The sequence below is a fragment of the Oryctolagus cuniculus genome, chromosome 8 (genome assembly GCF_051225735.1).
Source record: "Oryctolagus cuniculus isolate XC-2025 breed Fujian yellow rabbit chromosome 8, ASM5122573v1, whole genome shotgun sequence".
Taxonomy (NCBI): domain Eukaryota; kingdom Metazoa; phylum Chordata; class Mammalia; order Lagomorpha; family Leporidae; genus Oryctolagus; species Oryctolagus cuniculus.
Window position 1 is genome coordinate 99,781,641 of NC_142874.1, and position 449,495 is coordinate 100,231,135.

The following is a 449,495-nucleotide window of genomic DNA, read 5'->3' on the forward strand; positions in this document are numbered from 1 at the left end:
TCCATTTTCAGAAATCCTCCTTCAACAGTCTGTCTTCAGAAGAGTTCATGCTCCCAGCTTTTCCAGTGTGCTTGTCACCTCCCTAGACTGATTTATGCTGAGATATTAATAGGTTCATTCAACCAAATGTAATGGCTGTCTTAGATCTATTGTAGCATGGTCACAAGGCAGCACCAGGACAAACCAACAGGTACTCCACAAATGTGCTAGCACACAAATCCAAGCAGTTATAGAGACTAGTCCCCAGCCCAGTGTATACTCAGATTCCTGCATACTAGAGGCATCTGTCTAGAGATCTTTTAGAATCCCAAGTTGGGAATCTCTGCAGAATATCATGAGAGTCATGGCTTAGTACTTGTCAAGCAAAAAATAATGATTCTCTGAGATACAGTCAGTTGCCCACCAGCTATATTATTTGCTACTGTACACCACCAGTCTTTCAAAATACCACATTAAATTTGTGCTTCAGCAAAATAATAAATTCTAAGTCCTAACACTTCAGGGTTCCTGATAAGTCAAAATCCTGTGTCATCCTTAAGTTCCAAAGGTCTACTGGATAAGGCACTCTTAGCCCTGCTGTTAAACCTGATGGCACTGATCCAACTGCCAGCACTGGTGTTTGGAATGGGAATTGTGAGCAGATTCTGCTGCATGGCAGCCTAAAGGTTGATGAGCTCTTGGCCTCTGATCCTCCGCACCACAGGGAAGCAGCAGCAGATGACCAGAGCTGTGCTCTTGATGTTAAGCCAAGACCCTTTTATAGCAGCATTTAAAAAGCAAAACCAAACCAAACCAAGAAATCTATAGCCAGGGGGAAATGTCGTTGCCCTTTTATGTTCTTAAAGTCATTAGTGGCACCTGTACATGTAGAGCTACAAATTCAGATGCAGCCTCTTCCAGACCCTGGGAAAGAAAAAAGACAGAGATCAGAACAAGTTGAGCACGTGATCTGAGCGATCTCTTCACCCTTTCACACACCCAGTCTTGACAGTGAAGCCCTCCCCCTCCAGACAGATGTGTTTGGCCCAAGTGCAGGGTATCTCATCGCTCTGTGTGTGCTTTAGATGCCGCAGTGTTGTAAGCGCTCAGTTTCATGTCGAGCTCGACCAAGCCGGTAACTTCCCTCTTTGCTTTTTCTAAGGATGACCACTGACTCCCTATCGGAGGCTGTCTCATCCACCTGCTGCCCCGCCGTGGAACTGCTCAACTGCAGAAATGTCAGATTGAAATTGTGTGCTTTGCCATCTTTTTTTTTTTTTTTTTTTTTTTTTTTTTTTTTTTTAAACAAAATACCACCGACCCCGGCTTTTCAGATATGGAACACTTCTGTCATTGTGGTAGAGTTCCCTTTTGCTGTATCTTCTATGCAATTCCTTTTCTAAAAAAAATAAAAATAAAAAAACCCTGGTGGCAGCAGAGTGCTCTCTAGGCATCCGCCACTGCCTTGCCGTGTGGTGGAGGTGAGGGATACAGCTCTGGGTGTGCCTCTTTTTTCTTTCCCTGGCTGCCTCTCCCAAGTTTTCCTGCAGTCCCCTTGGTTCGTATTGCCTGCATTTATTCTGTCAGCCAACATGTACAAAATGTAAGAAAGAATTTTTAAACAGGTAATAAATTATATTTATAAGCAAGAGTGAGTGCTGCCTGCCTTGTTTCTTCACAAAAAAAGTCCCCCTCCATGGTAAGTCACCCTACACTTCTTCCACAGAACAAAAACCCTGGTGTCTTGGATGGATGGGGTTCTGGGAAGGTACACCTCAAGCATCTCTGCACCCTGGAATCACCCGGGTCCTACCTCCAGGGATTTGGCTTTAACTGGTCTGGGAACAGCTTGAGCATGGAGTTTTAAAAGCTCCCAGGTGATACTAAGGGTGAGAACCAATGACTCAGAATATCCATGGCAGAATTCCCTAGCAAGCTTGTAAATAGAGTGCTAGGCCCTATACTCAGGCATTCAAGTTTTTTTTGTTTTTTTTTTTTTTTGAAAGATTTCTTTATTTGAAAGGCAGAGAGAGACAAAGAGAGAGATTGATTTTTCCATCTGCTGGTTTACTCCCTATATGGCTGCAATGGCCAGGACTGGTCTGGGCAGGACCCAGGAGCTCCATCCAGGTTACAAGGCAGGGACCCAACCACTTGGGCGATCCTCTGCTGCTTTTCCAGGCACATTAGCAGGGAGCTGGATCGGAAGTAGAGCAGCAGGGACTTGAACAGGTGCTCATAAGAGATGTGGTGTTGCACATGGTGGCTTAACCCACTGCACCACAGCACTGGCCCCCTCAGAGATCCAATTTTAAATGAAGTTTGCAACCAGCTACAGGAATAGGACCTGAAAGGTAAGGCCAGTAACACAGCACAGAGCACACTGCACCCAAGGTGAGCATCCTCCCAGGGTGAAGCAGAAAGTAGCTTGGAAGGTAGGGAGGGAAGCAAAGTTGGCAGTCCTTCCCTCCATGAGAGAACTACCTGGAGAAGTGTTCCTAGACAGGATGTACACCTGAGCCTGTGCTGGGATCACAACAGATCATGTTCAGAGCTAAGGAAGTTACAGAAACACATAAAGTGGACCCAGGGTAAAATCAAAGGGAGAACAAAGGTCAGTGGCTGAAAGAAACTTCAAGTTAAGGGGCCAGCGCTGCAGCGCAGCAGGTTAAAGCCCAGACTGAAATGCCAGCATCCCATATGGGCGCCAGTTCAAGTCCAAGCTCCTCTACTCTAGATGCAGCTCTCCGCTAGGGTCTGGGAAAGCAGTAGAGGATGGCCTAAGTCTTTGGGCCCCTGTACCCACGTCAGAGAACCGGAAGAAGCTCCTGGCTCCCAATTTCGAATCTGCTCAGCTCCGGCCATTGCAGCCATTTGGGGAGTGAACCAGCAGATGGAGGACCTCTCTGTCTCTACCACTGTAACTCTTTAAAATAAACAAAAAATATATATCTTAAAAAAAAAGAAATTTCAAGTTAAAAAACAAACCAAGGGGTCAGTACTGCGGCATATGAGGTAAAAGCCACACCCTTCAGTGCCAGTATCCCATATGGGTGCCAGTTTGAGTCCCGGCTGCTCCACTTCCCATCCAGCTCTCTGCTGTGGCCTAGGAAAGCAGTAGAGGGTGACCCAAGTCCTTGGGCCCCTGCACCGACATGAGAGATCCAGAGGAGGCTCCTGGCTTTGGATTGGTCCAGCTCCAGCTGTGGTGGCTATTCTGGGAGTGAGCCACTGGATGGAAGACCTGTCCCTCTGCCTCTGTGTAACTCTCTGCTTTTCAAATCAATAAATCTTCAAAAAACACAAAGCAAAACAAAAGGGTACTTTACAAAGGGAACACAGAAAGCACACGGTGGGGCAGACTCAGACTGTTACCCACCCGTCGGCCACTCATATGGAGCTTCCTTCATAGCCGGGAATCCTACTGAGAAGGCTGCACTTGGGAAAGCACATGAATATTTTCAAGGTCATATTGGCAAGGGGCCTGGACTCACAGGGAGCCTGTCTCTCAGCTGAGGCCACTGGAGGGTTCTGAGAATCGGGCTCTCTCTGCATCCCTCAGTGCCAACCTAACAGGTGCCAAGCAAACAACCCTGACCCACCCCTGAGACCTGACAGCTGGATTAGTATCAGAAGCCAGGGTGACAATTACCTGGCAGAAGCAAAAGTTCATCTTATTTCGGAATGGTGACCATCGGCAACAACCAAGCTTGAACTTCTCAAATGACTAGCATCCAGGGAAGGCCCCGTTTCCCAGCTGGGGTTGACTGGTAACCTGAGTGCCTGAGTCCAGAGAAAGGACTGAATGGAACCAGCTACATACAGAAGACAGTGTAGACAAGGTGACAGGTGCCCCAGTGGCAAATCTCAGCTTGTCTCAAATGCAGAGAGCTTCGGGTCCTGTAACCTTTATGGCTGAGGGACAAGCAGTGAGCCTGTGCACCTGCTACCCACCTGGCATGGGCCGTGACAGACTCATCTCATTTGCCCCTCCTAAGAGCACCATGATGTGAGGTGTTTAGCCCGATTTTCACTCCAGGTGAGAAAAGCGATGGTTGGACACTGTGTCCTTCTGCAGGACTGAGAAAGTGGAAACAACAGAATGTGAGCCGGGTGGTTCTGAATCCCAGCACTAGGAAGCAGTTGTTCTCTTGGCACTGTCTCACACAAACCTTCTGTCCCTGCATGGACCGTGACTCAATGCAAGCCCATGCTGCGGACAGTACTCCCCAGCAAGAGTGGGTCCTGGCTCCAGACCCCGTGTCTGACAGATCCCCTCAAACCCCAGCTTCCCACTCTGCCCTCCAGGGCTGCACAATGCTTTGTCCTTTTGCTGAGGGTGGTCTACCCCCCTGGGGCTGTTTCCAGGGCAACAGCAGCAGCAGCCACATCCTTCCCCACCCTGAGTGCCCTGCATGAGGGAGCAAGGGTGAGCTCCTTCTCACACCACTCTGGAGCATGCATTACCTGTGCACCCACTCAGTCAGCCCCTAAGCCCCCAGGCCCACCAGGCCCACCAGCCTTCCCCTGGACTCTTTGGCCCTGCCTGCTGCCCTGTCCTTCTCCTGTAGCCCTGGAGAACTGTCTGACAAGCTCCACTCCTCAGCACTCCTCCCATCCCTGGGGACTTGAAGCCCAAGGCCTGGCTCTCTCTCACTGACTAGGACCTCCCACTCCTGTGATCAGCCACTCAGCCAGGCCCGGGCCTGCGACCCTCCTTTGGAACCCAGATTCTGACCACAGCCTCCCCTCAGTCACAGCTTTTGCACAATTTCACATAAGCAGGGTCCCCTGTCATTTCACCGCCTTTCTTCTGCCTTCTTAGTTACGCCTCTCTTGAATTCTTTCCCTACTTCAGCCCCATGACACCCAACCTCCTGGTAGTTCTTATTTCCTCTGACCAACAGCTGCCTAGGACTGGTAAACCCCAAGTCAATGGCAGCTGTCTACATGCCTACGTTTGGGTTGCTGCTAGCAAGACAAACATCACCAACTACACGGAAAAGTGGCGTATGAATGTGGAATCGTAGCTAACGGTACTAATTGAGTACTTACTGCATGCCTGGTGGGTGGATTATTCCATTTCATCTTCAGGACAACTCTGTGTGGTAGACAGTAATATCACATCCTCGAGAAGTCAACACGTGCCTAGTGTCACACCCTGAGGCATAAGAGGGGCCGGAGAGCAGGAGGCCAGGCTCTGGGCCACTGTGCCACACACTTAGTGTCATCACCCCTCGGCACTGCCCAAAACCACCCGACTGTGGTTCCCCAGGAAGCTGGGATTTTCCACAGCCCAACATTGACACCTCCCTCATTTCTCTGCAAACACTTCTTCCCTGCACGTCCCATTGCTCTCAGCAGATGACTGAGTTTCCAAATGACAGAGAAAATGGAAGCCATCCCAACACTTCTCTTCCCTCTGGCACAGGAAGTAGACTTCCTGCATCAGCCCTCCCACCTGATACAATGTGAGATTTTCAAAGACAAAGTAAATAAATAATAAGACAACAACAACAACAGGCACAACTGTAAGATAACAGTCTTGCTCTTTCCAAGGGGAGAATGAAACTATTTTATTTAGGGGAATGTTAAAACAAAGCCATATACAATCTGTAACAAATACAATACAATCGTTTGTTCCCTAGTCCTGAATAATTACAGTATATACAGATTCCATAAGGCACTGGTTCCCCAAGGAATACAAATGAGTCTTCTTTTGAAACAGACAACAAAACCCCTATAAATTGCCAACTTTTCTCCAAAAAAATATGGCATTTTTTTTTTGTTTCTGTTTTACAAGAGCAGTCATAATTGCTAAATTAAATCACCTCTGATGCTAACTTCTTTCATTTCCACTGCTAGGGGACTGCATTTTCTAAGGAGATACAACGACGCAACACGTTCAAGTTAAAAAAAAAAAAAGTCCTTTTCTCAGTGCCTTTGCACCCACAAAGAAGAGGCAAAAGAGACCAACAACATAAAACTTCTAATGAATATGCATGACCCGAGCAACATGAAATTCAGTCATTATTGAGTACTTGCTATACTTGACTTCACATCAATTGAAATGTGTCAAAGGATTCCCTGTAAATAAAATCTCAGCATGTTTTCTGAGAAGCTCTCTGCTTGAGGAATAAAAAAGAATGGTCACTGGGAACTTAGCGCGGTGCTTTCCAGGAGGTCAGAGGCCTGTCTCCTCACACTCAATGTTCATCCCACTTCACTTGTGATTGAACGACCTACACACTTTCATAAATAAATATTAGGTTTCATTTAGTACTTTATCATCCATAATAGTTTACTCTCTAATCCACATAATGGAGTTGCACCAGACTCCACACTGAACGTAATATTTACATATACATATATTTATATAATATATACACGCATAAACTATAAACCTGAAATCTTAGCATACAAAACTTCTCTAACATCTAATAATTTAAGATTACTCTGACAGGGAGGAGTTAGGAGAAAAAAAGCTTAGTCTTTGAAATAATCTTGAAACTATGCAATCAACTATATACTACTAGTCTCCAGGTTCTCACTTATCTGAATCAAAGACCAAACAATAAAACAAAACTCAATTCTGAACCCCTAGGAATTCAAAAAACATTCAGGATTATTGGGAGGTGAGTAGGTAGCCTTCAAGAACAATTTAGTATTACCTAAGTGGATTTTGGTATGATAAAGAGAAAAATATTTTCATAAATAAATCCCTTTCTCATTAAAAATAATTAAGTGGGTCTTTTTAAGTATCTCAGAAATAAACTTCAAAATGTTCATAGTGAGTAAATCAGGCTGGGGAATAGAGAGTAAGCTAGAGATTTTTCCCAAAGCAACCAAATGGATAATCTAGAAGCAATCTGGACACTATTTTAATTTCTCCCATTCTTCACTGGAATAAACACTTCCCTAGAAATCATCACCCTTCCCATAAAATATTCTAGGCTATCCCATGTTCAAGAACTTACCAGAAAGAAAGCATGATTTCTGACTAAGAGGCTAATTCCAATCTCAAATTTAGGGTGATCCCAAGAAACACGAATGCATACCGGTTAACTGCATCCATGTTTACTCCTTTGATTAAAGATGATCTGATTACACACAGGCAGATTGTCTGCAGGGCTCAGATGATTATCACACCCACCTTAACCACACATTCCTTCTAAGTTATCACAAAGAATATAATCAGACACGAGAAAGGAATCTTTACATTGTGCATCGAGGTTATTTTAATATCCATGAAAGCAGCACTCTGATTAACACAGTATTTGGAAGCAACTGTTTTTACTCCTAAAGAAAAAAGAAAAAGCAGGAAATTTCTTGTCAAATTAAAGGAGTAATAAATTCTTGGTTACAAAGAAACTGTGGGTGAGATGCCTTGGGAAGTGAGTGCAGAATGTAGGATGTGTGCTTCTCCTAGGATTCTCCCAAACTGGAAGCACTCAGCGCCCTAGGATGTTTTCTGGATGATCAAGTCACCAGCTGCAAGCCACTTCACAAGTGAGGAAAATGTTTCCTCATTTCTCATGCACCTGTCAAATGTTTTAAAAGTCTCCATCTTTCAGTCACCCAGCGGGGAAAATGTGTTATAAAACACTGCCCCCTGGAGTATTCTGGAAGGAACATCTGTTTTTATAGGCCAAAAGGGAGGTACTTAACACATTCTTTACTAACCACTAAAGAATGTCTAACAAGTAAAAGCAAACCTCAATAAAGAAATGTAAATGAATGGAGCTGAGAGAGACATATACAATATTTAACATTATTATATTCCTCTTGCTAGAGACTATCGGCCCTGTCGACAATTTCTAATATGATGCTTAAAAGTGAAAACGCCTTAGAACTGAATAGCAGAAGAGATGTTTTGACAAGTGCCACAGAGAAGGAAAAATAATAAATTAAATAGTGAACTTAACATCATGAAAATAAAATAAAATGAGTCAGCATTCGTAAGGTGTGAAATGATCACGTAACATGTACGGAGACGATCCCTATCTACATAAGAAAAAAAAACACAGCAGCGATATCTTGTGGCCTCCACTCCCCTCTGCTGTCCCATCTGGAGGTTATATTTATCTATTTTTTAAGTTAAAATTTAGTTAAATTAACCTGACCGATGCTTCCTCTTTATTCTTTTAACTCAGATACACACACACACACACACGCACACGCACACACACAGAGAGATAATAACCAACAGAAACCACTAATGTAAAATACTGTGTGCATACTTTTTGCCTTGTGCTTCTGAGACTGCCTCCTTGGCATCTGTAGGACACAGCCGTCAGTCCGCTCCTCCATCCTCCCCACCTCACTCACGTGTCCTGCTTCACACAACAGACAATGATCTCTATCGTAAAGCACCTTGTCTTTAGCACGACTCATGGCATTGCTTACTTAGTATTGATCTTTGGACTTGAAAGATCAAAAGCATGCACAGGTCAATTTTCTACACTTAAAAATAATAATAAAAAAGCTTGTTTGTGTTTTTTCTGAAAAGGAAAGGATTTTACACCACGAAAGGAATGCCTGACAGCCTCAGAAACACACGGTGGTTCTGAAGAACACCATCAACACGTACTGCTGTTAGAGTCCCACGAAACCTTCGTTTGTTCTGAATCGCCTGAAGCTGCAAAAGGCCACCTGCAGCAAGTCCAGTGCGCTCCCTGACGGTGGCGGCTGTCTGCAGGTGCGTTCACATTACCACCGCAGCCCCAACGGCAGGGCGGGCCGCAGTGGTCTGGGAGGCCGAAGCGGCCAGGTTCTGGGGTCAGGATGAGCTCTGTTCTCTGTTCTCCAGCGTCGCAGATGGTCTTCTGGCTTGCAGAGTGCCATGATATTTTACCAACGTGAAAAACACATATCTCAATGTACCTTCCAGCACAGAGTTTCTGGGAAGAACTTTTGTTGACATATCTAAACTGTAATAGTATAAATCTTAAAACATCTAGGTTATTTTGGCAAAATTAAAGCATCTTAAAAAAAATGAAAACAATAACAAGAAGGCCATCCCAAAATACAGGGCTTTCTTAGAAAGCAACATGCATCACATCTCAAACACGTTACCCACGTGGCTTTCTCCCTCTGACAGGCAGGGGACTGAAGCTGTGCAGCGGGCACTTCTCTGTCTTTGTCCAGGTTGCTCCCCGAGAGGTGAGGGCCGCACTCGCTGGGTCAAGGCTTCCATTAGGGGTGCTGCTCTCACGTCTGCTCTGCCCACGAACACAAGAGCACCTGGTGGCTTCCTGCAGAGACACCTCCTCTCCCACGTGTCAGAGTTTAATGTCCTGGGACTCCGACATCTTGGCAAGGGTTTTCTTAACGCGCAGAGCCGTCAGCCTGGATGCAGGATTGTGAGCCCAGCATTCCGTCATGAGCTTCCCCATCTGCCTTAGACACTGTGGAACGGAGAGGAGGCATTGGAGCAGAGTTAGAGCACTGCATTCTCGCAGGGCTGGGTGGCTACGGACAGCTGCTCGGCAGGTCTGTAGCTCGTGAAGCTGCAATGTGTATTTTTACTATTTTTTTTAAAAAAAGATTTATTTACTTATTTGAAAGGCAGTTACACAAAGAGACAGAGTGCATGCAAGATAGAGACCCTCCATATAACCATTCACTTCCCAAATGGCTGCAATGGCCAGGGCTGGCCCAGGTGGAAGCCAGGAGCCTAAGACTCCATCGGGTCTCCCAACCAGGTGGGTGGCCGGGACCCAAGTATTTGGAACATCTGCTGCTGCTTTCTAGGCACTTTAGCAGGGAGATGGGTTAGAAGCCGGCCTCTGGAATGTACATTTTTAATGGTACCCGTAAAACCGTGTAGAAATAAAACCCCACAGACATTCCTTTTCTTGAAAAATTACCTAAGAACAAAACAGACTGTCATGCCTTCCTTGTGACAGGAGCAAGTAAGTGGTTTACTGATTGTAAAACAGCATCTTCAAAATCAGTATGAAACATATAAAAATACCCTGGGAGACTATGGTCCACACCACTCTCTCAGATTATTTACAAAGCTTGATAAGTTTACACTTTTTATTGAATCCCCTACAATTCAAACAAACGTGGTTATTTCTAAATCACAGCTGTCAGTCTGCTATGATAACAGCGTTACACTGTACTGCTTAGTATTAGCAACCTATGCACAGCAATGCTAAATTTTTTTGTGTTCTCCTGAGATACACCAATTATCAGTCTTCCTGTTGAAAAACACACTTTTCCTTAAGCAGACATCCTCAGCGAAGGGGACTAAGGTGACACCAGTGCCCATCGCTACCTTCAAAATCACCCAAGTCCACTGGCTCACCATACTTTCTGCACAGCTTGTTAGGAAACATGCGCATTATGTTGCATTTAGGTAACTAGACACAAAACCAATGAACCAGAGTTTATTTTTAAATGAATTTTACACTGAAGAATTCATTTATATAAAGGGTGCTGGGTTCATTTGCTTGTGATGGTTTTGGTACAGGTGTGCTAAGAGTGGGTTTGGTTCCTGGGAGTGCTTCAAACTCACCCTGGAAGTTTGAGCTGTCAGAGCAGTTGAGGACCGAGGTGAGTTCGGAGGTGGAGTGAGTGGAAGGAGAGGAACAGGGAACAGGAGGTGGAGCCGGGCGAGGCAAGGCCTGCCAGACTCTTCCTCTTGCCAAGCAGCTCCTTTACAGACCCACGCTGTTTTCAACACCACATTCTCACAGCCAAGCGCAGTGTGGATGTTTTCCAACCACAACCATCAGATGCCTACCTCTCGCCCTCATCCCATGGGAGTCAGCTGACTGTGAAGGTGTTACAGAGCAAAATGATGACACTCTACAAAGGCACATACAAACTAATGATTGCCAGTGGTAAGAAGTGAACAATAATACTGTTACCTGTTAACACAGACTAAACACTGGTTTAATCAATGTATCAAGTAGCACAGGGAACTTAGAGAAATGCACAAATAAGCTATGTTTATTATAATAAATTACACATAAATTATTGCACCAAGCCAAGCCAAGTCCCTAGGATGACTCTCTGGCATCTGCCTCCCAAGTCCATCATGGCCACAGGGTGACACAAACCTTACCTCATCACTACTCCACCGGTTGGGGAATGAGGGACGTAACTTCTTGATGCATACAATCTCTCTCATGTCCTCATAGGAGGGGTCACTGGGCACTAGGTCATGATAGGGAAGCTGGTACTCTTCCACAATACCTGAAAATGTATTTTTATTATTCATTAGTGTTTGCCAGGAAGTGGAAATCAGAATCTAACACACAAACTCTTCCCAAAATAAGTGTGATTAATATCACAGGTCTTCAAACCTTCTAATTTCCAAAAAGGTAAGCCAAACAAGCACCTCAAAATTATTTTCAATTTCATAAAGACATTTATTTTTGGCAGATATCTCCTGAACTCACCCTGCATAACATGTGACTGCTTCTATTACTCTACTATGACACTGGGACGATCAGAATAGATTTGGAACTGTATCCCACTTGAACAAAATGTCAGATCTACATTTTTTTCTGTTTAATCATAAGGATATGGATTTGTACATTAAACATGCAGAAAATTACATATACATAAAAATATTAATTATAATTTTTAAGTTCAAGGATTTTTGTCTGATTTTTATTTTCTTCTTTAAATTTTCTGTATTTATCCAAATTTTCTAAAAGAATATGTAACTATTAGGGGAGAAAACTGATCATACGGTGTGTACCATCTTCATGGAAATTACACTTAACATTCTAAGTTCTATTTTACCTCTTCTTTCCTTGTCCTTAATTTCAACATTCTCCCCTCTCTTGTCCTTTAAAAAGCCAGCTACTAGTGCCTTCTTTTTAACCTTATCTGATCAATGCCTTACAATCATTATAAGCAGCCCTAGAAGATGATGCTCTGAACAGTCTTCCTGGAGCACACTTGCTCCAAACCCCAAATCATCTGATACAGAAATGTCACTGCCTGCTTACCTGTAAAAGAGGATACCATGAGATTGGCGGATCACACAACATGTTAAGCTGACGGCAGGTGGGGGCATGTGCTAGCAAAATTTGGGGTTTGTGTTATGCCTTTTCTTTAAATTAAAACCTAAATAAAGTCATAAAGGAAAAGGATGCTTTAGAGTGTTCTCAGACTGTTTGCACTCACCATTTGGTTGCTATTTGTGACTAAAGCTACAGAGTGTAAACTCAGGTATTATGTAGGTTACTATTTCCTTCTGTGTTTCAATATCTTCTCCACATGAGTAAGAGAGGCACGGGCCTAGAATAGGCTCCTTTCATCTCAGTCCTTTCTCCCTTGCTAATTCTCAACACACTGGGCTCAAAAACATCTTGAGGGCCAGCACTGTATCTATTTAATTCATCTCACACTGCCCTCAGCGCCCACTGTGGGCACCATTACCTGCATGGATGGATGGATGGTGTGGTACGTGTACACACTACAGCAGGCTTAGGCAGAGTCAACCTCGCAGAATTATGATTTCAGCAAATTCTGGCTTTGAACTATAGGCCTCACTCTTTCCCTTTAGTAGGCAATCAAGTAATCAGAATTTTCCATGTTAACTACCATTTCATTCTGTATTTGAAGACTCAAAACGTTTTTTCTTTTAAAGTCTGAAAGGCCTATGTCTGGATACATATCCTTCACTCAAAAGTCCCTGAGCCAGAAAGAGAAATCAGTAAACCTTCATTATTTTCATAAAGGAAGGTGGCGGGAGAATAAAATTTTCTATGTGCTGCTTTCTGGAAAAAGAAAAGAAAGTCCTTTGATGAGAACCTACTGCTACCAAGCACACAAGGAGGGATGCTATGTAACTGATCTTACTTAATTCTCACAAACTCACGTATGCGATAGCACTATTGTGTGCAGCATTCAGATAAGGAAGTTTGGTTCCAGTGGGCTAAATAACTTGCCCTGAGTCACAGAGCTGGTCTGGGGCACAGCTGTGACTCTAACATCCCTGGGAAGCATTTGTCAAACTCAGCCAGAGATAAGGGAACACTATGCAAAGACAGCCTGGCAGCACCATTAATACCCTGCTGTTCACACAAAGCTTATGTATAAGCTACGAATAATTTCTCATATATGTGGCCCATGGACTTTCAAATACAAGCTCCTTATTTGTTTCAGATACTCAAGAAAATAATTAGAAAAGTGATCTTGTACTCTGCTATGTGTTCGCCATCTACATACCTATCTTAGCTAAGTGTAGGGATATAATTCAAAATTTGGCTCATCTGCTCTCTACAATGCATGAAATCAAGCATAAACAATTAGTTTATATTTTGGTTACTTCTTTTCTTCACCCTTATGATGGAAGACCTATTCAATATTTGCTTAGGGGAATCTTCCTGCGTCAGCTATCCTTTTGGACAAGACAGTCTGTCACTTCAGAGGGAACCCAGTCTACTTCAAGTCGCTCATGAGAGGGCACCGTGTCACAGAAGAGACTTTCTACAAAGTGTGAATGTTCATTTTCTTCCTTATTTAAAACATAAACCTAAATATGTTACAGCTCCGCTAACCAAAATAAAAATTAATAATGATAATCACATATCATTTTTGAGTACGATTTATGGACCAGGCAACTGTAATTCTCTTTGATGGAACAAGGACATAAGCCTCAGCTAGTTTAGGTTCTTGTTACCTCTGCCTTCTTTCAAGAGACCAGTTCCGTCACATCCTGTGTTGTTCCCCATCCCACCCCCTGCATTCTTCCCCAGGTTTGGAAGCCACTGCGCCAACTTGAAGAACCAGGATGGAGAAGCTCATCTCCACCTACTGTCCCCCATCCCACCCCTAGCCCACCTACGATATAAAAAGGCCTGCTGGGGTCAGGGCCTCTGCCACGTGACCTTTCAGTCTGTGAACATGCCAGCAGTTGGTCAACCTCTGTGAGTCTATGTTCTCTGAATAAATCTGTTCTAGCTGCGAGTTCGTATTCTGTCTCCTCTCTGTTCTGTGTCCCTTTTCCTTACATTTGGTGCCCCGTGTGAGGCAGAAGCCAGCTGCATTCTTTTCCTTACACCCTTGATATTCACTGCAACCTCACAACTCAGGTATGCAGGGGAATAATAATCCGCCTTGTGGTTAGGAGGACAACACTGGAACCAAGCAATGTTTAGGCTCCCGCTCAGCATGTCACAAATAAGAAACAGCAGGTGTAAGAACAGCTGTCTGCAAGCAGGCATCTGCCTGCTTCATGGTCAGGATCTCAGAAGCTCCTGTTTTTGCAAATATGAGATCAAACTGTACATAGTGCAGCAGCACAATCTGTACAGAGTATTCGGGGTACCTGATACAAAGGAGGGAGCCGACAACTCAGTTCTGTAGCTACCTACTTAAAGACAGATGATGGAGCAGCATCCAAAACAGCACATGTAGTAATATTTCTGAATATATACAGATGTCTTGTTTGTTGTGATTAGTATTACTAGATAAACCTTATGCTTGTAGATAAATGATCATGAATATTAACAATATTCTGAAAGCTTTAATTTCCTTTTTATAAAAACTGATGTTTTCAGGTTGGTATTTGAGGATGTTTCATAGAAAGTAAAGACATAGGGGAGTTAAGGAATGAGTTTCCATCCACGTTTAGGTCTCTACTGTCCCCTCTATAGGGGAAATGATAATCAAGCACTGGAGGGGGGATGGTGACCAGTGCACAGGTGCTAAGCTCCAAAGCGTAGGGAAGGGGGTTGACTTGATGGAGAAACTGCTGCTGAAGAGAAAGGATACGACACAGAGAAGAGGGTGATCTGAGAAAGGGCAGGGAAAGTGCACAGTGTGTCTAGAAGCTATTCATAAGTAACAGTATTGGAGGGAAGGAGGCAGCTCAAGATTATTCTAAGATGAAAATATCATACAGAGGACAGCACCAACAAAAATACAGAGAAGAGGCCAGTGCCGCGGCTCACTAGGCTAATCCTCCACCTTGTGGCGCCGGCACACCGGGTTCTAGTCCCGGTCGGGGCGCCAGATTCTGTCCCGGTTGCCCCTCTTCCAGGCCAGCTCTCTGCTGTGGCCAGGGAGTACAATGGAGGATGGTCCAAGTGCTTGGGCCCTGCACCCCATGGGAGACCAGGAGAAGTACCTGGCTCCTGCCATCGGCAGCGCGGTGCGCTGGCAGCAGCGCGCCGGCCGCGGTGGCCATTGGAGGGTGAACCAATGGCAAAAGGAAGACCTTTCTCTCTGTCTCTCTCACTGTCCACTCTGCCTGTCAAAAAATAAAAAATAAAAAAAAATACAGAGAAGAATAAAAGAAAATCTGATTCGATATACAATGTGATAGCTTTGATTTTTTTCTCAGAAGTAGCTTTTCAAAGACATCAGTGTTTCTTACCTCCCGATACACATCTCCTAGCAATCTCCCAAAGGATGAGTCCAAAACTGTACATGTCAGCCATGATGTAAGACTGAAAGTGATTTCTGTTCAAGCTTTCATCCAACACTTCGGGAGGCATATAGCGCTTTGTGCCAACTCGAGTGTTGGGTGGTATGTCAACTTCATTGGTATCACTAGGGAAAAAGTAAAGGAAAGCATTAGCGGCACTGAAGAGGAGCAAGTGACAAACCCAGGTGATTCTTGAACAAAGGACTTCAGCCAAAGTTGGCAAAGGAAAACCTTCTGGGGAATAAAAACATTTCCTTGAAAAAATCTATTTTGCTCAAAGTAACACTATATATTCACAGGTAAAAGCCCAGTGGGAAGACTCAATCAGAGTGAAGCCATAACATATGAATTGTATCACCACTAGATCTAATTTAAAACCATTGCTCGATACCCATTAAATGTTTAGAAAATACCTCGTTTCTCTTCATTTTCTAATTTCTTGCTCTTAAAACTGACATGTGTACCTGCAAAATTTTTTGAGAATGTATTTTTTTAAACCAAGTGCTGTGAAGATTTTATACCTACAAACATGTAAGAAAGGGGGTAAGTAGAGGAATGAGGTAAAAGCTTGCAAACATTTTACTTTGACCAGGACAGACATATAAAAAAAGCTTCTTTTACTATCTATTGTTTCACAGCTAAATGGCATTCAGTTTTTTTAAAAGAATAAAATGTTATGGAATGTAATCTATTTAGTTGTATGATAGCTGTACAATATGGTTGCTTTATCAGTATTTTCTGTCAGATGGGGGAAATGAACAGAAAGAAATGCAAGGTGAAAGGTGGAGAACTGCTTCCTCAAAGCAGTACAAGGGGCCACAGGTATTTTTTATTATTAATATAAACAGAACAATTTTTATGTATTTCATTAGGTATAGTTTTAAGAAGGTATCATATTTTCCTACTTCTTTCCTTTCCTCAGTCCTCCTCCTTTTTGTTTTAATTTTTGCAAAGACATTTTTTCAATCTACTTATCTACTCTATAATCATAGGCTTAGTTCATCACTCACCATAATATTCAACAAGTATAAAGCAGGAAGACCACAGTTTCACAGGAGTGTAAACAAGGGTTAAAAACAACAATCATATCACAAGATGTTTGTTTCATTCCTATACATTTTTTTGTGTGTTCTATATTAACTGCCTACTTATCAGGGCAAATACGCAATATCTGTCCTTTGAGATTGGCTTATTTCACTAAGTATAACAGTTTTCCAATACATCTGTTTTGTTGCAAATGACAGAATTTCATTCTTTATCCAGTCATTAGTTGATGGACATCTGGGTTGATTTCATATCACAGCTATTTCAAGTTGAACTACTATAACCATAAGGTTACAGATAATTCTTTCATATGTTGAATTCATTTTGTTAAGGGGTAAATTCCCAGCAGTGGGATGGCTGGGTCATATGGTAGATCTATTTTCAGAGCTCTGAGGAATCTCCAAACTCTCTTCCATAATGGTTGTATCAGTTTATATCCCCACCAACAATGGATTAGGGTACCTTTTCCCGCACATCCTTGCCAGACTTTTTTTGTGATTTTTGGATGATACCCATTCTAACTGGGGTGAGGTGAAGCCTCATTGTGTTTTTCACTTGCATTTCCCTGATGGTTATTGATAATGACTCAGACTATAACTTTCAGAAATATACTGAATAGCATTTGTAAAGTGGGCATCCTTGTCTTATTCTGGATCACGATGGAAATACTGGATCATGATGGAAATCATGATGCTGGCTGGCTGGCTGTTTTTCATATACTGCCTTGATTTTGTTGAGAAATGTTCCTTCCATACCCAGTTTGCTAAATATTTTTTTTATCATGAAAGGATGAAATATTTTATCCAATGCTTTCTCTTGAGATAATCATGTGGTTTTTATTATTTAGTTAATGTGATATATCACATTTTTGATTTGTATATGTTGAACTATTCTTGCATACCAGGGATAAATATCACTTGGTCTAGGTACATGATGTTTCTTATGTGATGCTAGATTCAATTAGCTAAAATTTGTTGAAGATATTTTTGCATCTATGTTCATCAGGGATATTGGTCTAGAATTCTCTTTCTTTGTTGTGTCTTTTTCTGATTTTGAAATTAAGATGATGCTAGCCTCACAGAAAGAGTTTGGGAGGATTCCCTCCTTTTCAATTGCTTTGAGTAGTTTGAGAATTGGAATTCTTTAAAAGTTTGGTAGAATTCAGCAATGATGCCATCTGGTCCTGGGCTTTTCTTTGTTGGGAGGGTCTTTATTAATGATTCAATCCTCATCTTGGTTATTGGTCTATTTAGGTTTTCCACATCTTCATGACTCAATTTTGGTAAATTGTACATGTACAACAATCTACCCATTTCTTATAGATTTTCCAATTTGTTGGAATATAGCTGTTTGTAGTTAATTCCTGATGGTTCTTTTTATTTCTTCAGTTTCCACTTTAACAACTCCTTTTTCATTTCTGATTATATTAATTTATAAATTCTCCCACCCCCTTTTTTTGGTTAGTTGGGACACTGGTGTATCAATTTTATTTTTTCAAAAAACTAGTCCTTAATTTCACTGATCTTTGTATCTTTTTTTGCTTTTATTTTTCTTTATTTCTATTCTATTTTTAATTATTTCTCTCTTTCTCCTAATATTGGGTTTGATTTTTTCTTGTTTTCTTAGGTCCTTGAGATACATTATTAGATCAATTTATTTGATACTTTTGATGTAGGCACTAATTGCTATAAACTTTCCTCTTCACACTGCTTTTGCTGTATCCCACATGTTTTAATACGTTGTGTTGTTATCTTCATTCATTTCCAAGAATTTATTTCACTTCTGATTTTTTTCTATGACCCACAGTTCATTCAAGACCATATTATTCAGTCTCCAGGTATTTGAATATTTTTTAGTTTCCTAAGTTGTTAATTTTCAGCTTCATTCCATTGTGATCAGAAAACATACATGGCATTTTTTTTTTAATTTGTTGAGACCTGCTTTATGGCCTATACAGTTCTTGATATTTAGTACATTTATATAGTTGTACAAAAGTGATTCATTTTAGAATGCATTTGCATTGAATCATCTGAAATTGACAACAGTGAAGGGCAGGAGTTTGGCACAGTGGCTGAAGCCCACTTGAGAGACACATGCCATATAGAGTGCCTGGTATGAGTCCTGGCAACTCTAGTTTCCTGCTATTGCACTATGGAAAGCAATGGGTGATGGGCTCTAGTATTTGGGTCTCTGCCACCATTGCAGGAGACCTAGCTGGAATTCTGGACTCCCGGATTCAACCTGGCCAGCCCCAGCTGTTGTAGGAATTTGAGGAACCAGTAGATGGAAGATTTCTCTCTGTGCCTTAAAAGTAAAATTAAAATAAAGGGGCCAGTGCTGAGGTGAACTGGGTAAAGCTGCAGACGGCAGTACCAGCATCCCATATGGGCATCGGTTCGAGTCCCAGCTGCTCCGCTTCCTATCCAGCTCTCTGCTGTGGACTGGGAAAGCAGTAGAGGATGGTCCAAGTCCTTGGGCTCCTGCTCCCATGTGGAAGACTTGGAAGAAACTCCTGGTTCCTGGCTTCAGATCAGCACAGCTCTGACCATTGCAGCCATTCAGGGAGTGAACCAGCAAATGGAAGACCTCTCTGTCTGTCTGTCTGTCTGTCTGTATCTCTCTCTCTGCCTCTCTGTAACTCTGCCTTTCAAATAAATAAATAATTCTTAAAAAAAAAAAAAAAAAAAAAAAAGATGGGCTCCATGGGAGCACATTCAGAAAGGCCAAAGATGTACTCTGACCACATCAGATAAAGATCTGGGGCAATTTCATGCTCTCCTTAGTCTTAGCCTCATAATGCTACTTGGATTTGGCAAGTCAGGAAAGGATAACAAAATCTGATATTGAGACATCTACTGGAGAAATGAAAAGTGACTGTTACCTAATGACATAATGAAGACTTGTGATAGCTGGACTCTACAGGAAGGTACTTCAAAAACCTTGTGAAAAACAGAATTGTAAAAGAAGCTCATTTCAGTGCCAAAAAATTTTGAAACCCATGCATAGTTTCTCATCATACACCTTCCCAGGAACTTTTTGAAACCCCTCATATATAGGTCATCTTTAAACTCTCTTTCCCTCAAAGCCTGCAAAAGTATAATCAAAGACTCTGAAGACGTATCAAACATGCAAGCCTCATTCCTCACACCACCCAGGCATGCTCAGTGAGGCCAGTGGCGAGTGTCTGGATGAAGACTCTCCCCACTAGACTGAGTCAATACTGTCAGGAACTTCTTTGAGCCCAAAATATCTGTCACAAGCATTTAGGGTATTTCCTAAGAAGGACATTCACGGTGTGTCATGCCAATCATACACTGAGTGAAAGAGGGAAAAGGCCAGCCTTGAGTGTGCTTTGCTATGGAAAGAAGAAAAATTTTAAATCTGTTCTACATACACTATAAAATGAGAGATTGCTGATATAGAGAAGGATAGAGAGAATTTTGTTGAGCAAATTCATGCTGTAAAATGTTACTATTAACCCAGTGGGAAAAATCCTTTCACGCTACATTGAAGCATCAAACATACTAAGTTCACAGTAACTAAAAGATAGTATCAGACATAGAGCTCTTGGACATACTGCTCTGCCCGTTCTTCCCTCCAGCATGTTTCTATGCTTGAAAGTAACTAAAGTGCATTTCCTCCTTGGGTTTTCAGTACCATCACTCTACCTATTCCCAAATAATGCAGCAGAGAGAGAAACTGGGCTTGTCTTAATCTGGAAGATCAAAAACAGAAATTACAGTGATGTTAATATTGGGTCACCAAGAATAAAGAACAAGAGAGAAAAGCAGAGTATGATAGTATCATGCATGTAAGAACAGGATACAGTGTGAGAGAAGGGCCAAGGAGAAAGAAAGATGCAGAAGCGGCTGGGGGCCATCAGCTTGCTCTGGCTTCCCTATCCACAGAGGGGTGACAACCAGGGCAGGCAAGAAAAGGTGGCCCTTGCACTGAGGGTGTAGTCAGTTGAAACAACTCCAAACCCAGCAGGTAATCCTATGCACACCTGTAGTCAAACCACGCAATCATACACAGGAAGTGTAGAGAGGACACCAGGTAGTTCTAGGAGGGATAAAAGCGGATAAATGTAGGAGGGAATGTAATGGGGCTATCTAGAACATTTCATTCTTCTAATACAGAAAACCAAAGGAAAACAAGGCAGATAATCAACACGTGCTAATAATAAATTTTTACCTAGGTGATTTTCTATTCTGTACGTTTCTAAGAAACAGATGTATTATTATATAAGTAAGAAGAACTCAGCAGGATCAGGAACTAGAAATGTTTTGGGAATTAAAAGGCAGGTTCTAGACATGAAGATCGAAAGTGACCTGAACAACTGAACAACATTACAGGGCAGATGAGTTTCTACCAAGGAGACCTGAAGAACAGGCTGGGGTGGATCTGATTTAGTCATAAAAAGGATGAAACCATCCGGCGCCACGGCTCAATAGGCTAATCCTCTGCCTTGCAGCGCCGGCACACCAGGTTCTAGTCCCAGTTAGGGCGCCAGATTCTGTCCCGGTTGCCCCTCTTCCAGGCTAGCCCTCTGCTGTGGCCAGGGAGTGCAGTGGAGGATGGCCCAAGTGCTTGGACCCTGCACCGCATGGGAGACCAGAAGTACCTGGCTCCTGCCTTCGGATCAGCGTGGTGCACCGGCCACAGCATGCTGGCCACAGAGGCCATTGTGGGGTGAACCAATGGCAAAGGAAGACCTTTCTCTCTGTCTCTCTCTCTCACTGTCCACTCTGTCAAAAAATAAAAAAATAAAAAAAAAATAATAATAATAAAAAAAAAGGATGAAACCTTGTCATGCGCAACAACACGGATGGAACTAGAGTCATAAGGGTCAGTGAAACAAGCCAGGCGCAGAAGGGAAAGTAGCACATGACTGCACTAACTCATGGAGTCAATGAAGTCGACCTGATAGGAGAGTCTCTCGGTGGTTACCCAACGCTGGGGTAGGAGGAAGTGACAGGTGGGAGCAGGTCATTTAATGGGTCCTAAGTGACACAGGAGTAAGGAGCTCTGGGGTCCCACTGCACAGGAGGGTGACTACAGATAATGACAACACTACTTTTCTAGAAAAATAAAAACTAAAAGAAAGGGGCTTGAGTGTTTTCACCATGAAGAATAAGAACTGTCTGCAGAATTAGGTGTGCGTATCTTGATTTGACATTACATGACGTATGCACATACAAATCAGGACCCCATAAATATGTAAAGGTTTTATATATCAGTTAAAGTTTTTAGAAAACAAACAAAATAACTGAGTGCAGCAGTCACCCTGGGGAAATACACTCTCTTCTCCCTTCCCATGAAGAAGGGCTGTGCGTGTTTGCACTGAAGGGTTGACACCTGAACAGTACAGTTCAGAGCTCACCAGGGAAGGCAACTGACCCACACGCACAGTATAATTAATACCCCCGCTGGGTTTAACATGGCTGTTGTCCCTATTAATGTGAGTGCCCATGAGATTAAGTAGAATTGGAAGGAAATAACAAATCAGATTTGATGAGAATCGATTAAGAGATGGAAGGTAAATTCCTTTCCAGGCAAAGCCTTTTTATAATCGCATTTTCAGGCCTATTTTTCCTTATAAACATCAGGGACAGTAGGGCTGACATAAGAAACAAATAAAATATTCATACTTTTCTGAAAAAGTGAACATGAAGGGCTGGGGCATGAAGATGACTCATTTGGGGAGATGATGGGTTCTGCCCTTCCAGCCTATGGTGGGTTGTTGGGAAAAACACACCAGGAGCAAGGTCCTATTGCCATGCATTTCAGTACTACGCTGTACGCAACACGTCCCAACACAATCCCAGCAGAGATGTCTCAGACTATGAGCTGGTGGCGGTTTGGGATACAGGGAGCCAGGAGCAACATATTACAGAAAAGGCGCCACCTATGGACCAGGCATCGGGTGGAGGTGGCAGAGAGGGGTCAAGCTCCTCCAAGTTTCTAGGTACTGGGATTCTGGGGCTGTGTAGGAAGGTGGATGGGAAGGGCTAATCGTATTCCATCTTAAAAGGCAGGGCTGTCCTCTGTTAGGATTCCATAAAAAGGCATGCCAACCGAGGTCCCATTGTTGACGTCACAGGGACTATGGTGTGACAGAGAAAAAGCCCAGTGTGATGGAGAAAGAGCGCCACTCGGATGACTGAAAGCTCCCTTTGGGGACACCCTAACATTCCACCAACCCAGGGAGGTTGCAGAGCAAGTGTGAAGTCTCAAGGCTTCGGGACAAAGGAGAGAAGCAAAGAGACGATGTTAACACTGTCTGTATCACAGATCGCGGAGAGGAGCAGGGGAGAGAAAAGCAGATATAGGAGTAAAATCTTGCTCTTTTCTTCCTCTCCTGCCCTGGTGGAGAGGAACAGAACCCAAGAGGGGGTGATGAGAGCAAAGCACCCTGCTGGCCAATGACTCTCCCCACTGACACTGTTCAGAAACCTGGCACGCGGTGATGATGGAAAGCAGAGCTGTAGCAGGTTGTGCAATCTACATACAGTGACTTGTTCACTGGCAGAAGCCGGCTGCACTGCCTCAGGTACACTTCTGATACAGCACCAATGCCTGGTGTGGCCAGCGTGCACCCCACACATCAGTGTGTGAGTGTGGGAGGGAAGTCAGGCGCTGCCTGTAGGCACGGAGAGGCTGAAAGTGGAACCTCCCACCAGGACCCCGAGCAGGCTGGAGAATGAAACACGAGCATCCCCCAGGGCTTTGTGAACAGTGCCTGCCTCATAAGCTCTCCATCAAGCCCGAGACGAAGGTGAGTGTGAGACTTTTGGTGGCAGGGAGGGGATAAAGGAGATTTTTTTTTTTTAAATATGAGTTTAGGGTCTCTACTTACTTTATGTGAAATGTTTTTCATGTTAACAGAACTTCCTCACTACAAATCCATTCCAGGAATTCTGGCAAGAAATATACTCCTCCCTACCCGCCCCCCGCCCTTCTTCTCGCACCTGCTGGAAACAGCCCAGTGCACACTCCCCTTGCTACCATCAACTGCAGTCAGAGTTTCAGGAAAACAAGAGCAGAGCCCCTGGTGGCAGTGGGACGCAAGAATAGGAGCCGAACACTCAGCTCCAGCACAGTGGCTCAGCCTCCCTGAGCCTGTATGCACCTGTGGGTGGTCCTTCTGCTGCAGTCGCTGATGCCCTAAGCAGAGGGAGGTGAGAGGAACAGAGGCAGAAGGGAGAAAAGAAAGATAATAAAGACAGGAGACACCAACACTATACACCTTTTGTCCATTTAAAAAGCTTTTCAAAATATAAGACCTGCACGTTAAAGAATGTGTGAAAGGAGAGAGAGACCACCACTGTTTTGCCTGCAGCTGGTAACTGATGTCTAAAACTACAAACACTGGAGGATGCTAAATCACCTCTTAGCCTACAGACACCACCCCACCCCCAGCATGACAGGTTCTCCAAAAAGGGGCCATGTCTGGGCGGTTGCCACAGATCTTGCAGACAGCTGTGGAAATCACTTGCTGCACTGAACTTGTGCCAGTCGGTTGATCACCCAATGAGTAGCTGCCAGCAACACTTTTCCCAGGCTTCATGGCTGCTAGGAGTAAATCCTGAGATACCTGGGGTTCCTTAGAAAGGCAACTGGAGAACTAGAAGTCCTCGAACAGAAGGTAGGTATGGTTGCAGAAGGCATGATGGTGATGGGGGGTGCTGACTCTCACTAATGAGGCTTGGTCTGAGGCTCTGGTAAGTCATTGAGCCATGCCATTTAAAAGGAAAAAAACCAACAAGTACACCAAGCAGAAGCAGTGTTCCAAATAATGACAATCTGACCAGGGCATCTGTGTCACAAGGCTAGTCCTCAGTGTCGCTTTGCTATCTAACATTTAATGGAACAGACGCCCTAAGCCAGGATTTATTTTGCCACTAAGAAAGTATTTTATCCTGACAGTGAAGCACCAGAGGGGTTACTTGCATCTCCGGAGTGAAAAGTGAAAATTTCTGTGAGCGCCTCTGAGCCATTTCGTGAGTCACAGTTTCATCCCCCCAAGAGAGATTCAAGGTAGCAGTGACGCTGGCCAGGGCTCACCTGCATTCAATCTCTGCAGCACAGGAAACGCATCCGCACTTACGTCATTTCCAAGGGAGTGCAGGATTAAAAAAATATTACATGGGCAGGAAATCTCTAAGGCACTGGCTGTTCTCTTCGTGGTTCTCAACTTCCCTGGGAACCTCCCAGAGATGATTTAGAAGCTGAAGAGAACGTTTACCACTGTGTAGAGAGCTGGGTAAAGATTAAGTTCTCACAGAAAGCTCACCTACGAAGTCTGAGAATTCAGCACTGGGCCAGCTATGACTCCACTTGTAATAAAACACTGAATATCTGCATGTGTGCACATGTGCACGCGCACACACACACACACTCACACACACCGATACAAAACAGGAGGAAAAGAGTAACCAGGGCAGCACGTAAAGCAAGGTTTCCATGTTATGCTCAGAAATTGCGACAAGCAAATTTTGAAACATGGGAAATAAAAAAACAGCAATTTACTAAGCCCCCATTTATTAAGCCTCCATATAAGGAATGAGGAGACTGAGGTGCAGAAGCTGGTCTCCGAGATGTCAGCCTATGCAGGTGACATCTGAACCAGCAGCACATCTCCCCTCCTCTTGATGAACCAGTCAATGTATGCCAGGCACATCTCCAAACTGTCCCCTGCAGAGTTCTCTTTCCTTCCTAGAATCAGGCTTTGCATGAAATGTGAGAGGCCATCAGTTTGCTTCCCTTACACTAAGCAGAAGTCAGTTTCAGAAATATAACAGATAGTCAATCTCTTTGTTTTAAGGTTTATAAAGGAGATGAGTTTGCAATTATTTTGTTATTGCCTACCTTTATTGATTCAAAATGATGTTAGGATGCCTGTAGTGGGTAATTCACTATGTCCTATCAAATGGGAAACACGCTAATTACCATGGATGCTGCTCTCGGGATGCCCAGTGACTAGCAGGAAAGATGAGGCAGGCACCAAAATATTTACAATGGCAGGCAAACCAGGGCCAGGAGGTTACTACAGGAGTGCAGAGGGCGTGCCATTCTTCCGAGATTGGGGATGAGTAAGGTGACTGAGAGGCAACTCCTAAGATTAGATTAAAGTACCCAGAGAAGCAGAGACTTCCCAAGCTAAAGACTGTGCAAAGAATCAAGAGCAAGACAGCAGCAAGCATGAGATACATGAGGAGAAAACACAGGAGTTTTATCAACGAGAGCACACAGACTGGAGAGTTTGCACAATATAAAACTAGGGATGTGGACTCAGTCCACAGCGTGGAGGGTCTCTGGAGCCAAGGAAAGGTGCTATTGGGCTTCATCTTGGAGTCCATATGGAACCATTCACTTATCCATTACATGAGATTTTTAGCCAGCACCTAAAAATCAGCACCAGGGAAAGGTACCAGGAATGCAAATGCAAAAAAATCACATGTTCTACCTTCACTGTCCATTGAGAGTGACAGGGAAGAAGCCAACACTCTTCTACAGATTGAGAAATGTCATGATAATACATACAGGGCCACACTGGAACTACAAAGATTGACTTAAAATGAGACTTGTGAGGGAATCGCAATAAATGGCATCTCACAGAAGCTTAGCAGTAAGTATCTGGATAGAGAAGGCTGTGTGAGAGAATGACAGATCCAGGCTAAAATGCTTGCAGCTGTGAGAAGTACAGTGTTCAGTCAGGGTCACTACAGAAAATGGTCAACACTGAGCTGGGGACAGGGCTCAAGAAGAGGCCAGGGTCAGACAAGGAAGGATCTACTGCACCCAAGGACTTTAACTATAGTTAAACCACAGTGAGAGGAAACTGTGAAATTCTGATGTCGCACAGTCATGCTTCAAGAAAATAAATCCAGAGCAGTGTGCACAAAAGCCTGCAACAAGAAATAGGAAGTAACAAATGCTGCACAGCAGAAACTAGGAAAATGCTGGAGGCAGCCCAAAGTGCACCAGTACAGGAGGAATTCCAGGAAGACAGAATTTATCCCACTCTGCATACCAAAAATCAGGGGGAAAACGAAGGTGCCAAGCACTCACCTTCTATAATGGATCAACCCAAATGGGAATAGGAGAGCATCAAAAAAAAAAATACTCAAGAGGTAAAGAGAGCAGAAGCAGTGGTTAGAGACAGGGAAGTGGTGGACAAAGGCACATGAGGAAAATGGGAGGAGGTAAGGTTTGGGCCTGAGGACAGCCACAGGGTGAACGGGACAAGGGCTGGCGACAAAGACAGATGGCGTCTCTCGGTGAAGCGGAAGCATGAGGGTGAGGAGCAGAAGACAAAAGACAAGGTATAAACTGCTGGGCTGCCCTGCTGGACTTCCCTCTGGACCTATTTGGAAAATTTTAACAGGGCCGTACAAGGAGGAAAGAGAAGCAGGGAAATCTGAGAAGCATCACGAAGCTGGGTGGTTTTAGGTTGTTTTTTTTTTTTTGTTTTTTTTTGTTTTTTTTTTTTTTTTTGTAGGAGAGACTTGAAAAGAGTTGCAGGCCAGAAAAAAAGAATTCAGAAAAATGGATTTAACAATCTTTACTGGCAGGAGGTTCATGTTTCTAACTTAAACTTATAGCCCCAATCATTTCCCTTTGCTCTGTTTTGAAAGATCAAGAACTTGAATTTGCCATGCACTAAATGGTGCATTATTAAATCGAACCTCAGCCTTTACATCCAGGTAAAAATACAATCCATTAGTCCTTTCTTGGGGGTTTTCTTTTCCAAACCTTCAACCGTCTCATGGCTTTTCCTCTGTACCCTTCACTAACTTCTACGGTGTCTGGAAACATCTACAAGGGAGTCCAAGAACTTGTTAAACACTAAGCCTGAATTGGGCTTTGAAAAAGGTGACGGCATGATGATCCCACTACAGCACTGATTTGCAAAACTCAATTTGCTTGTCTTGCTGTCAAAAAAGAGGAACCACCTCTTCCAATTGAATCATCTAAAAGGAGTATCTCTACTTCAAGTGAGAGTAAGTAAAACAGTCTCCAACCCACACACACATCCCCTCCCCAGTGTGCAAAAGCTTCCGGTAAGAACATAGTTCCAAGGAGCCCCCAAGCACTTGAAAGCCACTGTTATACATGTCCAGGCATTATATTCAGCATGTGAGCTGCTGTGTATGGTGCTGACTACCAAATCTATTTTGTTAAGAGTTTCCAACATCTTTCATAATGTACTTCTGCAAGTTATCTTCACTATATATTACATAAAAAGATTGCTTTTATCACTATACAAACTTTAGATTTTCCCTGACATGTTGCCCTACTTACAATGCCAGGAGAGCTCGGACCACGTATCCCCAGGCATCAGCTCCCTAAGCTTTTCCATGCAGCTACATTCATGGCAGCCACAGACCTAAGGTACAGCAGCTTAGAGTCAGGCCCCTGAAAAGCCCAGACACAGCAGCCCTGCCCAGACAGGCTGTGCTACAAATCCAAAGTCTGGTGGTTATTTTTCGTCTACAGAAAAAGTTGAAGGTAATGGAACCTGTCAATTACTAAATATCCCAGAAGTTCTTCAGTTACCAAACCCTTTGGGAGCACTGGGCTTTAAAATTCATACTCTGCTAAACAATGATAGGAAAGAATCCTGAATAGCATATTTGTCCAATTTGATACTAACCTAATAAATTTAACAGCCAGGCCCAGGTCAGCTATACAGCAAGTTCCATTTTTCTTCACCAGGATGTTCTTACTTTTCAGATCTCGGTGGGCAATTGCTGGTTTGCCTTGCGTACTGAAGATTTCGGTGTGTAAGTGGCATAAGCCACTGACAGAAGAGTAGGCTAGCTTCAGCATCGACTTTGTGTCTAGAGTGGTGGACTTCAAGTAATCATAAAGGGAACCATTTTCATGGTAGTCTGTGATTAGGTACAACTGGGTCCAGGACCCTGTTCCCTTGATGTCTGCAGCAATAAACCCTAAAAAGAAAAAAGGACAAATAGATTTTTAAATATTTAATTTACTTATTTGAATGGGAGAATTACAGAGACAGAAGGAGAGACAGAATTACAGAGACAGAGAAAGGGAGACATAGAGGAGGGAGACTGGGCCAGGCTGAAACCAACAGCTTCATGGAGGTCTCCCACATGGATAGCAGGGGCCCAAGCACTTGAACCATCCTCCCATGCTTTCCTAGGTACATTAGTAGGAAAGTGAATTGGAAGTGGAGCAGCCAGGACTGGATCTGGCACTCACGCGGGATGCTGGAATCACAGGCGACAGCTTAATCACTGTTCCAGAATGCCAGCCCCAGGCAGTGTTTTCTGAATAGTATCAAGAAGAACTTGTATTCTCAAATACCATTCTTTGTCCATTGGTGTCTTTTGTTTATCATTTCACTCAATTTTCTGATTATGTGAATGACTGTATTAAATTATTAATACTAGTCAGAAGCAATCAAAATTGGAGTGGTAGAGAAATATTCAGAGCTCATATACAAAAACATTTTTTTAATTAATTTGAAAGATGGAGAAGGAAAAGAGCCCCCATCTGCTGATTTATTGTCCAGATACCCACGATGGCTAGCGGTGGGCCAGCCAAAGCCAGGAGAGAACTCAATCCAGGTCTCCCGCACGGGTGGCAGAAACCCAATTCTTTGAGCGATCATGTTGCCTTCCAAGGTCTATGTTAGCAGGAAGCTGGGGTCGGCAGCTGGAGGGGTATATTGAACCTAGGCACTGTGATATGGCATATAGGTCTTAACCACTAGGCTGAGTGCCCTCCCCAGGACGTCTTCCTGCTCAGCAGTTGTAATATGGCATTAGATATAAGACACTGTTTACAAAAGAGGGTCTTGAGTTAAGGGACACACCTCACTGATTAGTCTACTTGAATGATTCAGACAGATCATGTCTAACCTGAGAAAATAGATAAAAAAATAAATGCTCAGCATAGACTCTTGATAAAAAAAAGCACTGCGGATACAGTTACTATAACTTTTCACATTTAAACTATGCCCCTTCAAGTCCCTAAAACTTCCCAAGAAAGTCTGAAGTCTGGTTTTCACATCTGCATTTTCTGTTGCTGCAGAAAAAATGGTAGTGAGTATTTCACTTGCAGCTCACCATTCATTCGGCAGTGCCTTAGTCACTCCTCCTGTGGGGTCTCCCACTTAGACGCTTACAAGGTTCTTGGGTCTGGGCCAAGAAGGAAAATTCTGTATGTTTCATAACGGGTCTAAGCAGACGAGTTAGCAGGCGTCAGCAGAAAGACAGGAGGAAGCTAGGAAAATCCGAACATTGCGCCTCAGACTTTGCTCACCCAAAATGTTTTCGTGCCTCATCAACACTGTCTGGTAGATTTCGGTCTCTCTGAACCAGCTGGCTTCCTCCGTGGTGAAGAACACTTTCACGGCCACCTTTTCGCCACGCCACTTGCCCATCCAAACTTCCCCATAGCGACCTTTTCCAATCTGCTTCACCATCTGAATCTGCTTAGCTATCGTCCTTTGGACCTGTTAAATCCCGAAACACACTGTTATTGTATTCACAGCACTACAGATGGTTTTTTTTTTTTTTTCTCCAGAGAAGAAACAATTCAAGATACAAAATAGCCAGTATTTTTTTTCTTTTTATAGACAAGTCATTTGTATTTAGTTATTAATTTATGCAATACAACTTATGCAATACCTTTCAAATCTCTTTGAAGTAGACTGAGGATTCTGAATGTTCAAAATCTTGCTTCTAAATTGCTATCTCATTCTACCTACTATCATTTTCACTGAGACAAACAGCTGAATGGCTTCACAGTAACTGGTGGAATAGACAATTTCCATTCCTCCCACCAGAATGGGATGTTTCATACTCTGAAGGGACTCTTGCTGCCATACTCTCAATCATGGATAAAGTATAGGAAAACAAAATTGCAAGGCATTGTTGGGCACATCAGAAATAAAGGAAATCTTTAGGGAGGGAGCAGGAAGAGAGAGAGGGAGGGAGGAGAGCAGAGGGAGTTGAGAGCAGAGCAGGGAAACATTAGCAGATACAAAAGCCAGGCTGCTGTTTGGACATTGACCAAGAGCAGCACTGACACCCAGCATCTAGGAGCTGATCCCGTAACACTGGAGCAAGGACCACCCAATGGTGCCAAACTTGTCCTGGGGTGGGAGCATGCCATAGCTCCCACAAAAGCCAAATACAAAGCCTCTCTGGGGCAATCACTTGCATGGTCAATTCTCATCCCACAACCATGGTGAGATAACCGAACTTTGAAGGAGCTCTTGCTGCCAAACAACTTGATCATGGATAAAATACAAGAAAGAAACTGTAATGGCGTTGGGCTCACCAAGAAATAAAGGAACCCTCCAAGGGAGGATGGAAGGAAGGAAGGGAAGAAAAAAGTAGGGCAAAAGAAGAAAAGGGAGAGAAAGAGGGAAGAAAAGAATAAATTCCTTAAAAGGGAAGAGCCACAATCAATGAGTCATCAACTAAAACAGCCCAACTGGACTCAACTCCTTCAGATTACACAGTGGAATTTTCAGATGTAAAATCCTAAGGAACTGGAAATGCAATTCATAAAGAGGGAGATGGAATGAAAAATAGGCCTGCAGGAAGAGAGTACTGGAAATGATACTTCTGGGGCCAGCGCTGTGGCGTAGTGCAGAAAGCCTCCACCTGCAGCACTGGTATCCCACATGGGTGCTGGTTAGTGTCCTGGCTGCTAAACTCCCAATCCAGCTCCCTGAGGATGCACGTGGGAAAGCAGAGGATATGGCCCATGTGCTTGGGCCCCTGAATCCACATGGGAGGCCTGGAGGAAGCTGATATGCCAAGAAACCATGAAACCTGACAGCAGTAAGCACATGGAGAGAGAGATCTCCTCCCCTAGGAGTCAACCACATGATGAGGGGACCCTGGGAGTGCTTCTGTTCCCAAACCAGGGGACAGAGGCATCAAGATGCCTAAGCAGCTTAGGAGTCAAATACACAAATACACAAGTAGAAAACTCTCTCGTGAGGAAAATTCCCAAACTTATTAAAGAAGAATTATACTTAATTTACAAGTGTTGCACACTCCTGTGTCTATGGAAATCTTTTTCTTTTTTTAACTTTTATTTAATAAATATAAATTTCCAAAGTACAGCTTATGGATCACAGTGGCTTTTTCCCCCTTCAACCTCCCTCCCACCCACAACCATCCCATCTCCTGCTCCCTCTCCCATCCCATTCACATCAAGATTCATTTTCAATTCTCTTTATATACAGAAGATCAATTTAGTATATATTAAGATTTCAACAGTTTGCACCCACAAAGAAACACAAAGTGTAAAGTACTATTTGAGTACTAGTTATACTGTTAATTCACATAGTACAACACATTAAGGACAGAGATCCTACATGGGGAGTAAGTGCACAGTGACTCCTGTTGTTGATTTATCAATTGACACTCTCGTTTATGTCATCAGTAATCACCAGAGGCTCTTGTCATGAGTTGCCAAGGCTGTGGAAGCCTTTTGAGTTCGCCAACTCCGATCTTATTTAGACAAGGTCATAGTCAAAATGGAAGTTCTGTCCTCCCTTCAGAGAAAGGTACCTCCTTCTTTGATGCCCCATTCTTTCCACTGGGATCTCACTCACAGAGATCTTTCATTTAGGTTTTGTTTTGTTTTGTTTTTGCCACAGTGTCTTGCCTTTCCATGCCTGACATACTCTCATGGGCTTTTTATCTGGATCTGAATGCCTTAAGGGCTGATTCTGAGGCCAGAGTGCTGCTTAAGACATCTGCCATTCTATATGTCTGCTGTGTATCCCACTTTCCATGTTGGATCGTTCTCTCCTATGTAAATCTTATTCTAAGCAGCTTTGCATTTGCCTTTGTTCAGAAGATAGTATCATCTTCTTACAAGTGAATGTGAGTCCTGACAGATGTGGCAAAAATTAAAAATACAATGTTTTTGAGAGTTAGTGTAACATCGAAGGACTCAAAAATATAACTTGAAAAATTTTAAATCTGTGATTTATTTGACTTAGCAAATGTTTCTAGTTTCTTTGTGCCTAAATTTTTATTCCTAATTATATTAGATATCTATTTTAAAGGGTGACTATATAAATAAGATGTCCAGAAGATTTAATCATTGTAACTACTTCCAAAAAGGGAAGCAAAAAGGAGTTATAACAGGGTCTGTTTGTGGTGTAGCAGGTTAAGCTGCCTCTTGCAATGCCAGCATCCCATATGGGTGCCATCTGGAGTCCTGTCTGCACCACATCCTATCTAGCTCCCTGCCGATGTGCCTGGGGGAAAGCAGCAGATGATGGCCCAAGTGCTTGGGCCTCTACACCTATGAGGGAAACTCAGAAGAAGCTTCTGGTTCCTGGCTTCAGCCCAGCTTTGCCCAGCCCTAGCCATTGCAGCCATTCAGCTATGCAGCCTTTGCAATGGACAGAAGATTTCTCTCTCCTTTTCTGTCTCTCCAACTTTCTGTAACTCTTTCAATTAAATAAATAAATCTTTAAAAATAAATAAATGAAAGAAGTTATCACTATTCCAGTATTGTCACCTTATCTACAGATTAAGTATAGGTATCAGATACTGATAGTCTCTAATATTTAAGTCCATGTACATATGACAACACTTCAAAAAAGTTAATGGGACAATGGGTTAAAAAAGATAACTACTCTAATACATCGCTGGTGGAAATGTAAACTAGCACAACCATTATTGAAGATAGTATAGATTCCTCAAAAATTTTAAAATAGATCTACCATATGACCCAGCCACCCCACTCTTGGAAACTTACCCATAGGAAATGAAATCAGCATATAAAAAAAAATACCTGCAACTGAAAGTGAAAGGTTGGAAAAAGATATTCCATGCCAACAGAAACCAAAAAAAGCAGGTGTAGCCATATTAATATCAGACAAAATAAACTTTAATACAAAAACTGTTAAGAGAGACAAAGAGGGACACTATATAATGATTAAGGGTTCAATTCAACAGGAAGATGTAACTATTATAAATGTATATGCACCTAATTACAGGGCACCGGTCTATTTAAAAGATATGTTAAGGGACTTAAAGGGAGATTTAGATTCCAATACAATAGTACTGGGGGACTTCAATACTCCACTCTCAGAAATAGACAGATCAATAGGACAGAAGATCAACAAGGAAACAGCAGATTTAATTGACACTACTGCCCAAATGGATCTAACAGATATCTACAGAACTTTCAACCCTACATCTACAGACTTCACATTCTTCTCAGCAGCGCATGGAACCTTCTCTAGGATTGATCACATACTAGGCCATAAAGCAAGTCTCAGCAAATTTAAAAGAATTAGAATCATACCATGCAGCTTCTCAGACCACAGCGGGATGAAGCTGGAAATTAGCAACTCAGGAAACCCCAGAAAGTATGCAAACACATGGAGACTGAACAACATGCTCCTGAATGAACACTGGGTCATTCAAGAAATCAAAAGAGAAATCAAAAACTTTCTGGAAGTAAATGAAGACAACAACATAACATATCAAAACTTATGGGATACAGCAAAAGCAGTATTGAGAGGCAAATTTATAGCAATAGGTGCCTATATCAAGAAATTGGAAAGGTACCAAATAAATGAGCTTTCAGCGCACCTCAAGGACCTAGAAAAACTGCAGCAAACCAAACCCAAATCTAGTAGGAGAAGAGAAATAATTAAAACCAGAGAAGAAATTAACAGGATTGAATCCAAAAAAACATTACAAAAAATCAGCCAAGCGAGAAGCTGGTTTTTTGAAAAAATAAACAAAATTGACACCCCATTGGCCCAACTAACTAAAAAAAGAAGAGAAAAGACCCAAATCAATAAAATCAGAGATGAAAAAGGAAACGTAACAACAGACACCACAGAAATAAAAAGAATCATCAGAAATTACTACAAGGACCTGTATGCCAGCAAACAGGAAAACCTATCAGAAATGGATAGATTCCTGGACACATGCAATCTACCAAAATTGAACCATGAAGACATCGAAAACCTAAATAGACCCATAACTGAAACAGAAATTGAAACAGTAATAAAGGCCCTCCCAACAAAGAAAAGCCCAGGACCAGATGGATTCACTGCTGAATTCTACCAGACATTTAAAGAAGAACTAATCCCATTTCTTCTCAAACTATTCAGAACAATCGAAAAAGAGGGAATCCTCCCAAATTCTTTCTATGAAGCCAGCATCACCTTAATCCCTAAGCCAGAGAAAGATGCAGCACTGAAAGAAAATTACAGACCAATATCCCTGATGAACATAGACGCAAAAATCCTCAATAAAATTCTGGCCAATAGAATACAACAACACATCAGGAAAATCATCCACCCAGACCAAGTGGGATTCATCCCTGGTATGCAGGGATGGTTCAACATTCGCAAATCAATCAATGTGATTCACCACATTAACAGACTGCAGAAGAAAAACCACATGATTATCTCAATTGATGCAGAGAAAGCATTTGATAAAATTCAACACCCTTTCATGATGAAAACTCTAAGCAAATTGGGTATAGAAGGAACATTCCTCAATATAATCAAAGCAATTTATAAAAAACCCACAGCCAGCATCCTATTGAATGGGGAAAAGTTGGAAGCATTTCCACTGAAATCTGGCACCAGGCAGGGATGCCCACTCTCACCACCGCTATTTAACATAGTTCTGGAAGTTTTAGCCAGAGCCATCAGACAAGAAAAAGAAATCAAAGGAATACAAATCAAGAAGGAAGAAGTCAAACTATCCCTCTTTGCAGATGATATGATTCTGTACTTAGAGGATCCAAAGAACTCTACTAAGAGACTATTGGAACTCATAGAGGAGTTTGGCAAAGTGGCAGGATATAAAATCAATGCACAAAAATCAACAGCCTTTGTATACACAAGCAATGCCATGACTGAGAAAGAACTGCTAAGATCAATCCCATTCACAATAGCTATGAAAACAATCAAATACCTTGGAATAAACTTAACCAAGGACGTTAAAGATCTCTACGATGAAAATTACAAAACCTTAAAGAAAGAAATAGAAGAGGATACCAAAAAATGGAAAAATCTTCCATGCTCATGGATTGGAAGAATCAACATCATCAAAATGTCCATTCTCCCAAAAGCAATTTATAGATTCAATGCAATCCCAATCAAGATACCAAAGACATTCTTCGCAGATCTAGAAAAAATGATGCTGAAATTCATATGGAGGCACAAGAGACCTCGAATAGCTAAAGCAATCTTGTACAACAAAAACAAAGCCGGAGGCATCACAATACCAGACTTCAGGACATACTACAGGGCAGTTGTAATCAAAACAGCATGGTACTGGTACAGAAACAGATGGATAGACCAATGGAACAGAATTGAAACACCAGAAATCAATCCAAACATCTACAGCCAACTTATATTTGATCAAGGATCTAAAACTAATTCCTGGAGCAAGGAAAGTCTATTCAATAAATGGTGCTGGGAAAATTGGATTTCCACGTGCAGAAGCATGAAGCAAGACCCCTACCTTACACCTTACACAAAAATCCACTCAACGTGGATTAAAGACCTAAATCTACGTCCTGACACCATTAAGTTATTAGAGAACATTGGAGAAACCCTTCAAGATATTGGCACAGGCAAAGAGTTTCTGGAAAAGACCCAGGAGGCACAGACAGTCAAAGCCAAAATCAACTATTGGGATTGCATCAAATTGAGAAGTTTCTGTACTGCAAAAGAAACAGTCAGGAGAGTGAAGAGACAACCGACAGAATGGGAAAAAATATTTGCAAACTATGCAACAGATAAAGGGTTAATAACCAGAATCTACAAAGAGATCAAGAAACTCCACAAAAACAAAACCAATAACCCACTTAAGAGATGGGCCAAGGACTTCAATAGACATTTTTCAAAAGAGGAAATCCAAATGGCCAACAGGCACATGAAAAAATGTTCAAGGTCACTAGCAATCAGGGAAATGCAAATCAAAAGCACAATGAGGTTTCACCTCACCCTGGTTAGAATGGCTCTCATACAGAAATCTACCAACAACAGATGCTGGCGAGGATGTGGGGAAAAAGGGACACTAACCCACTGTTGGTGGGAATGCAAACTGGTCAAGCCACTATGGAAATCAGTCTGGAGATTCCTCAGAAACCTGAAGATAACCCTACCGTTCGACCCAGCCATCCCACTCCTTGGAATTTACCCAAAGGAGTTTAAATTGATAAACAAAAAAGCGGTCTGCACCCTAATGTTTATTGCAGCACAATTCACAATAGCCAAGACCTGGAACCAACCTAAATGCCCATCAATGGTAGACTGGATAAAGAAATTATGGGATATGTATTCTTTAGAATACTATACCGCAGTAAGAAACAACGAAATCCAGTCATTTGCAACAAAATGGAGGAATCTGGAACACATCATGCTGAGTGAAGTAAGCCAGTCCCAGAGGGACAAATACCATATGTTCTCCCTGATCGGTGACAACTGACTGAACACCAAAAAGGAAACCTCCTGAAGTGAAATGGACACTATGAGAAATGGTGACTTGATCAGCATAGCCCTGACTGCTAATGGACAACTTAATACATTATCCCTCATAGTATTTTTTTTTTTGTCTGTTCTACTTAATATGACTGGTTTAATTCTGTAATTATCACACAGTTATTCTTTTTTTTTTTTTTTTTTTTGACAGGCAGAGTGCACAGTGAGAGAGAGAGACAGAGAGAAAGGTCTTCCTTTTGCCGTTGGTTCACCCTCCAATGGCCGCCGCGGCTGGCGCGCTGCGGCCGGCGCACCGCGCTGATCCGATGGCAGGAGCCAGGAGCCAGGTGCTTTTCCTGGTCTCCCATGGGGTGCAGGGCCCAAGCACCTGGGCCATCCTCCACTGCACTCCCTGGCCACAGCAGAGGGCTGGCCTGGAAGAGGGGCAACCGGGACAGAATCCGGCGCCCCGACCGGGACTAGAACCCGGTGTGCCGGCGCCGCTAGGGGGAGGATTAGCCTAGTGAGCCGCGGCGCCGGCCCACACAGTTATTCTTAAGTGTTGAAAATTAACTGAAATGTGATCCCTGTTAAACATAAGAGTGGGAATAAGAGAGGGAAGAGATGTATAATTTGGGGCATGCTCGGGCTGACTTGCCCCAATTGGTAGAGTTGGAAACATACCAGGGGATTCCAATTCAATCCCATCAAGGTGGCATGTGCCAATGCCATCTCACTATTCCAAGTGATCAATTTCAGTTCACAATTGATCATAATGAAAGGACTAAGAGTCAAAGGGAGCACATAAACAAGTCTAGTATCTGCTAACACTAACCGATAGAATAAATAAAGGGGAGAGTGATCCAACATGGGAAGTGAGATACTCAGCAGACTCATAGAATGGCGGATGTCCTAAATAGCACTCTGGCCTCAGAATCAGCCCTAAAGGCACTCGGATCTGGCTGAAAAGCCCATGAGAGTATTTCAGGCATGGAAAGCCAAGACACTCTGGCAAAAAGATCTCTGTGAGTGAGATCCCAGTGGAAAGAACAGGTCTTCAAAGAGGGAGGTGCCTTTCTCTGAAGGGAGGAGAGAACCTCCACTTTGACTATGACCGTGTCTAAACAAGATAAGAGTCGGAGAACTCAAGGGGCTTCCATAGCCTTGGAAACTCATGACTGGTGCATAGGGAGATTACTGATGCCATAAACAGGAGTGTCAATTGGTAAAGTCAACAACAGGAGTCACTGTGCACTTACTCCTCATGTAGGATCTCTGTCCTTAATGTGCTGTACACTGAGGCTTAATGCTATAACGAGTACTCAAACAGTATATTTCACTTTGTGTTTCTATGGGGGTGCAAACGATTGAAATCTTTACTTAATGTACACTAAACTGATCTTCTGTAAAAAAAAAAAAAAAAGAAATTATCAATTCCCAACTTGACTCTCACTGGGATTAAACATGACAATAGGTCTGATCTGATTTCATCATCATTTAAAAAAAATCATCTATTATTTTTCACTTTATGTTTCTGTGTGGGAGCAAACTGCTGAAATCCTTACTTAATGTATACTAAGCTGATCTTCTGTATATTAAGATAATCGAAAATGAATCTTGATGTGAATGGAAGGGGAGAGGGAGTGGGAAAGGGGAGGGTTGTGGGTGGGAGGGACGGTATGGGGGGGGAAGCCATTGTAACCCATGAGTCGTACTTTGGAAATTTATATTCATTAAATAAAAGATAAAAAAAACAAAAACAAAAACAAAAAACAAACAAACAAAAAAAAATACCTGCAGCCCAAGATTTATAGAAGCCCAAATCACAATAGCCAAGATACAGAATCAACCCATATATCCATCAACTGTTGACTGGAATACTATTCAGCCATAAAAAGGAATGAAATCCTGTCTTTCACAATAAAATGGATGCAACTGGAGACGGACCATTGTGCTTAGTGAAATAAGCCAGCCCTAAATAGACAAATTTTCTGATTTATGGTAATATATAGAGTACAAAAAAGTAACATATATGAGAGAAATTGACATTTTGAGATATGATTATTATTTACAGTTTTTCTACTTACTACTTATTAAATTCTTTATTTAGCGTAGGGTTAAGTTTTTTATTATATATTGAAAGTATGTCACTTCAAAAATTTGAAGAAAAATAAGAAAGGAACAAGAAGGGAGGATGAGAGTAAGGGAAGGAGGGAGGATAGAATGAGAAGTATCAGTATGTTCTTAAAACTGCATTTATAAAATACATAAAATTTGTTCCTTTTATAGAAATAATTTTTTTAAAATTTGAAACCAAACATATGTAGGATCTTCAGAAAATATATATTATGAAAATTTATGCATGGGTTTTAAAAATTTTGTGCACCAAATTAAACTTTTTAAAAATTAATAATAAAGAGAGCTAGCTTACTCGCCAAATGCCTAAAATGGCCGGCGCTAGGAAGCCAGAAGCTAGAAGCCAGAAGCTGGGAACTAAAGCCAACTCTCTGGAGGGTGCCAGAAACCCAACTCCTTGAGCCATCACTTGCCGCCTCCTAGGGTCTGCATTGGTAAGAAGCCGGAATGAAGAGCCAGAGCTTGGGATAGAACCCAGAGACTCAGAATGGGAAGTGGGTATCTTAACTGGCATCTTAACTGCTACACCGAATATCTGCCCTAACTTACCTTTTAATTCTGTTTCCCATAAGCTTTTTGCAGTACCTTCTATAAGTAATGCTCTGAACTTTCTACCATGACCCTGAATTATTCCCACCCAACACACTCTTCTACACAGCTTACAAGTCTTTATTTAATAAGGCTGAGTTAAAAGTGAAGAAAATATTTCAGAAGATTGCTCAATGTTCAGTGTGAAAAGAATTTATCTTGAAGAGTTGAAATTGTATATGTGCGGGTGTAAAAAGTTAAGCTTAAGCTTACAGGTTTAAACCTTCCTGGTACAGCTGTAGAAATAAGACAGAGTAAAGTAGCACCTTGACAGTAGGGACTCCATTTTGGAGCACTTGAGACTCCATTCTGAGAAAGAACCCCCCCCACCATGAGACTCTGGTCTGAAACTATGATCTCAAATAGTCAGACAATAGCAGTGCACTACATCACCCTTGGCAGAGCACAAAAACCCCCTAGCATGCACCTGGGTTACCTGGGCTAATAATAAAGATGTCATTTGTCTACCACTTGTTCTCCTTGATAGGTGACAACTAACTGAGCACCAAAAAGGAAACCTTAAAGTGAAATGAACACTATGAGAAACAGTGACTTGATCAGCCCTCACCCTGACTGTTGATGAACACCTTAATATGTTATCCCTCTTAGTATTTTTGTTTGTTTGTTCTACTTAATACTTTTGGTTGAATACTGTAATCAATACACAATTCTTCTTAAGTGCTGAAACTTAACTGAAAAGTGATTGCTGTTAAATATAAGAGTGGGAATAAGAGAGGGAAGAGATGTGCAATTCAGGACATGCTCAAGCTGACTTACCTCAAACAGTAGAGTTAGAAACATACCAGGGGATTCCAATTCAATCCCATCGAGGTGGCATGTACTAATGCCATCTCACTAGTCCCAGTGATCAATTTCTGTTCACAATTGATCGTAATAATAGGACTAAGAACCAAAGGGATCACATAAACAAGAATAGTGTCTGCAAATACTAGCTGATAGAATAAAAAAGGGAGAGAATGATCCAACATGGGGAGTGAGATACACAGCAGACCCATAGAATGGCAAATGTCCTAACAGCACTCTGGCCTCATAATCAGCCCTTAAGGCAAGCGGATCCGGCTGAAATGCCCATGAGAGTATTTCAGGCATGGAAAGCCAAGACACTCTGGGGGGAAAAAAAACCTAAATGAAAGATCTCCACGAGTGAGATCCCAGTGGAAAGAACGGGTCATCAAAGAAGGAGGGGGTACCTTTCTCTGAAGGGAGGAGAGAACTTCCACTTTGACCATGGGCCTTGTCTAAATACGATCAGAGTCAGTGAACTCAGGGGGCTTCCATAGCCTTGGCAGCTCATGACAAGAGCCTAGGGTGATTACTGATGCCATAAACAAGAGTGTCAATTTGTTAAGTCAACAACAGGAGTCACTGTGCACTTACTCCTCATGTAGGATCTCTGTCCTTAATGTGCTGTACATTGAGATTTAATGCTATAACTAGTACTCAAACAGTATTTTTCACTTTATGTTTCTGTGTGGGAGCAAACTGTTGAAATCTTTACTTAATGTATGCTAAACTGATCTTCTGTATATAAAGAGAATCGAAAATGAATCTTGATGTGAATGGAAGGGGAGAGGGAGTGGATAAGGGGAGGGTTGCGGGTTGGAGGGACGTTATGGGGGGAAGCCATTGTAATCAATATTCTGTACTTTGGAAATTTATATTCATTAAATATAAGTTAAAAAAAAGATGTCATTTGTCTGTGTCTTACATTAATGTCAAGTCCTAATTGCTAATTGTAATATTGTAACTAGTATTGTCAAGATTATGATAAATATTAATTTCACTTAGGTTTTAGGTTATGTTGACCCCAGTAACCATATACTCTCTTTTGATTTTATGTACTCTCTTTTGATTTTAGCAACTGTGTATAACAACCGTGCATAGCACCATGTATTCCCCCCTTCCCGGTTTTGTGGTTTTTGCCTTTATAAACCCTAACCTTTGGTTATTCGGGCTGCTCTGCTCATGTATGATCAGACAGCCCCAGCATGCTGGATAATCAATAAATCTTTAACCCTTTGCTGGTTGCATGAGAGAAAAGTCTCTTGGAGTCGTTCCTCGGGCGGTGGGCTTTTTCAGACTCTAACAATCTCATTTTTAATTCCTTTAAAAGTTCAGATAAATTGAATATAAAAAAAGCAATAGAACTTTACTATTTATTATCCACTATGTATGTATTACATATTATGCTGGGCATTTGCATATATAGTAGCTAAAAAAAAAACAGAGAGAAAATAAAAACAAACACTACCTTACGTCTTACCACCCTATCTTCTGCCTTCCTTTTGAGGAAGAAAAAAAAATAAATGGATATTTTACGAAATAAGAGAAGACTCAAAATGAAAGGGCACATGTAAAGCCTTGTGGAGAACACCAAGTCCAAGTTGTGTTTTTATGTAAGGCAGGAATTTTTCCATGATGTTAATGAACTAAATAACAAATAAGTATGAAGGTGAGGTATTCATTCACATAATTCATGGAGGGACTACTATACACTTACTGTCTTAAAACCAGATATTAAATCTGTAATACTGAGACTTTTTTATTGAACAAGGGTCTCTAAATTGCTCCTTCCCATCTGACCCCATCGAATATATTTATTGCACTGAACTAACGTGTGAGTCTTTGCTCACAAACACTAAAAGCACAGTTTCTGCAGGCAAATCTCCTGGGTTCGAATCCCAGCTCTTCCACACGCAAGCCAGTTGGACTATCTGGGCCTACATCACCTGAAGTGTAACACAGGGAGGTATTTCTAGTGCATTCACGGGTCACAGAATGACATTTCAGTCAATTTCAGGTCAAATATATAATGATGGTTTCAGTTCCCTAAGAGTATATCACCTAGTGATGTCATAGCCATCTCAGTTTGTGTGTACACGGAGTGTTGCCTGTGACAGTTCTTGGAGGGGCGGGGTATATATTATTTCATTAGCTACACTATCTCACAGGGTTGCAATGAGGATTAAATGAGAATATATTTGTAAAAGCTACTACCTGGCCAGGGTTGGAACCTGGGCAATCTGGTTTGAGAATATATGCTCTTAAGTCCTTGGGCCGTTCCACCCACGTGGGAGACCTGGAAGAAGCTCCTGGCTCCTGGCTTCGGATCGGCACAGCTCCAGCCACTGTAGCCATCTGGGGAGTGAACCAGCGGATGGAAGACCTCTTTCTCTATGTCTCTACCTCTTTTTGTTAACTCTGTCTTTCAAATAAATAAAATAAATATTTAAAAAGAAAAAAAAGTAAGAGCTGGCAGCATTTGCTTTAACTTATTTGAGAAGTAAAGAGACAGAGAAAAAACAGAAAAAAAGAACTCCCATCCACAATTTTGCACTTCAACTACCCACAACAGCCTGGGCTGATCTGGGGCCAGAGACAGGATCAGGGATTGCAATCTGTATCTCCCTCCTGAGTAGCAGGAACTCAGTTACCCAAGCCATCACTGTTACCTGCCAGGTCTGCATTAGCAGGAAGCTGGAGTCAGGACTTGATGAGGGACTCAGTCATCTTAACCTCTAGGCTAAATGCCTACTCCTTGCAACCTTCAGAAAAAATGACTCTGCAGGCCCTTTCATAAGTCAAGCACTCTAACTGATAGGAAGTGAACAAAATGGAATTTCCACACTCAAGGAGTGTGTTGGAATGAGAAAGCCATGCCAAGATGGCCACTGGCAAGCAAGCGTCAGTTACTCAGGAGTGGCTTCAAAACCCCCTGGGAAACCACCTGGCAATGGAGCCTGCCTGGCAACAAGCTGTGACTGGATGGCTTCGGATACTGCCTGGCTACAGGCTGTGATTGGTTAGAGCATAAACAGCCCCTTCACCGGATTGGCTGCCTTGGCTATTTAAGCGGCTGTACCTACTGAAATAAACGAGTCTGCGGATTGCTTGCCTCTGGCCTGCTTTCACCAGACTCCCGGGGTCTGTGTGGTGGTGACTCCGGGCCTCTTGCCTCCACCACGCTGCTCCTCTCAGAACGAATCCACAGCAACAAAGGAGGACAAACTCCATCAAAAGACACGACACATTAACATCAATAACATTATTTTAAGCTGTGGTATTGGTACTAAAATGAAAAACATTACAACAGAAGCTAAATAAATACGCCAGCTTAGAAGAAGTTGTCACAGAGGCAGAACATGAGGTAGGCCTCGAGCCCTAACTGGGGAGAATGCTCCTAAAGAAATGACATCTGCAAAGACATGGATGGGGTTGTATTTAAGAATTTAATGAACAGTCACTCAACAGTGGTGTAGAGTTTGGAACGCAGGTGGCAGGGAGGTGGGAGCAGGGCATGGGTAGGCAGGCTGAGTGTATACACCATAGGATCAGGCTAAGATGACCCAGCAACAGCACTGGGTATTAGAATGCTATATCCATGGAAATGACATAATAAGATCAAAGATTTTAGAGCACTAACTGCATAGTAATGGGTTAGAAAGAAGAAAAGTTCTAGAAGAACAATCAGTTTGAATTTGAAAAGCAGGAACACTTAATTCATGAATACTGAAAGGGAGTTTTACCACTTGTACTTTAAAAAAAAGTACAACAGATGTTCAAATATAAGATTTGTATTTGCTACGTATTAATTAAATCTGGGAATAAATAAGTCAAGCAACTTGATTCCAAAACTTCTACAACAATTTGGATCATTTGGACCATACTGCTAAAAATAACCACACAGGTCATTTTGTGCCAGGCCTTAAAATACATATCTTGTTGTAGTAACTAAAAGGTCACAATGAACCAAGGAAGCAACAGTCAAAAGCCAGCATCAGGCCAAAAGGATCTTCAAAGTTTACTAAGGAAACGATTTCTAATGAAAATTGCTCTTTCCATCCCAAATCCCGACCATCTTTCCACACGGCGCATAAAAGTGACACACACCTGTGTCGTGGAAGCAAGCGCCTTGGACCGGGCAGACTGTCTCTTCAAGGCTCACAGTGTGGACAGCACTGACATCAGAAAACTAAAGCCCTCCTGAATGGAAAGCCAGGACCTCGCCCTGAAACGTAAGCCCTGTAGCGGACACGGCCTTTTTTCCTTTGTCAAAGTGCTCAGCTCCCAGATGGCAGTCATACCTTAGCCTTCAAAAGCCAGGCCAAAGTGCAGTAATGCTATCCTCACCAAAAACAGAGGCAAGATGGTCCGATGTTTCGTGTTTTCTAATCAGCTCTTTATCAGAATGTCTGAGGGTCTGGACTGTAACCCTACCTGTGCATTAAAAAACAATCACCTACCCTCAATATGTCAAAATGTTATCAGGAAGCCCTGCACCTGAGATCTGACGGCCAGCTGACTACAGAGAGCCTTCTCCTTGTCCGGGGCCCTATCTGTTTCAGTAAAATGAAACCCAGTGTTTACTGACTTCTCCTTTCAGACGACATTTCCTTTAAATTCAAGATATGCTCTTCTCATACCAGCAGAGGGAGGCCTGATCCACTTCCCGAGCTTTGAGACTGCTCGATTAGGTCTCTCAGGGACTCTCCTGGAGGAATGTAAGTTTCATCCTGTTCCAACCCGATGCTGTACCGAGGTCTGGTTTCTTGCCTCTTATACCTGAAGAGGGAAAAATGCAGATAATTTGAGAGAATAGGATGCAATGAAAGGGGTGAAGCCTTCCAGTAATCACAGAATTCATCTTAGCCGATAAATATAAAATTAAGTGCTAAGTATGTCTTATGTTTCTGATATCCAAATGATAATTATTTTGCCAGTGTATTTTTAAAAATAAACTATATGATTTTACTTGGTCTCAACCATCTATATCTATTCTTTTTCTTACAATATATTTAAGCACACTACATTCTGCTAGTATTTCTAAACAGCTCCTATATGAATTTCCTAAAATCTTTTAGGATCCTTAATTTAAGATAAATTTTTGGGTCATAACATACATTACAACTAACTCTTATGTAAGGTAATATAAAATGCAATATCAAACGCAGTAAAATTAAATTTCAAAAACATTTTGTTAGTAATTTTAATGTTTTCACTTCAAAATAATTTATTTTAATCAACTCATTCACTCATTTACAGAATATCACAAATTCATATTAAACTGCTCAAAAGGCAAATTATATGAATATAAAAATTGTTCATATTTCACAACCTAGAGAATCAGTTCTGAGGTAACAAAATGATTTATAATGAGCACACTTCACTTCAATATTATGACATTTTATTTTAGTAATTAATCTATAAATTATAGCTAAACTTTTTTAATATTAGAAGGAAAGTTTGGCTCAATAGCAAATTCCTTGTACCATCCTAGTTAAATACGTGTCATTTTTCTGCTTAGAGTGGAAACTAAGTAGCAACCAGCCCCCAAATTTCTTAACAAAACTAGATTCCCTAGGGATGAAATATATATGTGGACACTTCTGATGTCTGAAGCAGAAAAGAGATGGACATCTATTTACAGCTTCATTAGGACACGTATCCATTAATGGTAACTGATATTTTCAGTTGAACGCAATATCTAATCAGGTCCAAGTAAGCCATGGTGGAAAACACTGACAGGCAAAAGTAGTAGAATATTAGTGTAAGGAAGACACTGTGTACTCTGGGCACTCCACCTCCAAGCTGGAAACTTACCTGAAGTAACAGAAGAGAATGATAAGGACCAAGAGCAAACTACAGACCGTCACCGATATGAGTAGGGCCTTGTGGTGGATGGGTCCATCAACAAAATCTGAAATTAAAGACAGACAGCCATCATGCACAGAACAGTCCCACGTACAAACTCAGGAAGCAGCTCTTTGCCTAGAAGTACTTGCTAAGTATCACAGGCGAAAATGAAATGGCATTTCTATGCACTAATTTTTTTTAAAGAAGGATGAGTGTGCAGCGGGTGGGGGAGGGCCAGTGGAGAGGGCAAGACAAAGAGTTTTTTTCATCTACTGGTTCACTCCCCAGGTGGCCACAAAGGCTGGGGATGGGCCACAACAAAGTCAGGAGCAGAGAGCCCCAGCAGGGCCTCCAACATGGGTACAGGGGCCCGAGGTGTCTTAGCAGGGAGCTGGACCAGAAAGCAGAGCAGCAACTGGTGCTCAGGTGGGATGCCAGTGTCACAAACAGCAGTCCCAAAACACTGTCCCAAAACACTGGTTTCTAACATGCTAACTGGAAGCAAAAATACGCACATATCCCCAGTGAAATGTCTGGCTACCATGACTGACCACTCCTCCAGGCACACATGTCTACTCTGGAGGGACAGGCTAGACAAGGGATAAAGAATATAAACATAGGTGAAGGCACCAGTACACTGCAAATAGAAGCAGGAAGCTCATCTTTACTCAAGATCCGCTGATGAGGTCACAGCTCCTTTCATAGGGTTTCTGGAACACACTATACCAGGCCGTTGGATAAAAGTGGACCTACAGTCATTGTAGATAAAACAGGAAGTCGACTTCTGATGGGCACAAAGGAAGAGGCTGCCTCAAAGGTTGCCAAACACAGACGACAAGGATGTGCATCACTTTCAACAAAAATGTTCTTCAAAAATACATAGCTTTATTCTTCTTCAATGGAACCCTAATTTTAAAATGACTATTTTCTAGCCAAAGATATGACAGTTTTACCAAACTATGACGTATTATTTGTTAGAAGTCCAGTTCCTGACAAATCGGATTTACTTCAAGCATGCCTTTTCAAACTTTATATAAGTAAGAATGACTCAGAGAGCTTTAACACAAAAGCATATTTACTGACTTCAATCCCAGAGATTTTTAGGCAAAGGATTTCATTGTTAATAATCATCTCAGTTGATGTTTATACAGGTGATCTCTGGAGAAAAAGAACCAAAAACATGTACAATTACATGGTAATCAAATTAGCAGTATCTTATTAAGACAACCATACGCCCTTGACAAAAGAGTATTATTGTTTATTTTTAAATGTTTATGTACGTATGTATGTATTTGAGGGGGAGCACAGGCAGAGGCAAAGGCAAAGAACTCTCCAAATGTGCAAAGTAGCTCAAGCTGGTTTGAACTCAGACTCTGGGAAGTCAATCTAGGTCTCCCTAATGAGCGACAGGAGCCCAATTACTTGAGCCATCACTGCTGCTTCCCATGGTCTCCAACAGCAGGGATCTGCAGCCAGGATCCAGAGTCACGCTAATATTGGACATGAGCCCCTTAACTGCTGGGCTAAAGGCACAACCAACATTCAAAAGCACCATACGTTCACGAAGGGAAACTGAAAAGCAACAACCAACTAAAATAAATAAACTTGCCACTTCCTCTGCACTCAGTTAACATGGAGACAGGAGATTGTGAAGATTTTGTTATGACACTGAATTTCTGTAGTGACTACTCTGACACATGCATCCTTGCACAAGTCACTGATTCTATCCCTTAACTGAGATTCCTAGAAGTAGAATTAATAACTCAAAGAGCATGTATTTTAAGTTCTTCTCAAATGTATTGTCAAATATTCTTTTAACAGATTGTAACAATTTATATCTTTTACAACAGTTCTTGTTAAGATTTTACCAGATTAGTTTTTTAATTTTCTTGCTCTCTCAGTGCCTATCTATTCTGTGTAAAATCATAGACATGTAAATGTGTGTATTATAACTATTTGCATGCTTGTGTATTTTTTTTACTCATTTGTATGTCTGTATCATTTTTGGATCATTTAAAGTTATAGAATAATGCCTCTATCAATCTATAAATGTTTCCTAAAAACACGGCCACTGTCTTACAAATATTAATACAATTACATAGATCATGAAATCAATCTGAATATATACATTGAAAAGAGATATTTTGAAATGTTGCAGAAAAAAGCTTGTATTATTGTTTATACACTACATCCACAGATCTTGATGCTAATTTCTTGTCCAATTTCATTGTCCATCAAAAGTCTAAAATACATGTTTAATAATTTTTTATGACTCATACTACATGTAAAGCACTAACGAAAGTAGTGTTCATGCAACAAGAATGAATTAAAGATTAAAACAAGTAGTTTTATTGCTAATAAATTTACAAATATTGCCAACAATCCAGGTAAACAGAGGTCGGAACTCGAATCATTATGGTGAATATCCAAAGGGCCATTTAAGGCTTTACCGCAAATGAGTCATACGTTCACAGAGCCTGCACTGTTTGAAACACATTACTTAGTAAATCCTGAAGACAATCCGTAGGCTCTCAAAGTAGCCTAGAGCTTTATACAATTAAGTGTCCTGGTAATTTTTTCCCTCCATTTCCTACATATGCATGCAGACTGCCAACGGAAACCTAGTTTAAAGTATATTTTCAATTTCTAAAAGATAACAGAATCTGATTTTGTAGAAACCCACACAAGTTGCCAGACACTCAATTAGAACTAGAATGAACCACACAATCACAGCTCATTGTCAATCTATGAACAACAGAATACTTTCTCACTCCAGTGACATAACTTAAATAAAAGTCTCCGCTTCATGGCTTTTTACAGTCCATGTAAATGCAGAATACAGAATCCCCCCTGAACTGCAAACACTGTCCCACTCCTCTTACTCTGTTGCTGACTTATGAGAGCAGTGAGACCACAGGAGGTCAAGGATTCTTTCCTTATGGCCCCACACTTACAATGGCTCCCCTCAACTTCCTATTTCCCTTCTCTGGCCCCAAGAACCCTGTCCCCTGCAGCCTCATCTCCTGCCTCCTTGTTTTCCCTCATGAATAGGCGATCCTTATCAATCAGCTTTTTGTCTCTGCTGGTCACACTGGTCATGTTTTATCTGCCATTACCTGTGCGCAGAGCATCAACAATGTAAACATTCAAGTCACTGCCAGGGTCTGGGAAAGCGAACACTTGCAGATGCCTATCAGGAAAGGAGCCGGGGCTGCAGTCCTGTGGGGGCGGCAGACTGCGACCCGCGCTGTCACTCCTGCTGCTCAGGCAAGTGGAGCCCAGAGCTCCCCAGGGAGGAGGCGAGGAGGACTCAGCCCAAGCACACTCGGTCTGATAAGCAGAGCCGGGTTTGTAACTGCGTGCAATGAATGCCAGGACTGTTATTAGGAGCTAGAAGATGGGTTGTAAGTGCAAAAACGAAACTGGGGAGAAGAATCACATAGCTAGGAAGAATGTGGGAAATAAGCAGTTGCCGGAGCCATCTCTCCATGCAGTCTAGGCAGGACAGTCACGGATAGAGAGAGAGGAGAGAGAGGAGAGAGAGGAGAGAGAGAGAGAGAGAGGTCCTTCTATTAACAGAGCTCAAAGCAACTGAAAAACATATTCCTCTCAGGATATTTTCATTAACAGATAATTCCTCATTCTGCACAGCTCTATATTTATTGTCAATTGGGATTCCCTCTGAAACTGTGGGAATAAATTCTCTTTAAGAACAAAAACGTTAACATTATAATCTTCCCTGCAAAAAGCCAATGTTTAATATTATATTTCCTGATAACAAATGAGATTGAGACAGATATTTTATATTCAGATTATTGTATTCAATGAGGAAGACAAAACTAATTACATCTAAATTCCTTTGACGTGTCCCACGTGCAAATTTAAACTGAAATTCTGAAACAGTGAACAGCAAGATGTTTCAAGACTTGTTAGCACTACTCTGGCAGGGAGCTGAGCTCAGACTTGTGTCTTGGGTGTATGAGCGTAATGTAGTCAAACGCAACAGGAGAGAGCTCCTGGCTCTCAGTCTGCAGGCTGGACACTGTCACACATTCAATCTATTTGTATGGAAGAGAACATGGGAGGTATTTCCCTGGCTAAGTGTCTACTACTGGTAGTTAATTTGCAACTGGCAGTACTTAATGGATAGCATATAATCATTTATTTCTTTTATTTGAGAAGAAACGTGAGAGACAGACATCTCCCACTTACTGGTTTACTCCCCAAATGGCCAGGGCTGACCCAATGCTGCATCTGGGAGCTGGAAACTCCTTCTAGGTCTTCCTTGTGAGTTTCCAAGGAGTCCAACTACTTGAGCCATCACCTGCTGCCTCCCAGGAGTTGCATCAGCAGGAATCAGAAGTGGAGCTGGGACTTGAACCCAGGCACTTCAACATGGGATGTGGCTGTCCCAAGTGGCATCTTACATGCTAGGTCTGAAACACCTACTCCTAAGGGATAGCATTTTAAAAACAAATCTATAAGCTGCCTAAAACCTACTTTGAAATAAGAGTTCAAAATAATATATGAAATAAGATAACTTTTAACTTCAGAAATTCTACGTTGTAATTTTCCTTAAACCACATTGGAATGATCATACTTCATGCAGGTGTCATTTCTGATAAATTCTTAGGAAGACTATTTGTATTCCATGAGTAATTCCCTTATTTAAACATTTAAACATGTTTATTTCAAAAAACCTACAGAAATTTTATTTTGCAAATGTCAAATCAGAGGATGCCACTAAATAAAGCAAACCTTCTGTTCATTTCAACACCAACCCTTTGCTTCCTTAGGTGCTCATTACAGAAAACAACACTAAGAAATGGTAACAAGTAATTCATGGCAGGAGGGGAGGTGGCATCACGTTCTCTGGCCTACCTGGCACTCACTTCAACAGGCCAGGTGCACATGGCCTCAGTCAAGCACCCGATGCTCAGCCTCTAGGCACCCACTAGTCCCAGCACCCCCATTACCCAATGTCACTAATCCTGCAGGTAGGGTGCCAGACACACAGCACCAATTCCCCACTAAGGCCTCAACATAAAAACAGACCTCTCTTCCTACTCTCACCACCAGTTGTGGTGCCACTGGACTTCCCAGACTGCATTTTATCATTTATGATAAAGACCCTGCACTTCATCTAATGACTGTCATGTTCCTTGTGCTGCAACCTCCCCCTATTTAAAGTGGAGGAAAGTATATGGGCACTGTAGTTGGGGGTAAAACCATGGTCTGAGACACCCACATCCCATTTTGGCGTGCCTAGGATGGAGTCCCAGCACTGCCTCTGATCCAACTTCTCACTAATGCAGACCTTAGGAGGTAGCAGATAATGGCTCCAATACTTGGGTCTCTGCCACCCATGGGGGAGAGCAAGAAGGCATAGTTTCCAGTTCCTGGTCTCAGTTTGGCTCAGCCCCAACTACTGCCCGCATTTGGGGGAGTGAACAACCTATGGGAGACTTCTTACGCCTCTGTTTATCTGCTTTTTCAAATAAATAATGAACTGAAAAAATGAAGTGGGAGAAACAATCCTAAGTACCATATTGGGGCTGCTGTGAGGCTCAAGTGAGTTAATTACAGTAATACTGTAGCTCATTTTTTCATGAGTAACCCTAATGTGTATGTTTTGAAATTAAATATTGTAGATATCTCCTCCATCTTATCCATATACAAATACTTGAGTTGACTAAAAAGTTGTTACTCTATTATGGGGAAAATGAAATATCATATAGCAACTCATCTTTTATTTCGTTCTCTGTAAGGTCTCTGTTTCCAAATTGACTGATTTTTTAAAATTTGAAAGGCAGAAAGAGAAAGAGAGAGATTGAGACCTGGCATCTGCTGGTTCATTCCCCACATGCTCAGATGAACACAGTCAGGACTGGGCCAGGCTGAAGCCAGGAGCTGGGAATTCAGGTCTCCCATGTGGGTGGCAGAGATGCAGCTACTTGAACCTGATGCTTCATGTGGTATGCATTAGCCAGAAGCTGGAGTGGAAAGAGGAGCCAGGACTCAAAACCAGGCACCTGGCCTGGGATGTGGGCATCACAAGAAGCACACTGACTAATGAACCAAGCACCTGCTTTAAGTTCTCCTACTTTTAAGGTGAAAGTAACCAAATAGTATTAATTTAATGAAATACAACTGCTGAGTAACATCTAGTGTTAAGCAGAAAGCAGTAGCTTCATTTCCTATCCTGCTGCAACACACTACAATCTTTAGGAATCGGAGTTTTCAGAAGTAAAGTGGGAAAAGGTGAAAATCGAAGGAATCTTAGGAGTAAAGTCACCTACAACTATTTTCCCAGAGTTGCTTGCAATGACTTTGAATGTCAGTGTCAAGGTGTCATCTTGCCTTAGTCCTGGTCTAGCAGTGTAAATGGTACAGGCAGGTCGATTTGGAAAAGAGAATGATTCCAAATTTTTATTTCCATCATACCCAAAGCTTTTCCCATCCGGCAGTCTTCCCCGCCTTACCTCTGTTTTTCAATGGAGGCAGTGTGGGGTGTAGATCCTTATTACATTCATTCCTTTCTGTGCAGCATTCAATGGATCTTCTTTGATGAGGAATGGGGGTATCCTAAAATTGAATGCAAACAGCTATTAATGATTTTTCTCTAAAGTTCAAAATCACTTAATCTAAAATGTACAAATTATCACTATTTAGAAAACTCATCTATAATTCTAATTGTTTTATTCAAACATCTTGAAAATGTTATTTTCTTTTCTTATTAAGCTATTTTTCTTTTCTAAGTTTTTTAAAATTTTTCCCCAGAAACTTTTCAAGTATAAAAACTTCATGCATTTCATAAATACAAATTTAGTATCATGGTGATTCTTCCCACCCATACTACCACCTTTCTTCCTTCTCTTTTTCCCATTCTTATTTTTTTATTAACATCTATTTTCAATTAACTTTATGCACAAGATTAACCCTATACTAAGTACAGAGTTCAACAGTATGAACAATGACAACAATAACAAAAAAATAAAACTGTTCCTCAACAATCAAGACAAGGGCCATTCAAAGTCACTGCCTTTCAAAGTGCCAATTTCACTTAGGTACTCTAACTAGTTACCACAGATCAGAGAGAATATATGGTATTTGTCTTTTAAGGACTGGCTCATTTCACCAAGTATGATGTTTTCTTGTGTGTGTGTGTGTGTGTGTGTGTAACAAATTTTTTTTAACTTTTATTTAGTAAATATAAATTTCCAAAGTACAGTTTATGGATTACAATGGATTCCCCCCCCATAATTTCCCTCCAACTCGCACCCCTCCCATTTCCCGCTCCCTCTCCCATTCCATTCACATCAAGATTCATTTTCTTTCTTTCTTCCTTCCTTCCTTCCTTTCTTTTTTTTTTTTTTTTTGACAGGCAGAGTGGACAGTGAGAGAGAGAGAGACAGAGAGAAAGGTCTTCCTTTTGCCATTGGTTCACCCTCCAATGGCCGCCGCGGCCGGCACACTGCGCTGATCCGATGGCAGGCGCACTGCGCTGATCCGATAGCAGGAGCCAGGTACTTCTCCTGGTCTCCCATGTGGTGCAGGGCCCAAGCACTTGGGCCATCCTCCACTGCACTCCCTGGCCACAGCAGAGAGCTGGCCTGGAAGAGGGGCAACTGGGACAGAATCCGGCGCCCCAACCAGGACTAGAACCTGGTGTGCTGGCGCCACAAGGCGGAGGATTAGCCTAGTGAGCCGCGGCGCCGGCCCGCAAGATTCATTTTCAATTATCTTTATATACAGAAGATCAATTTAATATATATTAAGTAAAGATTTCATCAGTTTGCACCCACACAGAAACACAAAGTGTAAAATACTGTTTCAGTACTAGTTATAGGATTACTTCACATTGGACAACACATTAAGGACAGATCCCACATGAGAAGTAAGTACACAGTGACTCCTGTTGTCAACTTAACAATTTGACACTCTTGTTTATGGCGTCAGTAATCTCTCTAGGCTCTAGTCATGAGTTGCCAAGGCTATGGAAGCCTGTTGAGTTCGCCAACTTCGATCTTATTCTGACAGGGTCATAGTCAAAGTGGAAGTTCTGTCCTCCCTTCAGAGAAAGGTACCTCCTTCTTTGATGGCCCCGTTCTTTCCACTGGGGTCTCACTCGCAGAGATCTTTCATTTAGGTCTTCTTTTTTTTCCAGAGTGTCTTGGCTTTCCATGCTAAAATACTCTGATGGACTCTTCAGCCATATCCGAATGCCTTAAGGGCTGATTCTGAGGCCAGAGTGCTTTATAGGACATCTGCCATTCTATGCGTCTGCTGTGTATCCTGCTTCCCATGTTGGATCATTCTCTCCCTTTTTGATTCTATCGGTTAGTATTAGCAGACACTAGTCTTGTTTGTGTGATCCCTTTGACTCTTAGACCTATTAGTGTGATCAATTGTGAACTGAAATTGACCAGTATGATGTTTTCTAGTTGCATCCATTTTGTTGCAAATAGGATGTCATTTTTTACAGCTATGTAATATTCCATGATTTCTTTATCCAGTCTTCAGTTGATTATGAATTGAGCCGCAATAACATGGGGGTAAACAGGTAACTCATATGCTGATTTCATTTCCTTTGGTAAATTTCCAAGAGAAGGATGGCGGGCCATATGGTAGGTCTATATTCAGATATCCGAGGTATCTCCATACTGTATTCCACAGTGGCTGTACCAGTTTACATTCCCACCAACAGTAGATCAGTGTGATCAGTGTGCCTTTTCCCTCACATCCTTACCAACATTTGTTGTTTGTTTGTTGAACTCCATATGAAAGCCATTCTGAAGGAGGTGCAGGGAAACTTCATTGTGGTTTTGATTTTCATTTCCCTCATGGATAGTGACCCTGAGCATTTTTTTAGATTTATTTATTTATTTGATAGAGTTATAGAGAGGCAGAAGAAGAGAGAGAGAAAGAGAAAGGTTTTCCATCTACTGGTTCACTCACAGATGGCTGCAAAGCCAGAGCTGTGCTGATCCAAATTCAGGAGTCAGAAGCTTCTTCTGGGTCTCTAACATGGGTGCAGGAACCCAAGAACTTGGGCCATCTTCCACTGCTTTCCCAGGCCATGGCAGAGAGCTGGATCAGAAGTGGGGCAGCTGGGTCTTGAACCAGCATCCATATGGGATGCCAGCACTTCAGAAGGCAGCTTTACCCATTAAGCTACAGTGCCGACCCCCCCTGAGCATTTTCTCATGTGTCTATTGGTCATTTGGATTTCCTCTGTTGAAAAATGCCTGTTCAAGTACTTTACCCAATTCCTAAGTGGATTGTTTGCTTTGTTGTTATTGAGTTTCTTGATCTTTTAATATATTCTGGTTATTAATCCTTTATCAGTAGCTTAGTTTGCAAATACTTTCTCCCATTCTGTTGGTTGCCTCTTCACTTCCCTGACAGTTTTTTTTGCTGTGCAGAACCTTCCCAATTTGAAGTAATCCCATTTGTCAATTTTGGCTTTGACTGCCTATGTCTATGGGGTCTTTTCCAAGAATTCTTTGCTTATGCCAATGTCTTATAAGGTTTCTCCAATGTTCTCTAGTAATTTGATGGTATCAGGTTGTAGATTTAGGTCTCTGATCCATTTTGAGTGGATTTTTGTGTAAGGTGTAAGGTAGGGGTCTTGCTTTATATTTCTGCATGTGGAAATCCAGCTTCCCCAGCACCATTTGTCCTTGCTTCAGGGCTTGAATTCAGCTCCTTTGTCAAAAATAAGTTGGTTGTATATGTGTGGACTGATTTCTGGAGTTTCTTTTTTGTTCCACTGGTCTATCTATTTTTGTGCCAGTACCAGACTGTTTTGATTGTAACTGCCCAGTAGTATGTCCTGTAATCTGGTATTGTGAGGCCTCCAGTTTCGTTTGTTGTGTAAGATTGCTTTAGCTTATTTGGGGTCCCTTGTGTTTCCACAAATGTTTTCTATCATGTAATTTCACTCAAATTATCATGTGTTATTTTACTACAACTTTTTTTTTTTTTTTAAAGACAGAGATACAGAGAAAGAAGGAGAGAGGAGAGAGATCAGTGTTGCATCCACTGGTTCAATTCCCAAATGGCTGCAATGGCCAGGGCTGGGTCAGGCCAAAGCCACGAGCTTCATCTGAGTCCCCCACAAATGAGTGCAAGGGCCCAAGGACTTGGGCCATCCTCCACTGCCCTCGCAGGCACATCAGCATGGAGTTGGATAGGGAGTAGAACTGCTGGGACTCAAACTGGCGCCAATACAGAATACTGGCACTGTAGGCGGCACCTTAGCCTTCTACACCACAGAACTGGCCCCTCTTATTTAAACTTCTGTAATCCAACAAAATTACTACTACATTTGTAATAACCAGTGAACCTACTGCAAGCTGAGCAGGAAATTTTGGCTTAATACAATTATCTAAATGGGGTTTTGAGGAAAATAAACCAACAGAACACTAAGCAACAAGTTAACAGCAAAGATAAAAGGAGTATTTCATTTCAAAATGAAGTGAGAATTGGCCCAATGAGAATTTTCAACAGTTTTCCAAACAACTAAAAGTGGGTTAGCCAAGAAAAACCATTTTTTTGGTTATGTTGCTTGAAAGCTGCTGGAATTGTAGCCAATGAGGGTTTACAAAGCAAAATCAGGTTATCTTCCTTACCCGACACTGAAAATCTGAGCCTTCTAGGCCAAGACATCCGGAAGTGACGACCGGCATCCCAGAGTCATCTTCTTCAATCATTGTGAAACAATATCCGTCTGTGCTGAAGACGAGAGCGAGCGAGTGAGAGCGAGAGAGAGAAATAGTATGAGTACGTGTTTGCCCTTGTGTCCAGTGGAGAAAGGAATGAATGATGAGTGTCATCTGTTTCATCACAAACAAGGTCAGTGATCATTTACAGGTTATAACCTGCTATAACTTTCTATAAAAGTGGATTTAAGTACTATTAAAAACATCTGGTAACCTTTCCTCTTTCTGGAAACTTCTGAGAATGAGTGTAACGTGCAGTGCACATTACCATCAGGAACCATCTCTACCAGTGACCTGACACTTACTTTGACTCCTACACAGACACCACTCTTCCAGACCAATCCAGGTAAGTCTGCGAGGCAGGTAGTACCTTATGAGGAAAGCGAGCCTCAGAGAGCTTACGTAATTTCCCAAAGAATATGCAGTGATTGAGAAGGAGGGAAAGGCCCGGAACCCATGCAGGTGGAGGTTTCTGCTGGTCCTGCTTGACCCGAGGGAGTGAAACACGCCTACTCGTTACTAAGGCACAAACACTAAGACAGGTGGGCGTCGGGACAGCAGAGGTAAGGGGAAGAGGATCCTGCACTGGGCACCTCTGACGCTGGGCCAGCCTGTCATACAGACACATTCAGCTCCGCTGGAAACAGGCTGGGCCTGGGTTGGGCTGGGATAAGCACGGGCCATAGACAGAAGGGGCTTTCATAAGCCAGCAGAAGCAAAGAAACAATTTTTTATCATTTCTGTGTGATCTTCTCAATCAAAAATAACATTCACTTATTTTGTGTCATGAGACACGGAAGAAAGGAATGTTTCCATTTTACAGATGGAGGTGTTGAGGTTAGGTAAAAGGAATAGACCTATCTAAGGTCACAAAACAAGCGGTTACAGAATCAGGCCTTGTATCAAAGTCCTTTCACTTTGCTTCCACATATTTCCTGCTATCACCTCCTGGGACTAAACTGAGAAGCCTGAATATAGAACTATTTGTAAACAGACATTACTGTCTTCATAAGTTTGTATGAACGCCATCAGACTCCCAATTTAAGCCATAAAGTGCTACTACTTTATGTGTTAAGAAATAAAGTTTTCATACACATGCACGCCCAAGGTCCTGACAGGTCTGACAGTGTGGCCTGAACGACCATGGGAAGAAAGCTCTGAGGATGGCAATGGCCGTGATTTGTGACAGTCTATTCCGCGTTAGTGGCAGCAGTATTCTGCCATCTGTTAGCCCTTCAGTTATCATCGACACCCCTGGAATTGCTCACTTGGTTTATAAACCTCAACTGAACCAAAATACCTCCATTTATAAGAACTAGCGCAGCAAAACTCAAACATCCTATTGAGTGGCCAGGAAGGGCCAATGATGACTCTTTGTTAGACAAAGGTCAAACCATGGACGTTGTGGAAGAAAAAGTGTCCCCGAAAGGCCCACACTCTGAGTTCTTTGGGGACTTTTAGCCAATTTACTAAAACCTTTATGAAAATCATAAAGCATATAAATACTGAATGAGGCAAATATAATAGCTGCTACTTGGAAATTTACTTAATATGAGTGAGCAATACTCATGCAATAATTTTATTCTTTTTCTACACATTTAGACTAGGAGTTATCAGGAATAAGATCCTAATTTTCTGATGTGAGGGATTCACAGGTATGAGAGAAGTTAATTTGACATTCAGTATCTTTCAGCTAATTTCTTCTTAATCATGAGTTCCCTTTACTCATGATTATAAGTATACAGAAATGTGCTTCTAGAAATTTATAAGAATCTATAAAGGGAAGAGAAAAATAAGTAAATCAGAATAAATGAAATCATTTGTTTCAATGTCCTGGAAAACAGGAAATGCGTATTTAAGCTTTGAAATTGCATCCCCTTGTTTTCAAGGAGGGAGGAACAAGACATATAAAGATGGGATGCGAAGAAACATAGTGGCCCTGTAGGAATGAACCAATGTCTCATATCTCAGAAATTCAGAAAGTAAACAAATATCTAGTTGGAGGAGAAGAAAGGAGATGAGAGGCATTTCAACATTATCTGCAACATAGCAAAAATAATTTATAAGCTTTTCACTAAAATTGGTATCTAGCAAGAAACTTTTAACTGGAAAGTAGCAATGTCATTGTAGAAGCTTGAGAATGCCTTGAGAACTTCCAATTCTCAATCAAGGACAAACACAAACAAAACTATGCTCCAGAGTTAAAGCTGACCAACCCTGTCCACCATGGAGAGATGGCTTCTGGCTCTCACAAGGGTGGTGAACTTTTAGCTGAACAATCTACTGCGTGGCTTCCATGTGGAACCTTTGCTTTATACACACAGAGTGTTAGCAATCACTCCTAGAGTTTTGAATGTTACGAGAAGAGAGGAGGAATCCTGAAGTCAAAGTTGAAATAATTTTAGACAAAATTGAGAGTAGTGAGATGGACACATGAATGTAGGGTTAATCTTTTGAATTTTTGACTAGAATAATGATTATGAATAAAAAAAAGACAACTGATATAATATTGCAAAATGCCACCGCTCATGGTTAAAGATGCCCACATGCCATATCACAACACCTGGTGTGAGTCCTAGCTCAGCCCCTGACTCTAGCTTCCTGCCCCAGCACATCTAAGAAGGCAGTGGTGAGAGACCTGGACTGCGTTCTCAGCCCGTGGCTTTGGTTCCAGCCCAGTCCAGGCTGTTGTGGGCATTTGAGGAGTGAACAAGAGGTTGAGAGATCTCTCTCTCCCTTTCTGTCTCTCTTTCTCTGTCTCTGATTTGGTCTCTCATTAGAAAATAAATTTAATGCAGACTTTGTTTTATAGGAAAAGCTGAATTCATACCAAGATAATAGATATCAATACTAAATACCTCTTGACATAACACTGGTTTGTGAAAAAGCATAAGCATTTGAGAACCCAAAGAGTATATCAAATTCAAGGTAATGACAATATAACTTTTGTTAAAATCCTTGAAGGGATCTATAGGTTCAAGGCTTCTTCAACTTTCCCAACATCTGAAAAGCTGGGCCAATCTGAAGCCAGGAGCTTCTTCTAGGTCTCTCATGCGGGTGCAGAGGCCCAAGGACTTGGGCCATCTTCTACTGCTTTCCCAGGCCATAGTAGAGAGCTGGATTGGAAGTGCAGCAGCCAGGACTCATACTGATGCCCATAGGGGATGCTGGCACCGCAGGAGGCAGCTTTACCTGCTACACCACAGTGCTGGCCCCTTTAATTTCTTTTAATGGTCTGTCAATTTGTTTTAAAAGGACGGTTGGTTTTTAAGCATTTATAAGGGAATCCTTGAGAATATTATGACTTCTAAAATATCAACTTTGGGGAAGGCATTAGGCACAGTGATGAAGACACCACTTGGGACACTGGCTTCCCACTCCAGAGGGCCTGGGTTTGAGATCTTGCTCTGCTCTCAAGTCCAGCATCCTGCTAACGCACATCCTGCAGGGCAACAGGTGGTGGTTCAAATAGTTGGATCTCTGTCTTCTCACACTGGAGGACTTGGTTTTAGTCCTGGCTCCACTCTCAATTCCAGCTTCCTATTAATACACATTCTAGGAGGCAATGGGTGGTGGCTCAAATGGCTGGATCCCTGCCACTTACATGGCAAACTTAGGTTGAGTTCCCAGTTCCTGTCTTCAGCCCAGTCGAGCCCTGGCTGCTTGTGGGCATTTGGGGAGTGAACCACCATATGGAAGATTTGTCTTTCTGTCTCTCCGGCTACCTCCCTATCTCCCTCTTTTCCTCTCTCCCTTCTTCCTTTCCTTTCGAATAAATCAAAAATTAAAAGCAATAAAAATAAATAAGACATCTATTTCACATTCAAGAGAATTAAGTTTTCAAAGTCTCTGGCACAAGAAAGCTCAAAAATGCACACACTTTTTTGCACTGCTATTTGATTCATGTAGATTTTAATCAGTTAACTGAAAGAGCTGAGGCAGCTTATAGCTTTGTGAACAGTGTTCAACTTCACATTCCTGGACTGCCCTGCGTGTGGCTCAGGCACAGTCAGGAGCTGAGACTACAAGGGAAAGGGAGAGGCAACCTTTGCTTTAAGGGGGTCACAGTCAACTGTGGCCACCAATCCAGGAGGAGGGAAGAGCACTCAGCTTCCAGCAGTAGGGACAGAAATCATAACCTCATAAGTGTTTGCCACTGATCAGAAAGCAAGCCAAGAAGAATTACCAAAGCAACAGATTTACCAAAGTAATAGAATCCCATGATTCGTTTTATCTTAACATCTTTGAAGGAGAAATTGCTATAATGCTAGAGGGAAATATGGTAAAACATGTGTGGCCCTACTGTCCTCTGAGAGGTCACTTCATTGGACAAAGGTGAACATACAACATTAATGACTTCTCCTAATGTGAGAAATGTGTTTATGTTGTATCCTCAAGAATATATAACTGGAGCCGGCGCTGTGGCGTAGCAGGTAAAGCCGCCACCTGCAATGCCAGCATCCCATATGGGTGCCGGTTCGAGTCCCGGCAGCTCCACTTCCTACCCAGCTCTCTGCTATGGCCTGGAAAAGCAGTAGAGAATGGCCCAAGTCCTTGGGCCCCTGTACCCACATGGGAGACCTGGATGAAGGTCCTGGCTCCTGGCTTCGGATCAGTACAGCTCTGGCCATTGTGGCCAATTGGGGAGTGAACCAGCAGACAGAAGATTCTGTCTCTCTCTCTGCCTCTCCTTCTCTCTCTGGGTAACTCTGACTTTCAAATAAACAAATAAATCTTTAAGAACACACACACATACACATAGCTAGCACTCCTCCTTCTCCAGCATCCGTACCAAATGAGTTAGCATTTTGTTGACTTTTTTCAAGGCAGTCCAGATTGTCTGAACTTGTCCCAGGTTTCACATCCATCAAGCATTGGTATTTCTTCACCCCCAGCCTGTTGTGCAGGCTCTCACTATCTCTCCCGTAGACTGATCTGAAAGCGTCTCCATTCTGAATAGCTCTGCCTGAAAAATTAAACAGTGACTTCCCGTGATCAGCTGTCTTCCTGAGTTCCCTATGTGTAACTGCACAGATCCCTACATTTTTAGATCTCTACTATTCACAACAAAAAATTGGGCTCATTCACCAATCTCATTTATGAGGCACAAAAGAATTTTTTTCTTATGAAACACTCTATAAATAACTTTGAAACCATAGCCTCTTACAAATAAATTCACGTGCAAGCGGAGGACCCACCACTCTCACAAGTACAATGGTTTGGAATCAGCATCTTGTACACAACAAAAAGATTCGTGAAGATCAATGTTTAGACAGACTGGACAATAGTAGAAAACACTTGGTGGCTCACAATGACATTCATCATGCAAGGGAAGATGCAGAAACACACTAGGACAATGCACACTTTAAATATTCTGAGATTGTTGGGTCGGGAGCACCTATGCACTCAGTACGAAGTTTAAAAAGGGTGACCACCAACTGTGAAAAGGCTCACAGCACTCAAGCCTTTCCTTCTGGCCCCTGAGGCTCCTCTAGATACACAGTTATGTAGCCTGGTGTCAACTGCACATTCTTTGTGCATACACACAATGTGATTTATTACACCTATAAACTCTGAAAACTCCCCCAGGTAGGAGAATTCTTGGCCAGAACCCAACAAATCAATGAGGCGGCATTAAATATTATCTCTCAAAAAAGAGTCAAAATCATTCTTGGATTTGGGTAGTTTTACATGAGCAAGTAGAGGAACTTGAGAAAGGTGACGAGCAAGGATAAAAATGACTCTTACTGATCACATCAAGTAAAAAGAAGAGGGATCTGTAAAGCCAGACTGAATGATTCAGAGAAAAACAAACAAGGTTGAGATAACATTTGTTAGCGTAGGAGAATAAGGGGGAATATTGGTGTGATAAAGGTCAAGTGACTCAAGGAGACTGCAAGATTGAAGGAATGCTATAATGAGTGTAATTCTAGATATGGAATCTGAAAATGGAACTGGAAGAATTACAATGCAAAGTGACAACTGATAGTCTATATAGAATATGGGCATTATCTTGAGAGAGAAAGGACATTGGCTTTAACCCCTTACTTTGAAATACAGATAAAGAGAATGACTCTACTCCTGTATTAAGCCATGATATATTTGCATGACACATTGGAAATGGCATGGATTTTTGGAAGCAGATAAAATCTACATTTGATAGTGATCAAGCCAAGAGTGACACTGGCCTTAGTGTTGACTGCTGGCATAATTGATGATATGCTGAAGAGTTTATATGCCCCAAAACGTGGTGCCTAAGTTAACATGTGTGGTTTCAGAATCTTGTTTAAGTAGGATGTACTCTTGATTCTTAGCCTCCTTTAGGTTCTTCTCTCCAGGGAGATAGAAGTATTAATGAACATGAAACCCACCCACCTGGGACAGTTTGGTTGCGATCTTCCGGGTATAAGGCCACAGGCAAGACAGATCATGGCATCCTTTTTCTAAGGCCTACGAAAACACTTTCTTGTCTTTAAAGTTTTTTTTTTTTTTTTCAACAAGAGTGCAGATTCAGCACAGAATTATTCAAGGTATGTTTCACTGTAGGTCAACAAACTACTCATTACTGGTCTGTGAAGAGGTTAATACAGAAATGGAATCTCATATAGATAGCAATTTGAGAGAATAAGTTTTATGTCTGTTGAAGCTAAATAATAGGAACCAGAAAAAATGGGCATGTAATTGATAACTATTTTCATTTTAAAAAAATGTAAATTATTTTGTTTATTTGAGGCACACAGAGAGAAATTTTCTATTCTCTATTCTCTGGTATACTCCCCAAATGCCTGCGACAGCCAGGGCTGGGCCAATCTGAAGCTGAGATCTGCAATCTTTGGGTCCCCTAGGTGAGTGGCAGGGACCCATCCACTTCATTCATCACCTGCAGTCTCCCAGACCCTTTGTTAGTAGAAAACTGAAATTGGAAGCTAAGCCAGTATGCAAACATATCCACTTCTATACAAGCTGTGGGCAACCCAATCATTGCACCAAATACTCACCCCTGTAATTTTCTAATGCCTCATTTTCAATATACTTCATTAAAGTTATTAGTATACTTCTGACTGCGAAGGAAAAACTCTTTCACTAGAGATTGTTTGAGAAATACTGACTTTGAAAGCCAAGAGCAAAATGTGGGCCTACAGGAATGGAGTTGGAAAGTCATGGATTTATTCTTAGTAAAAATAAGCCCCCATGATTTCCATGTAGTTGGTCTCAGCTCACAAGAAGGCTTCACTGGAGAAAGTATCTCCTTAGCAAAATACATGCTTAGAGAACCAAGCTGAAAATATAAGACTTCAGAATCTTGACCGCAATTTTTGCATCATCTATCAAATCTACTGAAAATTATTTAACCTTTCAGAGTCTCAGATTCCTCATCTGAAAAATACAATGTCACATTCTTTATAGAAATGTGATGATTAGCCATAGGTGAAGCTAAGCATACCCATGTTCTTTTAAAGGGTTCCATTGGTACTGCTACTGTTTTTTGTTTCTGTTGCATTTTCCTTTTATTTACTGTTATAAATTGAAGATCGGTACCAGAATAATTAATGGCCTATTTCAAGCTGGTTTCCATCACTACTACACTAAACATCTCTAAACTGCAATTATCTATATCAATAATCTGACTTGTCAGATTTCAGTTCTTACCCTATTTGACATTGAAGAGCATCCAGCATTGCTGAACTCACTTCCTCCTCTGTGTACCTAGATTCAGTAACACTGTGCTCACTGCTTGAACAGGAATTCTCAATCTCTGGGGACATCCTCTATTATCCAAGCATTCAGCATTCCAAGGCTCAGACCTACTCTGGGACATGGGACTGTCCTATTGCTGACCCCAATTTTTCACAACTTGCGTTAGCCTTGGCTTGTCCTTGACACTGAGCTTGACCATGTCAATTGGTTTGGCAAACAGGACAGCACAAGCCATTACACAAACTGATGATTTGTGAGGTTGTTCCCTCATTCTCACTGGAGAAAGAACATATGCAGGGTAACTGCTGGCCCAAAATGAATAAAGAAAAAGACCAGCGGGCCTTAACTCAGGCAGCCACAGAACTCAAGCCCACCCAACTGCAGCAGAGCCCAGCTCACTCACAAACCCTTGAATGAAAACATAAATGTCTTCAGAGGCAAGCCACTGTGATTTGGGGGTGTTTGTTTCCCAACAAACTCTCACTAGTTCTATACCCTGGCCCCTCTCCCCAGATTCTTATCTAAGGACAGATCCATGGCCTACTGCCTGTTCTTTGACATCTCCTCTTCAAAGTGTCAAAGAAGCTCAACGTAACATGTCCCAGTTGAAACTCAGTTCTCTTCCTCCATCTTCTTTCATATAAAAACCAAGCTATGTAACTAAAGCCATATCCAGAAACCTCAAAGCCCCCCTTGACCTCCTTCTCATATCTAATCCATCAACACAGAACTTTCTCTTCTAAATATTTCTGGAATACAAATGACTTTCTCCCATACCAGTACCACCCCAGTTCAAGATCTTTCCTGTTTTCCTTTCTCTCAACTTATTGGTTGGTTGGTTTGAAAGGCAGAGTTTTACAAAGAGGGAGAGTCAGAGAAAGAAAGATTTCATATCCACTGGTTCACTCCCCTGATGAAATATCTAGAAGAGAATATTTAGAAGAGAAACTTCTGTGCTGATAGATTGGATGTGAGAAGGAGGTCAAGAGGGGTTTTAAGGTTTCTGGACATGGCTTTAGTTACATAGCAGCCAGGGCTGGGCCAGGCCAAAGCCAGGAGCCTGGAACTCCATCCAGGTCTCCCACACAGGTGGTAGGGACCCAAGAACGTGGGCCACCTTCCGCTGCTTTCCCAGGCACAACAGCAAGGAGCTGAATGGGAAGGAGGGCAGCTGAAATGCTAACAGTGCTCCTGTGGAATGCTGGCATTGTAGTCAGCAGCTTAAACCACTGAGCAGCCATGCTCGCCCCAACAACACTTTCTTTCACATCCTTCATGAAGTCACTTTCATTTGCTCTAAGTGTTCATGATTTTACTTTTTCTCTTTCTAATACATACAATATTCTGCAGCAAAAAAAGTTTTTCAACAAAATAAATCAGATCATGTCAACCTCCACCTACACTTCTGCTTACACACACACACTTCAGTGGCTTCAAATGCTCTTAGAAACAAGCTCAGCATTCTTCCAACAGCCTCCCAGGCCATGGGAATCTGAACCTGGGTGGAGACTCAGCCCTACCACATCCTCCCTGCTCCCTGTAGTCTAAGAAAACCAGTGTGCTCCTGACAGGCCACACCTCTTCCCACCACAGAGACTTCCACTGCACTTACTCCTGCCTGAACACTTTCTCACAAACCAGCTTAGGACACGTCAATGGTTTATAAAGAAAATAGGCCAGAATATTAAAATTGTGACAGCAGTAAAATAATCCTGAAGATGTGATTACCGAGACAACAGCTCCAATGACAGAAACAGATGCATTCTCAATACCACAAACTTGAATAAAACTGTCACACTCCCCTAACATGCTGCCTCCTGCTAATTTTCCTTTGTACAGAATTTTTTTTAACATTGCTTATATGCATTCTTGTGTACTGCAGAGGCAGTGTGTCGCCCAGGAAAAACTATGGAGCTCTAGAACCATTTTACCTTTATATAAAATCCAGTGATCTCAGCAGTTGCTAAACCTCTCTGGATCCCAAATTCCATGTCTAAAAGTGAGAATAATATTGCCTACAAGGCCAAGTGGTCTTGTTGATTAAATCATAAACATATTTATGAGCATACCCAACTTTCCTCCCTGTGCCATTCAGTTAATATACTTTTCTTATGCTAAATATATGAGGTTCGGAGGTGTGGTACAGTAATCAGCTCACACAGGTTGAGTAGCCCTTACCCAAAATTCTTGTGATCGAATTTTGGAATAGCTGCTTATGCACAATGAGGTATCTTTGGGATGAGATCCAAATATCAACAGAAAATTCATTGGATGTTTCATATATACCTTATAACACATAACCTGAAGTTAATCTTGTGCAGTAGTTTTAACTGCACTTGCGTTTTAGCTATGACAACCACATGAAGTCATGTGAGGAATCTTCGTCTCAGGCAACATGTCAGTGCTCCACAAGTTTCATTTTGGAGCATTTCTGATTTTGAATTTTTGGATTAAAGACGCCCAACTTCAATTAGATCCTGCTTAGTGGAAACCATAAAAAAAGCACTCAGAAAGAAAGAAAAAAAAAAGCATTCGAGTCACATCCATGCACCTTCCAGGCTAATGAAGCCCCAGATACCTGCCCAGACAGTCTTCCTGGTCGCCACACCTGGAAATCCACTTTCCACCTCCTTATGTGTCCCTGACCTCTCTGGAGACCTCCCTCCTTCTCAGACATTGTTATCCTGAGCCCCACGTTGCCCTGGTAAACGTATCCATGTCTCCTGACACACTCTGACCTCATGAGGCTATGGCTTTTAACTCACCACTGCCCACACCCAGAGAGCAAATGCAGCCACAGGGATCAACAAAATGGATGTGGCTGCAGAAAGACGTGTGAGGGGAACAGGACAAGAGTCTGCTCTCAAATGTTGTAAAGCAGCTCTAAGAACACGATTACCAGGTCTTGTACTTTGTGACAATGTCTTTCCTAACATCTGGTAGATTCACATAAGCTCTGTCACTCTCCTGCGTCTCCAAATCAACATAAAACTATTCCCAGCAGCTTTTTCTCCCAAAATGCTAACCCCATCAGCATGACGAATGGGTGAAGCAAAAAACATCACACAAGCTTGACAGCCCCTGCTGTTGAACCGACTGTGGGGACCAGGTCTTTTGAAAGAAAACTAGTGGACCCGGCTCCAGGGAACTGGGTCCTGTGTTTACATACATGTATGCTGTCTGCAGAGAGGAAGGATCTGAGAATACCATTTCCATCTAAGCCAGAGCTCCATGATTCTCCAGACACAAGCACAGCTCTGAAAGGTACTAAGCTTAGGCAGTGTTCTCCAAAATGTGTTCTTGGAAGCACTAGCCTACAGTTCTGTGGTTGAAAAAGCATGAATATCTTGTTAAAGCTAGGTTTCAATCAATTATATCACCAACCTGCAAATATTGTTGACCGAGTCCTCCGGACAATGGTGATGGCATTTACAACGCAGGATCTTCGGACGAGGGGTGGGGGCTGTACTTTCGCCATCCTCTTTCTTGGTGCCCACATTTAATTTTCCTGAACTTCGCAAAAGCATGTTATCAAGGAAGTTTGCTGAAAAGAAGAGAATGAGAATTAAGAATCTAGGAGAGCCTACTGCAGTCTTCTTCCATGAAGAAGATGATATTAAATGAAAAATGAGATATTCATGAAATGGATATTTTGATGTTTTAGATGAAAATTATAGTTTCCATATAGTAGATGTCTTACATAGGGAAAAGACATTTCTGTAATCCTCTCAGGGTAGTATTTTATATATTAAACTAATAGCTGAAATTAATTCAATGCAATATGCTCAATGAGATGCTCTCATGCCAATTATTTCTACTCTAAATACTAATACTATTGGTATATAGTATCATTCTCTTGTTGTCAGATAAGAAATTTGAGACTCAAAATTTTTTTTGACAGGCAGAGTTAGACAGAGAGACAGAGACAGAGAGAAAGGTCTTCCTTCCGTTGGTTCACTCCCCTAATGGCCGCTACAGCCAGCACTGCTCTGATCCAAAGCCAGGAGCCAGGTGCTTCTCCTGGTCTCCCATGTGGGTGCAAGGCCCAAGCACCTGGGCCATCCTCCACTGCACTCCCGGGTCACAGCAGAGAGCTGGACTGGAAGAGGAGCAGCTGGGACAGAATCCGGCGCCCCAACCGGGACTAGAACCCAGGGGTGCCTGCGCTGCAGGGGAAAGATTAGCCTAATGAGGTGTGGTGCCAGCTGAGACTCAAATTTAAGTGTGCTATACACAATCAACAAATCAGGGATCCAGCATTTAAATCCTGTCTGAGTCCTAAAACTGTCTTTCTACCACACTTTCACCTGTTTGTATGCTTCCAGGCTTAACTTGTTGGTAAACTCACATACCTCATTCCACAGTCAGTTTTTTTTTTTTAAGTTTTTTTTTTTTTATTTAGTAAATATAAATTTCCAAAGTACAGTTTATGGATTACAATGGCTCCCCCCCCATAATTTCCCTCCCACTCGCACCCCTCCCATCTCTCGCTCCCTCTCCCATTTCATTCACATCAAGATTCATTTTCAATTATCTTTATATACAATACAGAAGATCAATTCAGTATATATTAAGTAAAGATTTCATCAGTTTGCACCCACACAGAAACACAAAGTATAAAATACTGTTTCAGTACTAATTATAGCATTACTTCACATTGGACAACACATTAAGGACAGATCCCACATGAAAAGTAAGTACACAGTGACTCCTGTTGTCGACTTAACAATTTGACACTCTTGTTTATGGCGTCAGTAATCTCTCTAGGCTCTAGTCATGAGTTGCCAAGGCTATGGAAGCCTGTTGAGTTCGCCGACTTTGATCTTATTCAGACAGGGTCATAGTCAAAGTGGAAGTTCTCTCCTCCCTTCAGAGAAAGGTGCCTCCTTCTTTGATGGCCCCGTTCTTTCCACTGGGATCTCACTTACACAGTCAGTTTTTAACAGTCTATTTTGAGCAGAATAAACATTCCAAACTCAAAATCCAAAATATGAAATTTTCTGAATATTAACATGACACTACAAGTCTAATGGTTCAATGTACACAAATTTTTGTTTCACGCACAAAATTATTTAAATCATCATATAAAATTACCCTCAAGGCGTGTGTATAAGGCATACATGAAACATAAATGAGTTTTCTTTTTTTTTTTGAACTTACAACTTATTTTATTTCTTTTTTTTTATCTTTCTTTTTTTTAACTTTTATTTCATGAATATAAATTTCCAAAGTACGACCTATGGATTACAATGGCTTCCCCCCCATACCGTCCCTCCCACCCACAACCCTCCCCCTTCCCACTCCCTCTCCCCTTCCATTCACATCAAGATTCATTTTCGATTATCTTAATATACAAACATCAGCTTAGTATACATTAAGTAAGGATTTCAACAGTTTGCTCCCACACAGAAACATAAAGTGAAAAATAATAGATGATTTTTTTTAAATGATGATGAAATCAGATCAGACCTATTGTCATGTTTAATCCCAGTGAAAGTCTAGTTGGGAATTGATAATTTCTTTTTTTTTTTTTTACAGAAGATCAGTTTACTATGCATTAAGTAAAGATTTCAACAGTTTGCACCCCCATAGAAACACAAAGTGAAATATTTTTTTTGAGTACTCGTTATAGCATTAAATCTCAATGTACAGCACATTAAGGACAGAGATCCTACATGAGGAGTAAGTGCACAGTGACTCCTGTTGTTGAATTTACCAATTGACACTCCTGTCTATGGCATCAGTAATCTCCCTATGCTCCAGTCATGAGTTTCCAAGGCTATGGAAGCCCTCTGAGTTCTCCGACTCTTATCTTGTTTAGACAAGGTCATAGTCAAAGTGGAGGTTCTCTCCTCCCTTCAGAGAAAGGTACCTCCTTCTTTGAAGACCTGTTCTTTCCACTGGGATCTCACTCACAGAGATCTTTCATTTAGGTTTTTTTTTTTTTTTTTTTTTTTTTTTTGCCAGAGTGTCTTGGCTTTCCATGCCTGAAATACTCTCATGGGCTTTTCAGCCAGATCGGAATGCCTTTAGGGCTGATTCTGAGGCCAGAGTGCTGTTTAGGACATCCACCATTCTATGAGTCTGCTGAGTATCTCGCTTCCCATGTTGGATCACTCTCCCCTTTATTTATTCTATCAGAAATGAGTTTTCTTTATAGATATAAGTTCCATCTCAAATATCTCATTAGGCATATGTATATATTTCAAAGTTCAAAAAAAAATGAACTCTGAAACACTTCTGGTCCCCAGTATTTTGGAAACTCAATCTGCAGTGTTTTATAGGATACTCTAGGGTCATTACTTTAGTTATTAACAAAAACATTTGAGTCGGATAATGTCAAGTTACCCTTATGATACATGCTTGCCTTCAAACACTAGAAAAATCAGTTAAGAACTACACTTCACACAAGGAATACGAAGAGCAAATATTGTTATTAGCCTCTCTAAAGATACTTAGTATTTTCATATGCAGTTAGATTGTATGCATTTACCAGAGGCATACTCAGAAAAACAAAAATATAGGAGGACCACCAGCTAATAATAGAAACACTATTTTTATATACTAAACTGTATCCCGAAAGAGCAAGTAAGGTTGCTTCATACAATGTAGACTAAGTAAATGCTACGGGAAGAAAAAAATGACTGTTTCTAATTAAGCAGTACTAAATAAATGATTCAATGAAAATCTGAGAGGTGGAGTTCTTACTTGCTTTTGCCAAAATAATTAAATCAAGGAAGTAATTCATGTAAAAGCATTCAATTGTTATCATTAATCTATATGTAACTAATTCCTTATGAGTGAAAATCATTATCATATAATTCACAATACTTCCAATCACCAGAGGAAATTAAGAGAACTGATCATTTGGCAGTTAATAGATCGAAGGTATGAGAGAAGAGAGGTAGAAACAAGGAATTAACCTGGTTAGACTCACATTAAAAGCTAAGAACAACGTAAATAGAAAAGATTATAAGATATTATTTAATCCTTAGTTCACGGTTGATTAAAAGTTCCAAATAAAATCTGTACTGTTGTATCTAATGCTACGAGTATGAAAAGGGGTTTTTAAGAGGATCACTTTCATATCGAGTCAAACTGAACTTGCACAAAATCATCCTCAGAGAGATAAGCGAGGCATTTTAGATCATATAAAAGATAGACCATAGAACTTAAAACATAACAAATCAATTACATGCACAGATAAAGAATAATCAGTTTATATAAAACATGAAGTTAGTCTGATACTAAAGATGCTGAAATCAGAAATGAAAAGAAAGTCAATGACTTATTTATAATAAATGTGAATGTTCAGATGAACAGTGGATTAGCAAAAATGAAAAGATATATCAAATATTAGATGGTTGATTAAAATAACATATCAGATCATATTTTCATATTTTATGAAATTTGTCTGAAACAGGAGGAAGGCAGATATGAAAAGAAATAATGAAGAATTTAATTTAGGAATCAACAGACCCCAATACAGTAACAGTAGAGGACTTTAACACCACATTCTCAGAAATGGACACATCATGCAGAAAGACAATCAGCAATGAAACAGCAGAGTTCAACTACACCCTAGATCAACTATATCTATGACATACACACAACATTTTATCCAACATTACAGACAACATATTTTCTCCCCAACAGTTCATGGAACATTCTCCAGCATAGATTGCCATCCTTGTGCAGGAGCTATGCTAACCTTCTCTAGATCCTTCCAATTTTAGTATAAGTGCTGCTGAAGAAGGCGTAACTGTCTTTTTTTAATGTTCCCATATCTTCAACCTCTAGACACCATCTCTCTGAATACAGCCAAATGTGAATATTTGTGATGTATCAAAAGCTGTGTATATGCATAAAATCAGGAGAATGGGAGGTTATGCTAAAGTAACTCACAAATTGAAGTGGTTAACAAGGTAGTTACTCAGTTTAAATCTAATCAGTGTACCTCTGCTTCAAATAGTAAGACCCAAAACTGAAACTACTAGAAGAAAACATAGGGGAGATGGATGAGAACATTAGAATGGGTAGGATTTTTGGACTGGATCCAAAGAGCTCAAGAACAAAAACAAAACCAGACAAATAGGTTTCATCAAACTAAAGAGCTTTTGCTTAGTAAAGGGAACCACTAACAAAGTGAAGAAACAACACAGAAAATGGAAGAAAATATTTGCAAGTTATACATGTGACAATGGGTTACTAACCAGAATTCATAACATATTCAAACAAGTCAACAGCAAAGACAAAATAATCCAATTTAAAAATAGGCAGTCAGATCTAGACATTTCTTGACAGAAGATATACAAACTGCAAAATGGTATGTGAAGCAGTACTCACCATCACTAATCATCAGATAAATGCAAATGAAGACCACAATGAAATATCAACCCACTCCAGTTAGAATGGCTATTACCAAAAAGATTTTTAAAATATAACTGCTGACAATGATATAGAGAAACAAGAACCCTAGCACATTGCTGGTTGGAATGTAAATTAGTTCATCAATTCTGGAAAACAGAATGGCAGTTCCTCAAAAATCTAAACACAGAACTACCATATGATCCAGTTGTACCACCAACAGGACCTATATCCAAGGGATATGAAATCACTCTTTCGAGGAGATATGCACACTCCTATGTTTAGGATAGCACTGTTCACAATAAGCAAGAAATGGAAACAACCTAGGTATTCACTTGTTCATAAATGGATAAAGAAAACGAGACACATATACCTAATGGACCACTATCCAACCATTAAAAAGGAAGAAATCATGTCATTTGCAGCAACATGGAAGAAAGTAGAGGTCATTATGTTGAGGCAAAACAAGCCAAGCACAGAAAGTACCACATGGTCTCACTCATATATGGGATCTTTAAAAAGTGAATCTCATAAAAGTTGAGACTATCATGTGGTTACCAGAGGCGGAGGAGGAAGAGAATAATGGAATGGTGGCTAGGGAAAGGTTAATTAACTGCTACTAAGTGATTGATAGGAATAAGAAATTCTGGTAATCTGTAGCATAGGATGGTAATGATGATAAAGCACTGTGTATTTGTGTTAAAAAGAAAAAAAGCTAGCAAGGCTTTTTAATGCTTTCACCATGGAGAAATATTTGAAGAAATAGTTATGGTTACCCTGATTGGAAATGACTCGGTGTATACATGTACAGAAATATCACATGGTACCCCATAAACATGTATAATTTTTAAATGCCAGTTAGAAATGCAAAGAAGATTGATTTAGTTGACTCATATAAGTAACGTAAGAACCTTATTAGCTAAATTCTCATTTTACTTGATTTCGTTTTATAGTTCTACATAAAAGAAAATAATCATTTTTAAACAAATACCAAAACTTTCATTTAAGCAAAAACACATTCAAGCACAGGACACTCAAAAACATTCTCAGATATTTTTCTTACTATAGTTGTTTTCAAAATGAATACAGAAATGATCCTGTTAGCCTGCTGAATGTTTTATCAGCTTTTTGATTAATCATTTATGACTGAAATATATCCAACCCTTAAGGAAACATTATGTGTGATTTAGTATATTGTTTTTATTAATTAATACAGTAAAATCTTCCTTTTTTTCACCAAAGAAAGCCAAATATGGTAATTTCTATTTAGTTGTTGAGCAAACTTCAACAAAATTTATTATTTCTTTGCAACAGACTTACAGATAATTGTGTTTAAAATATATTTAGCAACAGAATCACAAGTAAACTGTACAGAAAATAGGAGGGCAATCAGAAAAATCAGACTGTCTATAAATTTCTTAGGAATAAATACTATACTGAAGAAGTCACACTTTTAGAAGTCCATCCCACTATTCTGTTCTCCTCTCCTCTCCCTCCCACAGTCCTTCCCTTACCCTTTTCCCAACTTTCTTTCCTTTCTTGACCTATTCTAGAGCTTGATAGAGTGAATTTAGATAAATCTGATGCAATTAACTTAGCTGGCTACATTACACATTATAGTTAACACAAGTAGTTAACTACCAAAATTACCATGATTACAAAGAGTAAGGCTTCTGAAAGGCAATCTAAAATTGGTTCTCAATTTTTAGAGGACCACTAAATTCTGTGGGTACAAATGAACCCTAGGATTACTTTCACTGAGATATATTTGTCTATGTTAATGAATTACAACTAAATTATACAGGCTATCTGTTCCAAAATAAAGATCCAAAATCTAAAATACTTCTGGTTCCAGGCATTTTAGACAAAGTTTATCAACCTGTATTCCTTAGGATTCTCATATGTAAAATAGAGATTGATAAATTTTCAGGCAAATTAATCAAATTTCATTAAATACCATTATGATGAATAAGCAATAGTAATTCAATCCCAATTCAACTGTAAAAGTTAAACAGAATGTTAAATACATTTTATTGACTACATGTTACATATATATATATATATATATATATATACATGTTTTCAGTTATATACAAGTTTTCTATGGACTCTCCTTTTACAGGAAATAGGCAGAATCACAAAGTTTCTTTAAAGTACTTGGAAACAGTGGACAGTGATAGCTGGAAGCCTCATCTAACCACTATATAATAACATATTCGTTGATGTATATGGTTAATAAAGCAGCTCTTTGGTTTCAAAGTTTTTCCACATCATTTTGTATTATTGTGTACTCTTCCATGATTCTTACAGAAAACAAAGAACAAAAAGAAAACCCAGAAAAAGCATTCACAATATCATAAACTAAGGCTACAACTGTGCAACAACTATATTTTATCTTTAATATATACCTATTACTTCCTAAAATATTCTATCCATGCTTCAATTATTTTTTTCCAGTAGAATGCTTACCACTTCAAAAACACCAAAAGTGAAACATCATGAATTTGTGATATTAAATATTTTAGTTGCCACAGCAAAGAAAATATCAGAACCTACCATCACATTAAAATGATCTCCACCGACAATAGAGATAAAGGAAGTCAAATTAGTCTCAACATACAATGAGCTTTCAAATGGCAGTCTTTAAAATTCATTTAAAAACAACATGATGATTTTGTTACAAAATCTACTAATCGTCTATCTTCCTTTTTTCTTTCCTTTTCTAAATTCTGCCCTTCTTCACTGTTCTATCCCAACCATACACACTAGAGGGCAGACAAGAGCAAGAACAGAGACTGAAATTCATGTCACACAGAGCTGTTTTAAGTATCCTGGGTAAGAAGGTAGGTTGGTTCAAAAATTCAAGTACTGAATTGGCTAGCAACAACTTCAGGAGAATCCACCCCCTCTCTGCCACCATGTGAACGAGAGTCTATTTTATTTCTCAACGAAAACTGGTCTAAATCGTCATATTCGTTTGTTTAAAAATAGTCTACTTTACACAGGACCAAAACTTGAATCAGAGCTTAAGAATAATATTAAGTTCTAAAATAAACTTTAATAACATTGAGTAGTGAGTTTAAATAAATAACTAATTCTTATTTTTACCACTTAAGCCTTGAGTCATTTAACTCGGTTTTGAATTATATAATTTACTAAGTTTTTTTTTTTTTTTTTTTTTCAATTCAACCACGGAACTTCATTTGCACTGCTTGACTCTCATTATATGATGGCATTTTCAAATACATCATCTCCTATATGGTATTCACCAAAATCTTGGGGGAGATGGGAGGAGAAAGAGGAAACATGAAAAAATTCAGGGGTGGGCAGTGTGGTGCAGTGGGTTTGGCCATTCCTTGGGAAGCCTGCATTGCTTGGGGATTCCTGGCCATTCCACTTCCAATCCAGCTTTCAGTTAACTCATTCTGGGAGGCAACAGATGATGGCCCAAGTATTTACATCTCTGCTACCTGTGTGGGACATCCAAATTGAGTTCCAGGCTCCTAGCCTTTGGTCTGACCGAATCCCCACCGTTACGGGCATTTGGAAATTCAATCAGCAAATGGAGGATCTTTCTTTCTTCCTTCTTTCCTTTCTCTCTCGCTCGCTCTCTCTCTCTCTCTCTGCATTTCAAATTCAATAAAAATAAATAAAGATTTTTTAAAAAGTTAGGATATGTACCTGAACTCTTCTAGAAAGTAACAAAATATAATCAAAGATACCAGAGTAAAATCACATATAGGGAAAAAGTAGATTTTTCTGTTATTAACAATGATGTTACCTCCTCAGGACTCTTTTTTCTTGAAGAGTCAAGTCAGAGGAGAGATGGACGGGGGGAGAAGTTGGTTGCTGTGAAGCAACAGCAGGGATAAGCAATGATCAGGAGAGCCAGGATGCCAACCAAAAGACAAATGAGTTCCAAGCTCAGCTCAGCCACTTCTTTGCTAAGTGGCCTCAGTGAGTGCTTGGAACTCCCTTCTAGAAAGCAAGGAGAAGCAGCAGAGATCATTGGCTGGAGTGAGCAGCAGACGAGAACATCCCAGTCAAGCACCTAGCAGAGTTCTCTGCACACAGCAAGCTTCAGACCTTGGTTGTTTTCTGTGCTGCTGAAGCTTAGGATTCCACCTTGTTTCTATTCGTGGTGCTTTTTTCTCTTTTTCAATCTCGATTTTTCTTTTAACCTTCCTTTCTGCTGTCCCATCTTACTGCTCTTCCTCCCCTTGTCCCCTCTTTCCCTTTCTGATTCTTCTCCTCTCTTTCAATTTTTCCTTCTTTCGCTTCATTTTACTTTCTTTGGCTTTCCCTTCCTTTTGCCATTCATTCGTGTGAGCAAAGAGGTCTATAAAAATATAGAGCTTTTTGGTCTAACTAACAAAAGTTGTTCAAAGATGACTAATGTATTATTATGATGAACTTTCTTTCCTTCTGTAATACTTGAACTTAGCCAGCAAATTGCCATTAAGCCACTCGACACAACACGATGGCCCAGAGTACTTGATAAAATAACAACCTGGCTGTAAAGACAAATCAACCCCACGTGGAACACAGTGAGACAAATCAACTACATATGGAAAACCAAAACACCGTAGATGAAAATGATAAAACAGATGTCACCATGCCACATACAATTGTCAAATGTAAGCCCTAGATAGGATCATAAAAGGGAGATTACTTCGTGTGGCAGTAATCAACCAATACCTTTTATCGAAACCCAAAGTACCAAAAGCCAAGGGCACTGCCAGGTTTTCAGTTCACCCACCCCAATTCTTGTTGACACTAGTGAATAGGTGAAAAGAAACAAATTAATTTCAAAAGGTAAGAGATGTGTTAGCTTCCTCCAGAAAGCAGGGCTTTTATCAGAAGATTTACATCCATGTTTCTATTCCTAAGCAATCGCTCCTCGTTTCACCAGACTCACATTACCATATTGTTCAGACTGCACTGGAGAACACGTTTTCAACATTTTACAGCCTTAAAAACCCCACAGAGAGACCCAAAAAATATCTGGAGAAAAAATAAAAGCTTCAATCATGTAAATGTTTTATATGACACAAAACATGAAAAATATATCACATAAATGCCAACAGACAACATATGCATCTAAATTATTTTTGCAGATAGCTGATACAGAACTATGAGCATAAGTAAGCATAACAATTGATTATAATGGAAATTAAAGTTCTCTGCACAAAATTATACTCTTCAAGTTTAACTGTTTAACTATTAAGCAACATTTTAATAACAGCCTTTCCTTTAGATTTCATTATACTTTTGAATTTACAGAAATATAACATATACACATGAATTAAAAATCTTTGAAACTACTCTAAAACACAACTTAGTTAAACACGCTTTAATAAAAGATTATAGGATAAGAGAGAAAATGACCTGACAAGCAAATAAGCATGATGCTTGAAGATATTTAACATTAACCATAAAACAGCATAATCAGAGCTGATAGGATAATTAAAAATTTTAAATGTCTCTGTATTTTAAATTATTTAACGTGTCAGTTCAGCTCTACATTGCTGGAAAAGAAACTAAACCATGGTCTCTTTGACAATAATGTCAAAGAATCAACAAGAACTTGGCAGATTTCCAAGCCAGGAGCTATGGTTTTATTCTGCAGAGTTTCCACGAGGACTCTTGCTTCACAGAGTTCTGAAACTAATTGAAGTAGATGTTCAACTTGCCACCACAGCAAAACCAACTCTGAAGCTTTGCAAAGCACTCCCAAGACAGCTTGATGTGAGGAGCTCCTTTGAACAGATTCGTATGTGCAAAGAAGAGAAGTGACAATGAAGCGAGACAGATCAGAAACCAAAGCACCACGTTCATGCTGTTCTTTTTCCCCAAAGAACAAAACCTGGAAAGAATTTAGGGTCTCTCTGTTTCTAATCCTTACTGTATCCTCTAATTGGAGAACTATAAAAGGATACCTAGCTAAGGTCCATACTGACCCCTAGACACACAAGATGTTGAAATAAGGGATGTATAAACACACACAGTACATATTTTGATTATAAAACTACACTTAGAATACACTATTTTTTTTTATTTATTTATTTTATTTTTTGACAGGCGGAGTGGACAGTGAAAGAGAGAAACAGAGAGAAAGGTCTTCCTTTTGCCGTTGGTTCACCCTCCAATGGCCGCCACGGCCGGCGCGCTGCGGCCGGCGCAACACGCTGATCCGATGGCAGGAGCCAGGAGCCAGGTGCTTTTCCTGGTCTCCCATGGGGTGCAGGGCCCAAGCTCCTGGGCCATCCTCCACTGCACTCCCTGGCCACAGCAGAGAGCTGGCCTGGAAGAGGGGCAACCAGGACAGAATCTGGCGCCCCAACCGGGACTAGAACCCGGTGTGCCGGCGCCGCAAGGCGGAGGATTAGCCTAGTGAGCTGCGGCGCCGGCAGAATACACTATTTTAAACTAGCAGTACCAACGCATTCTGGTGAAACTCTATACAATAATGATAACTAGCAACAAAACAAACCACAACTAATCTGAGTATTAGAAAGCCATTATAGACTTTTGAGAGAAAACTTTAGTAAAATGTTAAAGCATATACTATCCATGCAATTTGGTTGTGCAGTTATTATGTTGCACGAAAGCTTTCAAAGACCAAAAAATGCTACAAATGACTACATTGCCTTTTCTCCAAATGTGTACTTCATCTCGATAGAACAATTTATCAAATTCCCTGCAGAAAAGGAGTGACTCCAAAACTATATTTACAGACATTCATGCAATCTATGTCATTAAACTTACATCTCAAAGCTATTTTCACATTTTTTAAAACTCTTATTTTCAAGCAAGCAATCTCTGAATTTAGAGTTGGATACCCTGTACAGAAAAACAAATCATAATGTCAAATACTATAAACAACTGAATTACACCACAAGGACTTGACATGGCCACTACTCTTGATTTTAACCATGACAGGGTTGGAAAATGTGTAGGGGCAAACACACAATCCAACATGTATGACACAGAAGTTAAAATAATATACCCGCTTCACGAGTTTAAAAGTAACCTCAATTATACAATGCCAGAACAGTTCAACAACACCACTTTCTTCTGGCCTGCAACTTCTCTATATAGAATTTCTGAGCCCCGCTGAACTGTTTTATACCCCCTTCTGCGGCAACAAAGACTAAAATTTTACATATTTTTCTTGTGCCAGAACTGGCTTTGCTGATCTTGCCTACATACTTTGCAGAAGGAAAAGAGTCTGCAGGAGATAGCAAGCTGCTCCCACACTCACTGCTGATCTTCCGTGCACACTTGATAGGTCATCGCCAGGTTCCCTGGGATGGGACAGGAGGAGGAGGCACAGAATTGATAGGGGTTTCCACTGGAAAGCCCAGCAACGTGGGCAGCACTAATCCTGCACCTGTGATGTGTTATTCAGCAGTTGAGAAATGCAGTCCAGGCTGTGGCTGTCTAATACAGCTCAGCTGTTTCTCTCCCTTTGATTATAAGCGGGCCAGGGAGATTATTCCAGTCAGGCACTGAGCTGTGTTCAGGATCCACAGCACGTGACAACAGAAAGGTAAAAGAGAAAAGGAACCTTGGAATAAAAAAGAAAGTAAGTCACTAACCACAGTGTATTGTGTAACATTTCCAGATGCCTAGGAGCTGCCTCTGATTATATGCAAGGCCAAAAATTCCTAGAATTTATCATTTAAATATCCAGAAATCCAGTTTTTGTTAATATCCTTTTGACATTCAGAATGGTATTTCAACATGCAATGTCCTAAGTTTGTCTTAAAATAAGCACAATTTCACAAATTGATCAGCAGTGCAATCTTTCTTTAAACAGTTTTACCTTTACTGAATGTCAAATTCATTTTATAATTTGGAATCTTTCAAAATGCTGGGAAAATGGAAGACCAACAATTGCCATCAATTCTACCTTTTATTAAATCCACTGTATTATTTGGATCGACTCATTAATTTTGATATAAAGTTTATATTTGACATGTAAATATCCTATTAATCAGGTACAGTTAAACCAGAATGAAATATTTATTAGAATCGGCATAAAACTGCTAGCAATTCCAAGCAGATTTAAGGAATTTTATCATACACAAGCTGTCTGCAAGGCAATGTGACTAAGCTCACAGATCTTAAAATCCCATCAGTAAGAATGGCACGGAGCCGGCGCCGCGGCTCACTAGGCTAATCCTCCACCTTGCGGCGCCTGCACACTGGGTTCTAGTCCCGGTCAGGGCGCCGGATTCTGTCCTGGTTGCTCCTCTTCCAGGCCAGCTCTCTGCTGTGGCCAGGGAGTGCAGTGGAGGATGGCCCAACTGCTTGGACCCGGCACCCCATGGGAGACCAGGAGAAGTACCTGGCTCCTGCCATCGGATCAGCGTGGTGCGCCGGCCGCAGCGCGCTGGCCGTGGCGGCCATTGGAGGGTGAACCAACGGCAACGGAAGACCTTTCTCTCTGTCTCTTTCTCTCACTGTCCACTCTGCCTGTCAAAAAAAGAATGGCACGGAAGCTCTCAGTTTTGTAGTTGTTCTTGTTTTGTAAGGGCTGCTGACTGTCCACTCACACCAGAACTTCCACTTCACCTTCTTCTATACTCTATATGAATGCAAAACCATCTGTCCCCCAGGCTAGTACCTGTGCTACTTTCAACAAATTATCTAAAACTTACCCAAGAAAACAGATATATTTTCCTAACACCAGATAGATAATAAAACATTTTTTTTTATGGGAGTAGATGTCTGACCTAACAGTCCAGATGCTTACAGAGATGCAGGTATCCCATATTTGAATACCTGGATTCAATTTCCAGTTCTGGTTCCTGACTCTGACTTTCTGCTGATGTAGACCCTGGGAATCAGCAGTGATGGCTCAAGTAACTGGGTCCCCGCCAGCCATGTGGGAGATTTGCATTGAGTTCCTGATTCCTGGCTTCAGCCTGGCCAGTCTCAAGCTGTTGGGGACATTTGGGGTAGAGAACTAGCAGATCTGAACTAATATTCTCTTTCTTTCAATATCTGTCTCTATCTCAAATCCATTTGTAAAGTTTATTTTTTTACACAAAAAGCTGAAATGAAAATGTATCAATTTCCAAGTATTTTTAGATGTTTATACTAAAGAATATATTTTGGAAAAAAAGAATATATTTTGCTGTTTTTTTAATTCAGACATTAATTACAATGTTTGCTAAGCAGTGTATAAAAATATTATTAGTGGGGCCAGTGCTGTGGCATTGTAGGTCAAGCCTACACCTGTGGTATTGGCATTCCATATGGCACAGGTTCATGGCCCAGCTGCTCTTTCCAAATCCAACTCTCTGCTTGTGGCCTGGGAAAGCAGTAAAAGATGGCCCAGGTGCTTGGGCTCCTGCACCTACATGGGAGACCCAAAAGAAGCTCCTGGCTCCTGGCTTTGGATGAGCCCAGCTTGGGCCATTGCAGCCATTTCGGGAGTGAACCAGCAGATGGAAGATATCATTGTCTCTTTCTCTCTCTCATTCTCTCTCTGTAACTCCACCTCTCAAACAAATAAATAAAAATCCTAAAAAAAATTATTAAGAAAAAATCCTGATACATGCATTCAGAATATATATTAATAGCAATAGGGTCAAAACAAGTTCCCATGTATATAAGAACTTTCATCAGAATTTCACAAGTCTGAATAGTTTTTCCCTTTACATTCAGACACCAACAGTAGAGTTCAATACTGGACCTTAAGATCAAACTAACATCCTGAGGCCACGGGAAGGGAGCCCAGTGTTTAGAAGGTATGCCACAAGCTAAATCCTGTCTGCTCACACAAGCTAAACCAAGGCAGTTGAACTGGGTCCTGGGTACGCATAAAGATAGCATACATACAGTTTTGATCATTTCAGACAAAAGAAAAACAGCTGTTTTCTGAAATTAACTGGCCATTAACTGAGCCCATATCTACTCTGCTTTGATTGGTGAGAAGAGGAAGGCCAAGGGACAACTGTGCTAACTTCTGGGATAAAATGCTAAGGAAAGATCTGAATTGAAGCTCGCTTGCGCTAATAACTGTGTGATCTTCCTTCTGGGTAGAGCACACACAGGAACACTCTGGCCTGATACTGCACAAGCTATCCCTCTGTAAATAAACAAACGGCTTCGGTCTGCAGCAACATTCTGCAAAAGCACTTTTACTTTCTCATTTTTTAATTGTAAAAAGCCCCAATAGCTTCAGTGGTCTGGTCGTCAAGAGTCTTACTGATCTGACCTTTCCATTTTGTTTCTTTATATTCTTTAGCCCAGGCTGTACCTTCTCATTTATGCCAACTGTATTCTCATCCATGCATTTTATTCCGAGTTCAAAACGTTTCCTTCCTTATCTGTGAAATAATTAGCAGTAGATGTTCTCCAAGTAAGCAAACCACCACCCAAAAGGAACAGCAGAGAATCAGAATGTAAGGTGGTACATGATAGTTATAACCTCTTCCCAAGCCTTTCTTGAGAAGTTTCTGTATGTTGAGCCAAATAGACATAAGGCAGATGTATCTACATGTATTGTATATGTTTACCCTGAGTTATTAAAATACTCTGGTATTTTAAATTTCACCATCAGGATAAGAAAATAAAAATATGAGTACATTTACTCATGGTCTTTTTAAATGACCAAAATGTCCCCAAACAATCTTACTAAGATAGGGCAAGAGTCAGTGGTTATCTTCAACAGCCACTTCAGCCAGCAAGTTTTCCACATTCATACAGAACGCAGGAGATCAAACAAAGTATCTTACCAAAAATGTATTGCTTGTTACTCTAGCTGTATGGAAACTACTGTCCCACACTGTCACGTTTGTACACCAAGTCCTGTCCTCTATCTTAAAACCCAGCAAATAATCAGAGGAGGGAAAATAGAGTCAGCATTGGCCATATGATCATCAAGCCTGCTGATTCACACTTCAAGTTTCACAGTTGTTTCCCCCTGAAAGCCACAGCAAGATGAGCTTTCTGAATGAGTATGCTCTAGTGATAAGTGATTGACATTCCTTATTCCTGTCTTCCTTGGGAGACAAAAAAAAAAAAAAATGCTTCCTTCCATTATCAGAACCTGAGTAGCTATGTGGTAGGAATATGAACATTTCCCAGTGGTTCCCTCTTCCTACCATTAAGTCAAATAGCCTGGAAAATATTAGAATTGTGCTTTCGATTAAGCAAGCAAGAATAAAACAAATCCCTCTTAACAGTCCCTAATAATTCTTCACCTCAGCTCTTAGAAACCAGTACTTTGTGATAGCTTTTGTGCATGACAAAATCATATTCAAGGACGTATTTCTTTTCCATTTCACACCAGTACAGGGGGAAAAACCTTGACCAATAGCCCCTGTGGCCAACAATCCACCCACCCCCAACTGTGCCAGGCTCTTGCCTCTGCAAAGTTCAGTGTCTTCCAGCAGCAGGAAAGCATAAGCAGAGAGATCATTAGTTATGACATGAAGACTGTAGCTGATAATGTTGACTCACTTCAGGAGCTATTAAACTATAAACAGTGTGCTGAAAGCCATTTATCTGCATTTTAGGATAAACAGCAGAAACTACTCAATTAAATAGATTGCAAGAAATAAGCTGCTGATGCCAAGCCAAGTGAAGCCTAATTCTGACAAGAAAAATCTGTGACTCTAACAAAAATCCATGGGGGACACTGGGAATGCTAGCGTACAGAAACATCCCACATTTTGCCTTATAAGCATGAAATATATATTGTGACATATATTTTTAAAAGTCCAACTGACTCAATTGTCAAAGTCACTGCAGAGCAGTTGGAAGTTCAAAGTAAATTTAATGACACTTGACAGTTTCTCTTCAGTGACAATATGTATGTTAATACTATGGAAGAGTAGATGTGTGATATCAGGCAAAGCTTTATCATCATGTAAAAGTCAATGGGTCAGTGTTATTTATCACCACTGTTCTATACACTAATAACAATGAAGAGACATAGTTTCCAAATGTCTCCCTCCAACACAAAACCTTGCTGTTTTAGACCCAACTGTAAATAAATACACATGTATCTACCTCTGGCATGTTAAAATGCTTCAAGAAAAACACTATCTAATAAATATAATCCGCCATGAAGTCTTAGGAGGTTTTATTCCCCAGGTTATCATCAGAAGGTGATGAGATGAATCAAGACCTTTACTGCAAATGCCATATATGGGTAAAACACTACAGTTAGAACTGATTTTTCCTACTTGCCAGAGAACAATTCAAAATCTGCTCGCTTTCACACTTCCAGATGTCAGAAGCTTTTCAAAACAATTTTGAGGGCATAGAAGAGAATGCACAGGTGTGTGTTATGTCAACTCCTAAAAAGAACGGAGAGTTAGCCCGGAATCGGATCCCTCGGTGCACACATTCTTGTGGGCATTACCAGCGCTCCCTGAAGGAGCATTATACTTAATGCTGACTACTTTTGAAAAACATCCCAAATCTCATTAGCTCTACTGCTTAGTAGTATTGTTCACAAGCATTGCTGCTGGTAACCTCAATCTCACTGCCACCTCTTAGTAAACCTTTCATGTCTTCTCCCGTGTCACTCCTGCTGTTGGATTTCACTCACAATGCAACAGGGTGAACAGCAAAATGTTCAATATCAACACACATAAGTTTTGCCTTCTTGTAAAAACTATGACAATCCACACACACAAAAAGTAAATGTTAGGCTATTGGTAGCAAATGTTCAGAATCACTGGCTCACATTAATGGCCAATGGTCTTGGGGAAATGATATTTTTCACTGCTATGGAAACCAGCTTGGCCCAGCAGCACTTTCAAATCAGAAGTTATCAGTGTTCATGCTAAAAACACCATGCATCTGTCCTTCAAAACCTCTGTTAAATAGCAACAAGAATGCAAGTGTGACATGTTGCTCATTCAAAAAAAAAAAAAAAAAAAAACAGTGATAGGAAGGGAATTCTTGCTATTAAATAAATGACTGACTTCCAAACCAAGATTAGAAAAATTCTGACAACCAGCAAAATGACTGCAGAGACACAGATTTCTCATATTTACTGGTGATCCAGAATCAACATGTCAGTTTACATTTAAAAATTCATTAGCAATCATATTAACCTTCATTCAAAACATTGTGTATTTACATAACCCTTTCTGCACACACACACAGCACCCCCAGTGTTAGTCCACAGTAAGGAGCTACAGGTGACAAGTTATTCTTCAAAGCTGTCTCTCCCTGCCAATGTTCCTAGAATTTCCCACCCCACAAAAATGTTTTACTACTGAATAAACCTCTCCAGCTAAGGATCAAAAATCTAAAACTTAAAAAAAAAAAAAGAAACACTTTTCCCTTTGACTTTTAGTTTTACCCAGTGTGTGCAAGTTCACCCCCTGGCTGCATCACGTCCCTCCAAAACTCAGCTGCAGGGCTGTTGTGGAGCAGTGGGTTAAGACACTGCTTGAAATGCCGACATCCCATATCAGAGTGTAAGCTCAAGTCCTGGCTGCTCCACTTCTAATCCAGCTTCCTGCTGAGGTGCGTGGGAGGTGCCTGATGGCCCAAGTAGATGAGTCTCTGTCACCCATGTGGGGGACCTGGGTGGAGTTTTAGGCTGCTGGGTTTTAGCCCTGGACCAGCACTATCTGCTGTAGCTAGCTGGGGAGTGAAGCAGCTGATGGAAGCTATCTCTGTGTCTCACCCTCTGTCATTCTGCCTTTCAAATAAATCTTGACAAAAATAAACTTCTGCTGCAGTATAAACCACGTCTGGTCAATCTGTTTGCATATTTCATATCCACATGTATCAAGCTTCTCAGCTTTACTTTGCACTCAGCAGCAGTAAATCCAGAGAACTTCTTAACTAATCAACCACACGACATGGAGAAATCAAGGAAAGGGCAGTGTCTCTACCTGTTTATGTGTAGAATATGCCCCCACCCCTTTGTGAGAGAGAGAGAGAGAGAGACACAGAGAGAGATCCTATCCACTGATTTGTTCATCAAATGCTTGCAATGGTCAAGGCTGTTCTGAGGTCAAGGCCAGTAATGTCGACCTGGTCTCCCATGTGGGTGGTAAGGAACCAATTACTTGAGCCATCAGAGGTGGCTTTTTAGCTGGAGTTAGAAGCCAGATCTGAGGAGCCTGCATTGTTGCATAGCAGGTTAAGCCACCATCTGCAGCACCATCATCCCATACAGGTGCCAGTTCAAGTCCTGGCTGATCCTCTTTCAATCTAGCTCCAGACTAATGTGCTTGGGAAAGCAGCAGAAAATGACCCACCCATGTGGGGAACCCAGATGAAGCTAGTGGCTCCTGGCTTTGGCCTGGCCCAGCCCTGGCCATTGCAGCCATTTGGAACCAGCAGATACAAGATCTCTTTTTCTGTCTCTCCCTCTCTCTATCATTATTTCAAATAAATAAACAAATACTTTTTTAAAAAAAAGAGGAAGAGAAAGAAAAAGTCAGAGCTGTGAATTGAACCCAGCCACTCCAAGGTGGGATGCAGGTGTCTTAACCACTAGGTAAAATGCATGCTCCCAGAATATGCCTGTGGACCTGAGATCCTTTTCTGCCTCCTTCATTTCTTATCTCCTAACCACCCATGGGTTCTCAAAAACTTCAACATTCTTTGAGTCCCAGCTGTCATCTTTCTCTCCAACCCCCATACCCACGAAGAAGCTTTCTCTCCAGTGCCCAGCCCTGCTAGGTATGAGACGTCCCCTTCCAACCCACTCCATTCAAGATGCAACTCTAACCAGTGTGCATCATTCTTGCTCGTTGTCCCAGGGCTGCCTGGCCCTGCATCTGAAGGGACTCCGTTTCTCCTCACACACCCAGCTACGCAGCCAGGGCCGTGGCCTCTCTCACAGAGGATGGGGCCTGTCTTCACACATCCTTTCCTGCATGATATGCAGGGCAGTCTTCCCAGCCTGGTTCAGTGCAGCTGCAGAAGGGCTTTGGGACAAAGAGAAAACAAGTGTATGGACAAGGAAGGGCAAGGAATCCTGAAAGGAAAACCCAAGATATTGATGTTTGTGCCTTCATATCAACACGTAGTAACTTATACACGAAACCTGTTACCAAGTACCAACTCTTACAATGGCCAAGGCACATGCGTCACAGGATAACCACTCCAGACAGGTGTAGGAATCATGATTCCTAGCCAGGTCTTTGCTGCTGCTGCTGTGGAAATCTCCAGAATTTCTTGTTTGCAAAACCAGAAGGGAGAGGATTTACCCAGGACTGCTTGGGCAGTAAACACAGATTCTTAGGATATATTTGTTGAGAGGATATTCAGTGAGTGAACTGGCCCACTAGGAAAGACTCAGCTCCACATACCTGTCTGGATTAGACATTTAGTGCCAGGGAAATGATCCCGAGTCAACACCATAGTGCCGTAGTGCCTCACTGTCACTGCTTTTCCCATGACCACATTCCCTGGATGGGTAACAAAGAGAGTGATAATGGATGTTTCTAAAGAAAGGAGTCAGGTGCTGGACGAAGTTATGGCTGCTCTGGTAACTTCAAAATATTCCAAAACACTATAACATGTTATACCTCTACCTCCTTCTGTCTCTACCCTTACCTCATAAAGAATCTGGGCAAAGGAAATTTAACTCCCCCTTGCCTAAGATCCTAACTAGCAACAGACATGAGGAATAACAACAAGCCAAAGCCTCCTGCATACCCATGATCTCCTACATAATGAAATCTAGAGTTTTCTTTTTTCATAATATGCCTTTTTCTATGAACTTTGTGAATACCTATTATACTCAATTCAAAATTTTTTGCACCAAAATGAACATTTTAAATTCAATTACTCCACAAACTAAGGTACCTTTGTATATTTATTAAAATATAAAGTACTTATTAAAAAACATACACAGAAGTCTCTGATTTCACCCAACCACATGCAGGCTGGTTTTAAGGCTGACATTTACATTAACAGAGAGACTACATATGAAATTGTTTATGCTTATGAGATTCTATTAATGAGTTTACTGTGAAAGAGTATTTAAATGAACTGAAAGGAGACTATACTGTACCACAGAAGAGCAAAAATGACAAGACACACAGCTAAAAGGTAAGAGAAGTTGTGAACTTCCGAAGTTAACATATAACCCGAAAATATTTCCATTTTGTTTGAATCCATTATTTACAGAAAATATATTTAATATATTTAAATACAGGTTGTATTTTACTTTGATATAGCATATGAACTCAGTTAAATATGTTTTTAATTCAATTAAGTAGCAAGATGGGAACAAATTATGAAGAAACATGATAAGAATAAATAAACACCACAGCGTAGGGAACCAAGAGCTTGATTCTCCTCCTCCACAAAGTATCTTTGGGTTGTAGGGGAAGAGAGGAGGCCTAGTAGACACAGTATGCTGTTGTGTCCTCATTTCTCGAAACCACCAAAACATACAGTGTTATCCCAAAATTGTATTAGGCTGCTCTGAGGAGAAAGGACTATCTGATTCTACTACATACAGTTTCCTCTTCCAAACATTTCCACTTCTTTTTGTCTTTTTATTACAGCACTAACTATAATAAAATAAATAACAATTAAAATAATAAATCCATTACATTTCAATGTATTTTGCCAAAATATAGTGGCACTGTCTTACATTTTTGCAAACCTCTTTAATGTCTAATTTAATATAAGAAACTAGAAATCTGCTTTTGCACTTAATTTACTGTAATATATTCTTAGGGATTATATATGAGGAATATATATTTGCACATAGGTAATAGTCTGAAAAGGAGGATATTTTTGAAGCTTCACATATCTGTAATAGTACTCATTCTTTAATATGTTCAAAATTCAACAAGTCAGAACTTCTTAAAAGTTCATTATATAAAGGGGGATCTGAAACCCTATCAATGAAATTTTTGTACTCCGATCAATTAAAACTTCACATTAGCAGGAAGCTAGATCAGAAGTGGAGCATCTGAGACTCAAACCAGAGCCCATACAGGCCATATACCGTGAGCAGATTTCTCACCCATGAATAAATATGAAACAACAGACTTCATCAACTGGGAAGAAATTCTGGCTCACTGAGTTAGGCAGATCAGTTAGTGACACAAGCTTCCCCAAATCTTAATTTTTGCCAGAAAGTTTGAGATTTATCATCAGTAATAAACAGTGTCAGCTGTTTTCCTTGAAGTGACAGGCTCACTTTATCCATTGTTGAGAAAGCATGTGAAAATACCATATACCACAGTATGCCTGTCAGTCATTCTTTATAGCAAAAATTGTGTTTCTCCAGACAATCATTAATCTTCAGGACACCAAAGAAGTGCAGTATATATATTTCATATTGTATTACACAAAATATTAAAAAGAGAGAGATTAAAGCTTGAGAAAATTAATCCTTTTTACTGCTTCATTAAGGATCCTCTGAAAAGAAGCTTGCCCTGAGTGGCTGGTTAGTTGGTTTGTCAGTTTGGCTGGGTTTGGTTTTGGAAGGAGGGAGGGAGGAGTGAGGGGGGTGGGGAGGGTTTTTTTAATTTACTTATTTGGCAGAGTTACACAGACAGAGGAAGAGACAGATAAAGAAATCTTCCTCCTACTGGTTCACTCCCCTAAATGGCTGCAATGGTCAGGGCTAGAGCTTCATCTGGGTCTTCCACATGGGTGCAAGGGCCCCAGCCCTAGGGCCATCTTCTACTGTTTTCCGAGACACATTAGCAGAAAGCTAGCTCAGAAGTGGAGCACCTGACACTCAAACCAGAGCCCATACAGCATGCAGCCACAATGCCAGCTCCTCGGCTGTTTATTTTTACTGTGAGAAAAAGTGAAGAATGTGAGTACAGTTTGGTACCTGGCCTTGTGTTAAGTAAGAGTCTATCATTACTTCTTTTGTACCATCAATGGAAATGTTAAACGACATATCTTAACATTATTATGTCTGCAAATCATACTTTGAGAACCAAATCACTAGATGACTGACTACTGGTCATTAGAACTGGATATAAAATTTTCACATATATTAAGGTAAATTAAGAAATATCAACTATGGTAAAAAAGAGCAATTTTTTTAAAGAATATAATTTTTATCTCTGAGATCTAAAGACAGTTTTCTACTTAAAACACTAGATTATTCAGAAAATTATTAAGGATATGCAAAATACATATGAAATCAAATACTAACATAAATTTATGATTCTATGAATTTAACTGGTCTTTAAATGCCACAATTAAGGTACAGACCTTAACTAACCTAGCACCACTTACATCCAGTTATGAAATGTTGACAATTGTTGGAAAAAAGAAGTCATCCATTAATAACAGAGTGAAGCAAAAACACAGATTCACAGATTCACATTCTGTGAAGGATAGGAGTTTTTAAAATGTGGTACATCAGGCTTATGAATTCTGGCTTCTGTTCACTTGGTTAGTTTCAGTTTTAGGCTATCACAGGCAGTACTGTCCGTTTCTTCTGAATGTCTTTCTTTTTTCATAACTGAACACTGAAGAACTGGTGATACTGAGACAAGCTTTTCTCTGACACTATGTTTGTTTATGTCTTGATCTGAACTTAGCTTAAGTCTTGGTTTCCAGACAGGTCAGTTTGGTTTCCATGCTGCAAAGAAACAGCCAAGTCTGAGTTAAGAAAAAACATATTATTTCAGATAAAGTTCTTAAAGAAGGGATACGCCAAGCAGATTTTTTTTAGCTTACCTAAAAACATTATTTTGAGAAGTTCTACAGTATGGGAAAATATTTTTTCTCATATGATGTCTTAAATGTGCTGTTACTTCACACTCTGCATGAAATGTTGACAATATCCAAATTGGAGTAGAAACATCCTGAGAAAGACTTACATCTCTTTGGTTAACCAATGAACCCTCAGCATCTATAATTCAGCCAGGCACCCGACAGGCATGTGATAAATTTTTGGTGACTGGCGGTGTGTACACTAACTTCCTCTTATGAGGGCATCAAGATCATGCAACTTCACAGAATGGCCCATCACAGCTCCCTCACACATAATTACGGCCCCGTCTCTCAGTAGCTGTGTATGTGTGCATTTTCTACTGTGATTACTATTTGGTAAATCCTTTACTTTTTAAAATCGGAAGTGAAAGGAGAAAATGCAAGCGAATTCTTCCCTCCAGCACATCATTTTCAAACTCAGGAATTACAGACTTAACAACCAATCCAATTTCATTAAATTCTATTGTAGGCTAATATGGAGTACAATTTCAGAGCACAGATGTGAGAGGATTCTGAACACTATCACCAGCGCCAATATAGCCTGGATGCACCTCACAGAACAAAACACATGAGCTGGAGACCATGCCCAGCTTGACTAAGTAGCCTTGGGCAAATTCATTAGTTTTATTCAGAATTCAATTTCTTCACCTTGAAACTATGGGTGATGTCTACTTCTCACGCGGTTGCTGCCAAGATTAAATGAAGTATGATATAAAGCACTTAGCACGGGGCCCACTGCCTGGGCTGGAATAAAGGTCCAGTAAACATTATTTCCCCTCACTCGGCAGAAATCCATTACCTAAAACTAGTCAGCCAAGATGTGAGGTTTCTAACACTGACAAGACACAACTTCCACTGAAACTCTGTAGGGCATAAAGCCACTACCAGAATCCAGAACCAAGTTAAAATATACATGATGTGCTAAAGAATGTACACACACGAGACTATTTCTTAGCCTGTGCTACATTACTATTTGGTATTTATCATTGGTAATACTCACTGGTACTAATACATATTTCCAATTTTTAGTCAGTTCTAATTGCTTTCTAATGTGTTTTGTGATTTAACAAACTCGAAGGAAATTCATGTGGAAATTCCATAGCGATGGCCCCTGTTAGCACTAACAAACATGCATTGCACTATTCAAAGAAACGATACTATAGATCATTATGCATCATGGGAAATATGCTATTTCCTCCTATCTATGGTTGATTAACACATCATATAACTTTACCTTCCAACACTTTACAGAAATAGACCACAAACACAGCATGACTAGGAGCAGGTGTTTAGCCACGTGATTAGGACGCCTGCATCCTACATCAGAGGACTGGACTTAGCTTCAGGTAGCCCAGGTCACTGCAGCCATCTGGGGAACGAATCAACAGCTGATCATCTCCTTCCCTGTCTCTCAAATAAGTATTCTAATTTTAGTTATAAAAATATAAATATTCTTAAAAATTTTAAAGTAGTATGCCTTATAGACCATATTTGGTTTTTCATACAAGCTATTACTGCTAGAAGACATAAGCTGATATTTTTATGATTATACAGCATCTTATACTTTGCAACATACTGACATGAATATATATGTGCATATTATAGATTCAGAAATTCTACACAAATTCTATAATACCTAAGTAGGTTTTTAATGAACCAATATTTAATACTTTAATTCAGCTCTTTCATTGATATATAATCAGGTAAAGTCAGTTAAATACTTTCTTTGTACTCTGCTTGTTTCAAAAGGAAATCAATGGGCCGGCGCTGTGGCTCAATAGGCTAATCCTCCGCCTGCAGAGGGGCGCCGGCACCCCGGGGTTCTAGTCCTGGTCGGGTGCCAGATTCGGTCCTGGTTGCTCCTCTTCCAGGCCAGCTCTCTGCTGTGGCCCGGGAGTGCAGTGGAGGATGACCAAAGTGCTTGGGCCCTGCACCCCATGGGAGACCAGGAGAAGCACCTGGCTCCTGGCTATGGAACAGCGCTGTGTGCCAGCCGCAGCAGCTATTGGAGGGTGAACCAACAGCAAAAGGAAGACCTTTCTCTCTCTCTCTCTCTCTCTCTCTGTCCACTCTGCCTGTCAAAAAATTTAAAAAAAAAAAAAAAAGGAAATCAATGAAGAGACCATCTAGCTAACATGGACACTCACTTTAAATGTGAGGGGAGGGGCAGCGTTGCAGCACTGCAGGTGGAAGTTACACCTGTCTCTCTTTCCCTTTCTCTCTGTAACTCTGCCTTTCAAATAAATAAAAATAAATATTTAAATAAAGGGAAATGGATAAAGGCACCAGCATTGTGGCACAGCAGGTAAAGCCACTGCCTGCAATACCAGCATCCCAAACGGGCATCAGTTTGTGTCCTGGCTACTCCACAATTGATCCAGCTCCCTGCTCAAGACACCTGGAAAAGCAGAAGGTGGCACATGTGCTTGGGCCCCTGTACCCACGTGGGAAACCTGGAATAAGCTCCAGGCTTCTGGCCTTGACCTAGCACAGCCCCAGCCACAGTGACCATTTGAGGAATAAACCAGCAGTTGGAAGACATTTATGTATCTCTCTGTCTCTCTGTAACTCTTCCTTTCAAATATATATATATATATATATATATATTACAGAAAGTATGAAGACAATCTAAAAACTGTATGTAGACAGTGGCTTGTCAATGACCTGTGGCTGTAAACAAGGATGATCACAACGTGCTGCCATATTTCAGTAACTACATGACAATTCCTGACACAGCCATAAGTGAAAGAAGGAAAATACCATTTACTGAGTACCTAGCACAGGCGAAATCCTGTTCTAAGTTTCATATGCTTCCATATAATTCTTTTTTTTTTTTTTTTTTTTTTTGACAGGCAGAGTGGACAGTGAGAGAGAGAGACAGAGAGAAAGGTCTTCCTTTGCCGTTGGTTCACCCTCCAATGGCCGCCGCGGCCGGCGCGCTGCGGCCGGCGCACCGCGCTGATCCGATGGCAGGAGCCAGGAGCCAGGTGCTTTTCCTGGTCTCCCATAGGGTGCAGGGCCCAAGCACCTGGGCCATCCTCCACTGCACTCCCTGGCCACAGCAGAGGGCTGGCCTGGAAGAGGGGCAACCGGGACAGAATCCGGCGCCCCGACCGGGACTAGAACCCGGTGTGCCGGCGCCGCTAGGCGGAGGATTAGCCTAGTGAGCCGCGGCGCCAGCCCTCCATATAATTCTTAAAAAAGCCTGGCAGAATATGCACATGTACCCTATGTTTATAAGTGACTGAGGCTCATATATAAGCCATTAAGGTTCAGCTAATATTCATATTATTCCACATGTCTGCTTTGCCCAATTCAATATAATAATAATAATAAATATAATTTCCCCAACACCAGGCACGTGTAGATATGAGTTCTCTTCTCTCTAGTAGCAAGGACAGGTTTTCCTGAGTCTTCCATGTTCCCTTACGGCAAAATACAAGCTGTGGGCTGGGGCCCTCCTTTCTCTCCCCTTGATCTCTGCCCCTAATTAGTGACATCCTAGTACCCTCTGACGTCCCTCCCATTCCTATAATCCATTATTTTCACTGCTATCTTCTCAAAGTAACATGCAAGCAAGCATGCACTCACAAATCTAAAAGTCCAAAGCAAACATCTCTAATGGTTCCAAGGTTTTCTTGGGAAGGCACTCAAGGTTCCTCACGAGTTGACTGGGTAACTTTTCCAGGTTCACCTTCTACCCTGGTCTCCTGCCTGCCCGTAGCTTATTCTTCCTAAGAGTACCACGGCCCTCACATCCCCGTGCCTTTGCTGGCGATATGCTTCTAGCCACCAACTGGCCTGTTGCCCTTCACCAGCTGGGGCATGTTTCCCAAGCAGAAGTACACGCCTCATTTCTGAGGTTTCCATGGAACATCGGCATACTTTCACCCACTTTAAGCAGTCGTCGTGTGTTTGTGTGTGTACACACACATGTATTCCGGCCTCTCAGTGTCTTCCCTTCCTTCAAGCAGTTGGCTTATTTACATGAGTCACCCAATTGATTATAACTTGGGATTAGTTTTGTGACCTCAGAGAAGCTACTTAACTGTTAGGAAATTCTGTTTCCTCCCCTGTAAAATGAGAATAATAACAGTACTTATTCATATATGTAGAAGTCCTGAGACTACCACCTAGAACAGTTTGTCATATATATATATACACACACTATATATATATGACTTATTTATATATTATTATTAACTGCTACCTATGACAAAAGAATTCCACTGTTGATGTGAATTGGTTCACACAGGCATCCAACTCTGGATTTAGCCTTTGTAAATTTTTGAAGAAAAACATTTATGTGTAAAAATATTTTTAAACTAGATTACCTTACAATTTTCACTGTAATTTTCCATCAGCAAATGTAGTCATTTTCACAATGGCTTAAAAGATAAGCCAACTATAGGACCATTCTGGAGTATAACACAGATAAAACCTGAATGGATTCTTGCAGAACACAAGAGACGACTGTCCCTCCAGGCAAAGCATCAGTTTACCCTAAGGTTTCCTAGAGGTTGTAGGTCAAGGTATGGTGCCTGGGCAGAGATGAGCATATTCACTGACTTTTTTTCTATTTCTGAAAACTATCTAAAAACTTTCCAATGCTCTTTGACTATTTTACTACACACACACACACACACACACACACACACACAATAGGCCTTGTTTTCTGGTTACAGGATCTTCACAGTTCAACATCTGGGTCTCATTCTTTTCTTACTCGCTGTGCATTAGAGAAGGTAACGACTCTGCGCCTTCAGTCCTTGGCATCTACAACTGGCAAAGCAAAGGGCATCAGGCTGCCAGAAGAGGAAAGCAATGGACCGGGAGATACACAGCACAAGTAGCCCGTGTATCCGAGTACCTACTCAGAAAATAAGGAAGTGAGTGGCTGTGTTCTCTAAGTCTTTCTACTCCAAAACAAAGATTGAATGGACAAGAATTATACAGGCAAATTTAGCAAGAATCAAAGCAGGGAGTCTACATCCAAATACCCAGTCATCATTAAATGATAAAAGGATTAAATTCTCATCTTTCACCAGGGTCACATTACTGGCACTACGAGTGCACATGTAGCACATGAAAACAGTCTCCCTGTGCTGTATCTACAATACCACAGATTTTATAAATCACAGCAGATTCATAACGTTTGCTCTCCTTCAAAATCGTAACTGCAACAACCATTTTCCAATAGAAAAGAATTAATACAGGCAACAGTTTACTTAGTTCCTGTGAAGTAGATCCAACACTTTGCACACAGACTCAGAGAGAAGCAAAAATTCCAGGCAAAACTATGACTAATTATTATTAAATTTATGAGGCTTGTCTGCAAGATAAGATTTCAGTTAAATAATTGCTACTCAGCACTTTACGAAGATAAATCTAATCATATGACCCGCAGTGTGCAAAGTGGGAGGGTAAATTACTTAAGTGGGGTTCTCTTTAAAGGAACACATTTATCAACACAACTACAAATTTTGGGTGTACAGGTCAGTGCTTACTCTTAGAAATGTTAAGTCTCATGGAAGCAGAAGTATGTGGATCGGATGCTTCATTCCTTCTCTGCTCATGTTGACATACACTTCTATTTCATACATAAAACTGCAGTCAACAAGCATGTATTTTTCCTCAGCCATTATCAGATTTCATGTCCCATTATTTCTTCACCTCCAATACCAAATAACACTGATTTACATGGAGTAGCAACAAAAACAGTTTAACTGCTCTAACTTCAAACTCTCTCACTTACTCTAGAATTCTAGCATTCACATGGCTGGTGTTGTGGCACAGTGAGTCAAGCTATCACCTGCAATGCTGGCATCCCTTATGAGTGCCATTTCTAGTCCAAGAGGCTTCACTTTTTTTTTTTTTTTTTTTTTTTGACAGGCAGAGTTAGACAGTGAGAGAGAGAGAGAGAGAGAGAGAGAAAGGTCTTCCTTTTTCCGTTGGTTCACCACCACCACCACCACCCCCACCAAATGGCCGCTACGGCCAGCGCACTATGGCCAGTGCACTGTGCCAATCCAAAGCCAGGAGCTGGGTACTTCCTCCTGGTCTCCCACGTGGGAGCAGGGCCCAAGGATCTGGGCCATCCTCCATTGACTTCCTGGGCCACAGCAGAGAGCTGGCCTGGAAGAGGGGCAACCAGGACAGAATCCGGTGCCCCAACCCGACTAGAACCCGGGGTGCCAGCGCCACAGGCGGAGGATTAGCCTAGTGAGCCGCAGTGCCGGTCGAGGCTTCACTTCTAATCTAGCTCCCCGCTAATGCACCTGGGAAAGCAGTGGAATATGGCCCAAATGACTGGGCTCTTGCCACCCATGTGGAAGCCTGGATGATGAAGCTCCTGGCTTTGGCCTGGCTCAGCCCTGGCTGTAGTGGCCATCTGGGAAATGTACTAGTGGATGGAAGATGTCTCCCAATCTCTCTTTGTTTCTTTCTGTACCTATGCCTTTCTTTCTTTCTTTCTTTTTTTTTTTCTTACGGGCAGAGTGGACAGTGAGAGAGACAGAGATAAAGGTCTTCCTTTTGCCGTTGGTTCACCCTCCAATTGTCGCTGCAGCCAGCGCACCGCGCTGATCCGAAGGCAGGAGCCAGGTGCTTCTCCTGGTCTCCCATGGGGTGCAGGGCCCAAGCACCTGGGCCATCCTCCACTGCACTCCCTGGCCACAGCAGAGAGCTGGCCTGGAAGAGGGGCAATCGGGACAGAATCCGGTGCCCCGACCGGGACTAGAACCCGGTGTGCCAGCGCCGCAAGGCAGAGGATTTGCCTAGTGAGCTGCAGCACCGGCCACCTATGCCTTTCAAATGGATACATAAATCTTACAAAAGAGAGAATTTTCTCATTCACAAAAGACTGATTTGTTTTTACTAGTGATTGAATATATATTTAGAAATTCCTACATTCAAATAAGCATCATATTTGAAGCATGAGAACAGCTGAAGTCAAGGGAGCCTGAAGTAGCAGAATGGAGAACCTTGTGGTCTAGGGAAGAAGTCAGGGAGACAAAGTCAAGTCTAGAAGGAAACTAAAAGAACATCCACTCCAAGTGGGTGCTCCATTACTATTCCCTCACAAAGCAAAAGCTAAGACCTTTCCAATAGCCCTAGCAAGAGCCAAAGAATGCAAACTGAAAGCAATGGTTTCTCAAGGCAGAGACTATTGTACTTTTCATGCATTCACTCAGTTGCTTCTTCCAATAAGGCTGTGGGTCATGGGGTATTATTTTCTTCATATTATAATACAGAAATTGAGGCATAGCAAACTTGTGCAAGGTCATAGAGCCAGAAGCAATTGAAATTGAGAAAATGAAATAGAAACAGTCTGATTCTGAAGTCTTGCTCTCCTAGCTATTGTGATCTGCCACACAAAAGTAGGACTGCCAAGTATCTTCAGAAGAAAAAAAAAATTCACCAAACCAAAAGTAAATGCAAAATTCACGTCCCCATTTAATAATCAAATATGTCTACCACATTCAAACTGCTACCCAGAATCATTTTCAAAAGACACTTAGTTCATTTGAACAGTGTTTCTGCCTTGACAATTCACATCAAGGATAGATATGGGTTTCCAATTGCTACCACATTCGGCCTTGCTTTTAAATGTGTTTTCATCTCTCTTCTGCTGAAGTGAATTTTAATGAGCCTTTAATTGTCAAAGAACTTCATAAATATTCATTAGACATTAAGAGAAGTTGTGTTTTCCTTCCCTAAAAGCTGAGAGAGAACAGTAAGACTCCAAAGTGAAGTAGGCATGAAGAAAGACTAAGTAGAATTTTAAACATTCGATTTTCTATTAGACACATCTCCAGGGCTCATAATCATTAGAACACTTTAAAAATTCTCAGTGTAGAAACAGTCTAATTTTCGTCTTTATAAGAAGTAATCCAGATAGCATATTTTTTTTTAACTTCTCATCCAATTTTGATTATCAAAAACATTTCACTAGCCCTATAATGTCTTCTGCACCAGTGAACAGCAAAATGGTTATGATGTTGGGAGGAAATGATTTTGATCTAAATCAACAGGCAGGCCCTGCTATTATGGAAATGCCACAAACCTTTTTTATTATAAAAAAAAAAAAAAGCTTTGCCCCACTGGATTTGTCTTCAATGAAAGCATTCCCCAAAGTGCTGCATCTTACCTCAATGCTACACAGCACTGCAAGGATATCACACGCATAAATCCCTCCTGAGGAGTCAGACTTGAACACTTCCCAGTCACCCAAAGGTAAGAGATGCCCACCAGACACCAGGGCGATGCCGGCCTTCCCAAGGTCAGTGGACCTCAGACGGGCGAACAGCCTGGCCAAACATTAACTTACTAAGACAAATCCCTCCCAAACCATATTTGATTCACTGCTGAAGAAGTGTCTGGAAAAAAAGAGTAAAATATGTTTGCTATTTCCAGACGTGCAGCAATGGTCTCCTCCCTCTTATCTCTGAGATCTTTCCTATCCCTGACTAAGAAACAGATCAGGATTCTGTAAAGGTACCTCCCAAAAAGACTGAACTGCCAAAGTCACGAACTTGTCATTGCCATGTCACTAGGAACAAAGGACCTGTCAAATTTGCAGAAAAGCAGAGATAATTAAAAATTCATAAAATGAATACTATCCTTATCATTTTCAATATGAGATAAGGTTCGAATATTTGAGAGAATATTTAAATCATTTCAGTTTTCCAATTTTTTTTTTTTTTTTTTTTTTTAATTTTTGACAGGCAGAGTGGACAGTGAGAGAGAGAGAGACAGAGAGAAAGGTCTTCCTTTGCCGTTGGTTCACCCTCCAATGGCCACCGCTGCAGCCGGCGCACCGCGCTGATCCGATGGCAGGAGCCAGGATCCAGGTGCTTTTCCTGGTCTCCCATGGGGTGCAGGGCCCAAGCACCTGGGCCATCCTCCACTGCACTCCCTGGCCATAGCAGAGAGCTGGCCTGGAAGAGGGGCAACCGGGACAGAATCCGGCGCCCCGACCGGGACTAGAACCCGGTGTGCCGGCGCCGCAAGGTGGAGGATTAGCCTATTGAGCCACGGCGCCGGCTCCAGTTTTCCAATTTTTAAATGAAAATAAAATGTTTTGTTTTCATCTGAAAAATGTCATGAGGTCTGCAACCTATGAATGGATTAAGGCCATTATCACATGGTCAGGTATCATGGTGCGTTTACCTTCTGGGCTCTTGCAGAGGAACATGTATGATGATGCAATCAAATAAAAAAGTGGTAGAGGCAGGATATGGACCAGCAGTTCAGATGCTTCTTGACAAGACTGCATGCCATACCAGAGTACATAGGTTACAGTTCTTAGCTTCACATTTTTTAAGATTTATTTATACATTTGAAGAGCAGAGTTACAGAGAGGCAGAGGCAGAGGCAGAGAGAAAGAGGGGGGAATGAGGGGGAGAGGGAGATGTCTTCGGCTGGTTCACTCTGTGAATGACCTCAACAGCTGGAACTGGGCCAATCCAAAGTCAGGAGCTAAGAGCTTCCACCTCATCTCCCACACAGGTGCAGGAGTCCAAGGACTTGGGCCAACATTCACTGCTTTCCCAGGCAATAGCAAAGAGCCAGATTGGAAGTGGAGCAGCCGGGACACTAACCGGCACCCATATGGGATGCAGGCACTGCAGGTGACAGCTTTACCCACTACAGCACAGCGCTGGGCCCCTTAGCTCAATTCTTGATTCAGTTTACTGCTGCTAATGCAGACCCTGGGAGGTAGTACATGATGGTCCAAGTACTCGGGTCCCTGACAGCCCACATCGGAGGCCTCAATGGGGTTCTCAGCTCCTGGTTTCAGCCTGGCCCAGCCCCAGCTGGGTATTTGGGGAGTGGACCAGCAGATGGAAAAGCACTTTCTCTATCTTTCAAATAAATAAAAATAAATTTTAAAGGAAAAAAGCAAGTGTATAGGTTTCTAACAACTACTTCATAATTTTACAGCAAGAAATTGAATTTGAGTCCACCATACTTCGCTTCGATATATATAAAAACATCTTGGTGAAACTTGTATTTAAAGTATGTACTTAAAATCTGTATTTTTTTCTTCATTTTATAAAATGTCATTTTGATCTCAATTAAGGGTTACGCGACTACATTTTAGGATACTCCAAATGTCCATAGAACTAAATCTATAATGCTAACTGACTGAATTATTTTAAACAGGCTTAAAATAGGTTATCATGATGGTTCATTCTGCCTGTCAAGGGGGCTGGGACACAGTGAGGGGGCAGGGCGGGGTGGGGTGGGGAGGGTTAAGTATTTGCTCAGACATAATTCTGAGTATGTCTGAGAGGGTTTTCAGATTGGTGGACCGGGTAAGGCAGATTCTCCTCTCTAATGTGAAAGACTGTGGAGAACAAAAGGGCTGACTCTCCTTTGAGTCAGGAGGACTGCCTCCTGCCTACCTTTGATCAAGATGGTGCATGGCTGCTTTGTTTGTTTTGCTGGCTTCAAAGTCAAACCCAAATCTCAGCTCTCCTGGACTTAGCAGCCAGCCCATTAGAACAGCAGCATCAAATTTCCTGGTCTCTAGCCTGTGGGCTGCAGTTCTTGGGACTTGATCTCTGTTATAATCACACAACACAACACCTCATAAGAAATTTATACACACACACACACACACACACACACACACATCAGCTCTGTTTCCTAGAGAACCCTAACACAATTATTCTACGTTTACAAACTCATTGAATAACCAAGCTTCATACAACTGATGAATTGAGTTAGATCTGAACTACATTGGGCCCTTGAGTGATGATTCTCACAATTTTTCCTTCCGAGAGAGGAATTATAATTTTTACTGCCAGCAGTATAGTGCAGAGCTCATACACATGTTCAGAGTCTAAGCTCTACTGACAGCAGTTCAGACAGTGTATGCCCTACTACATCTGTGCTTCATAGAGCATGCAACATAAGGCAAAACTCAGATCACTCCCATTTTTAGAGCGCACCACCAGGTGTCATCTTGAAATTACACAGCAAGGATTAAACTCAAATTACAAGTTAAATATTTCACTCACAGCTAACATCCACTCACCAGTAAGGGTTGACCACAGGCCAGAGTGATTTTGTCTTTATTTCCACAAGTTTCTTTGGGGCAGCATCTTTCCCATGTCTGTCCTCTATTGGCCCAGAGATCTGTATATAGAAATCTTTTCCAACAGTGTTGCCGCATGGGAAATCAAGTTGTTTAATAAATTTCAAGGTGGAAGACTGGTTCAAAATGCTTGACTCTCCTCTTCTAAATAAGGTCATAAAAATCACCAGAAGTTTGAACGCTATTGGCAGAGACCTAAGCTTCAAAAGTACATGAAAAATGTGTTGTGTTGGTGAAGAACACAGCCACTAAAATCCTTACATTCCTAAACAGATATATATTCATCAAAACCTTAACTTGAAATATATAGAAATTTTTCATTACCTGCTTTCTGAATGTTTCACTACAAGAACTTACTCATTTCTGGGGACTAAGGAGGGAAAAAATTACGTCCCATGTTTTCCAGTAACTGTGAAAGCAAAAAATAGAGTTTGAGGCTAGCCAGGACAAGCTAAGGTAAATTCCTCGTACTCTAGAGGCACTTAAAGTCTCATCGTAAGATAAATGCCTCTCTGACTCTTTCAGAAGTACCAACAAAAAAGTGAATCAATGTGATCTTTTTTCTTTTCTCTCTTCCAGGTTTCCTCTTTCCAACTTAAAAACCAAATATTCTAGGAAAGAAATAATGATAAGAGATAAGAAGATCCATGGCTAAACAGGAAGAGAGAGAGTAACCCGTGGTTTTTCTTGTTTGGTTTCTGGAAGGCACAAACCCGCCACAAGTGTCGCTCCCCCTCTTCGTGGAGGAGCAACACAGGACCCTGCGCTGTTCTTTCGTCTGCTCGGCCCTCCCCGGGTTTGCTGCTGGTTCTTCCCGGGTTGGCTACTATCCCTTCCACCTCCGTGGAAGGGCAGTTCCCCCTGGCCGCATTCCCCACTTCCGCAGGGGAGCGGCACACCGCCGGCCGGCTCTTTCGGGGGCTGCACGGGTTCCCTTAGATGTTCCCCATAGATGTTCCCGGTGCATGCCGTCTCTCTCCTCCTTTATAGTCCTTCTCTGCCAATCCCAACTCGGCTGCCCACACGCCGAGTACGCTGCTCTCCAATCAGGAGCAAGTCCTACAGTTAATTGGTTGAACTGGAGGCAGCTGTGCGGAAGCTGTTTACTTCTCTCCCAGCGCCATATTGTGGGAGAGCAGATGCATAGAATAAGTCCTAATTTGAGTAACTTAGTCTGGTCCGGATTGCTCCCCACAGATCCCCCTTTCTTTTTATTTTTTAGCGTTGATACGCGCCTGTCCTCGGTGTCCCGCGGCACACACTCTGCTCTACTTGCTAGAGCCGCCACAGGCTCTTACAAGTCCTATCAATCAGGAAAACCGAATCCGGGTCCTCTCTTCGCCATGTTGTGAGGAGGTTTTTAGGCGCTGATACGTGCCTGTGTTCGGTGCCCCGCAGCGCATGCTCTGCTCTGCTAGAACTGCCTGCAGGTGTTTACAAAACCTATCAGGCAAACCGAATCCAAGCCTTCTCATTGCCGTATTGTGGGGGAGACTTATTAGTGTTGGTTTGTGCCTATCTTCGGTGACCTGCAGCTCATACTCTGGTCGAGCTTTGCTGGCGCTTACCGCCTTAAATCAGGCAGACCGAATCCAAGCCTCCTAATTGTTGCATGTTGAGGGGAGGCCTTATTTTTCTCTATTTCTCTATCTCCGGGCATTTCTATTTCTCCCATTTTACTTCTGTCTGCCAGCATTCCTATTTCTCTCACTTTACTTCTAAAACTTCTGTTTCTCTTATCCCTGCGGCTTCCCGCTCTCATTCCATTTCTAAACTTCTGTTTTCTCTTATCCCCGCGGCTTCCCGGCGCCTCGCCCTGCCGGCAGCTTCACGGCTCCGCGCAGCTTCCCGGCGCCTCGCCCCGCCAGCGGGCTCCGCCCCGAGGCTGCTTCTCCGCGCCTCGCCGGCTCTGAGCCGCTTCAGCCCGCGCCTCATCTGCGCGGCTTCCCGGCTTTGCGCGGTCCGCGGTCTCCACGCTTAACCCTTTCGCGTCTGAACCACGGCCTACGCCAGCCCCGTTCCCTATCTACTCACGCCCCGTGCTCTCTCTGCACGCGGCGGCTTCCGCGAGTAACACAGCGTAGCTTGCGTCTCCACCACTAGGATTCAATCTAAGTTCCCCGGGCTAGCCTGGCGAATTCAACCCAGCGTACGTCTCCGCCCCACGGTTTGGCTTCCCGTCCTTTGCTCCCCGGGCTAATCAGACGGATCCCAATCTGGCTTGCGTCTCAGCTTCTGGTTTTAACTTTTCGCCCCCTATTCCCGGGCTAACTTGAGAATCCCAAAGTGGCTTTCGTTTCCGCCTTGGCCTGCCCCCCGCGGCTTCAATTTCCCTAACAGTTTTCTCTACCCGGTATGTTTCCCCAAACTTTCCTCCAACGATATTCCTCCCTCATTTCTCCTGGCCTCTCCCCACAGTCCGCGTCCGAGTCTGTTTGTTCTAGCTTTCACTTTCGCTTTCGACCTTAGAGATTTCTCCCAGCTTCCCCCCGTAGTCCGTATCTGAGTCTATGCCTAGGCTTTCAATAGCTTCTTCCGGCACCCTTTTCGTCCGGCTTTTCCCTAGGCTGTTTGCTAGTCTCTCTCTCCGGTATCTTCCCACTTCTTCCCGTTTCTTCCCTCCTAAGTTTCATATCCGTCCTAGGTTTCCTATCCGAGTCACGGCACCATTATGTCGCTCCCCCTCTTCGTGGAGGAGCAACACAGGACCCTGCGCTGTTCTTTCGTCTGCTCGGCCCTCCCCGGGTTTGCTGCTGGTTCTTCCCGGGTTGGCTACTATCCCTTCCACCTCCGTGGAAGGGCAGTTCCCCCTGGCCGCATTCCCCACTTCCGCAGGGGAGCGGCACACCGCCGGCCGGCTCTTTCGGGGGCTGCACGGGTTCCCTTAGATGTTCCCCATAGATGTTCCCGGTGCATGCCGTCTCTCTCCTCCTTTATAGTCCTTCTCTGCCAATCCCAACTCGGCTGCCCACACGCCGAGTACGCTGCTCTCCAATCAGGAGCAAGTCCTACAGTTAATTGGTTGAACTGGAGGCAGCTGTGCGGAAGCTGTTTACTTCTCTCCCAGCGCCATATTGTGGGAGAGCAGATGCATAGAATAAGTCCTAATTTGAGTAACTTAGTCTGGTCCGGATTGCTCCCCACAACAAGCACACCTTCCTGGGCATCAGTTAACACCACAGTACCCTCTGCTGCTCTAGACTTACACACGCAACTGTCTACCAGACCTCTGCCATTCGATACTAAGAAGTCTTGCTGACATATCCAAGTCAATACATTTAAACCTGAACTTATCCCTCAACCTCCCTGAAATCCCTCTCCTCTGTCCTTTCCCTTTCCAAAACTGCTCACACCCACCTGGTGGGGCCAGAAACCTCAGGGTCTTCCTATCATAAAGCTCTCTCCTCCTCTTCCCAACTAATCCATCAATGGCACACGGTATTTTGGTACGTGATGAATTTCTGTAATCCTTCCCCATCTCTCCACTGAAGCTGCTCAAAGATGCAGATGAGCTCTTCATCATTTCTTACCTGACAGCAAGTCTCCTAATTGCTATTCTCAAGCCCTGCCTTTTATCGTCTTTACACTGCAGCCAAAAAGACATTTTCTAAAATATACCTTCATTCATTCACTTCGCTCAACAATTACTCAGTAGTACCTATCTAGCAGGTATCAGGCTGCCATCTAGGCCCAGAACAAAGCCATGGAAACAAATTTAGAAACAATTTCATGTCCTCACAAGACTCATAGACACTGGAGGAAAACAGCCAGTACAAATATAACTGGAAAATATATAAACCACATCAGGGGTACGGCACAAAGTTCAAGATGCCACTGGGATGCTTGCCTCCCTTACTGGACTGCCGGATTTAACTTCTGGTTCCTCTATTTCTGATTCCAACTCTCTAGCCCCCTGCCACCCATGTGTGAGACCTGTACTGAATTCCAGGCTCCTGCCTTTGACCTGGCCTAGCCTTGGCTGTTGTGGGCATGTGAAAAGTGAGCCAGCAGATAGAAGATCTCTATTAGTGTTGGGGGGGTGGGGTAGGGGTGGGTGTGGGTGTGGGTGTATGTGTGTCTCCCCTCTGACATTCTGTCTTTCAAATAAAAAGGTGAAAATCAACAAATACAATATATACATATAAACTACACTAGGTGTTATGGAAGAAAATAAAGCAGGCAGGGGAGATGGAATTTACCGGGAGTAGTTGTGATATTAAAGAGGCAGTGGAGAATTTCCTCAGTGCTAAAGCCATTCTGGGAGAAAAAGAGCAAGCTATGAAGAAAAGCAGAAGAATGTTCTCCACAGAAGGAATAGCAAGCAAGCGCCTCGAGGGGAAACACACCTGGTATTCTCAAGGAGCAACACAGGCAAGGCTGTCCAGCAAGATGAATAGTGGTCGGCGGCGAAGTCAGAGAAGAAGCTGGGAACAGACCCTAGCAGGCCCAGCTGGAGAGGTGCACTCTGGCTGTCGTGCTATGAATAGACTATAGAGAGCAAAGAATAAAGAATAAAAGAGCCAATCCGGACATTATTGCAATAACTAAGGGAAGTGCTTAGTTATCTGGATATGGATGATAGTGGTAGGAGTAACATGAAGTGGTCAGATTCAAGATTATTGTATTACTCGTAGTAATAGTAGTATTAGTGCTGCTGCTACTGTTACTACTACTGTTGGCAGAAAGGCAGAGACAGAGAGCTCCATTAACTAGTTGACTCCTCAAATGCTCACAACAGCCAGGACTGGGCCAGACTGAAGCCAGGAGCCAGGTCTCCCAGGTGGTGGCAGGACCCCAATTACAGGTGCAATCACTGTTGTCTCCCAGGCTGAGTATTAACAGAAGTCTGGAATCAGGATTGAGAGCCAGGTTTCCAACCCAGATAGCCTGACATGGGATACAGGTATCTTAACCACTAGGCTACATACCCACCTCCACAATATATCTGAAATATTCTGTCAGAACCCTGAGTTTCTTGCACAGAATACTTCAAGAATGTCATCCCAGAAAGCCAGGAATGCATGCGTAGGGATGTGAAATGGGGAATAAAAAAAAATGACAATTCAAGGATGAATTGTGTAAGTTCACTCCCACTAGGGCTGTCAGGAAATGAGTCTCAGCATGATCTGCAGGAAAAAAGATGTGATTACCCTCAGCTGCTCTGCTCATCGGTCAGGCCTGGCCCACTGGGCAGTTACCTGTCGCTCTCTGCACGCTGTACAGGGTTCCTGCCAGGCTTTGATGCACATGAACCAAGGGTGCACAGCAGGAGGCCAGGGGGTGAGACAATAGCCAATTCCACCTGCCCAAGGTGGTCCATGCCTTCGTGAGACTGCTTGCTGCAGCCATCAGCTGATGGGGGGGTCAGGGGGGGATCCCAGAGGATTCTGAAGGGGTGCACGTGGCTGCACAACAAAGATCACGCTGAAATCATTTTCTAATGGATCACGTGTACAATGCGAGAGATGAAGCAAACCAAAGGACGATGCCGCAGGTTTTGACTTCAACTCCAAGGATGAAACTGCCATTAACTGAAAGGCAGGATATATGATTACGTTACCTTCCTCATTAAGAGTCCCCCATAGGACATAGCAATCCATAGGACATAGCCTGAGTCCACACAGGCTCTGACCATCTGTGACCTGCTTACAACCTCAAACCCACCTCTCACCGTCCCTCATCTTCAATGCTGCCTGTACACCCCCATGCAGCTCTCTCTCTGGCCACACCAGAGCGCCCTCTGGAATTCTGCTCGCCTGTCTGCAATGTGTTTACTTTCTTTTCGTGCCCACATAACTCCTTGTAGGTCTTGAGTTCTCAATCGGATTGATAGCTCTTTTTAAACAAGATACGCATCTTTCCTATTCCCAGGTATATCGTGTTGGGCCACCTGTCCTGCAGAATGGGACCTCCACCTGGGAAAATCTGCCTTGGACTCAGACATGCCACAAATGGAAGACCCTAAGAAAGTTTAGTAAAAGATGGGAAAAATGATGTCTCTGAGTCGTCATATGTGTATTCTGAAGGTGGAGTAACAGTGCCCACGCTGACTTCCCTTTCAAAGATACTAAGGGTGAGGTCCAAGATCACAAATGTGCTTAGTTGCAGGGGAACAAGTAACACTGAAGTCTGATTCCCATCAGAAAAAGCTCCTGCCTTTCCCCACACCACTAATTAACTCTTGGACAAGATCTAAGTGTGATATGCTCTAGGGTACTCTGAGGACTAGGTAGATGAAGAGTGAAAATGCCTACTGCGTCTGAACACTAACTTCTCATGTCAATGTACAGTCAACGTCATCTGGAAGTAAAATGACATCAAGCTGCCTGTGACTCAGAAGACACTCAGAGAGAGGAGGCACAGGATCACATTCGGTGAGGCAGCCCCATCCCAGCTTTACAGGTGGACAATCCATTTCACCACTTCTATCATCCACAGGACCACACAACATGTTTGGCTATGCTGTCCCGGCAGGGCAAAGACCAGCAAACTCCTCGACTTCTCCTAGTGCCTGCTTGGCTTCATTCCATCTTCATCCTGATGGAAAATGTGAGCCCATTAGTTTCAGATTCAATATAGGTTTCTGTCGGGTAAACTCTTGGCTGGCTGGCTTTTCTGAAGCGAGCCCCTTTCACTTGGAACAAATGTGTTATTGCAGAAGATGCCAACACATCATGTGTTACTGATATATAACAAGATTAGGCTGGAAAAATGAAAATATTGAAAATGCAAAACATACTTGGGGAAAAATTCCAAAGTAAAATGACCTGGGGAATGCCCTTAGCCATTTTTAAAAATTAATCTGGATAACATCTTCAGGGTTTAAAAGTACACCTAGGTCCTATTAAATATGTAAAATATGTTAAGCACACAAGAACCTATACTTTATAGCAAATAAAAATCAGTTACATGTGAATTTCTGAAGCTCTATTAAATTATAAAACAACGCTCATTTCATCAAAAGAAACTACAGGCCAATGGTATCTTTCAGAAGTATACAGATTAAACAGACTGCTAGCTTTTATGGCATTTTTATATCTACCTAAACTAAAATTCTTTCACCAGAAACACAAGGCAGAAGATTGTGCTAAGTGAAACACGACTTCAAGCATCCTGTAACTGTGCTCAACTTCCTACGAATTCTCACTGCCTGTGGGAAAAAGTTCAAAACATTCCCCTGCCATTGAAACACCAACATAATTTAGTCCAGTAGTTCTCAAACTTCAGTGCACATCAGAATCACTTATAGGGCTTGTTAAAATACAGATCAGTGGATGCGAACTTGCTTTTCTAACAGGTTCACTGGCAATGCCGGCTACAGGGACCACAATCTGAAAAGCACCGCGTAGTCACAATTCAGCTTTTGTGTCCCAGTTTCCACCCTCCCCCACACACTTCTGGTCCCGCACAGTTTCTCACTTCTTTGATCTCCTCTGAATTATTCCAATCGCCGTTAGGTTTATAGGCTACCGATTTAGAAGAAGTTAAGTTTGACTTAACCCGTACACTCCAGGGAAACTGTATTTCCAACTCTCCTGGAATGCTGCCACGACTCTCTTCCAACCTGCTCTGAACCAGCATTGGCACCACTTGGCATTCATCCTCTGATGTATAAACCTCAAGGTGCCAAGGCCATTTCTCCCTCCTCAGTGACGGCCATGACCCTGAGTGGGAAAAGTGTGGTACTATGTTCTAGGAAAAATATGTTTTTGTTATGACTAGGAGCTCCGCCTATCTGAGAAGGGCTTGTCAGTGCCGGCAATTTCCCACCCCGTCTCTCCTCCAAGCTAGGGCAGGGCAGGGCAGGCATTTCTGGGACATCCACAAGCAAAAGAGTAACAGGCACCTCCAGTCAGCAACAAGCTGCTTGGCCTGCAGGCACACCCTCTGTCCCCAAGAGTGTCTTTGCATCTGTGTGGGGAGAGGGCATGAGAAAGGTTCAGAGGCAAACTAACAGCTTCCCACAAGGCCGGCCTCAGGCTTAAGAAAAGCAAGACAGCCACTTCCCCTCAGTTGAGCGTGCAGGTTGCAGGTGGGCTACTCTGCTGAGTTTTGGCAAAGGAAAAATCACCTGATCTGAGTGAGAAGTAACAGTAACTCTTACAAAGGATTCTTCTCATGAACCAAATAATAAACGACAAAACTGCCTTACTAAAAGTACGATTTTAGATGTAAACTATGATTATAGTACATACCATAAAAAGCATACAACAGACAACATAGTAGCCTGATTCAACATTTTATTTCTACAGAATAATTTCTAGAACCAGGTCTTCAGTATTAGAAAAAAGGAAACCCACAATGCTTTCTAGTCACAAAGAGAGCAGGATAAGTATGTACTCAAGTTTCATTTCCAGATCTCTCTTCTGCTAGGTAAAATTCTACAGATAAATAAGGAAGACCAGGCTCCCACAATTTATTTCTATGAACAGTTTATTTTTAAAGAATAAAATACTAAAGAATGAAGCCGCACGAATACCAGCTCCTTCTATTATTTCCCACTATGCTAAACTTGCTATTTATCATGCCTACAAATATTTTAAGAACTTTATTGAGATATAAATCACATACTATAAAATTCACTTATTTGACATGTACAATTCAATCCACTTTAATATATGCTTAGAGTTGTGCAACTATCACACAAACTGATTTAGGACATCTTCAACCACATCAAAACAAACCCCATACTCATTAGCAATCACTTCTTATTCCTTCCTCCAGGCCCAGGCCTCAGGTAACCTGGGACTAACAATCTATCATCTGTCTCTGTAAATTTACCTATTCCAGACTTCTCATATAAACGGAATCACATAATCTGTGGTCTTGGCATTTTGCTTCATCCCTTAGAATGATGTTTTCAAGGTCAGTCCATGGGTAGCATGCATCAGTATGTCATTCCTTTTACTGGCAAATAATATTCTGTTGTATAAATAAAACATTTCTTTTATCCATTCATCTGTTGGTAAACACTGGGTTGCTTTCACGTTTTGGCTATTATGAAGCACGCTGCTATGAACATCTGTGTGCAAGATTTTGCATGGACATATGATCTCATTTCTCTTGGGTATGAGCATAGGAATCAAATTGCAGGGGTCATATGGTAACCATATATTTAATATTTTGAGGAATTGCCACACTGTTTACCAAAAGTTATTGTTCTATTTTATGCTGCCAGAAGTGGTGTATAAGGGTTTCCATTTCTTCAAATCAACACCAACCCTTCTCATTATTTGTCCTTTTGACTATAGCCACCCTAGAGTGTGGGAAGTGGCTTTTCATTGTGGTTTTGATTTTCTATGATATCTAACAATTTTGAATATCTTTTCGAGTGATCATTGGCCTTTCGTATATACACTTTGGAGAAATGCTTTGTTTAGATTCTTGCTCATTTGTAGGCTGGGATATTTTTTTCTTTGCATTATTGATTTGTAAATTTTCTTTACATGGTTCAGATTCAAGCCTGTTGTCAGATGTGATTCAAAGATACATTCTCCCATACTATGGGCTGTTTTTTCCCTGTCTTGAGGATGCACTCTGAAACATGAAAGCATGCTTATTAACTGATAAAGTCCATTTCCTTCTTATTTTTCTATTGTTGCTTCTGCTTTTGGTGTCATATCTAAGAAATCACTGCTTATGTTTCCATACAGTTTGATGCATTACCCTTCAAAATGGCTGAAACAAATTATATTCCAACTAACAATGGTTAAGAATTTCCATTTCTTCATGTTCTGGCCAAACCCTGGTTATCTCGGTCTATAAATTTATTTGACCAATCTGCTGACTGTAACTTGTATCTCATATTATTTCAACTTTTAATTCTCTATTTAGCTTCTTTTCCTGTACCTCCATCTTCTTTCTCTGTGAATGGCCTGTTCATGTCTTTTGCCATTTTATTGTTTCTTAAATTTTTGCTCATTTTGAAGCCATACTTCATATGCAATTCTTAATAAATACTTCTCAGGTATGTGACCATCCTTTAAAGCTGGTGAGTTGTTTCTGGTTTGCTTTATTGAATCACTGTTAATTTACTGTTATCAGATTTAAAGGCTTTTTTTAAAAAGATTTATTTATTTATTCAAAAGGGAAAGACAGAGAGAGAGAGAGAGAGAGAGAGAGAGAGAGAGAGAAAGAGAGAGGGGTAGGGAGGGAGGGAGGGAGGTCTTTCATCCACTGGCTCACTCCACAAATGGCTGCAACAGCTGGAACTGGGCCAATCCAAAGCCAGGAGCCTGGAGCTTCCTCCAGGTCTCCTACACAAGTGCAGAGGCCCAAGGACTTGGGCCATCTTCTACTGCTTTCCCAGGTCATAGCAGAGAGCTGGATTGGAAGTGGGGCAGCCAGGACACAAACTGGCACACATGTGGGATGCTGGCACTGCAGGCAGCAGCTTTTATCCACTATGCCATAGAGCTGGCCCTGGGTTTCATGTTTTGTGTGCCTGTTTTTGAACTTTAAGTCAAAAAAGGATTATCCTCTAAGAGATTTTGTGTAGTGCAGCTATAGCTGCTAATAGGTTAGGCACAGCCAACAAGCTATCCTTATTTGAATCTAGACTCACCCCATATATTAGCTTTATGACCTTGAAAAAGTTATTTAACTCCTCTGAACATGTTTTCTTTTTATATAACAAGGAATAATTTCGAAAACACCTTTGATCTATCATAGGCCATATCTGCATTATTTTAGTTACCATAGCTAGAAAATTATAAAGTCAAAATGAGTTTTTACACTGGGATGGAAAGGGATCCTTACCTCATGCTGGGCTTAACATCTATTAATGCAGGCATTCACATGCTAAAAGATAAAGGAGTGCTGTTCTTTGTGTCCTTGGATTTATAAATTAGAATATCACAAATGAAATGTCAATTATTGCCTCTTAGATTGTTAATATTTAAGGTAATTATAAGAATGTCACTTGCTTTTTTACCTTTAGAATCTTTTGTACATTATTTTTACTGCTAGATTATTTTGTAGATACAGGTAATGATTTATTAAAAGCTACAGGGATAATAAAAAACTACATTGAGAAGAAAAACTTCTGGGAGTTAATTTAGCTTGAGTGTCTTATAAAATTCAAAGGATGACTTGACATTCTTAGCCTATCTTTAAGACTTCTTAAGTAGCAAATACAAAGATCAAAACAAAGCCACCAAACCAAAAAAGGCCAGGCATTCCTATTCAGCCTGCAAAACCAAAGTCTGGATTCACAGTTAATCAAAGAAAAAAAAAATCAATGGAGAAGTAGAAAAATGAGGGCAAACACCACAGCAATTTTACTTGCTAAGACAGCTCATCAGTTATGCTAAAGCATTCTACAGCAACAGCTCAAAGCCATAAAACCCAATGTGTAAATCTAGAGGATCCCAATTCAAGTGCTCCCTTACAATGGAAGGGAACAATGACCCTGCAATTTGAGCGTTAGGAAATAAATCCGTAGAGGTGTTAGCACTTTCTCTGAAGGTGTCAAGCTGCAGATCACATTTCCTATTTGTAGTCAGAGCTGCTCACAATATCTCGCATGGGATTGCTTTAGATGGACATTTTGGGAAGAGGAAACAAAGGAAAGGACCATCTGTTCATCAACGTGGGATGCAAACTTTTGCCCTAGAACTCAACTGTATGCCTCAGCTCTGTCCACTGCTCACCTCAGATACTCAGGAGTTGGGCTCAGAACAAACGCTGTGACAGTGGCCTCCCACCAGAATGGATTCTGACAGCACCGACCTGGCTGACCAGAGGGCGGGACTTGTAAACTAGAATGTGGCTCAATAAAACAGGACATTCAAAGTCAAAACTACCAGTTCTGAGCTTTATTTATACTTGGAAAATTTGTCTTTGTGGTGACACTGAAGTGGGGATGACGGAGTGTGTGTGTATCTGTAAAAACTGTGTTTCTAAATAGTCAGCCTAAATGATCCTAATCAAAATTAAATGTAATTCCTAAAGAACCAGAACTAAAGCTCTGGGGTCCCAAGTTGTGTGCTGCCTTCAGAAGGAAGAGTGAGACTTGAGATAAGTCACTCGGTAACTTGCACATCTTCTTTGCTTGTACAAATCAAGAAGCAGAACTCAATTCTGCAAAGTAACTAGGTTTTTCCAAACATGTGTGTGTGTATCTTTAATATATATTTCTAAGTTTGTTTTAAACTGTGTGAATGCTTGTTTATACATAATGGCACTTTATCCTCTGTTAAAGAATCCTTCACCTCCATCATCCCACACACAAACTACTTCCCTTCTTACTTGAAAGGAAATTCCTTTTCAAGGTTCACAGTACATTAGAGACAGCTGCAATGCTGAGCGTCCTCCAGAAACTTTAAAAAGCTGCAGATGGAGCTTGGGCATGACATGGATCATGAAAGGAGACAATCCCAAGCATTAAGATTGCCCCTTCTTTTAATTTCACATATTCTGGGGTGTTGGGTGCTGCCTATATACATCAAAAGAGGTGTGCGTGTGTGTGTGTGTGTGCATGTGTTTATTTTAAATCAAATCATTGAAAGAATGCAGGAGTTTGCTATAAATGACCATCTTGATCACTCATTTTCAAAGCGAGATGAAGTAAAAAGTACATTTCCAGTTAAGAATGTTTTAACGACAGACATTGACTATTAACTTCCAAAGACACAAACCTCCCATCAACCACACCTTGCCTGGGTAGGTTTCCATAAGGCCCTGGAACTCAAAAGTGTTTGTCTGGAAACCTCAATTCTGGACTCAGAACCAGCACAACAATACAAACTGAAGGTAGTTTTAGAAGTCTAGCAGAGAACTTTTCCAGCAGAAACTGAAAGGAGAGTTATGACTTGATTTCTTTCCAGAATCGTCCCCACAACTGCTGGACAACCACCACGACATAAACTATTTCCATGGGGAAAAATGAGGTTCAGGAGCCCCAGACAACAAAGCGGCACACTCTTAGTGTGATTCAGAGGCAAACCCTGAGCAGATGTCCAGGGGTTTAACAGCTGTCTAATGGCTGTTTGGACACAGAAACTAATTGCATAGATCTGAGGAAGAGAAGGGAAATTCGGGATTCCCATTTCATTTCGGTTTCCCAACAATCCTTCAATTCACTGTTCCAAGTAAATTAAGACAAACTAGCCCTTCCTCATCATTACAGATAATATTTTAATAGTGCTAGGACAACTGTTTTATTAAACAATGTGTAATGAAAACGTAATATTTTATGAAAGATTGTCCAAACTGGCTATGTAGGGAAAATAAAGACTGTTCTTTTTAATGCACATGAATAGACAGTTTCTTCCTAGTCAATTTCAAGGGGAGGGGTCACAGTCTCCGTGCATAGGTAAAAAGTGAACTGAAATCTATTAACTCACATCCAGTGTACATGGAATCCCTTGGGATGGCTATTAAGTTGAGCTTTCTGGGGTCAGCTCCCAAATAATTGGCTTCAATTTGGGATGGGGATACTGGGACTCACCTCTTGGAAATGATCCTGATTCTGATGTAGGAAATACTAGTTCATAGAACAAAGCCATGAGAATAGCAGACACAAACTGACGAGTGAGGATCACACGTTGCTCACCAGCTGATCCCTACCCAATGGCCTTTGCAGCAGGCCCTCAGCTGATGCTCACCTAACATCTGCATAAAACCCTCAATTCTACCAATCAGGCCAGAGAAAGGGGAAAATCACCTGATCCTGAACTCAGGTCTCTTCTGCCACGCTGCACAAAGCTGCCACAAAGCAAACACATTGGCCAACTGTTATATTATTGTTGGCAAGCACTGAAATTTGCTTAAAACCTTTACAAATGAAACCCAGCTGCTTAAGCTCAATACCAGATGTCTTCTACAATGTGTGGCTTTGATAGATTAAATTGAGCATAAGAAAGAGATGAAATATATGAAAATCTAATTTGCAAGATGTTTGTCATTAAGTCTATTTAACAAAAAAAGACAGAAAATTATATTTTTCACTTGAGGAGGTTAAGTAGGGTAGATTAATAATATTCATAATAGCTACTAAAATGCTTATGTTATAAATAAACTGTCCTGCATTTATTCGTAAAACCCAGGCCAAAAACAATCTTTAGAAATGCCCCATTCAAAGAATGTCATGTGTCGGTGAAATCACATGATTTAGCGCAAGGTTCCTTTTCCTTTAGGCCCATCCCCCAACTTGAACATGTTTTCACTCAAGGCATAGGAAATTAAGGAGGAAATATTTAGTGATATTGTCTGATTTCAATAAACTCTAGAAATCCTATGAAAACATATATATAAGAAACACATGTGTGTGGATTTGTATATGTATAAGAAAGTGTGTGAAGCACAAAGGGAATTTGTTCAGCAACCACAACGAAGTGGTGTCCACCTCGCTCTGTTCCCAGGCCATGATGGAACTCTTTCTGTGGTTTTCCAGCTCATGCACAGGTCTCCACAGCCTCACTGCAGAAGCTGGGTTAATTTCAGACAGCTACCGAAGTACTCCTCCAAAGAGCTGCTGCACTTTGCCTATTTCCAACGGGCTAACATTTCAGGTGTAATACAGAGTATTAGTCTTAAAATATACACCATTAAAAAGAAGAATAGGAACAAAAAAACACTTTTGTGAAAGACAAGTTCCGCCTGATCTCACTCACAGGAATGCTAAAAACACTGATCTCATAGAGGTGAAGAGATGTTAGAGAGAATAGGAGGAAGGGAGAGAGGCAGAAAGGTTCAAAGAATACTAAGTTGAAGCTGGAGAGCAATAAGAAGTTCTGGGGTTCTAGAGCCTCGTGGATGCACTATAATGATAAACTTCTCTTAAAAGCTAGAAGAATCATGAATTTCAACAAACATGATAAATGTTTGGGGAGACGCATTTATCCTGATTTGGGCATTACACGATGTCTAAATGTAAACATAAAGGGTACTCTGTAATTATACACAAATTTCATTTTTTTCATTTACTTGAGAGACAGACAGACAGACAAGACAAACTGACAAAGAGAATGCCCACAGGCCTGCAAATACCAAGGCAAGGCCACACCAAAGCTGGGAGCTGGAACTCAATTCAGGTGGCAGGGACCCAAGTACTTGAACCATCACCTGCTGCCTCCCTGTGTTTGCATCGACAGGAGCTAGAATCAAGGAGTGGAGACCGGACTTAAAACCAGCTACTCTGAGATGGGACACAGGCATCTTAATCAGCAGCCCAACTGCTCAAACATCTGTCACGATATATACAATTTTAATATCTCAGTTTAAAATACATAAAGATTGATGCTTGGTAATGAAATCTGAAAATACTAATTTGAGCATATTACCTCTATCCAACACAAGCATTCTTTTTATCCTTTACCTCCATGAAAAAATGCATAGTCATTAAAGTTCCACAACAATTATAACTGGCAAGCTTTGGTGCCTTTTTAAGATTTGAAAAAAAAATATATTTTTCAGATTTGGAAAAAAATAATTTCTGTTAGAGGGAAGCCAAAATAAAGAACATTTTGGCAAAGGAATAGTTTGATAATGACTATTTCTATAAACACAGTAACAGAAAGATAATTTCATGCAGATTGCGCAAAACAAACCCAGGCTTGGACTTTCTAAAGCTGGTATATAGAGATATATAGAGAATATATAGAGATATACAGAGAAAAATGTTAAGACATCTTGTTATATTGTCCCGGGGTGAGCATTCAGCCTAGCAGTTAATATATCCATACATACCCCGTACAAAGCACCTGGGTTTGACTCGTGACTCTAGCTCCTGATTCCAACCTGGATTAAGTTCCCAGTTCCTGACTTTGGCCGTGGTCCATTCCTGGCCATAACAGGCATCTGGAGAATGAACCAGCAGATGAGAATTCTTTGTCTCAAATAAAAAAAAAAAAATGTAAAACTGTCTCACATTTGTCTGATATCCCAAGAATGTGGTTTTCTTATCACAGAAGTTCCCCAACTGATGAAGAAGTTGTGTAAAGTCACTATCTCCTTATACATGAAATTCCCATTAAAACTGTGAAGACACCAAGATGAATAGGAGGTACATTACATATTGCATATTGTAAAATACTATGAATCCGAGCCAGTTTTCAGCAGAAAGTCTTGAGGATTTTTTTAAAGGGGAATCAAAAATACATATTAATTTTCCTCTAGACTCCAAAAGAGATTAAAAGCCTACTTTTAGACACTAAGTTCCCAGAATCCGATCAAATGTATGATGTACACTACTGGCCTCAAACCCATGGCCTGCTCAGAGGTTATAAATGCAAAACTTATGAGATGCTCTTTGTGATGCATAAGCTTGAAATTACTATTTTAATAAAGGAGTGAGAATTAAATATAAAAACCTGTCAGAACCAAAGCCTGTGGAGTCACAAGTACTTTGAGTTCTGTCATGACTGTGCTATGTTGTCTCTATGCCACCTTATTTTAAAAAGCAAAATATAATCATGTATCTCATCATTTACTGTTACAGTAATTTTGTGGAATCTACAAAGATACATTACCATCATTTTTGGTAGTAACATTAGCCATTCATTGTCCACTAAGAAGTGTCAGCAGTATTCATACTGCTATTCTGAGTGACAAGAGAAGCTATATTAAATGCTTGTGATTGCCAACCTAATCTGAAACCTCTTCCAGAAAACCTGGACCTGCCCTAGAGGTAGAATTCTGTTCTTGTCTAGGAGCCATCTTAACACTGGGTGACTTTATATTCCAGCTGGGTTACATCTGATTATTCAACAGGCCAGCAGCCAATCAAAGTCGCCCTCTGAAAAGACATGACAAAGACAAAGGAAAGGAAAGGGAAAAGAAAAAAAGGATGGCAAGACAAGCCAGTGAAGCATGATCAGCTAACTTTGGAGACCTAAGCAAAAAGGGTCTGAGACTGTCAGGGACTGCAGCCACTATTTCCAGTGAGGAGAGGAAGTATGAGCACCTTCAGGGAGACGACTCTACAGGCCAAGCACTCAGACAGTGACTTCCTCTGAGAGTGACACAGATCATGAGATACCACTCAGACCACAGATGAAAAACAAAACTCACAGGGAGGGATTCTATCAAGGGGATCTCATTTCATTTAGACTATTGGAGCCGCTGCGGTGGTGCAGCGGGTTAAGCTGTGGCCTGTGGTACTGGCATCTCATAGGAGCGTGAATTCAAGTCCCAGTTGCTTCACTTCAGATCCATCTCTGGGCTAATGCACCTGGGAAATCAGAAGAAGCCCAAGTGGTTGGGTCCCTGCAGTCACATGGGAGACTTGGAAGAAGCTCCTGGCTTTGGTCTGGCACAGCCATAGCTGTTACAGTTATCTAGGGAGTGAACCATCAGATAGAACATTCTCATTCTCTCTCTTCCTCTCTTTCTCTCTCTCCCTCCCTCCCTCCCTCTCTGTGTGTGCATGTGTGTGTGTGTCTTTTTCTCTCCGTGACTGTGCCTTTCAAATAAATAAATATTTTTAATATTTTTAATAAAAAGACAAGTAAAACTTAATAGCATTTAAGCAAAGGCATGGACAAACAGAGCAGAAAGGCAAAGAACTTTACAAGCTGTGGAAATGGAATATGTGAATTCCCTGAGTGAGAAAATGAGTGGACCTTTTCATTTATTGACTTAATTCTGGACAATAGAGGGTCATATGGCTGATACTCAGTAGGTATGGCCCAGAGCTCAGATCAAACCTTGCAGGCCACATAACAACCTGAACCTATCCTAAATGCAAGGAGAATTCATTGAAGAACTTTAGATGAAAGGGAAAGAAGAACAGACCAAACACACAGCGTGCAAGAGGCGGCGGTGGCCCAGGAGGCCCTTCAGGACAAATGGAAGCTCAGTTCCTTATGGCCTGCTGTGTCCCCTAAGGCCTGTAACCAATCATTTTTCGTCATGCCCCCATTCAACTGTTTTCTTGAGTTTCTGGGTTTTGTAACCAAAATATCAATACTAATACTAGTGATTCATATAGCCAACTAATCGAAGAGATATGAGAAAGATGAGACCAAGCAGCGAAATCAGTTAACCCCAAAGCCACAGCTTCTCCAGAGCTGAAAGTAACAATGGAAAGGCAAGCGTCTGGCCCAACAGCTTAAGTCACCGTGTGGGATGCCAACATCACATACCGCAGTGCCTGGTTCCAGCCCTGACTACCCTACTTCTGATTTGGTCTCCTGGCAATGTGCGTTCTGGATGTAGCAGGTTGAGTTCCAGTCTGCAGACTTCAGCCTGGCCCAGCCCTGGCTGCTGCAGGCATTTGGGGAATGAACCAGGTATAGGCCTGACTTTCAACTATGATAAAAATAAGAAAAATGAAGAGGCCTAAAATAACAATTACATTATTCTGAGTTCATGGTCAGAAAATCATTGTCACATATTTTGATGTTAACATTTCCAAACCATCAAATGCATATTAAGATATACCAAGTAAGCGACAGTTTTAACTATAATCATCAAGAACAAAAGAAAGTTCATCTAGACCTAAATTTAACATAAGAAAACCTGATAGAAAATTTAGCTAAGATTAATTTTCCTATAATTAGTTGTCAATATTTTTCAGTTATTTCATAAGCTCAATTTCTTAAATGAATCTTAAATACAGATACACATTTTTAAAGTTAGGGAAACTTTGCATAGATTTGCCCCTGATAATTCTAAATCAATAAAAGATTTATAAAGTGTTACTTCAGATTCAATTGGCCTAACAGAGGAGAAAAATGGATTTGTTGTTACTCTGATGGTTCTAACACTACTGTTCTTCCAGAAGCCCCACATATAAAAGTATTTCAAAAACTCTGCAGGAGGGTGGGCATTCAGCCGAGTGGTAAAGCTACCTGGGTTCAATTCCCATCCGTAGCTCTTAACTACAGGCTCTGACTAATGCAAACAGTGGAAGGCAGCAGGTAATGGCTCAAGTTCCTGCCACCCATGTTACAAAACTGGATTAAGTTCCTGGCTCCTGGCTCTTGCTCACCCCCCAAGCCCTTGTGTGTACAAGGTGAATGAACCAGCAGGTGGGAACACTCTCTGTTTTTCATTGCTCTCAGCTAAATAAATAAAACTTTAATAAAGTTCTAGAAAAATGGATTTAAAAATAATTTTAGAGCAAAAAGTTTAAAACTGTCCATAAAAAGGTCTTTATAATGTTCACGGGAAATGCCAATTTTGAAAAACTATGCGTGGATTTCAAAAATGTTTACATCAAAACAACTTATCCTTTACATCAATTTCCACAAACTTTCTGAAGTACCCTCATATTTATAAATAAAAATATATAGGTATTTATATTTAATAAGACATCTATATGTTGCCACCACTTTTATAAAAACATTACCTTCTCATAAAAAAACATGACATCCAACAATTGGAGTCAGTTATGTGAAATGTGTACTAGCCACTCAACTCTGCAGCATCTGAGCTGAGAACTACAGCTCATTCATCTCCTCCCAGGTAAACTACCACAGAGCTCGAATTTCTTACATCTGTGATGCTCACCACAACTTGCAGTTACTGCCAATTAATAGCTGGGGATTAATTGTTGGAAATGCCACATAATAGCTGTAGTAGAAAACATTCTAAACACAGAACCACATTTATGCATTTAACAGCTGTGTTGGTCTAACAGTTCAGATTTTCACTCTACTTTGCCATATGGTTTCAAGGATCATTTTTCACTTGAAAATATCACCAAACATTGATGCCCTAGAGTCATACTACCATTCTACTCTCAAAACTACACATTCACAGTTATGGCTGTTATCCTCCTGCTATTGGATTCCCTACTTGCCTTAATTTTACTTAAAATAGTTTATAACTGATTTTTTAAATTTTAAATTAGTGTCAACCAGGTCAAACATAAATCTTACATGAGGAACCCTATGGAATATGACCTGGCAGTGGGGAGGTAGGATGTAAACTCTGGGTTATAAAACTGTAGGGACCATGCAGGCTGTGACCTGCTCTTGTTCACTGCATTTAGGAATTTTCCTGTATTCTAAAAGAATTGACTTGTACTTCCTATCTCACCTCTTTTTTTTTTTTCTGTCCTCCCAGATGTAGAATTACTTTTAAACTTAAAGGTAAAAATGTAGCTGCCAACTTGCATTTTAGTCTCGTTGCTAAAGTAACCTATTACTATGATCTCAAGAGAAAAAAATGTAAAACTGCAGGACCACTCACATGTATATTTAACAAGGCACTAAATGAAAATTGCACCTCTTTAAATGCCAGAACAGGAGACCCATCCACTGCAGGAAGGGGACACTGCTTCCACAATGTGTTGGAACAACAAACAGAAAATCCAGTAGTTTTTAGGTCTGGCAGGCAGTCTATCACCTTTATAGCATCACTAAACTCCTTTAGTAGACAAAAGAGAACAGTAGTAACCAAAATGACACTTTCAGACTATTTACACTTTGTCCTCCATTCGTTTGATTGCCTGGGATTCTCTATTATGTTTTGAAAAGAAAGGGGCTGGGTAGTGTAAGTAGCTTAATCTAAAACCAATCCATTTTAAGTAGAAGTGAACAGTAAAGGTTGTCATCCTCACAGGTCACATTTTCTCTTTTAGGAAGGAAATTCCACATTCCAAGACTCCTAGCTTTAAAAAATACATTGCTGAAGCAAACACGATGTGCCAGTTTTAAAGACATGAAGTTCAAAACTTCTAGCAAGATGTACTATTGCCTTTTTTTTTTCCTAAACCAGTGCCTTATCAAGTAAAACATCTATGATGGAAGCAATGATAAGACTTGGGCTGTCGGATCACCCTATACCCAAGCCACCCTCACTACTACCTCAAATGCAGGCTTCCTTTGCACTAAATTATGACTTCGAAGAGATTCGCACCATTTGTGGTAGAACTGCAAGGTCCTTATGCACTCATGCCAGCTAAGATGGGAAGTACCATTATATTAGAATTGTGGCCGGCGCCGCGGCTCACTAGGCTAATCCTTCGCCTTGCGGCGCCAGCACACTGGGTTCTAGTCCCAGTAGGGGCGCTGGATTCTGTCCTGGTTGCCCCTCTTCCAGGCCAGCTCTCTGCTATGGCCAGGGAGTGCAGTGGAGGATGGCCCAAGTGCTTGGGCCCTGCACCCCATGAGAGACCAGGATAAGTACCTGCCTCCTGCCATCGGATCAGTGCAGTGCACCGGCTGCAGCGCGCCGGCCGCGGTGGCCATTGGAGGGTGAACCAACAGCAAAGGAAGACCTTTCTCTCTGTCTCTCTCTCTCATTGTCCACTCTGCCTGTCAAGAAAATAAAAAAAAAAAAAAAAGAATTGTATCTAGGAGCTACACTGAATCCATTCTGTATATTAATGAGAATTAATGGAATTCGATTGTAGTAATTATCATGCATTGGCTGTGAGAACCAATAAACTCCTTTAAATACAAATAGAAATAAAATTATGAGGTTTCCATGTGCAAAAGCACATCCAAAAGCTCATGGCAAAATCGAACTATAAGATAATTTGATTTTGATGTCAAAAAATTCTGAAAGCTACACATAGCTTTTTCATCATATGTATTTCTTAAATATTATGAATATTCCTTATAAGCATAGATTCCAAATTTTTTTCACCAACTACACATGTTTAAATTCTATGTCCACAAACTTTTTGAAGTAACATCATATTTAATTGGCAAAATATTTGTCTTGGCCCAAAGCACACATTCTCCTAGTGTGTCAAGTTGTCATTTTGCAATGCATTTACTTCAATAAGGACTTAGGGTTTCAGCACATTAATCTTGGCCTTGTCACTCACTTAAGAGTCATGACCACTTCATTGATCTGTGTTTCCTATTTACCTTTTAGTGTGTGATCCTCATTCTCACTGAAGCAAATGCAGAATTAATGATTGAAAAGGTTTTATGCATTATCAATGCATATTTAACTTTGGTACTCCAAGGTGTTTAATCTTGGTGACACCTGTAAGTGGCTGTGTATAGCACACTCTGTCCTCATTAGGGAAAAAATTACAAAGAACATTAAGTTCATTTAGTTTATTCTGTAAAAACTTAGAGAAATTTCTTAAAAAATAAAAAAGCTTGACTGATGACAAAGCTGGGAACATCAACGGGGACTCAGCGTGTGAATCACACTCAGAGGAGCTACCAGTCTGCAGAACCTTGGCTCAGTGTACAATTCCAGCTTCCTTGTTTGCTAGCCTTGCAAATGCTGATTATTAAAAATCACACTAATAATAGTAAACTCCCAGGTCTGTTATGTGCCAGATTCTATTCCATATGCTAAATGTTTCCTCATTTAGTTATCAAGCAACGTTATGGTAAATACAGTTATTATCCGCATTTTACAGTTGAAAAAACTGATATATAAACACGATAAGCTCATGTGAGAGTACACCTCTGCTAAGTGGCAGAGCTAGGATTCAAATCCAGGCATTCTGGGCCCAGAATTCACATTCCTAACCCATTGTGCTATAAGATAAATAGAAACACACATACACGAGTGCATGCATCAAAGAGGCTTAGACAGGGAGTTTAAGAATGAAAAGCTATATGGCCCAGAAAAGCAAGGCAGGTCTCTGGCTTCAACCTCCTCCTTGAAAAACAACTAGACATTATTTTATACAGCATTTATTTCAAGGTACCTTCTATGTCTAAGATTTCATGATTCAGTCCAGAGCATATGGCCTGTTTGTTATTGGCATAACTCACAGTAAAATCAGATATTCATGTGTTTCAAGGAAAATGTTAAAAGAGGATACAAAATTATCTTCAGGCAATGAAGCAATAGTAGCAGCTGAAACAGAGGAATGAGAATTTTATCTCACATCTATCATGCTGATTTTCACTTCCTGCAACACCGTTCAGAAGCAGTTTCATCGAGGTTTTCTATTCTTTTCTAGAAGGTACCAGATTCTAACTTTTGGAGAAAAGGAGAAAAACTAGCAACCCAGGTAGATGAACTACCTGTCATTCCTTCATATTAATGCACAAAACTCCCTTCAGTTCCACTATCTATACCAGAAATTAAAAGCATTTTTCTACAGAGCCATGCCATAAAATGTTGTATTTTAGTTACATCATGGAATACTTAGAGATTCTGAAAACCTTAATCCTGTAAGTGCCGACCCCAAGTACAGAACAACTGATAACACACACTTATCTGTTAAGTAGCACAGCCAAATTAGTTCTGCAGAACTCATCCACAAACACAGAGAGTTGAACTGTAAATGCATTTCAATCTTGTGCATGCTCCTTTTATCATCAGGCTTTGGTGTATAAAGCCATTATTTCCTTATTGTCAACTTTTTAACTCCCTCATTGCAATTACTACCACCACTAATTATTTCATATTCATTGTTACCTTTCTTTTAATTTGAAAATAGTACACTTACTCTTAGAAACTACTCATTTATTTAAAAATTTCAGATAATATATTAAACTGTTACATTTTAGCTTGATACCATAATCTGCACAGAACTATCAAAAAAGCCAGACTCTTAAATGTGGACAAGCATCTGACACATTCACAAGCTACAATCACTGCCACTATAAAATGACAGACTAACTCAATGCATGCTTATAAAAATTATAGTTCACTTCAAAGTTAATTAACTAACCTACACACATCTAACAGTACTCAAATTCATCAAGGTATTGCCTGTTAGAATTATTTCAGTACTTCACATAGCAAGTATCACAGCATGTTGACAGTTCCACTCTGCAACTTCCAAAGTGGACTGGGTGTAATTCCAAGTGGCTAGAGAAAAGAGAAACTTTTTAAATCCGTTTAAAAGGATACAGACAGAGCACCCCAAAAGCCTTGCCCTGACAGAGCACGCAGTACAAGTGACAGAGCAGTTGGAGAATGGGGATCGGGACACTCTGAGCCACTGAACCTATGTGTGACCGAGCTAGGAAAGCAGACCTGAAGCCAGCCCCTGCAGCACTGCTGTGTGGGGCGCCTTGATCTCCTTACCCCTCGCGTGCACAGACAGAAGAATGACGGAGGAAATGGGAAGCTGCCCGCGGAGTTCCTCCAGCCAACCCATTGCAGTAGGAGAGCAGTCAGTGGGACCCGCCCGGGAGCCTCCCGCCTCCGGCTTCTGGGCCTCGGAGCTCTCTGCGCGCCTCGCGCGGCTGCCACTCTTGTCAGAGCCGCCAGCAAGCCCGAGAGACAGGAGCCTGAAAGACAAGCCTGTTACAAACTGGTTCTGTCACCGCCGAGACCTCAGCGGATCACCTCGCGGGGCGGACAACAAAGGGCGCTGAGGCCCCAGAGCAGGACTGTTTTCTTAAGAAGGGAGCCTGACCCAGCTGCCCACACCAGGGCCAGCCCTCGCGGGGGGCTTCGTGGGGCCCCACCCACGCGCGGGTGGCAAGAAAACAGTTTCTTTCCTTCCTCCAAGGTGTTTCCCTGAGAAATGTGCAAAGATCAGGGGAAATCGTTTCTTTTCTGTGACGAAATGACTAGCCTGGTGTCGCGCATCGGGGCAGTCTCCTCACACGTTTAAATAATGATGCAAAGCCCCTGGAGTCAAGTGCACAGGCCCAGGAGAGCATCCCAGGGACGCACAAAGCCATCTCCAGCGAATGCTGCGCGCTGCCACTCACTCATCAATTAATTTTCAATGACTCTAGTTTTAACTTACTTGTAGAAAAGCGCTGGGAACCCAGGCAACCTTACTATACAAATAAAACCTTTCTAAGTGATTCCGTATTTTAGATTTTAACTGTAACTGTGTCTCAATGTAAACTATGGTAAAGTTTCATTTCCCGTGATCTTCAATGATCAACAGGAAAGTATTTCTTTTAATGTTTTTTCTTTTATTCTGAGATCTGTCGAGAGTAAATGAAGAGCGAGAACTATAGACAGGCAGCATGCGTAGAAATTAAAATACCACCTCAGACACCAACAGAAGCAGTGATTAACCCGCATCAGTTTGCCTGACAAAGGATTAATGAGAGCAGTTATATTTCAGTTGCTATATCCATAGGTTCACTTCATATTTTGAGAATTATTTTCTTAGAACAAAATCTCTGCCATCTGCTTGCTTTAAAGACCACCCCCAGCCCCCTCCCACCACATCCTACACCCACCCACCGTTGTCTCTTGGGGGCCATTCAAGTCTACTCTCCAGACCAGAGAAGCGCATCAGGTGTTTTAGGATATTACAATCAACCCCACACCCCCAGTTCATAGAGGAAGCTGAATAGAAACTCAGCACTTTCACCGTTCAGGCAATCTTGAATACTCAGAGCATGATACACCACACATTTCACAGAAGCCACACTTCCGGCTTGTCAGGAACATGGCAGTTGGGGACGGTGAAAAGGAATTCCCTTTCCGTGTTAGTTATCCATATCTGCTTTAGTAAGGAACGGAGACTGGGGCACAGTACAACGAATTAAGGTCATCGGGAGAGGAGTAGCTATGTGTGGGCAAAGATGACAAAAATCAGGCAAACGTCGTTCAAATGTGAGCCAACTTCACAACACGGTTCCTCTGCCAGTTTGGAGCCCAGCCTTGAGCTTTGGGGCAAGGAGTGAATAGCTAGAACGTGACACAGCTCCCACTTCCCCAGTGTGGCCATCCACAAAAGGGTTCACAGCACAGAGAAGATCTTTGCCCTCTCTCCAGAATCATAAATCAGTGCAAGCCAATTTATATCAGCAACCATTTGCGCTTTTAAACTATGTGCTAGCTGAAGATAAGGCACTCCAAGAACTTACAATAGCACAGAGAAAAAAAAAAAGATAGGCAATATAAAGGATTACGAAAAAGGCATTATACATTTTAAGATGAAGTCCCTCCAAAGAAATGCACACGGTCACCCAGAGTAGAGATGGATTACACTGAGCCAAAGATTGAAAGGGGAGCCGAACGCTGAAAGATGACTTGAATGTGTGCAGCAGTAAAGGAGCTGAAGACAGAAGCAAGTCCATGAGCAAGACTTGGTGGTAGGAATAAATATTTCATTTATGCAGTAGCATGGGAAGAAAACATCTTCCTGGAAGAGACGGCTCTGTTAGTAAGTGGTTGGAGGGGAAGAAAGCTGGACAGCATGGAACCAGATCATTCAGGGCTGCGAATACAGGTTACTGAGCCTGGACGACAGATTACACAAATGGCCATAGGCTTCTGAGCAACTGACTGGCTTAATGAATTTAGAAAAAAAAAAAAAAAAAGCGCCTTAGGACTTTAGGATGTAGTGTGAATCTGTGAATCTTATTTTCCAACAATGTGAGGAAAAGGGAAACAGATGAAAAGTGTAAGGACAGGTTTCCAAATTTCTGGCCAATACAGATTTTTTTCATTTAGAAAAATTAAGAGATTCCAGATGCATCCCTATTAATTCCCTCCACTTTGCTTTATGACTTAGCATGTGCTGGGTGCCAGCAATAAAGGTGATGTTCCACAAAATACAGTATAGGTCCTAGAATATTAGTCTCAAAAAAGAAAAAAAGAAAATGAAACTCTTATTATATATACGGGAAAACTGGCTTGGCAAACAATCCAGATTTTCATGATTAACTCACTGACCTCGATGTACATCAGGTAATCCACCATTCACATCTTAATTTCCAAAATCCAATCTAATTAAGGCTCTATCTGCAACAGGTCAATTAACAAATAAACCTCTGCAGGTAAATAAACTTTCAGGGATGGACACTGTGTTGCAAGGGGTTAGATCTCCACTCAGGATGCCTGCCTACCGTATCATGGTGTATGGTTGAATCCTGCCTCTGCCTCCTACCCTGGGAGACAGAAGGTGATGGCTCAAGTACCTGGGTTGCTACCACCCATGTGGGAGATCTGGATGGAGTTCCTGGCTCTTGGCTTTGGTCTGCTCCAGCCCCAGATGTTGCTGGCATTTGGAAAGCAAGCCAGCAGATAGAAGAGATATCTCTCTCTCTCTCTCTCTGTGTGTGTGTGTGTGTGTGAACACTCTACCAAATTAAAAAAACAAAAAAAAAAAAAAAAAACCAATTCCAGCAACAACACCTTCAGTCCTGACTTCCTAACTGGAGAGCTGCCTGCCGGAGGAATTACTGCCACCAACCGGCTTGCACACTTGCTTATGAAGCTACCACAACCTACTCATTCCATCGCTCCCCTAGATTCTATTTTAATTTCATCACATCTGTACCTACAGGGAGAAACTCCAGAAAGCAGAAAGGCAATGGTTGTTATCTGAGGTGCTCTTCAGCTTCTTCTGCACACAGCCCCCTTAGTTTGCAAGTTGATTTACACACCAAACGAGGCTTCATGGGCAGCTTGGAGAGGAAGGGAGAGGTCTCAGTGTGAGAATGGGCACTTCTTGCAGACTTCTTACCCAGACAGCCTCCTTCTTGATTGAGAGAAGCTTTGCTGGTAGTCAGGAGAGCCTGCTGGCGCTCTGGGTGTAACCTGGGGCACACTGCTTGAACCCTCAGTACTACAGCGTGCTCACTGCCTAACTGTGAATGTTGCTGTACCCATTAAACAAGTGAATGAATATTAACTACTAAATCTCACACCCAGAACCTAGGAAGGCATCAGAAAGTGTCATCGATTTCCCAGCAGCTCTCATAAATCACTCTTGAGCTTTCAATATGAAAGCCTTGACTAACAACGCTCTTTAATCTGACAGGTTAGGGGGCTGGCACTGTGGCATAAGCCATCACTGGTGACACCAGCATCCCAAATCAGGGTGCAGGTTCAAGTCCCTGCTACTCTGCTTCTGATCCATCTCCCTGCTAATGTGCCTGGAAAAAAAAGCAGAAGGCAGCAGAGGTACTTGGCCCCCTGCCACCCATATGGGAGACCGGGATGGAGTTCCAGGCTCCTGGCTTTTTTTGCAAAGTAAACCAGTAGATGCAAGCTCTCTCTCTCTCTCATCACTCTGCCTTTAAAATAAGTAAGTAAACTGAATAAGGATAGTAATATAACAGGCTGCAAAATAACATTTGTCAAATTATTCCTGTTACAAACAAATGTGACTATTAAAACAATGATATAAAGTATATCACATATTGCATCAAGGCTTAAGAAATTCTAACTTACACCTGTAAAAATATTGAATCAATTTATTTTTAGTGAATTCATGTATTTGAAGCAGAGGTACACTGATTAGATTTAAACTGAGTAACTACCTTGTTAACCACTTCAATTTGTGAGTTACTTTAGCATAACCTCCCATTCTCCTGATTTTATGCATATACACAGCTTTTGATACATCACAAATATTCACATTTGGCTGTATTCAGAGAGATGGTGTCTAGAGGTTGAAGATATGGGAACATTAAAAAAAGACAGTTACGCCTTCTTCAGCAGCACTTATACTAAAATTGGAAGGATACAGAGAAGGTTAGCATAGCTCCTGCACAAGGATGGCAAACAAATCTGGGAAGTGCTCCATTTTTTTAGGGGCCAATGCTGTGGCATAGCGAGCAAAGCTGCTGCCTGAAGCGCTGGCATCCCATATGGACATTGGTTCGAGTCCCAGCTGCTCTACTTCTGAACCAGATCCCTGTTAATGTGCCTGAGAAAGCAGAAGAAAATGGGCCAAGTCCTTGGGCCCCTGTATGCCTGTGGGGGATCCAGATGAAGCTCCTGGAACCTGGATTGGGATTGGCCCACCTCTGGCTATTGTGGCCATTTGGGGAGTGAACCAGCAGAATGAAGACCTTGCTCTCTATCTCTTTGTCTCCTTCTCTCTGTAACTCCACCTTTCAAATAAACAGATAAATCTTTAAAAACAAAGAGAGATAGAGTGGGCGTTGTGGTGGACAGGTTAAGCTACTGTTTGCAATGCTGGCACTTGATGCTGGGTGCAGTCCTGGCTGCTCCACTTCTGATCCAGCTCCCTGTTAAAGTGCCTAGGAAGACAGCAGATGATGGCCCAAGTGTTTGGGCCCCTGCCACCAGGTGGGAGCCCCAGACGGAGTTCAATGCTTCTGGCTTTGGTTTGGCCCAGCCCTGGTTGTTGTCGCCTTTTGGAGCGTAAACCAGCGAATGCAAGATCTCTCTCTTGCTCTTCCGATCTAAAATAATAATAAAAGGAGACAGCACCTGCCTTCATGTCTGAGCATCCTATGTAACACACCATCAAGTCAGGAGGCTGCAGCCCAGTCACTGGCTGCTAATGAAGAAACAGGCAAAGAATGGTGGAGAAACCGAGATGAATTCTGCTTGAAGCTGGGGGCTGGGCTCCGGCGGGGCAGGCATCTGAACTGGGTTTTCAGAAAGAAGTAGGAATCCACTGGGTGAAGAGGAGGAAGAGGAAGGCCCAGCAGAGACAACAGAAGGTACAGACCCTGTTGAGTCAAGAGAAGAGCTGTGCTTGCCAGGAACCTGAGAAACTGGATATGCCTAGAGAGTGGCAGCAGTGCAAAAGCAGGGTGGGCAAAGCCGGGAAGGGCCTGGCCCCCTCTAAGAGAAGTTCTGACTTCATCCTCCATGTACCGGAAGCAGTGTGGCTTGAGACACCGGCGCAGGTTTTTTTTTTTTTTTTTTTTTTTCACTGTGCAATCTAACTGCAGCCACTGCTTCTCACAGCTGATCATATTTCAAAGGAAAACTAGTAAAGTCTTGGAGATAGGATGAAAAATACTCTCCTTTGTAGGTAAGAAAATGGGACAACAGCCTTATGATTAGTATCAGTAACAATAAGGTGAGTGTTATTTTATTAATTGATCATCCCTGCTGATATTGTGTGGCATGAAATTTAGTTTTTAATTAAATTTCTGCCCAAAGTACATTAACAACAAGTTATTTCCTTCCTCCTGTTCGAATCCATAGCATCTCATATCTCTACTCTTCCATAGAGTTCTGTATTAAAATATTTTTCAAACTCTCATATGTGTTGTGCCAAAAACAGATCCGTGCAATTAGAACTGTAGGGGTAATTCAATGCATTATTCTGGTTTATCACTAAACTAAACACGTAGTGATGTAAAAAGTTTCTCCCTCTGCTAGGAAGAAAGAAAAATGAACAATAGAACCCAAACACAAACACTATTTCCTGACTTTGGAGTTTCTAAAAGAGCACAACTCCAGCCCCTTCTCGGGCGCCTCCGCCTCCCGCCTGCCCAACCCCGCTCTCATTTGCAGCATTCCACATCACTAGTCACTAACAAGCGGCTCCCCTCAGCCAAACAGCCCAAGATCATCACATCCTTGCAAATAAACAATCCCTTCCTCCCTCCAAAGGGTGACACAGTATTCTGAGCACGTCTTCGCTCTCACTGCTCTGCCGAGGTCCCGATGAACGGGAAGCGGTAAAGAGAAAGAAAGAAAAAATAAAATCCCCCAACTTGGGGAAAGCACGCAGAGGATGGCTTGTGTCCTTACTTGGGGGACAGGACTGTCACTGCTGGTCTGCTTCCAGGCCTAGATTCCATGTGATAGGCCTGACCTTCTTTAAGTATTCACACATTATGCACTCACAGAGAGCAGGCAGGACACAAAAGTCCTTTAGATGTTCTGGACATCAATCAAGTGCACAGCATGGCGCCTGCCAAACTTTTCTTCCCTTTCGCCAGGGAGAGGAAGGGGGAGTCCAAGGCAGACTTAATCAAGTTTAAAGCAATGCCACAGTATATTTGGGGGGACCGCTGTTATTAAAAGGGTGCTGTTTACAAAAGTTCTCTATAGTTACCATGGGCAACAACACAAAAAATTCACGCACCAATACAAAGACGGGACCAGAGTTCTTTCCAGCTTTGAAATTTTAAAACTTTTATTATTAACCGTGTCTCAATGGCTTTAGCAGATTGCCATTTTTTCCCCTGAAGTCATTTTGTAAAAGGACATTACTTCAAACACTAAAATATAAATTTTCTTTTATCAGAACTATCCTTAAGAGGCATCATTTTTGAGGGATTTATAAAAGTACCAGAAGAAAAACATTTGTATTAAGTGTATCCGAATATAAATGGCATACTAACTGGTCAATAGCACAGACCATTTTTCATCTGATACAAATATGATTGTTAACAGGCAAGAGTATCAACATTAGCAACAATATACAGGGATACGAGTATCTTCTGGTAGGGGCATCCAATGCGGGGTTTCATTATAGCCTCTCCCCAGAAGTCATTAAGGGGATTAGAGGGAGTTTCTGAGAAAGAATAAATCTCAAGTTGTATTCCCCTAAAACAGTACAACACCGTGTATACACATGCAGTGTATAATTTGATCACCGGAACAATCAAACTCATCTGAGCAAGCCATTTCACGGAATTTCACAATAAAATGATATCTTCAATCTGTAACAACATATTTATCTAGAGATTAATGAATTCTGTTTTAAAAGCTGAAGTCATGCCATAAATTTAAAAATTATATGCACAGCCTTTGTATACAAAGACTAAACTCAAAACCAACAATTCATGAGGCAACATATCAATGAACATTAAAAGTAGGAAGAAGGGCTGGCTCTGTGGTGTAGCAGGTACAGTGGCCACCTGCAGTGCTGGCATCCCATATGGGCACCAGTTCTAGTCCTGGCTGCTCCTACTCCACTTCAGATGTAGCTCTCTGCTATGGCCTGGGAAAGCAGTGGAGGATGGCCCAGTACTTGGGGCCCTGCACCCACGAGGCAGACCTGGGGAGGCTCCTGGCTTTGGATCAGTGCAGCTCCAGCCATTGCAGCTATCTCGGGAATGGACCAGTGATGGAAGATACCACTCCCTCCCTCCCTCCCTCCCTCACTCTCTCTCTTTCTCCCCCCTCCCTTGCTTCTGCCTCTCCGTAACTCTGCCTTTTAAATAAATAATGAATCTCTTTTTTTAAAAAAAAAAAAAGAGTAGGAAGAAAAGTCCAGGCAACTTACATGAGCAAACTATCAACAAAAAATTTCAGTGAATTTACTGAGATATACTCTATATTTTAAATAGCAATAATATGAGCCACTGTTGTGGTGCCTGCAGTGTCAGCATGCCACGTGGTTGTCATTTCAAGCCTCGGCTGCTCTATTTTTGGTCCAGCTCTCTGCTAAGGCACTTGGGAAAGCAGCAGCAGCAGATGGCAGAAGTACATGGGCCTCTGCACCCATGTGGGAGACCTCGATGGAATTCCAGGTTCCTGGCTTTGGCCAGGCCCAGCTCCAGCTATTGTGGCCATTTGAGGAGTAAACCAGCAGACTGAAGAACTTTCTCTCTCTGTAACTCTGTCTTTCAATTAAGTAAATAAATCCTAAAATAAATAAATAAAGCAGTAACAGAAACCTCCAGGTGCCTCTTAGATGTATAATTTACAAGAATGTTTACCTTCTTTAAAAGAGTTATTTATTTTGAAAGGCAGAGTTATAGAGAGCAATGGAGACACAGGGAGAGACTTACCGCCCCCACCTCCCACCCCAGTATGGTTGCAATAGGCAGCCCTAAACCTGGCCAAAGCCAGGAGCTTCATCCAGTCTCCCACATGGGTGACAAAGGCCCAAATACTGGAGACATCTTCCGCTGCCTTTCCAGGCCATTAGCAAGAGAGCTGGATCAGAAGTGGAACAGCCAGGATGTGCACCAGGGTCACAGGCGGTGGCTCCACCTGCTACTCCATAATGCTGGCTGTAGTGCAGGTTTAATTGTTGTATTCAGTGTTACTCTGCTGAAGGATTACATAGCCAAACTTGTACCCCAGTAACAGGAAAATAGGAGCTAGATGAAATGTGGGGGCCATTCGTTATGTTAATCACTGTAGGGTGCACGATCCCCTGGTAAATGTTAGGCCATGAAGTGACACTGAATGGAAAGAAGATGTCTTGGCTGAAGTTGGCAAGCAAGGATGCTACAGAAGGCAAGTGCAGTTGTTTCCAGACAGAACAGAGCGCAACAAAGATGGCAGCTACAACGATATGAAGATTATGACATATGCCACCCCGCCACCTCCTATTATCTGCTGGCCCTGTGCTATAGAGCTAGCATTTTACTTCCTCAAACCCTGCCTGTCTCCTGTGTGGTGCTGTCATTCCTCCTTAGACACAACACTGAATGGGGCAGAGTCAAAGAGGCCTGGGAACTGGCAAAGGGCTGACCGGATCAGGCATCAGGGCTTCCCTATAGCTAGGGACCCATGCATTTCCGCTCTGCAACAAATACCTGGGGCAGAAGTAGTTCCCTCAGTAGATGGAAGACTCGGAGATTCTGGGAGGCTGATGAGATTCAGGCAGGCATCATGACTCCTGCAATTCTGAGGGTTGGCACAAAGAGGGGTCAGATACCCTGAATCCAGAGGTCAGCATTCACAGAAGTCTTAAAGGCAGGAGCCTCTTCCAAAGTATGTCAGCTGCTGCTTATACAAGCCAAGTGTGGTCACCAGGACACATACACCGGCACTAACTTCAAGCAGGGCTTCATATGACTTTTTCACGTTCCCAACAGTCCTTCCAGGCAGGTTTTCCAGACCACGTTTTACAAGGGGAGCCTCTAAGGTGAGGGGACACCTGGGACCTGAGCAGAGAATTCTTCCCCTCCAATGGGCTGTGCTTCGGGGGCCCACGGGGGCCACACTGCAGATTCCGAGGACGGTGCCGCTCATGAAGGAAGTTTCCTGACCAGGTCATGGGTCCTTCCCACACCAGGAGAATCCGAGCTTCCCAAAAGAGGTCGTTTCCTTCATGCCAAGAGGAGGGCTTTTTAGACCTACTTTGCCCCACTTTAAGAAAAATACATGTAACAGACTATTTGTCTGTTTGTCTGTTTAAGTAACACCAGAGGCATGCTGCTGGCTTAAGGGTCAACACTTTGGCTCCTGGACTCCACAGAACTCAAGTTACCATTTATGCAAACCCTGACTTGCCAGAAGCTCTACTTTAAAGAGATTCTATGGACAATCTCTTATTCAGAGAAATAGTACTGAAGGATCCCTGAGAATATCAAACTCGCTCCCATTAGCCACATATAAAAGGCTGAACAAAGTTCCACACCAAAATCAGTTTCTTGAAGAGGATGACCCCAACCTCCATTTCATCCTGAAGTCAATTGTACCTAAAATTCATGCAAACTTGAACTTGTGTAAGAAAAAAAAAAAAAAGACCATAAAAATTTAATTAGGAATATCGACAAAAATGACAGTAGACTTCTGTGTCTCCCGTAACTCCCTTTGAACCGCGCTGAGAGATAGGGGAGGTGCTCTTTAGCAAATGTTTGAAGGGGGAGCAGTAGGAGCTGAAGTACAGCTCTTCACACTCTGGAAGCTTGTATGTTTCCGTTGTTTCTGCACCTGCCATGTGAAGACAGCGCCCAGAAAATCAGATTTCTGCTACCGGGAAATACCCACATAGAAGACTCACATGGGGAGAAGTTTTTCCAGTAGAACAGAGGATATCAGTAACAGAAAACTTCTGTTCTCCTTAAGCATATACCAGCTTTGCCACAGAAAGCCTCAACGACGATGCTATTAAAAGTCAGTATAGGATTAATACCTTTATTAGGAAACTTTGCTCTTAGTAGGCTTCAGAATTTCTGCTGGAAGAAACACAACAGTTTCAAGAAGCTAATTTTTTTAAAGTGATATTTAAAATCTATATGCACATAAAAGCATTTTCAAATCAAAGAAGCAATGCCTTGATTTTTGACCTTCTAAACTATTTCATCTCTCCCAAAGTCAACTGTGTAATTCTGAAATATTTTCCCAATGATACCAAAAGGAAGCCTGAACACATACAATGCATCTTTAAATAAGGGTATGTGTGGGTCTTCTCTTATCCTCTGTCACCTGTCCCAGACACAGAGCTCAGCTGCTTAGTGGCTTGAGTTATTTTCCTTATGAGAAATAACATTTCTTGATAATCTCACTAAAGCCTTCCTATCAGATTCCAAGCATGGAAAACATTCAGAAGCCCGAGGGTTGGTCTGCTGTTTAAACAACTAGTTTGCGTATGGGGAGGGTGGGGGAGCGGGGTATGAAATGAAATCCCATGTACAGCCCCTACAGAGAGAATGTCACTGTACAGGGAACGCATGCTTTAGTCTCGGTAAAACCCAACCACCAAGTTACAGATGCTTCCACGTCCCATCTAGAGCAGTGCAGCCAGAGATATTTTAGTGTACACGAAAGGAGATGCTGCTATTAAGAAGTCAAACAGGACAGTCTGTAGTGATCACAATGCCAGATAAAACCAAAGAAGTCTTTTCACAAAAACCAAACAATTCTCTACCAGGCCAGTGGGAAGTTAGAAAATCATAGTACTACTCTTGTGAATGTTAAGAGCCTTAGCTGCCTAAGCATTCCTTTATCTGATCACCTTCATCTGCATTCCTTATGACAATTTTTCAATATTCTGTCTGTGGTTATGTCTGCAACAGCCGAACACCCACTGCTGAAAAGTGAAAAATCTAGTCAGTTAGTTATTGTAAGAACTCTGCCTGTGCTGGCGCTGTGGTGCAGGTTAAGCCTCCGCTTGTGCCACCAGAATCCCATGTGGGCACCAGTTCAAGCCCTGGCTGCTTCTCAACTCTGATCCAGCTCTCCGTTATGGCTTACAAAAGCAGCAGAGGATGGCCCAAGTGCTTGGGCCCCTGCACCCATGGGGGATACCCAGAAGAGTCTCCTGGTTTAAGATGGGCTCAGCTCTGGCCTTTGCAGCCATCTGGAGAGTGAACCAGCAGATGGAAGACCTTTCTGGCTCTCCCTCTGTCTGTAACTCTACCTCTCAAATAAATAAATAAAATCTTAAAAATAGAAAAGAACTATGACAAATGAAATTTTCAAATTCAACCTTAACCAAAGTGAATAAAATTTGTATTTATCCAGAAGATTTAAGGGCCATTATTACAGCCAACATGATTTAAACTGTCACTGTGATTTCCATTCTGAGGTCTCCTGAAAGTTTATAATGGAAGCGCTTCAAAGTCCTTAACATATCTCATTCACACCTTCACCAAGGAATGCTTTAAAAAGGGGTGGGGGGCTAGCACTGTGGCAGAGCAGGTAACGCCACTGCCTGTAGTGCCAGCATCCCATATGGGTGTCAGTTCTAGTCCCAGCTGTTCCACTTCTGATCCACCTCCCTGCTATGGCCTGGGAAATCAGTAGAAGATGGCCCAAGTTCTTGGGCCCCTGTACCCACGTGGGAGACCCAGAAGAAGCTCCTGGCTCCTGGCTTTGGATGGGCCCAGCTCCAGCAGTCACGGCTAACTGGAGAGTGAACCAGCAGATGGAAGACTTCTCTCTCTCTCTCTCTCTGCCTTTCCTTCTCTCTGTGTATAACTCTGATTTTCAAATAAATAAATAAATCTTAAAAAAAAAGAAAAAGGAAGACATTCAAAAGGATATGCCCTTGTAGAAACACCTGCTTTTGAAAAGCCTTCTCAATTGTTCATTAAAATGATATGGGTATAATCAGAAATTAACAATTGAACAAAAAATTTTACTGCATTCCACAAATTTGGGCAATGGAATCACACATCTTACATCAGAGGTACCCTCTGCCTCTTCAGGAAAAAGACTGGTCTCACTTTGCTTTGGTTATATAACATTATGTCTTCGTGTTGGTTTTTACATTATCATTTTCTGCCAATGGTTAGAAACAGAAAAAGGTTAAGGAAATTAACCTTGTGATCTTTCCGAATTGTATAAGAAGCTCTAGCTTAAACTCAAGTGGGCCACAGAAAATCTCAGAGCAGCTGTTTCCTATAACCTTGCAAAGTCCTTAGAACAGTAAGACTTCGCTTCCAATGAGCTCTGTGAGGCTCTTCTATTCCTCCACTTTCAGCAACCTGTTCCGCAAAGGCACATGCAAGTTCTAGCTCAAAACTTCCTCTATGTGGATTCCTCTGTTTAGATGGCTACCAGCTTGCTCCATAATCTCCTTCAAATATTGGCTCAAATCTTACTCTCAATGAAGTATATTTTTGCTCTCTTTACCACGATGGCCAAATCTCAATTGTCCGTTAAACTGGTTTTTTTTAAATAGCATTTACTACTTAACCACTATTATAATTTACTTTTTTTGTGATAACAAACTCCACCTTCTCTCACTTCCCTGGAATGTAAGGGCCCCATGGGCACTGATCTTTGCCAATTTTGTTCACTTACTTACCCCAAGTACCTGAAGCAGTGAGTGTGTAGTAGGTGGGTCAAAGTATCTCCTTCAACAAGTTTGATTTCTCCCTTCCAAAAGCACTTGCTCCTTGATGCCACCAACTCCTTGCAAATCCTTACTTGTTCTTCACTTTTTCTACCCAGTATTCTAATGAATTGCATCTTTCAAAGGTCAACAGATGAATTTTTCTTATTCTGCATCCTTTTCATCCCTAAGTAACACTGGGGACCATGGTGACTTGCCTCATTCATTTAAAAGTACACTGAACAAATACAAAGCACTGGTGCTCAAGCTCTTCCTTGGGTGTTCATGAAGAAGATCTATCTATGAAAGTCTCTTCCCCTTCCACTCACGTAAACGCAGATGACCATGCTTCTGTCCCAACAATCTCCTCTCTCAAACGTGATCCGTCATAACAGGTGTCAGTTAACATCACTTTGGCCACAAGGCTAAATCTTTTCCTGAACAGCCACCTCCTATGTCCAACTGCAAACAGCATGTCTAAATCCATGCATACAAGCATTACTTCTTCTGCTATAGCAGTTCAAATTCTCTTCCCCAGTTCTGCAGATACTGCCATTCCAGGCATTTGCTACTTATCTGAGGCAGAATTCCACTGAAAAAGAAGCTGAAAAAGTCATGGGCTCACTTAATTCTTCTCCTACAGTTAGGACATAAATTCATGACTGGAATCCTCCAAATGAGAGGACCTGTTCCAGGCTTCACATAAAGGTAATGACAAAGGATTTTACCACATTCATTCTAACTGGTGGTTGCAGAAATAAGAGCAGATACATTCGTTTCAAAGGGAGCATCACCACCGGCACCCAGCCACAGCAGTGACTGTGAGCAGTGTGAAGATGGGGCATCCAGGCCGGCGCCGCGGCTCACTAGGCTAATCCTCCGCCTAGCGGCGCCGGCACACCGGGTTCTAGTCCCGGTCGGGGCGCCGGATTCTGTCCCGGTTGCCCCTCTTCCAGGCCAGCCCTCTGCTGTGGCCAGGGAGTGCAGTGGAGGATGGCCCAGGTGCTTGGGCCCTGCACCCCATGGGAGACCAGGAAAAGCACCTGGCTCCTGGCTCCTGGCTCCTGCCATCGGATCAGCGCGGTGCGCCGGCCGCAGCGCGCCGGCCGCAGCGCGCCGGCCGCGGCGGCCATTGGAGGGTGAACCAACGGCAAAGGAAGACCTTTCTCTCTGTCTCTCTCTCTCAGTGTCCACTCTGCCTGTCAAAAAAAAAAAATAAAATAAATAAATAAATAAATAAAAAGATGGGGCATCCAGAGTAGGCTCCGGTGATAATGGTGTTTCAAGGGATAAGTAAATTCTGGGCTGGAAATCTAAGTATTGATCTTGGCCATTTCTCTTCGAAACCTGTTAGAGATTCTATGAACTAGTACCCATCACCTTAGTAATTTTGTTTCCTATGTAAATTAATCCTGGTTGGTTTCTATTGTATTCACCTGAAAAATCTGATGCATATATCTAGGGAGATCTTATCAGTCCTCTCAGCCTAAAGAACTGTTCCCTCTTCTAAATGATCATCGTACTTACTTAGTATAACTCCCAATGTTTCTCTTGTTTGACCTTGTATTACAACTATGTACACCATCTTTCCCGCTATGCTTTACATTTCAGGGGCTACGGGTCAGGGACAGTCTTTATCCATGCTTTTAACATTTTCTTGTCTGTCGTGGACATCCTTCAGAGACAAACAAAATACTGTAGGTATCATCCTTCCAGCTCAGAAAGTTGCTCTCTAAGTTCTGGTTTCAGTACTTTTGACCTACAAAGTTTCACCATTCCATGCTTGGAGCTACCTCCATGATTAACGTATTTAAAAAGTCACTAGTGTCTCCCCTAGGTTCTGCTCTTCAGTCATACCCTCATTTCTATGCACTAGAAGCCACTGGTTGCAGCAGCATATGCAGACATCAACACGACACTTATACCCAAACCATTCAAAGGGGAAAAGGCAGTCTTGTCTACAAATTGTACTGGGAAAACTGGATATCCACATGCAAAAGAACAAAAGTGGACCCTTATTTCATGTCATAAAAAAAAAAACAACCTCAAAATGGATCAACACCTAAATGTAAAAGCTAAAATATAAAGTCTTAGAAGAAAACACAGGGGAAGATCTTCACGTCATTGAGTTTAGCAATGATTTCTCAAATATGACACCAAAACCATAAACAGAAATAAAAAGAGACACATGGGTCTACATCAGACTTTAAAACAGTTGTATATCAAAGGACATAATCCACAAAGTGGCAAGGTATGGAATAGAGTATTTTAAATTGATGCTGGATAACTATAATATCCTAAATACAAAAAAATCTGCACAACTAAAAAAATCATTTAAAAATGGTCAAAGAACTTGGATAGATATTTCTCCAAAGATGATATACTAATGGCCAATAATCATATGAATGCTAAATGCATATCAAAACCATTATCTTGTCCATTATGATGACTACTATTAAAAAAATCAGGACCCTAGTCACTGCTGGTAGAACACAAAATGGTGCAGACATTATGGAAAAGAATATGGTGGTTCTAAAACTAACTCAAAACTGATCATGACTTAAATACATGAGCCAAAACTGTAAAACTCTTAGAAGAAAACAGAGAGGCAAAGTTCACATCTCACTGAAATTAGGCATGATTTCTGGAATATGACATCAAAAGTACCACCAACAAAAGGAGACAGATAAACTGTAGCATGCCAAAATTAAGAATGCCTATGGGGCCGGCGCCGCGGCTCACTAGGCTAATCCTCCACCTAGTGGCGCCGGCACACCGGGTTCTAGTCCCGGTCGGGGCGCCGGATTCTGTCCCGGTTGCCCCTCTTCCAGGCCAGCTCTCTGCTGTGGCCAGGGAGTGCAGTGGAGGATGGCCCAGGTGCTTGGGCCCTGCACCCCATGGGAGACCAGGAAAAGCACCTGGCTCCTGGCTCCTGCCATCGGATCAGCGCGGTGCGCCGGCCGCAGCGCGCCAGCCGCGGCGGCCATTGGAGGGTGAACCAACGGCAAAGGAAGACCTTTCTCTCTGTCTCTCTCTCTCTCACTGTCCACTCTGCCTGTCAAAAAAATAAAAATAAATAAAAAAATAAAAAAAAAATAAAAAGAATGCCTATGTATCAAAGAATACATCAACACAGTGAAAACACAACCCACAGAATGGGGGAAAAGCACACACATATGACACATCTGATAGAGGAGGGTTAATGTCCAGAAAATGTAAAAAACTCCTCTAACTCAACAAAAACAAAAAAAAAAATTAAAAACAGGGATTTGGGTTACTTTCAATTTTTAAAAGTTTTAGCTAGCAAATTAAAACTGAAAATATTTATGTGATACCATGTGACATTTCTATACATGTTTGCATAATATCCATACAGGGTAACCACATATACTGCTTCAAGGAGTTATGCTTTCTTTATAATAAAGTTCCAAATTATTTCTTCAAGGTTTTATTTTTTAAAGAAAACTAAACAGTACATTGTTTATAGTCACCTTCTATGCAATGAAACACTAGAATTTCTGCTATCTACTTTTTCTTAGTGCTGCCTCACTCATCTCTTCTCCTGTTCTCCCCAGCCTCTGATACCATCAGTCCACTCTCACTTCTGTGAGAACAACTATGACAGATGACACATAGAGGTCATTCAGTAATCAGCCTTCTGTGCCTGACTTATTTCACTTCCTCCAGTTACCTCTCAGGGTGGGCACTGTGCTGCAGCACTGAAGCCAACAGTGTGAACACCTGCACTGAATCCTGTGTGCTCCACTTCTGATCCGGAGTCTGGCTAGTGCACATCCTGGGAGGCATCAGTGATGGCTCAAGGACTGGCATCTTTTCCTTCCACAAGGGAGACCCGGATTAAATTACTGGTTCCTACCTTCAGCCTGGCCCAGCCCTAGGCTTACGGACTTTTGGGGAGTGAACCAGCAAACAGAAGATCTTGATCTCTGTCATTCTGCCTTTCAAATAAATTAATTAATTAAAACAATAACAAAAAACCATGATGACTTCTGGTTCCATCAAGATTTCATCCTTTGTGAGGCTGTGTAGTATTCCATCATGTGTCTGTTGGCTGTATGCTCTTTGTAAGTCACCAGGTGATGCACATTTAGGTTGTTTGTTTCTTGGATAAAATCAACACAGGAGCACAATGTCTCTGAAAAACTGATCTCACTTCCCTTGGATACATACCCAGTAGTGAGATTACTGTACCTGTTTTGTTTATTTTTTTAAAGATTTATTTATTTATTTGAAAGGCAAAAATAGAGAGAGGAAGGGGAGAGGGAGAGGGAGGGAGGGACAGAGGAAGAGAGAGAGAGATACCTCTTCCAATTGTTGTTCATTTCCCAGAGGGCCACAAGAATCAGGGTTGTGCCGGGCCAAAGCCAGGAGCTTCTTCTGGGTCTCCCAAATGGGTGACAGGGGCCCAAGCACTTGGGCCAGCTTCTACTCCCAGGCCATCATCAGGGAGCTGGATTCAAAGTAGAGCAGCCAGGACATGAACCGGTGCCCATAAGGGATGCCGTGTCCCACCCAGGCAGCAGCTTAAACCACTGTGACCCAATGCTGGCCCCACCATTTGTATCTTTAACGTTTTGAGGAGCCTGGCTGTAACAACTGACATTTCTATCAACAGTGTGCAAGGGTTCCCTTTTGTTCACATCTTTGCCAGCACTTGTTCCCTGTTTTCTTTTTGATAACAGCCAATCTAATTGGATGAGGTGCTATCTCAGTGTAGTTCTGATTTGCATTTCTCTGGTAAGTGATTTCAGCATTTTTTCACATAACCATAGGCCATTTTTATGTCTTCCTTTGAAAAGTATCTTTTTAGATCACTGCCCATTTTCAACAGGATTTTTTTTTTTTTTTTTTTTTTTTTTGCGATAGCACTGAGTTCCTTATGTATTCTGGTTAATATTCTGTTATCCGATACGTGACTTGCAAATATTTTCTCTCATTCTGTAGGCTATCATTTCCCCCTGTCGATCATTTCTTTTGTTGTACAGCAGCCCTGGACAACATCTGTGTATTTTTGCTTTTGCTTCCTGTGCTTTTGGGGTATGATCCAGAAAATTCCTTGCCAATTCCAATTCCCTGAAGCATCCCCCCTCTTTTTCTCTAGTAATTTCATAGGGTCAGGTCTTACATTTAGTGTGTAATCCATTTTATGTATCTATGATTTTTATTTATTTGAAAGCCAGAGGGATGGGGGGTGGGGAAGGAAGAGAGGAAGAAACATAGAAAGAGGGAGGGACTGATCTTTCATGCACTGGTTCACTCCTCACATTCACTATAGCTGGAGCTGGGCCAGGCTGAAGCCAACAAATGAAGCTCCTGGATTATGGCTTTGGCCTGGCCCAGCCCTGGCCATTGCAACTATCTGGGGAGTGAACCAACAGAGGGAAGACTTCTTCCTTTGTCTCTCCTCCTCTTTCTTTAACTCTGCCTCACAAATGAACAAATAAATAAATAATCATTTAAAATAAACTAATAAAAATAAAGACACTGATCCATTTAGTGTATGAAAATGCAATGTCTTTCCACTGGGCAAAGGATTTTCACAGAAATCTCTCCAAAGAAGATATAAAACTGGCCAACAAGTAATATGAACAGATGTTCTTCAACACTAATCACTAGGAAAATGCAAATCAAAACCACAGTGAGATACAACCTCATATCCAACAGGAACAACACTAACAAAAGCACAAAAGAACAAGTGTTAGTGAGGATGTAGAAAAACAAACTCGGCTGTATAGCTGCTGGTAATGCAAAATGGTGCAGCGACTATGGAAAACAGTATGGCAGTTCCTGAGAAAATGAAGAATTGCAATCAAAATCTCAAAGATCTATACATCCATGATCATAGTTGCATTAGTTACAATAGTCTCAAGGTTTAAGCAACCCAAGTGTCTCTCCATGGGTGAATGGATAAACTGTGGTATATACATTCAGTGGAGAATTATTCAGTACCCCAAATGAGGAAAATTGGGGAATGAATATAGTACAACATAGATGAATCTTAAGGATATTAAATGAAACAAGCCAGTCAAAAAAAATACATATTGTACAAGAGAAAGTACTTTCAAAAATAAGAGCATGAGTTTATCTTGGTGAAATCAATGCATAGCTTTTCATGGTATACATTTCTCATGTTATAAGTAACTGTTTGCATACTAAAAGAGACTTGTAATCTTAACTCCATTTTCCATGTACTTTTTGAAGTACCCTTACATGATTCCACTTACATTAGATACCTAATGGAGTCAAATTCTCAGGCAGTAGAATGGGGGTTGTCAGGAGCTAGGAGAGGGCAAACAGGGAATTGTTGTTTGACAAGGTTTAGTGTTCACTGTAGACTAACTGCTTGTGTCCCATGTTGAAACCCCAGCTCCCAGTGTTATGGAGTCTGGAGGTAAAGCCTTTGGGAACTAATCAGGTTTAGATGATGGCATGAGGGTGAGGTTTCTGTGATGGGATCAATGCCCTTATAAGAAGAGAAGGAGAGATGAGAGCAATTATGTGCAGCCTCGTAAGGATACATGAGAAGGCAGCCACCTGAAAATAGGAAGAAGGCCCTCACCAAATCTGCCAACACCTTGATTTGGGATTTCTCAGCCTTGGAAGGTGTAAGAAACATCTGTCCAAGCTCCCTAGTCCATGCTATTGTGTTCCAGTGGCCAGAACAGACCAACTCAGAGTTTCAGCTTTGCAAGATGAAAAGAACTCTGGAGGCTGGCTGTGAAGGAGCCCAGGGATTGTCACCCCAAAATATCGCAACCTACAATGCTGACGATTTCCAATGAAAGGACGTGGGAGAGTGCAAGGTGCTGGAAGAGGCTTTCTTCTGGCATCTTCTCGTCTGCCTGGAGTCTGAACCCCCAGTAAGAAAACAATGACCTCCGGCCCTGTACTGACCAGCCTTTTACTACTGCCACCAAAGACCTGACACAATAACCTTGATCAAGAAAAATATTTTAATTTAGCTTACAGTTTTAGAAGTTCAAGCCCAAGATGGGACAGCCCACTGGCTCAGCCCTTGGTGACAACATTCTTGCTAACAGACTTCTGAGCCGGCACAAAGCAACACATGGTTAGAGGGAATGGAGGGGCTATGTTTATTAGGTCTCCTAAAGGCCACAAGGACTTAATCATGGGAGCCCCACCCAAGCAACCCTTTTTAATCCACTCACACACACACAGACCCCACCTTCAAACCCTGGGCCTGGAGTAAGTTTTCACCCTCTTAGTCCCATTACTTTAAAACTCTGGGGACAAAGCCTTTACATACAGATCTTTAGAGGACATTCAACATACATACAAACTAACATCCAAACCATTGCAGGGCCTTTCTCCAAATTTCCATGAACTGAACTCATATCATAGGGAGAAAGAGAAGTCTGTCAACACACCTGGACAGATGTTAGTTACATACCACTGCCTTCTCTTTCAGTCTCCTAGAGAGTAATTTATCAACTAGTTAGCAATCTGTGGGCAAAAAAAGACTTTGTCCCAGGCCAAGATAAGTTCTCCAAAACCACTGCATTAACCTAAAAAATCATGTCCCCTGCCCTACAGAAAAAGGAATATACACGTTCCTGAATCATTCTGAGCCAATGAGTAATCAGAGGCCTGTGGTTTCCACTGTTCTGTGCTTCTCTCCCTTTCACATGTTAATAAATTTGTATGCTTTTTCTTCTATTTAGTCTTTGTCTCTTATTCCACTGAACCTTCAGAGGGAGAGGGGAAATTTTTCTTTGCCAGTACAGCTACACAACCAGTATCAATGTACTTAACACAACTGAGCTATCCCAAAAATGACTAAATGGTAAATTTCATGATGTGTTTGTTTCACAACTACAATAGAAAGAATATTGAAAAACAAAGTCTTCTGCTTTACTCAGACTGGTGAAGCAGGTGCCAAAGCCCACCCTCGGCACTGCTGGCAGAGTGACCAACTGCATAAACCCTGCAGTGGCACCATCACATCCCCTGTATGTGATCCCCTCTCCTGGGAACGGAAGCACCTGTGCCACTCGGTTCTCAAATTCCATCTTCTCAGCACCCCAGGCTTCGGTCACAACTTTCTGTTTCCAAATGCAGTCTTCTCTGATATGCCACCTTCTCCCCCAGCTGTCTTCAATCCAGTTGACATCATTTTTATTGAACACTATACATAGAGGACTGGAAAAGGATGGTGTACTGAGAGTGAAAAAACATTTCTATTCCTAAGAACTTAAAAGTCAGTGGGGAGACATACTCATCAAGAGCTAAAGACAATTACTGAGACATGTATTTTAGCTCAGGCACTATTGGTATGTTAATATATATGTAAATATAGACCTCGGGAATTTCAGCTTTAAGCAATGTTTTCAAATGCTTTCTGATTGATGTGCAATGTCTGGATCACATTTTAACTTCATATTAACATGTTTATTGATATGTAATCAATATACAAAACTCCTACAATAGAAATAGTACATTTCTAGCATTTTTTTTTTTACTGGAAAACATAATTTTGCCAAGCACACAATCACCACCAAACAATGCATATTTTAAAGTTTTCAAAGCTTAGAATCATGATGGGCTTGAGATTAAAGCCCATCAACTTTATAGGAGAAGAGAGTTCAGGTATATTTCTTAATAGTCCATTTACTATTATAAACTTCAGATAATTTTGCCTCTCTCCCAGTTTCATAATTAAAGTTTCTCCTGTCATTTAGAGTAAACACAATTCCAGCCACGGGAGACAAGAATGACCAGTTCAAGTTCAAGGGTTCACTGCACATGAATAACCATAAAGACCCCTTGACAGTCTTAGTAGTATAATGAACCTTGCAATTACTCAGCAGGCCATCACCACAATACATGAACATAATGCTTCCAACGTCAAACAACAAAACATTAGACAAATAATGCCAACCAACTGTTCCAGTTCACACAGGGCTTCTGGAAACTAATTAAACTGCAACAGTTCCTCTTAAACTTTCCTAAGTTTGCAGGGATTTTTACCTTATTGAGCTACGCTTCTGGGAAATAATTAACAGCAAAAGGTGTTGGCATTATATACAATCCGGAGATGCCAATTAGCAAAATCCTCCTTCAAAATGACACCAGTTAATTCCCACATGAGCTCTCTGAGTGAAATAGCTTCTCTCTTAAGCCAATGCTAGTGCCTCATTGTCTTTAGGAATGTCTCCAATCAGCCTATATATAATCTCCTGGGGTAAATGCTCTGGGCCCTGCCTTTCTGTTGCCTCTGCATGGAAGAGACTGTCTTCATTAAGTCAAGTCATACGAGAGACAATGCGTTTTCCTTACTCCGGGGGCTCTCCCATTGTGCAAGGTTAACTTGTAAGACGATGTTTAACCAAGTTGGCAATTGCCAACTAAAAACCCACACACAGATAAAACATGATTATCAGCACTGCCAAGAAAAAGTATGGAACACACTCAATGATATATGCTTAGTTGTGCATAAAAGCAGGCATCTTATCAACCAACGTAATTCTCTGAGTGGTCTGAAGATTAAAGTACAGAACTGGAAGTGAAAACATTTGTGTTCTACTAAGATACTTTATTCTAACTCACATATTCCTATCCATAAGCTGAAGACTGCCTCTTTGCAAAGTACACTGAAACACAGATATCAAGTCCACAATTATTAAGTTGGTAAACAGGTGCCCTGAACTATTTTCTTCACAAAGGGCTTGTTGTTCCTCTCCACATCTTCAGAATAGGCTTGACCTGAGGGCTCATCATTTTTCATGCAGTTCAAAAGCGAAGATGAATAAAAAAGCAAGCTGAGTCTCCCTCTCAGACTCACAGACTCGGGAAAAAGCATGTAGGACTTGGTGGTGAGAAATGGAAAAACAGCTAACTCTCTCTTAGAGGTTTTTAATCAGACAACTGCCTCAGCATCTCAGATCCCAAGAAATTACTCCAGGAAGCAAACACATTTCTACTTGAAATTTTTCTTTTTGCAAAAAAAATCAAAATACAAGAGAAAAAATAAGTTAATTAGGAAACAAGTTCTTCTAGGTTTGGAAACAAGTACTTCTTTTCATCATGTAAGGCTGTGGTTTTTTAATAGGAATGAGGGAAAGAACAATGACCCAGACTAAGAAAAACTTTAACTATCTAAACAGGGTAAATCTACCGTCATCATTTTATTAAAGAATAGAATTAATAAAATTAAGTGTAGCAAACTGAACAAAAGTGACATTTTGAGACACCTCATAATTATCACTTTTATATAGATTAATATAAAGATGGGGAAAATGTTAATTTGTAAATGACTATTAAAGATAATTTTCCCAGAAAAAAATGGGAAGTACTAGTAATAATACTATGAACCAAAGATAAACTCAGAATAGGAAATGATGAGAAGTTATACTTAATGTGGACAGTCAGCACAGTTATTTTGTAGGAGGTACAACTTCACAAGTATGTTCTGATGGCTTTACCTTTCAGCAATTTTGGGACTGATCCTCATATTTGAATGTGAGGTTGAATTTCTGTCTAAAGTTTCAAAATTAAATAAATCATGTCCGATTAAAATGTTATAAATTAAATGATTCAAGCTAAGCCTCCAAACTATCCACTGAGGTTAAAGTTCCAAACTCTATAGAAGGAACAAAGTACTGTACACAGTGCTCATACCAGGGGTTCTGATGTACCGTCCAGTGTACTCGTGACATATAAAAACACAATCATAAATATTTGAGAGCAATGATAAAAACTAAACAAATGTTTAATTAGCTGGTATATTTGCTGTCTTAAAAGAACATTAAGACTCTACCAAGTCTTTCAAATTCATAGCACAAACGTGAGCCATGTTCTTTCTCTTCATAAACTATCCTATGGTACACATATTAAAAAACCATTCCAGGGAACCGGGACTTTGATCAAAATTCTACAACAGATACTCAAGAAAGCACTCGTGTTTCTAAGAAGATAATGTTTCTAAAATCCACTTTCAAATTAAGAGTGACTTTAAAATTTGTCCCACTTTCCTTGTCAAGATCCATAGTTGACAAACAGAAGCTGCAATTCTGCGAACTCAACCAGATGATAATGATTAGAAAACAATTCACATGCACAATGTGGGTCTATCAAGGACTTTCAAGCTTCCACAAAAAAAAAAAAAAAAAAAAAAAAAAAAAACAGAAATAAGAAAGAAAGCCAAGTCATTATCTTTTTGACCCCTTACAAGAAATATTTTCAGTTCACAAACCCATGAGGTCCTTCTGGACTGCATTCTTTCTTTTGAGTCTCACACCCAGAACATTCTAACAAGGTCTGCTAATGCTAGCACCCAAGTAAATCTCAAACTGAACTGCTTTGAGCCACTTGCACTGCAAAAACCGAAGATCAAGTCCCCTTCATGCATCTTGCAGCAATCACTCTAACGGCCTCCTGTTTTGTCTCCGGATTCCACTTGTGTGTCATCACAGACCACTCTCTTCTCAGCAACCAGAAAACGTCCACAAAGTGTAAATCCCATCTGAGGCTGGCGCCGCGGCTCACTAGGCTAATCCTCTGCTTTGTGGCGCCAGCACACCGGGTTCTAGTCCCGGTCAGGGTGCCAGATTCTGTCCCGGTTGCCCCTCTTCCAGGCCAGCTCTCTGCTGTGGCCCAGGAGTGCAGTGGAGGATGGCCCAAGTGCTTGGGCCCTGCACCCCATGGGAGACCAGGAGAAGCACCTGGCTCCTGGCTTCGGATCAGCACGGTGCGCCGGCCGCAGCGGCCATTGGAGGGTGAACCAACGGCAAAGGAAGACCTTTCTCTCTGTCTCTCTCTCTCTCTCACTGTCCACTCTGCCTGTCAAAACAAAAATCCCATTTGAGTGTCCCACTTAACATGTCAGAAGTACAAACAAATGCCCATTCGCTGCTGTGGCCTACAAGAGTAGGTTTCTGCCTGCTCCTTGGATGTCACCTCTTGTCATTTTCCTCTGGGCCCAAGCACTTCAGGAATGTGGGCTTTGTTCCTGTCTCTCCCCCACAACACTAATTTCTTTGCGTAGTCCTTTCATTCCTCTGTCTTCATAATCTCCGCTTCAGTTCCACGACCGTCCTAAGCAACAGTAACCTCGTCTTATTTTCTTCAAAGCACTCATCTCAATCTACCTCGAAAGTCTCGTTTCTGTAGTTGTGACATCTCTTCCCGAACATCAGCACTCTGGGAAAGGTACTCTGTCACGTTCACCACAGAATCCTACATACCCATGACCAAGCCTGGCACAACTGGCATTTGTGGAGCAAATGAGGGAGGCTGGAGTATTCATGTTCACGGAGACTTTAGGTCAAATAAGCCCTTGTCCATTCTGTTGTGGAGTAGCCTAGATCTCACACTGAGTATGCAGTCAGACAACCACCACAACAGCAGGTGCAATGGGTTAAAGCAGAGGTTCCAGGACCTCACACCCCTCCCACAATCCCCTAAGGCTTATAGAATGTTCCCTAACACTGACCTGGGAAGGAGGACACAGGAGAATCCTCCAAAGTCAAGAAAACCCTCATAGGCCAAGATGCTAACCTGGCAGATACAATTCTATCCTGAAATGTATGAAATACCTTCAATTATCAAGGTCAATCATCATTCATCATCTGAGACAGAGAATTTGGTAAAAGCAAATGGGATGGACCAAAAAGTTACTTCTTTAATACATGATGGAATGACAGTGTACAAATGTTGATTGCAATATATAAGCTACTACAAACATCACTGTTCAATGAGCTGAGCGTTTTGGCCTTATGGGCTAAACCAAAAATTCAGCAATTTGGAATTCAACATCCTGTTGATGTGAAGGTTCTTCTTGCTGGGTTTGGAACTGCATCTTTGTTGTGGTGTAGTGGAAAGCAACTTTGACTAAGCACCCCAGGATCCCTGTTCTACCACAGTTCTGAGTAGGTCACTTAATCAATCCCAGCAAGCAACAGTTCTTACTATAAAACAGAATTTCTCTATAGCTCACACACGAATCACACAGAAGAAATGATATATCATAATGTGAAAGCTTATAACTTGTAAGATACTGCATAAAATTATACTCCTTTCACTAGAACTTGCTGTAACATAATTATATTTCATTCACATTTATAAACTTGCATACATTAAAATGCATTTGGTGTGGGAGGCCTGTTTCATTGGTGGGCATATGCTTCAAAGCCACCAACCTGAAAATGTATTACACACACGCATATAAACACTTTTTAAAAGCAGTGAGAGTTGAGGGTTTGCCATCACTGCTGCTAGATCTGTGTAAGTTCAAGGGTCTCTGACATAAGAGTTGGAAAATACATATAAATTTGAGACATTTCACCATACCAGAAGTTTTGTTGGCAGGCATGTACTGAACAGGGGAAGATGGGGGCCTCTGAGGAAAGGGGGGAGAAGAAAAGTGTGGAAGAAAGCTTTGGGATGTATGTTGAAGCTAGAAACATGCTGGCTTTCATTTACTTCAGTCTAAGGACTTTCCATCACAAATGGGAAATACTCTCAGATTAAGGAGAATAAGGTTAGCAGAAATTTCACTACTAGAAAGATAAGCTGTGTTTATGGAATAAAAAACTCACAAGCAATTTTCCTTCATTTGTAACTCTGCAATATCGACTTTCCAACAGGTAGTTCTCAACTGCATTATCTAAGCTGAGCACAAGGCATCACTGGCTATCCACAACACAGTTTTTCCAGCAATATAATAGATGGTTCTCAACCCCTTGGCCAGAGGAAAGTTGACACATTCCCTCATGTGCTCAAACAAGTAGTAGCAATTGCAGAACATCTACCCTCCTAACTCCATTTCAATAAAGCTTCATTTAAATATGCAGTTCCTATAGTCTTTATCCAAACTCAAATTTTACAAATTGCACTGATGCTACAGAAATGGACTCTACTGGTACATACACTTGTGAACATCACAGAAATAAAAAAATATTTCAGGACAAAGAATAGAACATTTAAACTCTGGACTGCACATATCATGTGAATAGCAAAGATCATACAGAACTTCAGTCTAACTTCCTCTAACTTCGTATTTTATGTCAGCTATGGAACATCTGCCAAAATTCACAGAAAAAAAAATCTCACTGTGTCAAAGGATTATAAATGACTTGTACTATTTTTCAGAAACAAGCATACCCCAACAGAATTTGAAAAATGTTGAATGTTCAAGGTAGTTACTAATTAATGTGTTCAGAAAACACATCTGTTTTGGAACATGTACCTAGTCACATTGCACAAAAAGGTATTTTCTAACACCTACTACTAAAACTTGCTTCCAATTGGGGAGTTTTCATATTTTCTTTTCAATAAAACAAAATGGCCCTTTAAAAACCATATGGTCCTGTGCTCAAAAGAAGGTTCATTCAGCATCTATTTTTAGACACAAGTTTCCTTATAAAATATCCTGCAGTCACTAAGCTGAATGAGCCTCCATGTTGCTGGTGACAAAGGCTCTTCTCTACATCTCTGCTAACCAGGGTACCTCTCCCATTTCTTCTCTCCTAGGGAATTAAAATATTTTTAAAGGAATTGTTTTTCAAGCAAGTTATTTTTCATTTATTTGGCAAGTTATTTCCAATTTCTCACATACTAAGTTCCCACTACTTCTCCACTAAGCTCTTTACATATAATACGCTTCACTCAAAACACCAAGATGGACCAGTTCAGCCGAACAAACAAGTATCTCAATTTATTTCAGTCAATATTCAAACAGCATTAATGTGCTCATTTAAAATTTCTCAGGTACAATGGTGGTTTCAGAAATAATGATGTGCTCCATAACTTAACATATAACATACCTATATTTTGTATGTATAAAATAGTATGCTGCCCTAATATATAGGAAAGTCAGCAACAATTAATTTACTGACTTTTGGTAAATAATCAATACCTCAATATTAAACAGGGTACTATCTCAATCAACATTTATTTAGTTATGGATCTGTTTAGGTTTTCTATGTCTTCCTGGTTCAATTTAGGTAGGTTGTATGTGTCCAGGAATCTATCCATTTCTGATAGGTTTCCCTGTTTGCTGGCATACAAGTCCTTGTAGTAATTTCTGATGATTCTTTTTATTTCTGTAGTATCTATTGTTACGTTTCCTTTTTCATCTCTGATTTTATTGATTTGGGTCTTTTCTCTTCTTCTTTTAGTTAGCTGGGCCAATGGGGTGTCAATTTTGTTTATTTTTTCAAAAAACCAGCTCCTCGTTTGGCTGATTTTTTGTAAATTTTTTGGATTCAATCCTGTTGATTTCTTCTCTGATTTTAATTATTTCTCTTCTCCTACTAGATTTGGGTCCAGTGTGCTGCAGATTTTCTAGATCCTTGAGATGTACTGAAAGCTCATCTATTTGGTGCCTTTCCAATTTCTTGATGTAGGCACCTATTGCTATAAACTTTCCTCTTAACACTGCTTTTGCTGTGTCCCATAAGTTTTGGTATGTTGTGCTGTTATCCTCATTTACTTCCAGAAAATTTTTGATTTCTCTTTTAATTTCTTCTATGACCCATTGTTCATTCAGGAGCATGTTGTTCAATCTCCATGTGTTTGCATATGCTCTAGGGATTCCTGAGTTGCTAATTTCCAACTTCATTCCTTTATGGTCTGAGAAGCTGCATGGTATGATTCTAATTCTTTTGAATTTGCTGAGACTTGCTTTATGGCCTACTATGTGGTCAATCCTAGAGAAAGTCCCATGTACTGCTGAGAAGAATGTAAATGCTTTATGTGTAGGATGAAAAGTTCTGTAGATATCTGTTAGATCCATTTGGGCTTTAGTGTCATTTAAATCTACTGTATCCTTGTTGATCTTCTGTCCTGTTGATCTGTCTATTTCTGAGAGTGGAGTATTGAAGTCCCCCAGTACTATTGTATTGGGGTCTAAGTCTCCCTTTAACTCCCTTAACAAATCTTTTAAATAAACTGGTGCCCTATAATTAGGTGCATATACATTGATAATCGTTATATCTTCCTGTTGAATTGATCCCTTGATCATTATATAGTGCCCCTCTTTGTCTCAACAGTTTTTGTGGTAAAGTTTATGTAGTCTGATATTAAGATGGCTACGCCCGCTCTTTTTTCATTTCTGTTGGCATGGTATATCTTTTTCCAGCCTTTCACTTTCAGTCTGTATGCATCTTTGTTGGAAAAATGTGTTTCTTGTAAGCAGCAAATAGATGGGTTTTGTTCCTTAACCCAATCAGCCAATCAGTGTCTTTTAACTGGGAAGTTAAGGCCATTAACGTTCAATGTGACTATTGATAGTAGTAACTTTGCCCTGCCATTTCCCAAAGATATTTTCTAATATATAATTTGAATTCCCTGTGATCTTTTGCTGTGAGGTTTCCTTCCTTTACCTTCTTTCATATTGATGACCCTGTTTCTGTGTTTTTGTGTGTAACACATCTTTAAGCATCTTTTGCAGGGCTGGACGAGTGGCAACAAATTCTTTCAATTTCTGTTGGCTATGAAAGGTCTTTATTTCACCTTCATTCACAAATGAGAGCTTTGCAGGATATAATATTCTGGGCTGGCAGTTTTTCTCTCTTAGTACCTGGGCTATGTCTTGCCATTCCCTTCTAGCTTGTAGGGTTTCTGATGAGAAGTCTGCTGTGAGTCTAATTGGAGATCCTCTGAGAGTAATCTGACGTTTCTCTCTTGCACATTTTAGAATCTTTTCTTTATGTTTCACTGTGGTGAGTTTGATTACAACGTGTCGTGGTGAGGATCTCTTTTGGTCATGTTTACTAGGGGTTCTATAAGCTTCCTGTACTAGGATGTCTCTGTCCTTCTCCAAACCCAGAAAGTTCTCTGCAAGTATCTCACTAAAAAGGCCTTCTAATCCTTTCTCTCTCTCCATGCAGCCATACCACTCCTTGGAATTTACCCAAAGGAAAATAAATTGGCAAACAAAAAAGCTGTCTGCACATTAATGTTTATTGTAGCTCAATTCACAATAGCTAAGACCTGGAACCAACCCAAATGCCCATCAACAGTAGACTGGATAAAGAAATTATGGGACATGTACTCTATAGAATACTATATAGCAGTCATAAACAATTAAATCCAGTCATTTGCAACAAGATGGAGGAATCTTGAAAACATTATGCTGAGTGAATTAAGCCAGTCCCAAAGGGACAAATATATATTCTCCCTGATCGGTGACAACTAACTGAGCACCAAAGGGGAAACCTGTTGAAGTGAAATGGACACTATGAGAAACAGTGACTTGATCAGCCCTTGTCCTGACTGTTGATGTACAATGTAATACTTTATCCATTTTAGTAGTTTTGTTTTGTTCTAGTACTATTGGTTGAACTCTGTAATTAACACACAATTATTCTTAGGTGTTTAAATTTTAACTGAAAAGTGATCCCTGTTAAATATAAGAGTGGGAATAAGAGAGGGAGGACATGTACAATTTGGGACATGCTCAATCGGACTTGCCCCAAATGGTGGAGTTAGAAACATGCCAGGGGATTACAATATAATCCCATCAAGGTGGCATGTACCAATGCTATCTCACTAGTCTAAGTGATCAATTTCAGTTCACAAATGATCACACTGATAGGTCTAAGAGTCAAAGGGATCACACAAACAAGACTAGTGTCTGCTAATACTAACGGATAGAATCAAAAAGGGAGAGAACAATCCATCATGGGAAGCGGGATACACAGCAGACTCATAGAATGGCAGATGTCCTAAATAGCACTCTGGCCTCAGAATCAGCCCTAAAGGCATTCGGATCTGGCTGAAGCACCCGTGAGAGTATTTTAGGCATGGAAAGCCAAGACACTCTGGCAAAAAAAAAAAAAAAAAAAAAAAAAAAAAAAAAAAAAAACCTAAATGAAAGATCTCTGGGAGTGAGATCCCAGGGGAAAGAATGGGGTCATCAAAGGAGGTGGTACCTTTCTCTGAAGGGAGGACAGAACTTCCACTTTGACTATAACCCTGTCAGAATAAGACCGAAGTCGGCGAACTCAAAAGGCTTCCATAGCCTTGGCAACTCATGACTAGAGCCTAGGGAGATTACTGATGCCATAGACAAGAGTGTCAAATTGTTAAGTCAACAACAGGAGTCACTGCGCACTTACTTCTCATGTGGGATCTGTCTTTAACGTGTTGTCCAATGTGAAGTAATGCTATAACTAGTACTGAAACAGTATTTTACACTTTGTGTTTCTGTGTGGGTGCAAACTGATGAAATCTTTACTTAATATATACTAAATCGATCTTCTGTATATAAAGATAACTGAAAATGAATCTTGATGTGAATGGAATGGGAGAGGGAGAGGGAGATGTGAGGGGGGCGAGTGGGAGGGAAATTATTGCTGGGGGAGCCATTGTAATTCATAAACTGTACTTTGGAAATTTATATTTACTAAATAAAAAAAAACATTTACTTATTTGTATTAACATCATGAAAGAAAAATAGAGGTAGTTGAAATTTAAAGTGTTTCATCTGGATCTAAGCTATGATTTTCATACTATGTAAATGTTGGGTTTGCATTTACGGTCACAGATGAACATAAAATCACATATGAAGCAAAGATGGGGACAGATTTTTCAAACAGATGAATCAAAGCCTGATTTTGGCGACCAGGTTAAAAATCATCTTGTGATCTCTAACATACACAGCGGCTCCACTCCAACCAAATGGTGCAGGGCTTTGTAAACACAAAAGTATGCAACAGATCACACCACCATATCTCCACTGCCCTTCTTTCATTCTGAATAAAAATACAGTGGGACAGGAAAGAAAACACAACAAAGAAATTGTAACTGCTATTTCCTCTGGCATTTCAAATTCTCTTTCCCATGAGCTGCTTTTCATTCCTGCTTTAGAATTCATAATTTGCATGGGAAAGAAAAAAATAAACATCAGGAATATGGCATTATCAGTTAATCTCACACAACCCAATCCATACACACCCACCTATGACTCTCCTGCCCCCCCCATATACAGCATTTCTTCTCCAAGTTTCCAGCAGCTTCACAACACAGTCTTTATAAACAAGATAGTGATTCATCCGAAAAGGCTACCACTGAGGTAGGGCTGGCTTCTCAGTTCCAGCAATAAGAATGTTTGGGCTGGAGAATTCTTCAGGGTGAAGTGTTCTTGCATGGCCGGATGCAGCATCTCTGACCTCTGCCCTATCACTGCCAGCAGCCACCTTTCCCACAGGTGAGAATAGAGTGTCTCCAGGCATCACCAAACATTCCTTGGTGGGCAAAACTGTTTCTGGTTTGGTCCAGAGAACCAAACATTTAAAAATCATAGGTATTTCAGTTTGATTTTAAATATAAATTAAGATAAATCAAGAATCTCTCGTTAGGTACAAATATAATCAAACTTTCATTACTATGTAATAAAGTATATAACATTAAGTTCATAGACAGACAGACATTTTTATCTTCAATAACACTTTTAACCCTTATCAAGGTACCAACACTGGAAGTAGCTGTTTCTGATTTTCCAAAAATATCATCCAATTAAAATGTTTCCTTTCACCATTTGAGGAGGATTTATTTTGGTTTTGGTCTGGCCCAAAGGTTAGGTATAAGAACAGGAAGTTTTATCTGAAAAATGAACATAGACCAAGTCATATAAATTGGCTCTGGTGCTATTTCCTATCATAGCTCCTGTTTGTTTACATTGGAATTCTTATAAATTGGGTGTTATTTCCTTTCCACTAAGTTTCAAGGTATTAACAGCTGAAGAGGTGTTTCTTGACTTCTTCTGCCTCCTTTTCTCCCATTTATCCCAAGTAAATAATGCATTTATGAATCACAATTTTTAGACCAGTTCTCAAACTTCAAAACCACCGGTGAGATGAGTTTATTTTACTTAAACCCACGTTTATACTTGAAAGCACAACAGTCTCTTTAAAATGGAAATGAACAAAATATGCATTTTCTAGTAGGAGTTGCCTTCCAACAGAATCAAACAGAATCATTTATCTGGTCACTTCACAACTAAACCTTGCAAATTCTTAAGTAAATTGGTTCCATTTATTTTGACTTCCTGCCTAGGATCTGCCTTCCAGAGAAAACATTACTCTAATATTTTCATCCATTAAGTACTCTTAAAATTAAATGTCCCTATTTAAACAATTTTTTTTTTACCCTGTGAGGGGGGAAAAAAAGCACAATTAAAGGAAACAAATTTCTTTCAATTCTGTGTCTAGTTTTTAAAACGTGCTTGTTAGCCCCATGAGTGACTTCCATTTGTCTAAAGTACTAACTATAATGGTAAAACAACTGGCTTTCTATGTAGCAATGTGTGACAGTTGCAAAAGTGTCCTTGACCAGTGAACTTCCAGGGAAAAAACTGTTGAAAGTTCATGCACCCCAATTGCACATTCATTATAATTAAACAAGAAGATTACACAGACACTGCTGACAAGGATTATCAAAATAGAATGGCGCCACCTGCCCCTTGCTATCCCATTAATTAGTAAGGAGGCGGAGGTGCCAATTAACAAGAAGAAGCAGAAAAGGATCAGTAAACATTGCACAAGCTGAACTTGAAGATTAACTCTTCCAGTTCTGGTTTCATGTCTTAACCATACTACGTTGGTTTGTGTATGCAACCCAAAATTGAATCCTGTGTTGGTTTTCTTGGGAGTTTTGAAAATCAGTAGTTATATATCCCTAGGAAGGCATTTCAGTTGTATGAAATAATAATTCCAAAAATAGCCTGCACAAAAACTTCATACAATTCCATGAACAAGTGGCCATTCAGGGATGCAAAATACTAAATAATCCAAGTAATCCAGTGACTAAAATACTTTCACATTATAAATTATAAATTTGGGGTAGTTAATATTAACTCTCCAGGAAACAACTAGAGTACTGTGTGGTTAGTGGTAACTAGCACCCCTCCGGCTACTAAATAGCACTTTATGGGCCTAAGAACACATTTAAGTGAGTAGAATAAATGGCTTCATTATTTGTTTTATGGAACTATTATTAGTCACTTATAAATTTGGACATTCATTCTTTTAACAAATACTTTCTATAAACAATACAGGTATGTAGCTATATCCATGCAGTTCCCAACCTGATCTGTAACTTCTCTGTTGACAGTAATATTAGGCTAAAAATCAAAATTTTATTTATCACTTTTAAAAAAAGACGCCAATGCAAATTATCAGCACAAAGTGAGCAGTACTACATTATGCATAAATGACTAGCATGCATGTTTCAATAATGCTTTTATACCTGTCATTAAATATTTGAATTTAATTTATAAATAAAAGTTGCTGAACATGAACCAATCTTATTCAAAAGAGGTTATTTTCCTCAAAATTCAGAGAGGAACCCTCCAAAGTCTTCTGTATTTGATCACTCATTTCACAACTGTACTTCCTCTTTGATGCTGATTCACGTGCATCGACGCTCACTAGAGTTGCCACAGCTTTAGAGCAGATGTCCCTTAAAAACACTCTTTGCAAATTCCAATTGAAAAAAATGTAAAACCAAGACAGCAGAGACTGCAACACACTAAGGCCATTTCAAGATCCAAATTCCCCAACAGCATCACAGAAATGGAGTAACCACCTCACTGAGTTGCTGAGCGGATTCAAAGAGATTACACATTTAAAGAGGTGTGTAAGGGCACACTGAAATGCTGATGCTAAACGGAAAGATTCATCCGCCCAGGCCCAGGGAAAACCTTACACTTAACCTGTGACTGGCAACACTGTTAACACCTTCTTCCTTTGGGTCACACTGCACTCTGGTCAATAAATGTGAAGGGGCCTGCGCTGTGGCATAGTGGGTAAATCTGCCGCTGCAGTGCCGGCATCCCATATGGTCACTGGTTGGAGTCCCGGCTGCTCTACTTCCAGTCCAGCTCTCTGCCATGGCCTGAGAAAGCAGCAGAAGATGGCCCAGGTCCCTGGGCCCCTGCACCCCCGTGGGAGACCCAGAAGAAGCTCCTGGCTCCTGGCTTCAGAACGGCTCAGCTCTGGCCATTGCAGCCATGGAAGACTTCTCTCTCCACTTCTTCCTCTCTGTAACTCTGCCTCTGAAATAAATAAATCTTTAAAAATGAGTAAATGTAGGTGAAGCCTAAGAATCTGAATTTTTGAAACATTTTTATCAGAAAGATCTCCCATCCACTGACTCACTTCACCAGTGTCTGCAACAGCCAGGGTTGGGCCAGGTCCAAGCCAAAGAACTACATCCAGGTCTTTCCACATGCATGGCAGGGATCCAAGTACTTGGGCCATCTTTTGCTGCCTCCAAGCGTGCACATCAGCAGGAAGCTGGTTGGGAAGAGGAGGAGCCAGGATTCGAACCAGGCACTCTCACATGGCCTAGGGGTATCTCAAGCAGCGTGTGAAGTGCCACACCAAATGCCCACACAAAAGAATCTGAATTATTAAGAAGCACATCTGGTGAGTCTAACCTAGGTCATATATGAGCCACACCAATACCATCCTAAGATACCAGGAAACATGGTCCTCATTTTGGGGTGTGCACTCTGGGGGTTTTGGCTCCAACCTTCTCTATGGTTCATCCTCCAACAGCTATAAGGAATCCGTGAAGACAAGCAGAGGGAGAGGGATTCTCTGGACCTTATGGCTCTTCCTCTCAGATTACAATCTGTACACCTGCAGCCCCGGAATTCTTGTCCTAGGCCATAAAGTGGCCAGAGGCTAGCTATTGGCCCTGGGAGACACAGCCTGGAGAAGTGGGCTGCAGTGTCCACATGCACACAAAAGGTGGCCCTGGTGGGTGCAGAAAGAGAAATGGAGAAAGAAGCAGGTGGGAGGCCAGGGGCCAGGCTCAGACCACCTCTCCCAAGGCAGCAGTGGCCCAGCACATGAATGGGACACATCTGAGCATTCTACATGGCAGCCTGGCCTTCCCACTTGCCTTTCCTCTGAGGAACTTAAAAGGGCAGTATCCACAGGAGAGGAACTGCCTGCACAGTTTGCCAAAGGAAACCTTGCAGCTCCCTTCCCCGGGCATCTTCAGAGAAGTTTGGTCAGGGGGTTAGAGGAAGGGCGCAAGATCCGTGAGCAGCTTCATCCTCGTGGGCACGAAAGGGTCGCTTTCATACAAAGGAAGAGCAAGAATGGTTTCCCTCTGGATCTGAAAAATGACTGGAAGGACAGACTGAAGGAGCAAAAACTCAGCGTCGAGTCCTTTCCCCGGCTCTTCTCTCTTCTGACCAATGCTGCTGGGTTCCCTGGCACGAATCACAGGCCTTGTGGAAAATGACCATCATGTTGGATTGGTCTTATCCACCGTTACATGGTATAAACCACTGCTTTCCATGTACTTTTTCTACTGAGGCTAAGATAGTATTTTTGTTGGGGGAAAGGGGCTAAGTGTATTTTATTTAGCAGTCCATTAACTTACTGCTTTGAAACGTGTTTGACATATGGTCTGCAGTTCTCCATCTGTACTCCCGCCTCACAGCCCAAAAAGTCAGAGGCAGTTCTGGAAGACACTGTAAATACTGTGCTGAAGACTTCCTTCTCGCTCTCTTTCCTTTGATCTCTTATATCTGCTGTCCATGTTTAATTGCATACATCCAAAATACTCCAAATATATGTATTTATTCCATTCTTTCAACATACCAGAAAGAGAAAGGAGTGAAACACTTATGCACTGGTTCAATACTAGCCAATCACTGTTGTCGTAACAAATGGCAATAATGTGAAAATAAATACCACATTACATCTCCATATCTAGAAGCTGTAAGAAAACAGGAATTTATAAACCAAGTATTCAACACAATTATAAGGAGTGAAACAGAAAGAATTAGGGGAGCTTAAAAATACACAGGAAACAATCTTAACCAGAAAAAAATCCCAATACCTGACAGGGTATCTGGAAGGCAGAAGATGTAAAACAATCATTGTTCAGTGTATCAGTGGATGAAACCAATGGGTGGTAATGTGGCATTGTGACAATACTAATTTAAGTTTTATTTATTTGAAAGGTAGAGAGGAAGGCAGAGAGAGAGAGAAAGAAAACAAGCAAAGAGACATCTTGCGTTCACTGGTTCACTTGCCCAAATATCTGCAACAGCCAAGGTTGGATCAGGACAAAGTCAGGAGCCTGGTACTCAACCCAGGTCTCCCACATGAGTACTAGCAGGGACCCAACTACTTAACAGGGAAGATGAGTAGGAAGCTGGATTGGAAAGGGAGCAAGAATCTGAACCCAGGTACTTCAGAATGGGATGGGATGTGGGTGGCCCATGTAGTGCCCTAACCACTGTACTGCAACACTGACCTCAATATCCATGAATCAAGGAAGATCACTGTAGACCCAGGCACAGAAGTGGTCCCTGCTCTACCCAAAGGTCTAGAGCCTGGCATCAAATTCTTTGGTCTCAGGACTTTTTTACAGGTTTTTTTTTTTTTTTTTTGACAGGCAGAGTTAGAGAGAGAGAGAGAGAGAGTTATAGACAGTCAGAGACAGAGAGAAAGGTCTTCCTTCCGTTGGTTCACTTTCCTAATGGCTGCTACGGCCAACGTGACACCGATCTGAAGCCAGGAGCCGGATGCTTCCTCCCAGTCTCCCATGCAGGTGCAGGGACCCAAGCACTTGGGCCATCCTCCACAGCAGAGAGCTAGACTGGAAGAAGAGCAACTGGGACTAGAACCCGGTATGCCGGCGCCACAGGCGGAGGATTAGCCAAGTGAACCATGGCACCGGCCATACAGTCTTTTAAAAAGTATTGAGGGGCCGGCATTGTGGTGTAGTAGGTAAAGTCGCCACCTGCAGTGCCAGCATCCCAAATGGGCATCAGTTTCAGTACCAGTGGCTCCACTTCTGGCCCAGCCCTGTAACAGCGTGAGAAAGCAGTAGAGGATGGTCCAAGTCCTTGGGCTCCTGCACCCATGTGGAAGACCTGGAGGAAGCTCCTGGCTTCAGATCAGCTCAGCTCCCACCATATGCGGCCATGTGGGGAGTAAACCAGTGGAAGGAAGACTTCTCTCACTCTCTGCCCCTCCTCCTCTCTCTGTGCAACTCTTTCAAATAAATAAATAAAAATTAAAAATTAAAAGTATTTAGGACCTCAAGACCCTTCTGTTTATGACTATTTTGTCTATGTTTGGTTTAGACTTATTTGGTTGATGTTTATGTCTTATCTTTATTTACCTTATTAGAAATTAAAGACTTTTTTTGTAAACTATGTAACAATAAATCTATCACATGTCACCATATGCTTTCATGAAAAATAACTTCACCATTCAAATAATTTGTTATGAAGAATGTTGCCTAGGGGCTGGTGTTGTAGTGCAGGTTAAGCCACCACCTGCGACACTGCATCCCATATGAGCTCTCATTCGAGACCCAGCTGCTCTGCTTTTGATTCAGCTCTCTGTTAATGCACCTAGGAAGGCAGCAAAAGATGGCACAAACACTCGTACCCTGCCTCCCACATGGGAGACACAGATGGAGTGCCAGGCTCCTGGTTTAGGTCTGTCCCCATTCCAGACATTGTGGCCTTTTGGGGAGTGAAGCAGCAGAGGGAAGATCTCCTCTCCCTTCATCCACCCAGTCTCTCCCTCTTTCAAAGTAACTCTGCCTTTCAAATAAATAAAATCAAATCTTAGATAAAATATTTTAAAAAGAAGGATCTAGTCTAACAGAAGATGGTTCTCAACTGGGCTTCTGCATTAATATGCCGTGATAGGCTGTTTTGGTGGAAGCATAAGTGTGACTTCAAAAAGTGTGTTGAAACCTAGACTGTAAAGACAAGGTTTTTTTTATTTTCACAAAATAGTTTCAATATCTCTGCAGTGTTTTCATAATATGTATTTTCCATGAACTTTTTGAAGATCCCTCATAAAGGAATAGATACAGGTCAGAAAAGCAAGTAATGGTTAATCCTTTCAAGACACTGTAGATATTCTTCCTTACTACGACTGCAAAGTTTGACAAGTAGCAGTTTCTTAACATTTGGTTAAAATACAGAATCTGAACCATATTCTGAAACCATATTCTGTTACATTATAATCCATTTAACTATCTTGAACTCTGAATGAATCTTTTGTCCTTGCATAATTTTGTAACATTATGCATTGATCATTTGGAAAATATCAGTTCACTGGGTAAGTCATGCAGAAGTTACAAATGATTACATACTTCTGTATGCAATAAAAAAATCACATCTGATCAGAATCGTTATTCCCAAAAAGATTTTGAATACATGGATGCTTCTTCAAAGCCCTTTAGCACAGGGACAATTACAAGTTTTCCTAAATTGGAGTTCTTACCTGAAGCTTCAAATTTTATCATGGGCAGAAAATACTGTCAACAGTTTTCCTAGAAGTAAAAGCTTTACTCCACTCAGTTTTCAAAAAAAATCTGCCCCGTATCCAAGTCTGAACTGTCATGGTCTGTCAGTCACGATTTCAATTAAAAATGATGTCCTATTGAAAAGGAACGAGTTCTACAACAGCTCCTTGAGTAAAACCATTGTTCTCCGATAGGCAGCAGCAGGACAAAGCACATTTCCATTTCACCACACAGAATATTAAAAAGGAATGTGATGTAACAGAATCGATCATTTGTTTCTGTTTTATCAAGGACATTTTTAAGTTAAATGTTCTTTCCCTTTTTTTCTTCAAGTATGTGCAACAAAGAACATGATGGCAAATAATACAGCCTGTTACCACTGCTCTGGTGCCAACTGGCCAGTGATTTTAACTTCCATTGCTTTTGAACCCCAGAATTCAAATAACACACACACAGAGGTAAATCACAACTTATTTTTTTTTCAATTTTCTGTAATCCTTTAATTAAAAAATTGTAACAGGCATATAAAATTATACATATTTACGGGGTATAATATGACAGCTTGTGTACACAACTTGTATACACAAATGTCCAATCAGGGTAAAATATATGTGTATATATTTATGCATTCATATGCATATATTTGCATATATACATATACATGCAAGTGTGTATGTGTGCATGTATATGTATTTGTATATGTACACACATAATCTAACACCTAACATTTTTATATGGCCAAAGCATTCCAAATCCTACATTCTGGTGTTTCTTTTTTTATTGAGAAATGTATAATACATTATCTATAATCACCCTATGCACAGTAGAACCTCAAGGCTTTTTACTTCTATGTGGCTATGACTTAGTATCTGTTAGTATGTCACCTTCCCAAGCCTCTGGTAACCGCTATGACACTTCCAATCTTAGAATCATCATGAAAATACTTCTGAATTCAGAAATGCCAAAGAAGATTCTCAGCAACCCCAGAATTCTGTGGGGCACCGGCTGCCCCTTCTCCAAATCACAAAGGAGCCCAAAGTGGGCAGGTGGATGGCATTCGGTGGAGAACAGAGCCCTTTATTCTTAGCAGAGTGTCTCCTTTAGTATTTAGAGGAAGATCACCGGGAAATAATGACATTTCGAAAAAGCACCAGTATTTAAAATCAGGACCCTGGTGTTAAATTAATCCTGGCAGTAAAAACCTACAATACAATAATTTAAATGCTAAGGATTCATCTTACCTATAAAATACTGAGATTAAAGATGGATTAAATTCTTTGCACAATTTTGATATTATAATAAAATCAGATAAAAGGTCCCAGTACGATCTGACCCTACAAGAACAGAGAATTCAATCATCCACTAACCTATTTCACAGTCAGGTTAATGGACTTGCACTCCATGTAAATGGACTATAAACTGAAGAGAAATTCCCCTCAATTAATCAATTTAATATTAGTTGGAGTTTAACATAATATAGTAAAAGTGAAATAGATTCATCAAGTTAAATATATGAGTTTTTTTCATTGTTTCTTAAATCACAGTTAACTGAACCCCAGAAATGACCATCTTTGTTAATAACTTATTTAGTTCTCACAGCCTTGACTCTACATGTCTTGGTTGGAGTCTATCAATTAGAAGGTAAAGCAGTCCAGCTGCTAAATTTGGATGCTGATATAACATCTGCTGCATCAACAAATATTTATACCAATTACAGAACTTATAATTAGAAAAGACTTTAAAGTTGATTTTGCAACAAGATGGCACATGTGCCTAGTACTTGCTTGCCCTTTCAACTATTGCAGGACCATTTATTCTTGTGACAACTAATTATTTAGTACTTAGGACCTGCCAGTCATCACCTTAAGCTCCAGACACACACCTATAAACCAAAGAGTCCTTGGCCTAATTTACCACAATATGTTATTTTTTTAATGTCATAGATTTATCCTCAGAATCCTCAAAATACTGTACCAAGAAATCACTACTCATCAGATTTGCACTGGATCTAGTTAAACATAATTATTTTTCACTTATAACATGTCTGACATGATGCTATATGTTACAAGGAAATCTGAAGAAATGAGACAAATAACTCCCCCTCAAAAAAGACTACAATCTAATTAGGGAAAAGAAAAAATATATATGTATATATATCATATATACTTATATATAAATATAAATAAGAATATATACATATATATAGAGAGTATAATAAAATGCTAATTTTATACCAAGTGCTACAGAAACCTAGACTTCAGTGTAGGTTGGCAACTTCTAACGGCATCATTTTTTCTAATGCATCACCTCCTCATCTATGCTATTTTCTTCTATCAATCAGTAGTGCTATCCCAAGTTCACAGTAGTGCTATTCCAAGTTTACATTTAAGAAAAAGTATTGTCTTTGAGAATACTGGCTGCTACCATGCTATGGGAAAGAAAGTGTGCAGATCTTGAGAACAGGGCAGTCTTGCTTGGCACCTGTTTTCCCGGAACACAAACAGCGAGCCGGGAGAGGCATCTCTGCATGGGGCGGCTGCCTCATCCAAGAAGCCTCTTCATGTGGGTCCTTCAGTCCTCAGCCGTACCTGTAAGTCAGCCAAGGAAGCAAATGTCCGTGCTTTCTCAAAGGAAAATCAGATAAAAACAATTTTATCTAAACCAAAATCGGCTGGAGGAAACACATGAGGAACTCGCCTTCCAGGGCTCAACCTAAAAAATTAACTATGAAAATAAAATTCTACAACTTTTACATAATCAAGCTGGACAGATAAATGTCATTGTTCAGTGGGAAAAGTGACTTGCAAAAGTTGTATTTACTAAGTCTGTTTCTCTACTTTGTACACTCTCCTAACTCTAATAACTATACTTTTTTTTTATTTGAAAAGTTAATTCTTTAATGAAAAAGTAGCACCGTTTATAAACTTTGCTTTCGACATTTTGAGAATGATATAGTCTCTCAGAAGCTCTCTTAGCAATGTTCTTCCTTACTTCTGCTAGGCACCTATTTGTTTCTGTGGGAGACAAGGTCACTAATTCAAACTGTGCTACATATTGAGAACTCAGAAGTTCTGTGTCTTCTTCCAACTTCTACTGTGCCACAGCATCTTCGGGTAAATACCTGTAATTCTGCCTTTATGATAAAAATCTGTATTTAAGATATAGCAAATCAAAAACAGATGTCTAAAATGAAGTCCACAATGGGTGCACAATGAAGTTCTAAATACTGCAAGCACAGTAAATTATGTGATTAAATTTAGCCTGTTTATGCAATAGTGTATCTACAGAGCTGGAAAAGCACCAAAAATAAGTTTCCTGCGGCAATATTAATTCAAAGTCAGTATTAATTAAAAGCAGCAAAGGTACAATAATATCAAAGTACATAAAGGGGAGGTTAAGTACTGATGCTGAAGAGTAGAAGTAAATCATTGAAATACATCAGGAAGAAACTCTCTTGAATTGGTAACTAAGTTATTGGAATAATAATTTACAACCTATTCATCTGTAACCATGGACACATTATGCCTCATTTTCTTATTCTGCCAAACCACACCTTCTCTCTTGATGGTTTAACACTCAGATACAGAATTCTTTAGTTGACCCCTATGTTCCTTGATTATCTCAGACATTCAGGGTAACATTCCTTGAAAACTTTCCCTAAAACAATACATGTTAACACAAGGAGTTAGAAAAACCAAACAGTAGCAGTTTTTGAAAAATCACTTTTAAATGGCTAACAAACTTTCAAGGTGCCATCAGACACATCTTAGGATGAGGAAACAGCACCATGAAAGGATGACTAAAGAATAACATCCATTTTTCCTACTTGGGAAAGATTCCCATCAGTATCTTATGCAGAATAAATTAAGCAAAGTTTGTTACCTCCTATTCTCCATTTGCTCTTCCTCTTTAGCAATGAAATCCTTTACTTTAGGAGACCCACCCAGCAGGATGTGGCCATTTGATTAAAAGTTGGCCAAGGAAATATAACCACAGGACCAGCTGAATTCCTGTTTATAAGAAGATACTGGATTAGGCAGTGTGTCTATATTTTTGTCCCTCACATCCATCTCTTTCCTGCTGCCTACAGATTGACAGGCAAGACAGAATGATAAGCAGCCACCAGGGACCAGACTGTGCAATTGAAGATGGAAGTCACATGATACCCCAAAGGAGTAAAAATAGAGACCAGAGCCCTGATATCCACGGCACAGCCACACAGCCCCTGGATTGTCCACTTCTTTATACAGAAGAGATATCAACATCTATTTTACTCTACCATTATTCCCAGTTTCTATTATTTCCATTCAAATACAATTCCTAAAAGGAATCCCTACATCCAGAAAATGAAAAATTAATCACATGTACTATGCCTCATGAAGGTGATCCTTATATTTTCCAATGGAGGGAAAAAATCCTTTAACCCATTATGATCTATATGGACTCCAAAACTCATCCTGAAACAAGTCCTCCTTAGCTAATATTAATTACTTGGGTGGTTTTCATATCATCAGATGTACAGTAAACATATACTACTGCTCTGGATAAAAGGGTAATGGAACTCCTGAAATTTCCTGCAAAAGGTTCCTACAATTTCTTTGAGATCCAAGAGCTGGTTAAGGAAGGAACTAAACAAATCTTCATATAGACCAAGCAATTTCCAAGGAACACAGACTCTTTAACTCTCTATTCTTTGAGTCTCAATAGGATTGGAATTTTTTTTTTAAAGAAACTGGAAAGATTCCAAGAACAAAAGATACCAAACTCTGAAGGGAAGGGAAAGGGCACCAAACTCAGGTTCCAGCTGATGGAGCTATAAGAACAGGATCCAGGGGCTGGCACTGTGGTACAATGGATGAAGCTGCCACCTGCAGCGCTGGCATCCATCCCATATGAGTGCTGGTTTGAGTCTCAGCTGCTCCGCTTCTGATCCAGCCCCTAGCTATTGTGCCTGTGTTGGGGGTGGGAGTAGTCGATGATGGCCCAAGCACTTGTGCCCCTGTACCCACATAGGAAATATGGAAAAAAGTCCTGGCTCCTGGCTTCATACCAGCCCAGCTCCAGCTGGGACAAAAGATTCATTCATTCATTCATTCATTCATTCTCTCTCCCTCCCTCCCTCCCTCCCTCCTGCCATTGCTCTAACTCTTTCAAATAAATGGATAAATCTTAATAACAAACAACAAAAAAAGAACAGCGTCCAATATAGTAGATAACTGAGGGTAGAAGTTTCTCTAAACCAGAAGGTCCCACTTTAGGGAGATCAAGGATCTATTCCAATAGGGAAGAAAACAACCTATGGACATCCATCCACTGGAATGTGTAGAAATGGTTTTTAGTTGACACAAAGTGGGGAGGTTCAGAAGGACAGCCATAAGGAAGATGACGAGTTTAACTGCAACTGATAAAACTACTTACAAATGTCAATGGGAAGTTCCCACCTTTACCATAAAACGTCCCCCACTGTATATTTTCTATAGTAGTAAAAAAAAAAAAAAAAACCACAGCATTCAGCCAATTGGCTATTTGAGCAAACATGAAAACTCTGTCAGTACTCCTTCTGCGTGTCCCCAGGCTGCTTGGTTTATGCACCTTTTACGTCTTTAAACTTTCCCTTGTCTTTCCATCCTCTGCCTCATTCTGTTGTGTTACGACTGCCTTCCGAAGAAACGCCAAAGTCCAGTTCAAAATCCTCCACCCTGGAAGTGAGACCCTGCATCCCTCAAAGGTCCTTCTTCACGGACAAGAAAACTGCGGCGCTCGGAGGACCTGGAGGTGGAGGCAGGCTCACAGCTCAGGTTGTGATAGGCTTCAAAGCCTATCCTGTTAGCCTCTTATCAAACTCAGGCCTCCTGCAGACGAATCCTCAGAGGAGAGAACAACAGTATATTGAAAACCGATGTCTAAACTCACTATCTACCCCCACACATGGGTCTGCAAAACCTTTTTCTTCTTAACCAGCCTCAACTTATACTATGAGCTTGAGAAGTAGCAGCTCTGCCTCATGAAATAACCAGATATGCGCTACAGGAAATAACAACACGTGAAAGAACGTTCACTTTAGAATAAAGGAGAGCGGAGCTGTCCACAACAGTTTCTATACACAACAACAGACCCTCCTATCAATTCTGGACTGTTTGGGGGCAGTACGTAACGAGCTGCAGGAGAAAACTCTTACACATCACTAAATAGGTATTTTGGTAAAATAGCAGTGTAGAGAACTTTCAGTCAAATAGTTATGTGCCAAATGACAGTGTATCAGTCAAAGACTCATCATAGGTGATGGCGGTCCCCAAGATTCAATCACCTAGTGACAAGTAGCCATCTCCACGTGTTCTATAGACGTTCTCTGGTGCTCACACAACAACAAAGTCACCTCACGATCTATTCCTCAGAACACATTTCCATTGTTAAGCAACAAATCACTATAGCACACCAGTTGACAACCAGAAATAAATACTTAAATCTATTCCATCTTAATAAATTCTGGCAACACGAGCCTGGTTCCACAGTAGTAACATGGTTTATCACAAACTCAAGTTTTATTAGGTAGGCAGCAACTATTTCAACAAATGTTTGGGAGCATAGCCTCATATATATTTTTAATTAATGCACCTATATTAAAGTACACTCTATAGGTTAGAAACTTACAAGGCATTTATGTATATATAATACAGTAGAATTTCATTTTTCCCAAGCAAGCTATTAGTATACTGAAGCTCGCCTCTTAGAATTGAGAAAACATTCTATTTAAAGAACCATTTGTGGAGTACGAAGCACTGTAATGGAACATAATGGAAAGAGAAAATGAAATGTGCAGGCCATTTTTTTCCTTTCTCCTGCTTTTGGCTTCTTATTACATTTTTTGGCAAAATAAAGTTTTTTTTACTTGTCCTATCAGTATACTGTTTTTTTTTTGTTTTTTTTTTTTGTTTTTTTTTTGGAGGGGAGTGTACTGATTTTTCCATACCACTCTAAAGTTGAAAAGTTCTTTGCACAGGTTTTCTATTATGAAGTAGTTCAGTAATGTTTAAAAGACAAAGCAAATACAATGAACACCCAGGAAGATATGTTAAGATTAAGAAAGTAAATGTCACAGAAATAACTAATTCCAAAATTTTAAATGTCCTTTCCCTCCTTTTAGAGATAATCGCCATCCTGACTGTACTATTGATCATTAGCAGGAATATTTGTGTGTATGTGTGCATGCATGAGTGTCTATAGTCCATATATGCTATTCTGTGGACTGTTTAAACATTTTCAATAGATGCTATTATAAATACATGTGTCCCTCAGTTTCATGTGGGTGGCAGGAACCCAAATACTTGGGCCATCAGCTGCTGTCTCCCAGGTGCATTAGCAGGAAACTCGGTGGGAAGCAGAGGTGGGACTTGATCCCAGGCATCTTACACGGGACACAGACATACACAGCAGCAGCTTAATGAGTTGTACCACATCCAAATATTATGTTTGAATGACTTATTCATGTCTGTAGGCACGGCTTGTTCGCTTAACTGCTAGATGTTATTTATTTCTCTTAACTATATAATTCTTTATGAATACAGTTATGTGTTCCACCATGGATGAATGTTCAACTGATGTCATTATTTTTTTTTTTTTACAGTGACAATGAAGATTCATGCACCTGCTGTTTCTCACAGAATTCTAATCAGCCTCATTATTTCCAGAATCATTCCTCAGGACAACCTAAGCTCACAAAGGAAGCTACTTACTATTCAGGACTATATACCACTTGTAGTTCAAGGGAAGAGGTTGTTGAAATATTACACTTAGTCATAATATTTCATGAAAACTTAATAATCCTTAATGACAAAGCAGTAAAATGCTGCGTAAAGGGCCGTCAGCCCACCCAGTTTAGCAGACGGGAGATCCAGCTCTTGCAGGTTACATCCTCAACTACACAATAGCACTAAATTCCACAGAGGAGAGGCACTCTCAAACATGTCCCATAAAACAGACTGCACCACTGATTCACTATTTCAAGCAATGATTATATTCACATAGAAGAATTCATAATTAGACATTCAGAATAAGAAATTAGAGTATCTGAAATCGCCTTTTATAAAATGTCTTCAAATTAAGTTGTATTAAGACCGAGTACTTGTCATCTGGTGGTGAAGAGCACAGGTTTCAGCTTCAGAATCAGGTATCAGGCACAGTTCCACGCTGACCCCTTTTCTAAATTTTAGTTCATCTTTTATATAACCTAAGCCTCTGTTTCATCACCTATATAAAATGGAGATGATAAAACCTACTTCATGGATTACCTTTTATTTTTAAAGATTTATTTATTTACTTGAAAGGCAGAGTTACACAGAGAGAGGACGAGACGCAGAGAGAGATCTTTCATCCACTGGTTCATTCTCCAAATGCAATGGCCCAGGGCTCAGCCAGGCCAAAGCCAGGAGTCAGGAGCCTCTTACGGATGTCACATATGGCTTCAGGGGCCCAAGCATCTGGTCCATCCTCCACTGCCCTCCCAGGCACATCAGCAGGGAGCTGGGTCAGAAATGGAGCCGCCAGGTCTCAAACCAGCACCCATATGGGATGCCGGCCTTGCAGGCAGTGGCTTCGCCCGCTATGCCACAGTGCCGGCCCCTGGATTTTATTTTGATGAGATTTAAGTGACAGAATACATAAAGTGTTCTTACTATTGCTGTTGCTTCTCTATTATTATTGCTGTTTAGTAGGATACGGGCTGGGACTACACTTTAGATGCTGATAGCTGTGGATGCACAATTGTTAGAGCTACCAGTTTCTTCCAATCATCTAAGAAATAATTCAAACATAACCCAAAACAAGGATCCTGACATATGTAGGCCATTTCTGAATGTGTGAGTTGCATGGGACGTGTGTATAGGAAACAGAGGGAAGAAAGAGAAAAAGAGAGAAAGCCAGAGATTCATTGACTGGTTGACTGATTTTTGTCGCATGACAAAGCTGTAACAGAACTGCAAAATTTCTAAAAGCAAATTTTCAAGGAGGGACTAGAACCTCTATTTATCCATATGGAGGGGGCCAGAGGTGGCAAGAGTTGGGAACAGGCCCAGAGATTCAGAGGAGAATCTTGCTTCCACTTTAACTCGATCAATGTGGCTGCAACCCTTACTGATCCACCTTCCTGAGTGACACATGTGCCAACAGAAGACAGAGATAAAGCCAGAAAACATGATTCCAAAACACGTGCACCACAGCAGAGGCTAGGCAATCACACTGGAGTCACCAAGCGAGAGCAGACAGCAGCAGGAAGGCCAGTGCTCCTCTCACTTTGCACCAACAGGCGCACTGTCGGGACCTGAGAACAGAGAAGACTGGTGGGCTTGAGCACGACTCTACACCCTAGGGTCTAGCAGAAGCACAGCATCAGTGTGGAGGGCACGACCACCAGGAATGAAGAACAGACCACCATCATCAATAGTGCAATGCAAGCAAAGGAGAACGGTGAATAGCAATGACACGGAGTAGCCACACCCCCAGCTGCTTTTGAATCTGCCTTTTCATTTTTTTTTCCCCCTACAATCTTTCTGGGAGTCCTCAGGGGATTTGCATACATGTTCACACACAGGCCAGGCTGCCTCTGGGAGCCCAGGCCGGGGCCTTTCCTAACGTGGCTCCAGACTCTACTCTCCAACATGGCTGCCACTGTCACTGCTCTTCCTGCTTCCGGCTATGCCAGCCCTCTCAGTGAGAAAGTCCGACCAGTCTCTCCCAGAATCTAACTCCTTCCCTCCCACAACAGGCATGTTCTTTCATTATTTTGTTGTTTTTCTTTCTATTTATCTGGAAAGCAGAGAGATTGAGAGATCTGCCATCTGCTGATTTGCTGATTCCCTCCCCAAATGCTCCCAACAGCCAAGGCTGGGTCAGGCCAACCCCAAGAGCCAGGGACTCCATCTGTGTCTCCCACATGGAAGGCCACCACCTCCTGCCTCCCAGGATCCACACTGGCAGGATGCTGTTATCAGAACTGGAGCTGGAACTCGAACACAGATGCTCTGATGTGGGATGCCAGCAGTGCGTGCAGCATGTTACCCTCTGGGTCAAATGCCTGCCCATGGGTTCTCACATTTTTAAAAATATTTCATTGATTTTCTTTATAATTTGCATTCATGTGATTTCATTAAAATTTTTTTTCAGGTTTTCTTTAGAGCAAAGTTTTATTAACTGAAAACAAGTATGTGTTTCTTTACCTCAATTTTTTCATTCAACAGTATGTTTTGGGGATTCACACAGGTTCATGAATGCAATTGCAGCCCATTCAAATTCATTAACCTGATGCAAATTGCCAAATATTCTTCAACTTATGTATTTTGTTATTTCCAGATTTGTTATTTTTTATTTGTTTGTGTTTTACTATTAGGCACAGGATATCATATTGGGGAAAAAAAACTTAGCTATTTCCTGAGGCATACAAGCAAAAGCTTCTAAAGCAAGGATCTGGAATGGCTTTAAAAAAGGGGGGGACATTTACGCTAAATTACAATTTCTCAATCCAGTAGTACCAGTTACTATTTCCAAAGTAGTACATGTCAGAGTTCCTGTTCCTATATTCACAATGTTTGGAATTTTGAAACTTTTATATTTTTACCAACATGATAGATATGAAATTGCAAGTCACCTTTGTTTTAATTTATATTTCTTTAGTATTAAACAGGCTCAGCAAGTTTTGGCATCTTTATTGATCTCATGGATTCGCTCTTTTTGAAATTCTATTTCTATGTTCATTGATTGTACTTTTCTTATTACTTTAATGGAAGTTTAAAGTATCTACATCCTAAACCAATCTGGAGCTTTTCTCTTCTTCAGTGCCCTAGGATGAGCACAACTTCCATTCTCTTGCATGTTGCTGAATTTTCTAATTTTTTTTATAGTTTGCTTATGTCTTACTAAATAAAACCTTATCTTAACCACAGAATAATAAAAGTATCCATTAACTAGTTATCACTTTTCATAGCTAAGTCCTTCTTGCACATAGAATTTGTCCGTTTAAGGAATGAGCTGAGTAGGGAGCAATTTCCATTTTCCATATGGATAACCAATCACTGACTGTGGGCACAGCTTGGATTCAAGGCTCACAGGACTCAATGGAAATACATGTTGGACTGGTTGGTCATGTTCACTATGGATGGAGACATTAAGTTGATGTCGACAGCATATAATTTTTGAAGACAGAGATGGAAAGTGGAGAGGGATAGAAAAAAGCAAATCAACTTGATAAATCCACTCCAAATTTTTATCATTTTATATAACTTATATAATCATATATCGCCACACTATCTTCAGTCTGTCCCATTTAACAAGAAACAGATATTCAATAGTTTATTTAAACTGGCCTGTATTGCCTATAAGCTTTTTACTGATATACCAACACAGTTTGGGAAAATATTACTGCTACCCAATATACTGATTAAGAATTTTTATGTGATAATTCAGTGGCTCTCAAACTAGACTCCCACATAATTCCACAAGCTCTATACAGGTGTTCTGACATTATAATCATATTAAATTCCTTTCTCAGTTTTCAGAAACTAAATTAAACTTATAGAATTTTCTCAATATTAAATAACACTCAAAATTTTCTTCTGAAATGACTTACACCTGCTATTCATTATTTCTGCTAGAGTCTGGTATAGGTTAACATGTAATCACATATTTGTTTACATTCTCATATATTTAAGCTAACCAAGTTTTAGAATTATTCTGTCAACGTCAAAAATTGGATTTTTCACTCTGAGATCTTCACCCCAACCTCACTTCATGCTAATTTTTCTACCCAGAAAATACATATACTTCCTTCAAGGCATTTGGGGAAGCAAGGTGAAAATAAACACTAGATACAAAATTGCTTCTAAAAGCTAAGACATTTTCAAACAAGAATTATAATTCATAATAACCTTAAACTCTATATTGCAAATGGGAGACTTAAATAGTCATGAATAAAAGATAATTTCTAAAGATCTTTTTACCTAAAATTATTTCTTTTATATCACAGGCTTTTTCTAAATATGCTTAAGAGTAGACTACAATTAAAATTTATTTTGAATTTCTTTTCCTGCTCTCCATAATTTCTAAGAAATAATTATGTGATTAAGAATTCATCATGTCCTATCATGATATAACTAAAAGCCTATTAGAGTTAAATTAAAACAAAAAAAATCTAGATAACAGATAAAGAATTGACCAGTATCATAAACATTCTAGAGTATACCAAGGATTTATTTACTCCCCAGTTGGTCACAACGGCTGGAGCTGTGCTGATCTGAAGCCAGGAGCTTCTTCTGGGTCTCCCACGTGGGTGCAAGGGCCCAAGGACCTGGGCCATCTTCTACTGCTATCCCAGGTCGTAGCAGAGAGCTGGATCGGAAGTGGAGCAGCTGGGTCTCGAACTGGTGCCCATATGGGATGCCAGCACTTCAGGCCAGGGCATTAACCCTCTGTGCCATAGTGCCAGCCCCTAAAAATGCTTGTTTTAAAAGAAAAGTCAGGAGGTCTGGTCTGTGGCTCCCTGCTATTGTGTCTGGGAAAGCAGCAGAAGATGGCCCAAGTCTATAGGCCCCGCATCCATGCAGGTGACCCAGAAGAAGCTTCTGGATCCTGGCTTTGGACCAGCCCAGTCTCAGTCATTGTGGCCTTCCAGAGAGTGAACCAGTGAATGGAAGATTGTGTGTGTGTGTGTGTGTGTGTGTGTGTCTGTGTGCACGTGTGCACATGTATCTTGCTCTCTTTCAAATAAATCTTTAAAAACAAAAAAGTCATATAGTACATTTTAAAATTTTAAGAGTCCAAAGGAACTGAATTCCAATCCTACTTCCTCTCCTTCCCAAGTTGTAGGATCTGAAGTATTATTGCTTAATCTTTCTGAATTCTATTTTCTCAGCTTTAAAACAGGAATAGTAATATGCACCCCACAGAATTATTACTATTATCATATGTACAAATATCTAGGATATAATGCCAACCAAGATACTATTGAATAGAAAACAAAGAGAGTGGATGATCTAATGGAAAATTAGATACTATCTTTATCACACTTACAGGCATTTAATGTTTCTGATAAAATTTGAAAAGATTCTCTTCAAATTATACAAAACAAGAATGTTCTAATAGAACTGGGTAGACAGATGCAGGACAGAGGTGCAGGGAAAGGTTGAAGATAAAAACCAATCAGTGACAACTTGATATATTCAGATAACTGGCAGATGTGTAACATATTTAGAACTGTTTGTTCTGTTTTGTTTTGACAAAACAATGGAGGGCAATGAACTGACACGGTGGTTAAGACAATGCTTGGGACACCCATGTCCTGTAAGGGAGGCAGCAAGTAATGTCTCAAGTACTTGAGTTGCTGTGCGTTTATGAGAGACCTGGGTTAAGTTCCCAGCTCCTGGCTTTCACCTGGCCCAGCCCCAGCTATTGCAGTCATTTAGGAAGTGAACCTGCAGATGGGAGTTGGGTCTGTCTTCTCTCTGCCTCTCAGCCTTTCGAATAAGTAAATAAATTAACATTAAAAATCCCAAAATGAATAATCAGGGGGAAAAAGGAGGGAGGGGAAAGAAGAGGGAATAGGAGAAAGAGAAGGAAACCAGAAAGGGTGGAGGAAGGAAGAAGGGAAACAGAGTGGCAACTCCTGGCATTCATGGATCCTGGCCAGGTGGGTGCCTCTGGGCTGGCCACCCAGCCTATTTGTGCACATTTGGAGAACTGCTCAACCTACAGAAATGAGCAGCCTATAGTCAATACGGGACTGGAAGGCCATGTGCAACTGGCCAGCTGTGTGTCCTACATGCCTTATGGTAATCGTAATCCAGCCATTTGATCTCAGGTATTTTTTATGTCTGTAACAGAATCAATTAATACCACCAGCAACACACATTAGTAAATAGAAACATGTGTGTGTCACGGAAGATATTTTACTAAAATCTAACCAAAATTTAAAAATTGATTCTCTACCTCTACAAATCATGTATTCTGGACTATTAAGAAATTGAAATCATGTCAGCATGAGTATCAGGTTTCCTTTCTACTAGCAGGAGCACGCTGCCTGAGACCAGCTTCAAACTGACCACAAAGCCAGCTCCCCAAGTTAAGAACACATGGTTTCAGCAGACATTTAAACTTAAACTAGACTTTGGAAGCTATACTCATCTACTTCAGCAGCACAAGGAAAACAAATCACCCCAAATCATTGTCCATTAATACCAAAAACCACTTAAAAGAATTACACATGCAACATTAATGAATAACTCAAAAGATTATATATCCATTGTGTGTTGGCTCACATTTATTTAAAACAAATAAACCAAAAAAAAAATAAATTACACATTCAAAGAACTGTGAATTCCTCTGGTGGAACGGTGTGTCCTAGGTCACCACGCTTTCTTTCTCTGTTATTGTCAGGTTCAATTTGCCAACAAGCCTCTGACAACAAACAGAAATATAAATTTTGGGGTTAGTAAGTTAAGCCACTCCTGGGAATAATATGTTAATCTGATGAGATTAAAATTGGTATGAAAAGAAGTAGAAAAGACAGACTTGAAAGTGAAGGGAATTTTACATATAGAAAAAAGCAAATACTTAGCTGGGGAATCAACAAATAGAGTCATAGATTGAATTATGTTGCAATTATACATTATGCAGTATTAACCTTTTTATCAAAGTGACAACCTTAATATGATTGAAAAGAGGAGAGATAATATGAATAGCCATTTATAAAATTTAAGACTACTAATTAGTACAGATACTGAAGTATAATTTTCTAAGTAATAGTACAAGAATAACCTACTCATTAGCTAAAAGATATAGCTTACTGTTCAGAAGTTCCAGGAGAAGGCTACAAAACAAAACCCCAACAAAGTGTAGTATCATTGTTACTAAAGACCCGCCAATGTGCCAACCAGAGCAGAGTGCCCCAAGGAGGGGCAAGTCCTATATTAAGTGACATGATTTGCCTTAAGTTAAAAAGGAAAACAAACAAAAAAATTATTTCATAGTAGCCAAATGCATAGCAAAAAATTAATTGCAAATGATGTCACTTCATAAACTTTCACATGTCTGCTCCCCCTACACACACACAAACACCTACTGTATTTATGAAGTTTTCTCATTCACTGCTGACTGAGCTAGCCTCTTTTACACCATTTGAGACAACGGACTAGTGCGTAAGTACTGAGTTCCAATGAAACCAAAATATCTTAGAATTTCCTTCCCTGCTTCAAATACCAGAGCTGGACACCAGGGTAACAAGCCTGAGTCTCTAAACTGCGAAGCTTTAAATAGAGATGATAGCAATGGCTACTGGTTAGTCAGACTCATTCTTCCCTGAATGAAACTCATACTACAGAAACAGCAACCTAAACAGAATAGTCATTCCCTGCCAATTTTCCTGGGAAGGTCATGTGCAGCTACGTGGGGAATGAATGGTGCTATGTTAAGCATATGAGGAAGAACTGAAGTAGTAACTGGCTTAAAACAGAAGAAAGGGGATGGTGTTTGGCCCAGCAGCTAAGCCACAAGCTAAGACACCTGTGTCCTACATTGGAGTGCCTGGGTTTGAAACCCAGCTTCTTTCAAATGCAGACCCGACCCGGGGACCCAGTGGTGACAGCTCAGCCACTAGATCCCTGCCACCCATGTAGGAGATCTGGACTGAGCTCTAAGCGCCTGGTTTCCACCTGGCTCAGTCCCAGCTATGATGGACACTGGGGAGTGATTCAGAGAGAGTAACCCCCTTTCTGATTTCTTTGTTTCTCTTCCCCTCTCCCTTGCCTAATCCCCCTCCCCCCTCCCTCCCTCTCACTCTCTTCCCTCTCTCCAATAAACAAAATCAAGAGTGGTACTAAAATCTAAAGACATTAAAATAAATTTTTAGCTGCTTTCCAACTGATTTAAAGAATAAGATGATCTTTTCCATTTTGCAATTCTGGTGTCTTAGGTTCTAATTCTAATTAAGGAAAGAATTGACCAGCGCCATGGCTCATTAGGCTAATCCGGTTCTAGTCCAATTCTAGTCCTGGGCGGGGCACTGGATTCTGTCCTGGTTGCTCCTCTTCCAGTCCAGCTCTCTGCTGTGGCCCGGGAAGGCAGTGGAGGATGGTCCAAGGGCTTGGGCCCTGCACCTGCTTGAGAGACCAGGAGGAAGCACCTGGCTCCTGGCTTCAGATCTGCATGGCGTGCCAGCCCTAGCGGCCATTAGGGGGGTGAACCAATGGAAAGAAGACCTCTCTCTGTCTCTCTCTCACTGTCTAACTCTGCTTGTCAAAAATATATATATATATATCATTAATGTCATTTATTTGCCTCTAACTCTGAAAGTCACTGTTGCCATTGTTCTCAAACTCACTTGTTCATGAATGGACCCATGCTGGGAATCTGTTTTTGGCTTTTTGTTTTGCTGTATTTTCAAAATTTTTTAGATTAGTTTTAATTTACATTACAATCAAAGGTTTAATGTTCCACTAAATAAAGACTTTAGGAAATAAAAGGTAAAAACACCATGTGCATTGTTCAACAGGAATATAGGAAAGGGCTATAAACAACAATCAAATCAAGACATTAATTTCAATTATATACAGTAAATTTTAAAATAGTCATAGCTTATTAAAACTATAGTAGTATATCATTCTTCTTATTTTTTTTTTAAACAGGCAGAGTGGACAGTGAGAGAGAGAGACAGAGAGAAAGGTCTTCCTTTGCCATTGGTTCACCCTCCAATGGCCACTGCGGCTGGCATGCTGCGGCCGGCGGACCGCACTGCCGATGGCAGGAGCCAGGTACTTCTCCTGGTCTCCCATGGGGTACAGGGCCCAAGCACTTGGGCCATCCTTCACTGCACTCCCAGGCCACAGCAGAGAGCTGGCCTGGAAGAGGGGCAACCCGGACAGAATCCGGCTCCCCAACCGGGACTAGAATCCGGTGCGCCAGAGCCGCAAGGCGGAGGATTAGCCTAGTGAGCCGCGGCGCCAACAGTATATCATTCTTAACCAACTGGTTTGACAAAGAATTAAAAAAGTTGGACAAAACACTATGTTTGCAGGAAAATTGATAAACACAGGCATTTCTTTTGTTTTTGATTGTTTTAAAATGTTAGCTCCATATATAAGGAAGAACGTGCGGTATTTGTCTGTGTGCAGCTTACTTCCCTCAAGTAAGTCTCCAGTTGTGACCATTTTGTCAAAAAGAATCAAATTTCATTCTTTTTATAAAAGCTGGATACTATTTCACTAGGTGTATACGCCACATTTTCTTTATCCATTCACCTGATGGACTCATTGGTTGATTCCAAATTTGGCTACAGTGAACAGTGCAGCTGTAAACATGGTGATGGAGGTATGTCTATGATACAATGTGCTTGTGTCTTTTGGGTATATTCTCAGTAATGGGATTTTTGGATCATATGGCAGAATTATTTCTAGTTGTTTAAAAATATATATTTTAATATATTAAGATACATACTTTAAATATTTATTTATTTGAAAGGCAGAGTTATGACGCGGGGTGGGGAGCAGGGAGAGGGAGGAGCAGACACAGAGAAATCTTCCCTCCGTTGGTTCATTCCTCAAATGGCAGCAATGGCTGGAGCTGGGCTGATCTGAAGCCAGGAGCTTCTTCTGGGCCTCCAACATGGGTGCAGAGGCCCAAGTACTTGGAAAATCCTCCCCTGCTTTCCCAGGTGCATTAGCAGGGATCTGGGGCGAAGTAGAACAGCCAAGACATGAACCAGTGCCCATAAGTGATACGGTGCCACAGGCAGTGGCTTTACCTGCTGTACCATAGCGCTGGGCTGCTATTTCTAGTTTTTCAAGAACTCTCCATAGTGTTTTTCCACAGTGGCTGAACTAATTTATATATTTTCATTTTATTTGAAAGAGAGACAGAGAAATGGGGGGGGGGCCTCCCATTTGCTGATTCGTTCCCCAACTGCCCAGAGTGGCCAGGGCTGGGCCAGACCCAAGCCAGAGGCTGCGAACTTAATCTAGTTCTCCCACATGGGTGACAGGGACCCAAATACTGTAGCCATCACCTCCTGCCTCGTAGTAGGTCCATCATCCAGAAGCTAGAATCAGGAGCAGAGCCAGAACTTGAACCCAAGCACTCAGATATGGGATGCAGGCATCTTGACCACTAGGCCAAATGTCCACTCCCAGGTCTGAGTTTAAATCACGACCTTACCACTTATTAGCTACATAAGTCTGACCAAATTAATTTATCCTTTAGGGTCTCAGGTTCTTTAGCCTCAAAAAGGAAATAAATCACCCAAAGGCCTATTACAAATAAGGATTTAAAAAGAATATCCATAAATACACATATAGCCCCTTTGATATACTGCAGCTACTATCAATGCATAATCTCTCACTCACCCAGATCATAGTTTATCAGGTCTGCTGTAACCTAAGGAAATATACAGCCTTAAGTCCACCATAAGTTCAAAATGTATGCCAAGTTAAATCTAACACCCCACCCTAGCATGTCCCAATGCTTAAGTCCCATTTAACAAAAAAAAAAAAAAAAAAAAAAAAAAATGAACGTTTTTTTTCAAAGAGATCAAATTTTAAAGGTAATACAATATTAAGCCAGCGCCACGGCTCAATAGGCTAATCCTCCGCCTAGCGGTGCCGGCACATAGGGTTCTAGTCCTGGTCAGGGCACCAGATTCTGTCCCAGTTGCCCCTCTTCCAGGCCAGCTCTCTACTGTGGCCAGGGAGTGCAGTGGAGGATGGCCCAAGTGCTTGGGCCCTGCACCCCATGGGAAACCAGGAGAAGCACCTGGCTCCTGCCTTTGGACAGGCGCGGTGCGCTGGCCGCAGCGCACCGGCCGTGGTGGCCATTGGAGGGTGAACCAACGGTAAAGGAAGACCTTTCTCTCTCTCTCACTGTCTACTCTGCCTGTAAAAAAAAAAAAAAAAAAAAAAGTAATACAAAATTAGAAGTAGCACAATTTAAATGTGCACCACAGGAATACAAAATAAAGGTGACTTCACAGAAAAGTGGGAAAGACGAACAATGGTTCAATAAAAGTTCTGAATGATTTGGTTAGTAAATTCCTTGTGGATCATAGCATTAACAGTTAAATAAACAATAAGTAAGTAAAAACAGTTTTCCTATTTCTGTGTAGAAAAGAGATTTCTTATTTCAAAGGAGGTCACGGGGGGCTGGCGCTGTGGCCTAGTGGGCTAAGGCACTAACCTGTGGCACAGGCATCCCATGTGAACGCTGGCTCTAGTCCTATATGCTCCTCTTCTGATCCAGCTCTCTGCTATGGCCTGGGAAAGCAGTGGAAGATGGCCCAAGTCCTTGGGCCCCTGCACCTGCATGGGGGACCTAAAAGAAGGTCCTGCCTCTTGGATTCAGCCCAGTCCAGTTCCAGCCATTGTGGCCATTTGGGGAGTGAACCAGCTGATGGAAGACCTTTCTGTCTGTCGTCTGTCGTGTCCCTCTCTAACTCTACTTCTTAAATAAAATAATAAAAAGAGATAAAGAAAAATGCATATTAGCTTTAACAATAAAGATGTTACAAAAGTACTTTTATTTCAAAACGTTAGTGAAAAAATCAATCACCTGTGAAAGCACTTTTAACTAGTAAGTCTTTGAAGAAACAAGATCCTTTAATAATAACAACAACAACAACAACAACAACTTTAAGCCAAAAACAGCCTCTGGTAAAATATCAGTATACAAATAGATAAATGACCAAAACTAAAATTCTTATACTCAATTATCCCCTCAGAATAAAGGTCACTAGTAATTAAAAACATAAATACAAGTAAAAGATCACCTTCCTCTCTCATCTTGCATATTATAAATCTCTTTGCAGGCTCAATCGGACTTGCTCCAAATGGTGGAGTTAGAATCGTGCCAGGGGATTCCAACACAATACCATCAAGGTGGCGTGTACCAATGCCATCTCACTAGCCCAAGTGATCAATTTCAGTTCACAATTGATCACACTGATAGGTCTAAGAGTCAAAGGGATCACACAAACAAGACAAGTGTCTGCTAATACTAACTGATAGAATCAAAAAGGGAGAGAACGATCCATCATGGGAAGCGGGATACACAGCAGACTCATAGAATGACAGATGTCCTAAACAGCACAATGGCCTCAGAATCAGCCCTTAAGGCATTCGTATATGGCTGAAGAGCCCATCAGAGTATTTTAGGCATGGAAAGCTAACACACTCTGACAAAAAAAAAAAAAAAAAGAAAAAGAAAAGAAGGAAGAAGGAAGAAGGAAGGAGGAGGAAGGAGGAAGGAGGAAGGAGGAAGGAGGAAGGAAGGAAGAGAAGACCTAAATGAAAAATCTCTGCAAGTGAGATCCCAGTGGAAAGAACGGGGCCATCAAAGGAGGTACCTTTCTCTAAAGGGAGGAGAGAACTTCCACTTTGACTATGACCCTGTCGGAATAAGATCGAAGTTGGCGAACTCAAAAGGCTTCCATAGCCTTGGCAACTCATGACTAGAGCCTAGGGAGATTACTGACCCCATAAACAAGAGTGTCAAATTGTTAAGTCAACAACAAGAGTCACTGTGCACTTACTTCTCATGTGGGATCTGTCTTTAATGTGTTGTCCAATGTGAAGTAATGCTGTAACTAGTACTGAAACAGTATTTTACACTTTGTGTTTCTGTGTGGGTGCAAACTGATGAAATCTTTACTTAATACATACTAAATCGATCTTCTATATATAAAGAGAATTGAAAATGAATCTTGATGTGAATGGAATGGGAGAGGGAGCGGGGGATGGGAGGGGTGCGAGTGGGAGGGAAATTATTGCTGGGGGAGCCATTGTAATCAATAAACTACTTTGGAAATTTATATTTACTAAATAAAAAAAGAAAGATGGAAAAGAAACATTACAAATGAAAAGTTTCAATCCAATGGGAAACATCCACTGAGAAGCAAGCAGGCTTTCTCTGCTGGCGAGGGAGGTATGGAGAAGAGAGCACTTCAATGTCCCCACAAGAGAGGAATGGACAGAATTCACAGGCTAAGGTTCTCAAGAACTCTGGGATATTTGGTCAGAAACCTTTCCATCATTCAGAGAGCAAGCAGCTGCTAACCAGCTCCTCAATATTAAAAGAATGAAGGGGCCAAATAGCTCCCAATGTCTTTGGGTTGAATACAGAATCAGAGAAACAAAGACCTACTAAGAATGTGAAAACCAGATTGATTTTGCCCCTCTACCTCTTTAATTATTCACAATTTGTTTTTAAAAATTGCTAGATGAAAGTCTGCATAACTTGGAAAAGCAGATTTGGTTCTCTGGTTTTTTTTTTTTAAATCAAAGTTGTTTTCCTGCTGTATAATTATCTTAAAAATCCAGTTACGAAGCAAAACATCACAGTTATTCCCTATTACAATCTCTTGGATAGAATCAAAGCATAAGGACTGTTTCATAGTTTGTACCTTTTGTTTCAGGAGTATTTACTGTGTTCTACTGAAATGAGAATGCTTGTGAAAAGATGTGATCCTAACACCAGAACAGGGAAAAAAAAAAGACAGGAAAAATATTTCTATAAATTTATATTATACATGGTTTAGGTGTGGTTATGAGTAGAAAAGTACTCCACCTCACTTGACAGTAACTGTTATTAGCTTTAAATTTGAAAAATCAAGAAACAATGAAAAGTAGCCTACAACAACAAAACACAGATACACAACAAGTAGAGCTGTAAATGCAGTACATAGAAAAATAAAGCAATTATAATCAGACAAGAAAAGTCACATTATTAAAATACTAGCCTTATAATTGCACACTTCTATTTTATTTCCATACAAATCTTAAACATTGAGAGCAAGCTTTTGGCAACCTTTGTTACCTGTCTGTGCCACAACTGCCCACCTAGAAAATGAAAGGGTAGAAGAAGAAAGGCTTCAAGGGTCCACTTCCATAATTAATTTATTCTCCTCTCAGGTTCTATGAATTTTATGCCATACATAGCGATAGAGAAATTCTGATTGGCAAGGCAAGCTGCTAATAGTAATAAAAGAAGAATTTACCCTCTGATAAAATCTTTCATGCTTCGTTTCAAGCAGAGTTCTTTGATCTCTGGTTGGCAGAGGTGGTGTTGCTAACATCTTTGAATGTCAAAGGCAAGCCTGGATTTTTCTCTTCACTGACTGGGAGGAGGTGCTATGGCTGTGTGCAGCCCACAGTCTTACACTCTGTGTATTATTGATACGCCAATGAGAACTATAAAATGTGTGCTTGTAGCTCTTGAGTAAGGCACCTTCTCCATATCTATGGGACCACAGGATAGTTAGATGGAAAAAATATGTCTGAAAAATCATTCCAAATTGAATGGTGGTCCATTCCAAGCAATTAAAAGGTTACCAAATTTTCCTATGAAAATAGCAGTTTTGTTTTCATTCCTAAGACAGATACAACTGCAAGTTAAATAAACAAGAGAGTCATATTCACTGTGTGGAAGAGGTTTATAGGGCCGAGAGAGTCATGGAAACTGCTGATAGAGTACTCCACGAAGTAAAAATAATCAAAACAAGAGAAAACGAAATCACTCTAAATTGTGCGTGAAACTTTACGTTTATTTCTGGTACACAAAATATTTTATATACAAAGTAAGTGCTTTCATGTATGATGGGCAAATAAAACACAATTAAAAACAAAATCAATGTTATTTTTATTGAGTACCAGACCTGAAAGAAACAGCTGCTATTTCTCAAATATTTCTTTAAACACTGACTTCCTTTTCTCTCAGCATTTCTATTTCTAGCAGCAATTCCTGTTCCGACAAAAATGCAGAATCACCTTTTGGGCTGGAGAAAGCTCAAGTCAAGATTTTCTATTATTTCATTAAATCGTTAACTGTAAATAAAATTCCATGGCCTTTCTCTAGGATACCCGAGGAGGGACCTATTCCTCCCCCAAGGTTCTGGGTCGTTTTGGAAAGTGTGACACTGTCCTCAATTTGCTAGGGCATCATTCATTTATCACAGTAGTTCATGTGGTAGCAGGAGCAATTAGCAGATTGTGTTGACAAATTTTTTATCAAATGAATTAACTAAATAACACTTTGGGGTTATATGTCCCGAACTTACTTGTGCTAATTTACATAATTTTTGATGTTTTGTTACTCAAAATAAGTTTATCAGTTCAACAAATACCTATATATACAGACATACCTATACAAACACACATACACACACAAACACCATGGTTTCTGCTAAAAAGAGAAAATTTTTTGAAAAGCACTGGTCTTACTCTCAACACATTTACCATCTGTTTAAGGGACTTTCCTCAAATTACTGAAATTTGGAAATATATTAAAACAAAAATTCCATCAAGTAAAGTGTGTCCTTAAAATGAACAGGATAATGATTTTGTTTACTTCACATTCTGGACCACTTGCTATACACTAGATCTGGGGAAGCAAAGAATACATTTAACAATCTGGCAACGAGTTTCAAACGAAGCACAACACGTTCGATGGAGAAGTTTTACCAAGTTCTGGGACAGAGGTCTCTATGAGAGGCCACGCCAAAGACACTAAAGAGACCAGCAGGTCTCCCAGGAGGGCTGCCTCCACCCAGGCTGGTCAGAATGCAAAGGGGTCTTTCGAGATGCAGCAGCTCCACTTCTAATCCAGCTCCTTGCTAACAGAGGGTTCCAGAGAGGGGCAATGCAAAATGGATCAGTTTGAGAAGTGCAAGATGCGGAGCAGTGGCAGAGCGTCAGAGGGAAATGGGGATACGGTCAGTGCCTGGTAAGAGATGGAGGCAACAGCCCAGACAGGATGGTGGAAGAGAGAGAACTGCAGCAAGATCAAAGCCAGCCTCATAGCGTGGAGAAGCTTGACCTTGATTCTGGGGGGATGCAGGTGCCTGCAGGAAAGAGGTGTGTTTCTCAGGGTGGGAGACTGCTCACCGCAGGAGGAGCACAGCGGATGCACTGGGGCTGTAGCAAATGAGACTCAGGGCCGTGAGATCCATTAGGGAGCTCTGACAGTAATATTTTAAAGTAAACTCACTCATCAGGCTTTGGTAGACACTTAACATACAACACAAAGAGTTCCACGTCTTTTTCAAAATAACATACCTGCATATAAAATGTTATTTACAAACATTCTAATTAACCAAAATCAAGATTGACAATAAAGTGAAAAATAATATAGAAAAGGTATTTCAAGTTTTAAAATACTTAACTAGCCCTTCATCCAAATCCCATTTTAGACTCTATCACACAATATCAAAATTCTCTATTTCCTCTTTTCACTGAAAGGAAAACCTTTAGTTTCATTTTATTGCTTCCCCTGCTTTCTGCCCATTTTCAACCAGTACTACAGAAACAAGAATCCTGGAGGAATAAACTTATATTTAATTTAAAAAAGGATAAAGAAGTAACATCATGTAAGTTTACACACACAAATAAAAAAGATACGAATGAAACACCAAAATTACAATCCTGCACATGAGATATTAAACAAAGGCAATAGCAAAGAAAAATATACAGATGAACTTGGCAGTCAGGTTCCTCAGTGGGACATGTTCTTTCTAGATCAACCATGAATGCACTTTCAAAATTACTTTTAAAATTATCACTTTCAAAAATCTAAATAATTGGGTTGCCATGGTGACAAAACAGGTTAAGCCACCACCTGCAACGCTGGCATCCCATATGCCTGGCTGCTCCACTTCCAATCCAGTTCCTTGCTAATGAACCTGGGAAAGCAGCGGAAGATGTCCCAAGTGCTTGGGGCCCTGCACCCATGTAGGAGACCTGGGTATGACTCCTGGCTCCTGAATCAGCCTGGCCCAGCCCTGGCCATTGTGGCCATCTGGGGAATGAACCAGTGACGAAAGATCTCTCCACCTCTCCCTTTCATTCTCTGCCTTTCAAATAAATAAATCTTAAAAGAATCTAAATAGTCTGGCGCCATGGCTCAATAGGCCAATCCTCCGCCTGTGGCGCTGGCACACCGGGTTCTAATCCCCGTCCAGGTGCCGGATTCTGTCCCGGTTGCCCCTCTTCCAGGCCAGCTCTCTGCTGTGGCCCAGGAGTGCAGTGGAGGATGGCCCAAGTCCTTGGGCCCTGCACCCACATGGGAGACCAGGAGAAGCACCTGGCTCCTGGCTTCAGATCAGCGTGGTGTGCCGGCCTCAGCGGCCAATGTGGGGTGAACCAATGGAAAATTAAGACCTTTCTCTCTGTCTCTCTAACTCTGCCTGTCAAAAAAAAAATCTAAATAAAACCCACTAATAAATTGGTAGGCAAAATCTGGAAAAATACAAAGAATATTGAGTCAGAGGCTAAAGCAAGCATTAAATAAATGCTATAATTTAGTTTAGAATTCTTTATCAATTAGGTTAGCCTTAAAGCATTTCTGAATAAAACTGGTTTGGAAAAAACCTGTATCATTTCAGAAATCAGATATGCATTCAACAGAAGTGATACTGCACAACCATAGATCCTGGCTAATTTGAAGATGCTTACATTTAGACCTATTCTGCCTGTTGTTTTGCATCTTGTTTGTCCCATGTTAGAGGGAGCTGGTTTCAGCATGGTAGACCCACCACAGAATCTGTGCCAGCATGTTAGCTTTTCCTTACATCTACATTGGCTATAGTATAAACTCTACAGCATCAGTACTAGTATTTTGTTTTTGACTTCAATAGGTGCTAGAGAGAGCCCTTTGGAACTACTGCCCATCCACAACTGAACTTAAAAGTCGTAAACATCACGCTAAAGCTTCTGGTTCCACAATCTTCAAAAAAAAAAAAAAAAAAAAAAAGAGAGAGAGAGAGGGGAAACTTTCTCTATGCCATTAAATACATTTTGTCTAGTTAAAGGCAAAGTTGTAGTGAAGCAACACGTTTCTTTCCTAATCCACATATAGCAGACACAAACATAAGAGTTCATGCATTTCATGAGTCTTGTCAATCAGAAAGTAGAAAACTATTTCTTTCTGTGTGCTTCAGCACCATAGCTTTAGGTGATGACTTGGGGGTATGCAGAACAATAACGATACATGAACACATCACAGCACTATGAACATACAGGGCAACGTGTTCCCAGTGCTGCATGTGATGATGGGAGAAAACTTAACTATTGATCTGTAACAGGACATGCTACCGTTGAGTTGAAGGCTTAGTAGAGGGCACAGTTCATAAGGAACCAACCACAAGTCACTTGGTCAAGCACAGAACTTCTAAGTGCTAAGGTTTTTTACACCTTGGATTAAGCAGAGTTCGTACTTCTCATCACTCCCAGTTCTCTCTGTTCCCCAAGGTGGTGACTATCTCCCTTCAGTTCACTGTCAAATGAACACTGTTCTCTACAAAAAAAAAAAAAAAAAAAAAAAAAAAAAAAAAAAAAAAACCACACACACACAAAACATAAAAAAAAACCCAATTGACCCCAGGTTGTCCCGTTCCCAACTTCTACATTTTGGTTGTGTCTACTATGTCTTCACACATTCATCAAAATCTTCCCTTACATTCCATCTCTAGAGCCCTCAAACCTGAAGTTTTAGTACTGATAGCAAAGCACATGGAAATTCACCGAACGGGAGACCCCACGGTTGTCGGAATGATGAGACAGAGATCTGTTGCCAGGATGCAACAGGAACTTAGTGTGCGAGAAATGCTCCTACCACGCGCAGTGAGACAACTGCGCACACACACAGCAGTGCCCAGAGCCACACTGCCACCAAGGACAGTGTGCGAAGGCAGGCAGCCCCTCCTTACCGGCTTCGGCACGCCACCCAGAACCTCTGCCAACTGATGCAGAGCAAGCAGCCAACAGGGAGGTGGAGTTTACGAGAAAAAGCGAGACCAAGCTCGCTAATTACTTACCTTCTCGCTAGGGCAAGGCTTGCTGGTTTAACTTTTTGTTTCCTCTCTTGTCATCGCTCAGCACCAAATGATCCAGCAGAAGGCTGAACCTGACAGTGAAAAAGAAGTTTTGGGTTTTTGTTTTTGTTTTTTCAGAAAAACAAGTAGCAATCACAGTTTTCTCCTCTGCGGTCCTGCTCAGCGGGCCCTCTGTGTTCTTGTTTCTCTGTCGTTTTCTCTCCCTGCGAGGCAGCTACGTAGTGGTCTATAAATATTGACCCTGACACTTGCTCGGGGCTTTACTTGCTCATGGCACAGGTCTGTGTTACTGAACACCGTGGTAATGCGCCGGCGAAGTTCTCAGCTGCTCGCACAGAGCTGTGGATTGGCTCACTACCCGGCAACCCTGTGCCTGCCTGGAAACACCATTTTGCTGCCAGCTTTACAGATGCTATGGGCCTTCCCTGAGCCCAAGGCAGGCACAGGAGGGCAATTATGAGGTCTGCCTGAAGAAATACTGCTTTTCGCAAGCAGGTGGAGTGAAGGGGGCGGGCAGGGGAAGACAGGAAGCGAACTACTGCTTTGTTTTCGCCAAGCGCCACCATCTCAAACCCTTAACACGAGGCATGCCTAAACGTCATTCACTGAAGCTTCAGAAAGCCTGAAGTGCCACGTGGTAGGACTCACCAAAAGGCACGGGGGAGCATCTCTCGAATAGTTTTTAATAATGTTTCTCATCAAATGAGGCTGAGGGGACTAACTGGCTACAAAAAGTGTTCTAACATAGAAGTAATTCACTTCCAGAATGACAAATATGTACTGGAAAGTACATCATTAATCATACAAATTATGTATTTGGTGAAAGAAGTTGAAATGTCATCTGAAAATTATTTGAACCCACAAAATACATTGACTGGTAGACTTACAGTCATGAGAATTTGTACTATTTTGCTTTTTTGGAGATTCAGGATAAAAGCAGAGAAATGACACTATATAGTTTCCAGCTAGCAATGAACAAAATTTGCATTATCTACAAGTACCACTAATAATGTCCACAATATGAACCATTAGAAAATAAACCAAAGGCTATATGTTTTCCTTTTACTTATCTTGACGAGGATAATCATTTACTTCTTTCATTGAATTTTTTTTAACTTTTCTAAAATATGTATTTGAAAGAAAGAGTGGCAGAGACAGACAGAGAGGGGAAGAAGAGAGAGGGAATATGAGAGCAAGAGAGGGCGAGAGAGCATGAGAGCTCTTCATCTGTTGGTTCACTTGCCAAATGCCCACCACACGGGCCCAGGCTGAGCCAGGAACTCCATCCTGCTCTCTCTCGTGGGAGACAGGGGCCCAAGGACTTATGCCATCTTCCGCTGCCCTCCCAGGCACACGAGGAGGTGGCTGGATTGGAAGCACAGCGGCAGAAAACTCAAACCGACACCTCAACATGGGATGCCAGCAGTGTAACCTGCTGCACCACATTATCAGCTCCGGTTTCTTACCTGATTAAATCAAAGGTGAAGGAATATGGTCCCCTACACATTTTACAGATGTAAAACCTAGGCCCCTCGTGGGTTACTGTGTCCTGGTCTCACAGCAACTTGGAGGCAGACCCAAATGAGAGTTCTTGCACTACTGCTCACAGTGCCACGCTCGGTATAATAGGGCAGAGATTCTCATACTCATTTCCAGGTCCATCTTCATGCAAAAGCTAACAGCAAATCTTATCAATAAATGTAAATATCACAGGCAGAAAGATAACCTGCATCAAACAAAGGTAGCCTTTTATACTTCAATGGACAGAAGAGGTACACATAAGAATTAACTCTCAAGCATCCTGGGCTTAATTAATTAGTGTTTGTCCAACAAATTAATTTATGGACAGGAGAGGTATACAGTTGGCTCTGGGGAGATAAGGATAAAATATAGCTCCTACTCTCCAAGCCCTTCCAGTCTGATTCCAGGTGGAAAGGAGCTCATCACAGGTCAGCGTGTTGAGTAAAGAGGCAAGGACTACAGGCAGGTCCTGAAGGGGCAGCTGAGCCAATGGGGAGGGGCTGCAGCAGGTCCCTCCTTTCTCCAGGCTTCCAGGTCTTAGAGAATGAGCAGAAGGTAGAGAGACAAAAGAAAGAAAGAAAAACAGATGCCCAAAAGCAGGAAAGGGCATGATCCACACATGGAACATCAAATTGTTTCTTTTTGCTGGAGCATAGGGTGTAAGACAGAAAATGGCTAAAAAGAAAAAAAAAACTGAAAGGAGAAAGGTATGCAGTCATTTTATCAAGCAGGATCATAAACTTGGGTTTTACAGGGTAGGGTAGCCTATCAGTCTCCAACTACTTTTGTTCACAAATTCAAGAGTATTTAAGAAATTCTGTAATGCTCAGGCATTCACAAGTTAACACACACAATTTTTCACCTATGGCAAAGTATATACAAGTGTACTTTGAAAAGGTTTTGAAAAATGAAATTAAGGATAAGCGAATTTATTCTGGTCCAAACCAAGTTTGTGCTCAGATATATGAAGGGTCTTCAAATAGTTCATGGTAAATACATAGAATGACAAAAGGCACACAGAACATTTTGTACTAAAATACACTATTGGAAATATTGGCATTTTAAAACAAACTGTTTAAAGTATGCTCAATAGATTCTAAATCCATGGTAACTTAATATAAGCATTCCCCTTATAAACAATAAATAGACATTTCTTTTAACAGCTGAAACTTTTACGTTGCTTTTCTTGACTTCATTTCCATCTCACTTTCCATAAAATTTTATGTAATATATTTTATAATTAGAAGTCTCTAACTGTTCACCCTGCCACACTTTGCAATGAAAATGTAATGCATTAGTTGGAATTGTTAAATCTTCCATGATTCCAAGGCAATGTACCATAGTAAGATCTGGGATGGAGGACGGTGTGCCCTTTTGGGAGCCTTGATATTATATAGACCAATTTTAGTAAAGTTATAGGCAGAAGTTGAGAGTCTTATCATGGACTCCATTAAAGGTAGCCCTTCAATTGCTAAGTGAACAAGACCAGTCTGAAAGGCTGTATATTGTATGAAGCCAACTGTAGGACATTATGCAAAAGGCAACACAAAGGGGACAGTCAGGAGATGGGGGCTGCCAGGAGAGGCTGATTGAAGCAAAGGGGACTTCCAGGGCACTGAAACAGATGTGTGATGCTGTGTATCTGACAAAACCTACAGCACTGCACAGCACAAGGAGGAATCCCTAACCTAATGCAAACAAAAACTCTGGCGAGGTCTCGTCCCTTGTCTTTCTGAAGCCTATGGCCCAGAGGGAGTTGTTTTCATGTATTGAATGATTTGTGTCTAACAAGGGCTTTAGAAATACTCTAACACTAAGAACAGCCCTGACAGATTACTATGCTTCTGCCTTTTTTTAAGATAAAGAAAACGAGGCTTAGAGTTATTAAGTGGCTTGTCTGAAGTCATAGAACTAATAAATTGTAGAACTGGGATTCAACCCAACTCTGTCTGACTGGACTATAGGACCTCAGACTGCCTCTATTATCAGCCACTTAAGTAAGAGGCAAAGGCAGAGGCTGCCCTGGCCAGGAAAGGAAGCAGACTAAGCAATGCCTTCACCGAATCAGGGAGGAATGAATGAGCCTCAGCCTGCATGGCTCCCCAGGGACTGCTAGAATTTTCATACTAAGTATTGCAAAGTAGCAGAGAGATGCGACTAACATATTCATTATTGGACGAAATTAAAATAACTGATAAACTCTACTGGGAAAATCTTTATCTTCAATTTCATCAAAGGGTTAAGGAACAAAGAGTCAAAGAAAGGTGGCTTGGGTACCTGGATCTTGGCTAAGACAGAAAGAAGAGGGAGAAGTTTAGAAGAGGGGGATGGAAGGGAAGAGGGACTCCATTTTGGACATGATGCAATGTCTGTGTTGTATCCCAGTGGTGATGTCTGTAATACAGGAGAAAGACCACAACAAAACAGTAGTCTCCTATTGCTCTGCTTCAAGTTGTGTCAACATACTGTGTACCCTCATCACAAAAGCCAACAAGTCACTTAAAAATACCAGTCACATCACATTCATCTTCCAATCAAAACTCTGCCCTGCTCCCCCATTTTTTTTTTTTATTTGACAGGTAGAGCTACAGACAGCCAGAGAGAGAGAGACAGAGACAAAGATCTTCCTTCCATTGGTTCACTCCCCAAATGGCTGCTATGGCTGGCACTGCGCCAATCCAAAGCCAGGAGCCAGGTGTCTCTTCCTGATCTCCCTTGCAGGTGTAGGGGCCCAAATTCTTGGGCCATCATCCACTGCCCTCCCGGGCCACAGCAGAGAGCTGGACTGGAAGAGGAGCAACCAGGACAGAATCCAGCACCCCGACCGGGACTAGAACCCCGGGGTGCCGGTGCCGCAGACGGAGGATTAGCCTACTGAGCCGCAGCGCTGGCCTCAAACTAAATTTTAACCCCTATGAAGTTTCAATAGAATTTTTAGTAGATAAGGGAACTATGGAGAAAAATGCAATTATAGAAAAAATGTGCAAATCTCTGTTCTATATTGTAAGTTCCTACACTGATGTTTTTAGTTGGTTAATAATACCCTATCAGTCAGTGTGAGGAATTGGAATTGCAGTCTAGTTAGTTAATGCTTTAATCTAAAGTTTCCTTGAACTTACAAGTTAAAAAAGTAAAAAGCTAAGCACTGAATGATTTTAAAAGACATTGTTGACAGGCCTAATCAGATATGAATGCTACAAATTCATTTAACACTATAAACAAGGAGGCACTCCTCTCTGGAACCATTGGGTAACAGTAAAATACTAGCAGCCCACCTGTGTCCACCTGAGAGGACACGTGACTTTCAGCGTGATGGCTGAGGACAAACACATTGGCTCCACCACGTCCTCAACAGAAGTAACTACGGCTGCTTTTCTGACCCCTCCGGGGGCCTATTATTAGTCCTATCACATCCAGAGTCAATTATCTTTAACTCTGAGGTTCTTTGTTCTCAAGTAATAAATACTTTGGGCTCCGGAGACCCCACAGGAATATCATATATAAGTCTACCAACCTTTGCTGCTGCCTTTATCTCAAGCACTTATCTGCTATTAGTTTAAGCAGTATTGACTGTATTTATTAATTAATAAATAGCCCATTTGTTCTTTTCAACTGAAACAATATGGTATGTACATCTAGAAGGAATATACTAAATAAGCAAACCACTGCCTAGAATGTGTGTCTATTTTAACTTTGATTGACATCACTGAAAACTAATGCCAAACTAAACTAAAACACCTTATAATTTATGAATAGAAATCTTTCTGAAATTCACAAGGCATAGAATACACATAACCAGAATCAATAATAAAGTTCAACTATGTTTAATGTAATAAGGTAGTAATAAAGAGTCAAACATATCAGATCAAGTTATTTTTATTTTATAATGTCTTGCTAACTGGACATTTAAAAACTTCACTGGGGCAGAGGTTGTGGTGTAGTGGATTAAGCCTCTGCCTGCGACACCAGCAATCCCATATGGGCACCAGTTCAAGTCCCTTTTGATCTAGCTGCCTGCTAACGCACCTGGCAAAGTTGCAGAGGATGGTCCAGGTGCTTGGACCCCCCACCACCCACATAGGGAGCCCAGGTGAAGATCCTGGCTTCTGGCTTCAGCCTGACTGTTGAAAGCCATTTGGGAGTGAACCAGCAGATGGAAGATCTCTTTGTCTGTCTCACCATCTCTCTTTACCAATCTTTCAAATATAAATAAATCTTTTAAACAACAACAACAAAAAAAAAAACCACCTATCGCTCTTCATGCTTACTGATAAGAGAGTTTCTAGCCATGTATTAGTATTTCCATTTGTTTAAAGGACAGTCAAAAAAAGTTCTTTAACATTATAAATATTTGCAATGCCATTTTGAGAATTTTGTACTTTTTAAAAAGTTTCCAGTTATTAATATCAGCATATATCTTTAAATAGAGATTTCTTAAAGTTAAAGAAACAATCCTTACTAATTTCAGGCTTTTTACTACCACTCCAAAGGGGAAATTAGATTAGGTTTATGTGAGAATAAATATTTGGATAAGAATTTTTAATTCCCCTAAATCTCTGGATAGTTCTAATATCCAGATGAGATTATTCTTGGACTTTCAAACAACTAATTTTTTCCTCATTAAGACACAGGCCGAAAATCTTTGCCTCTTTTTAGAACTAATTTGAGGATCTTTTAATTCATAAAAATAATTAACAATCTACCATTAGTTTAAAGGGATGTTCATTTTTAAGAAAAACTGCAGTACCTTTTACTCCAGACAGTGGAACTGGAATCTCCGGAATACTAAGTGTGCCCTCCCAGGTGTGTGTTGGTGGTGGGGGCTGGGAGAGGCTCCTGGAGAGGGGTCATAAAGGTGATTCTAAAAACAGCCATATCCCCTAAACAGCACTCTGGCCTCAGAATCAGCCCTTAAGGCATTCAGATCCCTCTAAAAAGCCCATGAGAGTTTCACAGGCATGGAAAGCCAAGACACTGTGCCAAGAAAAATTACCTAAATGAAAGATCTCTGTGAGTGAGATCCCAGCGGAAAGAACGGGTCCTCAAAGGAGGAGGTACCTTTCTCTGAAGGGAGGAGAGAACTTCCACTTTGACTATGGCCTTGTCTAAACAAGGTTGGAGTTTGTGAACTCAAGAGGCTTCCGTAGCCTCTTGACAAGAACCTTGGGTGATTACTGACACCATAAATAAGAGTGCCAATTGTTAAATTAACAATGGGAGTCACTGCACACTTCCTCCCCATGTAGGATCTCTGTCCTTAACGTGTTGTACTATGCAAATTAACGGTAAAACTACTATTCAAACAGTACTCTATACTTTGTGTGTCTGTGTGGGTACAAACTGTTGAAATCTTTACTTAGTATATACTAAGTTGATCTTCTGTATATAAAGATAATTGAAAATGAATCTTGATGTGAATGGAATGGGAGAGGGAGCAGGAGATGAGATGGTTGCAGGTAGGAGGGAGGTTATGGGGGCAAAAGCCACTATAATTCAAAAGTTGTACTTTAGAAATTTACATTTATTAAATAAGTTAAAAAAAAAAAGAAAACAGCCATATCAGGAGAGGTTCTATCAGCTGACAGGAGAGAAGCAAAGACTGGAGGATTCCTTAGAAAGCTAAGGCCTTAACTTCATTATGATGAAAAAGCAGACATCTCAGCCTTTAAAGATTCAGCAAAAACCAACTCAAGGTCTCCATGGGGGAGGAGAATACTTATCTCCAAAATTTAAGGTTTTTTTTAACCATTTATTAATCATATGGTGGTAGTTCATAAAATACTATTCAATGACTGAATTTAACAAGGCAGTGAAGTAGGAATGTACCATGATTCATAAAATACAAACAACATTTATTCACTTTACACTACTCTGTGATAAACATGCTTTCACATGGCGTTTTTAAACTGGGAAGCTGCAGAATATCACCATTCAATAGCATATTTTTCTAACTACAATATATTTCAAATAAAAGAAGAAGAAATAGGAATAAAACAATAGTGCAAACTAATTTTATTAAGAAATGAATGAGGCCTCCATTACTTGGCCTACCTATAAAACGTGGTTGATGCTACTGGCAGGCCTCATTGACAAGACCTGAAATTGTCTTGAAGTGTGGCATCAAAAGTAACTGAAGACTAAGGGAGGAAAAAAGACTAAAAATGAAATATCTGTTTTATTTCTGTACTGAAGGATCTAATATTGTCATGTACAATACGTACTGTGCATTTTCATGAACATTTCCAACAGCCAAATACATTACATAGTAAGATGGATTGAAGCACTTCTTTTAGTTTTGCAAAGCTTTAATTTCATGGGACTACTTTGGAATAGGTGAAAACTTACAAGAATATTTTTCCCTCCTCTAATTTGCTGCTTTCTGGGATTAGGCCTACCTTGAGCAAGAACAGAGCTAAAAGTGGGCCAAGGATACAGGAGATGCGAAAGCAGATGAAAGAGCAAGAATTAAGATCACCACAATGCTGCTTTATTTTATGACCCTTAAAGAGATGAGATAATGCTAACAAATGCAATATCAATTTGGTAGTCAACCTGTTTGTTTTGTCTTAAAGGAAATTTGCATCAAATCAAACTAAACATTCTGTATAAATATTTGTGTTTGGAAAACCATTATAAACAGCTATTTATGCTTGATACTTCATGTTAGTACACAACATGAAAGAATTTTTAGAAGTATAGGAACTTTGTAAAACATTACTTTTTATAACTAAAAAAGTTAAAAGACGACATGATGAAGTCTCCCAATTCGGGGCAATATACCCACAAATGGACAGCTCTCACCTCAGTCTCCTGGGTGTTGGCTAACCACAGAATCCTTACTTTGCCATGCAAGCTAACCATTCAATGTTCCACTTGTTTACCTCTACTTCCAATTACTTATTATAGATGCAAGTTTCTATCACTCAAGTATCTCTGGAGTGGGCCTCATCCTTTCCCTTCCTACCAAAATTCAGGCTTAGCCTTTACATAACCTTAACCAAATTATCACAACCTAGTCTCCCTGTCAGCACTTTCCCTTCTCCTCCACCAATCTTCTGCATTATCGCTCCGTTTTTAAGATGTTTTTATCGACACCTCTTCTTGCTGACAACACAGAGCTCAGACTCCTTAGCAGAGAACACAGCCTTCTGCGCCCTCCTGACCTGGGCCCACGCTTTCAGTTTCATTTCCCCTTCGCCCAGAATGCAAATCCCACATAGCACTCTCCTGACACACCAAACCACATGTTCACTGGAAAAGCCGTGTGCAGCGTTTCCACACTTCTGTGTCTCTTCACAGAATGACCTCCTGCTAACCTTCATTCCTACGGAGTAACACTTAAGTCTGTACAGAACCAGATCCAAGTAGGTGGGAATGCAGAGACAAATCAGGGTAAGGAAGATTTCTTTGGATGCTAGGACACTCGTATCAAGACTCCTTGCTTTTTGTCTCCTTCTTAGAAATGTGACACATGGCTTAACTTGTCCGGGTAGTGTTTCCTCCTAAACACAGAGGGGAAAAAGCATGTGGAGTTCCCAGGCTCCCACTGACGAGATAACACTGCATTTCAGTCCAATTTTCTGGGACCCGAAAAGCATTTCTGTCTGAACAACCAACTCCTCTTTCTACTGTGATAGAAAATGAGGCAATGAAAATATGTCCCTTTCATCTGTGCAGGTTTCCTTGTGAAAGACCTACTCACCACCAGGTAAAATTCCATGTAATACTACTGTAGAGCTTCTGCATCAGGATACATTCTGATACAGGAACTTTAAATAGGATTCGAGCGCTACAATTACGACAAGAGTACCCGTGCGACCAATAGGGCCTCAACATAGAGAATTTTAAATATTTATGGGCCCAAAGATTTCAGTAAGTTCTTTGGGGTAGAACAACAAAGTTCAAAGCACACTGATGAAAAGTTATCATTGGGTTTACTGGCAATCAACATCAATTAAAAGCTACATTTTAAAATGCATATCAGGTGTTACTGGAAAATGCATCTATCTGAATAGCAACTATTGAAAAGATAGCAAAAGAGTAAATAATGTATAAAAGTCCCAAGTGAGTGATGAAAACCCCGTTCAATGACAAGCCACTCATCAGCTGGACGCCAGTACTCAGACTCATTGGCGCCAACAACGTTTTCTTAATTTCCTAAGCGTGCAAAATATCACACTCCACCAGTTGGCTTAGGATATTCTCATGTTGTTGCTTAATTCTATTAAAAACTATTTCAGCTTAAATTACTGAGAAATGCAGTTCATAACCTTAATTATCAGTTCTAATGCTTGTGAAATATTTTGCATGTACTCTATGTTGTCAATCGATAAACACATCCTAAGTACCTGTTGTGGGCCTCGCACATTGCACCACAGTCTCTGTTTTCAGTTGGTGAGGGAAGACAAACTGGTACATGGATCTCCAAGGCAATATGGCAACAGCAGGACACAGACACACCGCACAGAGACAAACCTGACCATATTCAGTCAGGGCTGCCGCATTTCCTGTATACTTCTCTGTTGACATTTCTACTCATGCCTTTAATTCTTATTTTTATTTTTAAAATAATTTTATTTATTTATTTGAAAGGCAGAGACAGGCCTTCCATCTGCTGCTTCATTACCCCAAATGCCCACAATCACTGGGGTTAGATTAAGACAAACCCAGGAGCTGGGATCTGAACAAGGGTCTCTCACATGGGTGGCAGGAACCCATGTTCTTGAGTGATCACCAGCTGTCTTGCAAGGTGTGAATTATCTGGAAGCTGGATTGGCAGCAAAGGAGCCAGGACTCAAACCAGGAACTCTGACATGAGGTGTTCATGTCCCACGCATCAACTTAACTATTCTGCCAAACACCTGCTCTGCTACAAGCCTGCTTAATCTGCATATTGTTCATGGATTCACAAGATACTTATTGAGCCATTGCCATGTGACGTGCTTGATTTTAAGTGTTGGGAATATGATGGCGAACCAGATAGGCCAGGTGTCTATCATCTGAGACTTCATTCCAGTAGGAAAAAGAAAAACAAACGAACCTGACAACATCATATAGGTAAAAAGTAGGCTGGAGGAAAGAAAGCTTCAGACAGAGAACTTAAGGAAAGTTCTACTGAGGCAGAGGTTGGAATGGTGAAAAGCAGCCAGCCATGCTCTCCTAAGGGAGAGCGTTTCAAACAGAAGGAACAGTGAATGGAAAGTTCCCCTGATTAAGACATATTCAGGCCGGCGCCGCGGCTCAGTAGGCTAATCTTCCGCCTTGTGGCGCCAGCACACCGGGTTCTAGTCCTGGTAGGGTCACCGGATTCTGTCCCGGTTGCCCCTCTTCCAGCCCAGCTCTCTGCTGTGGCCCGGGAGTGCAGTGGAGGATGGCCCAACTGCTTGGGCCCTGCACCCCATGGGAGACCAGGAGAAGCACCTGGCTCCTGCCTTCAGATCAGCGGGGTGCACCGGCCGCAGCGCACCGGCTGTGGCAGCCATTGGAGGGTGAACCAACAGCAAAGGAAGACCTTTCTCTCTGTCTCTCTCTCTCACTGTCCATTCTGCCTGTCAAAAAAAAAAAAAAAAAAAAAAAAGACATATTCGGTGTTTAAGCAACAAGCGGGTGGGCATGAGGGTTGCAGACACTGAAGTCAAACAAGTACATGGTGGCTGAAATATGCATTGTCTTGGGTTAGTGGTTCTTAGACCATGCTGCACATTAACATCGACTGTTTTTTATTTTATTTTTTTTTTATTTTTGACAGGCAGAGTGGACAGTGAGAGAGAGAGACAGAGCGAAAGGTCTTCCTTTTGCCGTTGGTTCACCCTCCAGGGGCCGCCACGGCCGGCGCTCTATGGCCGGCGCATCATGCTGATCCAAAGCCAGGAGCCACGTCCTTCCATGGAACAAACTGCTGGAATAGTCCAATAACGTAAACAGAAATTGCAAGATAAAAAGTTGACTGGAAATTTCTGCCACGCATCTAACTGTTGAATTTCTACCTGGAACTCTGATAAAAAGGAGCCATATCCCTTCCTTTCTAAAGTTAGCAACCTCTCTTTAAGGACAACAAAAATGAACGAAATCATTGAAGTGCTTTTCTCTACAAAGTCAGTTCTCAAATGAGTTCTTTTGGAAATGCCCAAGGCAGTTACATCCATTTTTCAGTTCATTGCATTACTGTATTCTCCTCGTGCTTTTTAGACCCCACTTGCTGATAATCTGTGAATAATTTTGTTTGTGTTGAGAAGAAAAGAGGCACAGAACACTGGAAATAGGATGTGAATTTCGCTTACCCTTTTTATTATTCCTAACACTGCCCGCCGGGATTCTGCTAGTGTGGGTCATGTGTGCTGGATCCCCTCTGCCAGAAGCTACATCATCTGGTGGCACGTTGTTCTGATAAGCGCTCAGCCCCGAGAGCTCATGACTCAAGGAGGAGTGATCTTTGAAAGTAAGTGCTGCTGCTCTCCTAAGACTGTTGGAACCTGAGACTCATCATGAGTTTGCCTGACGGCTTAAACATTTGAATGCATTTATCCAGGACAGCTGCCATTTCTATTGTTCAAATAAACACACTGGAATACTTTTACTTGGAGTAAACTTAGCAGAAAATATTGTCCAAATTGTAATAAAAAGTCACATTTTCCAGCTCTTAGTGTCACTGTAGGTTGTTTTTTTAACAGTTGATAATCAAACATAAACTATGCAGACTAAATTAAGTTTTAAGTAAAGCAGGGGCTGGAGCTGTGGCACAGCAGGTTAAGCCACAGCTGGTGACTGTGGCACCCATACAAGTGCTGTTTTGAACAGCACAGCTCCACTTCCAATCCAGCTCCTTGCTAACACACCTGGGAAGCAGTGGAAGATGGCTCAAGTGCTGCCCATATGAGAGATCTGGATGAAGTTCCAGGCTCCTGGTTTTGGCCTGGCCAAGCCCTGATCTTTGGGGCCATTTAGGGAGTGAACCAGCAGATGGAAGACCTCTCTCTCTGTAACTCTGCCTTTCAAATACATAAATGAACCTATTTTTAAAACCTGTAAGAAAAGCAAAAGCACCAAGTACTGGTCCCACTGCAGGAAAGCAACCCGGCTGGTTTAAACCTGAATCGATTGTGTTGCAGCCTGGTAGTCCCAGGCGTTCCCAGTCAGCTCCCATTAGCACAGGGCAACACACCACTACTCAAAGGACTTCATTACAAGTGCAACCACTTGAAAGAAAATAAGCTTGATACTCCTCTACCTCACCTACACAATATTTTATCAAGATTGCATATATAAATATTACACTACTACAGACTATTCTTTACAGGAATTTAAGGCAGCAAATTTTTCTGCACAGCCCATTGGTCAAGGAATTCAAAACATGTGAGCTGAAATGAATCACAACTTCGACTCAAACCATTCTTCTTAAAGATCTACCTGATAAGCCAGCCAGGGTAATCTCCCTATCTCAAAACGGCCTTCACGTTCTTTCTGCACTTCACTGAAACACACAGTATTCTCGAGTCACAACAGACACCTGTCTGTCTTCCCTTTTCTAGTAGACAACGCCTTACTTGAAATCAGGAGCTATGACTTACACGCTGTTGGCACACTGAGAGTCTTCCTTAAACAAACACCTCGACAGTGAAGACGGATCAGCCTCACACTCTGGAAGGGAAGAACCATGAAGGCAGCACAGAGTGCTGCAGGCTGCACACAGACACTAGCGCGTGCAAGCCCTCTCTCCATCTCGCTAGCCTGCAAATCCCTGCAGTGAGTGGCACTCTTCTGTCCTGGCAAGAAGGAGGGATCAACAAGAAAAAGGACAGCTGATTAAAGATTGCACACTCAACTGAAACTCAAATAGGGCCATGATTTCACTCAGTCGCTCATGCCTTAGGAAATAATGTTATCTAATTTATGCCAGGCGTCTATTACATACAAAAATAAATAAGACACAACCACTACCTCCAAATAGCACACAAAAATCTATAATGCATAGTAATAAAAGCATAGCAAGAGCAAAGCATAAGTGACAATAAAACAAGCACCTAATCCCCTAGGGAACGCAAATAGGGTCTAGGAGAGGGACAGAGGGGATTCATTCCAGAAAGAGGTCCAGCTATGATAGGCTTTTTCTTCTGTACAAGGAGTGTCAGCCAACTCCCTAGAGCTTGCACAGGGACAGCAGTGCATGGAGTGTCAGTAGACAAGGAGAGGACCTGTGCCACCAGCAACGAAGAGCCCACTGAGCAGTTGTAGGAAGCACAGGGCTAAGCTCTGAGTTGTGGAACAGAGGCTGGGAGGGAGCAATGCTTATGAGGCAAGCAAAATAATATAAAGGCCTAAAAGTTTTACTTGTAAATCATTACTAAATTCTGGCTTACAGGAACCTGTACAATGAACTTATGTACTTAACACCATTACCACCATGATCATCAATGAGTCAGTCACCAGCCCCCTTTGAAATAAGCTCTAGAATCTGGTAAGAAAACTAGTAAATACGACATTTAAATCCCTCTTAAAGGAAATGAAGGACACGTTTAATTTGCAAGAATAAGTAAGGACAAACTAAATAACAAAAACACATTGGTACATATCTTTCATTGTACACTCAGATGCAAAAAGAATCAACTGAAATGATTTTACTTTTTTTAAAATGTCTTTGACAGAGAAATAGGGAGAAAAAGATATCTTCCATCTGCCATTTCAGGCCCCAAATGGCCAGAAATGGGCCACACTGAAGCCAGAAGCCAGGAACTCCAGCTGGGTCTCCCACATGGGTGGCAGGGACCCAAGAAGTTGGCCATATCCACTGCTTTCTCATATGCATTAGGAGGAAACTGGATCAGAAACGAAGCAATCAAGAATGAACGGTGCTGATACGGGATGCTGGCGTTGCAGACAGTGACCTACCCCTCTGTGCCACAAAGCCAGCTCCAGTCTTAAAATATTTTTAGCAAAACCTGACATCCCAATAATCTACCCACATCTACTATTTTTATAATTCAGTTTTCAATGTTTTTTCTTGTTTTGGAGGGAGAAAGAGGTAAAGAGACCAAAATAGACAAACAGAGCTTCCATCTGCCAATTCACTCTCCAAATGCCCACAATGCTTGGGGCTGGGTCAGGGCCAAAGCCAGGAGCTGGGAATGAAATCTAGGTCTTCTAAGTGGGTGGTAGGAATCTAATTACATGAACTGCCGGCACCACGGCCTCCCAGGTTCATTGGCAGGAAACTGGAGTTGGGAGCCAGAGCCAAGAATTGAACCCAGACACTCCAAAATTGGATATGGGCTAAACACCTGTCCCGTCAATGTTTTTCATGTTATCTTTGCTGTATGCTGCTTTTACAGGTTTACTACCTCCTTAATGATTTAATTTCTCTTGTATGAAAGATAGTTCAACAGTCTTAAAAATCAGGTGTTAATTAAAAGAGCAAACCTATTACCAATTGTATCAAGCTTCTAGGTTGAATTCATGTTATAGCACCCAGGATTTGCCCTGAGGGTGAGTCACTGAGGTACAATTATGGTAATTACATGGAACAAACAAGCCCGTGTTGAAACTTATTCTAGTGTAACTGATTCCACTCTATCCACGCTTTGGCTGTATTCTAGAACATCGTTCTTATTAGTTAATGATTCACTAAGAAACACTGCCTTCAATTTTGCAATAACTGAATTTTCATTGTCAAAGGCTAAGTTGGCGGCCACAAAGTGGTGTGCTTTGTTAGGTACAGTAATTCTCATGAACTGGGAGGACTGATTCTGGCACTCTCCCTTCATTTTTTACCACCTTTGATCCTTTCAAGCAGGCTCCATGGAACCTGGTCCCTTGGTAACCCTGTGAAGGTGCACTTGGGCTTCACACAGGTACCAGCTTTCTGGTCCTTGGTTTTCCCAAGACGCTGCATACCTGGCTCTCACAAGACCAAGCTGCACAATGTTGCTGCTGAAAGCTAAGGGGAAACGAAAATAATAAGAGGCAGTGAACAGAGCCCAGCCTATGCAGACTAAACATCCGAAGCAGTCAAATATTTTCCAAAGCTACACGTGGCCCACATATGTAGTGACGGAAGATAAACTACGCTGATGTGGCCAAGAAGAAAGGAGACGTTGGCAGCTGCACTTTCGTCGCCATAAAAGAAGTTTTCACTGCTCATATTCATGAAGCTCAACCATATGGTTCTTGATACCTTAAAAGATTGATTTTAAGAATCACTGGCACAATCTGCCAATACTTATGCAGAGCTAGATTTCAGGAAGAAATGTCATTTCTCCTCATTTTTAAGGGACAGTTTTCCTCTTTTCTTACAAAAACACAAGGTTTCAATAGCTGGCTAGTGAAAACTATTACCATTCATAAATTCTGCATGCCTGAGAATTTGATACCACTTAAAACATGTACCACCCACAATCACAATTTTGGCTTTGCTAAGAGAAAAACAACCAACTTAGATTGCCATTAAATGCTATAACTCAAAATTCACTGGATATTTAACTAGCAAAATGTGAGAATGAAAATAAAGATGTTAAGTTTTTAGCATCAAAGGTTCTACATCTCTATCAACATCTGGATCTATTGTCTGCCAACTTTAGAGTTAACCAGGATACAAAGTATAGGCAGACTGTGTTTTGCAAACATGCCCATAACATCTCTTCCATCCCTAATGTTCTTATACACTTTTTTTTTCTTTGATGGTGTTGGTGCCAGGGGGTAAAAGGGGGATGTCCACTTACCTATTTTCATCTACTTGAAAGGCAGAGCAAGAGAGACAGAGACAGAGAGAGGTAGATCTTCCACTTCTCAAATGCACACAACAGCCAGGCTTAGGCCAGCCTCAAGTCAGGAGCCCAGAAACATAACTCAGTTTCCCATCTGGGAAGAAGGAGCCTAAGCTCTTGAACTATCACCAGCTGTTTCCCAGGATGCATGAGAAGAAAGTCAGATCAGAAATACGGTAGCAGGAACTGAAACCAGCACTTCTGTATGGAATGCAGGTACTCTAGGTGGAGATTTAAAATGCTGTTCCACGGGGCCGGCTCTGCGGCGTAGCAGGTAGAGCCACCGCCTGCAGTGCTGGCATCCCATATGGGCGCCAGCTTGAGTCCTGGCTGCTCCACTTCTGATCCAGCTCTCTGCTATGGCCTGGGAAAGCAGTGGAAGATGGCCCAGGTTCTTGGGCCCCTGCACCCACGTGGGAGACCTGGAAGAAGCTCCTGTCTCCTGGCTTTGGATCAGCGCAACAACTACGGCCCTTGCGGCCAATTGAGGAGTGAACCAGAGAATGGAAGACCTCTCTCTCTCTCTGCCTCTCCTTCTCTCTCTGTGTAACTCTGACTGTCAAATAAATAAATAAACCTTTCCAAATTTAGTATATATGAAGCAAGCACTATAAATAAATCTTTAAAATAAAATAAAATGCTGTTCCACAACACCTGACATTACAATGTGTCATTAAGCACACTCCTACTGACAGGTTCCTTGTCCTTGAATCTGGGTGAGCTTATGACTGCAGCAAAGTGACATCATATAAATCCCAAGACAATGTCACAACATCTGATTAAGGTCCCACCCTAGTTACTAAAATACACGTTCTGTAATTTTTTTTTTTTTTTTTTTTTTTTTTTTGACAGGCAGAGTGGACAGTGAGAGAGAGAGACAGAGAGAAAGGTCTTCCTTTGCCGTTGGTTCACCCTCCAATGGCCGCCGCGGCCGGCGTGCTGCGGCTGGCGCACCGCGCTGATCCGATGGCAGGAGCCAGGAGCCAGGTGCTTTTCCTGGTCTCCCATGGGGTGCAGGGCCCAAGCACCTGGGCCATCCTCCACTGTACTCCCTGGCCACAGCAGAGAGCTGGCCTGGAAGAGGGGCAACCGGGACAGAATCCGGCGCCCCGACCGGGACTAGAATGTGCCGGCGCCGCTTGGCGGAGGATTAGCCTAGTGAGCCGCGGCGCCGGCCACTGTAATCTTTTCACTTCAGCAATCTGACTATCCAGGGGAACTACATTGCTAGAAGGACCAAACTACCCAATGAGAAAAAACAAGAAAGCCTCGAGACTCCGTGAGTGAAGATATGCCAGGCAGGTCCTGGCTGCTTTAGCTTCTCACCGCTCCAACTCCTGACACCGGATTGTAAATGCACAAGAGACCCTGGACCAGCAGAAACCACGAGTCTATGAAACTGTTTCAGCTATGTTATGCCAGTAAGAATTAGTTACTTGTTAAAAAGCAAGATAACTGGAATAAAAAACTGAGACAATATAATTAAAAAGCGTAATTCCTGGATTTGATTATTACACACATAAATGCATGTATTGAAATGTCACTTCATACCCTATAAATATATATAATTACTGTGTGCCAATTACAAATAAAAACATATATTAAAGATTTATTTATTTATTTGAAAGTCAGACTTATAGAGAGAGAAGGAGAAAGAAAGTGGTTCACTGCCAAATGGTCACAACAGCCATTGCTGGCCCAGGTCAAAGCCAAGAGCTTCTTCTGGGTCTCCCACAATGGTAGCAGGCACCCAAGCACTTGGGCCATCTTCTGCTGCTTTTCTCAGGCCATTAGCAGGGAGCTGGATCAGAAGTGGAGCAGCCAGGACTCAAAATGGTGCCTATACAGGCTGCTGGCATCACAGACTGGTGGCTTCACCTACTACAGCATGATGCTGGCCCCCAAAATAAAAATATATTTTAAAAACAAATACAGAGACTGACATTGTGGTATAGCGGTTTAAGCCATAGCTGCAACACTGGCATCCCATGTGTTTGCTGGTTCAAGACCTAGCTGCTCCACTTCCGATCCAGCACCCTGCTAATGCACCCAGGAAACTAGTGCAAGATGGCCCAAGAACTTGGGCCCCTGTACCTATGTAGTAAACCTGGAAGAAGTTCCTGGCTTCTGCCTGGCCCAGCCTCAGCCATTGTGGCCATCTGGGGAGTGAACCAGCAGATGGAAGTTCATTTGTGCTCTCTTTTTCTGTCTCCCCTCTCTCTCTACAACTCCAGCTTTCACATAAATAAAAATTAAATCTTAAAAAAAGACAGCAGGAATGGAGAAAAGAAAAATACTCCAAACATGTGGCACTGGCCTCGTGATCAGAGAGCAGATGGCAGCCAGAAGTGCCCAAGACACATGTCAGTAGAAGCAGATGAGCCTCCGGGAGTTTAAATGTGTGAACTTCACAGAAATTGGGATTATGTTATTGGAAGGCAGAGACTCTGGGTACACAAGGGCAGCAAATGTAGCACAACTGCTGCCCACACATAAAATGCACCCAGTGAACTCTAAGGATCTAGCTAAGGATACTGACAAGCAGAAAAGAGATGGGAACACCTGGCTTCCTTTTGCTACTTCTAAGATGTGCACAGACAAATGAGTTAAGAAACAAACCAGTTTTCAGCAAAATTTAGAGCAACTATAAAGAAAAAACAACACAAACTTTCTGACTTTGAATGTAAAACATCTTGCATTCCCTGTCCTTCCAGAAAGCAAAACAGTCTCAAAATAAGAAACAGCATCAGGGTGCGGCTGTGGGACAGGCACTGCTGCTGTGGTGCAGTGGGATAAGCCACTGCTTGGGATTCTGCCATCAAGTTCAAGTTCCAGCTAATGTGCCTGGAAAAGCAAAGGAAGCCAGTCCAAGTACTTGGACACCTGTACCCACATGGAAGACCCACAAGTAATTCCTGGCTCCTAACTTTAGCTCGGCCCAGTCCTGGCTGTTGCAGCCATTTAGGGAATGAACTAGAAGGCAGAACATTGCCCTTCCTGGCTCAGAGAGGGAGGGTGAAGGGGGGTGAAGGGGAGGAAGGGGGAGAGAGAGAGGGGGAGAGGGGGAGGGGGGGAGGAGGGGGAGAGGGAGAAAGAGAGAAAGCTATGTCACTCTCAAAACTGTCTACTACAACATCTAGAATGGGGTGGGGCTGGACTGAGCCAGGCTAAAGCTATGAGTCAGGAACTCAATCTAGGCATCCAAAGTAGGGGACAGGAATCTAATCACTTAAGTCAGCAGCACAGCTCCTCAATGCCTTCACCAGCAAGAAGCTGAAGTCAGGAGTCAAAGCTTGGCGCTGACCCAACAAAATCCAAGTTAGGACACAAGCATCTTCACCAGCATCTGCAGAACAAAATGCCCACCTTGAAGGATCTTCAGGGCACAGCAGCGCACCTCCCCTCAGCACAAAGGCCTGCTAAGAACCTTCAGGGTGCTGTCCCACCACTGCCTTACAGGGACTCGGAATCGCTGGTCCATACGTGATTATCTTGAACATTTGGGGATGTGGCTTTTGCTAATGGGCTGGATTGTAAATTGAGACATAAAAAGCCCTCAAATAGTTTTTTTCAAATGTCCCAGTTGCAGATGAAAGAAAATAAAGACAATTTAAAATATAAAATAGCTTGGACCCCTAAACTTCCACGCATGGGAAGAAGACTGAGGTGTGAAAAAAAGTCAGCTATAACATAGGGCATGTTGAGGCCAGTGCATGGCTCATTGGTTAATCCTCCGCCTGCGGCGTCAGCATCCCATATGGATGCCGGGTTCTGTTCCAGTTGCTCCTCTTCCAGTCCAACTCTCTGCTGTGGCCCGGGAAGGCAGTGGAGGATGGCCCAAGTGCTTGGGCCCTGCACCCGCATGGGAGACCAGGAGGAAGCACCTGGCTCCTGGCTTCAGATCGGTGAAGCTTTGGCCATAGTGGCCATTTAGGGGGTGAACCAATGGAAGGAAGAACTTTCTTTCTCTCTCTCTCACTGTCTAACTCTGCCTGTCAAAAAAGGGGGGGGGGGACATGATTTTGGGGGAAAGACTGATGATTCATGGGACAGAAACCAGAGCATGGGATGCAGGTATGGGGTGGCATGGGGGAGCAGAGAGTGACAAATAACAAATTCCCAGGAAGCAGATTGAGTGCTAACTACAGATATGGCAATGGGCAGTCTGGGTTTCAGACTGGCTTTTGCTATGGAACATAACAGTCTCTCATTTCTGAACAGGAAGAGCTACAGAATTTTCTCATTGAATGCTGGATGTGTGAAAGGCAGAGAACTCAGTTCTTCAATTCAAAGGTTTTTGGAAGAAGCTTCAGTTCAAAGCTTTTCGACATTCAAGGCTCCCTATCTGTACCTGCACTTGATTTAGAAGAGAAGATCCCGGACTTCTTGCAGCTGTAGTCATGGAGTGAGATTTGGGGCTTTGAGGGCAGCAGTGAGTGTGCATGCGCATGTTGGGGCACTCTAAGTGGCTGGGGTCACAGGCGGGATGGTGGCAGGTTACACTCTGCGAAGACGACCGTGGTACCAGCTTCTGACAGCGGAACTCTGACACTCTTGCCACCACAGGTTAGAATTTATACTGCCTCACCTGCGTGTCTGGTCACAGCATTAAGTAAAGCTATTTCAGAGATGAGATCAAAAAATGCAATGCAGCTCTCACTTGGTTCACTTCTTTTTTTTTCTAAGATTTTATTTATTTATTTGAGAAGTAAAGTTACAGACAGTGAGAGAAGTCTTCCTTCCATTGGTTCACTCCCCAAATGGCCGCAACAGCTGGAGCTGCACCAGTCTGGAGCCAGGAGCTTTTTCCAAGTTTCTCACGCAGGTGCAGGGGTCCAAGGACTTGGGCCATCTTCTACTGCTTTCCCAGGCCACAGCAGAGAGCTGTATCAGAAGAGGAGTAGTCGGGACTAGAACTAGTGCCCATATGGGAAGCTGGAGGATTAGCCTACTGTGCTACAGCACCAGCCCCACCTGGTTCACTTCTAATGATCTCTTAAAGCACCCAGCTCTGTACTAACCATCTGACTGCCTTGAGTCTGCCATGCCACGAGGAAGGAGGTAGGAGGACCACATGGGCAGGTCCTTCAGTTATATGAAAAACCAGCAAGGCCAGACCAGCTACAACCTGCTTCCCTCATTTACCTGCTGCCCCAACACCTGTCACTGTCTACTAATGCATGGAGGACTCTACACAAATTTCTAACTCAAGAAAACTGACAGAAATATCATAAAACGGTTGTACTTTTTCTATAAATATTTATTTATTTATCTGAAAGGCAGAATAGCAGAGAGAAGGAGAGACAGAGACATCTTCCATCCTCTGGATCACTCTGCAAATGGCTACATTGGCAAGGGCTGAGCCAGGCTGAAGCCAGGAACCAGGAGCTTCATCCAGGTCATCCACATGGTGAAGCCCCACCCCCAAAACCTGCTGCCTTCCCAGGCACATTAGCAGGGAGCTGGATGGAAAGTTGGGCAGCCAGGATTCGAATTGGTGATGCCGGCATCACAGGTGGCAGCTTAACCTGCTGTGCCGCAACACCAGCCCCCAAATAACTGGCTCCAAAATAATTGTTTTTAAATCATTATAGATTAAAATCATTTCTTATATGGCTAGAACCAATAAAAACCCCAAATTCCAATAGAGAAGAGGGAGGGAAAGAGGAGGGAAAAGGGAGGAGAAAGGAGGAGAGAGAAGAGAGAAACTGATTTCGATCTTCCATCGACTGGTTCACTCCTCAAAAGGCTGCTACAGCCAGGGCCTCGCCAGGCCAAAGCCAGGAGTTTCATCAGGTCTCCCATGCTCCCATATGGATGCAGGGGCCCAAGGACCTGGGCCATCTCCCTCTGCTTTCCCAGACGTATCAGCAGGGAGCTGGATTGGAAGTGGAACGCTGGGATTCAAACCGATGCCCAAAGAGATATCGGCACCGCATGCAGAGGCTTAACTCTCAATACCACATTACTGGCCCCTGTCTAGAAGTCTTTAGGTGAAATCATCAAATAAAGCCAAAAAATAGGTCAGAAATAAAAATTTATTCATATTAAGGGAAAGCAAAATAAAGTAAGAGAGTTTGGATTTTCTCATTAAGGCAGTCAAGTTTCCAAATAGAGAAGATTTTGGCTGGGCAGAGTTGGCATCACTTTGTCACACACAATCAATAAGCTGGGTCCCCTCTGCAATGCTGGCTGCAAACACAGGCCCCACCCACCCACCTACCTCACTGTCAAAGCCCACACCCTTGGGGACACCTTGGAGACTGCATAGCCCAATTCCTTTTAGGGCACTTTAAATAATAATCTGAAGTTCCCCCCACCCATGTAGTCAGCTGGCTCTCCAGAGTGAGTGGTCTCCTGGTGCTCTACAGGATGTGTACGAATCGAATCAGAGAACTGAGAACACAGAATGCAATGAACTCCAGAATGATTGCTCCAAATCCTTTATCGTTCACCTCTCTTAGCTGCAAAAACAAATGTGTGTGTAAGTGCAATTTAGGGAAAGTAAGGAAAAGCAAACAATTACATGCAGTTACATAAATAAAGAAGTGTCCACTGAGTACTTCCAATGTTCATTGTCTGCTCTGGGAAAATGGGAACATACGAAAGCAGAAACCAAGAACCCTGCTCTAGGGCATGTACTGTGAATAAAGCCGCTGCCTGAGATGCCGGCATCCTCTGTGGGTGCTCCACTTCCAATTCAGCTTCCTGCTAATGGACTGGGAAATCAGAGGAAGATGTACCAGGTGCTTGGACCCATGCCAACCAAATGGGAGACCCAGAAGAAGCTCCTGGCTTCTGCCTGGCCCGGCCCCAGTGATGGTGGCATTTTGAGGGAAAGAAGATTTCTCTGTAACTCTTTCAAATAAATAAAATCTTAAAAAAAATAAAAAAAAAAAAAACAAACCTGCTCTGAAGTAAGTTGTGATCAACTTACTTACATTTGATCAACTGACCAAATGATCAAAAGCAGGAATTATAAAATAAAATATTCAAGTGCTAAACGAGAGAATAATCAGGAATAATCAGATATTGGAGCCTTGCCCAAGCTTCACAGAAGATGTGTAAAGGCAATGTGGAAGGCCGGCGCCGCGATTCAATAGGCTAATCCTCCACCTAGCGGTGCGGGCACACCGGGTTCTAGTCCTGGTCGGGGCGCCGGATTCTGTCCCGGTTGCCCCTCTTCCAGGCCAGCTCTCTGCTGTGGCCCGGGAAGGCAGTGGAGGATGGCCCAGGTGCTTGGGCCCTGCACCTCATGGGAGACCAGGAGAAGCACCTAGCTCCTGCCTTTGGATCAACGCGGTGCGCCGGCCGCAGTGTGCTGGCTGTGGCGGCCATTGGAGGGTGAACCAACGGCAAAGGAAGACCTTTCTCTCTGTCTCTCTCACTGTCCACTCTGCCTGTAAAAAAAAAAAAAAAAAGGCAATGTGGAGACATGACGGGGACACACTTGGGACCTACCACCAGCAGACTGGGCGAATGTGTGCCTCACAGTGATATGGGGCAGAGAGATGGCAAAGACATAAGGGATGCAGGAAGAAACCAAGGCATGGGGAACCCCAAAAGCTAATCTAGGAAAAGCCAGAAAAGTAGCTGAAATATGAATTGACATGAAAATGTGGTATTTGCGATAGCTCTCTTTGAAAAGTGAATGTTAAAAAACTTTGAGAAATAAAATTAAGGATAAATACTAGGCTACAAATAGTATGTGTTTAGAAATTCTACTGAGTAGCGATAGCTTTACTGTGTAATGAACACATACAAACTGGTAAGAAAACATTAAATAATGAGCAAAATCATAAAATGCACAGGAGACGACCATAACTTCGAAAGTAATTTTAATTTCACTAGTGATTAAATAAGTGAAAATTAAAAGAGCAAGGAAAGTTTCAGTTGCGCAAATCAGGACACACTCAATGATATTCAGTGCTGGCAAGGTTGCGGAGAAAAAGGGCGTTCCCACACTGCCGCTGCAGGCAGGAGCTGAAACACTCGGGGTGCAGTTTGCATACATGACTGGAGTCTATACAATGTCAGTACCTTAAATGATTGTAGAAATTGATCAAAAACAAGATGTAGAAACTGATCAAAAACAAGAGTCATAAACATGAAGACTGAATTCGGAGTTCAGTAAATGAATTCTGTGGGATAGGAGAAATAATTTCTGGTGTTATTCTTGGCCAAAAATTAATGGAATACTTCAAAATTGCCAGTAGAAAGAATTTTGAATGTCCTCAGCAGGAAGAAATGGTGAATGATTAAGGTGATAGCTATGCCAATCACCCTAATCTACTACGTATTATATACATGTGTTGAAATGTCACACTGCACCCCATGAATATCCACAAATTAGCATATTAATTAAAAATAAAGACATACTTTAAAAATACAAGTCTGAGTTTGGACTCATGGTTAAGATGTCACTTGGGGACCCCATAGCCCACACTGGAGTGCTGTGTTTGCTTCCCAACTCGGACTCCTGATTGCAGTCTTTTGCTAATGCAAACCCTGGGAGACAGCAACGACAGTTTAAGTGAATGAGCTCCTGCCACTCACACGGGAGACCTGGAGTGAGTTCCCTACTCCTCAGGCCATTAAAAGCTTTGGAGGAGTGGGTCTGCAAATGCATATCCTTTCTGCTGACTCTCGTTGTCTATCTCTAACTTGCCGCCTCTTAAATAAATGAAAATTTACAAAATGGAGTAATGCTCAGCAATTATTATTATAAAACTGATATTTATCTAAGTACCCACTATAAACTGGGTGGGTTTAGTTAAAAAAAGCTGTTACATAGTACTTGTACTATTTAAATGACTCAAGGTCACCATTAACTCTAGTTCATAAATAAACCAGAAGGAATGAAGTAACAAATTCAGAACAAGTTATACTCAGACTTAAAACATGCACATGCTCCGACTCCAGAGTTTATGCTCTTTCCATGTTTTTATGCTCAGTGATGATTCTGAGACCACAGAACAGGGGCCAGTGCTGTGGCGTAGCTGGTAAAGCTGCTGCCTGCAGTGCCAGCATCCCATATGGGCACCAATTTGAGTCCCAGCTGCTCCACTTCCAATCCAACTCTCTGCTATGGCCTGGGAAAGCAACAGAAGATGGCCCAACTCCTGGGCCACTGCACCTGTGTGGGAGACCCAGAAGATACTCCTGGCTTCAGATATGCACAGCTCTGGTCATTATGGCCAATTGGGGAGTGAACGAGCAGGTGGAAGACCTCTTTCTCTGTCTCTCCTTCTCTCTCTGTGTAACTCTGACTTTTAAGTAAATAAATAAATCTTTAAAAAAATACACACACAAAAGAAGTCCGAGTGACCAGTGACTGAATACTATACAAATATTAAAAATACACCTTAAAGTAAAATATAAAAATTAAGACATGTTTAAGATATATTAAGATATTATAAAACATAAAATTACAAAACATATATGCCATAAAGTGTTTTTTATTATGAATATGGATGCACACATTTGCCTAGGGGAAAGTAATGCAAAGAAATGAACCAAATGTTATATATGATTATCTCAGGAAATGAAACTATTGAACATCTTGAATATTATGGACATTTTTTAAATGTTTAAATTGAATATATATTACTTTAGAGTTTTTTATGGAAAGAGCAAACAAGCAACTGAGCTGAAGTTACAGTTGCCAAGAGAAGAAACTGAATACAAATTGTATGTTTTCAGTGGACCTAACTCTTCCCAAGATAGTTTGTAAAGAAAAAATTTCATGTTATCTGTAACTTGATTGTTTTCCTTTATCTTATCATTTATTGCAGGAAAAATTAGCAGAATACTACATTTTGCCATGGTACTATTAAGTTTGATAAATTAATTCCTCTAATTTCTTCACTGATTGTGAGGATAAATTTGTATTATATGATCACACAAACTAGGAAAATAAAATACCATATATTGTCAAGGAAAATTAAGAGATTTAAAAAACCATTTAGGAGCTGTATCATTTTAAAATAAGATCAGGCTGTACTTCTATGAATTTTCTGTTTAGCACCTTTGTCTAGGATATGAAATATTTTAAGAAAAACTATTAGATTAAAATTGTAGAGTTAGAGGAGAAATTATTTGTATACTAATTTCTAATTTTGTGGTAGCAAATGCATCCGAGATTATATTTTACTGTTAATAAAATTTATAATATTCATGTTTTAAATTTAAGTATTGCGACTTAGATACTTCAAACACTTGAATTTTGTTACTAAACAACATGAAGTATCCTAATAATAGCAAATGCTGAAAGCAGGAAGTCTACCAGTAAGTGAGTAAAAAGAGGGAAAATGATAATGAGATACCGTGTGGTGCTCAGCTCAGTAAGACCAGGAAGGGAAATAAGACAGCAAGCTGTTGCCTTAATGGAGACACTGAGAATTAAACTAGAATTCTGCAAGGATACTTCAAAAAGTTCACAGTAAGATGGAATCAAATGACAAATTTATTTTGGTGCCAAAATGTTTTGGAAGCCACGGAGAGTTATTTCATAACACACCTTTCCACGAAATTTTTGAAGATTCCTCATCTATGTTGAACCACGATGCTTTAAGTCATGTGAAACTAAACACTACAGTTAACTGACATGAGTTACAGAGGCCAGTACTGAATTGTTTTTCCGTAGAGTAACAAACTAAAAAATAATATATCTTAGTAGGATTCTATCATTATTAGTGATTAATGTTAATACATGTCTAGATCTAACACCCAGGGCATCACTCTTTTCCAAGTGAGACACACTCATACTTTCTTTTTTTACTTAAATAAAACTGAACTCTTCTGAACTATATTCATCCTTAGAGGGAAAAAACAGTTGTTTATTATAGTGCATGGGCCAGTTCTCTAATTTCACAAGTGCCGAAACTAAGACCCAGAGAGGCTGGGCGACTTTACCTGGGAGATACCATCTTGATTCTTGCAAGCATTTTGCTAGACATCTGATTCTAATATTCTATAAAAACTGCAGAGGCCCCTGGGGTGGCTGATTATGGATGAAATGTGCACCTTACAGAGCCTGTCACACACCGGAAACATCTGCAGTGGTGTTCGAATCAGTGCACACTTCAGCTTCAGGGCTCCTTCATGCAGAAGCCCAGAGAGGACAAATGGACTCTGCCACTGGCCTTGTCTAGTTCTAACGCTCCGAGCCTCAGCAAGAGAGCTGCTTCATTCACGCAGCCTCCAATGGGTATGTTTCATTACATTCCACGTCAGAAGCTGAGCCTTACAATCATTGCTGGGTGACAAATCCTTCGCCTTCAGTATTTGGTAATAAAAACCCCTCTCCACAATACCACTTTATTAGCGCAATTGAAGAATTAAAGTAATATGAAGGAAGACAATTAAGGTTTTTTTTTAAGGTTTTCCAGTAGCTTTGTGGTTCGCATGGGAATAAATTATCCAATAAATGAACATTTCATGATTCTCAAAAACTATCCAAACCTTGGAAACATAACTACAGCAATTAATCAAATATAAATCATTATTTATATTGCTACACCACTATTCTGTGTAGCACTGAAGGGGGAAAAAAAAACTTCTGCAGTTGCCAAATGACATTAAGACATATCTCAAATTCACCAGTTATAAAACGTGTTAAGACTGTGTATCTTAGGCTCAATTAAGAATGGTATAGTTGATTTTCACAGATTTAATGGGTTCACTAGAAATGTAAATTAAAGAGTCATAAAAAGGAAACAAGCAAGTGGACATTTGGCACAGCGGTTCAGATCCCGCTTAGGAGGCCGGCACACCACACTGGAGTGCCTGGTCTGAGTTCCAGCTCTGCTCTTCACGCCAGCCTCCTGCTAAGGTGCACCCAGGGAGGCCAGAGGTGATAGCTCATGTCACCCACATGGGAGACACAGATGGGAGTTCCTGGTTCCAGGCTTCCACCCAACCCAGCCCTGGCTATTGCAAGCATTTGGGGGAGTGAACAGTGAATGGAAGATTACTTCCTTCCTCCCTTCTGAGCTCCCTCCCTCCTACCTTCCTTTCTCTCCTTATCTACCTAGCTACCTACCTCTTTCTCTCCCCCTCTCCTTCTCTCCCTCTCTCTCCCCACCCTCTCTCCCTCTCTCCCCCTCTCAAATAAATAAAATAAACAAGATATATAACAAAAAACAATCCAGGCTTACAGGTTACCAGGAAGCCACCATGTAATCATAACTGAAGCACAGTAACCACTAAACCATTTAAAAGTAAACCTTTAATAACTCATGAAATTATCGCACCATTCTTTATATAATGTAGGGACCCACAAGGCAATTAGAGACTGCAATCACAGTCTCTGGTAGCTTTCTTTCTTTTTTTTTTTTTTTTTATTTGTTGACAGGCAGAGTGGACAGTGAGAGAGAGAGACAGAAAGGTCTTCCTCCAATGGCCGCTGCGGCCAGCGCGCTGCGGCCGGCGCACCGCGCTGATCCAAAGCCAGGAGCCAGGTATTTACCCTGGTCTCCTATGGGGGGCAACCGGGACAGAATCCGGTGCCCCAACCAGGACTAGAACCCAGTGTGCCGGCACCACAAGAAAGAGGATTAGCCTAGTGAGCCGCGGCGCCAGCTCCGGTAGCTTTCTAAACTTAAAGACCTTAGTATGTGACAAGGTTGCAATATTCTAGTCTACAAATATGTATTGAGCATATATGAAGGTACTTCAAACAGTTCATGGAAAACAGAATTAAAAGGTTGTTTATTCTGGTGCAAAACAATTTTGAAATCTATGCATATGAGGGGCCTTCAGAACATTCATAGAAATGTATTTTATATATAAACCACATGGATTTCAAAGTGTTTTACATCAAAATAAATGGATCTTTTAATTTTAGTTCCTACCAACTTTTTTTTTTTAACTTATTTATTTGAAAGGCAGAGTTACAGAGAGAAAGAGAGAGAGAGAGAACAAGTGAGCGAATGCTAACTCCATATGCTGGTTCACTTCCCAAATAGCCAATCCAAAGCCAGGAGCCAGGAGCTTCTTCTGGGTCTCCCAAATAGAAACAGGGGCCCAATCACTTGGACCATCCTCTGCTGCTTTCTGAGACCATTAGCAAGAAGCTGAATAGAAAGTGGAGCAACCTGGACTCAAACCGACACTTAATTGGATGCCAGCGCTGCAGGCAGTGGCTTTACCTGCTACACCACAGTGCTGTCCAAATCCCCGCCACCACCAATTTTTTGAAGGGTTCTCGCCCTAGAGGATATAAAAACTGTTATGAGGACTGAAGCTACAGAAGGAAACAAAGCAGGCAACACTCTCTGTAGCCAACTAGAGCTTACATTCTACAGAGGGAGGCAAATAATAAATAAGATTCGAACATGAAAGAGATACAGAGTATGTTAGGGAGAAGTGCAAAGCAGAAAAAATAGAAAAATAAGAATTCTGCTTTATTGACCTCTCTGCCAGCAAGAGCATGAACTCTTAATCCAAAAGTGCAAAAGGGTTATTTTTACATAATCAGGATTTTGTCAGGATGATAAAATGTGTAGGAGAGGCATTCTAACGGGCTATGAGCTTTCTGAAAATATTATTCAATGTTCAAGTAAAGGGCTTCAGGCTTTTAATAGCCTGAAGAACCTAACCTACCAGGCAAGCAACTGCAGGCTCCTGAACAAGCAAGTGTCCCAATGTCAGGACGTAGCTACAATTGCTTCTCGGCCTTCTGGCTAAGATCAAGTGCAGATGTAGCTATGGTGACCAGTGGAATGCAGCAGACCAAGCAGACCCAAGAAGCAGAGACAAATGATGCCCAGCCTGAAGAAAAGCATTGGACAAGCCACAAAGAAAGTAAGAGTGTGGAGCTGGAAACGCAGGTAGAACAGCAGGGAAATCCGGCAGCACAGACAGGGTGGAGTAAGAGCCCAAGGAATATGACAAACACCTGATGACTCGGGATCACAGAACCAAGGCCCAAGAACATATTGGCATCAGTGGTGCAACTCACTCATCAAGACCTTAAATTCTCACTGACTTAGCAAAGAATGGATCACAGAGCTCTCTCTAACACTGCAGGCCCCTGGGGTGATGCGCCTACCAGCTGCCCCCACTCCATGAGCTACCCTCAAGTTTTAGCACAAGAACCAAAGTCAAAACTAAATTCCAGTGAATAGAGTTATTCTGGGTTCGCTGCTCTTCCAGTATCCACCACCACCACCCTCCATGTTAATATTTCAGCACCTGAAAGAACACTGCATAATTCCCTGCCAGCATTCTTATGCCCAATACAACAGGGTATCTAAGTTTTAAATAAACCTATTTTGCCCAGAGCTCAGTATATCATTTTCATTTGGAACATTTTAAAGTACAGTGCACACATACACACTTTTCTTAAACATTCCCCTTATTTAAAAAAAAAAAAAAATCTCCCCAAGTCTCAGAGCTAAGCATGACAAGTGCTCCTCCAGGTGGAAGCCGAGTGAGACTCTGTCACGAGGCAGGGTGGGACCACCATAACTAGCAAGTTCTGATCACTTTCGTCTTCAGTTTGTGTTCTTTCTGAGCAAACAAAGTATAATCAATCCCCCAAATATTAAGTCATGATGTTTGGAGAGATTCCAGGGAAGTCCAAAGATAACAAAAAGAAAAAGCAAGACTACTCCCTGAATGTGAAATTACAAGTATACTTTATGCTTGTTGAACTAATGGGAACCGTAATCCAACTTCCACATTGTTATTATCCCTACCGTTATGGAGATACTCTCCAAGGGAGAGAAAAAAAATCATCATTTATCCGGAACATATGATGTTTCACATTCTCAAATAAATTTCTGGGTCTGATTTATTTTAAGTTCTCACACAACTATGATCAGAATAAAGTGTGCTGTTTTATTAGATAGTTAAAGGGAAAAAAATTCATATGAACTAAAGTACTTGCAAATGAAGGTTACCTATTCTATTCTAGAACTTAGTAGGACAATGGAATGCAATTACAGAAAGGTACTTTACAGAGTGTCTGATGGATACAACCTGTATCAACAGGACTGTATTTCTAACAGTCCCTACTCCCAGTGGCTTCCTTTCATTAAGGCAAGAAAAAACATTAAAGGTGTGTCTGTTTCTACTTAGCAGAGGTGAAGAGTTCACTAAAGGCCTAAAAAGGTTTTGTCTTGGTCAAGAAATATAAGAGAGGGGCCCGGGGCTGTGGCATAGGAGCTTCAAGTCCCAGCTTCTGCACTTTTTTTTTTTTTTTTTGACAGGCAGAGTGGACAGTGAGAGAGACAGAGAGAAAGGTCTTCCTTTTCCGGTTCACCCCCCACCCCCAGTGGCCGCTGCGGCCGGCGTACTGCACTGATCCGAAGCCAGGATCCAGGTGCTTCTTCCTGATCTCCCATGCAAGTGCAGGGCCCAAGCACTTGGGCCATCCTCTACTGCACTCCCAGGCCACAGCAGAGCTGGACTGGAAGAGGAGCAACCAGCACAGAATCCGGTGCCCCGACCGGGACTAGAACCCGGGGTGCCGGTGCAGCAGGCGGAGGATTAGCCTATTGAGCTGCGACACCAGCGCTTCTGCACTTCTGATCCAGCTCACTGCTAATGCCCTGTGAACGTGCACCCACATGGGAGACATGGAAGAAGCTCCTGGCTCCTGATCCACCCAGTCTGGCCATTGTGGCCATTTGGAGAGTGAACCAGCAGATGGAAGACCTCTGCCTCTCAAATAAAGAAATCTATACATATATATATATATATATATATATATAAAAAATTATATAAAACCAGTAAAACTAGTCCTTAATTCTACAGTTGCATTCTTCTTAAAGTTTACAGAATTTTAATAGAATACAACTTGTGAGACACTATCATGGATTCCTATCTCCTTCCTATGTATCGGCACTATACTATGTAAAAATAGCTCAGCCTCTTGGCTTACCTGCCTCTTCCTGTCATCTCCCAAGACCAAATAATCCCTTCATTCTACAGGCTGACTAACATTTCTCCAAGGGCCCTCACTCCCTCTACGGAATTTTCAGAATCTGTTCCATACCTCCCCCATATCATATCTTAGGGAACAGCTGCTGTGTTCATGAAAGTTTTCCAGTATAAACCCACTATATCAAATACCTGTCAACAATTGCAAATAATCTGTAGTCAGTCATCAAACTTGAGGTTTTCAGCACTCAAATGCACGTTCAATTGAAACTAATAAAATGCAAATGTGTGTATGTGTGTGTGTGTGTGTGTGCACATCTATCTCCAAATGAAGGTTCTGGAATTACCCAGTTACTAGGAGATTTTCTGCGTAGTGCAGTATAAGGAGTTTATTACTTAAAGAATGTGTACCGTAATGAATTACTCAAGGAAAAGGTTTTAATTGTGGCCAATTAAACTTTCATTATTTCTTTATGGTATATTCTTTACAAGTTGAATAAGTAGACATGTCTGTTTTTCTTGTAGCAAAAATTCTACACTATTTTTTCCTAGGCACTTAACTAGTTCAATTTCTTCTAATACTGAACTTATCATTCATTGAAATTATTCCTGATTCTATTTTTATTTCTAGGATTTATTTTTTTTTATTCTGGTAACTTTTCTGAGAAACATCATTAGATTTATTTATTTACTCAGCATTTTAAAAGCTAAATATTTATAAGTCAGTTATATGAGAAGAATTCTCACTTTTATTTGGGTAGGTTTGAAGCTAAAATTAACCTCAACATGTGTTCTCATGCAATGTATTCCCAGAACAAGAAAAATTACCAGGGCTATAAATCAGAAACAACACAGTACTAGTTATCCAACAACGTCGTGTTATTGCCACTTAACATGTGGTGAGAAAGATATTGCAACATGGCATATATCAACTTTCATCCCATTTCAAAAGTCAATATTTAAAGTAAGGGAGTCCAAAGCCAAGACTTTGGGTTGAGGGATTCAAACTCTCTTCTACAACTGTGGGGTCACATGTCCATTCTAAGTGCTTCGCTGGCTAATGATTTCCCTATGTGCCAATGAACTCTTTTTCTAGTGTTTCTTTGTCTTTGCCAATCCCACAAATGTTCCATTGTTGGGTCACGGTTGCTTCAAATACTGATCAGAGCTGTGGAGTGCTTTAAGATGTGTTTGTCATATCAATACTCCTGTGCACATATGTAAACATGAGAACACACACACAATTTACTCTCAGCCTAAGTCAAATTATATTTTGAGACACATTAATCAGGAAGTACACAACCAGATAAATTCAGAAGAAAAAAAACACACAAAATTTTAACAGCTTTAGCCAAAGTCACTCTTCTTGTTTTCTCCAATTTCTTTTGGTGTTTTTGAAGAAGAAAATTCACTTACAGGGAAAAAAAAGAAGCTCGTAACTTTATAACTTCAACTTGAAATATCTCCTATAATCCAGGACAAAAAATAAATGGATTTGCACACACTCTCTGTAATACCCTCAACTTTTTTCTACTGGCCATAGGGATCTCACTTCAGATTTCTTCAGTTCTAAGAAATACAATAAAAAGAAATAACCTGAGTTGAGCACCTACTATGTGCCAAACTTTTGATATGTTAGTTCAACTAACCGTCACAATGACCTTGAGAAAGCAGGGGTTCCCTTCATTTAAAAATAATCTGAAGCCAGCATTGCAGTGCTACAGGTTAAGCTGCTGCCTATAACACTGGGCTCCTACTTCAGAACAACAGATTCAAGATCTGGTTATTCCAGTCCTCATCCAGCTCCCTGCTAATGCACCTGGGAAGCAGCAGATGATGGCCCAAGTACTTGGTCCCCTGACATCTTATATGGAAGACCTGCGTGGAGTTCCAGGATCCTTGCTTTAGCCTTGACCAGCCCCGGTCATTGTAGGCATTTGGGGAATGAACCAGCAAACAGAATATCACTTTCTCCCTCTCCTCTCTCTTTCTGTTACTCAGCCTTTCAAGTAAATAAAATGCATCTTTTTTAAAAAATTAATATTAATATTTGAATTAAAATTAATAATAATTAATATTTGATTAAAGCATGCAGAGCTGATTCAAATCCAAATGATTCCAAAAGCATCTCTCTTCTGCTCTCACTTTTCATCTAATACGAAATGGACTGAGAAGTGTTAGACTGTTACCCCTCTAAGTACAATCTCATTTCAATTGCAGTTGTAACCAACAATATCCAAAGCACAATTTGCTTTCTCCTAACTTCACTTTCAACTGACCAGCAAGACAAGAGTAAACAACAGGAGATACACAGAAATATGAGGTCTCCGTAGTGTAGCAGTAATACTGAGGTAGATCAATAAAAGACACTATCCAGGGCATTCCAAGAAAATGCACAGAACTTTCAGAAAGTAAATTATACACATGGGAAGAGTGGGTCTCAATATTCTGAAATATTAAGATGTTTCAGGTAAGAAAAACTGATTGTGGTTTAACACCTGCCTAATATATTTGCTAAAATATATGCTACCGGCTGTACTAGGAAGCTCTGTGTATCAGATTCTAGTTTTCATGCCTTGGATAATGAGTGGGACAGCACAGGCATAGCTGGAAAAGGCTCATGGCTGGAAAAAGTTGGAAGTTGGCATGGTCTTGAGAAAAATTTAGCATTATGACAGGCAGATGTAAGTGTTCTCCTGTATATAGCTTCAGCAAAGATTAAGGACTGGAATAAACCGGAAACTTTTAGATAAATTTCTATAACTGGAAAGAAACATTGAGAACATTAAGGATGAACCTCTCATTTCAAAGATAAGAAAAACAAGTCTCAGGGATAATTAAATGGATCACCCAAAGTCACAAAGCTCCAGGCAGGCATTGATGAAAAACACTGCTCACTGCGCTGAGACCAGTGTCACCTCCACTCTCACAGGAGCTCCCACGCATCCTTAGCCACGAGGCCCTAGGGCTCTAAGAAGCTATCTCAGGAGCCTAGCAGGATGGAAGGGGCAGGGAGTTCCAGAGACGGCATCTAGGCTGTAGTCCCTTATATGTATTCGACGACTTCTGGTAAGATTCAATTGAAGAAGAAATTCCTCTGTGCTAAAAAAGCACTCATCAAGACTCCCGTAGCGACTGATCCACACTGTTGAGCTCTGTGCTTTACTAATACACACAAACATTAAAGAAAAAGTCTCTCCGCTGAACTTTCTTTACTCACTTAGCAATCAAATACTAGTGTATGTTATACTCCAGGTACTCTGCTATACACTGGTTTTGATGCAGATCTGGTCTGTGGTTAGGTGGTGATGAATGAGAAAGATGTTAACAAAAGAGTAAGCATATAATACAGAGAAACAAAAACCAACACCGTAACTGGCACAGTGGCAAGCTGCAAGATACAAAGAGCACATATGACTAGGAGGAATTTATTTAAAGAGTTATTTATTTGAAAGGCACGGTGAGAGAGAGGGAGGAAGGAAGGGAGGGAGACAGAGAGAGAGAGACAGAGACAGAGACAGACAAATCTTCTAGCCACTGATTAATTCCCCAAATGGCTATAATGGCCAGAACTGATCAAGGAGGAAGCCAGGATCCAGAAACTCCATTCCACATGGGTGGCAGGGGCCCAGGTACTTGGGCCATCTTCCACTCTCTTCCCAGGCACATTAGCAGGAGCTGGATCAGTAGAGTAGTGGGTACTCCAACTGGTGATCTGATATGGGGTGCTGGCTTCACAAGTAGTGGCTTAGCCCGCTGCACCACAATCCTGGCCCCAACCAGGAGAATTTAGCCCAAGAAGCCACTCCCTAGCAGACGAGATGTCTGTGAACCAACAACCGACAAATGCATTCTCAATGACTGCTGTGCGCAAGTCTCTGTGGTGACACTGAGGACTCTATGAAGAACTGGGCAAGGGCCCTTCCCAAGGAAGGCAGCAACTGTGTTTCATCTAAGAAGGGCTAAAAAGCACATTTTTTTTTTTTTTTTGACAGGCAGAGTGGACAGTGAGAGAGAGAGACAGAGAGAAAGGTCTTCCTTCTGCCGTTGGTTCACCCTCCAATGGCCGCCAAGGCCGGCGCACTGCAGCCGGCGCACCGCGCTGATCCAAAGGCAGGAGCCAGGTACTTCTCCTGGTCTCCCATGGGGTGAAGGGCCCAAGCACTTGGGCCCTCCTCCACTGCACTCCCTGGCCACAGCAGAGAGCTGGCCTGGAAGAGGGGCAACCAGGACAGAATCCGGCACCCCGACCAGGACTAGAACCCGGTGTGCCGGCGCCGCTAGGCGGAGGATTAGCCTAGTGAGCCGCGGCGCCGGCCTAAAAAGCACATATTAAGGCATGAAAGAGCTGGCAGGGAAGGGAAGGGGTAACTCAGAGACATTATCTGCGCAGAAGGAAGAGAAAGTCAGCAGACATTTCAGAAATGGCAATCTGACCACAGAGAGAGAGCGGCTGTCTCAACAAAGTGGACTTCACCAGGCATGCAGACTGCACACGCCCCAAGGCCAGGTATTTCTAAGAGGAAGCCTGTCATGGAGGGGACACGGAGTTGGAGAAGGCTGCAATCCGTGCAATCAGACATGATCAGAACTGTGTTGCCTAAACTCCACTCGGAAGGCTGTGTAGACTACAGACCAGAACAGGGAAGACTGGCAGTAACGTGACCTAATAGAAGCTGCTGCTATTTCACAAACCAAGGGTAACATAACACAGATTGCGGTCCTGTCTTAGGTTTCCCAGCACCCACTGGTACTTAAAAAGTTTGTTAAGTAAACTAATTCGTAAGTGAATAGGAAATAACGTTGGCAGGCAAGAGGAGGGCCAGAACACAGAAAATAAGGAAAGGTGGGCAAAAATGCTATGATCTGAAGCTGTAGCCAACAGGAAGCCACTGAAAGTTTCTGGTCCCAAAGCGCATCATGGGAACTCTTTAAGAGGCAGGTGTTTGGTGCAATGGTTAAGATGCCACTTGGGAAGCCCCCATTCCATAGCAGCCTACCTGGGTTCAAGTCCCAGCTCCATCCCTGTCCACATTCCTGCTTACCTGCATCCTGGGGGGAGATACCAGGTGATGGCTCAATTACTTGGATCTCTGCCATCCATGTAGGAGATGTAGACTGACTTCCTGCCTGCCTTCAGCCTGGCCCAACCCCACCACTGCAGTCATTTGGGGAGTGAACCAGGGGATGGGAGATCTTTGGTTTGTGTCTCTGTCTCTTTCTGCCTTTCACATGAGTAAAATAAATAATTAAAAGAAAGTTTATCATGTTATAGTATCTGACAGAATAAATGATGGAACTGCAAATGATTCAAGAAAGCTTTTAACAAGGCAACTAAAGTAGATATGAAGGGCAAATATTCAGCCTGGTAAGAGGCCAGAATGAATAATGACAGTAATTAAAAAGGAGACATTTTCAAAGAAAGACAAATGAAGTAAATAAAGCCGGTCAACAGACTAGGGAGAGATCAGCCCATTTTTACCTAAGGGACTGGATCCTAAATAGCTCTGGCCACGTGGTCTCTGACAAAGCCACTCAACTCTGCAAATGTAGCCACTGCCAACCACAGACAAGACATTAACAAATGAATTAGCTCATTCCAACAAAAAGGGAGGGAGGGAGGGAGGAATGGAGGGAGGTAGAGCGCAGGCAGTAGGCTAGACCTACTTACAGACCATAGTTTACTGACTGTTGGATTGATACTGCTGGGAAGAGAAAATGCATCAGCCATTAGCATGCTCAACTGTGAGCAAATGAAAACTGAGTAACAGGACAAGACACAGTCCTCTCTCAATCTAAACACACAAACACACTGTAACAGAAGGGTCTGACACGCATCTCCTCAATTCTGAAAGGCCTGGGCTGCTCCTACACTGCTTAACATGTGTTTTCAGCACTGGTACAAGGCACCCGCCAGTATTCCAGCCATCAGATCAGCACGCCAGCAAGCAGGGAAGAAGAGTAAGAAAGCACGTGCTTGGGGCTAGCACTGGGGCACAGCAGGTAGAGCCACCGCCTCCAGTGCTGGCATCCCATATGGGAACAGGTTCCAGTCCCGGCTACTCCACTTCCAATCCAGCTCCCTGCTAATGTGCCTAGGAAAGAAGCAGAAGATGGCCCAAGTTCTTGGGCCCCGGCACCCATGTGGGAGACCCAGAAGAAACTCCTGCTTTCGTATCAGTTCATCTCTGGCCACTGCAGCCATTTGGGGAGTGAACCAGCATATGGAAGACCTCTCTCTCTTTCTTTTTCTCTGTCTTTCAAATAAATAAATAAATCTTTATAAAAGAAAGCACATGTTCCTTCACTTTAGGGACAACTGGGTAACTCAAAGCTTTCTCCTTGGCCAGCTGTCTAATGCCGTACAGAAGCCAAAAAGGGTCAAACTTGTGTCTAAATGAATGGCTCAACATCTTGAGCTGTTAGCATTCATTCTCACTAAACCACAAAATGTTCAACTCTTGATTGTTGCCCTGTATAAAGTTTCTTATTGGCTAGAAGATACTGCATAAACTGTTTTCCTTCTGTCTGTAGTAATAAAACTATACAACACTATAAACATTTTCCATGTTTAACTCCAAGATATTTGGTTTTCTGGCTAGAAACAGTAGAGCTTTTGTTTTTAAAATTAAAGCAGACCCTTAGACCTAATTTGCCTCTGAATACCAAGTATTTTTTTCTGCCGTTATGTTCTAACATTACTACAACCTATTCCAAAAACATGGGGCTATATCGGAAAATGACACCACCAGCTCTAGATTGTCATTCAAAATGCTTCTCTAAGATAAAGAGCTGGGAAAACAATAGTCAAGGACATCTCTTCAAGAGTCTAAGATCACAGGAGATTCATGCTGTGAAGTAATGCTTAACCAAACCAGCCACAGGGGGAGATGTTTTACTTACAACTGGCAATATAGATAGGGTATTCCCTTTTATTGAGATACAGTCTGACTTTCATTAAAAGGGGAATTTGTGACTACAACTGCCATCTTAGAGCGCAAATATGGGGCAGGTGTTTGGCTTGACAGTTAAGACCCACCCACTCCCACTCCATGGGCTGCCACATGCCACACTGGAGTACCGGCGTTCAGTACCTGCTGTGGCTCCTGACTCCAGCTAACGCAGGCCTGGGCAGGCAGCAGTGGTGGCTCCAGTAACTGGGTTCCATCCACCCGTGTGGGAGACCTGGACTGGGGTCCCAGTTCCCAGCTTCATCCCCAGCCCAGCCCTAATCTTCCCAAGAATTTGGAGAATGGGCCACAAGACAGGACTTCTCTCTGTGTATGTATGTATGTCTCTCCACCTATCAAACAAATCAATGTTAAAAATAATTATAGAGGCTGGTGCCGTGGCTCACTAGGCTAATCCTTCGCCTTGCAGCGCCGGCATACCGGGTTCTAGTCCCGGTCGGGGCGCCGGATTCTGTCCCAGTTCCCCTCTTCCAGGCCAGCTGTCTGCTGTGGCCCGGGAGTGCAGTGGAGGATGGTCCAAGTGCTTGGGCCCTGCACCCCATGGGAGACCAGGAGAAGCACCTGGATCCTGGCTTCGTATCAGCGCAGTGCGCCGGCCGCAGCGGCCATTGGAGGGTGAACCAACGGTAAAGGAGGACCTTTCTCTCTGTCTCTCTCTCTCTCACTGTCCACTCTGCCTGTAAAAAAAAATAATTATGGAAAATTATGAAGATTCATATTTTCAAGAAAAAAATGGAAATTAACACTCCAAACAATTCCAATAAGTTAAAAGGTGTTGGTCCATAGACTTTCACAATAATTCAATCTGTGCTGACATCAGCTCCCAATTTAAACACTAAATCAAAGACTACTAAACTTTTACTTTGACACTAAAAACATACAATTAACATTTAAATCTTTGAAAATTTTTAAATGATCTCTCGCATTGACCTTTAATTTTTTTACTTTTAAGGGGATTTAAAAAAATAATGTGCTAAACTTTCCAAGTTGCAACTAAGTCATTCTCTCTATCCTAGATTTTGATTCAGATATATCTCAATCCACATAATATTTTTATTACTTGACATTTTAATCAAAGATCAAAAACTTTACTGGCCAACGCATTTCCAAAACTCTGTGAAGTAAATTAACTTTATGAAATGGAACCCAACTACATATTTTGTAATGAAATTTTATATTACATTTCAAGAAAGAATGTTGTCCTTATAAAGATAGCCAATGTGGCTCAGACAATAATAATGGTAAAAATATTTAGAAGAAATGTGAGAAGTAAGAAGCATTTTAACCATCAAAGCAGCATTCAACCTCTGGGAGTCTCCATCTCCAGGATATTCCAGAGTCCAACCCGACTGGTTTGGGCAGGGTCCCTACATCTCACGGTGTCTTCATGGAGAGGGTGAGGCGGCGAGGAAACCGTGCAAGTGCAGCCTTGCAGCCTCCTACACGCTGATGAGACGGCTAATATGGCAGCTACCATGACAACCAGTGTCACAGGGCACCAACAAGGTCATTCCAGATGTCCTAAAGGTATTTATTTCAGGCATGAATGGATGCTTCCTTTTGTAGATTAAGAATATTTTTTGTAGGGTAAAAAAATAAAATAAAAGTGTGTGTGGCTCTCCTAAAATCCCTCTGCTGTCACTCTGCAGTCGTCTTTAACACCAGCTCCCCATCACTAGGAACGTGACAGTTAAAGCACCTCAGCTTGGCTTGCAGACAGCTCTAAACCCTGGTCTCACCATAGGCACTTAACCTCTCAAGCCTTCTGGATGCAAAGTGCCTTCCATACAAATCAGTGATCTCGCATGTTTTCAACCAGGAGGTGCTCACTGCAAGCTCAACTTTTTAAACATTGCTGGTATCTCCTGATCTCTAACTGCTCTGCTTAAACTCGCATCCAGTTAAAACCCTAATGTTTTCACATGAACTGCTAACCACTCCAGCCTGTGCAAAGCCCTCTTATTTCAGAACAGGGCAGCATATCCTACTGACACTACGCTCATTTTTACTCAGTTAACATCTAAGAGCATCCTTACAATAAGCAGCGAGTCTGCTGAAGCACTGACTGGCGCTGCTGACCTGTCCTTACGGGCTCAACTGTGCTCTCCCCATGCTAGCTTCCGATTCTGAAGCCCCAGGTACTCAGAATGGGACAGGATTTGGAGACAGAGCCTTTACAAAGGTAAACAAGCAGCAGCAAGGGTGAGCCCCAAGGGAACAGGACTGGTGTCCTGACAATAGAGGAAGATCAGGGCACAGAGAGAAACACTAAGGGGATGGACGGCCATGGGAAGAGGCAGCAATAGGGAAGCTACCATCTGCAGACACAGGAGACAGGAGGCCCCTGAAGAAACCAACTGTGCACACTCCTTGGTCTCAGAGTCCCAGCCTCCAGAATTGAGAGAAGCAGACTTCACTGCTTCAGCCACCAAGGCTGTGGCCTTTTGTTAAGGCAGCCCCGGCAAACTAGCACCCTAGCCCGTGCCCAGATGCTGCAGGAAGTGTCCTCCATGCATTAACCAGCGAGTCTTCCACAGAGCACCATGGAAGGTCCACTTATTATCTGAGAACATTGGGGACAATGACACTGTTTGCTCAAGGTCTCCCAGACACATACCAGAGCCTTAATCTACTTTAATCTAAAGAACATCCTATTGGTGCCAGTGTTGTGGCATAAGCAGCACTGGCTTCCCACACGGATGCCAGTTCCAGCCCTGGCTACTCCATTTCTGATCCAGCTCCCTGCTACTGTGCCTAGGAAGGCAGCAGCAGATGGCGCAAGCCCGTGGACCCCTGCACCAACATGGGAGACCTGGATGAAGCTCCTTGCTTTGGTCTGGCCCTTGTCCCAGCCATTGCAGCCATTTGGGGAGTGAACCAGTTGATGGAAGCTCTCTGTCTCTCCCCTTCTCTCCATAACTCTGACTCCCAAAATAAACAATTAAATCTTAAAAAAAAAATCATGCTTTAATCACCAAGCTATACTGAGTATACATGAATGTTTCAGACATAATATTACGATGCCTAGTACTGCTTTTAGAGTGGAGTGCCGATGGCTGTAGAGTGATAGAAGGAGAATTAGAAAGTGTCTCTTTTCTTTTTCCTTTTGTTCCATGTATCTTCTTAATAACATGTAGAGTAGCCAGGTTCCAAAACCAGTAATGGCCTATTTAAAGGAGTTGTTTTCAGAAATGCTAATGGGGGGGGGGGGGAGGTGGGAGGGGCAGGCACACCTAAGTTTATCTTGGTTCCGTCCATGTTATAGTTCTTTCTTCATATCAAACATGATTGTCAACTCCCAGTAATAAGTGTTACCATCATTCACTGAAGAACAAATATGTTTTTGTTTTTTACATTTTATCATCTTTGGAAAAGATCCATCTTGCAATCAGTCACATTATCATCACCATAAGTGAATCAGAAGGCTTCTTAGATCTCAGGGTTGATGAAACTTTACTTCCCTAATGGAAGTTCTATGTTGCCTCTGAGAATTAAGTACAAAGTGAATGATCACAACATCATCTGTGATGCGTTTTCGTGAGGCAGTAAAGGAACAGAGGATAGGTGGGACAGGCATAGCCAATCCGAACGGGAGGGGCCTACTGAGAAGCTGGTGGACTGGCAAGCTCAGTGGGCCAAGCACCAGAGCTCACCTCAAATCAGCCTGAAGGCTGCTAAGAAAAAAAGACAAAAAGGAAGAGACACATAGACTCCCTCAAGGGGGAAAGACCACCACACAGGAGGCAGACTCTGTGTACACAGCGTGTCCATAAAGGGGAAGCCAGTCTCACACTTTATAGTCACACCTCATATTCGGCCAGGGAAGGCAGGCCTCCTAGGCGAGGCATCGAGTTTCACAGCCTCGCTCAAACGCAGGATTGTTAACGCTAATCCATAGCAAGACCCATGAATGAGAAGAAAGAAAGATAGGTAAATACTCACATGAAATACGGCTCCAATCCGAGGACTCTTGAGGCTTGGCCTAAGACTGTCTACTATTTTGGCAAATGAATAAACCAATAATCACCCATAAATGCAGTACCATGTACACAGTCATTTAAAGGATTATTTATCAACTGAGAGCATAATACAGTCTGGTTCATCTTTAGTTACTGCTGTTAGAAACTGAGTAGTTTTCTTTGATGCTGCAAGGATACACCCTACGTGTCAACAGAAAGAGATGTAGTTACAAACACATCAAAATGAAACTGAGACAGCCTCTTTGAAGAGAGAGAAAAAGATAGATTTATTTTTTCCTTTAAACAACATGATAAAAATCAAACTCTAGTTCCACCAAAGGGCTGCCAAAAAGACTGCTGATGTTACTTGCCAACCAACCTCAATCCACATCATAAAGTTTGACAAGAGCACACTCAGTCTATCAAAGTTGTTAGAAAGCAAATTCTGGTCTTTGTAGGCACTCACGGAAACAGAAATGACATCCAGAATTCGACCACAGTAAATAATTTGCAAGCCCACTACTCTCTTTTCTCTCCAGACATGAGCTTTAGCAGTTGTTTTTACTCATACAAATAAGAAACCATTAAAGTCTGATGTGCTGACATAAAATACCAAAAACAGGTTAAAATAATTTATTCCGCATTCCAAAACATGAAAGTCTTTCATCTTTTTGTGTTATTGTTAATAATCATATTATGTCTTTATGAGGAAGGAATTATCATAAAAAACTATGATTTACAAAGAAAGAAGAGAATCTAAAACCGTTGAACAACTTAAGTCTTTTAAATCTGAAAAGGGAAAATTACAAGGCAAGAGAGAGAAATCTGATGAACAGGATGGGCATTTGGCATAGCAGTTAAGACACTGCTTGCAACGCCTGCATCCAGTACCAGAGAGCCTGGGTTTGAATCCTGGCTCTGAGCTCAATTCTGGCTTCCTGCTAATACACACCTTGGGAGGCAACAGGTGATGGCCCAAGGAGTTGGGACCCTATCACTTGCATGGGAGAGCTGCATTGAGTTCCTGGCTCCCGGCTTAGGGCTCCCTCAGTCCTAGCTGTTGTATGTGTTTGGGGATTGAACCAGTAGATGAGAGGATATTTTTCTGTCTCTTTCTCTCTCTCTCTGCCTTGCAAATAAGTAAAATATATTGGAACATAATTTCAAATCATTCAATCTCAAGGGATTGTAAAGGCTTTCATCTGTGAAGTAAAGGAAAACCTTCAATCTTGAACTTAAGTACATCTCGGCAGTATCAGATTCCTCAATTATAAAATTGGAACAACACTCACTGCCTCATAGACTTATTCTAAGATGTAAATGTGTTGGGGCCAGTGTTGGAGCACAGCCAATTATACCACCACCTGCAACACCAGCGTCCCACATGGGCGCCAATTCAATACCCAGATGCTCCACTTCAAATCCAGCTCTCTGTTATGACCTGGGAAAGCAGTAAAAGATGGCCCAAGCCCCTGGGTCCCTGCACCCATGTGGGAGACCCGGAGGAAGCTCCTGGCTCCTGGCTTTGGATCGGTGCAGCTCTGGCCATTTTGGCAAACTGGGGAGTGAACCAGCAAATTGAAGATCTCTTTCTCTCTCTCTCTCTGCCCCTCTCCCTCTCTCTCTCTCTGCCCCTCTCCCTCTCCCACTCCCTCTTCCCTCCTCTTCTCTCTCTCTGCCTCTCCTCTCTCTGTGTAACTCTGGCTTTCAAATAAATAAATCTTTAAAAAAAAAGAAGAAGAAAAGAAAAGCAACTTCCTCCCAAGCAGAGGGCAAGATATGGGTCCTCTCTAGGTAACCCTATCAATGAAGCAGAGGGTAGGAAAAGCTGAGACAACCACAAAGGTGCAGATCAGGCCCTGGCCGTCAGGTACCTCCCAGGGAGAGACAGAGACAGGTACACTGTAACAAAGCCTAGACCACAAGCTCAATCACCTTCCTACGATCCCTGCTGCTGCATGACATCCCCGAAGATAATATAGTCACTCAAGTGTAGGGGGGTTAGGAAAGATCTAATGGAAAAGGATCCAAGGCCGGCGCCATGGCTCACTAGGCTAATCCTCCGCCTGCGGCGCTGGCACCCCGGGTTCTAGTTCCGGTCGGGGTGTCAGATTCTGTCCCGGTTGCTCCTCTTCCAGGCCAGCTCTCTGCTGTGGCCCGGGAGTGCAGTGGAGGATGGCCCAAGTCCTTGGGCCCTGCACCTGCATGGAAAACCAGGAGAAGCACCTGGCTCCTGGCTTCAGATCAGCATGGTACACCCGCCGGCCACAGCGCACCGGCCGCAGCGGCCATTGTGGGGTGAACCAGTGGAAAAGGAAGACCTTTCTCTCTGTCTCTCACTCTCACTGTCCACTCTGCCTGTCAAAAAAAAAAAAAAAAAAAAAAAAGAAAAGAAAAGAAAGAAAAGTATCCAGAATGTGAAAGGTAAGTCATATAGAATAACTCAAAAAGTTCAAGGAAACAAATTAAAAGCTAAAGATTATTTTGCCGCCATGTTTTTTTGAAATCCACACATAATTTTCTGATTTGTATTTTCTTTTTTTTAACTTTTATTTAATGAATATAAATTTCCAAAGTACAGCTTATGGATTACAATGGCTTCCCCCCCATGACGTCCCTCCCACCCGCAACCCTCCCCTTTCCCACTCCCTCTCCCCTTCCATTCACGTCATGATTCATTTTCGATTCTCTTTATATACAGAAGATAAGTTTAGCATACATTAAGTAGATTTCAACAGTTTGCTCCCACACAGAAACATAAAGTGAAAAATACTGTTTGAGTACTAGTTATAGCATTAAATCTGATTTGTATTTTCAAAGAACTTTTTGAAGATTGCTTCCTTCAATGGTAACAAGAAGAACTAGAAGTTAAAACACATTTAGGATCCTATGCCATTCACACAAGCAGAAAAATGCTAATATATATACTGTGTTCAGTATGTGCCAGCAACAACTTTAGGTGTTTCATAAATATCATATTGGGTGACACAGATATGCAACAGAATACTACTCAGCCATAGAAAAGAAGAAATCCTGTCACTTGCTACAACAGGGATAGTGTTATAAGTAGTATTGGCCATTAGCATCCCATCGACACAGACATTCTCTGAGAAGCTGTAGGCCCAGTCCACCTCCACGTTGTCACATGCAACTCTGTTTGTGTTGTATCCACAGGAGGGTCATTACATTAAGTGAAATAAGCCAGGCGCACACACAGATCCTGCATGACTGCACTCCTATGTGGAATCTAAAAACGTCTGTCTCCTACAAGTTCAGAGCAGACGAGGGGCTGCCAGTAGTGGCTGAAGACAGAAGTTGGGAAGTTCGACTGATGAGCACGAAGTTATAGTCAGAACGCAGTAAGGTGCTCCAGCATTCCTCCTGTGCAGCAGCTGACTATACCTAATAGTAACCTACTGCACACAGCTTGAGAGATGCCACAAAGATGACAGATGTTAGAAGACATAGTTACGTTTACACCGAACATCATCACACAATCTATACACGTGTCAGGACACATCTCACAGCACCCTGTTAAGTATGTGCAATTTTGATATATCAGTAAAACTGACAACTTAGTACATCTGATCTTCAAAATGTCCCTTTGAGGGGTCGGTGTTGTGGCACAGTGGGTAAAACCACCACCTGCAAAGCCATCATCCCATATGGGTACCGGGTCGAGTCCCAGCTGCTCCACTTCTGATCCAGCTTCCTCCCAATGTGCCTGGGAAAAGCAGTGGAAGACGGCTCAAGTGGTTGGGCCCCCTGCACCCACATGGGACACTCAGATGAAGCTCCTGTCTGTTGCAGCGACCTGGAGTGAACCAGCAGATGGAAGATCCATATCAATCTCTATCTCTTCCTCCTCCTCTCTTCCTCTACCTTTCAAATACATTTTTTTTTTTTTTTTTTTTTTGAGAAATTTTTTTTTTTTTATTTGTAAGTTTTATAATTTTTTTTTAAACTTTTATTTAATGCATATAATTTTCCAAAGTACGACTTATGGATTACAATGGCTTCCCCCCCATACCGTCCCTCCCACCCACAACCCTCCCCTTTCCCACTCCCTCTCCCCTTCCATTCACATCAAGATTCATTTTCGATTATCTTAATATACAGAAGATCAGCTTAGTATACATTAAGTATGGATTTCAACAGTTTGCTCCCACACAGAAACATAAAGTGAAAAATAATAGATGATTTTTTTAAATGATGATGAAATCAGAGCAGACCTATTGTCATGTTTAATCCCAGTGAGAGTCAAGTTGGGAATTGATAATTTCTTTTTTTTTTTTTTTTTTACAGAGGATCAGTTTAGTATGCATTAAGTAAGGATTTCAACAGTTTGCACCCCCATAGAAACACAAAGTGAAATATATTGTTTGAGTACTCGTTATAGCATTAAATCTCAATGTACAGCACATTAAGGATAGAGATCCTACATGAGGAGTAAGTGCACAGTGACTCCTGTTGTTGACTTTACCAATTGACACTCCTGTCTATGGCATCAGTAATCTCCCTATGCTCCAGTCATGAGTTTCCAAGGCTATGGAAGCCCTCTGAGTTCTCTGACTCTTATCTTGTTTAGACAAGGTCATAGTCAAAGTGGAGGTTCTCTCCTCCCTTCAGAGAAAGGTACCTCCTTCTTTGAAGACCTGTTCTTTCCACTGGGATCTCACTCGCAGAGATCTTTTGCCAGAGTGTCTTGGCTTTCCATGCCTGAAATACTCTCATGAGCTTTTCAGCCAGCTCCAAATGCCTTTAGGGCTGATTCTGAGGCCAGAGTGCTATTTAGGACATCTGCCATTCTATGAGTCTGCTGAGTATCTCACTTCCCATGTTGGATCACTCTCCCCTTTATTTACTCCATCGGTTAGCGTTAGCAGGTACTAGACTTGTCTATGTGCTCCCTTTGACTCCCAGTCCTTCCACCATGACCAACTGTGAACTGAAATTGATCACCTGGAACAGTGAGATGGCATTGGTACATGCCACCTTGATGGGATTGAATTGGAATCCCCTGGTATGCTTCCAACTCCACCACTTGGGGCAAGTCAGCCTGAGCATGTCCCAAATTATACATCTCTTCCCTCTCCCATTCCCACTCCCATGTTCAACAGGGATCACATTTCAGTTAATTTTCAACACTTAAGAATAACTGTGCATCAATTACAGAACTAAATCAGTCATATGCAACAGATAAAGGGTTAATAACCAGAATCTACAAAGAGATCAAGAAACTCCACAAAAACAAAACCAACAACCCACTTAAGAGATGGGCCAAGGACCTCAATAGACATTTTTCAAATACATTTTTTAAAGTTTTTAAAAAAAATCCTTTTGGGCTAGGCACAGTTGTCTCCATTTTTTAAAGATAAGGAGAAAGAGACACAGAACGGTTAAGCACCTTGCCTAAGATCATACAACTAGTAAGTGGAAGGCCTCAGTTATAATCTCGAGGACTTGGGCTATCTAAGCGCGCTCTCTCTGGAATCATGCAAGCCTGCAGAGGTGGTTGGGCTTCCCACACATTGTAATCTACGTGAACAGAGTCCCTGGCATTGTGCAGTGCACAACCTGGCAGCCTTCCTGTAAAGGCAGGAAGTTTAGTGACCTAGCAAGAGGTGCAGAGTTTGTACAGTCAAGACCTGGAAGACAGTCAGCCTCACTCTCTTCACTCAGCCATGGAGTTACTTATAGTTGTGCAGAAAATGAAGGCTGACAGTGAAGGGACAGCAAAGTCAAGACATGGTAATGAGTGGGATTTGTTCTGGCCTGCAGCTTCCAGCCTATCAAACCACAGACTCGCATCGAACAAAGAGTCTCCGGGTTGATGAGAGAGAGACCAATGAGAAGGAATGACGGTGGTTAGTTCTTGTGCCATCTGACCTCACTGCTCCCAGTGAGAGCAACAGCACAGCATCTCCAACAGCCGCCAAGCGCTGAGTCAGGCAACAATGTGAGGATGAAACCTGAGAAGGTTTCTTCTCAAGGGCAGAGAACCCAAGATGAACAAACAGAAGGCTGCAGAACGCTGGGCATCAGAGAGAGGACAGGAAAGGCCGAGGCCCAACCACGTGCACAAGTGCCTGAAACGGCTGGCAGAGGTCAACTCGTCAGTAGAGGCAAAAGTATCCTGCAGACAGTGAAATCTTCCCGAGGACAAAACATTAAATATAGGGGCCGGCGCTGTGGCATAGCAGGTAGAGCCACCACCAGCAGTGCCGCACCCCATATGGGTGCAGGTTGGAGTCTCAGCTGTTCCACCTCTGATCCAGCTCTCTGCTGTGGCCTGGGAAAGCACTAGAGGATGGCCCAAGTCCTTGGGCCCCTGCACCCGCATGGGAGACCTGGAAGAAGCTCCTGGCTCCTGGCTTTGGATCAGCGCAGCTCCGGCCATTGTGGTCAACTGGGGAGTGAACCAAAGGATGGAAGACCACTTCCTTCCTTCCTCCCTCCCTCCCTGCCTCCCCCTCCCCCGCCTCTGCCTCTCTGTGATTCTGCCTTTCAAACAAATAAATAAATCTTTAAAAAAATGTTAAATGTATAACAATGGCCAAGAAATGTATCACAATGGCAAGGAAAACTGAGCAAAGTATGGGATGACAATATGGCACTGCACCTATTTTAGACAACATAGTTTCCTTTTCTTATTTGAACAATCATAAATTATCAGAATAACATTCAGGAAGAAAGCAAGGAAAAATTATAAAATAAAATACAATGCATTTATTACACTTATATTTGGACTAAATTTCCTCAAACCAGTCAGAAAGAAAGAATCAAATATGAGTAAGCAGCACTGAATCTGGGCCGTGTGGGCTTCAGGACGGGTACTGTGACACGCTCACTCAGGCACCTGCACACAAGCTGGCTGCATTTCTGGAGGAAAGAAACATTTATTACAACTCAGTGTGAGGTCAGACACTCATTTCTGAGGTCATTTTATGCTCAGTGTTTCCATAAGATAGGAATTAATGCCTTCATTTTACAGATAAGAAAACCGTGTCTTAGTTAAGAAATTTACAAAGTGCACTTGAAGAAAGTTCAGCAATTTGCACACTCACCGGAGACATAGTGACTTTCCAAAACTGCTTTTTGCTCTACTAACCCACCCTCCTCTCCGTTGCCATGTATCGATCAACACTGTCACAATTACACAAACCTCCTGACTACACTGATGGCCTCCAGTTCTTCCGAAAGAAAATTAACCAAAAGCCCACAGCAGACGTTCTGATTCCATCACCTGCTAGCAAAAGTTGATCTAGCTGTAGATGCTTCTGTCCTACTGAAAAACATATCCCACAAAGGAAATCCCAACCAATGTGTTAGCACCAGTAAAGAGGGCAATGTAATTGTAGATATTAAAACCAAAGTGAGACATGTTTGTTCCTCTTTATATGACTCCTGGATAAAAGGCAAACATATTCCATTCCAAACACAGCAAGAATTCAAGCGTAGGGGGCAAAACAACCTATAAAAGTGATAGGAAGAACTCTGGGCATATTCTACTCTTGATCAAGAAACCAAATATTTTTCTTTTAAAAATTTGGGATTTTTTAATTTAAATTCTCTTTAAAAGTTAATTATTGAGAAGGATGTATAAATGAGAAGAACATGATTAACATACTTATTTGGTATCCATTTAACAGTCCTGAGATAGCTATCTTTCTTCACCCCATTCAAAAGAACCTATTTCATTATTCAACCTACAGACAGCAAGCTCAATAAGATCACATTGTTTTCTCCAAGGAAGTAATGTATCTGGCACTTGGGAGACATACAATTAGTGAATTAAAAGAGTGAATGAACATTAATTTGCAGAAACATTAGAAATATACATACATCCTTAAAATGAAAGGCTGGGGCAAGGATTGAGTGCAGCACTTAAAGACACCACTGAGGATGTTCATATCCCCTGTTGGAGTGTTGGGGTGAAGTTCCAGCTCCCCAACTTGATTCCAGCTTCCTGCTACGCGTACCCTACCCTAGGAAACAAGTGTTTGTCCTCTCTCTCTCTCCCTTCAAGTAAAATGAGAATAAATTTTAAAAACCTTAAATAATGTCTTCTAAAATCAGGCCTTTTCCCTTAAACTTCTCCTTTTAAAAAGTATCATGGCATAGGGGAGGGCATTTGGCACAATAGTTGTGTCACAGCCTGGGAAGCCCATGTCCCACCCTGCAGTGCTTAGGTTCAAGTCTCAGCTCCACTTTAAATCCAGCTTCCTGCTAATGCACACCCTGTGAGGTAGTAGGTGACTGCTCAAGCCCTTTAGTCCTCGACATCCATATAAAAGACCCAGACTGAGTTCCAAACTCTCAGCTTTGGCTTGGGCTAGCCCTGGTTATTACAGGAATTTAGGGAAGTGAACTATGAGTTGAAAGACTTCTCACCACCTCAGTCCCTCCTTATTTTTCAAATACATAAAATAAATACCATGGCATAAACTATGAGTTCTAATTTTAAAATGTATCATTTGAGACAGAACAGCATTATTTACCCACTGTTGACTTTTTTGCTTGAATATGTAAACTAGTGACTGAGGCTGAAAACAGATTCATAATTTTAGCCCACTCTTAGCAATGTGTATCCTAAGTTCAATTCTTATCCCTGAAAAAGCAATTATAGGTGGCTTATTTCAAACTTGGTCCTGTGCCATGTAGAAGAAGTTGTACTACAAGACCTTTCTCCAGAGAAATGTTTTCCTGTGTCAGATCTCCTATCCATAAAACGTTTTCAGATGAAGTGATATATGAAAACAATGATAAAAGCATTCAAAGTTTAGAACTACCATTCTTTAACAAGTTCAAGATTCTTTAAAACTACATTTTTCCCTTCATTTCAATGAAAATCTGAAAAAGAACATTTTATATCCTGAACATTGTCAAGCAAGAAGCAACTAATCCCATTCCAAGAAAGTGACAACAGTCATCTCAAAAATTAGTGATCATTGCCAAAAGATTCGTAAGAGATAATGAATATACTAACATTCCACAGCAGTACTCACTATTTTCAGCAAGGGCTGTGCAGGTACATTTGTGAGATCACTGTCATTCCAAGAGTCCAGATTTATAGTTATATCAGGAATTCATCAAACATATTCTTCTAAACAGAACTTCCCATCTCAGAAATCTGTGTCGAAGATACACTGCAGAATTTTCAACGTCCCAGAAAAAAATCACATTTCAAGGTTATTATTTAGCTCCCTCATACTAGAGAAAACAGACACAGGAAGGCGTAGAGTTTGTATTGCAAGTCACTGGACCGATTAATATCCAAGAAAAAAGAAATCTGGCAAGGCAAACACAATATGTGAAGAACGTCACAGGTAGGTCTACAAAAGCTACATAAATGTCTGGCACAATGCTTCATTTTTGCTTTACTAGTATGTAGATTAGAAGTAAAGCAATCTCTTTCCCTATATCTAAGTAACCCAGGGATGTTGAACCATGAGAATTTGTAGCCTATCATATTAGGCTAGATTATTACCTTTATAGTAAAAATATATAATTGTATTGTCCATCTTCATAGTTCAGTGACTTTTTAAAAATTTTTTTTTATTTGACAGGTAGAGTTATAGACAGTGAGAGGGAGAGACTGAGAGAAAGGTCTTCCTTCTGTTGGTTTACTCCCCAAATGGCCACTACAGCTGGTGCACTGCGCCGATCCAGAGCCAGGAGCCAGGAGCCAGGAACCAGGTACTTCTCCTGGTCTCCCATGCGGGTGCAGGGCCCAAGCACTTGGGCCATCCTCCACTGCCCTCCCGGGCCACAGCAGAGAGCTGGACTGGAAGAGGAGCAACCGGGACTATAACCCAGTGCTAATTTGGGATGCCGGTGCTGCAGGCGGATGATTAACCAAGTGAGTCATGGAGCTGGCCTCGACTTGTTTTTCCATTTACAAGATGAAAAATTGAATACACATATGCTGGAAAATAAGGTCAACATTTCAAAACTCAACTTCAGATATGCCCGATCTATTGACACAAACTATGATTCTGTATCATTTCTACGAAGTTACACTGAACAAGAGGATTTGAGTTTGGTTTATAGCCCTTGTCTATGCTCCTGTAAGGTAGTGGTCTTTCTACTTTTTATTTGTTGAACATTATGGTGTGTGTTGCATTCAGCCTGTGATGACAGAGCAAATTAGAAGTATGTTACTGCAAAAATTAAAGGGAAAAAAGAGAAAGAAATAAAGGAGTAGGGAATAGCAGAAGGAGGGAAGTATGGTTATCTTCTTAGCATTTCATCTCTGAAATACATGAAATCTGTTCTCTTGATATTAATAATTATTTTAAAACTAAAAAAAAAAACTTTTAGCCAATGTGTTGTCCCCCTCCCCGCTCCCCTATTGTGCTACAAAATGTTCCATACGTGGGGCCCAAGTCATTACTAGATCTGTTAACAGGTTCACAGCTCAGTTTGGCTTCATTTGTTAAGCATCAAGCTACCCTATCACTTGGTTAGAGCTGAAAGGGTTGTTATGGTTCATAATGTGAAACTCACAACAGGGCACAGCTGCCATGCATACTCTCAAAGAAGTCTGCTACAATAATGATGTCACGGAAAAAGACTGGAATCTATTACATGTCCCAGACAGCCCAGCCATTCAATCTCTCAGTCCATGAAGGTATACAGGTTGCACCCATAAACATTATGGCAGCATTACAAAAAGGCAATAAGTTCATTTTAAAAAAATCACTGAGTAGGTCATTAGTTCCTCTGTAGTTCTGCCTTTCGTGAGCCTTACTTCCCACTGGAACCACTCAAGAAGTACAAACATCACCCACTCCCTGACTGTGAGCTTACTTTGAACCACAGAGCTTTGTGAAAGTTACAGATCAATCATTAGGTCTGGGAGAAAGATTGTATGAAGTCATCTAAAAAAATACAAGCTTTCTACTTTAGTTATCATATGTATCTATTCAGCATTCAATCATGGCTCCAGAAAAATGTAAGGCAATAATATATGCATAATCTTAAGAGTTTATATATACGTATTAAGAAACGCCCACCCGTCTTATGGCACAATACTAAGTAGTCCCTTCATGGGTCAGAAGCACGTGTGGCAGAAGAGTCTGGTTTCCTTATTTTAGTATTGTTTTATAACTAAACATACAAAATTACTCTTCAAGTAAGAACTTTTTAAAGGACTTCTATAATAAAACAAATGGATATTAAATATTTTCTATGATGGACATTTGCAGAATGGTAATTACTTTAAATTCTGAATTAGAGAAAATTTAACAATCTAATATGTAAATTATAACTATTAAAATTGTTGGAAACCCACCGAGATAAAACCGGAACAGATTCAATGCACTGAGAAAGGCCTAAATTCTAGTGTCAAGTCTGCCACTAACTAGTTGTTGTAGTTCAAGCAAATTATTTATAGCGTTCTGCTTCCATTTCCTTACCTTCAAAATGAAGAGCACAAGAAACATGCTGTGTAAAATCCTACTTTCCTGCAATAGTATTTCTCACGTTAACAGCATCAGGTATCGGAAGACCAGACACCAGAAATCCGATCGCTAAGTCCTTCTTGTTCAGTGCAGGGCAATGTTTTCAGCATAGCACATATATTAATTCATTTGATCTTCAAACAAACCCTCGGAGTAGGTACTATTATTATCCACTTTCAGAGCTAAGGAACAGATATAGGCAGCTTACCCAATGTCACACGGGCATTGTGGGTAGAACAGTGAGACCTTACACCCAGACCGGCCGGTGCAGAGCCAGCTCTTTCCATCACCATACTGGACTGTATGTACAAGACGAGTATACAAAGTACTGGGACCAGAACAGAGGGAATTTCAGATTTTGGAATATTTGCATAGATGTGACTAGTCGAGCATCCCTAATACAAAATTTTAAATGGTCCCAAATGTGAAACTTTTTCCACATATGTGAGCAGTCAAAAGACTTTGGGTTTTGGATTCTCAGATTATGAAGCTCAACTTGTACTGGGATATATTCAGAATGAATGGGTCTAGCTTAAATTTTTCAGTGAAAAGGACAGGTCAAAATTTAATAGTGGAAGGTTGTGACTAAGGAGAATGCAATGCCTTGGGATCACGACCGTGAATAGCAGTTCTACAATACAGGCTCATAAACATGCAGAACAAGTGTTCAATAGTTCTTTCACTCCCACTTTTAATCTACCCACTAAATACAAACATAATTGTATACTTGCAAATAAGACCACATTTATCAGCCTGGACATATTCTATCCTAGGGCTGCAACTCTGGGACAACATTTCTTAACTACTGCTTGTATTTGGAGGCGTACTATGAGGCTAAAATGCAGTCCGATACTGACATGCCTAAAGTGACAGTGACAGAAATCTGATATCAGCTCTAAGATGATATTTAAATGTGGTGTCTGTTACACATAAGGACAGTTTGAAAATGAGATGTTTCGATCTTGATTATTTATAGCCGAAGGCCAGCCCTTCTTATCAGCATGGGAAACTGCTTTGTTTAATTTACTGCCTATTGAGACTTGCTTATTTGGTTGACAAATAACAAGCAAATAAAGCATAGCTTAATCTCAGTAGCATGAAATATGCAAACATCCAGAAGCTCCAAAGTTTTGTTTACTATCTCAACCAAAGTATGACAACTTCATAAAATTTCCTATATGTTCCCAATCTGTGATTTACAAGTACAATCACTAAGCAGATAATTTTACAGATGGAGTGGCCGTCACATGTTGTTTACTACATCAAAGTATGAGAGACCTTTTCCTCCACTTTAGCAGACCACATAGATCTAAAATTTCTGAGAATTTAAACCATCTTTCATTGTATCTTCACGCAGCTGTGAAAATAAAATTATTCTGACTCCATTTAAATTCTTCCTTGCCACAACATAAATACACATGCCAAAATATACAAGATTAATAGGGAAAAAAAACCATGTATCAGCACCAGGGCTAAACACAAAACAATCTCAGTCCTCCCACGTCATCTTTCTTGCAAAGTAACAGCAACATACAGGTAAACCTCAAATTAGACTCACTCTCTGTCTTCTGGACTAGTGCCTGATCCAGGGGACCGTGTAATCAGAGAACTCCTTTTACAGTAAACAGCTACAAATACAAGGTAAGTGTGGAAGGAGTTTCTAAACCACTGGCCATTTGGGCACAGCTGGCACAACACCTGTTGGAAATGGACGAGTGATGCTTGAAACAAAACAATAGAAAGGAATGTTCACACTAATTTCACTGCACGCTTTTCAGCATCTGCTGCTTTAAGTTTATACAAAGATTTTCTTGAAAAAGCAACAAAACAGAAGTATGTTAGTATTTTATTTTTCTTCTTGAAAACACAGAGCAATCTACTCAGGGAAGTGGGGGTCGGTGTTGTGACACAGTAGGCTAAGTCTCTGCCCGTGGTGCCAGCAACCCATAGGGGACCAGTTTGTGTCCCAGCTGTTCCTTTTTTTTTTTTTTTTTTTTTTTTTAATTTGACAGGTAGAGTTTGACAGTGAGAGAGACAGAGAGAAAGGTCTTCCTTTTCCATTGGTTCACCCCCCAAATGGCCGCCATGGCCGGTGCTGTGCCGATCCGAAGCCAGGAGCCAGGTGCTTCTCCTGGTCTCCCATGCGGGTGCAGGGCCCAAACACTTGGGCCATCCTCCACTGCACTCCCAGGCCACAGCAGAGAGCTGGCCTGGAAGAGGAGCCACCGGGACAGAATCCAGCACCCCAACCGGGACTAGAACCTAGGGTGCCGGCGCTGCAGGCAGAGCATTAGCCAAGTGAGCCATGGCACTGGCCACAGCTGTTCCTCTTCTGATTGAGCTCCCTGCTAATGTGCCTGGGAAAGCAGTGGAAGATGGCTCAAGTGCTTGGACCCCTGCACCCATGTGAGAGACCCAGAAGAAGCCCTGGTTCCTGGTTTCGGATTAGCTCAGCTCTGGTCTTTGTGGTCATTTGGGAAGTGAACCAACAGATGGAAGATCTCCCTGTCTCTTCCTCTCTGTCTGTAACTTTGCCTCTCAAATAAATAAATAAATCTTAAAAAACAAAAAGATCAGGAAAGTGAGTCACCACCAATTTCACTAACCCTAACTGATGTGTGAAAAAGTCCTATAAAAATATGAGTTTTCTTTCATTATATTTATGTTGCCCACAAAATCTAATCTTCCACAATTTTTATTTTTTAAATGTTTAAATATATTTTACAAATAAAAATGGGAAATCTCTATAAAGAAAATAGTTTTACTATTTTGACCGATTAAATATTTATTCACATTCAGTAAGTAACTATTGCCTTTTTCTCCCTTACATCAGCTATAGGAGAGCCAATGTGCAGGTTTTACAATTAAAATTTAAAAGTGTACAGAAACCACTGTGGAAGATATATGAAGATACTTCAGAAATCTGAATGTAGATCTACCATATGACCCAGCCATCCCACTCCTGGGAATTTATCCAAAGGAAATGAAATCAGCATATGAAAGAGTTATCTGTACCCCATGTTCATTTCAGTTCAACTTACAATAGCTAAGATATGGAACCAACCCAGGTGTTCATCAACAGAAGACTGGATAAAGAAATTATGAATATATACATTATGGAATACTGTACAGTGGTTAAAAAAAAAAAACAACCATGAAATCCTGTTGTTTGCAACAAAATGGATGCAACTGGAAACCGCTATACTTAGTGAAATAAGCCAGTCACAAAAGGAGAAATACCATACGGTCTCTCTGATTTGTGGTAACTAATATAGTACTTAAAATGTAATCTGTAGGAGCGAAACTGACACTTTGAGATGTGACAATTCTGAACAGCCCTTGCCTCGACTGTTGGGGAGCAATGTTTTTCTTGTTTGCTTTAGTTCCTGACTTCTTTTTCTTCTTTATACTAATCTGTGAACTCTCCACTTGGTGTAGGATTAATCTTATGAGAATAAAAATTAATTGAAAATTGATCTCTGTAAAAAATAAGAATGGAAAAGGAAGAGGGAGGAGGAAAAGAGGAAGGAGTAGGGGTGGAAGGAAGATGGGGGAGAAGCATCATGTTCCCAAATCTGTATGTATTAAATACATGAGGTTATATTCCTTAACAATTTTTTTAAAGTGTACAGAGAAGGAACATAGCTGAATATCACAGGATTTTTCACCAAATGGGAAAAATAAAATATGGCTTCATCATTAAAATTCCTGGTACCCGAACAAAGTGTCTGACTTTTTACCTCTGTGAACTCAGTCTCAACCAATCAAGAAGCATTTCTTGCATGCTGACAAGTCACCTACCACCACACACACCTCAACACGCAGAAACAACTTTTCTGCAGAGAGTAGGGGGAAAAAAGAAGCGGAAAAATTAATTAAATCTCTGCCTAAAACCCAGTGATCCAAGGAAGAAAGTCTTAAAAACAACTTCAATTTCATGTCTGCAAATAACTGGAATGACTGGTCAGCATGTGAGCCTTCGGCACACTCCCACAGGCTCCTCTTTTTCAGTTCACCAGAAAGATGGTTCTGCTGGCATCAATCTTTCTCACCCTTCTCCCCATACCTAGTGAATCTGGATTTTTGTTTGCGTGTTTTCCACTTCTGGCCTGCTCTTCATGTTCTCCACAAAGATCAACAATGGTGTAGCCACAGCATCTTGGATCTCAAAAAGTATGGTTCACAACTCTTTTCAGACCATATCTAATGAGAAGTCTTACCTTACTGTCACATAAGATTCTTCCAATTGTCAATCATTCCACTGCCTATTTTGTATTTCCATTTAGGACTTAATATGGATTAATTTCTCTCCAGCACATCCAGGATCTATTCATCATCCCACTTTCCCTACCTGATTTTTGGACCTTCACAAAGTTTTGGATTGACATTTGCTTTTACACTAAACTATACAGAGCATCTGAAATTTACTAAATATAAGATAGGCAAAACATGCTCATGAGAACTTATCAATTCATGAGACACAGTTGTGCTCAGACCTCAGACAAGAATGCCACTGCTACTCTCTACTTCCTCCGTATCCCCTCCCATCTAAACTCTTGCCTACTCCATAAAACTTGTCCAATAACCTAGATACTTGCCTTTCTCCCACCCAAAGTGTGTATGCTTTTGTGTGTCTGAGTATGTATGCATACACATCTACAGTATCCTATCATATGGCCCCCAATTATTTCCTGTATTTAAGTCTCATACACTAAACAAAACCACAAGCTCATCAAGAACAGGCTCTAAATCATATTCTTACAATTTTCCTTCCATTCTACATAGTAGGGTGTTAAACACACAGAGCAGGTATCAGTTCATTTATTCAGTGCATGGTAATTAAATCCCTACAGTTATTGTGGTGAGTGCTGGGGGTTAAGAAGGAACAGCAGTCACTGTGTGTCTGCAAAGGCTTTGCTGGGAGACACTGAAAATCCAAATGGACATGCGCTAGAGACAATACAAGAGGACAGAAAGAAGTACCCAACTCTGCCATAGAAGACTTCACAGAGAAGGATGTATTTCCTTCAATAGAATAATGAAAGATAAATAAAATTCACCAAGTAACAAGACAAGCAGTAGCAGTGGCACTCCAGAAAGAGGAGACGTGTGGCCAACATTTGGCCTAGCAATTAAAGCAATTAAGACACCCATTTTCAATACCCACCTCTGGCTCCTGACTACAGCTTTCTGGATCAGAAGCTTTCTAATGCAGACCCTGGGAGGGGGCATCAATGGCTTTAGTAGTTGCATTTCTGCCACTCATGTGGGAGACCTGGATAGAGTTTCCAGCTCCAAGCTTCAACCCAATCCAGTCCCAGCCAACATAAGCATTTGAGGAGTGAAACAAAGGATGGGAGCTTTTTCTCTCTGGGTCTGTCTCTCTGCCTCTCCAAAAAATAAGTAAATAGATTTTGTTTTATGAAGATCACATAGAAAGTTTATTAAAAAGAAAGGAGGAACATGAAATGCAAAGAGGGAACACCATAATGACTAAGCAAGCAGATACTTTTAGGAGCTGTAAAAGTATACAGGCTATTAAGTGTAGGTACAGGAAGGCTGGTGACAAGTGACAAGGCTAGAACAGCGGGCAAGGACTTGATGAAGTGTCCATATGCTGCAGGACAGGTTCCACCTACCCGAGAGGCACTGCGGACATTGTAGGGGTAGTGACAGGAACACCCCATTCAGTTGATGAAATGGTAAACGGTTTGGAAAGAAGGAAAAACTATTTTAGGGGTCAGCACAGTGGCGTAGCAGGTAAAGCCACCACCTGCATCGCCAGCATCTCATTTGGGTGCCAGTTCGAGTTGCAGCTGCCCCACTTCCTATTCAGCTCTCTGCTATGGCCTGGGAAAGCAGTAGAAGATGGCCCAAGCACTTGAGCCCCTGCACCTGCGTGGGAGACCCAGAAGAAGCTCCTGGCTTCAGATTGGTGCAGCTCCAGCCGTTGTGGCGGATTGGGGAGTGAACCAGCCGACTCGCACTCTCTCTCGCTCTCTCTCGCTCTCTCTCTCCCCCCCACCTCCCTTTCCTTCTGTCTCTGTGTAACTCCGCCTTTCAAATAAATAAATCTTTAAAAAAAATTTAGAATTGAACTGAGAAATGAGGATTTGAGCTATGGGATGCGAGAAGCGGGACCAACGTAAGTCAAAGCACAGGTATCAGTGAAAATAGCAAGAACAGAGAGCCAAGAAAAGTCCCTGAGCAACATCAAGGTTTAACAAATTCTCCTGAAAGTCAGATTCACCCTTGATTTGGGAACAAATTAAATAGTTTGTCTGCCTTTAGAACTACAGTGCTCAACGTATAAACAAGAAGAAACAAGTCGAGATGAATATTTTAAAGCCTCCACTGGAAGCTGCTTATCTACCTACTGATCTCGGAATGTCTTTCAAACACTAAGTGTTCAGAGATAACAGAATTCCAACTCCCCTGCCTCCTCCCACCACCACAAAAACCTGTCAAAGTCAAGAGGCTGCAAACACATCTGCTCCTCAGGCCCCCTCGAGGAACGGGGGCCACGCAGTCACTTCCAGGCAGTAAGAAAGGCATCCAGTCACTCACGGTTGGCCTCCATGCCATTTCACTCCTCGTCTTCCCTAGCAGCCCCGGCCTGCCATTAGTCCCTCGACTGCTTTGACACCTTCGCTCACTTTTATGGGATCTGGTCTGACACATGGCAAATTGCCACAGTTCACCCTGGCACACAGAATCATTTTATGATTTTTTTTCCCTTAACATCAATGACTCCATTTCTTATGAGGCGTACTATCATGGCAAATCTGACGTGATTTATACTACCAACCAGATATATATGACGCTGATATTTGCACCAAAAACAAAACTAAACTAAGAGAGCCACCAATAAAAGCACTCTTTTCTTACTTGGTTTATACAAGGCACATCCACTGCAGGTACAGCCACTCTCTTGACCACTTGAAACCTACAAAATGAAAGAAATGATAAATAACTGCAAGGGAAAAAATCCAACATGAGATGCACATAGCATGTTTACAGTAACAACCACAACAATAACAAACCACATTCAAATCGTACACTTTCTGCTCTAGTACTGGAGCAAGCTGACTTTAGAAAGATAAAGCATTTTCCCCTTGGGTCATTGCTCATAATTATTTTACTCACAAAATTTCACAATTCCCCAAGCATTTCCATATCCAAGGCATTGTGCCCATCTTGAGAAGTCTATGAAATCTTGTATCACCCTGCAAGGAACAGGACTGCCAGCAACTTAATGAGAATATCACCTACCCAAAGGCCAACCTCTGGTCACCTCAGTCTCAGCTCTAGGATGACCTCTAAGAAAGCAGCCCACTGAACACCAGGGGTGCGCGCGCGTGCACACACACACACACACACTCACACACCGCTCCCTTTCCTCGGTTTCTCTTTTTGCTCAACACTCAGCCTGGTCTTGAGCTCCACTATCATGCTGCGTGTTCACTCCGTGTGTGGTTTCCCCTTGGGGAACACAAGCCACAGAAGAGTTGCAAAATACCAGTCTTGTTCACCACTATATCCACAATGCCTAGGTGAGTGCCTGGAAAGGATTCAAAACACATTTGGTGGTCAAAAGAATGTTTCCAAACACAGAAACAACCACCAAATTCCAACTCCGTTCTACAGAAAACCCCAGCAAGGAAGCCTTGATTTGTTAACTGTGTGAATTGACAAGGTACAGAGAGAGACATCCCATAAACGGACAGGCTACCCTAGGTAGACGCTTTCATTTCAGCTTCCATCCAGAACCACGACTCCAGCGGCAATAAAATATCAACCACCCTTGAAGCGTGCTTAAGCAGTCTCTCAAATGGAGAAGCAAAGAGAGGAATACAAAAAAGGAAACAAAACTTCTCTTCTTGATGAAAGAGAACATGAATACCATACTTAGGAATTCATCAAGAAAACGTTTTTCACAATGTCATTCAGGTTATGCGTTACCGTGGTTGTTATGAGCAAACACTTTACCAGAAGAGATAACACAGAAACTGTAATATTCTTCACAACTGGGTTTTGGAAGTCAGGAGCGTATTCATATTTGGATCAAATAATGTGGCTTTCTTTAATACCACTGTAAAATGTAAAAGAAGACAAACCATAAGACACACAGAATCTTACAGGACTATCTTTAAAAACGTGATGGAGTGAAGTCCCACTTTCAAAGCTTGTTTTCTAAAAGAACCCAGAATGAACTGCACGTTGATGGCTAAAGCACACAAAAGTTGCATTCTCTCTACTCTGGATCCCAGACTCTCAGTTCCCTAAGTACAGCCCATTGTATGTAATTCCCAGGTCAGAGGTGCAGCAGACAAATTAATTAGTCTATTAAGTCTCAGTCGTATCCTGGCACTGATGTTTAGGTTAGCACCTTCAGCAACAAGTTTCTAATGCGTAACTATGCTGCCATTTGTTCCTGAGAGAAACTGGGAACGAAGGGAATAAAGAAAACATGACCGGGAAAAGTTCCCACTGACCTAAAGGCAAAAACATGCACGTTGAGTCAGAGTTAGATTGGTGTATTCATAAAATAGGAGAAAAACTCCAGTTGATTAGTTCATGATATTTTAAGTGATTAGGAGAAAAAGAAATGGCTTCGTATCTAAGGAAATTTAAATAGCATTTAACACTCAGCAAAGTCAACCTAAAAAAGATGATAATTTGCTATGACTTAGCACTGAAGAGAGACCAATGATTTCATGACGAGCCTCTGAAGTATTTAACAGAAAGATTAGGTATTTGACTAAATATTTGTAAATGATACTAATGACTGAAATAAACCAGGTGACATTCATGTGTTAAAAAAAAAAACATGTACCTACACACAGAAGCAGAGAGACAGAGAGAGAGAGAGAGAGACATGGAGAGAGACTGTGCAGATAGAGTGCTAGAGAGAGAAGAGATGGAAACAGTTATGTTTCACCTTATTGCAATGTGTATCTAAAGGAATCAAAAACCAAAAATAGTTTCAAATTCAATAAAAGCAAAGTTTGTTGATCACCATATAACACAACAGAATACCCATGTACAATGTAGAAATTTTCTTTTCTCTTAAATTCTTCCTTTGTTCAGTGAGGTCATGGTACACTGAAATGTTCTCACAACATCACTGACTGAGAGGTGTGCAAGGGATTCAGCTATAAAAACTGTCTTATATGGAAGAATTAGGTGTTGAGGTTGTCTTAGATATTTCTGAGAGCAGCAAGGAGAAATAAATAACAAGATAAAGAATAACTCAGTTTACCATGATGATATCACGCATTAGAAATGTTTGGGCCGGCGCCGTGGCTCAATAGGCTAATCCTCTACCTTGCGGCGCCAGCACACCGGGTTCTGGTCCCGGTCGGGGCGCCAGATTCTCTCCCAGTTGCCCCTCTTCCAGGCCAGCTCTCTTCTGTGGCCAGGGAGTGCAGTGGAGGATGGCCCAAGTGCTTGGGCCCTGCACCCCATGGGAGACCAGGATAAGTACCTGGCTCCTGCCTTCGGATCCGCGCAGTGTGCCGGGCGCAGGGCGCCGGCCGCGGCGGCCATTGGAGGGTGAACCAACGGCAAGGAAGACCTTTCTCTCTGTCTCTCACTGTGCACTCTGCCTGTCAAAAAAAAAAAAAAAAAAAAAAAAAAAAAGAAAGAAAGAAATGTTTGTTATCCATTGGGCAGTCATACTCTGTTAGAATCTCTAAGCCCTGGGGCTGGGGCTGTGGCATGGTAGGCTAAGCCTACACCTGTGGCATTGGCATACCATATGTCCAGGCTCTCCACTTCCAATACAGCTCCCTACTAATGGCCTGGGAAAGCAGCAGAAGATAAATTGGGCCCCTGCACCCACCTGGGAGACCTGGAAGAAGCTCTGGCTCCTGGCTTTGCATTGGCCCAGCTCCAGCCATTGTGGCCATTCAGGGAGTGAATCAGAGGACAGAAAACCTTTCTCTCTGTCTAACTGCCTCTCAAATAAAATAAAATCTTTAAAAAAAAAAAAAAAAAGAATCTTGAAGCCTTTATACTACACTCTAGGTCATTTCAAATTCACCCAGATTACTGAGAAGGCAACAGCAGTAACTATGGTTTACACTGCCTCCTGAATATTCCATTGCCTGGGTTCTAAAAATGCTTAAGTTCATCTCATTCTCCCCAAACTCAGTGCCATTAAACTGAGGACTATTAAAATACAGTTATATTTCTTGGAATTTTGCTTGGGATAAGTCAGAAATACTGAAGCAGAAAAGAATTTGAGTTAAAAAGATAATAGTTTACATTATCCCTAATAGTAAAAAAAAAAAAAAAAAAAACTCGAAAACAATGAAAAAGTCCAACAAAAAAGGAACTAGCTAATCAAATTACGAAAAATGAGATGTTACGAAGTCATGAAGTGCCCAAGGAACATTAATGGGATATGAAATTCCTAAATAATGGCTGGCACACAATGGAGAATTGTGAAGTGAATGAAATAAAAATGCAGTTTACAAAACTATCTACACAGCTTGACTCCAATCTTTATAAGCACAGTATATAAAATGTATTTTAAATATAGATCAATATATACACACACATAATATGCAGATTAGACAGAAAAAAAACTGAAAAGACACACAAACTTGTTCACAAGACCCTATCTTTAGGTAGTGGAACTAAACACAGTTCTTACTATAAACACAGGAAACTGACATAATTGGACATGAAGCTACCGTAGCTCCTGTAACACAAGGGCGTTTCAACAAATTCAAGGGTTGAATGAGCATTTGGTGTGGCAGTTGAGATGCTGCTATGCCTGCATCCCATACTGGAGTGTCCAGGTGGGGTCCTGGCTCCACTCACGATTCCAATGCACAGCCTGAGAGGCAGCAGGTGATGGTTCAAGGATTTGCATCTCTGCCACCCACACAAATGACCTGGGTTTAATTTGGCTTTAATTTGGCCCTGTCCTCACTGGGGTGCACATTTGGGCAATGAACCCAGCAGACAGGAGATCTCTTTCAAATAAACAAAAATAAAGAATTTTTTAAAGGTTCAAGGAGAATGCACATAATCTCTTCATTCCAGTTTCTATGAACTTTTCAAAGCCCCCTCATAGTCTGAGCCAAATGAATCCATCACTACTGTAGATGATGCCAACTTTATAGCCATTGATAGAATAAAGGGGTCCACCTTTCTGAGTGATGTTCTTAACAACCTACTGCTATAAGACCGTAGCACCAACCAAGGCCAGCAAATCATGGTATCCTGTAACACTCTTTCTCCCCCGTACCATTAGTCCCTGTTCTTCTACTACTGTTTCTGATGAACATGTATGTTAATAAAATACCTGTGGCTGGCGCAGCAGCTCACTAGGCTAATCCTCCACCTGCGGCACCGGCACTCCGGGTTCTAGTCCCATTTGGGGCGTCAGTTTTGTTCCGGTTGCTCCTTTCCAGTCCAGCTCTCTGCTATGGCCTGGGAGTACAGTGGAGGATGGCCCAAGTGCTTGGGCCCTGCACCTGCATGGGAGACCAGGAGGAAGTACCTGGCTCCTGGCTTCGGATTGGTGCAGTGTGCCAGCCGTAACGGCCATTTGGGGGGTGAACCAACAGAAGGAAGACCTTTCTCTGTCTCTCTCACTGTTTAACTCTGTCAAAAAATAAATTAAATAAAAAATAAAATATCTGTGTGAGATGCACTGTAAAACTGCCGATACTTATCCATGCCTGTGGAATTTTTCCTGAGGCAAAAAAAGGACACGTGTGTATGTGTGTATATGTATTTGACAAACTCATTTATTTATGACAAACGCCCTAAACCTGTTTCACATATGGCAATGGATATTTTTACAAGCTCCGCTGAAGAGAATCCCATCCTTCAAATTGACAGTTATAGTTTCTCTAAAAAATGACATCTTGAAAGTTTTTTAAAATAGCATTCTGAAGCAACACTGCCAACTTTTTAAAGTGTTTCAAAGGATGCAATTACTTCCTAGATTAAGAAGAATTCTATCTGCTCCTTAGCATCAGAGTGATGTTATGGACAATGTCCATCGCAGCCCAGCTCTTGGAGGCACTTTGTAGCACCACCATCCATGTGTCCTTTGAGTGCACCCCATAGTTTTCCTACCATCTTCATTAAAATAGAGCCAATAGCACTCTTTTGTGCTCTATTTGTGTGGTTACCATGGTAGTGACTTGGATTCTGCAAGTAGGATACACCTGTTGGGGACGGGGACAAGTAAGTAAAGGACCAGAAGAATGACTGAAAAAGTGAGGGCGATGGTCAACACCTTTAAACGTTTACTTTCCCACTGAAACAGCCTTTCGCCAAATCCTATAAAACTCTACCCTGACTCTTCAGCTTCCTGGCACACAGGACGGTGATGTGAACACCATGACACTGGCACTAAACTTCTGCTTCTTACCATCCCCCAAATTTCCAGCTCACACTCCCCAGAATCCCAGCCTTTTCTGGTTCACAGATTCCACTCCCAGTCAATGGAAATGTCACTTGGTGTCCCAGAACATGTGATGGAAAACAGAGGAGACAATGGCACAGGGCGCAGACAGCTCGGCCCCCTTGCCTTCGAGGAGGGCACCACAGGTTACATGTGAAGAGAGAAGTTGGTCAAGAAAATCCTGGACCTTTTCTACTTTCATGGGTGTTCTCAACTGTTAGCAAAGACACCTTGCATGGGTGCTTCAAGTAAACAAGTGGTTTTCAAAGGAGCTTCCCCCTACAATGATATCCAAGAAAATAAAGAAGGAAAATGCAAACAGATCTCAGATAAAAGGTTCATCAGCCTTCATCAGCCACCTGCCACTTCCTTCTCCACTTCCCCACAAATCTGCTTCGACACCACCAGAATGCTGGTGGCCCTGACAAACAGGATTTGAAAACCAATTAAACAGATCTTGTCTTTATCATCACAGAGTTCATATTTACAGAGATGACTACTGGAAATAAATTCCACATCATATAGTCCTTTGTAAATTTAGGAGTCAGAAGAAGTCATTAATGTTTTCCAACATTTTACTCCATAACAATGAGGAAAATTACACCATGTTGGCATTTTAAAATCTTGGGGTTCATAAAAGTAATGGGCTCAAGCTCTTAAAAAGGCAATAGGTCCTCCTAAATTGTTTAATGAGGCAGGAGAAAGCTATATTTTAATAATTATATATTTATGAATTTGTTATAAAGCATAAATTAGTTATGAATCATAAAGGCAGAGGCTAGCATCACTGGAAACGCTGTTAGATAACAGACACTGCTACAGTATTCCAGAAAGGAAGAGAAAAATACGCATTGCTCCTCATGCATCTCAGCCAGCCAAAGAGTTGTCCACAAACTTAACGCATCCTGTCTCACTCTGAGTCCTCATAAAACTGACAAAACAAAGTATGGCTGAGGTTTTAAAGAGTCAATAAAAATGTTTTTTAAAGCCATTTGAATACCGTATGTGTCACAAGGAGGTCTCATTTCAAAGAAACGTGGGTGAATACCATGAGCATTTCTGTGTACTTCTATCATATATCTTCAAGGGTTAGTTCCTTGGGATATTAGCAGTTAATCACTTCCCACTTGAAAACATGAGTTTTAATACTTCATAACTTTTGTCTGTTGGTGGCCTTTCAAAATTATTTGTACTTATAAAACTTCTCATCAGCCGGCGCCGTGGCTCACTAGGCTAATCCTCCGCCTGCAGCACCGGCACCCGGGGTTCTAGTCCCGGTCAGGGGGCACCGAATTCTGTCCCGGTTGCTCCTCTTCCAGGCCAGCTCTCTGCTGTGGCCAGGGAGTGCAGTGGAGGATGGCCCAAGTGCTTGGGCCCTGCACCCACATGGGAGAACAGGAGGAGACACCTGGCTCCTGGCTTCGGATCGTCGCAGCACGCTGGCCGTAGCAGTCCTTTGGGGGGTGAACCAACAGAAAAAAGAAGACCTTTCTGTCTGTCTGTCTCTCTCACTGTCTAACTCTGCCTGTCAAAAAAAAAAAAAAAAAAAAACTTCTCATCTATGAGCTCCTTGAGAGTAGGATGCGGGTTTTATCAGTCTTCATTTGATTACTCATCAACTTACTCAACATTCCTACTGTACACCTGTTAGCCCTATGCTACTGCTTGTAAGTAATAAGTGTATGTGGAAAGAAACCACAGTCCCAGCCCATCACAATACTGAAAGTCTAACAACAAATAAGCAAACGAATGATTACAGTGGAGCGTCTCAGCCTTCAGGCACAAGGAGGGGACAGAGAGTTCATTGGAGTAGCCAGGAACACAGCGGATCCAAGCTACACCAGAAGCTCCAAATTGTTTTGAAAACCTCTGGGGAGTACCACAGTTGAAACAAGTCATCAGAACATTCAAGCACTATCGAACACTCAAGAGTCGCACAGCTTATGCTGAAGATTCTGCACTTTATTCTGAGGATAAACCTCAGAATAAATTTATTTAAGAAGGAATCTCGGAAAATTCACTGACGATAAAATGGAGACCAGAGGGTCCGGCGCTGTGGCATAGCAGGTAAAGCTGCTGCCTGCAATGCCGGTATCCCTTATGGATTCTGGTTCTAGTCCCAGCCGCTCCACTTCTGATCCAGCTCTGCTATGGCCTGGGAAAGCAGAAGACAGCCCAAGTCCTTGGGCCCCTGCACCCGCATGGGAGACCTGGAAGAAGCTCCTGGCTCCTGATCAGACCGCCACAGTTGCAGCCATTGTGGCCAACTGCAGAGTGAACCAGGAGATGGAAGACTCTCTCTGTGTAACTCTTTCAAGTAAATAAATAAATCTTAAAAAAAAATTAAAAAATGGAGACCAGAAAGAGGAAGCTTCAGTGAGGAGATGGTTGAAGTGATAGTGGTAAGAAATTATGACATTCCCTGCACCGGCGTGGGAGACCAGGAGGAAGCACCTGACGCCTGGCTTCAGATCAGCACAGCTCCATCTGTAGCGGCCATTTGGGGGGTGAACCAACAGAAGGAAGACTGTTCTCTCTCTCTCTCTCACTAACTCTGCCTAATTAAAAAAATATATATGGCATTCCAACCAGCCTTGGTTTACCATAAGCAATGACAGATATGCTTGAGAAGTGCATAGGAGACAATGGGCAGGACATAAAAACTGAGTTGAGGAGAGAAACTGAACTTATGGACAATTCCTAGCTTCTAATTTTGGCAAGAGACAGAGTAAGGATGAGGTTTACTGATTAGGGAACACAGAAAGACAGGCAAATCGGGTGGGGAAGGGAAGACGAGGTTCCTGGGACATCGGATAAGTCAAGTTTGAAGCTCCTGTTCACATTCAAAGTAGACACATACAGAAGGCATGGACACAATTATTTGCACATGAGATAGGGACTTGTTCTAGGACACAGGATGTGGGAGCCATCGCTACCTGCTACTTCCTAGCCAGCTCATGCAGGCAGATGGAATAAGCCAAAAGAAAAAAAAGGCTTGGACTAAACTCATTCGAGTGCCAATAACGGGGGCAGAGGGAGAGCAGAAACCGGCAACAGCCTTGAGCGAGGCAGCAGCAACTGAGGTGTCTGTAGTGGGGCAGGAGAGCACAGAGTTTGTAGAAATGAACTCCTGCCTATCAAATGATCCTGTGAGCCACACGAATACAAGGAGACCTTTACATTTTACACCTAAAGAAGGAATTCTGGACCTATGCAAAAAGTTTCATCAGCGAGACAGCAAGAAAAACACAAAAGTTACGGAGCAAACGTGATACATGATGTGAAAACATAGAAAGCGGTTCTAGCATAGCCGCTGGCACATACTAAATGTTCCAACTGATTTAACCTTACTTTCTCCGCTGTGTGTCACCTAGTGCATGCTTTTAGGAAATCCCACAATCCCCTAAAACAATCTCCCCTGAGAAACAACAAAAACACGTTTCCTGACGGCTTGGATGACAATCAAAACTCAGTGAGAAATCAAAGAACTGCTCTGGGACAGCCACTGGATTCAAGTTTGTAGGAAGCCTTTCAGCCATCATCTTAGACAAAGATAAGATCAAAAGCAGATTATGCCATGGATTTTGTGTGGTATAATTAACTTAGTAAGGTAACTCCCATTCGTGGTTCAATTGTTATTAGTCAGTATGAACTGCAATACAGGTTTCATTTATTATGAGTTTACCTATCATATTGCTCATTAAATATTTCAGTTGGGTTCACCTAGGAGTTTATAAAAAGTTTAAGAATTGCATGTTATCATTTGTATAGAACAACGGTACATAAAACTGATTAAAAGGGTATAAATGGATAAGATATCTGATAGGAGCCAAAGCGCAAATATAAGTGCTCCATTTTATGCATCTTCCTAAACATGCTTTAACATCTCAGGGAAAAGGTAGCAGCAGTCCCAGTCATCTGTTTTCACAAATAAGCATTTAGCTAATCAGTAACATTTTTCTCCAGGCCTACTGTAGGACTTTTAGGAAAAATGTTTCACTTCATTGGCATGACAACCTGACAAGCGGTGGATCCACCCAGTGCAGTTTAAGATATAATCAGAAATTAAAATGAGATCTCACTTCTCTGAACTATTTTTAGTTTATTAAAATGTCTACAGGCTTCTGCATATAACTTTATCTCTAAGAAATTTATAAAAGAATATAACATACCCACCAAGAAGACTTCCATATACTGATATTAACCATGCATACATTTAATTATGAGATTTTTGCCCACAAGAGCTATAGGGGGAATGGATGTGGGGTGGAGTATGAGGAAGCACATTTAAAGTCCATTTTACCAAATTCCTGTATTTTCTCTCCAAAACAGTCCCTTCTTCTGACTTCTCAATTTCTGTTAACAAAATAACATTCCAGAGACAGCCTTAAAACTCTGGCATTGCTCTTAACACCAGTCTCCCTCATGCTCTTCATACTATTAGTTGCCAAATATGGATTCCACATACCCAACGTGCCAGGCATTTGTCCCTTTCATTCCGTTACCTCTGCTGCAGGGCAGTCAAGTCCTTTACTATCTCTATTTGGCCTATGCCTGAACGCCTTCAGTTCTTCCCAAGCAGAATTCCCAACTGCTCTCCATAAAGCCCACTTACAAGTTAGTGCTTTTCAGCCTTGAGTGGCTCTTGGCAAAATAAAGGAATACTCCTGGCCTGGCATTTAAAACCCATCACCTGGCAGTTTTCATGCACAACTATTCCAGGCTTGCTATTCTGGAACCTTATTTCTCCATCATTTCCCAGCTTCTGACCTCCCAAAATCGCCTCCCATGCCATTTCTGCCAATGGAGTGCCCTTTTGCCCCATCTCCTCTTGTTCAAACACTACTTGATGTCTCAAGAATAATCTCAAAACGTAAATTCCTTCGCAACCTCAGACACTGATTCTACCGGATGCCACCTTATTTTTCCAAAGCCATACCTCACCCTGCTCACTCTGAGCACTCCCAAGACGCTGTGTCTTACACAGTTCCTATGGCATGTCTTGAATACTGGTCACTTTTGCCTTTGCCTCATGCCATTTAGAGTCTACCAGCTCCATGAAGACAAGAAATGCATCCCAGCTATTTCTCATCTAGGGCAGCCTAGCAATGTGGTCATGGCAGTATTTGCTGGATTTGACTGGAAATGGTAAAGTGATAAGGTAGGCTTGGAGCTAAATCAATTCATCCGTGAGCCACAAGGAATAAACAGGCTGGCCTGTCCACTAGAGCTCTCACCGACCCTTCCTTGTGCACCAAGCCTGTAACTTACACTGTGGGTCCAGATCTTCTGAGTCCACTGGTTATTGTGAGTGAAACGTAAACATTTCAGATGAGTGAATTCTCTATGAATAACTGTCAAACAGTAAACGCTAGTTCAATTTTGAGATGGAAATATCATTTGAAAAGTACCTCATTACTCTAGCAATGGAAAAATACACTTTTATTAAGGTTCAACTAAGATGAAATCATTTTAATTAGACATTGTTTTAGCTGCTCAACACATAAATTAGTTTGAGGTCATTTGTTTTCTAAATGTTATCTCCTAGATTTTCACCTGTGAGAACCATTCAAAGATACTATTTTAAAATATTTTCTTTAAACTGTAAAAAGCAAAGGTAGCCATTTATACACATTCACTAATTCTCTCTCATATCTATGTATATGTATATACATACACACATATATATTTAAGACTACAAGATTCAATGAAAATAGTGACAGCTTTTAAAAAAAAATGCAACCTAACATATAGCTGAGTAACTCATGAAACTCAGCATGCATTGCTGACTTTGGACATGACCACCAAATTTAACAAGGTGTTTTTGAAAGAAACAAAATAAGACAGGTCTCTGGAGCATCCACTCACACTGGCGATGCATCTGAAGGGCAACTTTGCTAGGCGAATATTATGCTTGGCTTTAAATAAAAATTGTAGAATTTAAACATCTTTAAGTAATACTTCAGAACACAGAGAAATATTCCGCAAAAATCTGGCTATCATATGTAACAAAATAATTAAAGGAAGCTGAAACCTAAAAGCAATCATGTAATATTTCTTTATGCATAAGACCAAGGAAAGCATGATACCAGATTAGCAAACTTATAAAAAATCTATTTAAAAGAAAAATCACTAAGGAACACACTGTTTCATAAAAAAAAATCCCTGTCATTCATTATCAAGTCACATATATCAAAGGTGTCATTTTAAAAAGAAGGAGAGAAGAAATCTGTGACTTGCAGATAATCTTGGCTGGAAATTACCTGATACTAGATTGACTGAACCTTCTTTATATATGAAGTCTTTAAAAATATCCCAACTCCCAAATTAAAATCTCAGCCCCTTGTCAAGTTTCAGAGAGCTTGTATTCATTTCCTTACAAGTCAATGTGATATGGATGTTGAAATTTAAAGGCATCTGTTCTGAGCTGTTTATCTAAAACTGGGGAAAGATTTGGGCTGATCTGTGAAACTATTCTCAAAGAAGTATTTTAACTACTGGTCACACTTAGGATATGACCGGCTAAGGCTAAGGAAGCCAGTATGTGGTTAAGAAAAGCAACTGCAAAATTCACTGAGTCATAGCAGAACACACTGTTGACCTTTGGCATCATTAATTCCTAGTTTTCCTGTGGTCTATGCTGTTTCAGAATTATAAATGATGGGGAAAACGACCATTCTTCATCACTCCTACATTCACCTCTTCCTCAAAATTTTCATCATTAAAATAATTGTACTTCTAGAGTCAAAAGGGACAGAAATAGTTACAGACTCTGAGACTGGCCAGAAGTATATGACATTCAAGTTGTTAGAATGGAAAGAATCCACATTCCTAATACCAAACCAGAGGAGAAGACAGTAGAGTAGATCCCTTAAAAAAAAAAAAAAAAAAAAAAGTTTGTGTTTTTTCAGGGTTTGGGGGAGAGGAAAGGAGAAGGAGAGAGAGAGAAAGAGGAGTAAACTGCTATCCACTGGTTCACTTCTCAAATCCACAACAGCTGGGGCTGGGGCCGGGAATGCCTTCTGGGTATCCCACGTGGGTAGCCTGGACTCAGTACTTGGTCCTCCATGTGCTGCTTCTCATGGTGCGCATTAGCAGGAAGCTGGAATCAGGAGCAGAGCCAGGTCGGAAACCCAGGCACTCTGATGTGGAATGCAAGTGTCCCAAGCAGCAGCTTAACCCACTGTGCTACAAACACATCCCACCCCACAGGTAAGTCAACAAATCTCCGGATCTAACAGATAGGGGCTCCAGTTCTTGAAGCAGAAAAGAGAACAGTGATTCAACAAATACTCTGTATAGGCAAATACAAATTACTCTGTATAGGCAAATACAAATTCTTCCACTTACGATGAAATGAAGGTCTAGGCAGACAGAAAATTTGACTTCCAGAAAATTCAACTAAATCAGCAAAGTCCAGGTAAAAATATCAAAGGCTTTGATGTAGCAGGGAATTATTCACTGGCAATACATTTTAAAACTAATTTCAACATAAAGAAGACTTATTGGCCCACATAACTGAAAAGCTGAGAATTGGTATGAGGCTCAGGTAAAGCCCGAGTTCATGAGTCAATGAATTAACCAAGAACCAAGTCCCTTTTCAGTGTTTCTACTGCATCATTTCAGTTCATTACTTCAACACAGTGGCCATCAACTAACTCCTGAGGCTACATACTTCGTTTGTTCACATCCTGCAAGGATGAAAGACCATTGTTGTTTTCAAATGCTCCACCAAAGTTCTGAGGTTCACTTTGTGCGCTGGCTTCGGTCCCATACATCACTGTAGCCAGAAGCATGAAATACACTGAGTGTCTCGATCTAAACAGCACACAGGAGGTAAATTCAGCTTCCCTGAAAATCCACGGACACCATGGACAACTCTGTAGGAGAGCAGCAGCAAATGAATACAATAATTTACCTCACCAAGTTGGGGACACATTCTGATTCCGATATCTGAAGCTTTGTCCCTCTCCTTTTTCATAGTGCCTGCCTGTTTTGACAAGTTGTATGTGTGTGTGTGTGTGTGTGTGTGTGTGTGGTGTACTGTTACTATCAAAAGAAGCAAAAGTGTCCCTATCCCTAATTGAAGGCTGTAGTAGATGAGGCCTTCCAATAGGTTCTTTTATCTTCCCCCAGCCCATTTGAGATTAGTGTTGAGAAAGCAAAATGTAACACAAAGGTTATTAATATGATTTCTTTCCAATTTAGGAGCACTGTAAATTTTGCCCAGGTACACAAAAGCAAGAAGTCACTTCATGAGAAAAAGTTCAGATGAGGGGCTGGTTCCAGTAACTCTGAAGCTCCAACTTTACCTTGTGTGTCCTAGAAAAAGTGGAGGAAAGTACTAACTACAGTTGCCAAGCAGAAGTAATACAGATGTGCCTAGTAAATAGTTTAAATGCCTAAGGCAGGGAGGAAAGCAAAAATCATTCTCAGGAGGGCCAGGGATTTCTTCTATAAAATACCACAGTCCTCAAAACAACACATGCTCAGACACAGCATCCGAAAATTGGATCCCACAATGACTGGAAGCAATCCAGTGTCACAGGTAACCCTTCAAAAGTCATTTAGTCCCCACAAGATTTAGCTCCACACCATAAATTTTCCCGGGACCCAGCCAGACCTTTCAGAAGATCACAAAGAAATCCAGAAAACAAATTACCATTAACAGAAAGATCATCTAATCTAGGTTTCACCCTGTGCTTGGATTAGCGACAAACAGGGTAGGGAAGGTTCACAAGCCCCTCCCCTTCCTATTCTATCTCCAACAAGAAATGTGTCTGATTTTTATCTATTCTACAAAAGTAGGTTCTGGAAATGACTTGTGAACAAAGAGCTTTGTGGCTAGAAGAATAGTTAAATCATTAGTATTCTATCTGAGGAACTGAAGACCAACAAGGGTTCATCATTTATTTCCAGAACCTGAACCCAGGGCTGTAGAATTCATTCAACAATTGTTGTGCATCTACTGTCAGCAGTCACCTACAGCAGTCTCTGCTATCCAGCTACCAACCACCAGCAAGAGCACCAGAGTTATCTAGGCAGTCCCCTCAATTTCAATGCACACAGTTTTATAGTATACAAGCCTGCTTTCCTGCTACCTAACTCATACAGGTCTTACAGTGTCTTGTCACTCAGTTTTCTTATCTGCCAAGAGGAATCACGTTATGCTACTTCAATGGACTAAAAGATTAAAAATATATGAAATACATCAGGAACTGAGACAATATTAAATACGTGCTGATAATAATAACTGGAAATAAACCAGAGTGGCATTATGGTGCAATTAGTTGGGTTTTCATTTTAACACTTCACCATCACCTACATAAAAAAAGAAAAGAAGGATGTTCGATAGGACAATTACAAAGCAACAATGCCTGATGAAGGAAAACAAGCCATATAAAGATGAATGTATTATCCAGCAGAGTAGAATGCACGACTACACCATCAGCTATGGGCTCCATCGGGATCTATGAACTGAATGGCACTCAAGAGGCAGGGGGAGCATTCCATCCAATCTGGCCTTACAACTTGGATGAGGGGAAATTTTAGTACAGACTAGAGAAGAAACGCTGACCATGTTTCAGAGATGGCAAAGTTTGGGTTCTGAATAACAAAATAGCATCTTAAGCTCATTAAAGTTGTGATGGTAGCTTAACATTTATCCTTAACAGACAGTATTATAAAGTTGGCTTTATGGATCCTACTGTTCACTTGATTCTGGCTAAAGACATATCAAAAAGCTATCAAGAGACATATTTTGCATTTAATGAATAATTTTCCACATAGTAAGTAATGGCACACCGACTAAAGTTATTTTTATAAATGATAATTGTAATATAGTTGAAATGAAAACTTCTTGAAGTCACAGTAATACAAATTTCCTCTCTGCTTTCGATTTTACAAACTTGTAACAAACTTTGAAAGAAAAAAACCATTCTAGTAATAAAACATTATTGAGACTACTGAAACTACATTTTGTAGTTTGTAAAACCAAACTAATTTCGCACTTAACACATGTTTTATTCAGTTTCCTTTACAAATGACACATTGCTACTGATTTAAAAGTGTATCAATATAACATATAGATACCACACACACACACCCTCACAGAATGTCTACATGTCACACACACATAAGGAACACATTCACTAAACGAGAACTGTAAATATTTTTCACAAAGAATTGCTAATCCAAGATCATTTGTTTAAAATATCAGAATCTTTTTTTAGATCAGCTATTTAGGTTACTAAAACAAAGTACTTTATTTTTCTCTTTCATTCACTTCCTAAAACATATTTCACAATTCCCAAAACTGTCAGTGCCATCTAGTTAAACACTATCATCCCGCCTGGAGGTGCTCATCTTCCTGTGGAATACGGTATTACTACTGCAAGTCTCCAATTCCAGCTCTCATATTTCTGTTCACCTTTCAATAGTAACAAAGCTAACGGCACCATCTGAGGCCAAGCTGCATCCCAAAGTATCCTGCTTCAGTCTCTAGAAGAAAGGTCCAAAATGAAAAGCAGATTCCTTGAGGCTGAGAAAAACGAATGTCAAGGCCTGGGGCAGCAATTTCAATCCTACCCGTGGCTCTTTTTGGGAGCTCGGGAAAGTCACTTTTCGTACCATATACACGTGCAACTTAATGGTTAATGGATAGAAACACGCTTCCGTAACCTCAGAGCTAAACAGATAAGGAAGGACGCGACCTGGACTGCGTCACTCCAGGACTGAATGTTCATAGATAACCCGGATGAGGTCCCATCCTGGAAAGAGCCCATGCAAATATTTAGTCAGTTGTATTTTTTTTAAAACCACTTGGAAAACAATGATTTTCCAGTGCCAAACCTTGAAATGAGCACTCCAATTAATTATGGAGCTGTTTGTGATTTGAATTTCTCCCAAAAATGTAATGAAGTGAGTATTCTCTGAAATAGGGCTCACTGTTTAAAATCAGTCAGCATCTGGCATGCTTTGCAGTCCTGCTTATGCTCCTTGGCAACAAGGGTACAGTTCACTCGGATGATTTCAGGGCTTGCTTGGGGTGTGCTGGACAAGTCCTCACTCCCACAGGCCTGTAACATGGGGCTTCCCCCCCCAGCAAGGATGCAGATCCCACACTGAGCCCATAAAACAATTAGTGGGAGGCCTTGGCACTGCATTCAAAGGCCTTTATGAAAAGCCAATGGAGCTGCTTGTGTGAAATTTGACGTGTGGGGAGCCCCCATAAAACTCTTTAATGGAAACTGGGGGCTCCTTCTGGAAAAGGTTGAGAAGCTGGGCACTGGCTGTATAATTAATGCAGTTAGTTAACAAGAGACAATAAGCGTTTCCATAAAAAGAACCAGACAGCCATCAACAACCGAAAAACTCTGGGCAATATTTTATGTTTGCAAAAGAAGTGGAAAGAACTGCTCTTTATAAAGAGTAGTTTCTTTGGGCACTGGCAAGGTGGAATTGTTTGTTATTTTTCCTTTAGAAGAATCTGTCAGAATGCTACACAGCCGACACAGAAAACAACATCCCTTTTTCTAGTTTTTACAATACCCACCATATCTGTTTTTAAATCTCATATAAAATCTCACATGAAAAATCTCCTGGAAATTAGGAACCACACAGTGAAATCCTGCAAAACCACCCATTGTCACTAGAGGCGCCACTGCCCAAACCTGTAGTCCACAGCTTAAAGGGAGAATGGTTGATACTCACAAATCGCTGAACCATTACTTTCAAAAAATAAAGATTATGACAGAGGAACGCGAGCAGCGTCCCCACTTTTATTCACCAGCTATACTCAGAGTAGATCAAAATGACTCAAACTCTCCTGATGTAACAACTTGCTCCTTATCACTGCCTTGGGAAAGGACACTGTAGACACGTAAGGTGTCAGTCTTTGCCAGGCACCCACGCCCTCATCACGGGCTGTATCCTAGAGTTTACCCATAACACAGAAAGGGCTCAGCCTCTGATAAAAAAAAAAAAAAGGAAACCCTGATTTTGAGAAGGAAGATGCCTGCCCCTTCTGGCCACAAAAGAGCACGCAAAGGGAACACAGGTGGAGAGCAAGGAGATCAAATTCAAGCAAGCTCACAGAACCCTGGCATCTGGCCCTGGTCTTTTTTTCTGGGAGGAAGGGAAGGTACAGAGGTACCCCTGTCCAAACATCCTGTTCTGATTAGAATAGCAAAGAAAATAACCAGGTGCATCTCAAGCAGCAAGGCTAAGAGTCGGTGTGCTTCTGTTGAGTGTGTATACAAGAACACCCATAATGATTATATTTTAAAGTGCATTTCCTATTACACTGCATAGCCAAAATGGTGTGAAAGCCACCAGCCTAGTGGAAGGACAAAGATCAGTTCAACTCCATATCCTACATTACAAGGGGATATTAATGTAGCCTGGAAGAGGACAAATCCAGATGTACTCAAGACAGTGTGATTCTAGGTCTCCATGACTTTGGGATCCTTGCCTGGGATTCAAAACACCCCACAGTTCCTACTAAGAAGTATACCCAGCTGGCACTGTGGCTCACTAGGCTAATCCTCCGCCTGCAGCACCGGCACCCCAGGTTCTAGTCCCGGTTGGGGCGCCAGATTCTGTCCCAGTTGCTCCTCTTCCAGTCCAGCTCTCTGCTGTGGCCCGGGAAGGCAGTGGAAGATGGCCCAAGTGCTTGGGCCCTGCACCTGCATAGGAGACCAGAAGGAAGCACCTGGCTCCTGGCTTCAGATCGGCGCAGCGCAGGCCGTGGCAGCCATTTGGGGGGGTGAACCAATGAAAGGAAGACCTTTCTCTCTGTCTCTCTCTCACTGTCTAACTCTGCCTGTCAAAAAAAAAAAATATATACACCCATGCAGAGAAGGTCACTGGGGTAGCAGAGGTCCAGCAGCACCAGGAAGAGCTACATTACTGCAGGACTATAAAATGAAAGGTAACCATTTGGGATCATGGACTTCCAGGTTACGAACCTACATGAAGACTCAAAGGGCCAGAAAGACCAGTCCACTCTCAGCAGCCACATATCTTGGCTCAGATCAAGCTAGACTCCCAGCAGCAAAGAGGTCAGTCACCATGATGGAGAGGACACTGAGCGACCCTTCACCAACACAAGTTTACTGGGACAGGTCCAAGTACCATGTCCTACAGGAATAGGAAAGGGTTAAGAGAAAATAAGACAGTAAGAATTTTCTAACAAAGTGAATCAGCTAACCAAACAAGGTTTAATCCAGCAGAGGCCAAGCCATTATTAACTGGGAAGGACTTGTTTTCAACAGCTCAAGAGGAAGTTTGCATCCATTAAAGACACAAGTGGCATTTCCTTGTGAATAATATTGAATGCAACCACCCTCTTGCTACATTTTCCATTTAAAGTGAGACTATACTTGAGAATAAAGAACTTACTTCTGCACTATGAAAATAAGGGTTCTTCAAAAGCTCACGGCAAATGAAATTTAAATGAGTTTATTTTGGTATAAAAATCTTGGAATCCATGTACCTTTCCATAATACACATTTTTCATGAGTTTTCTGAGAATCCCTTGTTTGTATCAATTTCAAATTTTTCTTTCATATTTGCTCAATTTTTTAAGACTTGCCTCAAGATTTAAGTCTGAGGAAATATAGAGAACAAGAATCTTTCTTCCAGAGTAGCTTGCTGAAAATAAACCCTTTTGTTATTTTGATTTGTGTAGCTACTGGAAACATGATCAAATGTAGCTGTGTTTATACATCAACAAATGGAAACTATGAAATACTAGAAAGAATCAAGTGAACCATACCTGAAAACCAGCTTTTTCATTTATGCATTCCTTTACACTAACATTTTCATTACACTAAAACTTGTTTTGATTTCAAAACTATTTTTGAAATACAAACAAGGGAATAAGTAACAGTTACCACACTTAGACAACTGCATTCAAATTATTTTTAAAATAACTATAGAATTATAGTTTACAACCTGGCCTGAACTAGAAAGTTCATCTTCTTATGTGTGCTTTTATGTCAGGATGGGAAGAAGGGTAAGAATTGTTGAGAGAGAATAATTCAAAATGGTTTTGATAACTATCTATTTCCCTGAAGATATTACAACTTCAACGGCTTTTTCAGAACAAGAATCAAGTACCTCATGTTCTTTCTAGGTTGCATTTTCAGTTAATTATAAAAGGTAAAAAAAATCTAAGTGTAGCTACAAACAGTTGATGATAATGAAGATTTGTGATCAAATCTTCAACTTTAAAGATTTCAATGCATGGACAGAATGCCTAATGTAATAATACCTTCAAAGACACAAATGCACAGTTCAAGGATTTTTATTACTGGTACCTGCCAAGACTCAGGAGGTCATATAACTTTTTAAAATAATGGGATCAAGTCATCTTTCATCGTTTTCAAATAAACTTCTACAGCAACCTTCCTATTTTGAATGATCAAACCTTCCTAACACATATAACGTAATCATTAACTTAATTATGCATAACAAATGAGTTCTATATAATGTATTACTACTTAAATACATACTTATTATGAAACACATTTTAAACATCTTACAATTCTAATAGGAGATAAGAGTTTCTGACTGCCCTGTTAGACAAAATGCAATTAACTATGTTTTTGCTTTAATCTATATAGCCTCATAAGTACCTTAATCCCTTAGGACTATATTCTCTATTTATTTTAGTCATCCATGAAGATAACCAGATCCCCAAATTACCATTAGTCCCAAGGTCAATCTTTTAGATGGCACAGATTTCACGTATTCAAATACCTCAAAGAAACCACCATTTTCTCTTCTCCCAGCCTACTCACTCAACTGTGGACATGAAGGCCATTCTTCGACTTCACTAGAACCATTGAGCTATGGTTTGGATGTAGTTTGGTCCCAAATGTTCCTGCATTAAAAGCTTATTCCTCAATGTGGTAGTAATCTTTTTTTTTTTTTTTTTTTGATAGGCAGAGTGGACAGTGAGAGAGAGAGAGAGAGAGAGAAAGGTCTTCCTTTGCCGTTGGTTCACCCTCCAATGGCCGCCGCTGCAGCCGGCGCACCGCGCTGATCCGATGGCAGGAGCCAGGAGCCAGGTGCTTTTCCTGGTCTCCCATGGGGTGCAGGGCCCAAGCACCTGGGCCATCCTCCACTGCACTCCCTGGCCACAGCAGAGAGCTGGCCTGGAAGAGGGGCAACCGGGACAGAATCCAGCGCCCCGACCGGGACTAGAACCCGGTGTGCCGGCGCCACAAGGTGGAGGATTAGCCTATTGAGCCACGGCGCCGGCTCAATGTGGTAGTAATCTATAGCTGGAACGACCTTCAACAGGTGAGGTCTTGTAGAGGGCATTTAGTGCCCCCGAAAAGGGATTAACACAGTTCTCCTGGCACCCCAAGTGGTCCTCAAGAGAGTGGTTGTTGTAACAGAGCACGCCTGACCCTGACTCTCTCTGGCTTTCTGTTCCACCACGAGCTGCCTCCCTCTCACAATACTCTTGTCATGATGGGCCTTCACAAGAGGCTGAACAGATGGCCCCATCCAGTCTTAGACTTTGGTCTTCCTAAACTGTGAGCCCAACAAACCAGCATCAGGTGCTTTATAATAGCAACAGAAAACAGACTAAGATTACATTTAGAATCCTTACCCACCATTAAGCATCAACTTCCTTAGTGTTGTTTACTGGGCCCACAGACCAACACAAATAACATGCTCTATTTTTTTATTTTTTTTTTATTTATTTGAAAGGCAGAGTGACAGACGGAGAGAAAGAAAGAGAACTATTACCAGCTGGTTTACTCCCCAAATGGCTGCAACCCAAGCCAGGAGCCAGGAACTCCATCTGAGTCTCCCATGCCAGTGGCCAGGGCCCAAGCACTTGGTCCACCATCCACTCATTTCCCAGGTGCATTAGCAAAGAGCTGCATCAGAAGCAGAACAGGCCAGCACTCAAATCACCACTGTGCTATGGGATGCAGACATTGCAGGTGGTGGCTTAATGCACTGCACACAACTCTGACCCCCAACACTTTTTCTAAGTGAGCACTTCTTTGCTCCTACTGTCAATGACCAAGTGTCCAAGTCTGGCTCAAAACTCGCTTCTGTGCTTCCTGCCTGTATGAGTGTATTCCATCCCAGTGTTTCAACCCAAATGCATTCCCTTCACCTGCAAGCCTGGCCCTTATTCAGTGCTCTCTCCTGCTCTTCCCTCTCTGGCCTTTATTTAGTGCTCTCTGTCCCCTAGTGAGTGAGCCTCATCTTTCTTCAGTTTGACAAGAAGGAAATGCAGAAGCCATTTTTTGCAACCACCTGTATTTAGCCCATTTTCAAAACCGCCAGATCCTGTTCATTTTGTATTTGTCTTTTAAACGTGTCCATGTCTCTCTAGCCCTCGCATGCAAACTTCAGCCTTCAGTGACCTTCCTGGGTGAGTCGAATGCACCTTAGCAGGTGCAGAAAACATTACAAAATTCTTTATATCACTTGTCAAACTTGCAATTTTGCATTCTGAGTACTACTTATGTTTCCACTAAATCTGCACTATCCAATAACATAACTACTACCTACATTTAACTATTCAAACTGAACTTAACTAAAAAAAAAAAATGTGCTTTGCTAGCCGCATTTCAAGAGCTCAGCACTGCAAGTAAATAGTTGTTCACTAGCATAGTGAACTATACATAAATTTCATTACTGAAGAAAGTTCTAGAGACCAATGCCCCACTAAAACATAAACTTTATGAGAGCAGGGAATGTGTCACTTTGTACCTACCATCCACCACCTGGCACTTATCACAGAGCCTGAAACATAGTAGGCTACACAAACACACATATTAGTGAGAATGAATATAAAAACAGAACAATGGCCATAAATCATCCTCACCTTTAACAGAGACTCCTAAGAAACCAAACTATTGGAAATTTGTGATCCAAACTGTCACACTGGGGACTGGTGCTGTGGTACAATGGGTTAAGCTGCCTTCTGCAGCGTCAGCATCCTATACGGGCACCAGTTCAAGTCCCAGCTGCTCCATTTCAGATCTAGCTGCCTGCTAATGTGCCTGGGAAAGCAGCAGAGGACGGCCCAAGTGCCTGGGCCCCTGCACCCATGAAGGAGACCCAGATGAAGCTTCTGGCTTTGGCCTGGCACAGCCCTGGTCATTAAACCGTATGGGGAGTAAACCAACAGATGGAAGATTTTTCTCTGTCTCTCCCTCTCTCTGTAACCCTACCTTTCAAAAAAATAAATACATAAAAAGAGAAACTGTCACACTGAAGGTTACATTTATTGCAAAAGCTCCAAGCTGTATAAGGTTTAATGAAAACGCTTTCAAAACAAAAAAGTATTAACAGTGGTAGAAATTCTTAGTCTCATTCTAACGTTTCTGTTGTTGTTAATGCTGTAACTCACAATCATCACTTAGGTGAATATGTTTATAAGCTAAAAATACAAATCTTACAGCATCTGTTGCTGAAATGGAGGTGGAAAGTACAAGGTAGACTAAATCTCCACCTACACACGCATATTCATAAATATATATATATATATTCCCTACTTGAAAATTATTTCCTGATTCTTGACCAACTACAGCTAACATTAAATCAAATTTTAAAAATACAACAAGCCTTCAATACAAAGTATGTGTTACCTTTCTCAAAAAGTAACATAATATTCAAAATGTATCTAAAAGTGATTTCCTCCCAGGAGTTTTAAGGAAAACGAGCTTTCAAAAATGGCTGGAAGAGAAAAAAAAAAAAGCACACCATGATTGACAGAAAAATGAGACAAAAATCAAAATGATGTACGTGAAACACTGAATTCAAATTTAACATTTAACCCTGCTCAAGACTTACCCTGCTTAAATTTTCAGTCCCATATCTGTATGGGAAAGGATTAATCTCATTTTACTAACTCTTGAGCAAGCTGAGGAAAGAAAAGTACCTTCTTTTGGGGGATGTGCCAGGACCAACCCGTGAGGCTTTCTGAAGCCACCATTGTCCCGCCTTGTGCCCTCACTCCGCCTGGAGATTCTAAGGCACCCCGGTTGTCCACCCCAGATGTGTGACCACCAGCCAGAGAACCAAGGGAAGCAGGTGTCCAGTAGAGGCACATCTCCCCATGTCCTTGACATGTAGGTGGGGTCTTGTGGCTGAAGCTCACCAAAGAAACATGAACAGAGGTTATGTCTGTCACTTCAGCCTTTGGTATGTGAAAGCCAGGTGGGCCTCTCCATTCTCTTCCCCCATAAGCTATTTGGCTGAGCCCACCCAAAGAAACATCAGAGCCATATGCTAAAGACAGTGGAGCATCTATCAGCCTGGATCCCTGAGCAACCACATGGAACTATACCTCCTCCCTTTCCCTATCCTCCACCTGTCCTGAATTCTGTTAGCAGTCAAAAATTTCTACTTTGTATTTTACTTAAGAAATCAATAGTTAGCATGCTAAACTACTCACATGTGGGGATACAAGGGTTCTACAAAGTGTAAGTGCTATTAAAAGATGAACATATTTTATTGCAAAATAATTTTGAAATCCATGCATACATGATGTGTCTTCAAAAAGCTTGTGCAAAATATGTTTATAAAAAAACTATGCATGGATTTCAAAACTGTTTATACCAAAATAAACTTATCTTTTAATTTCACTTTCCATGAACTTTCTGAAGTACCTTCATTTAACTGTTACAGGAAATGATTTTAGCAAGTATACCTCAAGTTAGACATTCCTTCAAACCACTAACCAAGATCTAGTGTTACTCCCAGGGCAGGTTGCCATTACTAAATGCACTGTGTTGTATGCCTGCAATGTACCAGGGCAAAAAGAAATTTGAAAATGCTAGCACTGCAAAATTACTTACTACTTCTCAAATCTATAACACAAAAATACAATCTTTAAAAGGCAGAGAGACACATATTTCATCTGCTAATTCACTCCCCAAATGCCTGCACCAGTCAATGCTGGGCCAGGCAGAAGTGAGGCCCCTGGAACTTAACCCAGGTCTTCCATGTGGGTGGCATGGACCTAACCACTTGAGCCATCACTCACTGCCTCCTAGGGTATGTGCAAGCAGGGAGCTGGATTGGGAACAGGGCCATGAATAAAACAGGCACATGTTAAAGAATGCGGGCATCCCAAGCAGTGCCTTAACTACTGCACTGAACACCCCCCACCTTGCACCCCAATCTCTAATTTCTAGATATCAGTTATCAGGACTGAACCAGCATTCACTTGTACAAATGCTCATTAATTTGATATTATATTATCTCTTTAAGTGATTTGGCTGTTTGGTAGGTAAAATTTCGACAAACTACACCCAAGACCACAGCTATACGGGGAGACCTGGGAACAGAACAGCCGTACGCACTGTGGCCTGCAGCAGAACCAAGTTACTGATAGTTCTGTAGCACACCTTATTTAATCACTCCGCGGACCTGAGAAGGTCCTGCTGCCTTTTCCTCCTGTTCCTATCAGCCAACAGCCTTCTTTGTGCTCCCAAACACAGCTCGGATGTTAACCTCTCTTGGCAAACATCTGCCCACCCGCACACCCAGGTAAAGTTAATCATTGCCACCCCCTGCCCTTTTCACACCACACTTGGATTTGAGGGTTAACACATCCATTCCCTCTTGCAGACTAACTGAGCACAGAGATGAGCTTCCTTCATTTCTGTATCCTAACCTGGCAGTAAGCCAATAAAAATAAACTTGTATAAATGAACAAATAACTTTCCCACTATACAAGGAAACTAGTCTGTTGTGAATACATGTGGACGCATCAAATCTTCAAAAAATGGGTCATGAGATAAGAAGCAGGGAACAGCACATGTGGCTGACACAAGTACTGGATGGATCAATTTAATAAGTCCTCTTTTTTATTAATAAGAATTTTAAAGCAAAGTATATGAAACTTTCATACTCTAATTTCAAAATGTATAGTAGAAATAAGCAATTATACCTAAAATACACATATGTACAAATCATACTGCACACCAAAAGTTATATAAATTACTTAGCTTCACCGAATCTTGTTTTTCGTCATTGGTCACCATCACAGGAAAGAATGGAAAAGACTTCAGTTTACATCTGGAGGTCATGACCTAGCATTGAACCCTCTATCACCTGCAACTCGGTGTGATTTTCCTTTAACTTTGAAAAAAGACACACAGCAGGTACTCATGAGGCAGTACTGATGAAGGGAAATACTTTCTCACGAGGCCAGAAAGAGGAGAACGTGTTCCCTTACCTCAGGGTCCCTCTGTGGTCACACAACTCAGCAGGCACAGAGCCTGGAGTGTGAAGATGTCACCAACAGCTCTGGCGCTGCAGCTGGGAGAAGATTTTTAAACCGGCTTTGCCAACCTAGTTTTTGCAAACCTTTGAAAGTTCCTGCAAGTTACAGGAACATTTCATAGACAGTTTCCTGTAAGAGTGTCAGTGAATGAGGAGGCCACTTTGGGACTTAGTTAAGAAACTCTTTGCCCAAGACATATAAGGTAACTTAAAGGAAAATAGGAAAACGAGTTAACATTCCACGGATCCCAGATAACCGCAGGCACCTGGAGGCACAGTAGACCCCCGCAATCTCCAGCCACTCAGCCGTGCACAGGTTTCTGAGCGGGTCAGCCCAGAACTGACCTTGACACTGTACAACCACTGCCTTCTCTACCAGTTTACACATTTTATGCAGCTCCTCACTGATGATTCCAGGAGAGGCGGAACAACTCAGTGAACTGTCCAATCAGGAGGAAGGATAAGGAGGATGCAGTGGGAAAAGCTTTCAGCAAAGCATCATTTCCTTTCCTCTTTTAAGGATACTTACTTACCTTCACTTTTTAATTGAAAGACAGATAGTGACAACGATCTTCCGTTTGCTGGTTTACCTCCTAAATGCCTACAGCAGCAGGGGCTGAGCCAGGAGCCTAGAACTCAATGTGGGTTTCCCACCTGAGTGGCAGGGGCCCAAGTACTTGAGCTGCCTCCCTCATTATCAGGACGCTGAAATGCAAAGCAGAGCTGGAACTCAGTCACTCTGATATGGGAGCACATGTCCCAAATGGTGTCTCAACCACTGCACCAACTACCTACCCCAGCATGGGCTTATTAAGCAAGAAGACTATGGCAACGATTATCACCAGCAAGTGCTACTTGGAGGCAGGTACTGTTTTAGGTGACTTACAAACATGAAATCTTTTCATCTGTACATCAGTTCCATGACGTAGGCATCATTACTATCCCCACTAAATACCTGAAAAGGCTGAAGCACAAACAATAAACTCTCCCAAAGCTACTGGGCCCTAAGCCGCAGTCTGGCAATGATTTCTCCCGTATTTTCTATCCTCACTCCACACCACAGCTGCTTAAGCTCAATATGTGGCACAGATTGGTATCCCCAAAAAGTTCCAGTTTACCAAAAACGCTGGAGATAGGATCATTTGTAGACATGATGCATTAAGAGAAAGTCACACCAGATTAAGCTAAGTGCTACATCCAATGAATGGTATACTCCTAAGAAAAGCAAAGGACACACAGAGCTGGCTGAAGATCAGTGAAGACAGAAGTAGAGCCACAAACCACCCCCCAGGGTGCCAAGAGCTTCCAGACACCAAGAAAGGGCAGGGAGAGATTCTCTCCCGCAGCCTTCCAAGGAAGTATGGCCCCACTGACACCCTGATTGTAGATTTCTGATGTCCATAAGATTAAAAAAAATCATTTCTGTTAAGTCCACAAGTTTATGGTGATTTTTTTACAGCAGGCCATGGACAGTGACACAGAGAAGATCATGAAGACAAGGTAAGAACTATGAACAAGGAAGAATCAATAAGGCAAAAAATGCAGTTTTCCTAATTAAAGAGAGCAGTTATCTGACATGAATGCATTCATGAGGCACCACTGGGCCTGATGAAAAGCTCTGTCTTGAAAAGCTTTGATAATCCATCATTCCACCTTCTCCCTCTACTGAACTTTGAAATGAATTACTACCCCTAAAGACTGAAATAAAATTTGGGGGATCACTGATACACAGATAGAAGAGTCCCTTAAGAAAGAATGACATTGCAGTTAATGGTGAAAAAAAAAAAGTCCGTATGAATAGGGTCCAGCAAAACGGCACAGTGTTGGTTTTTTTTTTTTCTTTTTATTTGGCAGGTAGAGTTACAGACAGACAGAGAGAGAGAGAGAAAGGTCTTCCTTCCATTGGCTCACTCCCCAGATGGCCGCTACAGCTGGCGTTGCGCTGACCCGAAGCCAGGAGCCAAGTGCTTCTCCTGGTCTCCCATGGGGTGCAGGGCCCAAGCACTTGGGCCATCCTCCGCTGCCCTCCCAAGCCACAGCAGAGAGCTGGACTGGAAGAGGAGCAACTGGGACTAGAACCCGGCACCCATATGGGATGCCGGCACTGCAGGTGGAGGATTAACCAATGAGCCATGGCACCAGCCCCTGGCACAGTGTTTTAAGCACCACTTGCAACATCCAGCATCCCATGTCAGAGGACCACTCCAGATTCCCACTAAAGGCACTTGGAAAAGGAGAGAAGATGGGCACCTGCAACCCACATGGAGACCAGGTTGAAACTTCTGGTTCCTGGCTTCACCCTTGTCTGGCCCTGGCTGTTGGGACAACTTCTGGGAATGAATCAGTGCATGGAAGATCTCTCTGTGTCTCTCCCTTTGTGTGACAATGCCTTTCAAATAAATAAATCTTAGCAAAAAAAAAAAAGTGACTGAATAAAAGCTCTATCCATTTCAAGGTTTGGGACAAAGAACAAGCAAGAAGGATTGAGAAACTTTGAGTAGAAAGACAAGCAGGAGAGGACAGCATCTCAGAAGCCATGAGAAAATCGGGCTTTAAAGAAGAGACTCAAACACGTGTTGAATGAACGAAGAGAACCAAAGAGCTGACTTCAAAAGTGGTGTACACAATTTCAGACACACAAACCACTACGCTAAATTTAATCTTTAAAAATTCTGAAACTCTGATTCATGATCAAACCTGGAAATTCAATCAGGAAAAGTATAATTCAAAATATGTTCTCATCTCCTGTTAAAGGGTAAAATTCGGGGCCTGCACTGTGGGGTAGTGGGTAAAGCCACCACCTCCAGTGCTGACATCCCATATGGGTGTCAGTTCCAGTCCCAGCTGCCCCACTTCCAATCCAGCTCTTGGTTATGGCCTGGGAAAGCAGTAGAAGATGGCCCAGGTCCTTGGGCCCCTGCATCCTTGTGGGAGACTGGAAGAAGCTCCTGGCTTCGGATTGGTGCAGCTCCAGCCAATGTGGCCAATTGGGGAGTAAACCAGCGTATGGAAGACCCCTCTTTCTCTGTGTAACTCTTTTGAAATAAATCTTTTAAAAAAGGGGGGGGGGAGTAGGGGGATAAAATTCCCCTATGTATTTGGAATGGATGCTTTCTCCCTTCCAGGCCTCCAAGCAGTTGGGTCACCTTCTGCTGCTTTCCCATTGCAGAGAGTGGATCAGAAGAGGAGCAGCCACATCACGAACCAGTGCCCATTTGGGATGCTGGTGGCACAGACAGAGGCCTAGCCTACTATGCCACAGTGCCAGCCCCCCAGGCCCTTTCTCAAAGACCTCAGACTTGTGTGCACCCACGACTTCTACAACAGGCATTGAGCATACAGAGTTTTCTCAGGGAAGGGTACAAGTCATGACTCTGAATGAATTCATAAGTTAATGAGAGACAAACACAAGTAAGCCAAAACGAGTAATGAGAACATGTTTATACACTGTGGCCCACAGATGACAACAATATGCTAAGGACTCTATGGTGCCACTGCGCTGGGCTCCAATTACACATAGAAGTTTCAGATACAGGGCCACTGGGACAGGTGGCATTGCCTGGTTTATATCATAAAGGTGAATTAGTTAGGAAAAGGAGAAATGCAGTTTTGGAGGGAGAGAGCAAGTGTGCACACGTGCACACGCACATACACACACAATTACCTGTATGGCCTGAACACTGAATTTTGAAAGGTCCTAGCATACAATCAGCACTCTGATAACTATTTTTTGAATGAATTAATGGTAAGTGAATAAATGTGTTTCCTACTTATAAAGCATGATTCCCTTTCACCTGCTGCAGGCAATGCCATTATGGGTCAGAAACCACAAAAGAGGAGTTCTTCTCATTTAACAGAGCATTGCCATGACATGCTTCCAGAGTTCATGGTCGCTTACTACAGTCAGTGGTCATCAAGGGAATGTGTCAGAAGACACCAAGAATCTTTTCCAAAATAAAGGACTTGTCCAGCTATCACCTCCCAAATTCTACAGCGGTGCAACTTGGATAAATCTCAGCCTTGTGCATTCTGAAAACCCTCCCTGAGCGATGGATTCCATCACACGTCCCAGGCCTGCTGAGCTGAAGGTGTAGGGTGCAGTGTGGATGTTAGGCTGATAGCAGTGAACCTCTCTGAGACATCAGCCTGGAGACAGGTGCAAGAATTCTGACAGTGACTATAAAGCAGGAGTGGCTCTGCAAGACCCAAACAGGGGCTAAGTCATAGCAGACCCAACACAAAGGATCTTGCTTGTACTAAAAAGTCAAAAATGCAAGCTAGCCCCTAAAAACTGAAAACAGAGGACAGATTATTGTCCTCAAGTTATTCAGTATTAAAAGACCAATCATCCCAGAGAGACATAAAATGAAAGGTTGCAACTTTCTGGGTTGAACGATCAGAAGAGACACAATGAATCATAAAATGTTTCTGCTTTGGGGCTCTTGTCCCTTGGGCATGAATATTCTAAATCATTTTTGCCCATATAAGACATAAATAAGTGTCTAGTCTGAAAGCATCTGTATTTGGACTAGGTTCTTTGACATACCAAAACTAACTTCGAGCAAAACAAAGGTGTAATTTTAATTTGGTCACCAAAGGCATTCTCAACGTACTTTCCATGTGGATTCTCAAATCTGATTGGTTTATCAAAATGTCAGTGGGGGGAAAATCAATCTGAGGAGTAATATTTAGTTATTGCTGCCAGGGAAAAGTCGGGTCACTGGAGATAATGTGAATTACATCCAAGCACTATTCAGAGGAGAAAAATGTTGGCTGAGCAGAAACTCAGTTTCCTTGACCGGAATAAACTTTAGCTCTGAAATACTTATTAAAAATCACCAACAAAGCTTTGTTCATCTTACTGTCTATTAAGCATTTCTTTGCAGCTCAATACTTTCTCAAATGGATGTATATCCCGTTACTAGTGAAAAATAAAGAATGAACGTTGTAAATGAAAATTAATTTCTGACTGCCATTTATATTGCAAAATATATTTTTCTCTTAGTAAGTGTAAAAATTCAAAATTTTCCATCAATATAAAAAGTAAATACCAACACAATCAGAGAGAGCGAGAGCCATGCCTTCCATAATCCCATCATGATAAAGTCATAGCAGAGAGATCTGACAACATAGTCACAGCTCCCTTTTGGGTAACATATGCAGTTGAATAAATTACAGGGAGAAGAGTTATAGGAAGGATACATAAATGTAAGATCTGATTACTCAAAAGATGTCTGATTTTCATAAACCCAAAGTGGCAGAAAATATGGACTGACTAAATTTCACTGATAAAGTTATAGAAACAATATTAGTGATTATTAAAAGTTGTTTTTAAACTACATGCTGTTGATAAGAGCTTACTCTTTGCATTAGTATTCAGTATTGCTACAGAAGCAATACCAAGTGGTAATAAAGACTACATATTCTATATACAATGAACGTTGGGAAATGTGCTACATCTCTCTAAAGCAGTAGAGTGAAAAGTGAAGCAGTTTTCTATGTAATGAGTAAACAATCAAGAAAATCACTTAAACTAATTCATAATGTTAGAGCAAGTGAGAAATTCCAGATTCTATGATGATTGTTTTAAACTAAAGAAAAAAAATCTCACAACCTTTGGACAATGTTTACCATGGAATTCGCACAGAAAACATGACTAAAGTGAAGACATCTATTTAAAAGAATTCACCCAAAGCAATTCTCATAATGTCTGCCAAAAATAGGAATTATTTAAAGATTCTGGGACATTTAAAGCTCAGAGTTACTGAAAACAGAGATCTTAAAATTCAGGACAGACTGCCTTTGTCTTCTTGTAGCACTTACATACAGCATGTTGAAGGGTTCTAAAGAAAAACAAACTGAAGGATGCAATAATCCAAGCATGCTTGTCTTCATACTCACTACACCGAAGAACAGAGCATGGCAGTGCTGAAGAGTGAACTGCTTTAAAACCAACCTTTTCATATTTCAGTTTTTCACAATGTAATATATTTTGAAAGTCACAGAGAACTTACCTCCACACTCAGTATCGGAGGAAATGATGTTTTGCATTATTAATTATCACATCTTTCATTCTGGAGTAAGCAAAAGAACGCTTCACAACTGGCCAAAGTTTTATAGTCTATGATTTCTCTACTAATAATTCACAAATCTCTTGAGGTAGCTGAGCTGAAACCAGAACAGCTAGTCTGCAAAGGCAATGCAATAAATAATATTTGCCAATAACTTAAGGAAAGAATGAAGAGTTTGAGCTTATTCAATATCTCAAACACATATATGCTATCATATCTACCTATCTGCATCTATATATTGAGAGAGGGTCTGTGTTTACCACTTCTTAGAACATTAGACAAAAATTGCTATTAAATCTACCGAAGGGGCAAAGTATCTGGAAGGTATTAGAACTTCCAAGTCACTACTATAAGCACAATTATTATTACAGAACCATACATCTGTAATTGTCACATGGCTACATATAAACTAACAAGCTGCCATGAACTGGAATTTAAAGCAAAGCATTGATAAGATGGCATATGACTGTTACTTAAAGTATAAAAGACTACATTGATGTAAAGCACTATCATGTAGAATATACATCTGAATTTTTAACATTTCCTTAATACCAGCATTCCACCTTTCCATAAGATATAAAAGGCAGATCGCTGTCTTAAAATTCAGGGCAACAAAATAAAAGCTATACATAGTGATCACTTTCCTCAGTAGATTAGCTTGCCAGGGCTGCCGAGACGGCACAGACTGGGTGTTGAAGGATCAGGAACCTATCTCCTTACAGTCTGGGGGCCGCAGGGCCGCAGGAAGGTGTGAGTGCCAAGGCTCCTTCCCCTGCTAACACACAGCCTTTCTCCCCCCACCCCCGGCTCTCCACAGATCTTCCCTGTGCTCTCTGTGTCCTGACCTCCTCCACCGAGAAGGGCGCCCTTCACCCCGTGCCCTCGCCTTGACCTAATTCCCTCATGAAAGATCCTATCTCAACAGTCTCATTCTGAGGGCTCAGGAATCAGGAGTTCAATGTATGAACTGTGAGGTCACATAACACTAAGTAAGCATTTGCTTTACGAAACTCCTGTCTGAATTTCATTAAAATTCAGGAATACCTTAAATGTTAGGTTTTTCAAAAAAAAAAAAAATAGTCAGCAACATACATCCTTACAGGAATATAACTCTGTGTAGTGATAATTTGTCTTCTGAATTTTTTGAAGAGAATTTTGTGGCAATTTACAATGGTTAAGGCTACATGAAGCCTAACAGTAAAAGAGAACAAAGGCAAATACAAAAATCAGAAACCACCAGGCCCCAGAGATACAGGTATACACAGTCATTCTACTGTGCTCAATTTAACTACATTAACTGGAAACTGAGGCACAAAAAAGAGCGACAGGAAGGGGAACAAAATGACAGCTGATAACACTAGGCAAGAGAAAGAAACCTGGGGCCAGTGCTGTGATGTAGCAGGTAAAGCCACCATCTCTGATGCCAGCATCCCATACGGGCATCTGCTGCTCCATTTCCAATCTAGCTCCCTATTAACGCACCTGGGAAAGCAGTGGAGGATGGTCCAAGTGCTCGGTCCTCTGCCTCTCACAGGAGAGACCAGGAAGAGGCCCCTGGCTTTATATTGGCCCAGCTCCAGCTGTTACGGCCATCTGGAAAAGAAACCAGCCGAGGGAAGCCTGCCCGCCCTCTCCCTCCCTTCCTCCCTCCCTCTATGTATGTGTGTAACTCTGCTTCTGAAATAAGTAAAACAAATCTTAAAAAAAAAAAAAAAGAGAGAGAGAGAAAGAAACTGTCCCAATACTAAGTTCCAGGAGGCAAACAGGCATCTCACAGTCTTCTGCTATAATTTGATCACATATAATCTCTATTAGTCATGGTGCATGCACAAGCTAACAGAATATGGAAAACCATTCATAGCTGGAGATGCATTTGCAATCATCCATTTACCCACTCAACAACTATTACCAAACCCCACTATATGCCAGGCATGGACTACGCCACACAGGTGGACCAGAGATCGATATTGAAGCCATCACAGAGCTTCTAGTCTGGTGGCTGTGTAGGCAGAGAACAGTGACTACATCCAGCAGTTTGCACAGACTAAATTAAGAATAAGCAAAAAGAAAGAACCGAAGTTTATCCGCTAACTGCTTCCTTGGAATGAACTTGACACAATGGAGACCAGTAAGTATCACTTGAGATTTAAACAGTTCATACTTTCTTCAGAATATTAAGTTACAACTTTATCCTTTCCTTCAAAATAGCGCAAAATTTTATCAAAGAGCTATTGAAATTACAACCAATTCATTAATCTAAGATTAAAGATAATATTTTTTCAAAGATAGACTATAAGTTGTTCAGTATTTCAGATAAATAGAAAACTTCGTAAGTATATTCTAAATACGAGCATTTCTCCTTTTGCTTCAAAATCTTTTCTAATCACACAGAATGCTACAGATAGTAACTAAAATACCGCCACAAAGAACACCATCTTGCTTTCCTGCTCTCTTCCTCTTCAGAGATTGCTTCTAAAATATTATTTCTATTCAGGTTTTTTGTTTTAACACATGCAAATGCCTAGACATAATAGATATTGTGTTTTACAGGTCAAGGTTTTCCAAAAATAGCATTACATTACATGACTCCTTTTGCAGATTTTTTTTTAATCTTTAGTGTATATATTATAAGTGAATTCCCACTGGTACAGATAGAGATAAAATTTTTTCACTATAATCACTGTTATTTACGGCATAAACAAATCTTGGTGATTCATTCAATAAAGGCATAGTCAGGGCTTCCTTTAAACACACACACACACACACACACACACACACACATACACCCCTAGCAGAGCTCTCTTAGCTATTCTCTCTCTGAAATGGGACAGTAGGGATCAGACATCCAGTCACTTGAATTGGATCACATACATGGATACACATCAGTCTCAGCTGTACTCAACTGCAGAGGTGCACACACACACACACATGGTGCAATGAGTACTTGGGCGCAGGGGTCCCTGTACAGGTGCTGGGGTTCCTGCAGGGACAGCCTGTGGCCACAGAAGTGCTGGGTCAGAAGACACACACATTTCAACTTCACCAGGAATTGTCCAATTGCTTTCCAAAGGGAAAAAAAGTAATTACCCTTTTGCCACATGCAGGCCAACGTTGGAGACAGCAGATAATGTTTTACGATTTGTGATGGGGATAAAGTGGTATTTCACTGCCATCTTTGTTTCTACTTCCTGGATGACTGATAACCTTTTGAGATGACTGAGCTCGTGGGGAAGTGAACAGTTAGTAAATATCAAATCCCAGTCACACTAAAGGTGCTGGGAAGCACTAGGCCACTCACTCTCTTCTTGTTCTGCTCCCAACACATTCAGCTGCCTGTGTAGTAACTGCCTTCAGGAACCCCAGCTCCACCTAAGCCCTGAACACACAGATCTAACAGTATATGAGAATTCTTCCACACCAATGAGTAACCTAAGAATAGTCTATTAGAAGGCTCTATATAATGCTGCAACACAGAAACAAAATGTTCACAAGGCAAAGCTTTATCCTTATATATAAGGGATGCATGTATTTTCTATTTTATTTTAATTCATGTAATTTCTGAGACCCATTAAATTGAAATCATAATCCCATTATTGGACCACAACACTCAGACTGGAAAACACTAGGAAAAGCGCCTAGGAAAAAGAGAAGATTCTTTTGGGTTTCAACTCATGAGCTAAGGGCCCCATCCCAACATTGTACAGGTATTTTTCAGCAAAATATATCTAACAGGCTCTCTATTCACAGGCTGAGTCCATTAGTGTTATGGAATTTTCGTCTAACAGGAATATGGGAGGTCTGACCTTCTTGGGGTATAGGTATACAGGCTATTTTAACAATTTTTGGAGGTTTGGTTAGTCTTTTTCAGGTAGGGTGACATTAGCTTGGTAAAGCGTCTTCCGGATACTAGAGATGAAGGCCAAGAGCTCAATTTGAATACACCAAGAAGTATATCTAATTTGTATTTGAGTTCCCAAGATTCACCATCACAAAACAAAACTGCTTCTATACATTTCAAAGGTTATTAAATCACCTATTGATATTCTTACTACACAAATAACAGACAGCTTCTTTGATTTTCAACCATTGCCAAGAATAAAGACATCTGTACTATTTAGTAAAATAATTAGACATAAAACACTGGGCTTACTTTAAGTTGCTTTTGTGACCTTCTTCTGAGTACTCTGCCCTCGTTTGTAACACTTCCATTGTATGTAGTTGAGCCTAAGCACTGAAGATACCTGGTCATCACCATATTTGATTATACCTATGATACTTAAATTGTACCCTTAGAATTTTGCATCTATAAATACAAAATGTTCTTAAAGCTTAAGAATGCTATGCCAACTATTTTGTGATGGCTATTTTAGCCTTTCTTTCCATTTTACTAGATGCAATAGAAAAACACACCATCAACCAGCTGACATCTTCAGTTTAAGTGGTACACAAAGCCAGTACTGAAGGAGATTTGGGGACCTAGAGCATTGCACTGTGGTGTCTTTCTAAAAGTGCGCATGCACTCGGCATGGAATGTTATGATTGGATAAGTTACAGGTTTCCAAATTTAAAAAAAAAAAACAAAACACTGTTTTCATTCCAATCTTGTTTATGCAAAGGTTCTGAAGATTAGAACTGGCAGCTTATTGCTAACCCTGGCCTGTGCTCCCACCTTCCCTGAGCTCCTCTCTCATGCTAGGAATCTAGAAGTGACAACCTGCTATTTTCTGGAACTTTACAGTAGCAATTTGAATAGCAGGCTCTGAGCCTGGTAGAGATTGTCAGAAAAATACACCTGAAACTATAACTGTACCATGTGTGGGTGAACAGGGAAACTTGGTTGACATCCAGAGTATTTATAGGGCAAAAACATGCCCAATTTAATTCCAGTGCAGTCATTCTTGTTTCAGAAGGAAAAGTTTTAATATCCTGCTTAACTTTAACAGTAACTATAAATTTTCTCAATTTTCTTGTATTGGAAACTTTTGCATTTCTAATGAAAATCTTCTCAAACATCAGTTATAAAATATCAAATCCTATTATAGCTTAATAAATACACATTTAATAGGAGATAAAAATACTTGTAAGAGATTACACTATTGGATATCTTCACATCTTTTTCATTTTCATTTATTAGTTTCATCTTATTGAAAAGGTAGAAAGACACAGTCAGACAGGTATCTTACATCCACTGAATTACTCCCCAAATGCCCACAACAACCAGGGTTGGGCCAGGTCAAAGCCAGGAGCCTAGAACTCAATCCAGGTCTCTGATGTTGGTGGCAGTCACATCCTGTGGTATCCTAGGGTATGCATTAGCAGCTATGCTGGGACACAAACCCAGACACTCCAATATGGATTACAGGCATCCCTAGTGGTCAAAGCTTCTGTGACAAAGGTCCACCTCACATCTTTAAATTCATGTTCACACTTTATTTTCAACCAAATCATTTCCCAGCAGTATTAGATATTTGGCTGTATACAATATATAAAATTTAAACAAAAATCCAAAGCATTATTCAAAGTACTATACTTAGTAACAAATGATTATAACAGCATGAACAGGGGCCCCCGAGGGCACAGGTCCTCATTCTTGGAACCTATAAATGTTACCTTATTTGGAAAAAGGGTATTAGCAGAGGTGATTAAGAATGTCGTGATGGGGTTGGCGCCGCAGCTCAATAGGCTAATCCTCTGCCTGTGGCGCTGGCACACCGGGTTCTAGTCCCAGTGGGGGTGCCGGATTCTGTCCCGGTTGCCCCTCTTCCAGGCCAGCCCTCTGCTGTGGCCAGGGAGTGCAGTGGAGGATGGCCCAGGTGCTTGGGCCCTGCACCCCATGGGAGACCAGGAGAAGCACTTGGCTCCTGCCTTCGGATCAGCACGGTGCGCCGGCTGCAGCACGGCAGCCATTGGAGAATGAACCAATTGCAAAAGGAAGACCTTTCTCTCTGTCTCTCTCACTGTCCACTCTGCCATCACAGGCGTTCTTCTGAAAGGCAGGCAGACAGGGACTGCACACAAGAAGAGAAGGAGAAGACAGTGTGCCCGGCAGGCAGAGACTGGAGTGATGGGACCACAGGGCAAGGAATGCTGGCAGCCACCAGAAGCTGGATGAGACAAGGAATGAATTCTCTCCTTGAACACTCAAAGGCAGAACATCCCTGCCCAGCCTTGACTTCCACTCAAGGATACCGATTTCAGCTCTCTATTACTCCAGAAATCTGAGAGAATCAATTTCTGTTGTTTTAAGGCACTAAGTTTCTGGCATTCTGTGGCAGCAGTCTCAGGAAATGAATATAATGTTAAGTGCTATTGTCCTAGGATAATCTACAGAGCTTTCAAATTGCATTAATAAATCGGAGAAAAGGGAAATGATCCTATTTAAGTGTCCTGGGCAACCTGAGACGCACTCCCAGAAAACAAGAATGTTTAACATGTGAAAGCCAAGAGACTGCCCAATCCAAGAGGCCAATTTAAACTACATTTAAAATCTTTCAAATTGGGCCGGCGCCGCGGCTCACTAGGCTAATCCTCCGCCTAGCGGTGCCGGCACACCGGGTTCTAGTCCCGGTCGGGGCGCCGGATTCTGTCCCGGTTGCCCCTCTTCCAGGCCAGCCCTCTGCTGTGGCCAGGGAGTGCAGTGGAGGATGGCCCAGGTGCTTGGGCCCTGCACTCCATGGGAGACCAGGAAAAGCTCCTGGCTCCTGCCATCGGATCAGCGCGGTGCGCTGGCCGCAGCGCGCCGGCCGCGGCGGCCATTGGAGGGTGAACCAACGGCAAAGGAAGACCTTTCTCTCTGTCTCTCTCTCTCACTGTCCACTCTGCCTGTACAAAAAAAAAAAAAAAATCTTTCAAATTAATTTGTTAATAATTATCAGGAGCATCAAGGCACTTTTACCCCTTGATTCAAGAAATCCGCTGCAAAACTCAATAGCAAGAACATATACCAAAATCAGATTCAATTTTATAAATTAAGGTTTTGTCACAGCACTTACATAGAATTTCAAAAATGACAAGCAATCTAAATACTCAAGTATAGAAGAAGAGGTAAGTAAACAGCAATAGGCCTCCTTGAATATACATCTATCAAAAAGACTGTTTATAATGAATGTAGACCCCAAAATAGCAACATACAAAGGAGTACACATATTAACTTTCTTATTTAAAATGCATCAAAAAAAAGACCAGAAGAAATATGCAAGATTATAGTAGACTTTTTTCTTTCTTTCAATTCTGTTAACAGTTTTACTAAAGTACACTAGAGACTTTGGGAAGGGAATACCATAAAAGGGGTGGTTGGCAGGTATGAGTGCTCCAGTTTTCTGGGTGACTGGAAGACCTAAGAATAATACCATAGTAGCCAAAACTCCCAAATCCCTTCAAAGGTCTAGCATTATCTACAATGACTTTGAATATCCATGAGTCTTGAAAGAATAGATATCACTATCACTTATTGACACTGAGTGCGCCCGAGGCACAAGAAGTTTTAGAGTTCACTCAAGGTCAGCCTATCTGTAGGAGGAGCAGGGACAGAAGCCCAATCTTGTCCTTCCTGACTGGGACTGCTTTCCCTCCCTGTGGTGACTGGGAGGCAGCAAAGCCAGGCTAGCTACCGGCAGTGGGCAACACTTCTTATTAGAAAGCTTTAGCAACATTAAATGAAGTGTTCTTTTTTCTTTCTTTCTTTCTTAGCCCAAAAATGTGCTGCTGTAGTTCCCTAATCGCTTCGAAGAGCGAGAACATTAAACACAGGGGGCCGTCTGAAAGCAGCAGCAGCAAATTTCAGTGCAGGTTTTCTCTTGTCTGTCCTGGGAAGAGTCTAGTCATATATTTGTGCAAAATTCATACACGCGGTGTTGCCAGGGGTTCAGAGGAACGCAGTGGGAAGAACAGGGGGACACAGGGGGTTTAGACAACTATTCTGTAAGACACTGCAATGCTGCCTACATGTCATTGTGCATTGTACAACACAAGGAGCGGACCTGAACATAAACTATGGACTTTTGATATAATACCATTTCTTTTTTTCTTTTTTTTTTCTTTTTTTTTTTTTGACAGGCAGAGTGGACAGTGAGAGAGAGAGACAGAGAGAAAGGTCTTTCTTTTTTGTCATTGGTTCACTCTCCAGTGGCCGCCGCGTCCAGCGCGCTGTGGCCGGGCCACCGCACTGATCCGATGGCAGGAGCCAGGTACTTATACTGGTCTCCCATGGGGTGCAGGGCCCAAGCACTTGGGCCATCCTCCACTGCCCTCCCTGGCTACAGCAGAGAGCTGGCCTGGAAGAGGGGCAACTGGGACAGAATCGGGCACCACGACCGGGACTAAGACCCGATGTGCCGGTGCCGCAAGGCGGAGGATTAGCCTGGTGAGCTGCGGCGCTGGCCGATATAATACCATTTCAATATTGGTTCATCAAGTACAACAAATATATCACACAAGTACAAACTGATATAGGGCCACCTGGGGAGAGGACAAGGGAGAGCACAGGAATCCTCTCTACTTACTGTTCAATTTTCCTGTAGACCTAAAGCTGCTCTAAGAAGTCAATTAAATTTTATGTTTAAATCTACAAAAAGTGGCTACAGAAAAACAAGATCAAGACCTCAAACTCATCCTGAAGGGCTGATATTTAAGCATGCAAAGTCCAGCAGGTAAGATGTCTACAGCTTCCCTATAATCCTGCTAGATTCATGTATAAACCAAGGTATAAATAAATCAAACTGTTATAAACATTGTCCATGACATATAATCATAACACTCAAATATTCAATTTTTCAAATCAGTACCCTCTATTCATTTAATTTATTTTTAATTCAGATGACAATTTTTATTCATTTACTGGTTTAAACCTGTCCTTACAACATTTGATCATTTTGTAAAATCATTTTTGGCACTTAACCATTTTATAAAATATTTTCTAAATCATTTCCAGTATTTTATAAGCCAACAATTTTCTGCTTATAACAACAGCTTTGAACTTGAGAAGTTCTTTGCATTAGAATAGATTTTTAGGGGTCAGCATTGTGGCACAGTAGGTCTGTGACTTGCATCCCATGTGAGCACAGGTTCAAGTTCCAGCTGCTCCACTTCAGATTCACCTCCATCACCCCTGCTACCATGCCTGGAAAAGCAGAAAATGGCCCAAGTACTTGGTCCCCTGTCACCCATATGGGAGATGCCAACAGAGCTCCAGACTCCTGGCTTCAGCCTGGCACAGTCCTGGCCATTGTGGCCATGTGGGGGAGTGAACCAGCAGATAAAGATATATCTCTCTCCATCTAATCCTGTCTTTCAAATAGGTAAATAAATCTTTTTTTAAAATAATATATTTTAAGTGGTATAATTATATCATGAAAAATAGGATCATGGTCAAATTTGAACCTACTGCACATTTTCAGGTGGAAACAGCAAACTCAGGGCATCAAAAAATTAATCTTATAAAATTACCTCTGAAATGATAAAGAATTCTATTTATCAACCTTTCATCTTCATGTAGTAGAACAGATGTTTTCAGCATCAAGCATAGATTTAATCATAAAAATAATGTACTCATACTAACTGATAGAATTAAAAAGGAGAGAACGATCCAACATGGGAAGTGGGATACACAGCAGACTCATAGAATGGCAGATGTCCTCAACAGCACTCTTGCCTCAGAATCAGTCCTTAAGGCATTCAGATCCGGCTAAAAAGCCCATTAGAGTATTTCAGGCATGGAAAGCCACAACATTCTGGCAAAAAAAAAATAATAATAATAATGACCTAAATGAAAGATCTCTGTAAGTCAGATCCCAGTGGAAAGAATGGGCCATCAAAGAAGGAGGTACCTTTCTCTGAAGGGAGGAGAGAACTTCCCCTTTGATTATGGCCTTGTCTAAATAAGGTCGGAGTTTGTGTTCTCAAGAGGCTTCCGTAGCCTAGCAGCTCATGACAAGAGCCTTGGGTGATTACTGACACCATAAATAAGAGTGCTAATTGTTAAATTAACAACGGGAGTCACTGTACACTTCCTCCCCATGTAGGATCTCTGTCCTTAACATGTTGTACTATGCGAATTAATGGTAAAATTACTACTCAAACAGTACTCTATATTTTGTGTGTCTGTGTGAGTGCAAACTGTTGGAATCTTTACTTAGTAAATATTAAGTAGATCTTCTGTATATAAAGATAATTGAAAATGAATCTTGATGAATTATGGGATGGGAGAGGGGGTGTGGGAGATGGGATGGTTGCGGGTTGGAGGGAGATTATGGGGGGAAAAAGCCACTATAATCCAAAAGTTGTACTTTGGAAATTTATATTAAATAAAAGTTAAAAATAATTTAATCATGGGCTATGTATACTTGCATATGCACAGACATACATCATACATTTCACTAATTTGAAAAGTTACATCGACTTGATCAACAAGAGGATAAACGTATTTTAAGCCCCTAAAGAAAGGTATCATTCACTTCTATCCTTTGATTTAGTATTAGCAAAGTTTTTATATATATATAAATCCCCACAGAGCTTTTAACCAGGACTACATCATTAAATGAAAAACAAGTCTTTAGAAGCAGAAAGTTTGAATTGGTATCCTTGCTAAAACATTGCGAGTTATGTCTAGAAAGTTAATCCTGGCCAAAAAAAAAAAAAAAATGGTCACAAAAAGTCTACTAAAAATATACTCACCAAAAAATACATGTCACCAAAAGATTTAAACTCAAATGCCCACCAGAAGCTGTCCAGACATACCCTACAGATAATTTAATTTCTTTGCCTTTTATTATCTGGATTGCTGCATCACATTTGAGCATTAAATATAAAAGTTTACTTCAAAAAGTTCATGAAAATGCATATTATGAAAAAATATATATGTATCTCAAAACAACTTTAAAACAAAATAAAGTTATCTTGCAATTTCATTCTCCATGAACTTTCTAAATTTCCCTCATATAGTGCAATGACTTTCGGCTACTTGAGAAGGCTGACAGGATATTTCTATTAGGTAACCATAAAAGAAACACCGGTGTTAAAGGAAAATTCTAATCATTTAATAATCATGCCATAGAAGACATATTTTTGATACCCTCTAAAATAGACAAACGAACGTCACACACCTCATAAACACCAGAGTATGTCTTAACGATTACCTTGAAATGCTGTATGTTCAAATTTAACTAACAGATTGCCTCTAAGACACCAACACTGAAATAATTCTGCGTGGTCTAAACAGCTGAGAAAGCAACTTAGGAATGAACCTGATTATATAACTGAACAACAGCGCTGAAGTACAGCAGGCTACTTCTCCAGGAGCTAACATTTGGAATTAATGGACACGGGTGTCTAAAATCTCCATATTTAAAACAGAGATAAAACATTTCAATTTTCTCATGGATTATAAATCAAAGAAAAATTGAAAGCAGCTACATAAACAGTTCACCAACTGCATCTGTTGTATACAACACAATTATCTCTAATGTAGAGCATTTAGCCTATTCACCTCTTTGCTGCCACCTTTGAATAAACATGTCTTAGAGCACCATTAATCTAAGCAATGCAGGACATTTTTCTTTCAAGAACAAATAAATTTTCAACTTTGGACTTGCTAGAACTGTAAAACCAACGGGGAAAGAAGAATTTTGTGGTATTTGTTTACATTAAAAGTTGAACACAATACTGCCCCGTCTGCAACGGGAAGGTGTCTCAGCACATCAGTAGTACCTACTTTCTTTTCTACTGTTACTCCTCTGTTCCGTGGCAGCTGCAGAATAACTTTTCTGTGAAACACTCAGAGAACCCAGAGGAAATCAGTGGTTTCATTAGGAATTTAAAACAACTTTTAAAAACCAATAATGACCAAAGGAACTTTATATAACCATAGTTAAGAAGTATGCTAAAATGTGAAGAAGAAAGGAGAAAAATCACTAACATACCGAGCAGCCTCACTCAGTGAGAACTCAGTGCCCACTGGAAGAATATGAAAAGATTACTTTCCTCACTTAATTCCAAAATAACCAAAAGTCAAATCAACAACTCCATATTGGAAAAATTATCAAAGATAGAGCAAGGAAAATACATGTCTAGTTTTACAAATTAACTTTTAAACTATTCTTTTGGGGGTAATATGAAAAACACAGTATTCTCAAAAGGAAATCCTTTAAAAGTTAATCCTTGAAAATAAAGTAACAGACAAATGAGGCCAAGATCAGGTAGCACAACACTGCCCTGAGACTATATAGAAACTTGTGCAGAAATGGTAATTAGGCCTTTCTCTTTCCCTCCCACCCTCCCTCCCTGTCTCTTAATAAAAGCCATAATGCCTATGTTTGTTGAGGGAAAATAGGTGAGGGGAAAGGTATAAATGCATACTGTTCAAGAAAACTGGTCTGTGCCAATACATTGGAGAAACTGTTCAAAAAGTGTTGATCTATGTGAAAATGTCACCCCTGAAAAGCTGCCAAGGTCATGGAGACCCGGGCGATCTTGGCTGTACAAAGAGCACCATTGGTGTATTTGTAGAGAGAACTTGGGCAGGGGGGGTATTTTTACATTATGCCTCCCATTGCAAACAAGTTGAGAAAAGAAAAATGCAGATTGGCTGTGCTTTTACAGTATTTCATTTCATTATTCTTCTTACGGGCTTACTAAAATGCTAGCAGGGCCCTGCCCATGAGATCCCTGTGATGCCTTTCAAGGTGGGAGTTAGCAACACTGTTGTGCAGTGAAATATGAGAGCAACATTACAATTTCCAAATTCAATTTCGGTAACATTAACATGACAAGGTTCTCAAGAACTGCCAAAGGCAACACCAGTGAACTGCTTACCTGGAGTAGCACATTTCACCAGGAGACTGAGATGCTGTACCTCAGCCCACTTTGTTATCCCCCTCAGACTCGGCCACACAGCAGTGGGCTCTCTCTACAATCCTTGCCTTTCTTCAGATCAGTGCCTTCCACCTGCACTTTGCCTGCAATGGATGGGGCTTCAACACCATGTTACAGAAAGAGAAAGGCACCAAGCAATTTTCCCCGCACTCAAATGGAACCCCAGCTACAAAATCCCAAGAGAACCCAGCTCCCAAGCACTGAACAAGGAACGTGTCTTTCTCACTGACTGCAGAAACCAATATCAGCTTCTGTCCACACGAAAGTGACTCCACTTCTCCTTGTGATCCAGACACGGACGTGTGCTTCCCAAACTCGGGAAGTGAAAGATGGGTGAAGAGTCATATACTTTCTCCAAGAACATATGCGCACACTTTTTTTTTTTTCCGTAGAAGCCCACACACAACATGATGAAGAGTCCACTTCACACACATTTCCTATTCAAATATTTAAAAGGCTTCGGGGTGAAGCCTCATTAAGAAGAACTGAAATGGGCCATTACTACAGACAGAGAGGGCCTGTCCTGAGATTGGCCATAAACACTAAGTGCAAAGTCTACAGCCAAAGGAGAAAGTTAAAGTCTGCAAGTCTTCCTCTTGGAGAAGGTGAAAATATTTTTTGCAGTCTGTGGATATTATGACTCATTAATTTTCATTTTTAAGTCTTTTCACGTTTTAGACACATTTATATTTTAGAGGAAGACTTATTTTAACCATGTGCCACATGGTTGTACTCTCCTTTTGCTAACATAAATTAGTAACATTATATCAGGAAAAAATTAAAATTATTCTTAGAATTACAAGTAATGCTTAAAATGTGTTATACTCCACCATGCTAGATTCTTTGCTCCTGTACGCTTTAAAATTCTGCAGACCTGATGTTCCTACTGCATGTGAACAAACTGAGGTTCAGAATGCCATGACTCACCCAGACCTCCGAAGTTCATGATCCTGTATTTCCTTAAGAAAGAAAATGCTTGTACCATATTGACAAAACGTGCCCAAGTTCATGGAACTTGATCTAGGAGCTTACTGAGTGATTTTAAAACACTCTGAACATACTATCTCCAATAATTCGCCTGCTCAAAATTTAACTGATAAAGGGAACCTGCCAGAAGAACCTGAGCTACGACTCCCTCTCCAGGAACAAATCCTTACAGGTATGCCAAAGTCCAGTTTCACACACCATGACTTCTCTCAAGTTCCTTATTCCATTCTTTATTATTCCTCTGTGTCTTCAGCTCCCAGCAGAGTAGCAAGTATGTGTTCAATGAAAGCTTGTTGAAAGAATACATGTGAGGCCGGTGCTGCGGCTCGCTTGGCTAATCCTCTGCCTGCGGCGCCGGTACCGGGGGTTCTAGTCCCAGTTGGGGCGCCTGTTCTGTTCCGGTTGCTCCTCTTCCAGTCCATCTCTCTGCTGTGGCCAGGGAGTGCAGTGGAGGATGGCCCAAGTGCTTGGGCTCCTGCACCCCATGGGAGACCAGGAGAAGCACCTGGCTCCTGGCTTCGGATCGGCGCTGCACTGGCTATAGCAGCCATTTGTGGGGGGTGAACCAACGGAAGGAAGACCTTTCTCTCTGTCTCTCTCTCTCTCACTGTCTAATTCTGCCTGTCAAACAAACAAACAAAAAAAAGAATACATGTGAAGGGGCCGGCACTGTGGCAATATGGGTAAAGCCACCGCCTGCAGTGCCAGCATCCCATATGGGCGCTGCTTCAAGTCCCAACTGCTTCACTTCCAATCCAGCTCTCTGCTGTGGCCTGGGAAAGCAGTAGAAGATGGCCCAAGTCCTTAGGCCCCTGCATGGGAGACCCAGAAGCAGCTCTTGGCTCTAGACTATCACAGCTCTGGCCATTACAGCCATCTAGCGAGTGAACGAGTAGGTGGAAGACCTCTCTCTGCCTCTGCCTCTCTGTAACTCTGCCTTTCAAATAAACAAATCTTTTAAAAAAATACATGTGTAAATAACACATGTCCACTACGAGATTAGATAAAAATCTTATATGAGAAATACAAATTAAGTTTTGCATTAAAGCTTACTTTACTAGAACAGTAACACATAAGCGTATGGAAGTTTAATTGAAATGGAGGCTCATGCAGCTGGCGGTATGGAACACTGAGTTAAGCTGCCACCTGCAACCAGTATCCTGCATCTCCCATGTGGGAGACCCGGATGAAGATCCTGGCTTCAGCCTGGCCAAGTCCCTGCCATTGAGGCTATTTGGGAAGTGAACCAGTGAGGGTAAGATATTTCTCTCTTTCACTATGCCTTTCAAATAAATTTAAAAAATAAAATGGAGGCTCAGGTCTGGTGGGTCTGGTACAGGTCCTCCAACTCTGCACCTCTAAGAACCTCTCAACTGCTGACACAGCTGCTGGTGCCCAGAGGAGCAAACACCTGACTACTGAGAAAATGGGAGCAGACTTGGTGACCTGTTCAGACCCTCAGCAAATCAACACTGCTCAAATACACACTAAAACATTCTTTCCCTAGAAATCATCAGATCTGTATTATTCTAAACAATGCTAATTTCTGGCACTTGATGGAAATTCTAACTGATCTGGGAAGCCAAAGAGATATTAGTAAATCTGCAATGCTGTAGGAGTCACTTAATCTCTTTGCTCTTCTGTTTCTGAATTTTATCATTTTTCTCCCTCAAATGCCATGTATACTTTCATGCCAATGTTTCCTTTTCACTGTGCCAAGGCTGAAATTCGTGGCCACTTACTGTTTCGTTTTAAGCTCTAAATTACTGCCACCTCAAAAAGCACTGGAAGAAGCAGACATTAGCCTAGTGGTGAAGACGCTACACCTTGCATCAATGTACCTGGGTTCAACTCCCAGTTCTGGCTCCCGAGTCCCACTTTCCACCTAGACAGACCCTGGAAGGCAGAGGTGGTTATCTACCTTTCTGTTAACCATGTGGGAGACCTGGATTAAATTACAGGCTCCATGCCCCAGTCCCCAGCCCAGCCACAGCCATTGCAGGCATTTGGAGAGCAAACAGGAACTCTGTATATACTTCTCAAATAAGTAAAATTAACCATAGGATAGAAGCCACTATAGTAACTTTCTCTCCATTTACTCTCTAAGTATCAGAGTGTTAGCTCCATGTGCACAGAAACATAGCTGAACAGGGAAGACATGTGTGAACTCCCTAATTATTTCCTAAATGTAGCTGTTAGCAGACTTTGGTTAACAGAATCCAGGAGTATTGCTTTTCTTATCAAAATTTACATCCATAACTGTTTCACTGAACCAAGTTTTACTGCTTTATCTGTGCACATTTCAGCAAGAAGAATCAAATGGTATGCACAGTAGGAAGGTGCTAAACATGTTTAAGTTACCTAACATGTTAAGAGATAAATGTAATAAACAAGTATTGAGCACATGCTACACAGAACGCACACATGAAGGGGATGTGAAGAGCAGACCAGTAATACCCCAATAAAGCTTCGAGAAAATTCAGATAACTACATGAAAACATTAGATAATGATTTTAAAGGTCTATTGATCATTACTTTTTAAACTAAATTTCAAAATAGTTATAGAGGGGGCTGGCATGGTGGTGCATGGGTTAAGCTGCCACAAGCAACACTGGCATCCCATACATGCACTGGTTTATGTCCCACCAGCTCCACTTCTGACCCACTTCCCTGCTAATGCTCCTGGGAAAGCAACAGAAGATGGAAGATATCAGGGAAGTTTCTGGCCCCCAGCTTCAACCTGACACAGCCCTAGCCATTGCAGCCATATGGGGAGTGAACTAGTGGATGCAAGATCCACCTGTGTGTGTGTGTGTGTGTGTGTGTGTGTGTGTCCCTCTCTCTGTAACTCTGGCTTTCAAATAAAGAAGTAAGTCTTTGGGAGAAAAACAGTTTCAGAGGCACACGCTGAACTTAACAAGATACCAGTATTTATCTTTCCCTTTACATACTTCTGCAGCAGACTGAATGCTGACCATCTCCAACACAGCTGTGATGGCACCTGGACATGGAGTCTTTAGGACATAATCAGGTTTAGATGAGGTCATGCCCCTTGATGGGATGAGTGCCCCTGGGAGAGGGAAACCAGGGAAAAGGTGCCAGTCCACAAGCCCAAAGAGAGTCCCCACCAGATTCCGACCACACTGACACTTGCATCTCTGATCTGCAGCTCCCAGAGCTGTGAGAAAGCAAACGTCTGCTGCTCAAAGCCACCCAGCTGTGGGATTTTGTTATGGCGGTGAAGAGGAGCAGCAACTCAACTTCTTCAACTGTGTGAAAATCATTCTGGACCATATTTAAGCTCAGGTCATTTAACTTGCCATAAATGTGGGTTTGTTTTTTTTTTATGAAATAGAAAGGGGTTTGGTTAGAAGTGGGGTTAGTAAATAAATACCCATTGTTCAACTGCCAGTTATTCATAAAAATGCAAGAGAGGGGAAGGGGGGAAATAACCCGACATTTATTTTAACAAGTAACTCAGAAACACGCGTTGGGTGTGTGTGTGTGTGTGTGTGTGTGTGTTGGGGGCCAGCTCATTAGCAGTGAGTGCAGACATGCAGCCATTCCCCTACACAAAACCTCTTTCAGCAGCATCAGAGAGAGAATGCTTTCTGCATGTGTCACTTCTCAGGTCCAAGCCTCCAGCACGCTTCTTGTTATATGCAATTAGCTCCATGCCAAGATTTAGTACGTTTCATAGTAAATCCCTTGACCGCATTAACTGCAGGCTTGGCAAAGTTGGAAAGGCTCTATTCACCACGGCAAACAAGCCACAGGGCTCACCCCGCAGCAAAAGGCCCTTGCTTGATGCCAACACACTACAACTTTCAACAGCCTGCCGTGCCCTCCTTCATCCCCCTCCTCCACTTGGGGTGCAGGAGGGAGAAAAACACCATAAGTTGCCATGTGACTGTTGATTACAGAATAGATAGGGGTTTAAAAAACACAAGAAAGAAAGCTACAACAAACTTGGATTGTTTACTTCTTCCTCCTCCCAAATCTTGTTACCAGCTTGTTCCCTGACCTAACCCTCCATAGGCACCTAAAGCCACATCACGGAGGAGATGCGGAGTCTGCTCTGGTTTCAACAGTAACCATCTGCTGCTCACAGAAAGACTGTGGCTCCTTCTCAGCGTTCCCACTTGGAACCCGAGGGCTACAGGATGTGACGGGGTACCAGGTATGGGAAGACTTCCTGCAGGAGCACAAGCAAACACACAAGCCAGAAGGGAACTGCAGAACCTGGGCACGCGTCCTCTGTTCCTATCACAACGCAGAATAAAAACCTTTCGTTGGTTTCAGCAACCATCTTTTTGTGAAAGAATCAGAACCCTAGACCTACAGAGTGGAAGCTGCATGAATCTGGCAATCAGTCCTGTTTTCATTTGGTACCAACATCCTCAATTTCTTCAACTGGGAAATGAGATAATGGAGTTGTCTTAGGGTTTAGAAATGTAGGGGACAGCACTGTGGCATTGTGGGTTAGGCCACTGCCTGCACTATCCGCATCATATATGGCCCTGGTTCACAAGTCCTGGCTGCTCCACTTCTGATCTAGCTCACTGCTAATGTGCCTGCTACAAGGCAACCAAGCAACTGGGCCCCTGTACCCATGTGAGACACCCAGAAGCAGCTACTAGCTCCCAGATTTGGCCTGGCCCAGCCCTGGCTGTTGCGGCCATTTGGGGAGTGAACCAATGGATGGAGGATCTTTCAAATAAACAAAATACCTTTCAAATAAACCTTTCAAATAAACAAAATAAATCTTAAAAAAAGTGTTTGGCCTATCCTAACCACGACACTCGATTCTAAATCTACCATATTATGCCATAGTGTTAGCGAGTGAATTGTGAATCACAGGCAAAGTATTATGAAAATGCAGGCAGGCAAGGAAGAAAAGGCCTTCATGAGAACTCCATTAGGTTTCCTTTGGGTAGTACATTTGGACAATCACCACTGGCCTTGGACCCTTCTGGTACTGACACACTGAAAGCATTTCTTTATAAATTTCTTCCTGGTTCTTTCAACCTCGAGTGTACATATAAACTAAGAAAAGCAGGGGTAGTGTTGCAACACCGCAGGTTAAGGACGCACCGCCTGCAATGCTGGCCTCCCACATGAGTGCCACTTTGAGTCCCGGCTGCTTTCCCAGGCACGTTAGCAGAGAGCTGGATAATGACGGCCCAAGCAGGGCCCTGCCACCGACGTACAAGACATGGTTGGAGTTCCAGGCTCCTAGCAAACACATGGCCCAGACCTGGCCATTGAGACCATTTGGAGAGTGAATCAACAGATGTGAGATTCCCTTTTGTCTCTAACTCTACCTTTCAAATAAATAAATCTTTAAAAAAAGAGTTCATAAACCTCTTATTTCATTTTTCAAAATATTATTTAAATATAGTCTTATGCATTACAAAATGCATTTAATACTGGTAAAAATATCTTGAGTTTTCAGTGAAAAAAAGTAATGGTTTCCTTAGAGATATGGTTTCCTAAGAGACATTTCATAGCTTTCCTAACACTAAAATTCAAACACGTAATTTACAACCATGTAAATAACCTTATAGGAAAATGTCTGAAACTGGGACTAACCTGGAGTAACTGGTTCATTGAGTCACTTAACATGTGAGCTAAAACTTCACCAAACCTCCTCTGTGTCAGTCCCAGCTTCACCACGAACCAGCTCTGGACCAAGTTATCACTTAACTGCCCCATGCTTTAGTTTCCTAATATGGTTCATGATTAGTAAGTGCACCATCCTCACATAACTGTAGTGAGGAAACTAAATAGTACTCACAAGGTGCTTAAAACAGTGCCTGGCACATTCACTTAGTATCACTGATGCAATTATCATTCATCCTATTATATACAATCATATAATACTTCAACCCTACTTACTGTACTACTGCCTACACAGCAGAGAGCTCTATTTCCCTTTCTTTTCTCCGTTTCTCTTCCAGATGGGATATCTATCTCATCCCCTCTTTGTTTTAGTTCTCTATGAATACTTCTTTATGTTTTACACTCACCATCAGTCCTTCCACTAACATTTTCCCATTCATCACTTGGTTGGATACAGCCTGTGTTCTACTATCAACCCCAGGAAAAGCAGATGAACACAAAATTCCCAAAGCTCTTTTATGCTGAAAACTGCTTTTCTAAGGCCTGATATTGGAAGGATAGTTTGCATATAGAATTCCTGATTCAAACATTTTCATTGAAAATAAAAGCAACAACAACAATAAAAAAAACCTTACTACTGCCTTGCTTTGGGTGTTTTGAAAATTGGATGCCAGTATCATTACGTTGCCTTTGCAGAGGACTTGTTCTTTTTGCCTATTGACCTAGGGATTTTTTTTTAATTTTATCTATTATTTATTTATTTATTTATTTGACAGGCAGATTTACAGCCAGTGAGAGGGAGAGGGAAGAGAAAGAAGGGTCTTCCATCCACTGGCTCACTCCCTAAATGGCCAAAATGGCTGGAGCTGGGCCAACTCAAAGCCAGGAGCTTCTTTTGGGTCTCCCACACGGGTGCAAGAGCCCAAGGATTTGGGCCATCCTAGGCCATAGCAGAGAGCTGGATTGGAAGAGGAGCAGCCAGGACTAAAACTGGTGCATTGCAGGTGGTGGATTTACCCACTACACCACAGTGCGGGTCCAGTGACCTTAGGATTTTACCATCATCTTTTAAATAGGCTGAATCTCCCATAGAATGGCAGATGTCCTAACAGCACTCTGGCCTCAGAATCAGCCCTTAAGGCATGCGGATCCAGCTGAAAAGCCCATGAGAATATTTCAGGCATGGAAAGCCAAGACACTCTGGGGGAAAAAAAAAAAAAAAAAAACCTAAATGAAAGATCTCCACAAGTGAGATCCCAGTGGAAAGAACGGGTCATCAAAGAAGGAGGTACCTTTCTCTGAAGGGAGGAGAGAACTTCCACTTTGACCATGGCCTTGTCTAAAAATTATCAGAGTCAGTGAACTCAGGGGGCTTCCATAGCCTTGGCAGCTCATGACAAGAGCCTAGGGTGATTACTGATGCCATAAACAAGAGTGTCAATTTGTTAAGTCAACAACAGGAGTCACTGTGCACTTACTCCTCATGTAGGATCTTTGTCCTTAGTGTGCTGTACATTGAGATTTAATGCTATAACGAGTACTCAAACAGTATTTTTCACTTTATGTTTCTGTGTGGGAGCAAACTGTTGAAATCTTTACTTAATGTATGCTAAACTGATCTTCTGTATATAAAGAGAAACGAAAACGAGTCTTGATGTGAATGGAAGGGGAGAGGGAGTGGGAAAGGGGAGGGTTGCGGGTGGGAGGGACGTTATGGGGGGGAAGCCATTGTAATCCATAAGCTGTACTTTGGAAATTTATATTCATTAAATAAAAGTTTAAAAAAAATAGGCTGAATCTCCAAGAGGACTGTTTGAGGGTAATTTCTTCTGGAAGCACTTTCTATGTATAGAAATGCAGATTTTATTCCCCTTCTATTTCTGAAAAAATTCTTTGGTTTTGGTTTCAAATACTAGTTCTATGAATTACTATTTTTCTCTTCAGGCAGTCAAGCAGTACAAATGTTATCCCATCACTGCCCATCTTTCATTTCGCCTACTTTCTCTATGACTTGCTTTGCTTATTTGTTTTATTTGTATTTTATGGGTAATTTTCCTGTTTTTTTTTTAATTTCCCTTGATAACTTTTATTTTATGATGTTCCTTATGAATTTTTACTTGAGTCTATTCCTGCTTGGATGTCTTAACATATACATTTGTAAGATAATTTTGTTTTTGTCTTCCATTTATTTACCAAGTTCAATATACCACTTTTTTCATGTCTCCCTGTTTTTCCTCATTTTTACTTTTAGTCTTCAAATTTCATATTGGAGGACTGGCACAATGGCTCACTTGGCTAATCCTCCGCCTGCGGCGTTGGCATCCCATATGGGTGCCAGGTTCTGTCCCGGTTGCTCCTCTTCCAGTCCAGCTCTCTGCTGTGGCCCAGGAGTGCAATGAAGGATGGCCCAAGTGCTTGGGCCCTGCACCCTCATGGGAGACCAGGAGAAAGCACCTGGCTCCTGCCTTCGGATCAGCGTAGCTCCTGCTGTGGCAGCCACTTGGGGAGTGAAACAATGGAAGGAAGATCTTTCTCTCTGTCTCTCTCTCTCATTGTCTAACTCTATCTGTCAAATAAATTTAAAAAAATTCAGATTGGAAGTATTATTTGTTGTTTGTATGTTCATTTTTGTTTAGAGTGTAAACACACTCTTCTGCTTGAAGGTTCTTTCTCACAGTGGAGATGGTATTTTCTGCAGCGTACTGGTGTGAAAGTTCATTTTCTCATTCATCTCAGTAAATCTGTATGCACTGTATTTTTCTTTTGTTCATTTTACGGAATTCTGACTTTACAAGTGCCTCTCTCTCTCTGTCTGTCAAAGTCCAGGTTCTTCAGCATTTCTGCTGCAGTTTTCTTGGATGGCAAGGTGAGTTCTCCAAGTGTGGGGCTCAATCCTGCTTTATAGAACCCTCAACTTACACCCATTCCTTCTTCCTCCTTTATCACCTAATTGCCCAAGAATCCCTCTTCATCTACCCAGAGGTCCTTCCGGTGTTTTCACATTCTGAATACAACTGACCTCCATGGTGGCCTCTCAGTGTCCCTCGTCTTCTTGCCAGTCTGTGTCTGTACCCTGCAGAGCTTTGCAGCATGACTGGGCAGGGCAGGGCTGTGCAGGACTGCAAGACTCAATGGTGTTCTGAGGTTCAGGCATGCTCTGTCTTGAACAGATGTACAGAGTATATTACTGCACAGAAATTTATTAGTTGTACATGTCTTTCACCATCATTTGGAGAGGAGTTTGGGGGAATTCACTTACTACACAGTGTCCACTGTCTTCAGCTATATGGAATGTGTGTGGTCATTTTCAAAAGACCGAGAGAATGTTTTTAAAAAAGAGTATATTCAACAGTTTTGTAATACAGCATGCAGTCACTGTATCAAGCTCAGTATTTCCGTGGCTCAACTCTCCAACACGCTTACTGATTTGGGATCTGCTTGGTCGATCAACAACAGAGAGCACTATGTTCAAATCTCCCACTGAAAAGTCCATTTGTAATTTCCTTCATTTTTGCTCCCTAAAAAAAGTTAGGAGATGGCTTTGTGGTACAATGGTTAAGCTACCACTTGCAGTGCAGCAGCAGCTCAAGTCCAGGGTACTCCACTTCTGATCCAGCTCCCCACTAATGTGCCTGGGAAAGCAGCAGAAAATGGTCCAAGTACTTGGGCCCCTGCCATTCACATGAGAGACCCAAATGGAATTCAGGGTTCCCACCTGGCCTAGCCCTGGTTGTTGCAGTCATTTGGGGAATGAACCAGTGGAAGAAAGATCTTTCTCTCCCGGTCTCTCTACCTTTCAAATGAAGAAATAATTTTTAAAAGATATTAGCAGGCTTTTAGATACGCACATCTTAGGAACTGTTGTTTTTTAGGATGTTTTAATCTTTTATCAAAATGTAGCGACTTTTTATTTGTAGTAATGTTTTTTCACCTTAAAATGTTATTTCCTTTTCTATCTAATCAAGTTACCTTCAATGCTTTGGCTTATATGTATTTTTTCACATTTTATTTTCAACTTAATTTCTATTTTAGGCATGGTACTTAATGCTAGTATATAGCTGGATTTTTTTCAATGAAATGTAATAATCTTTGTCTCTGAACTACAAAGTATGATACATTTATATTTATTGTGACTACATATGTGGATATGGATTTATTTCCATTATATTTATTTTGTGCTCTTTGCTTTTTCTTCTTTTACTGTGCTTCCATCCATAGGGGAAATTTTGTTCCAAGTACATCCTTTCACTGTGAATACTACACTTCCAGGGCAGTGTCATGAGGGCTTTGCCATAAGCAGAATTCTCTTATTTTCTGGGTTCATGGTTTTTTATTTTGGGCCTCTCAAGATTTCCTGGAACAAGCATTGTGGTGCAGTGGGTTAAGTTGCAGCCTGCAACATGGGCATCCCATATCAGAGCACAGGTTTAAGTCCCGGCCGCTCTGTTGCAGACCCAGTTACCTGCTAATCTGAGCAGGCAACAGAACATGGCCCAAGTATTTGAGCCCCTGTCACCAACACAGGAGACCTAGATGGAGTTCCAGGCTTCTAGCTTTGGCCCGGCTCAGCCCTGGCCATTGCAGCCAGTAGAGGAGTGAACCAGCAAACAGAAGATCTTTCTTGCACTCTCTCTCTCTCTCTCCTCGTCACTCTGCCTTTCAAGGAAAACCAATCTTTAAAATAAAAAATATGGGACCAGAGTAAAAACAATACTTTTAAAAACTGTATCTTATATTTGGTTGAGCTTTTTATTTTAAATATATTTTAAATTCTGGATTTTTTCCAACTTTTTGTTCTGCCTTAATGCCATAAATGAAATTCATATTTTTCTTTTTCTATATAAATATTTAACATATCCTTCAAAAACTGCAATATTGTCAAGCATTTTGGCAAAATATCTTTTGGACAAATTTAGCCATTTATAAACTTGTTAGCTCCAATGGCTTCAGTTTAAAAGATACACTGTATTCCTATTTCTTGTAATTTTTTAAACAAAACAGAATAGGAAAATGTTCAAATCCCATCATTCTATGCAAAGTCTTAGGAACAGGCAGATGGAGTTTTCAAATTATCCTAAACACTAATAATTATGATTTTCTAAATAAAGAAGAAGCATTTTCAATTCGCTCCTTTTTACTGAGTCTTCAGTGATTGGCTGGAAACAGCACTAATATTTGCGTAACTGTTAGTTACGGCTACAATAATCAGCAACCCTAAAACTCAGCAGCTCCAAACATTGTTCTTGCAGTCAGTTGGGAGGTGCTTCAGGTCTCAGCTGAGCTCACTCACACTTGTACAGTCAGGTGCTCGCTGAGTAAGTGGCTCTGCTGATCTTGGCCGAGTTCTTCTACATGGTTTTGGATCAGCTAGCTGGAAGCTAATCTGGTAAGGCTGACCTCAAATAGAGGGACCTGGCTCTATTCCACCTGGCTACTCACCTTCCACTAAGCTAGTCTGTCCCTGTTTTCATGTCAGTGGCAGAGTTCCAAATGAGAAGAGAAACAAGTATGGGCTCTTGAAGTCCAGACTGGCAATTGGCACACCCTTACTCCTGCCACATTGTATTGGCTAAAGAAAATCCGAAGGCAAGCCCCAGATCCAAGGGCTAGGGAGACATGTCTTAATAGGAAGAGCTAACAAAGTCACACTGCAAGGAAGGGAGACACAAGAAGGGAAACTTGAAGCCATTTTGACCATCAGCCACATTCTGTAAATATGAAACTCAGGCTTACAGTTTATAATTCATAAGATGCCATCTTATTGTTTCTGAAAATTGTATATCATCTTAATAAGGTTATATGAAATTTCTGAAACCTTCCTGTGGTTATTATAACTCTTAACCAGTTTGAGATGATCCTCCATTAATCTGATTTGAGGTCAGCTGTTTTTTTTTTGTTGTTGTTGTTGTTGTTTTTTTAATATGAGACTAACTTAGTAGGCAACAGTTAAAACTTTACACAAGTGTACTGGGAATGTATTTATGGCTTTCAATTAAGGAAGTTATATTATTATATTTTGATTTCTTGGAGAACTACTCTGGTTTCAAGAAATGGATCAGAACAGAGTCAGGAAAAGCCTTTTAGTTTTAGGAGGTTATAAGCTAGAGAAGCAGTTCAGATTAATGATAATAATAACCTAGATCAGTGTATAGACCGTAGAAATGCTTGAGAATAGACAAACGTGAGGGAAATTTTAGAGCTGGAACTGACTATACTGCTAAATCTGTGTTCAACAACTAATAAACACTCTGATAAGATTCTGGGGATTCAACAGCCCATCTACTCTCAGAACATTTAGCTTAATGAAGAACAGAAATACAAATTGGATAATCACAGATTCCTCAAAGGATGACTGAAAAATCATTTCCTTTATGCACCAACAGTTTAACTGCAAACGTATCCAAAATATGAATGTCTTTAATTCTACAGAGGGAGTAGAACAGGGGTTGAATACATCTGCCTTTGCCCAGGTTTGCTTACATTACAGGGTTTCTCCTACAATGCAAATGTCAATGCCATAGGCAGTGCAATTATTCCCTATGTTGTCATAGTCCCTACTCATTCCTATCACCCTACCCACACCCACCGAATTCATTACAATCCTCCAGATTAGAAAAAATTTTCATTTAATTTCTAGATTAGATAGATAGTCACAAAATAGATCTTGGCATAAGATAGAAAAATAATTTCAAAAAATAAATTAAGCTAAGTAGGTATTCCACATTGTGTAACTCAATTTGTTATTTGTATAAATTCTGTTTCTAGCAATATATACATATGCATACAGCAGGTCTCCAAAGGGTTTATGAAAATCGCACATTATGAACAACTGAATGGATTTCAACTTTTTGCAAAATAGCTATCTTGGCCGGCGCTGTAGTGCAGCAGGTAAAGCCTTCACCTGCAGTGCCGATATCCCATATGGGCACCAGTTCGAGACCTGGATGCTCCACCCTGATCCAGCTCTCTGCAATGGCCTGGGAAAGCATACAAAATGGCCCAAGTCCTTGGGACTTTGTACCCGTGTGGGAGACCCAGAAGAAGTTACTAGTTTCGGATTGGGGCAGCTCTGGCTGTTGCAGCCAACTGCAGAATAAACCAGCAGATGGAAGACCTCTCTCTCTGCCTCTCCTTCTGTGTAACTCTGACTTTCAAATAAATAAATAAATCATTAAAAAAAAAAAAAAGTTATCTATACCCCAATGTTCACTGCAGCAGAATTCACAATAGTTAAGATATGGGTTCAACTTATATGTCCATCAACTGTTGACTGGATTAAGAAATTATGGTGTATCTACACTATGGAGTACTACTCAGCTGTATTAAAAAAAAAAAAAAGGAAAGAAATCCTGTCTTTTGCAACAAAATGATCACAACTAAGAACATTATACTTAGTGACCTAAGCTAGTCCCAAAAAGACAGATATCATATGTTCTCTCTGATTCAAAGTAACTAATAGAGTAACTGAGATGTAACATATTAGAGTGAAACAGACACTTTGAGACTGGATGATTGCTTAAAGCCCTTCTCTCTTCCACTGAGGAACAGTGTTTTGTTTTCTTTCTCTTTGTACTATTTGTTGAACTCTGACTTAGAATAAACTAGACAATCATTAAGTATACTGAAAACAGGTCATTGTAAAAATAAAGAATGGGAATCCAGATGGAGGGGAAGCCAAGGTTGGAACACAGGTCAGAGAGAGGATTTGGCACAAGGGGATGGGGGAATGCTACATGTTACTAAATACGCATACATGAAACTTGTATAACTTAAATAAATTTAAAAATTTTAAAAAGACCAAAAAAAAAAAAACAAGTAGGCAGGACTCAGGCCCATTGCCCAAGACCCACCCTCTTTGAATATCTAATTAAACCTTGCCCCAGAAACTACACCATATGCCTCCAGATGGTACAAGAGAGAGGCCTAAGGCTAGCTGATAGCACGTCATTCTCTCTGGAGCTTTCCCACACTTTATTAAGTGTGTACTTCTGCTGCAATTTCATTTTGCTTTCCTACTTCCTTTTGTCTATGTTTCATCTCTTCCCTGATATTTTTTCTCACTGGTGATAAAAACATACACCAAGTCCAGACAGGGACCACCCCACCATGCCAATCCCTGGTAAAACGCCTTTTACCTTAGAGGTTGAACTCTGACCCCAACAATACTGCAAAAGAACATGTACCATGTTCGTAGTGATTTCCTGTCACAGAATTTACCACTCATCTTGTAGCATGGGACAAATATTCCAGGAAATAAGAAATAATGAAGCAAATAACTTCCTGAGCAATTTTAAAGAAGCAAAAAAAAAAAAAATAGGATCAGTGACAATGAAAGGATGAAAACTGTATTTAATAACATCTTCACCTTCATCACACCAATGTAGATATTTAAAAACATGGACAAAACTTTGGAGATTCAATTGTAAGAAAGTCATTGGCACTACCATTCTCACAAAAATTATTTTTATAGTTTTGTTTTGACTGAAAACAAGGCAGGTCATCAAAAATTAAGAGACAGCTGTGGCCAGCACCATGGCTCACTTGCTAATACTCTGCCTGCAGTACCGGCACACAAGGTTCTAGTCCCGGTTGGGGCACTGGTTCTGTCCCAGTTGCTCCTCTTCCAGGCCAGCTCTCTGCTGTGGCCCGGGAGTGCAGTGGAGGATGGCCCAAGTGCTTGGGCCCTGCACCCCATGGGAGACCAGGAGGAAGCACCTGGCTCCTGGCTTTGGATCAGCGCAGCATGTTGGCCGTAGCGGCCATTTGGGGGGGTGAACCAACAGAAGGAAGACCTTTCTCTCTGTCTCTTTCTCTCTCACTGTCTAACTCTGCCTGTCAAAAATAAATAAATAAATAAATAAATAAGACAGCTATGAAATATGGAATTTTACATAAAGGTAGGATTTGGCCCAGAATGTGAGTTTCTAGCTGAAGCTGTGACAATCAAGAGTCCGTTATTGGGTAATTATTCAAGTAACATTATAAGTTTTCAATACAGCACAGCAATAAAGACCAAGAGGTCTAAATATAATTCCAGCTATGTCACTTGCTATCCCTGGAATTTTCAGCAGGTGTCTTATTAATGTGCCCACATTTCAGTTTTCACATCTATAAATTGGGACTATTAACAGATGAACCCTCCTACCCTTGTTAAGAATTAACTGAATGCAGAAAAGAATTTTAACAGGACCTGACCATAGCCACACATTATGAAAAGGAGCTACACACAGGGGAAAAAAAGATTGGAAAAATGTCTGAGCGAAGACAGCAATGTACATGGTAACCTACCCAGTTCACACCACCTGTTTCACATTTGCCCTCTAAAATCAGCAAAGGAACTCAATCTATCAGCATGAGAAGTATAATGGATTGGATTTGCTTCAAAACAGTGTAACTCCGTAACCTGGTTTGTACTAACCTGAACATGCTGTCATGATGATACCAGCAGCGTCTGGGAAAAGGTGATTACAATGTGTGTAATATTTGCGGACCAGCCTAAGTGTGTAAGCCAACATTTCCAATGAAAGGCACAAGTTCCTTTCTCATTATATATAACAAATTCACACACACTTTGTCATGTTGATTTCAACCAACTTCCTTATCTTCTGTGTTTTTTTACTGATAATTAAAAGAACAATTGTACATTCCATTCATTGTGTCAAATATATTATCTTTCTGTTGACTTCAGCATTCCACAAAGTCAGAATGCCAAAAAGTCATCATGATGCCTACCACACATCACAAACTCTTTAATAATTGCTATGAACCTACCTTTATCACTCTGGCATGAAATGACCTTCCTTTCCTTTCAAAAGAGAGTAGGTTGAACTCCACCCTGTCAACAAAATGAAAGAAAAAAAACACTGAGTTGTTATTTGTTTTAATCAATTGGTTTAAGAAAGGTTTGAGTTATCATTTACTAGCTTAAATCTAACACTGGTGGGAATACATAATTGAATTGGCAAAAAAAAAAAAAAAAAAAAAAAAAACATAAAATTATACTATAGCACCTCAAAGTTCTAACTTTTGAGCCCCAAGCTTTTTTTAATTTTTTTTTTTTTGCCCCAAGCTTATAAATAAGAGAATATATACTATCCCATATAATAGGATAACAGGGGGGAAAAAAAAAAAAAACAGCTTTCCGGGAAAAAAAAAATACCAAGACTTGCAGTTTTGGAATATTATTTAAAGCCAGGATTTTACTTAAGAATAGCTGCAAATTTTTAAGAGCAGAAAAACTAGATTTTTATTCTTTTTTTTTTTTTTTTCTGAAATGCATGGAGACATTCCTCAAAGGCCCTCAACAACAATGGCCAGAGCAGTTCAAAGCAGGAGCCAGGAATTCAATCCAGGTCTCCAATGTGGGTGGCAGGGACTCAACTACTTGAGCTATCACCTGCTGCTTCCCAAGGTACACACGGCAGGAACGCTGGAATGGAAAAGGGAGATAGGACTTGAATCCAGGCTTCAAATATGGGATGTAGATATCAAAACATCTTCTTAACCCCTGTGCCAAATGGTGGCTTCTACCACCAACATTTTTATATGTTTATTTACTAAAAAGTTGAAAGCTGAAAAAACACTTAGAATTTCATACCCTGTATTATTATTCACATCACCAACACTGTTCTACCATAAAAAGTATAAACCACAATTAGATCTTAATTTGGTATGGAATATATTTTCCGAGGTTTATATATTCTCCCTGCTTTTCATATTTTCCAAAATATAAGTAATAAAGGAGATGATTAAAAGCCATGTAAGTCTAGTCAAAAATAAGACTAACAACACCTTTTACTATAATGGCATCAAAATAGTCAAATAAATCAATATCTGGATTAAACATGATCCAGTGAGATGAATGCCAGGTTTGATGTAATTAAACTGTCATTGGCCAAAATGAAATAAAATCCATTTTAGGGGTAGCCATTTGGCATAGCAGTTAAGAAGTTGCTTAGGATGTCTGCATCCCATACTGGAGTGCCCGGGTTCAAGTCCTGGGTCTACTTCTGATTGCAGTCTCTAATGGGCACCCCAGCAGGTATGAAAGGTGGCAAGTGAAGACACAAGTGGTTGGACCCCTTGATAAATACTGAACACATCCTCCACGCATAAGGCTTGTAAAACACACTGCTTTCACTTTATAGAATCTTGATCATGGGCCCTGTTTCAAACCCAAGTGGAAATCATGTCTCAAACAGAGTAGCCCATCTTAATTTCCATGCTGCCAACAGCACCAGCATGGCCTCTTGTGGTACTCGACTATACCCAGGGTTGTCTTGGCTCCAGCCCTTGCTCCCTGCAGCACCAAGGCCACAGGTCACCCCTGGTAGGTACCCCTCTGCACTCGATGGCCATGAAACTGATGGCTCAGCAGGCACAGGAGAGAGAGGCCAGCGCAGCCTGTTGTGGGGGTATGAACCACAGTGTCAGGGGCCAGGCACCAAGGGGACCCATGCAGACAGCCCCGTGACTAGGGCCCTAGGGGCTGTGACTGCCCATCAGCTGTGGAGAGTTGGAGTCAAGCATTAGCAGGTGTGAGGGCGGTGAAGCACTCGGTCCTTACAGCACACCCCCACTGATGTCTTTTCAAAGTATTTGAAGGCTGCATCATTGTGCCTCTGGTACCAGCAGCTTCTCTGTTCTGTAACCATTGTAATTCACAAGCATGTCTACAGAAACAAAGTCAGGAGCGTGGAAAACAGCACTTTTATATTGGTCTGGGATTGGCTAGGAGTTCCAATATTTTCAGTGGTGGGAGTTTCATTTTGAGAAAAAATAAAATGGGGACTAGCATTTGTGGCATAGCAGATTAAGTCACTCCATACACCAGCATCCCATACGAGTGACAGTTCAAGTCTTGGCTGCTCTACTTCTGATGCAACTCCCTGCTAATGTACCTGGGAAAGCAGCTTGGGTCCCTGCACCCACGTGGAAGAAGCAGATGCAGTTCCAAGCTCCTGGCTTTCACCTGGCGCAGCCCAAATGTTGCAACCATTTAGGGGGTTAAACCAGTGGATTCAAGTGTTCTCTCTCTCTCTATTGCTGCTTTCAAATAAATAAATCTTTTAAACAGTAGTGGTGGCAGGTTGGGACTGAAGAGATTTGCTCCATGAGAGCAGGTCACAATGGCCATGCATCTCTTGAAGAAGGATTGTGGTGGGCGGAGCTGCTGGCAGCGGGAACTGGGAAGGGGGCCCATTGTGCTGCTCCTGCATTTGCACAAGCCACACTAGTGACTGCTGGGAGCTCTTAGCATGCTCATTAAATACCATTCGTTCATCATTATCTCTAAATGAAAGACTTCATCGTCATGGGAAAACAGGATGCTTATTAAAGTATTCTACAATCTACAGTTACAGCCATTCATGTCCCAAAAGAGAAGCAGACTGGGACCTTACACGAAATGTCTCACCAACTAGGTGATCCAGGTTTTGCAGGCTGGGCAACACTTGTGGTCTCTGCATCCCTATTCATCTCCGTGGGAGGATGGCACCACGGACAAACACTCCTGTGTATCTAAAAATCGGCTCTGCCACCGGAGCGTTTTCATTGTCCTGCGTGAAGGGCCTGGGCACTGCTATCAAAGAGCTATTTGCAGGAAAGCCTGTGCTGCAGCATCCCCTGGCCTGCGTCCTGCTACTGAGCCTGGTTGTCTGTGTGAGTGCCCAGATTACCTGAACAGGGCCTGCACATATTCACCACCTCCATCAGGACTCCAATACAGTGCATATTCTGTACAACCTCTGTCTTCACGTTTGAAGGGGTGGTAAGATAACGCCTGTTGCCAGTGTCCCTGGTACTCTGAGTAGCTTCTTTGTGTGCATCTTCCTGGTCATGCCATTAGAGGCAGCAGCATTAACCCAGCAAGTTTGCCCATATCTTTCCAGAAAGATGAAAAGGCAGTAAATGGCCATCTCTCTAATGTGTATAAAGTTCTTAATAATAATGAGCAAAGCTTAACCTGTGGTGAAATGTCTCCTGAAGAAACAGAAACCTGATGGCTTTTTCAGAAAGATGTAAGTAAAAGGCTATGGTATCATTCTGTTACAAAGTGAATTTGAATATCAAAATGTGTCTGAAAATACACTGTTCTCAAGTAATGTTCTCTAGAGACAATCTGTTTTTGAGGTTTCACCAATGTGAATTGAGAAATCAATTTTTTTAAAAAGATGTTTATTTGTAAGGCAGTGTGTGTGTGTGAGAGAGAGAGAGAGAGAGAGAATGAATGAATGAATGAATGAATCAGAATCTTCCATCCGCTGGTTCACTCCTCAAATGGCTCCCAAAGCCGGGAGCCAGGAACTTTGTCCAGGTCTCCCAGATGGGTGGCAAGGCCCCAAGCACTTGGGCCATCTTCCACTGTTTTTCTAGGCACACAAGCAGAGAGTTGGATTGGAAGTGGTGCAGCAAGGACTCAAACCGGTGCCCTTATGAGATGTCAGAGGTGAAGGCTTTGGCTTAACCCACTGCACTGCAAGGCCAGCCCCAAAATTCCTTTTCTTAATTGACAGTAGCTCACTATAATGACCTCAGAACATACCAGTTTCTATTAACACTGTATTTTTTGTAGCGGTATTTTACCTTTCAACTCATTCTCCAATGTCTAACACCAATGACAGTTTTAACTGCATAAAATGCTTATTCTTTTCAATAGCGATGGAAATCTTAAAAGTGCATTTGTCATCCAAACCACCCCAATACATTATCCTGTGACTAAAAATGACTAGCTTGATGAAATATTTTAATTATGAAATGTTTATTAGTTTCAGGAATCCTAATGTTCTACATGGAAGAAGCTCATTTATAAAAACAAAGGCAGGAAATTGTAAGGAAACAATTCTTAGGCTGAGCCATTTCATCAAGCACCCAGTTTCCTGTGTGCACGTGATGGCCTCAGTACCTGGTCAATACAGACCACCTGTCGCTCCCCCATTCGCGGAGGAACGACACTAGACCCTGCGCTGTTCTCTTGCCTGGCCCTTCCCGGATTTGCTGCCGGTCCTTCCCGGGTTTGCTGCCGGTCCCCCACTCGCGGAGAAACGACGCCGTCCGGGGTTAGCTGCCAACCCCCCCCCCCCCCACCGCCTCCGTGGAGGAGCGGCACACCGCCGGCCGGCTCTCTCAGGGGCTGCTCAGATGTTCCTCAGATGTTCCTGGTGCATGTTGTCTCTCTCCTCCTTTATAGTCCTCTTCCACCAATCTATGCTCTGCCGCCCACACGCCGAGCACGCTGCTCTCCTCCAATCAGGAGCAGGATCAGCTCCTGCAGCTTATCAGTCAAACTGGTGAGGCAGCTGCGTAGAGGTTGTTTGCTCTCTCTCAGCGCCATATTGTGGGAGAGCAGATGCATAGAATTAGTCCTCATTCCAGTAACTTAGTCTAGTCTCAGTTGCTCCCCACAGGCACCCCCATCGGTGGGGCTGGGTAATCTCTGCTCTGAGGTCAGGCTGGATTTATTCTTGTTTTTCTAATCCCATGGTGCCTGTAACCCTGACTATCATTTTACAGCAGCTCCTCTATTTACCAAGGTATTTTCAAGTTGGGTTACACTGTCATTGAGACCTTTCAACAACTCTGGGGCAAAGACCACTAGGGTTATTTCTGAAATTTAGCTCATTATAATAAAAAGGCAAGTTGAAATAAAGTTCTTTTTCTAAGTCTAAATGCTAAGAAAAAAAACTAAGTATTTGTAAAATATGGTCTCTGTACCAAATATTTTACTTTCTTAGGAGTTCATCTGACCCTCTGTGTATTTTCAGAAAACCTTTATGAAAAATTTCAAACATGCAAAAAAACAAGAGCATACAGTGAACCCCATCCAGCTTCAAAACCTAACCACTCAGCCACTGGTTGTCCTTTTAAGACGAACTGACAGTCCCTCCTTGCATGGTGGGAAGAGCACTGACTTGGGCCTGTCCCCATGTATCGCTCCCCTCTGAAGCTGGCCACAGGTCATGGTCAGCACACTGGGCACCACCAGAGCCTCACAGAGCAGCAGTGCTGATGTGTTGTGTAGCTGTCCACGGTGCTCATCAGGCAAGGGCAAGGGCGGTCTCCATGTCTCATGAAGTGGACAAAATAAACAGCCTTTTTAACAACTTTTATTATTGGCCCGCTAAGGAGCTCTCTGACAGATTTTTGCCTGTCTCCCCCATATAATTTTAATACCACAGATATACAAACAATACATAAACAGACATATAGTACATCTGTGGTTTGTTCATTAAAGAACATCCTTTCACCCTCTTGGGAATAAGGGTTCCTTCACTGAGAATTCATAGATCAATAATGCTAATATATTCTCATTTAATATTTTATAGCAAAAAAACTTCCATGCTACCAGAATACTTATCTTACTTCAAAGAATTTTTACTCATATTCTCAGAGAAATGAAAATTCTTTGTTTTAATCATGACAAATTTACTGAAGTAATAGTTTCCTCATCTTGCTTATTTTTCAGTAAAAATTCACTTTCATCATTCAGCAATGTTCCATTAATGCCATCAAATGCCACTCCTTGGAAGACCAGACAGGACCCAGCACCCTGATACAGGATACTTGCTTGGTCCTTCACCCAGGAATCCAACTCACAAGACCAAAAAATGGCTAAACACATTAATTCACCCAGTATTTTCTAAATACCTGTTGCATGCCTGATGCTGCAAATAGTCCAGGAGACACAAACACAGAGAAGTTATACAAGGTGCTTGTTTTTAAAAGGTAATATTCCAAGTAAGTAGCCAAAACAATCCTGAAAACAATGCTAGAGGAGTCACACTTCCTGATTTCAAACAACGCGACTGGCATAAAGATGCACGTGCAAGTGTAACAAAACAGGGATCTCAGAAACAAACTTCAATGTATACGGTCAAATCATCTTCCACACGCGAAACAACATGAAGTTAGATTCTTACACCATACCCAAAAAAGTCACTCAAAATGAACTGAAGACATTAACATTAAGACTAAAACTCTATTGGGGCCGGCGCTGTTGCACAGTAGGTTAATTCTCTGCCTGCATCGCCAGCAAACCATATGTGTGCCAGTTCTAGTCCCGGCTGTCCCTCTTCCAATCCAGCTCTCTGCTGTAGCCTGGGAAAGCAGCAAAAGATGGTCTAAGTCCTTGGGCCCCTGCACCTGATGGGAGACTGAAGAAGCACCTGGCTCCAGGCTTCGGATCAGCGTAGTTCCGGCCATTGTGGCCATTTGGAGAGTGAACCAATGGAAAGAAGACCTTTCTCTCTGTCCCTCTCACTATCTGTAACTCTACCTCTCAAATAAATATAAAATCTTAAGGAAAAAAAAAGACTAAAACAATAAAACTCCTAGAAGAATACACAGGACAAAGTCTCATGATTTTAGACTTAGCAATGACGTTTTCAATGTGACACCAAAAGCACAGAAAGAATAAAGCAAAAGTGGACGCATGGGACTGCATCCAACTTTAAAATGTGCAAAGGCCATAATCAACAAAGTGAATACACATTGTGGCTTTTACCTCCATTTTTTTTTTTTTTTTTGAAAAGGCCATAAGCTACAGGTAATCTATGAGGCTACCAAGTGAGAAGTGACAGCCTTGGAGTATGGATAAGATACAGAGAAGCAGAAAGAGGGTTAAAATCCAGGTAGAAGACCCAGTCCACCGAACTGTCATCTGGAGAGAACCAGTAAAAACCCAGGCCAATGGGCAAGTGATAGAAGAAGAGTCCAGAGAAGTTCCAGTGGCTGAGCGCAGACCCTTGGTTAGGTGGCCAGCACTCCAGGTGGAGTCTGAAATGACCGAAGAGTGAGGCTCCGGCCACAAGGATCAGAGAACTGAGAGCGAACACTCAACACACCTGCTGCAAGATGCTCCCTCCTCACTCAAACATCTGCAGTAAGGCAAAACAACTCACAGGCAAGACCTCAGTGTTGTCCAGGGACACGTGAGCTTGGCCAGGGGAAGCCCACAGGCAACCCAACCTGAATTTTCCTAACTGAACACACACCCTAGACACATTCTAGGCCATCTCTCGAAGCCAGTGTGGACCTATAGTACCACTGAAGTCTGTCCAACTGCAGGTTCTTCAAACTAAACGCCCCAAGCAGAGACTGCACCTTATTCTTCCCATCACAGGGTCTGTTTCGTGCGCACAGTAACTGGGGAACCACTGGTCATCTTTTATTGCTAAATGCTTACAGGGGATGTGCACTTAAATATTTTAATACAGCATAAATCTTAAATAGCATTCAAAAAATATCATGGATTCATCAATTCAATCCATACTATTTATGAAAAATTAAAGAAAAAATTTCAAATTTTCTATGAAAAGTAGGTTACAAAATTCACATATTTATACTTCAATCAAAATACAGAATTTCAACATTTCTATTTCAAACAAATAGCTGTCACCACCACTATATTTGCTGATGCGGATGGGGACTTTTTATACATCCTTTTGAAAAGCAGGTTTTATATTTTTAGAGTATTGAAAACTCCTACTTAGACTTGAGAGTTTAGTCTAGAAATATTGACTTTTACATAAAGTATCATTTTTTCTGAATCCCCGGGCCATACTCTACCACTCTGCCTTCAAGGCTAATGACTAGAAGCTAAAAAGATGTAGAAAGTGCCCTGTGAGGTCATGGAGGCTGCCAGGGCTGAGTAAGACAAAGCAGACCTCACTGCCTGGATGTCAATCACCCAGCCCTGGGCACTGGCTCACAGAGCCTCACAGCTTCAAATCATTATAAAGATAGCATTAAGACAATTAAACAAATTACTTGGAATCAAGAGTACTTAAAATCCATTCCTAACCTGAATAAAAGGTACCAGAGGACAACTTCAGAAATTGAGGTAAATTACAGAAAAGTGTTACAACATGAGTAAGCATTCATTTGTTTTTCAAGCATCCAGAATCAGACCTTGGGGTATTTCCGCAATGCATACGCACGCAGGAAAGTCTTAAAATAGTTTAGTGATGCACCAACACTCAAAATAGCTTGTGTATAGGTAGAAAACTAAGTCATTTAAAACTTTGATTATTCAGGATCCTGACAGATGTAATCAATCCTTTTTAACGTTTACCATAATTTAGTTTTTAATAATGGGATATTAAAAATTCTTCCTATTTTCATGAAATTCTAAGGGAGTAGTACAATTAATTATTAAATTCTGGAGTCCAGAAAATACTCAAAAAGATCCCGAAGTGAAATTAGCCTGTTCAAAACAAAAATCCATAGGATAGATCAAGGAGGGGATATAGACTTCCTTTCTCTTAGTAAAGATGGAGAAAACGTAACAACCCAGGAGTACTTCATAAATCAAGAAACATAACATTGACAAAACTGGAACAATCTAGTAGGTGTAAAATATTTATATACAAAATTCTGAAGGATATAGAAAGCCTTAACATAGCAGAAGGGATTAGCAACAGTCCCAAGCTCCAAACAGGTCCATACTTTTACAGCACCAAAACCAACAGCTTACTTTGCAAAGGACTCCCCGTTAGCCTATTTAATCCTCACAAGCAGCACACAGCAGTTCACATGTAGCGACACGCAGCGGCCCGGAGCCAGGTCAGTGAGTCACGCAGCCCCTGGGTTGACTGGCTGCTCGGCCCTGGGCAAGCTGCTGACCCTCATCTGTGACATGGGAGTGATGCCTGCCAGATTCCCCACCAGAAGGAAGATGAGGAACACGGAGGACGTAGAGTTATAAGCATCACGATTCACAGGTGCATGTCGGCACTCACAGTAAGCCACAGAGCACCCTCCAGACATCCGTTTCCCAGCTCCTCATCGCGCTGTGGCCCCTGCTTGGTACTGCCTCTCCAGGAGCCTACCGGGAGACATCCCCAGGCCACTGCTTGCAGAGCTTAAAGCTGCCAGCTTCGTCAGAGCAGTGACACCATTACTGTCACAGGGTGACAGCAGACCCAAGAAAAGGAGCTCCCTCCTCCAGGAGGTCAAGCTGCAGGAACCTTTCAAGCAATCTGGACTGGTAATAGAAAGGGAAGTCGAGTCCCCGAAAGCCCCATCAGCAAGCCGCGACTTCGTAGGCACAGGGATGGAGAACCAGCCTGGGACTTTGACTGCCCTTTCATTCAGCTTGGTGTCCCAACTACAGTGGAAGAAAATCCCCAAAACAAGCCCTGGTGTGGCACGAGGCTCATGTTGCAAGAACCCACGTGAACGGATTTTTAACCCAAAGTTTAAAAGCAAAGCCAAGATTGATCAGAATTTATAAAACTGGAATTTTAAAAGGCTGTTTAGGACACCAAGATAAATGTCTTTTCCTTACAACCTAAATTGTTTTGCTGCTTTCTCTCTAATGGAATTTTTTAAACCTACAAAACTCCATAGATTTTTCAGCTCTGTCACTCATAAAGCTTGCTAGATACTGCTAGAAAATACTACTAATCATTTATTCAATCTGAAAGATGTTTGTTATCCTGTATACAAATATTGACTGGATCTCAAAGGGAACATGCTGTCTCTTATCCTTATAATGATTCAGCTTTGCCTTTACAGAAAATAAAGGCCATGCATACATAAAACATGTACCATTGTATGAAAACCAATTTAAGGAAACGCCAACATGATCAAGGAAAATAATAAGTTATAAAATGTGTACATACTTAGAAATTCAGTCACATTTTATTTTACAGTGTTTCAAACGCAGGCCAGTCTTCTGAATCTATGTTACGTAGAAGGAATACACTTCTAATTCAGTCAAAGCCACAAGAAAAAAAATGCTACCTGGTTCAAGCAGGGACCATATGCAAAACTGAAGAGCGAAGATACAGCTATCTGAATCGCATACATTTAGACAAAGAAGTCCAGATTAAAGAGCTGGCCGAATATACTTAAAAGTCTACATTTGATCAGTTAAGAAGGGCCTCAAAACGAAAGGAAAGGGTCCTTCAGCAGGTGATCTGGAAGAAATTTTAGCATCACAGGAGAAAACTGACTTTCTTCTGGTGCTCAGCAACATACAGGAAAAGGTTTGAAGGAAAAAGTGTAAAATTGTTTTCATACAATCTATGAATAAAGAACAGTTCATGGAGATTTTAACTTTTCCACTATGAAAAGGATGGACTGAAATTTACAAGTTACTTAGCAAGCAGAAAAACAAACTATCATTCCTCTTTTAAAAATGTGTGTGCATGTGTGTACAAGGAATTGAGGAATTAAATTGGGCAAATCAAATTTTTTTTTTGACAGGCAGAGTTAGACAGTGAGAGAGAGAGACAGAGAGAAAGTTATAGACAGTGAGAGAGAGACAGAGAGAAAGGTCTTCCTTCCATTGGTTCACTCCCCTAATGGCTGCCACGGCTGGTGCACTGCACTGATCCGAAGCCAGGAGCCAGGTGCTTCCTCCCATCTCCCATGTGGGTGCAGGAACCCAAGCCCTTGAGCCATCCTCCACTGTCTTCCTGGGCCACAGCAGAGAGCTGGACTGGAAGAGGAGCAACCGGGACAGAATCTAGCACCCCAATTGGGACTAGAACCCAGGGTGCCAGCGCCACAGGTGGAGGATTAGCTAAGTGAGCAACTGTGCCAGTCAAATCAAATTGTTTTAATTTTAAAAAAGGGGTGGGCATTGTCCTGGTGGTTAAGACACTGGTTGGAATATCCACACTCCACAACAGAGTGGCTGGCTTCAAGTGCCAGCTCTGTTCCCCTTTCCAGCTTCCCGCTAACGCAGACCCTGGGAGGCAGCAGTGACGGCTCAAGTGCTCGAGTCCCTGTCACCCATGTGGGACACCTGCATTGGGCTGTCAGCTTCTGGCTTCAGCGAGCCTTTGCCCCTGCCATCGCAGGCATTTGGAGAATAAACCAATGGATGGGAGTTCTATCACTGTCTCTCTCTGCCTCTCAAACAAATCAAAACTAATTTTTGAAAAATTTAAATAGAATTTTGAGAAATTTAGGATATAATCTTTGAGTTTTAACTCCTCTTAAAGAATTCTAATAGTTAATTTTTGGAAACAACTTTATGGAGAAACATACTACCATGAAAATAAGCAATGATACATGAGAAATTACAAGTCACAGAAGAAATTAAAGCGTAGCTTCAGTTCTTCATGTCTACCAAACTGAGAATCCTGGAGATGAAAAATATGGTAAGTTTTATAAAAACTCAATGGAAAAAATATGGTAAACTTTATAGAAACTCGATGGAAATACTCAGCGTCCTATGAAATGCTTTATTAATAAGAAAATGCATGCTCATAAATTCAAATGCTCACTTTGATGTTCCAAGAATATTGTCACCTGCTTCTTTCCATGGCACCACGCTCTGGCTTCTGCCTTCCCTCTGCCTTAGTTGACCTTTCCTCCAGATCTGACTGTCCAAGGCCAGCTGATTTTTCAACAATGAAAATTAAAGACTTTTTTTGGCCCCTTCCAGGAAAAATGTTTTAAAGATTTACTTATTTGAGAGATACAGATCGTCTACCCACTGGTTCACTCCCCAAAAGGCCACAGTGGCTAGAGCTGGGCCGGCCCAAAGTCAGGAATCGAGCGCTTCTTCTGGGTCTCCCACATGAATGCAGGGGCCCAAGGACTTGGGTGATCTGCCACTGCTTTCCTAGACACATTAGCAGGAAGCTGGATAGGAAGTGGAGCAGCCAGGACTCGAAATGGTGCCTACATGGGATGCCAGCACTGCTTAACCCACTGCACCACAGCACCAGACCATCCAAGAAAACTGAATACCATTTAGTCTCCCACACCCAAAAAGGATGACAGTGGTGATCCTCTGTTTTTACTGAATAAAGTACATTATGATCTTAATACGCAACAGGAACTCATTTCCAACAATAAATTACAGTTAAACTATAACATGCATTGAGCAATGAGTTATCACACTGTGAAGGTTCTGAAAAATTATCTTCTGCCACAAATTCACTGCTTAGTATTTTCAATTTACTGTATAAACAGAATCTCATACATCCCAGAGCAACTTAGAAAGGTTTTCTTTGTATTAAAATGAAAAGAAAAAAGCCCACATTGGGGAGGCAGGCAAGGAGATCAAGCTAAGGCCCTTCCAGGTGAAAACTGAGATGGAATTGAACCAAAGCCCTCAGACAGGGAAAAAGAAGAGAGGAAGAATTTAGAATGAAGACACAGGAACAGACAGCAAGAACTAGCACTCTGTCCCTAGATTTCTAGCTCAAGTAGCTGTGTATCAGGTGACATCGGTCACAGGGATGTCACTTGTAAGTAATATTGTAAAAGGACCAGGCTTTAGGAGACTAAAAATGAGTTTAAAATTGGACATGCTGAGTATGAGGTGTCTGTGGAATACACACACATAAACTTAAGCCTTAGAACAAGGGTCAAGACTTAAGATGAGTGACTTGCTCTATATGCATCTTTGGGAAGCATGCACGTGAACTTGGTGTCTATCCAAAGCAGATTAAATTTTGATGAATTGGTTGTCGGAGCCTTAGACAGACCAAATATTTACAACGCAGGTAAAGGAGCCAGTGGAAAAGCCTGGAGAAGGACAAAGCATGCAGATAAGAATTGGAAAAGGTAATTCAAGTGAGAAAATGTCACTCATTTAACTAATATTTACTTTGTGTTCCATATGGGGTCCCACAGGGTACCAGGGTTATACCATGGCCTGAATCATGGGCCTAAGGGTTCTGGAGAACCAGTGGTCATTAGTGACTTGGTAAAAGCATTTCCAGCTACAGACTACAATGAAATAAACAATGACTGGGTGGTAAGGAACACAGGCAGCTTTTTTCCAGAGGGATAGTTTGGGCAGCAGTTAGAGGTTGACAGTGGGCCAAGGGAGGGTTTTGCTAAAAGGAAAGAGATTGTAAAGGAGTTAGCAAAACACTGGGGGCTGAGAAAGAAGAGAAAGGAAAGAGGATTGAAAAAGGTACTGCTGCAGCGGGGGCGGGACCCTTACACCCTGAGAGGAGGGCAGGCAGCATGCACGCATGGCAACCCAGGCAGGAGCCAGACAGCTGGTGGGCATCCCTGCCGACCTGCATTTTCTCAATCAAAGAAGAGAAAGTTCCATCTTCTGAAAAAGGACAGATACATTAATGTTGGGAGCTTGAGAATACGCACGGAAGGGAGAGGGAGCAGCCTGGGGACATGCAGAGGCTTAGCTCTTGCAGCAATGTGTGCAGGGAGGCTAGGGGCCGTGAACCCACAGCGTCACCAGTACACAGAGCTGCCAGACTGAGGCATCCACCTACTCCCCGAGGCTTGGACGTAATCACACACTTCACAACATGAACGAACTTGCACTCAGCAAGTACAATCATTAACTACACACTTGAAAAAGCTGCATGCAAAATCAGAAAAAAAAAAAATGAACAAGTGTTCGACAAGACCACTACCCTACCTCCACAAGTTGCTCCCCCTACAAAAAAAAAAAAAAAATCCCACTTTTGTTATCAAGCTATCATTTAATCCATGCTGTTGTTCCTCCCTCTTAGCAAATGAGTAACTGAAAAAGCTGAGGCTCCTGGGCTATAGATTTTGGGCTTCACCTTTAAGGCAATAAAAATTGTTAAAGGTTTTTTTTAAAAGATGTATTTTATTTATTTGAGAGAGAGAATGAGAATCTTTGATCACTGGTTCACTCCCTAAATAGTCTCAACGGCCAGGGCTTGGTCAGGATGAATCCAGAAGCATCTTCCGGGACCCCCATATGGATGCAAGGACCCAAGTGTTTGGGCCATCTTCTGCTGCTTTTCCCAAGCCATTAGCAGGGAGTTTAATCAGATGCGGAACAGCAAGGACTCAGACAGGCACCGGTATAGGATGCCAGTGTTGCAACCAGAAGCTTAACCCATTACACCAAAACACCAGCCCCTCATTGAAGGATTTTAAGTAGAAAATGGCACGAACAGATTCACATTTGAAACTATGTTCTACATTCTTGTACTCAGATAAAACTAATATGCAATATTTTTTCTGAATTACTCTAAACATATCCATAAAACTTGAAATTGAGCATCTAAAACTTATTGAAATCAATGCATTTGTAAATTATAGAACAAGTGTCCATTTCCTTCTAACCAATTATAAATATTTTTCATGTACTATACAAAAAATCTATTTATAAAGGAAAAAATAGTAAGTTGAAGATATCTGTATATTGGCCTTATTTACCATTTTAAATATTCAAGTAAAACTGATTAGTTATTTGAGAAGCAAGCAGAGAGAGCTCCAATCTTCTGGTTTACTCTCCAAATGCCCCCCTCTGCCAGGGCTGAGCTGAGCCAAAGCTGGTAGCTGGGAACTCAGTCTAGACCTCCACAAGGTAACAGGGACAGCACCACTTCAGCCATCACCTCCTGCCTCCCAGGGTCCGCACAGGAGAAAGCTGGAGTCGGGGGCTTAAGGCAAGCGAGGAACCCAGGCACGCTGAAACAGGATGCAGGCATCCTAATTGCTAAGCCAGGTGCTGACCCCAGTTCCACTTTCTGTTGACTTTCAGCCTCTAAAGCCCCTCAAGCTTGTACCCCTTCTGTCCAAACAATAACCTAATACAACTAAGCCAACTTCCAAAGTCAAGAAATTCTAAGAAATGATCAGCTTAAATAAAATCTGTCTTAATATATCTTTCTTCCCTATTCAAACGATCCATCTGTGTACAAAGCAAAACTTTATGGATCAGAAATCACAGCTGATATTTCCTTCCCACCAGACTGAGGGCACCCTAGTAACAAACTCTTCTTCCCAATCCTCCCTTTACACCATTCACCACCACTCCCCAAATCTTCTAAACACAGTCTTAACACCTGCTGTTTAATAATTGGAGATTGACTTTTTTTAAATTTTCATCTTTATCCTGACACTCCCACCTCCTCAACCTACCACCACTAATCCCCACTTACCATGAAAGAGATGTGAAACCTGAGACAGTAAGATCCCTTGTGAGGCTATGGCTCAGAGGGTCTGCAAAAGCCTGGACCCCAGCAGTTACACTGGTCAGTGCCCAAGCCACAGACCATATCCCTTGAATTTTGCTGTTCAGAATGCTGATAACCTGGGAATATACCTGACCGTCTTTTTGGGTTATTTTTTCTTTTATTTTATAAACACCATTAATGTATCAACTAATATCTACCACAATTAACAAAGAATTTTAACTATTCAATCCACCATGTATATTGGAATCTATCTTCATTTCCTTTCATCTAATTATCAGATACTAGCCACTGGCATACTGATACTATTCTGACAATCACACATTATCGTGTAGTCATTTAATTAAATATAACTTCCAGTGAGCAAGTATAAAATATCTAACAACATCAGAAGAAGATGTGTAATTATTTAGATAGGGTTCCAGGAATGCACCAACGGGAGCAACTCTGAAACACACAGATGAATCAAGAAGATATCTGCCTCTTCCACTTGTATAATTAACACTATTTCTGAAATAAGTCTGAGTCTGGTTCCCATCACAAGGGATTCAAGTAAATAAAACACAGCCACATTGTCGCCTAGAACTGAAGAAAAAGCATATCATAAAATTTTATCCACAAGAAAAGTTCATTTTAAAACATACTACGTCAAAATGAAACAATAAAGGAAAATACACAACCTAAATCAGAAGCCAAACAGCAACTACAAACTAAATTATACAGAATGGCACTATTCATCTCTCACTCCAAACAGCCTAAAGATCTCTACTTTGAGTAGACCAGAAAATCCTGCAACTGGTACCACCCCATGTTGCCAAGGACAGCAACCCCCCCACACCTCCTGATATCTTTGGGAGCCAAAGACAGCTTGGCTAACTATCTCAAAGCACTATTTGCATCAAAAAAACAAACTTTCTAAACTATTTCACTGATAAAGATGTTTCCAAAGTTTATATTTCAGTTTGGAATCTCCCAAGTCATGATGACTTTTTTTACACTTTTCAGCAAGATTAGATAACAGTAGGCAGGTAGTATGTGGTCCACAGCAGGCACCACGTAATGGTGGCTACTATGTCACCACCACTGTATTAGTTTCTTCACAACGAAGTCTAATTAGCAGTAAACATAAACTATTCACCACATGGAAAAATCAGCCTGAGGCTGACCCTATTTTATTCAAGCAACTTTCAGAGCGTGCAGAATGTTAAGTAATCTCTGATTATTTCTAACCTACTCATTAAAGGCACAAATGAAATCGTAAATGGCATAAATCTATTCTCATCTACATCACTTCTAAATTTCTCTTTTGTAAAACTGGTTAGCAACAAGCATACGTTTACAGTTTTTGTATATCGAATAAGTTCAGCTTCCTCGGTTTATTGACCCCCATGAAGTACAGTTCATGTGTCTGCACCCAAAAAATCTGCACTCTAGTGGCATGTGTTGTGTTATATTCAGGGACCATGTTTTTACACTGATAGTAAGAAAATGGTAGACCAGAAAGCTTCACTTGGACCCTCCCCATAGTTAGAATTTAGGTTGCTGGAGCACAATACTTGGTGTTCTAGGAACTTGCAGAGTAGGGAGGCTGGGATATCCCAAGGGACGAGTTCATACTTGGCCAAAGAAATACACAAACATCACACTGGATCATAAAACACTGTAGGAAGAAATTTAATATCAAGTGCTAATCATCCTTCAAAGACAAAAGTATTCAGAGATAGCATTACACATTGTTATAAGCATTTTACATCTGTTATTACACATACTGCTCACAACAGCTCTGAGAGGTAATATCATTATGCAATTTTACATATTAAGAGATTGAGACAAAGAAGGATCAAATAATCCGCCCTGGATCATGCAGCTAATTTGACTTCGAATCTACTCTAGCCACAGTGTCCCTTATCTTAATCACCACAACAGAGTACCTGTAACTCTCAAGAAACAGAAAAAAATATATACACACATAATGAAGGACTAAAGAATGGGATGGAAAAGGATGGATAGGAGTGAGATCCTGTGAAACAGATCAACATGGAAGCCGATTTTTAGCTGGCCTTAGTCCAAGAACCTGTTGTAGAATGCACTGGCAGCTGAAAGGCAGAGAATCAAGAATATTCAGTGGCAAGTTTTGGTGCAAGTGATTAACCACCGCTTGGGATGGCCACATCCCATATCAGAACGCCTGAGTTTGAATCCCAGATCTGCTTCCAACTGAAGCTTCCTGATGATAGTTCAAGCATAGTTGGGCCCCTGCTACCCACATGGGAGACCTGAATTTGGCTCCCAGCTTTGTCTTGCTCCAGGCAGTTGGGAATTAAAACAGTGGACAAGAAATCTCTTTCCCACTGCCTCTCCCTCTTTCCCTGCCTTTCAGAAAAAGAAAATAGATCCTCCATGCTTCAAAGCTGATTTTAATATTATAACACAGTTTTTACTATACTATATAATCTCAATGCTCATCCGTAAGGGGAAAAGTAAACTGCAAAAAAATCTTTAATTGAATATTTATAAGCACTGCACATTTTTTTAAAGCATTATGCCTGGTAAGAGAGACAGATACATGCAAACAAGTTTAATAAAAGGATATAATTTGAATACTTCTGCCTCTATTTTTTTCTTGATGGATATATTTAGGCAAATCTACTACATGAAAATTACTTTTTGAGAGGTAGGAATTAAAAATTACATAAGAAATAGCTTTTATCATCAAGAGTTGTCTTTGGACAATTAGACACTTCTGATTCTGCAGCATCCAATGACTATTTTGGAAGTGGCATTCATTCAGCACCTCAGTGTTGCTTCTCGATTGCTGAATGCTTCTAAAAACAATTTCTACTCTTCAACTTTGTCACCCACATCATGTAACTATTACACTTTAATTTCCTCTTCACCCACAGAAGCAAAGATTTTCCCATCAGTGAAAATAATCTGGATATAAAATAATGTAACAGCCTTGTGAATGTTAAATTCATTCACCTTCCATTTCTCCACTTGTCTGCAGGACTCCCACCCAATGGAGTGAAATGAAAAAATTATCTGTGAGGGGAGAGAAGAATGCTTCTGTTTTCCCCACGAGGGAGTTTCAGCAAGGAGGCAGAAATCAAATCAAACCGCGTGTTAAGTAGTTACAGATGAAAATCCTTGAAAGGAGGCTGATCACAATGCAAGTCATTAACTGAGCTCCTGGGGACCCAGGAAGAAAACATCTATCATTGGATGAAATGAAAATATTTTACTTTTGAAATCTTAACTATGCCACTCATTAGTCATTTATATGCAATTAAGTAATTTGCTCACAGTCTGGGCCAAATAACTCAAATTTTATATTTTTTTATTTTCAGATTTCTCAAACATTAAGTACTTAATACTGCCAATTAACTCTTTTTTAAAGCCTTGTCACTGAGCGCTCTTGTTTTAGGGTTCATCATCTTTATGCCACCTGGTTTGAGATCTGCTGCAAAACTCCCGCCAGACACTGATCAAAGTGTTCCCAAATCAAGGGTGCAGGAGTTGACCACATGAGGAGTCCAGGCCTTTGTATCTCCGTTCTAAAAATGGCTATGCACAACTGGACCTTCTGAAAGTCTAACCTGGTAAATCTGTGTGTAGGGGAACGCTTTTTTAGCGCTGTACACACCACAGTACAAAATAAGACTGGCTTGTTGACTTCAGCGACGAAGTACCCCTTAAGGGAGGGATATTAATGGTGTGAGTTAGTATCTTTGGTTTAAATAATAAAAAAAATTACTTGTGTATAACTGAAAAGATGGAAAGTTCAGGGGTTTTTGTTTTCAAAGAATTATTAAGCGAAACATGTATTTTTTTCACCGTTACCTCTTAGAGTGAATAGCACCTATTCAAACATAAAGGGTAGCCTCTTAAAGCTGAATTCTCTCACCTCCCAACTGAACTTGCTCTAGACCATCTGAAGGGACCATAGTTCAAATTCTTCAAAAAGGCAAGGACCTAAATCAATTCCAGATCTGCCTCTGGTGAGCTGAAATTCTTGCATTAATGAAATAACATAATTATGGCAATAGTAAACTACGCTGACATGCTTATCTATAACATAGAGATGACTACCTTTCTGTTTGCAGCCAAAGAAAAAGAGCAAACAGAACAATAACATGAGCAAAAATGCCTTGGACTTAATCTCATCTGTGAATAATTAGAAGAATTTAAGTTGATTTGGAAGGGTGGAGAAAGACAGAGGAGATAGGATTACAGTGTTTTCCACTTTGATGTACTGAAAACGAAGAAGTTACAAAGTTTAGTGAAACACAAATACCCATGCACACAAGCAAGCAACAACAGCACTAACCTCCTTGCCTCCGCTCTGCATATGGCTGGGGTTGATACAAATAATAGGGAGGATTGTATTCAATTCTCTGATGAAAGCAAAACAAACAAAAAACAACTATTTTCACTCTACTTTGACTCAGGATAACCACCTCAATTTTGGGGGGCTATTTGATCTCATCATTACAATTCCAGAAGCATTAACTCTATGAAGGGAATTCAAAAAGTTCATGGAAAGTAGAATTAAAGATAAGCTTATTAGTTTGATGTCCCCCCTCCTCAAAAAAATGAATTTCATACATACAAGGGGTCCTCAACAAGTTCATAAAAAGTATGTTATTAAAAAGTGATGCATGAACTTTAGAAATCTTTACTTGGTATAGAGTTGATCTTCTGTATATAAGAATGAATCTAAATGAAGAATGGGGTGCGAGAGAGAGGAGATGGGATGGTTTGCAGGTGGGAGGGTGGGTATGGGGGGGAAGAACCACTATAATCGGAAAGTTGTACTTAAAAAATTTATCTTAAATAAAAGCTTTCTATTTAAGTGATGCATGAATTCCGAAGTTTTTCTCCCAAAATAAACTTAAAACATTTTAATTCCATGTGTTCACAAACTTTTTGAATCATGCTCACATGTGCATCACTAAAGATCTGGTCAAAATACTTTTTCTTTTTTTTAATTTGACAGAGTTAGTCAGAGAGAGAGAGACAAAGAGAAAGGTTTTGCTTCCGTTGGTTCACCCCGCAAATGGCCGCTACAGCCGGAGCTATGCCAATCCGAAGCCAGGAGCCAGGTGCTTCCTCCTGGTCTCCCATGCGGGTGGAGGCGCCCAAGCACTTGGGCCATCTTCCACTGCCCTCCCGGGCCACAGCAGAGAGCTGGACTGGAAGAGGAGCAGCCGGGACTAGAACCCGTTGCCCATATGGGTTGCTGGCGCCACAGAAGGAGGATTAACCAAGTGAGCCAAGGCGCCGGCCCCCAAAATACTCCTTGACATATTGTAAAGTAATATTTTGCCTAACCAAAAATTCTGTGATAGTTAATATGGCATGATTTCCATGGGAAGGATGATTCCATTTTACACCCTCTAAAACTTATTGCTTTATAGTTCTCCAAATTTCTTTTTTTTTTTTTTTTTTTTTTTTTTTTGACAGGCAGAGTGGACAGTGAGAGAGAGAGACAGAGAGAAAGGTCTTCCTTTGCAGTTAGTTCACCCTCCAGTGGCCGGCGCACCGCGCTGATCCGATGGCAGGAGCCAGGAGCCAGGTGCTTTTCCTGGTCTCCCATGGGGTGCAGGGCCCAAGCACTTGGGCCATCCTCCACTGCACTCCCGGGCCACAGCAGAGAGCTGGCCATGGAAGAGGGGCAACCGGGACAGAATCCGGCGCCCCGACCGGGACTAGAACCCGGTGTGCCGGCGCCACTAGGCGGAGGATTAGCCTAGTGAGCCGCGGCGCCGGCTCAAATTTCTTTCTACAAAGTTTCTATTTTTTAATAATAAAAGTATTGGCCGGCGCCATGGCTCACTAGGCTAATCCTCCACCTGCGGCGCCGGCACACTGGGTTCTAGTCCCAGTCGGGGCACCGGATTCTGTCCTGGTTGCCCCTCTTCCAGGCCAGCTCTCTGCTGTGGCCAGGGAGTGCAGTGGAAGATGGCCCAAGTGCTTGGGCCCTGTACCCGCATGGGAGACCAGGAGAAGCACCTGGCTACTGGCTTTGGATCAGCGCTGGCCGCGGCGGCCACTGGAGGGTGAACTAACTGCAAAGGAAGACCTTTCTCTCTGTCTCTCTTTCTCACTGTCCACTCTGCCTGTCAAAAAAAAAAAGAGAGAGAGAGTGAGACTAGATTTTTTCCTATTTCATGGGCCATTTTTATTTCTCATTCTCAGGCTGGACTTCAGTGCTTTCTTCCATATTCAATACCTTTTATCTCATTCTTTTCATTTCTAGATCCTTCTCTGAAATCTGAAAAGAATTTTGAAATTTCTTGAAAGAACAGAACCCCATTCTGTTCTTCAGTACTGATTTAGTTTTTCAAAACATGGATTCTTTCTGGTCTCCTCTGCAAATATGAGCCCCTCCATGTCAGCACTACATTCAGTCTTTCCGACCTTTATAAAAGTCCAAGTTTGTTCTCACAGTTTCCTAATACCCCATCTTCTACCTTCTGTACCCTATACTTTTCTAAATCATCTTTAGCTACTGGGACTCTTTCTTTTTAAAAATATTTTATTTATTGAAGAGATAAAATTGCATTCAGAGATAGAGAGAGACAGAGATAGAAGAGACATATCTTCCATCCTCTGGTTCACTCCTCAAATGGCCACAATGGCTGGAGTGAGATGATGCAAAGCCAGGAGCTTCCTCCGGATCTCCCATGCAGGTACACGGGCCCAAGCGCTGGGTCCATTTTTCCACTGCTTTCCCAGGCCACAAGCAGAGCACTGGATTGAAACTGGAGTGGCTGAGACTTGAACCAGCGCTCATATGGCATTCCAGCACTGCAGGCAGATGCTTAGTCTACCGTGCCACAGCACTAACCACTCTTGGAAATATATTTCTCAAAATGTGCCTTTCTCTTGCCTTCTCAGGACAACAGCTATTTTGTAATAGGTCCCAAATTGTTTGTGATCCTTCTGTTGCCCCTGCCTGCAATGATGATGGGATCACCATCCGCCACAGGTTGGCCTGGCTCCTTATGCTCTTGTGTGCTTACAGAAAGCCCTTTTCGGTGTTGCAACAAAAATACAGATACAGGAACTTATAAGCCGGATTCTCAGGGACTGTGGCGCATCAGTTAAAAATCAGTCTTCCATACAGCAAAGGGGTCTTTGGCTTATATAAACTGCCAATCTGACAAAAAGACCACCTGTAGACTAAGTGCCTACCACTCTGCCCTCTGTCCTCACCTTGAGCCCTTTGCCTGGGGAGACCTCCTCCTGCCAGGATTCAAGAGTCAGCTGCTCTGGGGCCAGCTCCGTGGCTCACTTGGTTAATCCTCCACCTGCGGCGCCGGCATCCCATGTGGGCACCAGGTTCTAGTCCCGGTTGCTCCTCTTCCAGTCCAGCTCTCTGCTGTGGCCCGGGAGGGCAGTGAGGATGGCCCAAGTGCTTTGGCTCCTGCACCCACATGGGAGACCAGGAGAAGCACCTGGCTCCTGGCTTCAGATCGGTGCAGCGCAGGCCGTGGCGGCCATTTGGGGAGTAAACCAACGGAAGGAAGACCTTTCTCTCTAACTCTGTCAAATAAAAAAAAGTCTGAAAAAAAAAAAAAAAGAGTCAGCTGCTCTACTTCTGCCAACCCTTCACATTTTCATGACTTGAACCTGCTGGGTGGGTGTACAAAGACACAACAAGAGGTAAGAGGCACTCAGAACAGGGCATCAGGAGGAGCCCCAAGTGACGGCTAACATTGTAGCTTCCTCAGAAAAATGGCACCTTCCCAGCAGACAGAAGGTGGCCCCGTTTTCCAGCTGTTTGAAGACCATGGTAAGCAGTGGACATGACACAAGGAACTGACTACATTTCCTGTTTTGCACCAGTTGGGGTATCTGTTTCATGACAGTTTCTTTTTCCAATTCCAGTTCCCTAAAGCAGAAGAAATAGATGGAAATTTCTAGCAATTAAGTGAGCAGTCTTTACTTTCCTCATTACTATGAGTTTGAGGGTGGTTTTCTGGGTTGATTACCTTCCTCTGCCCCCAGTCTTCATTGGTCTTTTAGTAGAAAACTGGAAGTGTGTCAGCAGCTACAATCAAATGCTATTTTTTCCAGTTTTTTTAATGGGCAAATAGTAATTGTGCGTATTTATGGAGTACAATTTGACATTTTAATACACCCAAGAGTACTCCAAAAGACTGATGGACAACAGAATCAAAAGACAAGTCTACTCTGGTGCAAAAGAATTTTGAAATCTGTGTGAACGAGGGATCCACAAAAAAGTCAGGAAAAAGTATATTATGAAAACAAACAGGGGCCTGGCGCCAGGGCTTATTGCCTGTGGCGCCGGCACCCCAGGTTCTAGTCCTGGTTGGGGCGCCGGATTCTGTCCCAGTTGCTCCTCTTCCAGTCCAGCTCTCTGCTGTGGCCTGGGAGGGCAGTGGGGGATGGCCCAGGTCCTTGGGCCCTGCACCCACATGGGAGACCAGGAGGAAGCACCTGGCTCCTGGCTTCAGATTGGCGCAGCATGCCAGCAACACACCGGCCATAGCGGCCACTTGCGGGGTGAACCAATGGAAAAAGGAAGACCTTTCTCTCTCTCTCTCACTGTCTAACTCTGCCTGTCAAAAGAAAACAAAACAAAACAAAAAAAAGAGGACTAGATTTCAAAAGTTGTTACCCCAAAAGAAACATACTTTTATCCTAGTTTTCCACAAAATTTCTGAAATCTCATACATTACATTGTGGGAGGATCCTCTCAGCACTCCCTACATTTCAAGTGTAAGTCTATTTATTAAAATATTACTGTTGGGGCCACCACCTGCAGTGCTGGCCTCCCATATGGGCACCAGTCCATGTCCTGGCTGCTCTACTTCTGATCCAGCTCTCTGCTATGGCCTTGGAAAGCAGTAGAAGATGGCCCAGGTCTTTGGGCCCCTGCATTCACATGAGGGACCCAGAGGAAGCTCCTGGCTCCTAGTTTTGGATCCTCATAGCTCTGACTGTTGCAGCCAACTGGGGAAGGAACCAGCAGATGGAAGACCTTTCTCTCTCTGCCTCTCTTCTGTGTAACTCTGACTTTCAAATAAATAAATCTTAAAAAAAATATCATTGTCAAGCACAAGACTCATTTGATCCACAGAATTTTAAATAAAAGTATTAATGCTGAAAAGAATGACACACAGGAGACCAGAAGACACGATTTATCCAGATGTCCCAAACATCACCAGTGGCAGCATTGCAAGCTCCTTCAGTCTGGAGTTGCTGGCGCCAGGAAAAGGGACCTTCCTGTGAGTTGAGGTTGAAGATGATTAACAAAAAGTATGCACTACCCTCTGCCTTCGGGGTTTTATTATGCATGTAGCTTTTGTTAAGTCCGTGGCAATGTTTTCATATTTTCTACTATTCCAGACCACACAGGCAGAATGACTCGCTAGCTTATCACTGATGAGTATCATGATGTTGGCAAAACCAAAGTACTTGGACCGCCCCTCCCCTCACCATGTGCATAATTTACTCTCATGTCTATATACATCTTAAACGAGGGAAGACTGGGAAAGAAAATAAGCAGAGTTGCAGTTAGATGTGATATTAGGGCAAGAGATAAGAAGGTCTGAGCTAGACCCATGTTACCAGTGATGATCCACCTGTGCAAAGACATATCAGAATAGCACTGCTGAACTGTTGAAATCTTTACTTAGTATATACTAAATCGATCTTCTGTATATAAAGATAATTGAAAATAAATCTTGGGGCCGGTGCCGTGCCTCACTTGGTTAATCCTCCGCCTGCGGCACCAGCATCCCATATGGGTGCCGGGTTCTGTCCCAGTTGCTCCTCTTCCAGTCCAGCTCTCTGCTGTGGCCCGGGAAGGCAGTGGAGGATGGCCCGAGTGCTTGGGCCCCTGCACCCGCATGGGAGACCGGAAGGAAGTACCTGGCTCCTGGCTTTGGATTGGCGTAGCTCTGACCGTAGCGGCCATTTGTGGGGTGACCACCGGAAGGAGACTTTCTCTCTGTCTCTCTCTCTCACTGTCTAACTCTATCTGTCAAATAAAAAAAAAAATGAATCTTGATGTGAATGGGATGGGATGGGAGAGGGAGTAGGAGATGGGATGGTTGCGGGTGAGAGGGAGGTTAAGGAGGAAAAAGCCACTATAATCCAAAAGTTGTACTTTGCAAATTTATATTTATTAAATAAGTTTTAAAAACTTGTAAAAAAATAAAAAAAAAAAGAACAGCATTGCTGTGGAGTCAGAGAAACATGCAGGTGCAGGGACCCAAGCACATGGGCCATCTTCCACTGCTTTCCCAGACCACAGCAGAGAGCTGGATAGGAAGTGGAGCAGCCAGAACTCAAACTAGCACAAAGATGCAAAGCAAAGCTTAAACCCTGGCTCTACAACTTCAGAGTTGTGTGGCCTTGGGCAAGATAACTAATCTCTCGAGTTCTCTTTGGTTCAAGTAAGATAATAACATCGCTTCATCAAATGGTTATCAGATTTAGCAATGAAGAGACAAAACAAGGAAAATACTAGCTGTTAAATAAGTGCTCTAAACATGTTCAGTGTTACCATCTTCCACATACCATTTAAAATAGAAGGCTCAGTCTCGACATGAACCAACTTCTACTTACAGACACCAAAGGTACCTTAGGTAATCACTTGAGAATGTTTGTTAGCAAATGCTAATTTGTCTACAAATTCATTTTTCTGCCTGGATTAATGTAGTTCACACCATCCAGTGTGTTAGACATAGTATAAGACTAAACAATGTGCATCCTTTGTCCTTATCGATTATATTTATGGGTAAGATGGGAAAACTGCATGTACTTAAGTGGGGTGGGAAACGGATCCTTTAGAAAGAAGCAGCTAAGGGGCCGGCGCCGCGGCTCACTAGGCTAATCCTCCGCCAAGCGGCGCCAAGCGGTGTCCCGGTTGGGGCACCGGATTCTGTCCCGGTTGCCCCTCTTCCAGGCCAGCTCTCTGCTGTGGCCAGGGAGTGCAGTGGAGGATGGCCCAGGTGCTTGGGCCCTGCACCCCATGGGAGACCAGGAAAAGCACCTGGCTCCTGGCTCCTGCCATCGGATCAGCACAGTGCGCCGGTCGCAGCGCGCCGGCCGCGGCGGCCATTGGAGGGTGAACCAACGGCAAAGGAAGACCTTTCTCTCTGTCTCTCTCTCTCACTGTCCACTCTGTCTGTTAAAAAATAAAAAATAATAATAATAATAAAATAAAAATAAAAAATCAATAAATAATAAAAAAAAAAAAAAGAAAGAAGCAGCTAAGTTTAAAAGCTGAACCTAGAGCAAAGTTCCCCAATGGCATTGCTGCCGGCTGGCCTTTCTGAAGCTACAGTTACTACATTTTTTACATGTACAATAATAACAGCGCATTACCTGATTTTTATGGGCTGAGAAATACACAGAAGAGTCTCAAAGACCCTGGGTACTTGATGACTTTTTAAATGACCTACTGACCCTTGAGAATGCAAACTATGTTTCTAATTATCTCCATTTTACATATAAACACTGAGTATTTATCAATGACTTTTAATATACAGGGAGTTTTCCCAAGAAAGCAACAACTACATAAATCAAGGTCATCTAATACTGTCAAAAATTGGCATCCACATTCTCAGTGCTGTGTGTTGTTGCTGAGTCACTTTTTTAAATTAAGATTTATTTATTTATTTGAAAGTCATAATTACACAGAGCAAGAAGCTGGGGGGGGCGGTCTTCCATCCACTGGTTCACTCCCCAATTGGCCGCAATGGCCAGCACTGCACTGATCCCAAGCCAGGAGCCAGGAGCTTTTTCTGGGTCCCCCATGCGGGTACAGGGGCTCAGGAACTTGGGCCATCTTCTACTGCTTTCCCAGGCCATAGCAGAGAGCTGGATAGGAAGTGGAGCAGCTGCAATTCGAACCAGCGCCCATATGGGATGCCAGCACTGCAGGCAGCGGCTTTACTTGCTATACCGTCGCGCTGGCCCCGGTTGAGTCAATGATATGACAAAACTTCTGCACTTGCTACTGGGGCATACTCAATGATGTCACACATAATTGTAGCAGTGTTACTCCGTCATTTTCCCTAGTATAGTCACACCCACATATTCCCATATTGAAATTCGTATTAAAATTCTGAAAAAGTATTTGTTAAGCATTTTGATTGAAAGGCAATCATCTTCATATAATTTCTCCTTTATATTCACAGGGTTATCACACCAATGTTTTCTCAGTGCAGGATATTGGAGAACTGCTGGAAAATAGATTATATACAGCTTGGAGTTTGATAAACAGGCAGCAGGAATAGAGAGAGGGAGCTTCAGTTATGCAAATATTCATGTCCATGATTTCAATTTTGGGGGGAACCAAAACAACCTTATCTTTTAATTTCATTTTCTACAGACTTTTCAAAGTCTCCTCATGCAGGAAGGCAGCCCAGAGGAAAGGAAATAACACAAACACTGCTTCAACTGCAGACTGTACAGGGAAGTGCACCTTTCAGTACGAAGCTCCCTTGTGAGACAGGAGGAGGAAGGGTTGGAGCATGGGCAGGAAGGAGGGCAGGAGGGAAGTTAACTACGTTCCTAAATCTGTATATATGAAATACATGAAACTTGTATAACTTACATAAAATTTAAAAAAGAAGAAATTCGGTTACACATTTTGAACACTGCCCTGAGAAAAATAACATAAATCACTAGAATGAGGAGAAGCTACTGATTTACATGTCTGAGCCATTTAAAAAGGAAATAAAAGCAAAATCTTCTTAAAAATTAAATTGAGAGGCCGGCACCGCGGCTCACTAGGCTAATCCTCCGCCTTGCGGCGCCGGCACACTGGGTTCTAGTCCCGGTCGGGGCGCCAGATTCTGTCCCGGTTGCCCCTCTTCCATGGCCAGCTCTCTGCTGTGGCCAGGGAGGGCAGTGGAGGATGGCCCAGGTACTTGGGCCCTGCACCCCATGGGAGACCAGGAGAAGCACCTGGCTCCTGGCTTCGGATCAGTGTGGTGCGCCAGCTGCAGCGCGCCAGCCACGGTGGCCATTGGAGGGTGAACCAACAGCAAAAGGAAGACCTTTCTCTCTGTCTCTCTCTCTCACTGTCCACTCTGCCTGTCAAAAAAAAAAAAAAAAAAAAAAAATTAAATTGAGAGGCTGGTGCTATGGCATAGCGGGTAAATCTGCAGCCTGAAGTGCCGGCATCCCATATGGGCACCAGTTCGATTCCTGGTTGCTCCTCTTCTGAACCAGCTCTCCACTATGGCCTGGGAAAGCAGAAGGCGGCCCAAATCCTTGGGCCCCTGCACCCACTTGGAAGACCCAGAAGAAGCTCCTGGCTTCGGATCAGCTCAGCTCCTGCCACTGCAGCCATTTGGGGAGTGAACCAGCAGATGGAAGACCCCTCTGTCTCTGCCTCTTTGTAACTCTACCTTTCAAATAAATATATAAATAAATCTTAAAAAATTAAATTGAACTCATTTGGGACAATTGCATAGTTATCCATTTCATGTTTATTTTAAAATTTCAAAATGTTGAATTCATACAGAATTCAGTCTTCAGTAACAGCATTAGTGCCTTTATATGATTTGGAGAAACTGAGGATAGAGTGTGCAAAGTACTTGAGGCTTGATGGTAGCAGCATGTGTTGCTAGCTTAATCATGATCTCCTTCCCCCACCCCAGCCCCCCCCAAAATAGAAAAATCGCTGGGCCTGAAAACGGGAAAGTTTACTCTGGTATCTGTTAACTCAAGTACAGCAAAATGTTCTCTATGTAAGCAGAATGAATTCTGACTCTCACTCCTGGCATTAAGGGTAACATATACAATTTACCATTACAGATAATTTCTGTGCATATTCTCATCACAGAAACTTCACAACCACTTGGATCTTTCACCAAAAACTTGGATATGAGATAAAATATATTCCAAGTTTTGACGAATGCTATAAAGTAAAATTCAGTCGATTGTTTCTATTCTTTGCTTTACACGTGAATACAGTAGGTTATTAATTGATTGATTGTGGGAGTAAAAGTCTCACATATCTGACAGTTCTGTAGGTTAAGCTTCAAGCTGACATGAGTGTTTCCACAGAGAAGTTTTTATTTTTACTCCATGAACTCTATATCACAAAAATTTAGCAAACTAAACAAATTGTCCTTTTTACACAAGAAACAAATTTGCTGATTTTTAATACACCAAAGAGCCATCACTCCAAATCAATGTTTTTGACCAAGATAGTCAATGGTACAAATCTGGGTTTGCAGGTCCCTAAGAGTCTGGAAACTCCAAACTGTGAACCATGAATCCACAATATATTAGGTTCTAAAAACAAAACATGACTATTAAGATCAAACCAGTTGTTCATAAATGGACACTCAATTTTAAACCACCTAATATTTCTTTGTCTAAACCCCAGAATTTTTCCTGCAGCTGAAATTCCACACATGGTCTCCATATTCCCCAAAGAAATGCCCTTTCCGGATGAGTCCCTAAGAACAGAGCCATGTTTCTTCGAAGTCAGCAAGCTGTTTATAAAAACTACAGTAGCCCCCAAGGGAAGATCAATTGGCAAGTATGAAATTACTTTATATAGAGTCTAGTAGTTGTTCCGCCTTTTTTTAAGGAGGAGAAATAAGACAATAATGATCAAACAAAAAAGGAACATGAAATTCAGTAATTTTAATAAGGGTGCTTGCCATTCATGAAGAAAACACTACTGATAGATTAATTTTCATGACCCTGTAAAATATCTGAATCCCCTGTTGCAGAAACAAGTACATAAATATGAGAAAACCAATCATACACTTTCATTACCACAACTGCCATTTGGAACTAGAAAAAGTAAGGTCTTAAATGTAAAAAAAAAATCTTTTAAAGTACTGTAAAATGCAACTTACCAATTTATACTGGTTCTTTATTTGTCTATATTAATCAGAACTGTATTTTTAAAACTGTGACTTAAAGAAATTGAGTTTAACCACATTTCTGAATTCTAAATCCCAGCAAAATATAAATCATTCAAAATGATCTTCATCAGACTTCCGTGGGAACCAATGTACCTGTCTGACAAAGAGTCTCCCTCAGCTTCTCTTATCAAAACGACTTACATTTGGAACTCTGGGATTGTGAGGACGTCAATCTTCCTGGACCCACTGATGAAATTTACATATTCAACTAAGCTTACCAATGATGTTCACATGGTGCTCCTTAACCTTAAAGGTTCTTCCCTTTATCAGCCATTTATAATAGTCTCCAATTTAGGCAAAATTCATTAACTTTCTACTGAAAACATGAGAAGAAACGCCTACTGATTCACCTGATAAACTTTTTTTTTTTTAATTTGACAGAGTTATAGACTGAGAGAGAGAGACAGTGAGAAAGGTCTTCCCTCTGTTGGTTCACCCCCAAAATGGCCACTACAGCCGGAGCCACACTGATTCAAAGCCAGGAGACAGGTGCTTCCTCCTGGTCTCCCATGCGGGTGCAGGGCCCAAGAACTTGGGCCATCCTCCACTGCCCTCCCAGGCCACAGCAGAGAGCTGGACTGGATGAGGAATAACAGGGACTAGAACCCAGTGCCCATGTGGGATGCCAGTGCCACAGGGAGAGGAGTAACCTAGTGAGCCACAGCGCCGGCCCACTGACAAACATTTAATGAGCACAAGCCAATCACTGATTGGCCACACCCAGACAAGAAAGGCTGATCATTGCCCTGGTGGGAAATGGAAGACAGAACAAATGCAAGCCTATCTCGAGAAGGGAGAAAAAGAACCAAAAGCAGGGATGGATGGATGGATGGAGAGAGAGATTCCAAATACAAGAACCAGGGTGGGCCATTGGCAGGCTCTACTCCTGATTCCAGCACTGGCAGCCCTCAGAGGCAGCACATAATGGCTCCACTAGTTAAGAACCCAGTAGCCACCTGGGAGATCTAGCTCATTTCTCAGCTTCCGGCTTAAGCCTGGGCCACTCCCAGCCACTTACAGGCATTTGGGGAATGAGCCAGCAGACGAGAACTTCTTCTCCCATCCCTTTACTGCCCCAATCCCTTTCCTCTCCCCTTCCCATCTCTCAAACAAGTACATTTTTTTTTTTGACAGGCAGAGTGGACAGAGAGAGAGACAGAGAGAAAGGTCTTCCTTTGCCGTTGGTTCACCCTCCAACGGCCGCTGTGGCCGGCGCACCGCACTGATCCGATGGCAGGAGCCAGGTGCTTCTCCTGGTCTCCCATGGGGTGCAGGGCCCAAGCACTTGGGCCATCCTCCACTGCACTCCTGGGCCATAGCAGAGAGCTGGCCTGGAAGAGGGGCAACCGGGACAGAATCCAGTGCCCCAACTGGGACTAGAACCCGGTGTGCCAGTGCCACAAGGCGGAGGATTAGCCTAGTGAGCCACGGCGCCGGCTACAAGTACATAATTTTTAAAAACAGAAAGATCTAAGTGCAACCAGGTTTATCTGTTAGGAGTAGGAGTCAGAGAAAAGGGGATAGGGGAGGAAGGTTCAAGGCTAGACCACAGAGAGGAGGATCAGCCTTAGACAAGAGAAGCACACTCAAATATCTCTAAAGTGGGGATTATTAACCTAGGGACTACAGATATCCAGCAGACCCATGCAGAGAATGAAGGACTGGATTTGGATGGGGAAAAGACTCTCACTATTTCTAGGAACCTCTGGTCATCCTCTACAGAACAAAAAACTATCCCCAACACCTGTGACTCTGACACCAATGGCCATCATGAACATTGTCACACCAACTCTCAGCTGTAAACTGAGGTCTTTCTACTTGCTCAACTCTCTATTTAGCGATGCATTAAGCCTTTTGACTATGATGTAAATTAAAAATGTTATCTCAAAAAAAGAAAAATCTCAGCTGCCACAGACATCTTAGAACACAGTTTATGTGACTAACTTCTTGCAAATTAAGGTAGTCATACCTTAATCACTAGAGTGTATTGTTTAACACGTAATGAAGACACATAATATCACAAGTGATCTTTAATACTTCAGAAACCATTTCATCTATTGGTTTCAATTACTGGTGCTGAATTTTTTTCACTAAACATCATCTTGAGGAGCTGGCCTCTAGGCTTTCCTGGCCCACGAAAGGGATCCATGGCACAAAGGAAATTAGAGCCCCCTGTTCTGAAGCAAGAGAAAGGCTTTAACACACACAGACAGGCAGGATTATGTTGTAATCTCTCACCATTGTCTGTGCTCTTAGGCAAAGCCTGCTGCTCCCAGGGGCTGTGTTCAGAGTGCTGTGGGAGACTGGAGGGACAGCTCCTCCAAGAATGCAGAGAAAGGGCAAGCAGCCAGGGCCAAGGCCATGTTCCCTGTGCTGCGGGCTTTGACTGAGGGTTGGGACAACGGGAGGCAGAACACAATATATCCCAGGACCGGCAACTGCTAGCCTTTCACTCTGTGGTTTCTCAGAGTGCCTTCTCGCCCCATCCCGCCTGTCTTCTTGTTCCCATGTCCTGCAGTCCTCTGTCTAGGATAGCTGGCAGAGACCACAAGTGTGCACACATTCTGTTTTATTATGCCCACCACACCTCAATACCAACCGCATTCACATCTGCACGCTTGCTCTCTTCCCCTCATGGGATAAACAGACTCTGCACCTACCTAAGGCCACTGGCTTCTTTGCTCTACAGCCCTTCCCCTCCGACCAGCACTAACACACAGCACTAAAGCTGCCCCCCCCCATGATCCTGCTACTGGATTATTCCCATGTGGTGTGCATTTTAGCAGTGTATTTTTTCATTTGCAACAAACACATAAAAACTGCACACAATGATGGAGTACCATAGGAGGCTTCAGCATATGCATACATCGTGTGATGCCTGATCAGGGTAAATGCATCGATCCTCTGAAACATTTAACGTGTCTTTATGGTGAAAACATTAACAATCCTATCTCTTGTTTCGTTTTTTAAAAATAAAATCAAACACACCAATTTATAATGATGTCATATCCTACTCCACCTACCACCTGCTTCTCAGTTCCATTTTACCTACAGTCCCTCGCCTCTTTCTTGTCTGCTCTTGAAACCGAGCCAATGTGACCTTCCCTCACACTCCAGCAGCTTTGGTCAAGGTCATGTGTTGACCCTCCATGCTGCTGAACAGCATTTAACTCAGGTCATCAATTCACTCCATCACAAGGCTGTCAGGACACACATCAACTCCCAAATTCCTTTACACTTGACTCCTTCTCAGTTTCCTTTGCTGGTCCCTTCTTATGTCCCCAGCTTGCAAACCTTATAGCGCAGTCTTCATACTGCTTCTCTATCTACACTCACTTCCTACATGATCTGTCCGATCTAGTAATCCGAGGTAAAACCCACCTGCTAACAAACCTCAAATTAGTTTCTCGAACCAGGTTCCTCTGGGAACTCCAACCTCCCATATCCATTCTAATTGGCATCTCAGTGTGTCCCAAATGAACCCTTGGTGTCACCCATACCTTCACCTCAGTTTCATTTGGTGCCCTCACTGGGAATTCCATCCTTTGATCTGGAAAAACCCTTGAAACTGTTTTTGCAGCCTACCTCTCATTCAACCCCCAAGTCCAATCCAAATCCTTTCTGTTCCTCCTTTAAAATACACGGAAAGTTTACCTCTCCTCATTGGCTGCACACCTGCCACCCCAGCCCACCTGCAAGGGCTTCAGTAGCCACCAGCAGGTCTCCCTCGTCCCAACTTTTGTCCTCAAACTCCACTCCAGGCAGCAGCCAGGATGATCTTTTTAAAGCCAGTAACAACTCAGGCTGCTCACTGGATAAGCATCCCAGTGACGCGGCACAGCACTGAAAATAAAAGACTGGCAACAACACCATGCCTGAGCCAGCCGCTGGCTCCCTGTTAACTCGCTCTTGCCATTTTTCTCTTGGATCCTTCCACTCCAGGCACCTGGCCTCCATGCTGACCTCGGAGCACATCTGCCACACGGCTGCACTGACTCACCCGCACACACTGCTCTCTGCCACGTGGCCTGCCCTCAATGCAAAATCAATCCAACCTCAGCCCTGATACCCGAAAATCACTGTAGCAATTAATTCTTCAAAATAACCCATTTCCCTGTCTGTACTTCTGTGAATGAGAAGTGGTCCAGGGAGGCACTTCGGGGCATTAATTATAAAGAATGATTCCATATAGCAGCTCAATGAATTTTAATTCCTCTCCCAAAAGTGGATTTCATCAGTTAAATCAAAAAGCTTAACTAAAATTTCACCTCATCTTTCTTCTAATTCCTAATAGAATCCTAAAATTATGGCAGGCTAGAAATTCATTTATGTACCAGAACAACTCTATCAAATTGTCATTTTTCATGCTTACTTCCACTGTAATTTGCAACAGTTTTAATATAAAAAAGATTAATATAGGTTCCATGGGGGAAATTAATTCTTCAAAATTCCTTCTCTGTCTTGATCCTTTATTAGGTCAAAATAATAACACCTACTGACAGTAGTTCTCCTTCAAGATTACATGTAAATAGACTAGTCACTAAAATTTTTATTTATACCTTGACAGAATTTTAATTAAAAAGTGGTTTTTCCAAGTTTAAATGGAATAAATAAAAAGCAGAAACTTCAGGATGTAATTGAAACTAATAAGAGTCTCAGGTAACTTTTCAAAGTAATCTTTCCTAAAATAAGAATTCCCTGTTGTATTGTCAGCTGCTCCTGTCCTAACAATTTATTTTAACTGTCCTAAAAGTCAGTAACTGCTAATATGGAACCAAAATTATTTTTAAAAATATATATTTAGCCTAGAAGAAATATTCCTTCCTGTTACTTTCTACTCATTTGCTTTTTAGGTTGCATAGCTAAATCCTCTACTAAGTACGTCAGCCATGATAAATTATTTCACAGAAGTCTAATTCGTAACATCTGTGATGGTTCTGTCTCATCCTTTAGTGCTAACACTCGATCCTGCTCAGACTGTCGGAAACCTGCACCTAAGCCATAAGAACCGGCACAATTACTAATCTCATTGTTCCTCCTCTGTCCTCTCTGGACTGTCCTTGAAGAGGCACCCAAGAGAGCTGTTAGGCTCTGGCCCACTGCTACCCTCTCAGTCACATTCATTAACCTTATAAAATGTGCACTCCTGATTAGTGAAAAACATGGCACACTGAGAATGACCCAGCAATCAATATGAAATTGATTTGAGGCCGGCGCTGCGGCTCACTAGGCTAATCCTCCGCCTAGCGGCGCCAGCACCCCAGGTTCTAGTCCCGGTCAGGGCGCCGGATTCTGTCCCGGTTGCCCCTCTTCCAGGCCAGCTCTCTGCTGTGGCCAGGGAGTGCAGTGGAGGATGGCCCAAGTGCTTGGGTCCTGCACCCCATGGGAGACCAGGAGAAGCACCTGGCTCCTGCCTTCGGATCAGCGCAGTGCGCCGGCCACGGCGGCCATTGGAGGGTGAACCAACAGCAAAGGAAGACCTTTCTCTCTGTCTCTCTCTCTCACTGTCCACTCTGCCTGTCAAAAAAGAAAAAAGAAAAAAAAAAAAGAAATTGATTTGGAATCCAGAACCACTACTTCTTTCCTTTTCCAGCAAAAGTTTCCTCCCAGAGGAACACTGTGCCTCCAATGACTGTGTAAGTCCCAGACTGCTTGTGTGTGAAGCAAGCTCCCTCGTGCAGGAAGCATCCCAGCCTCCCGCACAGAGACAGGGGCGGGCGGGCACTGACCGCCTCCTCTCACACTTCCTACCAGACAACTCAGCCCTGAGTGGAGATGGGGGCCACAGGAAGTCACCCACCAGCAGGATCCCTGGACACCCAGGTGAATGGGCAGCTGGCTCCCGTGCTAACACCTCACTGCTCCACCACTCCTTGGAGCCCCACTGAAACCTCCCAGTTGATTCGTTCGCCTTGAGTTTAGTTTCTGTGTCTTGTGTCTAGAAGAGAAGGACGTCTAGAAGAGAAGAGATTCAGGCAGGCAGGGAGGAAAGAAAAAAGCCAGCCATGACAGAAGACGATTCGAGGCAGATGACCCACACCAAAGACACCTGAGGGGGAAGAAATGTCTTTCTTCTTTGTAATAACGACATTTACTCTCTCTCCCAACAAAGCTCAAGTACAGCATACGTGAGTAACGGCAGTCACCATGCTGTGCATTAAATGTCTACACTGGCTTCACCTCAGAACTCAAGCCTGTGCCCTGTGACCAGTGCCATCTCCCCATTCTCCCACTTCCTAACTTGCCCCCCACTCAAGGTCACCACATTTCTATTCTTTGTTTCCTACGATTTCAAACTAGAAAACATTAGGAGGACATTTAACCAAGTGTGTAGCTTCTGGCTGCAGACAAAGCTCCCCCTCCTCCACCACATCTATAAACTTGGCAGTGCATTTGGCATTGACAGGAGTGGGAGGTCAGAACCTAAGCTAAAGGCGGTGGGGTGAGCTGCACCCCAATGTGGGGGTGCAGGAGGCAATGACGTTTCAGCCTATGCACCTGTTGCTTTACCAAAACAAAACACTCACTCACTACACCTCTTTAAAACAGTGCAGGTAGCATTTCCAAACCTGTTAAAGTTTCTCATTTCATATGTCACTGAAGAAGTTAAACACATAAAATAACGACCAAAAGATAAAGCTTAAAACTCAGCATTCTGATTAAACTAAGCTTCTCCAAAAACGCAGCCGACTCTGACCAACGTGGCAAGGATTAAAGAACCCGCGTTCTATTATGTTATCACGAAGAATGGAACCATTGCTGCGCATTTGAAGTTAGACACCTGAAAGGAACCTGGGCAGAAGAAACACATCAAAGACGCAGCAGAGCGTGACTTCAAAAGGTGTGGTGCAGATGGGAGCTCCTGGGAACTGTGCGCTGAGGCCAGAGCCAAACAGAGCGCTGGCTCCAGCCAGGTGAGTGCCCCCGCAGCCCCCCCAGAAGGGGCCTGCATAATAAACTGACCTGCCAAAGGCTGCCTTCTTACTAACAGAGTAACTAGGGGTTAGCACAGTGCCTGGGTTCTGCAGACTGATGACTGGCCAGCTATGTGACTTTTGCCAAGTTATTTAATCACACTGGATCTTGATCTGCTCCCCCCACCCACCCCGGGTTAATGTATTAAATGTGATTATACTTTAAATGTTAAGGTAGAGCCATAGAGATAGTGAGTCCCAGTCTTCCTTAAAAGTAACTAGGAGTTCTTCTTTACATTCAATGCTTCATAGGCGATCTGGGTATCAGTAAATGCATAAATCTATATAAAGCACTTATAATATCTATAATAAATCCTAAAAACATATACATACATATACATATAGTGTATCAGACAGACAAGGGGGCAGGGAGGAAAGTGGGAGGGTGGGAGGAAGAAATTAAAAAGTCATTACGTTTAAAGGGTATTGAATAGTGCCGGCATTGTGGCATAGCAGGTAAAGTCGCCACCTGCAGTGCCAGCATCCCATATAGTGCCAGTTCAAGACCCAGCTGCTCCACTTCCAATCCAGCTCTCTGCTATGGCCTGGGAAAGCAGTAGAAGATGGCCCAAGGCCTTGGGCCCCTGCACCTGCGTGGGAGACGCGGGAGAATTTTCTGGCTCTTGGCTTCGGATCGGCACAGCTCCGGCCATTGCAGCCAGTTAGGGAGTGAACCAGTAGATGGAAGACCTTTCTCTCTGCCTCTCCTTCTCTCTGTGTAACTCTTTCAAATAAATACATCTTTTAAAGGGGGGGAGGCATTTTTACTGCTGAAGATAAAAGCAGCTAGTTTTCCTCTTGGCTTGGCTATCTTTCATCCCACAATTATTTCAAAGCAAATCTGGGGTTAGGCTTTTAATTCTGGTCTTCAAATCATCCTGCAGGGCAGTTACAGCTACTGAACACATTCACAGGCTGCGTTATGAAACCTCCATCAAGACACATCTTCATCTGGATCTGCGTCTCCCCTCCTAGTTTCGGAGGAAAAGTTCCCCTTTCAGCCAATCTTAACCAATCTCCCTGCTCTCACTCCTCTAGCTGGGCTTCGAACTTCTGAATTCATTCTTCTGAATCTCTCTTTAGAATTTAAAGGATTTTCAAGTTTCTGATTTCATACATTTAAAAAATATCCCACATCAATTCAGCTCCCCAACTCCCATCCAGTGTTTCTCCTTGGGCAAAATAAATTATTCCAATGACCAAGTTTTGTTTTTTCATTTTTGTAATGTGGCTACTAAAAATGCTTCCACAGGCGGCTTGCATGTCATGCCTACTGCAGGGCAGGGTCCTGGGGACAGCAAATCTCAACTCCACACTCTGTCTTCTGTTCCCAGATCCCCTGCAGCTCCTCAGACAGCTAATGCATCTCCCCCATGCCTCTGCTGTCAGAACTCCCACTGCCTGCACTGCGGTCAAGATCAGCTCAGGTGCAGCTCATCCACAAAGCCATTTCCCACCTGCCTTCCTGTCCCCCTGCAAGGCACAGTTTTCTTCTCCTTCCCCAGTGAGCCACTGTGCAGTTTACCGATGTCTACCACAGCACTTCCAAAACTTGACTGCAGAGAAGTTTTTAAATCATACTTCTTGTAGGGCAGCAAACTTCTAAAAATTGCAAGCACGTGAAAAAGCGTTGTCTATTTTAGAATGAGGTTTTTACGTTGAAAAGAGAAAACAATCAACTATTCACCAGAGGTCTTGCTCAATTTAAGACCTTATGCAGGAACGAGTAATAGAGATCTAAGATATTTGGACAGGTGTTGGCCGTATGCCCGCCTTTCCAAAGTCGGGAATCCCGTAAAAACAGGCCTCCACATCACTCAAGTACTGCACCCGCCTTAGGCTTCTCTGATGCCAAGAACATGTTAAGTTGTCCAACATTTACACCTCACCTAAAATCCAATCATAATAAGCCTGATTTTTTTTATATACAGACAGAAAAAGATAACCCAAAAAGCACTACTATTTATAAACACGATCTTTCAGGCGTCAGTTTCTTGTACATATTATATGCTCTGCCTTAAATATAAAAACTGAGCATAAAGATTCTTTCAAAACAGCACAGATGATTGTCACTTTATTCTGAGGTAAGGAGTACATCGATTTCTGGTTTTCCATTTGAAAAATAAAAGTATGCCAGATCATTATGTTACTCAGAAAAAAAATTTCAGAAACCAGAATTTTTTTTATCATCAGAAATATTATACTCTTAAAGAAAAGTGGGTTCAGGAATTTAATATATTTAGAATATTTAAGAGGGTAGGCCACAGGATCAAACTACCTGAAACCAACTCAGTTATAAGACATTGGGTAAGTTACTTAAACTTATCTTGGTTTTGTTTTTTGAGGATAAATGTATATATAAAACCTAGGCTTGTTGGGGGGGGAGGTGATAAACCAAGTCAAGATACAAACTGAATATTTCCAAATTATCAAAAATGGCTATTTTCCCTGATATATACCTAGATCCTAAATAAAAGTAAGTCCAAAGACTAAGAATATATAAGAAACAGTCAGTGGGGCCAGCACTGTGGTTTAGCAGAAAAACCACCATCTGCAATGCCAGCATCCCATATGGATGCCAGTTTGACTGCCTGATGGTCCACTTCCGATCCACCTCCCTGTTAATGTACCTGGGAAAGCAGTGAAGGATGGCCTAAGTGGTTGGCCCCTGCACCCACATGGGAGACCAGGAAGAAGTTCTTGGCTCCTGGCTTCAACACACCCAGCCTCAGCCTTCGCGGCCATTTGGGGAGTGAATCAGTACATGGAAGATCTCTCCCCAACCCACTCCCCATAACTGCCTCTCAGATAAATTTAAATAAATTTTTTAAGGAACAATACAAATATTTTACCATAAACATTAAAATAAATGATTTTACCTCTCCCATAATAAGAAAAACATAAAAGGAAATATTAACAAGATAGTATTTTTTTCTTTACCAACTTTGTAAAAGATTCAGTTTGATAACATTCACCTGTCAGCAGATAGGATATAGAGAAGCAGGCATTTTCACTCATCACCCATGGGCAGGGCAACTGGTACAAGCTGTGGTGTACAACGCAGCACTCTCCCCTCTCTGGAGATGTTCCTATAGATCTATGCAAACACATATTCAAACAGCCAATGACTGGAAAAGGGCAATACACTGTGTATATCCATACAATGCAACTTGTATGAAGCCTGTAAAAAGATTCACTTCTGTATATGCCAAAATGGAACAACCAACAAGATACAGGAAAGTTAGCGAAAACCAGACAAAAGAATTGCATATAGCTACTCTAATTTGCATTTAAAACCAAGAATTCTATGCAGAGACTACTTCTGGATCCCTAACAAGAAGCTGGACCACAGCGACTGTCTCTGGAAAGGACATCTGACTGGAGGGGAGACGGAGTAAGGAAGCTCATTTTTGTACCTATTCAGTTTTCTACCATGTGCCTATAAACCTTATTTACTCAGTAATTTAAATAATTTATTTAAAAGTGAGTTTTGCATCATGCTGAGTGAATTAAGCCAGTCCCAAAGGGACAGATATAGTATGTTCTCCCTGATCAGTGACAACTAACCGAGCACCAAAAAGGAAACCTGTTGAACTGAAATGGACACTATGAGAAACAGTGATTGGATCAGCCCTTGTCCTGACTGTAAATGAACAGCTTAATACTTTATCCCTTACAGTGGGTTTTTGTTGTTGTTGTTGTTGTTCTACTTAATACTATTGGTTGAACTCTGTAATTAACACACAATTATTCTTGGGTGTTTAAATTTAACTGAAAAGTGATCCCTGCTTGTGGGGAGCAACTCAGACTAGACTAAGTTACTCGAATCAAGACTTATTCTATGCATCTGCTCTCCCACAACATGGCGCTGGGAGAGGAGTAAACAACTTCTACACAGCTGCCTCCAGTTCAACCAATAAACTGTAGGACCTGCTCCTGATTGGAGGAGAGCAGCGTACTCGGCGTGTGGGTAGCAGAGTTGGGATTGGTGGAAGAGGACTATAAAGGAGGAGAGAGACAACATGCACCAGGAACATCTATCTGAAGGAACACCTGAGCAGCCCCCAAGAGAGCCGGCCGGCGGTGTGCCGCTCCCCCGCGGAAGTGGGGAAAGTGGCAGGGGGAACCGCCCTTCCACGGAGGTGGAAGGGTCGGTAGCCAACCCGGGAAGAACCAGCAGCAAACCAGGGGAGGGCCGAGCAGACAAAAGAACAGCACAGGGTCCTGTGTCGTTCCTCCGCGAAGAGGGGGAGCGACACCTGCTAAATATAAGAGTGAGAATAAGAGAGGGAAGAGATGTACAGTTCAGCACATGCTTAATCAGACTTGCCCCAAATGGTAGTTAGAAATGTGCCAGGAGATTCCAATTCAACCCCATCAAGGTGGCATGTACCAATGCCATCTCACTAGTCCAAGTGATCAATTTCAGTTCACAATTGATCACACTGATAGGTCTAAGAGTCAAAGGGATCACATAAACAAGACTAGTGTCTGCTAATACTAACTGATAGATTTAAAAAGGAGAGAACAATCCAACATGGGAAGCAGGATACACAGCAGACTCATAGAATGGCAGATGTCCTAAACAGCACTCTGGCCTCAGAATCAGCCCTTAAGGCATTCGGATCTGGCTAAAAAGCCCATAAGAGTTTCTCAGGCATGGAAAGCCAAGACACTTTGGCAAAAAAAAAACTAAATGAAAGATTTCTGAGTGAGATCCCAGTGGTCATCATCTAGGAAGGAGGTACATTTCTCTGAAGGGAGGAGAGAACTTCCACTTTAACTATGGCCTTGTCTAAATAAGATAGGAGTTGGCAAACTCAATAGGCTTCCATAGCTTTGGCAACTCATTCCTAGAGCCTCGGGTGATTACTGATGCCATAAACAAGAGTATCGATTGGTAAATCAACAACAGGAGTCACTGTGCACTTACTCCCCATGTAGGATCTCTGTCCTTAATGTGTTGTACCATGTGAATTAACAGTATAACTAGTACTCAAACAGTACTTTATACTTTGTGTTTCTGTGTGGGTGCAAACAGTTGAAATCTTTACTTAGTATATACTAAATTGATCTTCTGTATATAAAGATAACTGAAAATCAATCTTGATGTGAATGGAATGGGAGACGGAGCGGGAAATGGGAGGGGTGTGAGCTGGGGAAAGGTTATAGGGGTAAAAGCCACTGTAATCCAAAAGCTGTACTTTGGAAAATTATATTTATTAAATAAAAGTTAAAAAAATTTTAAAAAGTGAGTTTTTAAGTGTGGGCTTTTGACATAGCAGTTAAGATGCCACTTGGGACACACACTGCCCCTTTCAGAGTTTCTGGATTTGACCGTAGCTTTGTTCTAGATTCCAGCTTCCTGCTGATGTGCACACTACAAGACAGCAGGTGATGGAGTTGGCTTTGGCCTGGCCCAGCCCCAGCTATCATGGATATTCGGGGAATGAACAGATAGGAGATACATTCTCCCTCTCCATCCTACTCCTCTCCCTCTCCCTCCTCTCCCTCCTCTCCCTCTCTCAAAAAAATAAGCAGGCTGGCGTGCGACTCAATAGGCTAATCCTCCGCCTGTGGCGCCGGCACCTGGGGTTCTAGTCCCAGTTGGGGCGCTGGTTCTGTCCCGGTTGCTCCTCTTCCAGTCCAGCTCTCTCCTGTGGCCCAGGAGTGCAGTGGAGGATGGCCCAAGTGCTTGGGCCCTGCGCCTGCATGGGAGACCAGGAGGAAGCACCTGGCTCCTGGCTCCGGATTGGTGCATCTCCAGCTGTGGCGGCCATTTGGGGGATAAACCAATGGAAGGAAAACCTTTTTCTCTGTCTCTCTCTTTCTGTCTATAACTCTACCTGTCAACATTTAAAAAAAGAGAAAATCAGTCTTTAAACACTGATCACACTATTACAAAGCCCTTAACAGAGAGTGTTTCCAAGAAAAGGGACCCCATGTTAGTTATTACCAAAATCATATCACTCAACTTGTCCAGCAATCATCTCCCCTAGGTTGCTCCCTAGGAAAGTCACCCCATAAAGATTTGAAAATATCCCCAGAAATGCTACTGAAAAATACATCATTTATACATATTTTAATCATGACCACATTAACTACCATCAACAGGAAAATGATGACTCCTTAAATGGCCAGTAATCTTTTTCAAACTTTTATTAAATAAATATAAATTTCAAAAGTACAGCTTTTGGATTATAGTGGTATTTCCCCCCATAACCACCCTCCCACCTGCAAACCATCCCATCTCCCACTCCCTCTCCCATCCCATTCACATCAAGATTCATTTTCAATTATCTTTATATACAGAAGATCAACTTAGTATATACTAAGTAATGATTTCAACAGTTTGCACCCACACAAACACACAAAGTATAAAGTACTGTTTGAATACTAGTTTTATCATTAATTCACATAGCACAACACATTAAGGACAGATACCCTACATGGGAAGTAAGTGCACAGTGACTCCTGTTGTTGATTTAACAGTTGACACTCTTATTTATGAAATCAGTAATAACCTGAGGCTCTTGTCATGAGCTGCCAAGGCTATTGAAGCCTCTTGAGTTCAGGAACTCAAACGGCCAGTAATCTTAACTTCTGATTAAAAACTAGTATTGATGGGGCCGGTGCTGCAGCATAGAGGGTAAAGCCACAGCCTGTAGTGCCAGCATCCCACAAGGGCACTAGTTGGAGTCCCGGCTGCTCCACTTCTGATCTACCTCTCTGCTATGGCCTAGGAAAACAGGAGAAGATGGCCCAAGTCCTTGGGCCCCTGCATCTGTGTGGGAGACCTGGAAGAAGCTCCTGGCTCCTAGCTTCGGATCAGCACAGATCCGGCCGTTGCAGCCAACTGGGGAGTGAACTAGCAGATGGAAGACCTCTCTCTCTCTCTCTTCCCCTCCTTTTCTGTGTAACTCTGACTTTCAAATACATCTTTTAAAAAAATTTAAAAACTAGTCTTAAGAGATGACAATCTTTCAATAGTTGAGTTTTACAAAACTCGTATACTTAATAGCTTCACTAGAAATGTTTTCAATATAAGTTATTATTGTATCTTTCCAACCACATTTGCTTATCACCAAAAATATTATCACTATGACAGTATACAATATTTTACCTATGGATAGGGCGTAACTTTATAGTTGAAGACCTGTGTGCGTACTGCTGCCAAAAACAACAAATCATGTCTTACATTCTAAAAAGTGCTGTAGAGGTAAGCCATGCTTTTCCATAGAGAAGTAAAACACCTTATAAAAAGATTTTTATGATTATCTATACAACCAAAGAGACTCAACCAATAAAATATGTATATCTATCTTCCTTAAAGGACCCTGAAACTACAAAACTCAGTAACTCTGAAATGACTCTTCCCTATCTAGCACTGACTACACAGTATTTAGATTCCTCTGCAATTTTAGTGACAGTCTCATGCTTAAGAACTCCTGGATTCAATCAGTGGGGAAGCAATGAATCCTCTTTATTATTAAAACAGCTAAGCTGACACAGTCTGCTTAGATGCGGAAGAGCTGCCACCGTCGTGTGGCGGTGATGCTGAATTCTGTGTCCCGGAGAAGCAGTGATCCAGGAAGTGCAGAACACTGCCACTCTGCTGAAGCATTTTATTGGTTCTGGTTCGTAACACTCTAAACTATAGAATTTCATTTTCTATGCCAAACTTTAATCTTCCAGTGAAACGGGAATTTAATGTCTTTGGATGGGTTTAATTTTGATCGGTTTTTCACTGCCTGTGTCAAAGATGTACAAGGCTTCATACAAAAAGGTTAGAATTTAGAGAGGAAAGAAAGTCTCCCTCCGTGTTTGAGACCCAAAAAGAGGTCAAGAGCAAATAAAGAGATGTTTTCGGCCGGCGCCGCGGCTCACTAGGCTAATCCTCCGCCTAGCGGCGCCGGCACACCGGGTTCTAGTCCCGGTCGGGGCGCCGGATTCTGTCCCGGTTGCCCTTCTTCCAGGCCAGCCCTCTGCTGTGGCCAGGGAGTGCAGTGGAGGATGGCCCAGGTGCTTGGGCCCTGCACCCCATGGGAGACCAGGAAAAGCACCTGGCTCCTGGCTCCTGCCATCGGATCAGCGCGGTGCGCCGGCCGCAGCGCGCCGGCCGCGGCGGCCATTGGAGGGTGAACCAACGGCAAAGGAAGACCTTTCTCTCTGTCTCTCTCTCTCACTGTCCACTCTGCCTGTCAAAAATAAAAAAAAATAAAAAAAAATAAAGAGATGTTTTCAAGTGTGCAAAGTTGGAGGAGGAGGCCCAAAGAAAGGAAAAACAGATCAAAGCTACGTAGAGAGGAAAGTGGAAGGAGATAGACAGGGGTGGGAGAGAGTAAGGAAGAGACACAGATCATCAAAGTGCAACCTAGTGGAGCGGACCTGTCCTCCAGAGGAATCTGTTCCCATTAAGCTCCTGCAAGGAGCATTAGTGTCACCAGCCCCGACTCTCCATGGCTTCAGGCAGATAACCACCTCGGGCCAATCACCTGCACATGTCCAAGCAGGCAGGAGGCCCACAGCAGCTAGAGAAAGCTGCTCAACCTGGTGATACGTAAATCCCCGGGTGTAATGGGGGTGTGATTGGCAGTGTTCATACTGTAATTAGCATATTTCCAACACAATAATACTTCAAATCTGTTTAACACAATTTGCAAACACCACAAGAATCCATTTCACCCTCATAAGCAAACACTATAATCTGTATGGGTAGTTCTCAAGTTAGTTTGCACACAGCAAAGCACTTACCTCCTCAAGTTTCAAGAACAACAGTGTCTGATCTCAAGCATCAGGCTTATCTGGAACCTGTACCTAGAATAACTCCAATCTGCACAATACCCAAGTCTGCATGGGGAAATGTACTCATTCAGATTTCAGCCCTCCCCTCACTCACTCAGCAAATATTTATTATCTGCCTACTATGTAATAAGGACCAGAAGATGCACTGGAGTGGAAAGACAACAAACAGCCCAAATGTATGATTACACCATTAGTTAACAGTACGTAAGGAACACTGGCAATACAACTGGGAGAGCACCTGGCTTGGGCTCTACAGTACGAGCTGAAAGGGGATCAGGAAAGGCTAAGCTAAGGAGCTAACAACTTCTGAGCTAAACTCTGAAGGGTGAGAAAAACAACTAGTTGGCCAAGGGAGAACAAGAAGAGTAACTCAGGAGAGATGATAACAAGGTAGCACAAAATCCCTCAAAGATGCAAAGGAGCTTGAATGGCTTAGGGAAAGGAGAGAAATGTGAATACTGCCCACATAATGGTTACTACATTGTTGCAATGTTAGACATTGATCTTTCCCTTAAGAGCAATGAAAGGCTATTGAAAGTCAAGTGAGGGGACTGGTGCTATGGCATAATGGGCTAAGCCTCCACATGGGGCACCGGTATATCCCGTAGGAATCCAGGTTCAAATCCCAGTTGCTCCACTTCCAATTCAGCTCCCTATTATGGCCTGGGAAAGCAGCAGAAGAGTGCACTTACATGGACGACCAGGAAGAAGCTTCCGGCTCTGGACTGGCAGCCACGTGGGCAGTGAACCAGTGAATAGAAGACCTTTGTCTCTCCCTCTCTCTCTCTCTCTCTGTAACTGTACCTCTCAAATAAGTCTTCCAAAAAAAAAAAAAAAGTCAAATGAAACATATAAGTACCAATATTTCTTGGTCATCTACTGTGTGCCAGGAATGATTCTAGGTGGTCTGCGTTAGTTCACATTTTCAGTCCTCACAGTGACCCTTAGAAGCAGGTATTATTCATAGATGGACACACACACACACCTGCATTGTACAGATGAAGAACAAGTGCAAAGAAAAGGTCACCGACTCACTCAATTCAAGTGCAGGGCTGAGATCTGACCCATGCAGCGTGACCGTAGCCCTCTCTACCCCTAACCACTACACACACTGCCTTTCACATGAGGCAAATCTGACCAGACAGGCAAACCAGCTGTTCTATGCTACAAACCAGCCTTCCTCTGTCACCCTTGCAGGACTGCTGTTAATGTCAGTGATAACAGCATCCTACACAGATGACATACGTACTGCAAATGGTAAATCCAAGTAAACATCATATACACATATTTCATCAATAGCCATTTCTATGATTTCAGACATTATGGCAGGACCTGGAAGTAAATTCTTCCAGACCTAACTCCAGTAGTAACAATGCCATGACAGAGTTTAAAATGAGGAATAGCAAGGAGCCGGCACTGTGGCACAGAAGTTTAAGCCATTTTCTACAGTGCCGCCTTTCTCTATGGGCTCCAGTTCGAGTCCTGGCTGCTCCGATTCCGATCCAGTTCCCTGCTGATGTGTCTGGCAAAACAATGGAAGATGGCCCAAGTGCTTAGGTCCCTGCACCCATGTGGGAGACCCAGAAGAAGCTCCTTGCTCCGGCCTGGCCCAATCCTAGCTGTTGTAGCCATTTGGGGGCTGAACCAGCAGATAGAAGACCTCTCTGTCTCTCCCTGTCTTTCAAATAAATAAAACAAACCTTAAAAAAATGAGGAATGGCAGAAAGCATCTAAGATTTTATACTACACAGAATCAAATTTTATAATAACTCAGAGGTAATTAACAGTCATCCCAAAGTACCTGAAATAATAACACTTTAAAATTAAGAGCAGTTTTATCAATAAAATATGAATACATTATTTATCTAATAATATTATATGTACAAATCTAAGAAGCATGAAGTGTAAACACAAATATAAACAATTCTATAATCACACCTTGTGGCAACATATTCTTTTCTAAAAATACCTCCCCAAGGTCTAAATGACATGTCTTCCTTCCCTCACACGCTGGGCTTTCTTAGTGGAACATTTCAGTCTTCAGCAAATGCCTGTTCCCTGGCTTCACCTCCCCGTGCACTGTAGGCCCCATGACAATCACACTGCACTCCTGGTTTACCAATGCGTGCCCAGCACCTACCACAGTCCTAGCAGGCACCAACAATAACTCTGGGAAGAACTTCCTAAGAGCAGCATCATAAGGAAATCGTGACCTATCAGAACAAATTGAGAGACCCGGGAAGCAGAGAGAGAGAAGGGTAAAAGCACTCCTATGAAAACGAAAATCCTGACCAATTCGTTGTAAGCCATCAGTTGTAAGTAAGCACTTCTTTAACTTACAGAAGTATTAACGCGAAGTATAGTCAGGGTGTGGTGGCTAAGGTCAGACACATCATCTGATGCTAATCCAACCTCGCTTTTACTAAATATTGAATCATAACCTTTCAGCACCTTTTCCATTCTACTCCACCTATTCTATTTGGCAAGAATTCGTTTTTCTTTTCCCCTGGATGATTTCACACACACATACACACCAGCATAAAAACTTGAGACCTAAATATCACCACTCGCAATAGACTGCCTTCCTTTGAAAAGCATACATACATAAGCATTGAAACGTCATTAGATCTTTATTTTCCAAACTGTGTTCCAGGAAACCCTAGTACAGTGGCTCTCACATGTACCAGGATCACCTGGAAGACTTGTTGAACACAGCCTGCTGGCCCCACCTTCCAGGAGGTTTCAGGGGATCCAGGTGAGGGTGATGCTGGCAAGTTCTGGGACCACACTTGAAGGACTAGTGCCCTAGTGTGCTATGAATAGACTTTCTGTAAGACAAATCCCTTCGCAAATACTGTTGGAAAATGCAACATATTCCATACGCCCTCTTAAAATGTCAGTGTACACATTAGCATATTAAAAGCCATCAAAAACTCTACAGTACATTTATATATTTTGTACTGTATGTCAAAAAAATTGTATGACCCTGGAATCTCTTCAAAGAGTAATAACCGACATCTTATCATGCTCGATAAAACAGGTTTTCAAAAAAATTAACACTACACTCGTGAAAACTCTTTTCCTTAGAAATGTATTTCAATAGAAAATAATTCTGTCCTTGGAAGCAATCCAACTTCTTACCATATAAGATTCCTGTCCAGATAAAATAATAGCATCTCAACATCAGACAGGTGCTTTCCACCCAGTTATGTGTACTGTCTCTTGCAAAGTTAATTTTTGTGGTTTTGGGTGTGATGGAAATATCAAGATCACTTAACATTTTAATCATTAGTCCAATTAGTAAGAAATAAAACACAATTTAACAGGATGCTGAATTTGAATGAAAGAAAGCCACAAATTCACCTTTGTCAATAACTTACTAATAAAATGCTGCAGTCAGTGACATGAAATACCTGAAGTGTGTTCAGGTCAAAACAATCTCTCACACACCATCTTTTCCGATGTTCTCAAACAACCTGTGGGAAGCTGATGTGGTAGGCATTTCTCGTCCTGTTACCATGAGCTGGTGAACCGAGAACAGCAGCAGCCAAGTGAGTCACCAGTTCATGGGACAGGTGATGACATGTGTTTGACTCACATTCCAGTCCCCTATTCCACTGCACTGCCTCAGTGTCAACTTGCGGGCTCATCTTTTCTCTTTCTCCTCTCTTTCCACCCCAAAATTTGCATGTGGAGATAAAGCACATTTAATGTCTTTCACACAATACTGAGAGATTCTTTCACACACTGCTGCCTTAGAACCTAAGTCATGTTGGCTGCCACCAGGATAGCAAGAATGAATTGCAAGAGGAATAAAAAGAACGAACTTAATTCTGAACAAAGGCATCAGTGACTACTCAACAGGATTTAGAGGAGTCAGCTCTCGGAGTGCCTAACCCCACGCCTGGCACATTATAGGTATTCTACATGGATTGGGTGAGGAATGACTAACAGGCAATAAAGCCAACAGCACAGAAGCATAAATAAAATGCTTGAGCAACAGACTTTAGTCCTCCGCATACACTTTCTAAAAAGATTATTTAGATTTCCAAAGGGCAATATGGACTCTATCCAACATAATCCTGCTGTCTAATGATGGCAAAGCTGGAGGAACTGCCATTTAAAACTCCAGCCCTGCCAAAGGAGGCACTGCTGTTGCGCAGGCCTCAACTAACTCAACCAACGGGGATCAGGAAGGAGGGAAAGAGAACCATCTATTATACAGGAGGCCGTTTTAGGAACAATATGCCTTCAATGAGCTAAATTAGATTACATTTCATATTAGTAAAACTACTTCCTTAAAAAACTATTGGTTTTTAAGAATTTAGTGGTTTTTGGCTTATTTTTATAATTATATCATATAGAAAGTAGTAACATGCTGCATTTTTATACATATAAATTATTTTAATTAAAGATTTACATCTGTTTGGCAAAGTTTCTATATTTTAATTCCTACATTTTATTGGCGAAATTGTTACTCTTGGAAATGTAAGATGTTTCCCTGAAATCTACATTGCTAATGTAAAACTACTGATTTCAGCTTCAACAATATAAAATTGAGAATATATATTTACCTTTCCTTGTGGGTAGGCAGAATAAATTTCTTCCTAAATTACTAATAACAGAGATTTCTGACAGGAGGCAGGGTAGCAATTATGCATCTGTTTCCATTTTTATTATTGTTCAGAACTTTCCAGATGTTCCCCTTCATTGATATTCCCTAAAGAATACATTTACTAAGTTCTGTTTATAATCACCTTAGGAATGGTAACATAATTGAATAGAAAAAAAATTAATAGGAATCTCAGTGATCCCATACTTTTTATATTAGAAGAAAATCTAAGATCTGCAAGAACAAATCCCCACCTGCAAATGGCTTTAACCACTGAGAGCAAAGACGCAGCTGAGCAGCACAGTGGAACAGAGAACAAAGCGAGCAGGAAGTCAATCTGGAAGCAGTCTAGCCCCAAGTGAGCTTTCACGCAGGCTGAAAAGAAGCCCCCGGTGCTGCAGGTGTGCAGAGGGCTGCTTTCGGCAGAGGAATAACATCTGCACTAGCCTCTCAACCCCTGCAGAACCTCAACATTCTTCCCAAGCTATCAGCCCTGCTACCAAGAGACTGGAGCCCAAAGTCCCACGCGAGACCTCAGCTGGCCCAGATTTCAGGAACTAACCTTTCGTTCACGGTCCGCAGTGTATCTTTGAAAACCTAAGTTCTACATCCAGTGCCGGCCCGCCAACCCACTCTCTCTCGTGACTGATCACTACCCAATAAAAATAAACAAACAGGACTTCATGTTCCTTTCATGAAATTATTTTTAATGTCCTTTTTTGCCACCAAATAAAAATAAAATTTCAGACTTTTTTGAAGTCATCCATGGTACTGGGGGAAAACGTAGCATTGTTATTGGAAATGGTCTCCCACATGGTGGCAGGGACCCAATTACCTCAGCCATCACCTGCCTTTTCCCAAGGTCCACATTAGCAGGAAGCTGGTATCAGAGGGACACCCCGGCACTTCCGTGTGGGAAGCAGGCATCCTAACCACCAGGCTAAACAGCCACCCTTGTTGTGGTCTTTTTCAATTTTCCATCAATGTAATGTATAACTACGGATTTGTTAGTATCTTCTCAAAAAACTATTCTCAGCCATGTGCAGTGAATTCTCTTTTTCCCCAATATCCTGCAAAGCAGTTTGCTCTTTACACACAAGCAATGCAGAGTTACCTGTTAGCAGTAGTGATTTGCTCCCCATCATCTACTGTGACACATGCAAGTCTAAGCTAGTCACTGTCATCTATTTCTCATGATGATGGTTTAGGAACCAACACTCAATTCCTGCCAAGGAGAAGGCAGGGCACGTCTGCTGGGAGACTTCTGACAAACAGTTCTTCCATCTTAAGAAAGAGACCTAGGAACAGAAGACACTGTTCTTCCTCTGGAAGAGTTTTCAGATCTGGACATGTCTGGCACTGCCAGCCAGAGGACAGAGCCGCTACAAAACCTCAGAGAGTCCAGATAAATGCCCGCCCTGCCCAAACACCGGCTCTGCAGGGATGTCCTTGAGCCTCCAGCCCATATCAATACCTCTGCTCTACAGCCAAACTACCTGCATACCCACAGAGCAGAGATCATGAACTTCCTCCTGAGTCAGGTCAGTTGGGAAATCACCTTGCATCGGAATTGTTTTTTTTTTTTTTTTCTATCTAACATCAATGAAACAAAATGCTCATTGAAATTGACAACAAACTCACTCGAGGATTTCATTCCTATCTATGGCTGTCAATAACTAAAATTTTCTGTAAAGCAGAAACAGGACAGTAATTGAGCACTACACTTAACACCGTCTATAGAGTCCAACATTAAAATCTGCCCAGTATACAAATTTTTATCAAAAATAGCACAAAGTTTCCCCTACTGACTTCCTCATTGAACAGAATGCTTTCTAAATTCAATATTTTAAAATTGGTGTCTTCTTTTATAATACTCTCTATGCTCTCAATGAAACAGTCTCCAAATGCAATGCCTTTGGTAGAAAAAAAAAGTTCTGATTTTATAATTTGTTCTAACATAATTTAAAAAAAAAAGACTTTAAAACAGGTCAGTTCAGTGGCTGATATTGTGGTGCAGCAGGTTAAGCCTCTACCTGCAGATACTGACAACCCACAGAAGCGCCAGTTCAAGCCCCAGCTACTCTGCTCTGATCCAGCTCCTTGCCAATGCACACTGAAAGCAGCAGCAGAGGGTCCAAGTATTTGGGCCCATGCCACTGACACAGGAGAACCAGAAGGAGTTCTTGGGTCCAGACGTGGGCCTGGCCCTGGCCCTGGCCCAGCCCCAGGTTATTTGGGGAGTGAACCAGCTGATGGAAGACTTCTTTCTCTCTCTCTCTCCCTCTCTTTCTCTATCACTCTGCCTTTCAAGTAAATTACATATATCTTTTTAAAAAAAATGAAAACAGATCAGTTCAAATACCATATGAATGCTTAACCACGTTGTCTACATCCTGGGCTGAACCATGAAGTTTAGGTGAAGAAGCTGGGGGCCTCGTAGCTGGTGCAGATGCTTACTCTGTTCACACACTCGTGGTCCAGGAAAGAAACCAGACAAGGAACAGACAATCGCCATTTCAAAAAATTCTACCAGAGAGCTGTGGCCTGGTATGAAGAAGGGAGCGCCCTAGTACCTGGGCAATTTGTGGTGAGGAGGGTTTCCTTAAGCTTGCTCCTCGACAGATGCATGGGAAAGCTGTGGCTACGATCAGGCCAAACAGAATTATGTGGTAAGTTAATGCATCTGTATTCAAACCAAAAATGGTCTAAACAACAAATTAGGAGCTCAAACATTTAATTTCACTGCACTACTGTTTTGGAAGAAATTTAATACCAAATGAGGTTTTAAACCCTAAGGAGTAAAGGAATGCTAAGATAAACTGTACGCCAATCTTAGCCTGCTCAGAAGGGCACAGGGAACCTGCTGTCTACCACATCCCAGTCAGAACGCAGCCTTGGGGAGTAAACACAGGGTCAGTCCTTCGTGCCACAAAGAGGTGGGGCTGAGCGTGCAGTGAAGAACGTGCAATCCCAGCTCTATTTGCTCTTCATGTTGCCTCTCAGAATCCCTGTCCACCTACTGGTTTCCCATGCTGGGCACAGAGTTCTCCAAAGCACAGAGCCAAAGACCAGCTTTGCACCCAACTTATTCCCGTAGCTCACACATGGGCACCCATGGGATCTGGCAGCCCAGTACCAGTGAAGGGAGCCAGAGCTGGCTTTTGATTGAGTCAGTTCACCCACCAACCCCTGCAAAGCCAAGGAGCCCTTCCTTCTGCCCATTCCAATCTAGCTGTGACTAGACACTCTAGGTTGGAAAGTAGCTAGTCTCTGAATTCCTAAAGGCCTTATGTTGCTCTTCGGTGAGGCTAATTTATGACAAAAGTTGAGAGAGGGCACCATAACCTCACTAACAAATGATTTCAAAATATTTCAGTGAAGTGTTTAAAACAGTTTCTGGTTAACAGGAAAGCTTACATTGTGACATAAACCTTGGCTGTCTGTGGAAATGTTTGCCAAACACTGACACCAAAAATTAACTTGAAAACACTTCTTTTTTGCATCAATACTTTTTAGTATTCTATCTAAAGCACACATTCTAGGAATATCACTTCCTGTTCAAATGCAATCATCACTCAAAACATAGCTGACAACAAAGTCACCAGAGCACCGAGCAAAGAACGCTAAGGATTGCACTCAAAAAGCCTCAGCAGGCCGGCGCCGCAGCTCACTAGGCTAATCCTCTGCCTGTGGCGCTGGCACACCGGGTTCTAGTCCCATTGCGGGCGCCGGATTCTGTCCCGGTTGCTCCTCTTCCAGTCCAGCTCTCTGCTGTGGCCCAGGAGTGCAGTGGAGGATGGCCCAGGTCCTTGGGCCCTGCACCCCATGGGAGACCAGGAGGAAGCACCTGGCTCTTGGCCTCGGATCAGCGCACCGGCCACAGCGGCTTTGGAGGGTGAACCAACGGCAAAGGAAGACCTTTCTCTCTGTCTCTCTCTCTCTCACTGTCCACTCTGTCTGTCTAAATAAATAAATAAATAAATGAATAAATAAATAAATAAAACTAAAAGACTCAGCACCCTTTACACTGGCTCAATAGAAGTGGGGTAACGCTGTCGTACAATGGGAGTACAGGGTGCAACCCTGACTCCCACCCACCATTTCTAGGTGAAGGCCATTCCTGGGATGCACCCAAACTTGTCATCTAGATACTAATTCTATGGCAGTGACCTCTGAAGAAGGTCTAGAGACTCAGCTCAAGCCAAACCCATTAAAACCACTGGTGGCACTGATGAGTGGAAGGGACTGCCGTTCCTGGAGGGACGTGTGGTCACCACTGGTCTCAGGAAGAGGGCGGAGAAGGTTTCTTATGCTTCCTCCCCTCTTTGTCTTCTGTCCTGTCCACTTTCCTCTTCATTCTTCTGTTTTCCAGCCCACTACTTCTCCTTCAATTTATTAATTTACCCAGTGATCTAACCATAGTTCAATATGTCCAATGTGCTGGGAAACCCCACACTGTAAACATAAAAGTTGTTTCTGCATTCTAGGAGTTCAAGTTTCAATTAAAAAACCAGAGAGGCTAAGCGCAATGCTTTGAATGTCTCTGCCCTCCCACTCATGTTGAAATGTAGTTGCTACTATGGCAGTATTAGGAAGGGGAGCCACTGGTGTTGACTGGGCCATACAGGGCCTACACGAGTGGGTGGGGTTAACTTAGCCCTATAACAGGGCAAGCTCAGTCCCTATCGCCTGTCTTGCCCTTCTGCCTTCTGTCATGTGATGACACAGCAGGAAGGAATTCACCAGACACTAGAGCTTTGATCTTGGATTTGCCAGTGCCCAGAACCAGGAGAAACAAATTTCTGTTCATTATAAGCTACCCAGCCTCAGGTCTTCTGTCAAAACAGCACAAATCAGACCAAGAAAATAAGCAATCACCACACAACAACAACAGCAAAAAAAACTGCTACCACAGTGCTGTGTTCTAGCGCTCAGAAAGCAGTAGCTCACTCACCAGGGGAGAGGCAGAGAGAGGAGTTGTAAGATTCCCTTAGCTACAACCCAAACAGATACACAGACATGAATTTACCAAAAGCAACCCAAGTATTAAAAAACAAAACTAGTTACTGACACATGATACCATCCAATAAGAAACTATGAACCTTGCCTTATTCCTCATATAATTAAGTCCACGTAATTTAGCACTTAAATCTCATTCATTCCCATGTCCGCACTGCCTAGAACAATGCCTGAAAAACAGTAGGTATCCAACATACATTACCTTCAGTTGAACTGAATTCAATGGTTTGCGTGTACTGCTGTTTTACCAAACCATTATTAATTTTGACTGTTTTCAATGCTCAGAGCAGGAACAACTCCCAACATCTTCAACCAAACAGCAACCCTTTTGTCTGAATTCTGTTTGGGATTAGAGATTAGGTTTACATTTTTTTAAAAAACATTTTAAAATTTTAACACTCTAGCTAAATTCTAGCTAGAAATTACTTTCTAAAAAGATTCACTAATAATACTAATGTTTTATCACTATTAGACTTCAGAAAAGCTAAATAAAACTTACCTCTTAAGGGCTTACTAATGCGTACTCATTACAGAATACATGTTTTCAATTAGTAAGTTGCAACACCTTTTGGCTTTATTTTCCCAACAATTTTCTGTGGCAATAAATTCAATTTCAAAAGAAAGTAAGTATAGATTATGGAACTGAGCCTAGTTGTGTAGCACATAAATAAGTCTCAGCTAGCTTTAAGGCATATTAAACAGAGTTGTGAAATATATGTGTAAACATGAAATTCTGAAGTGTTAATCCAGTGACACTTAAGTACTGGTTCTAGTTTATAAACAGATGCTTTTAAAGCTTCCAGGCAAAATATGAGGAGTAGTAAGGGTGCGCTCTGTCCCAGCTGGCAGGAGTCACAGCACATGGGGCACCCTCATGAGCTGGCTCAGAATCCATTCTTCTCATTACTCTGAGTACCTCAGTTCTTGAAAATTCTAGTTTTAGCAACCTATGTGACGTGGCTGATGTCAGTGCTAAAGTAGAATGAATCAGGCTTTTTTTTTTTTTAGCCCATTTGGATTTACATGTCTTTTAGTTTATAAAGTTTCTCAGTATAAATTAGATTGGGTATCTATGTCATGTTGTCAACATCTGTAAGAACTGAAAATAAAAAATCTAAGGTTCTGACTTGGTTCTTTTTACTTCACCAACGTGAGTCAAGAATCCTGGATCCAACCACTCTGGGAGCAAATGTGAGTAACCTTCTTAAACACTGACCCCTTTAAAGTCACCAGCAGGAAGCAAGGCTCCTGCTATCACAGTGAATCACTAATGTACAGAAAAAGGACATCGTAATCTCACATGTTAAGTGGCTTAAAATCCATTTTCATGGGACACTCTGCACGGTCCTGGGAATACACAATGAATGGAGCACATTCCTGCCCTGCCAGGAGTGTGCAGGCCTGCTGGAATGGCTGAGGGGCAATCAGGTGACCAACAGGTGGACTGCATAGGAGTCTGAAGTTTCGGGTGGCTGATGCCTTTCCCCCCAAATGCATTTTACATTCAGTTAGTAACAACTGACCTCGTGCTAAAAATAAACCATGAGCTTTGGGATCAGACCACCTGATTTAAAATTCCTGCTCCACACAGCCAACATCTGCCACCCTAGGACATGCCACCCTAGGACAATTCCTTCTCTGGTCCCTTCCACAGGTCTCGGAGGATGAGGAGGGTCGAGGGTGCTCATGGGCCTCACTGACCTAGGTGTGGAAAGAACGCTCTGAAAAGGCTCCATGTTGGGCAGCAAGGAACCGACGGGTTGGCAATGAAGACCAGGGATAAATCCTAGCAAACTCGATTCATTCAGCTACTCACTGATCACAAGGCAAACGGACCGGGATTAGGAGTGAGCAGGAGAGAATAAAAGCTCAGGAGAACACACTGTGCTAGGAACTGGTCATTTTGGAAGGAAAGCTCCCTCTTCCTAGCAAACTGTTTATCTGACTTTGTTAGGTGAATTTTGCCACCTGCTAGGATGGTACCAACTGTATCCCAATACACAGCAGTGGGCGAGCTCCTGGCTTCCAGGTTTTCTTCTCACCACGAGGCTGATACTGTCTCACAAAATCCCTGCCAGCATGCACTTGCCAATCTCGAGAGCGGCAGGTGAGAGGAAAGGGTCACCACGAACGCTGTATTTGTGAAGGGCTGCATGAGGGGCTCCAGTCTAGGGCCTTGTAGGGCACAGGGGCTGGGGGAAGGTAGGGAGAAGAGCTTGTTTACACACACACAGAGCAAGCAGCTGTCTGAGCGGTGTGATGAGAGGCTAAAAATATGCCCACGGGCTGTGCCCAAGAGCCTGGAATTCCCACACGGTTCCCTCTTTGCTGCCCGCGTGCAAAGTCCTGCTCAAACGCAGCGGGCATCGGAGTGGGCGGCTCCTTAAGCTCTTATCCACCGCTGATGTTTCATTCACTGGTTGAGCACAGCCCTGAGAGAACGGGAAGCCACGAGGGGGAGATGTGAAGTGAAGGAGGGGTGATACAGGCGTGGATACTGGAGGATGAGAAAGATCTAACTATAGACCTGTCCAACATCAAACAGGTTCCAGGCAATCTACACAGGGGGCAGGGATTCTGTTCCACAGACATCCACCTGCCCCTGCACCACCAAATCAGTCTAACCTAATAATGCATTTCTTCAAGTAAGGATGATGTTGACAATGATGATGATGATAGAGGCAGAGACACACACACACAGAGGCAGTGTTTCCATCTGTTCGTTCTCTTCTGCAAATGCTCGCTACACTTGATTCTGGGCCAGGGCTGGAGGCAGGAACCTGACACACAAGTCCCAATGTCCCACAAGTGCAGGAGAGACCCAAGTACCTGAGCCATCGCTGCAGCCTTCCAGGGTCTGCACTGACCAACAGTAAACTAAAGGTAGGGGCTAGAGCCAGGAATCCAATCCAGGTACTCCAAAACAAGAGGTGGGCACCCTAGCCAGTAAGCTCAGCTTTTTACCCATGCCTCAGGAACATTTTAAAATAAAACCCTGAGGACTTCCACTAGGCTGTACATCCACAAGAACAGGATTCCGTCTGCTCTGCTCAGTGCTTTAGTCTCAGCATCTAGGACGGTGCAATAGAGCATGGGAGCTGGCAGCTGAGACCACACAACCCCACACAGCTCATCCTCACATTCTCCGTCTAATCCTGAGCTAGCTCTCTGCCCTCCTCATACCTCAGTTCTCTCAGCTATAACAAGGGCGATAGCACCTGTCCTACAGAATGCTCATGCAACTTCAACGATGGGCCAGTGTTGTGGTGCTGAGAGTTAAGCCACCACCCGCGACACCAGCACTCCGTTTTTGAACCAGCTCCCTGCTAATGCACCTGGGAAAGCAGCAGAAGATGGCCCTAGTGCTTGTGTCCTTGCACCTATGTGGGACACCCAGATGGGAGTTCCAGGTTCCTGGTACCAGACAGGCCAACAAAAGTTCTCTTGGAACGATCCTCAGGGATCCTGATCATTAGGGACACTCAGCTCTGATCACCACATCCCTGACCCAGGAGCAGGTAACAGACACCATCATCCTCACAGCACTCTGCAATCATAGACCTAGCAACCAATCTGACACATGCGCTGATTGATCAGAATGACACCAGCTAAATGCAACAGAAATATGCAGCTAATGAATAGTCCTGCTTACATGGGGAGATACTAGGCAAATTCCCCTTTTGCAGATCAGGAAGAAAAGCTGAGGCCCTGAGCCTAATATGCCAAAGGTCACACGACATACTTTGGCCTAATCAGAAAATGAAATATGGAAATTTTTGAAGCCACAAAATTCAGCGCATGAAAAATTCCAGGGACTTTGTCACACATTATTCTCTGAACTAAACTGTCATCTTCTAAACTGGCCAAGAGTACTCAAAAGATTTCACAGGTTTCTCTGTGTGTGTGTGTTCGTGTATGTGTGTGTGCGTGTGTGTGTATACTATTAGAACAAAATACCCCAGACATCATAAATTATCACTAAGAGCAGAAGCTTGTTTCTCGCAGTCTGGGGGCTGGAAAGTTCAAGATCAAGGTGCCAACAGGGTCAGTGCCTGGGGGGAAGGGCTATTCCCTGCTTCCAGACAGATCACTTGCTGTGATCTCTGGAGAGCAGCAGAGCTGAGCCGTCACATGGTAGAGACCAACAGAGCATGAACCCACTTGCTCGAGTCCTGGCCTAAGGACTCTAATCCAATCCATGAGGGCTCTGCCCTCTTAATTTAATCACTCCCTGTAGGCTCCACCTGTCAATGCTATCACATTGTCCATTAGGTTTCAACACATGAATTTTAAGGAACACATTCAGACCACTGCACTTTACGTAGACACACACACATATGGGAAAAGAAAATTACTTGCACCTTTTTTTGTTTTCAAATAAAGACTTTAAGAACTAGATCAACAGGGATTAACTTTGCTTTCTGAGATAATGGTACCTTCTGAACTACATCACTGTAACTTCTATAAAACTGAATTTTCAGAAATTAAAATGAGTAGCAACGATACCAACATCTAGATTTTTTTAAGGAAGTTGTTCTGTATCTTTCTTCTGTATTGTCTTCTGTAGAAAAAGAGCCTTAGCTATTGAAGAACTTCAGAATGAAGAATAATGGTCAACAATTCAGAAACATTAATTTAGAAGCGCACTTCACATTTAAAACCACATTCCAAACAGAATGAAAAGTTACAAAAAAAGCAACTCAAACCACAAAAATACTAGTACAAAGCAGAACTATTTAACGGATACGTGGGAAGTCTTGCAATGAGCCACACACTTTTTATAAACAAAACACAAGTTGAATATCCCTTATCTAAAATGCTTGGGACCAGAAATATTTCTCATTTCAGAGGTTTTCAGACTTTATAATATTTTCATAGACTTTACTCAAAACTCTGAGTGTGATGTTGGTGTCCAGTGTTTCAGATTTAGGAGCATTTTGGATTTCAGATTTTCAGGTTAGAGACGCTCAATCTGTAAAAGTAACAGAATAACAGAGAATAACAGCAAACTAGGCAAACTATGCTCAAAGCCAAAAGAACAGAAAATGTCAACATTTGGATTCTGTTCTACGAAAATGGTATTCAGTGTTGAGGATAAAACACTCCAAGAACTCCGAAATGACAATTCATACAAAAGAACTAAATATGCAAGCAAGCATCAAAATGCTCAACATAACTGATCATGGTAACAGCCAGAAGTAAAGAAAGAAAAAAACTGGGTATAATGATAACTTTCCAGACTGTCAGAAACCAAGCTATCTTATGCATTACTTCACGTCTTCCTTATAATAACCACATCAGGCAGCAAGTGTTGACCGGGAGACCAATGCTGAGAGGAGGTGAGTAACTTTCCCACGCTCACAGACCTAGCCACGTGTGACTCTGGGATCTGAACCCAGTCAGCTTCATCCCAACACACGTCCTTCATGGTGACATCCCCTCAAATTAACAAAATAAAGAAGTAACAATCTAACAATCCTAACTTCAAATTAGCAAAATAAAAATACTGACTACACCTCATCGCTAGAGCACATTCACCAGTTTTGAAAGAAACACTGGAAAATGTTTCCACAGCAAGAAGCACACATTCCTCTTCCTAGTGATTCCACTCTTAGGAGTTTCATCTTGGAAAATAAATGACAATAACGGAGAGCTATTTGTTGGGGAAATGTCAAAACTCCCATTCGTACATAGCAGCACTTACTCGGTAGAGAGTTGATCTTCTGTATATAAAGATAATTAAAAATGAATCTTAATGAAGAATGGGATAGAGGGAGTAGGAGGTGGGATGGTGTGTGGGTGGGAGGGTGGGTATGGGGAGGAAAAACTGCTATAATCCCAAAGTTGTAGTTCTGAATTTTTTATTTATTAAATAAAAGCTTTCTATAAAAAGATGTAGCTTCCCATTAACACTGTTGTTTTGTGTGGTAAATAGTCTGTGGAGAAAAGTATGCCTTCAAGTTATATAGTACAGTAAAATACAGATAGCCCAGTAAACATTTTCACCCACAGTAAACAATTAATGGCAGATAATGATAGCTAACACTTGTGCACTGACCCTGTCTGTACCCAGCACCAAGCCAAGCAGTGCGTACATCTCACCTTCTTTAATTCTCACAGCAATGCCATCCTTGTGTCACCACTGGATTACTACTAAGGAAAGGGTGACACAAGGAGAGTACGTAGTTTGCCCAACCTCAGCCAGCTAAGAAACCAGAGTCAGGAGGCTCTCAAACCCAGAGCCCGCACTCTCTACAGCTAAGCAGCTCTGCTCCTTGGCACAACCTGGGCACCCTATCAAGACCTTCCGTGGAGACACAGAGGGGAGACAGCAAGCCTACGGGCTACTGATGACTGTAACTAGCCGGCGATTCAGGAACGTTTACCTTCTAGGCCTCAAATCAAAGACTGCTCGAAGTTCCTGTTACCAAGCTCCAAATTTATAAAAATGAGGGTCAGTTAAAAACAAGATAAAGCAGAGCAGGCGGCACAGTGGCTCAGTGAGTTAAAGCCCTATCCTGCAGCACTGGCATCTCATAGGGGCACTGGTTTGAGTCCCGGCTACACCATTTCCAATACATCTTCCTGCTAATGTGCCTGGGAAAGCAGTGGAAAACAGTCCAAGTGCTTGGGCCCCTGCACCCATGTGGGAGACCTAGAAGAAACTCCTGGTTTCAGTCTGGCCCCCCTGGGCCATTGTGGCCATTTGAGGACTGAACCAGTTGATGGAGGATCTCTCTCTCTAACTCTGCCTTTCAAATAAATAAATTAAAAAAAAATGATCAAGGAAAATTCTTTGAGAAACATACTTTAAAAATTTTTTAAGATTTATTTATTTAAAGGCAGAGTTATAGATAGGCAGAGGCTGAGAGAGCGAGTGAACCATCCCCTGGTTCACTCCCCAAATGGCTGCAACAGCCAGAGCTGTGCCTAGCATGCAGGGGCCCAAGGACTTGAGCCATCTTCTACTGCTTTCCCAGGCCATAGCAGAGAGCTGGATTGGAAGTGGAGAACCGGGACTCGAACCGACATCCATATGTGATGCAGGCAGCAGCTTTTACCTGCTATGGCATGGTGCCGACTCCACTATTATTATTTTTTTTTTGAAAACTATTTTTCTTATCATTATGACATACCCTTATTCATGTTAAAAGGAATATTATAATCTCTGTATTTATGACCCGACACTTGAGTTACCTGCAGCCAGTTTTATATTAACCCCATTTTCTCCACAATATCACAGAACACACTGCAACTCCGGCCCCTGACCGTCACCTTCACACTGGTGGACACAGCGGCCTGCCTGGCACTTCCACGCATGCATCTCAGACACAGCAACTGGGGACGCCCAAACCTAAGCTCCGCAGACTCCCACCCCTCCCTCTGGCTTTCCCAGAGTCAGTGCCGCTAACCCCCTTCCTGGGGCAGACACACCACACACCTCGGCCTCGATCCCACCAGTCAGCACACCTAGTCTGAACAGGAGCCCTTTCATCACTTCCACCGTGGCCACCAGGGCCCAACCTGCCTTTCCTTCTCCTACCTGGGCTGCCGAGGGAGCCTCCCCACTGCCTCCCACCTTGCAGAACCCACCGTAGTCTACTCTCAACACCACGGCTCCAGCTGTCCTTCCAAACCCTCATCTTGGCTCAAAAGAGAAAACTCCAAGACCCTCGTAGCGGCCTATGAGACTCCAGTGACCAGTCCACCCTCTCCCTCCCAGTGCCTTCTCCTTCCATGCATGCCCCCCACAGCTTCCCGCAGGCCGGCACACAGCTCTTGCTGTCTGTCCTGTGGGTCACGCAGCCTGGGTGATGCTCACTCCCCAGCCTCGGCACCTGCTGTTCCTCCACCTGCAAGTGCGCTCCCTGGCAGTCCTCACTGCCTTCAGGTCCCTCCCACCTGGTCCTGTCTCTTCTGCATGAAGCTCCCTGACCGCTCTCTATAAAACAGCAGACCCTCGACTGGCCCAGGCGCCTCCCCCTGCTTTGTTTTATCCATGACCCTGAGCACCAGCCGCCACTGTATATAACTCCTTATGTACGTGATATATTGCCCGTGGCCCACAGAAGAATGTAAACTTTCACGGCCTGGTTCATGTGGAGCTGCTCTATAAATACCTGTTTAATTCATGAAGCCAATTAGTAAACTTGTCTTCATGGCAAGAAAGGATAAGGGTTGTCTTAATGTTCTTGTTTACTTTTGAGTGTTTTCCTGGATTTGGTACATGATACAGTTTATTAACTGTATGTAAGTTAAGTGCGTTAAAATTTGGGTCAAATTTGCTCCTCAGTTGAACAAATTCTTATCTTTTTCAGTTTCTCGTGCCAGAGGAAAAAGCCACATTTGCAATCTAACTCACCACAACATTGAGCAGCCGCACCTCTGAATGATCTCGCCTATCCTGTGGGCTCCACTCCCAGTGACTGCCCTCACCCTCGCTTTCCTGCCTCTGGTCTTTGACATTGACATTAACATTTGCTCAGCAAACAAAGTGATGTTTCTAAATTACAGCTCTTGGGGCAGGTGTCTCACCTATTGGGGTTACTCCTATGGCCCAGATTGGACTACTTGGGTTAGATTCCTGCCCCTAGCTCCTAACTCCCAATTTCTTGCTAATCCACACCCTGGGAGGAGGCAGTGATGGCCAAAGTACTTGGGTTCCTGTTATCCACATGGGAGACCCTGGATTGCATTCCTGGCTCCCAGCTTCAGCCAGGCCAAGTCGTGGGCATTGTGGGTATTTAGGAAGTGAACCAACAAAAGGGAGATCAACCTGCCTCCCTCCTTCTTTCTCTTCTCCCCACCATGTCGGTGAGTATGCCTCACATAAATGAATTTTTAAAAAGATACATAGGGGCAGGCATTGTGTCTCAGTAGGCTATGCTGTTACTAGAGATGCCCAAATCCCGTATCAGAATGCCTGGAATCGCACTCCACCATCACTTCCAATCAAGGCAGCATGCACCTTTCCAGGCAGTAGATGATGGCTCGGATACCTGGGTCTCTGCCACCCAAGTGGGAGACCTGGATGCTGGCTTCAGTCTGGCCCCAGCAGATGGAAGATATCTCTTCCCCTTCCTGCCCCATTGCTTTTTCTTTCAAATACTTAAAAAACAAAAAGCTCGGAAATGAATCATGAACCACAGATCTGAGCATCTCATTGCCCACACTGAAACCTTCTATAGCTTCCCAAGGCCAACAGAAAAAAACAGAAAGGCCTCAGCACTGTCCCCAGGTCCAGTCCCACCATGGGACAGCGGCACCTCCCACCCCGTCTCCCTGAATCACCAGAACTCCAGCTTTCAACCTTTTAAAATTCCAGGGTCCCACTCATGTCATGTACTTTCCAAGCGGCCACCACTTTTCTCAAGTGTTCTCCGCCCAGAGTACACGGACCCCTCTCCACGTCAGGCACGTATCCACGGATTTTCCAAGGCCAAGAGGATATGTTATCTCGTCTACAAAACCTTCACTGTCTCCTCAGAGACACCAGCCCCTTCCTCTTCCATCCTCTGGAATCCTACAGACCACATGTTGGCGTCCACAGATTGGGAGCTGTTCTCCCTACGTGGCTGTCAATGCAGGAGGGCCAGGGCCCAAGCAGGACACACAGCACACGGCCGATGCTCACTAAACGCCCATTTAATGAATGAGAATACAAAACAGTGTCCACCAGAACAAGCAGACCACGTAACCTTGGAGAAAAAAAGTTTGAAATGCCCTCTAGATATTGTTTCTTTCACTTCTACAACATAAATTTATGAACTATAAAAGTTAAATATTTTCAAGTTTTCAAACTGTACAAGGACTTTATGAGGATCCTTTACATCTCAAAACCCATAAAGTCTATGAAAAAATAAATTTCCACATCTCTGAATATGGTAAAATTGTGTTTATATGGAAACACTGGCACCGTATTTCAGGAGAAAGCTTTCTGGCACTCATTCACAGGGAGCAATAAATCATTTCCTTCTGCAAATGAATGTTATTGTGGGTGGGCCTTTTACACAGAGAAAATATTTGGATTCAAAAAGTTCCCTCCCTGGCATCTGAGAAAGTTGTCATGACCAAGGTATCAAAGCTTAGCAGTTCTTAAACATAGGGATTTTGTACTCAAGCATTCGGTGTGAGCCTGATTTTTTTTTTAAAGGCCATGAATTCTGTTAATAAGTTCCCAGATCAGAGTATACTAATCATATTGAAGTTATTTTATTTACAAATGGAAAGACACAATGGTTGAAGATGACTACATTGCAGCTGAATATCTATAGTCTAGCACACAGCAAGACAAGATTCATAGGAGTAGGTGTTATGGGGCAGAGTGAAGCTCAGTGACGGCTACTGACCCAGCCTCCTTCTAATTCAACCTAGAGGACAGTGGATAATGACCCAAGTACTGGGGTTCCTACAACCCACTTGGGAGATGCTGATGGAATTCCAGGTTCTTGGCTTCAGCCTGACACAGCCCCAGTTGTTGTAGGTAGTTAGGGAGTGAACCAGTGGATGGATGACCTCTGTCTCTCCCTCTCTTCTGTCACTCTGCCTTTCAAATAATTTTTAAAAATTCAAATAATTAAAAATTTTTTAAAAGACTATATACTTAACTCTTTGCAATTAGGTAAGGACCTCTGCATGAGTTCTAGCAAGAAAGTATGTATAACATCTCCAGGCCAGGCCCATGAAACCTCCAGTGTGCAATTTCCTCGGCTTTTCTTTCCCCTATGTAAGTTTAATACACTTAAGCATCATGGAAGCCATACACGGAAAATGGTAGAATCATTAAAATCAAATTACCTTGGGCCGGCGCCGTGGCTCAATAGGCTAATCCTCCACCTTGCGGCGCCGGCACACCGGGTTCTAGTCCCGGTCGGGGCGCCGGATTCTGTCCCGGTTGCCCCTCTTCCAGGCCAGCTCTCTGCTATGGCCAGGGAGTGCAGTGGAGGATGGCCCAGGTGCTTGGGCCCTGCACCCCATGGGAGACCAGGAAAAGCACCTGGCTCCTGGCTCCTGCCATCGGATCAGCGCGGTGCGCCGGCTGCAGCGGCGGCCATTGGAGGGTGAACCAACGGCAAAGGAAGACCTTTCTCTCTCTGTCTCTCTCTCACTGTCCACTCTGCCTGTCAAAAAAATAAAATAAAAAAAAAATAAAAAATAAAAAAATAAAAAAATAAAAAAAAAAATCAAATTACCTTGGGTCCATGATTCAGTAATCACAGAACCAGCCATTGGCTAGAACACTTACATTGGACTTTATGTGAATAAGAAACAAAATCCTGGTTCTTCTGATGGTTGACCATTGAACATCTTGAGATATCTTTGTATGCAACAGATGGCATAATCATGACTACATATACCCAGAGTCTGAGAAGTAATAATTGGAGAATGCTGATTCTTTTATTCCTTAGCATTATTTGATTCTTTTTTAGTTTTATGTAGCTACCTTTTTCTCAGTTCTACTTCAAAGGAAATCACACAAACATGACAATTTTCCTTATAATCAGCAGTTCTACCCAATATTCCTGACACTCTGCTAGCCTCTCTCTCTCTATATATATATACATACACACACATACACATGTATGTATATATACACACACATATAAAGATCTACCTATACCTATATATATATGTACGGATATGTAGATAAAGATATGACTAAAGATGACACATGATGCCTTCTTTAAAGAATCAAGCCAAACTAATCCACTAAGCATCATTTAGATACCTACCATGGGCATGTCACTCACACACATAATGGTGACAAGAATACACTGCCACCTATAGAATTACTACATACTGCCCAACTTCCTTCTCTGGTTTGCTCATCATGAAAAGCTTGAGAAGCACAGTGCAGGCTATGTTCTGACAGCAGAGGGACTGCAGTATGAAGCATATTTGAGATATTTTGACAACAGACTTTTCAACTTAATTTGGCTTTACACGCCATGTAAAATATAAACCCAACTCCATTTGCTTTGTCTGTAGGGTGAACCATGTAAAGTTAAAACCCAAACTTGCTATATTACTGAATCTCTGAACAATCACACAACACAATTAAATTCAAGTTCCCATTCACACACCAAATTTAGACCTCCTCTACTTGCACTGATTTTTAATTCCAGATATTGATTAAACACTACTTTAACACACAGAAACAAAAATGATGGCTTCAAGGGACCCAAGAAAGCTGAACAGAGAAAAGACATGAAGGAGAAAAGACATGAAGATACCAGAAGAAAAGAGGAGGGACCGCATTCCCAGGGAACAACTGGAAAGAAGTTTCCAGTAGAAAGCTTACAGAACAAAAGAGAACTCTGTGGAGCAGCAAGAACATTGTGCAAACACCCAGAAGCTGGCAATGTGCTATCAGCAACTCTCGTACCCAGCAGTAAGTGGGGAGAAGCCTTCTTCCCAGAGCGAGGTGAGAGGAGGCTGCACCACTGGTGATCTTCTCTGAGGGAGAATCCCACAGTCCCCGCTGACCTTGAGTCTGGCATAAGAGCTGGTGAGGGGCAGGGCATCCACTTAGCTCCACAATGGGAAGCCACATTGCTTCCTTCCTTCCGTCCCACCAAGAAACCCCGCAGCCAGCAGGGGAAGCACCAGACGGTGAAGTAGGCCTCTAACAGCCCATGCACCATGGATAGATTTTGTCAGATCAAGAATGCTGTGGTCCCCACTGACTTTGAGTCCAGCCTGGAGAGCTGGTAGGAGGCACACCGCCCACTCAGCTCCACGTGGGGAGTCCACACTGATTCCCTCCTCTCTCCTAACTAAACCACTAGACTCAAGTTGCAAAGGTCAAGTTCCAACAGACCTGTCGGGCAGGTGGCTTCCTCTAAGGACGGGAAGGCTCACAGGGCAGAGAAGAGGTTGCCAGCATCCTGAGATTACAGGAGACTACCTTGTGACTGTGAGATCTCTGTGACTGTGCACCTTCTGCACAGGCAGGGAAGCTGATAAGGACATGCAGTGTGCCTGGGTCTGTGGATAACTGTAGACTCCCACAGCAGGAAGCCGAGAAATCCCCGAGAGCTGGGGAGTAACCCTGCACAGGTATCATACTAAAGAGCACACAGATCCTCTGTGCATCTGTGCACCTGAATGGGTGGGGCATACAGGCTTGGCGAGCTCACCCCAAGCATTGGGTTCAACATGGCACAGAGAAGGGCTGAGGCTGTGAACACAACAGCCAGCATGATCTTCCCCCACGCCCTGCTGACAACAGAGATCTACCACACCCAACTTGGGTGTCACTCAGGACATTTGCCCCACCCACAAATGCTGGCCAGAACTCCCTGACCCCAGGCAGCACACACTTCTGGATATCTGCTGAAGGCGCAGGTATTCCATCAAGCCACAGAGGTACATTTCCAAGAACAAAGCCTTCAGAGAAGATACTAACAAGTGTTTCCCCAAAGATGCATAAAAATAAAGCAGAAATACAAGAAACGCGAAGAAAACAAGATGGCAACCCCAAAAGAAACAACACTTCAGGACTAGACTGTGAAGACGAGCAGACTGATGAAGTGCTTGAAAAGGAATTCAAAAGAATGATTGCAAGATTATTCAAAAACACAAAGAAGCAATTACATGAATGAAGGAAATCTGTACATGGCATAGATTAGAAATTCTTCAGGGAGACAGAAATATTAAAGAAAAATGAAGCCTGAAATATTAAAAAAAAAGGAATTCCAGGTCAAAAAATACAGTGGAAAGCATTAACAACAGACTTAGTCAGATATAAGAAAGAATTTCAGAATGAATCTTTATGTGAATGGAATGGGAGAGGGAGCGGGAGATGGGAGGGTTGCAGGTGGGAGGGAAGTTATGGGGGGGGGGAGCCACTGTTATCCATAAGCTGTACTTTGGAAATTCATATTTATTAAATAAAAGTTTTAAAAAAGAATTTCAGAGCCAGAAAACAAAACTTTTGAAATATCTGTCAGAAAAAAATGATGAAAAATTAGAAAAACTGAAAACTGTTCAGTATCTAAGGGGGATACCATCTGAAAATGAATATACATCTCTTAGGAGTTCCTGAAGGAATGGGAAAACAGAACAGCTCATAAGACTTATTTAATGAATAGCAGAAAATTTCCTTAATTTGGAGAAAGATACAATCATCTAAGTACAAGAAGTACACAGAAACCCAAACAGACATGACCAGAAATGATCTTCACCAAAACACATGGTAGTGTAACTTTCAAAAATAAAACATAAAGAAAAGATCTTAAAGTGTACAAGAGAGAAACACCAGATTAAAGTTTCTCTAGACTGACAGATTTATTATCAGAAACACTACAGGCTAGAAGAAAATGGAGAGATATAGTCCATGTCCTAAAGGAAAAAAAACCTTCAGCCAAGTATACTATACCAATCAAAGCTATCATTTATAAATAAAGGTGAAATAAAGACCTTCCAAGACAAAAAAAAAAATAAAGAATTTGTCACCACTTGGCCAGTCTCACGAATGACACTTAAGGATGTACTACACACAGAAACAGAGAAAGATAATCAGTATCATGAAGGAATGTGAAAGCAGAAATCTCCCAGGAAAAGTACAAAACAGAACCAAAATAAACAGAAACATTTATGGGAAAATGGCAGGACCACGTGGTTACTTATCAAAAATACCCAATAACCTTGAATGTAAGTAAACTAAAATCTCCAATTAAAAGACACAGATTAGCTGACTGGATCCATATAGATCCATCTATATGCTGCCTACAAGAAACACACTTCACCAACAAAGACACACAAAGTTAAAGCAAAAGTATACAAAAATATACTCCATGCAAACTGAAATAAAAAATGAGGAGGAGCTATCCTAAAATCAGACAAAATAGGCTTTAAGACAAAAACTATTGAAAAAGACAAAGAAGGTCATTATGTAATGACTACCGGATCAATTCAACAGGAAAATGTGACTTTAATTAATGTATATGCCATCCAATGTTGGGGCATCCAGTTGTTTAAAACAAATGTTAAAGAATCTAAAGGGAGATATATGCTCTTACACAATAATAAGGGGGGAGGACTTCAACACCCTCATCAATAGAAATATCAACTTTACAAAAAATCAGCAGAGAAACTACAGGGCTAAGGTACACTGTCGACCAAATGGATCTAACTGATGTCTTTAGAACGTTTCATCCCACAGCTATAGAATACACGTTCATCAGTACACAGAACATTCTCTAAGACAGACCATATGCTAGGCCATAAGATAAATCTCAACAAATTCAAAAAAATTGAAATTGTAACATGGATGTTTTCTGACAATAATTGAATGAAGTTACAAATAACATAAGAAACTCTAGAAAACATACAAACTCATGGAGACTGAACAACATGCTCTTGAGTGGACAAGTGGGTCATAGAATAAATCAAAAGGGGAAAAAAAGATTCCTTAGAATGAGTAAAGATGACAGAAGAACACATAAAAACTTAGGGGACACAGCAAAAGAAGAGTTAAAAGGAAAATTTATAGAAATTAATGCTTAAATCAAGAAATAAAAAGGTATCAAATAAATGATCTAACAGTGCATTTCAAGGGTCTGAACCCAAAACTAATAGAAGGAAAAAAGTACTAAGAATTAGAGAAGAAATAAAGATAATTGAATGTAAAAAAAGATAAAATATAAGTAAAATGAAGATCTGTTTTTTTGAAAAAATAAAATTGATAAACCACTGACCCAACTAAAAACAGAGAATATCTAAATTAATAAAATAAGAGATGAAAAGGGAGATATTACAACTGATAACTGTAGAAATAAAACAAGTGGTCAAGAGTTATAACAAACATCTATATGATGCCAATCATTTAGAAAATCTAGAAGAAAATGGATAGATTTACAGAAACCCTAAATAGACCAATAACCAAGATGAAGAATGAATCAGTAACAAAGACCCTCCCAATAAAGAAAGTCCAGGACTGGATGGCTTCATTGCTGATTTCTACCAAACTTATAAAGAACTAATCCTTATTCTTCTGTAACTTCTCAAAACAACTGAAAGGGAAGGCCTCCTCCTGAAATTCTGGAAGGCCAGCATCACTTTAATTCCGAAACCAGAGAAAGATACAACGAAGAAAGAGACCCATAGACCAATATCCCTGAGAAAAATAGATGCAAAAATTCTCAATGAAAAACTAGTTAACTGAATTTAATAACATGTCAAAAAGATCATCCACCCACAGCAACTGGAATTTATCCCAGGGATGCAGGGATGGCTCAACATTCACAAATCAATAAATGTGGCACATCACATTAACTGAAAAAGAACAACCATATGATTATCTCAATAGATGCACAGAAAGCATTTGATAAAATACAGTATCAATTCATACATAAAAAAAAAAACCTTGCCTTAAACAAATTGCTTATAGAAGAAACATAACTAGACACAATTGAGGCAATGTGTGACCAACCCAAAGTCAGAACGATACTGAATGGAGAAAAGCTGAACTATTTCTTTTATTAAAAAAATGTATTTATTTGAAAGAGTTACAAAGGCAGAGAGACAGGACTTTCATCCACTGGTTCACTCCCCAAACGGCTGCAACACTTGCAGTTGAATCGATCCAAAGCCAAGAGCTTCTTCTGGGACTCCCACATGGCTATAGAGTCTCAAGGTCTTGGGTTATTTTCTACTGTTTTTCCAGGCCATAGCAGAAAGCTGGATCAGAAGAGGAGCATCCCAGACCCAAATTGGCATCAATACAGAATGTTGGCACTGCAGATGGCAGCTTTACCAACTACGCCACAGCACTGGCCCCTGGAATATTTCCAATAAGATCCAGAATCTCACAAGGATGTCCTCTCTCTCATCACTATTCAATATAGTTCTGAAAGTTTTAGTGAAAGCCATTAGGCAAGACGGGTGCTGTGGTGTAGTGGGTAAAGTCTCTGCCTGCAGGGCCAGCAACCCATATGGGCACTGGTTTGAGTCTTGGCTGCTCCGCTTCTAATCCAGCTCTCTGCTATGGCCTGGGAAAGCAGCAGAAGATGGCCCAAGTCCTTGGGCCCCTGCACCCATGGGGCAGACCTGGAAGAAGCTCCTGGCTTCAGACTAGCCCAGTTCCGGCCATTTGGGGAGTGAACCAGTGGATGGAAGCTCTCTTTCTCTCTCACTCTCTGACTCTGCTTCTCTGTAACTCTTTCAAACAAATAAATCTTTTTTTTTAAAGATTTCTATTTTTTAAAAAATTAGACAACAGAAAGAAATCAAACAGGTAACAATGGGAAAGGAGGAATTCACATCACTCCTGTTTGCAAATGACATGATCCTATTATAGGGAAACCAAAAGGCTCCACACTAAGAGACTACCAGCACTCATAAGAGGGTTTGGCAAAGTTGTAGAATATAGAATAAAAACACAAAAACCAATAGCATTTGTATACACAATTCCATGGCTCGGACAGAACTTGTAAGTGCAGTCCCATTTACAACTTACAAAAATAATTAAATACTTTGGTATAAATTTAACTGAGGATATGAAAGATACCTACAATGAAAATTTCAAAGCACTAAAGAAATAAGACACAAAAAAATGGAAAATCTTCCATGTCATGGACATCAAGATGCCCAGACTACCCAAAGCAATTTTCAGATTGAGTGAGTCCCCAGTCAAAATATCAGGGAGATTCTTCTCATACCTAGAAAAAAAGAAGATCCTAAAATTCATATGGAAACACAAGAAACTCTAAATAGCTAAAGCAATCTGAATAAAAATAAAGCCATAAGCATATAACACCAGATTTCAAGATATACTACAGGACTGTTACAATTAAAAAAAAAACTGGTACTGGCACAAAAATGGACATGTAGACCAATGGAACATATTAGAAACCGTAGAAATTAACCCATGCATCTATAACCAATTAATCATTGTCACATGAGCTAAAACCACTGCCTGGAGAAAAGAAAGTCTCTTTAACAAATGGTGTTATGCAAGTTGGATCTCCATATGCTGAAGGATAAAATAAGACCCCTCCCTTACAGCCCATACAAAAATAAACTCACAATGGATACGTACCTAAACCTAAGACCTGACCATAAAATCACTAGAGGAGAACATTGTGGAAACCCTGAAAAACACTGACATAGGGAAAGACTTCTGGGTAAGCAGAAGCACAGGCAATTAAAGCAGAAATAGACAAATGGGATTACTTCAAGCTAAGAAGCCTCTGCACAGCAAAGGAAGCACTCATCAAAATAAACAGAATGAAAAATTATTTGCAAACAATACATCTGATAAAGATTATCTAAAATACATAAGGATTCAAGAAACAACAACAACAAAACAAATAATCCAGTTAAGAAATGGGCAAAGGACATAAACAGGCATTTTTCAAAACATGAAATACAAATGGACAATAGACATGAAAAAATGCTCAGGATCACCAGCCATCATGGAAATGCAAGTAAGAAACACAATGACTTCACCCAGTTAGAATGGCTATCATCCAAAAACCTGAAAACAATAAATACTGGTGAGGAAAAAGAGAAAATGGTAGCCTAATCCACTGTTGGGAATGTAAAGCGGTACACCATTGTGGAAGAGTATGGAGATTCCTCAGAAATGTGAGGATCTACCATGTGACCCAGCCATCCCTCTCATGGAAACATAACTAACAGAAATGAAATTAACATATGAAATAGTCATTTTACCTCACGTTCATAGCAACTTAATTCACAGTAGCTAAGATAAGGAATCATATCTTTGTCTATCAACTGATAACTGGACAAAGAAAATATGGATATATCCATGATAGACTACTACTAAGCCATATAGAAGAGTGAGATCTTGTCTTCTGCAACCAAATGGATACAACTAGAGTCTATTTTACCTACTGAAAAATGTCAGACCCAAAAATATTAATATGGTCCCTCTCATTTATGTTTGCTTAAATATAGAGTATAAGAAAAACCTTAATGCACATTATTGAAACTGATATACTGTGATTTAATTATTGTTTATATCCTTTGCTTATACTCCTATAGTGGAGGAAGTATTCATTTAAAACCACTTAAAAGTTTTTTTAAATGCTCACACAGAAGTGAGTGAACAGTTATCACTGCAGACTGAGAAGGGTAGGGGTTGGGGGAGTGAAGAAAAGTTTGGCAAGGGGCATCAAAATAATGTGAGACTTGAGCAATTAGCTGGTGTTCTATAGCACAGTAGGGTGAGTCTACAAACATCTCTGATATATTTCAAAAATAAATAGAAGAGTCCAAAGTATCCCAACACATAAAAATGATTAATGCTTTAAGACACCAAAATGCTAATTACCCAGATTTGATCACTGCACAATGTACATAGGTTTCTAATTAGTTTACTGTATTCCATTAATATGTGCTAGTATAATTTCAATAAAAATTTTAAAAGACCTTGTAAGGCAAATTAAATGACTGATTCACCTATTCAGACTGACAGTATTTGATTATATATCTATTTATAGTATTAAAAGTTGCATGTTTTTCAAATTTCTGCATGTTGCTTAGTATCCTGAATATATGAAGTTATTATGGTACTCAAAGACAGTGTATAGCCAAAAAAAAAAAAAAAACTATAGAAAATCTCTAACACAAAACAGTAAACTACTTTGAAAGGTTTGGAAACAAATGATGTCAAAATGCAGAATAACATATGAACATGAAGCAAAAGGTTGTATTTCTACAAAGTGGGTAGATGGCCAGAGTGCCATGTAATTCTCTCCCTTTCTCTTAGAGAATTTCATTTCAAACCACTTAAGACAGGAAAAGAATTAAACTTTTTTGGCTTTTAGTCTATTGATAACAAGTTTGGGACAAAAAAGCTATAAATTCACCTATTACACTGTGATTTTATCAAGAAACTAAGAGGCAACACTGACTTACATAATTTCTTTGAAGGATTCAGTTATCTATAACCTTTAAAACAAGTCTACAAACTAAAAAAACCAACAAATTATATTACCATTTCTTATCACAATGCCACAGAACCAAAAATCAGTAATTGTGGAAACTATAAAAATACATGGAAATTAAACACAGTCCTACATAACCAATGAATAAAGGAAGAAATTAAGAAGGAAATGTGAAAATTGATTTTAACAAATGAAAATAAGAAACATAACAAACCAACACACACAGGATACAGCAAAAGCAGTACAAAGAGCAAAGTTTACTGCAACCAATGCATACATCTACAAATCAGAAGCTCTCAAACAACCTATCATTGCATCTCAAGAACTAGCAAAAACCAATCAAACCCAAAAATAGAAGGAAAAATAAAAATATCAGAGCAGAAATAAATGAAACAGACTAAAAAAAGAAAAAAAAAACAATGAAACAAAGATTTGGGTTTTTGATATGATAAATAACAACCCCTAACCTAGACTAAGAACAAAGGAGAGATGATTCAAATAAAACCAGAGACAACAAAACAAAAACATTATAACTGACACCACAGAAATACAAAGGAACACTAGAGACTACTTTGAATAACTACATGCCAACAAATAACCTAGAAGAAATGAAAAAATTCTCAAGACACATATACCTTACCAAGACTGAATCACAAAGAAATATAAAACCTGAATAGAACAGTAAGAAACAAGGTTGAATCAGTACTAAAATGTCTTCCAACAAAGAAAAGTCCAGGACCACAGGATTTCACTACTGACCTCTACAAAATACAAGAACTAATACCATTCTTCTTAAAATGTTTCCAAAAACCTGTAAGAGGAGGAACAAATTCTTCTAAATTCATTCTACAATGCTGGAAATTACTCTGATATCAAAACCAGCAAAAATACAACACAAAAAGAAAGTAACAGGCCAATATCCCTGATGAAATGGATGGATGGGAAAATCCTTCACAAAATACTGGCAAACATAATCCAACAGCACATCTAAAAGATTATTCACCTAATCAGATGAGATTCATTCCAGGGTTGCAAGAATGGTTCAACTTACACAAGTCAATCAGTCTGATGCACCACCTCAACAGAATGAAGGGGAAACAATCATATGATCATCTCAGCAGACACAAAAAAGGGTTCGAAAAAAAAATCAACACCCCTCTATGATAAAAACTCTGGGCAAATCATGTCTATTATGCTCATGTATCTCCACAAAATAAAGGTCATACATAACGAACTCAACAACCAAACTCAAATGAGGAAAAGCTGAAACAAGGATACCAGCTATCACTACTCTCAATCAATACAATACTATAAGACCTAGCCTGAGAAATCGGGTTAGAATAAAAGGCATCCAAAGTTGGAACAACCAAGTCAAACTGTCATTGCTTTTAAATGACATGATTTTATACGTAGCAAACACCAAAGACTGCACCAAAAGAACTAGTGGAATCAATCAATTCAGCAAAGTTGCAGGATATGAAATTTTTAAAAATCAGTAGTTTCTCTATTATAGCAATAGCAAATTATGTGAAAAAGAAAGTAACCTCATTTACAAATAGATACAAAAAAACATCTACAAATAAATATAACCACAGATCTCTACAATGCAAACCATAAAAAAAGATGAAGGGTACACCAAGGACATCCTGTGCTCAGGGATTTGAAGAACTGATATTATTAAAATATTGGCATTACTCAAAACAATCTACAGATTCCATGTAATCCCTATCAAAATACCAATGACATTCTTCACAGAACTAGAAAAACAATCCTACAAGTCATATGGAACCACTAAAACCCCTTAACAGCCGAAGCAAGCTTGAACAAAACAGGAGGGCATCACACTATGCAACTTCAAAATATATCACAAAGCTATAGTAATTACAAAATGTGATATTTGCATAAAAACAGACACCTGGACTAATGGAACAGAATCTAAAGCCAATAAGTAAACCCATGCATCTACTGTTGACCAACGTTTGACAGAGATACTAAGAACACACAGTGGAGAAAGGACAGTCTCTTCAATGAACCATACAAGCAAAACTGAATATCCACATTCAAAGGAATGAATTAGATCCTACGCCTCACCAATTTCAAAAGTTAATTCAAAGATTAAAGACTTAAACTTAAGAAGCATAACTAGCCGGCGCCGCGGCTCACTAGGCTAATCCTCCGCCTTGCGGCGCCAGCACACCGGGTTCTAGTCCCGGTCGGGGCGCCAGATTCTGTCCTGGTTGCCCCTCTTCCAGGCCAGCTCTCTGCTGTGGCCCAGGAGTGCAGTGGAGGTGGCCCAGGTGCTTGGGCCCTGCACCCCATGGGAGACCAGGAGAAGCACCTGGCTCCTGCCTTCGGATCAGCGCTGGCTGCGGCGGCCATTGGAGGGTGAACCAACGGCAAAGGAAGACCTTTCTCTCTGTCTCTCTCACTGTCCACTCTGCCTGTGGGGGGGGAGGGGAAGCATAACTATGCAACTACTAGAAGAAAGACAGGGAAATGCTTCAGGTTATTGGAACAACCAGACTTTTCTGGATAAGACCTCAAAAGCACTGAAAAAAAAAAAAGCAAAAATAAACAAATGGGATTACAAGAAACTTGAAAATTTCTGTACAAAAAAGGAAACAATCAGAGTGAAGAGACAACCTACAAAAAGACAAAATATTTACAAACTATATATAGGACAAGAGGTTAATATCTAGAATAAAAAAGGGAATCAACAGCCAAAAACCTGCTGTTATTAAAAAATGGGCAACAGACCTCAATATTCATTTTCTCAAAAGAAGACCTTTAAGGCCAGTATGAAAGAATGTCGAGGGGCCAGCAATGCAGTACAGCTGGTAAAGTCGGTGCCTGCAGTGCAGGCATCCCATATGGGCGCCAGTTCAAGCTCCAGCTGCCCCACTTCCAATCCATCTCTCTGCTATGGCCTGGGAAAGCAGCAGAAGATGGCCCAAGTCCTTAGTCCCCCTGCACCTGTGTGGGAGGCCTAGAAGAAGCCCTTGGCTTTGGATCAGCTCAGCTCCAACCATTGTGGCCATTTAGGGAGTGAACAAGTGGATAGATTCCCCCACCTCCCCCCCCAACCCCGCCGCTTCTCCATAACTCTGCCTTTCAAATAAATAAATAAATCTCACACACAAAAAAAGCCTAAACTAATCATTGGGGAAATGTCAGTAAAAACCACAATAACTGGCCGGCGCCGCGGCTCACTAAGCTAATCCTCCGCCTAGCGGCGCCGGCACACCGGGTTCTAGTCCCCCGTGGGGGCACCGGATTCTGTCCCGGTTGCCCCTCTTCCAGGCCAGCTCTCTGCTGTGGCCAGGGAGTGCAGTGGAGGATGGCCCAGGTGCTTGGGCCCTGCACCCCATGGGAGACCAGGAGAAGCACCTGGCTCCTGCCTTCGGATCAGCGCGGTGTGCTGGCCGCGGCGGCCATTGGAGGGTGAACCAACGGCAAAGGAAGACCTTTCTCTCTCTCTCTCTCTCTCTCTCTCACTGTCCACTCTGTCAAAAAAAAAAAAAAAACAATAACTTAACTTCTCATTTCAGTCAGAATGTATTATCCAAAAGACAGAAAATGATAAGTGCTGGTAAGGATGTGGAGAAAAAGGAACCCTTGCATACTGTTGGTGGGAATGTAACTTAGCACAGCCTTTGTGGGAAACAGTATGAATATTTCTCAAAAAACTTGAAACTGAACCACAATATGATCAAGCACTCCCACTACTGGGTACATATTCAAAGGCAAGGAAACCAGTGTGTCCAACAGACTTGCGTACTCCTGTGTTTACGGCAGGACTATTCACAACAGCCAAGAAATGGAATGAAGCTAAGTGACAAACTGAACAAGAATGTGGTAGACAGACACAATGTAATACTATTCAGTCATTCAAAATACTAAAACCCTTTCATGTGAGTTGACACAGATATAACTGAAGGCCATTATGTTAAAGAAGACAAATGCTGCATGATCTCACTCAAATACGGAATCTAAAAGGGCTGATCTGAGAGAATTTGAAAGCAAGAGAGTGGTTAGCCCAAGCCCGGCAGAACAAGAAGGAAGAAGGTGCATAGGGCAGATTTATCAACGAGTACCAAGTCCTCACTAAGACCAAAGAAATCCTGAGGGCTGGCACTGTGACACAGCAGATAGAGCTGCCTTTGGTGTTGGCATCCCATATCGGTGCTGGTTCATGTCCTGGCTGCTCCACTCCTGACCCAGCTCCCTGATGACAACCTTGGAAAAGCAGCAGTGGATGGCCCAGGTGCTTGGGCCCCTGTTACCCACATGGGAGACCAGGAGAAAGCTCCTGTAATCAGCCTGGACCAGCACTGGCCACTGAGGCCATCTCGGGGGTAAAGCAGTGAACACAAGTTCTTCCTTCCTTCCTTCCTTTCTCTCTCTAAATCTTTCTAAATAAAAATAAAAGAAAAAAATTCAGGTGCTGTATCCCATAGTAAACTACAGATAACGATTATGTACTATCTCTAAAAAGTCAGGAGAAATCTGAATTTTTCATCACAGAGAAATGATACATGTTTGAATAGACAGAAATGCTTACCCTGATTTATATATGACATAATGTATACATACATCAAAACACCACAGAGGACCCCACAAATATGCACAAAATTCAGAAGAAAAGAATCCAGATTCTAGAGGGAAATGCCAAGAGCTGCCTGGGTCCCTCCACAGTAGACAGCAATTCACTTTGTACAACAACCCTGTCTCCACAGTAGAAAAATGGACCTTATCCCTTTGTCCTTCAGATTCTTGGCCACTGACTCTGAAGACTAAAACAAATGCTCGACAGAGAGAAAAATAACAATTATTCAGGCAAAATACAGCTCCTCTTTTCTACATGCTGGCAGGGAAGGGCTGTGCAGGGAACAAAAGGGAGAGGCGGTACGCTCACAGGAGAATATTCAGTACTAGAAAGCTAACAGCCGGACCAGGTGTCTACCGCTCGCACTCCGAGTTACAGTGTCCAGGCTCCTCAGACTGGGAATCGATCCTATCTAAAGCTTTTCCATTATGAAAGGACGGATGGGCGGACATCTCACAGAGCAACGGTAACCTCATTTCCAAGTGAACCTGCGTTTTTTTCATGTTGGCTGTGTAATCTGGTTTAAATAGAAGAATCGCCAAGTACTCTGAGCGCAGCAGCTTGATCAATCCAAGCATTGTAAAATCACAAAGGTACAAAGAAGGTGAAACCAGAAATCGCTCAATGGTGACAATTCTATAGGATGCCCTATTAACATACTAATACTAATACTTCAAACTAATATTGAAGCAACAGGTATCTATGAAACTCTGCTCATGTGCCTACAGCACAATGCCTCTCTAAAATGTGATCAAAATACCAGAAAAAGGAAAATGACCAACTATACATCAGTGATTAACCACCTTTGTAAAGGCTCAACCATAATAAAAGAAATGTAAGAACTTTCAGCTCTTTCTAATGAAAAAGTAGCGAAAGTTTTGGAAATGTAAGAAAACTCAATGGTGAAATGGGACAGTTCTTAAAGACCACCTGTGTTGACCACAAAAGCACAACCTAGATCTAGAACCTTATTGTGTATGTACATGGATATATATATAACATATTATATATATAATTATATATTTTATATATTATATTATTATATATATTATATATATTTCCTGAACCATTAACATTTTACTTTTGGTAATTATCCTATGGTTAAGAAACATCACAGGCCGGCGCCGTGGCTCACTAGGCTAATCCTCCACCTTGCGGCGCCGGCACATGGGGTTCTAGTCCCGGTCAGGGCGCCGGATTCTGTCCCGGTTGCCCCTCTTCCAGGCCAGCTCTCTGCTGTGGCCCGGGAGTGCAGTGGAGGATGGCCCAAGTGCTTGGGCCCTGCACCCCATGGGAGACCAGGATAAGTACCTGGCTCCTGCCATCGGATCAGCGTGGTGCACTGGCTGCAGCACGCCAGCCGTGGCAGCCATTGGAGGGTGAACCAACGGCAAAGGAAGACATTTCTCTCTCTGTCTGTCTCTCTCACTGTCCACTCTGCCTGTAAAAAAAAAAAAAAAAAAAAAAAAAAAAAAGAAACATCACAATCATATGAATAGATGTTTGCCCAAATTGCTCATTTAACGTGACTTCTAATAACAAACTGCAACCCAATCCAATGCATCGCAGTGTGGGAGTGGCTGAGTAACTCATTGTATACATAACAACATACAGGACATAACAGCAAGTAGCCTGTAAAATTAAAATTATGTAATGCTGCTGAATTATAAAACAATACAGTCATCATGTCCACTCAAAACTATGTTCACAGAAATATGTGAAGATAATAAGGTAAAAAGATACTGGTGGTTTCCTTAGGGTAATGAATCCATGGGTAAGATTTCATCTGCTAATTTTCCATAAACTCCAAATTTTATCTATTGGGTATATAATTACTATTAAGTACATAAAAGCCTCAGAATCAGCCCTTAAGGCATGCGGATCTGGCTGAAAAGCCCATGAGAGTATTTCAGGCAGGAAAGCCAAGACACTCTGGGGAGAAAAAAAAAAAAAAAAAAAAACAACCTAAGTGAAAGATCTCCGCGAGTGAGATCCCAGTGGAAAGAACGGGTCATCAAAGAAGGAGGTACCTTTCTCTGAAGGGAGGAGAGAACTTCCACTTTGACCATGGCCTTGTCTAAATATGATCAGAGTCAGTGAACTCAGGGGGCTTCCATAGCCTTGGCAGCTCATGACAAGAGCCTAGGGTGATTACTGAGGCCATAAACAAGAGTGTCAATTTGTTAAGTCAACAACAGGAGTCACTGTGCACTTACTCCTCATGTAGGATCTTTGTCCTTAGTGTGCTGTACATTGAGATTTAATGCAATAACTAGTACTCAAACAGTATTTTTCACTTTATGTTTCTGTGTGGGAGCAAACTGTTGAAATCTCTGCTTAATGTATGCTAAACTGATCTTCTGTATATAAAGAGAATCGAAAATGAATCTTGATGTGAATGGAAGGGGAGAGGGAGTGGGAAAGGGGAGGGTTGCAGGTGGGAGGGACATTATGGGGGGGAAGCCACTACAATCCATAAGCTGTACTTTGGAAATTTATATTCATTAAATAAAAGTTAAAAATTTTTAAAAAGTACATAAGAGAAAACAGAACATATTTAAAATGGCATTAACAGTAAATCTGATGTTCATTTACTTTTAAAGGGCTATTTAGCAATTTAAAATACTAAAACTATAAAATTATACAGGAAAAAAATTAATACTCTTAAACAGTAATCTAAAACCAAGTTCAATTAAATCCAATGCTAAGGGGCTGGCATCATGGCATAGCAAGTCAAGCTGCTACCTGTGACACTGGCTTCCCATATTAGATACATTCATGTCCTGGCTGCTCTACTTCCCATCTAGCTCTCTGCTAATGCCCCTGGGAAAAGCAGAAGATGACCCAAGTGCTTGGGCCTCTGCACCCACATGGGAGACAAGGATGAAGCTCCTGGCCTAGGGTAGCCCAGCCCTGGCTTTTTGAAGCCATCTAGAGAGTGAATCAGCAGGTGGAAGACCTTTTGTTCTGTGTTTTTCCCTCTCTCTCTGTAACTCTTTCAAAATAAATAAATCTTAAAACACACACGCGCGCGCACACACATACCCCTAACGTTGGGTGCAGACTGTATTTACATTCATTCTCCAGTTTACAAAGCATTACATCATGTTCTTGTCAGTCAGAGTATCTCAAGTATAGCTAACGCATTCATGGAACGTGCCATCACCACACCTCTCTACTTACAATTAATTAATTACCTAAGCGGTCTTCATATCACTACATGATTTACTATAAAAAGTGTATCCACAATCTTTTTCACACACCTTTTTCTCTCTCACTTGCTCTTTGCCCCTTCTTTTTCACTCTTTTCATTCCAAATTGACAAAACTATTTACAATAAAAACCACAATTTATATTACATCTAACCTAATTAACTACATTATACCTATTTTAATGCACAACTAGCAATTGTCTAATATTTGTCATTACTAACTTAAAAGTAATATCTTTATTATAAGAAAAAGTATCAATTGCTAATAATGTAAAATTCAGCATGTAGTAAGAGTTAATAAAATAAAAACGGAAGACAGTTAAATGTCAATTCAGACAAATGGACAGTAATTTTTCGGTGTGAGTATAACCCATCTCCCATCTGGAACAAATGAACGAAACCATCACTTGCTGTTTATGTGAGATTCAAGTGTAACTGGGGGTTGTATTTAACCTGGAAGCCTTGCACATCATGACGGCCTGTTAAGTCACTGAACACAACTAACTGCTTTATCTCCGGTTCGAGCTGTAACAGAGGAGGGCCAGTGGGGAAAGGATTACTAGTCGCTGGTCTAAGTCTGCTCAGGAACTATGCGGAGCAGCTGACACATCAAAGAAGCATCTCATCCACATCAAGCCCCGTGAGAGACATGCCTGTCGGTGCACCATCCGCACACAGTCTGCGCGAGCCTGAGCAACCAGCACAAAGTTCACCAGCCAGCAGGCTGCGCAACAATGGGCACTGCAGTCCAAGAGCCTCACAGCGCCAGCCAAGTCCCTGGGTCCAGACTCCCCGGCAGCACAGAGGCGCGTTTCAATTCTGGGCCTGACAGAACGCTGTCAACACTGACTGAACTCACTGAACACTGCTAAGTGTCTTGACTCAGCCTGGATTTCAGTTCCACAAACACCCTCTCATGCTCCTCGGGACACCGTAAAGACAAAGGCCCATTTAGACAACACGAGGCTGGTTTTCCTGAACAAAACTAAATTGAACTGCACTTACAAATCATCTCACAAAACATATTTACTGGAAAAAGTATTTGTTGGCTTATACTCGATTTCAACTTGTATGGCTTCCCACTAACATTCAGATAATGAATATATCAGACAAATTATAAGGGAATGGGGAGCTTTTAAATGGTATGGAAAATATTCTTCTGTGACACTGTTACTACTACAGTTTTCTAGATCTATATTTATGCATCCATTCATTTTCTTCATTCTATATATAACTTGTCAGCTGCTACTAAGTGTTAGCACATGGAAATTTCAACGTAAAAAATAAAAAGTCTAGGACAAAATATAACAGCTTTATTCATTCCCAGGGCATGTCAGATTAAAACCCAGGATTTTGCCAAAAATCCCCATCTACATCCACACTGCTTTTCTACTTTTCACACTACTTTCCCTTTTTTCCATGTTCTTCAGAACAATCACATTTCTTTTCTATCTAATCACTTTTATTTTGCATTTTTAGGAACACAGTGATGTACAAGGACATTCCAGAAGGTTGCTGCAAAGTGAAATTAAAAGATAAGTTTATGTTGGAGCAAGCCATGCATCAACAAGGTCTTCAAAAACTTTTTGAAGATGTAAGACATAAACACGTAATACACATTTGCACAATATGATTGATAACTGCAGTATTCATTCATTTTATAGTGGCTCATACATAAAAACTCTGGATCGGAGAACAGAAATCTTCTGCTACAAAGCCCTATTCTTGTTTTCCTTCTCAAGTTCACAACAAATGATGAGTCTCTGTTCACATTTATACATTTCTCAAATATACGTCAATATGAATCAAATATGTTTCATAGAGACAACAGGGGAACTTACCAACCATAATTAACATTTAGCTTAAGAGCTTAAAAAACAATCAGATACATTGAGTTTCAGTGTAACATTTTATCCAAAACGATACTATCTAAATCTATGGCTCAGTTTACAAGTAAAGGTAAGATTCTATTTTAGTGCTCACCACGAGATCCTAAAATTGTTATGTCACTTCTCTGGCCTCATTTCTCTGCTTCTATATATGGAAAATATAAGTTTCTGCTCGCTCCAATATTCTGTACTCCTTCAATGCCGTATTCTAAGTCATACCACATCTCTTTTGCATGCATAGCATTTATTTCTTCATTTTGCAGAACATGGAAGAAGTCTTAACTAGGTACTATTACTTAGTACATTAGTTCAGACAAGTGTGCATCCTGGCTATTTCTGTCCATAATGAATTCCAGAATTATGTAAACATAAATATTGTGAATGTTATACTCTGTCTGCAGAAAGCTGACACAGGAAAGGTCTCCAGTGAATTCGTTTGCCTGCAGCCAAGCGAAACATTTCAGACTCTCACATTTGCTCAGCAGAGAAAACTAATTGGATCTAACAAAAGCCTCACTGCTTAGGCATATGTGTTACCAAATAGTTTCCACATCACATAAACTACTTTACCAAAAACTAATTCCCAGAGAAAATGATTTCTACCTGGAGTTTGAGTCAAAATAAATACTGGGGCAACAGGTTTGAACCAAATACTCAGTTTGAAAAAATACCTTCATAACAGCCTGGTAATGGTTCTTGGCCAAAAAAAAAAAAAAAAGTATTACAAAGCAAATGTAAGGACAGCCATTCAAATCTCTGGTTTTAAGGCTCTAACTAGCATGGTAGTAACCATGATCTGTAAGTTAGCTACCGCCATAGGTAAAAACTATTTTCCACAAGGAATCAATAGATTCTTATTTTAAAAGGCTTCATGGTCAACCCGGCGCCGCGGCTCAATAAGCTAATCCTCCGCCTTGCGGCACAGGCACACCGGGTTCTAGTCCCGGTCGGGGCCAGTCGGGGCACCGGATTCTGTCCTGGTTGCCCCTCTTCCAGGCCAGCTCCCTGCTGTGGCCCGGGAGTGCAGTGGAGGATGGCCCAAGTGCTTGGGCTCTGCACCCCATGGGAGACCAGGAGAAGTACCTGGCTCCTGGCTTCGGATCAGTGCGGTGCGCCGGCCGCAGCAGCCATTGGAGGGTGAACCAATGGCAAAGGAAGACCTTTGTCTCTGTCTCTCTTTCTCTCTCACTGTCCACTCTGCCTGTCAAAAAAATTTAAAAAATAAATAAAAAATAAAAAAGGCTTCATGGTCAATACTTAACATACTTTAAAAAAATGCAGGACTTCTCAGAATCTTTAATGAGCTGCTATTTGTTGGAACACTCTAAGAAGCAGATATCCTATTTAGCCATAAACCCTTGTTGGTAGGAGTCATTTTAAACTTCTTATTAACTAGTCCTACCAGACACAGGTTGGAAAATTCACTGCAAAGAAATTGGGTCAGCTTTCTGAGTCACTTCTTTACCACTTGTAATGCATTATGAAATGCTAGTATGGTTTTTCACTTTTTGACTTTTTGAGCACATGACCTTTTCCCAAATCTGGCTCAAGCTTCCATCCTGAGAAGATTAAGATTTATCACAGAAGAAATGCTACGCAAAGACAAAGACAGAAAACATACTGGACTTCTGACATTCGGGAAATAGATTTTGCATTAAAACAAGAGCTTTGCAAATCAAGTTATCTCAAGAAAAGATGGCACAAAGCCCCTTTATCCTTTCTTGCCTATCTCTCAGCTGTGCTAAAGTTTAAATCCTACACATGGAAGTTTTGACAATAAAGAGGGAATTTTGCCTCTTTCCGATATTGGAAGAATCAGGGGAGAAGATGGGAGAGGGGAAGGAAAGAAAGGAGCAGACACCTGCCTGTAGATTCTCTACTTGTCAAAGCCCCTCTACTCACCAGCTGTATGTCCCACCTGACAGTGAAGCTACTCCAAACACTAGGGGTAGTGGCACAAAGAAATCCCAGGTGTGGCCAGGCAGAGACGATACTGAGGTAGAGCTTTCTTAAACGGTGCCAGTCCACTGTGTAGGGCAGACCAACCCCAGACACAGTGAAGAATTGGTCAGAGGGAGACCTCTGCCATAACTTGACCTCGTGGTAGCTCTAAGACCTCTGCAGGGTGCAGTACTCCAGCCAAGAACAAGTGGGAGTTGCAGCCAAATGTCCAAGGGCTCCGTGGTCCAGCAAGAGCCAAGCAGCAGCTCAGAATCAGCCAGGAAACACTCAATTAGAGCAATGAAAAGGTTGGACCATGAGTTCATCAGCTGCAAGCACCGAGCACTGGAGGCCACCAGAGCATTCAGGCACTACAGAAATGAGAGCTGATGTCCCAGAGACCAGGGCAAGGGACAACAAGCACAAGGTCAATCAACGTGGACCCCCACACTATCCTACCTGCTATCCCACCAGCTCCCCATTCTGCAGGCGTGCAAGGAAGGACACCGAGGCAACTGAGAGACTGGCCATGTTCCCAGGAGAAGCATTATTACCCAAAGAGATCTTTTAAATCAACTAAATCTACTTGAAATCAAGACTGACTTACCCATTACTCCTTCCCCTGCCGAGAATGAAAAAAACGAGCCTTATTAGAAAGTCCAGTTCAATTACATACAAAATAAATCCCCACTTATCTGTGAATTCTGTGACCTCACAAAGTATTTTCCTTTAATCCCATTAAAACTTCCACTAAGACCCTCCCTCCGTATCTGTTCTAGGTCGCTGTTCACATTCTCGAAGTAAACTTTACCATCCCTCAAAGATCACCTGGAATTCCACATTCACAATGCCTTCTCTATTTTCTCCTCACTCATCTCTCTGTTCACTGACCTCCTTAAGGTTTAATTAAGAGAACTTAAAAGTTTGGCCGCACTGCACTGCTGGGTTGACAAAGATCCCTCAAAAACAACGCCCCTGAGCTGCTTCCCAGAGTCACAGCAACTGGCGGGCTCCCCGAAGCCCCTGGAGCCAGTCCATGCTGCCAAGGGGACCAGTCCCAAAGCCACAATCCTAGACCAGGCTGCTCTCAGCGCTTGGAGTCCAGCCAGAAGCAGTGACCTGCACCACACAGGAAGTCAACACTCAGCAAATGCAAGGTCTACAGCACCTGTCTTTCACTAGAATTTCAGGAGACAACTACTACACTATAGCCAAATACAAAACATGCCCTCCCCCAGGGAAAGTATTTCTCTCACCTAAAAAAAAAATTATAAACACTTAACCAACTTACTTCAGTATATATTCAACTTCGCTTATAAAATATGAAAAAGTAGAACAGGTCTTATTCTACTTTTGATAGGTCAATACAGAATTCTATGACTTATCCAGAGTGAGGTCTTCAAAAAGGTCACATAAAATGTACGTTATCGAAAAACTCTGTATGTATTAAAAAATAAAAAAAAAATTGCACCAAAATAACCTCATTGTTTAATTCCATTTCTCCACAAAGTTTCTTTCAAATTTTTATTTATTTGAGAGGAAGTCAGATAGGAATAGGAGTGGGACCACACATGCTGCCATTTGTTGGTTCACTCCCCCAAGTGCCCAATATGGCCAACCCTGGGCCAGGCCAAAGCTGGGAACAGGGAACTCAGTCAGGGTCTCCCACGCACACAGCTAGGACCCAACTACATGAACCATCATCTGCTGCCTCCCAGAGGGTGCATTAGCAGGAAAGTGGAATTGGAACTGAGCAGGCACTTGGACCTGAGCCTGTGCCCTCTGATAGAGGATGTGGGCATCTCATCTGGTGTCTTAACCACTATGCCATATGCCCCAACCCCACACTTGTTGAAGTTCCCCCATATAAAATCTCATAATGAAAACATGAGCCAGTCGTAATTCACTTGTAACTCATTTTATTTTTATTTAATCATAAATTTCATTTTACCCACTGCTGAGAAAAATCAATAGAGAAATAAGTTTTCACATATCTGTATGCAAAAACTTCTTAAAACAGTTTTAAAAAATGATTTTTCAGTTCTCTGTCACTGGAAAGAATACATACACAAACTTAGTTCAAGTTCCAGTACTTAAAATTAGTTGGAAGTCCTTGAACAAGTCTCTAAGTTGTAAGAACTTTATTATTATTTACCAACAGGAATGATAATAGTAATACTCAATTCATGAAGCTATTATGATGACAAAATGAAATGATACATTCAAACCACTTGGCATCAAATCTAACAGGAGGTCACACTAAGTATAATAACAGAGTCTTCCAGAAGATACTGAAGAAGATAGAGGAGAGCAGGCGTAACTGTGCAGCAAAGGCACCGCGATGGTGGTCAGTCATGAGATAATGACACTGGACTGGGGAAAGAAGGGGGAAGACAATTCCAGGAAGCAGAACTAGTCCATGCAAGGGGCAATAAGATAGAAAAGAATAAGCTGTGGGCACAATGGGGCATATGAAAGCAGAGGATTTGCACATTTTTAAGTTTATTTACTTGGAGTTTAGAAGCTGCAAGGGGAGAGAAATATGAATGAATTACCCTCCTCTACTGGCTCACTCTCCAAATGCCTACAATGGCCAGGGGTAGGCTGAGACCACAGTCAAGAGCTGTGAACTCAACCCAGGTCCCCCACAAGGAAGGCAAGAACCCAAAGAGTGGAGCCATTTCCGCTGCCTCCCAAGGTCTGCATGGGCAGGAAGCTGGAGTCAGGAGTTAGAGTCTGAAATCCAACACAGGAACTCTGATACGGGCCGTGAATATCTTAGCCATTAGGCCAAAGGCCCACTCTGAGAATCTGCAATTCTACAGTAGCAAGGTGAAGCCAAGTTGCTCAGCTTACTTGCCAGCTTCGTTCCTACCACCATGACCACCCTCGGCTACAGGTCCAGGTGTCTGGTCATACCCTTGACCCTGACCACACTTAAAAAAGCAGCTCAAATCCCACGTCCTCCTGCAAGCCTCCTTCTAACCATCTACCCACACCCATCTCTCCTTTCCCCGATTTCCTGTACAACATAAAACTATGGAAAGAGAACTGTCTGTGTGTGTATCCTGTTTTACACAGTTCTTTAAATATGAAAGGACACAGAGCAGGCACTCAGCCTAGAAGCCCACCGCTGGGGCCAGCACAGTGGCCCAGCAAGTTAAAGCCCTGGCATCCCATATGGGCACCAGTTCGAGTCCAAGCTGCTCCACTTCCGATCCACCTAGGGGCCAATGTGCCTGGGAAACCAGAGGAGGATGGACTAAGTGCTTGGGCCCCTGCACCTGTGTGGGAGAACCAGAAGAAGCTCCTGGATCCTGGTTTTGTTGAGGCCATTTAGGGAGTGAACCAGCCGATGGAAGATACCTCTCTTTCTCTCCCTCCCCCTCCCCATCTGTCTTGACCTAACTCTGTATTTCAAATAAAATATAATAAATTTTTTTTTTTTTAAAAAGCAGCAGCAGCAGCCCAATTCCCACATTGGAGTATCCGGGCTTGATTTCCAGCTCCAACTCCTGCCTCCAGCTTCCTACTAATGCAAACCCTGGGAGGCAGCAGTAATGGTTCACTTAATTGGGTTCCTGCCTCCCACCTGAGAGACCAGATTCATTCCTGGCTTCAGGTTCCAGCCCTGGCACAGTTCCAGCCATTTCAGGCATCTGAGGAGTGAAACAGTGGATGGGAGCTCTGTCTCTCTAGCTCTCCCTGCCTCTCAAATATATTTAAAATCTAAAACAAAATAACATTATCCCTCTTAGTAGTTTTTTTGTCTGTTCTACTTAATATGACTGGTTTAATTCTGTAATTAATACACAGTTATTCTTAAGTGTTAAAAATTAACTGAAATGTGATCCCTGTTAAACATAAGAGTGGGAATAAGAGAGGGAAGAGATGTATAATTTGGGACATGCTCAAGCTGACTTGCCCCAAATGGTAGAGTTAGAAACATACCAGGAGATTCCAATTCAATCCCATCAAGGTGGTATGTACCAATGCCATCTCACTATTCCAAGTGATCAATTTCAGTTCACAATTGATCATAATGAAAGGACTAAGAGTCAAAGGGAGCACATAAACAAGTCTAGTACCTGCTAACACTAACCGATAGAATAAATAAAGGGGAGAGTGATCCAACATGGGAAGTGAGATACTCAGCAGACTCATAGAATGGCAGATGTCCTAAATAGCACTCTGGCCTCAGAATAAGCCCTAAAGGCATTCGGATCTGGCTGAAAAGCCCATGAGAGTATTTCAGGCATGGAAAGCCAAGACACTCTGGCAAAAGATCTCTGCGAGTGAGATCCCAGTGGAAAGAACAGGTCTTCAAAGAAGGAGGTACCTTTCTCTGAAGGGAGGAGAGAACCTCCACTTTGATTATGACCTTGTCTAAACAAGATAAGAATCGGAGAACTCAGAGGGCTTCCATAGCCTTGGAAACTCATGACTGGAGCATAGGGAGACTACTGATGCCATAGACAGGAGTGTCAATTGGTAAAGTCAACAACAGGAGTCACTGTGCACTTACTCCTCATGTAGGATCTCTGTCCTTAATGTGATGTGTATTGAGATTTAATGCTATAACGAGTACTCAAACAATATATTTCACTTTGTGTTTCTATGGGGGTGCAAACTGTTGAAATCTTTACTTAATGTATACTAAACTGATCCTCTGTAAAAAAAAAAAAAAAGAAATTATCAACTCCCAACTTGACTCTCACTGGGATTAAACATGACAATAGGTCTGATCTGATTTCATCATCATTTAAAAAAAATCATCTATTATTTTTCACTTTATGTTTCTGTGTGGGAGCAAACTGTTGAAATCCTTACTTAATGTATACTAAGCTGATCTTCTGTATATTAAGATAATCGAAAATGAATCTTGATGTGAATGGAAGGGGAGAGGGAGTGGGAAAGGGGAGGGTAGTGGGTGGGAGGGACGGTATGTAGGGGAAGCCATTGTAATCCATAAATCGTACTTTGGAAATTTATATTCATTAAATAAAAGTTAAAAAAAATTAGGAAGAGACCTCGAAAAGCTAGTGGAAGTATGAAATTAAAAGATATATTTAGGAGGCTGGTGTTGTGGTGCAGTGGGTAAAGCCACCGCCTGTGACGCTGGCATCCCCTATGCGTGCTAGTTCAAGTCCCAGCTACTCTGCTAATGGCCTGGGAAAAGCAGCAGAAGACAGCCCACAGGCTTAGGCCCTGCTTCCCACATGGGAGACCTGGAAGCAGCCCCTGGCTCCTGGCTTCAGCCTGGCTCAGCACCAGCCATTGTGGGGAGTGAACCAGTGGATAGCAGCTCTCTGTCTCCCCCCCCCCCCCCGTAACTAGACTTTCAAATAAATAAATCTTTAATAAGTGACCACACCAAAAATCTACAACAACAACAACATCTACTAATGTTTCAATAATCATTTTAAAACACGGGGAGGGGGGGGCCAGGCAATTTAGCGCAGCAGTTAAGACAGAGTGCGGCCAGCGCCGCGGCTCACTAGGCTAATCCTCTGCCTGCGGTGCCGGCACCCCAGGTTCCAGTCCCAGTCAGGGTGCCGGATTCTGTCCCAGTTGTACCTCTTCCAGTCCAGCTCTTTGCTGTGGCCTGGGAGGGCAGTGGAGGATGGCCCAGGTCCTTGGGCCCTGCACCCGCATGGGAGACCAGGAGGAAGCACCTGGCACCTGGCTCCTGATCGGCGCAGTGCTGGCTGTAGCGACCACTTCGGGGGGTGAACTAATGGAAGGAAGACCTTTCTCTCTGTCTCTCTCTCTCTCACTGTTTAACTCTGCCTGTCAAAAAAAAAAGAAAGAAAGAAAAAAGAAAAAGAAAAAGACACAGATTGCAATGCCCACATTCTATAGCAGTGCCTGCTTACAAGTTGGAGCTCCACTCCTGACCCCATCCACCTGCTAATGGAGACCCTGAGAGGCTACAGTGATGACTCAAGTAACTGAGTTTCTGCCACCCACGTGGGAGATGACTTAGACTGAGTTACCGCTCCTGGACTAGCCTCACTCCTGACTTAGCCCTGGCTGTTGCTGCATTTTGGAAGTAAATCAGTGAATGGATGCTCTCTCTCTCAGCCTTTTAAAATAATTACATAATCTTTTTGTTTGTTTGTTTGTTTAATTTTATTTTATTTTTTTTGACAGGCAGAGTGGACAGTGAGAGAGAGACAGAGAGAAAGGTCTTCCTTTTGCCGTTGGTTCACCCTCCAATGGCCGCCACGGCCGGCGCACCACGCTGATCCGATGGCAGGAGCCAGGTACTTTTCCTGGTCTCCCATGGGGTGCAGGGCCCAAGCACTTGGGCCATCCTCCACTGCACTCCCTGGCCACAGCAGAGAGCTGGCCTGGAAGAGGGGCAACCGGGACAGAATCCGGCGCCCTGACCGGGACTAGAACCCGGTGTGCCGGCGCCACAAGGTGGAGGATTAGCCTAGTGAGCTGCAGCGCCGGCCAATAATTACATAATCTTTTAAAGACATAGCTTATCTTGATCCTCAAACCAGGCCCATTAGAACAGCAAAGTGTTGGTAACATGATAGTTTCCATCTCAGGGTAGGGGACAGAACAGCGCAAGGGCAGGAAAGGAGGGAACGGCTGAAGTCACAGGGAGAATGAACAGCAGAACAGGTGCCCGGCTGTTCTGGAATCCTGTGCCACTCACTAAGGTGCTTAATACTTCAACTCCAGGACAGGCCTTGTGGCACAGCGGGTAAAACCGCCACCTGCTCCAGTCCTGGCTACTCCACTTCTGATCCAGCTCCCTGCTGATGGCCTGGGAAAGCAACAAAAGATGGCCCAAATGCTTGGGCCCCTGGATAAAATTCCTGGCTTCAGCCACCTGGAGAGTGACCCAACAGCTGAAAGATCTCTCTCTCCCTTCCTCCCTCCCTCTCTTTCCTCCTCTCCCTCTCTTTCTCTCTTTCTCTCACTGTCTTTCCCTCTCTTTTCCTAACTCTGCCTTTAAAATAAATAAAATCTAAATATATATATCCATATATGTAGTCCTCATCTCACTCATTAAACAGTGATTGAGAAAAAAGATATTAAAATAACTGACAGACCTTAAAGTAACTGTGTTCCCCACCACAAATAAATATCTAAATAAGCCTTAAAGTCAGTTTCTATAATAGGGTTATTTACCATTTCCTGTTTTACTAATCCCTGCATTTAGTGCATCATCTCAAAGATACGATGGCTGCAGAAACCATGAGCATGAGAGCCAAGTCTGCATCCAGGAGGAACCAAAGAGTCATCCATGAAAACTTACATTGCACAGGCTCTCACATGTGATGAGGGCCAGCCACTGTTTTTCATGTGCTCCAAACTAGAGTGGAGGGAAAAGGCTTCGCAGGATGCTAGGAGCAGCACCCCATGAATCACAGCCAGCTGCTCACTGGGGAGTCCAGACACACACAGCAGGAGGACCCACGGGAGCCTGCTAGCACGCTGAGGACACTGCCTGTGTCCCGTTTGGCTGTCTGCACACCGCTGTCTAGAGGCGCAACAGGTGTGAGCAGGTTCTAAAGACAGACATTAACTAACCTGCTCTATGCCATGGCGACCCTTCGGGGTGTGGAGGCTGAACCCCTTGCGTCCATTAAGCTGCCAACCCAGCAGGGAGCCACACAGCGGCTCTCAACCTCTCCCCATTCACCGCTCACCCTGCCAAACGGCTGTCACTGAGTAAAATCACCTGTGAATGTCACCACCACTCGAGTCTGAAGTTTGGGAACATCTCTAGATGTGGGGGAGGACTCGACCTGATTGAGTTTTGGGGGTGGTGGTGAGGTGGCGATGTTACATACAGCTGAAAGCAGTTGACAACCTGGGACCACAGCAGGCTACCTGAGGTCTCCACGCCAATGCATTCCTTCAGAACTGTGGGACAAGTTTCCTTGGGAGCGGTAGCAATTCCTTCATAAAATGCACTATAACCAACACCAATTGTTTCCACAACTGCTTTTGAATAGGAAATAAAGGAAATAACAGTTACAGGGATGCTGGGTGTTGAAACTTGGGACTGTTAAATTTTCTCAGAATAAGGAGAACCACAACGCACAACACTGGGGCTGGCACTGTGGCATATTGGGTAAAAGCTGCCACCTACAGTGCTGGCATCCCATTTGGGTGCTGGTTCGAGTCCTAGTTGATCTACCTTTTTTTTTTTTTTTTTTGGACAGGCAGAGTGGACAGTGAGAGAGAGACAGAGACAGAGAGAAAGGCCTTCCTTTGCCGTTGGTTCACTCTCCAATGGCCGCTGTGGCCGGCACACCGCACTGAACCAAAGCCAGGAGCCAGGTGCTTCTCCTGGTCTCCCATGGGGTGCAGGGCCCAAGCACTTGGGCCATCCTCCACTGCACTCCCGGCCATAGCAGAGAGCTGGCCTGCCTGGAAGAGGGGCAACCGGGACAGAATCCAGTGCCCCGACCGGGACAAGAACCTGGTGTGCCGGCGCCGCAAGGCGGAGGATTAGCCTATTGAGCCACGGCACCTGCCTGATCTACTTCTAACCCAGCTCTATTGCCTGGGAAAGCAGCAGCAGATGGGCCAAGTCCTTGGGCCACTGCACGCTCCTGGCTCCTGGCTTTGGATCGGCTCAGCTCTGGCTATTGCAGCAATTTGGGGAGTGAACCAGTGGATGGAAGACCAACCTCTTTGCCTCTGCCTCTCGGTAACTCTGTCTTTCAAATAAATAAATCTTTAAAACACACATACACGGGGCTGGTGCCATGGCTCACTTGCTTAATCCTCTGTCTGTGGCACCGGCATCCCATATGGGCACAGTTTCTAGTCCCGGTTGCTCCTCTTCCAGTCTAGCTCTCTGCTGTGGCCCGGGAGTACAGTGGAGCATGGCCCAGGTGCTTGGGCCCTGCACCCGCATGGGAGATCAGGAGGAAGTACCTAGCTCCTGGCTTCAGACCGGCACAGTTCCAGGTGCAGCGGCCATTTGGGGGGTGAACCAACAGAAGGAAGACCTTTCTTTCTGTCTCTCCCTCTCACTGTATGTAACTCTACTTGTCAAATTAAAAACACACACACACACACACACACACACCCCACACCCATGCTTTTCTGAGAGGTTTACTGGTAACCAACTGCCTACTTTCACTTCCTTCCTCCACCACTCCCTACATTTCATCCTAGTTATGTCACAACTGGGTTTTCTCATCTCTAAATAAAATTATAACTAGAGGAAATACATAAAATACACACACACGCTGGATGGAGAAACATGACGCCTGGCACGCCTTAAGCACTACATAGCTACTAGCCATCCCGAAGAAGCAGCAGTGCAGTTCCTCCCCAAGTCGGGACTACGAACTCATCCCTCACTGCCGTGGCACCCAGTCCCCATCAAACACCACAGAGGTTGCTTTGTTTGGCAGCCACAGTTGAGAGATTTGGCATTTGAAGCTATTTCCAAGCTAGCTCTTGAACCCATGAGAGTGTTTGCCAAACATCCTTCATGAATACAAATCATCAAGAGTATGTGCTTATTAAAAATACACATTCATGGGGTGGGCACTTGGTGCAGCCGTCAGGACCCTGCTTGGGCCACCCACATCCCATACCAACTGGGTGGAGTCCCAGCTCCTCTGCTGCTGATCCAGCTTTCTGCTAATGCACACCCTGGCAGGCAGCAGGTGAAGGCTCAAGTACTCAGGTTCCTGACACCCAAATGGGAGGCAGAGAATCAATTCTGGGCTCTTGGCTTCGGCCTGGCCCAGTCTTCGCTGCTGGGGGTATTTGGGGAATGAACCAGCAAATGGAAAACCTCTTCCTGTTATCTATCTCTCTGCCTTTCAAATAAAATGAAAATAATTGCTAAAAAAAAAAAAAAAAAGAATGAATGGGTCGGCGCTGTGGCTCAATAGGCTGATCCTCCGCCTGCAGCGCCGGCACATGGGGTTCTAGTCCTGGTCAGCGCACCAGATTCTGTCCCGGTTGCCCCTCTTCCAGGCCAGCTCTCTGCTGTGGCCAGGTAGTGCAGTGGAGGATGGCCCAAGTGCTTGGGCCCTGTACCCCATGGGAGACCAGGAGAAGCACCTGGCTCCTGGCTTTGGATCAGCGCGATGCGCAGGCCATGGCAGCCACTGGAGGTTGAACCAACGGCAAAAAGGAAGACCTTTCTGTCTGTCTCTCTCTCTCTCACTGTCCACTCTGCCTGTCAAAAAAAAAAAAAAAAAAAAAAGAATGAATGGCTTTACCCCAACGCTGCTTAATCAGAAGCTCTTCAGAAAAGATCCCAGAAGTTCTTTCTCTCCCTCCCTCCCTCCCTCCATCTCTCTCTCCCTCTCCCTCCCTCCCCCCACCTCGTGTACTCACACACACACACACACACACACACATTTCACCCCCAAGTAGAGCCTTGTCATCAGGCACATCTGAGGAAGCTATTGTCTAGAACAATGTGAGTTAATGAAATTCTTAAACATCAAGCCCAAAATTCTTCAGTTTGCTTCAATAATTTCCACTATCTTTTCAATTTTCAGTATTAGTTAAGTGATTTCTTCTCTAAAGTGCACATGCAACCGCACCACTTCAACTGACAGAACAGACCCTCCAGGAAGAGCTGTGACGATACTTCAAAAGGGTTATGGAAAAGTTGAATTAAAAGATGTTTACTTTCAGTGAAAAAAAAAAAAGGTTGACATCTATACATAAAAAGGATCTCCAAAAAGGTTCATGTAAAGTATACTAAGAAAAAACTGTACATGGATTTCAAAAATGTTGACAGTCAAATAAACTTATTTTTCAGTTCTCTTTTGACTAACTTTTTGAAGTACCCTCACATAATAGTTGAAATCACTGCAAGAATGTTCTCTTCCAGGAAACTTTCTGCCACTCTAACGTCTGTCTTTGATGAGATTAAAGACAAATCAAGAGGAGTGCTTAAATAATATCCTTTATGCCGTTTAGTCAGTCTGACTGAAACTTAAAAAAAATAAAAAATATATTCTTCAAATTTTTAGATTAGCTCTTCTTGATAATTCTAGAAAGGCTTAGGATATACTTTGTTCAGTATGTAGTAAGACTATCCAAAAATACGTTGATGCCACAAACACCTGCTGTAACTCTGCCAGGTCACCACGCCTACTATCATATAGACCAGAAACAAACTCACAGGTACCTAACTGTCTTCATCTAAATACTACTAAGCACATGGCATATCGGAAGAATTAATTTTTAAAATTCATTATTTGATTAAGAGACAGAGTGACAGAAATCTTCCATCCACCAGTTTCCTCCTACAGAGCCTGCAACAGCCAGGACTGGGTCTGGCCAGAGCCACGAGGCAAGAACTCATCCAGGTCTCCTACGTGGGAGGCAGGGACCCAATGACTTGAGCTATCACTGCTGCCACCCAGGCTCTGCATTCAAAGGAAACTGGAATCAGGAGCTAGAGCCAGTCTCCAAACCCAGGCACCCTGATACAGGATGCAGGTATCGTCACAACTAGGCCAAATGCTGGCTGGCTCCTAAGACGGCATTTTTAAAAGCCATGTAAACCTGGCTTGACGTACTTTACTGACCATCTCCGAATATGCCAAGAAATATCACCACTTTTGCCTAGGCATTATGCATCTGCAAAGGTACAAATTAAAGGGCAAAGTTAGAGTTCTGCTCGTGGACTGCCATCTAACTCCCCAATCATTTTCATGTCTTCAGGTGTGACATGATATTTTCCTTCTTTTGAACACTAACTTAGATCTGAATTATTTTTGGAAAAGAAAAAAGTTTCAATAAGAGGTTTTGTGGGGCCTGCACTGTCCACTGGTGACAAGGACATTCACATGGACACCAGTCCATGTCCTGACTGCTTCACTTCTGATCCAGCTCCCTAAAAATGGCCCAGCAAAACAACAGAGAATGGCCCATGTGTTTGGACCCCTGCCAAACAAGTGGGAGACCCATGTCAAACTCCTGGCTTCTGCCTGACCCAGCCCTAGCCATTGTGGCCATTGGGGGAATGAATCAGTAGATTCAAGATTTGTCTCTCTCTCTCCCTCTAACTCAGACTTTTTAATAAAAGTAAACATTAAACAAAAAACCAGAGGCTTTATGTACACCCTTCCTTGATGATATCCACAAAACAGATGGCACAAACACCATGTGTGGCATCACCATGGTAATGAACTTGATCACAAATGCAACGTGATAAAGAGGACAAGAGGTAACCACAGAAGTACCCTGTCTTTCCTGTAGAAGCTTCCAAGCAAGGCAACCATATGGGGCAGAGGCTAAGGCACCACTCGGGACACCCACATCCCAAACTGCAGTGCCCAAGTTCAAGTTCCAGCTGTACTTGAGACTCCAGCTTCCTACTACTGCGTGCCTGGGGAGGCAGCAGGTGACGGCTCAAGCACTTGGGTACCCACCTCCCACATCCAAGCCCACGACTGAATACCAGCTCCAGACTCTGTACTGGCCCAGCCTGGCTATTGCAGGCTTTGGGGAGTAAACCAGCAGATGAGTTATCTATCTATATCTGTCTACCTACCTTTCTATGTATTTCTGTGTGTCTTTTAAACTAATCAACTGATCTAAAAATTCTAGTTTTTTTTTTTAACTTAACAAGACAAAATTCATTCTTCCTCAGCAAGTCATAGGAGGAAATAGTAAGAACCATGGATTAAACCCACTGAATGGGGAAAGCCCAAATGCAGACAGCAGAAAACCTGAGAATGCCTCCTCCAGTGTCAGGTTCCTCCTCTGTGAACCCCTCTGCAGAAAGTCAGGAAGACCCTGACCAGGGCTGAGGGCACAGAGGAAGCGCGACGGCTTCTCAGCATCTGGAAGTCATAAGCCTCCTAACCGATACTCCTGCCCCACAACCCCCACGCCCGCTCAGCAGTCATCCCCTGTACTCCAGGACTGAGCCGTGCATCTAGACCTGACAGCTCTTCCCATCAGTCCACCTACTGCACAAGAGCAGCCACTCACATGGGTTCACCTTAGCATCTGTCAGATATTCCACCACACTTTCCCTTCAGTTAAAAACTGAGCGTGTCCCCTTAACATACATACACCTGTTTATAAATTAAATAACAAACCACATATGAAGATATTATGCATTGTATACATAAATTTGTAAAGGATAATAGTAGCTATTACTAAAATTTATACAAGTTCTATTATTTTTTACTACACCACAATGAGCAAGTGCACCATCAATTACTAAACTCTAGGGCAAGGTTTTTTTAAATTTATTTATTTAAGAGGCAGGGAAATAAGGAGACAGAGCTCCTAGCACTGAGTCACTCCCCAAATGCCAACAATGGTCCCAAGCCTGGGCCGAATCCAGGAGCTGGAGCTCAGTCCAGGTCTCCCATGAAGGTGGCAGAGACCGAGCACTTGGGCCATCGCCTGTGGCCTCCCAGGGTGTGCATTAGCAGGAAGCTGGAATGAGGAGCAGCCTAGGCACTCTCGTATGGAACTTGGGTATCCTAACTGCTAGGCCAATCGCCTATCCCTGTAGGATAAGGTTTAGAGCCCTTCACCTGACAATAAAATCTTACCTTTTCCTGTTCTCTTACAATCTCAAATTACCAGTTCAACCTTCACAATGTCCCAGAGGCCACTGTGCACTAACTAGAACAAGCACATCCCCTCCTGTCTCAGGCTAGCAGCAGAGTTCATACTTCTGCCTCAACACAGAGAGGCTGCACGGAGCCACCGCATGCTGCCGAAAGGGAAAAGGATGAGCCATGTTTTGTTGCCTTCCCATCTCCTATTTCTTTCAAGTCAGGAGTCAACATTTGGGGCGTCCAGGTGTGAACCGCCTCATGCTTCCAGGTGGTGTCCCTGCCACTCGAGGAAGCTTCTAGGAAGCCACAGCCATGCTACTCAAGTGGTGCCTGGGCCCTGGAGCTACAGAAACTCCTGGCCCAGTGCCAGGGATGGAGCACGGGCAAAAGCCAGGCCAGTGAGAGATGAGGAGGGGATGGCCAAGGCAGGCGACCACAGTTTTAGTGGGAAATATCCAGGGGCCATGCTGAAGGCGAAACCCAGCAAGCTGCTCCAGCACAAGCAGGTGCAACCCACTAGATCAGGGAGGCACATACTTGAATCTACAGCAAACTTCCTGTTTGGACACTCAGACCAACTTGCAGTCTCTTATGAAATGTAGATCTCACAGGAGAACACCACCCCCACCTCTGCTTCAAGAGAGGAGGCACAAACCCAGCTCGTCATGGTCGTGACAGGCACTTGCCTTAAAAGAGACTGAGAATCCTAGATTTGTGATTTTTTAAAAGATTTTGTTTATTTGAAATGCAGTTACAGAGAGGGACAGATGGAAAGAGAAGTCTTCCATTCACTGGTTCACTGCCCAAATACCCACAACAGCTAGAGCTGGACCCATCTGAAGCCAAGAGCTTCAGGTGAACAGGTGGTACTTGCAACTTCCATCCAATAGAATTCTTACCGTGTCTTCCAGCCAGTACATTCCTCACTCAACCTCCAGGAATCATGACCTCTCACCCAGGACAGCCAAGTACGACAGAGACAGAAAGCACCAATTTCAAGCAAGTCCACAACTGAGGGGCAGAGACAAATCCAACTTCCACCTCTTGATATGTGCCAACTTAGCACCATACAGACTGCATTCAACCACAACGGTGCCCCAGCTGAGTAGTTCCTCTCCATCATCATGGGCTCCAGCAAAAAGCAGATTCCTTAATGTAAGGAATCTGTGTAAGGTGCCATGCCGATTTTGTTGGAGAGGAAAAATATCTTTTTCTTCGCCCCATCTAAGTTCTTGGTGATTCCTGTAACAAGGCAGATTAACATGACATAGGAGCCACTTCATTTTGAAAAACCAAAGTGGTTAAACCTGTTTACTATGTTTTATTTGAAAGAGAGCGAGCGAGACAGAGAGCTCCCATCCAGTGACCCAATTCCTAAATTCCCACAGTGGCGAAAACTGCTCGGGGCTAATGCCATGAACTATGAACTAAAAAACTCAATCGAGGTCTCCAACATGGCTCAGGAGCCCACTTACTTGAATTATCAGGGCTGTCTCCCAAGGTCTGCAGAAGCAGGAAGCTGGACTCTGGAGCTGAATCCAAGTACTCTGATGTGAGATACCAATATTTTAATCAGCACCTTAATAGGTAGGCTAAACACCCACCCCAAATCTAAGTGTTTCTTTGTTAGGGTTCTGGACAGCCAAAGTCCTAGAAAAACATCATGGACAAAGGGCATGAGGTAAGTGTTAAGAAACTGGGGGAAACTTCGCAAGGGCTGTGCACTTGGATTCCCCGCAGCATCCCTCTGTCTTGGGAGATGAGGAGGCTATGGGGAGAGTACCCCACACAAAAGGGTCATATGATCTGTCTTAGGGCAGAAGAATAGGTAGAAGGTCAGAGAACCCCTCCTGTTACTTCTGATTCCTTCAGCTTAGAATATTCGACATGCCAAGGTGTCACAAAGCATATTTCTAATACTCCTGCCCACTAAAAATGTTTACCTCTTCTTCAGTAATATGCCTAGAAACTTCTTACATTTCCACATCTCCTTGACAGAACATTTAATGCTAAATCACACGTTAGGGCCCACATGACAGTGTTCTCCGTGGACACAGAAATGAGGTCTCCGGTTTTTCCAACGGACTTTAAGTTGACCTTAAGCTACCCTTGGCCAGTTTTTCATTTTGCAAAGCCTCTAAAGGCTCCTAAAGAACCAAAAACTTCACAGTTATCCAAGTCCTTATATGAAAAACACAGAGTGGCCACATGCCTTGACTTGCGCCCTCATACCAAACACTCACAGGGGAAAGCCGGTCATCCTGATGCCACTGCAGGCCAGGGGTGACTCCCTCACAACCAGTATACACTCAGCCTTCAGAGAAGAAAGCCATCCAAGTGCAAAACCCCATCCTACAAACGTATTTCTGAGAAACACTACTACGTATGTTCCTTGATGTATGACTGGGTTACGCCCTGACAAGCCATTATAAGCTGAAAGTACCCTAAGTCAAAAACAACAGAATACACCTAACCTACAAACATCCTCACTTGACACAGCACACTGTAGGGTGCCGGCTGCTTCCCATTGTGACTTCAGGGCTCACTGGGAATGACAGCGTTGGCAGACATCACTCACTGCCTCTCATTAGCCCAGGAAATGGTCAACACTAGAAGTACAGTTTCTATTCCACACCACCGTACAGCAGATAACTCCTAAGTCAGACCATCAACACTCAAGGACTATTTTGTTGTTGTTTTGGTTGTTTTTTCATGTTAAATGAATGAGGGGGTAGAAGCCTGAAAAGCAGATGTAGATCTCTCTGTAAATGATTTTTATGCATTTCATCTTGAAATTCATCCTCCCCCCCCCAAAGAAATCTTTTATTTAAGAAATATAGACTTCATGCATTTCATAAGTACAACTTTAGGAACACAGTGATTCTTCCCACCATACCTGCCCTCCCACCCACTCTCCCACCCCTCCTCCTCCTCCCTCTCCCATTCCCCACTAAGATCCATTTTTAATTAACTTGATACACAAAAGATCACTCTATACTAAGTAAAGAGTTCAATATTTTTCATGGTGAAACAAAAAAAAGAAAAAAAAAACTGTTCCTCAACAGTCGAGACAAGGGCTGCTCAAAGTCAATGCATCTTGAAGTTAATTTCACTATTTTAGAAACTTAATTAACTTTAAGGAAGCATCCAAGAATGGTACATCTTTTGGGAGCATTTAGACTAGTTATAATACAACTCATTGAGGACAAAGGTCCTGCATGGGAAATTCATGCACAGTGACTCTTGCTGTTAATTTAACAATTAACACTCTCATGTATGATGTCAGTGATCACCTGAGGCTCTTGACATGAGCTGCCTAGGCTACAGAAGGCTTCTGAATCCACAAAGCCCATCAGTATTTAGACAAGGCCATAAGCAAAGTGGAAGTTTTCTCCTCCCTTCAGAGAGGAGTTCTTCCTTCTTTAATGACCACTTCTTTTCAAGGACCATTTGTACTGGTAATTATTTTGGCCTGAGTTCCCTGGAAGCCAGATTTTGAGGCAAAGCTTAGAAACCAGTGATGTAGCGAGGGCAGGTAAGGAAAAGTAAAGGCAGAGGGGGAAATGGGAAGCCATGGAGGGAAGACAATGCAAATGGTTCATTAGCAGGCTGCCTGCAGTCTCACCAGAAATCTGAGTTGGCCAGTCATGAGGAATAGCTCCCCAGAGGCTACACGGAAGCAAAAAAAAAAAAAAAAAAAAAAAAAAAAAAATCCACCAGCTTCTTCCCATCTCCCACCACTCAGTGATCAGTGCTCCACAGCGTGATTCCTTCCTTGTTTTTTGAGGTTGTCACTGGATCCCTCTAAGCAGCTGCTAGGAAAGCTTAAGGCTCTGTAGATGTAGCCAGATCAGACCTTGCCTTGGATCTGTGGTGGCTCCTACCTCAAAGATCAGATGAAGGCTGCATCAAAGCAGCAAAGAGAAAGCTAAACGACCTGTGGCATCCCAGAGGTTACAGTCCAAACGAGCAAGGCTGTAGGCCCATGAGAAATGGCATGAGCCACGGCCCTGGCCACTCTAAAAAGGAAGCAGAAGAGGTGACAAACAGTCTGAAGGTGAAGCCAAATGACTTCTGAAAAACCGTAAAAAAAAAGAAAAAAAAAAAAACTATGAATAAACTCAAAGATAGAAGGCCTGAAAAACCCTTAGAGTAAGAAATGTAATCAAATGTTTAAAATCAATACCAGAGCGTCATACAATATTACAAAGTTATATCATACGTCCAAAGGACATTCTAATCTTATAAAAGTTAAAGTCGATCCAAAAAAATAGAAAAGATTGATAGTCCCTCCTCATTCCATTAGGCTCTCCTGGACTATAGGAAATAAAGTTAAAAGCTAACCTAACCACAGTGTACTTCCAAAATGGTAACAGAAGGACCTCCACAAACTCACTCTACAGCCAACACCATCAGGACAGCAAAGAATTTTAAAATGCTAAGTCTTTGGAAAGAGTCCCAAGAGCATACAGAAAATCAAGAAACATTCATTCAAGGAAATACTCTAAGCCTTGGTAAGAGTCAATGGCGGCTGGCGCCGCGACTCAACAGGCTAATCCTCCGCCTAGCGGCACCGGCACACCGGGTTCTAGTCCCGGTCAGGGCACCGGATTCTGTCCCGGTTGCCCCTCTTCCAGGCCAGCTCTCTGCTGTGGCCAGGGAGTGCAGTGGAGGATGGCCCAAGTGCTTGGGCCCTGCACCCATGGGAGACCAGGAGAAGTACCTGGCTTCTGCCTTCGGATCAGCGCAGTGCGCCAGCCGCAGCACACCGGCTGCAGTGGCCACTGGAGGGTGAACCAACGGCAAAAGGAAGACCTTTCTCTCTGTCTCTCTCTCTCACTGTCCACTCTGCCTGTCAAAAAAGAAAAAAATTTAAAAAAAAGAGTCAATGGCCCCTGAGTCACAGCCCTCTCTTTTTCTCTATCCCCAGTCCAACACGAGGTCAACAACACTCTCTGTGAATATTAGAGGTCATCCATTAGTTCCCAGTCAAGGGATAAACTCTACCGCCAGGAGACAGATGCCACTGTTTCTCATCATTCTAGCTCTGCGTAGCAATAGCTAAATTCCCAGTCAGTGTGGCTAAGAGGTGAGTGCTTATTTCCTCCACCAGTCTCTACTCCTAGGGCAAAGTCTCTACACCCAGCACAGAGAGCAGAGCACACAGGGCCCTGAAGGCCTTAACCCCAGCTTACTCATAACGCCAAGTTTGCACACCAGGAGAGAGAAGATGGGAAGAACAGAGGCTGATACCTCATCCCAGAACCTTACTTGCAAAATAGACGTAGCCTCCTGCACACTCCAGCCAGTGGTTCAAAGACTTTTACCCAGCCAGCAGGACAATCTTTAATAAGAACAGAGTTTCAAAACTCACCGAGAGTTCAATCCTAAGGGTCCTGTAGAAACGCATGAGATTTTGGTGATGAGTGATCAAGAGAAAGCCGGTTGCTCCATGAGAGTCTAGATCATAGGCCTGATGGTTCACCAGAGAGAAAGAGCTAAGAAGTGCCCTCCTTTAGGCAAAACAAACCCCAGACACTACACCTGCAGAGTGGCCTGCAAGTAATCAGACCAGATCATGAAGCAGTGAATGTGCCGGAGCACTGTCACAGCAGAGCCACCAGCCTGCCATCACTGGAGCCTAACATCTGGTGTGGTTACAGAGTTCTGTTAAAGCCACCGTGCTGTACATGCTCAAGGCTGCATTCTCTGGGAAGTGTCATCAGCGCAAGCGGAAAGATTTAATTAGTCAGCAAGTCACTGAAAAAATAAATAAGCAAATAACAAAGTCAAGAGGCAAAGTATTAGACAATCATATTGCAGAGTTGCTACAATGTATTACCTAAAATGTCCAGTTGGCAACAAAAAATTACAAGATATACAAAGAAACAAGAAAGTATGACTCACATAAAGAACAAAAGCAGATGCCCAAACTACCTAGGCCCAGACACCAACTTTAAACAAAGGAAACCTACGAAGTAGCCACTACAAAGATACTCAAAGAACTAAAGGAAACCATGCTTCAGGAAATGAAGGACCATGTGCTAATGATGCCTCATAGTATCAGGAATAGCAATGAAGACAGAAGTTATTTTTCAGAAGAAATTTTGGAGATAAATAGTATGATGACATTAAAAAATAATGAAAAGATGGCTTTAACTGTGTTTTTGACCTGACAGAAGAAAGGATCAACAATCCAGATAATAAGTCATTAGAGATTATACAATCTGAAGAGCAAGTTTTTTTTTTTTTTTTTAAAGATGTATTTATTTGAAAGGCAGAGTTACACGCAGAGCAGACACAGAGACAGAGACATCTTCCATCTACTGGGTCACTCCTCAAATGCCTACAACAGCCAAGGCTGGGGCAGGCAAAAGCCAGGAAACAGGAGCTCCATTCACTTCTCCCATGTGGGCACAATGACCCAAGCATTTGGACCATCTTCAGCTGCATTCCCAGGATGCATTAGGAGGGAGCTGGATTGGAAGTGGAGCAGCTGGAACTGAAACTAGCGTTCATATGGAATGCAGGCATCCCAAGTGCTCCTTAACCATACCACCAGTCCCAGGAGTAAGTTTTTTAAAACAAAGAAAAATAAGCAAAGCCCCAGCCAAGTTCTTAGACACCACTGAGCCTTCAGACTTGTATGTGTAAAGGTGTGGCCAAAAAGAGGAGAAAAAAACGAGAGCAGAAGCATTTTTGAAAGATACAGTAGTTTAAAACTTTCCCAGTTCAGGCTGGTGCTGTGCTGTAGTAGGCCAAGCCTCCACCTGTGGTGCTGGCATCCCATACGAGTGCCAGTTCCTGACTGGGAGGCTCCTCTTGTGATCCAGCTCTCTGCTATGGCCTGGGAAAGCAGTAGAAGATGGTCCAAGTCCTTGGGCCCCTGCACCCATGTAGGAGACCCAGAAGAAGCTCCTGGCTCCTGGCTTCAGATTGGCCCCAGCTCCAGCCATTGCTGCCATTTGGGGAGTGAACCAGTGGAAAAAAGACCTCTCTGTCTCTCCCTATCTCCACTTCTCAAATAAAGAAATAAAATCTTTAAAAAAAGAGCTTTCCCTGTTCAATGAAACATTAATTAAAAAATCAAAAATCTAGGAAGCTCAACAAACTCCTAACAGATACAGAGATACCTACCCAGATACATCAGATACATCAAAGTGAAAATACTGAAAGAGTATTCTGAAAGCAAAAAAAAAAGAGAAAAAAAATTGCATGGTATCACATACAAGGAACATGTGTTAAGACTAACAGTTAACTTCTCATCAGATACATTGGAGGCCAGATTGACTGGGTTGACAATATTTTAAAATGTCCAAAAAAGGCCATCCATCAGAAACCTTATATCAATCAAAGCTATCTTTCAAATTTTACAACGAAAACATATCAGTATTTATTACCATAATGGTGGGATTTGGGCATAGGAGTTAAGAAGCTGGTTGGGAGCCCGCACTATGGCGTAGCAGGTAAAGCTGCCGCCTGTGGTGCTGGCATTCCTTATGGGTGCCGGTTCAAGTCCCAGCTGCTCCACTTCTGATCCAGCTCTCTGCCGTGGCCTGGTAAAGCAGTGAAAAATGACCCAAGCCCTTGGGCCGCAACACCTGTGTGGGAGACCGGGAAGAAACTCCAGGCTCCTGGCTTCAGATTGGTGCAGATCCAGTCATTGTGGCCATCTGGGGAGTGAACCAGTTAATGGAAGACCTCTCTGTCTATCTCTCTGAACCTCTGCCCCTCTGTAACCTTGCCTTTCAAATAAAATAAGTAAATCTTAAAAAAAAAAAAAAAAAAAAACAGGAAGAAGCTGGTTGGGACATCCCCATCCCATATTAAGGATACTAGAGTGCCTGGGTTTGAGAGCCAGCTCAGCTCCCGATTCCAGTTTCTTGTCGATGCCCACACTGGGAAGCAGCAGTTAAGTGGTACTGAGGTCCCTGCAACCCGTGGACATGTGGACTGAATTCCTGGTTCTTGATTGTGGCCTCACTGCAAGCATTTTGAGAGTGAACCAGACGACAAGAGTTTTGTGTTTCTGCCTCTCAAACAGTAAACAAAATTTGTTTTAAATACAGAAATTATCTTCGATCAGGACATGGTTCATTAATAAGATACCAAGCATAACAAAAGAAAACTATGAAATCATAATCAAAAAAGTAAATAAATCTTAATAGCTGAATGTTTCTGCTTCTGAGAATAATAAAGAAAGTAGAAAGCCCAGAGAATGGACAAAAATATTTTCAAGTCATATACCTGAAATGAAACTTGTACTTAGAATATGTAATAATTCCATAATAAAAAGATAAATAACCCAATCTTCAAATGAGCAACAGATCTCAATATACAAAATTACTCCAAATAAGGCATATAAATTGCCTATTTCAAGATGAGTGACATCATTAGTTACAATGGAGATGTAAATCAATTCCACAATGACACCACTTCACACCCACTAATAAGGTTATCATCAAAATGCTGACAGTTACCCCATGGTATATTCAGGGAGCTAGCTCCAGAATACCCCATGGTTACAAAAATCTGCAGATATGCCAGTGTTCCATATAAAATGGCTTAATGTTCATAATATAAACCACACCAATCTTCCTGTATACCTTAAACCATCTCTAGATGACTTGAAACAACTATTATGTAAATGCTATGTTCATAAAGAACAATGACAAGGAAACAGTGTGGACATGACACAATTTTTTCAAGTATTTCTGAAACATAGTTGATTGAATCTACAGATACAGAACCCATGGATACAGAAAGCCACCTAACATAAATGTTGAGAAAGGCATGGTGAAACTGCAAGCTTCATACCCTGATGGTAGATAACTGTCTCCACAGAAAGTCCCTTATAATCTAAAGAAATATTATCGTTAACAGTAAAGTTGTGTGGGGTGGCTGGACATAAGGTCAACATATGGAAGAAAAGTGAAATTCTATTCATAGAAAATTACAAAACATACTCAAAAATTGATACATTCTCCAAGAGTTAAAAAGTAAGGTAGGCAGGCACAACTGTAACAAAACACACAGCAGGTCCTTATGAAGAATGTTACATAACTAAAGTGTAATGCTGCAGTAATACCTCAAGTAAGTCATGAAATAATGCCAATTTGCTACTAACAGGGTAACACCATAAAGACAACTCTCCCCAAATTCATAAACTCGCTATAATTTCAATTTAAAAACCTTGAAAAACATTCATTATAAATGCATGTGGATGTAAGGACTAATAACTGAGACTATCCAACATGAAGAAAAAAGTAGAAAGAACTGGCCCAAGATTCAAAATACAATGGTAATAACTAAGGCAGTGTCCTATTACTGTGAGAGTTGAAAAACAGACCAATGGAATGAATTGAAAAGCTCAGAAACAGACTTTCACATTTATACATATGGAAAAGACCAGTACGTAAAAGAGGTGACACAAATGGACTATCACTCTTGAATGAATGGCCAGTCAATAAATTCTGTCTGGACAATAGGTTATACACATGAAAATAAAATAAAACTGCACCTTAATTCATACGTTACAAACAAAATCCAATTACAGATAGATTAGTATTACGAAAATATTATCATGCCCTTCGAGTGGGCAAGGATAATTTAAATAAAAGTCACAGCAGAAAAGACTACAAAATTTTGCATTAAAATTGAGAATTTTACTCTAAAACTACCAGAAAAGGTCAAACAGACAAACCAAAGTCCACAATTCAGAAGAAGATGGCTGTAATACATCTAACTGATTTTTGAAAATCACTAAGACCAAACAGGAAATCAGCAAAAGACATGAATAGGGATTTCACAATGTTGGCAGCGGGGGAAGAAAAATAGAGAAAATCCATGAAAATACAGATCACTACTGTCAATCAAGAAAATATAAATGATGACACCAGTAAGAGCTCTTTTTAAACCTAGATATTGGCAAATACTTAATAAGTTTAACAATATCGAACATTGATCAGAGTGAGGTGCAACAGGAACTAGCATGTGCTGATGGGAATACTTGTTAAACCTGTGAATGCCTGTTCTCTGTTGCCAAGCAATCCCATCCCCAAGTAAATCAAAGAACACCATGCACCCATGCACCAAGAAACAATGCAAAAAACTCCTAACATTGTTCTAACAGCAAAGATGGAGAAATAACCCATCAGAAAGAGAATGGGAAGCTAAATTATCGTCTAGTCCCCAAAGACTAGAATGGTAAGAAGTAAAATATGAATTCAGGCAACAAGGATGCATTTCAGAAACCTAAATTGAGAAGGGGAAAAAAACAGGGTACACTATCCACACAGTGACTTTTTGTAAAAGCTCATAAATGTACTGCTTAGGTATATATACTATATAATGGTGGAAAAATAAGTGAACAGGGGGCAGGCATTTGGTACAGCAGTTAACACACTTAGAATACCTACAACCCAATCCCAAATTGCAGTGCCTGGGTTCAAGTCACAGCTTCACTTTTGGTTCCAGCTTCCCACTAAGGCACACCTTGGGGGCAACAGGTGGTTGCTCAAGTAGTTGGGACTCTGCCACCCACTTGGAGAGCTGAAGTCAGTTCCTGGCTCCCAGCTTTGGTCTGGGCTAGCTCCAGATGCTTGGGGCATTCGGTGAGTAAGTGGATAGAGCAGGTGGATAGATAATCTCTCTCTTTCAAAATAAACTAATTTTAAAATAAGGGAATAATACACTGTGTAAGAAGTTTCCAAGATATTGGGCTTCACAACCTGTTGTTGGATGTGCAAGCATTCACTCTATTTCTTCAAAATGCACAAATATTAGATACCCTTTAATGGGGGAGAAACATTTCATTTAAAAATATATATTCAGGGGCTGACGCCGTAGCTCACTTGGTTTATCCTCTGCCTGCAGCGCCAGTATCCCATATGGGCACCAGGTTCTAGTCCCGGTTGCTCCTCTTCCAGTCCAGCTCTCTGCTGTGGCCCAGGAGTGCAGTGGAGGATGGCCCAAGTGCTTGGGTCCCTGCACCTGCATGGGAGACCAGGAAAAAGCACCTGGCTCCTGGCTTCGAAGGCACACAGTGCCGGGCCGCAGCAGCATTTGGTGAGTGAACCAACAGAAGGAAGACCTTTTTCCCTGTCTCTCTGTAACTCTACCTGTCAAATAAATTTTTTTAAAAAAAGCATAACTCCAAATTCCTCCTTCCTTTAAAAAATATATATATTTAAAGCAAAAAAGGGTCAGGAATTATTTTGTGGTCCAGGTTCTGCTACAATAATAGGAACTTTTCACAAAACACAAAACCATCTGAAATCTCATTTTGCATTCCAAGATTTGGATTAGATTCTTCACAGGTGCATTTAGCCACTGACTTCGAGGATCTTTGTATGAATTCATAGTTTTTCCTTTAAATCATTTCTATTATTATAAATTAAACCCTAGAAGAATAAGAGAACTGAGATAAAATTGCATTTCCTTTATAAATTTAATATATAAATCAAAAGTAATGGAAAGTATATGTAAGTAGTTCTTCCTGTTTTTCTTTCTTTTTTTAATAAAAATAACAAAGCAAGTTTCCACTTATTCAAAATTACTTGGGGTAATTTGGGTCTTTCACATTCTCTCATTTTTTTTCTAAATCCCAGCGATTTCATAGATATAACTAAATTTTTTTTAACTCACAACTTGAAAATATGAGTAAAAAAGGACAGCTCTCCTGCTGGTAGAATTGTAATTAGACTCATGAAAAATAATTTGCTATTTCACATGTAATTATGCAGATTTGACTACAGAATTATTTTTTCAAAAATAAGGAAACTATACAAATGTTAAATTCATTTAAATAATATTTTGAAGCATGTAATGAGTAAACACTGACATTTCAAGCAGCAGTAAAACATGATACAAAACTAAGATGCAATTTCCCACTTTTGTTAGCACATCTAAAAATAATACATGAAACAAAGACAATTTACAAAACCGGTAAAAAAAAATAATAGACCTCAAATGGTGTGATCTCAGGTGAGTTCATTTGTGATCCCTTTCTGTGTTTTACAAAGTCCCCATTGAATATGTAACTCATTTAACAATCAGGACGTAGTCAAGTAGTAAAGAATGGATTCCGACTCCAGGTATCACAAGTTTGGCTTTCTACCACTTAGGTGAGCAGTTAAACAGAAAATTTGCATTCTCATGTTTTTTCTCTAAATAGCATTAAATAATTCTGAGTGAAATGACATCAAGATTCCTTTCCAAAACTAAAAGTAAAACACACATATTATTAAAGAACAGCATTTGTAGAAGAATCTTCCAATATTGAGGCCAAGAAAAGAAAAAGAGAATTAAAGTACTTTATGTTTATTATTTAACTGAGCAAACTAACACCAAAATTTACTTAGAAAAAGTCTTCATAAAGAAGAAAATGGGACAAGACAGAAAGGCAGGCATATGGTCTCCAATCCAGAGAGTGACTTTAAATGCTTGCAAGGCGTCACAGTAACATTTGCTTTTAACATAAAACAGAGAATCCTGATTTATAGTTTGTCAATAAAATACTTCCAAAGTCTCTCCAGATTTCCTTTTGTAGAGCTATTGTACAGATTATTACAGTGAATTTTAAGAAATCCATATCTCTGAAATTACTTTAATACACAGGGCAGAGAAACAAAATTTTCAAAAGGGAAAACTGCAAACTTTTAAAGAAAGAAGGTTGCTAATTTCTAACTGTAGTCATAATATTTGAAACAGATGTTTATCTTCTTTTAGATCCAAACTGGATCGTAGTTGTCACAGTTTAATAAAACTTTAATTAAGGCTCTGCACCAGGGTAAGCTGATCATGTCCATCATGTCATGGAACTAAACACTGGCTCAATATTAACCTCTCTGCAAGCGCTACTGATGGTGAAGTTACCCAGGCTTTTCCCAAGTTATCGAAGGGAAAAATGCCATTGAAATTAACCAAAAAAAAAAAAAAAAAACTACAATTTATGCTTTTAATCTCATTATCTGAAATTTTTAAGAAGCGATCCACTGAATTAGAGATGGAAGGATCTCAAACAGAATGCCAAGGAAATAACTTTGTCTCTAAGAGCTTATTCTTAAATAGGCACTTATACTGTAACAGGAACACTTGTGGCCTACAAATTTTTACATTCAGAAGCATTTTGTAAGAAAACAATTTTACATTAACATGAATCAACTAACTGTGTAAATTTATCTCATTGTCTTGGGAGGACATTTTCACGTAGAAACCTGATAAAGTAGGCCACCTAAAATAAAGGACAAAGGGTGGGCATTCAGCCATCTCATATGAGAATGTCAGATTTTCAGTCCCAACTCTGATCACCATTCCAGCTTCTTGCTAACGCACACCACGGGAGGCAGCACGTGGTGGCTCAGGTTCTTGGACCCCTGTCGCTCACATGAGAGAACCAGACTGAATTTTGGGATTTGGGCTCTGGTCTGACCCAGTCCTGGCTGTTGCAGCCATTTGGGGAATGATTCAGCATTTGGATGATTTCTGTCTGTCCTTCTTTCTCAATCACTCTTTCAAAGAAAAAAAAAAGCACAAGAATAATGATTTACTGAACAGCTATTATGTGACAGGCACAGTTCTAGATAATTCGGTTGATCTTACTGAACAGGTACTCTTAGCACACCCAGTTTTACATAGGAAGACCAGGCGTCACAGAGCCAGAATACAAACCCAGGCATCAGCTTCCTGGCTCCAGCGCAGAACTTGTACAAAAATGAGGAGAATTTTCTTCCTATTTCCATATGCCAGAATGTATTTTTAAAACACACACAACAGAAGGCATATTTATAAGAATCAACAGGCTCCTTGCATATTACCCAAATTAAAATACCAACAATTACATATATAAAGGCTATAAACATTGAGTTGTCCATCAATCAACACTGCCCAAGCATCTTTTGGACATTATATACCTTACTGGGGTATGTGTACAGAAATTAGAGAAACAGGAAGCCAGGGCATTCCCTACAGCCCAAACTGAAGCTGGAAGGACATTAGCCCCTCAGGAAGCGTAATGACGACAAATTGCTCCCATGCAGAGTACGCAAGATTAGAAGGGAGGGCAGGTGGACAAAAGAGAGGGACAGGGTTAAGTAAATTGGATTAGCAGAAAATTTCCTAAAAGGGAATCAGAAATCCGGTTTCAAAAGCACAGAAAAATACAAGAATAGTAGCACTATGAAAAATTCATGAATAAAATTATGCATGTAGAGCATAAAGGTTACCAGACTATTTTTTCATTTTCAATCCAACTTCCAAGGGAAGAATCCACATAAATGGGACCCTACTGCGTTTCACATTCTTTCCCACTTCTGACTCAAAGGGTTTCGTATCGTGAACCCTAATCCATTCGCCACGGACAAGACCATTTTCAGGATTTCCTCAGAACTTGAATTTCTTTCCCCTTCATGTAAGAGGAGACAACTCAGGTAAAACAAGCAACTCGATAGTTTTTACTGCAGCTTCCTGGTTTCTATTCCCAGCAAATGCTACTGGGTGAATCTGGTGAGACACTGATGACGACTTCTCAGCTCTATTTTAGCTAGGATTGGTAAGTATGATTTTCCTGTTGGCACGTACTGACACACATCAGGGAAAGGCTGCGCACCAAGTGTTCTGGGATTAAAAATTTGGTATGGACAATCCAGAAAATGCCACTGGAATCCCCACACATATAAAAATAAGTTGACTGTTGTATGAAAATATAGTCCCTTAAAAGGAAATTAAGGATACATCAAGTTTCCAATATATTTTAGAGAAATAAACATTTAATCAATCCAAAAACAATATGAAAACACAATCCTTTAAGAAAAACAGAATAGGCATTAACTTCCCAAAGAGAGTACCAGTTTAACTGCACATCTCAATCTAGCTCCCTCTACTGAAATGGGTTTTTCAAGAGTACTGGAGGAGATATTTGGCACAGCAGGTGAGATGCCTCTTGGGATGACTGGATCCTGAATCAGACCGGGTTTGAATCCTAGCTCCAGCTCCTGATTCCAGCTTCCTGCTGATTCAAACCCTAGGAGGAAGCAGGTGATGGCTGGGTCCCTGCACCCACTTGGGAGATCAGGACAGTGTTCTGGGCTTCCGACCCAGCCCTTGCTGTTGAAGCTGTTCATTTGGGGAATAATCCAGTGGATAGAAGACAGCTCGCTCACTCGCTCGCTCTTTGCCTTTCAAGTAAAATTAAAATCTACTTTTTCTCTTAAAGAAAAGAAAATCTAGTACAGAAAAGTCCAAGTAACAAATGTAACCAATAAAGCACACAGAGGAAATTATCCTTAAGGATCAGTGAAAAATTAGTCACAGAAATTGGTTTTCCATTTTGCTGGCAAGCTCTGCATGTATGATCTCTGGTCAAGTTAAGTCACTAGATTCCAACAGAGTCAAACATCAAACTCATCTTGATTTCTGAACAAAACCTTTTTTCGATAATTACCTTAAAATTCTGAGAAAACAGGAGTCCACTACTGATTGTGGCAGCACTATTTATTAACCCCCATAATTTGCCATCCCTAAGTAAAAGGTCTGTCAGAGCACGCAAATGATGCCCAGGTGGTAACTCGATTTCTAAGTATCTGTCTCGAATATGATGTCTTAAGAGTTGGTAAGGTTTGGCTGGCGCCGCAGCTCACTAGGCTAATCCTCTGCCTGTGGCGCCAGCACACCGGGTTCTAGTCCCAGTTGGGGTACCGGATTCTGTCCCAGTTGCTCCTCTTCCAGTCCAGCTCTCTGCTGTGGCCCGGGAGTGCAGTGGAGGATGGCCCAAGTGCTTGGGCCCTGCACCCCATGGGAGACCAGGAGGAAGTGCCTGGCTCCTGGCTTCAGATCAGTGAAGCACGGGCCATGGTGGCCATTTGGGGGGTGAACCAACGGAAGGAAGACCTTCTCTGTCTCTCTCTCACTAACTCTGCCTGTCAAAAAAAAAAAAAAAGAGTTGTTAAGGTTTAATATTGAAAACCTACTTTTGTCTCTGAAATTCCAAAAACCACTGGGACAAAAAATACAAAGATAGAAAAATACAAAAAAATAGTTATGGTGTCTTGCTCTGAAGAAACAAATGCAATACTACAGATCTCATCCAAGAGAAGACATCAAGGAACTGTAGCAATTCAGAACCAAAAAGACCTCAGAAAGCTTGCCCAAGCTCTCATCTTAATTGATCAACCTGAGATTCCACAACTAATTATGGCTTTCATGTCTCCCAATCACACATTCTTTGCGATACACTCCTAGACTTTGTCCTCTGAAAGAACAGACGTAAAATGCCGAAACAAGACCAGTAAACGTACTGAAACACATTGCTCCAGCTCATCCATTACTGTGATGAGAAATTGCAAAAGAAGAGTTATTTGACCTGAGAAATGAGAACACAAAGAAGATCTGAATTATATGAGATTAGGAAAGTTAAAGTAAAAAATAATCAACTAGTCCCTTCCTTATTATATGGTTTCATAATAAAATTATGATGGGTCATTCAATGATTTAAATGGCAGGTGAAATTAAAACAAATAAAAGGAAATACCCTTGACAGGCTTAACCAACGTCCAGAATACACAAGCTCGCGGAACAGAGGTCGCGTCGTTAAATCCTGTAACGTGATTTTAAAATAAGCTGGATCATTAGTGAAGCAAATATCTGATTATTTATGTTTGACATAAATATAATTTTCCATAATGGAAAAATTATATTTTGGAACATAAGGAGTCACTAAGAAAGCTTTCTATTTGTTACAAATTATACCATACCTTAGCATGTTTCTCTAACAACTAAACTCCTTTGGGAAAAAAAAAATTGCCAGATTAGAAAAACAAAAGTGTTGATTTAACATAGGCATACTATGTGTAATATTAAACATTTTAATTAGTAAGTCTTCAAAAGCAGATTTGTCATTTTACTTTTAAGGCCTAAATCCATTTTAAGCCTCGATTTCCTCATGGTGCTTTGGCTCCAAGTAAAATACATGTTTAATCTGGTTATTTTGGAAACTAAAGATTTCTTTAATTCAGTAACTGCCTCAGCTGAACTCCGCTGCTGCAGCCACAAGCTCCGCTGCATTTTTCTTTGCATATAATGATGGTATTAAGCTTAAAACAAACGGGAGGGGAGGTGGCTTTCTGGCAAAGACACACGAGGACAGGAAGTACACTGGCAGACAAGAGCAGCTTCGCAGGGTGTGGACCAATGTGGCCCACAGCGGCCGTCAATCCTGCTCTGGTACACTATGGTAAGTCACAACAGAAGCGATAACATACAGTCCCTCTCCCTTACTGATGCCATCTAGAAGTCACTCAACATTAGAGAACATTTATTCCCCAGAGGTACAAGGTGAAACTCTCCTGGCCAGTTTTGATGGTGTGTTGAATCTAATTTCCTTTGGTCCCTTCCAACAATTTACTACCAACCTTTTGTCGAGCCCTATATCAGGTTTAAGTCACAGTGCGTCCTTCAGAGTAAATTGTTTGCATTTTTAAAATGTCATTTCAAATAAAATGATCCATTGAAATGATTGTTTTTTCGTTTTTGGTTTTGTTTTTTTTTTTTTTTTTTTTTGACAGGCAGAGTGGACAGTGAGAGAGAGACAGAGAGAAAGGTCTTCCTCTGCCATTGTCACCCTCCAATGGCCGCCGCAGCTGGCGCACCGCGCTGATCCGATGGCAGGAGCCAGGTACCTATCCTGGTCTCCCATGGGGGTGCAGGGCCCAAGCACTTGGGCCATCCTCCACTGCACTCCCTGGCCACAGCAGAGAGCTGGCTTGGAAGAGGGGCAACCGGGACAGAATCCGGCGCCCCAACCGGGACTAGAACCCAGTGTGCTGGCGCCGCAAGGTGGAGGATTAGCCTAGTGAGCCACGGTGCCAGCTTGATTATTTTTCTTCATGCTGCATTTCTCTGTTCTTGGTGAATTATCTGAGCTGATTCCCCAACTTCAGTAAAAGAGCATTGTAGTCAACCTCTACTAAACACCTCCCCAAGGGATCTATTCCCCAACACACACTCCAGGTCCAACACATGGATCAAGTGGCCCAGTCAGTTTGAGCAAAATATTCTCTACAAACACACTGCCAGGACTCTCTGTATAAAAATGCCACATAACTCAAAGAGAGCACATTACATCACTTAAAGATCAAAATACGTTTCTGAAGATTTTAAACATTTTCTCTTTCTCCATCTCTCTTCCCAGAAATATGGTCAAGAACCCAAGGCTCTATCTTAAATTTTGTTTAGTTGTCAACCTTTCTCTGTGCTGTACAACAGGACTTTCCTTCCCCAGGCACAACTTTCCATGTCTTGAGGGTCTTTGAACTTCATGGACCACCAGGATTGAGTGTCAGTCTTCACTGTGCCACCATTAACTATACAGCTCTGGCCCTAACAGACTTCCATCACTTGAGCATGGACTTAAAAGGAGAGATTCCTACATCAGAGTCCAGGACTACCACCTGCTCGATCTCAGGATGCCTTCAACTCCTACAGCTGTCAATGGGATGACAATGACTACCATCTTCAATGTGATAGAGTTAGCATACTGTCTGGAACATCAGAGAGACAAATACTATAGCTTTGTTCTTCCTGATGCTTATATTTAATTGAACTTCAATGATCCATATTAATGCTGAACTTCAACTCTCTTATCTGAAGCCTTACATTTCCTCAATTTCATGTTATAAGTACTTATTTATTAATTTGAAAGGCAGGGTTACAGAGAGGCAGAGGCAGATACAGACAGAGAAGTCTTCCGTCCACTGAATCACTCCCCAAATGGCCACAATGGCTGGAGGTGGGCCAATCCAAAGCCTGGAGCTTCTTCTGGGTCTCTCACATGGGTGCAGGGACCCAAGCACTTGGGCCATCTTCTACTGCTTTCCCAGGTCATAGCAGAGAGCTGGATTTGAAGTGGAGCGGCCAGGACTTGAACCAGTGGCTGTAAGGGATGCCAGCACTGCAGGTGGCAACTTTACCCACTACACCACAGCACCGATCCCGCAATTACTTCTTAGTAATTTAGCAAATTTGTAAAGTCTATATATGCTGAAACATGAGGTCACTGAAGAATCTGGTGAACATAACCATGGTGGCTAGTTCCCTCCCCCCACCAGGAATAATCATGTCTTGACCAATAAAAAACTGTGTGGTGCCTCAAAGGAAAATCCAGTCAATATAATCCACTCAAATCTTTAAAACGCCTTTGACAAGTACTATCACAAATGTTACTGAAGTGAACGGAGTCATCATAGGATTAGACAAACCTATACTGGAGAAACAAAGACAGTGAAAAAAAAATGCATTGTTTTGGCAGGAAAACTAGAAATAGGGAAGACACTGGAAGTGGTCTTATTTAACATCTTTATGAATGAGGTAGAAGAGGAAATATAGATTAAATTTTCCAGGTCTGCAGGAGATACTAAGTTTTTCCAGTGTGGGAAATGCCAAGGCAGTGGGATAACCTACACAATTTTCAAAACTTTATGAGTTACTAGAGGAAAGAGACATCAAAGATTCAAGTTGAAAAACTATAGGGTTACTGTACTTCTCAGGGTAATGAACTTAAGTTATCATAAAAAAGGACGTAAAAGTCACCTCTGGTGGCCGGCACCACAGCTCACTTGGCTAATCCTCTGCCTGTAGTGTCAGCACCTGGGGTTCAAGTCCCGGTTGGGGCGCCAGATTCTGTCCCGGATGCTCCTCTTCCAGTCCAGCTCTCTGCTGTGGCCCAGGAAGGCAGTGGAGGATGGCCCAGGTGCTTGGGCCCTGCACCCGCATGGGAGACCAGGAGGAAGCACCTGGCAACACACCGGCCATAGAGGCCACTTGGGGGGTGAACCAACAGTAAAGGAAAACCTTTCTCTGTCTCTCTCACTAACTCTGCCTGTCAAAAAAAAAAAAAAAAAAAAAGTCACCTCTGGGATCCTGCATTAATGTGTTCCTGCAGCCAAGAAAGCCACAATGACAGGAACATCACCTGAGAGCAGAAAACAGGGCTCTCATCTTCTGTAAAACCAGAGTTCACCTCTACTTGAACAGCACAGGCACAATGCGGCCTCGCACTCCTGTCTACTGCTCAGTGGAAGACAGCTGTCACCCCACTTTCAACAGCAGAAAGACAAGAACGATGAAAAGGAAGAGACAACAAAAACAAACTAGAAGCTGAGGAAAACCCAGGCAAACAAAATGTATCAAGTGACCCACAGAACAGCCCTATGAAGCAGAATAACAAAAACAGTGTTCCTTCAGTCAAGAAAGAAAACGCAGCAAGGAAACATCACCCATGGGCACTGCAAAATATCCATGGAAAATGGAATTAAACCTTTAGTTCAAGTGCCAAAGATGCTGGAAATCCATACACACAGGGGCCTTCAAAAAGGTTACAGGAAACGCGCGCACACACACACACACACACACTGAAAAAAACCGTGGAGTTCCAACATTCTCTGCACCCAAATAAACTTACCTTTAGTTCCATTTTTCCACTAATGTTTCATTGTCATTTCGTAGACATAGCAACTTCACAGACGGTACAGGGATGGATGGTATGAACAAGGCAAATCCAGGGCTAGCGCCTGTTTCTACATTGCCATTAAAATACCCATCTTGGTGGAAGAAAAAAGAAAGCCAAGAAATGAAATGGGCTCAAAAATACTAACCAGGTCCAAGACTAGAGCAGATAGGTTCATCAGTTGCAGGCCGCCGTGGCCTAGATGGAGGAAAAGTAAGGAGTTTGGAGGATATAATGCTGTATTGTGCAAGTGAAATCATGGACCACCGGTCTCGGCCTTCCCACACATGTCCCAGGAGCAACACATACGGACAGAATAATGGACCAAGTCAATTTAACACTTCACAAATGTTCCCATTGACTTCGCATTTTGTCTCTCCAGAATCCAGTCTATTTATGTTCTGTGTTATTTTTTGGTAGTATATTATCTAGGAATTTAAACATCTTTCTCTGTAAAGCAAGACTCAATTATCTCTTTGACACACTTTCATGTACACTATGGCATCAAATTCATTTGTAGCACATAAATATTTAATAATTCCATTTGTGAGAAAGACATGATTCACAAACGGAAGATGTAAAATATTATTGTTAAACTACATTATACCTTCCAGGTTTAGGAGAGATGAGCCAAAGAGGGAATTTACAGGCTCAGAGTACAGCAGAGTACCTGGTACTGAGTCTGAAGAAAAATGTTCAAGAATGCATAACAGCTTTCACACTAAAGTACACGAAATTTCAGATAAAACAGAAGCGAATGCAGTATTGATGAAAACCTACCTAAGGTAATTACAGATTTTATATATAAAAAATATTGTGTAAAGGAATGAAAATCACCTAGATTCAAGCACCATCTACAAAACATTTTGAGAAATATATGCCCATGCCATTATTACCTTTTTTGGCTGTGGGAACACATTTCTTTAAATATTTAAAACATGAATACTTCACAAAGACATTTTGAGTGACATTACACAAATAAGTGATTTCATAACAAAACAGAATTGCATCTTGCTGTTCTTGTGTTATTCAAAGTTGTTAAGACTTTAGCTAGAAATTCTAGATTGTCTTTGCAATGACACCCGCCAGTCACCCTTCCAGTCATTCAGAAGGCAGGGCAGCTGCGGGGCGGGGGACTCTGAATCCTCAGGATAGAGCTGAGGGTTTTGATTCTCTCTGGCTCAGAGAAAGAGGAGCCCTGGCTAGGAGTGCTTTCAGATCAAGCCCAAAAGGGAGAAACACAGGAGGGGGGAGGGAAGAGCGGGCCAGTGGAGAGTGAAAGAGTGTGCTGACGGATTCCAGGGTTTAGGGAACTATCAAGTTCAGATTCCGGCAAACATATTTCGAAAGGAAAAGGACAGTTCTATCCTTAAACTGCTAAATAGGACGTACACAAGAAATAAGCGCAGTAAGCTGCAGTTCCGGTGCCAACCACAGAAAGTCCATGCTATTGGTCATAAAGGATACATTTTACACCTCAATAACCTGGAAACTCTTATAGCACTCCCCACTTTCATAGCAGCTTGGTGAAACAACTGATTGTGGTGAGAAAGGAAGGCAGAAAATGCAGTAAACAAAGTCTTTGATGTGCCTGAAATATAAAATATTTTGAGGCAATGCATTTTACAAAAAGTTTGTAAAAATGGCAGCGATAATTCAAAACAACAGCATCTGCTTTTATTAGCGATGCTGTTGAATTCTATACAACAGGTATGCAAGAAGTTAATTTCTATATGGCTGCTGATCACAGCTTTAACATGCTGAAAATATAAAATTCAAATAATCCTTATGGTAGCATTAAGAATTTCTTATCTATATTTAAGGTAAAAGCATACATTATTCCATAAATATGCATAATTAGAGGGAAGGAAATGCCTAATTTGCCTACAAAAATCTCAAGGGTTTGACAACTGAAGCAAGGAGTGAATCAGGTCCATTGAGAATTACTAAGAAAAACATAATCAAACATAAATGCTACAGAATACAAAGATCATTTTCTAAATTGGTTCCAGAAACAGCTCCTAGGTAAATTTCCATGAGAAGCTAATTTAATTCAATTAAACAGTGCAGTATGGTTTTCCTCTTCAGAGAGGGCTTACAGATTTGCCTTTGCTACAACTGTTAAAGGTAAGTATTTAAAAGTGACTGATTTCATCTTGAATAAGGTGAAGATTCAGTTTTCAAATAAGGACTTTTGAATGCAAATAGCTCACTGAGCAAAACTGGTTTTTTACCACTATGGTATCCAGGATCATGAAGCACACTAAGTAAAACTAATAACCGGCATGTTTAAAGTCCTTGCATCACATACTGTCGTTTAAATTTAGTATTATTTCCTACTGAAAATTATAGAACATGGTAAAATATTGAGAGATGATGTTTATCCCCTGCATTAGTATATTATTGGAATCCTGCCTCCAATATGCAAGAGAGGGAACAGACTGACCATTTAAAAATTAAATACTAGTGAAATTTACTTTGGAACAATTCACGTTCCCCTGAGTGACGTTTCATCCTTCATCTCAATATTATAGAAGCTCACTCACGGCAGCTCAGGATGAGTAAGTCATGACTCCACAGCAGCCTGGTCATGGATTCTTCTCAGTCCATCTGGCCGCTGGCTGCACCACGGCAGTGACTCACAAGAATGAAGCAACCTGAGGTCACCTACTCCAGGTCTTTCAGACAGAACTGCCAACGGCTTACCAGGTGGTTCCAATTTCCGAGAATAGTTACAATGAGGGAGAAACTCCTAGAGACACCATTTTATTTTCATATTGTCTCTGGCCACAGAACTGGGTAAGGAAGGAAGGTCTTTTGAAATGCAGATTACCAATCATTCTGAAGGCAGAAATCACTGCATGACTCGGATTAAAAATATAATCTAAATAAAGTCGAGTGGAAAAAAAGGAAGGGCACAAAACCACAAAGGAACCCAAAATGTTAACAATGGCTATTTCTGTGTGTTAAGAGTGATCTTATTTGTTAAGAGTTACTTAGGGCCAGCACTGCGGCTCACTAAGCTAATCCTCCGCCTGTGGCGCCAGCACACGGGGTTCTAGTCCTGGTTGGGGCGCCGGTTCTGTCCCAGTTGCTCCTCTTCCAGTCCAGCTCTCTGCTGTGGCCCGGGAGTGCAGTGGAGGATGGCCCAAGTGCTTGCGCCCTGCACCCGCATGGGAGACCAGGAGGAAGCACCTGGCTCCTGGCTTCAGATCGGTGCACTTGCCGGCTGTAGTGACCATTTGGGGGGTGAACCAACAGAAGAAAGACCTTTCTCTCTGTCTCACTCTCTCACTGTCTAACTTTGTCAAAAAATAAAAGTTACTTAGGGAACCCAAGTTGACCTTGAAGAATATCTATTTTTTACTATTAGAAAAATAAATAATTTTTTAGAAAATATTATGCACCAATTTTGTACTCTGTCAGCTACAGGTCCAGCATATACTCACATGTATACTGACTGGAAGTTTTCTCTGGGTGATAAACACTCGTTTTTACTTGTATAAAGAAAACGTTTTTCAAAGAAAACACAGGCACTGGACTCCTACTCTATGATTAGCGTGATGAGATGTAGGAACAGATCTTCGCAAAAAAAAAAAAAAAAGGTGGCTTTCTTTCAGGAGACAACTGACTAACTGACTGGTGAGGATGTTAGTCAGCTATTTGGCTCTGCTTTTTTTTTCCTAAAATGTGTTCAGAAGAACAGTAGCTCAACGACACATGTGGGGAAAGATACACATCCCATGGTCAAAGACACCTTTGGGGAAATGCACAATGAACATGTCTGCAGGTCTCAGGTTTTGTTGATCAGTTATTTACTCACTCATCAAACCCTCTGGTGGTATTCACTACCTGCCTGTCACTGTTGTAGACACTTCACAGACATCCACTATCTCCAACAGTCCTATGTGGTACGTATTACCGTCATCCCCACAGTACAGATGACGCACAGAGATTTAGTCATTTGCCTGGGATCTCAGCTGAGAAGTGACAGAGGCAAGAATCATACCCAGACAGCCCAGCCCCAGAGGCCCCACAACAAACCAACCGTGGGGCCTCCCCAGAAACCCCCTGGGCTGCACACCTCACACTCCACAAACCACTGCTACAGGGAACACATGTGCAAGAGCACGGGCGATCAGGTAATGAGACAAACGGCTCCATGCAAACTGCTTATCCAGATTAGCCAAATAGTTCACCCTACCCGGAAACCAGAAACTGAAAGGAATTTTGATGAAATAAAGAAACAGATATAAAATTTTTTGAAAAAAATTTTTTTGATTTATTTAATGAACAAAGATCTTCCATCCACTGCTTCACTCCCCAAATGCCTGCAAAAGCTGGCGCAGACCAAAGCCAAGAGCCCATAACTCAATCTTGGTCTTCCATATGGGTGGCAGGGGACCCAACGATTTGAGCCATCCCCAGTTGCCTCCCAGGGTATGCATGAGCAGGAAGCTAGAATCAGAAGTGGAGCTGGGACTGGAACCCAGGGACTTGGATACAGGATGCAAATGCCCCACGTGGCATCTTACCCACTGCACCCAACACTCACCCCAGTGTGATTTCTGTACTGTCACAGTCAAGAGTATCCTAATTTCCAGAGATTATCTGTGTGGTAAAAGTAATTGGCCATTTTACTATTTTCTTCCTACCTCCCCAACTTTCTAAAAATTCTAATATAAACAGCAGAGAAGTGAGGAATCTTAACACCCTTTAAGAATCAGATTAAACATTAAATGTTTCAAATGCACGTACTGATGTAGAATGATATTACCAATGCATGGCTGAATGGAAAATGCAACTAATGAAACATGATCCTATTTTGTTGAAAAAAATGCATGCACAAGAAAATTTTTTTTTTTTTTTTTTTTTTTTTTGACAGGCAGAGTGGACAGTGAGAGAGAGAGACAGAGAGAGAAAGGTCTTCCTTTTGCCGTTGGTTCACCCTCCAATGGCCGCCGCTGCAGCCGGCGCACCGCGCTGATCCTGGCAGGAGCCAGGAGCCAGGTGCTTTTCCTGGTCTCCCATGGGGTGCAGGGCCCAAGCACCTGGGCCATCCTCCACTGCACTCCCTGGCCATAGCAGAGAGCTGGCCTGGAAGAGGGGCAACCGGGACAGAATCCGGCGCCCCAACCGGGACTAGAACCCGGTGTGCCGGCGCCGCAAGGTGGAGGATTAGCCTATTGAGCCACGGCGCCGGCTCATCACAAGAAAATTCTTAAAGGATACATGTATATACATATGTATCAAATAATTAATTTTAGCTAATGGCATAACGCAGTTTCTTTTCTCAAGGTTTATCTGTAATTCTGAATTTTCCTGCCAAGAAGATTTACTGTATGTGTCATCAGGAAAGCTTTTCAAATTCGCACACTAAAAGCCTGCATAACAGGTGCAGGTTAGCTACAGCCCCTCAGACATACACGCCCTGCCTCTCAGTGCTTGTGATGTCAAGCGCATGCTGAGCCCTCCTATTAGTCTCCAACACTGCACCCTGCTCATCTCTTCTTTGGCCACAGTCACAATCCTCACCAGTAAATATTACGTTTATTTCCTTACTTCCTGTCCCCTCCCTAATGCTCAGCCCAAATAAAGGCAAGGATCTCCCTTTGTGTATGCACAGTGGATGCCTAACAGAGCACCTAGGCCTGACAAGTGACGCTATAAATACGCACTGTGTTCATGCATGAATCAATGAGTGGGTGGGATGAAGCACAAGCATTGGATGCAAACAGACTACAATGTAAAAAAGCTTCAACCAATAAGCGACAAAGTAGTTATATAACCACAACTTAGGTCAAAGTGCCACTGTCTCTCACACACACACACACACACACACACACACACACACAGAGGGGGGTGGGGGGGTAGAGATCCCAGAGGAGAACAGATGTCTGCGAGAGGTTAGGAGGCCAGCTGTTCTTCCCAAGTCAAGAGGACTCCAAAAAGAAAGAGGCAGAAGCCGACTCAACTGAAAATGGGACCTCCACTGATTCAGCTCCTAACAAATGGAAGAGAACTGGTTTATAAACAAACAATTGAATATGCAGTGAGTTGGCGTGTAAAAGCACCCCTAGGGTGGTGCAGTAAATCACACTCGTAGAAGTAAGGGAGCTATCCGAGAGAGGACTGGAATCCAGAGAAGGCCGCCTCGCGGGGTGCAGCGACTCAGAGCACAGGGACCCAGGCAGCCCAGGCTGACTCAGCCGTGAAGGAGCCACCAGAGGAAAGCCTACCCCATTCCCCACCCTCCCCCTGCGCCGGACCGTGGGCTCTGCCACGACCCAAGCCAGAGTGGGGCATCCAGGTTATCTTCCTGGGCCGAGAGGGTCTCACACGAGCAAACAGCAGAAACCTCGCATGGAAGCCGGGACAGTAACATGGAATTTTAGCAAAAAGAAGAAAGACTGAGAGAACACTCAAGTACAAGGAGACTCTCCACTAATTGGAAGTGATTGAGAGAAATGGTGCAAGAGAACTGGCAGATAGATAGAAGTTAGGTCATGGCACACACTGTGCTACGTTCTAATAAGAGGGAAGGATTTAGGAGAGCCTCGCATTATGCAGACTATTACAGATAAATGGCCACTGGACAACAGAATAGCAGCTTATTTCCAGAAAAAGAGCTGATAATAATTTAGCGCCTTTTATAGATGGTTGTAAAGTGTATTCGTTAGATAAAACCCTCTGATTTCTTTCAAGAGATTAATTTAGACAAAGGCACCATCATTACAGGCTTCCTTGCAGTCATTTTAGATTCATAAATCATCAAATTAACTAGTGACAGATGTTTCTGTATTTGTTTAAGTCCATATCTATCTAACTGCTATAAAAACGACTAAAACGTTTATCTCAAGACAGCCAGGCAAGATATGTTATAAAGAGATATACTGGTTTGTATCTTTTTCCTTTAGCCAATATGTAAACACAATTTCCAGAAAATTCATTTCCAAACTTGCTACTTTGTAGTTTCTCAAGCTGCAGCCACACACAGCCATACACTTGTTCAAAGACAGGAAAAATAAAACCAGACGGCTTTAAGTTGCTGAATTCTGAGAGGGTGCATTCAATAGGATGCAACAACTACTTACTGAATGCCCACTGTGTACTAGCACCCAAAGGGCTGGAACTTCATGGCTGGCAAGATGCAGATCCAACAACTCAGACTTCACAGTAGCAAGAAGCCTCCCACGTTGTCAGAACTGAGGGTTCCAAACAATGCCATACCCAATGACAGGCATCCTGCTTTTTCTCCTTTCCTTTCAGGCACAGACCCAGATATATGAAAATGAAGCCAAGAGACGCTGGTGCAGGTTTGCCGTCCCCTCTGCTTTTTAGAACGAGCCAAGCATCTGCCTGCAGTGCAGGTATCACTCCAGTTACCACACTTCCCAGGACAGACCACAGGGGACCACAGGCTCCCACCGGCCTGGAGATAGCTGGAGGAAAGCAGAGAGGTGACATCGGCCAACAATGAGGAGGTGCCGAGGTCTGATGCTGGAAAACATAAGCAACCATTCAATGATTTCTTGTAACGTAGACCAAGGTCAAATGAAAACGGAGAGGTGTGATTCAAATGATCTTCCTGTCAGGTGGCAAGAACACGGCCCAATCAATCTCGCCCCCTGCAACCCAGCCCTTGGCTACATCATTCTCACAGTTTCCCAGGGAGTCTTCCTCCAGAGGGTCTCACTCCCGCTGGACGGATGTGCTAGGTCATCACTGCACATGTCTGTTTAAAAATCCTCCGGGGTGTTCCACAAAATGTACCACAGGCCTGCCTATCTCTGACCTCATTCCTATCATTTCCCACAACTGCCTGAGTCCAAGCCCCGGGGCCTGTCCGTTGCCAGCTTCCTCTGCTGGGAAGTGCTCCCAGACACCCAGACACCGTGGACTGCTCTGTCTTGTTCTCCCTGGAGCGTCTTCAGCGAAGTTCCTCGACCACCAGATCCGTGGCAGCCCAGCCACTCCCTGGGGTGTCACCCTGCCTCGTTCTCCTCATGCAGCTAGCACTGTCAGAAATGATCAGAAATTATCTTTCCTGTGTACTTGCTTGCAGGTCAATCATGTTTGCGCTCTCTACAACTTAAGTTCAATGACAGCAAGGTCTTGGGTCTCTTGGGGCTACAGTCTCCCTACAGTGTAGAAAAACCACAGGCAGAGCAGACAAACGTTTCAATTAAAATGAATGTAATTAAAGTATTGCCATATAAGTGGATGTCCTTCAAAAAAAACAACACAGGAACAAGACTGCTTAATGAAAATGATGCATTATCCTTCTCTTACTACTACAGCTGAGTGTAAAACATACTCAGAAGCAACATGAAAAATGTCCCTCTCTTCTACTCCCTTCTCTCCCCAGGCTCTATCCATAGCGGCTTTTATTTTCCCTAATTTAAGACATTTATTTGAAAGGCTGAGTGGCAGAATGTAAGAGAGAGAGAGGGAGAAAGAGAGAAAAAATGAGAATCAATCTCTTCCATGTCCTGGCTCACTCCCCCAAACGGCCACAACCAAAGGCAGGAGCCCAGAACTCCAGCTGAGTTTCCCACGTGAGTGCAGGGGTCCAAGCACTTGAGCCATCTTCTGCTGCTTTCCCAGGTACATCAGCAGGAAGCTGCGTCATAAGTAGAGCAGCTGGGACTCAGAGGGAGAGGGAAAGGGAGTGCCAGTGCCACACTCAGCACTCTAAACCGCTGCACCACAATGCTTGCCCATTTTTTCCCCTCAATTGAATGCAATGGAAATCACCTTTGAACCTGAGTGTCCAGCCCTAGTCCCTCTCTTACCTGAATGCTCTCCTGCCTCTGTGATTTCCAACAACTTCCACTTCAATTTCTGCCATTACCACTTCAGCATACCAAATCCGACAATCAGTTATCTCTCAGGTAAAATCAGTTTCTCCTGCCACCCTTACTACTCTTCCCAACCACCATCCAGATATGGTTAGAGAAGCCACAAAGGCCTTGATTAGGTGGTCAACAAGAACTGAGAGACTGCAGAGCATCAGGCAAAGTGGTCTTCAAGCCTTTCTGAAGCTGTGTTAGCCTTTATTCACATAGAAGCTTCCGAGGAAGTCTGGTATGTCAAACAGATGAACACACCGTTGTTCTGGGAGTTAAATGGGTGGTCTCTGAAGAAACATTTCAAAAAGCACCACTAATCTGTCCCAAACCTTTCTCTTCTCCCCAGCCCCTCTGCACAATGTGAGAGAGGAGCAGAAGTTAGCCTGGAGAACCCCAATCCTCCCTGCAGGCAGGAATTACTCTACTCCAGAGGACACGGCTAGCACCCAGCACATTTGAGCAACTTGTACATCAATGTTCTGAAAGATTGTATCACAAATGATGGTCAGTTATTACAAATCATACATTTCATGTCCAGATTTTCTTGGTGGGCACAAAAGCGTCTCTTGAGAGCTAGCTCACAAGTGTCAGCTTCTAATCACGCACAGATTTATCCACCTCCCATGAAGGCAGGCAAGCAGGAGTCCCAGCAGGCAAGCAAGTGGGTCCCTCCACTCCCCAGCACCTCTCTCTCTGCTCCTGAGCTCCTTCTGCAAAGTCGTCAGGCCTCCCCATCTTCATCTTTAATGTTAACATGTGTGAGGAGATGGCCTTCAAGACTTCCATTCTTGGTGCAGGCTATCCGGTGTCCCCTGTGCTACTGCATCGACCAAGACCCACTCCCACAAGTTAGAGGCGAGCTGGAAGGCCATCCACCAGCCATCAAGGACTTCCTGAGTATGTCTTACATGCCAGGCACTTTGCTGGGCACCTAAAATTCAGAGAGAACAAGGGAAAGCTGTCTCACCTCCCTGAGGTCACTGCCCAACAGGGAAGAGCCCAACATGCCACTACACAACAGAGAGGCGCGCACTGACACAGGTGCACCTGAAGACCTGAGCCCTAGAGGAAGATCAGGGGACGTTTTGCTAGGGTGGAGTAGCTGACAGCTGGCTTCAGAGCTGAGTGCTCATTCAGGAAGCCATGGGGAAAGACAGGTGCCACACCCACTGAAGGATACCCATATCACATTGCCATATACTCCTAAACACATAACAATACCATCAGCAGATGCTGGGATCGACACACTGGATCAGGCCATCTCACTTTTTCAAAATTTACAAGGCAAGAATGTGGACAATTTCCTTTTACTAAACATTCCCAAGAGCTGGTACATTTTGAGAGACCTAGATGAGCACACCACAGGTAGTAACAGCACGTCACCCAGGGATGGTCATCTAACAAGGGACTTCAGACAACCCTGTCCAAATGCTGGGTAGCACCTAGCAGACAAGGTGGCCAAGCTTCCTATAAACTAATGATTCACTCAGTGACATCAATCAAGAGTTTTAACTCCCCAGAAACCAACATTTTGATTTACAAATCACAAATCAGTGCCATTAAAATTCAGCAGCAGCTCCCAGCACATGAGTAATGAGATCATATCAACATGTCTCATGTGACCCAAAGGAAAACGTGGGTTTTCTAACTGGTAATTCAGACTGGACAAACAACACACTGTATCAAGTTCTGCAGCCCTAGGCCATATTTGGGGGAAAACAAAGGTACCTTATGCATGACTAAAGCAAACAGTGAAAATCAGACCAATTAATTCGCCAGCTATGTTTCCCGTAATAAGCCATCACTACTACAGTGATCTGCTTACAACAGTTTATTTGCATCACACAATGATCGAAGTGTGTCCTGAGTCTCGTGTTCCACTAAGATGTCATATCTTTCAAAACATCCTCATAAAGAACGTTCTCCAAAGAGACGACTGATCCCCGGGATGTCTCGTGTTTTAAAAATCACCGACAAATCCTCGCCTATTTTCCTTGCAGTTAGAAATAATTCTTGATCCCGAGAGTGTAAAGAGGTATGAAAGTACAAAGACTGAGTATTTTCTTAAATGCAAATGCCCCAGTGGACAGAGGCCATTTCCCATAAGTTTCCCAAAACAATAATTAGGAAAAAAGGATCACTAGGATCCTAAAAATATATGTAAGAAAACAGAGATTAGTTGGTATAGAATTTTCTTTTAAAGAGCCTTTTCAAATACTTTGCAGCTGAACCCTCTCAATATCGAGGAGTGTGTGTGTGTGTGTGTGTTTCCCCAGAACTGGGACTCTTTTCTCAGGTGGTTCTGCTTTGCTCCGAATACGCGTGGCGCATTCTCTTACACGCTGAAGGCAATTAAACATCCCTCTCCTGTTTTCTTTCACTGTCACCTTTGGGGCCACCCAGACCCACTGACCTCACCTTGCGGAAAGATGACTAAGAAATGAACACTTCCTAACAACACAGGTGAGCCACAGCGTCCCCAACGACCGCGACAGGGGCAGCAGCCCGGCAACCCCCGCACGCGCTGCCTTGGAGGACTGAGTCCAGGATCCGAATCCCAACCCCGCAACCGCGCGCACAGACCGGAACGCGGAGCCCTGGCGGTCACCGGGAGCCGCAGGGAGACCGAGCTCAGAGCGCGGGGAGAGACGGAGCGGAAAGGGCACTTGGACAGAGAGGGCTAGGGAGAGGGAGGCCCGAGTGCGGAGAGATGGGCCCGGAGGGAAGGGCAGAGGGACCGGAGAGTGGAGGGAGAAACGATGGGAGTGAGAAGAGGCGGACAGACAGACGGACAGTGAGCGAGCGCGCGAGGCGCGCGGAGACGGCGACCGAGCCGAGGGACCTCCCAGCCGCGCACCGCCGCCCTTGGCGAGAGGCTGGGTCCCGGGGCAGGTGGCTGGGCCCGAGCCGGGTGCCTGCGGGTTGTTGCCTCGGCGGGCCCCGCGCCCCGGATTCCGAGCCCGCCTTCACTCCATCCCTCGCGTGCAGGTCCCTTTTCCCCGCCGCGCCGCGCCGTGTCCCTGTATCCCCGGCCCTGGGTGCACGTGTCCCGCCCGCCGCCACCACCACCACCCCGGCCCCTTGCCAGAGCGGTCGGCTCGAGGCCTCGGGGTCCCGGCAGAGCCGCCCGCACACAAAGCCCAGGCGGCGTCCAGCGCCTGACCCGCTCCCCGTCCCGCCCGCAGCCACGGCCGCCCGGCCCCGCGCCCGGCTGCAGCCCTGCCCCGCGCAGCCCCGCTGCCCCGCGGACTCCCGCAGGCTCAGCCTGGGGGCCCCCCAGCCCGCGTGCTGAAAGAGGGGGCCCCACCGCGCCCTCTAGCCCGCGTGCGCTCCTTACCCGCAGCTCCGCTCCCGCACTCGCGTCCTCGGCGCCGCGGTCCCCGCACCGCCCGGAGCCCCGCAGAGGCTCCGCCGACTCCGCGCCCCGCGCCGTCAACTTCTGGCCGCCGCGGCCGCTGCGCCGCCGCCGCCGCCGCGGGACTTTTTTTTTTTTTTTCCCCCTCTGCTCCTCGGCTGCCTCTGGAATTTTTTTCACTTGCCCTCTCCAGCTCCCACTAGTGATTGGAGACTGAGAGCCAAGCACTTAGCGGAGGGATTGCACCGCCCGACGCACTTGGAGCGGCCCCAGCGCCGCTGCCTGGGTGAACAGCGCGGGCCAGCGGCGCTGCCCGGTACCCTGGGCACTCGTGGCCCGGAGACAGCTTCCCAAGCCCGGGCCGCTCCCCAGGGCGTCCCCTCCGTGCAGGTTGTGTCTACGAAGGGGCTCCCCAAAACTCCCCTGGGAAGTGAGGAACAAAGATCCGCGGCAGCAGTGTCCCGGAGGCGCCGCCCGCAGAGGACCCAGGGCGTGGACGCGGATGCCCGCGGACACACACCCTGGGCGAAGCCGAGGCGGCGTGGACGGCGCTTCTCAGACACGCGCGCCGGACCGCGGGCGCTCTGAGGGTCAGGTGGGGGCGTGAGCAACCTGCAGACCCAAGGTTGGGCCCCCTGGGGCAGTGAAAGCGGCGTGTCTGGCGACTGTTAATGAACGG

At 42.0% G+C, this 449,495-nt stretch overlaps 1 protein-coding gene, 2 non-coding genes and 1 pseudogene across 7 annotated transcripts; 2 read left to right on the forward strand and 2 right to left on the reverse strand.

Annotated features, from left to right (window-relative positions):
• Nucleotides 1-5,530: 5,530 nt before the first annotated feature.
• Nucleotides 5,531-448,937, reverse strand: BMPR1B (bone morphogenetic protein receptor type 1B). Of its 5 annotated transcripts, none has more exons than XM_017347401.4 (14): nt 448,799-448,937; nt 315,547-315,610; nt 254,416-254,473; nt 192,950-193,038; nt 68,078-68,237; nt 56,906-57,008; nt 52,754-52,856; nt 46,239-46,335; nt 45,062-45,200; nt 29,720-29,912; nt 28,080-28,377; nt 15,326-15,501; nt 11,054-11,184; nt 5,531-9,386 (listed from the first exon to the last, which is right to left on the reverse strand). In XM_017347401.4, exons 5-14 carry the CDS (start codon nt 68,218-68,220, stop codon nt 9,261-9,263), a joined length of 1,509 nt encoding a protein of 502 aa, XP_017202890.1. In that variant the 5' UTR covers nt 68,221-68,237; nt 192,950-193,038; nt 254,416-254,473; nt 315,547-315,610; nt 448,799-448,937; the 3' UTR covers nt 5,531-9,260. The 5 variants fall into 5 exon arrangements, with proteins under 5 accessions (XP_017202890.1, XP_089158734.1, XP_008265804.1 ...); XM_089302608.1 differs by lacking the exon at nt 448,799-448,937 and adding an exon at nt 324,513-324,532; XM_008267582.5 differs by lacking the exon at nt 254,416-254,473.
• LOC149125099 (U6 spliceosomal RNA) lies at nt 72,347-72,451 on the reverse strand. Its single transcript, XR_016212624.1, has one exon. It is a non-coding gene; the product is annotated as a U6 spliceosomal RNA (small nuclear RNA).
• LOC127483392 (U6 spliceosomal RNA) lies at nt 131,089-131,193 on the forward strand. The gene has a single exon (XR_007909563.3). It is a non-coding gene; the product is annotated as a U6 spliceosomal RNA (small nuclear RNA).
• Nucleotides 281,030-318,776, forward strand: LOC100340937 (magnesium transporter NIPA2-like; annotated as a pseudogene).
• Nucleotides 448,938-449,495: the final 558 nt, after the last annotated feature.

Bases quoted from the DNA above. Each gene is read 5' to 3' on its own strand.
- BMPR1B (XM_002716975.6), bottom strand. From the start codon at position 126,837: ATGGGTTGGCTGGAGGAACTCCGCGGGCAGCTTCCCATTTCCTCCGTC. The intron at 52,857-56,905 runs GTAAGGAAGATA...ATTCAATTTTAG, and splicing joins GCTCAGATTTTCAGTGTCGG to GATACCCCCATTCCTCATCA. The intron at 29,913-45,061 runs GTATGAGAAGAG...GGGATTTAACAG, and splicing joins GATCAGGCCTCCCTCTGCTG to GTCCAAAGGACGATAGCTAA.